The sequence below is a fragment of the Mastigoproctus giganteus genome, chromosome 14 (genome assembly GCF_048544385.1).
Source record: "Mastigoproctus giganteus isolate SK-2022 chromosome 14, ASM4854438v1, whole genome shotgun sequence".
NCBI lineage: Eukaryota > Metazoa > Arthropoda > Arachnida > Uropygi > Thelyphonidae > Mastigoproctus > Mastigoproctus giganteus.
Window position 1 is genome coordinate 46,604,646 of NC_143588.1, and position 576,716 is coordinate 47,181,361.

Consider the following 576,716-nt stretch of genomic DNA (forward strand, 5'->3'; position numbering starts at 1 on the left):
AAAAAAAAAAAAATGCAGGATTTCACTAGGAGGTCTCATAAAATTAATTACAATACTTTTTGCCACATACAAATTAACTTACTACTTGCAAAAATTTTATTGCACTATAAAATGTAGTTAGAAATTTGAAATTGCAGGTCAAGAGAATCTCAATATAAGAAACTAAGACATTAATAACAAAGTAAATATACACGATATTTTTTTTAAACATTTAAATAACTGGCCACATGCATTTAACAAATGATCATCTTGTTCAGTTATTCATTCATTTCTATATTCATCATATTTTTAGCTGTTAGTATAAGCATTTATAAAGATTAAGAGTTAATTTTCATTAAAAGTTCAGGTTTTTCAAAGACTGAAAAATCACATTTTTCTCAATATCAAGCAGACAATATTAGGTTTATATGTTAGTTGTGAGGGTGAGATGAGACAAGAGAAATATGCATTTACATGAGCCTTTAAAATGATGTAAATAAGTAGAGGGGGAAAATATGCAAAAAGAAAAGAATAAAAGAAAGTATTAATTCTTTAGGTATGGAAATAATTCAATTTTAGTATTCTGTGACTATATTTTCATTAAAGTATAAGCCTTATAAAATATATAAATAGTATTTTAAAGCAAATATTAATAACTCTAATGCAGTCATCTGGTAAATATTTGTTAATGTGGTATACTTTAAATTTTTATTTCATTTAACGAAGATGAAAAAAATCACAGATTTAGCTTTTGTGGTGGAATGAAGCTTAAAAAATAACCTAACTATTACGTTCTCATAAAATAAATAGTAGAAGTAAAATGGCAAGCTCTTAAACAAACACATAGTTTAAAAAATAATTAAAGATGTGTTAAATCTGAGATATTAAAAAGTTTTTTCTTAATATGGCATGCTGTTTACAGTTTTAGCAAAAGCTTTCTAGTTTCTACACAACTAAGGGGGCAACACAATACAACACGCATTAATCTTTGGCTTATTTAACAGGGCTAAACTTCAAATAACAAACAAAATGTACACAAGATATGATCAACACATTTTAGAAAGAAACTTATCTACAACAGAAATGATCAAACATGTTACTAATACAAAAGTCATCATTCTATTTTATAACTGCTGCTAGCTGGAGAGGATGGTTCGTGCTTGATTCCCTTCTGAGAAAAGGCAAGAAGAGCATTCAAGCTGTTTGAAGATCCTTTACTAATAGCATCACTTGGTGATCCTTCTGCTGGACCAGTGGAGTGTTGAAGGCCATTTGTGCCATTTGTTAAGGGCACTAACATACCATCAGAATGAGAGGCACTAGTATTTTCTGATGGTCCATTTAAGGATATTGGACTACGACCACTTTGAGCAGATGGAGACATAACAGCAGAAGGGATGCTTATAACTGGAGTGCTGCTTGGTACTGATGAACTGACTGGAGTAGTGACACACGAATTTCCAACAGAAGCTGAATTTGAATAATCACGATCCAGTTTTGGTGGCCTTCCACGAGGACGACCTTCTGGCTTTGGTGTGGGGGCTGCAGAAACAGCAATGTTTGGTGAGGCAATTTGTATATCAGAGTCTTCTTTGATTTGATTAGCAAGTTCTTTAACAACACGAAGACCTTCATCCATAAGTGTTTCTTGGACGAGTTGTTTAGTAATTTGAGCACTAGTTTTCTTTACCATCTTCATGGTACCAAACACGTCAGTAGCATGCATGGACTGATTTGAGTCTTGTGATGGTGAATCATGTGCATCTTGACTTAATGTAGGAGATGATGCATTACTGTAAGCTGAGAACTGAGAGTCTGTAAGTAAAATAATGAAAATATGACAATTTTTCAAAAACATATTTTTTTCCTTGATTAAATATGTTTGACAGCATATGATATGAATGATTAGAGTTAAAAAGATTTAGATTATAATACTTATTAAATAACAGTATGTTTTAATTTTAAGCTGTACACACCTATCACCATAAACTGTAGAAATGTCTTGTTTTAACAATAATCAAAAGTGAGCAAACATGTTTTAGGCTTAAAATGAAACCATTAAAACAAATATTGATAAATTTAGTGTACTAATAGCTTATTATTATTAACTAAATAATAGCTGTTCTGTTATCTGACAAGTTCCACATCTAAGTTGCATGTCAACTGAAGAAGAAATTTAAATAATTAAGTGGATTGCAAAATTCAAGAATACTGCAGACTTCCCAATGAATTAAGAAAACTTTGTAAGGAGGAAACTGAGCCTACAAGAAAGACAATGCTCGTGGCTGCACACAAGTGTGATGCATTGATAGAACACAGGAAATACCTATTATCTTTCAAGATCAGGCAGATATAGAAAGTCACAAAGATGATGCTATATGAAACTAGGAATTTCCAGGACACTGTGCCTTAAATTTTAAAATGGAAATTGTTAAATTCAAGATCTATTGTCTCATTTTAGTGCAAGCCTCTAACAAAGATGGTCTGGAATTTGCAGAAACATTCAAAGAGAAATACAAACAGCCTGGCTTTGTCATTATTTTGTATATATAATTGTGTTTATGACTTAAGGAATCTAAATATAACAATATCAGGAATGCCAAATATACCAAGAACAATTATATAAGCTAGAATTTGCTCAAGCATTTTTGCTAATGTGGTTACATGTGAAAGCTACCTGGACATATTAAAAAGTGAGGAAGTCTCAGCTACTGCATCCAGAGTTAATCTAAAAAGCTGTATTGTATTTTTCCTTCCCTAATGCTGTTGGTGTGGGGGGATCCCCCACACAACATCATTAGTATTAGCAAATTTATACAGCATTAGCAAAAAAAAAAAAAAAAAAAAACCAACACACCTACTTCATTTTCCCATTTCTTTTAAAAATTTGTTCAATCCTTCTTTAAATTTATTCAAACTACCCAGAGTAATTAAATTTTTAGAAATGTTTATTCTAAAAAATTACTCTGTTGAAGGCAAATTTCCACATATCTGTTCTGCAACCATCCATTTTTAATTTATTTACATTTGCATTGTTTGAGAGAGAATAATGATGCCATCAGGATTTAATTTACTTAATCCTGTTAAAGCTTTTAACACTTCAGTTAGGTCACCATGTAGATGCCTAGTTTCTAAACTGCAATTTGTAGAACTTCAGTCTTCCTTGTTAAGAATATCCTTTTTTTCCCTACCTATCTCTTTCCTAAAATAAGGTTTCCAAATTTATATGCAGTATTCCAGATGTTGCCTACCCATTGCTTTATGTTATGATATAATCACTTCTTTGCCCCTGCTGCTAAAGTTTCCATAAGAACCCTATGAGCTGTTTTAACAGCTTGCCTGCCCTGCACAAGGGAACGTCATGTCAGATTGTACAATTAAACCTAGGTCTTTTTCATTATTAACTACATTGAATTTGGTGCTATTCAAAAGGTATGCTATTCTGTAATTACTACTACTACCATCCAAATGCTGTACCTTGCATTTATCAATCTTAATCTTCAACTGCTTTTTTTCAACTCATTTGTTATGTTTATCTAGACCTTGAAGTAAAGAGGTGATAAAAAATAAAAGATCGAGACTAATATTACTACACAAAACATGCAATTATTATTAATGAATGCTATGTATATTTAAAGCCATTAATATTTTTCTATAACGTATATATACTGTGTGTATATATATATATATATATATATTTTTTTTTTGTCTCTTCAGGTCTGCAATAATTTTTAGTTAATAATTTCTAGATAATATACCCACAATGAAAATAATAAACAAAAGAGCAAGCCAAAGGGAAATTCTGTGCACACTCAAACAAAAGATCAAGAGAAATATTAAAGCTTTTGCAAAAATCCTATTGGGAATATGCTACGCCCAGATCTGTTGTATATATGTAGATTATTAGCAGTTCTAATATGGAAGAACCAACACAGAACATGACTCTATCTGGAACATCAACATTAAAAACTGATCTGCTATCATCCTTGAAGACAGACTAATTACAATCACACAACTTTTTAGAGGCTTTGATTATTAGTTATGGGAGTGCACCAAGCATTCTGAAAGAACATTTAGGAATTATACTTGTTTGTTCATGTTGAATCCTTCAATTCCTCACTACCAAACAAAGGCAGGTTAGAGCTGATGTTAGTGTGCACCTTAAAAGCTCCTACAACATCATAAAAATGATTAAGTAGAATAATCACTGGAAGTGATTATTCTACTTATTATTAGAAAACACAGCATATCTCCTCTCTGAAGGAAGTCACAGAATGTGAAGTCTGCTAAGTAACCTCATGATCATCAATTTTCAACTTGAAAAGCATTATCTACACTCATAATATGAAAAAATGTTGTATTGTATGGGCAATATTACAGTGAAGTTTTAAAGTAACTGAATCAGAAAGTTGACCAGAAAATGTCTGAATTGTTATTGCCTCTTGACAATACAAGGGTACTCACAGCTCATTAAAACAGTTTCCCACCCTCAATGTAGTTCAGATGTTGCCTCTTGTGACTTTTTCTATTTTCTAAGCACAAGGATGAATCAAAAGGTCCATTTTCCATGACAATGAGCTAATAAATATCTTTCAGGGTATTTCAAATTATCTCAAATAACAACTTTTTTGACATATTTAGAAAAAGTGAATGGAGAGATGGGAAAAAATGTATTGAACTAGATGAGGGTTTTGTTGAAAAGGAATAACTCAATAAAACATTTTATATTTTAAATTTAATTTGTCTCAATATGTTTTGATCACCCCGATAGAATACCCTGATTAATGCTATTAACCACTCTGCCCTTCTTTGTATCATCAGCAAACTTAGACATCAGACTCGAAATACCTACATCAATATCATTAATATACATTAAAAACAGCAAGGAGCCCAACACTGAGCCCTGTAGTACCTCACTTGTCACATTAGTGACAAGTGAGGTACTTGTCATTAAAGACCCACTATAATATAATTTATAATTTTCTGTAAATCGTTTTATGTGCAGTGTTCAAATAAACGTTTAGTTGTGACATACTACATGGAAAACAGCTGATGTCTATTATAATATATTATGAGTTGAAGACATTTACTTCAAAATTTTATTATGATTCAGTTATTAACAATAGAATTGTTGCACAGCCAATTGTCTCTGAGCTCTTGTCAATTTCTATAATGGGAATGTTGTATTCACAGCTATCCTTATATTTTCAATTTTAATTTTGTCTTGGTTGTAGCTAGACAAACAGGTATCAGTTGTTTTCAAAACTTCATACAGTTTGTGAATAACATATGTTTTAAACACATTTTTAAAATATAATTTCATGTTTGAAAGGTTCACATTAGGCAAAAAGGAAATGCATAGAGTGTGTCAAACAGTGATTTCATTCATACATACTTACAGTGCTAATAAGCAGGTTTACAGTGACATTTCACATCCAGATTGCATTTAGGTTTTTCATTTTGATTTTGATTTTAGTTTGATTTTTATCTATTGGTTGACCAACAACTATGCAGATGGTTGCTGAAATATTGGGGAAGTTGGCTGAGATAGCTCAAGAATTTCCCACATTGAGTATCTAGCATGAAAGAGGCAAGTTTGGCCTAGTCAGCTATGTCATATGTTGAAAGAGGCTGAAGAAACTTTAGGATAATTTTTCAGTGTGTGCTTAGGGAAGGAAGACAAGTTGTTACAAAATTTCATGCTGGAGTACCTTGCACACACAGATGTAGGTAGACCAGTGGTTATTGGCCATCACTTAATATTTCAGACTCTGGATAGTTCAAAGCTATAAACACTGTTATCTGAGCTAATAAGCTACCAGCTTCATTCAGGAACAGCTTATAGAGGCTTTGTGTACATTATGCACACAGTGTCTCTAGAAGTCAAACTTCTTTATCAAACTTCTGGAAATCACATTATGAACAGGTCTAATTCTGAAGCCTACACAATCTCCAGGGAAGCTTATCTGCCTACCCTTAACTCATCCACAGTACTAGCTGACTACTAACTTTTTTCAATAAAAACTATAGCATGGGTTGCAAACTGAACATCAGAAGATGTGCATTACCCAGCCAGCATTCATTCATTTCCTAAAATGTGTATTTTTCAGGAAATACACATTTTAGGAAATGTGTATTTCCTAAAAAATGCAACTTACAAAAGTGAAAGTAAAGTGCAAATAAGGTTTTTTTTTTTTGGGTCTAAAAAAGTAGAATGTGTGCATTAAAAAACAAAGGTGGATAATATGATCCATCAAAAATATAAAATATCAAGAATGGTTATTGTGATCACTAAATTCACCCCTTGCAATACGGCATGCTAAAAGTTTGCATTTTCTATCTTGCTATACACTGAATTCTCCCAAAGAATTTGCCAAATCACTGTACTCACTGAATTGTCTTTCACCAAATTGTCATACACAAAACTGTCACATAGAGTGAATTGTCTTGCAACAAATTAATGTGATCCCATTCAGCACTGATCAGCTTAATCATTTGTGTTAATGTTGCTGTTCAGTTGAAAATATATTCATGGACACAACAAATATTTCAATTTTCACTGTACCTTACAAATAAAACAGTAGATAACTGAAAAATATCTTATTAACAACAATTATCAGACAGTAAATTTTGTGGAGTACATTTCCAGCCCATGAAAAATTTCCTTATTTCTGATATGAAAATTCTATCACTGCTGCATTTGGTTCTCTTGGCATATTTATCCCCCCTTTTCCACTGGAATCTGTCAATATATTCCTGTAGTTTTGACACATTAAAAAGGGAGATATTAATGTATAATCCAATCAACAGCTTTAGCTTTTCTGCAGCCACAGGCTAGATAGGTACTACAAAGAGTGAATCTCAGATCCTTGCAGTAATGATACAGATATAGGCCTCCCAAAAAGCACAGTCTCTAAAGGCAACAGTCTCCTTTGCCTGTATTTAAAGACTGCAGCTGCTATATTTCTTTCTATGGAAATATAGTAATTGTTCCCATCTTTGAGAAATTGCAACACACATGACTCTCTTTATGCTGAAGGTTCGTTTCTTTAAATTGTAAATGTTCCTATTTCAAGCAAAATAAATTTTACAAGTGAAATTATTTAAAAAATGTTGTTGTTCTACTGTGGTAAACCATGGTAACAGACTGAGTGGTTAATGTGGGAATACTCGAATAAGTTGTGGCTATAGAGCATCTGTGAAGAAAGCCTATTTGTCTAAACTATAATACGATACAAAAAAAAAAAAAAAAAGGAGCAATACTAAAAACATTTTAATACTGCAATAACTTGTTTCAATAAAATATCCTAGATTTGTTTGTCAGCTGAGATATCTTGAAGAAAAGCTGCTATTACCAAGTTAAATTATTAATAAATTTTATGTCATGCACCAAATTGTTGCATACAGCGAACTGTCATGTCATGTTTTGAGACAATTAGGGAATATATGCCTAATTGTCTAATATTCCCTAAAAATTAGGGAATATTGCCACTCTTAAGTGCTTTCAACAGTTTGGTTACATTTTTGGTCAATTACTAAATCTTCTACTTAAGAACAATAAGCGGTAAAGTTTTGTAAATAGAGAATACAGTACAACAGTCTGTCAACTTCTCTATGATCTCTGAATCGGTTATGATTATAGAGAATCTGTGAAGAAAGCCTATTTGTCTAAACTATAATACAATAAAAAAAATACACTATACTGTATGCAACAATTTGGTGCATACCAAATTGTTGCATGACAGTTTGCTGTATGAGACAAAATGGGAAGTAAAAAAGCTTCCCAAATTAGTAAGTGCCAAGGAATATCCTTCAAGCCAAGATACCCAAGGGTGGGATTATAATTGTTGCCATTTGATGTAATCTCATATGTAGAAGAACACAGCTGACATTGGGCACTATTTATGAAAATTCCAGTAAGCTCGATACCGTTTTTAGGTGGATACTTCATTGAAATTTATATGTTGTTTCTTCAATTTTTTTTTTTTTTTTTACACAGAATTTAAAGTTTGTAATTTTATATGGAATTTCAGTTAATAGTTTGACAAGTAGTATATAGTAAATTTTTAAAATCAGTATGAATAATGAAAATTAATAAATAAATAAATCTGTAATTTTCAGATATTACTTCCTTTTGTTTGAAAACAGGATTCGGTAAGAATCCATAAACATAACCAAACTGTATATTCTAGTGCTTGATTATTTTCAATAATCTAAAATTTATGAATAATTTCTGATGGTAATAGTGTTCTTCCCTTCAAGATATTTCTTAAGAACTACCAAATAATGTCCTTTTTGAACTATTTTAGAAAAGAATGCTGAGTTAGAAAATATAAATTACAGTGAATTAACAGTTAAAAAAACAAGAAAAAAAGTTTTATAGATAAATATTTTTATTTCTCATTTAAATAAAATTTTTATATATTTATCAAAAAAAACACTTTTTTTTAACAGTTACATTTTAGAATACAATATATTACATTTTCGAATTCTGAAACTCTTGGTACTGATATATTCACTTACAGTGTATTTTAAAGTGAGTAAATTCATTAAAACACTTCTGTTATTTTTTTTGTGCAAGTGCATAAAATAAAACTCATACACAAAGAATGTAAATGCTAATTTAAGTTTTTTTTGTTTGTAGTAAACTGTGTACTTTACACTAAACCGATCCCAAAAGTTAACTATAATATTTTAACATTGTGGTCCCACTTATGTTTCCCTGTGATTTTTTGAGATGTACTACAGCCACAATGTGCAAACCTGTCTTGCTGTATTCCAAAATATTATTTTAACAAACCTCGCATTTTTCCTTATATAACAACAAAATGAAATATATTTATCTGTTTTTCTATATTCCTATTTTTTGCCATTTTTTAAATAGTATGCTTGGTTCATAACAACCCTTTATAACAACTTTATGTTTAGAATTTGACTATTTGTGAATATATATGAATGTATCTGTGTAAAACGTTTTGTAAGATGCAGTATTGATATAGGTAAAGTAGCAAACAATGAAAAAAAAAAGACATTAATTCTGATCTCATCAATGCATAAACTTACTTGTCAGATTTATTCTAAGAAGCACAGGATACAAAAAATAATATATATATATAATACACAAACATACACACAGTAGGATTTCAAAGTATGAGAGGGTTAATTTCCTGATACCCCCACATAAGTGAGAATTCACATAAGTTGGGGATTTTGCTCCTCCTCTAAAACCATTGTACTAACGTAAAACTAGGCAGACTCCTATAAATCATGTACATATGTATATAAACCCTATTTGTGTAAATTGAATGTATATAAATCTTAAATAAAGTCAGGATGAGTCCATCCTCATAAAGAGCAGGCTGTTTATGCTTTATGATAAACATGTTATTGTTCTTATTAATCCATAGGTATCATCTAGTCCAAGTGCAGAATTCTTACTCATCTGAATTAAAAGCCAACATTATGCATCTGCTATGATGCTGACATTCTCCCCTTTCCATTCTTTCTTCCCCGATCAAAAATTGCTGACTGCCATTATAAAATGGCAGAGCTAAAACTACAAGTCATGAACATAAGTAAGAATTGGGGTGGGGGAAGAATTGGAAGGTAAGATAGAGTAATTTGATTTGAATACAGTGGAGCTGTTTAGGAAGATCCTGTTAAGATACATATGATCAGGATCGAGTACTCTGAATTCACGTACTTTGAAACCCTATTGTACATTATATTTACATGAAATATAACCTAATTTAAACCAAAATCTATATACAAAGGAAGGCTGCCTGCCAATTGCCACCTTTTTCAAGGGATAACTGGCCACTCAGTAGTCAAATATTAGAGAAACACATGTTTCTTGAAAACGATAGCACTTGGCAGTCCTTTCTAATATAGGTTACATTTAAATTAGATTTCTGTTCCATTCATGTTGTTAACATTTCACAAATGTTGGAGAAATGTTAATATAGAACTCTCTCACATTTAGCATTCTACATTCAAATTTATATACAAATTTTCTACTATACATGACAATGTAAACATATATATAATTATTATATCCTATTTGTGGAGTTTGCATAACTGTACAAAATTTAAACTGTGTAAACCTTTCATGGGGAAAAAAAAATAGTACCCTCTGTCATTTTTATATATTATTATTAGTATTCTGTGTAACATCCTTTACTCAATAAATTAAGGTTGTATAGCAGATCTGCTACTTTCATATTTTACTTTATATTTTTCATTGCTGATTTTAAAAAACCTAAATAAAGAATCTTTTAGTTGCATATCTAGATTGTCTGTAGGTCTATGATATTCAAATATACCTGAATGGGATATTATATATGATATTACTGTGTCTTTCTATTCATAATTTAACTTTTTACTTATAACTTTTTTAACTTCGTGACTATAATTATTTTTCCTACTTTCTAATTTGTTATGCAATCATTTAAGTTTAGTTTTCACTGCCCTCAAATCTCATTTTAGTTTCTCTAATTTTAGTCGGGACAAACAAGTAGTTCAAATAGCCATATGCAGCTTCTCATAATATTTTAATTTTAAAGATACAACTGTTATTGAATGGTATTTTAAGTGAATAATATGCATAAGTATTTATGCATATTACTAAAATGCATTTTGAAAACCATAGTGGTATACCAAAGAATCAGTTTCCAAGTATTTCACTTATAAGGATTTTTTTTTTATATCCCTGAGAACACTTATAGCTGGATTAGAAAACTTAATTTTACTTTGCTTCAAAGCTAAATTGCTTTCTGCCTCTGTCAAAAATTCACTGTCAGTTTTAATGAAGATCAGCTTAATGCATCTGTAACCCATTCCACTAATATCATATTGTGCTATAATGATAGCAACAAGTTAATTAAGTGATTTTGTCTTATCATTGTGTCATTAAGAATATTTGTACTGTATGCATTATTTCATATCTTCTATTTTGCCTTCATTTATACATGGTCCTCTATCTTTGAGCTAAACTCTACAGCACAAAAATCTTTCTTCCACTCATAATTTATCCTATTTAAACTTTCTGTTAAAGATGGCCCATGGGTTACTTGTTTTCCACTTTTCCAAAATGATAGGAATATCACACTATCCTTCCTCCTTATTGCAAAATATAAATATAATTCATGCTATCCTATTACATAGAACTTTATTTGGATAATCCTGTAATTATTCCTATTTATTTTCATAGCTCAACAACTTGCAAAAATGTTTACAGCTGGTGGTAATAAATGGTAAGTTAATATAACTCTGAAATCAGCAGTTTTTCAATGTATGTGTGTGACTGGAAGGTGAGGTACATTGGAGCTGTTTAGTCCTGCTTAATATACCTCTCTTGACTAAGAAGTTTCAAATGTCTGGTCCTGAAAAATGACTCATTAACTTCATAATATATTTTTACTCTTATAACATGTCTCCATTTAAAGGATTTCCTGAAATTCACTTTAGAAGGAAGAAGTCTGTTTTGATTCTTGCATAACTGGCATTTTATTAATCTGTACATCAGTCACTGACCTACTGCCATGTGTTCCTATATTCACATAAATGATAGCTGGATGTCTTTTTCCTGTTCTAGACTTACAAAACAATTTCTGTAATAGAAAAGTGGGGTGGGGGCCTTTTTCTGTAATGGCATTGATCTTTCATGTGGAGAAATTGTCATATTCTCAAACTGCCTATACCATTGCAGTATATCATGAATAACACTTTCCTACTGAGATAGAGAGGTATACTGTTTATTTGAATATGGAGTATTTTCTGCCTTCAGAACAAGTTGTTTTAGTACTGCATTGCTTAAAACGAAATTTCCCTGCTGGGGTGCTATTCAAAGTAGCAAAAATGAAACAAATCTTTATTCTGATATAATAATCTTTTGTAAAACTTTTTCTATTTTTATGTTGTTGGAAACATTCATTCTTTCCTCCTCCTGCCACTGAATATGCTTTGCCTTTTAAGCCTTTCATTAAAAGCTATTCACTTTTCTATTAGTTTTTATAATTAACTAAACTGTATAATAAAAAAATATCAATAATGGTGAAGTCTAAATTTTGATATAATAATCTTATATAAAAATTGTCACTTTTAAGTTTTTGGAAATGGAATTTGTTCTGAACATTTTGGCAGAGACTACAAAATTAATATCTTCAAGAGTCTTTATCTCAATAAACTAAATCTCAGTAACTACATATAATATCTATTTTTAATCCATGTAACTATTATTAATATTTAAGTTTTTATCAAATAAACTTAACTTATATCTTAAATTATCTTAATAACCTGAATTTTATTATTAACTCCTAAAATAACAGAAAAAAAATTTATAAAGCAGACTGCACTGTCGCCACTTCTAAAGCTATTCATTTTTTTATAGAATATGCTTCATATTTTCAGTCATTCTATTAAAAGCTATTCACCCTTTCATCACCTTTATAATTTAGTGGACTGAGGCAGAAAATAATGACAAATTTGAAGACATCATATAGTACAGCTTACACAAATATGATAAACCTGTCTCTAATCGTAGAATCTGATTTTAGAAAACTTTCAGTATGATAAGTGAATGTGCTATTAAGCTAAATAAATGACTTGGTGTATGTTATCTGTCTGTTAAATTTATTGACAGCAAAAGTTTATTTTTCCTTTTTTTAAATAAAATGCTGCACTATAACGTTGAAAATATAAAAATCTATGTTAAGTAAATGAATATATTTGTATTGCGTGGGTGAGCTTTGCGATATGTCACAAGACTTACTGTGAGAAGGGTGAACAGCTTATATCGGGTAGATGTAGTGGCAGCAAAAGATCATTGATGACGCCATCTTGTATTGCTGCAATAAAGAAAAGGTTTATCCTTGATCTGGAAGTTATTGTATCCCTCTGAACTAAAGACATATTAAAGATGCTTAATTCCTGAAATGTGATATCTAAGATGAAAGATGCACTTACTAAATAATTATTTTACTATGAACAGTTCTACACAACATATATGCTGCCATTTTATTCACTCCAACCATTTATTATATAAAATTCAAACTGAACTTTTATGTTTAATTATAATACAAACTGAACCTTTAAAGGAACCTAGGAAAAAATGGAACATGAAAAAAATTGTTAAATAATAATGAAGACAAAGAAAGATCAATTTATTTTCATGTATGCAAATGTAAATATATCTGCCTGTGTGCCATATACCTCCATACACAGACATACACAAACACACAGAGTAAAATATAGAACAGTAAGATATTTGATGTACGTTTGAAAAGTACATCAAATATTCAGATTGTGAGTTATGACTAAGGAAAGACACTCAAATGCAGAAGGAGTGTCGTTCCTCAGTCATAATACGATCTTTCAAATCCAGTAGCATATAAAAACATTGTGTAAAGGAGCATACATTTGTTTTCAATATAAAGTGATTTGAAATTTTAGGCAGTGTTAGTTTTTCACAGCAAAGAAAAGCTTTTTATCATGGAGTAAAGAGTGCAATCTTTTAAATGGAGAATAATTAATTCAGTAAAAATATAATTTGCATATATACATATATGTTAAAAAAATAATGGTAGATGCAAAGAATATAGAAAAAATTAAATATATTGCACAATAAAATACAATTATTAACATTTGGTATTTGCAAGTGATTGTTAGGTTAAGCTCATTTTTATTTAATAATAATTAAGCAACTGCTGCAATTTTCTGATGACTGAAATGCAGCTTATGTTTTGTTATTTACCCAAGTCATCATTCCTCAATTCCACATCAGATAAATAACATTATTTTCTGGAAAAAAAAAAAAAAAACTGTTCTTTCGTTTCAATATTCAATATGATTTTAAAAACTGTGCATCTATGTGCATCATGTGAGCATATTTTTTAAATATGCTCACATGATACTTTTTATCAGACCACCATAACTTTATGTAAAAAATTTTGTCTTATCATTAATATTCGTAAGTTTCTACTATGTATTCTTGTTACATATCACCAGTGATTCACTGCTTTGCATGATTGCTAATATTTATACTATTTTGAATATATAATTGTACTGCATATTTTTATCTTTATAGGGACTGCCACAATTGTTATTAAAAATTATTTGTTTATCTTCACATTTGTATTATTTTTAGAAAAACCATGTAACATCTTTTTCAATAATTTGATTACATCACGAAGTGAGTAACATAATATACTGAATTTTAACCTGAGTGCCACAAATTTTTTAAAGGTGTGTCACAAAACTAGGACAAACTCCATTCAGATTAACAACAATCATTCTTTATGTGTGCCATAAACAATTTATTTAAAGCTTCTAGTATTTAATATAGCAGAAGCATATGGCCTTAGAAATAAATTTAGTATTTTAACTTTTGGTTTACTAATTTTAATTATAAGGACATCTATCTTTTGCTATATTAAACTTGAACTTCATAAAACAGTGTGGGTATCATGATACAGTGGAGTGGGGGAGATTCTTCTCCATTCATTTATACTTTGTATATTCTCTACAGATGTACATCACTGAGAGCAGTTAGGAAAATGCTACTGCATTTAAATTATGCACGTATACTGCTGTTATAATTTAAATGCTGTCTGCATACTGCCTTATACAGTCCTTGTATTTATAGCAGGTTACATTCCTAGTAAAGATGCTGTAAAAACTGCCAGTTTTCTCCTCAGAATTTTATTTTTATATATATATAAATAAAAATAACATTTAATTAATTACCAATCATTACATTATAACTACTGTCATTATGCTGACAATCCACTCTTACCATGTTATCACTTTTCTATTAAGAGTCAATGTCATGGCCTTTCTAGTATATTCCTTTACAACACTATCACTTGCCTTTCCTGTTATTAGCCATTTTAAGATGAAGTAAATAAATAAAAATAAAAAAATAAAATAAAAACTTTAGCACTGAAGCAATTGGAGTAGCAAACTGACTGCATGATTTTTTTCCTTTTTTTTTATATGCAGAACTGGAAAGGGAATTGGGTCAGCAGCAGCAGCTGTAAATGGGTCAAATTGCCAAAATATCTTTAACATCTTTAAAAATAAATATATTTTTATGTATTAAACATTATCATTTTATATTTTAAATGATCCATGTATGAAAATTTTATTCCTATTTTACTTGTACTAGTGTGCTATATACAGGGTGATTCACTACCAATGCGACAAACTTGCAGGAGGTGTAGGGGGCACAAAGACGAATCGGAAACACATAGCATTGCAGGTTCCGAAATGCCTTCGTCGTGCGGGAGGTCGCATGAACAAAGAAGCAAAGAAAAAGAACAGAAACAGCAACTCGTTAGTGTAACAGAAATCATTTTAATGACAAGAGTTTTACATTGGCAAAAAGCCATGCTACAGAAGGTGTTCGAAAGTTCGACCAGAAGCAGTCGCACAGGCTTCACAGCACCGCCGCATGGAATCCCTAACGTTCTGGAAGATTCCTGGTGTGTCTCAAATCTCCCCGGCAGCTACAGAGATGCGAGCGATGAGGTCTTCAACGGAATCAACGGGGGTCTCGTACACCAATGGCTTCATTTGACCCCAGCAGAAGAAGTCCAGGCATGATAGGTCCGGCGATCTAGCAGGCCAATGAACTGGACCACCACGACCTATCCAATGCTGTCCAAATGTAACGTTTAGGTGTTGGCGGACGACACTGGTGTAATGTGGGGGAGCCCCATCATGCTGGAACCACATTGAGCAGCGCAATGACTGAGGAACATGTGTTTCTTCAATAAGTTCGGGCAGGACTTGCTGTAGAAAGATCAAGTATGCCCTACTGTCCAGACGAGGGGGCAGAAGGTACGGTCCAATGAGGTGGTCTCCAACAATGCCGGCCCAAACATTGACAGAGAAATGGCGTTGAGTTGCACGTGTTCGCGTACCATGGGGGGGTTCTCCAAAGCCCACAAATGGGCGTCATGTTGATTGAAGGTTCCCTCTCTTGTGAAACTTGCCTCATCCTTGAACAATACAGATGCAGCAAATGCGCTGTCTGCCGCACTCTGTTGAAGAAACCAAGTAGCAAAAGTCCTCCGAAGTGGATAATCCGCAGGCTCCAATGATTGGACGCGTTGCAGATGGTATGAACTAATTTGGTTTGCTGACAGTATCCTCCATACAGTGGATTGGGAAATACCCAATCGTTGCCCTATTGCTCGAGTACTCATACTCGGATTGCCTTCTGCAAGACGTAGGACATTCTCCTCATTGTCTGGCGTCCTCGTCGTTCGCTCTCGATTCATGGTACCTCTCGTGAAACAACCAGTCTCACGTAACCTTCTGTGCACACGTGCGAAAATCGTATGATGAGGAGCACGCCTGTGCAGGAAATGTTCCTGGTACAAGCGCAGAGCGGCGCACCCGTTACAGTCCGCAGTTCCATATGCGAGGTGCATGTCGGCCAGTTCAACGTTTGAATACTCGCCCATCCTACTGCCTCGGGAACCGCTTCGCAAATGCTGACTTCCAGCAGGATCGCTGTTCATGCGACCTCCCGTTCAACGTCCTCTACCGCATGACGAAGGCATTTCGGACCCTGCAATGCTATGTGATTCCGATTCATCTTTGTGCCCCCTACACCTCCTGCAAGTTTGTTGCACTGGTAGTGAATCACCCTGTATATATATATATATATATATATGTGTGTGTGTGTGTATTTACTGAAATATAATGATAAGCAATGGGTAAAACTGCCAAAAGTAATAACACGAGTAGCAGTCTTCTATTAATTTAACTACAGATCAATATAAATATTGAGAACTAAACTGTATAAGTTTTTACAGGAGAATCATTTTGACCTTCCATATTAAGTATAGAAAACAGTGCATACTGGGAGGGGGAAAAAAGCATTATATATTATGCTAAATTTTACCAAATGCATATAATTAAAAGCAATGTAAGAAAAGACAATTAATCCAAGTGTAGAAAGAAGGCCATGAAATCAATAATAATAGTTTAGTAATTATTATTGTTTATGTGTACATCCAACCTATACAATGTTTATTTTAATATGAACACTTATTATTAATATTGAAGGGCTGTTATAACTGAAGCAACGTATTTCAAGCAAAATATCTCTTAATACATTATTTAATCATTTTACCACAACTGCTCAACTACAAAAAAATAGAAGGCTACTTTAAACATTTAGGACAAGTAATTTGGTATTAAGCATAATATCAACAAACTGTAATTAAAGCCCTTCTGTGATGTTTTGTATTTGTTGGCTTAATTTTTTATCAGCTTTAATAAGAAAATTTTGGTCTTTGTTATCGAGCAGAATCCCATATTATTATTAAAATATTTATTTAAGATATTAATGAAATTTTAAAAAATATATTAATTTATTTAAGACACTAAAATTATTTTAAAAGGTAACATTTCTAAGTCATGTTACTTTCATACTGATTTGATATAAGAATCACAGTTATGCAATAAGTCTATGACGATTTCACGAAAATGTCTGAGTTTGAATCCTGCTAATGATGAGAAGTAAGCTTTTACATATTATTCCATATATATATATATATATATATATATATATATATATATATATATATGTACTTTAACTTTCTAAAATTCTGTCCAATTAGCACTGTGGTGCAATCACTGTATACAAATGAACGATAAATATATAACTAATTGTAGACTAAATAACCATATAACTTTTTGCATTTTCTTATATATAATGTACATTTATACTATAATAAAGATTTATTAATTTATATCTTTATGCAATGGAAATGGACAACATACATCTGTCTTTTTTTTTCTCATAAATGTATGAGTATGAATTAATTATAGTATTAATTATTATTCATAGTATTAATTATTATTCTTCTCACACAAGGAAATCTCCTTGAGATGATTCTCTGTGCAATGGCAATGCATTCTATATCTTCTTCAAAGAGATGTCTTTACTTAAATTTTATCAAATTAAATTATAAATAACCAATATAACTTGACATTTATGAAAATTAATGGGCTATTAAAAAAAATATGTACATATATAACCAATAAAATTTGTTGATAGGTACCAAACAAGTAATTACACTAATCTGCGTTAATGTTTTTTTTTTTTTTTTATGTTTATATTTTTCATATTTCTGTTCATATTTACATTTTCATATTTCTGTTCATATTTACATTTTCATATTTCTGTTCGTATTTACAATCACAGAAATCTTTGGCTTATGACCTGTGTGCTCCCTCCTTTCTGCTGTTATTCCCTGCTTCTTCTTCTTATTGTTATTATGAGTTTTAATAGTAAATATGTGTGCTGAATCCAAAAATGATATTCATTTTTGTCCATCATGTAGATTTTTTTTGATTACCAGTCATGTAACTATATATGTTAAAACATGCATAAAGTTTAATGCCTTTTTTGCCTTACTGTTATATTTTATGGAACTTTTTTTATCTAATTCAGACTTTTGCTAATACAGGTAAATAATCTTGATATATAAGAAAACAGGCCTTGAGCTTCAGGTTGCATATCACTGTATACTTTCTATTAATGACTGACAAACTGATTTATTTATCAGTTTGTATTTATACAAATCAGTTTGTTGGTTGTTAATAGAAAGTATACAGTAATCCTGATATATGTTGTTATGTATGTAGTTGTTTCCAAAGAAACAGAGGCAGAAAATTACAGTTTGTCAGGAAAGTGTATCATGCCTATTCTGGAATGAAACTTGGGATCAAGATTTGTAATATGCTTCTTACAAAGATGGCCATTCTTAGCATTAGTAGAGGTACATGATGCAAGAAAGCAAGCTTACACAGCATCAGCAAAAAAAAAAAAAAACACTTCCTATTTCACCCATCCATTTTCTCCAAAAGTGTGTTGGATCTTGAGAAAACAGAGTCAAGAAAACTACAAAAAAAAAAAAAAAAAAAAAGGAAAAAAGCTATACAACTATGGTGAGTGTTATTTCTATTAGTGCACTATACATAAGTGCAACACTAGAAAAAAACCAGGATATTTCTTATCCAAATCTTCTATCTGCAATGATACCATACTGACCCAACAAGTCTATTTCTCCCTCTTGGTGTCAAGCATATAGAACAGATTAAATTTTAATTCTAGGACCATAAAAATAGCTTGTGCTCTATGTTAAATACTTAAAATTAAGTTTTTTGTACTGCATGGAATCTCATAAAACTATTTCATTATTTAAGCATTGTCACAGATGTGCTAATGAAAACCAATAAGTCTCAAAATAGGTTGTCATAGGGGTCTCTTATTTCACCAAACAGCAGAGCAGCCATTTAGGTGATGTTATTTATTTAATCTCCATGTATTTGTCGAGAAGACTTGTAGATACTGAAGTCATTCTACTGTGAATTTGTATGACTACAGCTTTCATTTACAGCAGTTGAAAGTCTCTTTGGACACCAATCATATACACAGACAAGACTGCATTCAATTTACAACTATTTTTTCCCCAGGATCTTAATTTCTTGATGCAGAAACCACAACACAGAATTCGTTCCATATTTTTCCCATAAAAGTTTATTCATTGACTGCAATAGTCAATGAATAAACCTTTTCATTGCATGGCATCTCATATAAAACTATTTCATTATTCAAGAATTGTCACAGATGTGCCAATTTACTGTTGGGCTAATATGTAATCTAGGAAATGGTTATCAAAAAAAGTGGACAGATGTTTATTGACTCCTTAGTACACGCTTGAGAGATGATTGCCTTCATAACAGTAACCAGTATGCTTCTGTTTTTATAGCTCATTCTGTTTACTTCAAAGAAACATGGAATCGTTAACTTCTGGAAAGAGGTTCAGCATAATTAGCATGAATGGATTATATGTGGAATCCTACAACTCTCATGTATACTGCTTTGGTCAGCAATCTGGTTACACAAAAATGCCATTTTTTTTTTTTTTTTTATAACAAAGCAAAAAGTCAGCATTCCAAGAAGTTGTGGCCACCCAGATGCAGTTTGACACTGGAATCAAAAAATGTCAAAAGTGTCAATATTGAAAAGTTGGCTGACCCAAACCAAGTGTTATCTCCAATCCACATAAAACTTAGTTCATGAAGCAGTTTGTGAAGATATTAGACATGAATGGTGGTTGCTTTGCTTCAAATACATTTGTAGTAAATTCTCACCTCCTCTTACCTACGAGAAAATTAAAGGAGGAGTCTTTGTGGGATCTCAGAACAGGAATATCAAATGAGCAGTTTTTAAGGAACAATAAACCAAAAATTCAACACATGGGCTAACTTCCAAAATATTATTCAGAACTTCTTGAGTCAAAAAATATCCAGAACGATAAATTTTAAATGCTGGATTACATTATGAAACTTGAAGGTTCAGTTCTTACACTCCCATTTGAACTACTTTTCTGAAAATCTTAGTGTCAGCAAATAAAAAAGAGAAATTCAGACAAAGCATCAAAATAACAGAATTCTTATTTTGATGAGATATGAACATGGAAAAGAGATATCAAAGAAAATGGAATACCAACATGATGGGTAATTATTGCTGGTTACTGACAAGAGGGGCCTGTAGCAAAACAAAATACAAATCAAAAAAGTACAGATTTAAATGCACATAAATTTATTTAATAGTAAGTGTAATATATTCCAATATACATGCTCATATGACACAAAGGACACAGAGGCTAACAAAATAAATAAATAAAACAGGGACACAAGGAAACCTTAGATAATAATCACTATAAGCAATCACAGAAAGTAAAAGAGAATATAGGCACACACCAGCTAACATATTATATAGCACGTTACAAACATAACAAAGTTAACAGAACATACTACATAAACCATAAACTTATGGCTTGTGTAGTATGCAACTTATGCAATGAGAGCACACTAATTCAGTAGTAAACTCTCACTAACACACAGATGTTTTTTTTTTATGTGAACCCCAAACACGAGAGGTATTAGAACCTATAGTACTTAGTACCGTGCTTGGGTTGGAGGTTGAGAAGACGAAAGAAGATATTTGTTGACATTGGACTTGAACTTCTGTAGATTGTAATTTTCAGGAAATACGTATGAAGGAAGGTTGTTCCAGAAAACGGCAGTTGAATGAATAAATGAGGAAGATGAAAAGTTGGTTCTGTGGGTTTGAAGTTGGACAGTAAATGGATGTTGGCTGGTGGCGGCACGTGTTCGGACTGTTTTGAAAGAGAGAGTGGGAATTATAGAAGCCAATTCAGAAGAACAGTGCCCATGGAAATATCTGTAGAAGAGGCATGCAGCAGAAACAGTACGTCTATGAGAAAGCGAGTGGAGAGACTCTGTTAGAGATGAATCATTAATTAACCTAACTGCCCTCTTCTGAATGGAATCAAGAAGCCTGAGAGAGGTTTTCGGGGCACCACCCCAAATGTGGGAACAATATTCCATGGCAGGGCGGATTTGCGATTTATACAGAGTGAGCAGCTGTTTGGAAGAAAAGTAACGCTGAGAGCGAAAGAGAAAACCAAGTTTTTTAGATGCAGAGGAAGCAATATTTGTAATGTGCTTGTGCCAAGAGAGATTAGAAGTCAGGGTAATCCCCAAAAGAGATATATCCTTTTGCCTAGAAATTGGAGTGTCACTAAAGATAAGCATAGGAGCAGAAGAATCCTTTTTGCGAGATATAAGACAAGACTGAGTTTTAGAAGGGTTGAAATCAACTAAGTTGTCTTTGCCCCACTGGAGAATTACCTGAAGATCGGCATTTAAGGAATTGGTAGCAGATTTTCGAGAAGTTGAAGCTGATTGAGCAGGGCAAGGTTTCTCAAAATGGAAAGTTGAATGCAATGTGCTATCATCGGCAAAACTATGGATAGGATTTCCAGTCAATGGAAGAAGGTCATTGATATACAAGAGGAAAAGAGTGGGGGAAAGAACTGAACCTTGGGGGACACCGGCATTAGTGGAGAAGTTAGAAGACAGAGAGCCATCTACCATCACCCTCAGTGAGCGATCAGAGAGAAAACTGGATAACCAATTACTAAAAACAGTTGGCAAACCATAAGATGGAAGCTTGTTTAGAAGACCTTTATGCCAAACACGATCGAAAGCCTTTGAGATGTCAAGAGCAACTGCTTGTGTTTCACCGAACCTTTCCATTGAAGTAGTCCATAAATGGGTAACATAAGCCAGAATATCACCAGTGGATCGACACCGACGGAATCCATACTGGCGATCGTTGATCAGACGGAAGGTTTCTAGGTAGTTTAAGAGTTGGCGGTTAATTGATTTCTCCATTACTTTAGAAAGAGTAGAAGTAATTGCAATGGGACGATAATTGGATGGGAGGGATTTGTCACCCTTTTTAGGAACTGGCTGGATATGAGCAAATTTCCAAGCAGAAGGAAATACACCTTTGGAATAAGAAAGTGAAAAAAGGCGGCAAAGAATAGAAGTAAGTTCAGGAGCACAGATTTTGAGAACAAGTGGAGAAATACCATCAGGACCTGGAGCTTTCTTAGCATCAAGATTCATCAAAATCCTTCTGATATCCTTTTGACGGAAGACCACAGGAGGCATTGAATGGACCGTGTTGGGAATGGTGGGAGGTGTTTTACCAAGTTCATTAATACATGAGCTGGAAGAAAAATGGGATGCTAGCAGGTCAGCTTTATCCTTGGCTGAAGTGACAACAGAACCATCTGGTTTGGACAGAGGTGGAAGCAGAGATGGGCAAAAGTTGCGGCCAATAGCTTTGGCAAGAGACCAGAATGCTCGGCTACCATTAGGGCAAGAAGCAAGTTTTCTACTCTTAGCCTGTTCAAACTCTAGTTTGGACTGATTAATAACTGCTTTACAATTGTTGCGAGCTTTGGTGTAGGCAGAAAATGAAACTGAAGAATTAGAAACAAGCCAATTACGATATGCAACATTCTTCTCTTGAACAGCCTTAGCACATTTATTGGAAAACCAAGGTTTAGATAAAGGACGAGATTTTAAAGTGGAGTGTGGGATAAAGGATTCCATTCCTGCAAGAATAATTTCACTGACACGATCTGAGAAAACGTTGACATCAAGAGTTTTGAAACAGTAATCTGACCAAGGAAAAGAAGAAAAGAAGTCTCGCAGGTCATCCCATTTTGCATTCTTGTAATGCCAAACAACACGAGGTTGGGAATAGCCATGAGATAAAGGTTCCATTGGAGAAGAGACAATCACCAAGTTGTGATCTGAAGTGCCTAAAGGACCTCTCACTTCGACCGTGTACTTAGAAGGGTTGTTTGTGAGAAAAAGATCAAGCGTATTGGCTGTATGATTCGGATTGTCCGGTATTCTTGTAGGTAAATGAACAATCTGTGCTAGATCATTAGTAATTGCAAAAGCCTCAGCATCTCGACCTGCTGGGTCGGTGTGACTAGAAAACGGAAGCCAGCTGGAGTTGTGAACATTAAAATCACCAAGGAAAATTACCTCACTGTTAGGAAAGTTGGACTGGAGAAAGTCAAGTTGCAACGAGAGGAAGTCAAAGAGCTCCAAGTGATTAGTGGAGTTGGGAGAACGGTAGAGACAACAGATGAATTTGACACAATGAGGTAGAGAGATTTTAAGCCAGAGAAGATCAAAGAGAGGAGATTCCAAATTGCCAAGTCTCTGACAGGGAATATCAGAACGGACATATGCACAAGTACCACCTTTGAGGCGAAAGGAATTTGGGCATCTGAGATGAACAGTAGTTGAATCAACCGATAACTGAGATTCTGTCAGAAAAAGTACATGGGGTTTGGCAGACTGCAAGTGGAAATGGACATCGTTGAGATTAGAATTGAGACCACGTATATTTGTGAAATGAATTAGGAAATCCTTGGGAGGTTTAGATCTTTTCGCAGATAAGCTTGTTCTATTAGTTTGACAATTCATGGTGTATTCAATAGTAAGAAAAAGTGGGTGGGACATGCTGTATGAAGTAATGAAATTTTTGGATATGGCGTACATGTGGGAAGAATATACCCAGATCCTTGACATAACGTGGCCTCGACAATGCTCCCCGCATACACACTACTCGGACTCCCTCCAGTCACTATCTGGCAGAGTAGAGGTAGCAAGATTATACACTAGCTGATCCGGAAGCCTCCTAGAGAGTTACCGATAGGTTCGGTCCGGTGTACTAACTAGCGGCCGGCCTGCGAAAACCGTTTTAGAGCTGTACCCTCGAAATGTAAGGAATATTGGATCTCGCCACAACGTTCATCATAACCTCAAGAGTCATCAATCATACTGCATGATGGAAGAGATAGGGAAGGGTTGACCGGAACTTAGCTCTAGAGACTAAACATGGGTTCCACCACTTCAAGCCTCCAATAAGCAAAGTGGTGGTATTTCACCGGTTGATGAGAGTCATCTACCACCTAGTACTGCCTGGTAACATAGAGGGGCGGCATTCCTCCATGTGGTGTGGGCGCCACACCTCGACCCCTGCTTACGTTGGTTCACACCTGGGTGGTCACCCACCATGTGCTTGTGCATGGAGGTTATACCCAGGATTACTAACAGTCCCACCATCGTGAAGGTGCAAGCAGAGGATTTGGTTGTCACAGACCGTCCGGACTTCGCCGAAATTGGGTCCACTTGACTTGAGTGTCACCCGAATATCAGTTCCATCAGCGTTTTAGACTCCCAGGTAGCAAGTACAGCTTGTCTGGCATATCTGAGAGAATGTCTGTGACAACCTCAAGGACCATATCATACAAAGAACAAGCCTACAGATCACAGATAAATTGCCCTGATGCTGCCTGATAAGTAATTCTTATTCTGAGTAAGGAAAACTGTATCAATGATAAACTGTGTGAATAGAAACAAAGTAGGGCCACAAAAGAATCTGCCAAAGTACTTAGGTCCATTTGCAATTAGAATCGGTGTTCATTTTAGCTGGGTATGTCTGAGTGGAATGTTCCACCTAATCTTACCCCACAATGGGGAGGGCCAGGAGTTACATAATTTATTAAACATTAGGATTTAATAAAATTATTATTAAACATCTATTAAACATTAGGATTTATTAAACATCAGCTTGCTTGATTTTAGTAAAATTAAAGCATTTCAAGTTCAGATATATCTGATTCCTGGAAAATGAGTATTCAAACCCAGATTTCACACTGGCCCAATTGAGGAGCTGATATTCATAGAAGTTTTTAGGGATGAGGATACCAGAATTATGCCAAGTTATAAGTGGGAGCTAAATGATTTTGTGATAACTGAGAAGAAAGTGGAAGAGAAATTGGTGAAGCTAAAAGTAAACAAAGCAAGTAAACACTTGGGGCTGATGGGATCTATCCATTATGCTACAAGAAGCAGCAAAATTTAGCTATAATTATGAGAGCATCCATGGATGCAGGGGGAGGTCCACACAGATTGGAGATATGTAAGTGTCTTTCTTGTTTACAAAGGGGATTAAAGTATAAAGCGAATAATTTTAGACCTGTAAGCTTGATCACAATTCCAGGGAAAATATGGAACCAGTGGTTAAAAAAAGTATCATAGTATTATGATACTTTTGTTAAAGGGAGAGCTTCTCTGACCAATGTGATTAGTTACTATGATGCAATGACAAAGGAACTGGATACAAAAAATAATTTTGACATACACTTAGATTTCAGTAAAGCTTTTAATACTGTTCCACATGAAAGGCTGCTGTACAAATTGGAGCAGTGTGGCATTAGGGTAAGTTACTGCTATGGATAAAGGGATGGTTAAGTGGCAGAAAACAGAGTGGTTATAAATGAGCACTGCTCTTCTTGGATTAATGTTATTAGTGGAGTCCTTCAGGGTTCAGTACTCCTGTTTTCAATATTTAACAATATTGATGAAGGCATATCAAGCTTCTTGTCTAAGTTTGCAGATGATACAAAGATTGGCAGAGTGTGTTAATGATGGGAATCAAGTCATACTACTATAAGATTTAGAAAAATTAGGCAGATAGACACTCCATTGGCACTGAGAAATGCCAATGGAGGTTTATACTGATAAATGCAAAGTACTGCATATGGGCAGTGGTAATTCCTGAACACATATCAATTAGATGGTACCAAACTCAAGATAGTGGAAAACGAAAGAGATCTAGGGATAACTGTACAGTTTGACAGGAAGTTTTCTGAGCAGTGCTGTTAGAATATCTCAAGGGGTTTTGTCAATGATATACAGGAATTTTGCCAGAAGGCAACAAGGAAGTGATTAGCCCATTATATAAGGCAATGGTTAGGCTGCATATTGAGTATTGCACAGAGGTCTGGAAGCCTCATTTTAAGAAGAATGTGGATCTCTTGGAACAGGCAGAGAAGAGCAACCAGGTAAATCAAAGACACAAAAGACTTAAGTTCTGCAAATTGCAGTGCTGAGAAACTAGGCACCTGCATGGACACTTACCTGAAGTGTCTAAGGCTTGAAATGGATTGAGTAAACTAAATTCTGATTGCATCTTTACCCTTCTTTGGGCAACACACATAAGGGGACATAAACTTAATTAAATTGAAAAAGGAAGGCTGAAGGGGCAGATGTGCAAAAATTTGCTTTCAGCTAGAGTTATTGATTATTGGAACAAAATACCATCTGGTGATGTGTAAGTGGGTAGTTTGAATATATTTAAGAAAGAATCAGATAAATTATTAGAGTGGATGGACAATTTTAACAAAGAATCCATATCATTCTGAGTGAGAGAATCCCAAGCATTTTCAAATGAGTATAAAAGTAAACTTCTCATGGAAGTGAATACTGAGGTCCTAAAGGACTAAAATTTTTTTTTTGAGAATAAGATATCAAGAAACAAGTTAATCCTAGAATTATTGTCTAAGACAGTGGTCTCAAAAGTGGGGTGCATGCACCCCTGGGGGGGGGGGGTGCACGAGGTAATCCTTAATAAAATTGTGAGGGCCACACTGATATATAATCTAGATATAATGCATACCATGTAAATTATTTATAAATAAAACAAATAGTACTGTATTACATTTACTACACTTGTTATGTTAATGATTTCTTATCATTTTGTACTTGAACTTCAATTTAATTTTGTTTTGTATTTATTTATTTGTGATCTTTTAAAATTATATGTGATTTTAGATATAATGCCTTTCATGTAAATGATTTATAAATAAAAAAAAATATCAAACTTATATATTTAATTTTCTTTTCCCAGGGTGCACGCCAGTCCTTTTAAGTAAAATGAGGATGCGTGACCAAAAAAATTTGGAGAGCACTAGTCTAAGGCATCACTACAGAGTGGGAGATAGTCTAGGCCCTTTATGCCATCAGTTTATGACATGATAGAGAGAATCCGAAAATAAACAAATGGAAAACAAGAAAGGGACAAAAAAAAAGGTAGGTAAATCCTGTGGCCTACCATTAAAAATAGATTTATTCAGCATACCAGCCACACTTACAAAAGCAGTTAAGAGTGCATCCAACAAAACAGGATTGAATAAAATAGAAAATGTTAAAATAAATACCACAGAACCTTTGAAGGAACAAGATCAGCCTGTCAAAATTAATAGAATTAAAAACTGTCTCAATTGTCTCAAGATCTAACTGAGCAGGTTGATTCTTTTATTTTCAGACCTCAAAATACATTATAATAATGCTGATAGGGGTTGGGGGGGGGACTTTTGTTTCAAATATATCAGGTTACAGGATACAAACACCAGCCAACTTAAACAAAAAGTTTGGAATATCATCAAACCTGATAAAGAAATTTTTATAACTCAAAATTAAGAAAATTGCTAACTTTTGTAAAAGAATAAGAGAAGTTTACCTCAATATGGAATTGGTAACTAAGAGGTGTCTGAAAATTGCTAACATAAATACTTTACATAAATCAACTTTATCCTTTTATTTAACAAAAGAAATTAATAAAATAAACCTCTGATATTAGAAATTTTTTATATTTCTAAACTGTAATATAACAAATATAATCAAGTATATGAAAATGTAGTTTTAATTTTCTTTGATTAGAGAAAAATTCTGACATGATGGAACAGAATGTATGTTATTTTTGAAATCAGCATTGCTTAATTATGTGAAGTAATGTTTTGGAATAAAAACAATGAAAATTATTTTTGGATATTTCAGACCAATGTTATTTAGTATCCAATAAAAGAAGCCTGTTTCAATATTCTCTTAGTTATAATCACATAAATAACACACAACAGCATTCCTTAACACACACAAGAGGGGATGATGTTTAAAATACAGTATTAAAAAAAAAAAAAAAAAAAAAATGTCAGATTTATGAAGAGGTATGCTCTTCCCAGAACAAGTTGACTCACCTTTTTTCAAGAAAAATCTCAGTAATAACAATGCATAGTGAAAATTTGCAGCAAAAGATATACAACACTCAATATCATACTATAGCTTGTTTTTAACACACATGATATGAGTTTATAGATCTTAAATATCCTTTTAATGGAATGGTGTGCAGGTATATCGGAGAAATGGAATTGGTGAAATAATGAGCACTCTATAATTTATTATAGAGTGCTCATTATTTGAAGCATTACCTGTGTCTTTACAAGTCACTGAAGAACTGATATAGAAAGTACCAAGAAACATCTGAGGATAATCTCTAATATCGATAATTCTTTAAGAAATTAAAGGCAAATTCACTCCATGCAGGTTGAAGTGCTTATTATTTCACCAATTCCATTTATAATTTTATAGTACTCCACTTTTTTTCCAGCCTACTGCAATTCAGTTCTTTTCAAAGGTAAAAAAATATGAATTAAAATGATAATGCAATTACCTGTGTCATCATTATCTATCTTGTCAGGATCGGAACAGGATGATAGTCGACCACAGTTTTTCCCAAGATAATACCTATATCATCAAAATTATGTTATAATATTTTTATGAAATGAGATTTTTTATATCATTACACAAAAAAATTTGCATAAATAAATTTAAATAAAATCATGTCCTACTATCCTGTTCTAATTTCATTTCATGCCATACCTGTACAATAATAATATTATTATATATGGTGTTGATGGACTTGCTTAATGTTGAAGTTGCATTCCTGAAAATTATACCATTAACAGTGATTTATAATCATATTTATTTTCATAAAGTAAAGGTATTCTGTACTAAAAATTCTAATAAGGAAATAAAATCATATTTTTACCAACATCAGCTGAAATAGCAAAGTGGTATAAAATTTTGTTTGCATTCACTATCAGGAAAAAAAATCATTTAATTTTTTTTTAAAATGATAATGCAGTTATCTGTGTCATTATTATCTATCTTTGTCAGGATTGAAATAGGATGATGATCGCTAACCAACAATTTTCCCTTCAAATGTCACAGAACACATGCCATTTTCGAAAAGAAGGGATTAAATGTGGTGAGCCTACTGTTCCATCCCCTCTCCTTGTTTTGGAAGTCTAAAGCCATGGCTCTGATATGGTGACATAACTATACAGAAATCACACACACACACAGATAACTTTAGCATACAGAAAACACACATGCACACGCACAAACACAGTGTTCTGTTCCCCCACCCCATCCACAGACCTATCTTTATCTAACATCAGAAGACAAAGGAAGTAGCATGGACAGCCAAAAAATACCAGCTAAAATATACTACTATTCTGGGTATAGAAAGCTAAAACATATCCTTAGACCCCCACCTGTCCTGGATAAAAAAAATTCCTGGGTTGACTGCCAGTGTGAAGATGCTACATAGGGCAATCATACTGGAAACTGAAGTTAAGACATGCAGATTACATGAGGGGAGGGGGCACAGTTCACTGCCCATAGTTCTGCAGCACAACAAATAACCCAACCAGCCAGCCAGCCTAGGAAGGAGGAAAGGGCTAATGTTCTTTTGAATGGTGGCTGTGGTGTCCCCCCTCCTGGAAGGAATGTCACTGTGCCAGATCCCAGAAGCTTCCACACAGCTCTAATATGCACCAGACAACCAACAGAAGTTTGATGTCCACAGCCTCATCTGCTCAATCAGATGAGGTTACAAAATCATTCCTTTGTTTTCATTTCACTTATCAAGTGTCACAGGAAAGTTTTCATACATAGCTCATATACAGAGTTATAGTGTCACTAAAGAATGGCTTGAAAAATAGCCCAATATATATATGTAAAACAAAATTTTCCAACGTATACAGTTAAATTTGAATTATAAAGTTTTCCAAATCCTAAATTAAAAAGCATATTAGGATGCTTTACAATGTAGTGAAGAATCTCTCTTTATCTCAGTTATTGAGCTCTGTTATCAGAAAATGCCCTTTAGCACCCATATTAGAAATGCTATTAACTGAAATAGATATTCTTATAGATGCAAGGTTATAATGGAAGTTGTGCTCTTGGACAACTAATCAGAAACCTATCTTGTGAACAGATGTAACCATTTATTTCATTTATGATTTTAAGAAAGTTTGCAGGTGCAAGTAGCACAATACAAGTACATATCACTTTATTTTACAACAATGAAAACATTTTAATGATAAATTAATTAACTACACCTGATAAAAAACTGGACCTACTTTTGTTTAGGCAAAAACAATCAGGCAGAAAACCCAAATGTGAAGCATCTATTTTTTTTAACAAACAAAGGAAGAATGCAACATTCAAGTCCATTTTATATATATATATATATGTCTCACTCAGTTACTAGAGAAAAAGGAGTATGCATATGCATCTAAACTGGGCAAGATGGGAATAAGTAGAGCAAAAACTTTAAAGCCATAAACTGATTGAAAAGATACATACAGGTGAAAATAACTTACTTGACTTAGCACAAGTCTTTTGATTGCATAACGGCTTTCAAATATGAATGGTCATGGAGTTAAGAGGCTCAAGTTCTTACTGATCACTAGGTGGTCTGTAGTGAGTGAAAGTTCCCCGACAAAACCACAAGAGAGACTAGGATATGATAGTCTCCTACTTATCATTTTGAAAAGGCCAAAACAGCATTGGCTATTTTATAATTTCAAAATTATTTTTATTGTTAGTTCTCTCCCAGCAACAATGGTAAAGATTATCATCAAAGATTGTGTTAAAATCAAAGAATTTTTAAAAACTATAACTGCTTCACCTATTGATCCACTTGTTATAAATTCTTTGATTTTAACACAATCTTTGATGATAATCTTTACCATTGTTGCTGGGAGAGAACTAACAATAAAAATAATTTTCAAATTATAAAATAGCCAATGCTGTTTTGGCCTTTTCAAAATGATAAGTAGGAGACTATCATATCCTAACCTCTCTTGTGGTTTTGTCGGGGAATTTTCACTCACTACAGACCACCTAGTGATCAGTAAGTCGCAAAACAGATTGTCTAGCAGTGTCCTATCTTTTAAATAAATGGCAGATTAATCTTTTGGTGATGCCATTTATTTGAAGGTACCAATACCATAACAATAAATGGTTACGCTGTTGAATCCTGGACAACCCTCCCCCACACACACACACACAAGAAGACAAGAGCCCTACTTACCACCATAAAAATAATTAGGCATTCATTGATTGAGGCACATTGTCATTCACTGAGACTGCATCTCACTGAATGTCCATATGACACATATTGTGGTATGTTCCTAATAATCCCCATCAGCAACGATATTCTAAACTTTAAATATCTGAAGAGTTGCCTTAAAAAATCTGTTGAAAAGCCAACAACTATTTATAAAATCTATAGAAATACAGGAATACCTCGCATAGCACGGTTTACAAATTGAAAAAAAATTAACTGCGTTACGCACCAATACTTTTGATATATATGTATGTATGTATTATAATGCCAGTACGTACGCCAATGTGTTATGGATTCAAGGCCACGCTGACTGTTGTCACAACTCCCATTATATACGGATTCTGTTAGCTTTGATAGATTAGTAAACACTCTAGATTCCGAGCAGTGAGGTCGTTGATTGTGCATAACCTGTACAAATATTTTTCGCTGTGTATTTTTATTAAAGATTATTTTCTAAAAACATTACACCTTTATACACAAATATGAGTGGAAAGAAGAAATGTAATGGCACTGAGTGTTCTTCTATATCCAAACATTGAACGAGGTATGAAAGTAAGGCAGTCATTGTAAAATGACATTCGATGTTATAAAGCGATGTAGGCAGATAAAAAGAAGAAAAACTGTGCAAACTAAGCTGATCAGTTATTTTTCAAAATAAAAATACAGTACATACTTCACTTATATTCTTTTGGTATGTACGTACTGCAATAAAAATCAAAATCATTTGTACTGTATTTTACTAGTATTTTTCATTTTTATTTTTTTTGCAAGAATTTTGTGTGCATCAATTTACAGTAAACAAACACCTATATATTTTTGCAACTCAACCCATATAATCAAATTGTCGGAAAGCATTACATTAAAATACATACTAATAATACCTCGATCAGCGAGGTTTCGTATAGCACAGTATTTTTTTGGCATGGATTAACCGCGCTATGTGAGGTATTCCTGTAGTATAATAGTGTGTTTTTACAACACAAAAGAAATTATCTTTCTGCTTAGCATCAGATGACAGCATCCCCTTTATAACACATAAAGTACATATGTTTTGACAAATTTTTTAAAGCCCCACAAGCTTTCTAAAAATCAAATTATAGTATTAATGTTTTGTTGAGAAGCTTCTTGAAAATCTGATTACTGACAATCACCCATTGGAATCTTGAAGCCACTTAATAAGGATTAAAGGATAATATTTTTATATTAAATATATTAAAGGATAAAGATTACACATTAAAATTATATTTCTGTTACGATATTTTTCTTATTATGATTTCCCAAACGTAATCAATCAGATGTAAGGTATGTTGTCATATTTTTAAGAAACTGGATGTAATTCTTATAAAACAATATATCCTGAATGGTCACTTTATTTGGTATGTCTACTCCTTCCATGAAATGGAGCACTCCTTTGGTAAAAGCATCACCTGTACTATGCAATATAAAGCACATTTGAGATATGCAGATATGTAAGGAACATGATTATACGTAATCATAAACATTTTCTTGAGGAGCAGCATCTCTGTTATCCAGGGTTTTTTCTTCCTTTGTTAAGTATGCTGGGTCTATGTAATTCCATATGAAAATGGGCAAGATGAAAGTAAATTTGAATGTAGCATTGTAGTTGGTACTAAATGCACCTGTACGAGTATCTCAGAAACTGCAACCAAGCTGGGGTTTTCATGTACGACTAACAGAGGCTGACAAGACTTGTGTAGGGTAAAAAAGGCTACAGTCAGTCAAATAACAGCCCACTACAACAGTGGTAACCAACAACTGAACTGGGTTCCTACTCCTGTTGGCAAAAAATGAGAAGGTACAGTTATAGTTGTCTCAGGAACACTAACATTGGATAGTAGAAATTAGAAAAACATTGCTTGGTCTTACAAATCCCACAGTGGTAACCAACAACTGAACTGAGTTCCTATTCCTGTTGGCAAAAAACAAGAAGGTACAGTTATAGTTATCTCAGGAACACTAACATTGGATGGTAGAAATTAGAAAAACATTGCTTGGTCTGACAAATCCCACTTCCTGCTGATTTGCTATAATGGGTGAACTAGAATTTGCTCTAATGGGTGAACTAGAAAACAACACAAATTGATGACTGTATCCTGTCAGGTGTCAAAAATGTGGGCTGGATGGTGGCAGTGAAGTATGAATACATATATTAGTATTAATGGTCCCCAAGCATGCACTTATAACCCTAAGTGTATCATGACTAGAGGTATGTTCACAAGTCAATTTGTGTTGTGCAGGCTGCAAAACTCACAGGCAAAAATACCTTCCACTTGATATTGGCTAATGTGAATTGAATCCAGACTTCTCCAAACAGTAGCAGATGGTAATGTATCAAGCTGGCTCTATTATTATATATGGTGTTGATGGACTTGCTTAATGTTGAAGATGCATTCCTGAAAATTATGCTATTAACAGTGATTTATAATCATATTTATATTCATAAAGTAAAGGTATTCTGTACTAAAAATTCTAATAAGGAAATAAAATCATATTTTTACCACTTCCTGCTGCTTATGGTGATGGCCACTTCCATAAAGTGGCCATCACCATATTCACCAAAGAAACTATTGAGAAACTTGGTGCAATAATCAAATACAATCTAGTGAATGGTGATCCTGTGATGAGAAACACCTCTTGATGTGAGAGGACAACAAAGACTTGTGCAGAGTAACAAAAAGGCTACAGTCAATCAAATAACAATCCACTCCACAGTACCACTGTTGTAGTGGATCATTACCAAAGAGGCATTTTAGAATGCATAATTGTAACCAATTATTATTATTATTAGCTATGGTGCAAGGAAGCCTGAGGCTTTTGCTGCACCAGCAAAAAAAAAAAAAAGAAAGAAATTCCTGATTTATCGAGAGAGAGAGAGAGTCAAAAGTAGAAGGGAATCACCAAGAAAGAGAAGAATGATGATATCGATATCCAGCTTAGGACCCTAGGTGTGCCAAGCCCATATTCACCAGATGTGAGCCCCTGGGGTTCAATAACTGAACGTCGGCAAAAAAAAAAAGAAGGTACAGTTATAGTGGGCTCAGGAACACCAACACTGGATAGTGGAGGATTGGAAAAAACATTGCTTGGTCTGCAAAACAGCAGGAATTCCAATTCCTGCTGTTTTGCATTAATGGGTGGACCAGAATATGACAGGATCAGTCCATAGACCCATCCTGTCAAGTCAAAAATTATAATGTAAGCTGATATTGATAAAGTAATGGTGTGGGGAATTTCATTGTGAGCACATATTGGTTCCTTTGATATCAGGAGCAACATCTGGATGCCACAGGTTATCTGGAAATTGTTTCTGGTCAGGCACATCTCTTCATGGCTGCAGCATATCATCTATGAATGGGATCTTTGAAAGGATAATGAGCTATGTCACAAAGCCAGAATTATGAACAGCTCATTCCAGTACCATGAGTGAATTCAGCCCCAGTCACAGATCTCAATCCAATTGAACACCCATTGAAACCTGGCAGAACAAGCTTCTCAGAGTAGAGATCTATAACCGTCCAATTTGCAACAAGGAAGCAAGTCATTATGGACCAGCATCTCCCTGTGGCACACTTAGAGCACCTCAATGAACCCATCACATGATGAATCCAGGCTTTTCTGAGGACTAAAGAGGGACATACTCACTGTTAAGTAGGTATATGTAATAAATTGGCTACTCATTGTAATTAAAATTCATAATATTTCTGATTAACTGGAATGAAAATTTGAAGCCTTTATTCATAACAATTTTGATAAATATTGTGGCATTGCAGTTTAATAACACTCACTTGTTACAGAAGGGAAAGTCAAAAAAATACATTTAACCTACCTATTTTAGATTTTATTATAAGTGGACTTTTTTTTTTAATCGCCAACCTATATATAAATTATTGCTCTTACCAATCTGTTGATCAGTGAAATTCATTTAAAAAGATAAAATATTTTTATAAGTGGCAGTTTTTTTTTTTTTTTTGCCATCACAATGGAAAGCTACTGTCTAGATAAGTTATCAAAACAATATATTGAGATTGGTCTCTAGTTATCATTAAACTTTTCTTCTTTTATTGTTATCATGGTAATTTTTACTTGATCTTCAACTGAGTGACTATCTTATCTGAAAAAGTAAGATGATTTTTTTTAGTTCTTTTTTTTAAGGAATAAAGTTTACTGAAATCAATGAAGAAACAATATTTTATCAATTCAACTGAATCCATAATGTTACAGATTTTTTATTCCATTGTTTCTAGACCAGGTACTGATCTAATAATAAAACCCAAATTCTTGTAAATTTAATCAAGTAATTGGGTTCTACTCAAAAATCATATTTCCTTGATATTTTAGTGTGTTTTGGTCTAATTGTAACCATTCTTCCAAGAAAATATCGTGTAGCGGTGACAAAGTTGAAGAAAAAGAACTTCATTGCCAAATAACTCTAAACCAGTATATCCCACCCATTCTCAATAAGATTTAGATGTGGGGGCCACAGAAGATGGTGGAAATCCGTGTCATGTTCTCTGAACCATCCTTGCACTATGCTCTCTGCTGCATTGTAATCCATAAAGTGGCCATCACCTTCAGGATAAATGTGTAACATTGCAAGTTGCAGTAGATCTGATACAAAATTCAGGTATTCCCTGGATGACATTTGACCTTACACTGGTATCAACAGACCCAGCAACCCAGGTACCAACAACATATTCCCCATGTTGATGCCACCTCCAGATGCTTAGATTGTCTTAACAAGGAAGCAAGGTCCATTTCTTTGTGAGGTTCTTGCCATGGTCTCTGCCTACCATCAGTGAAAACAAAGTGTATTGTGATTTGTCTGACAACATGACTTTCTTTTATTGTTCCACTGTCCAGATGTTCTCAGCACTATTTCAAACAGATTTTTCTGTTTTTCTCAAAAAAAAAGTGGCTTCCAAATAGGCAAGCAACTGCCAACATCCAGTTTCTTCTTCAGTTCCCTACACATTCTACATGTTGAAATAGGGTAGTTCTGGGCTTCGTTAAATTCAGATGTTATTTGATACACACTGGATGTTCTATTTTCCATACAGTCCTCCTTAGAGTATAATGGCTTCACTCAAAGTATTGTTTTTCTGCTACATTTATGCCTTTGCTTTCATTTCTGACTGCTTGCTTTTCAGTCATTAAAAACCTTTGAGATGGATGCTTTTGAGAAACCAATTATATCGTTCATTTCTTGAATTGTGGCTCTTGTTAAAAGTGCACTCACAATAAAACCTTTTTTCAGTCTGATAGATTACACATTATCCCCATTCTGGCTTCAGATTATTGCAGTAGAACAGCTTGTACAGTCTTTATACTCAACAAAGCAAACTTGCATCTATTTGCATTTCTTCTATCTCTGACTGTCTTAATACAAAGGTTCATATTGTTTTGGCCAGTGTGTGTAAAATTACACTATGATATGATCTTTTCCTTTTCTACCACAAATAATATCAAATCAATTTGTATGCTTTACCTATTTTAAATTTTAATTATGGGAGGACTTTTTGCTCTCAGTGAGCACTGAGGGCTGAGTGTTGTGTTATATAGCAGATTGGATTTATGGTGATGCTATTATTTTTTAAAAAGGTATTAGCAACTTTGGCAGAACTGTGGATAATGGTATTCGTCTATAAGTTAAACATAAGCCCAAGCCATAAGGCTGGTCTTCAGCGAAAGCAGAAAGTCTGTGTGATTGCAATCAAATGCAAGTAAAGTGTAAAAATTTATTTGATTTCAACTACCTCTGCAATCTTCAATGTTTGTACTGCATTTTGTGTGACAATATATCTCTTTCAAAAAATATTGAGAGCACTATCAGCATAAAATAACAATATTACATATTTTCTAACATGCATCTAAATGAAATGTAGTCATGCTTTTATTTGTATTTACAAATAATACAAATAAAATGCTTTCAGCAACTAACTGAACAAATCACTATATTAAGTGTAAGTGTTATTTCACTCAGGTTATCTAGAAGAGCTGAACTTGATTGATCATAAAAAAAAAATAAATGCACACTATTTAATATTTTAAAGAAAGTGTTGTAAAACATCTTATTTGATATTTTAAAATTTATATCTATGTGATGCATACCTCTCCAGCCTCCGTAGCTGTTTATTAAGTTCACTCTGCTCATTAATTAACTGCATCTGTTGTGTAGACAGTTGCTCTAGCTGAGCCTGTAAATGACTTGCTGCTGCGAAATTTTGAACTTCACGAGCCTGCTGCAACCTTGTTTTCAATTCTTCTTGTTGACTACCAAGCATTTTCAACTGTTCTGAAATGGCATCTAATCTCTCCTGTAAGAACATAATTGAATATTATTTAAAACTTTTATTCTCTAAATCCAAGTTCTTTCAGGTGTAACACATAATCACAGATCTAAAAGTTTTCTTTTGAAACTGCAATTTGCTGTGATCTCAATGAAACTGAATCTCCAAGCAATACTGCCTTCAGATCTACTTGACTGGAGGAGGGAGTTGTAAACCATAATGCTCTCTACCCACACTACAATTATAAAGATTTATTTATAACTATAGGAAACCTGGATGATTCTGTTTCTGTGAAAGAGCTCATAATTGTGTTTTACAAGTGTAATCAAATGCTTTAAAATGACCTTTTCAACAAAAATATGGTACACAAAAACAAAAATGCTAGAGTCCAAACTCATCAGAAAATGGAGAAAATTAATATCTAAACTTGTCATATGACAATAATATTGTGAATACATATAATTCTACATTGAAACAAAAGCTCTGAGAATAAAATATTTATTAGTATATATACAGTATATTTAGACTATACTAAGTTTTTGGAAAGCTTAGTATAGTTCTTTAAGATAAACTTGCCACTTTGTCACAAACAAAGTTTTTGATCAATCTATCCTCCCTGTCCTAATGTATGGTTGTGAAACATGGACACCAATTGCAAAAGCTATAAAGAGATTGAGAGTCGTATAGAGAAGTATGGAGCACCGAATTTTGAACATAACCAAAAGAGACTGAAAAATGTGCATGGATTCACCAACATACCAAGGTCTATGACCACTGAAAGAATAAAGCATTTAAAATGGAAATGGGCAGGCCAAATATCAAGAAGAAATGACAATAGATAGACCAAATGAATTTTAGAATGGATACTGCTTGACTCTAAACAACCAAGAAAAATGAGGTAGACTGATGAAATTGTGAAATTCTCTAATGTTCAATGGCAACAGAAAGCACCGACAACCATTGCTGGAAGTTTGCTGAGGAGGCCTTCGCCCTGCAGTGGACTGACAATGGCTGAAGATGATGATGATACAGTATATATACTTTATTAAAAAGTCAAATTCACTTATTAAATCTTTCACACTTCATTCAAATTTAAATTTCAAAATTTATACAATCAATGTTATAGCAATGTTTTGTTTCCATTACACATTAAAAACAGTAAGGGGAATACTAATTACATATGTTAATATGAGTACTGGCAAATTATACAAAGCAAGCTTATAAAGCATTATCCAAAATAATTCCTTAAATTTATTCAAACTACCCCCACACAATGGCCTGAGATCCAGCAGAATGTTATGTAACACATTTGTGGAAGAGGTCCTCACTGGTTTGATTCACTGCAAGTTGATGATGCTATTTAGTATAGGGTGTGAAAAATTACTTCTTATGGTAGAGAATATACTGAGTGAGCCTGTGTATATCTGGTTACCAAATTTAAATTGTAAATGGAAAGTATTCAAGGAAGTAAACATAGATGTTACTAAACTTTTTACTCTAAGAGATGTTGTTTAAGGTTTAGACCTAAATGGATATTAGATGTACTGAGAGACTAATGCAGAGAAGTAAAATGCATGGGATGAATAAACTATCAGAAGACACAGAAACCTACAACAAGTACAAATTAGTTTGCAATCATGTCAGTAAGGGGTTAGGCAAGTTAAGCAGATTACAAGAAGTCTTTGGCAAAGAATACTTTGCTTGTGTTAACATTAGAAGGAAAGGAATGAACCACATTGGTACCTTATATATGAATGGCATAACCTATTGATGATCCTGTTTGCTGGCAAACTGAATAAATATTTTCTATCTACCTTTATGCATGAAGTTTTTAGGAAGGAGATAGCAGAAGCATAACAAGTTATAACTGGGAGCTAAATGATTTTGTGATGACTGAGAAGTGGAAGAAAAATTCTTGAAGCAAAAGGTAAATAAGGCACCTGGGGCTGATATAATCTATCCAATTATATTAAAAGAAGTATTAAAAAAGTAAGAAAACCTTTGACCATGATTACAAGGGCATCCTTTGATTCAAGGGAAGTACTTATAGATTGGTGATATGCAATGGTCTTTCCTATTCATAAAGGAGGAGAAGATCAAAGGGCAAAGTGAGTAATTACTGATCTTAAGATTGAGTTCTGTTTTAGAGAAAATAATAGAGCCAGTGGTGAAAGAAGTATTGAAGGATCACCTTGAAAGAAATGCAATTATACAGAAATCCCAGCATAGATTTAAGGGGAGATCTTATCTGACCAATTTGATTACCCACTATGATGCAGTAACAAAGGAATGGATGCAAAATGTAATTTAGACATACTTAGAGTTCAGTACAAATTGGAACACTGGCAAGTTACTGCTATGGATAGAGGGATCATTGAGTGACATAAGACAAAGGGTGGTTATAAATGAGCACTGCTCTTCTTGAACTAACATTACTAGTAGAGTCCCTCAAAGTGTTTTTTGAGGGACTCTACTGCAAACATTTTTATTGCAGGCAATAAAAATGTTGGCAGGATGGTTAATGACAGGAATAAAAGTGTACTACTGTAACAAGACCTAGGAAAATTGGATAAATGGATGGAGAAGTGGGAATTGAAGTTTAACATTGATAAATGCAAGGTACTGCAGGTACTTGCACTCAATAACACGTTACCAAAAAAAAAAATTGTCACAACAATCAATTAACCTCTGGCTGAAAGCATGCTTTTACACACCTATCCTGCAACTGTCCTTTTTTTCTTTTTTTCTTTTTTTTCTTTTTTTTTACTTATGTGAGTGTTGTCCAAGAGAGAATAAGGATGCACAATCAGCATAGTTTACTGAATCCGTTTAAAGCCTTAAACACTTCAATATGTCTTTTCACAGTTACTTAGTTTCCAAGTGCTGCACTTTGCAGAACTAGTCCTTCATGTAAATGCCCTTTTGTGTCTTTGACTAATCTTGTTGCTCTTCTCTGCACCCATCCCAACATCCTGCTTAAAAATACCTATACAGTACTGAAGATGCAGCCAAACCACTGTATGATGGGATAATTACCTTCTTGTTCCTGCTAGCAGGATTCCTATATGCCATTGAGAGAACCCTATAAGCTGTGCTAGTAGTCTGTCTGCACTGCTCAGAGAACTTCAGACCATACAATTATCCCTAGGTCTCTTTCCTTCTCCACCAACTTGAGTGTGATAAGTTATTCTGGGATTGCTATTGTCCACATATAGTAACTTGAATTGATAAATATTAAACCTCAATTGCCACTTCTTCTCTCATTTGCCTAATTTTTCTAGGCATTTGATGCAGTAGTAAACTCTGATTCCTGATTTTTTTTAAATTTCACTTTTGCATTAAAATATTGCCCTGCTATCCTGTAGTATTATACTGCTTAGGGTTAACCCAGTCCACTTCTGGGGGAGGGGGGAAACACACATGATAGCTGTTATGTGTTTAAATGGAAGTTTTACTTTCATACACTGCTTGGCTGTTCACTTACACAAAACACGTTATTCACACAATTTGACATATCTTTGCTAATAGAGGCCACCTTCTGGCTGTTTAGAAGTCAGTAAACTTTGAAACAGCTGTTCTGCCAGTATCTCAGATTTTTAAATGTATAGCAGTTTGTCTGTTTAGGTGATGCTACACAATACAAAAGATATTAGAAACTTAGGCAGAACTGTAGATAATGGAGTATAAGCGCACAAGTCTTAATGCCAAGTACTGATGCACTGACCTTCAGACAAATCCAAATTTATTGGGTTTGTCTCTTTTGCTCCTGGAATTATTTTATTCTGTGTAGTTGTTCACTCTGTAGCAATCTAAAACCCTGTCTACCAATGGATAGTGTTCCCACATCTTAAAAGGTGTCCCCTAAAAATTCTCAACGTTATCCAAAAGACAGCAGTCAGATAAATCAATGATCACCTTTCTCGCAAACATATATTTCTGCATAAATTACTGGCATTTGCAATTCTGCCATATTTTTCTAAACCAATTAGATGTGCAACAATCACCTAGCAAACTCACTGAAATAATTTTTTTTTTTTTTTTCACCTTTATTCATTGCATCACTTCCATTCTCTGGAATAACCTTCCTCCTTGAATATTACAATCTTAACAATTAAAGGTGAAAGTTAACAAAGTTTTCTGAAATATATGTATCTATGGAGTGTTCTATTTAATGCATGATTTGAGGAAATAATTTGATTGGTAATTTTGAGGCACAAATTCCTTAGCCATATTTCTTTAAGGTTTTGTGATACTGCATCCCATTTGCTGCAGGTGGTTGTATAAGTGGTAATAGAGCACAGATATTTTTCCAAATTCTGGTAATAAATTAGATAATTATACAGGTATATATAAGTGAATAAAGATTCATAAAAACATTTTATTAATTTTTTTACTCAATGTTTTGGTACTTACAAAACAACAAGTAACAAAATTTCCTTATTGAAAATATAAAAATTTTACTACATAATATATCAGCATAACTGAGAAGTACCTTTCATGCTTTCAAAAGGTTTGTAACAAATATTTAATGTGGCCACCTCAAGGCATGCTTGACAATGTTCAAGAACTGTTGTTGTTGTTATTTGGTTTTTAGGAGCATTAGCAACTAAGGCCATATTGCTCCGGGATATGCGGTGGTCATTCCCTGACCTTTCCGCATCCTCCGTATTTGGTGGTGATGGGCTCGAACCTCGGTCTAATCAAGAAGCGTGTGCTACACACTGCTGCTGCTCCTTCCCACCTGGCTACGGAGGCGCTGTTCAAGAACTGATGCAGAAACTTGAAACAATGGTGGAAATTGCTATAGATTTCAACAACAGCATTTTGAATGCAACCTATTAACTGGTTGCTCATTGTGATTTCTTCCACATAAAATTTCTATCTGCAACATAAGAATCAGTAAGATTGATAGCTGGAGAGAGGGGTGTCCACATAACTATTTCCCTGGCCAATCCATATGGGAGTATTGTGTATATTCAGCCATGCTCTAACATCGTGGCCACAATAAGCAGATGTTTCAACTCCCCACGCAATCAGAGGCATGCCTAAGAGAATGTGTAGCATTTTCCAGAGAAAGGTTGCATACAAATGTGCATTAAGACAATTTAGTAGAATGGGCAGAACCAGCAAACAGACACTCCAAAAAAAAAAAAAAAAAAGTAAAGTAAACTGCAGCCATTATCAACCCACTGCAGAATGGAATCCTCCTCAACAATTCATGCTGAGGGAAATAAACCATAATCTGCCACACTGGTCCAGTGTGGGTTGGCAGATCGACAGTATTTAGCAGTCAAGGGCTTGAACCCCGTTCTACTCAAAGAGCGTGTGCTACTGCATTCCAGCTCCTGATCACTCGGCTATGGAGGACACTCCAAATACCTGCCCAAATGTTAACGAACTCATGCTGAAAAGATGCTTAGCTAATAGTGTAAGGTTTTCCAATGCCCACATATGGAGATTATGCAAGTTAGTAATCCTTTCTCTGAAAAAGCCAGTGGCAGAAAGCTCATGGCTGTCACTATCTCTAAGTACCTGTCCTTGCTGTTGTTGTTATATGGTTTTTAGGAGCATTAGCAACTAAGGCCATATTGCTCCGGGATATGCGATGGTCATTCCCTGACCTTTCCACATCCTCCGTATTTGGTGGTGACGGGCTCGAACCCTGGTCTAATCAAGAAGCGTGTGCTACGCACTGCTGCTCCTTCCCACCTGGCTACGGAGGTGCCTCCTGTCCTTGCACCTGCTAGGATTGTGTAAACAATGGTTGACTGATTGCCAATCACTTCATCAACAATATTTTCTTTTGTGAAAGCACAGTTGTCAACAACAGTGCATTATACACAGTATTATGATTTTACTATCATTGTACTAAAATATCTGTACATATTGGTAATTATGCATGACTATGGATATCTTTGATTTGAAAATCACCATTAGCATTTCAGAAAGTGGAATACAAAATGAATGTCAGTGTACTTTACAGTACAAAATCCAGCTATAATATTGTTTTTAGTTTCTTTTTTTTTAAATACTGCACTCCTAAACATGGATTATCAAATAGATATTGCAATTTTGGATAATTATATGGTATGTTCCCTTTCTCAAATAACTCACTGGTGCTCTTCTGAAAGCATGTGCATTAGTCAAGATAGGAATTTACTTGCATTTTGTTTTGATGAAACCCTTTTCTGGATGACAAAGTAGTTTTCTTTATTAAAACCTTATTCATTTATTTTCAAGATCATCTTCATGCATGCTAAATCTGTTACTAAATTTTCCAAACATACTTATACTTTGTTACAACTTATACAACGATCTCCAAAAAACAGTTTTTTTTTTTTTTTTTTTTTTTTTGAGACTACATAAATTGTAAGTCTAAAACTTAAGCATAAAATTACAAAGTAACCCTGAATTTTTTTTCTTTCCAAACTATATCATTATGTAGCAGACACCAAAAGAACACCCTAATATGTAAATAACTTCAATTACCATACTGTTATAATGATATATATATATACTGAAACAATTTCAACTACAGAAATATTTTAAAAAATGCAGCAAGTTCATCAAAACGAAGGGATGGAAAATAAAAATGTAGTATTTAAGGCATTAATATGTAAATTAATATGTAAATCCTTTCATGAGCTTAAAAATAGTTCATGAGAGTATTCTCTGTTGCCCCTCCACAGATTATATAAAAAAGTACAGTCAGTCCTCATATAACACGTGTTTACACTACAAGAATTCGATCATACACGATTTATAAATAGGAGAAAGATATCTTATATAACATGAACCGAATTCGCTTATGCACGATTCGCCTTTGTGTTTACAAGAAATGGCAGTCGAATGCAGAATCACCCCAACGGAACGCAACATGATAGGAATGAAGAGAAGATTCTGAAAATGTATTTATGTTTTTTATATCAATGAAGGGGAAACACATTTCACCATAATAATGTAAAAACCAACACAATTCCAGCTATCGGTATAATCGCAAATGCAATTAGATCGAGTTTACTACCAGTTTATAACAGATTTCACTAGCAGAAACGCAACTGGAAATTGTTTTTATTGTTTTATGGTAGTAACCCCTAGAAATGTGCTTTAGTAAAATGTGAGGTGTTAATAGTGTATCTCTGCCTTTATGGTGTTGTTTATTCAGTTGCTACATGCGTGCAGCTTTGTTTATGTGTATCAAGCTTGCCTCTTCGTTTTGTAATTGTGCTTTATTCCCTAAAAATGAGTAAAATTCTTAAAAGGTGTGAACAGGAAGCGTCCTGGTGAAGACACTACAGATTCAAAGAGGGAAAAAAAAGCAATATCAATAAACAGAGGCGGACTGGATCAAAAATTCTTACCCGAGAAAATTTGTAGTGGCCTCATACTAGCGTTTATGGCCAAAATCACACTGGCTTCTGGCCCACCGGGGTTTCCCCGGTAAAGCTTATGGCCAGTCGGCCTCTGTCGATAGAGAAAAAATATGAAATTGTGAAACGCTTTGAGCAAAATGAAAGACCGTGTGATATTGCACATGCTACAGGCCTAAATGAGGCAATGCAGAGAAAAAAACTTTCATAGCAGGAACAACTCAAAGTGTAATTAAAATCCATTAGATTAAAACACAAAGAATTGGAAGAGATGGAAAATCTGTCATCTGTTTGTATAGAAAATCAAACAAAAAACAAGTTGGCTTATGATAGAAGCAAAAGCAGTAGCAATATTTTATTACGTAATAGTCGTAATAAAATACGTAAGTATTTTATTACAATTATTTATTGTGTTTGGTAATGTTTTGGTTACAAATGTGTGTTCAATCTTGGGTGGTCGGGACCTAACCCTATTTTCCCATAGGGCCTGTTGTTTATATTGCACGATTTTGCATTGCACGAGGGTTTCTAGGAACACAACTATCGTGCAATACGAGGACTGACTGTACTCTGAAAACTTGACAAGAATGTGTAATTATTAAAAAAATATATGTAATTATTAAAAAATTAAATATATTTTTTTTATTATATATCAAGATAAGAATATACTGGTACATTCGTATTCTGGTATTTAATAGTGTAATTTATCAAGGACATTTATTTTATATTTGTATATATATATGCACAATATGCAAATAAGTGGCTAATTTTGTTGTTTAAACTCTTGTTTGTTTTGTTTTTTTTTTTTTTTAATTTTTTTTTTGTTTAAAAAAAAAGGAGTTGAATTCTATCTATATGTGTTTAAAGGGAATATTATACTGTGTATGGATGATTAATGAAAATAATAGGTCAAAACAAGCAATTTTACATTAAATTTTAGTTTAACAATATCTCTGAAATTCTAGATTGATGATGCATACAACGATTTTATTTTATTAACATAATTTTAAAAACTTAAAATATTATGCTATTAAATGTAATGACTTTTGTATTGTACATGATACGCAATTATATATTTGCTTTCTTCAAAATTAAAATGCAAATGCCAAGTATGAGTTAATGTGGCAAGAAAACTGGTACTTTAGCTACCTACATACCTGTCTTTTCTTCCTTTCTTCTTCAAGTGGTGCTTTGTCTATAGCTTGACCAGGACTTGAATCTAAACGTAACCTTTTACACGTTTCTTCATCAAATGATTTGCCATATAGTTGGGATCTGAAATTAAAAACAAAGAGATTTTAACATAATAAATATTTATGTTTGATGAATTAATTTGAAATGTGAATAATACTGATTAAACGACAAATTGTTGTTATCGAGTGAATTTTACTGCATACAAAATATTACACTGAATAAGTTAAACTCCCATATAACAGTAGGCCTGATTAGCTGAGTGGTCAAGGGCAAGAGTGAAATTTGAATAGACCAGGGTTCAAGCCCATAACTACTAAATACGATTAATGTTTGTACTGATGATTTATTGTAAATTCCACTGACCTGGTGTTCATGCCGGAGTATAAACAAGAACTACTTAATAATTTGTGATATTTCTGAATTCCATAATGAATCAGGCATAATTAATCAGGCATTATGCCTAAATCACAGGCAAATGCCTGTAATTAGGCATAATCATGAAAGATTTGAATGCTGTTACTAATACAGTACAGGCAGAAGGACTGAAGGCTTCTGCTCTATATTCTACCTGGTATCATATGTGCAAGAGGACTTGCTATGACTGGTTAAGATGTATTAAGAGGTTAATCCAAGAGTACTGTACAAAGGGAAAAAAATCTCATGTAGCATTATTGCTGGAGCCAGTATTAAAATGATACAAGGAAGCAAAGCACCAGCCAAAAAAAAATAAAATAAAATAAATAAACTATTTCATTTATTCATTCCTTTGAATAATTTACCTAAACTAAAAAATTTATTTATATGACTCACTTCCACAACACATAAGTGGATATCTATTCTGCAACTACTTTTTGTCAATTTAAATTTTATGTCCCCTTGTGTGTGTCATCCAAGAAAGAGTAAGGATGTCATTAGCATTCAGCTTCCTTAAGCATTTTAAATCTTATACACTTTAATCAGATCACCATGCAGATAACTAGTTTGCTGATTTTGCAATTTACAGAACCCCAGTCTTTCCTGATAAGAATATCCTTTTGTGCACCCAGTTACTGTTATGTTGTTATTTGGTTTTTAGGAGCATTAGCAACTAAGGCCATATTGCTCCGGGGATATACGGTGGTCATTTCCTGACCTTTCTGCATCCTCCGTATTTGGTGGTCACAGGCTCGAACCCCGGTCTGATCAAGAAGTGTGTGCTACACACTGCTGCTCCTGCCCACCTGGCTACGGAGGCGCCCACCCAGTTACTCTCATTGCTCTTCTCTGCACCCTTTCCAACAGATCTATGCTCATGCTAAAATGAGGTTTCCAAACCTGTATGCAGTATTCTAAATGTGGCATAACCAATCCTTTATACGAGGGATAATAACATTTTTGTTCTGTTTGCAAAGTTTCTGTATATCGTTGACAATACCCCTTCTAGCAGCCTGTTTGCTCTGCTTAAAGTGCTTGATGTCAGTGTACAATTAACTAACTAATTACACTAGGATCTTTTTGTAAACATCAATTGCCATTTTTCAGCCCATGTATCTAGTTTATGTAGCCCTTCTTGAAATAGCACACCCTATTTACTGTTATTAACTACCCTGAATACCTTTGTATCATTGGCAAACTTAAACATAAAACTTGAAAGCCCTATGTCTATGTCGTTAAGAAATATTAAAAATGGTAAGGGGCCTAGCATGAAGTGCAATAGCCATTTATAAGTACTCTTTGAGAATAAGGAATGGTCAAGTGGTACTCTTTGTCTTCTACCACTTAACCATGCCTTTATCTATAGTAGTGATTTGCCTTAATGCTATACTGTTTTAATCTATACAATAATCAGTCCAGTCATTCATATGGAACATCATCAAAGGCTTTACTTAAATCTAAATATATGGTGTCAGTATTATTCTATGCATTCTGTTCCTTCATTTCTGACCTCACAGTAGCTAATCAGATTGGTCAGACATGCCCTCCCTTTAAGAAATTGCCTTACTGCTCCAATCCTATCAATGACACTGCACAACTTCTTTAACTATTAACTTCATCATTTTCCCTAGCACAGAAATCAAACCTAAAGATAAATTTTTAAGTTTGACCATAAACTTTCTGTAATGCTTGCAGCATATCTGTAGCACTTTTCCCAAGTTTAAAGTAGTTATCCACTTCACCATTTGAACCACCACTGTTAAATAAAAGATACATTTGCACATCTGCAATCTGTAGATTCAATCCCTTGAATCTAAAGATGTTCTCAGTATTATAGCTAAAGGTTCAATTATCTCTTTTATAGCACCTTTTAATAAAATTGGATATATTTCATCAGTCTGAGGTACTCTGTTCACTTTTTAACTACAGCAATTTCTTTTCCAGCTTCCTTTCAGTTTATCAGAGACCAGTTACAATCCCTTAAGCAAAGCCTCTAGCATATTTCTAAAAATGTTGCTGGATAAATATAAAGAAATGATAGATGAAAATTTTTTATCACAGAAATCCAACATGACCATGAGAAATGTCACTTCAGATTGTACGTCAAGTAATGTTTTCAGAGTAGGACAATCTATTCAGAAACAAACAATTCAGAAGTAATTTAAAACTGGTAAATATTTTCTATTTGTTTGTTCTTTGGAAAAACAAATTGGTGGGGGGGGGATAATATTGAAGAATTCTGTGAAATAAGAAGTGTGATTGTCAGCATAGCAATCAAGAAGTGGCATTTCACATGTTCATATGGGATTTCTGAAATAAAATTAATACTGTGCATAAACAGCACACCTTTAATGAAGTTCAGTATGTATAATAACAAGTTCTGTGATGTTTTATTTCAGAGGTGTCAACTTTTTCATGATGGGTGTTAACCACCAATCTTAAAAGAGTTCTTTAGGCTGCTTAAATTTGCTAAAATATAGCCTTCACAAAAATATGCACTTTTAAATCTATTAATTTCTTAATGTATTAATTTTTATTCATAACGTTTTATTACAGGCAGTCCTCGCTTTGCACGGTAGTGTGGAACCGTAAAATGACCATGCAAGCTCAAACCGTGCAAAGCGATCTTAATAATCAATGGGAAAAATTACGATTGTTCCGTGACCTTTAAAAAGTTTTGTCAAAACAGTAAAAACTCTTACTGTCGGTTATAAATGTATAGAGAAATGAAAAAAATAGTAAAACTAATATTTATTTAGTACACTAATAATTTAAAACATTAGAAACATTGAGAATTAAAAAGTGTTTTATTTTTTGTAAAAAAACTTATCAAGAGTAGTTTGAGCAGTGCTTGCCTTCTTCTTCTCGTTGTATAACTTACAATACAGAGCGAGCATCTTTTCTATGCCTTGGCGAATTGTCATACTCCTTTCTAAGTTTGGATCAGCTTCCAACATTTTATCCTTTGCACTTTCAATGTCATGAAATATCTCCAAGAGTTCCTTTAATGTGGTTTTTTGCCGGCATCACTTCCTCTGGATATCTTCATCCTTTTTGTCACAACCACTTTCCTCTCATTTATGTTGATAAGTTCGCCTTCGTAAGTTCCTCTGTCTGCATATCTACAGTCTCTCAAATGGCAGCAGTGTCGACATCCCCACGGTCAGCTATTTCTTCTATAACTCCATTTATGTTCGATTCAATTCCTGCAAAGTTATTTGCACAGTGTGGTAAACGTTTCTGCCATACTGCACACATATTACTTGCTGTTACTTCCTGCCATGATGCCTGAATGTTTTCAATTGCATGCTTTATGTCATATTTCTTACAAAACTCAGCTAAAGAAATTGCATGATCTCCAGTTGTAGCATCAATAGCCTATCAGAAAGTCCATCTACGATAATGGGCTTTAAAAGTTGTGAAATAGCTTCTTGGTCCATTGGCTGGATTAATGAAGTTGTGTTTGGTGGTAAAAAGCATATTTTCATTCAAATTCCCAAGAGAATCAGTGTGACCCAGAGCATTATCTAACAGTAGTAGTGCTTTAAAAGTTAAATTATTTTGCCTACAATATCTCTCTACTACTGGACAAAAATACGATTGAAACCAGTCTTGAAACAATGTTATTGTAACCCATGACCTTTTATTTGCACACCAAATGACTGGTAGAGATTCTTTGTTATGATTTTTTAATGCTCTGGGATTCTCAGACCAATAGATAAGCATAGGTTTTAATTTAAAGCTGCCCTCTGCATTGCCTCCTAATAAAAAAGTTAATCTATCTTTAACTCTTTTATGGCCACTTTGCGATCCTATCTTTTGTTGCATAAGTTCTTGATGGGGTTGCCTTCCAAAAAAGACCTGTCTCATCAACATTAAATATTTGATGATCATCAATAACCACTTGCCTTAACTAATCCTTGGAATCTGGATGCAAATTTCACAGCAGCATTCTTATCTGCGCTAGCAGCTTCACCAGATAGCTTAACATTAATCAATTCATGCCGACTTCTGAAATGACGAAACCAGCATTTACTGGCAGTAAGTGCATTATGGCCACAGAAGCCGATGCGCCAACGACTAATAAACAACAACTGGCAGTAAAAGGTTCTTCTTCAGTCTCCTTGTAATTAACGTTTTTCTTTCAATGTGGTAACTAACTTCAACGATTTGGCCTGAATGCTAGCCACACTGATTGGGATTTTTTTTTTTTTATTACAGTTCAATCCAAAGTAGAAGTAAATGCTCCATTTCAACATTAAGTGGCTTTCTATTCCTAGTGCAATTTGATCTCCATATCTCTACAGGATAATGTTCAATAAATCATTGATAGGACACTACAGGCCTTCCTAGCTGTCTGTTTACACCATTCAGAAAACTTCATGTCTACCTGTATGTGAATATTCAAAATACTCCCAGATCCCTTTCTTCCTCTACTGTTTTTAATTCAACCACACCAAGTGTATAATTTTTTTATGGAGTTGCTATTCCCCAAGTGTTTTTGCATTTTGCTGCATTAAAACATAGCTGCCACTTTTCTCACCATTCTTTTAGCCTGTTCAAGTCATCCTGAAGAAGCGCTGCTTGGTACTGATCATTAACTAATCAACCAATCTTTATGCCATCTGCAAATTTTGACATCAAACCTTCTATCCTATCCCATTGTTGATATTGTTTGTGAAAATCAGAAACAACAGTGGTCCAAGAATTGATCACTGGGGGGCCCCACTTCTGACTTTATACCAATCTGGAGAATAAACCCTCTTCTACCCTGCAGCCACCTAGCAATCCATCTTAGAATTTTTCCAGTAATTCCAACATGTTCCAGCTTATACAATAACCTCTCATGAGGGATTGAGTCAAATGCTTTGCTCAAATCCAAATAAACTATGTTTATTTGAATTTTAGCAATGAATTTCCTACATTGAGTAACTGTTTCAAAATAGCTTACTAAGTAAGTTAAACATGATTCTCCCTTAACAAAATCACATTGTTTGTTATTCAGAATGCCACATCTATATAAATATTACTGGATTGCACTCTTAATTACTGTTTCTATGAGTTTTCTTACCAATGAAGTCAGACTAACCGGTCTGTAGTTACTAACTTTGCTCTTAGAACTGCCTTTATGTATTAGTGATGTTATATGTTATTTGGTTTTTAGGAGCATTAGCAACTAAGGCCATATTGCTCCAGGGATATGTGGTGGTCATTCCCTGACCTTTCCGCATCCTCTGTATTTGGTGGTCATGGGCTCGAACCCCAGTCTAATCAAGAAGCGTGTGCTACACACTGCTGCTCCTGCCCATCTGGCTACGGAGGCGCCTATGTATTGGTGATATATTGGCACTTCTTCAATCAAAAAAAACTTCAATGGCTCAATACACTCCCTGGTAGCCTCCCTCAAAATTACTGGATATATACCATCAACTCCAGGAGATTTTCATTAACTTCTCCTTTCAGATATCCACAAAGGAAAAAATCTAGAGTTGACATAGATGACCACAGTCCTCTAAAAATTAGATGACTGCCAAACTACTCTTGCAGAAATGACATGGGTTCAGTAAATTTGGCACATTCACCATATTACTGAACCCAATGATTGTGTTCATGCACCTCAAGGGGTGAAATGACTGTGTGATGTCTTGGTATATAGCACCATTCACTATAGTTTCAAAAAAAATGGGATCTATCAGGTGGAGATGTGATCTCCTGAGAGTGCATGGGTTCTTATAGTCCAGAGAAAACCCATGTGTACTTGGGTTGGGTTTTCTACGGACCAAAACCTAGTGTTTTGAATATTCACATACCTGCTTAGATGGAACCATGCTTTGTCAGTGAAGAAGACTATACAAAGTATATTCAAAAAGTTCCTGGAATTTTACTATAAAAGTTTATTGAGTGAACAGCTGGACTTACTAACTTAATTACTTTCAAAATACCTTCCTTCTGCACTTCCAACCATCTTCCCAGGTTTTCAAAGTGTCTAAAATCATGCTCTTTCAGGGCACATAAGGCAGCTTTGGCATTTTGTTTGGTGTCATCCACTGTAGCAAAATGAACCTCGAAGCCACATTTTCAGTTTAGAGAACAGCAAGAAGTCAGAAGGTGCAAGGTCAGGGGAGTAGGGAGGCTACTGCATGACTGTGATTAGTTTTTGCAGCCAAACTGCCATCACCATGTGACTAGGTGCATTGTCATAGTGCAGGATCCAGCCATCCTTCCATTTTTGAGGTCGTCTTAACCTCACATTCTCATGCAAACATGACACTTCAATGTAGTAAACATCATTAAGGCTTCTCCCCCTTAGTCACAAATCTGTGGTGTACTATGCCCTCATTGTCAAAAAAAATTATCAGACTTTGACATAAGATTTTGTTGCATAAGACTTCTTGGGCAGTGGGGACATTTTTGTGTGCCATTTGGATAATTCCACCTTGGTCTTTGGGTTGTAGGCAAACACCAAACTCTGATCACCAGTGACCACTTTTCTTAGGAAGCAGATCCTGCATACATTTTTGTGAACGAATCACCTGCAATGGCTTTCCTACAGTCCATTTAATCGTCTGACAGCTAGCATGGAATAAACATTGCACAAACATGCCTAAATCTTGCATCAGGATTGTGTATACTGTGCCTACAGATAGTCCAACTTCATGAGCAATCTCAACAACAGTCATTTGCCTATTATTTCTTCATTTTCGTGACATTTTTTTCATTTTGTGACATTGAAGGGCATCCACTATGAGGTTCATCTTCCAGTGTTTCCTGTCTGTTTTTAAACCAATTAAACCACTTGTAAACTGCTGTATTCTTCAAAGCTTCATCTACATAAACTATCTGTAATGCTTGCAGCATCTCTGTAGGACTTTTTACAAGTTTAAAGAACTTGATATCAGCACGCTGTTCAAACCGTGATATTCTGCAATCAATCAGCTGTGATACACGAGTTAAGTAGTTAAGCCAGTTCCCACTTGGCATGCATGCACATAAAGGAAATCTTACGACTGTAGTGCAAACCAGCATGTGATTCCAGGAACTTTTTGAATGTACTATGTATCAAGTTTATCTATTTCATGTTTGTCAATGAGACCCTAAAACCATTTAAAATAGAGAAGGTATGTTCCTTGATCCAGCTTATTCAATTCTTTAAAAAAGTGAAGACAATATAGATGGTGGTGTAACTATTTCATAGCCTTACATAAACTTCCATATGACAATCCTTATTACACTACAAGTTTCCCTGAGACATTTCCAAAGGTGATCACTACAACATTTCCATCAAGTTATCCATTTTAGTGTCACTCAAAATGGACAATCTTCCACTCTGTTTCTTGTCACAAACAGTCCCACTTTCAAGAAAATGGCTCCAAGTCTTGTTATCATTGTCATATGAGGGACTGCAACATCTGGATATTTCATGTTAAACACTTTGGCAACCTGTGCATATGAATGTGTTGCAAAATACTGTTCAAATATTAACAAATATTGTATGAACAACTGCACCTGGGAAAATGGCATCTTGCTCCTGCCATAAACAAAGCTCTAACAGTGCAAACCCTGGACATGTGACACCACACCATACTGACTGTCATGCTGAACAACATCCTTCTGTTGCCATTTGTTGGCAAAATGGCAACAGAAGGATGTTTACATCCTAATTACAGCACTGCTGCACAAATATACAAAGCCAACTAAACAATGGGACTGCATGACTTCTGGATCACTCTATATAATTAGAATATTAATAAGATAAATGGTTATCTGATATTTTAGGAGAACTTCTGGTTTTGAGTTATGATTAATTTAAATATAAAAAACAGATACCATCATGTCTAAGTAACGAACAACAGTCTGATGGCTAAGGGTGAAAGTTAAATTTCAGCCCCATTCATTTCATAAATGCTTAGAATAATAATGACATTTTGAAATATAAAATAAAAGATGTGACATATCATTTCATTAAAGTAATAATAATTATGTGTATTTAATATCATGCATATACCTAGAATGACCCTTTGAATACTGATAACCACTGTCTCTGACTACTTGTCTTGCCAATGGAAACAGCTCATCTCTTCTTGTTAAAAGAGCAGGAATGTGTTTACATATTTGGGCTGCAGCTTCATTCACTGACACCTAAAGTATAAATGAAATGAAAATGTTTAAAAAGAACTTAACAACATTATAACATTCATGATTGAACAAGAACTTAAGAACAATACAACATTCATGCTTCAACAATGCAAAAAGTATACTTACTGAAACTTTATAAATTATCTAATGTGCTTTAATACTAATGCTAATTAAGAGGCCATTTCAGTGCTGCCTATGAGAACATATGAGCAACAATAACAATGAACAGAATAAGGATGCAGAAGCCATGCATATGTGGTCAAGGAGTTGAAAATGAAACAAAGTTCTACTGCAACAGTATTTGTACCCTTCTCCAGCAATAGCAGAAATGCATGTATATTTGGGCGATTATGTGGAAGAATGATAGTGTCCAAATATTTCTGAGTATATCTATTTCAATTTTTGTAACTTCCTTTTTTGTGTAAAATAAATGTACTCTTTACTTTCCGTACCACCCTTGTAAATGAGAACATATACCAGTGGGAATAGAGTTTACAGATTAAATAAATAAACCACTTAAAATTAAAATGTTAACTTTATTTTTTAATAACTATGAAACTAACTAAGTATGTAAACAATTTATATAAAAATTCCAGAATGGATTTATGTTTTAAATATTGCTTACAGTCTAATAATAAACTTTTACAGAATGCCAGGAATCTGTGATTTACTTGTTTTAGTATAGATTTTTTTCATCTCAATTTTAGGTATTCATATGCCTAATTAATTCCATGTACAATGTTATGTATAGTTTAAGTATAATATCTTCATTATATCCTTATTATTCTATGTAAAATTATACATAATTTTCATAAACAATGTTATGTGTAATTCAGGTATGAATGGAGGAGATGAGATAGTTTTACTTGGGGGTTTGATTGTGAGAGAAACTAGAAACACTCTTTGATATAAATGCAGAGATACTAACCAGTTCCCCTTACATCTAACAAGCTGTCAGTTACTAAGGAAACTAAAAGATATACGGTTATTCACATGGATACTCTGTTTTCTCAAAAATATAAGGTCATCCTGAAAAAGTGCCATGAGTTAGGTCATAATGTAATTCTTTGTAATCCTGCTCAGACAGAACATGAAAGATTATATGACGAAAGTCTTGTAATTTATTTCTAGACTTAAAGTACTCTGTAAGATTCATAGGGAGATTTTAGTTAGTATGACCTGTGCTAGTTTGTAGAAGTTATATTTTTTTATTAATAATGGAATCCACTTGAATAGAAGAGGTGCAGGAGTTTATAATGCTATCGAAATCGAGGAAGTATTAACAGTTCAGAAAACTGCTAAATGTCGGGGTGGAAAAGTATGAAGAACAAAAACAGTTAGTAATGAAGTTATCACTAACTCTTTTTTGTACTTTATGCTTCTTGAGGGTTATTGTAACCTGGAAAAACTGTATAAAAAGAGACAAAGGAATAGACATGCAAGTTCCCAACAGTTAGGGTACCAGAAAAGTCATAATTAGGCCTCTGTAGCTCAGTGGTCAAGCACAAAGGCAAAAAAGTGTATGTGCTTTGAGTGACCATGGTCATAAAGCCCTCATGACTACTAAATATGGTATAATGTTCTTGTATTCTTTCTATATTATGAATTCCTGTGACTTTATGTGGTTGTCCCAGAGTGTGAATAAAAAATTTATTTATTTATTTATTTTAAAGAGGCACAAGGAATGTATCAGGGTAGTAAAAAATTATAAGAGGACATAATTTAGCCTGTGTATATAAAATTATCAGGATTGTAGTTTATAAAAGGATAAAGGAGACATGATGTCAGACTGAAATATAGGAGTTTTAATTTCAATTTGGAATGTTGTATAGGAGAGTGATAGGAAGTGAAAGAGGCAGGGGAGATGTCATGCTACATATCAAAAGTAGTCTGAATGTGATCATATCATTTCCAGATATTGAGCAAGCCGAGGAGGGCATTAAGTCTGTGTAATACCCTTTGGGGGGGGAGGTGCAGCAGGTGAAATGGATCCCAAATCTAAATATAGAACAGTCCCTTTGTTCGGGCCGAACTCTAGGACTTGCCTTGAAAGAATACCTTAACTTTTATATGTGGGATATTCACTGAGACTATTCATTGAAATAAGTAAGTCAGGTGTCTGATTTTCTCAACAGCAATGAGCATAATGGGTAACTTTCCCATTGCTGGTAGAGTCTTCAAAAATGTTAAAAATTAAATTATACCAAATATTCATAAATACCATTAAGATTTGCATTTTGCATGTTTACACAATCTAATCACTAACTACTATGCATCACTACTGTGAATTATTACGTAATCAAAAAAGTATATATTAAAAATAATTAATTACTGTAAGTTATTAACAATTACTTGTAATTAAATTTTACAATTTCATTAATTAAATCAAAATTATATGCAGTATGTATAGAAAATGAGAATATATGCAGTATGTATAGAAAATGAGAATATATACAGTATGTATAGAAAAGGAGAATATATGAAGAAATTATGAAAATAGTTATTTTACACTATGCTGCATTAAATTCAGAAAGAATAAGAGGGCACTGTCTGGGGATGTTCAGTAAGCATCTTCCTCTCATTCTCACACCTTGGCTTGGTAAGTACCTAAGTGTTCTGTTATCAACTATCCAAAGTAAGGGATTACAGCCACTCAAGCTCAGGCCTATGGTGAGGTCAGCAGTTATTGAAATGCTATATCATTGGGGTTTTTGTTCATGGAAGTCTTGTAGTTCTAACAAGATGAGGTTTCAGCAGATAAATTCTTGATATTAGTAGTAGCAAATAATGCAAGAAAGCATGCTTATACGGCATCAGCCAAAAAAAAAAAAAAAAAAACCCTCTTCCCATTTCAACCTATCCATTACCTCCAATAGTCTGTCTAGTTCTACCTTGAATTTATTTAAGCTATCAACTTCCACAACAACAGATGGAAGTTTGTTCCAGCAATCAACCACCCATTGGCTAAAGGCAAACTTCTGCACATCTATTCTGCAACTGTCCTTCCTCAATTTGAATTTATGGCCACACATGTGTGTGTAGTATGAACAAGAGGAAGTATCCCATCAGCATTGAGCTTTTTCAATCCATTCAAATCCTTAAAAACCTCAATCAGATCACCATGCAGGTGCCTAGTCTCCAGATTCTGCAATTTGCAGACTTGAGCCTTTTTGGTAAGAGCAGCCCCTTTGTTCCTCTCACCTTTCTCATTGCCCTTCTCTGTACTTGGGTCCAGCAGCTTTACATCCTTCTAAAATGAGGCATTCAGACCTGTATGCAGTACTCAATATATAGCCTGACTATTGCCTTATACAATGCTATAATCACCTCCTTATCCTTGCTAGCAAAATTTCTCTATATCATTGACAAAACACTATGAGCAATCCTAGCAATCTGTCTGCACTGCCTAGAAAACTTCATATCTGACTGCACAATTACCCCAGGTCTTCTTCATTTTCCACTACCCTGAGTGTAGTAACATAGTTGGTATATTACTCTGGGGTTATTGCTATCCATATGCAGTACTTTGCATTTGTCAATGTTAAACTTCAATTGCCATTTCTCATCCCATCTGCCTAACTTTACTAGGATCCTGTTACAGTAGCATATTGCCATTACTGTCAATTAACCACCCTGCCAACCTTTGCATCATTTGCAAACTTGAACATTAAGTTTGATATGCCTTAATCAATATCATTACAGGATAATGATATATAAATACAGAAAACAATAATGGGCCCAACACTGAACCCTGGGGAATTCCACTAATAACGTTAGTCTGCAAAGAGCAGTGTCTATTGATTACCGCTCTCTGTCTTCTTCCACTCAACCATCCCTTTACCATCAAGAGTAAAGGGAAGGGTTTTTGCTTTTGAAAAGGTAACTATGGTGGTCTGAGACAGTATTTAAATTCTATATGGTGGAACCACTGATGATGTTACCAACAGCATATTCAAAATGGGAAGCATTCAAAGAATTAATCTTGGAAGCTACTAGGCTTTTCATATTCAAGTTTCATGTTCAAGATTTAGGCCTAAATGGATGTCAGATGAACTAATTAGACATGTGACAGAGAAGAAAAATGCATGAGGTATATATAAATTAACATGTGACACAGAAGGCTATGATAGATATAAGCTTATCTGTAAAAAAGTTACAAAGGAGGTTAGGCAGGCGAAGGCAGATTACGAGAAATCTTTGGCAAAGGATGCAAAGAAAAACAGCAAAGAGTTCTTTACTTATGTAAACTCTAGAAGGAAGGGGATGAATCAGATTGGTCCACTTGATATCGATGATTCAACTGTTGATGATTCTGCTCAGGTAGCTAACAAACTAAATTAATATTTTGCATCGACATTCACACATGAGGAGTTATTCAGGGAGGGGAATGCCAGAGGTGTATTATTCAACTCTGGCAGTAAGCTAGATAATCTTGTAATAACTGAGATAAAGTGGAGGAGAAATTGTTGAAGATAAACACAAGAAAGGCACCTGGGGTGGATGGAATCTATCCAGTTATATTATAGGAGGCGGCAAAGGAAGTAAGCAAACCCTTAGCCATAATTATGAGAGCTTCCCTGGACTCAGGGAAGGTACCCATGGACTGGAGATGTGCAAATGTGACCCCAATCCACAAAGGAGGATCAAAGGGAGACATAGGTAATTACAGACCTGTTAGTTTAACTACTGTTCCAGGGAAATTAATGGAGGCACTGGTTAAAGAAGCAATGCAGGATCATCTAGACAAGACTTCAGTTATAGCTCAGACACAGCATGGGTTTGTTAAGGGGAAGTCCTGTCTGACTAATTTGATTGGATACTATGATGTAGTCACAAAGGAACTGGATGCAAAGAATAACTTTGATATCATATATTTGGATCTTAGAAAAGCCTTTGATACTGTTGCCCATGGAAGACTGCTGCACAAATTGGAGCAGTGTGTGGCATTGGAGGCAAATTGCTGCTATGGATAAAGGGATGGTTGAGTGGGAGAAGACAGAGAGTGGTAATCAGTGGACACTGCTCTTTGTAGACTCATTTTAAGTAGGATGTAGAGCTGTTGGAACAAGTACAGAGAAGGCAACAAGATTAGGAAATGGAACAAAGGGTTGCTCTTACGAAGAAAGGCTTATTTTTTGCAAATTACAGTGTCTGAAGACTAGGTACCTGCAAGGTGATCTGATTGAGGTGTATAAAGCCTTGAATGGTTTGAGCATGCTCAATGCGGATGGGATTCTTCCCCTTGCTCAGAATAATTGCCTGAGAGGGCATAAATTCAATTTGAGGAAAGACGGTTGTAGGATAGATGTGCAGAAGTTTGCCTTTAGCCAGCGGGTGATTGATTGCTGGAACAAACTTCCATCTGTCGTTGTAGAAGTTGATAGCTTAAATAGATTCAAGGCAGAACTTGACAAACATTTGGAGCAAGTGGATGGGTGAAATAAGGGATTTTTTTTTTTTTTTTTGGCTGATGCTATATAAGCTTTCTTTCTTGCATCATGTGCCTATGCTAATGCTTTATCCACAGCTATAACTCGCTCTTAATTCCACACTGCTCCACTGTGTACAGCAGTCTATTATGTGCAATAGTATTAAAAGCTTTTTAAAATCCAAGTATATATCAAAATTATTTGTTGCACTCAGTTCCTTTGTGACTGCATCATAAAATCCAATCAAATTGGTCAGACAAAACTTCCCCTTAACAAACTCATGCTGTGTTAGAAGTATTATTACCATCTTGTCTAGATGATCCTGCATTACTTCTTTAACGAGTGACTCCATTGTTTTCCATGGAACACAAGTTAAATTAACATGTCTATAATTACTTTTGTCACCCTTCGATCCCCCTTTGTGAACTGGGAATACATTTGCACATCTCAATCTAAGGGGACCTCCTTAGATTGAGATGAGATAATGAGATCAAGAGTATTATGTTCTGTTATTGCCTCTCTAACATGCTGTTGTAGAAAATTGTCACCTGATTAATCCTAAAAAGTCTTGTTGTGTGTGAATGACCAACCTACAATTTTCATTCAATATCTGGAAAGTTAAAATCACCCACAATAAGACATTCTGATTTACTGATCCACTCCACTTCCATGTATAGCTGTTCATTGTACTCCTCAGAGTCATTAGGCCTATAACACTCTCCTACTTTCATTTTTGCTTTCCCAGTGCTTATGTCACACCAAAACAGACTCAACATTGCACTGGCCCATGTCAACTGGATGCACTGCCTTAGACTTTATGTGCTTCTGAACAAAGAGCATAACCCCTCCCTCCTATCTTGTCTGTTCTTTCTGTACACATTGTACTCCCCATATCCAAATTCTGCATTCCTTATATCTGAGTGACACCATATTTCTGATATCCCAACAATGTCTGCATTTGATGTCTCGACCAGCATTTAAAATTCATCAAATTTATTTACTATGCTCTTAGCATCGGTGTGCATACAAGTATACATGCATCTGTTCTTACTCTCAGTTACTCTAACACAGCCCCTATATTTCATTGTTCCACGATGATTCACAGCAGGCCTTGAAATCCTTGGTACCTTTCTTTCTGGTTTGTTGCATGTTCCAAAAGAAGCAATGCAAGAAATGCTTTCCCCCTCTGCCTTCAGCTGTTGTTAATCTATTAGTCTGTGTATCCCCCCATGCTAGCAGTTTTCCAACCCACCTAACACTGCCTTGATAGCATCAGCAAATATTCTTGCATCCCTTCTATTTAAGCATATCTTATCTATGTAGAAGCAGTCTCTCCTGTTAACAAGCACAGACCACACTGAAAAAAATTTTATCCCATGAGCCTTGCCTAATCTCTCCAAGACATCATCCAACGTCATACAGTTTTGTCCCTGGCAGACATACTCTGGTCCTTTATTTTTATGTTTTTATTCTTATTTACATTATTTTTATATTTACATCCATAACTTTTTTTAATGTATTCTGACAAGTTGTTTATACATTAATTTGCTTTCATATAAGATATTATAATTACCTCATGTAAAGTAAGAGGTTTTTCTGGCTTCCTTTTACAGTCAAACCGTCCATAAATGGCAGCATATTTTCGAATTTCTTCCATTCGACGAGGATCATCCTCAGGCATGTTCATGACGTACTAAAAATTAAATTAAAACCTGTTTGAAAATTGTTTATCAAACACAATCAGGCATAATTAAAATGGATGCAAGTTGTAGATGCACTCACACACACATACATTCATATTTTATACAGCAAGCAGCCTTGCTGTAAAATAGTTAAACATGCAAAAGAAATGACTAATATCAATTAATTAGCAAAACCATTAAAGGGCAGGCCACACCTACACATATTCTCTAGACTGCTAGAATTGGGCATAAACATTAATTTAGAAAAGTATAAAAGAACAATAAAAAAACAAGTTAGTAATATTTGAGTGCTGGCATGCTCATAGATCATTAATAATTTCATCTATCATCAATATCTATGCTGGTTTCATTCCAAGCAGGAAGTTTTCAATTGGAGTTATTTCCTGTCTTTCTAGTTCTAAAAAAGGACCCTTCTTCAAAATTTATTTTTTAAGGCTATAAAAATTATATCTTAAAGCTTGCAGACAGACTCTTCAACTTTAAAGTGTCAATAACTAATGGTCTCAGCTTTTGTGTGAACTCAGAGATCTATTGTATAACATTCCAAAAAGTTTGTAATGTCATAAAATAGACACAGTTTTATTTATTTTTTAATCATACATTTCAAAACCTAATCTTCAGTTGTCTTTGTTTGTTGATGTTGTTTTGCTTCTTTCCTTAATGATTTGCATTTTTTATTTGTGTGGTTTACTTAAGTAATAACTATGCACATATTTAGTAATATTTGTTACACTCAGAGCCCATATTAATATACTGTATTCCCAAACTGCAATGAATTTCTCATTTCTGTTCTTGTTGGTTATTCTAGATAAATTCCTAGGAAGTTGATGCTTTGAGTTATAATCTGTTTATCTGAAAGTACTTTTCTAGACTTCATAATATTTTTAAATGTAATGTGCTCATCCCACCTGTGCTACTATATCTTATCCACAGGATTTTCAAAAAGGACGGTCTTAATTGTATATATTTAGTAAAATCCATGACATATAAGGGTGGAATGAAAAGTAGCACCTCTCAGTTCATAACCTCAGTGCAAGCTGGTGTAGCAAGTACCACTTAGGTTCCCAATGTGGAACACCTGTAGCATATGTGCACAATTAGCATTTCTGCATGGTTGTTAGTTTACAGGTTACACTGTTTTAAATGGAAGCATCTCTGAATATGCAGTTATTGGGTTTGTTTCTGACTGCCAAAAATGTTATACCTTCAACATTCTTAAATATTATTATTCACCCCCATGATCTGGAAAACCAGAGCCAGTCCAAGAAATTTCCCCATTAAACAACATCTCAATGTTCAAAAAAAAAACTGAGTCCAAGCATCAGTCCACAAAATGAAGTTGAACATTTTTTGAGAATCTAAGGAAATTTTTTGGAAAATGGGTTGCCAGTCAATTCAGTCCATCAAGACACTGGATAGGCTAAAAAAAAAAAAAAATAAGAATCAAATGAGTAGGCCTGGCAATGCTGCTTCAACACAACAGGTGCAACAGTGACAAAAAATTTTGCCACTGGGATTTGAAGTTGTCCTGCATCATCCTATAGTCCAGATTTGGCCCAAAGTGACTTTTTTTTTTTTTTTTTTTTGCTCCAAAAGTTTAAAGAATATCTCTGATGAAGAAATTAAAGCAGCCATGAACAGATGGTTGGCATCTCATCAAACAGAAATTTACTTCAATGTCATACAATATGTTTGCAGTCCTAAGCACTGCAAAAATGTACTGAGTCAGGTGTGGTGTATGTGTAGAAAAATAACACAGTAGATTAATGATAGCCTTTTTTAATCTACAAGTACATTTTTTTTTTATTTATCTGTATTCTTTCAACAGTTATGTAATAAGAGGCATTTTACTTTTTGCCCACCCTTGTGCACCACTATGTTTGGCATCTCTGAATTGAACAGTCTAAGGGAGTCTGCTGTCCTTGGAAAAATAAAATCATGAAAGTAATACAGAGCAGGATAGCATATATGACAAATCATGTATTCTTAATAGTACTTGAATTTGAAAATACTGACAACTGGCAAAAACACTAATAAAATATAAAAATATATTTTTTTATTTGTCCAACACATACAGACATTACACAGTTCTCAGTTGGAATGGTGCTCTGGCCCAGTTAAAGAAGTGGCTCATTGTGGAACAATTTTACTAAGCCTAACGTTATTCAAATTCAGCATGTGTTTTGAGTAAAATTCAAGTGCAGGAAAGCTCTATGCAGGTCTACAATAAACAAACTAGTTAGCAAGTCACAACAATCTGATCTATGGCCGATGATAAAAAGAGTATTGTTGTTAATAAGAAAAGTCAGAATGGCAAAAAGCAATTTTAAGAATGAGCTTTTTCTAATCAATTTCTTGCACATTTTGTATACAAATTTTGCCATTTTACTATTCAGATCTGAACCCATGTGACTTCTTACAGTTTTCTTAATACTACTGTTTATAGAAACAAGCTGTACCATTCAGAAAATGATGAGAAATTTTAACAACTGTAAACAGCATCAATGAAGAAGCTCTGGCTGGAGAGTAATGGAAGAATTCCAAATATGACTAAGAAAGAAAATAGAGAAACTGTAGGTAATTAACATATATTTATTTCACTTAGAAGTTTAAACCAGAGAAGTATAACATAAACATACATTACATATAATCTCTTTCTTGAGATCTCCTTGACTGTGGAGAGTAAACTGAGAAATTAACAAGTCAGTGACTTACATATGTGCTGCCTACAATCCTTTGTTACATCACCTGACTTGGCCTTGACTTTGGTGAAGGCTGAAAAGGTGAGCTATGCACTGTTAGTAAATGTGACATGGTGTTTCTTGTGACAAGCTGTGTTTAATAGTGTTGAATTTTTGTTTGCATATCCACTATATTCAGATATTTGAAAATTAAGGAATTATTATCTACTATCTTTAACATGTGGTTAACACAATTATGGCTAAGCAAATAAAAATAATGTTGATTTATTTTACTGACACACGATGATTAAAAGTCAACACTGCTTTAGCCCCTTTCAGAAAATCCTGAGACAATTACTGTGCCCAGGTGCTTCCCACTGACTAACACTCTCCCTTTGTATGGTCCTATTTTCACTTGAAGTTAACCCTACAGATACCACAGTGGTGAACCTACCATACTGTTGAGGTCCACCACAGTGGTGGGGGGCTTGAAAAGAACCAAGCCTGATGACTAGTATTATAGGTCTTTAATGAGCATAGGGAGGTACATTTGCAAATCTCACAGAGAAGGCTCCAGAATTGTAGTTTTAGTTAATACAGTGTTTCCCAAACTGGGGTCCATGTACCCCTGGGAGTTCGTAGACCAGTTCCAGAGGTCTTCAAAATATTCAGAAGGTATCAAGTAATATGTGTCTATTTTCTTAAAAATATATTAATAGAATCACAACAAATTTCGTTATAGAATATTACTTATTTTCAGTAGGATTAGTATATATAATTGTATACATATTTCAAATAATTTGTTCTATGTATAGCAAACAGATGATAAATAAAGGTATTATTATATATATACCTGTATAAAAATAAGAATAAAGTTGAGTTATTTCATGCATAAAACTTTGAATTTTCTTTTCAGAAAACCCAGTGTTCACACACACATGCATGCATGCACACACACATATATATATATATATATAGGGGTCCGTAAATCACAGTAGTTTGGGAACCACTGAGTTAATAAATACACAGAAAACACAGAGTGGCTGATAATGGACACTGCTCTTTATGGACTAATGTTATTAGCCTACTGTTGTTTTCTGTATTTATTAATGATAATGATGCAGGTATATCAGGTTTAATGTCTACATTTGCAGATGATTCAAAGGTTGGAAGGGTGGTTAATGACAGTATACTACTGCAACAGGATCTAGTAAACTTAGGCAGATGGGCTGAGAAATGGCAATTGAAGTTTAACATTGACAAATGCGAAGTACTGCATATGGGTAGTGGTAAACCCAGAGTAATGTACCAACTGTGTGGTACTACACTGAGGGAAGTGGAAAATGAAAAACACCTGGGGGTAATTGTGCAGTCAGACATAAAATTCTCTGAGCAGTGTAGACAGGGTTGCCAGGACAGCTCAAGAGCTTTTGCCAATGACATACAGCAACTTTTGTAGTACGGACAAGGAAGTGATTATCCCATTGTACAAGGCAATAGTTGGTCACATTTTGAATACAGGACTGGAGGTCTCATTTTCCAGATCTACTGCTGGAACAGTGGCAGAGAAGGGCAATGAGATTGACAAAGGGAACAAAAACAAAAGGGTGGGCTCACCAAGAAAGGCTTCAGTTTTGCAAATTACAGCGTTTGGAGCCCATGTACTTGCAAAGAGATCTGATTGAGGTGTTTAACACCTTAAATGGATTAATTAAGCTCAATGCTCATGGTATTCTTCCTCAGGCTACACACATGAGGGGGCATAAATTCAAACTGAGGAAGGATAGTTGCAGGGTAGATGTTCAGAACTTGTAGCCTTCAGCCAGCAGGTGGTTGATTGTTGAAACAAACTTCTTTCTGTTGTTGATGCAAGCAGTTTGGATAAATTCAAGAAGTGGATAAATTATTCAAGGGAATGGACAAGTGATGTGGGAAGTGTTTTTTTTTTTTTTTTTTGTGGCTGTTTTATGAGCTTGCTTTCTTCCATTATTTGCCACTACCAATATGCTTTCTCTGAAAGACAGCAACATTCTAGTTGAATAGTATGGATGACTTAAATAACCAATGGACTCTGTATACATTAGTTGATTTAAATTTGAGCACAACATATACAGATTGACTACCCAGAAATTTCTCTCATGACTTTTTAACACACTTTCATTTTATAGGTTAAACATAAAAAAAAAATAATAAAATAAAACATCTATAAAATATTTTTCTTTCATGAAATTACATATAAAAATCTGTATGTTAGTTTGGACTTTAATATAAAAATTGCCAACAAAACTAAAATTGTGTATATTTTCATTTGAAGGAAATGTGAAATTTGTTTTTGATGGGGTGTATGTTGTGGGGGGGGGGTTGCCCAAATTCATGGAAAGGGGCATTTACTTTAATATAAAAAAAATATAGTCTTCGGGATGTACTTGGCCTCAGAATAACGTGCACAAACATTGGGATGGGCAATGTCACACTGCATCCATAATTCACTACAAAAATTTGCATTTTAAGTGCAGCTGATTGATAGTGAGGACTTTGCACACAGAAATGTATTTTCATATATATTGTTTAGTGATGCCGATATAAATAAAATCTGAAATTGAAAATATAATTATACCTTTGGGGGTATTGACTATATATTTCCCATATGCTTTCTTGGGTAGGGGATATATAATACCCATAAGGGCAAACCAATCGTTGATGTTAATCATTTTTGAAATTATCATGTTATCAATAATTTTACAGCCTGGCCACCGTGTTTTTACATCCGCGTGGCTAAGCGATGTACGAAAGTATACTGTACGCGAATTACCCACAATATGCTTTTCCACCTACTGATATAAAAGTTACAATGAAGTTGTAACTTGTGGCCATTACTTATTTTTAATATTCCAAGCTTGCGAACGGAAGAGAACAAAACGACAGTCGTCAGCAATTGTGGACGGGGGGGGGGGATTTTTATGCTCTGACCCCTCAACATCTCAGTACCGTCCCCGTCATAAATCAGCGTCTGTTTAAATATCCAGTTTAAATATCCTAAGCAACTGTTTTGACGGGAATTATTAAAGAAATTTGTAAGAAAAAACTTTCCCGTTCGTGTGCAAAATGTTATCCCAAAAGCTAAGAAACTAAACAGTTCGCGTTCCTGTCACCAGACGAACGCAAATAAGTGGCGATGGTTCGAACGTCTGCAGGAAAGACACATAACAAAAGCATGAGACATCAGTTGCGCCTGCGCACTTGCGTTGTATATGGTCAAGGGTAGTGATACGTGGCGTGCTTAAAATCTCTACATAGTACACGTTCAACCCTTTACCCCCGTAAGTAAAATGTATCCACTCCTGGGCAGCACTGCTGGGCGGTATTAGCGAATGTTGCGGTGAAAATTTGAGTCCCGTAAAATGTGAATCGATATGCAAATGAATGACATTTATTGCAAAGCTCTAGAAATTGCGCTTCAGTTGTCTCGAAAGCTTAGAATCACTCCGGGAAGAAAAAAGTTGACCTATCTCAATCAAACTTACAGTTTGAATACTTACTTTATCGTTCGTCCACTACTGCACTGCCACGTGCACTTCGTTCCAGGCGGAACTGTTTATTATCGATCATATTATTTATTCCAAAATAATGCTACGACCTGAAAACTGGTACAATGAACAAATCCTGTAAAGATCTACTATTGTTCGGTTTACGCAGGATAAAAAACTCCTTTATTAGAAACAAACAAAAAACTCATTTATTTCAGAATTCAACTGATAATGCATAACATAGTCGCGAATGCCGATTATAAGTAAAAGTAAAGTTGAACTCAGTCCACGTTCAACCTAAAGGGTTGAACTGTCCTTGTTAAAATTAAAAGTTCCTTCCCTTTACGGGAACTTTTAATTTTAACAAGGATTAACCCGAATTTCTGTGGGTTAGTTATGTCCCAAGTAGGAAGTAGTTATATCTCATTTGGTCATTCTGGGACCAATAAATGCATCTTCAAGTTTTAGTGAGTCATTTTCAACAATTTACATTTTATTCATCATATCAAAAAATATAAATTGTTGAAATCGATATTTTAACCAATTTGCATTTTCAAGTAACCTCTGTGTCGAAATTTATATTTCAATAACGGTTTATTGTACATTTATGTCATGAAAGCATTCAATGTCAGAATACAAGAAAAGAAATGTATACAGTACTTGTTTATAAATCTGGGAGTTATTGAAGAAAAAGCATAAGTGAGACAAGAAACGCTACTTTCTGCAGGACTGAAGTAAACTAAGTTATCTGCTACCCATTGGAAAATGACTGGGAGATTGGTATTTATAGATTTATGGGAGATATTCAAATATTGGTTGTACAGTATAAGACTTGCCAAAGTGGAATGTAATGTATTATACTCTGAAAAACAGTGAATGGGAGTTCCTAGAGAACAGTACAAGGTCACTGATATAAAAGAAGAAAACAGTAGGCGAAAGGACAGAATTTTGAGGTACTCCTACCTTGGATGAGAAGTCAACATAAAGTACCACCTACTATTACACGTATTGAGCAAGCAGAGAGAGTATTTTTCAAATGGAATCTGAATTTCTCCTAACCTTTATTTATTTATTTATTTTTATTAAATTCTTCTATAGGTGAGTCACATAACCAGATACGTAACTAGAGAATATCCGCCTCGATAATGATATGTAGATTATCTTTTGCATATTTTTATATGGGGGTATAGGAGGGTGTTATTGTAAATGTTAAACAGGCCGCCGAAGGCATGTTTTAACTATGTTTAGTCATACTGTGGCTGCCCAAGTCTGGCTTTCACTGTGACAGAAATGAATAATATTTATGAAAGGGTAAGATAAGATGAGTCGTCATAAAATGGATCACACTTGTTGAACGTATCGCGTATTTACTCTTTACTTTCATAAATGTTGTTATTCCCAAGAACAAATTTCATAAATGTGTTCTTGTGAATTTTCTTGAGAACAAGAATTAAAATGAAAATAGTTACATTGTAGTTTGAACTTCTACCTCTTTAAGGAAATACGAGCTCATTCAAATTATATTAATTGTTACATTCTGCCTAATGTTAACCAGACATTTACCTGATTTAATAGCGATAAGGCGTTGCTCATCTAATGTAAAAAAAAAAAAAAAAAAAAAACCAAGATTATTAATATTTTTATTTTGGCAATTGAAATAACCACAGGTCGCTACCAAGACAGAAAATGAGATACTCTAGAAAGACGATCCTTCCTTTCACTAGTCGTTTCGCAATTCAGCCTCGAACTGGCTATTATTAGCCAATTTTTCCAAACCTTAATGGATCTGAGTTCAAGAGAGAGAAAAAGTCGTCAAATAATGTTTTCGGATGTCATTTGACGACTTTGACAATTTATCAAATGATGCTTTCTTGTATCATTTGCCACAACTAAGCGCCTCCGTGGGCAGGAGCAGCAGTGCGTAGCACACGCTTCTTGATTAGACCGCGGTTTGAGCCCGTGATCACCAAATACGGAGGATGCGGAAAGATTAGGAAATGACCACCGCATATCGACTGAGCAATATGGTCTTAGTTGCTAATGCTCCTAAAAAAAAAAAAAAAAAAAAATTGCCACAACTACTTCATTAATACTAATAGTCAAATCCAGATTACCGACTGATGCAGCAGAGTAAAAAGTAGGATAATAACGCATTCAGAAGCAACTATTCAGATAGAAAACGACCTGTATTCTTTCAAAAGAGGTGTGACAACAGGTTGTCATACAGCAAACGGGTATGTCTATTGACCAGACATCAAAAAAAAAAAATCCATAATTTGGCCTGAAACCTTCCCGGGGATCAACAAAACACATCCAAAATCAAGTGTTGGAAAGGTAGTACGTCAACGGAACGAAAGGTAACACCACCATTCATTCCAATTCAGATAGTCTAATATTGTGGGGGGGAAGGAAAGGGTACATAAGAAAATGGGTTAGCATATGGACATGAAATCTAGCACAAAGACCCCTAAGACTATTCTAAATAAGAAAAAAGAATCAGAGCTACTGTTTCAAATTTATTGCAAAGTTTGTGTAGGGCTGAACTGAGAAAGGAGGGGGGGACTAATAAAATGCAAGCTGAAAACTGGGTGTCAATCCGACTCTTACCTTCTCGAGTAATGCCCAAACATTCAAATTATACTTTCATTTATATACCGATTTCAGCTGGGGCGAATGGTGTGGGGCCATGGATCCATAATTTGGCTTGAAACCTTCCCAGGGATTAACAAAACGAACGATTAAAATTTGGTGTCAATACGACTTTTTTATTCTTGAATAATGGCCAGATATTAAAAACATACTTATATATGTCGGTTCTGTAGATGTCATGATTTTCTTGGTTTCCTATCATATTTGGAAAAGAAAAATTCCAATTAACAAATTAATAAGGTGTAAGCCCGCTTTTAGCCCCTGTGGGAAAAGCAGTTGCGATTCAATTAGTCATGGGAAGCTTACGTATAGTTTCTTATAGCAGGCATCAGGAATTTGTGCCCATTTCTCCTTCAGTGCAGTCACAAGTTCAACTGCAGAAGAATGTAATACTGGCCGCACCTTGATGTGGTGTTCCAATTCATCCCAAAGGTGTTCGATGCAATTCAAGCCAGGATTTTCGGGTGGCCAAGTGAATTCTTGAACTTCATTTTCCACAAACTAAGTTTTTTTTTTTTTTTTTTTGTACCTAGCTGTATGGGATGTAAACATGAAGCGCCCAGTGCCTCGGAGTTTAGGGTACACGGAATTGTCCAACATGTCAGTGAATTAATCGGCATATAGTTTTTGCACTATAATCAACGGTCTGAGTCCAAACCGCGAGATGCACCTCACCCATAATCTCGTCTCCTCCAAACTTCATTCTGTGTGCAATACACTATACTAGATGACATATCCGGTATACTCCAGAATCAGTCTGACCTGAAGATTGTGAAACACAACTAGTCGAAACAATGAATCTGTTTCCTTTGTTTCATGGTCCAAAAATGATGGGCTGGACTCCACTGCAAACGTGTTTGTTGGTATAACTAGGGATTTGTAGGCAACAGTTCTGCCATGGAAATCCACGCGGTACAGCTCCCAATCGCCACTTACGATATAAGTGGTCCTTAAGGAGCTAGATACACTTACAGGTATTCCTTTGGATATCTAGAGCTCCAGGCGTCTCTTGGTTCGCTTTTATCACTTTTTTTCAGGAATTGTCTATTCCTATCCGTTTTTTTTTTTTTTTTTTTTCACCTAACCGTTTGACTACTCCTAAATCGCTTTCGTTCTTCCATCTTTTCATTAGATCGGCTACAACTGATTTTTCAAAGCTGAAATATGTACCTGTCGCACACAATGACAAACTGCTGATATGGCACCCGACAATTACGCTTCTTTATGGCCCTGTAAGGACCTTGGCGCGACTTGTTTCTGATACCTCTACTATCGTTTGTACACTTTAATATCTGTTTCTAATTTACATATACAGTATATGTCCGAATACTTTTTGATTACAGTGGGCCAGAAAATTTTCACATACCCTCGTTATATTCTTTGGACATTCGAGCATCCTCGAAAAGGAAAGGAAAAGTTAAACCAAAATTTTCAGCGAATGTTTTGTTATATATATATATATATATATAAGCATGTTTAAGGAAAACTCGGATAGACACAATTTTCAGTGTATATTCTTTTTCTCGTTGGGAAAATTTTGGTACAAATTCCGATTCCGCATCCATTCCCTCCCCCCTCCCCACGAATAAAAGCACTGCTATATATTTTTCAATTCTGAATATTTGTTAAGAACTTGCTTCCTTTGAAGATGGGTATCATATTTGAGTGCAAACCTTTTAGAGGCCTCCGTAGCCGAGTGGTTATGAGCGAGAGTGAAATACACGAGATGTGTATTTTAAGTATTCAAAAAAAAAAAAAAAAAAAAAAAGACGCCAATGGTTCAAACATATTGGATAGTACACTACTATATTTTATATATTCAGATTTTCATTTTTTATATAAATATTGAAAACAAACATTCAGAAGCAACGAAGACGCATATTTTCACAGGTTTCGAAACAGTTTCGCATCAATTTAAATACAAAACGGGAAAATGTAAAACCGGATACTACAGTCGGTTATGCTTACTTATCTTTAAGCCAAACTTCTACAATTAACTGTTTAATAACAGATACATGCAGTATTCTTTTCTCATAATGTGTATTTACATTCATTTCTATAAAAGAACACCACATAAAGTATAAGTGAGAGGGCTAACAATTTGACGATAAGTACAACTGTACGTATATTGCATAATTTGATACTAGAGATCTTTTAAGTGCTCGATATTTCCTATATTCTATTATATTATGAATCAACAGGGCTTACCTTTATTTTTGATATAGGAAGCTTCTTTTCCAACTCTCCTTGTCCAACTCGCTAATAATTCATGGGGAAGGCGATATCAATTTTGCAAGACATTGTCATAAAGTTAGATTTGTTACATTTTCTTTTTAGTTGCTTTATTAAATAAACTCCTTTTTTTTTTTTTTTAATTGTAGCATTCAAATTTTATATCACCTATAGACAAATAAATATTTTTTATAAGAGGAGTAAGGAGCTACCCTCTCCAGTTGGATAGTTCCCTCTTGAAAATTCAATACACCCAAAAACGGGTGGATTGGATTTTCAAGATGTGTAGGTGTCTGTGTCCTTTGGTCGGTTTGTGAGACGGATGACGCTCACAGTCTGAGACTGACTAGCTCAGCACGAGCGGAGGAGAGCTGGAAAAAATTCCTAAATGCTGTTTGCGGGATTCAAACCCAGATCCTTCAACATCGTGAGCAGGCGCGTAAAAGCCCAAGCTACCGCATCTAACTTTATGACAATGTCTTGCAAAATTGATATCGCCTTCCCCATGAATTATTAGCGAGTTGGACAAGGAGAGTTGGAAAAGAAGCTTCCTATATCAAAAATAAAGGTAAGCCCTGTTGATTCATAGTATATTGCATAATATATAAAAACAATAGTTATAATAGTGCAGCTGCATTATACAAGAAATCATAAGTGATGATTTCTTATCAATTCTTATGATTTCTCATAAGAAGAGAACGGAAATCCTAGAATCACATATAAACTAGAGGGAAAGGAGCTAAAAGTGGTTCAAGACTATAAAGACTTAGATTCAATCTAAAGCTAATTTTCCATGGAGTGTAAACAGGTGTCTAGGAAGGCACATGGTGTTCTGTCCATGATTCATCGAATCTTTGTAAGTACGGGAAAGAACATTATTATCCCTTATATGCAAGACGATGGTTAGACCGTATTCGTTTGGAGACCGCATCTAGAAAAAAAAAAAAAACATAGAAGGGGATATCGGGTTGAGGGGTATAAGGGGCTGAAGGAGTCTTTTTTAAAATGAATGAGGAGAGCCTGTTCTCCGTCTTAGATAAGACAAGAACCAGACAGCACAAATATAAAATCTCAAGCAAAAAGAAAAGACTGGATTTCACAAAGTTCACCTATGGGAAGCGAGTTGTCGAACACTAGAATAAGTTACCTCTAACCAACGTGGTAGAGGTAGTGAGTCCGGCTAAGTTCAAAGAGGAATTCGATGATTACCATGCGGGAATGGGGGACAGACAATATTTCGTAGAGAAGTATGTTACATAATTAAAAAAAAATCCAGTACAGTCAGTATAATGTAACCTATGGATGCTACACTTTACTCAGGTTAAGCTGGTAGCAATGAAGATGTTAGAAGGTACTATCTGGTCTTCGTCAAAGTTGTGTTGTTCAGCCGGAAAATTAGTCACGAAGGGTATTTTGATTATAAGATATAAATATAAGCGATTAAGATATAAATATAAAGCTTTACCCCGCAAAACAACGCTTGGATTATCTGGTGGTGTTAGTTCCTACGTTCTTTATAAAAATGGAAAGCAAATGAGGACAGTGATACCATGGAAGGCACAATACAGACATGAAATTCCAGTATTGCTTGGAATTTCATGTCTGTATTGTTTTATTGATAGGAATTAAACAATAACTTTTATAATAGTTGAGAGTATATATTTAAGAGAAAATAATGTAATAAAAATTAGATTTCTTATAATATAAATACTTTAAATATTTTTTTGTAAAATTGTTCTCTGATGCAACACAACCTTGAAGATCAGCTTTCCGAAACCAAACACATATTGATATTAAAAAAAAGAAAGAAAGATATATTTCATAAAAAACCCCGAGTGTTACACCAAAGATAACCAAATATATGACATAAACCCAACCACATCAACTGAAAGATTAGAAGAATGGAGGGATGGAAGAGTGAGAGATCAGATCAACCAACTATGTGGATAACTTTACGTCTCAATGTTAATCCAGTAGTGATCTGCAAAAGATACCATTTTATTTTAATTTTTAATTTTCCGCGGTGAGTTTTCATTATTCTAGATCTAAAAGTTCCACAGTTTCGTGCTTTGGGTGGAGCACTTAAATATGAATCTTCAATAACAAATCCGCGCAGTCGATATGTTCACGATTTTTTGCTGCAGTTAGAATGTAGACGTTTCAAATAAGAATTCATAATATGCCAGAAACTGTAGTTTCTGTAACACAGAAATTTTATGATGGACTTTGTATAGACTCCACTACTGAATGAATATGATTGGCTTTGATGTGACTGTACGCAACAACCAGGTAATCCATAAACTGAACAGTCTAGTTATGACGCTGTCACGGTTAAAGATTTTAGTATCTTATAACAGCAACAAAGTCATGGCGTTTTCTTACACAGCGATTCGATGCGCGCTGCGTATTGGCAGGTCGATTAAAAGGCCACACCTATGTCTTATCATCTGCATTTTCATTACTTCCTTGTCTGTGATGCATTTAAAAGCAATCGTGCCTGATTTATCTGCCGTATTATAGCACTGCACTTTTCTAGGTTAGACTGTAATCTTTAGCTCTAGTCCACAGGTTAAAGTCTATAAGTACTTTTTTTGCGGAACCTCGTAATATGAGGTACTTACTGGTGGTGACTATGAAGAATTTGACACTGTTCACTTAAATTATGTAATCTCTCTCTCTCAATGTAACAACCAATATGACTTAAAAAAAGGACATAGCCAGAATGGCTAAAACAATTTTTTTTTGTTTATGTCTAACTATTTTTTTTTTTTTTTTTTCTTTTTCTTTTTCCGGCAGAAATATATTTGTAGAAAGTCTAATTCGCACAATGGCCAAAGCATTGCTGGCACTCACATATCACTTTTAAAATGATGTTGCCTCTTGAGATGGCTTATACCATACACCACGGAAGAAGATTAAGCAAAAGGTCACAAAAAGGAGTGAGCATGCAGTCATTTATGTTATAGATTAATGAAAGAGTAAACCTCAGAAATAAATTTAAATTGCAAATTGTAAAATTGAATGAATGTGTTTATGTGTAAGTAAATATATCTATTAAAATTTTAGAAAGGCCTAACTAAATATACATGCACAAATAGCCGTGTTCCATGCCTGTGTATGAATGAATATACATTAATAATTGTATGAATATACCAGTGTTGAAATTAATGAACCAAAATCTATACAGTATTTCGCAGCACTAAATAAGTCCAGATTTACACAATCTTAAACATAAATTACAAATGCCTACAACACTATAACCGGGCTATTATATTATAAGACACGAAATTTATGAGAATGAGAACAAGGAAACTTCATTTTTGCTTTATTAAATAAAATTTCGGTCATCATATATATAGGGGTGATTAAAGCGATTGATAATCATTGGCGTCATCAGGAATATTTTATGGAAGGAAGGGGGAGTCCAGAAATTTTCATAAAGGCTCCATAAAGATACCATAGAAAATTTAATAATTAATCGTATCCGAGATTGTACAAGTGATAATTTGCGAGTGGTGGAAGTCGACTGATCCGTTCGATCATTTCTGGCGACAACTATACTGATATTCTAATATTCGCGACTCCAAGCATGTTACCGTTACTTGGGCAAATCTGTTCCGCAAAAAATCTGTCCCATTTTGGTGTCATCACATGGAAGCATAAATTTCTGACATGATAAAAGACAGTTGATCATTTCGGTCTTCGTGATTATCATACCCTTAAAATTTCCGCTCCCTTAAGGAACAGACTGAAGTCAAGATGAATTAAGATACGCTATTTGAATACTTCAAGAATCAATAAGTAAAGAAGAGATGTCTGTGACTATCATGACATTCACTAATTTTCTGAATGTGATAGTTGTTTCTGACATCTTGTCAACGAAATCAAGAGCAAAGTTGGTTTTGAAAATTTTTAATGGGATATAAAAGTACCTATTTATACATTCTACACTTTTACTAGTTATTTCACGGGGAACTGTCTAGTTCGTGGTATAGTTATTTTAATTATTTTAATCACTTCAAATAACTAAAAAATCATTTGGAAAGAAAAGTAGTCACGTACGTTTTCTATTATAAATTGTTATGAATGAATGAAAAAGACTTCTGTGTTTCTAGTCGACTAGTACCACAAAGCATGGTCACCATCATTAGAGAATTAAACTTTGTTTGTCTGTAGTCTGTAATATAATAGCCTCGACTATATAATAATGTCCAAGGTTAGATGCGAAATACTTAACTGATGATTATTAGCACTAATACAAAAAAATACTGTTTCAGATAAATTTTATAAATTAATAAAGTGGACTAATTCACTAACTGAACAATAAAGAACACAGGTACGGAAGTCGCTTGTGAATGATAAAAAAATTTATAATTAAAGCAAAAATAAATAAATATCAAACGACAATACTGGGTATATTAAAATCCAATCATGAAAAAAAAAATCGCAAAAATTTACAGAAATTATCGAAATAAAAAGAAACGAAAAGCAACTGAATTAAAAACAGTTAAAAAAATGGAATTACTATTCATCGAACAGAATAAATATGCTTCATACAAAAGTAAGTAAACTAAAATTCTATGTCAAGCATCTATGGGATTCTAAACTAAGGATAAAATAATAGCAGCCAGAATACAACTAGACTTAACTACTAAAAGATAACGCCATGGTGTCAACTTTTGAGACTTCCTATATTGTTTAAACTTTATAACGTGTCAGACGCCTACCTCTAATTCTTTACTAATCCTCTTCTTGTTATTTTGTAGTTTGGGATCAAAGGGTGGTAGACTCCTGATGAGCATCTCAGCGGCCTCGGAGAGTCGCTGGATTTGACTTTCAACGAGAACTGGAGTAAGAGACAAGGGAGAACTCGGCTGTCCGTACTCTCCTCCGCCCTTAGGACAACAAAACAAAAGAGTGACTTTTTACTGTGATGTCCAGCAGGCGGTAGGCTACAGTATCGGGTTAGTAGCCCCATTAGCACATGCAAATTACAAGCCAATGATATATATATTTTGAGTGAGGGTTAGGAATAAAGTTTTTTTTTTTTTTTTTTTAATTTTTTTACTTTATAGATTAGTAATGACACTCTCATGAAGAAAGGGAGAAGAATTAAGTAGTACCCTAAAGAGATTCAAAATGGCTGGCCAAATGGCCAAAGATGATAGCTATTATGAAAATTTTAAATGTCTGCCCAGAAGAAAGCGGGCGAGATGTCTTATCTCTTGAATACTGAGATTTTGATAGTTAGCAGAGATGCAAAAGCGTTAAGAATGAAAACAAATAAGAATACAATTATAAATTAAAACAATAGATTTTTTTTTACCTGATTCAGTTATAAGAATAACCTCAGAAATTTATTACCTTTTCAATTTTATTTTTAGTATAGATAATCTCAAAGAATAATAACTGAAAATATATTACTGACAACTATAAACATAAAAAAATCTAATCACGAGGTTATGTTTGAATTTAGCAAAAAGTTCAATTTTACTTTAATGTTGAACACTGTCCTAACCATTAAGCGAGTTTAATAATCTATAAATACGATCAAAAATGTCTTAAGTAACGCAATTATGTTGTTTCTTTCTCAAGTGCTATATTTGGAACATTGACTTTGTCACAAAGAAAACATGTATTTTTCTATTCTATCCATCTGAAATGCATAATTAAAAGTGTAGATCGTGTTTAAACAGCTTTCTGAATTATAACGTACAGTTGCACCATGGCGTTAAACGTTTCCTTAAAAACAATTCACTGAGATTATTATATTATTCTACGACCCCAATCACTCAAAAAAAAAGCATATGGATTTATAGTGGACGATGCGATAACTCAGCAATTCTCACTCCTTAACACAGAAATACATTTGAATTTATGCAGTTTGTGAAATGCACAAATTAAGTGCATTCTGTCCTTTTTATTCACAAATAATAAAAATCATTCCAAAAATATTTTGCTAACTACAGGACGAGAACAGCTGTGCTTGGTCACATCGTTAAAATATTACAATCAGAAGTTTTGTTACACCCCAATATAACTAGTAAATACTATTCACATAAAAATATACCAATACTACATTCTTTCGAATAAAATTTTTCGAACGAACATATTTAAACTTAGGACATCAGGAGTCGAAACCAAAATCCATCGTTAAGAGCAGAGAAAATAGTCACTGGATTTTAGTGAAAGTGAAATCTGATGGTCAGATAAAAATGGATTAGATCAGCCGATATGGTTAATCCAAAAATCAGACTGAAAAACAGAACAGATAAAGTCTTTAAATTATGATTATTATTGCCATAAAAATATCAATCCAAAACATATCGAAATTGGATAAACAGATGACAACCTTTAAATTAAGGTATATTCTAAGAGGTTCAATATAAATTGTGATTACATAACAGTCAGTAAATTTGCAATTATGCTTATTTTCTTTTTCTCAGAATGATAAAAAAGCACAATAATCTTCTGTAAAATGGTACCAGATATAGGATCATGGATGTCAAACATTGACTAACTCTATTCAATGCCAGGTTTCTATTCTTCTTACACCAATAACTGTTATAGTCGAAAATATAATTAATAATCGAAAGGAGAGAGAGAGTCTATGAAAATCAATGAATTTTAAGAAAGATATATTGATTCTATAAAAAAGGAAGGGGGAATGAAAATTTCCTAAGATCTCCAAATATATTTCGATATACAATAGCTACAGCCTCATGGCTAAGGAAAACTTTCGATGAATGATAAGATTTACATTCCAATATACTGTATCTGTATTTGTAAATGTTTTAGTGGAGTTTTTAATAGATAATAAAATAAATACAGCCAGCCATCAATACCAAAGGCCAAGACAGCATTTTACAGCTCAAACATATTCATGCTAATTAATTTCACAATACTCAGAATTAATCCAGAGAGAATGTAACTGAACAAGATAAATAAAAGTTTCATCTGAGAATTTTCAAATTAGTTAACTGTTCACTCATTCTGACTACTGATATCGCGTATCAAATAAAACAAATCAACAGGAATTATCAAAAACAGTGAAAGCAATGAAGAATGAAAGCTGAGATATGTTTATATATGCCAAATACTGCGCTCCAATTACTTTTAAATACTTCTTATGGTAAACTAAAATACAAGAGCATTAAAATATGGATGGGGGACCACGTTTATCGCTCATAACGTAATGAAAGTTACTATTCTATATGATACGAAAAAAGAGTGTGAAAAATTAAATAGAACACATTTACTTCGTTAAATCAAGAATAGGACCACTCTTTCACAAAGTCTTTCGTAAATACATACTAAACGAGTGTGAATAAGCAGAAAGTTACTAATTTGTTGAGCACATCTATCTTATGGTACTGTTCCAGAAAATATTTGGACTGGGTAGGAACTGATAAAAAAAAAAAAAAAATGGTATAAAGGATGTTGAGAACTTTCCAGTTAGCCTTCAATTTACAGAGTACATTCCAATTTATCAGTATGATATATTTCGAAGTAAAAGAGGCACGTATCATAAGGAACAATAAAAAAGATCGACATATTTTGTCATTTTATAAGTATCTCAGCAACACTCACTTAACAGGATATTCCATCTTAAAACTGCACTCATAAAAAACAAAGGATCTATAAAGAAAATCTGAATAACAAAGGAAATTATGGTCACCATATATATTTATGCAAACGTTTTTAAAAACTGCAAATTGGTACTGACAGCCACTCCTGAATAGGATACTAACTGCTGCTGTTAATGACACTGCATTAATCTTGCTATATTAGTAATAACCTGACTTTTGTCATAAAAGTAAGAATTAAATTGAAAATGGAAAAACGTTGTGGGGAATTATTAGTCTGGAAAAGGATATTGGGGCAAATTACCATGTTACCTTAATTATTGATTATTCCTTCTTTTAAATATCAAGCTTTGCAAATTTAGAGAAACACCACAGTAAAATAAAAACAATATAGATCAGGGAAGGGTAGGCTTACCCATAAAAGCACATACAAACACATGCCTTTCTCCAAACATGTACATGGCCGCTCACCCTTGGGACGTAGAGGTTCATTTTTGAGGTCACATGACAGACGGATGACAGATTATTTAAAAGTAAGATATAAAAGAGATACACATTCGATGATAGGTAGATGAAACAGAATGGAAAGAAAAGCACCAATAACCCTCCATAAAGTGATCATCACACGGGCATATCTATTCGACAGAAAGCAGAAAGGACGGGACACCCGAAATCAAACTGTCCGAAACATTGTACAGTGGAAGGCAAAAGGTAATGCAACCAATCATCCCAAGAAAGGTAGACAACCAAGAAAGGTTGACAATGATAAGGGCAGGACCAATAGCCACCTATCCTTGTGCAGAGAACGGAACAATTAGACATTAATGCAGTGGCAGAAGGTGATGTGGAGTAAAGAATCACGCTATACAGTCCAACCATCAGATGAACGTACCTATGTCTGGCATATACCCAGAGAACAGTTTCATCAAAGTTAAACTGCACCAACAACGAAGTTCGGTGGTAACAGCATGGGCCTGTTTTTAAGTGGTCCTATCATCGATGAAACCATGAATCAACTATCTATTTTGACATTCTGGGAAATTCTGTCTTACATGAATTGTGAGGAGCTGTATTTGTATCAGCATCAAATTCTCCGTGTCATAAAGCACGATTAGCACGACCGCAGTTTGAAGTGATTAATGTGGTGAACCTACCACTTCCAGCCCAAATCCCAGATCCGAATCCAAATGAACACCTTTGGGATGTTCTGGAACAACCGGAAGCCAGAACAAGTTGCCCCCATTTCAATCTGAGAAAATTGGCAACAGCTTGAGGAAGGAGTGGGGCAAGATTCCAATCTCCATATACTAAAAACTTGTAGAAAATATCGCCCAAGAAGGTTTTTGACGACATTAGAGCCTATAGAGTCAGTCGATATTAAAAAATTGCTGTTTTCTAAACAGATGTTTTTCATTTAGTGTTCCATTATAGGTTGGAAGACAATATATATATATAAAATGAACTGAGAACATCTGATAAATAATTTAGGAGTGCCTTTTGGTTTGAATAATAGTTGGAAATGATCTGATTTAAAAAGTAAGGTTCGAAATGAAGGATTTTAAACAGACTGTAACTGAGATTCATACGGACAATCTATAAACTTGGAGGAATTTTCATCATACTTCTGCTTAATAAAAGATTTAGAATAAAAGAGATTTAGAATTGCTTATAAAAAGAAGGAAAAATATCTAGCTTAATTCTAGCTTAATATTTTAAAAGTTAATACTAATTTTCATTCTGTGTAGTCTTCAAATCTGTCTGAATTTACAGGTTTGGTTCTTAAACTGTAATAATTCTTCCCCCACCCCCTACTGTTCTTTCTCGCTGATATACGTCATTCTGCATACATTCCATTTTTAGCGGAATATAGAACTACCTCATGGAAATGTTTTGTTCTATGAATACATATGCCCATCAATACTAGGATAGTTGAGGGTAAAATAACCACAAATATGACTAGAAACAATGTTAAAACTTTATGTATGTACACAGGAGGTGCCATCATAAAGTAATTAGACTAATTTTATTGTGCAGGTCTGTAAAGTTGCTGAACAAATCGTCTAGAAAACATATGCACCAAAAATATTTTCTGTGTCCTAAAAATTAGTGTTTTTTTTTTTTTTTTTTTTTTTTTGTTTAAACAGAATTAATATCAAATTGGGAAAAACTGCAAACGAGGCAATTCTGACATCAAATCATATTTGCGGGGATAAACCTGTGGATAGAGAAACAGTTTATAAGTGGTTTAGAAGGGTTCAAGAATGCAGGAACCAATACCTCACAAGACAAAAATTTTCATGTGAGACTTGGCGTACTCATATCCACGACTAACTTTGCAGTTAACTGCTGAACAGTTAAAATTAGCTAACGAAATACTCTTTTTGAAAGGACAATTACATGAGCAAAGTTTCTGCAAAAATAGCTCAACGAATGGTAAATCAACAGCACAAATAGCAAAGAATTGCAACATGTTCTGTTCATTCAAGTAGAGGTTAAGTAACCAGCAATCTTTTCAGAAAATTATAGCTTTGGTGAAGTGGGCGTTCCATTATGGCCGAGAAACGAAACCTTCAATAGAAAACTCTTCAATTACCAAATTACTAGAGATGAAGAGGATGTATAAGACACAAAGGTAAAAAAAAAACATCAACAACGATTTGTTTCTTTGATACTGATGGCATCGTTCGTTCGGAATTCATCCATAATAGCCAAAAAAAAAAGAAAAAAAAAAAGCTGATCGGGCTTATTATTTCGAAATTTCAAAACAGCTAAATGAAAGAAAAAAAGATTTTCTAATATTGAAGACATTAAAGAGAATGTGGTGGTTGATTTTGGTTTATTTCAAAGGAACAGTTCTTCCAAAAATGTTTTCAACAGACAACTTCCAATGTTACATTTTAACGGAGTATACGGGATGAATTAGCATGTTGCTTAATTCCATATTCGTATTTCTGGAATACAGACCAATAAGCCTTTGAAATAGCCGAGTGGTCATCACAAGAACATTAGTACATGCGTTGAGTGACCATGATTCAAGTCCACATAAATGCTAAATACGGTGATGTTCTTGCATTCTCTCTCTCTCTCCATCTTGTGAACTCCTCTGACCATATGCGATCGTCCCGGTAAACAGAAAATTTATTATTATTATTTTTTTAAATATGCAAACTCCAATAATAAAAGAGAAATGGTGCACATTTGCAAAATTGATCTCTTCCCACAGGATGAAGATGAAAAAGAATGGGAATTTGAAAGCTATGAAGCAAAATTATTTCCTGTTCTTATATTTTAGTGAATAAAAGGAAGTTTATATCAATTTTATATCAGCTGCTACTAGTATTCAAGAAAGTAAGTTCCGAATATTTCATCATGAAACAAAATATACAACACATTCATACTTAAAAAGCTAAGTTCTGTGCAGAATGTGTCTTAAGTACGGTTTACTTCATCTTTCTTGAGACTTATTTGGATAAAAAAAAAATACTTGTTTCACTAAAAGGGTTTGAATGACCTTTGGGCCTAAGGATTCTTTTAGACTTGCAGGTTACTGAAAACAGAAACACCAAATACATGGGAAGAATGTGATTTGACAAATAACTGGGGTTAGATTATGTGTGTGTTGTACCCCCAAAGCGACTAAGGCTAAAGGGTGGCAGTATATTGAATTCAATGTATTCGTCAGCCGGTTTATAAAATAACTGATATGCATAATGATTAAAGCAAGATGCTTGTTATTTTAATACATGTTCAACTAAATGGCTCGTCATGTCGACAGAGATATAGAACAGAAATAAAGAGAAACCTTACACATCAGGGGGGGAAGGAATATCCATTATGTGTGTAAGAGTCTACTGAAATAAGATACAAGATTTTGTGGTCTGGGATTAGGTTTCTAGAGTCGTTTACTGAGTTATGAAAACAAGCAAAGCAAGGATTATAGATAAAGTACTGAATTACAAACACAACTAAAATAGCAACTGCGTTGTTAATTAATTCTACAACTAATACTGCTAATTAATAACATATAATAATGTTAAAACTAAAGTCACTAGAACAATAACCATAATTTTAGAAAGTTAGTGTGATCATATGGTCTTTACAAGAATAATTAGTAGAATAATCATAAACATTGATTCCGTAAATGTCACTGAAGTAAAAATATAAAACTTCATTCACACAACACAACAGGACGCAAAAGCCATTAAAATAATTAAATGAGAACATCGTTTAATTTCCTTTTTTTAAACAGTACTGTTTATTTAAATATTTAACCAATGCGCCCCGAAAGTCTTAAACTTTACTACCCAATCCTTATATGAATCGCTAACTTTTCGACGATCAACAACTAACCTGTATTATGGAGTGTCTCATCATGCAGCTTGGGTATATTTCCATGTGGAATCACAAGGAGAGTGAGGAGTCGGTTGTGTCCAAATCGTCATTTCGTACATCCATTCTAACCACTGGGCTTTTGGTAGTATGGAAGGAGTTGGGGAAGGCTAGCTTTCCTTTATTATCTTGTTGAAGAGCTAAATACAAAAGCTTCTGAAATTTTACATAACGTTTTCGCACTATTAATATCTCTTTAGAGAGCTACTTGAAATACGAATTAACCTTGCATTATCTTTAAAATGTTGCGGAGACTGATTTAAAAAAAAAAAACGGAGCTTCAAAACGGAAGCCTAAAATTTCTGGAAAGAAACACTCTTAATAGCAATATTATTATGCAAATTATTGGGAGACAACAGACTGCAGATGTTTATATAGTATTAAAAACAACGTGAACATCGAAATATGTCCAAAATTTCTATAGCACTCTTAAAAGTATTTATTAGTAAACCTATTTACAAAAATATGTAAAATTTGGTGTACAGTGCAATGTGAAGTGGACGTCCAGCTGGCAACAGCTATCAATGGAGATGCTTAAGCCTATATATCATTCAATCACACTTATGCCATCAGGTTTTATATTCACTGAATCATGATATTAGACACACCAAGTACTTAAATGTCACGATTCAGTAAATGTTTAAAGCGTTGTCCTAAGTGTTTAAATAATGTGTAGTTTAACCTATTCACGTAAGCAATGTCCTTCAAGAGTTTAAAATACTTATAAATCGAGATAACGAACCATACAGATATGCAGTTAGAGGGGATATCATTTCACAAGTCTCACTCACTCCACTTGCTTTAAGGACCATTACATAATGATATATGAGTTGGAGGGAAGTTACTTAATGTATTTCCTTCCATGCTTCTCAAAATCTTGATGCATGCACACTGATATCCAGGCAATGGGTTATCAGACAAATTCTCTGTAAATATTAAACGACCAAACATGATTAATTTTTACCAAACTTGTCATTTTTAATTAATGGATATATTAATAAACACGGACGAAGTAATTACAGATTCAGCTATAAGATACGACTATTAATATGGATTTCAAAATACTTTTTCATGTTTATTGAAATAAAAAAAAATAGTCTTAACTTTTCTTCTTTTTTTATGCTGACTTAGATATAACGTGCCGTAGTTTAATATGTTTATTATTTTTGACTATGTACAGTAGAGTACATCGAAAATACCAATTTTCATTTCCATTGCATTGAATCAGCTGCGCATTATGCAACCAGTAAATGTATAGATTTCAGTGGAATGATGCGTTCTTCAGTAACAAATTATGTACATTTTACAATACTTTTGTAAATTGAGTAAATGCCACTTTGAAATCTGAAACTTGAAGTCAGACTATGAGAATAGAGTACCAGCGAGGGATAGACTAAGTGAGTAACTGATGGTTTGATTCCTCATAATGCGCTGTTAGAATTTTCACAGAACTTTTTCACTGAGTATTGTATAGTGTTGTAGTGGAAATTTCATTTGCTATCAAACAGTATTTTACCTCAGTCTAGTATACAAATAATATACTTCATTTAGTTCACCCCTCCACAACCCAAGTTACTCCCAATAGCCCCTCTACTCCCAATACATTTCCCCTGGCCAATATAAACTATTAATAAACAAGCAATATGTTCAAGATTTGAAGAAATGAAAGCAATTTTATTTCTTCATATCTTCGAGGTATGAAATAAGCACCTGCATTTCCATCGTATCCTACAATTACCTAAATTTATTGAATGAACAAGGCAAACCACTAGGTGGGATTTTTGTATATATTACAATCGCAAAATATGAAAACTAGAGAACTCTACACAGCATCTCGTGCCTGGGATGTTTTGTGGAAAATTGCCATTCTGTCCCAAGAACCCTACATGAACTAAAACTGTCCTCAAAGAGGAATAGGATTTATTCTTATTTATATAGTGTATTAGCATCTAAGGCCGTAGCACTATGTGTATTATGTCTATACAAGCATGTGTTCAAGGGGTATTTGCATGTTGCGCGGGCTGAAAAACTCGAAAGAACAGATGGGGAAAATTTCTATTCTCTCTTCTGAGATCGGCAATCTACATTCCCAACTGAAGAGAATTACTATGGTCACCGATGGGACTGGAACCCAGAACTGTACAAACGAGTAAGAAGGGGCGAAACCACTATGCTGTCACGGAAGACATTTCCTACTGATTTGTTGGCAGAATGGGAGGATCGGTGTGAGAGTTTGTATAACAGTGAAGGAGTGATCACATCTCTTATTAATCCTTGTATAACGATTAATTCATGCCATGAAATTGTATGGTTTCATGACAAATACTATTGCTCAAAAGCCAAGGAACAAACCCAAAATGCGAACACATTTTTAAATATAAATAAAATTAATCAAATTTCGTTATTTATAAAAAACAAAAAAAAAAAAAAAAAAAATCCAATATCCATCTCTTGCCCACACAAAGTAGCACACAGCCTATTACAAATACAAACTGCGTAACTACATAAAACGGCTCTTTTTTTTTTTTTTTACCCTTTATGCTTCGCGTTTGTGAAGGACCGATCAGAGGCCGTTCTCATGCCACCTCGCAAGATGACTATTATCTGGCTCTAACTGCAACGTGTCATAAAGACTCCACAGTTTACCGAATCGTCAGGAGGCTTTATATCCACGAATGAAGAGTCTTTATAAAAACAATTTTGCATTCACCAATATATTAAAACTAATGCCTCGTTTATGTTTTGTTACAACTGATGAAAAGTTTTTGAATTATTTACGTTTATGTGATTGATTCATAGCTTCTGGGAACAAGTGTACAAGTTAATTATGTTTTTAGTGGGTTTCATGAGATATTTATGATGTTTACACAAAATTTAACTAAAATTTCGACAAGTGGAGCTGAGATATTTCTAAAAATGTAAATTAAAATTTGTACAAATGCCATTTCTGTACATGAGTGTATGTTAACATTTCGTGATGAGTTTTATAATAAGCTGTTTGTTTGTTTCGGGATTTATTGGGCGCATCGGCAACTATGACCATAGTGCACCGTTATAATAAGCATCAACATAGTTTTTTCTCCCTCAGCCAAAACCACATTGTTGTTAAAGCATTCGAAATTTTTTTTTTTTTTTTGTTAAATGGGCAGTACTTTCAATAGATAACATCTTTTCTTAGAAATGCATCTCATATTCAGTTCTCCCGAGCAAAACCAGGAAAATTAAATTCAATTGTCATTTTTCGCCATCTGGAATAAAATACTTCAAAATTTTAAAATTTTACACCGAATCTTTTATCCATATTACATCTGTCTAATCGAACGAAGGACAACAAAATTTAAAGAAATAAATTTTGTAATCATTATGGCTGTTCGTTGTTATAGCCAATTACCAATAAATTTCTTTTTATACTCGATATATCTAAAGGATTTCCATCATCATTGTTTCCCTGTGCAGTAACTGTTTAAGGCCGCCTATTTTTCAGCGTAGCAGTTAAAAATGGGCCTTGCAATAAAAGCTTAAAACATTTATATCAGTATTTGTTTTTATTTAATCTCTACACCGGAAAATCACATCGCATTAATAATTAGCACATGGATTAGAAGACTAAGCAAGACGTCAACAAGGGCACACAGGAGTCGAGCTAGATCTTCTGGACCAAGCTGTTCCCGATCGTGATTCATAGCAAAACTACTTAGGAGAATCAGGGTTGGGAAGCAGGAACAACCTGAAATGAAGGGATATGTATTTTGAATAAATATATTCCGGTAGTTCTTGGCTTTGCATATCCGCTCATAGTCAATTTAGATTATCAAAGAATTCTACGGTGTTCTGAATGCAGTAAACAATCATTTATTTAAACGTATGAAAAGTCGCTAAAATTGCATTTTTCCAATATTGACAATCTGAGATTCAAAAGTGAAACTCTAGATGACAATCACTTTTCAAGTTATTTCAATATGATAAATGGTTCACATGAACCAGTTTGAACAAATACTAATAATCTACCTACTCCCACTGGTCTGGTCAGATGTGTTATTTGGATTTATATCTCAGTGTCTGTTAGGACCACTACCGATTTTGCTGGGCTTGCAATAGCTTCCTATCTTATGATTGCCCAAGTGTGTTCTGAAAAAACCTCGGAATACGCCAAAGGGAGGAGAATCCTACCCTATTCGCCTAAGGTCGGCTAACTTAGCACGATTGAAGAGGACTTTAGAAATTCCACCGATCGTACAAGGGAATCGAACCCAGACCTCTTCAAAAGAGTGGCCCGTAACCAAATACCGCACTCATTCAACTGCCACCGTAGATGGACTGAATAATATAATAATGAATACCAGAGTAACATCCATTTCGTATTTCAAACTAATTTTAACTCTGTGAGATTTCAATACCACAAAACAAATTTCGATAATCTGTTTTAAGTTAAAACGTAATCGGCATAGAGTCTGATTATTGCGCATACCACGCCATAATTAAGAATCTAAAAGTATTAATAACGGAATCGAAGATATTTTGGATAATTAAATACTTAGTTAATAATGGAATGTGAGAGAAAAATTAAAAGATAAAGAAAAAAAAGTACACGTTAAATGCTATTCAGAAGAAATAATCTTACGTGAATGCACTCCTTCATTCTTTATTCTACCTTGGTTTACAAACCAATGTGTTAAGGTTGTTTCACATAAGAACAAAGCATGTCGCAAAAGGCTTGCATCCAAATCTTCAGATTCATTTTCTGTCTGATTTAAGTCTTGTAATAGCGCAAACAAGTTATTAATATATTCAAAATTCATTTAGAAAAATCAAAGAAATAAACTTGCCTGTTGCCCAAGTGACAGTCGTGATTTATACTCCCTTGCTAAAGTCATTGGTTAGTCTATCCATCTTTACTTCTACCACTTTTGTATCCTTATGATTCTATGATATCATTATCTAAAAATAAAACTGACTTTCCTGCTTTTCCTTAACTATATCGATGATGGAAAATTTGTTACTATACTGAACACGCCCCCACTCAATGCATCCTTTGGTGCTTTTTTTTTTTTTTTTTTGAAAGAAGCTCTTAGTTCTGACGAACATTCTACAGTTCTTAAAATCTGTGTAACACAGGTAATTCTCATTTTGTGTTTCCTTATGGAACTCTCTTGTTTCACTTGTACTTTTGCTTTTACATGGAAATTTGCCTTTATCCGTTCGAATTTCTAAGACAGAAGAGAAATCTTTGCCATCCATTATCGGCCTTCTGTCCTTAATTCAACCTTTTATAAAGTAATGGAGAAATCCATTAACTACCAGCTCTTATTAATCTATCTTGAAACCTACCACCTGATTAATGATCTTCAATATTCATATATTTTTGATGCACTCTTCTTCAGAACCTGTCTTTTCATTCTTCAACTAATGCACGGTAGTAAGTAATATAGGTTCTAACACCTTTCAAGCTTGGGTTTTTCATAAAAAAATAATGAAATAATTTTTTTTTTAATCTTTCCAGATGAAAAGGTTGATTCAATCAGTTTAATTATGTTCAACACAGAAAGTGTAAATGATGCTTTACTACTTTGGCCATAGTGAAACAGTTCATATGGTCTTTATAGCATATTAAGTTGGGCAAGATAAAATTATTTACCATCTCGAAGGAGGACGGGGTATATCGCTCCTCTTGCCTTTCACAAAAATTTAACCTATCCCTTAAAACTGGAAAGTAGGTCAAAAAATCTTTCATAGCAAATCAGCAGAATTAATTCTCAAATGGAAAAATCAGTAATAATTAATACAGAATTATACTGGAAATTATAGTGGATCATACGAGTATAGCTAATGCTGTACAAATTGAGTCTACGTTTCCTGAGTTTGCAAATGCTTTTGATAAGATACTGCACAGTATATTCTTATACAACATCTAATTCGCTACTAAGTTGGGCAGATAGGTATCTTTCACATAGAAGCCAAAGAATCATCTAGAGTCAATATCAATTTAAGTTCTTTTCGTCATCATGTGGTGCACGTCAAGGGTCCTCATTTGCTTTCTTCCTCTTTACTGCCTTTGTAAATTATTCTCTTCCAATAAATGATTTCTTCCAATAATTTCTTAAACTCACGCACGGTACTATGTACTGTAGGTTATAATACCTTTTGTGTTTCGGGATTTCATAAAAAAAAATGAACGGCAGCAGGTTAAAAAAATGAATGTTTCCAGATGATGTGAAAGTAAACTTTATATTTAAATAAGCATCTGACCAATCACAACTCACAATACTACAGATGGACATCGCCAATAGACTTCATGTGAATCTAAACAATTGCAAATAAATCTCTTTCACATAATTAAGAATGTACAGCGTTTCTCATTCCTACATAACTCAGCTGTCGCAGCTAACCAGCGAACAGCAAACAGCTACCAGGGTGGCTGTTCACTGTCTTTTCAGACACACTAAAAATGGCCTGGATTCGAATCCCATTGAGAAGGGAAGAATTTTTATGAGCACCGTAGTCCAGGTAGTTGGGCTCGAGCGAGTCTTGCATGCCCTCTCTGGAAAAAAGCAAACCGAGCACACAATGAATATAATTTACTAATAGTAAATACTAATTCTGGTGACTCTGGCCACTTCAGTGCTATATCTAAACGACCAACTTCATACCTTGATAAAACTGTCATTGTGAAAGATGGTCAGGCATTTGATTTATTGTTTTAGGGCTTTTTGAGATACAACTACTTTGGCTATAGTGAAGCAGTTCACATGGTCATTATAGCGTATCACATCCAAGTGTGTATTCATAATGTGAATGCCTGATAAACGTTTTTTGAAAATTGAATGCCTAGTGTTCAGCTGGTCACTTAGTACGCATGATGGTAAATAGCTGCCTGTTCTAGAATAAAAAAATATATATATAATAAAAAAATCTATAAAAAATATATAATAAAAAATCTATAAAAAATATATAATAAAAAATCTATTAAAAATATATATAACAAAAAATCTATTAAAAAATTCTGTTTATACTCCGGGACGACCACATAAGGTCAGAGGAGTTTACAAGATAGGAAAATGCAAGGATATCACCATATTACCAAATGGAGTAACTCAAGGTTTCTTTTCACACACTGTTTTTCTTTTGTAAAAAAATAATAATAATAAATAAAATAAATAACTTCCTCGATTCCCTATTCACACAGACGTTTTGTTTTTGCTGTATGCCTTTAGTACACATACTTCCATAATCATGTTTTCTGAAATGGTATCGGTAACGTCAGCGAATTTTTTTTTTTTTTTAATTTGTACGAATACATACATAAACCAACCAGCAGATATTCACACAGTCCGACTTGATACCAGCTGTTCTTTTAAAATAATAACATTACTTCGTATATATTTCCTGAAAATTACAACTTATAGAAATTCAAGTCAAATGTCAACGAATTTCTTCTAGTTTCGCAATTCATCCGCGGTACCAGAGGCAGGACAACAGTCGAATGGTCTATCTAAATACAGAATTATGTATGCTAAATGTTCAAATTCACGCGATATGAAACTATAAAATACGGTAATATTGTAATTTGTCTCCTATGATCGATAAGTCTGTCCCGCAGTATAAACAGAAAACTTATTTATTTTACTAAATAAATTTTACAACCTTTTGCGTTTTGGCGATGATTACTGGGGTGGGATACTATAAAAAAGAAGTAATTTTTAATATCGAATATGGCCCAATGGGCTTTAATGACATCAATAATCCTTTCAGGGGCAATTGCAAGTTCCTGGTATGTAGAGACTGAAATCTTGCATCATTCTTCCCTTAAGGATGTGATCTTGAACTAGGACGCCTTCTGCCTTTCAATTGTTCTAAAATATCATAAATGGATTATGATATTATGATATTAGTATGGCAAGCTCATTATTCTTCGCAAACCACTGTTTTATGGACGGTTGTCAAATGATACAACTACTTCCCATTTCCAAAGAAGTGCACAAGACAGAATTGTTCAGAACAACTAAATAGACAGCAACATTCAGGGGTTCATCGACAGGAATAAGTGTATCAAGTCTAAATTAGGCAAAACAAGTTTATATCATCAAACTACCATCAATGAGCTTCACTATTGATGCAATCCAATCTGGGTGAAGCTGTTCTTTAGGTATACACCACACCAAGAGCATCCACTAATGCCCAGATTGTGTAGTGTGATTCTTCGTTCCAAATCACCTTCTGTCACTGCTATAATGTCTAATGCTCCTGTCCTCTACAACAGGATAAGCGGAGATAAAAATGTTGAGAGTTTCGGTTTGCGAACAGCTGTGCCATAATGATAATCCATTCAATAAAGTAATTTTCTGGTGGTTGTTCGTTCTACCTACACTTATCCCAGTTCTCCCAACTGTCACTCGAGTCAACTTATTAAGGGTGCTGTTGCTATTACCTCTCACTATCCGTTTCAACTGTCGGCATTCTTTGGTAGTCATTAATGGTGGTCTACTAGCTTGGGATGAAGTTATCATGCATCTTCCACTGTAGAAAGTCTAAGACGTCCTACAACGTCTCAAAAGGTTGATTTTGGATGTCATTCTTTTCTGCTATCTGGTGAATGGACATGCCTATTCACCAGATAGCAGAAAAGTGATGAATGGACATTCCCGCTGCGGTAGCCTACCATCACATATCACGCCGCTTGTGAAGAGATCATGGCTTTTTTCTAGTCCTTCGAGTCAGAGGAGTTACCTTGAACTGGTACTGCCATCTACCTATAACCTCTGGAATTAGGAGATTAGAACACGTTGGAGATTAGAAGAGGAATCTCAAAGACAAAAATCTCTATTACACACAAATGGAAAATTAAAAACCAACATGCCTATAACATATTATTTTCATGATAACTGCGATGGAAAAACGAACAAGTAATTTGAAAAAAAAAAAAAAAAAAAAAAGAAAGAAAACAATAGTTTGCTTTTCTCGGGAAGAGTTTTTCTTAATTCGAATTTTACCTGAATCATTTTAGTTTTTATTAATTATGTACTTTTTACTCATATCCCTTTAGACCCTAGGTAACACATAGACAATTCATTATGATTCTTTTTATTCATATTTTCATTTTTCCGTAATATAACATTTATCCATTATCAGATAATTTAATTTTCTTAAAAGTAAAAGAAAATGATGGTAAAGATACCGTCATTTTTGATAAAGGAGGGTTAAAAACATGCATCAGGTATTCACACTTAAATAGCGCTCCCTATAAAATGGTGGACAAATTTAAAGGAAATGCAATTATACGACGTTTTTCTTACTGGACTCTTAAAGAGGCAATGTCGAAAATGAACTCAACACGAAACTTAAAACGGGCACATAGCCAAGAATTTTTAGTTCAATTTTTTTATTTTTTGAATGCATAGAAATATCAGAAGAAAGGGAAACTAATGACAAGAGGATGGCTAGCTCGTTACTTAATGGGGCATTAAATTACGAAATGGGTGATTTTAGACATTAAAAGAAAATGTGCTGTAACTTGTTCCGTGTCAGTAACCTCTATTACAAACATTTTCAAGCATATTTGATAAATGTTAGGTACATATAACGAAAGAAGCACGAAATAAAGATGGAAGTAAAAACGCAATTTAGATACGAGGTGTGGCTAAAAAGTTCCTGGTTGACAAGTTAAATTGAAGTTACAATTTGGTTGCTTTTATGCTCTTCAAAGTATTTCCTCCCTGCTCTCCCAGTTTGGCTCCAATAGACTTCTTCCTATTACCAAATATCAAAACTTCGCTGAGAGAGAGAGAGAGAGAGAGAGAGAGAGAGAGAGAGAGAGAGACCTTTTGAGTCTTTGGGGGAAGTCCAGTAGCGTACGTCGAGGAACTAAAATCGATATCAGTATACAAGTTTCAGAAATGTTTTCAATAGTGGCAGAAGACAATAGTTTCATGTACAATAGCTTCACTTTGAAGGAGAAAACAGAAAATAATTGGCAAGTTAAAAAATTTAACTTACTTATAAAGTCGTTCCTGAAACTTTTTGGCCATACCTCATAAATTCTAAACGTATAATTACTCTTAAAGCTTCTGATATGTGTTGTTATGAATGACACATGGTAATACATCATGGCAACAATGCTCCCCCCCCCCTAATATGAGGATGGAGTATTATTGTGATTTTCATGGTAAAAATCCATCTGTCGCTCATATTCTTACCAGGTCGAAAATTCTTCAAAATTTTCAGATAACGTAATTGTTGAATTAACCATTTTACAAATATTATACGACTTTCTTAACTTTCCCACTTATGTCAAAGCAGCATCATACAAAAAAAAAAAAAAAAAAAAAACCCTATCCGTGAATATCCAAATTTGACGATAACCAACTTCTTCTAAGTCCCTCTTAAACTGCATTTTTCAGGCACGTGTATAGAAATAAATTTTTAAAACTTATTATATGTAGTGCGTTCAGTTTTATTCATTTCATAAAAAAACAGTTTCAAAGATTAAAGCCTCGCGCTTACTTGTTAGATCAACTGCAGACTCATGCAAAGCAGTTAACTTTTTTTTGCCTCTTCTTTTGCAATTCTCAATTATCCTTCCATTATATACTCTGAAGTAATTTTTTTCCATTCAGATATATAAGAATTCTGGTCATTTCTTTTGCAGTGTCTTTCATGCTGTAACCAAACGCTACTTTGATTCTTTATATTTTTGATATATTTATTATTATTATTATTTTGTAAAGTTTGTTGAAGTTCAAAGAGGAATTGGACTGATGGTTTTTGGCGAAGGGGAAGGTAGGAGTGATAAAGAAATTGTCAAAGTCAGCATTTTTAAACATTAACAGTAGTCTGCCATCACTGCCTCATTCGATTTAACTTTGTATCTTCTTTCCATAATCGTGATAACTTGGTGAAACCTTTCGTCAAGCTCTTCATTAACTGTGCCAAGGTTCTATGGAAAGTATTCAAGGTGGCTGTGCAGAAAATAAACCTTCACACCCATATTGAAACTAAGTTTTTTTAAGACTAGTAAGCTTGTTGTTGATGACAATGTTTCAAAATTTCCTGAAAATTTGAAAGAATGTTCCGAAAACCGCCTCCCTCTTTATCTATGGCCTTAAGAAACCTATTCATTAGTCCCAATTTTATATGTAGCGGTTGCAGAAGCACTTTTCTTGGAGAGACAAGTGATTCAATGATGACATTTTTTCTTCCAGAAGTGAGATTAGTCCGTTACCATCATCACATCTTTCTAAAAGAAAATGTTGCAGTGACAATAACACAACACATATTAAAATGATAAATTCACAATTAAAACGCCAACACCCCTTCTAGGGTTATGGCATACTTCTCCGATTTCCATCCCTTAGCGATGCTTATTACTTAATCAAAGTATTTAATTTAAATATAAATCTATAACAGTACGAAGAACTTTTATACAGGCCAGTCAGTGTCAAGAAGCAACAAAATTGGACTGGCACTCTGTCTAATTTATTAGAATTTTTTTTTAATGCTTATACAATAGACCGAGACTTTATAACTACCATCTTGTTTCAGTTTTGGACTACTTATTCATTTGTCAACTGATTATAACAATACAAGGTTTAATTGGTTTCCAATTACTCTTTGAAAGTTTTTCATTCTAATGTTTTTTTTTAAATTAAAATGCTAGTTATATATTAATTACTCTAACTACTTATTTTTCAGGTAATAAGTGTCTAAAAACACTGAGTAACCGAGTATTATCTCTTTTTATGCAAATATTAAGGATAACTATATTAAGGAAACTTTTATCTTCTTTTATTTAAAACTTAATTTTGGAACGATGTGCAAGTATCATTTGTTATTCCTAAGGCAGTTATTTCGTTCTTTACCCAGTTATTTATTAATTAATGTTTTTTATTTGAAATTAATTAATAAATGCTTTTCTCGTAAAAACAGCGTTATACATTACTTCGTATATCCATTTTTTTTTTTTTTTTTTTTTTTGTTGTTGTTCAATTCTGCAATGTGTTTTTCTTCAATATTCATCTGTAACGTCATGCAATACTAAAGATTCATTATAATGAATACAATGACTTTATTTAATAATAAAATTTCAGTATTGATTTTATTTGATAAACACAGGGTAGTTCTCCGAAATCTCAATTCAGTAGTATTCATTCCAGTGGTGTAGTGGAAAAACCAGGATTTCCCTTCCCACAAAACTGATAGGAGTGATCAGGTGGGGGAAAAATGTAATTTTTAGCTTTCAGCAAAACATATTGTTTATTTCATTACAATATTTTATTTTCTATGATATTTATGAGCTATTCCTCCACCCACCGCCTCTAAATACGCTACTTACTCGCGATAAGGAATCTGCGGGGCCCTTCCACTACTCCACTAAGTCATTTGTGTTTTGCATTTTCATGCAATGTCAAAAAAATATATTTATTACAATGAATCCTTGGCATTGCTTGAAACTTTAAGGTATATTTACTAATTATGCCACAACAGTAACATTTCATTCCACCAAGAGGAGTTGGGACGTTCGAGGTCCACTGGTTAGCTTGCAAACTAGCAAGTGAGGAGAGTGCGAATTTGCGCCTGTACACTACAGCGAAAAATGCACGACTCACTGTGAACCGAAAATCTTACCTCCCTTAAAAAAAGACTTACATATGGAGAATAACTGGACATTTTTTATTGTTCGAACTGCTTATTCCAGTAGCTGTTGCAGGCGTAGAGTTAGTAAAACCTTCTTCACACATGTTAATACTGTAGCTCTGAACACTATCCTGAAGACAAGATGTCATAAAAAATCACTGCATATTTTTCTGGAGATTAAACTTACAAACATTATAAATACATTTATTTTACAGAATAACGTTACAATGCCTTATTCGGTGGGAAAGGCGTTTTAACATTAGGCTGTAATATAAATTTATTTATAGTGGTCTTGAGTTTAACTTCTCGATGGCCAAGTCTCACTTAAAAAACGACTCCTTTAAAGACAAGATTAAACTGCTTATTTTATTTTATGGAAAAGAATATATAATACATGAAAAAGCATGACAAATACTACCAAGTCGTAATGTTTCAGGAGTTAGTTTTGACAATGAGTATTTTGTAATTTATATGCGCAGTAGCTCACTCTAGAATATAGACTATATAAGGACCAAATTTGGATAGTCTTAACCCATGCTAACATACATTGAATAAAATCGCGGGGTTCAATGCAGTTGTACTGGTTAGGGAATCTCAAATTATGAAGTACTTAAGTAATAAAAGCTTGAAACAGAATAAGTAAGTATATTCGATATTGAAATTAAAATTTAATCTTCTGATCTACTCTCAAAATATAAGGGCAAAAAGCAACAAAACTAAACATATTGTAAGAGACCATGAAACATTATTACATATAACATTTATCATTCATGATTTGACAACCCATCTGTCATAGCAACCATTTTTTATGAGAAGATCGGAATATTTCAGAGCTAAAGAACTTTAAAAAGTAATGGAATTTATATAATTCGGTTTTAATTGTAGTGAATTTTGAAACAACGTTTTAGTTTGTTTTCTTAGTAACATAACAAATTATGCTTCTGCACTATAAGTGTAACCCGTTATGAGAAGACCCAAACAATACCTTTAAGTATTGTTTGGGTCTTCTCATAAAGGCTGGTGATTTATCAAATGAAGTTTGTCGATCGTGGACAATGGCGGTTCAAGGATTTTCTAAAGGGCGACTAAAGAAGTTAAAGGGGAGGGGCTAAAGCAGTGTTCAGGGAATCATTAAGCTTTAATCATCATGTAGCAGTAAAACAATCCACATTATAAAAAAAGTTCTGGGAAAAAAAAAAAACATTCTATTGCTCTCTCACCTCAAAAACAATATACTGTATGTACATGATGTATTTTATTTGCAGAGTCTGCTCCATAAGAGATTAATAGCAGTTTATATTATAAAACTTATCTGCAGATTTGTAAAAAAGACTTGAAAACAAATACCTGCTAATGGACAGGAACTGAAGTTGGTTTAGACGATTGAACCTACTCATAGCTCTCATTAACAACTGTGTATAAATATTAACTCAATATTAACTCTGCTAATAACTCTTGGTATTCTGCTGTATATTTTTAATTTATGAAATATATGAATCTGTACATACCAGGCAACCTGGTAACAGTTACCACGTGGAATATATTTGATGCTATTATGGCTATAATGTATTCTCTATACTGTACACTGGTCTAGCCAGTTCAGGGGATGGACATATACAGTATAGTTAATACAAGAGATTTAATAACAAATAATAATAACCTAAGAAGTGACAATAATGAGATTTTCTATATAAATGCATAAGTGGTTATAATTTCCTGGAATACTTCCAATGATGTAAAAGTGTAAAAATAAGGAATCACTGCTACAATTTTATACGACCAAGAATTTTAGATTTTTTGTTGAATAATTTTAGTGAATTTGTTCATAGATAAAGGTAGGAAACTTTTAAACCCTTCTGGGAGGGCAGATATTATTTGCGGCAGAAGTTGCCATAAACACTGTTGGTGTAATCCATATTGTATGCGATTCTTGCCGATCTGATTAATTTAATCCTCATGTTCTATGTGAGGAAACACGGCTGTGTATAGGGTTCTTCAGTTTCATACCTTTAGGAGAAATGTTATTGTCTATATTTAACGACAAAAGTTAGCTTAGTTTTGGAATAAGATTCTCTGTTCTTCTAGTTTCGTAAGAATAACGATTTCCGGTGCGAACAAACAAAAAACAAACGAACAAAGTTACAAGGTACAAAGAAAGGGTCATTTCCCTTTAAAAAAAAAAAAAAATGGTTCCGAAGCTTTCATAGGCATTTATTCTCCCCCCGCTTTTATATTTCTGGGGAAGGCAGAGTTTTTCATTCGAGCCTGTCCAAAGTTGGACGGGCAGCTTGGCTAGTCTACACAGGTAAGGCGAAGTTCATACCCCTATCTGAGTAAAAAAATATAAAAAAATCTTTGTGGTTGCTAAGACAGCTTAAAAGGCAGTAAGGAAGGGGTTGCAGAAATAAATGTCTGCAACTATAAAGAAAGGAAGGAAGAAAGAAAGGAAGAAAGAAAGAGGAGAGGAAAAAAAAAGTTGACGCTCGTGCATGAAAAGAGAGGGAGACAGCGTGTGTGTGCACCCTTTTACGAGGGAGAGGTTGGGTCAACGAACTCTACGGCAATTATATGTAGGTATCTGCTGTTGGCTACCTGTAGGAAAAGGGTTCTAGAGGAGATACGTCTTTCCGAAGCTGCTTAAGAAGATCACTCATTAGAAAAAAATAAAATAAAATTTCAATTGGTAGAGGGAGAAACAACATTTAAATTGAAACAGAATTTCTGCATGTAGGGAATGCAATATGATTCAGTTTTAGGTCGGGTGCTGCTGCACAGCAAAATTCTTAGAGTTGTTCTGGATATGAAAACTTTGTAGCAAAACTGGGCAATAAAATCATTTCATTGATTAACTGTTCTGTTTTGGGCAAAGATATGATAAAAGCAAAATTTGAGTACTGAAGCTAGGAAAGTTTCAATAAGCAGTTAGGACATCAGGTGGACACCAGAAGCCTTACAGAGAGGGCGCTTTTCTGAAAAGTTTGAAATAAAAACCAGAAATGCTAACGTCTTCTTAATTTAGTTAAGTACAACAAAACCATATCTTAAGTATCTAACTTGGATGATTTGCTCCTCACGTCAAAGGAATTATATGCTGTATACTCACTCTTTAATTTCAACACAAGCCCATCATACAGCTGTCATGGGTCATTTGCTAATATATACAGAGGTACTTCAGAAAGGGACCAATGAAATCGTTCCTCGACGATGTATATTGTTTATATCTATATATTTCTTTATTTGTTTAATAAAGTAGGAGTGAACAGAGCATAGACATCATATTATACATCATATAATAACACTGCTCGAAGTACTCGCTCAACGGCGAATACAGTACTTATTTGTGGTGTCACATCTGTGAAATTGAAGACTATAGAATCATTAATTTCTGTTGCACTGAAATTGGTAGCGATTCTGTAGGCTCATAATTTCCCCAGAAATTGGGATTTTTTCGTCCAGCAAACAGGTCGACCAGAGAACACACGCAATTTACCGACAAATACGGATTTATGTATTAAATTACAGGTAACCATAATAATAATAATAATAATAATCGAAGCCATGGCAGAGAGAGAAGCCTAGAAATACTTGGGGATGATGCAGGCTCAGCAGTTACAACACAAGGAAATTAAGGCCTGCCTGACCGAAAAATACGATCAGAGACTCAGAAGCCTGCTGAAAGCAAAGCTGAACGGAGAGAACACAGTTAAAGCCATAAACATGCATGCAGTCCCAGTGCTAACATATACTCCTTAGGGGTCATAGATTGGACTAACACCGAGCTGGAGGATATCATGAGAAAGACAAGGACAATGATGACTTCGGAGAGACTGACAATTGCCCGGAAAGAAGGAGGAAGGGGCGTGATAGACCTCATTGAGCAATAGAAGACAGCAATAGTTAACCTGAAGGATTACTTCCAGAAACACACAGCAGCACTCCACCAGGCCATAAGGAAGATAGACAAGTGGTATACCCCACTCAACCTGAGCGAGGAGGTCCCCCCCCCCCAACCAGGAGGCACAAACGAAGCTAGAAAGATGGGCAGAGAAGACACTCCATGGCAGACACTACAATGATCTCCATCAAGATCACAAGATAAAATTGCTCCCAATGCATGTCTCACGAGCGAGCCGATCTTCCCTGAAACTGAAGGATTTATGCCCGCCATCCAAGACCAGGTAATCAACACCAGGAACTATAGAAAATACATCGCCAAGGAGCCCGGAGTGTTCGATGACACATGTCGACGATGCCACCTGGCCTCAGAAACGATCCAAATGATCCAAACGATCACCGCGGGATGCAAGGTGATCACCTAGACTGAGTACACTCATAGACAAGACCAGGTAGCCAGGATAATACATCAGAAGCTAGCAAGGAAATACCAGTTGATCGAAGAAAGTGTACCGTACTACAAGTACGAACCCCAGGCAGTACTAGAGACCCCAACCCACAAGCTGTACTGGGACCGCGCCATAATAACGGATAGGACAATCCCGCACAACAGACTGAACAAAACCCTTGTGGACAAGAAGGAAAAGGCTACCTATCTGATTGACATAGCGGTACCCAACACTGGCAACCTGCAGAAAACCCATGGGGGGAAAAAACCAGGAAGTACACGAACCTAAGACAGGAGATCAAAGAGATGTGGCATATGCAACAAGTAACGACATCCCGATTATCGTGTCAACCACAGGTATGGCCAAAGATCCTACATAACAGCCTAGCAGCAATAGGTCTCCCAGCGAACACCTACATGGAACTCCAGAAAGTCGCAATCCTGAACACCTGTAGGATAGTTGGAGAGTTTCTCGACTAACAGTAACACCAGACGTAACAACAACCACTCTGTGTACTTGGTAGCAATACCCATCACGAGGTGGAACCCCCAATCAGGGAGAAATAATAATAATAATGTAGGCCCCATAAGGAGAGTACTTCAAGTCATGTCGCAAAAAACATAAATAATAATACTTTAAAATTAAAATCTAAATATCTGAATTATAGACAGTACTGATTAGCAACTGAATTAGTGGTGGTCAAAATTATTCATACGTTGGGGAGGGAAGATATAGATAAGAAGAAAAAAATACAATTTAAAAAAATTTTATCTTTTAGAGAGAGAAAGAGAGGAGGGATGGGAAAGAACAGGACACAACTCCCAATACAATCCGAAACAGTCAGTCTACCTTCTCTTTCCAAACATCAACAAGCTTCTTCTTTATCTTCGTCTTCTTCCAAGCATCATGTATGTGTTCCAAACATCACCAATCATAAGCTTTTAATTCCGACAGGAATCAACATAGAAACTGATCAAGACCATGAATCAGGCCTTATCCGCTCTGTGGGCTAAGTTAAGCTCACTTCTTGAACGAAGGAATAGTCTCTATTTAACATTCTTTGCCTTCAATAGGTCAACATTTTGAATGATGTACAAGGTCACAATGAAGTTCCAGGAGTAATTTTTTTCTAAAGAGGTGTTAGCACGGGTAGGTTTACGCTATTGGACATGTTTGGTAACTTTGCTATCGGCAGTGTGCGTAGCGTGCTTGTCACGTACCTTACCTTGTCACAGGTAGGTTACGTCATTACCAATACCACCATCTGAAGTATCTTTGGCCATCATGCAGAAAAAGATTTTATAAGTATAAAAAATATTTTTACTTTTCATGGTAGACCACACATGGTAAACAGTAGGTTGTATAGATATCAGAATGCATTTTCCTTTCGCTGCCAGATGACAGAGTAGTCACATTTGTGAGCTGTTTACATGTGCATATTGAATGAATTTGTACATGTAAATATGAATGAATGGAATGGGAAAACTTCGACCCAGGGGTCGAAGTTCCTCCATTTCCTCAAAGTTGAGGTTAGAAAAAGAATACAAAAAATTACTTTTCATTTTCAATTTATCCGCTAATAGCTTTTTATTCTTGATGCAAGCATCAATAATGGATCACAAGCACAAGAAGAAACTTCTAAGGTGTGAACCTATGGAAAATATACACCAGTATAGTTACCACAGTTTAATTGTATTATTCAAGATAAAAAGAATGACTTCTAGCGGAATGCATAGAACATAGGAATAAGTTTTGGAAGCGACTCAGAAGGAAATGATTTTGTTCTATAACCGGTGAAGCAAAAATTAAACTCCCATTTTAAAGTGACTGAGATCGGCAAACGATATGTGTAAGTATTGTATAAACGTTTCTGTATACTTTTACTCATAATTATCCCAACGCAGTGTACGAATAAAAACTATATATATATTTATTTATTCACAGCATTCTTATAAATGTGCACTGACCCATGTACTATATTTTAACTCTAGCCCACAGTACTGTAAATGATTTTAATGGAATTGGATGTATGGGAAAAGTTACCAAACCTACGATAACTCTGCCCTATACATTCAAATATGAATTACTTTTAATTATGTTATATAGTCCTATCACCACTGAAGGTACTAAAATACCTGCAATAAATCAAGGTACTAAAATACCTGCAATAAATCAAGGTACTAAAATACCTGCCATTCAGTAAGAAAACAAATGAAACCAATTGTTAACTGTGGTGCTTGCATACTGGCTGTCAGAAACAGTTACAATTTTGTTGAAATTTTATTGTAGAAGAATTTTTTTTTTGTTTTTGACAGCAAAATTTTTACGAAACTGAACGAAAGTATGTGCGTGATATGAGAGAAAATATTTTGTTAAACCTGTACTCATGCCACCAGGCAAAACGTTGGTCGTCAGTAATGATTTATAATCTTGATTCAATCATATTAATATGAAAGTTGCTGGGGAAGCTGCTGAAGAAACTCAATAATCCATTGGATATTCCTGTAAACGTAGCGCTGCTTGCTTATTACAAGCAAAGCAGCAAATAAGCGCCATGTTCATGCTATTCGTTGCACTAATAGCAGAGAAAATTAAATATAGTAGAAGAAATATCAATAATTTTTATGTCAATTATGCAGTAAAAAGAAAGAAAGAAATACTAAGTCACCAAAAAAAAAAAAAAAAAACACATTCCACAAAAATACTATTTTCATCCGACAAAAACGCGAGTTTTTGATGGATGTATAACATATTTCTACTGAAAGTAAGATTGACAGTTCAAAATATCTATTCTTACGGATAAAACGTATTGCTATCAGTAAAACCTACTCTTCTCTTCAAAACCATTCTCTTAAGATGCCCAGGCAAAGTTTATAATAAATAATAAGAATACCCACATTTCATAACTCTACTTAAAACCACTAAGGCACTGCACAGAATGATTACATCACAATACTTGTGGTAAAATACTTTGAAATAACTGGAAAATATATATATTTACAATAAAATATTACATTGATCTAATCCTGGGACATTATCAGACGGGAACAGTAGTATTTTAGGGAAGACTGCAGATTGTTTCTTTGGTAATAAATAAATACCAAAGCCCTACTTTTACTTTCAGACAGCTGGTTTCCATAGATCAGAAGCACTGTCAAAAATGCCAATAAAAGAATAAACAATTGTAGCTTACATTCATTAAGACTTATGTCTATAAACATAAGAAATTTAAAACTACAGTTGACTACCTAAAAATCTTCCTCTCTATTCTGGTAAGAAACAAAATGGAAAGAGCAACAGATGGGAGTAGATTAACTGATGAAGAAATGCAAGTTACCGAACTTCATATCTGAAAATGCAGCATTAAGTGATGCAAAATGATATTTTTATTAGGGCTTCAAACCGTTTTCCCTCACTCTCCGCTAGTATGGCTGTTGTTGTTGGGTTTTAGAAGTATCAGCGACTAAGATCATATTACTCCGTGTATATTGTCTGTAAATTGCGTGTTCTGTGGTCGATTTTCTGTTTTGCTGGACAAAAAAAACCCGAGTTTCCGGGATGAAAAACCATGGTACCCTCGCCTGAGACCGATTAACTCAGCCACATTGTGAAAAAGGGTCCATAAAAATTCCTTACGTTATCGAGGGAACTCGATAACGTAAGGAATCGAGTTCGGCGATCCTACCAACTGTATGCTACCCACGAGTGCACTAGTATGGTAAACTCCTCTGAAATAAAAAGAGAAATCTGGACTTTTCGACTATCAAGGACAAGATAATCGTTAAAGGGCGAAATATGGTTATTTTCGCATTTTTAAATGAAATAAATCTGTATCATATGTGTTGTGAGATGCATTGTGGATATGTGCTTTTTCTTTCTTTAGAAAGGTTAAAGACAAAATAACTCTTTAAGGTATTTAAGGTATCACGTGCTTCTCGACTTTCAAAATGCTTTTGTTTAAATATTATAATGGTTTATATGACATTTTTAAAACATCTAAAGTACTCAGTGGCTAGTGGACAGAATATCCATTATGGAGTTTCAGTATTCCGTTACATCAACACACCGGAGATTTTACCGAGTATTATTTAGAGTCTGTTTTGTATAATTTTCAACCAGTATGTTTTATTATTATTTTTAAGACCGTGATCTTGAACATATTTTTATGTTCCATCTTCAGAAAATGGTATTACTTATGTTTTTTCGACATCCTTGATCTATAAATATAAATTAAAATTTGCAGTGTTTTATATTAAGTTTTATGGATAGAGTTACATAACATGGATTTAGGCTTTCTTTTATTTATTCTACTGGACATAAATGTAACGTAAGGAGAACATAACCTTGTTCTTATGCTCTAACAGATCCCCTCTGTGTCCAATCAGCCCACTCACATCCCCTCTGTGTCCAATCAATTTCTCAAGAAACTATTACATTATATTACCTCCTCTCACTTAAGGGCCTGGGTTCCGCCTAAATGTTGGATTGCTCAGCTGATACCCTTCTTTGTTTATTGTGGTTATCCAGAATTATACTGCTATTGTGCCAAGTGAAGATCTTTGCTCCACAAATTTAGTTAAATCTTAAGGTATAAATTTTAAATTATCCCTAAAAACCTGCAAATTCTGTTAATACAGAATGCTCTGTTTAAAGGTCTGCTACAGAGCCCGCTTAAAAGATTTGCGTATAGAATATTTGGTGTGCACAGCACGTCTATGAATTATACTGATTTTGATAGAATCATTGACTAAAACTATTGAATTTACATTGACAACTGAGAACAGATATTGTTTATTCTGTATTTTACGAGTATCTCAATCATTATGGTCTCAATTTTCCTAACTTATAACTAACACATTCTGTAACATAAAATAAGCTAACTCTAATAATTCTTAATGAGGAGGATACTGAATACTCGTTTGTGGGCTTCCTTCTTGCCAGTAATTTACGTGTTAGGTTAATCCCCTAGCAGCGGAGGGAGCTCTGCCTATTTATACGTATTTCGCTGTACAGTATGTATATCTTCGGCAATAAAGATTTATCTAATATCAAAGGAAGTTATTCTAAAAGCAGAGGAATATTATTTTTCCAAAAGTGAGTAAGCAGAAACTAAATAATTAAATGAGCCGGAAAAAACAGTCACTTCTCGCCATAGCATGAACTGAAAATTAATTTAATGAGGAACTTAAAGTATTTGCAGGAAGCCAGATTGCCTGTGAAAAAAGGACAAAGTACTAGAAGTAACCTTTAATTCTCAGGTTACAATGGTACCATAGTGAGTTAACTTGATGTTGCGCAACAAATAAATAGCACTTTATGTGTGAGACGTGTAACTGATATTACTTGTAACATAATGCCACTAACCAGATTGCCGTTTTAATGCCACTGTTATTTCATCTGTGTGAGTGGCCAAGCATCCCTTCTTTAATGGAATGGACTTAATGGCTTGATCCCATCTTGGTTCTTTCGCTACTACCCCGACACATTTGTTTGTCTTTCGAGTCAGGTAGAGATTCCTCAATGACTTCTGCAAATTCGCATTGTGCCACTACATATATATATATAACTTAATTGATAACAACTGCTTATGGTTAAAATATCATCAGTAAAATACCATCGAAAGATGATGGTTAAAATATTATCAAATAATTTTCAAAGTAATTATTCTCAGCGACGACTGCTTCAAGTTCCGATAAAGTGAAATCAATATAATAACACGTTATTATACTGATTTCATTTTATCGGAACTTGAATAATAACAGATTTGGCTTAATTATTCAAGTTAACTTATTATTAACTAAGCTAAACCTGTTATTATTCAAGTTCCAATAAAATAAAATTAGTATAACAGTGATACGTAGAGGAGATACACTAATATAAAATTTGAATACAATTCATAACTTACACTCACTTTCATAAATATTAACGGTCATGGGAATCGCGTATTTCTGCCCAAAAGGGAAATACTTGAAAATATTTAATATATCTTTCCCAGTGATGCCACTGGTGGGCTGTTTACACAATAGCGCGGCCCACACGCCCTCCGAAAACCGTTTGTGCGGCCCTCTAGTTCCCCAAGAACTATTTATGTGGCCAATGAGCACTTCTGAATTTGATACCCCTGATTTAGAGTTAGTGCCGATGTAGCTACAGCCATAGGCGCCTATATATAATGTTTCTGTAAGCTGGGCGTATTCCACAATCAGTTTGTCCGTTTTGGTAGATGAAGTGTACATTCTTCACATATTCACAGGACTTCCCTCCAAATACCCCGACTAAATCAATGTGGTCTTGGAGGTAAGTTCTATAAATATATGAGGAATTCGTTAAACCTACAACGAATCTTACATATCTTAATCTTAGTTTTATTATCTGTTCTCTTTAATTATCTTATCTAATTGGCGTGGAACAATTCAACTAGAGAGACAGTCTATTACACATTTTACTTTGTAATTTAAAAATACAAGTATGTACAATTAGAATAAAATTTAAAATAACACAAATAAGAATATAAAATACAAGTATTCAGCATCTTTTATAGGAGATCTGATAAGATTCATTAATTGATTAACACTCATTCATATACAGTTTATAAAGAAAATTCTCTTTATATGCCGGGATGGCCACAGCCACATGGGTATCAAAGGAGCTTACACGAGAGAGGGAATGTATAAGAAATTACCGTATTTGTGAGAGATATACAGATGTTATTTTATTTTATTATTATTTTTTAATTCTTCCGCTAGAAAACTACAGATAAGTACCATTACAAGAATTTACCAACTGGTACTAAGAAGATACATTTGTTTCACTGAAAAATGAGATGAATAGAAATTGAAAAGAGTGACTCCATCGTAAGGCCGTCGTAGCTGAGCGGTAAGAGCGAGGGTGCATAAACGCACGTGCTTTGAGTGACCGGGGTTCAAGCCCGTGGCTAATAATTACGGTGCTGTTTCTGGTATTCTCTCTCTATCTTATGAACTCCTCTGACCGTGTGGTCATCTCAGAGTATAAACAGAAATTTTATTTTTATTTATTATTTCATCCCTAGATTCCACTGAACTCTAAATTATTCAAATACTGAGGCCCGAGCTATATTACAAATGTGTGTGTGTGTTTAGGCGTGTATGCGATGTGCATTCTTCGGTTGGTTTTCCTGTTTGTTGGATGAAAAACTCGACTTTCTGGGAGAAAGAACCACGCGCGCAAACTGACTAACTCGGCCACGGTGAGAAAAAATCCCCTAAGGATTATTCCCATGTCGACGGGATTCGAACTCAGGAATTTTCCACAGGGTGTAGAAGAAAGGCAATCGTACAGTAGGGAGGACAAAAAATCTGTAAATTATCTGATACATATAAAAAACACATCTCTGATTCGTTATATTTGTAAGATGACTGGTGCAGCAGTATGTCTTTGCCACATTGCCCACCCACTGTAATAATAACCCAGGCAGTTCATTTGGGGCTTTTTTGTCCCACACAAACAAATTACTCCAACTTATAAAGACATTACTGTGAAAGTCTAACGTAGCTGTGTTCTATTACACCGTCATGTGGTTATCGTGGGGGTTAAGTAGTACAGGTGTTTGAGTAAACATTGGTTCAAAACCAATAGGCTTAATAGGGTCGTGGAACAGAAAGAGAAAATTTATTTATTTATATATAAATAAATAAATAATATCTTATTTATAAATATCAGAGAATGATAACAGAACAAGAGAATGATCATATAAATCTGTCGGAATTTTTCTGAATAGGAGGATCTAGCATATATTCTGTTTTGGGATTTAAACAGTAATGTAGATACTTGGGATTACAGCGCTATTCTGCGGAAAGTATCAAAAAGTTCAAGCATATTTCTGTAGGCGGTGTGAAGCTCACAATTCGAACTACCTAGGTATCTCAAAAAAAAAAAAAAAAAAAAAAAAAAAAAGCAGTGTACATTTGCTTTAATATATGGAGCACCATTTCAGATTTATACTTAAACGGGCATCCTTACTCTCACCAGGTTCGACAGAAAAAAAAAAAAATTCATTCCATTTTACGTTTTTAACAATTTTACAGAATTATGGATATATAAAGATTTTCTAAAACACATTCCTAAAAATCACAATCGATTTTTAGACTGGCCTTCGCCAATTTTTGAAATTAAGTGTACTGTTATAAGAATCCTTCAGTCTGTAAGAAACCTTCAAATATTATATTTTCTTAATTTGAAAAGTCAAGAGTTGTGAAAAAATAATGATAAAAATACACGCGAGGAGACTGGCACGCTATGCTGTCCGCATCCTGAAAGAAAGCGATCAAGCCGTTCCAGGAGTACAGGCGCGTCACCTTTTCATTGGCCGGAAGAGCCCTCCTCTTGGCGCGACATGATGACAAGAACATGCGCCGTGCCTTGAGTGTAGCTGTCGACTACCAAAATGCTCCGCCTAACTGCGGTAGGCGGGGTTACTTTTTTTTTCATTTGCCCACTGAAATAGGAAGAAAGCACAGAGGGTCCACCCAAATTTGATAAGAGTCATCCACTATTTCCCCACATTAATATTTTACTGTCACCGTCTTTCCTATAAGTTTTATTAACTAGACATCGTCCTGAAAGAGCTTTTCACTGCTGCACAGCATCACAAATGATCGGACTGAGCTAACTGATGTTCTCTTTTTCGCTGCAGTACAGAAGAGGGGTCCACCGCGTTGAAAATAACCAATCAGACATGCTACGAATTGCATTTTAAAACAGAAACACCTTCAAAGCGATCTAAATTTTTGTATAATACTTCTTTGTGTCGTTTCTAAGAGCATCTCTTTATCGGATTAGCGAATTAAATTGGTAGCTTTGACATTACAGTGCTTTCCCTATTTGAACTAAAGTGTTAATGTTAATTCAACCATGGATAGTAATTTCAGTTAATTTTAAAAAGTCCTTCTGTTCTTAGAAATTTTCAACAGAGAGAGAGAGAGAGAGAGAGAGAGAGAGAGAGAGAGAGAGAGAGAGAGAGAGAGAGAGAGAGAGAGCTGTTATTACCATTTTTTTAAAATCTGTGTATCGTAAATGGGATATCGAAACGAAAGAATACTGGTAGATGTTAGCAACAAAAGTAAGAAGTGCTATACGCATAGTTTAGAAATTTATATTCGTAGTAGTTGATATATAAGGCCTACTCATATCAAGTTTCATTTCGTTCATCTCCCACCTTTTTTTTCCAAATCAGAATAATATCAAACCAGTTATAGAATGACGTTACAAAATATGGCAAACAAAAATATGAATAACTTTTGTTCACTGGTAGGGAACTGATTGATTTCATAATCTCTTCTCTCACTTATGGCCCTAGTGTATTTTCAGTTTCTTACACGTGAGAGTACAGCAGTACGTACACACGTTTGAGCTGACCGTGGTTTAATACCGCATGGCTGTTAAATGTTTTTGTATTCTCTCTTTATGTGGTCGTCCGTGAATATAAACGAAATTTTCTTATTCTTCTTCCTCTTATTATTATTATTTATTTATTTTTATATATGGAAATATTCTTGTAGTCTATCTTTTAAATAACTCTAATCCTATGTGGCCGTTCCATATAGACAGACAATTTATTTATTTATACCATAGGAGTCGAGTGGTCAAACGCGAAGGTACAGTAATACGGGCATTTGAGTCGACCGGGGTTCTAACCCACATAACTGCTAAATACGGTAATCTTGGATCAAATGTGGCCGTCCTGCAGTATAAACAGAAAAAATCTTTTATTTATATCAGGGCATTATCTGATTGTTGATCCTGCACTGAAAATATGTAAATACATTTTAATCTATGACATTAGTTGGTGCAATTGCATTATTACGACACAACTGATTTTTTTAGACAACCCGAAGTTTACATTGGCATCATTATTAGCCTAAGAAGCACACCTTTTGGCGTCTCTCATATTGTGTAAATAATACGCAACTGGGTTGTCATCCCTTATACCTTTGGGTACCTACCCGCTCACAGGTGGAAAGCCAAATAGCTTGGAAACGGCGCTACCCGACTGGTGGTACTCAACTGAAAATAAGTAACAGTAATCTTATCTAATGGGAAGCTTTACTTATTTTAGGTATAAGGAGATCAACTCGTTGTGAAGGATTTCACAAAATGATATGTTACAATGATGATGCCATGCAAAAACTTCGGTTTGATTAAAATATTCGACTGTGTAGTAATGACGCAAAAGAACTAACCAATGTCACAGTTTAAAATTTTCATTGTTTGAGGCTTTCTGCATGAAAATATTATTAGTAAATACATTTTGAAAATAATACTAAACACCATTACAATTTCTACCTTTATGAAGATTCATATTATTTAGTAACGGTATTTAAAACGGACACGCATTTCACATCAGGTAACAGGAGCGAATTAAGACACTGTATGATGAATAAATTATTATTTATCATCTTTCCAAGTCAACACAGATTATTATACTGGTATCTGGAAATAATATGGCATATCGGGGTATTTAAAATGTCACAAAACCTCATCCCTGGTGGCGTAGTATGAATTCATACTAACAAAAGTATGAATTCATCTATCAAAAACTCGTAGAAACTGTGTTCCACGTGATATTAAGTGATGAATTGAGCTACACAGTCCAGATATCAAACAGGTGCACTTAGGTGATCACCCAAAGGATCGTTAATTCCATAGGTAACATGACAGATAAATGAATAAATAATTTTTCTCCAGGACGACCACACATAAATCGGAGGAGATCACAAGATAGATAGATAGATAGAGAGAGAGAGAGAGAGAGAGAGAGAGAGAGAGAGAGAGAGAGAGAGAGAGAGAGAGAAGAACATTACTGTATTTACTGGCCACGCGAACTTGACCACAGTCACTCAAAGCGCCCTCGCGCTTGACCAAGTGGATATGACTAGCTGGCAGTACACATTAACAGTAGGATATAAAAGAGGCGTGCACATTCAATGACAATCAGCTTTAGATCCCATCACAACAAATACTGTGATGGGATCTAAAGCAGGTTGTCACATAGCGGGGATTCACAAGCCAGCAGAAACAATGGGGCACTCAAAATCAATTGCTCAAAACATGGTACGCCAATGGAAGAAAGAATATAATGAGGCCATTCATCTCAAGATAAGTGTACCACCATTAATGATACCCAGAGCGCTTCGACCGGTGAAACCCTATCAAAAGTTCCAGCTCACAGAAACTGGATAAAGATGGGACCATGATCCATCAGACAAACACATCATAGAATGCAAAGAAATCAAGAGTGCAAAGAAATCATACTTTTGTGACTTCATCCGTCAGAAACTTGTAAAAAAGTATTTTCCACGTGATTGTGGATTGATGAACCGGGCTGTACAGTCCAGGTATCAGAGAGAGGCACCTAGACGTCGGATATGTCCAGAGAACAGTAAAACCCAAACTGTATTGCACCAGCAATACAGAATAATCCCGCATACGCTGGAGGAAATTAAGTACGGTGGCAGTAGTGTGATGCTTTAAGCCAGTTTTGCGCGGTTTTCAACTTCGTCCACTAGCTTCCGTACGTAGTGGACCAAACTTCTATGAAACCATCAATGCTTCTGTCTACTGCTTCATTCTGAATCAATTTCGCTTTACCTGCACTGTGAAATTTCTTTGGAGAGCTGTATCCGTATCATCATTGCAAGGCTCCATGCCACAAAGCATGATCAGTACAACAGTGGCTTCAAGGGAATGACGTGGTGTACCTGCCATTTCCAGCCAGAACCCAGATCTGAATTCAACTAATCGCCTTGTGGATGTTGTAGGACAAGTGGGAGCCCGATTCAAGCAGAGAAACTGCTTTAAGGGACGAGTGGAGCAAGTTTAAAGTCTCCACATGCTAAAAATTTGTAGAAAGTGTTCCCAGAAGATTACTGTTCCTAAATGCTACGGTATACCCATACTCGACATTAATATTTTCCTTCCTAAACACATTTTTTCCCCATTTAGTGTCCAACATATGTTGGAGAACAATGTGTGCATAGCTTACATATACAGTATGTAAGATCTTTATTGACTGCTATGAGTAATCATGAGTTAATCTAAAATCAATCCTGGAATTATTTAAACGTTCTACTGTCAGCCTAAAGAGTAATTACTTTATTTTTTACGAATTTCAGTTGATAACAAATACGTTCTTTGCACTAGATAAACGAGGAGCCATCTTTCAAAATGTTGTGTAATATTTAGGTCAAATGCAATTATATAATCAGTAGTCTGAAGGTAGTGAAACGATTCGCAAAATCTCAATGCGCAGTAAACTAACTTTCGTTGTTTTCGAGATGACTAAAGATTTTACAGATTTCAGGATAACAGAGTTCATGGACTTGACTCCACAAATGTGTCAACATTCACTAATTTATGCCACTAGGATAACTATTATATATGAAATGAATATGCACATTTAACAAAAACAAGTTAAAGAACAGCTGGATAGTACACCGTCCTTTTTACTATTTCTGGCATGTAAATCCCTAAGTAAACAGTAAAATAAATAAATAAATTTTCTGTTTATACTCCGGGACGACCAAACAGTCAGAGGAGTTAACAAGATAGACAGAATACAAGAAACAGCACCGTATTCAGCAGTCACGGGCTTGAATCCCGGTCACTCAAGGCACGTGTACTTATGCACCCGCGAGTACGTTATTGTTTAACAGTTCTTTAGTTCAAATTTCCATTCAGGAAGATTGAAGATAAACAGCTCAAGAAGCTGTTTTCTTGAAGTAAAAAACAAAAAACAAAAATTAATGGAAATGTACAGGGGTGGCCAAAATAATGGAAACACCTTATTGTAGTACTTTTTGTAATAGTTGTATGACGTGTTGATGAATGTGCAGTGATTATTATTTTTTATTTATTTTTTGTTTCTTTCAGGTAGTACTCCGAAGGAAAGAAGATAAAGGTTGATGTTTATTTAGACGTGATATAAAAAGCTACACGAAGAAAATAACTGACCTGTCTGAAATCCAAAGAGGTTAAATCGTTGGTGTACGTTTATCAGGGGCATCGGTGACAAAACTGTTGATTTGTTTAATGTATCCAGAGCAACTGTTTCAAAGTATGTGGCCACGTGTTGCGTCTTATATACGGCGGCACTTAAACGTTAGTTCAACTCCGCCATGGTACACTGTGATGAATACAGAACTCTGTAAAATGGACAGATATGATATGAGTATGGTGTTATGTCTGGTGAAGTGTGTCTTCTTTGTTTTGTTGTTTCTGGCCATTTAACTACTAAGGAGCACCGATCACCAGGAAGGCTGCTCCCTAGTACCCGTCCACGCCACGAGGAGGCAGGGGCCACAACAATTCGTGTACTGTCAAAAGAAAATGAGAAGGTAAGAATCCCGCATACGCTGGAGGAAAAATCAATTCCAGTGGTACCAGCAAAAAAAAAAAAAAAAGAAAAAGAAAAAAGTAAATATAAAAATAAAAATAAAGTAATAAATAAAATTACAGGTATATTAAATTTACAAAAAAAAAAAAAATAAATGAATGTTGAAAATACCTTAAAATAAATCGGTCAACTACTGAGTGCTAGGCACTCAGGATGAAGGGTTTGTAGTCACGAATGGTCGTTAGTGTAGTATCTCAAATAGAGAGCTTTATGGTAACTGAAAACGTTTCTAATACCCTGGCTTGGTCTAAAACTGAGGCACTAACGAAAACGTTGTCTGAGTTCCAGTTGTTGTCAATGAAAAGGGTGGGAGAACCGACTCCGACTTCTTCCTGGAGAAGCGATTAAAAAAGAAGCGACTGGCAGATGAGGGCCGTGCAAGACTTCGCGCAGGCGCCTCCCCACCACCGCCGCCTCAACACTTGCTCTCTCAGTACCTCCTTGCTGGGACAACTCCAGCTTTGAAAATTGTTAAAAAATACTTCTCGTCGCAAAATGACCTTTATAGAATTATTAACTAACTATTTACCAACCTTTTTGTCACCAAAAGGAGAGTTATTTAGTACAAAGAAGAGCACTATCGAAGTGCAATAAAAAAATTGTTTTTTTAATTTTAACACAAAAAGTAAATGATAGATTTCAATCGGAATAGATTTCCCATAGCTAATGTGATTTTTAATTTTTTAGCTCCATTGGCGACGGAAACAGAGGGGGAGGGGACACGAAAATTACTCACATTTTCCTGTCTGGCGCCGCCATTTTTAATTTTAATAAAAATATTTTAAACCTACTCGTTGAGCTCTTTCCAACGGTGTATAATAAACTATAGGTTGTCGACAACATTTTTGTTCCCCCACATTATACCCCCATTTCTCAGACAAATTTTTGTCAACAACGATCAATATGGCCTTATGTTAGCCCACATGATGTGCATCATGTGTACATTGCCAATGTACATGCAAGTGTACACCATGCAAAATTTCAAGTCAATAGGTTCAGTGGTTCCAGAGATTTGCTGTGACAGACGGACAGACAGACAACCGAATGGCATTATAAGGGTCCTTCGTTAGACTACGTACCCTAAAAAGGTACATCAGGAATACAGAAAAGAGAAGTGAGATACCGAACAAGTAGATTTATCCAGCAGTCGTCATGTATCCTAGTCTGGGGGTTGCAGTCAGAAGTCTCGTCATTAGAGATAATCAGGAGACAAATTCTGGTAACTGTTGTTGTGTAATAAAATTTCAGGCAGACTTGGCTAGAGCGAAATTGGAGGCACATGGCTAAATAGAAGACTCAGTCGGGTTCATGCCAAAATCACATTCAGAAGGGAAAACATATATAGTCAACGATGATAGGTTCAGTACTATGTAGGGAAAAAACATGAACGTTAATCAGTAATAAGTTCTGTTTGAGGCAGGTAATTATATCATAAGAGATTGCATTGAGAAATAAAAGGCAGATATCCCGATAGTAGGGAAGCTTTATACTCAATAGCTGGCGTCGTCTAAGCGATGTCTGAATTCACCAAGTATGTTAAAACAAAATCTGATAGGATGAATTGTGGCAGAAAATTGAAGCTGATTTAAAGACACCTCCGGACACTGAAAAGGACTGTAATCCGAAAACAAAACTGCTGTCTCAAAAATAACTACAGAATTTAATGGGAGCCTCAGCAATCCAGTTTCTAGTAAAACAGTTAAGCGAGACTTTCATAAAACTGAAATTTATGTTAATGCTTATGGTAATGCTAGAAGAGGGATAAGGAATAGAAAAACTGGACACTTGTTGATTGGAAACATTTCATATTTTCAGATTGAATCGCCATTCACACTTTTTCCATCTTCAGGAAGAGTTTACGTTTGCGAATGCCAGATGAAACGCACCAACTTGACTGCCTTGTGGTAACCGTTAAATATAGTGTAGGATCAACAATGGTTTGGGCAGCAGTATCTTGGTATTCTTTAGGTCCTATCATCACCCTGAACGGCCAATTACTGTCACTGATTACCTCGGTATTCTGAGTGAGCAGGTTCATCCCATGGTGTAGCCATCGTTTCCCACAAACGATGCTATGTTTCAAGATTATAATGCTGAAATACACACAGCCAGATGCCTCGATTGCTGCACAATCACTAGACTTGAACGTTATTGAGTCACTGTGGGCATATTTGGAGAGGAGAGTGAGAAGCAGATTTCTTCCACCTTCATCGCTCAAGGAATTTGAAACGTTCCTCCATGATGAATGGTCCAATATTCCTCTTAACACAGTTCACGATGTATTTCAATCTATTCCACGTAGAATACAAGCTGTTTTAAAAGCAAAGGGTGGCTCAACACCATATTAGTGCATACCTGTAACTCTTATCACAGGTGTTTTCATTATTTTGTCCACCCCTGTAAGTACATCATAATAACACAGACATCAACGTAACAGATTTTAAGTCCTAAGAAGTATTCCACTGAACTGGGATATAATCCTGAGAGGTCTATCATAATAAAACTTATGAGATAAAACAAATTTAATAGCACACTTTAAAGAGTTTATTTATTTTTAAATAGGCCTATCTGATCGTTATGAAGTTATGTTTGAAAACGCGGATAAGGATCTTACAGACCTGTTTAAATTAATCCAAGGGGATGTAATTTTTGATTAAGAATTCCTATCTTTGCGCTTAGTTTACGGCAAGGCATCCAATATTACTCACTACTTTCTGGCATAGTGAGATAATTACAAAAGAGGAAGAATACGTTTCAGTAACGATGGCGAAATTTCAAAAAGAAAAGAGTTCAGAAACTACGAGTAATTTCGGAATTCTTGGAGGACGACTTCTACTAGCAAGCGAAAATATCTGAATAAAGCGAAATTTTAATTCGACGAATATTCAAATGGCAATGTTATTGAGGCAATCCTTGTTTTTTTTCAAGTTCAAAACAATTTGGAGGAATTACCAACATCAATAAAATACTGATGAGAATTTTTCACTGAATATACCCATGACTTACAGTTTTATCATCCTCTTATAATATTATCACATAATAATCCTTATAATACTATACGTATAATGATTCTCATACGTAAACAAATAACCTATACAATATGTATGGGAATGCAGTATTTAAAATAATTTAAGTTAATCTAAAAACCACGATAAGAGAGGAAAAATTAAAAAAAAAGAGTGTGAACTGATATTTGAAAAAGATATACCTTAAATAATCTTTTTTTTTATATCAACAACTGATTTATTATTTAAACATTTGCAGAACTTATTTGCAGAGAAATGCATTTAATTATTCGTGTCTCTGCTTTGACAGAATATTCTTAGAACAGCAGAAAAATTACATTTTCTCCGATCTGCAGTTCTCGATAATCTAATCTATAATATTGCGCCTCATGTTGAATGGAATAATTTCAGTGGGAAATAAACCAATCACTAAATAAAATAATAGCATTTTAAAACATTTTACAGTTTAAACAGATTTAATTTAAAGATGAGCAGTGCCGAAATCTATTTTTCAAAGCTGATCTCTCAATAAGATTTCTCGAAAACAAACAAAAAAAAAGGCTTGTTTTTTGTTTACAAATTTATTACGTAGGCACCAAATATAAAAAAAAAAAAAAAATTCCATTTATATTCGAGGACAGCCACACAAGGCTTGAGGAATTTGAGACCAGTTTATCTGTTGATGACGATTTATTACTAGCGACATGCACTGCCGAATAAGTTCCGTGCAGAACTCACTATCACTAAACTAACGACTGCGCCACAGCTACTTCTACATTTTTCGCATTATTTTTTTCTATTCCATATATATTTTTTAACTATCCATCTGTTGTGCCCTCACGGGCAGTACAGTGGTTACGACCAGCCTTTCCACGCCGTGCAGAAAATGCCTAAGTTCGAATCCTTCAAAGACAGGAGAAAATGTTATGGGCTTTTTTTTATTACTGTGGCCGAGTTAGATTCGAGAGATGGTAATATGGTTTTATCTCCCAGAAAAGTTTTCCAAGCTATAAAACACGCAAACCGACCAAAGAACACACATAATTACGCTGCCGTGCATCAACTTCGGTTCCGGGTATCCTTAAATGTAAATATTTATTTTATTTATCAATCTGTTGTTAAATCGGCTGTTTTGAAATGAATTAAAAATGTCACCCTTCCGGGATAAAACTATTTAAGAAGTCATTTTTCAACGTACAGTATATATATCAGAAGTAAATGCGGCAGCAGCTTTCAGTATTTAGGGTTGAATATTATGATGAATTGCTATGACGAATGACACAATTTGAATATTAATTTAAACAAATTAGACAGTAAAATATTCTACAAGTCCGGATTTTTTAAAAAGTCCGGATAAAAAGTCTTTTTAAAGTGAGAAATTTTTGAATCGAAGAATATAAACAAACCACATCTTTCTGTACTAAAACTAATCTCCCGTTGATGAATTAGTTTTTCGGCGTTTTTATTATCCATGTGAAATTTTCTGTATATTTCCAATCAATGAATTAAACTTTTTAATTGCCAATTAGCTATCAATGGCTTTTTACATCGAAATTTAATTTTGTTTAATTTTGACAGTTTTTGTTTTCAGTTTCATCGGAGAACAGCGGCGTTAGTAATTTAATTCTGTTAATCTGATAAAATTATCATGTTTCTTAATTCCTGTTAAAATTCCTTACTGCAGTTTCCATTTCTAAGATAAGTGAAACAAGAACAATATTTATGGCTTCAACTGCACCACCCCGACTGGTTGGCGTCTTATCAGGATTAGGGAAGAACAATTTCCCACTGACTCTCAGAATGCAAGACATTATCATAATTAGAGTACCAATATGTGTGTAGCTTTGAAAATTAGAAAAACGAACGCTGACATCAAACCAGCATGTTTTATAGGGCAAAAGTTGAAAGTATTATTTTAGTTATTTATATTTTTAATACTGTGCAGGAATATAAAAGAGGCCCACATGGACCGTACTCCTTATGTTCCCATGTGAGATAGGTTGTAAAAGAGATGGTATCAGGATTGCAAATTCTAAGTCTAACTCATTTCACTAAAATCAATTTTTGGCTCAAGGCTGACTATACTTCACGAGGCACAGTCTATAAATAACTATGTCATCAAGCCAGGATCCTGATGAAAAATAACTCTGAAGTGGATGTAGAATAAGAGAACAATGACATGTAGTTAAACGTTGGAAGATTAAAAACTGTGAGGACAAACTGGCTAAATAAAATTGGAAAAAATTGCATACTGAAAAAAGTCATTAACCTTTAATAATAATAATAAAAAAAAACATTTATGAAATGGCCTGTAATATCGTTTTTACAAGTTATATTACAGCATGTTAGTTACAGTGATAATAAGTTAACATTGTAGTAAGTTATCCGTAATGCCTTATTCGTTATAGCGATATACTAATAAGGATTTATAAAAGTTAATTTCGAAATAATGTTATCGCAATTTAAGAATTCGGGTCGGACGAACCACCAGTCTACTAATTTTTTTTTTCTTAAAATACATTGTCAGCTGTTCCTATAGCTGCTAGAAAATGAGAATAGTTAATATGAGAATATGAGAATATAATTTAATATGAGAATTTAATTTAATATGAGAATAGTTGACAAAACACCCCTTTCATATGGGGTGGAGCATTACTGCGCAGCAACGTGGAGAGCCCATTTTTATGGAACTGACAGGGTGTGGGCACCATGTAATTGTCCAAGGTGTGTCAGTGTAGGCAATGACTAGGCATTGATAGTTATTAGCACTATAGTGCCAAAAATATTGGTTATAACCAATGATCCAAGTTCAAACCACGAAAAGCAGCCCTACAACGACCCAGTCTACTCTGAACTTTATTGTGAGCACAATTAAACGACGTTTCCTAGGACCGACATTCTCCAGAACCAAGCTTGAACGTCTGATCTGAAGACTGTGTCATGCGACTCGTCATTCTATATGACTAGTTTTCTATTCCATGGACAGAGAACTGTGGGCTGGGCACTACTGAAAGCGACGTATGGCATTCGTTGGTGTGACGTGGGGCTTATTATGAGCGGCAGCTCTGCCTTGAAAAATCATGCCATGCAGCTCCCTATGGACACTTCTGTGAACATCTTGGAGTGTCAACGTAACGTTTTCCAAGGACGTCTCCCGTTTCGCTTTCACTGCTTTTTTTCGCTGATCAGCGATTCCTATCATTACGGTATCTTGTTTTGGCCTACCAGACCTATAGTTAAATTACGTCCATTCTTCCATCTTCTCACTATATTGGCTACGGTTGACATTTCGAAGCTCAACTGTGTGGCTGTCGCACGCAATCACAAACTGTTGATATGGAATACGACAATTAAGATTCTCTGAAGCCCTGTAAGCACTTTTCCGCTAATGTTTGTTTATGATATCTCTGCTATTGCCTGCGCACTTTCAAACCTGTTTCTGCTTAGCTCATTTAAGGACAAGTATTTCGCCAAAACTATATAGAAGAAAAATAAAAAATATTTTTTTTAATATTTTTTTTTAGGAAAACGAGGCACACAATCCTATTGCGCAAAAGGTAAATTATTTAAAATGTCTCATGAAATTAGATAAAAATTAACTGGTCATGTATTTACAATTCTATAAATTTATACCTAATAGTGAAATGCTTAATTCTACTACTTTTATGAAGTGTAAAAGTATATCAATTATAAACTTTAATGCATTTTGTATAGAGAAATTAAAGTGAGCTAAAAAAACTCTTTTTCTTTCTAACACACATGTTGCATGTAAGTTGCATCTTTGTTTCTTTGAACTGCCGTGACCTCTTAGAAGCTGAAAAAAAATTTTTTTCATATTTTTTCTTATCCTTTATTCATACCTTTACCCCTTCCCCTATTAAAGAGGATTTTCTTTGTTGCGATATCAACAAAGAACTTTTGCATATACCTTTTGTTAAGACGGTAGAGCTGCCATTCTTCCTGAAGTAAGCATGCCTTGAACTTCACCTTTAAACGGTGAAAGGGAAGTCGCGCAGTCGTTGAACCGGTTTTGTTGGGTCTAGGCGCACATGGGCAATGACCTCTTAAGCACGGGGTAAAAAAGGGAAAAGAAAAAAAAAAAAAAAAAAAAAAGAATACAGAGAGAGTTAAAAAAAAAGTGTACGCAGTGCCGAACAGGAAGTGGGCTGTATGGTTGTTGAAGTGTTCCCAGTCGAAGCCTTTGGTCCCAGTAAAAGGGTTCACCCAAACAAGAGTGTTACTGCATTACACAACATCTCAGTTTAACGCTCACCTGGAAAGATTATTTTGTATTTCGTGACCTTTTCCTGTGGGATTTCAAAAATATCAAATCGCAACAGATTAAAATATATGTAAAAATACTGTTAAGAGTAAAATGTATTTGCAATTATTATTATTATTACTATTATTTGTTTATAGACATTTGTTTAATTTACCTTCGACTATATTATAAAAATGCACCCAGATCACATAAGGGTAGACAGCTCATTCTTTATTCGAACATTTATATTATTTATTTTATTTACAAATTAAGTTAGCACAACGAATACATACATATATTACAAACTTACACATAATATTCAATAAGTTAATGAAAATTTTACAAATTGTATCATCATCTTAGTCCAATTGTTATTTAGCACCTTACTACTTTTAAACAGATACTAAGTTTCAGTGATCATGGGTTCTTGCACACTGTGAAGGAACTTTATCATAATGCATTTCTATTTCACGGTCGCATTTGCAAGCTTCTATAATTGTTCTGAAGTAGATTGACAAGTTAATTATACCGAAAAGTTTTCGGTGGTTAACTTTTTTGTTTCACCACCAGACGTAAAATACATGTTACTATGTCACGGACTTCAGCAGTAAGTTTACAGGTCATTAATTTGGACAAATTCACAGACAAGGAGTAAATATTATTATTGGAGTACTTCGGTTATACTGCATTTATGAAGAATAGAAACAAAGTATTCATTCCTTGTAATCGTTTTCTTGCATCAAAATAGATGCAAAATAAAATTTCCATGGATACTTCGTGATTTTAAATCCACTAACATTTTATAAAATATTTACCACCAGCATTAAATGGGCTTGTAAAAACATTCTTGGGCTCATCTATAAAGTTGTTTTGCAGTTTTCTTTTAACATTCCTTCCCCCTTCCCCCAATACTCATTTTTTTGTATGATCCTAAAATTAATAGCTTGAGGGAGCAAGAAATTCCTGTAATTTACTGACCTGAATCATGCGCAATATATCTGAAGATAAATTTCATTAAGACAGTTTTTTATTATACACAGAAGATTATTATGATAGTTCAATTTCTTCACTGTCACTGAGGACCATTTTGTTTAAGCATCACTATTTGGTTCTATTGGTTTTGAACCATGCAGTAAACTTTTATTTTCTTAACGGTTGAACCAAATTATTATATATACAGTATATGTGGTAACATGCGAATCAAGTGAATATAATCAGATTCTGTCTGTTTAATGGACCACATTTTCGGTTGTAAACCCTCCAATAACATTTTACGATTAGTGCCAGATTATTCGCGCCACTTCTTGACTCATGAAAAGTAAGGAAGTCAGAGATGGAGTATTTTCTTTAGGAATATAAAATATTTAAAATGTTAGGGGATGATTTTAACAAGGACCGTTTTTCACACAATTTGGGCCCAATACAGATTTTCAAATATGGGATTAGAAAGCTTTTAAGCTGAAACTGTTATTTATTGTGGAAGCAGAAAAGTAGCTTTAAAACCTTTTTGTTTCACAAAAGTCTGTGTTTTTCCCCCAGTGGGCAAATCCGATAGCAAGTCATAGTCTTCACTTCTTGATCACCACAAAAATATCTGTCATATAAACATAAATGTCCAGAGAAGCACTACTCAACTTTGGAACTAAGTGTACTCTAGGTATCCTTCTATGCCGCTGTTATATCCAGCTCAGTCTGAAAAGAAAGAAAAAGAAAGAGAGAAACAACTACTGAAAGCACAATATCAAATCAGAGTGAAAAGACTTCAACCACTTATATACTAACAATAAAACAATTTAATTTACATCACCACACATTCACCTTTCAAAGCACAAACTTAAAGGTGTAATTTTAAATGTTTATATTAGTTACACACGTGGTGAAGCCTTTTCAGTCTGTTTTAATAGTGCGACTAATTATTCGGTAAAATGCTTTCAGAAGCAGTATAAAGGCTGACCAGACAGTGAAATGAAAGCAAACCTTATATTTGGGATGCTTTGAAAAGAGAAAGAGGGAGACCACTTGGTTCTACGTGAGTAAAGCCATACCTGCAGACGCTTTGCTTTCCATCAAATTAAGTTATAAACAAATCTTGATATTAAAAATGAAACAAGAAAAGATTATTATATGACTGTAACTTAATTTCTTTTAAAGAAAACTACCTCAATATTTCTTCTTCATTCGTAAGAGTTAATTTTTTATTATTCACCTCTAACTAACACCTGACGTTTAAGATTCATCACAAGTTTAAGACCACTGAAAAACATAGCAGACATTGAAAAACATAAAGCAACATTTCTATTTTAAGCCCATAAAGGAAGGCTGGTGATTTTCTCTAAAAAATCGTTTTTTTTATATGACAGAATATAAGCAATGCTTTCATATTAAAGACAACTCATACGGTAAATTTTGTTTTATATCATCGAGGTCAAAGAAATCTAAAATCATATTTTTACTATAAAAAATACTAAAAATGACAATAAAACTGAATGAGCTTAATTTCAAATATTGAGAATTTTTTGATACCTGAAAGGGTGGATCCTACACAAAGTCACAAATAAGGTTAACAGATTCTGCTTACACAGTGACCTTCCGAGGAATATCCTCAAAATAGGCGATAAAGAAAACTTTTCTAAATGCAAGTAAATCTGAATTATATATATACTTGAAGAATCCTCGTATAAATTTTGAACTGTGTTTGCGGTACAGAAAAGTTTATTTGATTTAATTAAGAACAAACAACCAGGAAATGTAATCATTTTATGATGACGAAAAGAAATAATGCACAGAAAGTAAAGAATGCAAGAATACATTTAGCCATCTGTTTTTTAGTTTATTTTCATCAAATGGTGTGTGTGTGTGTGTGTGTGTGTGTGTGTGTGTGTGTGTGTGTGTGTGTGTGTGTGTGTGTGTGTGTGTGTGTGTGTGTGTGTGTGTGTGTGTGTGTGTGATAAAATAATGTTCTGAGTTGGTGAAAAGCACTTCGTTTTTATTTACACGAGCAGTATTTAATTTAGTGCAGTATTTAAAGGTAAATACTGCACTAAATTTATTAAGTACATGGACTATAATTCTATCCTGCGAGAGGAAAAATTGCCCGAAATACCCACATTTCGACACTGAATAAATTAAATTTATGTACGAAGAATTTCTGTTACTATACAAAATTAATGTCATAGTGAATATTAGAGGGGGGTGGGGCAATATATTATATTTAAAATTAATGAGTACAATTTTCTTTTTTCTATTCAGTTACCATTTTTTTTGTCAGCCAGAACGATACATACATCTGTAGTTATGACCAAAACATGTATTTATTCAAATAAATAAATAGTGTATGGCCTACTTCACTGCATCCTGAAAGACACTACTAATTTCTAGCAGAAAACTGGCGGACATTATGCTTCACTCCTCGTGAGCTCCACTAGCGAGGGGGACCTTGTCAACCTTTCCTAATTCCAGCTATGTTTACAGTCGAAAGATCATTCGAACCACGAGGGATGATGACAATGAGTTAGACTGATGTAAAATAAGTGATGTAACCAATCTCGGATAAGAGTACATGGGGGAAACTACTGAAGCTAGGCGAAGTTAAGTCTCAAAGAGTGGATGGTATATATCCTGTCATATTAAAAAAGGGCGGCATGTGAGTGCATCATTCCATTGAGAATGTTAATGAGATAATCATTAGACTCTGGGAAGATCGTCCTGGATCGGAGAAGTGCTAACGTCTTCCCAATCAACTAAAAAGAAGGTGCAAAAAATGTGGTGGGCAACTACAAACCGATGCATTTGACTTTAGTGGTGGGCAAGATCATGAAGTCTGCTGTTAAGGGTACTATACCTGACCATCTCGATAGGAATGGCATCATCAATGGATCATACATGGGTTCGTGAAGGAAAGTGTTGCCTGAGCAATCAAAAAAAAAAAAAAAAAAAAAGAGATTATTAATAATTATGATGAAGTTTTATAAAACAGATGAATACAAGAAACAACTCTGACATTATTTACCTTAACCTCAGTAACGCTTTTGATACGGTTTCCCATGAAAGGATATTATATAAACTGAGCAAAGCGGGATTACCGGTAAGATCTTTCATGGGATCAAGGGTTGGCTAAAACCTAGGCGGCAAAGAATAGTTATAAATGGACATTCCTCAGGGTGGATCAGTGTAGCAAGCAGAGACCCCTAGAGATCAGTACTGGGACCACTTTTGTTTTTCATCTTCCTTAATGACATTGATAAGGGCCTTCAGGGGAAGTTGTCAAAGTTTGATGATAATTTAATGGTAGGAAGGCTGGTTAACGACCAGAACCAGCCTTCTAAGTTATTTTGAAGTGATTTCACTTCGAAATAACTTAGATCGGTTTTACAAATACAAAAGGCGCATCCCCTAGCTAAAGGGTGTTAAGGAGTGAAGCAAACCGCAATAAATTGATTTAATAATAATAATAATAATAATAATAATAATAATAATAATAATAATAATAATATTAAATGGATTGAAAACGGTAATTGCAGTTTATTGCTTCTAAATGTAAGATTTTACATTTGAGAACAGAAATCCAGGAGTTATAGGCGGCGGGAGGATAGTGGTTCCAGACGAAAAGAACTCGAGAGCTAACTGAATCATAAGCCCCGAGTCGGACAAGACATCATATGCCTTTCTAGTCTATAATTTATTGGACCCCTGCCAAATAGAGAAAGGGATGTTATTGTCCCTTTATATAAAACCATGTTAACACCACATTTAACTTAAAATGTGGTGTTACCATCAATGTTCATATCATATGAAGAACGGCTTAGAAGATGCGGTCCTCAAGCTTAGCAACTAGCTATCTTGGGGAGGGGGGCTAATAGAGGTATTGAGAGCCCTGAAGGGAATCAGTAATATGAACAAGTTCGATATATTTTCACTGAGAGAGGAAAAAAGAATCTGGGTGGGGGGCGTCAAATGCAGAATTTGGGGTGTAGCAGAAGGCTGGATCTCATGAAGTTGGTGCGGATAACTGAAATCAATTGCCTGCTACAGAATACGAGTGGGGTGGGGGAGAGTTTGGCAAAGTTCAAAGCGGAATTGGATAGCCGCATTTTGGCGATGGGGCCGACATGAATGATAGAATTTTCCCCCCATTTTTCTGGTTTTTTTTTTTGGAAGATGCAGAAAATGTATGCGCTTCCCTGCATCACAAAGCCATTATATTACTATATATCGCATTTCAATTAATTTCTGCTCTGTTCATTTGGATTCAGGTCGGATTCTAAACCACTGTAATGGTTTGATCTTATTCTCTTCAATTAATGCATTTATCATCTATACTTTCTGATATGGAGTGTTGTGCTGGAAGGTGTAAGGGTCGCTTCTCTAAATTTACCACAATAGGATAAACAGAATTGCGCAGAACTTCCATATAGGATGATCAAGATACCCAGGTAGTAAGTATCCTCAAAGCATTTTCCATACGAGAATATGTTGCCCTCGCAGTAGTACAGTTAGTAGGATCGCCGTACTTCCGACACCAGGTGGAAAAGACCTAAGTTCGAATCCCGTCGATGACGTGAGGAATTATTATGGGCTTTTTTCACAACGTGGCTGAGTTAGTTTGTCTCAGGAGGGGGTAGCATGGTTTTTAAATCCCGGAAACTCGTGTTTTTCGTCCAGCAACCGACCACAGAATACTCGCAATTTACAGACAATATATACGGCGCAATATGGCCTAAGTCGCTGATGCACCTGAAAACCAGACAACAAACAAACAAACAAACCCGAATATGCCTATCACACTGGAAGAGCGAAAAGCATGACTAGTCGTTCCACAGGACCGATTTTCACAGTTGTTCAGATTCATATGCCTCGCACCACGACAACAGAAAGTGTGAGTATTTATTTATTTATTTATTTTTTTTTTTTTAGTTATCAACAGCGGGCTGCAGCTTTTCTATGAATATTCATGATATAACGCTTTGTGTTTGTTTGCCTACAGCTCCCAGCATCAAACTGAGATTCTGTATGGTCTGATGGCGGATGAGGTAAACTAGCCATCGCAGTGCACGTCAGCTACTATTAGTCTTGGTGTTTTACGCCTACTTGGTCGTTTTTTGTACTCAGTGTCTTTGGATTCCCATTTCTTCAACACGTTCCAATTGATCAACCTAGGAATGATTAATTTTCCTGAGAAATAGCACGCACAAGTATCCTCCACACATGCATTCCAAATATAATTTCCCTCTGAAACTCTATTAGTTCTTTTAGTGTGCTCATCGCTGGGCATACACGTTTGAAATGAATTCCAAGATAACTTTTATACACTAAAATATTTGCATATTTTGTATCACACAATTTTCTGTAGTTAGAGGTATGTCATACGACTTTTATTAAGGTAATGTAGAGCAACAATCTGCTATACAAGATCGAAGGTCTAATATAGCAGATTATTTCTCTACACTATCAAAATTCAAGTAATATTACTGAGTTGATTTAATACACTCCTGCCAAAATTTTTAAAAAATACTGTACTATTTTTGTGGTGTGATTTTCCTTGGTAGAAAACTCACAAGATTTAGGAGCTCGAAATGTGTTTAAAACACACACACAGTTTGGTAGATAAATCATTAGATAATAGCGCCATTACTGTAGCATAAAAATTTTTAATATTTAATATTAAAATGAAATTTTAATTTTTAATAGTAAAATGGAAAAAATAAACCTGAGCTCACCGCGAGCTCAAGATTCATATATCTTGGAAGAGGGTTAAAATAGGTTTACGGTAATAACCTTTGATTTTCCTGAGTTATGATAACGCTCATCGTGCTTCATTACAATGATATGACACTTCTACTGCGAATCTCTTGCCGATGACCACCGTTAGTTTTTTATTATTATTATTATTATTTTCTTCAAATCTCTTCCATTGTAAACATTTAATCAGAGTACAGTTAAATACTATATATGGAACTCAAATGGAACCATATTGTATTCGCCATTTAGGCCATACCCCATAACATTCTCTGCTGTGTACTTAATATGGTGCGGAAATTTTATCACAATGGACCGGTCGAGGAACAGTGAATACAATCGTCTAAACGCATTAAAAAACATCTATGAACAGGATGCTTCATGACCCTGTACAGGAAAATTAAGTTAATTCATTGTATGAAGCTAAGAAAAGCAGACAGATCACCATTATCATTGGGGGTTCGGACAACAGCAGGATGATGAAAATTTCTTTCATTAAATAATCCAAGTGATGGAAACTTCAAAGCGATATATGTAATTAATGTAGCTATTCCAAACCTCATTAAAAGAAACTAAGGGTATGAGGTGTCAGTATGTTGTGTCTGCAAATACGTGGGGAGAAAAAATTCCATGCGACTCTCGTCTGAGACCGATTAACTCATCCACACTGTGAAAAAAGCCCATAAAACTTCATCGCTTCACTGACGGGATTCGAACTCAGCCCTTTTTCACCCGATGTGGGAAGTCCGTGATTACCTCCACTGTGCTATCCACCAGGATAAATGTGTTGCTTTCTTCGTTTTATCCCTTTATCAAAAGCAAAGTACTTCATAAAGCACTAATCATCTACCAAAACGTCGAGCTCTTGATAGTGTGACTCCACTTGCAATGTATTTTAAAGTTGATCCATAACAAGAAACACTTGTAACAAATGTTGGTGTAGTAAAGTTTTTATCACAACAGTTAATATTCACCAATGTCGCGAAAATTAATGCATTTAATTCCAGCTTAGCGCGTCCGAAATTGCCAAATCTTTCATTGTAAATAATGCTACTTATGAAACACAAAAATATATTTTACTATCTGTATGCATGATTTCTTTTTGAGAGGAAATGCTACATGTTTAAAAAATAATAAAATTTGTGATGCATTTCGTTCAACAGGAAATATATGAATAATAAGCATTATTTAAAAATTCCGGTACTTCCCATCCCAATTTTCAGTTTTTATCATTCTCGGCAATCTCCATTACTGCATACAATGCCGAAACATTTAATCTCGACTGCTGAAGTATACTTTTAAGATATGTAAAATATAACTTTATAAATGAGTTAAAATTCTTTACTAAAAATAATTCTAAAACAATAATTTAGTATTTCTTAAGTCACAAGATATATAACAATAACGAAGACCATAATGATCAAGAGTTCGTCAGTGGTTTGACCCAAAAATGGTAGGTAATACTATATCAATTGTCAACTCATCATGTCCATGTGCCTTATTCCAGAATGATCAGGACCCAGGATAATCTGAGAATGCAATGAGTAAGTGCATTGGTTAAAACAAACAGGCATATATTAATCTATTATCCTGTATTTTGGACAATTATTTACAGGTTAATGATACGAAAACAGAAGTACGGTAAACCCTAATTTTGCGGATCTCGATTTAGCGGACTTGGGATTTAATGGACGAAAAAAATTGATAGACAATAACGAGAGTATCTGAATGTGCTCATGAGATACGAAAAACTGGAAACACATGAGTCAGCACAGCCACCAGCTTCTCAACTTTATTGTGAAGAATAAACTTCATTATGATATGCTCACTATTATATAGTTAAATGCTCATCTCTGTCCTATTTCTTTATTATAACCTCACTTCAAGTGTATCATTATGGTCCCTAAGCAAGTTGGTAAAAAGAGAAAGCGTGTGAATTTGAGTGTTGCGCCGAAATTAAAGCTGATCGAGAAATTAGACTCTGGTGTGACTATTTTTCCCATCTGTGGGGAATATGGTGTTAAAAAAAAATGTAGCAGATGCTGTAGGGAGGTTTTAAGGAGACTGGCTCTGAAATTTAACCACTACCTCAACTTCTATTTCTTAGCTCAGGCTCTGAGTAAAGTTTTTAAGAACTACTATACCGTAACGGTAAAGTATCTTTGTGCTTGTGTCAACAGAAAGTCAATAAATAAAGGTTGAAATTGTCAATTGTATGGGGTACAAATGGGTCTTGAAAATAAAACTCGATTTAATGGACATTCGGCAATAACGGACATTCTCTTTTTCCTATTAGTCTATACAATCCAGAATTTCTTGTACTGCAAATTAGTTTGGAATTTTTATAAGTATTATGCCTAGGTAAAAACACTAAACTTCTTAAATATGTGATGTCTGATATTTTTTACATTTTAGACAAATTTTTCACTTTGGTCTGAAATGCCACATTAAAAGAAAACACGTTGAATACTAGTTGAAATAGCAGTATACACGTTGAATACCTGCTCTTTTCGACTGATTCCTTTACCAGACATGACACACATAGATTTCAATCGTCTTTCCTTGGCATTTTTAATGGCGTTTCTCATTTTCATTCCCATTATATTTCCCCTTATATAAGTATCTTATTGTATTTCATTTAGTATGCAACTTATCATGCATTTTGATCATTTCAAACAGTAATTATTACGATATTAATACATAAAAATTCGATTCTTGTTATTCATTCATGCAAAACATTCTCACGCATGCACTTTCTTAATTGTTTCCAAAATTCTTGTGACAGTCCAATTGCAGAACAGTCTTAAAGCCCTAAATTACGAGCTTATATAATATCACATATACATACTCTCCTCGTTCTCCCTATTTATTCCAACTAGCTTTCACATACAATCAGCATGGGATATACTTGCCACATTGTGCTCTTTAAGTACTTTCCTCACCAGCTCTCTCTCTCTCTGAAATTTCTTAAAACTTGGAGTTCAACCAATGCTTTTCGACTAGCGATCTTTATCTACAAACCAAATTTCTCAAGATATTTATTTATTTTTAATTCATTCTCGTGCATCAAATATGTGGTTGGTGTGAAAGCGGGATTATAAATCACCCTCAGTATCAAAATATTTTAATCCCCACTTTTAGTGTCATCTTCGTTATCATAATCACCGTATAATTTTATTTTTTGCTATTTCATTGTGGTAGGGTTCACCTGTTTTCTTACTGACCAACAAATGGGTTGGTTAATTGTTTCGGTATTTACTGACGCATCGACAACGCAGATCAAAACGCACCAGATCATTTGATATATTTATGTTTTCTGTATGGCAACTAAATTCACGTTTATGAAGGTTAACTATTTATTCTACGTATATCATCATTATTTACAGTACATGGTAGATGTTGATTGTCTTCAGGAAGCTAAATATATCTGATACATGTTTACTGTCGTCTAGGCTGCTTTTGAGGGTGATGTTTTGCCTTTCTTTATATAATGATGTGAAGTCCTTCGTCGATTGTTTTCATGTGTCCCAACTGAAGAAGAAGAGCCTTTATTTTTCTAAAGGTTTTAATTTTCTTAATACAGTTTTGTCCCAGTACTTTATCATTTACATAGACAATGGAATACTGGCAACTTATTCGTATCCATTATTAGATATCCCATAATCTTCCAAGAACAGCCTTTCAGTTCATAAGAATAGTACTTTTCTAGGCGGGTTCGCAAATAAAATACTTACTATCTTCACCATGTCCACCAGTAACAACCAGACTCCTAACGAATGGATTATGAAATTTTACATTTACGTATTTTCAGATTTGTCGAGCCGCCACAAATTTAATTAAAATCGGACCAATAAAAATTTCGAGTATGTCTATAGGTCTGAACATTACACGATAAGCAAAAGTTGAATACACACCAATTTTCAAGGTTTGTTCTATTAATCCTAGGGAAGGTTTAGGATCAGTTCTGATTCCACAGACTTTCCCCCTCCTCAGAGTCCTCCTTTTATAAAAACCTTATATTTTTGGGCATTATTCAATTAGGACAAGTCGAATGGGCACCAAAAGTTCAGCGATTGTTTCGTTGTAAGAATTGAGTCTAATACCTCTTTGGGAAGGTTTTAGAGCCAATTACATAGAGTCCTCAGTTATTTCCCTCTACAGAAATCTATACATACATATTAAAGTACAGTACTGTATAATAAAAAATAATAATGCATTGCCGCTTTTGTTTAATACTGTGGCATTCAAAAGTATGTGCTCTTGCACTATCGCATTGACCATTCGTTTACTTCAGGTCTTTATGTTTCGAAATTTTAAGTTAGATTGCGTGATACCATGATGGTTATGATCACCATAACCGTGTAGAAAGGGCCATGGTTGTTTCCTTCGAAATTTGGGTTTTCTGTTCAGCAAAACAAGCAAATCAACTAACGAATATATGCCGTTACAGACACGCTACAGTGCAGGTGAAGTTCGGCCCAAAGAACTTCTAAGAGGTTTTTAGTTATATTTGTTTCGGTTGGGCATTACTCAAGAAAGAAAACCGGGATCGACCAAATTTTCAGTGGATCTTTAGTTGGTTCAAGGGGAAGTTTCAGGTCTAATTTAAATTCTTTCTATAGAAACACTGCTAAGAATTTGTGTTACAGCAGCAGCTCCCATATTTTTCAAAAATTCAGGACTTATTTAGACTATTCTTAGGGACCTTTGTATGATATTTAGTGCATTAGGCTTACCCATATTTCCCAATGCCTCCCCTCTCCCAATAACAAGTGCTACATAAATGACCTCACGACTAGCTGTCCATCGCGTGGCGGAAATTTAATAAACACTTCTTAATACAGTATAAAAATTTTTAACCGCTAAAGTAAGTTATTTCGATAATTGAACAAGGTCATTATTCAACTCGTATTTCCATTTTGTAAATATATATAAACAAAAATTTCTTTTCATTTTGCTTTTAAACACCTCCTGCTGTCTTCTTACAAAATTATTTGTAAGAAGTCTTTTAAAATTGTTAAATTCTGAAATATACTGCAAGGGCTAAATCTGAATTGGTCCTGATTCTGCTGTCTATCCAGGATTAATAAGTTTCATTCTTAATACTTTTTATTCTACTTTTACAAATCACTAGACGCAAACTAGAAAGCACATTTCATGAAATTCATCTTCAATGGATCCCTGGGCCATTAAGGTTCCATCTTAATTTTTTCATAATTAAGCATTCAATGTACTTACTGTTAAGCATTTTCTCTTCTTGTCTCGCAAACCTACTGTTTTCGCGCATAACCTGAATGCTATTGTTGTTTAAGAATCCATCTTCCAGTTTCATAGTCATTAGGTAGCCATTTGCTCATAACTTTTGCTACTATATATTTAAGACTTTTATTCAAGATAATTCGTATCCCATATCACCACGTTTTGCCTTAAGTTTTTCTCATAACAGATGAAAATTTTTTATATATTTTATCAATGTTATGTTTTTATATATTTTCCTTTGTTGTCTTTCCATTTTATTTTTGTTCTGTACCTAATATTGCAGTTGTAAAATCATTCCTCGATGGGAAAGACAAGATAACAAAGCGAAACAATAACATCGAACGAAAGGAGAGAGCCAAGCAATGAGTACCGCATTGAGTACTGGATACTACAACGAAGATTGGGTGGCAATCCTTTAATCAATGACGTGTGCTTCTGCACTCCTACTCCCAAAGTAGAATTCACAAATCTCAGCCCAAAGCATAAACGCACTGAGAAGACTGGTCACAAATACCTTTCTGAAGTAAGATCTATTTCTACACCAGAAAGATGTCTAGTTACTATAACTTTCTGCAGGCGATCTGCTGGTGATCTGCTGGCATATTATTAAAAAAGTACAACGGGAAATTTAAACAATTATTCTGGTTAGAATCATGCACAAAATTAATAATCGAAATCGAAGTGCAGATCTCTTCCTCAAGATAATTTTAAATCTATATCACGAAATGGAGTAACACGTTCAGGCTAGTAATGTATTGTCCCAATACCATATGCACAGTTTCAGCTAATCAAATGAAATTTAGCTAGTTATAGCAGTTGTATGCCACCAATAAAGAGCCAGTACTTCAGTGGATGTCCCATACAAATCTTTCTATGGTAGATGTGGCTATCAAATAGCAGATAATACAAATAAACGAGCAACTTGTGTAATGAATATCGCCACTAAGTTTGCGTGTATGTGCTTGCGAGATGACATTTTTCCAGAGTAACAGGGCTTATTATCAAGTCCACCAGTTCCATTCTACAAATGCAAGATATTTCAGTCTACGTAATGGTGTTAGAATAACATAAAATTACTTATGGTATTTTGTAAATAAAAAATTAAATAAATAAATATATTTTCTGTTTATACTCCGGAATAACCAGGTCAGAGGAGTTCACAATATAGATAGAATATAAGAAAATCACCGTATTTAGTAGTCACGCGAGCTTGACTTTTTCCCCATCAAAAACAACTAATGGACTATGAACCAATAAGAATGGATGATCATTTTTCGAAAAAAAAAAAAAAAAAAATCAGGTAAATTTACTAGATCGGTCGAATACACTCTCCTATATTAACAAAGAGTGCTCGCTAACGCTGATGTTAGTAAACATTCTGAACATATTAACAACTGTGGAAGCTCAATACAACAAACATCAATACTTTTGAATCAGTACCGTTGCATTTAATCATATAAGACTTAGTATATCCGCTGTTTAATTTAAATCTTATGGTTGTCCGTATTTTTTCTCATTTTATAATTAACATGTTGCCAATATTTACACTCTACAAGAGTTTAGCAACAGTAGTGATAAGTGGCAATTATTTTATTTCATCCGCTCTAAGTACACTTAATTCGGTACATGAAATGTTAGTGGAGCTCAAAATTGTACATTACTGTGCAGGTATATGATATGCTCTTAAGCAAAGTTGCTATCAGGTGCATAATTTACAGACGTCTTGTATTAATTGAGATTTGAAACTCATAATTCAAAAAAAAAATATATATATATTGAAAATATACGCTCTTATGATGCGATCCAATATTCCAAATTAGAGAGAAAAAAAAAAAGACCTTTTCAAAATCTAATGCATAAATTAACTACACGGTTGTTCATTGGTTGCAAAAGGTGTTAATTATTTTCTCAACTGCAATATTACACACTTACATTACTAAATATTAATGTTTTACGGTTGTTTAGAGTCTGCACCGAGACGTCTAAGGTGATGAAGTGAGAGTATATCAGGTCTGTAAATTAAGCGTATTCCGTAGTTGGGCTTCCTCTTTTGCAAAATTAAAAACTCCAGTTTCAGAGGGGGAATGTAATACTCGCCAATTCCGTGAAAAATACTCATAAAAGTTACTCCTGTTCAGAGAGGAAATCAATTTTAGTCGGCAGCGTGAATCAAACGAAGCCTCTTTTCTACACGGCGTGTGAGAGCAGGATTCTATGCCCTGCACCACCACCACCACAAGGGAAGTCGAAAAAACTTAATACTATTACTGTTATTTACGAACACCGTTTTCGTGGCGCAATCGGCCTGGCACTCATCTTCGTTCGTAAAGGTCAAGTTCGAATCCCGTCACTAAGGGAAGGGGGGGGCTGACGTTTGCTACGCTTTCTCAAACGGTGTTGAGTTTCCTGGCTGGCTATAACAGAAAGAGCATTGTAATGCGGCTTTCAACTGCATTTCATGAAATGTGTCATTATAAGTTCGTCTCGAGGTAGGTAGTTTTTTTTTTTGAGAATCTGGATTTTCATTCCACAAATTGATATTCAGCGTACATCAAGAAAGAAAACAAAACACACATTTCTTTCTTAATTTCTATTTACATTTATTCTTAATTATAACAATGATTTTAAGAAAAACCCTTAACAAATAAAACGTTATTTTACCATTATAGTAATTCTCACCTAAAGTTCTTGTGTGTTAATGAACGAAAGAGCAGACTGGTCATAAGTGCAACCAGAGAATTATGGCAAGTAGCTGCGTTAATGGAGTTGACGTGTATGAAGATGCGCAGGGATCACAATGCTTTTATCCTTTTGCTATCTTATAATTTGATGCTTATGAAGGGTGCTTTGTATATATTCTTAACACAGGCTTCCAAAATATTTATGTTATCGAAGTAAACGAAAAAATTGCATGTCACGTTTAGGATGAAGACACTAGCTTACAATCTAGGTACATGGTGCAGTAACATAAATCAAATGGTCGGCCAGGGGAGGGACAAAAAATAAAGTAAAATCTTTTTTTTTTGCATCCGCTTTAGCTTACTACTGTTATGGGAGTAGCATTCTTCGAAAGCTATACAGCGATTATAATATATATATATATATATATATATATATATATATATATATATATAATAATATATATATATATATATATATATATATATAAAACGATTATTTTATGGCAAATATTAGATCATTCATATTTTTAAAACCGGTAGAGCAGTTTGTTAAGTAACAGTCCGATAATAAATAATATACTTTTCAATATACAATACAACAAACTGGTGCATATGTTATGGTTATATTTCACCATAATAATGAATAAAGGCAGTATGTAATTTGATTAGCAAATAAATTCAAATATGGGTAAAAAATCGAGCAATCGACAACCATTAAAAGAATAATTTATAACCATAACATAAATTATCTACAATAAACGCAGCACAGTTCTCATGATTTTGGTCAATCTCTTCCCCATAATGCACCGCATTATGGGGAAGGGTTGACCCCATGCAACTGAAATTACTATTTTGTGCAAAAATAAAAAAACTGTACTAGATTTTTGTATCACATTTACTTTTGATGAGCTTTTAATTTTGCAGCATATCCTTTAAAATTTATATAATTCTATATAAATACGGGGTAAAAACAGTAATTTTTGCTTCTTTTGAGTTAAAGAAAAGAAATAGGCTTCCACTAAAACTGCACTCATCATAAAAGAAAAGTTAGAGACAAATGAAAGGGCGTACATTATAAAAAAAGTAGCTTGGAATCAAATATGGAGATGGGATTAAGCTTTAGAGCTAACACATTCAAAGTTGTTATTTGGTTTTTAAGAGCATTAGCAACTAAGGCCATATTGCTCCGGGGATATGCGGTGGTCATTGCCTGACCTTTCCGCATCCTCCGTATTTGGTCTAATCAAGATGCGTGTGCTACGCACTGCTGTTCCTGCCTACCTGGCTACGAAGGCGCCCATTCAAAGGAGATGAATTAATGCTATCAGTGCGAGTAAATCAATGGTATCTTCTGGAATATCATATATACTGCATTCGCCTGTGCTTGCAGATCCTATAATGTACGGGAAGACATGCTTCTACAGGGTTAAGGCCCATGTTTAACTGGTGAGAGATCAAGTGAATGTTCAGGACAAAGATGGGTATCACATCAAGCAGGAAGTCCATGGCAATTTACACCATGTGGGTGCAGCCATATAATACTACTGCAAAGTACTGTGAGGAACATTCCAGACGATATATTGCTAGTGGCTGTATGGAATGTTCCATATAGCCACTAGAAATATACCGATATATGTATAGCAGGTATTGACGTGGCAGAATGTGAACTAAGGAGTGCTAGTCCAGGCCTATTTTTCCCCACCATATTAGTCCAAGCCTTTTTTTTTTTGTGAGGGTGGACCTGTACGATGTTGGACAACGCACATTTCTACAAGAAGCAGACAATAATGGTTTCCAGCTGCGTTTTTGGCTACCATTTACCCAAGGAGAAAACCGTGATTCATCGCTGAAAAATACAAAGCACCAGTGTGTCCTAGCTCAGTATCACTGTTGCATGTGGCTCCCTGACCACTACAAGTAGATAGCCCAAACAATAGACAAAGACAACAGACTACCTGAGCTGCTGATCTATTATTTGGTCAATCTGGGCAGTCTCAGGCGATTCTGCTAAAACTGATCAAGTAATTCTTGCGCACAGTCCAATATAACACGGTTCTTCATGAACAGTACACAATTTTAGATAAAATTGTGTACTGTTCATGAAGTGCTTTTATGAGTGGTAGGTATTCTATCCTGCTATAGCAAGATGAAGTTCATTTGATATAAAGAGGGATACTACATAATCTTTAGTGGTATAATCAATTACAGCGCAATCATTTGCAGATGCAAATTTTCACTGCGATTTATACGATTGTTCTGAATGTCGCAACTCTCATTAAGCATAGCACAGTAATCGCCTGATTTACGATCATCCAAATTTCATCTTTGCATTATCTTGAAACATTTTGCCACAAGATAAGATCTTTTAAAATTAAAATAAATGAGAATTAAACACCTTTATTATTTATATATTTACAGTATACTGTGCACACGTAAACAGTACAATACGTTTTTTTTTATTATTATTTTTTTTGTAAAATTATTGTAACCATACTAAGTCATCTTCTTTATTTTCTTGTTAATCTATGAAAACTATTTTTCTGATATTTATAATAACGTGAAGCACAAAATATCATTTTCATAACTAGGAAATTTCAGAAAAGAAAACTTATAATAAATCAGAACAGAAAAATAAATAAATTCAATAAAAAAACCCGAATTAGAATCTCGCCGTTAGCAGGTGGATTAATCATTATCTTTCCAAACCAGGTCGAAAAAGCACGAGTTCAAATCTTGTCAATGACACAAGGAATTTTTAAGCGCTTTTTCATAAGGCGACTGAATTTAGTCTCAGGCAGGGGTCGCATGGTTTTTGTTCAGCAAACGACAAACCGACCGAAGAATACACACAATTACAAAAATAATATACTGACTCCTCATAGCCTTAATTGCTTTGGCACTTAACACAAAACTAAAATAATCTAACTAGTAATAGTGTAGCCAGACCATTGCCGAATTTCGGAATGAAACCTTATCAACAGTTCTATCGATTTTTCTATCATTGTATAACATAATACTGTACCATACTTTGTATTTACTATGCTACACATACTTTAAGAAATATATAAAATAAACCGTTATATTATAAAATAACGTTATAAAAAAAGGTTATATTGAAAAATCAATGGCATTGTAAATGGGAAGCGAGCAATGGTTTTGGTAACCACGTTCCTATTAAATCATTATACACGTTTGTAAATTACAAACCTAAACTAATAACCAATTTACTTCTGAGGAACACATGGTGTTCGTAAATCGAGAGATTACTGTAAGGCGTATATTTAAACCCCAAGAAACTCAGTTAACAAGACGATCACCCCTTAATGAACTATAGTTAAATACACACAAACAACTGTTCACTGGGCAGTCGCAAATCACCGGTATTAATGATTCCAATAGAAAGATATCCTCCTATTGAAATGATGAGCCTCGAGATAACAATACCATGGACAAATACAGTACTATGGCAGGCCTTGATAAAATACCATATAAGTAAACTGCGCATGCCGTTTTGATGGTGCTGAAAGTGGAGTGTTTGGTGCCTCCTCGACCGCTACTTTTACTCTTCTGATGATTAAAATAGGGCAAGGTGAACGTGGGATTGGGAATACACAAAGTAATCGGAAACATAATTTCAAGGAAAATTTAATTATTAGATTCGGACCTGACAAAATCATATGTAAAATCATGTTTTTCATGATTTTACGTATGATAGCTGATAGTAAAATTAGTTACACTGTATATCAATGCAAACATAATCAGAAAAATGAGCAAAGTGATCCTAATGATTATGAATGGAACTTGATGTATATATTCATCCCATAAAAAAAAAAAAACCTCTACTGTGTTTGAAATTTATAATAAGAGGCCATTTATCAGGTTCGTTTAGCAAGAGAATATTTTCAGGTAACGCCATCTTTGAAAACTTGACATAAGCACGAGTTAGATTTTGATCGAGGACAGTTATTTATTGACATTCTCAGTTAATGGGGAATCAAATGAATGGAAGCAAAACTTATAAAGTCCAATGATATCTGTTTCCCTAAATCCAGCCTAATTGGGAAAATTAGGTACTAAATTATTTTTGGGAACTCATTCTTCCTTAAGTTTATAGAAATGAGTTTTTTTTTTGTTTTTTTTTTTTTAAATTAGTTGTTAGAAAATTAATTTAAAAAAAAGGGGCGGGGGAGACTTCGGGAGAAAAATTAAATCTGAATAATCGTGAAAGTTACTAAACGTACTAGATGTGAAAATTGACCAAGCCCATTTGTATCAACAAATAATAAATGATGAGAGAAATAATGTGCATATTTCAAATGCGAGTTTCAGTTTTTGTTACGAACATAAGTTCCAAAATGAATACCCAGCTGACAACATATATGTTATTTTATTACAATAATTAGAAATAATTCATTTTGGCTCCGATCAGCACTAGTTAGTGTATTCTACATCAAAAGGAAGTCAAGTGTTCAATAGTCTGACACTATGAAATACGATTAAATTTTGCTACTTACCTGGGGTAATGGCTGTGGTGGTAACTGATGATGATGATTTTGAAGTGACTGTTGTTGCTGCTGTTGTTGTTGTTGTTGTTGCTGCTGCTGTTGTGAAGGGGGCTGTGGCTGCTGTTGCTGTGGCTGCTGTTGCGGAGGAGGAGGAGGCGGTGGCGGTGGTGGCTGTTGATGTTGATGCTGTAGAGAAGTTGGATGTTGCTGATGTTGATGTTGTTGTTGTTGTTGTTGTTGCTGATGATGATGATGCATCATTTGTGACGGTGATGGCACATCTTTATTTCCAGGGGAAGGAGAGGAGTGACTGTTGTTGGTCAACATAGGAACAGGAGGACTTGGCCTCATAGGTAGAGATGGGGGTGGCGGTAGCTGGGGCAAACTCACTGGACCCGGTCTAGTTAGGGCATTCATGGGATTCATGGGAAAGGCATGATGATTGGGATGGTTTGGTGGAATAGAAGGTACCAATGGAGCCTGGAACATACCTATATTAGAAAAAACAAAAATTCACTTTTACTAGAGTGTGTACCAGGGTTTTCTTAAAGAAAAAGAAAAGAAAAGAACAGTTAAATCAGAACAATTATGAATATTAAATCAGGTTAATTTTTCTGCTCACTGAATTTTGCTGGCTAACTGAGAAGATATCAATAGCCATAAGATTAATTATATATTCTTGCTTACAAATTTTTAGCTTATACAGAGTTGTTCCCCTGTTTTTAGGATAACGAGAAGAAACACTTTGTATATGCCACATTTATTTCTAATTATGCTATTCAAAATTTGACTCATTTCATATTCTTCACAGTATATTAATTAAAAATTTTTACTTAATAAAAACGCAGCTTCGTTTGATCCGAATTAAGAACTGCTACTACCAACCTAAAGAAGCTCGGACTTCTGCAGAAAACCTCAGCTCCACCAATTTTGAATGTAGTGGCAATATCAACGTTATCATAATCGCCTACTCTGATGTGGGTTCATTCAAAGCCAATATCCAACAAGTCTTGATGTTGTATTCTCTTGCCGAACAAAATTCATACTCTACGAGTCATCTGTATTTAAAAAGATAAATTCCATCTGGGTGTATAATTTTAGGTGTATGTTAAGCACCAAATCAATTAAGGCAATTTTACAGACACAATATACCGATGAGGCATCAATATATTGTGTCTCTAACTGCATGTATTCTTCGGTCAGCTTGCTGAGGACTATTAACTCAACCACCTTGTGAAAAAAGGCCATACGCAGTCCTTTTTCACCCAGTGTGCTACCTACGACAGTTTCCATTTGGGTTTAAAACATTACAAGAGACGAAGAAAACATATGCCGAAAATCTGATGAGCCGAACTTCCGAAACCTACTTTCATTTATATATAGATTTTTGTTAAAGCGGGAGAGGGAGGGGCTTGGCGGGACTATGAAATCGAAACTGATCGTAAAGCCTTCCCAGGAAGCAATATAACAGTCTTTTTTTTTTTTTTTTTTTCTTTCCGATTTGACTTTTCTCTCCACACGCAGGAAGGTGCACTAGTACACGCGTTTGAACCAACCATGGTTCTAGCCCACATTACTGCTAAAAATAAGCTTTATTGTATTTTCTCTAGCTAGATTTAATTCATTTAAAGATCCATACATTTATTTACAATGGAAGAAATAATTATCTTAAAGCAGAGAAATAAAAAGAAAAAAAATCTACGTTTCAACATTTCAAAAAAAATGACAACGTTTTTAAGATGATTACAATGTGAATTAATAAAAATATTATTAACAACAACGTTAACTTAATATAAAAATATGCCAAACATACTGGGCTGAAAAATATTTAAAGTTAAATGTTTTCTCAGTGTTTTTAAATCGAATTTGAGCATTTCAAATGAGATTTGGAAGAAATAAATCAAATTTCACTATAATGCGATGTTAACATCGGCTTGCCTAGATATTCTTTCCTCTAAGGATAAAAAAAACAAAACAAAAAAACCTTTTTCAATACTTCTTAATTCAACAGAAAACGAAGTGTGTGGAAGGCAAATCAATCACCGGCATATTGGCCCGCCTCTTCACTTTAACAGCCACCAATAAGACTGCAGCACTTTCGACCGTTCAGTATAAGAGGCTGCGTTCATTCTTTCTTTATCTTACGAAAGATTAGTGGCATGTTTTATTATTTTTTTTTTTTCCTTTTCTTTTCTTGCGTATATTCCGGTATGAAAGAAATGACATGAAAATACTCGGCATGCTTTACACAATGCTGATGCGAATAAACAGCTCCTAACTAAATCAGGCAACTAACATAACCAAAAGAAGGTAAAGAAGAAAATGGGAGGTTTTTATTTTGCCTTCGGTTGCAATAAGCAGTAATCTTCTAGCGCAGCTAGAAAATCAGCGCTCATTCTAATATATTTTAAGAACTTCGTTGAAGAAATTAATGGAAGAAACTGTTTAAAACAACTTCAGAAAAATAGACTACCATTTCTAGAAAACAAATCAGAAGTAAAGAAAAAAGAAAAAGAAAAACTGAAAATGCAACTTATTTCATATACTTTTTGACTTTCTAAAAAAAGACTACAGCATAAAAATAATGCAAACTACATAGAGCTCTCTCTCCCTCTTGCCTTCTCATATATATTTGTTTGTTGTTTGGTTTTTAGGAGCATTAGCAACTAAGGCCATATTGCTTGGGGATGTGCGGTGGTCATTCCATGACCTTTCCGCATCCTCCGTATTTGGTGGTGACGGGCTCGAACCCCGGTCTAATCAAGAAGCGTGTGCTACGCACTGTTGCTCCTTCCCACCTGGTTACGAAGGCGCCATATATATTTGTACCAAGTATAATATTATATTATTATGCTATGGTACGTAAATTGATCATCTGCAAAATATGTGTAGTCCAGTTTGCGAAATATAAAATGAAGCCAAACCTTGAAAAATCTAAGTTTTTGAAAAAGACTAGTATATCTTCAAAAAGTCTCAAAGGAGAATTTCAGTGGATTTATCACCTTATTAGCTGAAACAATTTATTTTGAATTAAACTCCAGTCAACTCATGTCATAAGGGTTACTGCGTTGCTCTGTTTCCTAAGGCTGGATTGTTTGTTTTTAAGGTGAAAAAATTCACTGATAATCTAGAGAAATGGCCGCTGTGTGTAAAAATAACTCTATTTATTCGTTGTTTTTCGGATATAGCACGGATAATATTATGCATATTACACAGACGATAATTTTCATGACAGTGAAAAAATTTCAAAAGCGAAATATCTAAACACGAACGACAGGTTCAACTTCAATGAAAAACCTATTCCTCGAGTTAGCAGCGAACGTTTTCCTCCACGTCTTAGTAGCGCCACGGAGAAAAGACTGCAAAACGGGTAAGGCAGACTACTGCAACGCCAGTCAGCTGATCATCTATTACAACCCGCCAGAGCAAGTAATAATAATCACCATCTCCAGAGAGGTCATCGAAAAATAAAGATGATCTGTTATATCAATGACCACCGAACACGATTATCTTGTGCTTTCACTTACAAACTAATCAATGACATTCACGAAAGAGGTCATTGCACTTATTTTTTTATTATTCTCTTTTGTTGTTTTTCCTTACGATTCTTTAACAAGTTCCATCGACTGGAATGTTTTCTAAATAGCACGTGTCTAGAATATGTGTTTTTCATACAGGCGCATACTCAGAATATATGATATCCTACTATATATTATTTGGAGGCTCGTATGTCCTACTGTTCGAATCATCTTGTTGATCATTATTTAGCTGAAAGATGTCGAGACAGTCTTGGTGCATTAATGCAACAAGACTGTCTGGACGGCGGAAAATCTTATTCATCTAGAAAATATAGCTGCCTTCTTGAGAGTTACGCAAACATTTGAATACACTGCGAAAGTTTTTATTTTCTTTATTGTTATATTTTTAAAGGTATTAAAGAGGGCACTCGCATGATTTTGGAGCAATATGAAATTACATACAAAAATACAAGCAGTATTTCTTCTAATTTAATAAGTGAATCATTGAGTGCTTCAATAAACGTTGAACATTTATTTACGAAACTGTTATATATTTGTAAAATTAAAATAAACGAATTTTTTTGTTTGAGCTCCAGGACAGCAAAATAGGATCAGAGAATTATGTTAACCACTACATATGCTAACAACATCTAGATACATACAGTAATTTACTAACTTACTGTCTCGTACTCATTTTATGTTTAGCACAACTCGGTGATGCATAACGACTTTTATTTCATACAAAGTGGGCTCTGAAATTCCGCAACCTTATCCTCCGTAATTTCGGATGTTCTCTTATAAGAACTCGACACAGTGGTTGCAGTCTTTGCGTTTTGGATTTAAATACTATTGCGTATTCACATTTAAATGAATATGTTTATATGTTGGGATGCAAACCAGTCTGTTCAAAGGAGCAATTATAAAAGATAATTTTCATATACAGAAAGTGACAGCGAGAGCTGCAGGTATATTTTATTCTGTGAGATATGAGCGTTTTGCATTCCGGCCCCCTTCCCCCCAATAAAAAATAGAACTATATGCAGTAAATAATTCTGGGTTACTATAGTTCTAATATCAAATGTTTGCGCAACCAAGTTGATGTTGTAGCTGATACAGACGATGTATAAGAGGAGGATGCCACAGCAATTCTGTCTACAACCACACTGCGACACCAATGAAGCCAATATAAGAAGTGCAATATATATCATTGTTATATTTTCACAATAACAACAGGGAACATAAAGAAGATAGAAGAACAGGCTTTCGTAATTACAAGACGATACGAAATTCCTTAAGAACATTTTATGGATCGATGAAGTAAAATATGCAGGTGAAGATATCGTCAACATCTGCACGAAGCTATATAGGTGGCCAAAATTCATAATAAACCCAAGGTATTAGATATCAAGCAGTTAGCCAACTAATATTTGGAGTCGGGTATGGGACAACAAAGTGTTAAATCTTTACAATGACATGCTAAACAAGTGATTGATATCTGTAATTTCTTCTCGCTTTGTAGTTCGGCCGCATGGAGGATATCAGTATCTATGCGAAATACGTTCTTCGATTCAAACATACGAGTAGCAGTGCCACTGCACAAAATGAGTTGATTTCAACCGCAACTACCACCTAAATTTCAAAATCAGGTATCGACTATGGAGGTGTAGTCTCCATGCTCATTCTACCTGTCACAGCCATTTTTCCTTTGGAATTAAGATATCAGTGGCGTACGCAACAGTCTAGAACAATCTGGACGAACTTAAACAGAGAATTACTCAAGCTTGTGAGGACTACCTAGAGCTGAAGAAAGTGTTAATTACAGCAGAGCATACAAGCGTGCATTGTGGAAAGGAAAAGTTATAACACGGTGACGTTATAAAGTTGTGAAGCTATAATACAGAGTTCGTCTTCGACACACACACACAGACGAGTTTGTTTTGAATGTTGTCCCTTTTTAAATGCGAGCAAGATACAGCAAGGGATATCTTTAATATGTATACTTTTATAAAAGTCCTGTGAAAATACTTTTTAATATGTCAAACGTTTGGCTTATGCCAGCCAATAAAGTTGATTATCGTATTATCCCTTACGCCATCAATTCTTATTCCTCTGAGAAATTGTAACAGCCGTTGCTAAGGTAACTCCATAAAACCAACTTCATGACACTGACAGGTAAAAATAATAAAGCGCTGCTCGACGGAAAAGTTAACTTTAAAGGGGAACGTCGTATCTTTTATGGCCAATAAACTCAGTTTACAAGAGGGGTTTTAAAATAAACGCTTGATTTTTCTGATATTTTTATATTAAAAAACTAAATGCATTTTTTTTAATTCCTGACCTAAAATAATGGGCATATTATAAAGATTGGATAAACTTTATATCAGTTTTGAGATAATTTTCGAAATATTAACTTGAAGATTGGATAAAGAATTAAGGTCAGAAATATATTAAGGATCGTCCCTTGCAATGTTGTAGGAGTTCAGAATTGATCAGTATTTTAAAAAGGATGGCAAATATGTTTTTAACCTAATTAATAAACTAAAAAAATACGTGAAAATTTTATTGTCTATAATTATTTTTCGATTTTTTCATCAATTGAATTCATTGTATGACACATTTATAAAATTATAGTATGAAAGGATATTTTATTTATTTATTATTATTTTTTTATTTTCAAATAACCAATCTGCCTTAAGATGGAAAGGACAGACAACTAAAAGGAAGCTTAAGAAATCTTTTCATCTATAATGAGATATCATGATAAATCTAAAGTCCATGAAACAAATATAAAATCAAGTATTCGTATTTACATGCAGAAGCACCAAGTGTCTTGATTGGGGGTCCCCCAGGCTACTGTGCTAGGGCCTCGTTGTTTCTAATTTCATTAATGATTTTGATGATGGCATTACAAGTTTCACGTCAAACTTTGCCAATGATATTCAGACGAAAGGGATTGTTAATTAACAAAAACCAGGGTTAACAAAAAGACTAAGATTATACAACTGGTATAAAAGTGGCAAATAAGAGTTAATGCTAGTAGATTTTGTAAGTCCACAGTAATTCCACGATTTCAACAGTAATCCCATGTTAAATTTTCATGTAGGGGCACATTATACTCAACGTAACTGAAGAGGAAAAGGGCATAGAGGTGGTAATACGGTCGCGCATGAAGTTCTCTCAGCAATTCATCAAGGGTACTAAGACAGCACAATGATATACAGGAACTTTTACAGTACAGATAAGGAGGTAATTATTGCATGTTCGAATCTACAGGTATAATAACATGTATTAAATACTATAGAGGCTAAGAGGGGAACAGGTATCCTGTGTGTTATCAGACACTCAGCCTAAAACACTGATGGATCCAATATCTCTCTATTATAGAAGATTTAGGAGAAGTCCGGTTGGCCTGCCTCCCTAAAATCCACTCATGCACACCTTCTCGATGGCAAGCCCTGTTATGTCACTTAGGTGGCAACGAACGTGTAGAGTGGTTCTCTTCAAGACGCCTGGTCAGCGTGAAGAGGAAAAGACCAAACCCTCCAGCATGAGAGCACAACAATACAAATGGCCCTCAGTCCCCAGCAGCTTTCACTCTCCCTCTTACGGCAGCGAGAGGATCAGAGTGGAAGCAGAGGGTGCTAAGAATCTCTGGGTACGACCCGGCTGCCATGCATGGAAACTGAACTTGGCTGTTATACCGTACGATTACTCATCGGTGAAGACAGGATATTAGAGCTAGAAAAGGAATTAGAAAGTGTGAATTGGAATATCATCGGTTTGGCTGAAACAAGAAGAAGAAATGAATCACTTATAAGTTTATCAAGTGGAAATCTGCTGTACACCAATGGAAACAGTGAAAGGAGTGAAGGTGGTGTTGGGTTTCTGGTCCATAAAGATTTTAAAAACAACATTTTGCAATTCAAAAGTACATCACCAAGGGTATCAAGGCTAATACTCAAGATTTCTAAGAGGTACAAGCTAAAGATTATAACGATTTATGCACCAACATCGAGCCATGATGATGAAGACTTTCCTTTCACTGTTTCCATTGGTGTACAGCAGATTTCCACTTGATAAACTTATAAGTGATTCATTTCTTCTTCTTGTTTCAGCCAAACCGATGATATTCCAATTCACACTTTCTAATTCCTTTTCTAGCTCTAATATCCTGTCTAATATCCTGGTTGAAGAAATGTACACCGAAATTGAGAGTCTTCTAGATGAGCAGAAAACCCACTACACTATTATTATGGGGGACTTCAATGCTAAGGTTGGAAAAAGGCAAAACAGCGCAGAAAGAGGAACTATAGGAAATTTTGGAATTGGTGAAAGAAATAAAAAGAGGCGAAAGACTTGTGGAATTTGCAGAATCTTAAGGACTGTCAGTAATGAACACTTTTTTCAAGAAAAGGGTGAACAGAAAGTGGACATGGAAGAGTCCAAATGGATTAAAAACTAATGAAATCGACTTCATCCTCACTAACAGAAGATATATTGTGAATGATGTTACCGTCCTGAATAAGGTAAATGTTAGAAGTGATCACAGAACGGTAAGATGTACACTTGATATAGATGTAGGAAAGGAAAGGAAAAAACTGACTCGAGTAAATAATATAAAGGTCTTTGAGATAACAGAGGAGGAGAAAAAGCAGTATGTACTGGAACTTAAAAACAAGTTTGAGCTTCTGCAGACTGCTCAGGACCAAGATATCGACGAGGAATATTACAACTTTCTGAAAGTGATAAAGCCCAAGAAACCTATAGGGAAACAGAAATCCAAAGAAGAAAAAATTAGTCAAGAAACACTTGTCATGATGAACCGAAGACGACAAATGAAGAGCACAAAAAACACTGACAGGGAGAAAATTGAGTATACTGAGTTATGCAAAGCGATTAGAAAGAGACTCAGAGAGGATATAAGAAGATTTAACACAAGAAAAGTAGAACAAGCATTAAGGGAAAACAAAGGATTTAAATCAGCAGCCATGAGCAGTAATACGGAAAGATATGAATGATACTGAAACTGAAGAATAGCGATGGTGTACTTATAAACAGCAGAGAAGGCATAATTCAAATAGCAGAAGACTACTATAGAGAATTATACAAGGAGCGAGGGAATGATACCAGCAGTGAGGAAGATGGATTGCAAAGTAGCAACACATACGACATACCTGATATTCTTCCTGATGAGGTAGAACATGCATTGAAGAAAATGAAGAATCGGAAAGCCCCAGGGGAAGATGAAGTTACTGTAGAGTTGTTGAAATTGGGAGGAAGAGACATAACACAAAAACTGGCAAGGATCTTCACAAAGTGCATTAGAAAAGGTCTGACGCCTAAGCAGTGGAATAATGCAATCATAGTTTTGCTGCATAAGAAAGGAGATAAATCAGAAATTGGAATTTATAGACCAATTAGAAATTAGACCAATATTGCTGCATAAGAAAGGAGATAAATCAGAAATTGGAAATTATAGACCAATTAGCTTGTTATCCCACATCTACAAGCTGTTCACAAGGGTCATTACTAACAGATTAGAAAGAATACTTGATGAGAATCAACCGAAAGAGCAAGCTGGCTTTAGGACAGGATTCTCAACTATGGATCACCTTCACATAATATCACAGCTAATGGAGAAAGAAAATGAATATAAAACACCATTATTCCTGGCATTTGTGGATTATGAAAAGGGATTTGACTCCATACAGCATAAGGCAATGTTTCGGGCACTGGAAAGACAAGGCACAGATACCCCATATATTATGATTTTGAAGAAAAAAGATATGAGAGTGCTACCTCCTTTATTAGACTAGACAAAGACAGTAGCAAATTTAAAATCGAGAAAGGAGTTCGACAAAGAGACGCAATATCTCCGAAGCTGTTTACTGCTGCCCTTGAGGAAGCTTTCAGATTAGACTGGTCGCAGAAAGGAGTCAATGTGAACGGAGAGTACCTAAACCATTTACGATTTGCAGATGACATTGTGGTTATAAGCCACGATCCCAAAGAATTAGAGGAAAATCTTAATCAGTTATGCACAGTTAGTAAGGATTTTGGACTAAAGATGAATATGGCTAAAACAAAAGTAATGATGAACAAGTATGCCACGGAAAGGGAAATAATGATTGAAGGAGCAGTAATTGAAAAGGTGGAGTCATATACTTATCTGGGACAAGTTATTAGCTGTAATAATGATAAATGGCTGGAAGTCAAGAGAAGAATAAATTTTGGATGGATAGCATTCAGGAAATATAGTCACATACTGAAGAGCAATATCCCAGTTTGTCTGAAACGTAAAATAATGAACCAATGTATACTCCCCACCATGACTTATGGAAGTGAAACTTGGGCACTCACCAAAAGAATGGAAGAGAAGCTGAGAACTACACAGCGAAGAATGGAACGAATTATATTGGGAGTGAGACTGTTAGATAAGAAGAGAAACAAATGGATTAGGCAGCAAACTGAAGTAAAGGACATTCTTATCAAAACTAAAGAACTAAAATGGTCTTGGGCAGGACACATAGCTCGAAGACATGATGACAGATGGCCTAAGAAAATAACAGAATGGTACCCAAGAGGAGCAAGAAGAAAACCTGGAAGACAAAGGCGGAGATGGATAGATGAAATTCATGAGTTTGTGGGTAGTAAATGGATGGCCAGTGCTCAAAACAGAGGGAAGTGGAAAGTTGCTGGAGAAGCCTTCATCCTGCAGTGGATTGAAAATGGCTGATGATGATGATGATTAAATACTATAATCTGGTCTGGAAATCTTATTTTAGGAGACTTGCCAGTATCCAGACAACAAGAGAAGTTATAAAAGGATATTCTTACAGGGGAAGAAGATTCCAATTCACTCTTTACATATTCGGTAAACTAGACCTCCATAGTGTGACTGTATTATTCAGGATCTTAAAAGGTTGAGCAGATTTTGTGTTGTGAACATATTTCTACTCTCTAAAAGGATGCAAATGAAAACGACATAAATTCAAATGCAGGATAGATACCTGCTGACAGATATAAGAAAATTTGCTTTTACGCAAAGAGTTGTTAGCTTCTGGAACAAGAGAAGTAGACTTGCAGAATCAGACAGCTTACGTAGATTTGAGGACGGAGGAATATATACTTAAAAGAAGTAAAGAAAATATGAAGTCAGGGTAGATTTTAATGGCGGATAGCCTTTGCTTCCTTGCATAAATTTTGTATTTTAATATTAATATCCACATGTACATAAATAAATAACCAACATGAGATACTAAAAGGACGATTAAGGATAATCATCAGTCATTCATCTGAGGTTGGGAGGTAACTTAGAGCAATCGAAGAATATTTTCATTCATTGATGGGCTAAAGTACAGACATTAATGAGTCATCTGACATCCTGTCTGCATCACCATAAAACCAAGGTGTTCCAAATGCGAGGCGGACATTATATAGTGTGATAGTAATTTACTATACACACCTTAATATTAGAAAATGTAGGCGTTAACCATTTCTAAATAATTTCTGAATTATATCTATTTTTCCAATATTCAACAATTTTTAAATAATTAATTTTATTAGCTGGTACACCTACTCAGTTCACAGAAACACCATTATGTCACCAGTCTTTCGGTTTTGTACACCTAAGAAAAGTACACCTAAAAGTACACCTAAGAAAAGTACACCTAAAAGTACACCTAAGAAAAGTACCATAAGGTACTTCTTAGGTGCACTTTTTTCTTCACCTTTTTCGTCACAGACTTAAGGACAATCAGATCCCAGAACGATTTCAGATTAATTCTATGAAGTACTCTCTTATATTAACAACATAAAATGGAACCTGAGTGCCTCATAAATAATTAATAATTAAAACTCACTGCATCATTACATATCACTTGAGATCAAGGCGAATAATGCCTGATAGACATGCTAAATTCTCTCCTCCTCCTCCTCAGAGAAACTAATGGCCAGTCTACATTAATTATCTCATTTCCTAATTTTTATGCAAACTCTCAAATATTTATCAATAAAGGAAAGAGACATAGACATATTGTTTACTTTCTCCGTTCAAATGACAATTTTCTGTAATGAATTAAGAAGACACACTTAATAATACATCATATACATCTGCAACAGAAAAGTCTTTAGAATTTAGATTTGTTTCAAATAATAGCATTTATATGTCATATAAATTCATGCCGACATTTCCCATTAGGTTTACCTGAAACTAATATACACCGACATTTTATTAATAGACTCGTGTAAATATGGCTGAGATTGCATTCAGTAATATAACCTTCATATCTTTAAATCATAATGCTCACTCAATCTGAAAAATTAATGGAATTAATTTTTCACGTAATAAAACCTGCAATTATAGCAACTATGCAAGTACCAAAAGAACACAGATTTTACTTGGCATGCTCATTATTGCTGGGTTTTAGGCGAATCAGAGACTTAGATATTGTGTCACTGTGTATCATGTCAGAAAAATGTGTGCGTTCATGGACCGATTTGAGTGTCATGGAGCCTGAAAACCCAATAACTCATGAGGAAAACCCTACTCCCTCCGCTTGAGATAAGCTAACTACAGCCTTGTCTAAGGAGGCCTTTAGAATTTCCTCCAGTCTATGACAGGACTAGAACCTTCACTTCTTCAAACGAGTGGCAACTGACAAAACCCCTACAAATCCTAACAGTTTAGGATTGGTATAATCGATATTACCACTACTAGTGATGATTTATGAAAATATAATTAACTTTCATAAATTACTACTACTACTAAAATAGTAAAATTCATGGTTCCGAAAGTTTTAATGGTTATATTTAACTGCTAGATGTGCTAATAACATCAAAGTACATAGAATAATTTACCGATTCATTGTATTGTGCCTACTTAACGCTTAGAACAACTTGGTTTCATGGTGACGCAGAGAATATTTTAAGGTACACTGATGCTTGGATTTCATAATATGGGTGACTCCGCAAGCCGTAATGGCAATGCACATCTCATATTTCTTATTTAAAAAGAATTTCCAGGATCTGGATGAGGTTCTCTTGAATATACCAAAGGACAATTTAAATATTCATGTGAAAAATAGGAGAGAAAAATATGTATGGATAGATGGGATCGCAGTTTCCGAGAATGAAATAAAGGAGAAATGGATATAGCATTGTTTATTTAGTAAGTGCAAACACTTTCAAAAAAACAACAAAAATAACGATGACCACCTCATCACATATAACAGTGATTTAGTATATCACAAACTAATGATGGACTGGGAAGAAGAAAAGTTTCCATTATTGCAAATATTGTGAAGTTATCCAAGAAAAAAGTGAACCGAGGTTGCTGGTGATAGATGTTCAACTTAAAAAGAGAGGTGAAGCAGGGTGGAGACAAATCTAAGTCTTATTCAATATCAGTAATTAAAAGGTACACTTGTGCAGTTTAGGGAATTATAGCCAAATGGTCAGTGGAAATGGAACCTGAAAGTAAATGAGAAGCGGAGGGGATAGCAGAAAGTATAAAGTGTTATACAAAGAATAATGTAAGTAAACGAAAGGAAGAAGCTATATATACAACTTTGCGGTGAAGCAAAGTAATTCAGATATCAATCAAGGAGAGGAGAAGCGTAGAAGCTGCTATTATCTGAATAACTATTTTGAATTTACAATCACACGTTAAAAAGTTTTTAGAGATGGGGTTATCTAATTTTAACTTAGAGTTTATTATTGAAAGGAAGCAAGTTACTACAAGATAAATCGATGAAAAAGGCACATGTACCGATGGAATCTATACAATTATATTAAAAGTAGTAAAATGTTGTTGCTATTGTTGTAGGGGTTTAGGCGCATTAGCATCAAGGCCATATTACGCAGTATACGATATGATATGTCTTTAAATTGCGTGTGTTCTATGATCCATTTGCTATTTGCTGGACGAAAAACCCGAGTTTCTGGGAGAAAAAAATCATGCTACCCTCGCCTGAGAACTACTAACTTTTTCACTAAAGCCAAGTAGTGAAAAACGTGGCTTTAGTGAAACAAAAATTTCTCGCGTTATTGACGGGATTCAACCTCAGGTCTTTTCCATCAGGTAGGAGGAGGATGGTAATTACACCAACTGTGCTACCCATGACGGAAGTAGAAAAAGAAGTAAACAAAACTTTAACTATAATAATGAGCGCAACCTTGGATTCATTGGAAGTCCTCTATAGATTGAAAATGTGCAAATGCTTCTCCTATTACAAGGGTAGTTCAAAGGGTGAAGTATGGGTAATTGCAGACCTGTAAATTTTGAGTTCTGTGCTAGGAAATGATAGAGTCCGTAGATAAAGAAGTAATACAAGACCATCTGGAAAGAACTGGGTTAGAAGGAAACACAGCATGTATCTGTTAAAGACAAACCAAGTTTGTCTAACGTGATTAGCTATTATCAAGTCGTTACAAAGGAACGGGATGCAACGAATACTTTTACCACCATATACATGTATTTAGATCTCAGTAAAGCTTTTGATACTCCACATGAACGAGTGTTATGTAAATTGAAGCAATCTTGCATTAGGGGCAAGTTATTATTATGGATAGACAGTGAGTAGTTATAAATGTACACAGAATTCGGCGGTGGGATCATTGATTCTAATATTTATTAATAATATTGATGTGAAAATTTCACTCTTTAATGTTTAAATATAAGTTTTCGGATAACAGAAAGGTGGTTAGGCTAGTTAACGATATTAATCACATTGATGCTATTTCAAGAAGATTTAGATTTAGGCAATGGACTTAAAAATGGCAATTAATGTTAAAAATGGTTTAACATTAATTAAGTGAATGTACTGCATTTTGGGTAGGAATATCCCAGAACAAAGTACCATTTATATTGCACCAAACTCAATGGATACTTGAACAGTCAAACACGAAGGAATTTCTCTCAGTAATGCAGGAAGGCTGCTATGACAGCTAAACGAAGTTCTGTTAATGAAAACTCTTTCAATAATAAATAAATAAATTTTCTGTTTATACTCCGGGACGGCCACACGGTCAGAGGAGTTTTGACAAAAGGCATCATTATCCCACTGTAGCTTAACCATTTATGCATAACATAAATGGGTGGGCTACATCTTGAATATGAATACAGGTTTGGAATCATTTTAAAGAAGGACACAAATCTGATGGAAGGGCGCCGAGAACAGCGACAAGATTAGCTGGCAGCAAAAAAGGACCAAGAAAAACTGGTTTATGTAAAATACAACCTATCTAATTTGCAATCTATAAATTGTAAACTGCATCTGCGTAGAGACCACTGAAATGTTTGAGGCAAAAAGGGCAAATAAACTAAATGTTGACGGCATCTTTACCCCTCTTCAGGTGACACACAAGGCGATATAAATATAAATTGAAAAAGGATGGTTGCAGAATAGATGTGCAGACATTTTCCTTCAACCAGAGAATAACTGATCGTGGGAATAAACTTCCATGTAGAACTGTGGGAATAAACTTCCATGTAGAACTGTGGGAATAAACTTCCATGTAGAACTGTGGAAATGGGTAGCTTGAATAAACTTAAAGAGTACTGGTCAATTTTTAGAAGGGATGGACGAACGAGATGGGCAAAAGTTTTTTTCCTTTTTTGGCTGATGACAAATTTCATGTCAAAATGATGCAAATATTCCATAGTCGATATTTTCAACATTTTGCCAATATCTGTAGAAAGATTAAAAAGAACTAAAAAGAATGTGAACTAAGTTTGAGGCATTCGATGTTCTATTATGTGATGTGTTATTCTAGGAAGAAAAAGAGATTCACAAACTGGGGAAGGGCAATGAAATCAAGGAACAGAGGGAATATAAAATACTGTACATAAACCAAATACTGACTGAAGGTGAAATTAATGGTAGATTGAGAGGGTACTTTCAAAGACCTAGAGTGTAATATGGGGTGCATTTATTTTCCTACTCAACTGATTTTATTGCCCAGGTTTCTTCTGGGACAGTAAGAGCCGCTTTAGAAAATATGAAAAATTAGAAAGCTGTGTTGTTGTTTACTATTTGTATCACTTGAATGCCAGTCAACTTTTTCTGGAAACTGTATTCTATGCCAGTTTGCATGTTCTACTGGATAACAATCTGATTTCCGGGATGAAACAACCTTATAATCCTCGCCTGATCGATTAGCTCGGATATAATGTGAAAAAGTCTATAAAAGTTCCTCCCGTCTCGACAGGATTGAAACTTAGGCCTTCTACACAGTAGGAGAGAGCAGCAACCAAATCCACTTCGTCATCGTCGAGGGCTGTTGAAAGACTTGGTGCCCAGTGGGTGTTTAGAAGACCAATGCAAAAAGGAACGAAGGAGGGCATAGTGAGAGAGGATTAGAAAAAATATGAAAGAATGTGTTGAAGGAAATAGGTCTTGGCAGGGAAAGGTTTTCTCGAAAAATAATTGGGAATACAGGCATGTGAGAAACGATAATGATTCTAATACTGGAATGAAATAATAATAATAATAAAAAAAAAAAAAAAACGCGTGTAAAGACACGGGTAAATATAATTCAACATACTTTAACTTGACTAGGTGACCAAAAAGGATCGGCGTTGTTTTAACATAAAGTGTTAATATTATTTAAGTTATTAGCATGCAGTATTTGTTTTCGTCTCGGCCTTATGCTGTAATATCCCATCCAATTTAAAGTATACAAAGGTATACAAAATTACCACTCACAAACTCCCCAGGGGGGAAGTCGTGACAGCCACCAAAACAGCACAAGGAAATTTAACCATAACCTGGGAGGAGTCGATTGGGAACATCCTGGACAACATCCTTCAGGAGCTGCCAACAACACTAACAGATGAGCAGCAGGCTATCTGCCAAGCAAACAATTCCTATAATAATGACCAAATAGAACTCCCCTTCACCTTAGAAGAAATTCAGGATGCAGCAAGCCGCGCGAAAAATAAGAAATGCCCTGGATTGGACCTAATTGAACCGGAGATGGCAAAAGAAGCAACGGAACATATACCTGAATTACTGCTAAAACTATTCAATTGCTGCCTGGAAGCAGGTAAATTTCCACTACAGTGGAAAAAAGCAAATTTAAAACTGATCCTAAAAAACCCAACAAAGCCACCAGAGACACCTAGTTCCTACAGACCCATAGCCCTGCTACCAACCCTCAGTAAAATATTCGAACGGCTGCTACATACAAGAATCACAAGGCATTATAATGAAGCAAATCGTAACATGTCAAAGCAATACGGATTTACTCCTGGCAAATCCACTATCGAAGCAATACAGAACCTCCTCTCTAGAGTTGCCCATTGTAAAAGGAAATACTTCCTCGTCATCGCAGTGGATTTCGCTGGGGCGTTCGACACCCTCTGGTGGCCGAGCGTCTTGGCGAGACTCAGAGCTGCCAACCTTCCATTGAATCTTTATTATTGCATGAAGGATTACCTGGCTGATAGAGCAGTGCAAGTTACCACACCATATAAATGCCTCAGTCGCCCAGTCCGCAGGGGCTGCCCCCAGGGTTCTGTCCTGGGGCCACTCCTGTGGAACTTTGTCCTGGACGAATTCCTCGCCATGGATCTGGGTGGTGTGGAGGCCCAGGCCTATGCAGATGACTTGATCTTGACCATCGAGGCTGACAGCAGATCCTCCTTAGAAATCCAAGCAAATGATGCCCTGCAAAAGCTGCTAGATTGGACGAAGCTACACTTGCTCAAACTAGCACCCGACAAGACAAATTCGGTGCTGCTAAAAGGTACGCTAGACATAAGGAGACCACCACAAATTAAAATTGAGAACAAAACAGTTAAGCTGTGCGAACAGATTAAATACCTGGGAATAATCTTGGACAGAAAATTAAATTTCAAGCCACACCTAGAATATATTAAAGAAAAGATAAGAAGATATGCGGCCCTCCTCGCTAGAGTCACTCGCAGGGACTGGGGACTCAGACGTACTACCCTGTCTTTGTACTACAAAGCTCTCTTCATCCCTGCCATCACATATGGCTCCCCTGTCTGGTACGCGAGGGCGGCACTAGAAGTGAATAAACGAATCCTCGAAACCATTCAGAGGACCATCCTCCTTACCATGTCGAGAGCAACTAGAACGACTAGCACGGCTGCCCTCCAAGTCCTGGTAGGAGTTCTACCCCTGGATCTCGAAGCTACCCGCTGTGGTCTGCTCTACCATCTTGCCAGAAACACATCGGCTACGATGTATGACCTCACCACTGACATCACTAATGACCGCAACTATGAGAAGAGAAGAATCACCGACCACCTCATCCAGATTTGGCAGAGGAGATGGAGCAACACAGAAAAAGGTGCAGTGACCAGAAGATTCCTCCCCACTGTCACCAAGCTGTACCCTAAGGCGCCAGTGTGGTTTCACCCTGGTCGAAATACCACCTTCCTCCTTACAGGACATGGCCCGTTTAAAGCTAAACTACACCAACTTGGTATCATAAATAACGCGGACTGTCCCTGTGGCAACCTGGAGTCCTGGAGACACTTAATGTTTGAGTGCGATTTGTATGACGACCTGCGACTACAGCTAATAACGTCAATCCAATATATCCCAGACAACCAAGAACCCAGACTGCTAGACACTCAAGAGGACTACAAGGCACTCAGTCAATATGCCCAGGATCTATTTTCTAGAAGGAAAACAATGATAGAAATATACCAAAGGCAACCCAACTAGAAAGAATGCAGGAGGTCAAACAAGTAAAAAAAAAAAAAAAAAAAAAAAAAACTCACCATACCACAGAAAGACAAGACTTTAGGATGATTTGAATGGCCTACTGTCGACCCAAAACTGCACTCCCTTGTGCGGTTTTTTTTTTTTTTTTTTTTTTTCGGGGAGGGAGAGGGGGAGGGGGTATTTGCTCTTCTCCTCTCCTCGCCTCCCCATATTTTCACTCTGGTGGGGCATGGGCATGCCCCACTGAAAATGGGGGGTCACCTCTCTATCCGACCCCTCTTCTTCCTATTTCATCCCCCAGTCTTCACCCTCCCCTCCCAACACTTTCTCTTGTACAGCGACTGCCCCACATGTCCAAATTTAAATCACATCAAATTTTGCCCGACCTTTTAGGCTCTCTAGAAATAGTTCTTTCAGCGTAAAACCCCACGCAGCGCTTTCTAAATGCAATTTTACTTAAACCGATAACTCCAACTTAGCGATAACTCCAACCTTTATTTTAGGTCCTCGTCACCGAAATCCCAGGAAAGTAAGTGGCAGGACCTGCCAGAGTATAATTAGTCTCTTGGTACACCCGGCCGGCGTCCCCGTCGCTAGGTATGGTAACGCCGGGTCCCACTGGGGGCCCGGCGGCCAACAGGCCGGATGAACAATGGGCACAACAAACTACATAGCACATGACCCATACATTATTTTTAAACCTCTGGCATAGACAGGGTACTGTCACTCGATACAAAGAACATACGCGGAGATGGGAGAAATCCCCGGAGCCGTCAGACCCTCAACATACCTATACCTATACCTATACCTATCCAATTTAAAGTACGTCGAATAGTTATGATGCAAAGTGCAATGGGCAGTCCCATGTTATAGCCCGCCATTAGTTGTGCCACCATGACTGCCTTGTTGTTCTGCACGAACTGCTGCAGTCGGCTCTCACCATGTTCATCCATCATCGGTTTTGCACAAGTTTTACCAATTTTCTACCACTCCTGGTACACTCACACAGTGGAAGATCGAGAACGGCCTACCGGACACTATGTTTCGGAGATGGACATACTTCCGCACTTTTTCGGAGATGGACATACCTCCGCACTGTTTCGGAGATGGACGTACTTTGCACAAACAATCACGACTCGTTGTCATATCACGGCCTGATCGCACAGTCGTCACATATGACATTAGTGCCAGTTGTATACATGTCCGCACATCAATTGTTGATTGTGTTCACCCGCCATTAGGATAGATGGTCCTATTTCGATGTTCTTCTTCGGAACTTCTATCGTGCGTGTATATATATTAAGTACACTGTCGTCTTCCAGCTGAACAATTACAGACAAAGATTGCTTTCCAATAAGGCCTGGTGTGGCCACCCTGCGAAAGGTAAACCTATTTCATGAGCACCAGGCTGACCAGAGGTAATGTATATGGACTTCTTTTTAGGGGGTTCTGTTTAAGGACAGAGTGCATACTTTAACAGCTCAGTTCGTGGGTAAACTGGAACACGCAATCACTCCAAAAACGAAGTTCGTAGGTCCGAATAATGTAAATGATCAACGTCTTGCTTATGGTGGTTTATCAGGGAGTTGCTGTTCATTCAATTTCGTAACTATAGATAACTAATTTTAACAGTATTGATATTTGTTAAATATTTATATTTAATAAATTTTATATTTTTTATTCATAAATAATTATTGGTGAATAAAACATATATATTTGGAATTTATACGACATTCAAATATTTTATACCTCGAATCTTTTTGCCAAATATTACATAGTTTTTTTATTAGTTTTTTTTCCTGTTTATCTTCCGGGACGACTACATAAGGTCAAAGGAGATATTTTATTACTATTATTATTTTTTTAAACAGCAGATGCATGAGGATAAATTCAAATCATTCTTGACTGATGAACGCATTTTGCATTCTTACGAATTTAGAGAATTTTACGAATTCTAGAGAATTTAGCCTACTTAAAATTACTTTTTTACTAAATTTATAAATAAATATCTTCCTGCTTCTAAAATCATTTTTGAAGGTGTCATGATAAATTTTGATTGTTAGGAAAAGAAAAACTGAGAAGACAGTTCCCACCAACTCGAACCACTTCGAAGACAGGAAATATGCCAGCATCTCATTCTTCCTTCAGATAATTTTGGTAGACAGACACTGATTTTTGAGTTAATTAGGCTTATGCTGTGCAGTTTTCTGCTAAGTAAGTCGAGCTCAAGACTAAGTGCTTCACTCTTACTATTAGTACTGATTATGTCCTGATCAGTAGTGGATGTCTTCATTTATAAAACCTCATCTATGATAATATTTCCTAAAATGCAGGAATTAGATTACTATACACAATATTTCACATCCCCAGGCTACACTTTCTTTGCTGACATAACGGCAGTCTTTTAATATTTAACAATTTTTTTACTTTAATTTCTAACATCTAAGTACAGGGCTTCTGTAACTGAAGAATATGATCCGTTTTCTCAAAGAATGGCGTGCGCGTATAATGCATATCTTCCGACTGACATTGGTGGAAAATTTTAAAGAAAAGTGAATCCGATTTATCCGAAAGTTATTTACAAAGGCATGTTTCATATCTTTCATCTGGAAACTTGAGGAGAAATTGTAGGAGGTCGACTGACATCTTGAAAAACCGGTTTTTCTCCAATGTCAGGTGCAACTGTAAAGAGTTTTGTACAGCTCTTTCGAGTCCACATTATCTAAATAGGGGTACCGCGAAAGGATTTTTAAAAATTTTATTTATCACTTTTTCCATATACGTCTTATTACATTTCTTAAAGAAATCCATTTAACAACTGATAGAATGACAAAAAGATCACTACTGGTTCGCCTATGGCAACTCGCCGAAATTTATTTTAATCCTATGTGTCACCTATTTTTGATTGATGGTTGGGTAAAAATTCTTTACTTTTATTTTGAAGTAGACAGAACAGATCTACATTAAACTGAGGGATCAAAAACGTACGAAAGTTAAAAATACTGCTCATAACAGTTGATCTGCGCATATGTGTCAATTCATCTCTATGACAGATTGTCTCGTGTTATAGAACTCAGTTCATCATTATGAAATACCAGAAAAGTTCTGGAGGGAAAGAAAGAAGGGATACCTAGCATATATTTTAGAAAAATTTTTCCGTTGTTGGGATTTCCAGAGTGTTGTATTTTATTTCACTTTATGATGATACTGGCTTACCTGTTAATGGATATACAAGTATAATAGACAGTCTAACAACATATTCAATACGAAGCCATTCAGAATTAGTGCTAGCGTAACAATACGAGAAAAGAAAATACGGTAGTAAGAAAATGTCAGCAAGTCATTACTTTAGTACAAGGGGAAAACTGAACATTCATGTTCTAATGAATAAGACTTTCTGATAAACAAAATGACTATTCATTCTTTAAAGAAAGGAAGTGTCCTTACCAGGATTGCTAACCCATTCTTGAAGAGCTTTTTGTAGTCGGCGGACATGTAGAGGCTTACTAGCCATTCCTACTAAGGCCATGATTTCCAGAAACTCCTCCTCTCCTGCCTCACAAAGCTGCTGTACATCGTCGCCCCCTAAAATACAAGGACAAATATTAGTAATTCATTCGCATAGCAAATTATAAAATTAATTATAAAATATTCCTGTTTAAACTCAGGAAGTCACAGAGGATCACATGGGTTCATAAGATAGAGAACACAAGGACACTAGCATATTTTGTAGTACAGTAAAATCCCGTTACAATGAATAACGTTTTAATAAATATTTCACTATGTTGAAAATATTTCTAGGTCTGGGCCGACTTCCCTTTTTATTAGTGCTTTATTAGCCTCGTTCGAACGAAATATTTCTAAGGATAAAAATCAGTACAACGAATTATTTTCAAAATCCACTTATGCCTAAAATATACTATTTTACAACGAAATAAAAATTTTATTGGAAAATTATGAATTCCTTCTACACAGCCCATATTGTAAATATGACTATGGAAACATTCGCTTGAAGAAAAACATGGAAGTTTAAAGATGCGGCAAAAGAATTCATTATCACATCCTTTACTATGTTTTTCACCTTTTTGAATTTTATGCTTTTTTTTTTTTTTTGTTTCACTTGCGGTGTCCACATGTTTTGATTGCCCTAAAGCACATAATTCCCGAACTTTTACACCTTGCGCCCGCTTAAAATATTTCATGAATTTCGATCACTTCTAGAAAAAGTACAAATATACAAGCCTGAGCTGGATTTTAACTATACTTTTATAAATTAATATGTACTTCAATACATTTAATCTTAAATATTGAAATAAAATACGCTTCATACCTGGATTAGTGGGTTGGTTTGTTTATACTTAGTCAAACAAGTGTTAATAAAAACAACATTTGTCCCCCAAAAACACCAATTGCAACCCCCCTCCCAGGAACGCGCCCCACACTTTGGGAGCCTCTACACTAAAGTTATATATTAATGCGAAGGAGAAGGAAAGTTAATCCTTAAAATCAAAACTGGCGTAAAATATGTGAAAAGCAACTTAATATTTAGCAACTGTACTATATTTCTGCATGTGTAATTTTTTTATATAAATAAAAGATGCTTTCAAATCATATAAAATAAAGCAGAAATTAGTACTTGTATATTAGAAAAATTGCTGAAAAATTTATCTAAACAAATAATGAATCTTTTGAAATAATTTTCGGTGATATTCATTTCAGCACAACGAAATGATTCCTGAGAATTTCCTTGTAATAAGATTTTACTGTAATACGTGGATTCCACCATGCAGCTTGATCAACTTTGATAACGATAGCTAATGGGTCATGCCAGTATACAATAGCAATATACTTATACAGTGAAGGCATGATAAAATGAACGAAAAAAATATATTAATTGCTTTCTCATGTTGTTTAAGGAGGCGTTTTTAAACTTTCTACTTCTTGCAGTCTAACACCTCCCCACTTTCTATAAGACCATGATGCGTCAGTATGCCTCGAATGCTTGTATTCCAAGCCGATTTTCGTAAATCGTGGAAGTAAAAATCAGCTAAGAATAGCTATCTATAGCCCAAGCAGGGATAAAAACTTTGTGGAGAATCCCTCCCGTCTGTTACCAGAATCGAATCTGAGATGTTTTCGAAAAGTGTGGAATAGCGAGTATTCACTGTACTGCCTAGAAAACATGCCACATGAACTCTGAATACACAACATAGCTTAACGACCATTAGCAACCAAGCAAATTGCACTCTCTATTCCTGGGAATTTTGTTTTATAAGAATTCGATTAAATTAAGGGATAAACTACTATTCATGCTGAAACTACTGTAGATATAAATAAGTATCCGTCCAGTTAGGTGTGATTAATGCGTCGTAATGTGCTGCTGTAGCCGAGTGATTAGGGCAAGTACACGTGCTTGAGTGACCGTGATTACTAAATACGGTGCTGTTTCTTGTATTCTCTCTATCTTAAGAACTCTCTATCTAATTATACTCCGGGACGACCACATGGTCGTCCCGGAGTATAATCAGAAAATTTATTATTTATTTCCCACAGAAAATTGTTCCCAGGAGCATTGGTACAATGTGATGTTTCAGGATGGGTGAAGTCTTCACTATGGTTTTCAGCATAAGCACATCTGGGCCGGGGGAAAGACCAATCAACACCAAGGAAAGGAAATACTGAGAAGGAAGCGCTTTGATTGTTTTGTTTGGAAGTTTCTGGCACATCGACTGCTTTGGTTACAGTACGCCAGTTTCTGTGGTCTTTAATTGTGTGCAACCCCCCAATAGGCCCTGAATGTTGCCTGAACGTTAGGAGATATCATACTTTCTCCCTTTTTATTTTCCTGTTAAGGTTGACAATCTTCTTTGCTGGATATTCATGACATAACGTATTATCATACTAAATTTCATTGACTTTTATCAATTATTTTCAACTATTGCATTATTACATTAATATCTTAACTCTTGTCCACCAGTGTATATTTAACATACTGAGTAATAAAGATAGTATGTATATTTCGAATAAAACTTTTAAATAGCTAACATGCTACTCAGAAGTTTTATTCTGTTAAACGTAAAAACAAAAACAGATGAAAAGATTATTGGCAATTTTCAGCTCTCTTACAAAATATTATAAAGAAATGTAAAATCATTGTTTATTCTTTTTAGGCTGACTGCAAGTATTTTGAACCTAAAAGAATTGCTGAAGCTATCTATATGAGTAAAAACTCAGAAAATGTGTGCGAATTTCTTAAAAGATGTCAACTGGGTGTATTAAAAATCACTAGATATTCAGGTGTAGGAGGTTTTTTTTATTATTATTTCCTGGTCAATGGTGAATATGAAATAGTTTGAAGCATGCATTGTTTCAGCTCATATTTTTGCGAGAATAGCACTTCAAGTGTCGAACAGCTGCATGCAGCTCGCAAAGCCACGGTTCAGCCACCCTTGATATATCATTTGTGACTGAATGCATTCATACTGATGTAATGGTAATAAATTTCAAGAATAATCTGAGCTTGAATCTTATCCCCCTTTCCTACAAACGGGACATGCTCAATCATATTACTAGGATGTAACAGCCATAAATAATTTTTATGAAGTATTCAATAAAATGAGTTCCTCGGCAGAGTAGATTATATAACTAAGAAAGTGTCAAATCTAACCGGAGCAAAACTAAATCTATATCTTATAGGTTAAATGATACCTTATCACTCTGACTGGCAATAACCGAATCGGGTTTCATATACAGCAGCGAGAGGAATTTATTTCTCTAAACTATAACTGTAATGATAAACCAAACATGACCGCTAATGACAACTGTAAGAAATGCAATGCCATTTCTAACGAAGCAGTTGTAAACGTCACATTGGATGGTAAGCTGATACACCTAGTTACAGTTTTTGGTTATCGCTAGCGTGAACGCTCCTAGTTTAATTGCTCTTGGCTTGACTAATAGCAATTACCTGATTACAACAGTCTGTTTGAAGTGCAACACTACACTATAAATTAGAAGATGACAATTCTTCTAAGCAAAGGCTATGACAAATAAACAAAATTTGGCCCGCTCACCACATACACCTGGTTATTTACATTCAGTAGTTTAGATTACAAGTAATGCATTCAAAATGTTTCCTGGATGATGTTTTTATTTTTTATTTTTTCTGTTATACAAGCAGTGTATGCAGGGTCGGATTTACACATAAGCTACAGCTTAGGGCCTCACATTACAAGGGGCCTCGCTCCATCTTAAAAAATCCTTTTATTTTTAACATTGTCACAGGTAAGAGAGAAGGGCTTCGTACATGTTATAGCTTAGGACCACAACAACTTTAAATCCGGCCCTGAGTGTATGTTTTATTTTAATAAAAAAACAAAAGAGGAAAATTCTCGTAGTACGACATTTGATGAGTAAGGCTGCCGAGTCAACGCTGTTACTGCATGTTTAGTGGAATATTTTTTTTTACCAGAGCTGACTTGAGCGTTGGTACACTGCCGTTGCACCAAAATCAAACCATCCATAACCTATTTCTCGTCTTTTACTTCTGATCGCGTCTCTCAGATGGTGAGACTCATTCATGATTAGTCGATCTTCCGAAATGAATGAATTCGAAGTGAACGGTAACTTTGTGAGTTGAGCGGTCAACAGCAGAGGTTTCTATTTACAGACAGGATGCTATCATAAGCTTATTTGCGAACATCACTAAGATAACTGAAATATAATGCTACTTTAAATCTCGTTTATTATCTTCCCGAAATAGCTTTCTTAATGAAAACACGTACGAAACTTCTTGTCGAATGGAATTCTGTTTCACATGACCAGGATGACATTTGATAGGACTAATGAAGGCTTGATTCTATGAAGCACAATATTATTCTACTTATTCCTCTTTTTGCAGTGGAGTGTTGTGAATTTTTTGAGATAAGCAGTACCAAATATTCTGAAGGCAATTTAATAAAAAGATGTTGCCCAGAAAGTTACCCTTAAGACTTATAAAAAAGCTGAATTTTGCTGGGCTTTCTTCTTTGCGAATTCATTGATAGCTCTATCGCACAACCGAGGTGGCTTTTCCAATTCACAGAATATTTGTTTCCCTAGCTGCGCACAAGATATGTTGAAAACCTTTTCTAGCCTTGCGAAATATGTACGCAGTTCTTAATTCATTTCAATATTGAGAAATTATACTTACGTGAGATACTTATTAAGAATTGTTGAAGTCAGTTCAAGGAGTGTCACTATCTCTTCATAAGTTGTAAGTAATTTGATTTAATGAAAACTAGGACTTTTGTGACACAATCTTAATTTCTGTGGCATCAACAAACTAGGATGAGTTGTTCAGAATTTGCTCAAAAACAATCAAGGCCATGAGGCATCGGCGTACATGTCTTTTCGATAGTTTACAATATGTGCAGAAGGAATTAAGGCCATGGGAAGTTGATATACTGGCTATAAATTGCTGTAGTCTGTAGTGAAGCTGTTTAGATTTTGTGCTGCTCAATCATGATTGTACACTGCGTGTTAAACTCAAACTGGAAGCATTTCAAAAATTCTGACGATGATGAGAATAAGATTCATGTCTTTTTTAAACATTGTGAGAGCAGGGTATTCACGCTGTATTTTTCTACAACGATGATGATGTACTGGTACATGTAAGTGGTTAACAGGAACTGAACATTAATTTTGAGAGTAACTTGAATATAGCTCGAAATTTTAATTATTCATTATATAGTATATGTAGAACACGAACAGTTACTATAAAAAAAATCAAATTATTATATTAGGGCCACCCTTAATTTCTTACATATACCCTTTTATATATGAGGTCTGTAAATTGCGTGTGTTCTCTGGTCGATTTGCCTGTTTTGCTGGACAAAAAAACCCCCAGTTTCTGGCGGAAAAAAAACTTGCTATCTACGCCTGAGACCGACTAAATCAGCCAAGAAGTGAAAAAAGCCCATTAAAGTTCTTCGCCTCATCGACGAGATTCGAACCCAGGCCTTTTCCACCCGGTGTTGGGAGGAGTTACTAGAAAACAACTTAATATCATAAAATACAAAGTATTTGCTCTAATTTACTTAGGAAGAGGAGGAGGAGCAGACATTTTTACCAATCCTCCCTCCTCTGGATACGCCGCTGTGTTACAGAGCAGCGAGGCTCTTCACAGAATTACCCGCAAAGCCGTTATAGAGAAACAAATTCAAAAATACTGTAGAGGCATAGATGAGCTTACAACGGTGAAACGCAATTTCGAAGAATTATCTTTATTTTATTCATAACTGTTTGGACTTGAGGAATTCCAAAAAAAAAAACAAAAGAAAACAAAAATAAATAAAAAGAACAAAGTGAATCCAAATTATTGAATTTATACCTTAGTTGCTGTAACAATATGCCTTGAATCTCACAATACAGGCACTTTGCGAATGATCTTTTTTTTTTCTTTTTTATCAGGCTTACTTATATTTAGTTTTAAGAATTCTTCAAGTCTGTATTTCTATGTTCGATCTTGAGTTCCTTAGCTTTTTCCCAACACCGATTCAAAATCTAAATTTCAATTATAGCTTTCGTTATTTGAAATGACTCTTCGCTATTAGGTAAAAAAAGTCTACTTGAAAATGTGTTTAAAAGAGACTCCATGGGTATGAAGGCATCTTGGTCTTATTTTCGAATGGATTTTGTCTAAAATTCTCATATGGGAATAAGAGAATATGGGACAAAATGGATAATGCCTCCATCTGCTATATTCTCAAACAGTGAAATAAGTAAATTCAGATATTCGTGAACTAATCCAACGTACTTTCTTCAATTTACTTAGGGAGAGGAAATCTCACTGATACCCTCTCCCAGGATCCGCCACTGCGTAAGCAAACAGGAGGTTCCACACTGGTGAGAGAGAGAGAGAGAGAGAGAGAGAGAGAGAGAGAGAGAGAGAGAGAGAGAGAGAGAGAATCAAGGTAGGAAAACCATTCACTCCGAGGAATGTTGTAATTTATGATTCATATGTCATACATATACATATATGTTATTGTAGCCCTTAGAGCCAAAAATGTCAAATATCAAAGACAAAAAATGTCTCAACTTCGAAACACCTTACAGTAGTAAGGCGTTTCGAAGAATGCCATCTAATTCCTAAGCCTAAAATTGGTTGTCTGTCAACATCACAAGAAGTGATTCAAAGAATTGATGAAGTGCAACAACAACAAGCCCAATCAAATTCATTGAAATTATTTAGTGCCATGTATCTGGTGTGATTTGCTATTCCCTGGAACACGGTACATCAAGCTTTAAAGGTAGATCACCACCTGTTTCCCTATAAAATCAAACATCGACTGAAACCACAGGCTTATCAAAGCTGTCGTAATTTCGCTCAGTGGACGATTATACAGGATCCAGAATAGTTTATTAATATCCGAAGGACGAATGAAGTGCACTTTCACTTTGAATTCTTGATAGGCACAAATTGTCGAAATTGGGCTGAAGAAAATTCTCATGTGCACATTGAGGAATCATTCTACCTATTAAAGAGTATGATTTGGATTTACAGTACACTTTATTATTTGTTCCATTTCTCTGAAACCATTAACAATTGAGAACATTTTGAAACTACACAATTAATGGTACACGATATCTTAAACTACTGCAGACCAAAATAATCCCAGAGATTAATGAACGTTGTTTACATAGAGGCATAATATTTATGTAGGGTAGTTCTATGCTCCATATTGAAATTAATGTCAAACAGCTCCTACGAAAAAACCTTCATGGAAGAGCGAATTAGCATTTACCATCCCTGGCCTAATTGCCCACCAATCAGGCCAGGGATGGTAGATTGCCCGCCCTTCAACTCTCAGGTTTGTAGGACGCAATCCGTCCGGAGGTAGTGAACATTCTTACAAAAAGTTTAGGTAGATGTGGAGAACATAAAGCCCCATCTTGATTGCTTAATAGAAAATAATGGTAGACGTGTGGAGATCTGAATAGTCAACAAAACTGGTGAAAGATTTTCCTTTGTGTAATTTTTCAAATTAATCACTTTATGTGCTCACATGTGGCCAATTTTCGACCGATCACTTTTATTGTTTAAAAATCCCATATATGATTATAATTCAAAAAACCGTTTTTCAACATGCCCTATAGCTTTTAAGTTATTAATCTTTTTAAAGTGGGAAAGGACTTCATAACCCCCTTGTAGTAGTAGTAGTAGTAGTAGTAGTAGTGGCATGTGATGCAAGAAAGCAAGTGTTATGAGCTTATGCAGCATTAGCCAAAAAAAAAAAAAAAAATCACACCATTCCCTCCAAATGCCTGTCCAGTTCCTCCTTAAATTTATTTAACCTATCAACTTCCACAACGACAGATGGAAGTTTGTTCCAGCAATTAACCACCCGCTAGCTAAAGGCAAATTTCCGCACATCTATTCTACATCTATCTTTTCTAATTTGAATTTATGCCTCCTTAGGTTCGTAATCTGAACAACTGGAAGGATCCTCAGAATTCAGCGTGCTCAACCCATTCAAGGCCTTATACACCTCACAATTAGATCACCGCGCAGGTGCCTAGTCTCCAGCCACTGCAATTTGCAGAACTTAAGCCTCTCTTGGTAAGAGAATCCCTTCATTCTCGTCACCAATCTTGTTGCTCTTCTCTGTACACGCTCAAGCAAATGTACATCTTTCCTAAAATGAGGCCTCCAGACCTGTACGCAGCAGTACTCAAGGCGTGGCCTGACCATTGCCTTATACAGAGGGATAATCACCTTCTTTTCCCTGCTAGCAAAATTCCTATATATCATTGACAAAACCCCATGACCTGCCCTGGCAGCCTGTCTGCATTGCTCAGAAAACTTCATATCTGACTGCACAATTACTCCCAGGTCTTTTTCATTTTCTACCACCTTAAGTGTAGTACCACACAGTTGGTACGTTTCTCTGGGGTTACTTCTACCCATATGCAGTACTTTGCATTTGTCAAGGTTAAACTTCAGTTGCCACTTCTTAGCCCATCTGCCCAAATTATCTAGATCCTGTTGCAGTAGCACACTACCACAGGCACATTAGTAAATATCGTTTTACTGATATACAAACACCTTTGTCAAGCATGGTCTGCAAACTGGAATCGAAACCAGACTATTCCATATGCAAATGACAAGGAATAACTACTCAATCGTCAGGGAGACCTAGTCTAGGGTAATAGGGTTCTCTAGGAGGAAACTAGTTTTTTACTGCGCAAGACACACAAACCAACCTTTAAAATAGGCCATGTAACGATAATTACAATTCTTGGAGGGAGATGCACAAAAGGAATGGCTGGACGGCTTCTCGTAGCCTTAAGTTCCAATGGGAGAACATAATATTCTATCACCTTCTTGTTCATATACAGACTGACTGATCTATCAATTAATGTCTTTAGAATTCTAATAAATTCTATTAATGTCTTTAGAATTCTAATAAATTCTATTTAAGTTAGTGAATCGTAAAATGTTGTTGATGAAGCAATTCAGTATGCAGATAAATGCATTAAACTGAAAATTTTCTTTCGAGTGGTAAAAATCAAGAAAATAAATGAAAAGCATTAATAGGGGTAAAAAAAAATGACCTTAAAACACTTCTCGGTGTCTTTCGCAAAAGGACCCAGCTCGCACTTGCTAAGGAACTGCAATTTCAATGGCCTACGATACGAGAGGAGGGTGAATAGATCTTCCCTCTTTCTCTCTTTACCCCTCTCCCTCGACCCTTCAATCCTCTGACTCCTTGTCAGGTACCTATTGTGACCGGTTAAATCGTTTTCAGCAATATGGTTAACAGGAAGAGGCACCGTCAACGAATGGGAATCAATGACCGCTTCGGCATCTACCGCATATGCAGTGAGTGCATTAACCAGGCGGAATCTCCATTGAGAAAGCAGTACTGATTTAACCGGGGCTGCATTAGAATTTTTTCACATAAATACATAGCCCCGTATACGCTTTTCATTTTTTTTTTCAACTTCCTAAAGGTCTGTTTAATTGTTAAGAATTATCTGTAATCTGAAATTGTTTATGCTTTGACCAAAAATCATGATCCCATCTGTCTTCGTTCAATACTTCCATTCCTATAAATGTATTCGCTGTATAAGTTAAAGAGGTACTGTATAGCGACAAGGTGTAGCTTTGTCTCACTCTCTTCCCTATACTAAACCATACTGTCTCACCAAAGTATGTTCTCACGTAATCTTTTCGCAGTGCAAAGGTTGAATAAGAATGACTGTTGAAAACCTAATTTCCCCAATATATTCTAAGGTCTGGCATGGTCCAGTCCTTACTATAATCAATGAAACATAATTAAATCTCCTTCTAGTCTTTATCTTCTGACCTTTATCCCTCTTCTAAATCCAGTCTATTGATCTGGCATATCCCTCTTCAAAAATAATCAGGATAATCGTTCGATTATTCGCACAATCGTTCGCACGTTCTTTAGCATTACTCTTCTGTGGTTCTGGGATGTACACTGTTCTTTTATATTCTATTCCTCAGATCACGACATCTTGTTCCCTACCTTCCGACACAAAGTTGTTAGTCCTGATCGCTTCATGTCCTGCTACACTGAAAAGTTCAATTTGTATTCCATCTGATCTTGGTGTTTTTCAGTTTCTCATGCTTATTCTTTAGAACTTCTACTGAAAAAAAAAAACAAAACAGAAAGAGTTAACTAATGGCATACGATACGACTAGGAGAGCGAATAGTTGTTTCTCTTGTTCTCTTTATCCCTTCAAAATCTTCCATGACTCCTTGTGCATATTTCTGTAAGTTTAAAATTTTTACATAATTTCTCTCTTTCCGAAGAAATCCCATGTTTTATCTTTTTGGTTATTTGTCGCAATTTTCTGCTATTCCTAGCTGAGATACTATCCTTTCTCTTTCTTGCTTGAAGTTCGAAATATGTATTTAGTTGTTTGACTTTCTGAAAATTGGCCATGGCTTCCATCCTTCGTGTGTCTCTCTCTCTCTCTCTCTCTCTCTTCCACAATTTTGATTACTTGTTCCCGGAAAGAACTACCTTGTTCTCCTTTTCTTCCTTGTAAGTTTGAGAACATTTTCTTTTGGGTCTTCCTTTACAATTTCGCGAATCCCTTCCATAGCCCATCCAGTTCTCTGTAACTCAGGTTCAAATCTTGTATTTCTATAGTATAATCTGCACATTTGCTCTGTCTACTTTTTTGTTTAGTTTAATATGAATTTCTGTCACCTGAAATTCAGGGTGTTCCTCTTATTGTACGAGCATTAGGATTTGCTTGTTTCTGACGAGCTCATCCTGCCATCTTCGAAAGAAGTGTATAATTCGATTAGAAGTAAATAAAAAATAATAAAAAACGGAATGTTTTTTTAAATTTGTTTTTATCTCTCCTCGTTTCAACTCAGTTTCTTACCTTTCTTACCTCAATTTTTATTTTAGAATATTAGTGAATCTTACCGGGTAACTGTGCTCCAAAATTCAAGAAAATAGAGTTTATTATTATTGAGACATGCATTATGGCTTTGTGAATACATTTTACTTTACTTTGCCCCACTCCCGGATATTAATAGCAGCGATGATGAGTTCGTATAATAAACTCCGGCAGAATTCCAGAAAAAACGTTTTTTCTTTTTTGTTTTTACAGAGAAAGAAGACCCATGGCGTTACAGAAGTTGGACTGTATTCAATATGTTGGGAAATATATTACATGTAAAGATATTAAGTACAAAGAATGAAACACTTTGCTTTTCAAGTGAGCAATTTAAATTTAGTATCGAGACATATTAAACAGGGCTGATGCAAAGTCCCAAACAGTATAAAAATCAAACTAAACTGATAACAGATGACGTTTCTGAACCCACTTTAGGATTCTATCATCATGCAAAAGTTACAAAATAGTTTAATATTAATAAAGGCAAAATGATGCAAGGGAGCCAGACTTATTCAGTGTGTTATAAAAAAGTCATCTGATTACACTGAGGTATCTGTTCAACACTTCGTTATATTTACATAAGCTCTCTACTGCTACGAGATTAGGTAGTTAGCAGTTCCAACTGTTAATAGCTCTGGCTGAAAAAAATCTTATAACCAGATTATGATATTCCTTCCTTAATAAAAAGCCATGTCCTTTAGCTTGTGCACTCCAAAAAAGAAAGAAGAAAAAAAAAAGAAAAAAAAAGAGATCTTCACTATTTGAGATCCTCATGATCTCAACTTGAAAAATTCCGACATATTATAGAAAAAAAAAAAAAACCACAAAACATTATGTGCTGTATATTGCGAGCCTCTCTGCATTACTCAGAGGACCTCAAAGTCGGATTTGTACAATTAATTCTCTTTTTATTTATCAAAATTGTTATTACTTGCTTTTAAAGTAATAAGACAATCTAGGTTTACTATTATCTAAATGAAAACATTAAATTTACATGTACTGAACATTACACTACCATTACAGTAAAAACACACAGAGAAAATTACACTGCCGTTACTAAGAACACACTGAACATCACATTGCCATTTTCCAGAATAACTACTCGTAAATAATTTATCTAGGTTTTGTTGAAGCATCATAGCTTGGTCGTGGTAGCCCTTGTACAGGGCCGTTCCGACCAATCCATTGGTTATTATACTCCATATTTAAAAAGTTAGAAAATCTAACATTTTAAATATGGATGAAAAATTATGTTTCTAACATTTAAGAAATGTCACTCTTCCGTTATGTTTCTAAAATGTTAGAAACATCACAGAAAAGTGGGATGGTATACCGTCGTGCATAAACCACATCCTCTGCCAATTTTAAAAGCCTGTCTTCTAATAGTTCCCACAAATTTTTCCGCAAAGGTGTGCAATTCCTGAAAACCTTGCTGGTTAAAAATACGAACCACTAAGATTGTATCCAAGAACACCGCACCAAACACTAAAAGAAAAGGCTGTTAACAATGTGTACTGACAATCCTATGTAAGTTTTCTTCGTCCCAGGTACGGCTGTTTCGAGAGCTGAGATTTCATTTCTTGTAAAACATGAGTCGTATATACAAAGGGAACATGACTGAAAAAAATGAGGACCATATGCACATTGCAAAATCAGCGACTAATTAAAGTTTCTGCGTTAGTTGATTATCTGGCAACAATTCTTATACAAGCGTGCTGTGGAATGGATACAATGGATAATATCAGCATTTACTTGTAATGGTTTCAGCGTAGGTTTCCTCAACTCGTATCTCCACAGCATCAATTTTTTTACGATTTGGTGTTCGTCAAATCGGAATTATTTGGGCGTATCTGCGAATAACAGCTACGAAATTCTTATGAATTTTACTATAAATTAAAATCATATCAGTTAACTTGGCAAAACTAAACAGATTTGTAAGTGTCTCCCACAATATCATTTTAAGAAATGCCGTACTGTAAGCAAAGAGGCAATTATCGTGTTTCCAGCGATTGTAGCCACTGCAATGTGAGGTGATAGCTACTCAGTGTCCGCTCTCGATTATAGTAGCAGGATACATCACCGCACACCATTACTGTCTTGCATGCAAGCTTTCGCCAGTACTGAAAATACTGCTGAAACAGTCTTATTTTACTTTATTTTCATATAGAAATCACAATGAAAAGCAAAGGATAACTTCAAATAGACTGAATAAGTGGATAATAAACTTTTCTGAACATCTTTTCTTAACCCCTAGCATTGTTGCTGTTATGGGCATTGCAACAGGCATACATGTAAAATTTTTTCACTGATTGCAATAAAGATATATATATATATATCATTCAGGTGGCATGACATTGAGAAAACATCACGAAGCCATAGACTGAGGCATTTAGAGACATTACATGCCAGCATATTTCATACTTATGACATGAAATATGTTCTGTTGGCAGACAATGGAATCTCACATTTTATTATTATTAATTCATTTATTAAGAATTTTCCAATGGGGAAGGAAGATTTACAAAGTACATCAATTAATAAGAATAATTTTATTTGTATATCAGGTAAAATATGAATAAGATACAAATGCCATGACAAATGATATCGTATACAATTACACATAAACTGTATTGATCAATATTACACTTTGGCATATTCAATTACAAATAATTTAAAGGCCATGTTCAAAACCTAAAAATTTGGATTTTCGTATCAGTCCTTGTTTTTTGGCAGTTCTGCTTTCATGTATTTTCAGCAACAAGAACTGATGTGTAACCCAGAATAGCATGTTGGGTGTTTTAAAGTGATGATTACACTGGGCCTTTATAAAGACCTCCGCTGAGTTTATAAATCACTTCTAGTATTTCTTTTTTATATTGGTTGTTTTTCTAAGAATTTCTTAAATTTAATTTTCTGAGGCTTCTGGACAGCGGGATACATTCGCAAATACCATGCAGTGTAATGATTTTAAGCTATAATACATGAAAAGATTTTTACTAATCTCTTGTTGAATGATACGGATTACAACGTTCAGAGACCATAATTGAGTTTGAAAGGCTGATTGCATCCAAAATTGTTGTAATTACTCGTGGCAGGATTGTCACGTTTCATTTTTAAATGACAATTTGCCATGGCTGGAGATTAAGGTGTTTTTAAGGAGTGCCCTTGAGATAGTGGGTAAATCGCGGTTAATTTTATTAAACTACCTTGAGTAGGCTCTATCAACAGAGCTTACTTAAACGGTGCAGATTAGCTGCGTTTTGGGTTTGATAATGGTAAATCTTAACCATCTAATGGTTACTTCAAGTAGGATCACTGGCCAATGTCATCAGCCCGTACGGAGTAAGAGTCGGCCAAGAGCATGATAGTGGCCCTCTACTTTTCTGGTCTGCACAGTCTCTGGATCTAAATCCAACAGAGCACACTGGTAGGGATAGGGTCGAAAGGTAGTCAAAAGTATGACCCAAAACTATCCACTATCCAGGAATTACAGGATGTTATTCAGTCTCCACAGCTAAATATACGAGGAACGGAACATGTCAAGGCCAATTCATGCCGAGACGGATGGCATGAATTGGCCACACTGTTCTGGAGGCGAACTCAGATCGGCACAATACTTGGGCTGCATTTCTAATAAACTGTTCGCTGAATGTATATTGGCTACCATTAGTAAATATTTAATAAATACTAATTTTATACGATCAAAACCTATCATAAAACTTGATAATTAAGTACTCAGATAAAAAAACAGAATTTAAAACGCTGCATCATAAAATTATAAGTAGAGAAGAATAATATTTCTGATATAAGTGCATTAATTACATTTAAAAGCTGACTTTGGAAGCATGTAGACCAGAAGCCATATTTCAATTTCAGCTTACAAGCACGAGAGTAGCCGAGTGGTCAAGTCTAGGTAAAGAGTTGTTCTCGTCTGTGTTCGTAGCTGCATTTGGGTTGTAAACATAACACCAGTGTTCGCCGTCGACCAGTGGTCCGCGTGACTTGACAGTAAAACAGAGCTTGCTTTATTTATTTATTATTTATTTTTTTGAGGTAGATAACAATCCCATTATTTGTAGTGAGAAATACAGGTATGCCTATAAGAATATTATATTATAACGTATATTGTGTATTTATTTAAAATAATGTATTTAAAATAACGTATATTGTGTATTTATTTAAAAACAGTTATTAATATATTTACATTTACAGTTCAATAATTTTATAGCACGTAGTCTCTACTTCAAATATAAAAGTAATCCATCTGAAAAAAAGTTTGGAAAAACTGCACTATATGATATAATATCATATAAACTGCGCTAATCCTGTGAGGATCTCCAGGAACATAACAGATTAACTAATTTTATTTTGAAAATAATTTTTAATAATCTTATAAGAGACTACATTAGTATTTCCCCAACCAGTGGTCCGCGTGGTTTGACAAAAAAAAAAAAAAAAACAGAACTTTTTAGGTAAACAACAATATCATTATTAGTGGTGGGAAATAGAGGTATGTCTGAACCGACTTATAGGCATACCTGTATTCTCCACTGCAGATTCAACCGCCTTCGTGGGTAGCACAGTCCTTCCCACACCGACTGGAAAAGACTTGAGTTCGAAATCCGTCAATGACGCAAGGAATTTTTATGAACGTGACTAAGTTAGTCGATCTCAGGCGAGAGTAGCATCGTTTTCTCTTCTGGGTTTTTTGCCCAGCAAATCAACTACAAAACACATGCAATTTACAGACATATTATAAAAGGCGTAATATGGCCTAAGTTGCTGATGCGCCTAAAACACAACAACAGATTCAACTTTACTTTTTCAACGCGTTGCCGTGATGTCACACACTATATAAATAGCGCTTCTAAAAAAGGGGAATATTTCGCTATTTATTAAAAAAAAAAGTGCCATCGCCCTGATGGTTGTTTCTGTGGTACAGCTGCCTCCTCAGAGAGGGGTTTATCAGCAGCCAGCACAAACTAGCAAAGCAATTAATAAGATAAAGCAAGCAGATTCATGGTAACTTTTTGTTTGAATACCGACCAAAACAGACACGAAAAGAATAATGGCAGAAATAACAGTAACTAAAGGATATATAAAATCACGTAAAAGTAGATTTTATAAAAATAATTTTACACACCAAATTTAATACAGTACCATAAGCGTTTTTAAATTACTTCATTATTAAAAAAACTGAGCATACCTTGCCCAAATATACTCCAATCTTTTAATGTCAATTTAGTTGGTGTCAACAAGAATCAGAGAACCTTTCCATGGAATATTTTAAGGTATTCCTTTTGGCGTTCAGCTTTGCAATTCTATAAATTTAAGACGTGGGGATAAGCAATTTAAGAATAAGTCATCAAGGGAATATTACAGAAATAAGCAGAACGGCAGAAAAGTTCCAGCCCCTTATTGCTTTACCTTATCAATTATTTTGCAAATTTGTACTACAGGTGTCTACACACTGTCTGATAATACCATCCTTTAAATAAACAGAACTTGCTTCTCTTCTAGAAGTACTATTTATTTGTGAAAGCAGTACGATACCAAAAAGGGAACTCAGCGAAAAAGAGTTGGTGCAGAGTCAGAGAAAATTAAAACTGTTTAAAATTTTTTTTCGCCTATTTTTCAGGTTTGAATAGAAATAAAGCATCAGAAATGTTCCTTCTATTTTACGTATTTTCCTGATATTCTTAGATTTTAATAGTATCATTTAATAATATTGTTAGTAGCATTCTAACACCATTCTTTTAAAATTCTCATTCATTGGGGTTTAAATGTGCCAAGATTCTTTAACAAAGAATAGATTTTAAAACCATACGAATATTCGTAAACACAAAAATACTGCATCATAATTTTACTCATATAAATTATGAATATTTTGGTGAGTTCGTTATTTCCAGGTTACCAAAGCAGAATTAAGATGAAAAATAAACTTAATTTTACTCATTCTATAAATTATGAATATTTTGGTGTGTTCCAAAGGTTACCATATACTACACAAAATCGAGAAGATAAATTAAAAACTGACAAGTGTTCAGGCGACAAAATGTGGCCTTTAATATAAGAAGTGACGCAATTAGAGACTTTGAATCCTATTTGCATTTAGTTTCATCACTCATGTACGTGTTTGGAGCTTAAATGAGCTGGAGTGCTAGATGAAGATGACAATACACTTCCCAAGTGGATTGTCAACGTTGATTAATGGGTTATTACAGCAGACTAGAAAACACATCACGGTATTAGCATAAAGAAAAGCAGAAACGATCTGAGAATACTTTCTGTATATCTGTTAACCACTGTTGGGACTTAAACTTTATGTTTAAAGTAAAACGCATGCAAATAAAAATCTTGAGGTCATTTAATGTATCTATTTAGGTAGGTGGCTTACAAGTATCACTGATGTAACTTTACCACATAATTAGAGATTTCTCGTTCCCTTGTTTTAAAATACCGTATGTTAGATAATGTATTTAGTAGTATATCCTTGTTAATAAACATTGATTTTTTAAAATTATTATTATCAATTTATTGCCAATTAGTGGCTGTCCTTGGAACAGCTAGTAGGCTAAAAGGGTATACGCTGATTTGTATTTACAAGAAAACAATTTTTGCTCTTTCATACAATAACGTATAAGAGAGAAACAGTAAAAAATGGAAAAAAATGAAAGTTATTAATTTACAGGTATGCTTACAAAACTAATTATTTGAAAATGAAAGGCACAAGGCATAATTCTTATGGGTTTTGGTATTTAACTATATAATATTGGTATTTAACTATATAATAACTTTAAATAAATACACCGTAGTTAATCCATACATTTGAACTACATAAGTAGTACAGAAGGCATCGTTTTAATTGTATCTCATATTGTGGTTGCCTTCACAACGAGATAGCGGTATTGCACTACTTTAAATAAATAACGTTTCTCTAGTAGAGAAGACTACTGTTATTTATTTTCTGAGGATACCACCACCCAGACGATCGTTTCGAAGCTATTGGGCTTCATCATCAGTGGGCGGGCAGGTACCCTGGTAATGCAACATGCCATCACAGTTGCGAAGTTATATCCACAACTATACTACTTATGTAGTTCAAATTTATGGAATATGAAAAATATGAAAAACTAGTTATATTACAAAGTTCAGACACGGTTCATTTTTGAAGAACTTGTTGTGGAAGACATAATGCAAATGTTCACTTAAGACAATGACGAAGAGTCTCTGCTCATGGGAAGGCTGCTCGTTATTGTTCATTACTCACAGTTATTGAAGATCTGAATACTGACAGTCATCTCTGAGCGGTAGAGGAAATGTCAAGCGGCTTATAATTCTTAATGCGCTCACAGTGCTCCGCACACTAGATATGAGAGTCTTAAACTTGTTTTAGGGGATGTTTCCACCAGTTTTTGCAATCTTTGATTGAACAGAGTTGCAAATGGGATTCATTGCAACTCCATTCAATCACCTCAGGATCCAATATTTCAACGCAAAGAATTTATTTTAGTATGGAGGGGCCGAAGACCAAAACACTGAAGCAGACAGCGGGATTACTATGAGACATCATTGAATATATTACAATATAAACTTTGGGTGGCGTAATACTACTAGTTCTTGTCGGATGGCTCACACAACTACGATGGAGTTCTTTTAAACTGTACTGTAGTGATACTGAAAAGTGAGCCCGTTCTCCCAAGCCAGGACAAGGTCTTGTGTAATCTGACATTTTGAACTAGTGACTAGCTGAACGTCACCTTGATTTCATTTTTAATCCTTTGTATGTGAAGGATATCTCTGCTGATTTAGTTCCAACTCGATGTTTTCCATGTAGTTTTCTGGGAGGTTATCCAAAAACTACACAGAATTTCAAATTAGTGTATGACAGCAAATTGTGGTACCTTAATAGCAAAGGTTCCAGAGCAGTGATAATAAGGGTTCCTCCTTGAGGGACGCCCCTAGACACATCGATGCGCCGCTGAATATTCTGAAGTGTGACTGTTAAGTATCTTTGCCATGATTGTTTCTAGTATTTTCAGAAAACTTCTCGTAATTTTGAAAGTACAGTATTGTTTCAGGATGTGGAACAGGGATGGAATGTATAGCCTATCGCATGAAAACTTGATATCCAAGAACATGAAGTCCAGCTTAGCCTTCTTGTTAATTGTTTGCTATATTCTGATGCTGACGTGTACAAAAAAGGTGGCTAACCCGCAGCTGATGTTTATGGTATACTTATCAATATGAAAATAAAAGTATCGCAAGAAGTTATAAAATCGATTTGAAAAATCAAAAATAAAGCTAAACTCATAGGCCAGAGCTTTGCAATGTGAATAAAAAATCTGTTGCATGTGTTAGCACAATAGGTATCGTCGAATTTTGGCATTATATTAGTACTGTTTTAACTTTAATTTCTTTTATCTGCATATATCGATGCAAATGATTGATTAAATTACAATCACCGATTAATAAATTTCAAAAAATTACGACACTTATTTCTTTACATGCGCCACACTTAGAGTTCGGTGAGCTCTGTACATTTTAAATTTTTCTGTTTATACTCCGGTACGACAACCAACTCAGTAGAGTTTACAATAAATCGTCAATAAAAATATTTATCGTATTTAGTAATCACAGGCTTGAACCCCGGTCCACTCAAGGAACGCGTGCTATGTACTCTCGCTCCTGACCAGACGGCTACGTCAGGCCTTCTTTCTGTTTCGAAGTTGACAACTGAATTCCAAATAGCCTTGGTTAAACTTTGTTTACAGCCCAAAACAAAGAAGTAGAGCACTGTAACATTTACCGTAAACTTAAAGATAAAGAACAAAAGGGGTGCCCAATTATTTTTTACATAGGTACATCAGTTTTAATAAAATAAGTTTGGAAAGAACTGACAGAGTTTAAATTCCACTCTGTCAGAATATAACCGAATTTTCGGCGCGACGGGAACCTTATTTACCAGCTGATATTTATTGCTCATATTTACTACAGAGGTTCTCATGATATCAATTCTGTGAAGAAGGAACTTCATTCCTATATTAAATATATAGGAATGAAGTCTATATAGGAATACATACGAATGAAGTCTATATTTCTATATTCATTGAATGAATGAATGAAATCTTCATTCCTATATAGGAATGAAGTCTATATTAAATTTATTTACGCCACGCATTTCTAACATAATATATGGTATTCTGCAGGAAAAGGTTGGCCACTTCTGGTCCAGAAGAGTTTGCTATCACATTAACAAGCCCCATCAAGATTATGTTTCTAGAAATCACGAATGGAAACTATATCTGAAAACAAAGAGGGTTTTCTCAACTGGGATATACAGTGTTGTTAAAATTAAAGTATCCTTATATAGAGGGATTTGGAGTGAGTTCTAAAGCTCGTACTGAAGAAAAATTTGGACAACAGGTACAATAAAGAATGCGATCGCCATTTATTGGAAAAAATATATACTGTATATACAAAATTTGTCACTATATGGCGCTGTGGCAATACAAATCACTTGAACAGCGCTACAATTGTTCAACGTATCCTCCATTTTGGTCAACAACAGTTTCCATTCAAAGAACAGCATTTTCTACAGCAGAATACGTTCTGCTGTAGAATGTCAATTGGAATAGCCAGCACATGACGTCTAATGCTGTCTTCAGATCTGCCAGAGTTTGGCATCCTTCCCGATACACCTGGTTCTTCAAAAAACCCCACAACCAGAAGTCGCATGGGATGAGTTCCGGTGATCGGGGTGGCCAAGATGTCTGTAAACAACGGCTGATGACCCGTTCGTCTGTAAAGTGTTGCCTTAGCAATCTTTGGACACAACGGTGGATGTAGGGTGGCGCACCATCTTGCATAAAGGCAACCAAGTTGTTGCAGCTGTGGTATTGCGAAATTTGCCAACATTTCATAATATTGCTGTCCAGTGACGGAACAGGTGCGGGATCCAGTCGGTGTTACCTGTTCAAAAAAATATGGCCCAATCATGAATGTGGCTGTAAATCCACATCACACTGTCACTTTTGGAGGATGCAACGGGACCTCTTGGATAACTCGAGGGTTTTCTGTTGCCCAAATGCGATAGTTGTGCGTATTCACTTGTCCATTTAAGCAGAAGTGGGCTTCATCACTCCAAAGGATGTTCCATGGCTAAGTGATATCCACTGTCATTCGCGCCAAAAACTGAAGTACATATGTGAAACGAATATCTGCATCATCATGCTTTAGCTGCTGTAGCATGTGCTTCTCGTAAGGATAGTACCGCAACATCTGACACATTACTAGCCTTACAGTGGAATACGGCATGTCCACTTAACGAGAAACACTTGCGCTACCACATGGAGATTGACTTGATAAATCCACGACAGCCATAGCCACATATTCAACACGAGAGGAGAGGAGTCCACTCGTTTTCGATCTCTACTTGGTTGAACACCAAGATGTCCTGTCGCTTCAAATTTCGCAATCATTTTGCGGACAGCACAAACAGTCATAGGTCCACGTGGGCCTTATGCACTTCTGACGCAGGAATTCTCTGATAGCCGCAGCTGCACTGTTGCTGTTCTGGTAGTACAGCTTCACTAATAGCGCCTTTTCCTGCAACGTTGTTGGCATTGCTGCTGTAGTGCAGGCAAACATCTACTGTATGATTTTGAAGAGACTGCTTTGCTTTTATACAGTACATGTACAGTAGAGCTGAGTAGTGGCTCTGTGGCAATAACTTACGATTATGCAAATAACGTAAGTTATTTGCATAATCGTAACTAAGATAGTTACGCGACATACAGTGACAAATTTTGTAACTATTTTTTTTTCCAATAAATAGCGAGCGCATTCTTTATTTACCTGTGGTCCAAATTTCTCTTCAGTATGAGACATAGAACTTGCTCCAGAGCCCTCTACATAGGGATACTTTAATTTTAACAACCCTGTATATTATGATCACAATTCTTTTTTTTTTTTTGCGATATTATTATATCTTAATTTATATTTTAGTTCTTGAAGTGCCCCATCCTTTATATACACGAAATATTGAAGTCTATCTATACACTGTTATTGCAATCACTGGAGCCCTCCCTCACTAACACCACTCGTGGCGTGACAACCATCCTTACATTCACCAAGTGCTAACCTACTGCAAAAGGTCTTTGAGTCTTTGCATAAAGCTTTATTAAAGTCAAGTCTAAATAAACGATGTTATAATTATTGTTTGTATACACTTTTTGTGACTTCATATTAACTTATCAGACCAGTTACTCACGTACAACCGTTAAGAGTAACGCTACGATTCACATATATATGAAATACCATTCGTAGTCCAGATGACACATGAGGGGTGTTAAGGAGTTCATTGCTAAAGATGTGGAGCAGAAATACTGCACCGCACCTTTAGCTATGAACTCATTAATTTCCATTTTCTAGCAAAAAAGTCAGACTTAGAAGTTTACAGTAGCAATTTCACTCTTAGAACAATCTTTTGTTAACGAAAGATACATTTGTTCATCTCCAATCTACAAGAACTTCATCTGTATTTCTGCCTCCTTTTACTAGAGTGATTTCAATTTTACATTCTTTTATAGTGATGATAAAATCATTCAGTCAACAACAAAGTCATTAGTTGGGCTACTAGTATCATTGTGTAATATTACAATTGCCAGGGTAAGCACTACAATAAGTAGTAGTTGGGCTACTAGTATCATTGTGTAATATTACAATTGCCAGGGTAAGCACTACAATAAGTAGTAGTTGCCCTCCTAGTTGCGCAGTGAACAGCGTCGCAGCACTTTTCACACCATGCGAGAAAGATGCGAGTTCAATTCCCGTAGATGGGGCCGAAGTTGAGAAATAATGAAAGTCTGAACGTGGAAGAATTACAACTTTTTCACACTATGGCAGACTTAATCTGCTTTCAGGTGGGGGTGCGCGTTGCTTTTTCCTCTTGGAAAGTCGGGTTATTCATCTGTAGAATATAGAAACACTAGAATTCACGTAATTTACAGACAAGAAATACTGACGACTTAAATTATTTTCTTCAACATTTTTAATTTAGCATCCAAGCAAATAGAACTTAAATAATATCTGAGGCCATCGTATTCCCTTGACAAAGTGAAAACCTTTCCTTTTACATTGGCAATATTTATTTATCTGGATATGTCGACTTTAATACATTATGTTTCACTGATTTTATAAGAATAGCTAGCTATTTACAAAAAGAGTTGCTTCCTCTTGGAAATTTCCAAGAAGGTGATATAGGCTGATGTAGAATGTAGTTATACAGTAACAGTATACCAGAAATACGTATACTGTAACTAGACGAGTTATCAATCTACCAGTTCCAATTAATATCTGTAATATTAGTCTCCCATAAACAAGACATTCTGAGGCTAGGCGTAGCCGAGTGGTTACGCGAGGAAACAGTAGTGGTTCGAGTCACGTGATAGCTAAATTGCTTGTCCACTCTGTATAGATGATCATTCTCATCAGTCGTTTAGTCTGTAACATACTCCTATCTCATCTTTGCGTTCATAATGCGTATGTAATATTCAACTTTCTGTCATGTCAATCCTTTTTTGTAGGAGTATGTTTAAAATTCTACATCCTTTATATCCGAGTGATGTTCGAATATTTCTGATCTTAGGATTTTTTTTTGACTTTGCCAGTATTTGAAAAACAACTACTCTGCTTTGAGCATCCCATAAACATCGTCTTCTTCATATGCTTTCTAAACACTCTGGTGCAGTTTTGAATATTCTCGTAGTTAAGAGGTAGCAAACTCTCAAAACGTACAGGTATGTTTAATCTGTACCTTACTGAGTAGAAAATCAGCCACCTCTTTTCGATCACTATTTTTCTCTCAGCACACCCTAATAATTTGAAGTGATTAGGGCGAGGGTCTGGTATTGAGAAAAAGTGACTTTAATATATCGTATAAACCCATTTCTCAAGTTAGGGTTTTTCGGATAATAACAAAGGCACCCCAGGTTACGAGGTGCTAGTGCGATTACAGAGCATTTGCAAGCAACATTTGTTGAAAAAAATGTAATTAATGATGTTGAAATTTCACACGTTTATTTAATGAAAAAACTTTCGAGACTACAGGCCAGTAAGGCTCCTGGGGTTGGTGGCATTTACCCTATAAGTTTTAAGGGAGCCGGCAAGTGAGTACATTGAACCATTGAGACTAATTATGAGAGCATCACTGGATCGGGAGTGATTCTGTTGGATTGGAAAAGTGCCAATGTATCTCCAAAACAAAGGGCAGTTCTAAGAGTGAAGTGGGAAATTACCGGCCGGTTAGTCTAACTTGAGTAGTAGAGAAAATCATGGAGACTATGATCAAGGGTGGAATTCAGGTTCATTTAGATATAAATGGAATTCTGAAGGTTACTCAGCATGGTCTTGTAAAGGGAAAATCATGTTTAACTAATCTGGTTAGCTATTTCGACAGGGTCACTCAAGGGCTGGACTCAGGAAATAATTTCGAAGCTGTTTATTTGGATTTCAGCAAAGCATTTGACTCAGTCCCACATGAGCGGTTACTTTATAAGCTGGAACAGGTTGTAATCACAGGGAAAATCCTTAGACGGATAGCAGGGTGGCTTCAGGGCAGGAGGCAGAGGGCTGTGATAAATGGCGATTACTCAGATTGGGTTGATGTAAGAAGTGAGTTCCCCAGTGATTAGTATTAGGACCACTGTTGTTTTTGATTTTCATAAATGACATCGATGAAGGGATAGAGGGCGTGATGTCTAAATTTGCAGATGATGTGAAGATTGGTAGAGTAGTTAATGATTGTCGCCAAGCAGACAGAGCTTCTTCAGAATGACCTAGATAGATTCCAGAGATGGTCAGAAAAATAGCAGCCATGCTATTTTTCTGACCATTTTTTTGCCATCCATCAAAGTGTAAAGTATTGCACAATGGGGAACAGTAACCCCAAAATAACTTATACACTTGGCGGAGTTGAACTAAAGCCGGTAGTGAAAGAAAGGGACTTGAGTATTACGATACGGTCAGATATGAAGTTCTCCGAGCATTGTAGACTGGTTTCAAGGAGGGCCCATGGTGTCCTATCGATGATTTCTCGAACAATCGCTAGCAGAGATAAGGAGGTAATAATTCCATTATATAAGGCTATAGTTAGACCACACATGGAATACTGTGTTCAAGTATGGAGACCGCACCTAAAGAAAGACATTGTTCTTCTTGAAAGAGTCCAAAGACGGGTAACTCGCCTGGTGATATCGGCAAAAGGGCGTCCATATGAAGAAAGACTTCGAATACGTGGGTTGCAGAGCTTGGAAACTAGGCAGCTTAGATGTGACTTGATTGAGCTGTTTAAGGCTCTGAGAGGAATAAGCAAAATTAATAAGGACAAAATTTTCAAGGTTATAAATGATTCTAAAACTAGGGGCCATAATTTCACGTTACAGGGGAGTTGTTTACACTGAATTGCAGGAAGTTTTATTTTAGTCAGTAAGTTATAAATTACTGGAATAAGTTACCTACATGGGTCGTTGAGGCTACAGTCTGGGAAAATTTAAAGGTCAGCTGGATAATTACCTAAGGGAGGAGGGAAATGCATAGGTTGTCCATTTCCTTTTATTTTATTAATTATTATTATTATTTTTTAAAATTTTCTTCTTATTATTATTAATTTGTTTTTATTCTTATTATTTAATTTTATTTATTTTTTGTTATTTTATTTCATTATTATTTATTTATTTTTTTATTTATTTTTGGCTGGTGCAGCATAAGCCATAGGCTTCCTTGCGCCATGTGGCCATTACTAATACTAATACTAACAGTAAACAGTTCAGAAAACAACAGGAATAACCTGAAAAAGTTAATTTGGGATTGATTGAAAAGACCTTGATAAGCAACCTTGCGTTATTCACAGGATTGGAATCTGGATGGATGGTGAGCATATTCCCTCTAAGTTGCAAAGTACACAGCCAAGCACAAATCAAATCTATCCTGTACACACTTCAATTTGTCAGTACTCAATGATTACAAAAGTACTGTATACTTATGATGCGCGATGACCTCAAGGTCTCTGTTGCTCTTGCCATGTGATTTTCTGCTCCGAACGTTTAAAAATAAATAAAAAAAACAAATCAAACAAACAGACAAATGTGCTCCTATAAAGAGTTCTTCCCCCCACTGATGGGTATATAGTCTACAATAGCTTTCTACTTTCCGTGCATTACTGTGTATGTGCGCGCGCACACACGCACACGCACACACACACACACACACACACACACACACACACACACACACACACACACACACACACACACAAATTTAAATTAAAAGGTACAAGGGTCTCCTCATTTATTTTTAGGTTTAGACTATTTGTGGTCCGCATCTTTTTTTGTCATATTTTAGGCGAGATTTTGAATTTGAAAGTTATTTCTCGTCCTCAGTTTAGTCTAAAATCGTCATAGGTACTTCTAAAACGAACTAAAACTAAACCGATTTGTTTTGAAGTGGGGGGAAAGAACCACAAGCGCAGAAATTGCATGTGGTTGCTCCTCATTACGTATGTTTAGGTGCAGAGCAGCTGGCTGTAGCAGGGCAGTCGTGTTGCGTCTGCTCACGTTAAAACCATTGCGTTATTATTATTATTTTTTAAAATACAATTGGTTTCCATTCATTTCAAAAGCACACCATTCATGTATTTATACTAAACCGAGGACGGGTAACAACTTTCTCATTAAACGGGAAAAAAAAAAAAAAAAAAAAAAAACACTGATCAGGCAAAATTTAAATACAGAACTAGTAAAATCTAAACGATAATACTTTGTCCAATTTTAACAACAAACTCAAAAATTTCACCCCAAATATGATAAAATGCATCCAGACGATAAATAGCCTAAACCTAATAATAAGCAAGATAAACCCCGATTCCTTTTAATTGAAACACCCTGTAAATACGGGTACACGCATACCATTATCTAAAGTATAAATACGCAGTTTAGTCCTTTAATATCGTTGGTGTTTACGAAGAATCTTGGTTAGATATATTTCTTGAAACAAAATATGTGAAAACTGAGGTTGAGAAGCACTATTTCGAGCTACAGAGGAAAAGGGGATGATTAGGATTTTTTGAAAAGGTCTTGAACAGGAATGATAAAAATGTATAAAAAAAGAATAAAAAATGTACAAATTTCAGAGTACGAACGGGAATAATATAAATTAAATGACGGGTGAAAAGTAACTTATTTTTATGTTATGTTACTTATTCAAGTAGCATAACATAAAAATTTTGTTTATTATTATTTTACAATAATCTAGCAAACTAATAACCAAGTTGCGAATATCTTACGCAACTTAGTTTACTTCTACAAAGGTTGCCAAGAATGATAGTTATAACACGTTCTTGGATTAATTAATAAAACAAAAAAAAAAAAAAAACGTGGTTACTCTGTTGTCTAAACTACAGTATTTCATTCTAACGCTTACTACTGAATGTAAAGTTCCGCATTAAGTCCAAACAGAATCTGTGGGAGCATAACTTTATTATTTTGACTTCCGTTTTGTTATCCTCTGCGATAGCAGAAACATGAAAGGGAAAAGGAAAGGAGTAATTTGATTAGCAAGCTCTTTCGAAGGGCTAAGTAAAGCTGCAAAATTTTTTTGGGAGACAATTAACCAGTCTCTAAAAGTTCAGCTTTTGCTTTTTAAGTAATCTAATTACTTGAAGAGCAAATTGAACTAACACGAGAAATCATTATCAAGAATATAACACGAAGCTGATATGTTAAGCAAAACATAACTGTAAAAAGGAATATCTTAATAGAATACAAAAGTCCTCTTAGAAAGAATAAGTTCCTCCCTCACCAGTTAGAACCATAATAAAACTGATATGTAAGAAGCCAATCGCAACGAGATTTTATTCTCATTGACATTTGCGCATTTCGAGACAAATAAAATGAGGAAAAAAAGAAAGAACGAAAGAAATAAAAAAAATCGAGACGAAACTAAAGAATAGGTGATCGTGTGACACCAGCTAACGAGAGTGAAGTAAAAAGATGCTTCTCCTTGGAATCGATCCAACGTTCTCTGCACACAGAGACACCACCTTGCGCAACGCCTCATCGGTAAACTACTGTTGACCATTTTTTAAACTCATTTTGCGGGTGTCCCGAACTATTAATGCGAGTATCATACTTTTTTTTTTTGTTAATTTCGCATAGATTTTCCTAACTTTGAGTACTCTACGAAAACCAAAATTTCCCAAAAATAAATAAGAAATGTAAAGCGAGTTGATATTTCAAATGTAAAGTAATTAAGGAAGATGATTTTCACGACTATAACATATTTTGCTAAAAATTATACTAGAGATAATTGTTTTTATAAAAGAATCATAATGGGCATTTTTTACAGTACAGTTATAAACTGAGAACAGCTTTTTTCTTAAAAAAGCTATTTCCTCCCTCGTTCAAATTAAAATCCCACGAAATAACTTGGAATGCTGTTTTCTTTCATGTTTTCCTTGAAACATAATTAGACAGATTCATCGGATTAGCGTTATGGTTATTTCTTCGTCAAAAAAAAAAAAAAAAAAAAACAATAACACAAAAAAAATGTAACGAATAATAATTCAGTAAGTAATATTATTTAAAAAGAAAGCATTTTAACAAAGATTGGCATTATCATGAATTTCTGTAAATGAATGATTAAACATAATAAAATACAGCTTCGTATAGATTACATTTCCCACTGTAACATTTGCTGAAGCTACAAGTGAGTCAGTGAAGTTTCTTCTGATTCATCTTGAAAGTTGATTTATAGATTTCTTGTTTCTTCGCATTAATAAGCAAGTTTTATGACGGAATACCCTTTCCGATGCTCAACAAGAGATAAGCCGCTGAGAGCATGCATGCGCATTTCTGGGTGGGGAGGAAGGGGAAGTGTTGTGAAAACCATGCTTATGTTGGACGCTGTTAATAACACCACTCAACAAACATATGGTACCTTGAGTTGAAGGAGAGAACCCCAACCATTAATCGAGATAAAGAAATTTGAAATTGTGTAGAGTACGAGACGAAAATTTTTATCGATTTACAAGACATTGAAAATAAAACACACAACTTTTTTTAGTGTCTAGCATATATTGTTACTATTATAGTTGTAGTCCATCTAAGAAATTAAAAATATATATATATAAACATCAAACAACACGAAGGTAGTTCGAACAGAAACAGCAACAGTGGATAATTATTTGCAACCATGCATTTAACGCGAAATCATCGATACAGGGAAAATTTTGCTTTAGCACCCTGTTTTCACAGCTGCTGCATGATAACCTGCAACTATATGATTCAAAATGAAGTTGTTTGCATTGAAAGTTGTACCAAGATGGAAATGAACGCAGTAAGAATTTTGAATGCAGACGGTCAGAAACCCATGGAAATTCATCTTACGTATATTATTGTTTATAACGAGACCTCGTTGTAGTAAAGGTTGAATTGTATGAATGGGTTCAAGGGTTTAAAAATAAAGTTCGAAATCTCCGAGATTCTGCTAGATCCAAGGCTAACCGCGTTGTCACGCCAGACAACATTTCTGCTGGTTTGAAAGGCTCATCTAGAAAAACTAACGCACTAAGCTGAAAGACATCAGTCAAGAACTCCATATAAACATTGGATCTGTTTATTACATTGTCCATAGCGAGCTTGGATTCAGTAAAGTGTGTGCAAGACAGGTCCATCGTCGACTTACAGTAAAGTAAAACAACGACGAGTCGATGCGTGCTGTGTGTTGATGGTTCAGTATGAAGTGAAGAGCTTAATTTTCTAGACAGTATACGGGGACTGTGGATTAGTTATACTATTACGTTACTTCGGCCTGACACTAAGTGAACTAATTAAAGAATGGCGTCGTTTAATCTTCTCAAAGCCGAATAAATTTCGAGCCATGTCATCTCCAATCGTATTTTGAACTCAAAGGATCAAAAACTGGGTTATTTTTGTCCCTTTTGACATTTTGTAGTACGACACATACTGGTAACGATGTTATCGTACTATTTCAAATGCTTCAGTCGGCATGACAACGCCCGTCCTCAGCGTCTCCGCATGACTTTTGACACCAATCAAGATCTGCGTTTTGAAGTTACACACCCTCCTTATTCCTCTGTCTTGGCTTCAAGTGCCAATAGCCTTCTTGGACCATTCAAAGAGGCTATGAGGGAACGGGACACTTCCACTCATAACGAAGCCCAAAAAGCAGTGCATGATTGCCTCATAAGCAACCAACGAAATTCGTTATTGCGAGAGGAGCAGTTATGCTGAAAGAAATAAGGTTCATTACCAAAGGTTTGCATGAAGAATTGTTTGTTTAACTTTCTGTAGTTTTCATCTGAACCACCCTCGTATAAGACAAAAAAATTAATTGAAAATCATAATAAAAAAGGTAACTATAAGCAATGTATTACAGTATTTGTTAAATTAGAAATATCTATATTTTATTGAGGAACAAGATGTGTACTGTATTTTTCGATATCAAGGAATTTTACCAGTATGTATTTTTACGTCTGGAGAGAACGTCCTCCTGCATCAAGTGCTTTTACAACAATTATGTTTTCCAAGTAAGAAACAAAATTAAGTATTCAATCAACAATATTATGCATGAACACTATTTTCATTCAGAAACATTCCTATTCATTAGAAAATGAATACCACATTTTCGAAACTGTTAATCCGAAATTCGAAACTGCTAATCCGAAATCCATAACTGCTATCAACAATAATTTATCTCTCTCGGGGTAAAAAAACTTAAGTGAACATTTTCCAAATTAGTTTTCAGAGATAGTAAAAAAAAAAAAAAAAAAAAAAACACAGGTGACAAAACTCCAAAAATGTATGGAAAGGCTACACTTATAAGCTACACTGATTTTAGACTCAATTTAACTTTCAATTAAGACTGTATTTAACTTTCAATTAAGACTGTATTTAACTTTCATAATTCTTTTATCTTATTTAGAGAAATAACTGTGGTTACTTGTATACAGTAAAATCAAAAGTACTGGACAGCACATTAATAAGGCTTTATAATATAATAAATTTACAAATACAGATTAATAAAAAGGTATATGGACTTCTTTAAAAATATATATATAAATATGAACATAAATTAGTAGTAGTAGTACACTACAGGAGCACTCAAGTCGCTACATGGGTGAGCCCAGAAACGGGGGAGAGAGAGAGGGAAGTTCCTATGCGCTCCCTGAAGAGGCAAGGTACAATGAGCGCCGATACGGACGTATGTCAGGAGGCAGAGAAACCCAGGTGCGCAAAAGCCTTTCTTCCTTGGAGAGGTGAGTAACCTACCTCTCATTTTTGGAAACTTAGTCTGCTTTAGTATAATAACCTTCTGTCTGATTCTGTTGCTTTTAAATCTGAATATCTTCCGAAATTAAGATTTTTGGCAAAAAGGACTTAGTCATGTCGAATTGACATTACATTTAAACCTGATATGACACTCTTGAGAGTATTTTATTTAAGTAGACTTAATATAAATAAAGATAAATGGACATTATTAATGACAAATTTGAATACTATAGAATTATATTTATCACTCGTAATATGTGCATAATTATTTCTTGAGGATCCAGATGGAATAATATACGAAACATAATTCAAAAGATAGCAAAAAGAGACACTAGGACAATTCAGAAAAAACTATAAGAAGAGGGAGGTAAAGATATGGAATGAAGAAATAGCTAAAGCAGTGCAAGATAAACAAGATAAATATCTTAAATATATACAAAACAGGACAAGTGAGAATGAAGAAATATATAAACAAGAACGCAATAAAACTAAAGATATAATAAGGAAGGCTAAAGCAGAGTCATGGGATAGATTTATAAGCACAATAGAACATGATGTTCATGGAAGACAAAATTTGGCATATAAAATGATGAAACACTTGAATAGCACAGAGAAAAACACTTCAAAAATAAATATAATAAAGGAAGAACAATGGAAAAAACATTATGAAGAATTGTAGAAAGACCTAAACGTATCAAACAGAAGTGATACAGTTAGACCCAGTTAGTGACATAGATCCGATAACAAAGGAAGAATTGGAAAAGGCATTGAAAGCTACAAAAAATAGGAAAGCAGTAGGAATGGATGGTATAAATGCAGAGCTGATCAAGTTTGGAGGAAGTTTTTTAAAAGACAGGATACTAAATTTATTTAATAAATGTTGGGAACAATATAAAATACCAGAAGAATGGAAGATAGCAAAAATTATTTCAATATTTAAAAAAGGAAATAGAAATGATACAAAGAATTATAGAGGGATTAGCATACTAAATACAGTATATAAAATGTATAGCAAAATAATAAATAATAAAATTAAAATTATCTCTGATGAAATATTAATAGAAGAACAGGCAGGATTCAGAAAAGGAAGATTATGTACAGATAACATATTTATATTAAAACAAATAATAGAAAAACGAAAGGAGTTTAATTTAGAAACGCATTTAGCATTTATAGATTATGAAAAAGCATTTGATCGAGTAAACAGACGAAAGCTATGGGGCATATTGAGTAATAAAGGATACCCAAAGCATCTTACAAAAATAATACAGAGTTTATATCAAGGAACAAAAATAGTAATAGATTAACAGAAGAAAGCATAATAAATCAAGGAGTCAGACAGGGATGTAGCTTGTCACCAACGCTGTTTAACATATATATCGAGGATATGATATGTAAATGGAAAGAAGAAATTAATACAGGTATATATTTAAATACAAAGATTAGGATTAATACACTGTTATTTGCAGATGATCAAGTAATTATTCAAGATAGTGAAGATAATTTACAAAGAGCAGTATTTAAATTAAACCAAATAACAGAAGAATATAAAGTTAAAATATCAACGATGAAAACTAGTACAATGGCTTTTAAAGGGAAAAATACTGTGAGAACAAAAATAGTTATAGACAATAAAATATTAGAACAAGTAAAACATTTTAAATATCTAGGATGTGATATAACATATGATGTCGAAGAAGATATGAACCAGAAATTGGCGAAATTTCAAAATATATATGGAACAATAAAAAGAACTCTGGTTAAGAAAACAAGGACAGAAACACAATTGAAATTTTACAAAGTAATGGCAATACCAACACTTCTTGATGGTTCTGAAACATGGATACCGAAACAAAGAGACATTAACAGAATACAAGCTGCAGAAATGAAATTTTTAAGATATGTTAAAGGATGGACAAAATTAGATAAAATAGCAAACAAAAATATTAGAAAGGAATTAAAGATTTACTCAATTAATGGAAAAATTATAGAATATAGACAAAGATGGAAAGAACATGTAGAAAGAATGGAGGATAATAGATTCTCTAAATTAGCTTATACATTATATAGAACAAAAGAAAAAAGAGACAGAGGAAGACCAAAGAAAAGATAGGCAGACCTCTTCGAGATTGGAACAGGCGGATCGCCTAATCCATGAAGGAAGATAAGATAAGGATTCAGATTCACAGCTGCTAACAATGAATTCTGTGTCGGTTTTTACAATAGCAAAAGAAAACGCCTGACATAGTCCAGCGGTCAACAAGAGGATATAGTAGTGTATGCATTCGAGTGGCCATGGTTTGAGTCCACATTACTGCTAAATATGTTCTAAATACATGACTGCTATATATGTTGTGCATTCTCTACCTTGTAAACTCCTCTGACCCTATGATGTGGCAGTTGCGAAGTATAAACAGAAAAAAATAATTTTTAGTTTTATAAAATAATGATAGCCTTATGTCAACTAACTATACATGCATGTGTGAGCAACAAGTCACGATATTCTTTCTTCTTAATGTGCAACCAACAAAACAGTTAAATATTAAAATACTATGGCAGCATTAAAGATTCATCGAAAATTTATACTGTATTAATATTAGTAAAATAATAAGAGGAGTTTACCTCAATATAGTGCGTAGAACACTTCCGTATGATACCCTCCAGAAATTAAAACGGAAAAAACGAAAAAATCGACAACTTACCGGTACATTAGAGTAAAATATAAATAAATAATTAAATAAACAATTTAACACAATTCAAATCAATTTAAAATCGTTTTGAATATTTTCGTTAGATTCTTTTAATTGAGTTAATTTGATTTTTAATTGTTTTAAATTGATTTGAATTGTGTTAAATTGTTTATTTAATTATTTATTTATATTTTACACTAATGTACCGGTAAGTTGTCGATTTTTTCGTTTTTTCCGTTTTAATTTCTGGAGGGTATCATACGGAAGTGTTCTACGCACTATATTGAGGTAAACTCCTCTTATTATTTTACTAATATTATTATCAACGTAGAACATATTGAGTAGTACAGCTCTGATTCATACTATCTCACTGTATTAATATAAAGTTAGTATGATTAATGCTTAATAACAATAATTAAATATCTCAGGTTATGTATTGACTCCTCTGACCCTCTCTGGTCGTCCTGGAGTATAAAAAGAAAATTTTATTTTGTTATTTACATAATACAAATATTTTTGTCACATTTCAGCAAACTTTAGTGCATATAGAAAATAACAGAGGCGAGTGATCGCCAGGTACAGAATTCCGCAAGACAGTGTGATTAAATCTACATGATACCACGAAATACTGTAAAATGTATGTAGATCATTGTACTGTAATTTTAATCTTCTCTAACATTAGATGGCTGCCGCAGTTATAAACACATCATTTATTTTTAATTATTGCTTTCAGAATTTCACAAATTTTCAAAAATTCACTTTACCTTTTAGATAACGCCACGCAGAAAAAAAAAAAAAGAAAGAAAGAAAGAAAAAATGGGACAGCTAAATCTAGCGACTTCGGTGGCCATCCAATAGTTCCATACAGCCTATTTATCTCCCAGCAAATTTATAAGGCAAAAATCATACATAATCATTTTCTGGTGACTTAAAAATCCTGACACCCATCCAAACAAATGCAGACTCGACTATGATCACAGAAGAAATCAAAGTATTGCTCTCATCAGCCAGTACCTACAACAATTTGGCCTCAATATTAACACTGCAAAGTCAAAAGTGCATGTTCTATCAATATTAACCCAGCCATCACATGCTCTATTCATTAAAAAGGACAAACACCATCTCGCTCATGCTTAGCGGAGCTGCGATCTCCGCTATACTTGCTCGCTCAGATTTAAGAATTTGTTTTCAAACCGAAGCTGAAATTCAGCAATCACATCAACAAAGTCGTCAATCGTGCACACGCTTTAAGTAGAGAGCGAAACAGTATCTACATTGTCTCAGATGTAAGGCCCCTGTAAACAGTAAAATATATTAAGACCGTTGTGTACTTCTCTCTACTTTAAGCAGCACAATCTGGGCATTAGCCGCACCAAAGATATTAAATGGATTTTTGCAGCGAAATTTGGCTGCGCAAGTGGGCAACCCACAAACACAGGATACTACTACTATGTCCGTACCGCTGCGATTGTTCTGCCTCATTACATTGCCCTCATTCCAGGATCTCTGTAGCTGGAGGATTCCGTCTGCTCAGCTTAGAACAAACCCACCAACCCACTCCCTCTACTCCCACTTGTATCTATCAGATAGGTTTGCACCCTACCAGATGCTCGAACGAGTCCGATCGATGTTAACCCCATGAAATTTGCTACCTTAGAGAAAATCATTATAAAAAATATATCTTCAGGCTCACAGATTCCATGCCCCACAAACACTCATCGTAGACGGCTGCACGTCAGCTGCGCCGACCCTCAACCACGACCGCCTGACCCTAAGCAGGATCCAGAAACTCACTGGGAGACAATATCACTATCATGTGAAGACGTCCAAGTTATCTGGCCATCTGGACACAACCAAACTCATCCATAGTGTTCTTCTAATGAGGATAAGTTATCAATGGATTCAATGTGTACAGCAGAACGCCATTCAGTTCCTTGTCTCGTAGTCAGCATGGCATTCAACGAAAGTTGAAACTGTCTATAAATAAATGATCATAACAGAGCCCGAATTATGAAGTAACATTTATGCGTCTATTATTTATAAACTGTTGGCCTTATGGCACGAAGGGCTTTTTCAACACTATTCAATTTGTCTATGCTTACAACTGAAAGTTTTCAATAAAGAAACAGCCTCCCTCCTTCTCTTCAACATTTTATCGTGGAAGTTGTGGGTGGATAATCATTTAACATGCATGGATACGAGCCTGCAATAACTGCACAAATGAAGAAAAAATGTCCCAAGCATTCCCTTCAAAATGATATTATTCCCCAAGCCCCAACTCCAGGAGAGTTAATTTCCTTTTCAGTTGCAAGATGAGGATTTGCAGCTGCCCAATACGTATAATCATGATGCTTAATATGTCAATTTAACATTAAAACTGCCTTTTCAGACAAACAATTTGTCTGGAAAAACTGCTGTTACGGAGCTTAGGAATGCTGGACTAATATCTGCTTTAATTCGTTTCCTACTGTATAATTTTTACACGTTCAAGTTTTGCATACAGCATCACTATGAGAATTTTTGAATACAAATCTGGGGTTGCGACTGTGTTGGTAGCGTGCAATAAGCTTAATAGTTTTTGAAGTACATATCCGTTTTACCAGTAAAGATAAATGTTTCTGTAATAATTATCCGTCAGCACAAGCATGAAAACCTAGGATTTTGACACGCCTGAGTAAATATTGCCCTACACATAAATGTATTTATTATTAATCTAGGAAGACGTAAATCACAAAATATATGTATTGGGTAGAAATAAATAAGTATTAACACAGAAATGTGCAATAAATAATGTATTCTGATTGATCATTTAAAAAATATATATATAAATAAATATTAAACTTAGGTGCACGCAATAAGCACTACATTACAAAAAATAATAATAATAAAATAAATAAATAAATAAATAAAATTAGTTAAAATATGAAACTCAAATCTACAGTCTCCACAAAAAAGCATTTTATGTGGAGACTATAGATTTGAGTGACTTTGTTATATGCAAATAAATTTCAAGTAGTATCTAAGATTCAATATGCTTTTTCTATTTTATTTAGCTGAAAATTATTAGAAACGTTAACACGTGGAGTAAATTTTACTCAGGCACTAAAAAAAAAAAAAAAAAAAAAAACATGTTTACATGAAGTTCTCAGGATAACTCAAAAAGACCCTCCTTAATACGATGTAGATGGATAGGTTCTGAAAGGTAAGAAGGACAGGGTAAGCTGTGTACATATGCTTCGAAGTCATACTGTTTTTAAGATTCAATGAGTAATTTCACCCCAACGTGTGTGGGTCAATAGACTAATAAAACAAGTTCTAAGTAGAACTAATAGAGCCTACTTTCCACTTCTTTCAAGATAGTGGATCGAAATAATGACAGTCCTATCGGGATATCCTAAGACCAAAGTTTGGTTTGGGCTGGACTATATATAGAAAGGGGGCTTAGAGGGGAACAAGTGTTCTGTGTGTTATCAGACATTCAGTCTAAAACACTGATGGAGTTTGGTTTGGGCTGGACTATATATAGAAAGGGGGCTTAGAGGGGAACAGGTATTCTGTGTGTTATCAGACATTCAGTCAAAAACACTGATGGATACAATATCTTTCTACTACAGAAGATTTAGGAGAAGTCAGGTTGGCCTGCCTCCCTAAAATCCACTCATGCACACCTTCTCGATGGTAAGCCCTGTTACGTCACTTAGGTGGCAACGAACGTGCAGAGTGGTTCTCTTCAAGACGCCTGGTCAGCGAGAGGAGGAAAAGACCAAATCCTCCAGCATATGACAGCACGACGAAACAAATGGCCCTCAGTCCCCAGCGGCTTTCACTCCCCCTCTTACGGCAGCGAGAGGATCAGAGTAGAAGCAGAGGGTACTAAGAATCTATGGGTACGACCAGGCTGCCATTCACGGAAACTGAACTTGGTCTGTTACAACGCAAGATCGCTCAACGATGAAGACAGGATATTAGAGCTGGAAAAGGAACTAGAAAATGTGAATTAGAATATCATCGGTTTGGCTGAAACAACAAGAAGAAATGAATCACTTATAAGTTTATCAAGTGGAAATCTGCTGTACACCAATGGAAACAGTGAAAGGAGTGAAGGTGGAGTTGGGTTTCTGGTCCATAAAGATTTTAAAAACAACATTTTGGAATTCAAAAGTACATCACCAAGGGTGTCAAGACTAATACTCAAGATGTCTGAGAGGTACAAGCTAAAGATTATAATGATTTATGCACCAACATCGAGCCATGATGATGAACAGGTTGAAGAAATGTACACCGAAATTGAGAGTCTTCTAGATGAGCAGAAAACCCACTACACTATTATTATGGGGGACTTCAATGCTAAGGTTGGAAAAAGACAAAACAGCGCAGAAAGGGGAACTATGGGAAATTTTGGAATTGGTGAAAGAAATGAAAGAGGTGAAAGACTTGTGGAATTTGCAGAATCTCAAGGACTGTCAGTAATGAACACTTTTTTCAAGAAAAGGGTGAACAGAACAGAATGGAAGAGTCCAAATGGATTAACAACTAATGAAATCGACTTCATCCTCACTAACAGAAGATATATCGTGAATGATGTTACCGTCCTGAATAAGGTAAATGTTGGAAGTGATCAAAGAATGGTAAGATGCACACTTGATATAGATGTACGAAAGGAAAGGAAAAAACTGTCTTGAGTAAATAATACGAAGGTCTTTGAGATAATAGAAGAGGAGAAAAAGCAGTATGTACTGGAACTTAAGAACAGGTTAGAGCTTCTGCAGACTGCTCAGGACCAAGATATCGACGAGGAATATTACAACTTTCTGAAAGTGATAAAGTCCAAGAAACCTATAGGGAAAAAGAAATCCAAAGGAGAAAAAATTAGTCAAGAAACTGTTATTTATTTGGTTTTTAGGAGCATTAGCAACTAAGGCCATATATTGCTCCGGGATATGCGGTGGTCATTCCCTGACCGTTCCGCATCCTCCGTATTTGGTGGTGACGGGCTCGAACCCCGGTCTAATCAAGAAGCATGTGCTACGCATTGCTGCTCCTTCCCACCTGGCCACGGAGGCGCGGTCAAGAAACACTTGTTATGATGAACCGAATGCGACAAATGAAGAGACAAGATAAACACTGACAAGGAGAAAATTGAGTATACTGAGTTATGCAAAGCCATCAGAAAGAGACTCAGAGAGGATACCCATGTTTAGTCTCTAGAGCAAAGTTTCCGGCAACTCCCCCCATACTTCTCTTTCAACCCATGCACGGTACTAAGTACTATAGGTTTTGATACCTTTCGTGTTTGGGGTTTTCATAAAAAAAAAAAAAAAATATAAGAAGATTTAACACAAGAAAAGTAGAACAAGCATTAAAGGAAAACAAAGGACTTAAATCAGCAGCCATGAGCTGCTGATTTAAGAAAATACAGAAAGACAAATGATACTGAAACTAAAGAATAGCAATGGTGTACTTATAAATAGCAGAGAAGGCATAATTCAAATAGCAGAAGACTACTATAGAAAATTATACAAGGAGCGAGGGAATGATGCCAGCAGTGGGGAAGATGGATCGCAAATTAGCAACACATACAACGTACCCGATATTCTTCCTGATGAGGTACAACATGCGTTGAAGATTATGAAGAAAACGAAAGCCCCTGGGGAAGATAAAGTTACTGTAGAGTTGTTAAAATTGGGAGGAAGAGACAACACAAAAACTGGGAAGCCTCTTCACAAAATGTATTAGAAAAGGTGTGACACAAAAACTGGCAAGGCTCTTCACAAAATGTATTAGAAAGGGTGTGACACCTAAGCAGGGGAATAATGCAATCATAGTTTTGCTGCATAAGAAAGGAGATAAATCAGAAATTGGAAATTATAGACCAATCAGCTTGTTATCCCACATCTACAAGTTGTTCACAAGGGTCATTACTAACAGATTAGAAAGAATACTTGATGACAATCAACCGAAAGAGCCAGGTGGCTTTAGGACAAGATTCTCAACTATCACCTTCACGTAATATCACAGCTAATGGAGAAAGAAAATGAATATAAAACACCATTATTCCTGGCATTTGTGGATTATGAAAAGGCATTTGACTCCATACAGCTTAAGGCAATGTTTCGGGCACTGGAAAGACAAAGCAGAGATACCCAATATATTATGATTTTTTAAGAATATATATATGAGAACGCTATATAGACAGCGAACATATGGCGCAGATGTGGGAAACCACAGGTGGCGCCTGACCCTAATACTATGCACACTATGCACACTATGTACCTCCTTTATTAGACTAGGCAACGACAGCAGCAAATTTAAAATCAAGAAAGGAGTTCGACAAGGAGACACAATATCTCCGAAGCTGTTTACTGCTGCCCTTGAGGAAGATTTCAAAGATTAGACTGGTCGCAGAAAGGAGTCAATGTGAATGGAGAGTACCTAAACCATTTACGATTTGCAGAAAGGAAAGTACCTAAACCATTTACGATTTGCAGATGACATTGTAGTCATAAACTACGATCCCAAAGAATTAGAGGAAAATCTTAATCAGTTATGCACAGTTAGTAAGGATTTTGGACTAAAGATGAATATGGCTAAAACAAAAGTAATGATGAACAAGTATGCCACAGAAAGAGACATAATAATTGAAAAGGTGAAGTCATATACTTATCTGGGACAAGTTATTAGCTGTAATAATGATAAATGTCTGGAAGTCAAGAGAAGAATAGATTTTAGATGGATAGCATTCAGGAAATATAATCACATACTGAAGAGCAATATCCCAGTTTGTCGGAAACGTAAAATAATGAACCAATGTATACTCCCCACCATGACTTATGGAAGTAAAACTTGGGCACTCACCAAAAGAATGGGAGAGAAGCTGAGAACTACACAGCGAAGAATGGAAAGAATTATATTGGGAATCAGACTGTTAGATAAGAAGAGAAACACATGGATTAGGCAGCAAACTCAAGTAAAGAACATTCTTATCAAATCTAAAGAACTAAAATGGTCTTGGGCAGGACACATAGCTCGAAGACATAATGACAGGTGGACTAAGAAAATAACAGAATGGTACCCAAGAGGAGCTAGAAGAAAACCTGGAACACAACGGCGGAGATGGATAGATGAAATTTATGAGTTTGTGGGTAGTAAATGGATGGCCATTGCACAAAACAGAACGAACTGGGAAACTGCTGGAGAGGCCTTCATCCTGCAGTGGATTGAAAATGGCTGATGATGATGATATAAAAACATGCATTCTATGCAGACAGTGGTCATAATTTGAGTGGATGTCAAACTATTTTAAGATGGAAAACTGAAAAAAGAAAATGCCTCTATCAGAAAGCATTTTTGTCTTAAGAGAACTTCATTTTATTGAAATTTATTATAAAATAAATAAATTTGATCTAAATCGGACTGAAAACACAAAAGTCATTAGAGAAACAGACAAGGCAACCAAACAGTGATCTCATTAATCGGCTCTGATTTTTGTAAAATAGGCTTCAAAAGGATTTTATGCTTCGGACGTAATTATTACATCAGCCCAACCCACCCCTACACACAACTACTACTACTACTACACACACACACACACACACACACACACACACACACACACACACACACACACACACACACACACACACACACACTAATGGCTAGGAAGTTTCCTTTCGCCGTGCAGAATACAAGGTCAATACCTAGTGCCTAACTAGTCTGCAGTATGTTTCAGTTAAACTGAAGCTGATGAAATCCGTTGGTCGCCATGTGATATAGCTAAAAACCCTTTCATGAGTGAAAGGGTATATCACACAGTAACCAAATTTCCTGCAGCTACTGAACTCCTAAACAGATTCAGTTAAAACAATTTTTCTTTATATTTATTTCATGGCATATTGACAATGCTCCAACTGAACAAAAAAATGTCATACAGAAAAAAAAAGTAACTTTGAACAGTTTTTCCGCGAATAATAACAATGAAGTAAGGTTCATTCCTTATTTCCTATGAATAACACGGACGCTGAAAAAAAGTGGTCAGCATTTTATGTAATTATAATACTCTCACATTAATATGCGTTACTTAAACATATGCATAGAAACAGATGAATTGGCATCATATTCCCGATGACGTTTCAGACTGAAACAGGAAATATCATCAACTCAGAAATAAAATAATTTCAAAATTAAATCCAGCCTATGGCTTTTAAACTATCTAAAATTAAAAACAAATATATATATATATATATATATATATATATATATATTTGTTTTTCATTTTAGCACGTTACTATAAAAATTATAAAACTTAAATTATTTTAAATCAAATATCAAATTTTAGTTATTATTTAAATTTTCATTCCTGAACTATTTAAGTTACTATAATAAGAACTGTTAGCAATATCTATTAGCTAGGCAGCATAAAGTGATTGATTCTGAGTGTAGCGAGTGAAAGAGAGCGATATCTAAACAGTTCTTTTTTTAACCATTTGGCTGGATATTTCACAGCCATATACTCAGCATTACTTTCAAAAATTAGAAAAATTGCTTCCAAGACTTGAAATATTTTTCTGTACTTTTCATTTTAATCACTAAATATCACCAATTCTTCTTTTTTAACGTTATTTGGAAGATCCTCAAGCTAGATTGACCCATTAATGAAATAAACAGATAACAAAGACTTCTCAAGCTCGAGTCTGTTGGATGCATAATAGAGATTTAAAATTACAGGGAATTTTACATTTAAAATTACAAGAGATTTTAAATTAATATTACTAGGAATGTTGGATTCATTTACTAAACAAAAAAGTGCTTTATCTCTACCATCTTTCTAGCGTTCTTACATGGAGTACACTGACATTAACATTATTTTCTTCACTGTACCAATTAACTTCTGGAAGCTCAGTAGTTTTCCATTCTACATCAATCCAACAGTGATTCTACCACACCTGACGACGAGAAACAGTGATTTCTCGAAATGTTACCAAACAGTTTTAGTGTTTGTATTGAGGTTTTTTCCAATTAACTTTGTAACATTTTCCATAAAACAGCTTAATCATTACACGTGGTAGCTTAGTGTCGCCTATTGTACTTAACCACATAACGTCCCTCTTTAAACTAATTACATTACGTGGTGGTTATATTAATGTGTTTAAATAACATGATGTCCCATTATATGAAAAGTTAGTTACTGGGATTAGTTTTTAGTTGGGATGCATCAGAGACATATCAATGCGAAATTGTATATCATATCTGTACAAATTCACGGGCCGATCTGTATGTTGTGCAGACTGAGAAACCAGTAATAATTGCTGGAGGAGAATCCTGCTCCTTTCTGAGATTGGAGTTATAGGATGCTCAAGATAAAACTGCATTATCTGATAATTAAATTAAAATCAGCATGTAGGAAATAGTTTAATAGAGAACTAATCTTATTTATCAACTAATATAATTTTATTCCTGAAAATGTGAATAAATTAAGCTTTCATATAACTGCGTGCTATAATGTTTTTGTTTCGTCAGCAGTCCGTCTTTCCTGCAGGTATGTGAGTTATAAACGTGACTGACCACTAACATTAAAAGAATAAGTTGCCTGTTAATATTTCTAAATAAAAAAAAATAGCAAATCTGAATATTCGAGTGGGGCTTTGCTTTCGTCTGAAAAGTTATACTATATAGGCAGTGTGCAACATTATGTGCTGCTCACACAGATTTTTTTTTTTTTTTTGATTTGGTAGTTGTTGGCGCATCGGCTTCTGTGGCCATATTGCACCTCCCAAGGTTTTTGCAGTACTTTGATCCAAGCCCGAGGCGGGAATCGAACCCGCGACCTTTGGGTTGCCGGGCAGGTACCTTACCCACTCGGCTAACCCGGTCGGCCGCTCACACAGAAGTGACCAACCAAATATTCACTATAACAGCTACACTGCTCGACAAAATCAACAGAACACGTAATAAACGTGGTGTAACTCATACAGCTTGCGATGAAGCGGAAGAGAGGACAGAGAGACACTTCGGACAGGTATAAGGTACATTTATAGGAGGTTGTATAAGAATTACCATTACAGTATATAAGTCGATACAAGCTGCTCGAAAATATTGTCACATGACATCAGAACGGCATATGATCCCCATCCAACGGCTAAATAGGCTTGGCAGCAGTGAACCATGCTCGATATAATGGTGCCTATAAGATTCTGTGGCAGCAAATTCCATTCTTCTACCAGCACAGACCTTGGCTCACCAAATGAGCTAAGGTCTGCACCGATAAAATGGGTCTATATTAATTTATTAAGTGTTAATGGTATATGATAATAACCTACTGATGCTTAGACGCCTATCGAAAGGACAAGTACAAATCAATCAATTTTTTACTTGTAATTAATTTCTTTATTCTGTATTTATTTAATTACCTTTATTTATATTTATTTAATTACCTTTATTTATATTTATTTAATTACTTTATTTATATTTATTTAATTACTTTATTTATATTTATTTTACTTTTGTATGAAGGAAAAATGTAAACAATCACCTCCAAATATCTTTGTGTGTATGAGATAATCGTTAACAAATGTATATATACATATACACACACATACAGAAATAAAAAATAAATGTGAAGAGGTCTTTCCGAATCGTCCTGAGACTAGAAGAAACCTCGTTATATCATAGGAAATGTTAATTGAAGTATTTTTATATAGCCTACCTCTGTTAACGTCTCTTTTAAATAACAATCTCTTGATTAAATTAAGATATTTTTCAGAAATTAATTAAAATACAACATAACGTCGTTATTTATATATACGTACCCACTAAAAATTTTAGAGCTTTTAATTTATTCCTAGTTAAATTTCATGAGGAATTTGAAAAAGATAGTCTAAGTTCCTTAATCAAGCTGGATCCATTTCTTTATTTTAATATCTTTAGCAAACCTTTCATATATCATCCGAATATTTTAACATTTATACTATATTTAAATGATGTATAAAATGCCTTAATATGCATTTAAAATTTTTAACTGTCTATGCCTAAGTACTTTTACTGTTTATTTAACTGTATTAAAAATGAAGGTATATTTTTATTGCAGTCTTTTTTCTGTTACACACACACGCGCACGCACGCACTTTTATTGATAATAAAATGCATACACTTTTATTGATAATATGAGCAAACATTATGTGGAAGCTGACGATACCCTTTCCTAATACGGCTGAAGCAAAATTGTTTCCTATAGGTTTCTAAGGTTTCTCTTTGAAACTGCCCGTCCACATCATACTACTAACAAGCATCAATAAATGGAAAAGGTTCGTGCTTGTCTGCATGACACGGAAATCGTAGCTTAGTTTTCATTCGTTTTCACATATTTAGGTCACTACAGGCACGGCCATCAATTAATGCGCTGAAAACTGCATTGAAGAGAATTTCACTTATTGGTGATGCACAATTTCTTTCAATTTCTCCAATACTAATTTAAGACTGATATTTCAAAATATATATTATAATTATCATTATTACATCCTAATGGGTATTGCGGCCTACATATACTGAATATGTTACTTATCAATATTTTGTACTCATCGTTTCTATTTCTACACATGTGGCAAAGCTGTAAAAGTAGTCACACTTCTGTGTGACTGCTTTGATGGCGTTGCCACATCTGAGGAAGTCAGATATAGAGCTTTAAGCAGATGTGACATACACAGAGATCACTAAGGAGAATAAAACGAAAATATTACTTAACATTCGCTCTTCATAAGTAGCTGTGGACAAATCTTTAGGTATATCTGAGAGCAAAGATACTATTTAAAGAAAATTGGCTAAAAAATTAAGGTACAAGACGCTGGTTTTTTTTTGCGCTGTTTTTTTTTTACGCTGTTTTTTCACCTTTGTAATATTCCTCGTGGCCAGCAGCAACATAACTTACTACTGAAACCTAATTAATCGTTTAACATAGTATTCCTTAATAATCTAGTTTCAGAGAACGTTGGGAAAAGGAAAACGTCAGGGACCGTCGGAATCGCAATATCAAAATAATGACATGTACCAAGCGGTCTTTATGTGACGTACAGTACCATGGCAACCAATATTAAATTGTAACGTACACCTTAAAAAAAGAAATCCTATTAGAAGAACAAAGCTTTTAGCTGTGTCTGCTAGTTCATTTCCAGAGAGCTGTCAAAGGAGAAACAATAATAATAATAAAAAAAAGCATCCTCCCCGTGTTATGGTATAACTTTTCACAGAATAAGCATTCAAATTACACTTTAATATTTTAGTAGTTTGTCATTACGATCTCTCTCTTAAGGTGACAGAACTGGGATTATTTAGAAACCTTGAATCAGCACAAGAAGGAGCTTTTGTGTTAGATTCCATAAGTTAAATAATGGGGATGAAACTTTTCTCTGAGTAATTTTAATAAGAAAGGGTCATCCTCTGCAAACTGTGATCGTATTTTCTGCAAGCCAAAAGAATCCTTAACCATGAAAAGATTCAAATGCACTCTTTCCAACGTGTCACCTTCAGATATATGTCCGTCCGTTAAAGCTAGCAGCGAAAGTTAAAACTCTATCTTCATAATCGGTTGGTTAATGTTGACCAAACAGTACGCCACAATGCTTGGAACAAAATTAATAATATAAATTTAAACATCATCTAGTTAATAGTATTTAAGGAAACTCTCAGTAAGCAGTACCATCATTATACCTGAAAGGAAGCATTCTTTTTGTGTATATAAAGGTCCTGGAACTGTTTTCCAAACATGATATGACTAGATACGTTGGAAAATAGTACATCTGGTTACTTCTAAAGTTGAACGGTTCCATATATTTTATTCTCTCTTTTACTTCCGATAGTTCAGTCATTCTTAATATGATTAAAAATATAAGAGGTCATGCGTAATAATGGAACTATTACTCTTTTTTACTATTCTAAATCTATTAAAAATAAAGTCTCTTCTATCGTGTTTTTTCCCTTGTTAGTACTAGAGAAAGATGTCCACCTTTCCTGGCTCTAAAAATTGGCAGTACTAGATAAATAGCTCTCGGACTTCTTCTTCTTTTGACGCCGTCTCCAATTGGAGGTTGGCGATCACCACGATGTACTTCTCTCTGTATTGGGCTCTCAGACTAATATAGCAAAATATTCTCATTTTAGGGAATGCTGTTTATTTAAAAGTATTTTGATGAGAGGCAATTCGTTGATAATCGAAAGTTGGCAAGTTATGAGAGAAGTACAAACATGATACCAAAACTTTCTTCTTTTTTCCAGGCTTAGAATACTAAAGAGGAAAAGAACACTATTATGTATCGTTTTATAACTCAATATTTCGTTTTCAGAAATATTAAATTTCATCTGTTTTGTAGTCCGAAACGTTTCTGATCTCCAAAGTTTTTGATTTAACTGTGGTTTACACACTTTACAAAAGTAATGGACCATTAAACGTATAAAAGCTTTTTGTACAAATTGTTATTAGGCCTCTACGTGTGTTAAGCACCAAGGTAACTAAGGTTATGAGGTACCAGTATATCGTGTTAGTAATTGCGTGTATTCTTCGGTCAGTTGGCTGGAAGAAAAACCTGAAATTTCGGGAGAAAAAGCCATGCAACACCCTGAGACCGACTACCACAGCCATGTTGTGAAAATATAAAAGCCCATAAAAATTCCTCGCGTTATTAACGAGATTCAACTTGGACCTTTTCCATCCGGTGTGGAAGGACAGCGATTGTAACCACTGTGCAAACCGCAAACCCGCATGGGATGTACAAATTGTGAGTAATGCAACTATTGCAGAAGACAGAGCATACAGATAAATAAAAAGTTACTGAAGGTAGGGGATGTGGGGAACCACTTACAAGCAACATGACACGCGAAAGCGAGTTCACCAAATTTCAATGTGGACAGGAGGTGATATGACTTAGGACAGGACTTGGTTTATGATATATTTCGAATCTTCTCAACATTTCTAAGGAAACGATCACTACCAAGTACTTTTGTCTAGAGCAAGCAAGCAGAAAGCAACTAGCCATGCCAAAGTTGAATATAGATCAGGGAAACCGCGCATTTTGACATCAAGAGCTGTCTTGAAGAGTTGGTTGTGTTGTCCGGACAAACTACGCCCAAAGTTGCCAAAACATCATTCAAGAGGTTTGGAACACACAGGAGCAAGTTCCCCATGGCTTTGTTGTACGCAGATCATCGAATGAACAGGGGTTATCACAAATATTCAACAGGATAGTTAACACACAGCGATGGGTACAAAGGCTGAGCGAAAAAAGAATTCTGTGGAGCAGGGATATCGATATATTCTATTTCATCATCTGGAAGAACCTCGGTATGGCGCTAAACCGAAGACCATTTTGAAATTTACTTAAGAGTAAAATCTAATCTGTTAACTTCTGTTTTGTCGTTTTTCTTAGTGTCCCAATACTGTTGCAAACATTACGAGAAAAATCATTCTTTAATTTAATTTTAAAAATATCATTCGACGCAAGTAAAACTATTTCTTTATTGAAAAATACATTATTACAGAATTACGTATTTATATATTCAGAACACAAAAAAAAAAAAAAACGATTCCTTCTGTGAGACACCCCCTTCCCGGGGCGAAACTATAAATTCTGAGCTCCCTAGCCAAGCCAAACTGTCTAACGGCATCCACTGACACCTCATCTCCCCCACCCCACGGCGGGTCTGCGACATGGTAGTTTCGTCACTAAACCTCTCTCCTAGATTCGAATTTATGACACCTAGTTTTGGAATTATTTATAATAGCGAAAAAATTCCGACCTCATTTATTTACTTTCACTTCTCAAAGTATTATACACCTCAATCAAGACTCTTCCAAAGTGTTTAGTTTCTGAGCTCTGTAGCCTACAGATAGTAAGTATTACCCACATGGACACCCTTTTGCCGATCTCACCAGGCGCGTTGTCAGTCTTTGGATCGGGTCACGCTCGATGTCTTTTTGAGCGTGCGATCTCCATATTGAACACCATATGCCAAGTGTGATCTTACAATTGCCTTATACACTGAGATTATGGTTTCCCTATCTCTACAAGCAAACTTAAGGAAAATCATCGATAGGACAGCCACTATGCTGGAAACGGCAATAAAATTTCCACCATAGCAGAGGAAACTGAGTACTGCATACAAACCTTCACCTCCAGCAGAGTTGTTAATTGATAATTTCTCACACAAAGGGCACATAGCACTTAAATTATGAACCGTATTCTTATTTATGCCGTTAAGTATAAAAAATGTAATAGCGAATGAAAATTTAGATAACTGGTTTAATTAACTGCTATGAAAATGGTGGCTAAGCTCAAAGAAGAAGGAAACAGTAAAGCTTTGGGCAAACTATCATTGTTATACGCAACAAAAAAAGATGATTTTTTAAATCTTTTCCGTTTTCAGTGTAACGTGGTTTCTATCAAATTATTTACATTTTTCAAAAATTTTACACTCCAAGCACATTTATTCTCCAAGAGAAATAGTTAATTCCAAAATTTGTGATTAACTATTTCTCTATTATATAATACACTTCCGATTTAATCACGTTTTATTTCTTTATTTTATTACCCATGATTTATACTAAGTAAATCTAGGGTGCCAACATCTGAACAAAGTCATCAGTATCAAAATGATGTCCTCTTTCCTCGCCTGTTGTAACAAACAAATCTCGATTTGTTATTGGATGATGGCGACCATAATCTCTTCCTGTGTTGTGGAGAATATGCTTGAAAATGCTACGCATAACTTTAAATTTGATATACAGGGAAATAAAAATATAGACACTTTTTTGTCAATAACTTTCGAGATATCGTTGATTTTTGATTAATCGTAGTGCTTATTTCTCGAAGGTTATCTGTTCTTGAAATTTTTTTGAGCTTAATGAAATAAGCCCAATGCGTATAATGTTTAGCAATTTCGTAGTAGCCACATATGCAACAACTAATTATTCATTAATGAAACTACTTCAGTTGAATAACATGACAACAGATTTCGAGTCTCAGAAAAAGAATCACACTTTGCGAGTGTCTGTTTATAGGCAAAGGGAAAAAGAATATCATGAAATTCAAATCTGAAAGATCCAGTTTGCTATTTACCACAGTTACAGTACACATGCTTTTAGAGCGTAACAATCTGAACAACGTTGTAACAACCTGCTATTTGTGATAAGTTTCCGTAAAAAAAATAATAAAATATTCTGAACGTAGCATGATGTCCCACTTTTATAAATGACGGAAGTGTCTATTGGACATAACATGAAATTTAAATACGGAAGGCTTGTTGTGCGCTCCTCCTTCACACACAGTAGTCCATACAATGTAGAAACTACCTACACCTCATTATAAGTTTGTAATAGTGTTTATTAGCAAGAGAGTGATGATGCACATTTATTCTTCGTAATTTATTTTATTTTCATAAATGTTGAAATAAAAAATTGACAAATAATGTGATATAAAAACATTTTCGCGCCTTTTAATTCGGTTTAATAAAATGAAAACGTGCGTAACTTCTTCATTTTTTTTTTCAAAAACCATATTACAAATTTTTAAAATTCACAACTGTAGAAGAAACTATATTATAGCCTAAAAGTATACTGATAAACACAGCTAGAGTGTCATCACTATTAAGATTAATTAATTTAAGTGATTAGTTTTGTGCAATGACAACAAACAACTCTGCTACGGCTTTCGTCGCTAAACAAATGTGAGTTCTAAAGGTTGGTCCGTTTGTTTTGAAGAGCGAAAACAAGGCGGAAATGTTCCATTAGTCACTGACGAGAGTCGAACCTGTATTTAGAACCATCTAAAATACATGCATAATTTATTTGCCTGACGGTGCCTCAATTATTATAAGCTGACTTTTCTGGATAAATTACGGCTTTTTTTTTTATAATCCATGGAAATGGAAACCCCACCCTCTTTTAACAAAATCTCATGTGCATGCTTCTCGTTAGTCAATGTTCTATATTTAAATAACCTGGGCAGGAATCAACTAATTAGTAGCTCATTTAATAGCCCATTTGTCAACGTCCATTATGAAATTAAGCAACACAGTTTCATAAAAATGAAAGCACACTGCATAATTCTATTGTAGACAAAGAGTGCACATTTAAAATAAGCTTACCTTGACAGATGAAAGTGTCATAATAGGATAGCAAGTTGGCTCGCTGTAAGACACGATACAACTGCAACTCTGATTCATTTGTAGGTTGCGACGTCATAGCAACTTTTGGAAAAAAAAAAGAAAAGAATTATATAAGTTGCAATAGTTTGTTTATATACATAAAATCTAAGTTTAAGTATAAATTATAATCAAACATGATTGTATATATATATATACACTTTTAAACACAGGTGTTCAGTTTATCTCATGTGTGTGTGTGTGTGTGTGTGTGTGTGTGTGTGTGTGTGTGTGTGTGTGTGTGTGTGTGTGTGTGTGTGTGTGTGTAGAAATTACTGCTTCTTTTAGCTGTTGTGGTAAAATAGGAATCAAATCAGAAATTTTACAATTACCAGAATTAAATGAGTTCAGGAGTCACGGTTTCGGTACAGTGAGACAGCAGTGCACCTGCCTCAATGTAAAGAACCTTGGGGTGAGGTGGACAAAGGCCTTTTTGATTAGGGGGAAACAAAGGTATGGAACATTTGTTTATGAAAATTTAGGAATGCTTAGAACGTATAATTAAAAAGTATAAGATCCGCATTCCGGCCAGCGCTAAGCACAGTGCTATTAGTCGAGAAGGGGTAGCAAAATTAAATAACTTATATTTTTAGAGAGTAGTACGTTAAGTAATAACTAGTTTTTAAATAATAATGGCTATGTGATATGTAATGCGTAACTAATAACAGAAAAAATATATATATATAATTAATGAATAAATAAATAAGGGATAATCAAAAACCAAAGTACATGTTGTGGCTTCTTGATAAGATAACATATATCCTTTATTTATTTATTCATTAATTATTAATTATATACATATATTTTTTCGATGTCATTAGTTATAATTCATTTGTATTAACCTTTACTTAACCAACTGTGCATTACATATAAAATAGCCATTATTATTTAAAAACTGGTTATTTAATGTAATATTCTCTAAAATTATAATTTAATTATATATATATTCTCAAGAACTTTAAAGTGCTCATAGTGGTATATCAAGTATTTAAAGTTCTTGGAGTATAAAGTTCTTCCAAGTTTACAACAATTTTTGATGTTTATCATATTTACCACGTCTGACAGTAACACATGTCTGTAGATTTTTACAGCTGTACGCTTGTTTAGAATATAGTTAGTCAAAAGTGCATCGAAATCAGCGCACTGATTAATATGCTAAGAACATTTCCATAAACATAAGTCTCATGTTTATGGAACAGATACACTTAACATGTAATAAGGGCAAGGCTATTGAACTGTTCTGTATCATGTGATGGTCATATCTCATCCTTCATATAGTGCCCTATTTTTTGTTTTTGGCTGGTAGCCCCAGAGCATTACAAACTCTCGCGTACTCTATGAAAGAAACCACGTAACAGAGCAAAATAAATATAACCAAGGAAAACATATCACATAACAACAGCATTATGAAGACGACAGCTATAAGGAATCAAAACGTAAAAGAAAATTACCAAATAATAAATGAGGTTTTTTTTTTTTTTTTTTTTTTTTGTTGTTGTTTTTCAACCATATCAGCAACGCAGTTCACCTAAACCTAATTAAACGAGTATTTGCGCACCTCACGTAAAGTTCTTGTCACAGCTCTTGTCATAAACTAAAACAGTATTTGAAGAAACAAAATTAATATCTCTCACCATAAAATTACATTAATGGAAAAGGTTAAGGCATAGCAAAGGAAGCAAAATGAAGAGGATCTCACAATGCAATGACTTCCGGGATAAAAGGATACCATCACATAGTCTTCATATTTGATATCATCTTTTGCTTTCTTTGGGTGCAGATATTTCTACTGGAAACTTCCGGGACATATCCAGTGTAAATCGAGCTGAAATTATGCACATAGATCAAGTAATCGACGTACAAATATCAGTCATTTCAAAGAGAGCGGTCAGACTATCCCAGCCACTCAGTTCCAATTGTACACATGTATGGGTGAATCATCTATGATGGAGAAGGGTCAGCAGCAGGATTAAAGCAAGGAAATCAAGGGCAGAGGCAGTAAGGATCTTGATTGTCCTAAACCTGATATTTCGATTGTGGACACAGTTCCAGGAGACAGGAGAACTGTCCCGAAGAGCTGTAAAAGGGTCGTAATCTATGCAAAGGGTGACACCAGCAGATAACCCATATACATAGGAGGCTGACAGAAGTAACTCTTTTCCAAGTCTGCAGCCGCCTCAAGATAGAATTTCTCCTACCGAACTGTGGGAGAAATTCTGTTTAGCGTCAAGCGGTCTGGGCAATTATAATATACAATGCATGTGCAGAATTGAACATCCTTGAAGTTGAATGCTGTGAGGAACAGTGACAATATCTTTGAACCATATGTCTGATTTTTAAGGGTACCGTAGGCCTCCTATTCTTTCTAATGGGCAATAGCACTCTGCCCCCCCCCGAACTCAACCTGAACCCAAAGTAGAAGGCACTTGGTTTCTACGTCTGTATTCTCCAGAGTGAAGATATTTCACACTAATGGAGTAGTTAGGGCTACTCACAAAGGACTCTCATATATGGGATGCTGTGAGCAGACGGAGTTGTCAACCACCCTTCATTACCTTACGAGTTATGAAATTATCACCGGGAAAAGTGCCAGGATTGCCAGGACTTCTGAACTCAGATTAACAGGAGAGTCTGTTGTGAATGATGCTGGCTACGAGAGGTAACCTCCCCCCCCACCCACACTCCCAAAAGTAGATTCTACAAGTTCCTCTGCTGGATATTCATTTTTAGGTATGAGCTAATCAGGTATTCTGGTTGGTTGCCTCTTTCTGAAATTTTGCTGAATGAACTACTTTCGCTATAGCGCGCCAGCTCTTATCGCATGCCAGTTCTCACGTCTTTATTGTGTGATCTAATGTCATGAGCTTAATTTCCTATTTTTTCGTACTGAAAACATAATAACTTATAGGGCGCCTTACTCCCTTCGCCATATAAGCGTAACCGAAAGGGCCTTTACATATTCCTCCGGTTTACAACGGGGACATAAGCCTAGACCGCTCCAAAAGAGTAATAAGTGGCGAACTCACTATACTGTTAGGGGGAACAGCTATTTTGTATATTTCAGAAATTATATATTTCTTCCATGAGTTCATACAGTATTGTTCCATCACAGTAATATACTTCCATACCATATTTCAGTGGCCCATATGTAAGAACCACTGAACTTGTGTCGTTTATTAACTTTTGTTCGGCACTGACAATCATAAAACAAAGGATCAGTTATACTCTGCATAAATATATATGCACCAAAAGACAGGAGAAAATAGTTGTTTCAAAATATGGTTGCCGCTGGCGAACATGCAGGTCAGTTGTTGATTCTGCATAAAAGAGAAATATCTCGTTATAATAGTAGTAGAGGCATGTGATTCAAGAAAGCAGCAAGCTTATGTAGCAGCAATCAAAAAAAAAAAAAAAAAAAAATTTCGCACATCCATTCCCTCTAAACGTTTGGAAGCTATCAACTTCCACAACGACAGATGGAAGTTTCTTCCAGCAATCAACTACTCGCTGGCTAAAGGCAAATTTCCGCATATCTATTCTATAACTGTCTTTCCTCAATCTGAATTTATGCCCCCTCAGGTTCTCGTAATCTGAGCAAGAGGAAGAATCCCATCAGAATTGAGTCTGCTCAATCCTTTCAAGGCCTTGTACACCTCAATCACAGATCACCTAGCAGATGCCTAGTCTCCAGATGCTGCAATTTGCAGAACTTAAGCCTTTCTTGGTAAGAGGACCCCTTCGTTCCTCTCACTAATCTTGTTGCCCTTCTCTGTATTCGCTCAAGCAACTCTACATCCTTCCTAAAATGAGGCCTCCAGACCTGTACGCAGTACTCAAGGCGTGGCCTGACCATTGCCTTAAAAGGGATAATCACCCCTTTTCTCTACTAGGAAAATTCCTGTACATATTATATATTGTGTATATCATTGAATCATTGACAATACCCTATGACCTGCTCTGGCAGCCTATCTGCACTGCGCTGAAAATTTCATATCTGACTGCATAATTACTCCCAGGTCTTTTTCATTTTCTACCACCCTAAGTGTAGTACCACATAATTAATGCCAGCGATAACAATATAACGATATATTAAAGATGATTCACCAATTTAGAACTCTATTTAATACTCCTAGAAACTTTTATGAATAGTCTGGCAGTCACGGAAATTTCCATGTCCATAATCAATGTAATGAAGCACAGGAACCAAGTTTCTGCCGTGTACATTGCATACATTCCATTTAACAGAACCTTGTTTTCCTAAGGAAGCAATATGAAGACGGACTCACAATGAAATCACTTCCGGCATGAAAGGATATCATCACATATTCTTCATATATGATATTATCTTTTGCTTTCTTTTGGCGCGGATATTTATACTGGAAACTTCCAGAAAAATTAGAAAATCCTAGTAGATATGGAGATAGTTCTTATTTTCCCCCCTTCTCCTTTTTCATCTGAGATAAACTACGGAGACGCATCCCATACTAGAACCTTAAGTAACAATTCCTTCATGTTCTTTCGAGTCATACAAATAGTGATATTTTTGTTTATGTAAAATGCATACAATAAATTTGCATTTAATTTCATTCAATGAAATATTTTCCGCGATTGAATTCTGAAAAACATTTAACAACTCTTTTATGTGATGGAGATTACTCTTGAAAAGCTTCTAACAGTAAAAGCAAACATGCACAACACCGCTTCTTAAATGTCAACACAGCAAATGTACCAAAAGCTGTAGATATCATAAATTAGAATCAAAAGGAATATAACGATAAAGTGCAGTTGGCTGTTTGGGTCAGCATCATATAATGGTCCGTTCACAAACTGCGTATTTTTTCATTATCTCATTTTATAGTCATAACAAATATAATAACCTAGCACATATGCACATGACAGCCAGAGAGAGACTGAGTTCACTGATGGACTTGAAACGCTATCCAAACATGTAACACTTTTCGGTGTTGCTCAAAATAGTATTTATTGCCGAAGTAGACTAAACAATATTTTTACTATTATAGTTTTTATTTTAATTCTTTCGCTTTACTTAAATGAGAATATTAAGAATGATTTTGAAGTTATAAATAAAAACAAGAAGTTCAAATACAGAAGTAGACGATAAGGATGATGAAAAAGAAGCGGAAATATTTTGGTCTTCCAAGAGAGGTTTATGGAAAAAAGGACGATTATTTATTTTCAGTAAAAATGTAACTGAGGTAATACAAGAGATATGTGATGCAGTAATGAATAATAGCACATTATTGAATAAACAATAAAATTACCATATTGTGAAGGGGCACTGTATCACTTGATGACCAATGGCACGCACAGCTGTTTTCTTTAAAAATTCACTTTCAATTCACGGGATTGTAGTCTCTAGTAAATCATCATCTGGTCTGTTAATATTTAATAGTTACTAAGAATGTATATACGAATGCCATTTACGTATAAGTTGACCAAACAAAAGTCCAAAAATGAAGCCCTTAGACTTATCCGCTCGTAAGAAGTGCCTTGAATTATGACAATAAGCAAACTAAGAGATTTGGTTTCCTTATCTAGTTTAGAAAAACTCTTTAGGGTGTCGTGATGCGAAATTGTTTTTCAGGGTTGAGTTGAATTTGTAGATATGTAGTCTGACGACCTTTGAAATGCAAGTACACAGTCAAAGTTAAGAAAAATTAAAATCACAACGGCAGTTTTCAAAGGTACTCTTGTTTTTCTAAATAACGTGGGGGGGGGGGGGGAGAAAGAGAGATGAATCACTTTTGGCATTGTTATGATGCATTTGCTACAGCAGACGTAGCCTGTGGAAACTAGTACTCTAAACCACCTTTGCGGAACTTATGTCTACCCGTTAACGGATGTCCGTTTTCACAGGTGTCCATTAAGACATGTGCAGACAAAGGTGTCGGCCTACGAGTATTTTTGTCCACATCATGTCTACCGATAACACCCGAGAGCATACACAGAAACACGATGTTTTTTCTTGCATTCTCTTGAACGTTACAACCATCTTTCCAGAATTTCTCGCATATATTTAAATCAATGCAATGGAACAGTGGATTATGCAAAAGATGGAATTAATTTAATGGTGCTAAGGTGACGGCGAATAATTTCGCGATCATCTTACCACCATTTGCATGAAGAACTCGACAGGTTTCGCCATTCACTATCCTCACGTACCTCTGGAATGGGCTTCTCTGTGGATAAAACCACTTTTAGGAATGTATCAAGACCTACTGTATATTATGTGATAATTCTTCTCCACTAGCTCCAGAATAATTAAAAGTTCAACTTTCCTGAGTTAGTTTCCATTAACTTTTCTTGTATGTTAGTTCATGCATCACACCATATGCAGCACTGCGGAAATAGCAACTTCGAGGTATCGTATAAAACAGGTTTTTTTTTTTGTAGTTGTTGGCGCATAGGCTTCTGTGGCCATAATGCACCTCCCAAAGTTTTTGCAGTACTTTGATCCAAGCCCGAGGCGGGAATCGAACCAGCGACCTTTGGGTTGGCAGGCAGGCACTTTACCCACCCGGCTAGCCTGGTCGGCATAAAACAGTTGTAGAGAGATGCGTTGATCTTTCTAAATGATGAGAGAAGAGCGAGATGAATGCGCACTGTTTTCATGTTTCCAAATTTATATTCGAACACAACAGTTGTGTGGTTTTTTTTTAACTAACAAGAATTGCACTGGTAATGTACGTTAGCCTACTGAAGTTTTAATTTAAATTTAATTTAAAGAGGTGTTTCCCGCAAAAAAAAAAAAAAAAAACACGTATGTTTGGCCGATGTTTGGCCGATATGTCATTTTAGTTTATGGGCCTGTACCCTTGCAACCCATAAACTGATCAAAATTTAGCTCGTCACTACATCGCCAGTGATAGTAGAGCTAATTTTATAATAACAATTCTTTCCAAGACAATGAAAAACTTTTATGATTAATCTGCCGATACTCTAACAAATTAGCAGTAATAATTACATAAGTTACTGATATATAGTTATTTCGTCAGAATTTAAAAAAAACATTAAAAAAAAAAAACGTAATCTTTACGAATCTTTACGTAATTCGTAATCTTTACGAATGCATCAGTCAAAATGCATGTTGGTCCTAAATGGCGCTCTACAATCTACAAGATTGGCGTACTGAAACTGCGTTTCAAGGCAAGGCATATAACATCAAACCACAGGAAAGGTGCCGAAATAATAAACAACAATTTTTACACTGATATAACAGTAACTTCCTGGCTATAACGTACAGTCAAAGTCACAAATTATCCTCTTACCCACTATCAGCAATGATATTCCATCACAAACAAACCAGACATTTCTCAAGCTGCGCTGCAGTAGTAGCATATCCACATCCACTCCTGCTGATCCAAATCTTATAGATTATGCTGATGATTTAAATGTATTCATTAATTCAAACAATTGCAATGGTAGTCATAAAACTATTTATGATGCCAATCAACAGTATAACACACAAATGAACAGTATCATTAGGCATGAGGACCCAATCTCTTAGATTTGGTATTCTCCTCAGCACCATGTGACCTCTTAGATCTCACGATCTCTTTCAATCTGATCACGAACCCATTGCCATACTCCTGGACTTAGCCGCACTAAACTTCAATATTCAAGGCCCAAAAAAGAAAAAAGAAATAACACCCCCAAATTCATTGATCCACCACGATGTCTCGAAGCCGCATCCTCCATCCCTTGGGAAGCTCTCAACAATTGCGATCTCCAGTTGGCTGTGGACCTCATGACCAGGTGGATCCGGACCAGTGCCAACTACGGAGCGACAAGGACTGTCTGCATCACTCCCCGTTCAAGAGCTTGGTGGACGCCTCCACTGAACAAAACCTCCCAAGAAAAACAAAATCTGCAAAAGAGATGGAAAGAGTCAGGAGCTGTACAAGATCGGATTGCTTTCTCTAGAGCAAGGGCAGTATTCAACCGCTAGAAATCATCTGCAATCAAAAAACATCTAAAAGCAACCGTACAAAAAGGCAAACCATTTTATGACTCTCGGCACACAGGAATCCCTAAAACACCGGATCTTGAACTGTGGATGGACCACATTGCACGGTTCTCGAACAATGTGACCCCGACATATCCAGGCAACTTACCTGTCAACAACATTCCAACGGATATGCTCGCCACTGTTAGCATCACCAGGAAGCAGCTTATAACTGCTATAAATGGATTTCCACCCACCGCAACCGCAGGCCCTGACCTTGTGCCACAATTCATGATCAAGTGTCTCAGCACGTTTATCATCGATCCACTACTCTCAATTTTTAACCGCGTCTTAACGCAGCACTACTTTCCCCCTCTCTAGAACAGATATGCTGTGAGGCCACATCCTAAATACCAATCTGCATCCCGCATTAAACAGTTGAGGCCAATCTCTCGCTCTTCCAGCCTCTTGAAACTTATGGAGAAGGCATTACGTTCAACCATCACCAATCAAATCACGCCTCTCAAACCCCCACAAATTCACTATGCCATTTCCGGAAGATCCACAGTCACCAATTTAACATCCATAACCAGCACCATTCTCAGTGCACTAGAAGCTAAAGCAGAATTTGCCGTTACGTATGTCGACCTGGAAGCTGCCTTCGACTCAATCAGCATTCCCTCGCTCGTTCACCTCCTAGAAAATTACTTCCATATAAAAGGTGACTTGTTGTGGTTTATCATAACCATGCTATCAGCCAAAATCATTGTTCTTACAGCGGATCAAGATATAATCTCAAGAAAAATCACTGTAGGAGTTCCCCAAGGCGGAGTCCTCTCCGGAGCATTATTTACTGCAGTCATTATTCCATTTGTTCAAGAGAAAGAAGACAATCTGCTATGCTGACGATATTAAGCTACGCACCCAGATTAACCCGGGCGAACATATCTCAAAAATTAATGAAAAGATCAATAGAAAGCTACACGAATTAGAATCCTATCTCCATCAATTTGGACTACTTATTAATCCTGCAAAATCAGCCCAAATTGTCTTTTCGTTGAAGCACCAACCCACTGAAGTCCAAGCTTCTCTAAATGGCATTCTCCTTCCAGTGGTAAATACACATACAGACTTGGGAGTAGTTTTCGATTGCAAACTGACCTTCAAGCCCCACATTGACAAGCTCATAACAAAATTCTGCAAAATGCGGTGGATTACCAAACAACAACTACTTCACGTTAAGGATCTCGATGTGACTCGGCGATACACCTCTGTATACTCCGTCGTGTTATACGCCTCAGAAATATGGGCATCTGCAGCCCCCACGAATATCAAGCGTGTGTACTCCTCCGAATACTGGCTCCTTCGTTGGATCACACATAAACATCATCGTCCACCCCAGCAAAGAACAACTGCGATGACAACCGCACTGAACTTTGCCCGACTGTCAAATCTTATAATGGAAAGACGCCTAACCTTAACTGTCAAAATGACCACTGGAATAATCTCGGAGCCAAACATATGGGAACTGTGCAGCTGGAGAATCCCTCAACCCGGACTGAGGTCAGCTCCAACACATATAGCCATTCATAATAGACTAGCCCTTAGCGACCGCTTTCTCCCCAAGCAGATGCTTATCACAGTCCAAGCAATCGAAGGCGACCTCTACAAATTTGTCAAGGATCGCAAATACCGGAGAGAGATCTTTGATGACCTAAACTCAACCAGGCAAACTACACAGTAATGTGGCAGTATAATAAATTTAGAAAGGATGTCTGTATAATATTGTATATAATGTCAAAAATACTGTATAATATCTTTATGAATATTGTGAATAATTTAACTGAAACTTATTATATTGTTGGCCCTGGGGGATGAACCCGAACTTCGATGTGGGGCCCGTCCTCAAGGCCTTTGTCCACCAGCCAATGTGAAGCCCCTGGCATTCCTGCCGTGAAGGGTAAATTGTATACATCCTTTTGTACACAATAAAGATTATATTTATGAGAAAGCATTCAAACTTTACCATTAATCCAATCAAATCTACTTCGAAAATATATTCCCTACAGAAACAAGCAAACCATATAGAAATTAAAATTGGTGATACCAAAGTAGTAGTAACAAAAATCTTCCTTTTAATTCCCATTATTTGCTTACTGCTCTCATCTTCATGAAAACATATTAAAATGAAACAAAATCGGATAATCCCGAAATTTATCCATTAAGCGTAAATCACAAATAAAAATTTTTTTTCGCTGTTCTTTTTACTGAATCTGACACATTTTTCGTGTGCCCACTTTGTTTATATGTAAGACAATTTCTTCAACATTAGATGCTGCATTCAAAAACAGAGCGATCATTCAGTGGACTGTGAAATCTGTTCTGCTTGCTCTCCCATTTATATATTTTTTCCTTTCTGCACTACTGCTGTATTCCTCGCTTCACATTTTCATTTAATACGCAGCAAATATGTCTGCGTAGGAATATTATATTTATGACAACACTTATTAAGGACAGATTATTCTGTTGTGTTCACTATATCTTAGAAGAACTATTTTCCATATTTTCTTTTAGCCGTGCTACAATTTGAAGCAATGGCAGACCCATGAAGGGACGATCGCCTCGTAAAAAAATTCGAGATAAGTCGAACTTATTTTCCAATTACCAAAATATATCCTCTTAGCCATCGAAATATATCACAAATGTTATGTTTCCCCTTCTCTCAAGCTGCAGACGTTTCCCAAATCGTACTGGTGCGATTTAAGCAACCAATCTGCGATGCGATTTGGGACTCATTCTTCCAACATAAAAATGAAAATTGTTGCGTTAGATTGCAGACATGACAAAAATTTTTCGCTGTATTTAGAAAATATAATTATCAGAATTGCTTCAATATGGCTATTTTTTCCTTTCAAGCTGACAGCTTCTCTCACGATACACACACCAATGTCATTACACTAAACGTGAAAATACTTCTAGTTCAATACAGAACTGTCAGATATCAGCTAAACATAGTCTTTCTCTTTAAACTGAAAGTGACACGTCGATGCGATTTAGGTAACCTTTCCTTACAAATCAAAACAATTTTGTACATGTTTCACACCTGAGCACGCTAGAGTCAATATTTTTTGATATTTATAACTTCAAAAGGATCGAGGAAGCTGCACTGATAGAAAAACGATCATTCTCCACAGCGATTTTCTGTCAGTGTATTATTCCTTGTGGTTTTAATGAATCACAAAATGCACGCATTTCATTTGGTCTTTTTATGACCTACTGCATCCATTTTCTTCCAAATAAACTGCATATCAGTACTATTTCTTTTTTTCCATGACATCAATAAGAGCAATCTTAATTATTTTATACATTGTAAAGTTTTTGTTTCATTAATATTAATATAAATTCTATGCACTTTGTTCAAGAGATACATACAAAAATAAATTTAATTAACGAAACACCCTTTCTGTGCGTTCGACTTTAACAAAACTTTACAATTTCGCAACATTTTTTAGACAAATCATTTGATTTGCCAAATTTGAGTGCATATGTTCTCAGTTACTGTCCACATATTTTGCACCTTAAAACTAATAAATCATCTCATTTAAAATATATTGTTTCAGTAAGGCAACTAAAAACAAACAAATAAAAAAAAAAACAAAAAAAAAAACAGCTAATAACTTCGAAGAAAATGTACTGTTGAAAAGTCGCCAATTACTACGGCGACATCGTGGAATTTAAAAATTTTCAAAAGTCGATGCTTTCCAACCAACATTTATTGATTTCAAACTGAATCCTACCAAAGCTGAACGGATCTGCGGGATTGTAGGAACCCTACACTGGAGCAATAACTGAATCCAATGTGTAACATTAAAAGTGTATTATCTGTACGCTGTGTGTACCATATGGTCGGTCTGCCTGTTACTATACAAAAAAATCAGAGTTTCCAGGGGTAGGACATACGCCACGACTAATTAGTGTAATAGGCTCCATAAAAGTAACTGTCCTTCGGAATTGAATCCAGGATTTTGCCCACACGGTATAATGTCTTATAAACAGCAGCGATATACGCTTCGCTACCCGTCAAGGATCTCTAGTTGAAGTCTACACTATCTTTGTACCTTGCATGGACTGAGGGCTGAAAGTCAGAAAGGATCTGTTGACACGGCGTTTGATCTTCAGTATGTTACAGTTTTAGGGAAATATATCTGAAGAACAGAAGAGGATTAAATGAAAAAGAAAAAGCAAGTTAGTCTGGAGTTTAACAGTGAATGGGTGTTGGCCGGTTGATACGTACGTTCGGATTGGTTTAATGAAGAATGATATGAAATTACAGATATCGAAAAAGAACAGTGAACATGGAAATATTTGTAGAGAAAGAATGCAGCAGAAATTAAGTCTGTGTGGCAGAAAGTGAAGTGTGTTTGTAAGTTGGGTTGTTTAGAACCTCGCCGCAGATCTCAGCAGCTGTTAACATAGAATTAACAGCTGCTCAGAAGCAAAATAACTCTGAGAGCGAAAGATAAATCTTAGTTTTATTTGGATAGGGAGAAACGTATTTACCTCAAGTAATCATCTAAAACCTTGAAAAAGGTTAAGCAAATTGGCTACCTATATTATATACGTGCTAAGACTCACAGTGGAGAAAATTCTTCTACAATCTGACAAGGATGGGTCCATCATCTTATATGCTATTGTTTTATGACAGTGTATTTAATCCCAAACTTTAGGTAAGTTTTAAATAATCTTTAATGCTAAATTATATGTTTGGATCTTATACTAGTATATACCCCTTACTAGCCAAAGGCTGTTTGGGAGATAAATTGTACGGATTTAATTTAAAAAATAATATTTGTAATCAAGATGTGTTTTTACTTAACACCTACAACCTAATCTAAACAGGATTTCTACAACTAAATAGGATTTCTGAAGTTGAAGCAGTTTTTTTTTTTTTTTAAGAAGTAAAAGACGCTCGAGCTCAATAGCTTCTATCTTCAGCAAAAGTGTGTTTAGAATTTCCATTTAAAACAGTCATTGAAATAAAGCGAAAACTAGTAGGTGAAAGCTTTGAGCTTTCCAGCATTATTTTATGAGCTTGAAGACACGAGCCATAGATGGACAAAACACAAACGACGGACCACAGAATTGGAGGACTGAATTTCTCAACTTTTTTCATGGAATTTATTTAAAGATGAGTGATATAAGCAATGACCTTTTGTGGATCGATACTGATGGAATCTACTTTGACGATCATTAATCAGACAAAAGTTTTAAGATAGTGTAAGAGGCGGCAGTTAATGGCTTTTTCCATTCCTTTATTATGGGTTAAAGTAAGGACAACAGTAAGTTCATCACTGAATGGTAGAAATTTGTTTTCCTTCTTAAGAATTGGCTGGAGACAAAACCAAATTTTCATGCAGCAGTAAAACAACGGTGGAATAAAAGAGGATAAAAATATGAAACGAAAGGTTAACTCTGGAGCATAGGTTTTAAGAATGACCGCAGAAGTGCCTGAGACTTTCTACTATCGAGATTTTCCAAAAAAAAAAAAAAAAAAAAAAAAACCGAAGTAAGCATTGAGTGGAGGTATACTAGTAGAAGAGGGGATGGATATACGCAGTCTCCCTTATGCCCATGATTCATTCCTAAAAAAATCAAGCATAATATGGAATGTACATTTATATTCTGAATTATGCTATCCATATATTTCATTCTTAAATTGTTTTTAAAAATTAATAAAATAAACATCAGAATCTCTACTAATATTCTAACATGGATGGCGGCAACGTAAAAATTGTATCCAAGAGAAGAATATCCCCATGCTACTTAAGCAAGTTTAGTAAGGTCCAGTTTCATCCATAACAATATTATTCCACGTTGTGTTATTAGAGTGCAGTGTCAATTGTGTTATTTTTTGTTTTTATTGACATTGGTAAATAATTTTCATAAAATACTCGAAATATATATATATTTTTTAAACATTATTTGGGAGAATAAATGAGAAAAGAAACAAAACTGGTAGGATGGATGAACGAGAGCAATTTGGTGCCGACTAGGTTAAAATTACATTATATTTATTTGAACATAATGTAATTTTACCATAGTTGCATATAAAATAGAAAAAAAAGATGGAATTCCAGATTAAAGTGTACTCTGAAAACTGTTACTTTGGAAATTATATCTGGAATGAAAGATTTGTATGTTAATGTTCTTGTGAAAGTCCACTTCACTGAATGCCCTTTTATGCCAAAGTACATGTGGGTCAAAACAAAGGAGGTTAAGTTGAACCAGCTTGGAACTTTTACGTTTTCAATATAAGTAAAAGTTATAATATCATAACTCTTTTTGGGTAAAAGATATAGAACATAAAATCATTGCTCTCCAGCAAGCTGTAATGTAAATTTAATTTAAAGTGTATATTCGGCAGAAATTTTGATAGTTAATTGTTTTGCCATAATGTGGTGAGTATATCTAGAGCATAAATGTCAAGTGAAATGTTATTCTTCAAAGATACAAGAATATCAGCACTGAATAATATGCACCTCAGAGAATTTTGCATTTTTAAATCTTAAGAAACCCTTGCTGAAAAAATGCAAATAAAAACAAAAAAAGACCAATTATCAGTGACCACAGTATGAAAAATAGCAAATTATAACTTAAATTATAAATTATAACGAATTATTCTTAAGTTATATCCAACAGATTAAGATATTTATACCAGTGCTAAATTTTGGAGCCTCTTCAGTAAAAGTGTTCGTTTTTAATAAGAAACGAAGTGAATTTTTATAAATTCTGAATAGTCACATCAATTTTCAAGAAAATTAAACCATTAATTTTATTCTGCCCTTAGGAAACGTTCACTGATAAGTTCCAAATAAAAAACCATCATAAAGATTTCATAATCTGCAATAACTTGTGACTTTGTTGTTCAGCATCAGTCAAATTCCGTTTGATGTCTCTTTTTTGTATTATATAACATAATACTATTATTATACAATATCTATATTAGTATTTATGCAGGCATACAAAGGTAGGAAAACAGCTTGCTTTTCGGCATCAGATAACTTAGTACAGAAAAACAGCTGACAAAACAGTTGAAAATTGTCATAATACTGGAAGGATAACTGATGATAAAGAATCTGAAACTCAAATAGTTCACAGCATATTTCCTTCATGCTTACAAATGTTATAAACTGTGAAATTAAATTGTGTATATTCTACGCACTTCTTTATGCATAACCAGATAAATTACGGTTTACATTGGAAAGCCAAACAGAGTTTGGGACGTGCCTCTCTGGGGCAATTCGTAGCGACAGCCTCATAACATGATTAATGCAATACATGACAAAGTAGTTGTCTTTTTCGGTGCAAACTAATGTTTGCCCGTCTATGTATAAAGAAGTACAAACACATTACTGTTATGTCTGATAGTGAATCTGTAACTTGATACTTAATACACGTAGATGTGCAGTATAAATCAAAACCGAAAAGAATTACTTCACGAATGCAATATTAAAAACAATGTATTACTCTATAAAAATCAAATTAAAAAAAAGACTTCCTGTTTTAAAGTTAACAAGCTACTATCAAATATTATACAAATAATTAATTTATTAAAATTATTAAAATCTAAAAATACGATATGCAGTTAGGATCAACTTTTTTATTTTAATATCATGATCATCGCTATAATTACTAGGGATTAAAAATTTAGCAATTCGTATGAAGTTTAAGACCACGATTTAAAACAATATTCTTCCCTCATCTTGGTGTAATTTAAGAAGGAATAGAAATTTAGACCACTAGTTGCTCATTAATTATAAAAGTCGAAAATCCCTCGAGTAGAAATGTAAAACGTCATGACAGAGCCCTTTAAATTATTAAGAAGCTATCTACAGTACTTATTTTAAATACCATATAATTTCATGAAACACAGTAAGGAATTAATATAAACTCTACAGATTGGTGAACCGAGTGGCAGATGAAAGCAATCAATTAGCCATTAATAGATAACATTTGTTGTTGTTGTTGTTGTTGTTGCTGTTATTGTTGTAAGGTTTTAGGCGCACTGGCGCCTTAGACCATATTGCGCAGAATATATTATATCTGGAAATTACGTGTGTTCCGTGGTCTGTTTTCTCGAAGAAAAACTCGAGTTTTCAGGAGAGAAAAAAAAAAAAAGTTTTGTATATGCTGTACACTATCAATTTCTGTACCATATTTTTAATCCAAAATGTTGAATACAAGTATAAAAGGTTTTTTAGGTAGCCGAGTCTCGACTCTGGGGCCTGATGTTCAGGATACATACTAGTGATCTACTGAACTGGCAGTGATAATTCACAATATTGTGTTCGTAGTGAACTGCAAGGTAGTAAGAATGGCATCGATTTAATCGTATCTCATATTGTGAATACCTACATTCACAACGAGTTGTCAAGATATTGCACTACCTCGAATAAGTAACGCTAGTATTACTAGCGTTACTTATACTAGTAGCTGTATACTAGTATTAACCTAGTATACATGCCTTGTGTAATTATTTACCTTAGTTTATAAAATTCACTTCTTAATTTATGCTGATGAGGAAATTTCAAAATATATATATATAACATAATATTGTTATCAAGAAGCTCTGTAAAACTCAACGTATTTTTGGTTTGAATGAAATAATCTAATAACAAATGTAACAAGAGTGCAACATTATTACGCTTTTCTAATCCTCACTAAACCAAGCAGCAATTACCAAATTAACTCACTACGCCTAACAAGAATATTTAAGTACAAAGACCGGGAAAGTAACTTTTATGAATCTCCCAGTTTTTGCTGCATATCAAAATTATCAAGCAGAGGCCTACATTTCATCTGATCACAAATGGTTCACCTGCCAGTCTGATTCATTACAAGACTTTGCCATTTATATGGTGCCATACTATATTATATACCGGAATTCGCCATTCAGTCTCCATAACTCTTAACCATGAGCAGTATTTTTGGTCATTGTACTTGTAACTTTCAGCCATTAATAATAATAATAAAAAAAAAAAAAAACAGAATTAAAATGTCAGTATATTTAAAGCATAACAACTACATAGCAATCATGCTCACTCCCTATGTCTCCCAAAAGGAATGTTCTCTCAAGAATAAACTTTCATACTAATTTCAATAGAAAAAGCACAGCACATTTTATGAAGTCTAAAGATGTTGCAGGGGTTTACATATTCACAGATTGTAGAATTATTTACTGATATGAAGAAAATACGGAAATACTATTTAAATAGTATATAACGAGGATAACTAGGAAAAACTTCATAAGAAGTAATGCTAAAGAGAAACATAATGGTGCAGTAAACCTATTGTATACAATTTATTTTGCGTTTACTGGACCATTATGTTTCTCTTTAGCATTACTTCTTATGAATTTTTTTTTCATACAGTATATACATTTTATGGGGATCTTCCATTGCTATACTTATTTTAAAATAATAAATAAAAATGCATTATTTGCATTTCCTTATTATTTCGCAGTATCACAACCACAAATCAATACAAATAATATACAATTTCGCTTTTCATTAGAGAAAAATCAGAATTTAGTAGACATGAAATCATTAGTAGCTTTATTCAGACTTCATCTTTAACTAGGTCAGAAGCATAAAACAATTTTTCATGTTCAAAACAATTTCTCATGTTCAGTTTTTCATTTTGGAATGTTCCGAGCGAATAAATTCAATTTGAGGTAACCAAAGAGATCCCGAAAAAAAACCCCACCAGATTTAAGATTCAGTGTGCACTTTTACACAGAAGTGCAAGGCTAATAAATACAGATTGAGAATTTCATCTAACTCTCAAAAAATATGCTATTCAAAGGCAATATGAACTAGGCATGATAATACAACAGATTAATTCTTGAGAGTGACAGTGACTTTCGAAAGCACTGGAAGAGTTCTATTATTGTTATTTCATCTTTTTTAATATGGAAATAGTATAAAGCATAAATTTTGTAAGCCTCAGAGCTTTGTACAGAATTTTAAGAGGTACACTAGTTACAGCTGCTGGTATCACACTTGTCAATGAACTCTACTTAGAGTGGTTGTGTAAAGAAGCAACATCACTGAGATGTCACATAATATACTGATTTATTCACACCAAAGCATAACACGATGAGAGATAATGGAAATACACACTGTGAACATGTAACTTGGAACCACAAACCTCAAAGTATATTATAAAGAATCTGCATTTAATTTAGAAGTTAACTAATTAACTTAACTAATCGAATAACAAATAATGAAGCAGGAACGAAGATAACAAGTGAGGTCTTTGTTATAAGATAGTAGTGTATATCTTACAACACGATTCGAATTGTAATAAAGGTAACTACTTCGTACCTGTGGAGTACAAAAATAACTGGAAACCTAGTATTTATTACGGGAACCAAAAATGGAATATACAAAAGAAGGAAAGAAACTAAGTTGGTGATTTTGTGTCTAAACAAGTAATCTAAGCAATAATCTCCTCTATGAATGACGTAATAAGTCAAATACTGAAAATATAATGAAGATTAAATATTATAGTACTATACAATATGTTTTCAGTAGCATAGAAAATTCACGAAGTGCAATTCGATTATAGTTTCACTGAATGAAAATCGGTAAGCCTAATGTGACGCCCAAACGAAGTCTTCATAATCAGTTACGAAGCCAGACAGTTCCGTAACAACTTTGACTAAAACTATAGAGTTTAAAGACAACTAAATAATAAACTGAAAAATATGTTTAGAAATATCTAATATTAAATATAAAAAATTTCAATACCTTTCTGGTGTATTAAAAATTGCTACGGTTACTTGTTTTATAAGAGGATTTGAATGTGATTTTCTTTAGATTTGGTGATATAGTTCCCAGTACCATCCAAGTACTGGATTTTTTTAAAAAAAGTGAGATAATTATGAAGAGGGTAGCTAGCGAGCGAAGCAGGTAACTGTAGGGAATATTGTTATGTCGGTCATAAATCAAATGGAGAAATGATCGAGAGAAAAAGCTCTGAAACATACTAGATTTAATCGTGAACGGTTTAGAATAAGTATATGAAATAACAACAGTAGCAGTCCCAGTAGTAAAGAAATTCGGCAAAGGAGAATTCCTTTGCTTAACCAATTAAGCAAAGGAGGCATTAAGCCAGATTTTTATAATATATAAACAGAATATCAATATTTTATTTATCACTATTATTCAGAAGCAAACTCTCTCACAACATATACAAATAATAATAATAATAATAAAATAAAATAAATAATAATAAAAGTTGGCTATGATTAATTAATATATTTTATAAAAGTACTAGCAGAGCAAAAATTCAATATGCTATTCTTAATTCTTATAGCGGCATCTAATCTGATTACCTCTCCAATTATCATTGTATTTTCAATCAGAAACTGTACAAGATTTTCAAATTCTTCAGGTTTTCCAAGCCGCTTTAGAAATAGAATTTGTTTGGAAAGATGACTCAACTTCTCCAGGCAGTGATCGAAGAAGAGGGGTGTCAAAGATTCCTGGCGCAATTGTGTAACATCGAATTCCTTGATCTCCCAAGTCTCTGGCAATAGGCAGTCATTCCTATTATTGCTCCTTTACTAGCTGAATATGTATCGGACCATCTTAACCCATCTGACCACCATAAGCTGCAACACTTGCTGTATTCATAACAATTCCTCTCTGTTCTTCACAATCAGACACATTTTTTTCCTATAAGCCCAACTGCCAAGCGGATAACATTAAACGTTCCAATAGAATTCACTTTAATAATTCTCTGCAACTCATCTAAAGAATGAGGCTGGTTGATATGAAAATAAACTGTATGTCTTGTAGGCTATTCCTACTCCTACACAACTTACAGCAATATTCAGTTTGCCAAATTTTGATTCTTCTAAATCTACAGGATTTTTAACATCATTTTCAGGTGTCATATCAGTCGGTGCAAACACACAGTCTGAACATAATTCTGCGGCAACCTTTGCACCCTCTGATGCTGGAAGATCACAAAGCACTACTTTTCCTTCTTGTTTCAATGTTCTTTCTACTGTTGCACGTCCCAGTCCAGATGCTCAATCTGTTATAAGGGCTACTATACTCTTTAGTGAAAGAATATTCGCCATCCTTGAAACTACACATGGTTAAGCAAATCTGAGAGAAGCACGCTAATCATACGATAAGAAAGGAATGCTGGCGTGCCTAGCGATTTCGTCGCTGACTGGCTTTACATTCGCAAGTTTTTGTTGGCATAGATTCTCTAGATTCATTATGTCCGTTTTGTGTATACATTTCTACTATTGATGAAAACGTGAATCTAATCTGACTTCCTTCCAATCTTCAATATTCTTTCCTTTAGAGAGGAGGATAAAGAAAAGGAAAATTACCTATCCACATATAGTCTTATAAAATGTTGTGTACAGCGAAGGTAGGATGCGTTGGTTCTCCTCATGCTATAGTGGTCGTATTATTATTATTATTTTTTTTTTTCCCTTCACATAAAATCTGTTCGCGTTCATTTCAGAAGCATACTGATGACGTTTTTAGATTAAACCGAAGAAGGGGAACAAATTTCCCACTGAGACAAAGCAGTTGACTTGGTAAAATTTTAATTCAGAAATCATAAAATCTAAAAATAAATAATTTGTCCAATTTCAACACATTCAATCAGCTCAAATATGATAAAAAAAAGGTCCAAGAATAAGACAGAGTTACCGATCCAAATATGGCCTTGTATAATGTGAAAGAAGGTTGCTAGATTCAGTACACAATAGAGAAGATGCCAAAATGTGTATAATGCTTGAATTCCATATATTTAGAGTATGAAGCGTCAGGCCACGGAAATCTATATAATAACATTTAAAATAGGGTATAGCATCAATTAATGTAGTTATATAAATAAAAACTAACAAAGTTTGCAGACGGCACCATTATTTGAACATCTAATCTTCTAGAATCCTTTTGATTAGTGGAATAAAGTCACAACTGTGTTGTCAGCTGTTATGCTCAGTATGCCTACCCGCCCACCAATGAGGGGACAATAACCTTCGAAACAGTGCCGTATAGGTGGTGACACTCAACTGAGAATAAGTAACAATAGCTTCCTCTATTGGGGAAGAGTTGCTTATCCGAATTGTAATGAGTAGGGCAACTCACTGTGAAGGGATGCAGCCACAATACGTTCAAATAATAATACCATTTGAAAACTTTGTTTCTAATTTATACAGCTATGTTAATTGATGCTGTGCACTACTGCATTATAGTTATGTATATTTCCGTAGCCTGAAGCTTCATACTTTAAAATTATAAGTAATTTAACTAATATTTAAAAGATCGATATAAACTTCTGTGTATACAGATCCCTTTTCTGGTTTTGATAGTGATAGTAACAAGAAAAGGGCTATTTACATATAATCAAAATAACACATTACTGGACTGCAGTCTATGTAATAGAGTACAGACTTTATTTTATTCAACTTACAAGAGCAAGTATTTCCTTAGTCTAGAAGAAGAGGATGCAATTTTGTTGGGGGCGCAATATTTATTTAGGCTGTCGTCAACAAACAGGGCTCAACAAAAAAAGTCAGATAGTGTAGCCATGGAAGGTCAGTATAGAGAAAAGGAAGAACAGCTCGGCAAATAGATCTGCTTTGACGAGCGGCTTAACAACTATAAGATGTAGAGAGTTCTAATTTCTTAGAGTAATACTCTAGCAGTGAAATCTCGCAAAAATAGATTTGTCATTAAAATATTGTAGCAGTTCTTGCTCATTAAGCTGAATAAATCTTGAATATTGTTTAGAAATATCCTTTTCTATATTGCATTTTCAGCAACGTAGAAAAGTTAAACTTTAAATTTCATGAATATTACTAGAAATTTTCTGGTAATATTCATGTAATTTAAAGGCATTATATTTTTGGTGTAAGCAGTTTTATATGAACACCTAACTTGGGACTAATCCATGTCACAGTATGAGCAGTGCACAAAGGACAGTAAGGTGAACGGCATCGAATGAAATCCCGCAAACTCTGCTAGGGAAGTCCGAGGCATTCTCAGTGATTGAGGAAGACAGCCACTCATTCTTGGGGGATTAAATGCGAAGTTTCTTACAATTAGCTTTGCTATAGTCAAGAAACCGAGAAAATATATTATAAATGGAAGCTACGTCCAATATTATAGATTCATAATCAGAATGAATGACTTATCCAACTTCGGAAACTCAGAAAGATGAAGGAAGAAAAGTAAAAACAAGACCCAGAAATGATACCTTTCTATAGGTAGTTCAATAATAATAGTTGATTGAAACAGCATGTTATACCCCACAAAATCATTCAATAAAATCAACAGGAAGTTATTTGAAGTTGTGATTATTAAATCCCTGCGTTCAGTGGGCTGTTTCAGAGTTGGTGGCGAGGACACTAAGACCATGAATAATTAGTATACCGTCTGTAAACTGGTTGTGGTATGAAAATGAAATCCCTGAAAAATATCTTTCAGTGCTAGTAGTAATTAATATTAACGCTAAAAGATATATACACAGGAAACAGTTTGTTACCAAAAGTACTAAGATACTAAGAGGAAGACGAAGGTTTTCAAACTACACTAATATGGCAAATACACTAATGCAAGCAAAGACACAAAGCATGTATTGGTGTCTATTAATTGTATGTATTCTATGGTCGATTTCGCTGTGTTGTTAGGCAAAACTGCAGCTTTTCGGGAAGAGTGGGGCGTGAAACGCTTGCTCGAGACTGCCTAACTCTGCCAAGGTGTAAAAAAGTCACAAAAAGATTCCTTCCATGTAGAAGGCATTCGAGACCAAGTCTTTCTCATAGGATGTGACTACTTGCTGGTCGCGAGGACTCATTAGAAACATAATAATAAATTACAGAATTGGTGACCAGTTTTAAATTATTTAGAATATTATACTGTATAAATCATAAAATATAAGAAGAAATAAAAGATAAATATAACCTGTTAAATCAGTATAATATACTGCTTTAACCAGCATACTGAATCTGTGCAGAATGGACAAAACTTCATAGAACCCATATAATACCGCTATTCTTATATGACCATGAGGCATGGACGCTGAAGAATACATGATCAGAGTGAGGATAGTTAACAGTGAAGACCTCGTCCTTAAGGTCAATGTAAAAATACAAAAATAATGGAAGTTCAGGAAAAGACTAAACACTTTTCAGTGTGCATATTTGTTTTAACTATAATCTATGAGGTAATTATGACAGAACAGAATACAAGTTAAGCCTAACAAAGGAGTAAACTAATGAACTATAAAAGCTAGTCAGCTTTTCCTCCAACAAGTATTCTTGTTGTAAAGAAATCACAGGGAGAAAAAAAAGTTTGCTTTATTTGCATTAACTGCAGAAACCTGCCCAACGAAATATAGAAACCAGCTACAAGAATACCAAAATTTCAAGTAGCGTTAATAGATATTCGGTTAGCAAGACTACTTTAAGCAAATTGGATAATATAAGGAAGAATTTTCACAAAACTGCAATCTAATAAGACACAAATTTAATTACTATAACTGACCTGTGGTTAAACTTAAACAATTTTACACATTTCGCGTGAAATATTATTCTGTTCATCATCAGTATGGAGAAGGCCCAGATTTCTATTAAAACTTTTTATTCTCCCAATACGTGGACATCCGTTTCTCCCTCCGGCACAGCCTGATTCAGCTGAGGATGCCCATAGCAAATAATAACTGGAGCGATTACAACAAACGTTTTTATAAGCCATTTACAATTTATATACTTGAGTTAACAACATCTGAGATTTGCACTATAGAAATACAATCTCAAAGAGCCAGAAATGAAAAGACATAGGGATGAAAGCAGTAAGGCATCTAGCCACTATTAAATTACTAGTTCATTTTTTTCTATTTTTTTTTTGCCTATCTTTCTCTAACATGTTTATATAGTTCATTTTTTTTTACTTTGCTCTACACTTCCTTTTCTTTCTTTTACATTTCTTCCTCTAAAAACTGGCCAGACAAATGTACACTTTTATAATATACTTTTCATAAATGATTAATTATTTATTTAATTACACTGATTGAGTGCTAAGGTGTAATTACATACCTTTGCTCTATATTTTCCATTATATACAGTTAACTACTCATATTTTAACTTATTTTTATTAATTATATATTAATAAAATTAACTGAATTCAGTTAATTTTGTGTGTGCGCGCGCGCACACACACACACACGCATAGTGAATTCACTTGAAAAAAAAAAAAAAAACCTTGCTATGGAAAAAAATTTTTAAAAACCTTTTCGTTCCTGTATATAGTTAGCTAGCCTCTGGAGGAGGTGGAGTATTTAACCCCAGTGAGTTATTCCGGGTTTTCCCTCATAGAAAATACAGAGCGGCCAGTGAACATGCGCAGTTTAAACACATGTCCCAAAGTGGGCACCTGGCATACCGTTCGTTTCGGGGACCGAATGCCGATTCCCCTCGTCCTTAAGGTCAATGTCCCATAAGCATTAGATTAGGTTCTATGTCTAGAATTCAGAGTTAATGCAACAATTGGTTATATTCATATTTGAACATTTTCATGTTCGTATGATATGTAAATATATTTGTATTTTTTTGTGTATTTTTTTTTTTTTTTTTATAATCCCTAGCCTGCGTGCCGAATTGGGCATTATTGCAGATCATATCTGGCTATAACAATACAAATTATATTAAAAGCTAATTTTATTTAATTACTTTGGAACAGAGTGAGTCCACTAATCATACAATACAGCAAACCAGCCACAGAATACCTGAAATTTACAACCACGATATATCAACACCTCATAGCCTTCATACCCTGGTGTTATTCTAAAATACTCAAACTAACTGAACCCAACCCAAAGATTGGGTTGGGTTCAATTAGCAGCTGCCACCAGGCATTCTTCGGTAATTCTAACCAGGATTTGACTAAATCTCAATATTTCTGATAAATAAATAGATGTTATTTGAAATAAATCTTAGACTCCAACTTGAATAAGATCTGAACATTAAGTAAGATTAAGTAGTAAGATCAACTATGATTAAGTAAGATCTGCACAGTCCAATAAATATTTTTCATTTTGCGAAACACTTATGTACATTCTGTTGTCTCACTGGTTTACCATTTCTAATCCCATCGTATTAACATGTTAATAAAGCATTATTATTATTATAAGTATTATTAATGGTTACGCAACAATAAGTTAATATTTAATGATGGAGTATTTTATCTAGCTCGATTTTAAAAAACTATTCACTACTGTACGAGGGAGCATATATAACTTGGATGCGAAAATATCAGAAGTGTGGAGAAGACAAGTTAATTAACTAAGAAGTAATTTTTAGTCATAAAAATTATACTTATTCATTTGTCAAGTAAAATATCAGTGATATTTTAGTTATTATTTCATTAAATTTATATTAGTTTATTTTAAAGCTGTAAGATCTGCACATTGAATTAGCAAGACAATTTAGTGAAAACAGCATCATTTACGATTTGCCGAATAATTTTTTTTGACATCTTTTGAACTCAGAATGAACTGCTTAAATCTTTGTTCAGCACACTGGTTCAGACACCACCGGTGCTTTGTGTCTTATTTTTCAACGTTACCCAATCCTTTCGAATACCTGTTCCTGTGATGCCATTTTAACCCTAGTGTATACGTGAAAGTTCAGTCACCCCAGGAAGTTCATTCTCCCTACGCGGGGCATAAAAAATCAGAATATATTGTTAAGCCCTTCCCGCTATCTCTTATTGTTAAAAAAAAGTTTCCTTCTAACCCGTAAAGCCTCACGTGATCGCAAAGGGTTATTCGTCTTTAACAACGCCTGATAACCGATTTTCCGTTGTCTTCGTCTCTTCGTTGTCGTTTTATCCATACTGAGAATTTTTTATTATTTCTCGAGGTTATGTTTATATGATTTTGTATAACATCATGTTTTGAGTTATATGATTAATACGAATTTCATTTATTACATATTTAGAGAACAATACAGTTCAATAACATTTACAGTATAACCAATAAATGTTTAATTATTCCAGCTGACAAAAAAAGTTAACATAATTAGTGAGCTTAATATTAACATTTTAAAGTATCTTAGCTTGTTACATTTTAAAGTATCTTAGCTTTTCACTTTTCTTTCTTTCGATTATACTGGCCAACAAAAAATAAATATTTTCGTACATCCGGAGCAAGAGTTGCAGATTCTAAAGGAAATTGCGCCCCCAGTTCCAAAAATATCAAAATAATGTTTATATTATTTCTCCATTGAAATATATACTGAAATTTTAGTACCTTATTGAACGATCGATTTCAACCATCATACAGTAATACATATGTCTTATTCAATTTAAAATGCGTTAATCAAACATAGAATGTACTAAATACATTATATATTTCCATAATTTTCCACACCTACCAGCATACCTATTTTCCACACAAGAGCTTTTCTTATAGTCCATTCTGCTTTCCTCTTAAGAAACCAGCAGTAATCTCCCAACATGGTAGTGTGCCAGCAAAAACTTGGAACCGAGTTTTTATTACCGGATATATCTTGATGAAAGTGTTTCCCTTCTTCATCACTTATAGCTCCCAAATTCTGAGAGAAAAGAATTGAGATGGGAATGAAGAAAATGCATTTTAAAAGACATCCGACAGCCCATATCTTTATAACACTGCAGTAAAGCTGACACCAGATATTCATAATTGTCTTCTTTCCTTCTTCCAAGAAATCCATGCCCAACTACTTTAAATGATCGCCAAGTTGTTAGTTCAGTATCCCATAGCTTTGTTTCAAATACTGTACATCATCTTTAAGGCTCAATTAAAATTCCTTCTTTCAGTTTGGCATCTGTTAAATTGGGAAACACTTTCCCTTAGGTAGCATATTCCACACTTCCTTTATCCAGAGAGTTAAAAATTCTTCAGTAATCCAAGCTTTATATGCAAAAGTGGAAGAAACTTTTTGATTAAACCAGTGGAACGAACATATTTTCAACTACTTCTCCCTGGTAAAAATTCCTCCCCCTTTTCCCACTTTTGCACAATATAATGTTTTTCTGTTGCATGGCTGTCCCACAAACACATAGAACACAAAGGTTTGTTGAGAAACCTCTATGTAGGCCAGTGAGTAATTCAATTACGTTATTTTTATTACCAGAATCTTGGGCATATATTTTCATATTTTTTTCAAGCCAACAGCATGAAGTAGAAGAAATGTGGAGAATGCATTTCATTGTGCAGCAAAACTGTTTTTTAAACGTAATTTTGAGAGCATCAATAAATATACGTCATTCATTAGGATTGTGCTCAATGCCCATTAATATCATTACAGAAACGTATACCGTCTTCCATAATGAAATATTTTGAAAACACGTTGTGATGTTTTCGATATACTGTACTAGTATATCGATTCCTGCTTCAAGTAACTTCCACTTTTAAAATAAAATAAATTTTTTCATTACAATCTAGAACCAGCGAGTTCTGCTTGTTCTTAAGATAAGTTTAACTCACGAAAAGTCATTCATCTCTTCCTGCTTAATTAAGTGCGGCGCGTTATAATATTCTGGTTGGTAATCAAATTTGTCGAAGTGGACGGTCCAGCAGAGTCTGCAACACAAGAATCCTCTCTATATTAACCAAAGCTTCTTTTATCCCATGATTTTAGGGGATCTGGTATCAGCAGGTCTTCATTGTGTAGAACAGGCCTTATCGCAGATGATGGGTTAGGGAGTTTGATACTGTGCTTGTCTTTTTTTTTTTTTTTTTTTTTTCCCTGAACGACTGATATTTTTGTCATGCACAAATAGCAATAATCAACGCGGTTGTGCGATTCTCACTACACAATAGAAACAGCAAAAAGTATACTTTTAATTTTCCGAGTTATCCATATCCTCTGATATTGGGTGTAAGTAATAAGCACATATAAGAAGCTCGAGTTTTGTGATTCAGATACTTTGTTTGCTTCTGCTAAACATTTTAACAATACAAAACTAAGCAAAATGCAGAAGAAACAAAATGCAAATAAATAAGCAGATAAACAGTAAATGCTCTCATATTACTACGTCTTTCCGTCTTGAGAGAGAGAGAGGAGGAGGAGCCAGACAGACAAAGCTGAACAACGTGTTAACCCTCTCCATCATTACTATCACCTATGAGCACACGAAAACATTATTATCTGCAGGTAATACTACAAATCAGTGCCATGTCTACTCCCCAAATTGTAGTAAAATATACGTATTATGGCTAAACACACAATTTATACATATACATGTAGAAAGTGTGAGTGATGAAAATTTAAGAATTATTTTCGAAATCTAAGCAGCCAATATTAATGAAGCTCATATTAATGAAGGTAAAAATCATGTTGGCTAGTGATACTGAAATGAAAAGTCTATCATATTTAATGTGATGTATATCGTGCACATGAAACTGTCTGGCCTTGGAAGAAACCGGCTTCTTGAATCTTAAAACATACTTCAATTCTTTAGAAGAGCCCTGAAAATCGAACAGCCTTCAAACTAATCACACGAAGAAGAATGCAGGCGAATTACCCATCATGAAGAAATAAAGGAAAACACCATGGAGAACAGCATTATTTATTAATGTTGTTCTCAGTGGTACTTGGCAAACAGACTATCATGTTCTCTCAAATATCCCGCGCACTTGAATAAGCTCTGCACTACATTTTTAAGCCATGGAAAAAAAAAGTGAATTTTTTTCCTACCAGCATAACTATTTCAGATTTTTTCTGCTTCGAATTATTTTCAGTTTTTCTGTAATCGCGAAAAGATCGTAACCGCATGCTTTTAGTACTCATGCTTAGCAGAATATAGACAATGCCGGATTTAGATGGTCTGAGGCACTAAAAAAAGATCACGGGGCGGGGGGGGGGGCTTTGGATCAACAGTAAGCCTATACGTCTGGGCTTCCGCCGGACTTGCCTAAAGATTACCTTTACTAGTAAAGGGAGCCAAACCTCGAAATAATCTCGAGCTGCACGAAGTGGACTACATGATTTTTGTCATGGGTAAGGGAAGATGACAAATAACACGTGCCGCATTACCTTTTATTTCCACTTAGCAATAAACCTCGGAGAGAACCTAAATTTTTATGCAGATAACATTCTAAGTCGCGCTTAAATAAATATTGGTAATAAATTAAATAATTATTCTAGGTTACGGCCAGGCAGGCGAAGAAATTGAGCTTAATAAAATTGCTGCGTTTTTATTCGCTCTTCTGGCTGTAGGTTTTGGAGAAATCTCAGGCTTCGGATTAAATTCGCGAATAAGCCGCGAGCCAAACTGACGAACAATCTAATTTTCGGTTCTATCATTTTGAAAAAAGTAAGCATGGTATTCGAGAAAACACGGTATTTAGTATTTGTGGGGCCAATGATGCAAGGACGCAGACTTTTTCTGTATCAGTCAAAAAAAAAAATAATAATAATAATATAATATAAAATAAAATAACAAAACTAAACAGAATATTCATACTATTTCCAATCCCACATTCTACTTTGAATTTAGTCAGACTCACTGCCTTTACCACTTTGGAAGGCAATATATTCTAGTGTTCGATAACTTCATGAGATTCAGTCACCTGTTATTCCCTGAGATCTTGTATTTGTGTCCCCCCTGGTTCTTGTCTTAGTTTTTGCAGATCAGTTCGTGAATGCACACACACACATACACACACAAGACATCTTTGCTACTGAAGGTAATGGTACAATTGATAAAGATTCAGATATCGCTCTTTATACACTCCACTGAACCCCTAGAAGTATATATCGCAATACAAAGTAGTACATTCAATACTAAAAAATTCATAACAGGATCCAACAGTAAATCACAGTACGCAAAAGATTCCGGTCACTAACCTCTTCAATGAAATCTCCAACTTAAAATTATCTCTTCGAAATACCACAAAAATGTCCGGTTATTGGACATCTATGGGGATTGGAGGATGCTGTCTGCACAATTGCTCTATAGGTGCCTAAACTATACAATGAAATACCGCAATGCGAAGTTAAACTGTTAGTCACATTAATGGATAACCTGTACTTTTCGTTTAATTTTAAAATAACATTTTTTATTATTGAAAACATCACTTATTGCACTTTTACATTATAAACCATTGAAGAATCAAGTTCATTCTCTTCCTTAAGTACATTAAATTTTTCATCTTTTTCTAGTGTTCTACAAATATCAAGTATCTGTTTTAAAGTTAATACAATACGTCTACATTTTTCACAAACTTCCAGATCTTTTTTGGATATAATAACGGATAGATGGGTTACGATTATGACGATAATAATTACACTTGCTTAAGTAACTGATACTTTAATGGCGGTGGCCTGGCGAAGGAGGGCAGACTTCACTGCATCTGGTGGTTACTTTTGACGCAACGTAAGAAATAAAATATTTTCCAACTTTCTAATTTTTTCACGTTAATGTTTTAATATTTTTGTAGTGTTTAATCATTAATTCGCAGTATCTTTGCTAGTAGTGGGGGTGCAACTATCTATCATTTTTTTAATACATTATTTTTTAAATGTGTCGATTGTATGAGTTTTCAGGACAGATGGATGCAGGAGAGCTTGGCTTTAGTAGCATAATTAAAAAAAGCAAGCATTCTCTTTACTCCTAACTTTTCAGGCTGTGACGTATTGGTCTGTAACTCCTGGCAATAAGATTATTATTTCTTTATACAACATTACACTTTCGCTAACGCAATTATACAATATTCAGTAATATTTGCATTCTATAAATCAACTGTGAATGTTGATTCACTAACTTATTTTTCAATAGTCATTCACGTCGTAACTAAATATACTGTACAGGCTATTATATTCTAAGTGTTTATAAAGTATGCATAGAGGATAAGAAAGCATTCAGTTTCCTTTGTGTACATTTTCTATACTCAGCAGATTTTCCACAGATTCGTTTCGGCTTGAAAACAGCAATATGAATGTCACCGAAGTAGACCTTAGACTAATTTTTCATCTTTGTCGTTACTTCTTGAATCTTCAGGTTTCACTATAGTCTGTATATTTCTCAGGAAACATTTCTTAAATAACAGGTATCGATTCCAGCTAGAAAAATCCTAGAAGCTAAACATATTTATTAGATACGTTTAGCTTCTAAGATTTTGGTGAATTTCATAACGAAATGACTAATAATTTTTGATGTTACTGTTATTGGTTTTATGGAGCATCAGAATCTTAGACTGTATTGCACCTGCCTGTTAGGTTTGTAGAAGTTCACGGTCCGATTTAATGGCAGGCTGAAAAACACCGAATAACACAAGGGAAAAATACTATTCCCTTCGCCCAAGATCGGCTAACTAAGAGTTTCTAAAAGTATACTGTACCTCCAGTCTCCGATGGAAATTAAACCCAGACATCTTCAAACAAGCAATAAGCAACGAAACAGCCACAGCCATAATAAATTGTTACAGAAAGCTAATAATTCTGGATGCAGGCCTATTTATATATATATATATATAGCCTATATAACCTATATATATGTATGCATATTATTCATAAGGTTTTTTCATATATACAGTATGTGTTTTTTGTTATTGGGTATAATAGTCTATCCTGCGACTTGCTGCAAAGACACAGCTTGGTAGTATTACTTATATATATATATGTATATATACTCATTTTGTGTAAACGATGCGTGTTGAGGTCACAGGTATAGCAATTTAGCTAACAGGAATCTTCCCGTCTGCGCCAGTGATGGCTCTGGAAATTAAGTTATGTTGCTAAGGAAAATAGTAGTATGTATTTTAAAACATTATAATCTTAACAATTTGCAGATCTTCAAAGCTAATTGCTATACAAGAAATAGTAATGAAAGCTGATGTTAACTAACCAGAACATAAGTAACGTTTCTGGCAGGAGTACACCTAAGCATTCCCTCGTTAGAATCTCTCTAACTGTTAAATATGTTGAAGATACAAGGCGGTAGCAAGCAAAAAGCATTGCAAACTACTAGTTTATAATTCTTTTTACAGTATTTTATGTGGCTTTCTATAACAGTGTACTAGGCCTTTCAGGTTGGAAAAAGTCTTGGAAACTGTCCATAGAGAGGGGGGAGGGAATAAGAAACTTATCTCTAGATGCATATAATCTACTTTAACTGTTAACAGAACACACTTAAATCTAATAATTTAGGCAAATTAAAAATTCTCGAGTGACACATTTATTCACGACTGATTAAATTCTATTGAATGGCGGCAGCTTGGATAAGGACAGACTTCAGTGCCTCTAATAGTTACTTTTGATGTAACGTAAGCAGTAAATACAGTATTTCCCAACTTTTTAAAAATAATTTTTCAAGTTAATGTTTTAATATATTTATTTATTAATCAATATGATACCATCGTCTTATCCCTGGACAGCAAGGTACTAGTTGTTCTGTTTAAAACATAACTGATTAACATTAACATATGTTTTTTTTTTTTTCAAAATACATATTTGCAGATTAAAGGTGAAAAATAAAAGAAATATAGAAAATGCCCAAGAAGGAGCAAAGTACACAACTGAATTTGAATTTTCTCGCGGAATAGAAATTTTGAACTTTTGTTTAATACTGTAATACAAAGGTGATTCAAAAAAAAGTAATGACAATTTGCATACATTTAAAATTTACAGAAATTTAAAAGTAATTATTTTATTTCAATAATTAAACATCTGTTAGTAATGTTCTGTAGGCAAAAACCTTTATCCAAAACACTGTTATGGGCTAATGACCTGAAGCTACTTATTCCAAACTACTGGCACAAAAATAAATTCATCAAATGGAAAAGAAAAAAAAAAAAAAAAAAAAGGAATCACTCCATCAATGGCGTTCTAGTTGGAAACGTTTCTTCTCACAAAAATTTGGGCTTCATTTGGGACATTAACCAAACCTATCCTTCCAGTAGCATTTTAAGGAGTCAAGAACCAAAGCCATCACTGCGCTGTGGAGACGTTCTCTAGGAGCTTGTAGGCTTTCGCAAAACGAAGCCTGTTCACAAACATGTTCAACAATGAATATATCCAAGTTTATTCAGTGACATTCTATAAGCCCTAGTCATCTGAGCATCAGAACTACCTTCTTGTCGGCAATGAATACTGGCCTTTTGAGATGCTGAGCAGAGAAACAGGAAACGTCCTCAACAGCTTTAAAGCTGTTTTCTCGGTACTACAGTAGATACGACTCATGGAAGCAAATTATTGCAACTAGGAGCACGGCAACTGTTGTTCAATTAATCAACTATAGGATGGACGCACCACATCCCCAAGCATATCAACTCCCAAAGGAATCGAAACCAACAATAACCTAGAGAGAGAGAGAGAGAGAGAGAGAGAGAGAGAGAGAGAGAGAGAGAGAGAGAGAGAGAGAGAGAGAGAGAGAGAGATCTTTGGAGAAACATTCGAAAGTACAATTGTGATACTGATGCATCATATTTGAACTCTCTTAAAACGATGCCTATCTTAGTATAAGTTATTTACTTATAAGCAGTTACTTATAAAGTCCGCCCTGCAAAATAATCTCATGAAGATCGAGCAGCGCTCAGATCAGTAATTCGTGTTTTTATTTTTTATTATTATTATTTTTAATATTGAAGAATAATAAAACCTTTAAGAATCTAAAAAAGGATGAAATGGCAGCATGGCGTAGCATGTACATTATTTCTTGTAATGTGGCTTGCTGAATAAAGGAATTTTACCGCAGCATTACAATGCTAGTCCACATAACTAGTGTAAAAACTTTTAATATCACTGCAAACGTGAATTTCAAACATCTTGGAGCATCCTTATATTTTGCTCACGAGGAACCATATACAGTACTACATACATAACGTCAGTCAAGTGTGGAAACAAAGCAAACCTGGAAAGGCATGAAGAATAAAAAATATTTGCACACGTTGGAACTATTGTTCTGGAAAGAATGGAGATTATGTTTATAATTATTTAAAAACGTTTTTCTAATGTATTTATATTGTTGTGGAATAAAATTACAGACATAAGGTACGCCTTAGGAGCAATGATGCGTAGGTGACCTGCGTTGTTTGAATATAATAAAGCACTCAAAACCTATGTTGGTATTATTATGTTTATTTCCGAATTGGAAATATGGGATCAAACGTTTCGTAGTATTTTATTACCACTTCTTCAGTGACAGCTGTCTTTGCAATATCACCGTCATAGCGAAGTGAACTTTTGTATATACTTTGTATATACAAATTTTCGTATATATTTTGTATGATACTGCAAAATGGTATCACCGTTACAAAGAAACGTTTGAACTCATTACGTACATATTTGCAATTCGGAAATAAACATAATAATACCAACGTAGGTTTTGAGAGTGCTTAATTATCTTCTAACAATTACAGACATTTTGAAGAACCTTTCTTATTACGTAAAAACAAAAATATCATTAAATGTTCTAGTAATTTATATTAGAATACAAATTGTATAACTTAGACAATACTTTATAGTATCCTATTAACCAAAGTTTCTCAACGCTTTTCATGTGATGACACACCTTAGTGAACATTGCATACCCTGATGTCACAGTTTCCATGAGGGAAAATAACGAATGCAGTTCCCCTAATAATTTCAATTTATTCGTCAGCACTAGGAGAACTTTAACCACAATCTATCACTTTAGTAAAGCTGGTATGTTTTTAGCTGCTACCTCTAGTTAATTTACTTCATGTTTTTGACGGCTCAAACTTTGGAAGTGTCATATTATTTTCAAACCTTTTATATAAGAGATTCTAAAGAATTTTACATAGTAAAAACTCTGTGGTATTACTGATATTCAGCGTGCTTGACTTAAACAAAAATTTAACTTCAAAATAAGGCTCATTCAGCCATAATAAATAAAGTTATTTAAATTTTTCGATTAAAATAGTAAATAATCAAAAGCTATTCATTGTTATATTATCTTCAAAATACAAGGATTATTTTGAAGCTGAGAAACTAATAGCCTATTGTTCAATGGTCCCAATGAGAGTGTCAATAGAGTAAAAAGGTAAGCAGGATGATGGTACTTCGTGTAACGGAATGGTCAGTTAACAGAAAATACTCTATTTTTAGCTTCCATTCTTGTTGAAAAATGTACAGAAGAGTTGGCAATTTGTTTTAGTCAAACAGAGACATATATGTATTTTGTATCTATCTATTCCTTTTTTTTTTCTTTTGAATTTGGTTATTTTCAAGGTTTAAATTGTCTAAATGTCAATTTTGTTTTAAGAATAGACCAAAATGTATATTAATGTATATGTAATGAAACGAAACTATTTTACATAACCAAAAGGGCAACAAAATGTGACGCACCCTTAAAGATTCCTCATTATTGACCTGATATGAAAAACAGATAAGTGAAAACAAAATAATGAATTCAGACATGCTGTCTTCCTAACTTACAAAACTAATAACAAAAATAAAATAAAAATAATAAAAATTTAAAGTATATGATTACCCCCTTGATTCATTCCCTTTAAAGTTGAGTTCAACTATGACATTGTATGTATCAATTATCAACATTTTATTAATATTATTTGTACAGATATTGCCCTCAGAAAATACCAACCTCAGGTTGAAAGGATTACTGGTAATGATAAGGACCTGTCTCTCCCTTTTCAGCGTGTAGTAGATTTTGCTCACAGGAAGAGAAAACCTTACCAGAACTATTTTACTAAAATTTCCCTCTTCATTTCGTTGATTAACGGGAAATTTATTTTAACAAAACATTCTTCTATCTTCATTGCTTTCCTTAATAAGCGTTTCCAATGAATTACATTATCCTTTAAGAATATTTCTTCCCGGATAAATGCAAATAACGATGGTTATTCAACTCCATAAGAGCTCCTTCTATGGTATTTTAGTAATTATCAGAGATTTATAGGAAAAGTAAATCGTGATTATATTTTACTAATCACTATATTAAGTTCCGAAGCAAAATGCTAAGTTTTCATTACGATGCTGTGAGTACATTTTCAAACGTCGCAACAGCAACGGTATCTATAAAACAAATTATCTCTCTACCCAAGTCAAATTCTAATTTTATGTTTGTTTAAGATGTAATGTTCTTTAGCTATATAACTGTAAGATCTACATACCAACTGAAAGAGCTTCGTAGACTGGAATTAGGCAAGGCACTGAAAGAAGTGTGGGAAAAAGAAATAAGAAAGAAAACTAAAGTACATATTTAGAGTAACAAATGGTTTGTGATTAATGAAATCGAGTCCAGCGAGTTAAATCAGCATTCATTCACTCATTTGTATAATAAAATAATCAATATTTAAAATTATGAACGTAACATAATGATTACATCCTCGGATGACGGTATGAGTAACATACAAAAGTACATATAGTACTCTATAACCATTGATGTGTCATATTCTCATAAAAACACATATATAAAAAGTATCCTGTATGTTTGAAAATACTTACTTTAGGTTGAATCTATACTAAAAAAAACAGTTATTAAATGTGCGCAAAAATGAAATATCTTTCAGAGAGGAAAAATCGTAACATCCACACCTTAAATAAAAACATTGTGCAATTCCAATGGCATGGTTGTTAGGAAACTTGTCATGTATTTACAAGTTCATTTTATCCCACTCAAGTGCTTTACACTACTCTTTTAATGATGTGGTCTGGCTGTAATCAAACTATGTGATATATGCATCGATAACTATGGAATAAGTATCGATGCAAGTTGATGAATAAGTATTGGCGCCAAGTGATCCTTAACCTCAGTCTGCAAACCTTAGAATAGCAAAGAGAAATATGGCTAATGCCAATGTTTTATAATGCCTGCACCTTTAACTCTGCATAATTTGACTGTGCTACAACATAAATAATAAGCAGTGCTTTAAAATCAGTGTGAGAGGAGTGATGTATAGAGTCAATATAGAGTTAGCAGTAGAGTCAATATAGCTTATACTTAACACTTTCATCTCCTAAAAAGACATTACCATTAGTCGCATTTTCTTGCAACAAATAGTAGCTGACTTTCTGTCAAGTTTTTCACTGAAAAATATTCTGTATCATTAGTTTAGAAATGTTAGTTATACGTACACAGGATGGTTAGATTTATTTATATTATTTATTGGAGCATCATGTGCCACGAGTACAGTGCGACAGAATAAAAAATAAAAATAAATTTTCCGTTTATACTCCGGAAGACTACATAAGTGAGGAGTTCACAAGATAGAGAGAATACAACATTTTACCGTATTTGGTAGTTACGGAGCTTGGGTTAGGGTCACTTAAAGCGCTTGAACTTTCATACCCTCACGCTTGACCTCTCGGCTACGGAGTGTTTTACTATTCATGAAGCACTTAGTGTCAATTATTAATTTTCTTAAGTTGTAATATGTGGATTATGCTATACAGAACCTTCCTTCCAGGCATGCATCATAACCTGACTTCTCCACTGTTGATAATTAAAATAGTTACCACAAAATAAAGCAACGCGAACAACGTGATTTTATACGACCCTAAGGCCACGTTCGGTTACTCTGACCAATTTAAACAACAACAAAAAAAAAAGTAAATGCAGACACAGTTTTAAAACTATAGCATATTTCGAGTTAGTAGCAGGAGTATAATGAAGCAAGTATATGTCTGTTTTCTGAAATTTAATCTACTTGGGATAACGTTTGATACAATTTGAAATTTTAAAATTATTTCTAAGGTAGTAAGTAACATTTAAAAAATTGTTTAAGTCAATACACAGTCCAAATCGCAAATTTTAGTGGAGTTAAAAAATTTATTTCCCTATGAAAAATGAAGCCTTTCCTGCTTTCACTTTCAGATTTGGATAATAATGAAAACCATGTACATACAGATTTAATTTCAGCTTCTTGAAGCCAACTAAAATACGTTGACAAGCGCTTCGAAGGACGTCTTGATATTCTACGATATGACTTCCTTACTTACATGACAACTATTTGTGTACTTAAAATAAGGATTCTCTGTAATATTTTATGCAACTTTTATCTTTATTTGATATTTCTACTTATTCATTTTTTAACCTGAAATTCGGTTTGTCTTCTATTTTGAATAACAGATAAACCAACCACCAGAATACATGTACCTTAGAGCATGATATACTGATGCCTCATGGCTTCAATTTTCTCGGTGAACATTCTAAAACAACTCCACTTCAATGAAAATCTAAAACAACCCAAATTCATGTAAGTCTAAAACCTAAACAAGTTTAAGTTCGTTAATTTTTGGCTGGTTTGTTAATAGTTTTTGACTGATTACTATCTCTTCAAGTGCTGTGTTTGATTTGCTGGTAATGTTTATTGAATGATACTGAAAATAGAATGATCCCAATTGAAACCAAGATTTAACTTCACTAAACAAAACTTTATACAGTATACATATTTATAAAGTTTTGTTTAGCGAAATTAAATTAAATGTAAATAGTGAAGTTTAGTTAAATGTCGTGCGTTTTCTAGCCATCAATAGTGCTACGCATGTAATCCACGTTCTCTTTGATAAAAATTGAGTACGATTAAGTCATAAACTTCGGTTTTACACACAGTTCGGTTTTAATAAATAACATAATTTCGCCTTTCCATGTTTCAGACAGCAACTATTACCTCTATGGTATCTGCCGATACTTTTTGGAAGATAGTGCTAAATGTATTTAGAAGCGTTAATGTTGCAAATATTTGGTCATGCCCAATTGTAATTAGTATCTAATATATATTGTGTTATAAACTTCAATGGCTGTGTTTACCCTCCTGGTATATGGATACTATCTAGTGGTCGATGTAACGTTCTCTTTACCGGAAAACATATTAATTTAATGGCTATTACAGTTGCCATAAATAATGAGAATCATCATTTCTTTTTATTTCAATTTACTAAAACGACACATCTTAGAAAATCATTCGTAAAGTTATTAATGATGAATATCCTTGTGAAAAAAAATAATAAATATTCACGGCCTTTGATTTCTCTTCTTATACTAGTACAGCCTTTGATTTCTGTTCTTATACTATTACCACGATCATGAACAATCATATACTACAAGAAAAACTTTTTAACAATTTTAAGATTAAGAAATTGTATGGTTAAACGACCACTTTATAATATTTACATAATGCTATATTTTAATATTTACAGCTCCGACCACAATGCATGTGAACAAATTTCTCATTTCACACAGCTCAGCAGAGGATTATGTTAACAAATTGAAGCTGTGCCTAAAAGAACTACCAAGTTTTTGAAAGATCTATCCATGTTTCTGAAATGGTGCATATTTCCTCTAAGTAATGTATTTTCACTAATATAGTAATTTTTAAAAATGCTGAATGTATACATGCATCATATCATTATATACTTTCCTGAAAAACTGAATCCTATTACAAGTACGGATTTTTCTGAAATTAATTCCATAATAAACACATACACGCGTCTCATTAAACCGATGTGTGTACATATTACATGTACAATGAATTGTAGAGTAGAATACTACATCGTCTATCTATGTGTTCCATGACAATTAGAATGCTATATGAATTATAATCGAGAAACAAATATTATCGTATAAAATATATTTTATAATTTTCTTCGTTAGACGACAAAAAATTTAAGTTACTATGAAAGATGTCAAACTCATTTTTAGAAGTTCCAGAAGCTCTTAGTTAATATACAATTGAGTAAGAGATAGAACTGTTTGAAAACTTGTGACGATAAAGAATAAAGTCTAAGCCTAAATCTGAGTTCTCCGTTCTCTAATGACGATAGATTTTACGCTTTTCTTTTGACAGAGGGATCATTAGAAAAGCTATGGTTCTTCTGCATTTTCAAAGGTTATTGGCCACTTTCTTTTGAACTAAGGGGAGATGATATGGTCTAATTACACTGGTAAGTGAAAAAATGGGAGAATACATCTGTCCGATTTTAGTACATAAACCTCTAACAAAGCTTCTTTTTAACCCCATATCAAAACATGAGTTAAGTTAGATTTTACCTGGCTTAATTCAAGTTTCGATGAAAAACTATCTTTTAATCATAGCCTAACTATAAACTGAAATAAAATAAGATAGATGGAATCTTTTTAAAATATTCGGAATCCATCCAGCACACATACTGATATATTATCTGTATGAACCTAAAATATTAAATCTTCATTTGGCTCTAAAATTTTGAAGGGCTAGAAGAGAAACTGGAAATAGATTTAAATTATAGTTAAGTATGAATTTTTAGCTCATTATTTATTATTTAAAAAATAAAATATTTTTATGATACACCAAATTAAAGTGAAAGATAGTTCTAAGTCTAGGTTTCAAGTTAAGAGAAATATCAAATATTATGAAGGCTGGAGAATTAAAAAACCTTTGCTCTATACCTACATAAAACAATTCAGAGTTAGTGCAACAAAATTCCAGTTTACTTTGATTGATTTGGGCCTGTGGATATCAACTATATTTTCGAACTTAAAGAATTTGGAAGTGCAAGAAAATAGAGACATACATCCAAATCTCATTTTACAAAAAAAAAAAAAAAAAAAAAAAAAAAACAGTTAAAACTTCCCAGTTTAATAGCTAGATATAGCAAATTCGAAACGTTGTGTAGAAATACAGGAATTATTTTTAAGGAAATTTTAGATCTGCATAAAACTGAAACTTTTTAAAAGAAGCTTTTGAAAAAGCTATGGTGTCACGTCGTATAATTCCTCCAAGAATTTTCAAATGGCACATTTCGTACAGAACATTCCTTTAAAACCACTATCAGGTTTTTAGCATGCAACCATTAAATTATCCAAAAGTAGCAAAGCTCTATTTATGTAACCTTCATTTTACTATTAAATACCAATATATAGTGTGGAATAAGTAGTCGCGTACCGAGGATTATTTTCTCTATTCCATTCATAAATATAGTTTTTCATCATCCAAGAAGATTTAAATCTCAAGTAACCAAGCTAAATACATGGACGAATGATGAAAAATCACGTTTATGAAGCTAACAGAGAAAATAATCTTCAATATCTGACTACTTATTCCACACGCTTTTTGTTTTAAGTCTCAACCGGACATTAGATAAATTCGAAATACATACTGCACCTACAAATATTAAAGATACATTAGTGTTTCATTGAGAAATGAAATGTAAACTGACATGCTCTAGCAATTATAAAAACTCAAAGCAATATTCACAATTAAGTGTAAAGCAAATCAACAGTTAATGGTGCATCTCTTTTTTTACACTATTTGAGATTGTCAGAATAGTATTATAGATTTCTGACAATTTGAGACTGTCAGAAATCTATGATAATAGATTGTCTGTTCAATCCTATTAATCAGAAAATACTGGTTGTCTAAAAATAAGACTGATCCAAGACTATATCATGGATCAGTCTTATTTTTACCATGGGAACAGAAGAAAAGAGTATTAAGAGCGGATAGCGCCAAAATCAGAAGTCCCTAAGTGCGCTTAATATTTAAAGCATATTAAGTCACGACCTGGCTGGGCAAAAGACTGCGCTTTGGACAGTATCCTAAAGTATCTCAATTAAATCTTCATTATTACCTTTATATTTTTACACCCTTAATATGAGTGGTTATTGAAAATATAAGGATTTGTAGAATAAGGAATAAACTGGTACGGTAACGGTGGTGCGATATAAACAAGCTTGAGAACCAGTCAGTTCGAAAGAACTAGTGAATTTGAGAACTACATCTCTGGCCAAGATTTGTATTCCTTATTGTCAAAAGTCTGTTGAATGGCTAACATAATTATATACAGTTAAACATTGCTGACCAATTACTGCAACCAAAGAGCTAAATCATATACATTTGAGTAAAATGATAGAAAAGAAAATAATCCTCCTTAATTTCTAATAGGTTACAATGGTTTTCATAATTGTAATAAGAAGACGGAAGGAAAGATGAACAAAGATGAACAAAGACCATCGATATATCTGTAGTAAAGGCATGCAGCAGGAACCGAACATTTTTGCGACAGGAAATGGAATGAATTTGAGAGACAGATGTTAAACGTAATCACTCTCTTTTAAATAAGGTCGAGAATTTCTAGAGCGGATTGAAGGAACAGCTCCAGATGTGAAATCAAAGGTAAATCAAGGGTTATGTAAAGTATTTGGTTTTCACAGTTAGCCTATAGTAAACTGCAAGCTGAATTCGATCCAACTAACAAGTTTTTTTATGAATGAAACAATATGCGCTAAATTCCCGACTCAATACCAGGCAGAACAGTGAAATATAGAAATTTATTTCAGTCATATAGCCTAAAGCTTGAAAACCAATGCTCATTAAACTGCAAATGGAAATATGCGTTTGCTTAATAATGAGTTGGACATACGTGAAGCATAAAGGGATAAAACTGGTCAGAGGTAATTGGTATTGGCCCTTCAGTTAAATCAACTTTTTCCTTCATTTACAAATTACTTTTTATATCTAGCAATATACTCGAAGTTTGCAACTAAACACTGGTGTGTGTGTGTGTGTGTGTGTGTGTGTGTGTGTGTGTGTGTGTGTGTGTGTGTGTGTGTGTGTGTGTGTGTGTGTGTGTGTGTGTGTGCGCGCGCATATACAGTATACGCACACATACACTAAGTAATACTGTGTATAAATACAGTATATAATTTTCGGGAATTTTTAAATATATAAGGCAGTTTAGAACAGAAAAAACTAATATGTAAAAATCTGGTACTATCCTTACCAACGCCAATTTATTAAGTGCGCTCGCTCATTCTCTCTCTGCATCATCAACTGAAGTTACAATGCGGTTTTTTTTTTGTTTTTTTTTTTTTTGGTTTTTTTTTAGATAAAAGGTAGAACTGGTTTCTAGCACTGCGGTTAACTTTCCAAACGAGAAAGGGGAGTGTAGTATGTATGTACTATTTATTGAAACACCTGTCATTATCAACAACGAATACTATTTCTATCGGGAGGTAGCATATTGAAAAAGAATCATCTGAAAGAACTTCAGCATCAGCTAGGGAGGAGAAGTCACATGCATTAAAAAAAAGGGTGGGGAAGACCACCCAAACAAGAAGCAGAAGGCTCTTTTCACGTGAATATAATGTCAGAGAAATAAAAAAACAAAAAAAAGTTCTCCTCAGATGTGTTCTTGAAGATTATAATTGAATAGTAAACATACTAAAGTGCGTTTACTATTTAATTACAATATGTTTACACCTGAATCTACAATTTTATGTAAAGCACATGATAAATAGTATCGCGCTCCAGAAAATGGCAAAGAAGAGTTTTAAAATTATTTAAGATTTATTTCCATAAATTTCACATGAGTGTAGTTATGGTATACCTTAACAATAAAAAAAAAAAAAGTATTTTGTTAACGTACAGCACTTTAATTAGAATAATTAACCACCTGCGGAATTGTAGTATGACTTTTGTCCTTTGGTCTGCTTGTATATACCATGGTTATATACATAAGCATTATAATAATACAGTTTATAACAGCACGCTATTAGATAAAACAACATTATGCAGTTATCTTGTTGAGAAGGTAAACATTGTTGTTGTTTACCCTCTCTCAGTTCTCATTAGATACCAACATCTAATGAGAACTAAGCTAAAATAAAAAGTGACTAGCTTAATGTTAAGGTCTAAAAACACCCAAATAGGTTTATAATTACAAAATATATATAAAATGGCAATGAAGAGCACGGTCTGCTAAACAGTAAGGATAAGGTTCATTAAACTTATTATAAGCGCTAAAATTATTCAAATTAAAATTCAATTAATACTTATTTATCACTGAAGAGCCCTGATTATCATCTTTCAATTTCTACTCAATAAAGATATCATCGCTATTTACATGCTACATCTGAAACCATAGATTTTGTTGGATGCTAACAGCAGGGTTAACACGAAACAATTTAAAGCAAATATTAGACAGCATGATAAACGCTAAGCTTTATAAAGCAATCCAAGCCTGTTTATTAAATCGAATATTTCGAATGTATATTTTTTATTAGGGAGAGATCAGTCTGAAATTGAAATAATAAACATCCATTGCCACTGTTAGACCTGTTACAAGTATTTCAGACAAACAGTCTAGTCAAATCTGAAGATAAAATTCATCTTCTTGCTGCTTAATTCAGTTTTAGTTGGCCGTGTCTTAAAAATGATGACCCCATATTTGCATGAGGGAAATATCAAGAAAATATGTAACCAAGCATTGTTCTTTTTCACGTTACTTAGAAAATCCAGTTATTTTACTTTTTAATATATTTCAAAATATATCATTTCAGCCTTTTACAAGATGTTAATTCCAATAGGTTTATTTGATTTGATTTATTTTTTCCTGTTCTCTATCTAGGGCTCTTTAAATGGAGGTTTAGTCATCACATTAGTGTGGATATTTTTTGTAGTTCTTTATTTAGAAGAAGACTTTCTAAGATTCTTTTAGAGCATTAATTTATCATATAAAAAGAACACATTAAGGTGACAGGAAGCAAGGAAAAGAGTATGCAACGTTCTTAAGGGATTTGTGATGATGGTACCAAAGTTAAATGAAAGAAATGATGGTTAGTAATTTGAATATGCTATATGCTGCGCCGCTATCCGAAAATTATCTTGATAGGACAATTGTCAACACTGCTTAGAAGTAGGAGTAGGAATTATCAGTAAGTTATAAGGATTTATAATAATTAATGTCACTACGTGAGGCTTTCTATATAAAGTGTCCACATAGGCAGGCGTTTTCTACTGCAAAATAGTTTTCAGTTTGTTTCGGTCACTTGGTGAACGACATTTAAATTTTTGGTACAATGCCAGACCCAAAAACATCACACTGGAATTTTCGAATTGTGCTTGTAGGTTTAACACGTGGAAACTACCTCAATCGTTTTCTTCAAGGAAAGAAAATAATAACTTACCAATTTCGAAAAATAAATACAGATATCTTCAAAAATATTTTTGCATTCAACAAAATCTGTTATTAATGAACAAAGGAAACTAATGGATACAAATGGTATTTCACAAAGTAATAATTAAGGCCGATTAAGAAACAGCTTAGTTAAGAAATGCCGTTTATTATAACTGAGCAGTTCTAAAGTGAAACAGTTTAGAGCAAACTAACGCAAAATGGAATTATATTTGTAGAAGTGTGATAATAATCCAATTGAAGAATACTTAAGGCCAAATGATACAAGCGGACCTTTTCTTCATCGGAAAAAAAAATAAAATAAATAATAAAACAGAATATTATACTATTCTCATTTCTATATGGTAAGCATCCAAATTCAATACTAAGTACTTAAAGCTTAGTATATACAGTTTCATTACCTAATTACATTACAGTATAATGAATTTAAAGCATTTTATCATGTTAAAGATAATCATTTAATCTACGTTAAATCTAAATTCTATAAAAACAAATAATGGGCTCTTAATACGTTAATTTATTTTTAGAAAAATATATGCAGGAGAAGTATTATTTCCAACATACTAAACTCGAACTGTAAATCACAGTTTTATTTACTATCAATCAGTGTTATTTAAAGTGAGTTTTTTCCTTATATTAAATAAATATCAGAACTTTTACTTTAAATAATACAACAAAGAGAAATAAATTACTGACTGACCACAAAAATGATGTTCTCAACATCATTTTTACACTCAAAACAATTCCAAGGAACGTTAACAAAAGTAGTGGAGGGACAAACAAAAGTAGTGCCAGCTTAGGGTGCTGACATAACTGTCCAACTGATTTCAAAATTTGTAGGAGACGCATTACTGAATACGTCTCCTGCAAATATTAATAATATTATTCTGTTGGCGTCACATTCAATTTAATTAATGAATGACTGAATGTACTGAAATATTTTCATAGCAACGCAGTAGTGAGAAGTGAATTCTGCAAGAAATATACAGAAATAAAAAAGATTAATTTTTAATAATTTTTGACCTTGACTTTGATCCATTTTGATACAAATTTCTCATCAATAATAGCGTGCTCCTAATAGCATTAGGAGCACGCTAAAATTTTAGTCGACAAAAGAGTTTATGGAAATTACGAATATTTGGAAATAATCTGAAAGAATAATATAAAAACAAATGCAACCAATGTTTGGAAAACACGGCGTTTCCCAAAATGTGAAGCTTGGCATTTTTGGAAAGAGAGAGCAGCTATTTTGGAAGGCGGCTATTAGAATAAAAACAGTAATTTTTATTTCTTGTACTTCTAATTATAAATATTTTAAGCAAAACAGTATTTCATAATTAACATCTACTTGAGGAAATTATTATTTTGATATTTCTACATCCAACATCTATAAACAAGGCGAGAGAGCTCATAAAATACCCATTTAAGGGACATCAATGTAGAACCGATTGAAACAACCCATTTTGTGACTTTTTCAAGTCCAAGTTTTCAAAGAAAATTCAGCACTGTATGTAAATTGATATTTTAGAAAGAGGATGATAAATTTGAATTTTAAAAGAATTGCTTTCAATTACCTTAAAATAAATATTCAAATATTCATTTTTAAAAAAATTGCTTTTTAGTAACATTTTTCGGGTTTTTTTCTTTTCTATAATACAATTCGCTAAGTGCCGAAAGTCACTGTCAGAGATTAATTTGGAAAACAACTTAAAAGTTGTTAACACAAAAATTGCAACAGCTATTGACAAATTAACTCAGACAAACAAATTTCTCATTAAATGCCTTTGTGATAAAAATGAAGACTTTTTCTTTTTCTCATATAGCTCTCGAAAAGCTTTTATTTTTAAATGTGATACACGAGGCAATTTTACCTAGGCATGCTCTAGATTACCTCTGAATAATAAAATTATGCCGATCACAAAATACTAATTCACGGATAGGCACTTAGCAGTACACTTGAAGAACATTTTTAGTAATCGTAACATTCTACATTTTCAATCTGTTAGAGATTCAAAATGTAGAATGTCACGATTCAATTTTCTTATTTGTACAGGAGATTATTAAGATATAAACATGTTGTTGGATTGTGTTAGAAAAAAATTAAAATGATCAGATTGAAAAAGATTTGAATATAGAAACGAATATTTTTTTTAATTCTGCAAATTTAAATCTGTTAAATCTGTGTTCCCCGTGATAGAGTAGTATTCGTATGTATATTCATTATGTAAGCCGTTTTCACGATGGCCAGTTTCATATTGAGGTAAACTTCTCTTATTCTTTTACAAATATTCATTACCTATAAAATGCGATTGCTGTTACTTGCTGCCGAGTGGTACAGAAAATACATGCGCTTTGAGTGACTGTGGTTCAAGCCTGGATGACTACTAAATAAGGCAATGTTCCTGTGAATTTCTCTAACCTTACATGGTCGTCCTGGAGTGCAAACAAAATATTTATTTATAAAATGCCTAAAAACGTACTGCTGTGTTTTATTTGTATTTTCAATGAAAGCACTGAATTTCTGTACTAAGTAGTCACCTCTTCTCTGTTATGGACTATACAAAATAATGTCAAGGAATGAAACTAACTGACCAAATTTGTGTTGACCAAAGTGACCACATTTGTGTGTTGTTAATCAATAAATAATAACATTTCCAATTCCCTTAAACCTTACAAAAGGTTTTCAAATATAAAATTTAGTATTTAACAGGTAAATATTTGACAATAACTGCTTAGCATTTTGAAAGGAAAAAAAAACCATATATATATATATATATATATATATATATATATATATATATATATATATATATATATATATATAATACTACGAGGATTTCATATATTCTGTACAGACCGAAGAGATCTAATAATTTCTTTTTGAATTCTGAGGTGACTTTGGTTTATCACTGGCATCTGGTGGTTGATTTACTGTAATATGATAATACACTGACAAGGGCACAGAAAGAAAGACTGCTTTCTGTAAGAAGTATTATTTGTCTAAATGATGACTATACTTTATGGAGGGCCAATATTTTTATTTTTAAACGCCGTTAATTAATCTACAAGGGCTAAGTCCCGTACGTTTTAGTAGTATCTTATTTATTTCGGCTAAATAAATGAAATTTATTATTATAATAAAAGATATTTATTCCAAAGATCAATTTTTAGACAATAAATTTTGAATATTATATGATGAAAATATATAAATACGACTTCATACAGTAACTGTATTCCGATTTTAATTACACGTCAAAAAAAAAAAAAAAATCAGACTGATCACCAGTTCTTCTTTCCATTAATCCTAACAATTCGTTTGATTTGATTCTATTCTCTGTGTTCACTCACCTAAAAAAACAATTTTTAAAACATTCATTACAAGTTGGGATTTTTACATATATGTTCAGACATCGAAGGCAATCTAACATCGCAATCTAACAGTATACATGCATTTTAATTGCATGCATGTTTGTAGTCGATCTCCTGTTTAGTGGGATAAAAACCACTTTCCCATAGTATGAGGGGGGGGAATAAAAATTTATGAAATTTCGAGAGGAACTATTTCTCACACCGACAGTCACTACAGATAGTTACAAATAATAATTAAAATATATCTAAAATAAAATAATCGAAATAAAATGCTAATATAAAACTTATGCTATCCTAACATAAGGACAATAAGACTTTGCACTGTATACGATGTTTGCAATAATCAAGATAAAGAGAGAATCAGACATTATGAAAACGTTATATAGTAGTATACGGAATGATAAACTCTCCTTTGCAAATATCAAAGATCGTGTGGCAACATAAATAAGCCAATTTGCTATTGGTCTCCATATGCAAGCTTGCGTCTTCAGTTACGGTACAGTGGTTTCACCACTTGACACTCGTTTTAACAGATCTGGGTTCGGGTCCCGTCGATGATTGGAGAAATTTCTAAATGTCTCTTCAATCGAAGCTGTAATTAGCTGATCCCAAGCAGAGGAAACAGGGCTTTCCCTATGAATTATTTCGGGTTTTTCAACACGCACCATACATACAAATAGCCAGTGAACATATATTTTTAGAGACATAATACACGATGGCGCAATATGGTCCTAGTCGCAAATACGTTTAAAACTTAAAAACAACAACGATGCAAGCTAGCATATTCGAATTAGTAATTTCAGCTTTTAGCATGAAAAGAACGGCTTCAATCTATAGCACACATAATTTATAAAAAAGAAAGCAAATGAACAAATTAAGTTTTCTCTTTCATTAACCGACAGCACACAGGGACATTAACTCCTATTAAGAGACAAATAACGGATTAATATTTGTCATGATAAAGGAATATTTAATCTGTTAGAGCTCGTTAACAGAAAAACAACTCCTAGTGGTACTCCTAAATTTTAGATTTTTGGACAAAAAGAATATGAGATCGCATATCAGACAATGAACATCCACAATAACACTGCACATGGCCGCCGCCAAGTCTCGTTAAGCAAGAACTGTTTGCTTTATAACTACTCTTAATTCATGAAACGTGATATTTATCAAAAGCGACTAGTAACTGTATGTTGTCATTAAGTGAGTATGTGATTCAAGATTAAAAACATGTTCCTAAATAAAACAGAAATATCTTAAAAGGTTCCAGATATAAATCCATATTGGCCAGTTTGAACGATGTACACATATTGTATGTACATCGTTCTGTACACATATTGTACATCGAATTTATTTGGAAAAAATGAGGGGGTGCACAATAAAGCTTTAAAAAACATCAAAGAGCAAGGTTAATACTGGTTAAAATATGATTTCATAAAATTACTGGTGCAAGTATTATTATTAATCAATCGTCTTGGGGGGGGGGGGGAGGAACTAACGGAGGATTTCCCTCTTTCTTTCTCTTTGTGCGAATGTACTACGAAATAAAGAATGGCATATGATTTTGGGTAACAGCGCATGATAATTGAGCTTATCCACTTGGGGTTAATTCTTAGATTTTATTTCAAGAAAACCCATTTATTTAAAGATTCGGAATAAATAATGCAAAATATTTACCGACAATCGCAGCTGCACGTATAGAGCTATATATTATTTTACAAGGTGGCTGCCACAAAAGTTTAAGTCATATTAGGTAACTTTATCTTCATATACACGAAAACACTACAAGTTACAAATGTTCTTTTTTTTTTTTTTTTTTTAAGATAATGTAATCATTGCAACCCAACGGTAAATTTTAAGTAATCATTCCTCAATCTGAAATTTTATGTTAGCATATAAAATATACGTGTGATGTTTTATGTAAACACATAAAATATATGTGTGATATATATTTTATGTAAGCCGATAAAATATTCATCAATTTCTGTTTTATCTCATCACTACATAAAGGATAAATGGATAAATACAGTAGTTGCTCATCTTATTTACTCCTTTCATAAAACTCCTCGTTTCTAACGAAACATAACGAATGTTGCAACTTATGTACTCTTTCCTATTCATATTGCAACGAAGAGATTAAAATACATGTATCAGTAATACGTAACAAAATATAACATGAAAATACATGTATTACTACCTAACAGAATATAACATGAAACATTCTCGTAAACCAATTTTTTAACTGCAGCATATCTCTTTGTTGTGAAGTGTTATTGGTTTACATTCACATAACAGAGTACCAGTTAATCAGAGCAATAATAATGCACAATCACTCATTTTTAAGGATACTCCTGAAAGTCATTTAAAAGCGCGTCAGTGGATACGTCTTTACATGTGTTCAATAAAAACAGTGGACTCAATCGCTCAAATATATGATTTCTATAAATTAACGAGCAGGGAATGTCTTTAAAAGGATTTTAAAGAGTGAAAATCCCCACAAAGGTTATTTTCCGACAAAGTATGATTATGAAATGTAAAATTCTTTCAGAACGGAAATATAAATATTAATTACAAAAAAGGATGTAAGGGTAGATATGGAAAAAAGGTAAACTAACAAGATGACTTTGGATGATTGTAATTCTGATCTAAATGGTCTTAAGGATCCTTTATTGTTCTCGATGTTTCTTTTTTGCATGGTAAAGTACAGTCAATCAAGAAAACGCAGGTTTGAAAAGGAAAAAAAGGTTGCATGTTATAATAAAACTTTGTAGTATTGCATGATAAGCACGTAAAAGTTAAAACTTTAAACACATTTTTTTTAGGAAATTCAAAATAATAAATAAGGCAAAACAGAAAAATTATCAGTATAACAAAACTTATCATTCATGCGAAATATGTGTACAAAATTAATAATTTTGTACACATATTCCTTTATTAATCGTAATAATATATCGTAATTCAAAAATCGTAGAAATCCAACACTGAATACTGAACAATGCACTGTTCAGTATTCAGTGTTGGATTTCTTGTAACATGAAATCGCTGAAATAATACATAAATAGAGAGCAAAAAAACAAAAGGAATATACACTATGATCATAATCAAGCATCGATCATAGATAATGTTACCACTGTAATAGTATTTTATTAAATTAAGCATAATTTATATCAAAGTAAGCAAATGTAGTTGAATCCGAGTTCCAGTACCGTTGCTTTATTTCAAGTTGTAAAAAAGGTAAACTAATTACAAGTTATGCTATTCTGTAGTGTATACATTCTAAGAAAGATTAAGCTATTTTCTTCAGTATATATCAAGAAGAGCACCTAGCTAAATTTTGCTGGAGTTATCATCTGGAAATATTTATTTATTGAATTTCTAAAGGAGTAATAATCTGAAGTGTGCTGTGCATTTCACCCCATCTGTATGCAGAATATGACCTGTTTTATGGGTAGTTTTTGCGTAGAAACGGGAGATTAAAAATTATCTGGGAAACTTTTCTATTTATATAATAGAAGTTTTGAAATAAACAGTGACTAACTTTTTGTGTATATTAAGGACTGATGTCTGTTATTAATATTAATTAATATAAAAAAAAACAGACCACCATACTTGCTAACTTACTGGTATCCAAAGTTTTTAAGATTTTGTTTTAATATATTTTATTATTTTAATTAGCTTAAAGACTGTACTACCTGGATAAATCCTTAGGGAATAGGTACATTACATTGTATTTGTTCTCAATAAGACGCCGTGCAATTCCGAAATGAAGGTACAATCGTTAAGGTAATAGACTGTAATCACTGCAACAGATTCAAAATTTTCAGGCTATCAGAAATTCATTGAATATAAAGTAAAAAGTTAACCTGCAATTTCGTTGGTGCAAATATACTATGAAGTCAGTATACTGTATTTATAGACAAGAGTGGAAACGTGTGTAGTTGGTGTACACAAAACTCTGTGTGTATCTATAATTAGATCAAAAATATTTTAATTTCATTTATCGAATAAAAGAAATAAAAATCATACTAGAAAAGAAAATACGGCATTCCATCTATATTAAGTAATTTCATTTACTGTAACTTCATTGAACTCTTCCAGAATCAAGTTTGAACCAATCGCATAGAAAAGTAGCGTCCATACCGTTGAAAACTTTGCAAGTACATCTACTTATTTGAGGCTTAATATGATATAAAATGAAATACATTTATTGATCTAATATATACATATTTAAACTGAGCGATAATATTTATAAATTAAGGGATCGCATCCAGAAACTATACATTTCTAAGCCATGCAGATATTTATCCAATATATACACCAGCTGTATGCTGATTTCGTTCACAACCGTTACAGTCGTTCTATGATGATCAAATAGAAAGATTTTTTCCCGATCTTTTATAAATAGTGTAGGTTTTTATACCTGTTTTAATGGCCAACTACACTTACGTTAAAGGGGTAATAATACGATTGAAAGATTCGGAGTGTGCTAATCGGCATGCAATTAAAAAAGCTAAATGTAACAATGCATCATAAATCATTTCCTTAAACAGATTAATTGACGATATTTAGAAGAATAATAAACTGTAGAAAAATAAGCTATTTTCTATTGTTAAATATATATGAAAAAATTCCGTATTTCTAGGCATCAAACGTTAACAGCTGTAAACAATTACCTTTTTTGGGTACTGAAAGCCGAGAAGGAAATACCTCCCAGTGGAAATCAGAAAGATATAAGAGCTATTATTCATAAAGCAATTTAAAGTAATTTGAATTAGGAGTTTCAAGTGATAAAAAGGAATTGTCTGTTTACAACAAAAACCATTATGTTAAATATTATAAATTTTCCAAATGAATTTTCTTAAATTATTTAGAACATTCTGACGGTCGTAATACTTTTAGGCTTAATTAAATTATCTAATAATAATGTACATACTATATACTTCCTTTAATTCTATAATATTTAAAAAAAGATTTATGGATAAACAATCTCTTTATATTAGGGTAAATGACTAAAAGGTATAACCGGGAATGAAACCAAGCGAAAAACCGTATACGGGGATGAAAAGTCTAAATAAAAACGCATATCAGAAACAATGAGGCATCAAATTTATTCTGTTTTAAATTTGTATTTTAAGCAATTTTTTTCTTGTAAGGTACTTAATAATTTGTGATATGAATTTGGTATCTTATTTTCTGTTTCTATGGACTACTAACAAGACAAAGGATTTTTATGTACTTTTTGTTCTCAAACTTCTTTTAATCAGCTACACCAGTTTAAAGAGGCACAGTTATCCACACAACCTAATTCAAGTTCGAAGCGAGTGAAATTCAAAATTAGCATTGTTAAATTGCTTCATATAAGTAAATGCTTTCTACCCTTTTGCACTTTCATTCACTGCCTTATAAACATATAGGTCCCCTTGTATTTTAAGACACAGGTACTGCCTCTTTGTTCGGTTTTGTGATTACGTTTATAAATGGTGTTATACACGAATATAAGTTAATAAACATGCAGTTAATCCGAATGAAAATATTCACAGTTTATAATGATAAATAACAGTTACTGACACTGTCCAGAAAATTATGAAAGACGTAATTTCACAATTTGTTTCAAAAATAAAATTTTAAACAGCATGTATACAATAATTGTATATTTGTACTTGTAGATTCTGGGTTTAAATACTATTTTTAGTAACACGAAAAAATATATGAAAAAATACACACATTATATTATATTCGCTTTTTAAATCTGTAGATCCAAATAACATGCAATGATTTATGTTTAAAACGAGTTTAATTAAATAAAAAACTTGTTATTGATATAATTTAAAACGTTTTGAGGATGATCGGTAATCATCTATCAAAGTAATGATCGATTAAGGATATATTCTTGAAATAAATCTTTACAACTACTGTAACCTTCCATAATTGCTATATAGTGGTATTTAATGATAATAACAACCAGAAATACTCAACACAGTGTAATAGTTGAAGAACAAAAAAAGTACATACATTTTCGAAACAATCTAAAAAATATATCTGCGATAATCCAAGTTTGCTAGTCATAATAGTTGTAGTAGACATCAACTGATCACCATTGTGTTCCACAAAGCATATATTGTCCGTTCTCGTAGATCCTCTGAACATCGCTTAGTATAGTCTTAATCCCAAGCCATTATCACGTGGGCTAAAGGACTGCTCAAATGATACAACACCATGGCATACACTGTACACAGACACAGCTATATGCGTTCTCATATACATGAAACTTACCTTGCGAAATTTCCAGACACGCCAAAACCTTGGCAATCCGGACCGCGACTGTTATTACCCTTCCATCAGCAGACTCTTGCCTGTGAAGAATGACGTAAGTCCATTCAACCCGTTTTGCACCCTTCCCGCACTCGTGCCCACCAGAGGCGTTTCCTGCGATGTCAGGATGTCAAGAGACGAACATGCCTGGGAGGTCAGGCTAGTAGACGGCCGTTACGAAGACGCCTCCTGAAAGCGGGCTTTAAGACAGCAGTTCCTGCTGAGGACAGGTGCCCTTGAACCTTTTTAAGCGGTCACTAACCTATTCCCCCTGCACTATAGAGCATTGGGTGACGGGAACAGGGGAGTCGACGACATATACGTAGTTTCCCCTTTAGAGCCGTAGTCGAACAACGTCGGTGCTTGTGAAGCGATGTGTGTGACACTACCGACTGGTGTCTTTCATGAAACGCGCGCAAGGCATCTCGCGATATCCCGTTCAGTAGCGATGTTACTCGTACAATGCTAGCTCATTTCTCCAAAGGAGAGAGAGAGAGGATGTAAGAGAGATATACCTATGCAACGATCCATAGCACCTGAAGCCTACACGTATGTCTGTATCTTCCTAGCGAATTGTAGACGGCCATAAAGGATTGCGGTAGCGTGAATGGCTATCGCGAAAGTTACCTAGCATTAATCGATTATATTTGTAACAAAACAGAGCGCCATATTTGTAACTGGCATTTTACGCCGTTACCATCTATAGAGGCGCCCGCATTTGCTGTCATATAACTTTGCATCATTTTCGCAATTATTCACAGGCACTGCAATTTACAAAAGCTAACTGAGCATTTTCGTTTCTTCGTTACATCAAGTGCCAGTACAGCTTACACTACAACAAAACATTACCAAACAAGTAGGGAAAAAATGCAAAAAACATTAGTCTAACGAATAGGTTATTTGTTATATTTCTAAACTAATGGTCTAAGAGACCAATTCTTTGGCATTTCAGTGTATTATTATTTATTTTCCTGTCAATTTTTTGAGAGGCACATAACTCACTAGCTTTAGCCTTATCGCTCAAAATAATTAGAATTTATCACAGATGAATATTTTCTTTCGCCACATATTGCAATTAAAAGTCAAAAAAAAAAAAAAAAAAACCGCCCGATTTCTATGATAAAAATCATTAGTAATTACCTGAAGTTTATAGGTGTATATGTGTATTTATTAGCCAGCTACTAAGTAAAAAAATAAAAAATAAAGCCCACCTTCGAATCAGAGTAAACAGAAATTACAATTTAAAGTACATATCATTTCCATAACTGAGAAAGAGAGACTAAAGTCTGAAAACGGCAAAAAAAAAGCAAGGACATATTTACTGGTTATTTCAATATTTTTTTACAAGATGCCTAAGCATGCATGATGCATCAAAGAAACGTCTATGATCAATATATAATGCCGTATGAAGAATAAAAAGCTCATCATCTGGAGCTCAGAATTCTTGTACACTATTAATCTCTCCCCAATAAAGAAAACATAAGAATGATTTTAAAATAGGCTTTTTTATTTTTAGAACTCTGTACAACGTCCCATCATGATTAATAACTGCTTCTACTATTAGTGTTCATAAATGCTATATAACATAAGAAGAGTACACTTCTCAAAAGTGCTCCTATGCCAATTTGTATTACACATTTTACACTGAGTCTTGAATCAACTGTACTTTTGATTATGTTTGTTGTCAAATAAATGATTATTTTTATTTGTAACGATTTAAGATCACTGACCAGTGTTTTAAAGGAGCAATTATCTTACAAAGTAAATGTCTAAATTTATTCTATAAGTAATGAGAATGGCTTTTTAGATATATATTATTATTATTCTCTTCGATGAAATCAATTCTTATGATTCATTTCTTACAGTACTGATTAAACTCTCTTAATCGAAATTCTTAAAATTTAAGTTATCATAATTATTAAGCATTTAATTAAGACTTAAGGCCCAATTTCAATGGCAGCAACTTGATATACGAAAATATAGTAGAAACTGAGTCTTAAAAAGTGTTAGTCCATTCTATAATTCTGTATTTATAGAAAGAAAAAAAAAAATTCTAGCCGATTTGCAAGTTTGTAAGTTTTATAAGCAATTTGGATTGAAAATTAAATAAATCGCATTCTGTCTGTTTTTACAATGCAATTTCTTTTAAATGTATATATAAATATGCTATAATCTGTACGCAATTAATATGTTCAGTTGATTTGCATGCGAGACTCCTTGGATTGTTCAGTATTACGTGTTCATCGTTATTATTTTAACAGTTACCAAGAGTATGCTTATATCCGTAATAATACAAATATATATCCGTAATATAAATAATAATTTTTGTAGCTTGCACGCAGCATAATCAGGAATAAAAGTTAATTTATACATCGAATATTTCAACTTCCACATAATACTATTTTATGTAGATGGTGATAGCCGGAAAGTTATATTACTCCGCTCAGTCATATTACTCAACTGCGTTTTTTCTAGGATTACAATTTCACGACAAAACAGCAGTTTTGTAATTTTCTGTAATATAGCAATCATGTTGGTATATTCTGAAAAATAATGACTGACAACTGATTTTTATTTTACCTTCATTAAATTATACAATGCAAAGTTAGTAAAAATATTGCCACATGTACTTCGTTCCCATATATCTATTGCAATATTTTTTTACTTTTATTTTTTTTTTATATTTTAATCACAAATAATCATTCCTATTTACTGAAATGCGGCTAAGGTCTGATGACAAAGGGATGTTGTCATATTATGTGTGAATTGAACTGAAATGGAACGCGAACTAATAAAAGCAAAACAGTACCTTAATGTGACTATTGTGTAAAGTATAATTACCCTCTCTTGCTAAGTGGTGAAGAGGAGAGAGATAATCAATTGATCCTGTTCTGAAGTAGATATCTGGAGATGAAATAGAAGAAAAACAAGTAATAATTTTCATATTTGTCTTCTTTTAAGGGAGAAAGGAGAAATACGTTACATGTAAAAATGCAGGGAGAGAGAGAGAGAGAGAGAGAGAGAGAGAGAGAGAGAGAGAGAGAGAGAGAGAGAGAGAGAGAGAGTGTCGAATGGCATTCAATATCAATCATGTTATTTAAATTTCAGTGTTACAAACATATAACAACTATATTTTATCGAATACGCTTTTAAAAGCTGAATAAAATGCACTAATAATTTGTTAGTGCAACACTTTATTCTTGTGTTTAGGAAGACTGACTCCAATTGCTACAAACAATGCACTAAACAGTTTCATGTCAGTACTGTATGCTAATATAATTTCTACAAGAAGAAAAAAAAAAAAAACGGTCCTTCGTTTTGTCAAGTGAACCCGATTTTATTTTGTTGAACAATACTGCATCGATTATAAATGTTGCTGGAATTTCGCAATTACAGAGTATTTTGATATTCTTTTATATCTGTGTATGCGTGTGCGCATTTGCTAGCTGCATATGAAACGTCTAAATCACTATTTGAGTATATGATCTAAAATTTATGTCAGAATGGAAGATGGAGAAAATTGAACTACGATGAATCAATTACTCATAACAGTTATGTAACTGCACATGGCGCGTATTTCTTAGAATCAAGATGATTAGAAAAATTAGATTTATCCGTATTTTATTAGAATTGACTTTCATTAACGACATTATACATTTGTAATTTATGTGGATATTATGTCTTGGATACAATACTATATAATTGGAAAACAGTGGAATGTCGAATGAACATGTTTTAGATTCACATATAAATAATTAATTTTGCATACAATGAGGATATGCAGCAACATGCCATTAACAGCATATCTACTGCCGCTTTGGTGATACGTTACGCACTATGATTTAAAATGGCTATCACCCCACCCCAGCCACAGTCAAGAAACAACATATCAGTGTTGTGTTTTTCATACCACTTTTAAACAAAATCCAAGCTGTATCGCAAAATCAGTAGTAGTTTGGATAAAATTTTAACAACTATTAACTCGATTTTTGCCATAAAAGAGATAATTATATACCATTGCAATATAACAAAAATTATTTGTTTAGAATGAACAAAACTCACATTATGAACTGGAACCAAACATTTCATGAAAAATGGAACACTTAAGTGACTTAAGTTCTTTCAGGATTTTTTTTTTTTTTTTTTAACTCAGCCCTGCAATTCATTGATAAGGAATTTCATATTTAAGACATGCATTTTTTTTTCTCTAAATTAGGCAGCATTTTCTATACTTCTATTTCACGACAGTGAAAAATATTATATGTTATATTTACTTCGACACGATTTCATAATGAATGTACAAAAAAGTGTATGAAAGTGTAGTTTAATTGGGATAGGAAACTGAGGGAAAATAGGCTTAACAACACAAAAGTAATTATGAAAGAAAAACATCACCGTAAAGAAGACGATAGCTCTACATCATCAGGATCACTACTAAGTATAATCAAACGTATAATAATGTGTTATATATCTGCCCATAGGTTTACCCTCTTGCTCAAAAAAGTTCCACTTCCTGTGTCCCTTGACTCTCACGCACTGGTAAGGTGTTGAGGAATAGAAATAACTGTCGATATCTCCTGTTTAATAAAGCAAACAATGGAAAACACTATATTTTTCGAGTTTTAAACTGAAACATTGTTTTTTTAAAAAGTATAATGAAAACTTTTAAAATTGTAGAAAATTTATCAAAACATATATTTGGCCTTGGGATGATGATTCAACACTGCACATAATGATAGTGTACTAGCACAATACGCTGTGGATCATATCATGATAATCAGTGTTTTATCATGATATAAACAACCGCGCTGGCATAATTAAATTAAAGGAACCGAGTATTTTAAAACATCAATCTTCAAAACTTTTGGAACGTTCTTATATAATGGGGAATAGGATTTTCCATTAGTATTTTCCCTCTACTGCTGATTCGGATGTTTAAATATCAACAGATACAACTAATCCTCAAGCAACTAAGATTACAAGAAATGTGTATTTAAGCAAGGAAACAAATATAAGAAATAAACAAAATGACAATCATGCAAATTTCCAACTGAATTAACTGAAAATCGGATTAAAGCCTCACTGTTGTCATTGTTGTATTATTTTTTGTGTTGTGTGCGTTTTACAATCATACAATCTTTTTTTAATAATTATTCAAAGGACCCTATGCAAAAATGTTAAAATAAAATAGTTAAAACGAAATAGTTACCTTCCTGTTTCTTCAATTTTCGTCCCTCGCCTACCCTCCCTCTCGCATATTCTTTTTAAACCGAGTGATTTGAACTGGCGATAAACTAAATGAAAGTAATTTGAAATCTCAAAAACTAGTTCGAAAAGTTTAAAAGTGTCACTATGAGCGTTTTAAATCTTCTAAACCATATGATTATTTACAGCATATTAAAGCTTAGTAACCTGTTATAAATGTTAAGATCGCGGTCACTTAGGTAAAAACCCAACTTTTTAAGACTGGAAAGAGGTGCGCATTTCTTCAAATACCTACAGGCTGAAAAAAACCTAACAGAAAAATAATTAGTGTGCTGGTTCTGAAACTCTTCAGGAAAAATCAGTGTCCATTTTTGATGAATAAGTTATCAAATTAACTACTTACTAACTATACTTTAATGTTAGCCTCTAAAATACCATGATCAACGCTGATAATATTCGGTATGTCAAATATGTTCCAATAATAAAGATACGTAGCTAATGTTGATCAGCTAGTTCTAAACAAAAATTACTATTTTGGAAGCTCTTTTGTAAATTGACATGGAAAGTTTGTGAGTAAAAGACATGGGAGTGACAAAACATATCGCGCATCTAGAAGAGATACGTTCCAAGAATTTAAAGAAAAGCCTTAAAGGGTTTACCTTAAAAACAACGATAACGAAAACAATAACAACAACAAAAAACAAGCATTTCGAGCTAATGAACGAGGAGTGAATTATGAAAATTATGCGCAACCTAATTTTTCAGAGTAAACAAAAGTCATATACATGTATTTTTACAAAGCAATGAAGTTTTGCATTGAGATAACGGTAGCTGTTACACACGCTATGAATAAAGGAAAAAATGGAAGACAACTTTCCGACATTCGCTAAAACTTAAAGAATAAGGGGAAGGACACCTCTATTAATTCATTAATAGATATGAATAGATACCTAACAATAAAACTGTATTATATAACCTGAAGTTCAGGTGAAATGAATTAGAGGCAATTTTAAATCAGAAGTCCATAAGTAATATAGCCAGATTCCAGTGATTATAATGTGTATATATATATCTATCTATCTAACTATATATATATATATATTTTTTTTTTTTTTTTTTTTAGAAGAAAGATAACCAGATCAGCGAAATGGAAGGGGAGGAGAGGGGAGTGAGATAAAGTGATTGATGCTGAGAGAGAGAGATCATGCAACATGTACGAAGGTCACCTTGTGTGCGCAGTTTTTCTACTCGTTATAACAATTTCAGTATGTAATAAAAAACAAAAAACGAAATACAGAAAGAATAATTTTCTTAATGACGTCCTTCGTTTTTTTTTTTTTTTTTTTTTGGGTTCATATAATATATCAGAAACGCCTTGTTTATGGCCCTTCCCATGTAAGAATGCAAAACGACGTAATATCTATCAGATGCTAAATGCACATCGTAGATACCAATCCCAACTAGTTTCCACTTCCTGTATTAACTCATTCGACAGAATGAAAAATAACATTTAAAAAATTCAAGGACATTATAGCAGCAGAATTTGATTATTATGCATTTTCACCATAGCAATAATTATGTTCCAAAATTATTCACCACTGGTGTATTAAACACGCCTATCATCAATAACCGTAGTGATGAAATCATAGACTTTTTGCGAATTTGAATTTTCTGAAATGGAAAAGGTTTCTCACTAGTATGTAAATATAGTATTTCACATTGGGATGTAACCTGTCTTCCCAGAGTTAACAGTTGTAAAGGAGTATTTCTGCAGAAATAAACTGATATTAATTAATAAATTTTTTAAAAAAAATTTAACGTAACGGCAATATTACATGGGAAAAGCAATAAAGGAATCCCTTATGTATTTTTGTATGAATTCTAGGTATTCAATGGACTAGAACAGTTTATGGCAATGGAACTAAAAAACTGTTCTTGAACTGTTAACAGTGTCTTAATTTACAGTCACAAATCTGAACTCCCCACTGAAATCAACTATTAACAGAAAAATCTGAATGAAACAATCAAAAAAAGAGGACTTCTTTAAATTTTAAAATTATAACAGCTGTTATGCTATTCAGTGGTCAAACTTAAACTGCATCATTTCTCAACTTTTAAAGAGTAGAGCAAAATTCTTCGGAGAAAGGAAATATCTGAAGAGAAACAAATACACTAATCTGATAATACTATGTAGCTCAAAAATGCCGTGGGACCACAAGTTAAAGCTGAAATGTCCCATGGTGTGCCATAAAATAATTCAGTAAATGCTAAAACCGAATTATTGCTTGATACATGGAGTGGAGTAGAACGTCTGCGCTAATGATACTGATATGTTGTGTGATATTTGGCGTCAAGTTTTTTGTAAAACCAAAATTCACTTGAGTCCGAATTAGGCATGGAAGACCACGGACTGAGAAAACTTATGACAGTCACTGGAAAAACTTTCCTCGAAGAAGTTCGTAACGGATGTGGCGATATGAAGTTCCGCACCTTCCTTCATGAATAAAGTGTTTACAGGCATTAGGAGTTGTTGAAATTAAGGGATCATATAACTACCACGAATATCCAAATACGTACCATGATCAGTCAAAAAAATATTCGTGGAATTTCAGGTTTTTTTTTTTTTTTTTTTGTTTGTTTGTTTTTGTTATGATGAAATCTGCTATGATGAAAACAGTTATTATAATTTGTGAGAATCTGCGAAACAATTACAACAGTAGACAAAATAGAATCGCAGAGCGGAACAAGGACGATGAACATAAGAAAATAAATATGTCAATTATTTCGATAAAGCCCACTTACACAGTATTATGCCATATGCTTATGCCGACTTTAGCTGTGCCTCATTATTCGATTCCTTAAGTATTTAAATTCAAAGCACCGAGTACAGATAATTTATTTTCTACTGGCAATGGATAAATATTATAAGTGAATTCTATATAAAAGTAATGTAGCTTTCTTTGTCTTAAACATATAATGTCATCCAACAATCCTCTGCTTAGAAACCAGGTTTATAAAATGGGTTGCGTCAAGGAAAGTAGACAGAAGCAGAAAAATGGATACTAAATGAGAGTGAAAGTTATTTTCACCTGACCGGAATTTCACTGCCTGATCGGCAGTGAAAATGCGAGCAGTTTAAGTGACTTTTATTTTAAGCAATTTCATCCTGATCCAGATGGGGAGAATGCAATTCTAGAAAGAGTAAAGGAAGACTTCACTTAATGACAGATAAAATTTATAGATATGCTTATTTACATCTAGGTTTTCACATATCGTTTCATTACTATTATAAGGCTCACTTACATTAGACATATAACTGACTTTTTCAAGATGACCTTGCGCAACGTCATTCCACAAAACAATTTTTTTAAAATTTATTTGTTAAAGCAATATTCTGTTGTCATCTTTCAGAAAATCATAAAACTATAATTTACTTTAGGTAAAATGTTATTTGCTGCCAAATAATGCTTCATATTTAAAATGACTTGCTAACCGTACTAATCTCAACCACATCAAAAACTGTTAGCAAGCAATAAACACTTCCATTCTTGGACAAATGAGGAGCTGTTAGAGACACTTGTTTGACCAAGAACTGTATCACTGATACTAAAGGTTTGATTTCCAGCATGCCAACACGATATGCAGTGTCAGATCAGCAAACGGGGCCACACAAAAGTCTAATATTTATTATAAAACAGAATAACACAATATTTGATAAACAATAAAGATTATTACATGGACTTAACTGATATACAAAAAAAATTATACATATTATTATTTATGCATCGCAAATGTGTTTATTTTCAATATCACCTGCTTGTTTTTATTTATCTGTAAGCCCACATAGAGTTATCAATTCAATAAACAGATTATCAAATCTGTAATGCAGATATGCTTATTAACATGCATTGTTCATTATTGTGTTTATATGTATATCGTATTATTAGACCTATCGCTGTTGCAAAGACTTAAATAAATGTGTTTAAAGTTTTGCTGTTCACTACTGCAAAGGAAAATGCTTTATGAGACCGCAAAATGTTTAGTGATCGCTAAACATGGGGAAACTTCAGTACAGAAGTGTTGCATATGGGTCTGCACAATGAATTATGTATGGGTAGTACCTTAAAATTGTGTGTCTCTCTCTCTCTCGCTCTCTCTCTCTCTCTCTCCCCCCCCCCCCACACACACAGATAGAAAATCTCGGTTTTGCACGTTAAATCAACAGTTTCGCAAAAGCCTCTTAGGCAATGCTGCAGTTGTTCATAGTAAAGTTTGATCCATGAATGATGAGTCACCGGAAAATTGCTTTTAGTATAGCAAATACGCTATATCAAATGATGTATGACCATTTTTATAGTGTGTATTATCTGATAATATGTTTTACCAATTTTTGTTCGAGGGACTCCCTACCGCGTAGCGGTATACTTCTAGTAAATACAATAAAACTATTCATCGGACTCAGAAAAAATTAATGAGTACAATAATAATAAGTACAATCTGCCCATTACTGAAAAAAAAAAAATTCCACCAAAATGTAGTTTTTCAAAATAAACTAATCATGCTAATTTCCTTATTTCATGGTATTAAAATAACTATACAATGCACCCAGAAGTCCAGTTTCATATAATACGAGTCTCTTTTCATATCCCAGAGAGAGAGAGAGAGAGAGAGAGAGAGAGAGAGAGAGAGAGAGAGAGAGAGATGAGGAGAAGAAGAAGAAGAAAAATATTACATATTAATACGAAATATGAGCGAGGTTAATTAATTAGGAAAGAAGAAAATGTTAGATTCTAGAGATAACAAAGAGGATTAAAGATAATTTTTTCCCAATTTTATTAGTAACTAGTTTTATTACCTATGTTCTGGTTCGTTTTTGAAAGCAAAAATTCGACTTACGTTGTAGTCTTAACTGAAATTTAAGAATTATGCCTACACATAACTACGAGGATATAAATAGGCATTATGAATGATTAAAATTAACAGGAATTACTGACTTTGAAATAAACTGTGTGCCCTACCGTGAAAATAATATAATCAGTCTCTGAGATTTTGAATAACATTACAGTAATACCCGGAGGCATTTAAGTTGAACCATCTCTAGAGTATGCTTAATATTCTTATCGCTACTATATACCTTTGTTTTGTTCTCAAAGAGCGAAAAAAAAAAAAAAAAATTTCTAATACGAATATCTCTTTAAGAAAGACAAAACTCATTATGTGTTCCTATTTTTCTCTCCAAAAAAACCAAGAGTAGCATATTAAAGTGAAAAGAATACTAGAAAACAATGCAGAGTAAATATGTTCTGTATTTCACCTTTTTCAAATATTAAACATAAGAAGAGAAAAATATCAGAGGGCACATAAGAATTACTTTATGCACGCATAAACTGCTATGTACTTGTAGATTATTAATCCAATTGGGCTGTAAGAAGAGGTTAACAATTATCATACATTTAGTGAGAATAGTGTCGAGGATATTGTCCTAGAAAGTATATTTTTGTTAAATATATTTTGTTTTTTTATTTATTTATTTTTGTTTTGTTAAGTATATTTTTGTTTGGTATGTTTTGTAAAGATTAACTCAGACTGTTCTGAGAAGACGTTATAACTTTAATTTAATACTTAATCTAACAATAATAGAAATAGTGATAAATGAAGAATAAGCTAATTAATCATATTAATACAATGCCGGGTGGTTATAAAATAAGTTTGCTTATTCAGGAGATTGTAGTGTCAAAACGGTTAGAGTTAGCACTGTGAAAATCGGTGGGTATGTCATTTACGGTATGGGGAAGCGATTTGTAGAAGAAAAAACATTATTGGAAAACCAGGCGTTGAGCTTCGGGTTGCATATTATACAATTTTCAAGTGACGGCCGATTCGGTCGTCATTAGAAAATTGTATGAAAAAAAATTAGTTCAAATTTCCGCCACCAGGGGAAAAACGGTGCTGCACATATGCAAAAGTTGTCATTTACTTCAAGACACGCTGCTTACGCATATGACATCCTGTTAGATAAAAGCAGAAAGGCCAACGCCACCGTCAATAACCATTATGGCTCTTACAAAAAAAGGAATTTGCTCTTTTAGTAAAACTGTTCTACCAGAATAATAGTAACGCTAATACAGCACTACGTGAATATCGGAAACTTAAAGGTTTGCGTAAAGGACCTTTGATAGCGGGGCTTCGAAAACTAATAAAGAAATTTGAAGCGACCGGGGAGTTAGTTGTAATTCCAGGCAGGGGACGACCAATATCGGAACGGAGGTAGTGGATGAAATAGCGCTTGCAATGGCCAGAATGCGAAACACTACCAGTCAGTAGTGCCAGAGGTGTGTCAAGAGAATTGATCCTTGGTTTACTGAACGTAAAGTACTTCGAATAATTTTACGCTGGTTCCAGTACAAGATTTACGTAGTGCAAGAACTAAAGTCTTGTGATCAGCAACAACGAATAGACTTTGCTCTACGATTTTTAGCTCGTATGGAACTTGACGATACATGGGCTCGAATGATCGTGGTCTGATGAGGCACATTCCACTCTTCATGGGGCTGTAAACGCACAAAACTTTGTGCGTTTACAGCCCGAATATGGGGAACTTCTCGTCCATCTGGTGTGCATGAAAGACCACTACAAAGTCCATACGTTACAGTATGGTGTGGATTCACAGCAGAGTTTATAATCGGCCCATTTTCTTTGAAGAGTCTACATCTCATGGAACCGTAAGGTGTACGGTAACTAGTGCACGGTACTGCGCTCTTCTAAGAGATCACATTATTCCCGCTCTGCAAGAAAGGCAATGCTTGGAGACCAGTGTTCATGCAAGATGGTGCCCCTCCCCACGTTGGTCGACAAGTGAAGGAACTGCTCCGTTCAACATTCGGAAATGATCGTATCATTTCTAGAGACTTTCCGCAGTTTTCTGGCTAGCCCGATCACAGATCTGAATCACTGTGATTTCTGGCTATGAGGATATCTGAAAGACAAAGTTTACCGTGGCGGCATACAGACGCTTGTCGATGTGAAAGCAAGCATTAAATAGCATATAGCGTGTCCCCAATGAGATGCTACGCGAAACTGTGTCGCACGAAGTCCTCCGTTTTCAGAATGTCATCTCAAGTGAAGGAAAGCACATAGAACAATATCTGTAGATTTCTAAGTTCTGATATTAAAATCTAATTCTAAGCTAAGTATTTCATCTCATGTTTACAACGCCAATTTCTCTCTTGGTGGCATAAATTTGAACTTTTTTTGAAATGACATACCCACCGATTTTCAAAGGCCCATCTCTAACAGTTTTGACACTAGGGTCTCCTGAATAGGGAAACCTATTTTATAACCACCCGGTACTATGTTGACAGGTTAAGTTAAAAAAAAAACTATAAAATTATCCTTAAGAGATCCTTCAAAACCTAAGCATAAATCAGGGAGGCAAAATCAAGTAAAATCTGAATTCTCTATTAAAAATTCCCCGAAAAATAATAATAATTATAGATAATCAAAATAAAAACCTATCGAATATGTTGAATGATTTCTATCTCGTATGCTGCTGACTCTATATATATATAAACAGAAAGCCAACCAATTTCATTATAAACTCTGTCGATAGCTTTAGCAGCATGGGTGTGGCATGTTGAATAACCATACACAAAACCCAAACTCTCAAAGACAATAAATAATATCATTATGATTTTTAAAATGAAATCACTGCAGTTACACATAAAAAAAATCGAATATTTAAATTAAGACCTGGTCATTTTTTCTACATATAATTTTTTAATATAATTGAATACTAACATGAATATTTACTGGGTAACAGCTGTATTTGGAAACAATTCGCATTAATCTCAAATGGATAAATGATAATAAAACTGTATATGCATACTTATAAAGCACAAAAACTAAAACATTACAATAGGATTGCATTATTATTCATAAATAAAGACTAACTTTCTGTGAACCTCCAAATCTAAAAAACTTCAACTTCAATTAGGTTTATACTTACCATTTCTGGAACACATCTGAAAATACATCCCGTGCTACAAAATTATGCATGCTGACAGTAAATAATATTAATGCCAAAAATTTTAAAACGTGAAAGTAACATTACTGAACTGTCATGGATAAGCTTCTTTCTTGTGTTGTATCAATAGGAGCAAGAAAATACGAACTTAACGGACATCCATGTATTACTATTTATTTATTTATTTTGCTGGATGTTCAACAGAAAACACTGTCTGTTATTGAATACACACAATACTATCGCTCTTGCAGCTAGCAAGTGACTACGATCATTGTTATTTATTTCACACTGTGTGGAAAAAGCCAGGGTTCGAATCAGTCTCGACCGGAGAAAATTATTTTATTATGTGCTTTTTAGCACATAATAAAACATAATCTTTTTTTGAGGATGTTGCATGATTTTGTCTTCAGGGCATTTGGATTTCCCTTCCCTTCCCGCAAAAGAAGCAAACTGGCAACAGAATAAGTTCAATTACAGTCACAATATGCTGACTTCTCATATCTTTAGATATCTTGGAATAAATAGGAAATAGAAAGCAAGGCCAAGCTAATTTTGCAAAAAATAAAAAAATGCACCAACTTTTTATGCCCTTTGGCAGTGCAATCTACAATGTAATTGATACTTTTCAAAACAAAATTCGTATCAAGTCCAAGCGTAAGAATCAAGGATCCATGCTAACAATCGTTTATCGTTTATTAGCTAACTACTTCCATTTGAAGGCATGGCAAATAATCTGGTCACGTATCCCGAAGGTTCGGTTTGGAACCAGTGAACTTTCTGGTCAGTGAAGTCAAGCAGTGGCACCTGCTGCTTCTCAAAACAGTTATTCTGTCGTCTGAAAAACGAGAGTGACCAAAAAATTTTTTTAAGTGCACCAACTGATGAAACTGCAGACCTCTGTGCAGTGGTGCAAGCTTCAGCTAAGATGTGTGGCACTTTGCACCTCCAAATGACTAGGGAGATCAGAGATAGCCCTTTCGTTTGATAATGAATATCTGTGGGTCCTTCCATTCAATGTAACTTTATTTTCAAAATGACTCCATAGTTCAGAAGAACTAGCATTCGAAAGAAAATGACAAGAGAGAGAGAGAGACAGAGAGAGAGAGAGAGAGAGAGAGAGAGAGAGAGAGATGCATTTAATTCTGCAACATGTCAAGAGATTTAAGTTAGATTTTGTTTCTCCAAAGAGGTGCACAATTACAGGCAGAGAATACTGCTGTCACAAAAGAGGCAAGCAACAAGATGGTTTCAAGGTAGAATGAAAATATTTGTTTCCTTAATCTAACAGCTTTAGTTCTTTGCATGCGAGTTCTCAAAAACAACGTGCATTGCAATACAGTTCAGTACACGTTATTTTGGACGCAGACCAAATTAAAACTATTCTGTGCATTTGCGAGAATCCAGTGAACACACTTCAGAGTTCCGTGAAGGCCTGTGTTAATTCGGTGTAGTGATTTCATTAACCAAAACGCCACACCTGCAAGTTCATATTCTCTCGCGTAGGAAGAATAAATGCGGCCTAAATCGGTTCTAACTAAATAAAATATAAAATAAATTATCTGTTTATGCTCCGGGAAGATCATAAATTCGGAGGCATTCCCAAGATAGATAGAGAGAATACAAGCGTATGACCATTAGTAATCACGTAGGCTTCATTACAGGGCCACGTATAAACTGTGTCACCGTAGTACAAAAACAACGTGTTTGATGAGTTCTTATTTTCGACTTAGATTAGTTTTCTGACTTCAACCTCCAAAGAAATGCATTTTAGAGAAATCAGAAAAACAAAAACGAAGAGATTTAAAATTTACGCATTTTGTCATAAGTGTTAATTCATCATTCACACTTAAACAGGTATGTCCCCAGTAACTACCATTTTTTTTTTTTTTTCAGAATTACGATGAGGATATCTGAATTATAAGTTACAAATCTAGAATTACAATAAGAAGCTTCATGCGTGTATATTACTGACGAAGAGCGCAACAATGGGTCCAAACTTTTTATATTCTTTCAAAAGAGCAGGAGGGGAGAAGAACAAGGTTCCTGGAAGCCATTGTCGCAACTGGTAGTATGACTGAGGTGTTCTGAGTCATAAGCGAGGTGAAAATCTGTAGAACAACAGAACTCATTAAAACTACAGCAAAGCATATAGACAAATGGGGCTTACTTCTGTATCCAGAAGCCTTTCTGTGGCCAACTAACAGCCTAGGCATGAGTCCAAAGTTTAATATGTCCCTAAAATGTAATCTCCACTGTAAAACTGCATCTACAGAAGTTAGACCTCACTATGAACACCGATTCTACTCCAGCAACGAGAAGAGGTACTTCCAAACACGATTTTCCCTTTACGAAACCATGCTACGTTTCCTTCAGAATTCCATTTCTAAATTGATGAATAAATCTCATTGCTGCCAACTTTTGACTTTCGAATAACTAGAGATTAGGTATCTGCAGGTAAGAAAAGAACAGTGGTTTTTTTTTTTTTTTTTGCAAAAAAAGGCACAATTTCTCAAAAAACCAGGAAGAAACAGGAGATTTTTCGATAAAAAGGTGTGTTTTATTTTCTTTTTGGATTTCTGTTTGAAATATCCGTTACACATCAATTGATTATGACTGATTCAAGAAGATACTGCAGCAGACATTGTACGTCTTCAGAAATAAGTCCAAATTTTGTTCAAAACAATGGCACTACTGTTTTCAGACTTAGTTATCAAGATTATTTTTTCAAAACTACGCTACAAAGACCAAATCTGCATTCAGCTTTTTCTCGCCTGGTTGAATATTCTCTGACGCTCAGCACTGCTATGAGGAATTATTAAAATGGCAAATATGACCTGGGATAACTTATTACATTTCATGCTGTCTTGGGGGGCAGCTATTCTCTCGGCGAACTCAGACTTCTCCAAACTCATGACAAGTGACAAAATCACTATACTGTCACGGAGGAGGAGGGCGATGTTATTATGTGCTACAAACTCAGATCCCCTACATGAAGTTGGGCGATAAACTGAAAAAACAAAATGTGTACGTTTCCTTTCCTACACTTTATTGTTTAGGAACTTATTATTGAATCCGAATTCAATAATACAGGATTGCGGAGATAATTTAACAGAAAAATCAAAATCAAGCAAATTTGGGATGCGTTAATGCGTTACATTATTGACAGAGGAGAGCAGTAGCTCGTATTTCTAGACTGTATTTATTTAATTATTTTTTGAAAATAAAGGGGAGACACTCTGCTCCCTCAAAATACTGACTACAAGAACTCAGCGCTAAAGTTTGGTCTTATATCCAACATAGAGACAATTCGACATCCAATATTTTTCCTTAATCATGATTCTTACAAAAAACGAACTTCACACAGAATATATTCAAGTGGTACTCGCTTATATCGGTAGCGATCCACAGGCATTCTCTCAATATGACATTACACTCGTCATATAACGAACTTCTAGGCAAAGATTTCAGAAAAATATCGCGGTTTCCCGTGGTCAATCTGACGTTGTGGTTGATAATTTACTTCTGTATATTAAGCTCAAAGCATTGCATTTATTTGTTTCTTTGAAAAATTTTTGGTGCATCGGTATCTATAGCCACAATGCACTAGCATTCAAATTGTTAAAGTTCTAGAAACTGCTTTCTAATTTGTTAAGGTGAATACTGCCGATCACAAGTGCGAGAAAATTTGTAAATTAATTACGGCGTCCGAACATAAGAACCAATGAGAAAATGTATAATGTTTACAAGTGCTGATCTGATCAACTTAAAAAAAAAAAAAAAAAAAAAACATATTTAGTCTTGTTTTTGTTTCCAAATATTAATATATGGTTTACTGTGCAAGTGTCCACAAGTTTTTTTAAAATAATTTTTAATTACAAACTGTTCCCGTTCGAAGTTTTAAATGGAGTGTGGTGGTTATAGTGTATGTTAAGAGCCAAAGGAACAATGGCTATGAGGCAATAGTAGCCGAGTGGTCAAACGAAAGAGTGCTTATGTATACATACCTGACTGAAGGTACTTCAAGACCACGTGACCACTAAATATGGAGACGTTCGTGTATTCTCTCTATCTTGTGACCTCCTCTGACCTCAGGTGGCCGTCAAGGAGTCATTTGATCATGTGTTCTGCCAAGGGTGGGTCCACGCATACACTCGTCTTCATATCTTCATATCCTCAGTCGTTCTGTTCATCTCCCCATATCCACCGTCCCCTCTCAATTCATCTATCAGAGTTCTTCTCACTTTCCCTCTGTGCCTCTTCCCTTCAACTTTTCCCTCCATCACATCCTTCATTAATTGGTTACCTCGCAACACATATCCAATATCTCTCCCACCTTCTGATTATTTCAGTCAAACATCTCTCCTCAAAACTTCCCCATTTCTTACTTTATTAACCCATCTTATCATTTCAGTCCTCCTCCTCCTCCTCCTCCATACCCACATCTCAAATCTTTCCAATAATCTAATATCTTCCATTTTCAAGGTCCATATCTTTGCTTCATAAAGTAATACACTCCATACAAGACATCGTGCCAATCTTTTCCTTAAACCAATTGCTAATCTCCCATACGATATTCTTCATCGCTCCTCAAAACCTTTTTTGCAATATGTTGCTCTTTACTTCTTCCAACATTAGGCTTTCCAAACACCTATACTCCCTTACCTATTCTATTCCCTCTCTCCTCCTATTTCAACATTTAACTTGCACCTTTCTCTTCCTTATAACCTTTGTCTTCTCAATATTTATCCTCATCGCAAACCTATCACAACTTTCCTTTAGCCTATTAACCAATTTCTGTAATACTTCTTCAGAATCTTTCACCAGTGCCACCTCTTCTGCTTTCTCAATAATCTTTCCCCCATCTTCAACCCATACAGTTCTTCCTCATCCATATTTCCTTTATCAAATGCTTCTTTAACCATTTAACTGGACAACGTCCAGTCAAATAACTGTCTTCTATATGTATTATTATTTTTTTTTGTGTTGCTTTAAATGTGTCCTTTTAGAGGGTTCCACCCACCAATTAGGCAAAAACAGGGGAGGAAGTATATTTTAAATATCTAAATTATCTGTAGATTGAACAGCGATGTTGCCAAATTTTGGCAGGAATCGCTCAATACAAAAAATAAAAAAATACACACACTGGACAAAAACGAACCTTTATTCAGTATGGAATTAGGCCGCCTTTGTTTCGAATAACAGCAAATGTGCGGCGCAGTATGGATGGATTCCATACGGTGTTTTATCGCGTTTTGGTCTAATTTTAACCATTCTTCAAGCAAAATATCGCGTAGCTGCGACAAAGTTGAAGGAATACGGCTTCGTTGCCGAATAGCTGTCTACAGCATATCCCACACATTCTAAACAGGATTGGGATCAGGTGGGTGTTTTGGGCAGAGAAAATGATGGAAATCCGTGTCATGTTCTCCGATCCATCTTTGCACGATTCTGGTACAATGCACTGTTGCATTGTCATTCATAAAGTGGCCATCACCTTCGTGATAAAAGTGTAATACTGCAGGATGCAGTAGATCTGATATTCGACCTTCCACCGGTATCAATGGATCCAGTCCGTGCCAACAAAACATTCCCAATACCATGATACCACCTCCAGATGCTTGAGTTGTCTTAACAAGACAAGCAGGGTCCATCGCTTTGTGAAGTTCTCGCCACACTCTGTCTACCATCAGTGCAAAACAAAGTGTATCGTAATTAGTCTGACCACGTGACTTTGTTTCATTCTTCCACTGTCCAATCACGACGCTCTCAGCACTGGTGTAAGCGAATTTTTCTGTTTCTCTGAAAAATGTGGGTTCCGAATAGGCACGTGACTGCCAGTACCCAATTTCTTCAATTTCCTGCACATGGTATGGGCTGAAATAGAGCTGTTTTTGGGGCTTGGTTGAATTCAGATTTTTTCTGTAGTCCTCCATAGATTACAACGGCTTCTCTCTTGAAGTATTATTTTTCAGTAAAATTAATCCTTTGAGATGTGGAAGATCAACTTGCTTTCCAGTCATTAAAAAGATCTGAGATGGATGCTTTTGAGAAATCAGTTGTCTTTTGTTTCTTGAATAGTGGCTCCTGATAAACGTGCACCCACGATAAAACCTTTTTCAAAGTGTCTGACAGATTACTCGTTTTCCCAATTCTGGCTACAGATTAGTGCAGTCTTTATACTCAGCTAGGCAACACGTCATCACCCCAAGTCACAGTTATCTTTGCATTCATTTGCATTTCTTCTGTCTGTGACTATCTTAATACAAAGTTTCGTATATTTTTGGCCAGTGTGCGTATAATCTAATCGACTAATCATTATTTTGTCGCCCTAATCTAATTCTGTCCTGTCCTTTCCACTATATTCAATACTTACCCCACCCTATACGATTGGTTTATGCGCTATCCTGGAATATAAACTGATCGAAGTATAAAGACATTGAGTAGACAGAGTGTGTCAGTGTGTATTCTTCGATCGGTTTGCCTGTTTGCTTTATGAAATACCCGAGTTTTCGGGAAATAAAACTATGCAAACCTCGCTCGAGACTGACTGACTAACAAGGCGAGGTTGTGAAAAAAAGAATAAATAAAATAAAATAATAAATAACCGATACAAGTTCTTAGCGTGGAAATGGATTCGCACGCAGATCTTTTCCACACACTAAACGGGATAATTTGCCGCTGAATTTCAGTAATCAGAAGAAAACCGCGGTGTTCTGCGCTGTATCAATTCGACTAATAATGACATTCGACAGGTTTTATTTAAGGAATTTTGCACACGGCGAGTTTATTTTCATCTTGAACTGAAATCTGTTCACTTTTTTTTTTGAAAAAAGCCGAAGAAACGTACTGGAGAAAGAACACCTTTCTAGCATTTCTATTTCACTCTATCGATCCGGAAATAGCCTCGGATAAACAAAGACAGACACAATTGAATGGCTAGACACCGATGGAATTTAACAGAATTTGTTAGGCTATATACCTTGAGCACTGTATAAAAGTTTAAAGAATGACGTGATCTGCTGAAAAAGATGCATTAAACAAGTTAAGTTATTGGCATAAAACGCATTACTACAGAGAGAGAGAGAGAGAGAGAGAGAGAGAGAGAGAGAGAGAGAGAGAGAGAGAGACTTCGTTTTTTATAGGTTTGCAAAATCTGGACACCGCCAGACGTCTGCGTCGGGGAGGTGGTCGAGGTATTTAAGCCTTTGAAAGGCTTGAGTAAACTAAATAACGAGGATATATATATTTTTTTCTGTTCCAGGTAAACAGCATATGCAAATTTAAGGAAAGGACGTGTGATTTTTTCTTGGTTTCTTTTTTCTTTGAGATCAGATGACAAGTTTTAATTTGATGCTAAATAAGCCTGGCTTCCTTGCATCATGTTGCCTTCAAGATTACTAATACTAAATACTACCACAACAATATGATATAATGGTAAGGCTTTTTATGTGGCTAAAAGACTTTTTATAACGGTCAGAATGTCACCTCAGATGACATGAAAACTCTGATAACGAACTTCAGTACTCTGAGTACTGAAGGGACTCTCCTGACATAAAACTGTACGAGTTTAATTAATGTGGATGGTTTTTGTTTATTTCAAAACGGCTGTTAAAAGGAAAAAGGAATGGAAGGGAAAAAAAATTTGAGATTATCAGCTATGAGTTCAGAATATGTGGCATAATTTATGCAACAAAATAAAACATTCTTAACAGCACATCTGAGCAGAAGTACATATCATGAAGCATTATTTATTGAATTAATGGAAGCACTGACATTCCATATTGTCTACAATTTTGGAAAATTCTGGTGTGTAAGTTGATACTGATTTTCGAATGCTGTCACTAAGATATTACCTGTTAAGCCAGTGAGATGCTTTGTTTTGATATCAATCATATAAGAAAATGCAGATTCACACAAATACTGGTATGGTGAGCCAAAAAATGATTTAACTTCCAAAGTTACAATCATTATTGAATTATAAGAATTTCTATCAACTGAAATCCAAAAATCACTGTCCCTGCTTCTTAATTGAATGTCATTTTGCAAGGAAATATATTCCATTTAAAATTCTTCACCTTGTACACAGTAATTCTTCAGAATAAATGGCAGCTCACTTATATATCCTTAACAAAAATGATTTTTTTTTTCATTTTTATAAAACTATTAAAAACGTCTGTCGAACTCGGCACTGATCTTTTTTAGGAAATCTTCAAAAATCTGATTATCGGATGTAGACATGGCGGACAGGAAGTACAAGTGATAATTTTGCTCGAAGCGGTTGGAGGCAGATCTCACATTCAGTACTTCTCACTTGTTTCAATAAAATGCGATAGGGATGGGGCTTTACTATGGAGATCGACTTTAGAAGTGCCATAGATCGAAGGTTCAGTCACAATCGACTGGGTGGAGACCACTGTTGTGAACTATCTAACAGTAGGATTTTACTTTCAGTTGCAAGTTAGGTGTGTGATGCAGATTGTAATGCGTTTTTCTAACAACGAAGTAAAATTTTGTTTTCTTGGACTTTATTGATATTAACTGTATGTTATTTCACCATTACATTAAAATGTGCAATTTTTTCCTATTTTACAGAATGAAATGCATGAAAAATTCAATCAACTACTTTTATCAATATTGGTATGTATAAAGAAAACAAATACTGCGAGATTGGAGAGAGTGAATTTTCAGGAAACTCTATCGTTACTACCGATAAAAGGATGAAAAAAAAATTTCAAAATTAACGTCTCAAAAATTTTGGAAACAGCAGTAATATGGGACAGTAACTAATCTGCTTAGTTCTAATACACCTTTATATTTTATTTATTTAATTATTATTTTTATTTATTTATTTTTGTAAATTGGAATTGTGATCATGCTTAAAATCACAAAGAAAACAAGCACTATGAAGACACCAGTTGAACAAAATGCTTACAACAGGAACAACAGAGAACACATTTCTTAAAAGGACGAAAGAAGGGCACCTGGATCAGAAGAAGTGACATACGACTAAAGTTATATTGACATGATTCTGCTGCAAAAAATTGCACCGTCCTTTCAAAAGAAAAGTGTTCTACTAGCAAATTTCGATGGTATATTAATTCTCCCATTAGTTTATATCCGTTACAATCGACCAATTTTAATATCTACGACATTACAACATATTGTAATATCGTAGATATTAAAATTGACCTATGGAGAAACTGTAATAATGTGTTTTTGTGAAAAAACAACAGTAAGGTAAACGTTACAGTTCTTTTAAAAGGTATACTGTATATCTAAGATTAGGAAAGAAGAACAATCATTCTTGTATGTAAATTTCATTATGCAACAATGATAATTGGAGATACTGCAGATATGGCAAGATGTACTGGAGAGCAAGATTGTGAGATCCAGAACAAGAGAAAGGAAGATCAGATGGATGGATGACCTGAGAGACTGGACCGAACTGAACTGAATGCCCAGAAAATAATTCACGTGGCCAAGGAGAGAGAAACTTGGTATTTGTTGGCCCCCAACTTCCCAGTCGAAGATGGCACCTAAAGAAGAAGAAGCTTTGAGGGTTTCACATTTGATGCTGCGGCATATCCTATATATGTTTCATATAATTCAATTTTTATTTAATTATTCTATTAGTCTTGTTTACGTAACTCTGTACTATATTTCGATAACTTGGTGCTTTTCAATATTTTCATGGTGTTTCTTTTTATTTTCGTTATCATTTTTGACCATATGCTTCAAAGCCATACTTTCTTATTTCTATTTCGAAACCAAAATCCCAAATGTAAAAAAAGATTCTTATATACAGGGTTTTAAACTCGTACTTTCATGTCTCAAGATATCAATTTCCTCATCCTCATTCAGGTTCTTTGACAGGAATTGTCATAGTTAAAACCGAAAAATTAATATGGAGTGATAATTTTCGGAGAGGAGAGAGAGCGAGAGAGAGAGAGAGAGAGAGAGAGAGAGAGAGAGAGAGAGAGAGAGAGAGAGAGAGAGAGAGAGAGAGAGAGTTGATCAACTTGTTAGATCTCCCTGGCGAAATACGTTTGAAGTGAGCATTTATCTCTGAGGGGTTTTATTATATATCAGATGGTTTAAATGTGCTCTCGTCTTTTTTATTTTACTCTAATGGCTGATTACTAAAGAGTAATCGGTATGTTTTCTACTCTTCGATAACTTCTTTATACCTGTTACCATTTCTATACAGTTTTATCATTAATATAAGTTCAATTTTATTAAAAAGTTTTCATATGTGAACACTCATTTTGCTTGTTGGGTACTGGGTATTATTTTTAAAAATGTGCTATGTATGATCAGGTTCTTTGATGATGCAAATTCTGCGAACCAGTCCTACCCACAGTTCATGCAATATTTACTTCTTCCTATTATTGAGCTAACGACCCTTCCATAGTTTTGAGTGAAAATTTCCCAACACTATTTTATATCGCGTTTTTTTTTATTTCATAAATTTATTTCAAAGGTTTGCTATAGAATTTCTCAGAAAGCATCCTTTCTCCTTTTTATCCTCTAAGTGCATGTACATTTATCATTGTAACATTAAACCATTTTGGCTTAATAGCATTATAAGTTAACAAAAGCAGCAGTCCAGAAGACAATGGCACCAGTCTTATTCTTCGCTGCTTAATACGAAAAACTTCATTCTTCCTGTTTTTAAAGCAGGTATACTACGCAAGTTTTCCATATAATAGCTCTTCGAATTTGAAGCAACATATGCACTTTCAAAAAAAGTCATGAATATCAATATAACAGTGATTTCTCCATCTGTCGTAAACGAACATTTACCTACACGAACCACGCAATTAATACTCTTATAGACCAGCTTTCATAAATAATAAACCACATCTCATTTCACTGTTGTGTGCAGCAAGCACATCGAAGGACAAGCAGTCAGTATCCTAGCAAGTTAGGGATTGAAGAAACAGGCACGAAATGTCCTACTCGAAAATAATACCTTTTGTTAAGTGAAATGGCACCGACTTGCAGAATGAGTTAAGAAGCAATACTCGAAACAGCAACTCATTCAAAAATATACTATAATTTAACAGAGCCATTCGTGCAACCTGAATGATATTTTATTTATTTTGTGTATGACTGGTACACCTACGAAGAACGATGCGTTTTATTCACAGAATCTCTATATACTTGGTATCACCTAACTAACATATTTTAATGTTATTCATTTTATTAAAATCAGTAAACTTTCTTTTTTTCCCTTCATCAAACACGTGGTTCACATGGTTTTAAATCATTTACTGTGAAAAAAAGGGTGTAAAGGGTTATTTAAAAGGATGAATCAATACTGATTACACTTTGTAACAAAACCTTTTGTCCGTTTTTTCTGTTTAGGACAAATTTAGGGTAATTTTGTTTAATTTAGAATAAATAACAACTCTGGTTCGTTATATAGTGGCAAACCAATGCAATGCCATTTTGCATTATTGCAATAATGCAGTATGGCTTTGTGATTCCTAGAATGAGCACGTGGGTCCAATATATTTCAAATAAAGAGACTCAATTAGATTGCTACAACTAAACATTGTGAATATAAATAAATATGAAATATAATTTAACCTAAACATAAATCAAAATATAAATAAATATGGAATATAATTTAACCTAAACATAAATCAAAATATAAAAAAATAATTAATTAATAAACTAAAATAATTAATTAATAAACTAGAATTATAAATATTTATAACGAAAAATATAAATATATCATAAAAATACTTTTAAAACAGATTTTTTTGTAATTGGCCGTTTACATTGGTATACATAAGCGTTATATTTACAGCTGGTAATTTTTTTTTTTTTTTTTTGGGATACAAATGGAATTTAAGCTACTAAAACATTTTTGCGTTATGACACGGTAGTTATGCGAATAAAATAAGCTAACAAAAACTGTGTTGCGCATATTTTAATGAGATATTTAGCAAAAAAAACCTAATTTCATCTTTTAGAATGAGGTCCCTTTGGAAAATGAATGGAAGAAAATGCATACCAAAAATAATTTTGCAACTGAAGAAAATAAATTGATGGGAAAAAATGAATAATTCGCCGAATGAATGGATAAAACATGAATAAATGAGCAAAAAATGTTTCTGGATTTGGAAGAGTGTCTGTTCTGCGTTAAGACAAAAAAAAAAAAAAAAAAAATCAAAGAACATTTCTTTTTGGCTTTCCAAAAATAATAATAAAAAAAGATAATAATAATTAGTTTAATTTATTTTAATGAAGTAAAGGAATAGTTGAATTGCATTTTCTAGGCTTAAATAATAGTTTTATTGATTTATGAAGTAATATCCATAGAGTCTGTATGATGTAAAACAATCCAATCCGATATGACGTTATCTCGACAGTGTAGTAAGGGTTACTACACTATCTGAATATTCCTAATATACATTAGGAATATTCAGATAAAAGAACCATTATTCAGATAAAAGAACCATTAGGTGGCAGTAATCACAGTGTATTGATATAGGATCTACTTGGTTGGTTGGCTGTTGTATATAATATGTTTGTACATTGAATGTGTTCTGTGGTCAATTATGCTGTTTTCTGGACAAAACATCCGACAGTCCCGAAGAAAACCATGCAACCCCGCCTGACACTGACTAACTCAGCCAAGTTGTGAAAAAGACCAATAAAAATCCCTTACGTCATTGACGGGATTCGAACACAGGTCTTTTCCATCTAGTGTGGGAAGGGCGGTGTTTATACCAGCTGTGCTACCGGCAAGGGCTAGGATTCACTTAAAGATATAACTACTGTCAAAGGTAAAGGGAAGGATCTAGCTATATCGTAAAAGTGACTACAGTGGTTTCATACAATTTTTAAAATCTGCTGCGGCCCACGTGTACTGCAATGTAACCCCATGTGCATATGGTAACTCGCACCTAAGTATGCAGTTAACATCGTCCTAGCCTATGGCTGTTCAGAGGAGCATCCTATTGGATTCATAAACTAATAATAATAATAATACTGGCGCTACACAGCCTTAGTTTCTTTGGATAATATTTGTAGAAGAATAAAAGAAATTTACCTCAATATGATACGTAGAACACTACGTATCGTATTGAAAAAAATTCTCTTATTTTTCTACAAAATTGGCTAATCGGGGAAACACTGGGGTTCGCCACAACATCACATGAAAAATTCTTCTAAATATTGATATCAACGTAGAACGTATTGAACACCATAGCTCTGTTTTATACTATCAAATTCATATTTTGGCGATTAACATACATCTATTCTCACAGTTTGCTGATTTTTGATTTCTAAAAGGTTTTGGCAACGTCTTTAGAAGAACAGTGTTTCATTAACATTTTTATTTGTGGAACAATGAATATTCTCTTTTTTTATCTTCGCGTCGCCAAGGCTGTGAAATTTTTTGTTTCAAATTATGTGAAAACAAAAATCTGAAACTCCCTCATACAAAGTTCTTCATTAAAAATAAATAAATTTCCGTTAATTATCGATACGATCGAGGCTAGAAGAGTTTACATTTCATTGTGACTGCCCACATACTGAATTAATTATTACTAAGGGCAGCCTGATTTTCTGGAACCATAGTTCACAACGTGCAATTTTTATGGGAGCTAAGGGCTCGAATCCACGCCTCCTTTCTTCTGATCATGTATGCTAACTGCGGGACCACGACAATCCTAAATAGCATATTAGGCTCACTTGCTGGCCGTGGGGCCTCAGTAAAGCCTAATTGAAAGAGGGGGAAATAAAATTATTTTCCTATCAACCAGTGGCGAATGACGAACATTCTTCTGTCCAGGGATGTATGCTGTTCAATATGACTAATTCTTGACAATATAATGGGGAACCCCCCTTACTTTACTGTCCTATTCACACAGGAAACAGTCAAATGTTGTGAAACCAAGTTGTAAACATGTATCCGAGTGGTCAAAACACTCGTGCTTTTAAATGACCGTGGTTCGAGCCCGCGTGATTACCAAGTACTGTGCTGTTTCTTGTATTCTGTCTTGTGAAGTCCTCTGACCCGGAGTATACACAGAAAATTTATTTATTTTATTTTAAAAGTGGAATCGCTTTCAGATCATCAGATCACAACACATTTTCCAGTTACATCTTGTGAAACTTATTTTATTTTATTTTTTTGGAGGGGGAATTCCATTTTAATAAACATCTTAAAATTTACTCATGTGGTGCAACAGCGTATTTCTTTTGTTTAACTTATGGTTAACTACATATCTCCATATATTTTTGGTTTCCATAACTACATATATTTTTGGTTTCCTTCAAAAGAACAACATGCCCAATTAGCACAGACGGATATTTCCCTATTTTGCAACAGGACGATCATCAAATCACGTTGTAACGAGCCTATAAAAAAGTCTCTAGGAACATGTTAATTAGATTAATTATAACTATTTCAAATGATAAAATTTTTTAAAAAATTATATGTACTCGTATTTAACATATGTACTATAGTTAGGTTGTTAGGAAAGTCGCCCCGCAAACCACCAACTACGAAGCACTGACCTAGAGCATCCACATTAAGTTAGCATTATAATTGCAAAAAGTGAATTTTCTAACATAGAGAAAAACTGTATTAAATCATTTGGCAGCTTCGATATCTAGATATGATCGTGTGTTGTGCGAGCAAGTTCATTCGGTCATTTAGTGTCATTTACTGCCTCCTTAGCTAAAGATAGTTCACTTACCTAAGCATTATACTTTTCTTCTAACTCTTGTATTGACAATCTTGGTAAACCACCTCCTACCATTCCCAGTGCACTCCACTCACTGCCTACAGTAGTCTTCTGTCAGAAGAATTTTGAATAACCTTGATGGCAAGAAAGTTCCAGGTCCTGATGGTATTTCTCAACTTGTTCTCAAAACAAATGCTCCTGGGTTTGTCCCTATCTGCGCTGCCATTTTAGGCTTTCTTATTCCACAGGTGTTTTTCCTTCTGCTTGGAAATTTGCTTATAACCAGCCAGTTCCTAAAAAGGTGACAAATTTCTCCCATCCAACAATTGTCGTCCCATTGAATTTACCTCTGCTCTTTTCAAAGTAATAAAGAAATCCATTAACCGACAACTCCTAAACTATCTGGAAAGCTGCCATTGTCCATGGTCGGATGGAAAATTTGGTTTCGATTACTATTAATATTATAAAGTAACCAAACTGGTCAGAACATGTCGCGGTGTGTCATGACCTGTAACCCAATCACAAGTGTCAATAAGATCGGTTTACAGAGATGCAGTTTCACCAGAGCCTAAAGGTAGCGAAAGATCCCGGAACAGTGCAATTAGTGCTTGACCAGGGATCCCTCTCACGGGGTGTAATTTTTAGAGCCTCTAAAATATGAGTGCTACGGCTACAGACCATTTAAATCCGGAAAAAAAGTGTCACCTAGAATTATTAACAACTCTTAATGATTTCAGGCCGACAGGTTTCATTATAAAATAATGAAAATTTTCAAAAGTCTGATGTGATAGGAATATTTTTAAGTAATTTTCATAATCAGAGAAAAAAAAGTTCATTAAAATTAGGTCTTACTTTTCCAGAACAAAAAAAGTTTAATTAATGGTGTAATCAACACATCCAAAATCTCAGAAAAAACAGCAAATGAAGTAAAAAAATATTTCCCCCCCTTCAAATTGTTACCAATTACACATCCAATCAAGGACAACCCTTTGGTATCTCAATATAAATTTTATCATTAAAATGTATGAAACTGGCCCATTCTATTTCATACTGTATTACTTATCTTTACTATAGCGCTAAAGTTAACTTTTGACATCCGACTCTCAACTTTTAATTATCATTTCTCTCTCTCTCTCTCTCTCTCTCTCTCTCTCTCTCTCGTTTTAATTTCCCTGCCAATGTCAAGTTAAGATCACATCCAAATCCAAAGTGTTTCCTTCCGCAGCTTGACTTACAGGACTTCAAAAAACCATTATGGACCTTTAATTTCGGTCTAATTGCATTTTTCAGCATACAAGATAAAATGTAACCAATATTAAAACAAATGTATAAAAAGTAAGTTTCTGTAACGTGACAAGGGGCAAAAATAAAATTTTCTTTTCGATGCCCTTATGAATTGTTCCAGAAAGACAACTCAAAGATCAGAAAATAATAATAATAAACAAATTTTTTAAAAAAAGTACAAACTCATAATTTTATAAGTAAAAACAGATTACTTAGACGACAGAACCATAACAGTATCAAAAATTTTACATGATATACAAAATTTCATCAGTTAAATGATTTAGGCTCTCCACAGTGAAATTTTGTCGTTTATCAGCAGCATGTGCATATGAAAATTTCCCATAACTTAATAAATATAAGATTTATAACCACAAAACATTTAAATAACTAATCTACGGAGAAAAAAAGTCACTTTAAATTTTACAATAGCAGAAAGAAAGCGGAGGGTACAAAAGAAGAAAGTCACTTGTAAGTTTATGTGCCTAAGATAAAACTGCGCCTTTAGGGATACCTCCTCTTGAGCCCCACAATCTAACCCTTTGATCCCAGCATCGTGAGACAAGCAAAAATACTACGTGACGCTCCCACCGTCTGTTACTGGGGTCTACGGCGCAACGCTAGTTCTGCTTACTGACAACGAGAAGCAGAAAATACCGCCTCTTTTTTTATTTTTTATTATTTTGCTTCTTTAACGCATATTTTCCTCTTCTAGTTATCCAGAACTAGACTGAGAGGCGTTAAGTACAACAGGAAGTATCGTACACAGTATAGCAGTTGCTGTTCAATCATTTTCACGTTCGACCTAAACCTTGGAACACTATATATAAGACAACGAGCCTTTTCAAGTCCGATTATTTTTTTTCTAAAGTTACAAAGTTACCATGGCATATAAACAACGAAGTTTTTAAACTAAGTGATGAACAATTTCGGTTTTATATATGCTGTACTTCTGGAATTAACCTTAGATATCCATTATTGTAGTTTGCTATCTAACAAAACAGTAAAAATCCCACCCACAACTACACAATTTTTGAAGTTATTTATTATTATTTTTTTTTATCGCGTCGATACTTTGCACTTATCAATCAAAGGGGCAGGAGGCTGAATGAATGCGGAGTATCCAGACTTGGACATAAGGGATCTGAAAGTTTTTTTATAACATATTGTTATTACAGTATATATAAATACCGATTGTATTTTAAATGTATGAAATAAGGACCAATTCATTAAAAAAAAAATGCTCTTGACTTTAAGAGTACACATAGTGCTATAAAACTGGATTCATTTTTGCATATTACGCTGATTATTTCGAGTAATTTGAAAATTTTCCTATAACATCATCGAGAGAGTGCGCAGGATAATAAATATTACCTTTGAGGCGGGACCCTTAATATTTTGTATGACAACTCATCGCTAGGACGATGAGTTGTCACTTTTTTAATGACAAGAAAAAAAAAAATTTGTTGTTTAGGGCCTTTTACCTGCACGGCTAGAGGAAGACTAAACTTTTATGAAGATATCATTCCGACTCTCCAAAAAAATCTGAGTTATGTATGTAATGGTAAATTATACTTTAATGGAAGAGATAAGAGTTGTGCTGTATGCAGAGAAAACAAAGAAAAACGTTTTTATCTCCCATACACGTACTCACTCTCATTCGGAATAATTATCATGCAACACTTTGGAATGTAGGGGGAGCTACAGTGAACTTTTTCACAAGCTAAACTATCGTGTCTTAGAGCCAAAATTAGAGGATTTTATCTGGTCAAAAATATCACAAAAACAACTTGAGACAGTGACGGGAATTCTGGCTTTACCAACCCCATATTCTGCCTGTTTGGATATTCATCCACTACCACACATTTAAAACCTTTGAAAAAAAAAAAGGTTCTCATACAGCCAATGGGTCTTAATCAGGAACTGAATTCATACATTTCATTCCATATTAATACAATTCATACCAATAATTTAGCACTTAACTACATCATACTTAACTGATCGTCACGTTTTTCCATTTAATAAGCTCTTAACTACACTGCTCGACAAAATTACAGAACAAAATGGTTTTCATGAATATTTTGTTATGAACAGTGTCGCCGAAGGAGAATATTTGATATAATAGGCATCCTGACATGCAAATTCAGAGTATCCAATAGAAATCGACCTACAACCTTACAGAGCCGCATATTATGCAAATTATTCGTGCCCATAAAAACACGAGCTGCGATCACTTCATTCCCATGTTTTGGCTTGCTCAGTGGGACAGCCACATCGCCAGTACTCAGGATGGTAAGTCATCGTCGTTTAGATGATTCTTTGAGATGGCGGGCAGTTGGACGACTTTACGACGAGCAGCCTCAGACGGCACGTTGACTTAATGTATCACACAGTGCCATCGCTATAGAAGCAGTTTCAGGAGACAGGAACCATTACAAGAGGAGTGGCCAAGGTCACCCGAGGGCTACATCAACCAGAACAGACCGCTTCCTGGCTCTAACAGCAAGTAAACCCTACGATGTCTTGTCATCAACTGTCTCATGAGGTTGATGCGGCCACAGGTGAAAATATTTCCAACCGGACTGTGTTAAGAAGGCTCAATTCAAGTGGACTCTACACAAGGAAGCCAGTGGTTTGCACCCCATTAACCCCAAACAACTGCAGTGCTCGTCGAAACTGATGCCATGAACGTGTGACTTGGAGCCTTGACAAATGGGGTACAGTTCTGTTCTCTGATTTGTCCCGTTTTAGCCTAAAAACAGATTCTAGATGTTATTTCAATGGAGACAACGAGGAATGTAGTACCATCCCCCCAACATCAGAGAAAGGGACATTTACGGTGGAAACTGTTCTGGTCTAGGGCAGAATAATGATCAACGGCCGCACCTCTCCATGTTTTTGATAGAAGTATCGTAACTGCACAGAGGTACGGAGAACAGATGATCCAGCCCTATGTGCGACTTTTTAGGGATGCGGTTGGCCCAGATTTTCTTTTCATGCACAAACATAAACAGAATATATCCAACGACTGCCGTGGCCAGTACGATCACCAGGCTTAAAATCCCATCGAACATGTGTGAGACGCCCTTGGGCGTCGCACTGCACGCCAACAGCCAACTCCTCAGTTACTTTGAGAACTGTCTGCTGGTGGAATAATGGGATTGTTGATCATACAGATACCCTTATTCGAGCATGGTTCACCGCTGTCAGGTCTGTTTAACTATGAGGAAATCATACGCCGTAATGATGTCATGTGATCGAGCATCTTGTATCGACTTCTGTAATGTGGCCTTTTTGGTAATTCTTATATAACCACGATAAATGTCTCATATACCTGTCTGAAATTTATCGCTATCTCCTCATTTCATCGGTATTTTATGGTATACCACTATATCATATTTTGTCCCGCTTCATCGCAAGTTACACGAGTTACACCACGTTTTCTACGTGTTCTGTTAATTTTTCGAGTAGTGTATAAATTTCTAAAGAGAATAAAAAAAAAAAAAATCAATTTTTAAAGAAAAAATATACAATGAATACATTACTCACTATTAAAGAACATTTAACAGATAGCGAACAATGCATTTCTACCATACAAATACACAATTTTTTTAAGATTTTTTTTCACGTCGACACTTTGCATTTGTAAGTTAAAGGGAGCAGGAGATTGAATGGTGTAATGCATCCAGAAATAGAAGATACCTCCTGAATGCTTTTACAACATATTGTAGTTATAACAGTTTCTGTAGGATCCTCAGAAAATAACTGAGATATTTTCAATATTCCTGAAAACGCTAGAAGTTTAATGGTTTAACAGCGTCTTTTTTTTTATAACAACGGGAAAGATTTAAACATTACTATACAGATATGCTTCATTTAAGTTCTGCACACAATGAAGTTATTGATATCAAATAATTTTTAAGACACAGAATATTAAAAAACCTGTTTTAAGAACGTGGAATATGAAATAAATTTCATTTATTTTTGAATAAACACACATTAATTAGTTATACTCGTGTTTGTAGTTGGAATCTCGACAGAAGCAGAGAGCATGAGAGATTCAACTTACTAATAGCAAATTTAGCTTTCCACATTAAAAGGGCATTGACAAGGATGCAAGGCGTGAACCAAGCTGCTTTGTACCTCAGTACAGACAGGTTACATCCCTATGCAAGTTTTATGCTGGTATGTTTTTGCATTGTAAAAGCTGTTCGTTTTCATCATTCGCAAATAATTAAATGCGCGAGTAATAAGAACACAAGGTTTGAGTGATTGAGTTCAAGCTCGTTACTGCTAAATACGGTGCTGTTTCTTTTATTTCTCTCTCTATCTTGTGAACGAATACTGCTGTATTATATAATAAGAGAGTCTTCCTATTTAGTCCTCAGTCCGATTTGGAAATGAGGATAATTGCTGCAGTGAACTTCTTAATCTTCGAGGCGAGGTGACTGATACGAGAAGAGAAGGTTAACCTGCCATCTAAAATTACGCCAAGATGTTTTAATTCGGGTACAAATGGGATCTGCTTACCGTCTATCTTTATATTAGGAGGTCTTCTATAATCTAATTTGCCCTTAAAAACCATCAGTTTTGTTTTTATGGCAGATATATGAAATCAACAACAAGGAACCAACCCAACACCTGCAATGTCTATCGATACCTCTAAAAACTGATATCACCTGCCATCTCTCTCTTTCTCTCTTTTTTTTTTTTTTTTTAAGCTGATGCCCCAGTTTGGGCAGCTGTGGGTACAAGATTAGCTAGCACCCACTAGTATAGCACTACCTCCAGTGGGTGTGGTTTTCATCCTTCCTAGGACAGGAAAAGACTGCTGTCTTGTAGTTCCTTGTGCCACAATTTATACTTCTGATTAGTTGCGTGATGTGATTTGTTGTGTGGACATGTTACATGTTCATTACAATTATGAGATTGTAATTAACATCACTCTGACTATGTATATCATTATATATAATATGATGCTGTACCCTAAGGCGCCAGCGTGGTTTCACCCTGGTCGAAATACCACCTTCCTCCTTACAGGACACGGCCCGTTTAAAGCTAAACTTCACCAACTTGGCATCATAAATAACGCGGACTGTCCCTGTGGCAACCCGGAGTCCTGGAGACACTTAATGTTTGAGTGCGATTTGTATGATGACCTACGACTACGCCTAATAACGGCAATCCAATATATCCCAGACAACCAAGAACCCAGACTGTTAGACACTCAAGAGGACTACAAGGCACTCAGTCAATATGCCCAGGATCTATTTTCTAGAAGGAAAACAATGATAGAAATATACCAAAGGCAACCCGACTAGAAAGAATGCAGGAGGTCAAACAAGTAAAAAAAAAAAAAAAAAGCTCAGCATACCACAGAAAGACAAGACTCTAGGATGATTTGGATGGCCTACTGTCGACCCAAAACTGCACTCCCTTGTGCGGTTTTTTTCCCCCTCGGGGAGGGGGTATTTACTCTTTTCCTCTCCTCCCCATGTCGTGGGGCATGGGCATGCCCCACTGAAAATGGGGGGAAATACCTTCTTATCCGACCCCCTCTTCTTCCTATTTCATCCCCCATCTACACCCTCCCTCCCATTACTTTCTCTTGTACAGCGACTGCTCCACATGTCCAAATTTAAATCACATCAAATTTTGCCCGACCTTTTAGGCTCTCTAGAAATAGTTCTTTCAGCGTAAAACCCCACGCAGTGCTTTCTAAATGCAATTTTACTTAAATCAACAGCGATAACTCCAACCTTTATTTTAGGTCCTAGTCACCGAAATCCCAGGAAAGTAAGTGGCAGGACCTGCCAGAGTATAATTAGTCTCTTGGTACACCCGGCCGGCGTCCCCGTCGCTAGGTATGGTAACGCCGGGTCCCACTGGGGGCCCGGCGGCCAACAGGCCGGATGAACAATGGGCACAGCAAACTACATACTACACAACTCATACATTATTTTTAAACCTCTGGCATAGACAGGGTACTGTCACTCGATACATAGAACATACGCGGAGATGGGAGAAACCCCCCCCCCGGAGCCGTCAGACCCTCAACATACCTATACCTATATATAATATAATATGTATAAATAAAATAAATAAATTTTCTGTTTATACTCCGGGACGACCAAATGGTCAGAGGAGTTTACAAGATATTCAGAATACAAGAAACAGCACCGTATTCAGCAGTCACGGGCTTGAACCCCGGTCACTCTAGGCACGTGTGCTTACCACTAGGTAAGCACACGTGCGCCTGACCACTAGGCTACGGCGGCCTAGCGGATTTGCCAGTTTCTGGCTAGTGCCGCTTGTTGTTTTGTTAATAAAAAAGTAATTCATCATGACAAAAAAATTCTACCTTGTGAACCCCCTCTGACAGTGTGGTTGTCGCGGAGTATAAACAGAAACTTTTATTTATTTAAATTAGTACTGTACTTGGTAGGGTATCCAAGACTCCTTATAACCTCAGTTCACTTTATATTCAATCAGTGAACCAAATTTTCGCACTCGTGTGGACATTTCCTATGTATATGTTTTAAACTTCAATTAAGTCTTTGCTTTTGGCTGGGTTTCATTTTTGGATTCTCCATACATTCTCAATGGCGTTTACACTGATGAGATCTAGGTGCGCACTAGAAATTTTATTTTATTTCAATGAGATCACTCGTTAGAACTTTTAGAACTATGAACAGATACCAAAATAGTGTTTAAAAAATGAAAGTTATATTATATCTGGCAAATATACACACTAACAAGCAGAAAAAAAAAAAAAAAAAAAAAAAAAAACGAGCCTTTATCGAATTGGGCCGCCTTTGTTCCGAATAACAGCAAGTGTGCGGAAAGGAATGGATTATATAAGGTGTTTTAGTGCTTTATAAATCTAACTATAACTATTCTTCCAGCAAAATATTGCGCGCCTGCGACAAAATTGAAGGAAGAGGACTTCGTTGCCGAACAGTTCTCCAGCATGTCCCACACATTCTCAACAGGATTAAGAATAGGTGAATGTGGGGACCCAAGGAAGGTGGTAAAAATCCATGTCATGTTCTCCGAACCATTTTTCCACTATTCTGTTACGATGCGCTGTCGTATTGTTATCCATAAAGTGGCCATCGCCTTCGTTGTTGTTGTGATGGAGTTTTACGACACATAGGCTTCCAGGGCCATGTCTTCCAAATGGTTATCGCCTTCGTGATAAAAGTGTAGCACTGCAGGGTGCAGTGGATCTGACAAAAAATTCAGGTACTCCCTGGAAGACAGTCGACCTTCCACCGGTTCAACGAACCCAGCCCGTACCAACGAAACATTCCCCGTACTACGATACCATCTCCAGTGCTTGGGTTGTCTTAACAAGACAAGCAGGGTCCATTGCTTCGTGAGGTTCTCGCCACACTCTGCCTACTATCAGTGCAAAAAAAAAAAAAAATTGTATTCTTCTGGCCACATGACTCTTTCACTGTTCCACTGTCCAATCACGACGTTCTAGGCATCACTGCAAGTGAATTTTTCTCTGAAACAAATGACTTCTGAACAGGCAAGCGACCACCAAATTTCAATTTCCTGCACATGGTATGGGTTGAAATAGGGCAGTTCTGGGCTTTAATTGAATTAAGTTGATATTTGTAATTCAGACGTTGTTTCTGTACAGTCCTCCTTAGAGTACGACGGCTTCTCTCTTGAAGTATTATATTTCTGCCAAATTTACGCCTTTGTGATGGACGCTTTGAGAAATCAGTTATGTCTTTCCTTTTTTGAATCGTGGCTCCTGCTAAATGTGCACCCACGATAAGATCTTTTTCCAAAGTCTGAAAGATCACGCGTTTTCTCCATTCTAGTTTCAGATTATTGCAGTGGAACACGCTGTACAGTTTTCACACTGAACGAGGTAACACATCACCACCTCACGTCACAGTTTCTTTTGCGTCTATTTGCATTTATTCGCAATTATTTGTACTTCTTTTGTGTGTAACTCTTTTAATATAAAGCGTCGTATTTTTTTGCCAGTGTGTGTATTGTGATAGAACAAAAAACAATTTTTCCATGTCCTCCGTGACAGTTTTTAGTGGTTTCATCACTTTACAGTCGCTTGTACAGATCTGGGTTCGATTCCCGTCTATGACAGGGACAATTTCTAAAGTCATCTTCAATCGAAGCTGTAGTTATCCGATCTCAGGTGGAAGAGTAGAGTTTTTCCCGTGAATTATTCTGGGTTTTTCAGCCTGCACAACATACAAATCGGTCAGTGAATACACACTTGTACAGACAAACAACAGTTCAATATGGTCTAAGTCGCTGGTGTGCCTAAACGAACAACAATTCTTCGATGAGAATAGCTTGTTATGCACGTGGATTTACAGGCACTTCAATAATGTTCAAGGATCTTACTCCTATGGAAGTCAAACAGTTTCAGATCATTATCTTGTCGATGTTTAACACACCCCGGTACAGCCACACTGAATTCATTTTTTTTTTTTTTTTCTCTCCAAACACGGCCTCCACCTCCAACAGGGACCTCAGCAAGACACTCATTACTCAAAATAATACCAAAATTTATTTTAAAAAATCAATTTTAATAAACATCTTCGTCCGTGCTAATCTTCTGTTTCAGTTTTGACTATTTAGAATAGGCTTTTTCTTTGGAAGACAGGAATAAAATTCAATTCCTTTACTCTTCTCTACACAAATGTCTATTCGAAGTTCCAGTCACATGTCATTTATTTTGAAGTGTATACTGATGTTTACAAAAGACGAAAAATTCTTCTTTATAAACATATAAGTACCCTGTCTGCATTTTCAGCTGCAGAACCACAGAGCCCACGTTACATGATCGGAGCTGAGAAGATAATATTCATTCTATGTTCAGCAATGATACCATGATGAAGAAAGTGAACAATTGAGATTTTTAGCTATTTCTTTCTCATTCCATCTGCTTTCATGAAGCAGGATAATTTTTACTTTAAATTCAACCGGAAAACATTTCTTATTTCAAAGTCAGGAATTCCCATTTTAAGAAGGGTGCAGAGAGGAGCCCCATAGCCGAGTGGTCAAGCAAGAGGGTACACATAAGTACACGTGCCTTGGGTGACAGGGGTTCAAACCCGTGACTGCTAAATACGTGTTGTTTGCTGTATTCTCTGTCTTGTGAACTCCTCTGACCGCGCGGTCGTCCCGGAGTATAAAGAAAATTTATTTATTTACTTTCATCTCTCAGAGCCTTATACACCTCAATCGAGTCTTTTCTGGGGCGTCTCGTTTCCAAGTTCTGTAGCCCACAAAATCGAACTCTTTCCTCATATGGACGCCATTTTGCCGATCCTCACCAGGCATGTTGCCCGTCTTTTATATCCCTTTCAGAAAGCTTGATGTCTTTTTTTTTTTTTTTTTTTTGATCTCCATACTTGTACACAGTAAGGCAACTGTAAAACACAGAGTTGTCTTATTGCCCTACATAGTTGGATTATGACCTCCCTGTTTTCTACAAGCAAATGTTCGATAAATAATAGACAGGACAACATGGGGCTTCTTTATAGCTGGCTACAATTGCTTAGAGAACTTCATGTCCGCCCATATCGTAAACGCTCTAATTACTTTCTTGTTCTATTGTATTTAGTTAAACCCCGCCAAGTGTATTTTGGGGTTGTTGTTCTCCAGATCTTGCATTTTTCAACATTAAAACATAACTTCCAGTTTTCTGACAATTCTTAAAGTCTATCTTCCTAAAGTCGTCCTGAAGCTCTATTTGGCGCTGATTAACTACTCTACCAATCTTGGCATCACGTCTGCTATTCCTTCGTCGATAGCATTTAAGAATGCCAGAAACAACAGAGCTCCTAATCCGTGGGGAACCGCACTTCTCACCTCAGTCCAATCTGAAGAGTAACCATAAATTAAAACCAAAACCATGCCTCCTGCCCTGAAACAAGTATACAATCCACATTAGAATCTTATCCGTGATCCCAACATGTCCCAGCTTATACAGTAACCTCTCATGAGGGAATGAGTCAAATCTTTTGCTAAAATCGAAATGATTTCCTGCATCCAGCTCAAAGTGACGGTCAAAATAATTAACCTGGTTATGCAGGCATGATTTCCTCTTAATAAAACTGTTGGAATCCTTCAGAATTATATTTTTATCTAAATGTCTCTGTATTGCACTCTTTCTCGCTGCAGACATGATGTTGTCCCCACAAAAATAAAGTTAGATTGACCGACCGTAGTACTAGTTGTTGCAGTTATCGACATCTTAGAACTGCCTTTATGTATTGGAGATATGTTGACACATTTCTAATCCAAGGAATCTCTCCCGATTTCAATGATGCTCTAATAATTAACCTTAATGGTTCTATTCACTCTCTCGATTCCTCCCTAAACTGCATCGGTAGCGCGCCAGTCTCATAATCATAAATCTCGCTTCCGCCCTCAAAATTACTGGACATATGCAGTAAACTATAGGAGCTGTACCTGCCTTCCATCTCAAAAGTTTTTTTCTAAAAACAATATTTTGTATCTAATATCGCTAATTTCACACCCCATTTTCTCTCAGAAAGTCTTTCTATGAACGGTCTTTGTAAGTAAAGATCGATGCGAAGAACCTGTTCAATGCATCATTAGGATTATCTGACACTCATTATGCAACGGTCCGATCTGATTCGTTTTTCTCTCCTCCTTCTTCTTTGTATTCACATATACATGAAAACAAACTTCTTATCCTCATCCTTTGATTTCTTAGCGATTTTTTGTACTCACCCTTTGACAGCTTAACCTTTCCTGTGGCGCTATTGCAGACCAGTTTGTAGTGCTCTGTAACACAACCATGTCATCCTTTTCCATTATACTGGCCAGCTCTGTATTTATCCATCTCGGAATTCTCTGCTCATGCTCCATTTTAAAAATCTTTATTGCAATAATGATGATAATACAATTCGATACATTGCAACGTTGCCCTTCACGGCCACCAGATGGCTTCTCTGACTATTGCTTTTAAGATATTCCATAATTCTATTGTATCCAACCTCTGTGCTAACTAAAAAGTTGATAGAGGCTATATATCGGCTCAAGCTCCCATGGTTCTCTTACCAAAAATTAAAACCCATGCTTTATCTTTAACAACTGCAACCTCTTTCTTCATCTTTGAACTTACAACTGCATAATCGCTTCCTGTTAACGGTTCCTGTACTGTCAGTCCTATGATGTCATCTGGTTCGTGGTTTACGATCATATCTAGAATATTCTAACCCATAGAATTCTTTCATCCATGCTAATACAAATACTAATCATCTTGTTTATTTAAAAATTGTCACTCATGGAAAGTTTCCCTTCCACTTGCTACAACTGATGTATCCCCACAAATGTGACATTCTTTGGTAAAAACACAAGAACTGTAAACCATCACGTGCTTGAGGCTATATTTTTCAGGTTAAATAATCAGGCAATAATCTGCACGTTACATATCGAACACTCTCGAAATGATCCAAGATGCTACCTCATCACTACCTCATTATGGTTGCATTAATGTGAATATGAGTGACTGAAGTAGGGTATGACAAACGCGGCATTGAGCCGGAGAACAAACATTGCCTCCAATAACAAGTTGCATTAGTATCACATGTAATGTCATCTCTAAAAATCATATTTTTAGAGATGACATTACATTGTCAACAGTGGTTAATCTGTCGTTTAACCACTGTTTCATCGTTTTGCTCTTTTAAATCAGTGGCAGATTAAACTTTCCAAACAATGACATCTCAAAAAGGACGTCATCTGTTTTGAAAGTAGTGTGTACCAGTACATCTTATTATGAAGGAAATTTTGTTCTGCTATCAGCAGGAAGATCACTGCATTAGCTAAGTAGTTTAAATCCTACTGCCCCACAAAAAACGTGTCTTCTAACCACATATAATTTAATAATTAATTTTCATAACCTATTTGTTATTTTTATAATTTAATTAATATTTAAAATTCATTAATTAATTTCATTTATTTAATAATAAGTCTTATTTTATTCTGTCCCGGGAAAAACAGAACATATCCTAAAAAAACTTTGGATCTGAAGGAGAAAACATGGTAACCCTATTTATAAAATATTAAATTGGTATTAATTAATAAAAATTAAAATTTATTAATGACTATTGAAACTAATTTCGTAATTTCATTTGTTTAAATAAATTTATAATTTCATATATTTAATAAAATGATTAAATTTAATTTCAATTAGTTATTAAATTATTTAATTACGTCCTCAGAAACACAGAATGGTATATGCTTTCTTTTCTATATTCTTTTCCATATTCTTTATGTTGAAGCCTAAGTGCCCTTGTATTTCAAGAGAAAAATATGGTAACTCCATTTTATACCTATTCTTGAAAAAGACAATGACATATGGACTATTTATGCCACCTATTTAATGAATGGAAGTTTTCTTTTCAATAAATTTTTCGTATGCGAGCTTGAGAAGCCTAGTTATCGTTTATCATTGCAGTTGATCATTACGTTGAAAAAACTTAAAATATTAACCAATCAGCTGTTGCTTAATAAAATCATTATATACAAATTTTACACGTATCTACAAAAACGAAACAAAAACTGGAACATCATGAAACAGTAATCCGATTTTGGTTAAAGCTGGTGATAATATTGAGGAACTATAGAAATAAATGATTGTTTTGGAAGAGAACAGTGGAATTACAGATGCAATTCAGAATAGTGCCTAAGGAAATAGCTACAGAAAAGGCATGGAAGAATCTGAACATCTATGAGACAGACAGTGACGACAGTTCGTAAGAGGGTGATCAATTAACCTGCCTGCTCTCTTTTGAATAGTTAAAAGAACTTGATAGGTTATGCCAACCCTGATGTGGGAACAATATTCCATGGTATTGCAGACGTTGGAATTTATATACAACCAGTAGCTGTTCAGAGGAAAAGTAACACTGACAGCGAAATTTAAAGCCAGGTTATTAGTTGCAGAAGAAGGAATATTTGTGATATGCTTCTACCATGAGAGACTAGAATTTGGGACGATCCCAATAGCGATATGCAAGCTTGTCTAGAAATCTGGGTGCCATCAAATATGAGCACAGAAGCAAAAACTTTTTTTTTTTTTTTTTTGTGTGAGAAATAAGACAAACTGTTTTAGAAGAATCGAAGCTGAGTTTTCTTTGCACTGGCCCTGAAAGAGAATTACTTAGAGATCAGCATATAACGATTGATTGTGCATATTCGAGAAGTTGAAACTGTTTCCGCAGAGCAAGCTTCTTTAAAGTAGAAGATGTAATGCAGTGTGTCACAGAAAAATTATGGACAAGAATTCCAATCAGTGGCAGAAAGCTGTTAATATACAAATGCAAAAGAATGGAAGAAAGAAAGAACTTACTGGACACCAGCAGTAGTTGAGAAGTTATACAACAGTTCGGTGTCAATAATAAAAACTGGCTACTCAATTGCAAAACACATAGCCAACAACGTGTAAGATGAGAGATTGTTTAAAAGAGATTTTTCTGCCAAATACGAACAAAACCTTTAAATAAAATGTCAAGATCAACTGCTTGAGTTTTAAAATTTTCCATCTAATTTCTCTAAAGATTAGTAACACAGCAGATCGAAAATGACGGAATCCATAGATTGTTCTATGGATTCCGTCAGGAAGGTTTGGACAAATTCAAATTATCCGTAATTTCTTACATATACCCGTCTGTCATATGTCTGTGGCGCCTCCGCAGCCAAGTGGGAAGGGGCAGCAGTGCGTAGCACACGCTTCTTTGATTAGACCGGGGTTCGAGCCCGTCACCACCAAATACGGAGGATGCGGAAAGGTCAGGGAATGACCACCGCATATTCCCAGAGCAATATGGCCTTAGTTGCTAATGCTCTTAAAAAAACCAAATAACAACATATGTCTATAAATTGCGTGTGTTCTCTGGTCGATCTGCCTGTTTTGCTGAACGAAAAAACCCCAGTTTCTGGGGGAAAAACCTTGCTATCTTTTTTTTTATGAAAACCCCAAACACGAGAGGTATTAGAACCTATAGTACTTAGTACCGTGCTTGGGTTGGAGGTTGAGAAGACGAAAGAAGATATTTGTTGACATTAAACTTGAACCTCTGTAGACTGTAATTTTCAGGAAATACGTATGAAGGAAGGTTGTTCCAGAAAACGGCAGTTGAATGAATAAACGAGGAAGATGAAAAGTTGGTTCTGTGAGTTTGAAGTTGGACAGTAAATGGATGTTGGCTGGTAGCGGCACGTAGTTTGGACTGTTTTGAAAGAGAGAGCGGGAATTATAAAAGCCAATTCAAAAGAACAGTGCCCACGGAAGTATCTGTAGAAAAGGCATGCAGCAGAAACAGTACATCTATAAGACAGCGAGTGGGGCCGACCGGACTAGTCAGGTGGGAAAAGTGCCTGACTGGCAACCCAAAGGTCGCGGGTTCGAATCCCGCCTCGGGCTTGGATCAGTGTAAAATGCAAAAACTTTGCGAGGTGCATTATGGCCACAGAAGCCGATGCGCCAACAACAACAAAAAAAAAAAAAAAAGACAGCGAGTGAAGAGACTGTTAGAGAGGAGTCATTAATTAACCTAACTGCCCTCTGCTGAATGGAATCTAGAAGCCTGAGAGAAGTTTTGCGGGCACCACCCCAGATGTGGGAACAATATTCCATGGTAGGGCGGATTTGCGATTTGCACAGAGTGAACAGCTGTTTGGAAGAAAAGTAACGCAGAGAGCGAAAGGGAAAACCAAGTTTTTTTGATGCAGAGGAAGCAATATTTATAATGTGCTTGTGCCAAGAGATTAGAAGTGAGGGTATCTACGCCTGAGATAGACTAACTAAGTCACGGAGTGAAAAAAGCCCATTAAAATTACTCACGTTATCGACGGGATTCAAACCCGGGCCTTTTCCACCCGGTGTGGGGAGGACGGTGACGATACCACTGTGCTACCTGTGCAGACGAAAGGTTTGGACATTAAGGGTTGACCATTGATGTATTTCATTACTTTCGAAACAGTCGAGGTACTTGCAGCGGGACAACAAATGGACAGAAGGGATTCGCCACCTTTTTAGGAAATGGCTGAACGTCAGTAAATTTCCATGCAGAAAGAAAACGCGCCAATGGAAATCGAAAAAGTGTAACAAAGCAACACAAAACAGCAGCCAGCTCAGAGCACAGTTTTTTGGAAGTAAAGAAATGCCACCAGGACATGGAGTTATTGTTATGAAGGTTGCTTAGAATTCTTCTAACATCCTTCTGTTGGAAGACCATGGGAAACTTAGTGGAGTGTATTTGGTATGGCAGAAAGTGGGTTGCCAAGGTCATCGATACAAGTGTTAGAAAAAAAAAAGTAGGATGCTAAAAAATTTTGGCCAAGGATGCAATAGAACCAACTGGTTCTAACAGAGATGGAAGCATAGTTGGACAGAAATTGCAACGCAGTTTTGGCAAGGCACCAGAAGACTCGGCTACTAGTAGGACAAGAGGCTTGGACAAGGACTTAGCAAATTTATTGGAAAACTAGGATTAAGATAAAGGATGAGATTATAGGGTCGAATGCTGAATAAAGGATTTCATTCCCAAAAGAATAATTTTACTGAAGCGATCTTAGCAAATATTAGAATCGGCAGATCATGCAAATCATCACACTTCGCATACTTGTAATGCCAAGTGACACTATGCTGAGAATTGACCATGAAACAGAAGCTACACTAAGAAGACGCCATCACTAAATTTGTGATCTCAGGTGAACTTTGCAGGATCGTTGGTGAGAGAGAGATCATGAGTGTTGGGTGTGTGGTTAAGGTTGTTTGGTGTTTTTGAAGTAAACAGTATTGCCTGTCTGGTATCCTGGAAATACACCAAGTTGTATAAGATATTTAGTAATCACAAAAAAAGTATTACGCCCTGCTGGGTTCATCATGAAGTAACCAAAAAAAAAAAAAAAAACAGCTATTATTATTAGCCATATAGTGCAAGGAAGCCTGAGGCTTATGCTGCACCAGCCAAAAAAAATTCCCGAGTTACCCTGAGAGAGAGAGAGAGAGAGAGAGAGAGAGAGAGAGAGAGAGAGAGAGAGAGAGAGAGAGAGAGAGAGAGAGAAGAATGATGATATCCAGCTCAGGACCCCAGGTGTGCCAAGCCCATTCTCACCAGATGTGAGCCCCTGGAGCTGGCATTTCAAACATTAAAATCACCAAAAAAATTACCGCACTGTAAGGACAGTTAGATTGTGGAAAGTGGAGTTTGAAGGAAAGGAAATCAAAAAAATTGAGTGATTTGTAGAGTTCTGAAAACGATAGAGGCAACAGATGAATTTTACAGAAATCTGGTAGAGACTGCAAACCACCTTTAAAACGAAAGGAATCATACAGTGAATACCAGGGCAACTGAAATGGCGGGTGAAGAAACATATAATCGACATTTCCACCAGAAATTGTAAGTAGTATTTGCCAGATTGTGGGGTAGAAATCGACATCGATTTCGAAACTGAGAATAGGATACTAGCTGATTCAGAAGCTTCCTAGTGTTACCAATTGGCCAGGTTCGGTCTGGTGGACTATCTAGCGGCCTATAAAAGCAAAAGACCATTTTAGTTGTACACTCGAAATGTAAGGAATATTAGTTCTTATTATGACGGCCATCATAATCTGACAATTTCAAACTGCATGATGGAAGAAACGGGACTGCGAGAATTCTTCTCTGGAGACTAAACACGAGTTTCACCACTTCAAACCTCCAATAAGCAAAATGGTAGTAATGCACTAGGTGATCCAAAGAGTCCGCCATTCCTCTGTATGATGTGGATCGGATTCACTGTTCCTGACCTTGCGCATGGAGTTACAGCTAGTGTGCATCATCGTGGAGGAGCAAACAGAGGATTTATTTGATTATCACAGCTAGCGTTACATTTTTGATTTTTTTTTGATTTGGTAGTTGTTGGCGCATCGGCTTCTGTGGCCATATTGCACCTCCCAAGGTTTTTGCAGTACTCTGATCCAAGCCTGAGGCGGGAATCGAACCCGCGACCTTTGGGTTGCCGGGCAGGTACTTTACCCACTCGGTTAGCCCGGTCGGCACTAGCGTTACAACGGAGTTCAGTAGTTCTAAGGCCCAAACTGTGGTTATTTATGAGTCAAGTGGACGGGAATTGCTGAAGTTTGGTCCATTTGACTCATAAATGGGATTTGAATATCAGTCCGCTCAGAGCATTCTTCCAGTCATCATACCTCGAAGAATGTCTCCAACATACCTCAGGGACTTGAGATTAAAATGAAAAATGTTTACATCACTGAAAATTAACAGCAGGTGTGACCTCCAATTGGGTGAATACCAGCAATGATTCTGGCGTGCATTTGGTCCAAGAGGTGTTGCATGTCATCTTGAAGTATGTTATTATAGGTCCATTTCACAGGGTTTAGAAGCTCAGGTATCGAATTTCAGGTTAGGCATCTTCCAATTATGTTCCAGAAATGTACGAGGACAGTTCTGCTGAACTCACAGGCCACTGGAGGACATTCAGCTAGTGAAGAGACAATCTGGTTTAATTTGGAATTCGCATTATTCCTGTTCGCCAAAAACGGGATGATCACCGGGTTTTCTTAATATAATTTCGGTATAATAATAGGCTGTCATACCGCCCTCCCCGAACATTAGTTGTTTTCATGTCATACCACATGGCTCTTATCTCAAAAACTGTAACCAGGAGTTTGAGATGTCTCTCCCTCATATAATCTGAATTCGCTCCTAAAATCTCCTTATCCTCATTCGTTGGTCCCTCACACCGAGGCTGAAATAGCTCTCATCAATATACACTAATGAACGTCATCCCAGAATCCAGGATCAGGAGAGACAAACAATTCAATGGGATTCCAGACCTCAGTTTCGCTTTCAGCAAAAGACTGCGAACTGAACTAGAAAAACTTTCCAGCATAAAGATAAGGCTCCTGAAGTTGCCATTTTTTTTTTTTTTTTACCCAGTAATTTTGAGGGAGGACGACAGGGAGTGTATTGACTGAAGTTATGAGGGCATAAAAGGTGATTCCAAGAGCGAAATTGGTAACTACCGTAGATTAGTCTAACTTCAGTGGAAGGGAAAATGCTTAAGAGTGCAAGGGATATTTAGATAGATATGGTATTCTGAATAACACACATGGGTTTTTTGTTAAGGAAAAATCATGTTTAACTAACTTAATAGGCTATTTTGACACAGTTACTCACGAGCTGAATGTAGGGAACAATTTCGACATAGTTTATTTGGATTTTAGCAAGCCATTTGACTCAGTCCCTCATGAGAGGTTACTGTATATGCTGGAACACGTTGGGTTTACTGGAAACATTCTAAGATAGATTACTGAGTGGCTGCAAGGAAGAAGGCAGAGAGTTGTGATTAATGGATATTCATCAAATTGGTGCAAAGTCAGAAGTGGGGGTCCCCCAAGGATCAATTCTTGAACCACTGTTGTTTTATTTTCATAAACGACATCGACGATGGGATAGAACTCGAAAGATTGGTAGAGTAATTAATGATCAGTGGCTAAGCAAAACTCCTTCAGGATGATTTGAAAAGGCTGCAAGAATGGTTAGAAAATTGGCAGCTACGTTTTAATACAGCAAAAATGCAAGGTCTTACACTTGCATTAATTATTCACTTGGTGGGGTTGAACTGAAAACAATAGAGGGAGAAAGAGATCTGAGAGTTATAAATGGGCAGACATGAAGTTCTCTGAGAAGTGGAAACAGGCGGCCAGGAAAGCCCATGGCGCCCTATCGATTATTTATCGAACATTATCCTGTTCAGTTAGGAAGTCATATTCCCACTGTATAAGGTTGTAACACCAAATTTACAATACTGTGTTCAAGTATGGAGACCTCGTCTGAAAAAAGACATTAAGCTTCTTGAAAGGGTCCAAAGATGGGCAACTCGGTGAGATCGGCAGGACGACCATACAGTGAAAGACTCCGATTATGTGGGCTACAGAGCTTGGCAACCAAGCACCTCAGAGGTGCCCTGATTGAGGTTTATAAGGCTCTGAGAGAATTTAGTAAAATGAATGAATGCGGAATTTTCACTGTTACAGAGAATTCCAGAACTCGGGGGCATAAATTCAAATTACAGAGGAAAGATGCTAGCGAGCCATTGATTGCAGGAACAGGTTGCCTACGCAGGTAGCTGAGGCTGACGGTTTGAATAAATTCAAAGATCAACTGGACAGTTACCTATGTGACGTAGGAAACAAATAATTTGCATTTTCTTATCTAGTTTTTTTTTTTTTTTTTTCGCCAAGTGCAGCAAAAGCCTGTGGCTTCCTTGTGCTATATGACTATTGGTATTACTATTACTAACTATGCGAGGAATCACATGAAGTACAACACTCCATTATGGGCAAAAGTGGTTCACCTGTATCCCAAAGACATACAACGGCCCTGCCAAGTCAGCTCATCTGGAAATTATTGTATCTACTCTTCCAATGTATGTCTTCAAACTCTATTCAACAACTACTAACGGTAAACACCTCTTATTCAACTTATATCCCCAGGGGCTCACATCTGGTGAGTATGGGCTTGGCAAACCCAGGGTCCTGAGCTGGACATCATCATCATTCTTCTCTTTCTTGACTTCTTGGTGATTCCTTTCTACTTCTGACTCTTTCTCTCACTCAGGATAACATGAAAATTTTTTTCTTTTTTGGCTGGTGTAGCATAAGCCTCAGGCTTCCTTGCACCATATGGCTAATAATAAGAATAATAAGAAATAATAATAATAGTTCAGTAATATCATAGAACGACATTTCATCCTCTCTCAAAGTCCATCAGTACATCTCGAAGACATAATGGGGAAATTTGTCTTCTTGGCATTACTATAGGAATACCAGAAATTTTAATCAAAAAGCTTCGAAAAGTTTATATAAAACAGCAGAATTTGTTCACATGTTTTATCTCTTAATAATGAATCAAATTTCCTGAAAATTTAAACAGTTACTCCTAAATTACTCCTCTGAACAATATCACTAACTCTGGTCAAAATCAGATCACTTTTGGTGGTGCTCTAGTTTCTGTTTCCTTTATAACAGCATATTAAGCAATAACATATTGATTGTCTTTCTCTATCCGTTAAAAAATTGATAACCCTATCCAGGGCGGGAATATTCTTCTGGAGGTACATTGGTTGGTTGGCAGGTATTGAATTTGTGCCAAGACCATACTGTCATTCTGTACACTTTCTTCCAAAAAATATCTAGGTTTCGCACCGACATCACTGACACTTCAATAGTATGTGGCCCACAAATGGCTACTATAACACTACCTCCCTGATTAGGCTTTGCATTAACGAACCACAGCAGCTGTATCTGTAGTTCTTTCCTTCTGTAGATCAGTGACCAACTAAGCTACTGATGTGGAACGTGTTGGCCTAGTGCTCATCCAATTCTCGAGTTCAGCCCATAGGTATTAAGTAGGGTTCAAATCGGACTCGGTGCCACCCAATCTATCTTTTATATATTCACGACTATGGACCAATCTCAAACAGTAGTCAGTATGGCACAGAGCATTACCTGTTAAAACACATGGTTGAAGCCAAAGAACTACCATATCATAGGAAGCATGCAATTGTCCAAAATATAGTTTTGTGGCTCGCATAAAGGTCTGCACCTCCCCTAAATTTGTTAGCAAACTGCAATCTGGCAGCAGCCATTCTCCAGGCACTTCCACGTCCTCCCATTTGAATGGAAACAGATACAGCTTTTTTTGCTGTGTTGTGCCAAATCGACTAACGATGCGAGACAAACATACTGTACCTGCAAGTTTCGTGTATTCTGTGGCCAATTTGCCTGTTTTCTGGTCGGAAAAACCATGTCCCCTCGCCTGAAACCAACTCAGCCACATTGTGAAAAAAGCCCATAAAATTTCCTTTCGTCATTATTATTATTAGTCATATGGTGCAAGGAAGCCTGAGGCTTATGCTGCACTAGCCAAAAAAAAAAAAAAATTTTTTTTCTGAAGTACTCCGAGAGAGTCAGAATTAGAAGGGAATCGCCAAGAAAGAGAAGTATGATGATATCTTGACGGGATTCGAACTCAGGCCTTTTCCCACTTGGTGTGTGTGTGTGGGGGGGGGGGGAATGGTGATTATATCTACTCTACTACATGCGAAGTCCTAGGATATAGCGAGATTCGTCACTCCCCAAACCGATTTTCACTGCTCTATAGACTTATTACGGCATCCATTTTACCATGCAAGAGTGATTGCTGATTGCAGTTGATGTTTAGCTTATGTATTACCACTTCCCCGTGGAAACCGAGGCTGTAGAGTTCTACAGTAGTGTCTCTGTACAGAAAACTTCTGTTGACACTTTAAATCCCTGGATTATGTTCAGCAGGACCATCTGATGAGGCTATTGTACTACCCTTTCAAGTACAGCTGGTAACACGGAGTGAACTTTCATGATCCGCCTATTTTACTAAAAGGTGGTGGTAACATCACTTAAACTTCATGATAACATCACTGATAGTCGACTCAGGATGGGGTAGGTTGTCAGCAATTGCACAATCAACAAGTCAGCAATGTTACATCGAACAAAAACACTCCTTTGGAACTCAGTAAGTGTGGCACACGCAACTTCCAAAGTAAAATGGGCCATGAAAACAGTGTTCAGATACTTTCTTGGAGGCAGTTTATATAATGTATCTTATATTCTACAGGCAGATTCTTTTGAGGACTGTGCTCAGAATGGCAGCGATCAGCGGCATTTGATAGTTGCACTTATAAATCAAGAACACGATACATTTTGCGAGAATCGATACACTTGGCATGAATTATAAGCAAAAACAGGCAACTCATCAACAACGATAGCATATTCTCTGTTAGACTTACGCTGGACACATTGAGATGAAATACGATCACCCAACTCAGTATCCTGGACTCTTAATTTGATCGAGTTTGGCTTTCGTAACTGTTGTTTGATATTGAGGTGTATCAGAAAGGTGTATATTCTTGGCAAAGAATATCGTATTGCTATCGTTCCCGTTCTAATGCGATTCTTATCCAATGAGCTTTTTTGCTACATTTATTGTCATTGGTAAATTTTGCACCCCAATCTTTTTTTTTCATATACTGTTGAGTTTTATTTTTTTTTGCCTAATATTGAAATGTATCATTTTGATAAAAGTTTTAACTTCTGGAGGTAAGGAAATAACAGTGCCCAGCAAGTAATTCTGGAACAGTGTCTCACAAATTTTGGGGCCGGCCCCTGGCATTAATGGTCATTTGGGTTGCATTGTCTTAATTGGAAAGGATCTTAGAAATTCCTCCAGCTATAAATGGAATCGAACTCGGACTTCTCCACACGGGTCACAAGTAGCAAAGAAAGGGGAAAAAAAATCGCTAAGGTTAAGTCAGGATTGTAGCAAGTATGAGCAAGGTCCCACCTCACAGCATTAATGGTCATTTGGGTTGCATTGTATGCGGCCTTGCAGCATTAGCAGTGTTCTGCAAATCAATAACCCATGCCGCTTTCTGCGAATGGGTCTCTAATTCTTTCAGAAGTGTGCAATACAATGCAGCATTGTGGTCGCTTCAGCCTGTGAAAATGCAGAATAAGTACACCGTGACAGTCCCACAGAACAGTCACCATCGTGTCTTATTGAAAGCACAGCCTTATCACTGTGTATGAAGTTTCCATTGCACTGATGCACGATTCGATTCAGATTAAAAATGGCAGACCCACAGCCATTCCAGGATTTTTTTTTTTTTTTTTTTTTTTGATAATGCAGAGGTTGTTAATTTAGTCGATTTTGTTTTGTTCGTAAGAATTTATTTTATAATAATGTTATAAAACCCCAACTAAGTCAATTCTTAAATAGTTGCTACTTGCAGAATCACTTCAATGAATTAACTTTCACTTGATTTCGCTCACTTCTCACTTATTTTTAAAGAAAATGTTATTTTCAAATTGACTCAAGTCAAACGTATGAAGGAGAAAAAAAAAAAAAAAAAAAAGGACAATCGGCACAACCTCAAGACTTTTTTTTAACGATAATCAAGTAAAACCAGCAGTGCACCGAAATTGTTTGGGGAAAAGCTTAAATGTTCCACATTACTGGTTTTTACAGGTACTATCACGTGACAGTACAATTATAAAATATAAACAAAAATGTTCTTATGGGTGGTCAATCCCCCTAATTCTCAGTCGGTGCACCTGTGGGCACAATGATCACATTTAAAGTGTATCCATTTCTTTTTCAGTTATGAAATATGGATAAAAAATGGCAGCACTTTATTAATTCTTCACTGCAAAAATATTATTTCAACTATTTCTATAAGTTCTTTCTTCAGCTTTTCTGTTATGAAAATAATTAACAGTGTTATCAAAATTTGTATTGTGAGTACGTTAGTGGTGGAATAAGTGTTATATAAATACCAAATTTATAGAACTGTTTTCAAATTTCTCCAAAAGACAAAAAATTAGATTTAATGCAAGGACATTTAAATATATTTGAATTTAGGCCCCGGAATGAAGTACTAAGGTCTTCAAACAGAGTAATACAACCATGATATTGATGCCAAGTCTCAGTTATCATATTATATCAGCATTTAATCTAACCAGCAAAATTGATTTCATTGACATCACTTTTTTTTTTATTAATTTTCTTGTTATATCTCTTGTAGCCTGTTGTGTAATGATCACATCACGCCTTATATAATTTTTATCTTTTGACTGGCATTTTTTTTCAGAAATTTAAGAATAACAGCAGTTACAATGTTTAAATTTTGTGATTCAACAGGTCGTACTGCTTGGAGACCACGAGAGGGGTCACCAGTGGAAAATTTCTCTATCTTTGGTAGTCTAATTGACCCCTGGTTACTCTTTCGGTACGTAATCAGACAAAAAAAAACAAAACAAAAAAAAAAACTGTATTATCTAAGATGTTTGAATTGTGAGTACTGGGTATTCTATGGTTGGGTTGCTTGTTTTGTTGTGAGAAAAAGTAAGTTAAAACAGCAACAACATCCACTGTGACCCCCTGCGAGCCCATTTGCAATGATATTAACTACCTGCAAAATAAACTTGAATGGACATCTACCTGAAAGGTGATAGCCGCAATGAAAGGAGTTTTACAGCATAACTTTTACAACTGTAATTCAAATGTTAAAAAGTATAGCTTTACATGTCGGTGAGCATGACTTCGCAAATTTGCTGCTCTCTCATAATGAATGGATACAGTCTGGATTCAATTTCTGTTGTCGACTTAGGATGCGAGATACTTCCATTGAGGATGAAACAAAGTTTTATGGGTTAACGTCACCGCTGATTTATTCAGCAGGTTTTTGTTTTCTCTCTCTCACCCCTTTCAATCTATTCTCTGAGTTTGTGGTCTAATTAACTGAATTTAAAGCACTTCATTTGTGTTAAGTTTAAAATATATTCACTGTTTAAAGAGTTGCAAATATTTTCTCTTCTGTTTCTTTTATTCAGTAATTGTAATAGCATGCTCTAGTGACCAGATAAAAGAAGCTTCCATTTGAGAATCACAGATTTTAAAAAAAATCCAAACAGAGATTGCTGTCATTGATCAATGACATTTTCCCCAGTACACAAAGGCAAGTCACCTTCCAGCAAAATTGTGTACCTGTCAACAAAGCCAAAACCAGCATGAAAAATGGCTTGAAAATATATCATGATCTTCAGATTAGAATATAAATGTACTCATGCCAGCACTAATTAGGATTTTCAATCGAATTTAGGTCAAGTTTCAAAGTTTTTTCTCACCAAAATTCCAGCAAAAAAAAAAAAAAAAAAATTGACTGAGGCTATCATTTGGGGTTGGTTCCGGATCATCACACCTGAGGAACTATGACCCTTAGTAAATTCCATGCCATGATGATTGATGCTATTTTAATGGCAAAAGGCTCTAGTACAAAACATAAATAAAGTTTTACACTTCATACGATACTAACTGAAAGGGAATTTATTATCATTCACATTTATTTTTAATAAATGTATTTAGAATAAAATTGTATTATTCTTTTTTTTTTTAAAGTTATTTTATAAAAGAGATTTGTTAAATTGCCACTGAAAGATATTTTACTTTCAAAATGTGATAAACATGAAGGTGGTAATATTGATTCTATGTAAAATTTACATAATAGAAACCAGAGTTAAGTCCACTGGGGGTACACCACATAAGTTTGAAGATATTTCAAACATGTGCACTGAAATCATTTATCACTCATTAATTGTGGTACCAACAGGACATATCCATTATTCATTTTGCCTCAAGGAAGCCATTGGTAACACTCACCAAAAAACCAAATTGTTTGTTTGAATATGGCAAACCTATCAGTAGTCAACGCCAGGGAGTTTAATGTTTGGATCAGTTGGGGTCTTTACCTCTACAAAATTTTGTGTATTTTAAATTTAAATAATAAATGTGAACATAATTCTACTTCAGATGAATGTTTTATTGCATTTATAATTTTACAGAGTGTTGCATGAAATGTTGGTACGTTTGTATTAAGAATTAAAACTGAATTATTCATTCAATTTCATTTAAAGTGGGTGATGGTCTTCAGTACTGCCTAGAAAATATGCTAGAAAGTAGCAAGTCACAGCACTTTACATTCCAGGTGCTCCTGTTAATAAGCCAAATGGCAGAAGTCTCATCTCACAATTGAGCAAAAGGCTAAAGCTGTACTTTTTTCTCCAAACAAAGAATGTAATTGCTGCACAGAGAATATCTTGTGCTTTTTCTGTAACTCACTGGGCACCTGTAAGAAAACACCCAGCAGGTCTAAAGAGGAAGACTGTGTAAAGGAACAAAAACTACCATGAATGATCAGTTACTTATTTCTTGCCTGGTTTGTTCTTCAGAAAATGTTGAAGCCCTTAAAAGTTTCAACACAGCTTAGTTCAGGAAAGCCAGTAAAAACAGCTTAACTTGGAGCATCTTGGCATTTTTATTCCTTGAATTTTTCAACTGGATTTGAAAATGTTCCCATACAAGTTAAGTTCTGCATAGATAATCAAAGAAGACTTCAATTTACAACATGGTAGAGGGGAAGAATGGTGTTCAGATGAAGCTTATATGGGCAGAGCAGTGAATAAGCACAATATATCACTGAGCAGCAGACTCTGCAAGTCAGCTTCATGAGGAAAAGTAACTATGTGGGTAGCTTGTCAAGTCATAGTTTAAATGGACCCTTCTTCAAACAAACTGTTAATTAACAGTGGTATTTATATACAGGGTGGCTATAATTAATGTATCCCTATTCAGAGCTCTCTGTAGCTCTAAGTAATAAGTGGAATGTCACTAAAATTAGTAAGTGAACTATCCCGTGAAAAAAAAATTAGTTCTAAAATCTGCTAACAGGGTATATGGCGCTGTACAAGAAGAAAGACATGACAAAATACCAATAAACAACTACGACAAACCATAATGAAATTACAAATTTTTATTTGTGCTCTTTGCAAAAAAACAGAAAGAAAGTGAACTAAACTGCCAGAGAAAATGGTTTCACAATTCCAAACTCACTTGTAGTTTACTCCCAATGGTTGATGATGTCGCTGATGGTAGAGTTGGTTTTCAATGCGATTACCATTGTCCTGGACCCGAAATTGCATTCGATGAACAGTGTGCTCGACTGCAGAATGCAACATCTCTGGAGTAATGTTCCGCACATGCTGCATTACACTGTTAAGACAGCCAAGTTAGGGACACTTCCTCCCTAACAATGGCCTTGAGGTGACCCCATAGCCAAAAATCACATGGTGTAAGGTCAGGTGAATGTGGTTTCCGTGCAATGGGAAAAAAATGACTGACTCTTTCTGCAGTAAAGTGATGCCAGAGAAGCTGCTGTACTGGTTGTGCGATACGAGGAGAAGCCCTATCTTACATAAAAAAAAACAAAAATTGTCTCATCCAGGCATCCTCTTTTGCTGCAGTTTGAGGAATAATTAAACTGCTCAGCATGTGATGATATCTTTGTGCTATAACGGAACAGATGGCTGCTTCTGCTGGGTCCAATTCATTGAAAAAGTATGGCCCTAGGCTGAAATTTGAAGGCACACCACACCAGATGGTGATTTTTGGCGAGTGCAATGGGATTTGCTGAATAGTATGCAGTGTTTCTGAAGCCCATATTCAGCAGTTTTGAGTATTAACAGTACCATCGAGATAAAAATGGGCCTCATCTCCCCAAAGAATGTTCCATGGCCAGGCATCGTCCACTTCCATTTTGGCCAAAAACATTAGAGCAAATGCCATTCGTTTTTTTTTTTTTTTTTTCCGGGATCATCTCTTTGCGGCTGCTGCTGGTGACTGATCTTGTATGCATAATAGTGGATTAGTTTCCAAAGAATTTTCCATGCAGTAGAATATGGGACATCCAATTGCCTTGCTACTAACAACTAAACCGGACCGGCGTGGGATAACTCTCCATTCCCCCGGAAAAACGCAGACATAATTATGCAAACCCTAATAGGGTAGGATCCACTGCAGGCACCATCCAAGGTGCGGGATGCTGGCACTCCTCGGAGTGCGGGATTTAAAAGTCATCGCAAACCCGAAATGGGTAGGATATACTGCTGGCATCGATCTAGGTGCGGGATTGCTGGCACTGACCTCAGTGCGGGATCTACAGGCACTATGCCATTGACAATTACACAGGGGCACCTGTCCCCTGTGACTTTTAAACCCACACTCTTTCCTATACTTCGCCTAAATTAGGGTGGATTTATTCTCCCCTGTCAACCCACCCAAATTCATTCGCCCTCAAATCCTCTCTTTTTCTATGCTCCTATCTCTCTCTTCCCTTTTTTTTTTTTTTTTTTAATCTGTTACTTTATTTTATTTAATTTTTTAATTAATTTATTTTTATTTATTTTTTTTTATTTAATTTTTTTATTTTATTATTAATTTTATTTTTTATTTCTTTTTATTTATTTATATTACTTTTTATTTTTATTTATTTTATTTTATTTATTTATTTATTATTTTTTATTTTTTGGCTCCGTCAGGAAGCTCAGGCAACCCTGGCGGAGGCCAGCCAGAGTATAATGGGCAGCCTGGCTCACCTCCCAGTGGTGGTGGTGGCGGGCAACGTGGGGTTCCCTTAGGGGCCTTGCGGCTAAGCAGCCAGAGACAGAACAACAGAACACAGCACAACTCTGTCACAAACCAGCCACCACACTTTTTCTGGCTTTTACAAGATTCTGTAAATTCTTCACAAAGTACCATGGCGCAGATGTGGGAAACCACCGGTGGCGCCTTCCACAAAACACTATGCCTTGCTACTCCCCATGCGCTGCTACTAGTTCCAGCAGCTGTATCCATGGATCAGTCGACGACAGCTGTTGCAACTTCCTCTGCTACCTGAGGTTAAACAGGCTTCCTTCCTCTTCCAGGCTTAACAACAGAGGACTCGGTTTCCTCAGATTTGTTAATCACCCTTCTAACTGCCACAGCTGATAGAGGAACCTGATGTAAGTTCTTACAGCATCTAAATTCATGCAGAGTGGCTACTGCATTGCATCCATTAACATAGAAGAATTTCACAATTAAAGCGCAATCGGGCAGAGTGAGATGCATCATTAATGGTAAACTCACGAATACGCTTGCAATGTTCGCGTTGTGCCTTTATAGCTCTGCTGCTGGGAAAATTAAATTAACTCAGATTTATGCAAATTTTTTGCTCTCTTAGGTGTCTTATTTTTTAGTTTGGATTTAAAACTTTAGTGCAGTTCAGTTTCTTTCTGTTTTTTTTTTTAGAGCACAAATAAAAATTTGTAATTTCATTAAAGTTTGTCTTAGTTATTTATTTATTGGTATTTTGTCGTGTTTTCCTCCAGTACAGTGCCATATTATCCCATATCAGCAGATTTTGGATTTTTTTTTTCAGGCAATCTTTCTCCCCATGCCTTGAATAGTTTACTTGGTAATTTTGGTGGCTGTTTGTTGTTTGTTGTTTATTTGGTTTTTAGGAGCATTAGCAACTAAGACCATATTGCTCCGGGAATATGCGGTGGTCATTCCCTGACCTTTCCGCATCCTCCGCATTTGGTGGTCACGGGTTCGAACGCCGGTCTAATCAAGAAGCGTGTGCTACGCACTGCTGCTCCTGCCCACCTGGCTACGGAGGCGCCAATTTTGGTGGCATTCCACTTATTACTTAGAGCTACAGAGAGCTCTGAATAGGGATACTTTGATTATGGCCACCCTCAAACTGTATCTGATGGGCAATCCAGCTTTCTGTGGACATCCAATAGTACAACTATTTCTGCTGAACTATTTCTTCTACTGATAAGAGTATCATACTGATCAGATATTTAGTAATAAGCTTGAAAGCTTATGATTTTTTAATTAAAAAAAAGTTAATTTTTTCCTCCTGTATATAGAATAATATCAAAATAAAATTTTATTGTGAATTTGCCAATGAAATTTTATTTCACTGTCAAATTTTATTTCCAACATGTTCAGTGTCTGTTGTAGTTCAACTCCCTAATGTGGCCAATTTTACTATGCACAGTGCAACAGCCTAGTCATATATTTAATCTCTTCCTTCCACATCTACAGATCTCTCGGTCCATTATTTAAGAATGTAATAACATTCTTTATATTAAGTGTTTTTGAGTAATGCTGTTGCATTCCTATTGGATGCTAGCCTTTAGCTTGTCAAGTTTCTTTCCTGTTCAAGAAAGTATTCTGCAGATAACTTCAAAGAACTATATTAGCTTAGTACAGCATTGTATAGTCAAGTATAGTATAGAAAATTAATGTGCAACTTGTGAAATGTTTGTGGACTTTCTGGAACAGGACGTGATATTGCCAAGGGAGATGTCTTTGTGTATGCTCGATGTAAGGAGTTTGAATAAGTTAGGTGCTGGCTCAGCGTTGTTATGGGTCTATATGAGAGCTTGAAGAACAGGGTAGATGCCCTCAAAGATCTTAAATTGGGGGACCCATCAAGCTCTCAGCTTCTCACATCAATGCCAGAGCTTGTACTTGATCATCAGGCAACAAAGCAGCAACCTTCAGGGCAGAATGCATTGGTCCCACAGGAGCTAGTTATTGTCGGCAACTCTGTCAGGGAGACGGGAAATATATTGTACAAAAAGAATAGGTGGAATAGGACCAGGGTATGTCTGCCAGGGGCAAAAGTTGATGATACTGTAGAGAAGATATCATCTTTTAAGGGCATAAAGGGTGATATTGTTGTACACGTTGGCACTAATGACATTAAGAGTAGGAGATCTGTGGACTTACTTAACAAGTACAGGTCAATGTTGGAAAAAGGTCACAGTTCAGGTTAAATTTGAAAGTGTCTGCAATTCTGCCCAGACACGATAGGAGGGAGTATATGACAAGAGCCATGTCAATCAATTCGGCCCTAAAGAGATTGTGCAAGGCTCATAGGGTAGAATTTTTCTCAGCGTGATCTGTGCTCATTAACAACAGGAGAGATTGTTTCTACAGGGATGGGATACACTTAAATAGAAAGGGTGGAAGAATATTTGCTGATGCTATCGAAGCAGTGTTAGGTGGGTCGGAAAACTGCTAGCTTGGGGAGATTCACAGACTAATAGATTAATGGCAGCCACAGGCAGAGGTGAAAGTGATTCTTGCACCGCTTCTATTGGAATGAGCAGCAGCCTGGAAAGCAAGGTACTGGGGATTTCAAGGGCTGCTGGGAGTCATCATGGAACAAGTAAATATATGGGTTGTGTTAGAGTAACTAAGAGTAAGAACAGATGCATGTACACCAATGCTAGAAGTATAACAAATAAATTTGATGAATTTGAAGTGCTGATCAAGGCATCAAAGGCAGATATCGTTGGGATATCAGAGACATGGTGTCACATAGAGACAAGGAATGCAGAATTGGAATTTGGGGAGTACAATGTGTACAGAAAGGATAGAATGCTGTTAAGTTAAGAAAAACATATAATCTACGAAAGTGCATCCAGTTGACATGGGTGGACAGTGCAGTGTTGAGTCAGTTTGGTGTGACATAAGCACTAGGAAAGCCAAGTTGAGAGTAAGAGTGTTATATAGGTCTAATGACTCTGATGAATACAATGAAAAACTGTACAGGGAAATAGAGTGGGCCAGTAAATCAGATTGCCTTATAATGGAGAGTTTTAACTTCCCATATATTATTATTAACAATATGGTGCAAGGAAGCCTCAGGCCTAGAGAGAGAGTCAGAAGTAGAAAGGAATCACCAAGAAAGAGAAGAATGATGATATCCATGCCCAGCTCAGGACCCTGGGTATGCCACGCCCATACTCACCAGATGCGAGTCCCTGGGGTTATAGACTGGAACTTGTGGGTTGGTCGGTCACACACACTAGCAAGACTTTTGTGGAATTATTGGATGATTGTTTTCTAGAGCAGCATGTTCAGGAGGGAGGCAACCAGGGGGATTAATACTCTTGATCTGATTATTAGCAGTGATTCTTCATGCATTGAGAATCTGCAGATAAAGGAACCACTAGGTGGCAGTGATCACAGTGTACTAATGTGGGATTTACTTAAAGATGTAACTACCATCAGAGGTAAAGGGAAGAGTTTTTTCTTTCATAAAGGAGACTACAGTGGCCTCAGAGATTTTTTTTAAGTTCTAACAGTGGGACCAACTGATGATATTACCAACAGCAAAATCTAAATGGGAAGCTTTCAAGGAAGCAATTTTGGAAGCTGTTTAAGCTTTTTGTTCCAACTAAGAAATACCGTTCTAGATTTAGGCCCAAATGGATGTCAGATGAACTAATCAGACTCGTGGCGGAGAAGAAAAATGCAAGGGACACATATAAATTATCAGGCGACAGAAGCCTATGGTAGATACAAGCTAGTCTGTAATCAAGTCACAAAGGACGTTAGACAAGCAAAGGTAGACTATGAGAAATCTTTGGCAAACAATGCAAAGAAAAACAGTAGATACTTCTTTACTTATGTTAAACTCTAGAAAGAAGGGGATGAATCAGATTAGTCCACTTGATATCAATGGTTTGACTGTAGATGATCATTCTCAGATAGCTGCCAAACTAAATGAGTATTTTGCATCTACATTCACACATAAGGAGTTATTCAGGGAGGAGAGGAACAGATGTTTATCAAACTCTAACAGGGAGTTAAATGATTTTGTAATAACTGAGAGCAAAGTGGAGAAGAAATTGTTGAAGTTGAACATAAGAAAGGCACCTGAGGTGGATGGGATCTATCCAGTTATATTAAAGGAGACAGCAAAGGAAGTAAGGAAACCCGTAGACATAATTATGAAAGCGTCCTTGGACTCAGGAGCGGTCCCCCATGGGCTGGAGATGTACAAATGTGTCCCCTATTCACAAAGAGGATCAAAGGGTGACATGAGTAATTACAGACCTGTTAGTCTAACTTCTGTTCCAGGGAAAATAATAGAGTCACTGGTTAAGGAAAATGAGAAGTCTTGTCAGACAAATCTGATTGAATACTATGATGTGGTTACAAAGGAACTGGATTCAAAAAATAATTTTAATATTATACACTTGGATTTTAGGAAAGCTTTTGATACTGTGGCACATGGAAGACTACTACAAATTGGAGCAGTATGGTATTAAGGGCAAGTTGCTACAATGGATAAAAGAATGGTTGAGCGGAAGAAGACAGAGTGGTTATCAATGGACACTGCTCTTCGTGGACCTAATGTTATTAATGGAGTCCCTCCCCCAGGGTTCAGTGTTGGGTCCATTGTTGTTTTCGGTATTTATAAATGATATTGATGAAGGTATATCAGGGTTAATATCTAAGTTTGCAGATGGTACGAAGGTTGGCAGGGTTGTTAATGACACTAATGACAGTACGCTGAGAAGTGGGAACTGAAGTTTAAGCTCTGAAGACAAGAGAAGTCATCTGGGTATGGTAATACAAATACCTAAAACATTTTCAAACCTGTAATGCAGTCAATATGTTTACTGTCACAAATTTTGAAACATTAATAAACATATAAATTTCCATTGTTACCTAGTTATTTTAGGATATTCTGGCCATGCACATTTCATCACTTCTGCTATTGTTCTTCCTGTGACCAATAATTCATATCGTATCATTTAACTGTTTTTGAGGTATCACTATAACACCCTACTGATGGCCACAATTTGTTCTATGCAAAAGATAGAATTTCTAACAGTGGAGCAGCCAAGCATATCACGATTAATATTTGTCATATCGTATTGCTTTTCAAGTCTGCAAGGGTGCAAACATTGGCATGGTAGAACAGCTCTTTGAAATAACTCCTCAGTCAAAAGACAACAAAGGTTCAAATTGGAGGAATGAGATTTTTTTTTTTTTTTTGGGTAGTTGTTGGCGCATAAGCTTCTGTGGCCATAATGCACCTCCCAAGGTTTTTGTAGTACTTTGATCCAAGCCCGAGGCGGGAATCGAACCCGCGACCTTTGGGTTGCCAGGCAGGCACTTTACCCACCCGGCTAGCCCGGTCGGCGAGGAATGAGATGACAGCCACAATGTAAGAAACCTACAACATGGTAACCCATAAGTAAAGTGCTGCTTGCAGCAAATCCTTTACACTATTTGGAATAAGTAACCATCTGGAGGAGTAGTGTTACACACACACACACACACACACACACCACTGACAGAACCTATCCCGTTGCATGGACCTTCTAAAATAAACTGGCGGCCAATAATATAGTCAGCTGTTAAACCACACAATATGGTCATTTTAAGTAAATTGTGAGCTTTCACGGACTGCAAGCAGATTGTTGCAGCTTGCCCTATTCAGGTGGAAGTCTTGTGACAGGACTTACTTTCACCTAAATATGCCAGATATTCTAGAGCAATGTAGTCTCTGCTGTCATCCATGCCATAAAGTTTAATGCAAAAGGCCAGTCGAGGTTCTGAATTGCCAGTGAAGAGCTTATCTGAATTGTGGATCATGTACAGGCAATGTTAAAGCATATTTTATTTTTTTAATGCAAACATGAAAGGTATTAAAACCTATACTACTTATCATTGCAGATAGATTGAATGAGAAGACAAAAGATACTTTTTGACATTAGACCTGGATTTCTGTAGATAGAAATTTTCAAGAAATGCATATGAAGAAAGGTTGCCCCAGAGAACAGAAGTAGAAGGGATAAATAAGGAAGAAAAAAAGTTGGTTCTGTGAGTTTTAATGTTAGATAATGATTTAATGCTCACTGACAGCAGTATGAGTTTGGAAGAAACTGGGAGAATTACAGATGCCAATTCAGATCAGTGCCAATAGAATTATCTAGAAAAGCCATGAGCATTAAAGCTCTGGTTCATACTACAAAAGACATGAGAAAAGTCTATTAGACAGAGAGTGGGGATACTTCATAAGTGAAGAGCCATTAAAATTAACCCGACTGTCCTCTTTTAAATAGTGAAGAAGCTTGAGAGAGATTTGAGGGTGCCACCCCAGATGTGGAACAATGTTCCATGATAAGGCAGATTTGAGATTTATACAGTCTTTAGAAGAAAAATAACACTGAGTGCAAAAAAAGAGAAAACCCTGGTTATTTGATTCAGAGAAAGCAATATTTTTGACATGCTTATGCTAAAAGAGATTAGAAGTCAGGGTAATTCCTAATAGAGATATGTGTTCCTGTTTAGAAATCTGAATATCATTGAAGATGAGCATAGGAGCAGTATATCCTCTTTTTTTTTTTTTTTTTTTTTGGAGAAAAAAGACAAGATTGAGTTTTAAAGAAGTGAAATTAAGTAAGTGTTCTTTGCCCCACTGGAGAATTACCTGAATGTCACCATATAAGGAACTGGTAGTGAATATCTGAGAAGTTGAAACTGTTCATGCAGGGCAGGGTTTCTCAAACTTGAAGGTGGAATATAGCAAAGAAAGCCATATGCCTATGAAGTGCCTTTTTGCAGTCATTATGGACCCCCTCCCCCAAAAAAAGAATAAATAATTGTAGACAGTTATATTAATATATTTTGTAATGATCAATGGACATAAAACACACAAAAAAAAAAAAAACACTACAACTCTGTTCTAATACTTTACAACAACAACACCACACACACACACACACACACACACACACACACACACACACACACACACACACACACACACACACACACACACACACACACACACACACACAAAGTGCATTTTATCTGAATTTTTATCAGTCTGTTTCTTATAACTTACAGCTGAAAACAAATTTTGGATGATAATGTAATACGCTCATAACTTTTTAATAATTTTTATAGAAAAGTACAAATAAAAATGCAGATTACCATTCTCATTTTTAATTTTTAAAATTGTAAATTATCTAAATTATCCCCTTGATTAGGCCCCATTGTGCAGTGCAAACTGCATGCTACTGTCCTGAATATAGTGTGCTATCATCACACTACAGACAGGATTTCCATCAGTGAAACAATGTCATTAATATACAAGAAAAGTATGAGGGAAAAGAACTGAACCATGGGGAACACCAACATTTGTGGAGAAGTTAGAAGGCAGAATCATCTAGCATTTCCTCCAGTGAACATTCGGATAGAAAATATGACATCCATTGCAAAACAGTTGGCTGTCCATAAGATGGGAGCTTGTTTAGAAGACCATTATGCCAAACATGATCAAAAGCTTAGAAATGGAAAGAACAATTGGTTGAGTTTCATCACAAAGCTATTCTATTGAATTTGTCCAAAGATGAGTAACATAAACCAATATTTCACCAGAGGATTGATACTGACAGAATCCTTATTGGTGGGCACTGATCAGGTGGAAGATTTCAAGATAAAAGTGTTGATAATTCATGGATTTCTCTATTATTTTAGCAAGAGTAGAGGTTAATGCATCCAGGCCATAACTGAATGGGAAGGATTTTCAATCTCTGTAAGAACTGACTGGATGTAAGCATATTTTCAAGCAGAAGGAAAAACACCAGTGGAATAAGAAAATAACCATTAGGACTTTACAACTTTTTGGCATTAAGACAGTTCAAAATTCTTCATCAACACACTTGACTACCATTTGGACAAGAAGCAAGTTTTCTAATCAAAGCTTGTTCAAACATTTTATAATTGTTGAGCATTAATACAGAAAAAAAAAAAAAAAAAAAAAAAAAAACTGCCAATTCGGATACAAGCCAACTGTGATACGTCGAAATCCTAATCCTATCTTGAAGAGCCCTAACACATTCATTGGAAAATCAAGGCGAGATGTTAGGGTAGAATGCAGAATAAAGGATTTCATCCCTACAAGAGTAATTTTGTTGACAAAATCAGAGTAAAATGGGATTGGAAGATATAAAACAGTAATCCAACCAAATAAACAAGGAACAGAACTCATGCAGATTGTCCCATTTCAGACTCCTGTATTGCAAAACAAAATGAGACTAAGAATGGCCACAAGAGAGAGAGCCTCCATTAGAGAAGACACCATTTCCAAGTGATCTGAGGTGCCTAGAGGACCACTAACATTATTGAGGAAAATATCAAGAATTCTGGGAGCAGTTGGGTCCATGTAAATAGAAAACTGAAGCCAACTGGAGTTGTGAACATTGAATTCCCCAGGAAAATTACCTCACTGTTAGGGAAGTTAGATTGGAGAAAGTAAAGTTTCAAAGAAATGAAGTTAAAGAGTTTCGAGTGATTGGTGGAGTTGGGAGAACTACAGAGACAGATGAATTTGACAGAATGGGATAGAGAGATTTTAAGCTGGAGGAGATTCCAAATTAGGAAGTTTGAGTGCACATAAGCATAAGTACCACCTCTGAAGCGAAAGGAATCAGAGTGAATAACTAGGGAAATACGTGAGTAGTGGTTGAGGCAATGCATAAATGGCATTCTGTAGGAAAAATTAAGGAGGGACTGGCAGAATGATGGAAACAGATATTACTGATGGGAACTGAGGCCATGAATATTCAAGAAGTGAATGAGGAAGATTTTGGGAGGTTTAGATCTTTTTGCAGATAAATTTTTTCTCTTATTTTGACCATTCACAATGCATTTATTAGATAAAGTAAAATTAGGGGGGGGGGCAGGTTGTACCGAAATGTAAGGAATATTGGATCTCATCATGATACCCATCATAACCTGGAAGTCATTAGTCAAAACTGTGAAAGGGATTTGCCAGAGCTTTGTTCTGGAAACCAAACATAGGTTTCCCCACTTCAACCCTCCACATAATGAGTTATCCTGGTGATACAGAAGGGCAGCATTCCCCTGTGATGAGAATGCTAGCCTCTCCATACGTTGGTTTACCTGGGTAGTCATCTCCAGATTACTACATGCAGTATTTCAACCCTTACACATGGGGGTATACCAAGGGTTACTAACAGTTCAACAAATGTGAAAGTGCAAGCAGAGTTGGTTGACACAGAATAACCAGGCCACCAAAATTTAGTCCAACTGAATTACAAAGGTGACATGAATATCAATTCCATCAGTGTTTTTGACTCCCTGTAGCAAGCCCTAGCTGTCAATGCCAGGAAGAATATCTATGACAGACTCAAGAACTCGATATATTGCATGTAGTTAAATTTGGAAATGCCAAATGTCATGCTATGGCCTGAGCACTATTGCTGTTGTGGACATCAGCCATTTCATTTGAGTGAATTTGGCCATCATTATATCAGCTCATCTCAATCCTCTCTCTCTGAATGATGTATCTGAATTTTTATAATATGCTACTCCATTTCCACATAAGTTTCACAAGCAATCAAATGGCAGAGAGCAAATTATTTTATTTCTGTAAATCTATCTAACAATATGCATATGTAGTGCAATCTCAGTATACTGCACACCTGGTTATACTGCAGTTTCAGGTATAATGTGAGTGAGATCATGTCCCCTGAGAAGAACATAAAAAATACATTTAATGGCAAAATAAATTTCCAAACAGAGATTCTCTATACCCCAGAGAGTGGAACCAGCTACCTTCTTTTTTTTTTTTTTTTTCTTGTTAGTTGTTGGCGCATCATCTTCTATGGCCATAATGCACCTCCCAAAGTTTTTGCATTTTACTGTGATCCAAGCCCGAGGCGGAATCAAACCCGCAATCTTTGGTTTGCCAGGCATGCACTTTACCTACCTGGCTAGTCCAGTCGGCCGGAACCAGCTACTGCAGTGGTTTTAGAAGTACAGACCACTAAGCCATTGTATTCTCTTCTGTGGTATGCTCCCTCAATTGGATGATTAAATTTTATAGACAACAGTAGTTATCTGAATCAGTTTCTCCATATCAGCTCAATTAGAGATGCAATAAAAATATATCAAATGAAACATTAATTGCACACTTGACACTTGCAAAACTAAATATTTCCTCTGATAGGGATGAAGGAAGCAGCTACCATATTTGTCAGTTGATATAATCAGTAAATTTTTGCAAACAACCAACATGTGATATTCTTTTTAAAGTGTGCATGACTTGACAAACATTTTTTATATTTTTACAAGCTACTGACCACAGTCAGTGTTCTTCATAATTATACTGCAGAGCTGTAAAATTCATTCATATTGTTTATAACTCAAAGTAATACATTGTTGGGTGAAAAAATGATTTCGAAACCGTGATTGGTAATTGCCTATGCAATGCTAACCAGAAATACCTTAATTTTATAACTCAATGCATTCTTATTGAGTGAGAGCGAGAATTTTTCTGTTTTTTAATTAGCTAACTTGTTCCTTATTTGCAATTTACTTAGTATATTGTAAATTGGATTATCTGCAAACATGCTCTTATTTGGAAGCATGGGTTGTTATAAGAAACTAACAATGGTGAAATTATATTTTAAGTATATTAGTAAATTGATAAGAGGAGTTTACCTCAATATAGTACGTGGAACACTTCCGTATGATACCCTCCAGAAATTACAGCTCTGATTCATACTATCTAATTTTAAGTATATGAATTCATCATTTTTGTTTAAACAACATTAGCATTAGTAAAAGCATATGATGCAAGAAGGCAAGCTTATAACAGCATCAGCAAAAAAAAAAAAAAAAAAAAACTCCTCTTCTCATTTCACCCATCTACTTGCTCCAAATGTTTGTCTAATTCTGCCTTGAATCTATTTAAGCTATCAACTTCTACAATGACAGATGGAAGTTTATTCTGGCAATTAACCACCTGCTGGCTAAAGGCTAACTTCCACACATCTATCCTACAACTGTCTTTCCTCAATTTAAATTTATGCCCTCTCAGGCAATTATTCTGAGCAAGAGGAAGGATCCCATCAGCACTGAGCATGCTCAAACCATTCAAGGCCTTATACACCTCAATCAGATCACCTCGCAGGTGCCTCGTCTCCAGACACTGTAATTTGCAAAACTTAAGCCTTTCTTCGTAAGAGCAACCCTTTATTCCATTCACTAATCTTGTCACATTTCTCTGTACTCGTTCCAGCAGCTCTACATCCTACTTAAAATGAGGCCTCCAGACCCGTATACAGTACTCAAGGTATGGCCTGACCATTGCCTTATACAAGGGGATAATCACCTCCTTATCCCTGCTAGAAAAAGTCCTGTATATCATTGACAAGACTCCATGAACTACTCTTGCAGACTGTCTGCACTGCTCAAAAAACTTCATATCTGACTGCACAATTACCCCCAGGTCCTTGGCCCTTTTCATTCTCTACCACTGTCAGTGCAGTACCACACAGTTGATACGTTACTCTGGGGTTACTGCTTCCCATATGCAGTACTTTACATTTGTTAATGTTCAACTTCAGTTGCCACCTCTCAGCTCGTCCACTCCACTTTTCTAGATCCTGTTGCAGCAGTGTACTGTCATTAGTGTCATTAACAACTCTGGCGACTTTCATATCATCTGGAAACTTAAACATTAAGCCTGATATACCATCATCAATATCATTAATAAATACAGAAAACAACAATAGACCCAACTCTGAACCCTGGGGGACTCCACTAATAACAATAGTCCACGAAGAGCAATGTCCATTGATTATCACTCTCTGTCTTCTCCCAATCAACCATCCCTTTATCCATAGCAGCAATCTGCCTCCAATGCCACACTGCTCTGATTTTTGTAGCAGTCTTCCATGTGCAACAGTATCAAAAGCCATTCTAAAATCCAAATATGATATTAAAATTATTCTTTGCATCCAGTTCTTTTGTGACCACATCATAGTATCCAATCAAATTTGTCAGACAAGACTTCCCCTTAAACCCATGCTGTGTCTGAGCTATAACTGTCTTGTCTAGATGATCCTGGAGTGCTTTAATCAGTGCTTCCATTAATTTCCCTGGAACAGAAGTTAAACTAACAGGTCTGTAATTACTTATGTCACCCTTTGATCCTCCTTTGTGAAATGGGGTCACATTTGCACATCTTCAGTCCATGGGTACCTTCCCCTGAGTCCAAGGAAGCTCTCATAATTATGGCTAAGGGTTTGCTTACTTCCTTTGCTGCCTACTTTAATATAACTGGATAGATGCCATCCACCCCAGGTGTCTTTCTTATGTTTATCTTCAACAATTTCTCCTCCACTTTGCTCTCAGTTATTACAAAAATCATGTAGCTTACTGCCAGAGTTAAATTCACCTATGGCATTCCCCTCCCTGAATAACTCCTCATGTCAATGTAGATACAAAATACTCATTTAGTTAAAATGAGCATGTTAGCTACCTGCGCAGAATCTTCAACCGTTGAACCATCGATCTTTCTTATGTTTATCCTCAACAATTTCTCCTCCACTTTGCTCTCAGTTATTACAAAAATCATGTAGCTTACTGCCAGAGTTAAATTCACCTATGGCATTCCCCTCCCTGAATAACTCCTCATGTGTGAATGTAGATACAAAATACTCATTTAGTTAAAATGAGCATGTTAGCTACCTGCGCAGAATCTTCAACCGTTGAACCATCGATATCAAGTGGGCCAATCTGATTCATCCCCTTCCTTTGTTTTTCTTTGCATCCTTTGCCAAGGGTTTCTCGTAATCTGTCTTTGCCTGCCTAACGTCCTTTGTGACAGACCAGCTTATATCTATCATAGGCTTCCGTGTCAACTGTTAATTTATATGTATGCCATGCATTTTTTTTCTATGCCACATATCTCATTAGTTCATCTGACATCCATTTAGGCCTTAATGGATGTGAGATGAACCAATGAGACTAATTTAAAATACTTTTATTTTAAAGTAGAGCATTAATTAAAGAACAAACTACATTAATGGTGCATTTACCATTTAAAAGAGCTTAACCCAGAGGTTCCTAAAGTGTAGATGCAACTTCCCTATTTGTTTTTATGAACCACTTTTTTTTAATGAAATATGAGCAAATCATCTCACTAATCCAGGTATGAAACATTTTCTTTCAATATTTCAGAGAGTGTATTGAAGTTGATTGTTTGTTTGTTATTTGGCTTTTAGGAGCATTAGCAACTAAGGCCATGTTGCTCGGGGATATGCGGTGGTCATTACCTGACCTTTCCGCATCCTCCATATTTGGTGGTGATGGGCTCGAACCCCGGTCTAATCAAGAAGCGTGTGCTACGCGCTGCTGCTCCTTCCCACCTGGCTACGGAGGCACCTGTGTATTGAAGTAGATATCAGTTTATTAGAACTAAAAAGGGGAAAACACATACACAATGAAATTTGCTTTATATAAAAATGCTTGCTTAATAGGTCATTTTTAGTCACTGCATATTTACATTAATAAACTGAAAAGAAACTGGTTAAATTTTATTTTTGACTATAACATGGATGTTAAAGCTGTCCTCTAGTACCTGCATTATATCAAAGTTGCACTGTGTTTGTATTTATTTGTGTGCAGTTGTTCCTGCAGAATTTTGGAACTAATACCCCCCCCTTCTTAAGCCACTTCTTTATTCTTTGAAACTTGTAAATTTCAAAAACCCCTTATTGATTTTAAAAGATGGAAAACACATAACCTCTCATATTCAGAAGTCCCTCCTAAAGCAGTGCATGGTAGTGAGCATCTTTGTGTCAACCACATTCCATCGTAGAGAGAAACAAAGATATCACACAATACTTGGGAAAGATCAGAGCAAACTCTGTGCACAGAGGCTGATGCTTTTCTGGAGAGTTAGGGTAATCTGGTCAGAATGATAAGGAGCATGCTGGCACTGAGCTTGTATTTAATGACAAAAGTCATCACTAGAGGAACAAGTATCACATTATCCAGGATTTTTGTTTCACCCTCAGGACACACAACATAGCTGAAAAGCATTAAACACTTTTTTGCAGTGGAATATGGAATCTCAGTAGAGGTACAACCCACAAAAACCATACATGCAATATGTTTCATTTAGCATCTCTCCAACTACCAAAAAACCTTGGAAATCAAGTCTTAATAGGCTGATTATTGGTTAAATCTTATGATGGGGGAGGGGAGGGAGGAGAGAGAGTGAGGGGGGGCTTGAAGAGGTTATCCAGTGAAAGATATGGACAATAACAATCACCAACACCAAATGCCACTTTAGCAACACAGTATAACCACAAAAGCAGCAGGAAACATGGCTTTTGCAGGGAAGGTAACTTGATTTAGTACTTGAATATAGCTGTCTAAATAAAATCAGGGATTGCAGAGGAGGATCCATCTTGTATTGAGACCTGTATCAGTTAGAAGAGTAAAGACACTGGCACTCAGAACATTTTGAGATGATCTGTTCTGTTCTATTTTCAGAAATGAACTCCCATTTCAGTCCAGCGTGGTATGTGTGCCATTACACGAGAATGAAATATTATGGCTTGACTTGTGGACTACCTTAGGCTAGTCATTCCAACCCTTGTTCTAGGAGATTTTAACATGCCAACCACAAAGCATGAAGAAGCAAGGAGGGATCTGACAAACACACTTAGGATCTTTGGTCTAACTTATGAACACAGTGAGCCAATAAGGGTGCAGTCACTGAATCTGCTGTTCTGCAACCTTTGTCATGCCTTTCTCAAACTTTTAACCACCATAACTGGCACACTGGTGTATTTGAGGCAACAAAATTACTTGAGCAAGGAGGCACATTTCTACTCAAAAAGCTCATCAAACCAAACATCATTCTGACCTGACTCAATACCACAGATTGGCAAAACATTTGCTACAAAGTTCAGAGCATGTCCTTCATTACACTGTTGAAAAACTAAAAGTAACGACCATGGAGAGAGGGAGTTTCCGTGTGTGTGTGTGTGTGTGTGCATGCATTACACACAAACAAAGCTGTGGGTCAAATAAGATGTGAAAGGGCCATTAATAAGTCAAACCAACATTTGGATTACCACTATAAAAAAATCATGCATGCACTTTTCCTTAGATTTAAACAGACTCATCAGGTATGGACTGCAGAACTGAGGTCCTCTAAAAGAATACAATTCAACCCAAAGGTTATAGAAAAAAAGAAATGTTTCAAGACTGGGCAAAGGTAATGTTTCAACAAACATTAATGTCCAACCACAGAGATACACTACTGAAGGATGCACACCCAGCAGGGTCACCTTCAAGAAGATCATCTTGAGACATGAGGAAGTACTGAGCCAGCTATTAAATAAGCCAACTGTAAGCCCATTTGGCTCCTCCTTATTCTCAGCTAAGATTTATTTAGCACTTCTATCTTGTATCTTTCTTCTGAAAGTCAAAAATCCTTCATATCAGGACCATATCTACAATCCAGAACATATACTTTGTCACCTCATTGCCCAAAAAGAACTATTTAAAGAGCCATAATGATTTCTGACTCAAAGATGTAGGATATTTATTCCTTAAACTTCTAGTGGGCATTAAAACAGCAGCATGTGAACTGGTATATAGATTTTACCAATTAAGTTTTTCAGGAAAAACAGCAAAGAAATAGTTAAAAATGGGAATATTTAGAAACTTATTCTTAATTCTGACACTATTAGATAATAACATTAAAAATAAAAAATAAAAATAAAAAACCAGGCTTTTTTTTTTTTTTTTTTTTTTATCTGCAATGCAAAAATAATGCCATATTTGGGTTTTACAATTTTTTTTTTTTTTTTTTTTTTTTGAAAAATTGTACAAAATTCCCAAAACACCATTTGTTTTTGGTTGATGACATTACCCAAAGCATTCACTAACTTTCACTAATTAATGCAACATGTTAATTACAGTAATGTCAAAGGAAAAAAATGATACATGGGGCTACCAACTTTTTATTTACTTTTTTTATTATTATTATTATTATGGGGGCCTAACTTTGTACTTAACTGATGAAAGAAGAAAAATAAAATTTTTTTTATTTTTTATTTTGTGAGACATATCTTGTCTAATAAGGCTCAATTGTTCAAAAATCACTTCTGGCCAAGAGTTTATGAAATTACATGGTGAAATATAAATAGCAATTATGTCAACTTATGAAGAAAAGTAGCATAATTCAGTGCGAGATAATATTTGAGCTTCCTTGTTCACCTAGTTGAAACAACTTAAGAGATACTTTGCTTCTCAGCCAATGAGAAGATGTACTGGGATAACACTGTTTTTATTTTTAAATATCCAACTGCAAACATTTATATGAATGCAACCATAATTTAAATAAATATTTTTATATATTTAAAAAATATTCTTATCACACAAATTTGTTTCTTATAAATTCAATATATTAATGCTTTATTATACTTGAATTTGCATTACTGTATTCCTCACCTCTCGTATGGTCCTTCCTCTAGAACAGTGATATTCAAACTGGGTTCAACGGAACACTGGAGTTCCATGAGACATTTTCTGATGTTTCGCAAAAATAATTTTTTTTTTTTTTTCATAATTATATTTCCCTTTCTACTTCTTCTCATCATCATTATAATAATAACAGTAAAGTACATAAATTACGATATTAAAAATTAAGTCATTTATGTACCTAAAAACATTAACTAAGTGATAATATTTAGAGACAAGGGTCCTATAGATGTTGAATGTTTGAAGACGACTGCTCTAGAATATATAACAGAGGAAACAAGAGGTGTGGTAATGAACTTACCAGCCTGGTGCAATACAAAATAAAACATGAATTGAAGGAGCTCAAAAATGTTTTTTTTTTTTTTTTTATTCAAAGTAATCACCACCTGACTGAATGCATGCATTACACCATTCTAAAAGTTTGTGAAAGAACCAGTGAAAGCATCCAAAGAGATGATGTTCAGTTTAGAAATGTTTTTATGTGCTCAACATCCTGAAATCTCTTTCGGTTTGAGGGTAGTTTTCATCTTAGGAAAGAGGAAGAAGTATGCTAGTGCTAGATTGGGAGAGTAGGACTGATAGTTGATCTGTACAATGCCATGTTTCATCAGAAATTTCTTCACAACCAGTGAAGAATGGGCAGAGGCACTGTCGAAGCAGCAAGGCCAGCTACCTTTCTCTTGAAATTGCAGCCTCATCCAGGAAATGACCTTCGATAGTCTTTGAATCATCAGTATGCAGCAATGACTCTCTCCCCTTCACATATGAGTTCCCTGTGAATCACACACCTTTTATATTGAAAAACATAATCAGTATTGTCTTGATCCTGGAAATCTGTAAACAAAATGTTTTGAGCTTTGGTGATGATTTTAAAGTTCACAGCATGCTCTGACACTTTGTATCTCGGTTGTACTGAAATACCCAACACTCATCTCCAATGGCAATACAGTTCATGAAATTAGGATTGTCTTCACAAGTCTGGATGAAGTCTTCCCATGATAACACTCTTTGTTGTTTCTGCTCATCCATGAGGTTGGGCAGCACAAATTTTGCACAGACCTTCCTTTTACTTAAATCGTCATGCAGAATTTGACAAACTGTCTCATTCACATCCAACTAATCAGGGTAAAACAATGATCTCTTGCCATAATTTCCTGAACTTTTGCAACTCTGTCCTCATTTTGAGCGGATCACAGAAGCCTATTTCTTGGGTCATCGCAAACATCGTCACATCCATCTTTGAGCTGCTTATACCATTCAAACACAGTGGCATCACTTAATTTTTCTTCACCACAAACAGCTTTTAACATTTCATACATTTCTGTTGCAGATTTTCCCAGTTTAAAGAAAAATTTGATATTCTTTTGTTGCTCAACTGCAAAATTGTGACATGGAACATTAATGCTACTAATGAAATTGGTTGTTACTTGCAACCAGTGTCAGCAAACCGGACAGTCTGTGTACCATCACCTGCTAGAGGAAATTTAAACTACAACATACTACTTCCATTTATTTTCAAACTCACTGAACATGATGGTAACAGCACCAATCCAGGAACTTTATTGCCACACCTTGTAAAAAGAAGTCTTCAGTTGTTTTGTTTTTATTTTCAATGCATTTAAAGCATGGCAGGGGTTTTCAAGTAAAGCAGCCTACTGGAGAGTTTCTCGTAACTGCAGGATAAAATAATTTGTGTTCCTTGGGCCATCTAATCAAAAAGTCAAAGGTACAATACACAGTGAGAACCATCTGCTGTCTCACAGGGCTTGAAAAAATAAACAATGAGTTACATGGTAGACTGGTCTTGAAGCCTATCAAACTGAAAACACCAAGCCACGACCACTATGTTTCACAGTGGTTAATGGTTAAAAGCTTTGAAAAGGCCATCTTACTTTCCATATCAGCACAATGATTCCATCACAAACTGCCATAACCACACTGTCCTCCATGACAACTTAATCAGCATGATACATTGCCATCAGCCACTTAATTGGAGAGATCCAAGTTCAATTCTCATTATGACTGGAGGAATTTCTAAAATTCTTTCAAGTTGGGTTCTCCCCCATGAGTGATTATAGCTTTTTCAGCTTGTACAACATGCAAATCAGCCCATAAACATACACGTACAGACAAAATAGACAACACAGATATAAGTAACAAGCTCTAGTGCTGTTAAAATAACAATATACCATCCTTAGCATTAGTAGATGCATGCGATGCAAGCTTATATAGCATCAGTCAAAAACAAAAAAAAAAACACCTTCCCATTTCACCCATCCATTCACTCCAAATGCTTGTCTTCTTCTGCCTTGAACTCATTTAAGTTGTCAACCTCCACTACAATAGATGGGAGTTTGTTCCAACTATCAACCACCTGCTGGCTAAAAGCAAATTTACACACATCCATTCTACAACTGTCTTTCCCCAATTTCAGTTTATGCTCCCTCAGGTTTGTAATCTGAGCAAGAGGAAAAATCCCATCAGTATTGAGCCTGCTCAACCCATTCAAGGCCGTATACACCTCAATCAGATAATCTCACAGGTGCCTGGTCTCCAGATGCTGCAATCTGCAGAACTTAAGCCTTTCTTGGTAATAGCACCCCTTTGTTCTCCTCACCAATCTTGTTGCCCTTCTTTGTACTCGCTCTAGCAACTCTACATCCTTCCTAAAATGAGGCCTCCAAACCTGTACACAGTACTCAAGGTGTGGCCTGACCACTACCTTATACAAAGGGGTAATTGCCTCCTTATCTCTGCTAGCAAAATTCCTGTATATCATTAACAAGCCCCCATGACCTGTTCTGACAGCCTGTCTGCACTGCTCAAAAAACTTCATATCTGACTGCACAATTACCCCCAGGTCTTCACAAGACAATATGGGAAAATGCAAGAATAATATCCCAAATGATGATGTGCCGCACTCAGACATATGTGATTCCACAGCAAACGACCCAAGACACACTCTCTCCACACCACCAATGATCATTGATAGCAAATGGTGTGGTGTCAACATGCTCTTTGGACACCGGAGGACTGGAAATGAGTGTGCTGGTCAGATGAGTTCAAATATCTAGTGCAACATGCTAACAGATGCCTTTGTGTGTGGCACAAGCAACATGAGTCTATGGACCCATCATGTATGGTACCAACTATCCAGGCAGGTGGCGATAGTTGCTTAATATGGGGCATGTTTTGCTGGCAAGAACTAGGACCCTGGTGCATATGGACCAATGTTTCACCTGTGAAGTCTACCGACAACTCTTAGGAGACCACATGCACCTTGCCACACTACAATTTTTGGCTAATGTAAAGAAAGCCAATGAGAAACCCACAGCAAACTTCAGGACAAACTTGTTTCCTGCTACCGCAGTTTCTTCCCTGCATTCTCAGTAAACAGATGGTGTGTGTTATCGGTTGTGGCAGCAGAAGTCGATAATGATGTATTGATTAGTTTTTTCTCATTATTAAAAGATTATTGGAGTTCATGAGTGGGCTGAAATTTACTTATGGGTATACCCTCTGGACTGCCTCATTCTTAGGGTGTTTATCCACCCCCCCCTTCCCGCTGTTTTAAAATAGGAAAAATGACTTCTAATACCACTACCGATATATAACACACACCATCTGTAGAAGTAGTTTTCCTATTTAAAAACAGCACTAAGAGGGGAATAAACACCCTAAGACTGAAGCAGTCTAGTGCATGTACCCATAAGTAAATTTTAGCCATAAAGGCATTACCACTCATGAACTCCAATAATCTGCTTTTAATAATGAGAAAAAACTAATCAATACATCATTGTCAACTTCTACTGCCACTACCGATAACACACACCATCTGTTTACCGAGAATGCAGGGAGAAACTGTGGTAGCGGAAAATGAGTTTGTCTGGTAAGTTTGCCGTGGTTCTCGTGTTGGCTTTCTTTACCTTCGCCCAATTTTTTTTCCCACCCAGAAACACAAGACTATAAAAAACCATGTCATTGACTATAAAACCAAGACTATAAAAAACCATGTCATTGGGCTAGCATTGTGCATAAGCGGTTCAAGGAACACAGTGAAGGTATCTCCCATCTCGATTGACCTCCTCACCTGTCCTCAATCCAACTGAACACCTGTGGGATGTTTTGGAATGAGAGACCACATGCACCCTGTAATTTTTTTTTTTTTCCAGACAGAAATGTGCTCTTCCAAGCAATAAAGCACCATGTTATTGGTTTTTAATACGGTTCAAGTCCTTCAGCAGTAAAATTAGTTCTCTGCTTTTAACGTTGTGTCTGAGTCAAGCAAATATGTAGAGGACATGAAACTGTCCTCTATTCTGGCACAGTGGAAAGCCTTGCAGGCAACATGGCTGCAAATCCCTAGATCAATGTCTAGGTGAATAGTGGCTGTTATTCCTGTGAGTATTAAGTAGGTGGTCATATTTCAGTGATCGCTCAGTCTGTATATATATGTTTTTCAAGATTGTTTCAAAGTACATTACAATTCCAGTAACTGCTGCCATCTTTTATCTGTGTTTCTAACTGTAGACAGTTTATAATGGATTGCAGCTCAAAAATAGATCTTAAAATTAAATCACAGGAGGAAATAGTGCCAGAAGTAATGAATTTTTTACAATTTTTTTTTGAATTCTTTGTGATTTTTTAAAAAAATGATTTAATTTTTGACTTTCATTCTAATATTGTGGATCCAAACCAAAATAAGAATAAATTAATATTTAAAAGTATTTATATACACATTTTTTATTTTTTCTAAATTTAAAAATTATTTTGAAAAAACTCAGCCCCTCAGGCCCCACATAAGAGTTATAACTCACTTATGGAAATGTTATCTGATTGAGAATTAATGATTTTTACCAACATGGGTCAAATACAGATGACCAAAGATTGTTCAGGTAGAGATTTCAAGTTATACATATTTCATTGACAACCTACATTCAGCAGAGTCAGGAGTCAAAATGGAAAATTTTAAATGGAATGCTCATTAAAAATATATCATATTTTTAATAATTAAGTGTGTACATATTAGTGGTCGAAATGAAAAAGGTGGTTCAATGGCTTCAATACATAAGATTACAACTGGGAGATGCACAGAACATGCAACAGTTTGTATGGAAAATGGTGGATATCGCCAACTAGAGAAGAGAACCTGAACACTACAATCTGCACTACACGATATAGAAGACAGTGTTCAAAGGAAGGATGTTAATGCTCTCAAGAATTTTGTTCTCATGCGATGGATCTGTTAAATAATAAAAAAAAAGTTAACTTTTTGTCAGATATTATTCTCAAGAATTTGCATGTAACTTAACTGGAATGATATGTTCACCTAATCACAATTCTGGATACACATGGAAATTCCACATTCAGCAAAAGTACATACAAGTTGTGGAGAAAATTTAAATCCATTGGCTAGTATCCTCTGGCCAAGAATGGTAACGACATGCTTGTTAATGACTGACTGAAAATGCTAAAATTATAGCCATAAAGGGCAGTACAGACACAGTTGGAGGAAATTGCTCTCTGACAGTTAATCTTAATTGAAAAGAGTATATAAGAGTATAATATTTGGTATAGATCCCTGGGGATGCCCTCCTTTTGACTAAAGAATTAAGAAGTGATTCCACATGCACTTAATCTAGTAGATTAATTAGGTAATTCCACATGCACTTAGTCTAGTAGGTTAAAAAAAGAATTTTAATAAAAATAGGAAGATGTTCTTCTTATATTACAGCACAACCATAAGATCAGAGGAGTTTACAATTAATCATTTGATAACAAATATAATCGTTAACCATCTTCTGATTTCATGTAGTCAACCAGAAGTATAAACAGAAAATTTGTTTTGTTTATTTAGAAATCATGCAGTTTGGAACTACATTTTACCCAAATGTGTGCGTGTGCACTGTGTACTCTGGTGCTTGACCACATGGTCTTTAGTGCAAACTTATAAGGTCTTTTGGGATATCAAATTGCAAAGCAATAACAAATGCTTTCTGAATGTCGAGAAACAGGGGATCACATCTGGTGAGTATGGGTTTGGCACACCCTGGGTCCTGAGCTGGATATCATCATTCTTTTCTTTCTTGGTGATTCCCTTTTACTTCTGACACTCTCTCTCTCTCTCTCTCTCTCTCTCTCTCTCTCTCTCTCTCTCAGGGTAATTCAGAATTTTTTTTTTTTTGGCTGGTGCAGCATAAGCCTCGGGCTTCCTTGCACCATATGGCTAATAATAATAATAAAGACTGATAACCTATGCTACAACTTTATAAAAGCATCTCAGATATCTGTTTTTAAGTATAATCAGATAGTTTAATGTCTATTTCTTCTAAAGCTACACTGGGTTTTATTAAATGTATCATTATTTATAAGACCATAACAATTGTGCACTGCTTATTCTTTCCAAGACTTTGCAGAGGCAACTTGAGTGCTATATATGATGATAATTACTTCGGGATTTTTGGATCTTTTCCTGATTTTAGAAAGGCTAGAACAATTGATTTACTCCAGAAGTCTGGGAAGTGCTCTTCAAAAAATATTCGGTTAATCAGAGAAGTAAATATTGCAGATACACCACTGGAAGAAGTTTAAGCATATTACAGGACACTATCAAGATCACGTAAGATAACTCATCAGTGAAAACAGGATATTAGAGCTGGAAAAGGAATTAGAAAATGTGAATTGGAATATCATCGATTTGGCAGAAACAAGAAGAAGAAATGAATCACTTATAAGTTTATCAAGTGGAAATCTGCTGTACACCAATGGAAACAGTGAAAGGAGTGAAGGTGGAGTTGGGTTTCTGGTCCATAAAGATTTTAAAAAACATTTTGGAATTCAAAAGTACATCACCAAGGGTGTCAAGACTAATACTCAAGATTTCTAAGTGGTACAAGCTAAAGATTATAATGATTTATGCACCAACATCGAGCCATGATGATGAAGAGGTTGAAGAAATGTACACCGAAATTGAGTCTTCTAGATGAGCAGAAAACCCACTACACTATTATTATGGGGGACTTCAATGCTAAGGTTGGAAAAAGACAAAACAGCACAGAAAGTGGAACTATAGGAAATTTTGGAATTGGTGAAAGAAATGAAAGAGGTGAAAGACTTGTGGAATTTGCAGAATCTCAAGGACTGTCAGTAATGAACACTTTTTTCAAGAAAAGGGTGAACAGAACAGAATGGAAGAGTCCAAATGGATTAACAACTAATGAAATCAACTTCATCCTCACTAACAGAAGATATATTGTGAATGATGTTACCATCCTGAATAAGGTAAATGTTGGAAGTGATCACAGAATGGTAAAATGTACACTTGATATAAATGTAGGAAAGGAAAGGAAAAAACTGACTCGAGTAAATAATACAAAGGTCTTTGAGATAACAGAAGAGGAGAAAAAGCAGTATGTACTGGAACTTAAAAACAACTTTGAGCTTCTGCAGGCTGCTCAGGACCAAGATATCGAGAAGGAATATTACAACTTTCTGAAAGTGATAAAGCCCAAGAAACCTATAGGGAAAAAGAAATCCAAAGAAGAAAAAATTAGTCAAGAAACACTTGTCATGATGAACCGAAGACGACAAATGAAGAGGAAGAAAAACACTGACAGGGAGAAAATTGAGTATAGTTATGCAAAGCCGTTAGAAAGACACTCAGAGAGGACATAAGAAAATTTGACACAAGAAAAGTAGAACAAGCATTAAGGGAAAACAAAGGATTTAAATCAACAGCCATGAGCAGTAATACAGAAAGGCAAATGATACTGAAACTGAAGAATAGCGAGGGTGTACTTATACACAGCAGAGAAGGCATAATTCAAATAGCAGAAGACTACTATAGAGAATTATACAAGGAGCGAGGGAAAGATGCCAGCAGTGGGGAAGATGGATTGCAAAGTAGCAACACATACAACATACCTGATATTCTTCCTGATGAGGTAGAACATGCACTGAAGAAAATGAAGAATCAGAAAGCCCCTGGGGAAGATGAAATTACTGTAGAGTTGTTAAAAATTGGGAGGAAGACACAAAACACAAAAACTGGCAAGGCTCTTCACAAAGTGCATTCGAAAAGGTGTGATGCCTAAGCAGTGGGATAATGCAATCATAGTTTTGCTCCATAAGAAAGGAGATAAATCAGAAATTGGAAATTATAGACCAATTAGCTTGTTATCCCACATCTACAAGTTGTTCACAAGGGTCATTACTAACAGATTAGAAAGAATACTTGATGAGAATCAACCGAAAGAGCCAGGTGGCTTTAGGACAGGATTCTCAACTATCACCTTCACGTCACATCACAGCTAATGGAGAAAGCAAATGAATATAAAAACCATTATGCCTGGCATTTGTGGTTTATGAAAAGGCATTTGACTCCATACAGCATGGCGCAACGTTTAGGGCACTGGAAAGACAAGGCATAGATACCCCATATATTATGATTTTGAATAAAATATATGAGAGTGCTACCCCCTTTATTAGACTACACAAAGACAGTAGCAAATTTAAAATCGAGAAAGGAGTTCGACAAGGAGACAATATCTCTGAAGCTGTTTACTGCTGCCCTTGAGGAAGCTTTCAGAAGATTAGACTGGTCGCAGAACGGAGTCAATGTGAACGGAGAGTACCTACACCATTTACAATTTGCAGATGACATTGTGGTCATAAGCCACGATCCCAAAGAATTAGAGGAAAATCTTAATCAGTTATGCACAGTTAGTAAGGATTTTGGACTAAAGATGAATATGGCTAAAACAAAAGTAATGATGAACAAGTATGCCACAGAAAGGGAAATAATGATTGAAGGAGCAGTAATTGAAAAGGTGGAGTCATATACTTATCTGGGACAAGTTATTAGCTGTAATAATGATAAATGGCTAGAAGTCAAGAGAAGAATAAATTTTGGATGGGTAGCATTCAGGAAATAAAGTCACATACTGAAGAGCAATATCCCAGTTTGTCGGAAATGTAAAATAATGAACCAATGTATACTCCCCACCATGACTTATGGAAGTGAAACTTGGGCACTCACCAAAAGAATGGAAGAGAAGCTGAGAACTACACAGCGAAGAATGGAACGAATTATATTGGGAATCAGACTGTTAGATAAGAAGAGAAACACATGGATTAGGCAGCAAACTCAAGTAAAGGACATTCTTATCAAAACTAAAGAACTAAAATGGTCTTGGGCAGGACACATAGCTCGAAGACATGATGACAGATGGACTAAGAAAATAACAGAATGGTATCCAAGAGGAGCTAAAAGAAAACCTGGAAGACAAAGGCGGAGATGGATAGATGAAATTCATGAGTTTGTGGGTAGTAAATGGATGGCCAGTGCTCAAAACAGAAGGAACTGGAAAGTTGCTGGAGAGGCCTTCATCCTGCAGTGGATTGAAAATGGCTGATATGATGATGATGATCAAGATCAACTGCACTTGCTGACTGGAAAAGTGCAATTTGTAGCTCTTCTTTAGTAAAAAGTCTGCTATATGGTTCAGGTCCTTCAGAGGTAAAATTAATTCTCTGCTGTTCACTATGTTCCTTGAAGATAAGCAAATCTGTAGAGTAAGATTGTTTTGCTGAAAATGTTTCTCTTAGTACAAGGCAATTGCAGCTGGTTTTGCAACTGCACATCAGTTGATGTGCAGCTGATGCAAATTAGATCCAAGAATTGTAACTTTGACTCAAAAAAGCCACACATTAGTATGGGTAAATTTAAATGCTATGTGATTTCCTATTGTAGTGTAGTGTTGAAAGTTGCCTCATGTCTTATTCTATGCTTTCTGAACTATAGTACAATCAGGGTTCCACCACAGTTTTGGAAAAGATGAGAATTATACAGAATATTTTGCTATTGTGTCTGTCTGTGCTTGAACAATACATTCAGTAATGCATTACTGAAAAACCGAATGATTCCTGACTAACTATGGTGCTATCAAAATGTGTTAATTAACCATAAGCATACCAGTTAGCCTGATTGAGTTTTCACTGTGTCCTAGAGGTATCCTAGGGAATTTACAAGCTTGTCCATTAACCAAATTGGATATTGGGAAGTGCCTAATATAGTTTCCACCTATTTCCTAAGTTAATAGCAAGAGAGAGAATGAGAACAGATCAATAAATCAATGAGAGAAGAAATACATGTTGCTGCAGGAAAATATTAGCACCAATGTTTAGCAAGGAGAGGTCAAGCATGAAATTTCATTTGCTTCCTTCCCAAATACAGTAGACTTTCGAAATAACAGCACCTTCGGGGATTCAAGTGCCATTATTTTGATTTTTCTGTTATCTAGAAAGTTTTATTTTTAATGTATTTAATGCAGAAATAATGAGGCCAAATAAGAAATAGAGGGGTTAAGGATGAGATTTTATTAACTGCACATAAAAAAACAGACATGTTGACGATTCAATATTATATTCTGCCATTAATACACTTTTGCTAACACCCCATTCTACTTTATTATATCAAGTTCAGTCTGCATGATTCAGTGATGATACCCCTTTGTTTTTTTTTTTTTTTTTTTTTTTGGTAGTTGTTGGCGCATCGGCTTCTGTGGCCATATTGCACCTCCCAAGGTTTTTGCAGTACTTTGATCCAAGCCCGAGGCGGGAATCGAACCCGCGACCTCTGGGTTGCCAGGCAGGTACTTTACCCACGCGGCTAGCCCGGTCGGCGACCACTTTGTCTATGACACAGTGGTATCATCACTGTCCTCCCCACACCGGGTGGAAAAGGCCTGGGTTCGAATCCTGTTGATGACGTCAGGAACTTTTATAGGCTTTTTTCACTCCGTGGCTGAGTTAGTGGTTTTCAGGCGTAGATAGCAAGGTTCCCCCCCCCCCCCCCGAAACTGGGGTTTTTTTGTCCAGCAAAACAGGCAAATCGAGCAGAGAACACACAATTTACAGAAACAATGCACATGGGTATATGAATTAACATTCTGGGAGATCCTAATGCAATAGTTTGGATTATATCGTTTGTCAGTAAGCTTTAATGTTGTTGTTCTTCTTTTCTTCTCTGTGTGAAGTTTATTAACTTTAAGAGCCATAGTGAGGGGTTTTAATTTAAAATAAATGAAAAAACAAACAGCAGGATAATCCGTAATATCAGTACAGAATTCACTTTCAACAATTTCAGTAATCACGTGACTTCCCCCTCACCCAAACCAGCACTGCAAGACATCTGCACTGTATGTATACATCCGATCTCAATGTGCCATTATTTCAACAGTCTACTGTAACTGAAAATAAACAGACCTGACAAAATTTAGATGAGTATACATACTTTATAAATTAATATGTACTGTACTTCAACACATTTAATATCAAAGAGTGAAATAAAACTGATAAAATAAATGAAATAATGAAAACAATATATAAATAAAACAATGTGCCACCAAAAAACTAAGTGTGTCACTACTAGGGGTAGGCACACTTCATACTTTGTACACTTCTGATCTAAACCTCTGGTTTCCCAAGAAATGTGCAAAGTTATTAAAAATAAGAATGTGGAATACTGCAATTGGCTTTTATTGATATCTCTAACTTCAATTTTATCCTACATTAAAGATCATGATAATTGTAGAATAGTTATTAATTCAATCCAAACTTAATTTTCAACAGGCCAAGAGTACAAAACTTGCTTCCTGTCCAAATAGTAATTCTGGTCTCTTGCAGAACTATTGGCTACAACTTTCGTCCATCTGTAAAATGGACAGGATACATATAAATTATCATATGATACAGAAATTCACCAACCATTAACTTTTAATCTGTCTTCCACCTGACCAATAACTGCCAATATGAATTCTGCTGGTATTGATCCACTGGTGATATACTGACTTATATAACTAATCTAAACAAATTCAATGGAATAGTTTAGTAAAACAAAAGCATTTGCACATGGCATTTGATTGTGTTTGGCATGAAAATCTTCTAAACAAGCTCCAATCTTATGGCTTGCCCCGTATATATTTTTATATATATATAAAAATTTATTATTATTTTTTTGCAATTGGGCAACCAGTAGAAATCTCTGACCAGTTACTGATAGTCATGGCATATGGCTCTCCGTTTAACTTCTTAACTAATGCTGCTGTTTCCTAAGATTCAGTTCTTGCTCCCACTCTTTTTCTCTTCTGTATTAATGATGATAGCACATGGCATTCCACTTTCTAGTTGACAAACCAACTGGAAGGTTTCCACCCTTGCCCTGCACCAAGGGTTTCAACAGCTCAAATATCCACTACTAATTCCTTTTTAAATGATGGACTCTGAGTAATTAGCATATGACACCAGGTGATTGGCATATGAGGCAAGAAAGCAAGCTTATACAGCATCAGCCAAAAAAAACCACCACACTTCCCATTCACCTATCCTCATTTACGCCAAAAGTTTGTCCAGTTCTTCCTTGAATTTATTTAAGCTATCAACTTCCACAACAACAGATGGAAGTTTGTTCCAGCAATCAAACCATTCACTGGCTAAAGGCAAATTTCCACACATCTGTTCTGCAATGTCTTTCCTCAATTTGAATTTATGCCCCTCAAGTGCATAATTTGAGCAAGTGGAAGAATTCCATCAGCATAATTCTCCAATGGAAGAAAAATAACATAGTTAATTTCAATCCTTCTAAAACTTAGTCATGTTTTACAGCCTGCAAAAAAGAGTCTACTGCTCCTATACTTATCTCCGATGAAACTCAATTCTAAATGAGTGTCATCGAAGTGATATTTACTTGGATTTCACGAGAGTCTTTAATACTGTTGCACATAAAAAATTGCTATACAAACTGGAGCAATGTAGCATTAAGGGCAGGTTACTGCTATGGATAAAGGGATGGTTGTGGGAGAAGACAGAGTGATTATCAATGGGCACTACTCTTTGTGGACTAATGTTATTAGTGGAGTTTCCAAGAGCTCAGTGCTGGGTCCATTGTTATTTTCAATATTTATTAATGATATTCATGAAAGTATATCAGGCTTAATGTCTAAGTTTTCAGATGATACAAAGTTTGGCATGGTGGTTACTGACAGTAATCAGGATAAGCCACCAACAAGTCTAGAAAAATTAGGCCGATGGGCACAGAAATGGCAGTTGAAGTTTAACATGGATAAATCCAAGGCACTGCATATGGGTAGCAGTAATCCCAAATTAACATACGAACTGTATGATACTCAGCATAATGGAAAATGAAAAAAACCTGGGGTAATTGTGCAATCAGATATGAAGTTCTCTGAGCAGTGCAGACAGGCTGCAGGGACAGCTCATGTGGTTTTGTCAATTATATACAGAAAGTTTGCTAGCAGGGATAAGGAGGTGATTATCCCTTTGTACAAGGCCATGGTAAGGCCATACCTTGAGTACTGTATACAGGCCTGGAGGCCTCATTTTAGGATGTAGATCTGCTGAAATGTATGTAGAGAAGGGCAAAGAGATTGGTAAAGGGAAGAAAAGGGTACTTTTACCAAGAAAGGCATTAGTTATGAAATTTGCAGTGTCTGGGACTAGACACGTGTGAGTAGATGTGAATGAGGTGTTTAAGGCCTTGAATGGATTAAGTATGTTCAATGTTGGCATTCTTTCTCTTGCTTAGACTATACATGAGGGCATACATTCAAACTGAGGAATGATGGTTGCAGGATAGATGTGTGGAAATGACACCACAAAGCTCCCACAGTGCTCAATTAGACTGGGATCTGGTGACTGGGAGGTCACCGCAGTAAGCTGAATTTACTCTCCTGTTCCGAGAACCAATTCTGTACAATTCTGGCCTTGTGTTATGGCTCCTGCTGAAGAACCATTTACAGATGGATACACTGCAGCCATGAATCGATGCACCTGGTCAGAAACAATTTTCAGATAACCTATGATATTCAAATGTTGCTCCACTTGTGTCATGGAAAGGCATCCCAATGTGTACAAAACATACTCCTCCCCACTACCATTACACTGTCAGCAGCAGTTTGCATTTTTGACCTCTGGCAGGATAGATACATGGACTAATATTTTTTGCATATTCTGGTCCTCCCATTAGCATAACACAGCAGGAACTGGATTCATCAGACCAGGTAAATGATTTTACAGTCTGCCACTGTTCAGTGATGGTGTTCCTGGGTCCACCTTAACAGTACCTACTTGTTTTTTTGATAACACGAGCAGAACCCAGTTCAGTCATCACCAGCAATATCCTATTCCTGACAAGGTACAAGAAAGTTTTGCATCCTGAAATACCTTTGTGATTACTAATATTGTAACAGGTTGTTAATTGACTGCAATCTTTCTATTACCCTGCACAAGTCTTATACGCCTCCATTGGTCTCTCACACAAATGAGCATTTTTTTACCACAGGATCACCTTTGTCTGGGCGTTATTTTTATTGTACCAATTTCAATACATTTCAGACACAGTTCTACACAAAATCTCAGCATGGTTGCAGTTTCTGACTCATATTGGACTATGTTGCTATGTTCAAAGCCACTTAAATCTTTCATCCTGCCAAATTTTGCACTGAATTGAATTGTTGAATTGCACACATACAACATCCCTACATATCTGAATACCTGCTTTATATCACACGTTACAAATAGATGATGCTATTACTGAAGGGGCGCTCCATTAAAAGGATAGTTGTACTAAATAAAGTAGCCACTCAGTGTATTTTAATTTTATTTTATTCAACAAAACATACACAACAGTCACCCAATACACTATTATGAATAGTGTATATGCCATTCATAACATTGTATGGGGACAAAAAAATAATGGAAATTTGTAACAAATAATTCCGTGATGAATAAATTACTATAACTGATTGACTAGGATGCCTCACCTTGTATTTTTTGCAGTTTGCTGGAAAATGACAGACAAAAGACTCAAACAACAAATCAATCTCAACTTTTTAACAAAACTAAAGAAAACACTAACTGAAAGTTATGTTTTTACATCAAGTTTATGAGGAAAATACTACATCTGAATAAGTTATATTAAAGGCTGAAGTGTTAAGAGAACTCCTGTGTCTGAAAGGCATAAAAGATTTTTTGAAGGAAGAGAGAATGTGGAAGACTATGAATGAACAGGTTATTCACTATCCATGAAAACTGATGAAAATGTGGTGGACCAGATAATGATATTGATTAGAAGTGATTGTCATTTAAGCATTAGAATGATTGCATCAGAACTCAATATGGACAAAGAAACAGTTAGAAAAATTAACTGAAAATTTAGGCTTAAGGAAAGTGCGCACCAAAAATGGTGCCAAAAGTTTTGAAAGAAAATCAAAGAATGAGGTGACTCAAAGTTTGTGAAGATGTTTTCAAAAAAAAAAAAAAAAACTGAAGAAGATCCAGGCTTTGAGCACTCTAATCACTTGCAATGAAAGTTGGCTATTCCAATACAACCCAGAAACTAAAAGAGAGTTGATGCAATGGAAGAAAAAAACAATCCCCCAGATCAAAAAAAGCAAGAATGTCAAAATCTAAAATGAAAACCATGCTTCTTGTTTTATTTGATATTAAAGGAATTATTATGGCTGAATACATTCCACCAAATAAAGACTGTCAATCAAAAATACTATATTGAAGTATTGTGGCTTTGCGACAAGGCTTTGTGAAAAAATTCAAAGGAAGAGACCAGAATTGCAGAAGGGTCCATCAAGCACACTTTGTTTGCCAGATTTTGTCCAAAAAAAATAAATCCCTGTGTGTGAACATGCACCTTACTCAGCAGACTAGCACCTTACTAGCCCCTTGTGGCTTTTTTCTCTTCTCTAAACTGAAAAGTGCACTTAAGGGAACCTATTTTCAGTCCATTGAAGACATTCAGAAAAAAAAAAAGGCTGAAGCGTTAAAAGAGCTTACAGAAGATGACTTCCGGAAATGTCTCTGTGCTTAGAAGAAACATATGGAACAGCGTGTGCAAGCACAAGGCAATTATTTTGAAGGGAATAACTTTTAAGATACAAAATATTTCATTATATTTATTTTATAACAACAATCTCATTATTTAAAGGCTGCACCTTTTATGTATAAATATGGCAATAAAAGCCAAATACTGAAAACAAAAGTTGCTTAATTCATAACAATGCATGAAAAACTTTAATGAAAAGAAAGTTAATACTGGACTTGAATTTCTGTAATTTACCAGAAATACATAAGAAGGAAGATTTTTCCAAAGAAAAGAAACAGGAGGTATAAATGTAGAAGAAAAATTAAATCAAGTTTGAAGGTGAGCTATAAATGGATGTTCACTGGTTGGTGTATTTATTCAAAGTGGTTTAGCAAAAGAGAGGTGGCAATATTAATTAAAAAGAACAGGCAAGCAACAGAAACTGAACATGTATGTGCGTGATAGGGTGCAAAGACAGTTTGTAAAAGAGGGACAGTTAAGTAACCTGACTGTTCTCTATTGTATATTCTAGCACAGTGTTTTTCAAACTTTATATAGCTGAGGACCAGTTTACATAGCTGAGGTCCAGCTATATTAACTAGTCCTCAGCTATAAGAAGTTTGGTGGCATTGATGACATTTAACATCATCAGTACCACCAAACTGATTCAATTTGATATTCTGTCTATTTCTATATTTGTTTTTGAAGAAACCATAGACAAGAAACTAGTTTCACACTTATATGACATGACTTGCCATGTCCATGAATGTTGTGCAATAATAATGGGATCATGTGATTATCAGTATATTTTCTAAGGACCAGTATTCTCCCCACAGTACAAAATGCTGTTTAAGCATTTTATAAGAAGTTTTGGGTATCATTTCCAGATGTGAGAACAATATTCAATAGTAAGTCAGATTTCTCATAGAATGCCAAGTTCAAAAGGGAGGCCTACTTTTTTTAATACAAAGGAAACAATATTTCTGATATGTTTGGCAAAGAAAGATAGAGTTAACTTCAATAAGGATGTGTTCTTCTCTAGAAACCTGTGTTCTTAAAAATGAGCATGGGAGAGAGAGAGGTTTTTTTTCCTTTTTTTTTTTTAATAAGACCTCTTTACTAGAGTATTACCTGGAGATCAGCATTTAAGTAACAAATGGTGGATAACTGAGAAGTTGTAGCTCATAGTGCAGAGCAGGGTTTATAAAACTGAAAAGTGAAATGTGGTATATTAGCAGTGCAAAATTATGAATGGAATTTTCTTTAATGTGAGAAAATCATTAATATATAGAAAAAGAGTGGAAAAAAACCTAAGGAAACTAACAATAACTGAGAAATAGCACAGAAAGCAATGTACCATCACTCACTCACCCACAGTGACTGGTCAAAAAGAAAACGCTGCTTTTTTGCCCAGTGCAAAAAAGGAAACTCAGACCTTAAGAGAGAAAGCATTTTAGAAAAACCTTTATGCCAGCATATCAAAAGCCACAGATACATTGAGAATAACTGCTCAAGTTCCTGTGAACTTTTCCATGGAATTTGTAAATAAGTAAACATCACCAGTAATGTGAACGATTATAAACATCACATTACTGGTGATGTTTACTTATTTGTAAATAAGTAAACATCACCAGTAATGTGAACGATTATGGTTTAAGATAGTTTAAGAGCTGGAGTTTGTTGGTTTTTCAATTACTTTCGAAAGAGTTAAAGTAAGTGCAATGGAATAATAGCTGGGAAGGATTTCACATCCTTTTTAGGAACTGGCTGAATATGAGCAAATTTCTATGCAGATGGAAAAATGCAAGTGGGGTAAGGGAGTGTAAAAAGGCAATATGAAAGAGGAATTAACTATGGAGCAAAAGTGAGAAAATATCACACCACATCACAGAGACTTTTTTGACATCAAGATTCTTCTAATCTCTTTTTGTCAGAAAACTGTGGGAAGCACTGAGTGGGATTTTTGGTAAGGTAAAAGGTCATTTACCAAAATCATCAATGCACAAGTTAGAGGAAAAGAAAGGCACTAATATCAGCTTTACCTTTAAATAAAGACACAACAGAATAATCAGAACGTAACAGTGGTGGGAGTATGAATAGACAAATATTAAAGCTAATGACATTAGCAAGAGCACTCAAGAGGGAGTTTCTTACTCTTGGCAGTTTTAAGTGCATTTGCACACACATGCATATGTATCTATTGTCTTGACCACATCTGTCTGTCCGCAAGTAACAACTCTCAGTGGACAGATTTTCACAAAATTTCATATCTGGGCCCTTTAAAAATATTTGTAGAGCCATTCCAAATTTCATTAAATTGAACAAATAAAAATCTGACGATTATTATTTCTTTTTTCCATACAATTTGTATACAAAAAAAAAAAAAAAAAAAAGAAAGAAATTCATAGATTAAATGTAGTACTGTTAGCTTTAGACAGCCCATATACACACTTCAAGTGTATTGTGATGCAAGACTCATGAATGTGATATAAATTTTTAAGAAATATATATATAGAGAGAAAAGAGACCAAAAAAAAAAAAAAAGGGAGAAAGAGAGGAGTAATAAATATTATATAACTGTGCTTAAACTAAATGGCTAAATTTAGAGAATGTAAAAACTATAGTTTTATTAATTCTATAATCTTAGCAATACTTGATAAGGAAATAACTGTTTACTTTTATTTATCAACAGAAAAGAAAATAATTTAATTTAAGAAGAGAAATCAAATGCACTTGAAATGCAACACAATGTGTACATTAATCAACTTGTTCAAAATGAAGTTTGAACTTAATAACTAGTTTACAATTGTTGTGAGGTGTAATCAAGGCAGAAAATGAAGGTCTGACATAAGCAGATTTCAATGTGCTTTATTCTTATATTAAACATCAAGCCAATTAAGCAACAGAGAATGAAAAAGATCTAGGAGCAAGTGCACAGTCTGTCATGAAGTTTTCTGAGCAGTGTAGACAGGCAGCTAGGACAGCTCATGGGGTTTTGTCAATGATATACAAGAATTTTGCCAGTAGGGACAAAGAAGAGATTATCCCATTGTACAAGAAAGTGGTAAAGCATACCACACAGGTCTGGCAGCCTCATTTTAAAATGGATATGGATCTATTTGGAACGGGTGCAGAGAAGAGCAACCAGATTAATCAGGGGCACAAAAGGATAATCTTACATAAGACTTCAGTTCAGAAAATTGCAGTGTGGAAATCTGGTGCCTGCAAGGAGATGTGATTGAAGTGTTCAAGGCCCTAAATAGATTGAGTAACCTAAATGCTGATGGCATTCTTACTCTTTCTCAGATAACGCATACAATGGGACAAACTTAAATTGAAAAAAGGATGGCTGTAGGATAGATGTGTAAAAATTTGCTTACAACCAGAGAGTAACTGATTGTTGAAATAAACTACCATTTGGTGTCATGGAAGCAGGTAGTTTGAATAAAAGTAAACAAATTATTACAAGGTATAGATGGACATTAGAGGACTGGGTAATTGAGTAGTGTGATTTTTTTGGCTGATGCTTTCTTGCATCATTTGCCAAAAAATTGCACTGCTTTAGCTAATTTGGGAATTCACTTTTGGAAAATGATAATTTATTTAACAAACAAGAATTCAGGGTGTAAAGAGGAATAAAGGATTTTGCCAAGAAGAATAATTTTGCTGACTGTTTATCTTGTAATACTTGCCATCCAAGCAAGTATTACGTGATAAACAGTAGTCTAATCAAGGGAAAGTGAAATAAAAATAAACTGTGGAGATCCTCATAATATATAAAGGCATGAAACTGAAAATGGTTGAGGGACAGAAACTCAATGGAGAAGAGATGAGTTGTGATCTGAGGTATCTAGGGGTCAACTAACATTAACGGAGTATCTTGAAACATTGTTGAGGAAAAGATCAAGAACATTAGGCACGTGTTGGGGGTTAGAATTTTGAGGTATTCTGGTAGGTAAACTAATAAGCTGAATAAATGATTAAGGTTGTTAATGACAACAAAAGCCATAGCATTTCTACCAGCTGGATTTGTACTAGAAAGAAGCCAGTATAAATATTAAAATAAATGTTAATTAATGAACATTAAAACCATCAAGGAAATTTATCTCACTGTTGGGAAAATTATAATTTGTTGAGCTGGGAGAGCAACAGAGACAATAAATGATTTTTTTTTTTTCTCATGAAAGCCAAAAACATGAAAGGTATTAGTACTTAGTATCATACATGGATTGAAGGCTGTGAAGACAGACTACTACAGTAGTTGCTGACATTAGCTTTGAATTATCATAGACTACAGTTTTAGGTACTTCAGATCACCAGGTTGTGATTTGAAGTGCTAATAGGACTGGCAACATTGACCATATACTGTGAAGGCTTGTTAGTGAGAATAAGATCAGTAGTGTTGGGTGTGTGTAGTTAAGACTGTTTGGTATTCTGGTAGGTAAATGAACAATCCGTGAAAGGTCATTAGTAATTGCAAAAGCCTTGGCATCTCAATCTAGAGGAATGCACAGGCTGAAATTTTAAAATTTTACCCAACCCGGCTCAAAGACAGTTCATCCTGACTCATACCTGAACCCAGCCCCAAGCCAAGACAAAGTTCGAAGACCAGGCTCACCAAGCACAAACAGATCTCTTAAATTGGCTATTGAGTAGTGTACCTTCCCATACAAAATGGCAATTTTGTTAGAATTTTTTTTCTATATCAGAGCTGTATCATGTGATTAATCAAGTTATTTATAACTGCCCCTGATGTTTTGGTCTAAGAAGTCATAACAATTCCTACTCACTTTTTTTCACATGCTTTAAGGATCTAACATATAAATGAAACAAATACTGACTCATTCCACTTTTGTGCTAAAGGTTTAGCAGACACTAATTGCATAGCAGCACTGTCTTAGATCAAAACTGGTATACATCAATTTGTGGAATTTTGTAGAATTATTCCACATACCACAAAGCCTCTGGTATGTGGAATAATTCAAATATAAGTGTGGAAACATCAGACATGCTGATGTTTCCACAATTAAAATGTACTGCAAGATTTCTGTATTAATAATATGTGATGGTGTGTCCTTGACCACTGTGCTGTGACTGTTGATAAAGGCAGAAGTGAAGCATGGAGATATACTGATGATTATGAAAGAACATACTAACCTATGTTTCATTATAGTCCTTAGATAAATAAAGAGAACTTCACATTGGTTCATGAAATGTGGGCTATTTATATGTGCAATGTAAATAAACAAATATTCATCTAATACAGACTGAAATGTGGACAAAATGGGAATTTTTTTTTGTAACGAAACACAATAAAGTTGAACTTCCATGGCCATGAAATGAGAAAATCATAACACTAACAAGTTAGCTTGGCAATAAAGCCTTCCTTTCCTCTCAGTTGTATTCAGGTGAGTTCTGGCCTGGGAAATGTGGCATACTGGGCTCCCAAATTGTTGGGGCATCCATTTAGATGCTGAGCTTAACTAAAGGATTTTAAGAGCAATTACACTGATATCATGGCTTAATTTCATTATAAAGTTATCTTAAAATTCTTTTAAGTGTTTTTCTGTTATAAAAGAGAATTATGGCTAATTACACTTTTTAAGGGGCTTCCTTTTCCCCTTTGTGAGACTACGTCCTTGATGTCCGGTCCGCTCCTGGTTGCATTGAAGCAGAGATTCTATATGTAGATGTACAGGCAGTGATGCACTCATTGTTCCTACCTGAGTGTTTCCCAAACTGTGGTCGACTGCAACACAAACAGTGCCAGGTAACTTTATGTTCTAGTTTTTTATATCATGAGCTACTTGCTAATACAAACAACTTTTTCAATGGATTAAAAAATGGCTCGAGGAAGCCTGAAATACTTCTTATAATATTTCATAAAATTTGAACCCAAATATTACCCAATAATACCCAAACAAATGTTATCTGTGTTATTTGGTTCAACATGAGCCAGATTATGATTTATGCTACCAAACCCAAGCTTGGCTTAAGTTCAGGCCTGGTAGCACAAATTTACTGTTTTAGAGCTGCATCCTCAAAATGTAAGGAATACTGGATCTCAACACGATGCTCGCTTGTCATAACTTCAAAAGCCACTCATATCATGTGATGAGGGCTGCTGGAGCTTTGCTCTGCACACTAAACATAGGCTTCACTACTTCAAGACTCCAATAAGCAAAGTGATGGTAAGAGTTTGAGCCAAAAATTATAAAAAAAGAGATCACGAGATTCCAGATTAGGAAGTATAACAAAAATATCACAGTAAATGGGGGCTTTAATGACTGCAGATGGAAATGGACATTAGTAAGGTTTTGGGAAGTTGTGGGACTGAAGTATGACTTATTGTACAGTAGTACATTTGAATCCATATGATTTTATTTTAACATATGAGTAAAAATTTCATCATAAATATAAATTTTGTAAATGTTACATAAACAGTATGTATTCATTATTTTGCAAAATTGTTTATATCATTATCTTTATTAAAGTGCAGTATTAATATTAATTTATAATTTGTTAAAATTAAAGTAATAACAGCCTACTACTAGTCATTTCTCATATCCTATAATCATTAACTTTTTAAAATGAATTTCTAAACTATGGCATCAGCAACCCTGTGCACACGTGCCATCAAGTGGCTTTGTTTGTTATTTGGTTTTTGGGAGCATTAGCAACTAAGGCCATATTGCTCCAGGATACGCGGTGGTCATTCCCTGACCTTTCCGTATCCTCCGTATTTGGTAGTCACGGGCTCGAACCCCGTCTAATCAAGAAGCACCATCAAGTGGCACGTGTGCACAGGGCATGTAGGAAGGCTTTCTGCAGCACTCCAGTATATACTTCCTGTTATTTATTATCCCTCTCCACTTATTACTTATCTGTCCAGTGATGTTAAAATAAAGCAGGTATAAACTTCATTTTTCTTAAAAGCAGCACATTTCGTTCAGTACAGAGTGAAAATTTTATGGGCCCAGTAACTTATATAGCTTTGATATGGTTGTTGTTGTTGTTATTTTGGTTTTTAGGAGCATTAGCAACTAAGGACATATTGCTCCGGGGATATGCGGTGGTCATTCCCTGACCTTTCCGCATCCTCCGTATTTGGTGGTCACGGGCTCGAACCCCGGTCTAATCAAGAAGCGTGTGCTACGCAATGCGCCCACCTAGCTACGGAGGTGCCATCTTTGATATGGGAATGTTTGTAGGAACCAGTAAATAGTCAAATAACAACCTCACTACAAAACAATGTGAATTAGATCAAACCTATTAGTTGGACAGGTGTATTTTTGATACACCTGTCCAAGTGGCACACATGAAGAGTTTTAAATCTGTAATGAACAAAAATGACAATCAAAAGGGAAAGACTGTTAACCCTCCTTCTAAATTGTTATTTTTTTAATAGAAGTACATTTAACTTTCAGCTTTTCTTTCTCATTAGAAAACATAAATGGTTTAGTTATCAGTGTAAATATTATTTGAATCATCATATTAGTGAAAAAGTTGTGTGGGGGGGATGCAATCTGCACAGCAAAAGGAAGCAGCTATCAATTCACTTCATCCTGAAAAGTTAAGACTTCACTAACAAGAGCAGCTTATTGTCACAGTGGTACTAATTTTGACAAAAAAAGTTTTTTTGGTCATGTACCAGTTCTTTATCTCAACTGGCTAGTGGTAGTTGCTTTTCATTGTCAAGTGCTTACTAGACTGTTTTGAATTTGTGAGCCTTTGGCTATGTATATGCATATTTCATGGATCTGATTCTAATATTTTGTTTTCGCACCCAGTCTAGCTGTAATATAATAAATTTGTAAAATAATAGAAGTTTACCTCAATATAGTATGTAGAACAATTCTGTATGATACTATCCAGAAATTAAAACGAAAAAATTTAAAATGTTACATTACAGTAACAACTAATTAAAAATCAATTGAACAATTAAAAATCAATTTAAGACAATTAAAAATTAAGAAAATTAATTGAAAGAATTTAACGAAAAAACAAAACTATTTTCCTTCCTCATTATTATTCTTCATTATTTTATTATTATTATTTATATTACATATATTTATTTCATCTGTTTGTCACTTTTTATAGAACCAACAGAGAGTCTTTAATTACTACTAGTGGGAAATCTAGGTACTGTACTCTTGCTATTCAATTGTTGTAATAATTGAATTAATGTGTTTAATGCTCCAATCCATTTCATCAATTCTATAGGATTGATATACCATAAAATAATTTGCTTATAATGGTGAGTCATTTGAATCAACACCAACTACCTCACTACAAAACAGCCACCAACTCTCAAACTGAATATACTCAATCAGTGCATGCAAACAGTCCTAGCAAAAAGCAACTGCTAGACATCAGTTGGAGTAAAAAAAGTCATCAAAATTGGTTCTGTTGTGATAACAAGCTTCCCATTTGATTCACTATAGTTACATATACAGTATACACTTTAAAATTAAATGATATGACTGGATTTGCAATTGCTGCTTAAATTTAGTATCCTTTAAAAGTTTTTACAGCTATTCAGATATAAAATGTATTCCCTTTATCATTATGAAAATTGTTTTTCTCTCTAAACACAGGTTCCAGTAATAAAACCATAAAGCCTATGTTTTCAAATAGGACACCCTGGCATCTTGTAACGATTATTACTTTTTAACCTTTGCAAATTCATTAAGTGGTTTTACATCCTCCCACTTCTTTCATTTATAAGACCATAAAGTTATTTAACACATTTGAAAACTAAACACTATGGCAGTCAGGCACATCACACCCACTTGGAAATTGAATATTTACACTCTGTGCCTGCCTGACCAATGGCTATAAGAGTTAATCACACAGAGAAATCTAAAAGTCTTTAAATTTCTATGCAATTTGTCAATTGATAATGTATCCTCTTACAAAAGGCACCAATACTAATTAAAAAATCTTAGTAACTCAGTTAATGCTTGTTAATTTGTTTGTTATTTAGGAGCATTAGCAACTAAGGCCATATTGCTCCGGGATATGCGATGGTCATTCCCTGACCTTTCCACATCCTCTGTATTTGGTTGTTACGGGCTCGAACCCCGGTCTATCAAGAAGCATGTGCTACGCACTGCTGCTCCTGCCCAACTGGCTACGGAGGCACCTCAGTTAATGCATTTAAAAAAGTAATGCCTATGTGTACACCCCTAGAGTCTCTTAGCAGTCATACATACAAAGTTTCAGATTTGTAAGTCTCATGATATTTTGGAGGTACAGCATGATATATCAGAACTGGCACCAGTAGCAACAGAAATACAGAGGTTGGAAAGAATAGCAAAAAAAACAAAAAAAAAAAAAAACACATAACCCTGCTAATCACATCTGATAATATAAAACATTTTTTCTTTAAGTCTGTAAATAAAGAGGGAATATTAGCCAAACAGCAATAATCCATCTTTCACCGTGAATATATGATATAATCAGAAATAATAAAACTCGCAATCTTGAAACACAAGACATTCAAATGCAATATTTTTTTAAGAGCTTTGACATTTTTATAACCAAAATTTCATGTCTTAAAGATAAACTAAAATGTATGGCATCCTAAATGCCTGCAAAATTATAACTAAAAATTTGAGAGAGACTGTAAATAGTTGTCAAAATTTAATGAGTGTAAGCTTCCCTATGTAGTTATCAATACAATGTATTTTAATATAATTTAATAAATGTAATATAATAAATAACAAATAATTAATATAATATGAAATGTAATACTATTTAATTTTTATTTAATAAATGTAAAATTCTGAAGAAATAAAAAAATTAAAAATAACATTAAAGACACTCTTGTAGTTCAAGATCAGCATTAAGATTACTTTAGTTGTGGGAATATTTTAAATAATAATAACAGACTAAAGATGCTAATGATGTAAAATTTAACAATAATTTCTTCATCTGCCTTTTTAATATCTCAAATATTAACCAATAACCTTATGCAGGAATTTTAAATAGATAGTTATATTAGCTTTTGATACTGTTGAACATGGAAGACTACTGTACAAACTCGAGCAGTATGGCATTAAGGGCAACTACAATGCATAAAGGAATGGTTGAGTGGGAGATGACAGAGAGTGGTAATCAATGGCCACTGCTCTTCGTGGCCTAATGTTATTAGTGGAGTTCCCCAGGGTTTGGTGCTGGGCCCATTGTTGTTTTGTGTATTCATCAATGATATTGATGAAGGTATATCAGGCATAATGTCCAAGTTTGCAGATGATACAGAGGTTGGAAGGGTTGTTAACGACAGTATGCTACTGCAACAGGACCTACATAAGTTGGGCAAATGGGCCAAGAAGTGGCAAATGAAGTTGAACATTGACAAACGCAAAATACTGCATATGAGTAGAAGTAACCCAAGAGAAATGTACCAACTGTATGGTACTACACTCAAGGAAGTGGAGAATGAAGAAGACCTGGGTGTAATTGTGCCATCAGATATGAAGTTTGCTGAGCAGTGCAAATGAGCTGCCAGAACAGGTCATGGAGTTTTGTAAATGATATACAGTGGTACCTTGGATTGCGAGTAACTTGGTCTACAAGTGTTTGCAAGACGAGCAAAAATTTTTAATAAATTTTAACTTGATAAACGAGAGAGGTCTTGCAATACGAGTACAGTCAGTCCTCGTATAACACGTGTTCACACTACATGAATTCGATCATACACGATTTATAAATACGCGAACGATAGCTTATATAACACGAACCGAATTTGCTTATGCACGATTCGCCTTTGTGTTTACAAGAAATGGCAGTCGAACGCAGAATCACCCCAACCGAACGCAACACGATAGGAATGAAGAGAAGATTCTGAAAATGTATTTTTTTTTATATATCAGTGAAGGGGAAACACATTTCACCATAATAACGTAAAAACCAACACAATTTCAGCTGTCAATATAATCGCAAATGCAATTAGATCGAGTTTACTACCAGTTTATAACAGATTCCACTAGCAGAAACATAACTGGAAATTGTTTTTATTGTTTTATGGTAGTAACCCCTAGAAATGTGCTTTAGTAAAATGTGAGGTGTTAATAGTGTATCTCTGCCTTTATGGCGTTGTTTATTCAATTGCTACACGCACGCAGCTTTGTTTATGTGTATCAAGCGTGCCTCCTCATTTTGTAATAGTGCGAGCGATGAATCTGTTTAACGACAATGCAATGTCATATTTCCGTGAAATCCTCAAGAGGAGGCAAGTGTCACTGGACAGGTTCCTTGTTAAAGTTGCACAAAAAGAGTCAACAGATAGCAGTGATTCCATTAGTGACAGTAAAAGTCGTCCTACCATAAATTCGATTGCTTTATGTATATTAAATTTAAATATTAAAAATATGAAAAGGTATGTATGTATTTTGTATTAATCATTTTTCCAGTATATGAATATTTTTGAGTTTTGGAACAAATCATCTGGGTTTCCATGATTTCTTATGGGAAAATTCGCTTTGAAATTCGAGTGCTTTGGATTACGAGCACGTTTCCAGAACGAATTATGCTCGCACGCCAAGGTACCACTGTATAGAAATTTTGCTAGCAGGGATAAGGAGGTGATTATCCCAATGTACAAGGCAATGGTCAGACCACACCTTGAGTATTGTGTACAAGTTTAGAGGCCTCATTTTAAGAAAGATGTAAAGTTGCTAGAACGAGTACAAAGAAGGGCAACAAGATTGGTGAGAGTTTGGAGGCCTCATTTTAAGAAAGATGTAAAGTTGCTAGAATGAGTACAAAGAAGGGCAACAAGATTGGTGAGGGAAACAAAGGGGTGCTCTTACCAAGAAAGGCTTAAGTTCTGCAAATTGCAGTGTCTGGAGACTAGGCACCTGTGAGGTGATCTGATTAAGGTGTATAAAGCCTTGAATGGGTTGAGGAAGCTCAACGTTGATGGGATTCTTCCTTTTGCTCAGATTACAAATCTGAGTGGGGCATAGATTCAAATTGAGGAAAGATAGTCATAGAATAGATATGCGGAAATTTGCCATTAACCAGCAGTTAGTTGACTGCTGGAACAGACTTCAATTCTCTTGTTGTGGAAGTTGATAGTTTAAATAAATTTAAGGCTGAGCTAGACAGGCATTTGGAGTGAATGGATGGGCAAAATGGGAGTTTTTGTTTTTTTTTCCGGCTGATGCTGCATAAGCTTGCTTTCTTGCATTGTGTGCCTCAACTAATGCTAGTTTATGATAAGAAAACTTAAAGAATAAAGCAACATTCATAAATCTTTCAAATGTAAATTCTTTTATACTTGTAATGCCAAATTCACTTACTGTTAAACTTATTAACTAAATGTTAGCCACAACAGATCTCCGCTGCTCACCAACTCATAAATTAGTAATAACTAATGCCTGGATTTTACAGTATTCTGAAATGAAAGGAGGTTATATCTCCCCCGTGGAGATTGTTTGTTTGTTTGTTTGTGTAAGGGTTTTATGGTGCATCAGCATCTGAAGCTATAATGCGTTAGGTCAAAGATGTATAAAATATAAAAACACAATATTACAATTAGCATTAGTAGAGTCTTATGATACAAGAAAGCAAGCTTATAACAGCATCAGCCAAAAAAAAAAAAAAAAACCTTCCCATTTCACCCCACCCATTCACTCCAAAAGTCTGTCTAGTTCTGCCTTGAATTTATTTAAGCTGTCAACTTCCAAGACAGATGGAAGTTTATTCCAGCAATCAACCACCCACCAGCTAAAGGCAAATTTCTGCACATCTATTCTACAACAGTTTCTCCTAAATTTGAATCTATGCCCCCCTCAGGTGCATAATCTCAGCATAAGAGGAATAATCCCTTAAGAATTGAGCTTGCTCAAACCATTCAAGGCCTTATATGGTTTTTTTACAAGGCCTTTTTATATAATAAAAGAGTATACAATACGGAACAGTTAAAAAGCATAAAACATTCTAGACAGAATTATATAAATTAATAAGTTGTAAAAACTTAAATATATCTGACATGTTGTTATTGTCTGATAAAATCTGTCCCAGTGTATAAACTCAGACAGATGGGTAAAACACAAACAACAATCATTATTAAAACACATACATTCAATTAAAATATGACAGAATGTTAAAGCGGTGTCACAATTTCTACACATAGTATGATCATCAGCCCTTAGCAGATAGCATTGCACCAAGTGACAATGTCCTATGCAGAGCCGAGATAGAACAACTTCCTCTTTTTGATTCTTGTGCAGACTACACTGCCAATGTTTGATTACAGGCTTAACCTGATATAACTTGTTTGCAGCCTGCCCGTGCCATGAGTGTTGCCATCGGGAAACCAATTTCTTTTACATTAATTGCCCAGTGTTCTTCCCAGGACCTATCAAACGGGCGCACCGCCCGGCTAAAATTTAAGCAATTCTCGTAGTACCGTATAGTACTGCTCACTGATCTCGATCAATATTAATTTGAATATACTATGTGATCGAGGTCAATGTGACAGGAGCATATAATATTAAATTATGCAATTAATTTTTGCTCTGGATCGCTTAAGTCACATTTATAAATAATAGAAAATTTTATAATATTGCAAAGTATTGCACTTCCCCACCTGGCTACTTCATAATGCCACCCGGCTGGCAAAATTTTCTGGGAAGAACACTGTTGCCTGTAGTCTGTACAGGGGACTAGCAGGCAAGAGTTAAAAAGGGTTGTTAATTTGGCTGCAGTGTCTACCAAATAATTTCCTAAGATCTTAATGTGGCCGGGGATCCAGCAGAAATATGGATTCAAAAAGGAAGTGCAGCGTCTGCTGTATCCGAGACAGGACAGGATTAGGATTGAACCTTATCAATGATAAAGCCTGTAATGAACTGAGAGAATCAGTACCTATAATACATTTTTGGTGGTGGATGGTTTCTATATGATCTAAGGCTAGCTCAACTGCATGCAGCTCTGCAGTGAATACTGCATTCGTGGGAGATCTGCTCAGATATCATTGTGTCTGGGAAGACAGCTTTAGATCCCACAGACACTTCTGACTTCAAGCCATCTGTGTACACTGGCAAAAAGTCAGAATGTTCAGATCGGTGTGCTGAAAAGAGCTGCATGTAGACAGCAAATCGAGTGCTGTCCTTTCCCCAGTTGTTAAGAGAGAAGCCACAGGCTAGGATACGAGCATGCCAGGGTGGAGAAGGTTACCCTGGTGATGGAGCAACATTGTCTATTGCGATGTCCAAATCTTGGAGTAGCCTTTGGATACGAACACCGAATGGATGATTAGCAGTCTGGCAAGTGTTGTATAGATTTTTCTGACATGGAGAATCCTGTAGAGAACTGTTTCCTACGAAGTGATAACAATGGCTCATTTGCTTTGACATAGAGGCTCTGGACAGGAGATGTTCAAAATGCTCTGGTGGCAATACGAATTGTCTGATGGTGGATGGGATCCAGCCATTGGAGTACGTTGAGTCTAGCAGTGCGTATACCTGGGACATGTAATTAGCATTAGCATTAGTAGAGGCATATGATGCAAGAAAGCAAGCTTATTCAGCATCAGCCAAAAAAAAAAAAAAACCCACTCCCATTTCACCCCTCTGTTCGTTCGAAATACTTGTCCAGTTGAGCCTTAAATTTGTTTAGGCTATCAACTTCAACAACAAGTGATGGAAGTCGGTTCCACCAACCAACCACCCGCTGGCCAAAGGCAAATTTCCGCACATCTATCCGACATCCGTCCTTCCTCAATTTGAATTTATGCCCTCTGAGGTGATTATTCTGAGCAAGATGAAGAATCCCATTGGCATTGAGCATGCTCAAACCATTCAAAGCCTTATACACCTCTATCAGATCACCTCGCCGGTGCCTAGTCTCCAGACTCTGTAATTTGCAAAACTTAGCCTTTCTTCGTAAGAGCAACCCTTTGTTCCATTCACTAATCTTGTTGCCCTTCTCTGTACCCGTTCCAGCAGCTCTACATCCTTCTTGAAATGAGGCCTCCAGACCTGTATACAGTACTCAAGATGTGGCCTAACCATTGCCTTATACAAGGGAATAATCACCTCCTTATCCCTGCTAGAAAAATTCCTGTATATCATTGACAAGACACCATGAGCTACCTTGCAGCTCGTCTGCACTGCTCAGAGAACTTCATATCTGCCTGCACAATTACCCCCAGGTCCTTTTCATTCTCCACCACTGTCAGTGTAGTACCGCAGAGTTGATACGTTGCTCTGGGGTTACTGTTTCCCATATGTAGTACTTTACATTTGTCAATGTTAAACTTCATTTGCCACCTCTCAGCCCATCTGTTCAACCTTTCCAGATCCTGTTGCAGCAGCATAGCGTCAGTAGTGTCCTTAACAACCCTGCCAACCTTTGTATCATCTGCAAACTTGGACATTAAACTTGATATCCCATCATCAATATCATTCATAAACACCGAAAACAACAACGGACCCAACACTGAACCCTGAGGAACTCCACTAATAACATTAGTCCACGTTGAGCAGTGTCCATTGATTACCACTCTCTGTCTTCTGCCACTCAACCATCCCCTTATCCATAGCAGCAATTTGCCTCCAATGCCACACTGCTCCAATTTGTGCAGCAGTCTTCCATGTGCATCAGTATCAAAAGCCTTTCTAAGATCCAAATATATAATATCAAAGTTATTCCCTGCATCCAGTTCTTTTGTGACTACATCATAGTATCCAATCAAATTGGTCAGGCAAGACCTGCCCTTAACAAAACCATGAGCTATAACTGAATTCTTGTCTAGATGATCCTGCAGTGCTTCTTTAACCAGTGCCTCCATTAACTTACCTGGAACAGAAGTTAAACTAACAGGTCTATAATTACTTTAGCATTAGCATTAGCATTAGCAGAGGCATATGATGCAAGAAAGCAAGCTTATTCAGCATCAGCCAAAAAAAACAAAAAAAAAAAAAAAAAAACCCACTCCCATTTCACCCCTCCGTTCGTTCGAAATACCTGTCCAGTTGAGCTTTAAATTTGTTTAGGCTATCAACTTCAGCAACCAGTGATGGAAGTCGGTTCCACCAACCAACCACCCGCTGGCCAAAGGCAAATTTCCGCACATCTATCCGACATCCGTCCTTCCTCAATTTGAATTTATGCCCTCTGAGGTGATTATTCTGAGAAAGATGAAGAATCCCATTGGCATTGAGCATGCTCAAACCATTCAAAGCCTTATACACCTCTATCAGATCACCTCGCCGGTGCCTAGTCTCCAGACTCTGTAATTTGCAAAACTTAAGCCTTTCTTCGTAAGAGCACCCCTTTGTTCCATTCACTAATCTTGTTGCCCTTCTCTGTACCCGTTCCAGCAGCTCTACATCCTTCTTGAAATGAGGCCTCCAGACCTGTATACAGTACTCAAGATGTGGCCTTACCATTGCCTTATACAAGGGAATAATCACCTCCTTATCCCTGCTAGAAAAATTCCTGTATATCATTGACAAGACACCATGAGCTACTCTTGCAGCTCGTCTGCACTGCTCAGAGAATTTCATATCTGCCTGCACAATTACCCCCAGGTCCTTTTCATTCTCCACCACTGTCAGTGTAGTACCGCAGAGTTCATACGTTGCTCTGGGGTTACTGTTTCCCATATGCAGCACTTTACATTTGTCGATGTTAAACCTCATTTGCCACCTCTCAGCCCATCTGTTCAACCTGTCCAGATCCTGTTGCAGCAGCATAGCGTCAGTATTGTCCTTAACGACCCTGCCAACCTTTGTATCATCTGCAAACTTGGACATTAAACTTGATATCCCATCATCAATATCATTCATAAACACCGAAAACAACAACGGACCCAACACTGAACCTTGAGGAACTCCACTAATAACATTAGTCCACGTTGAGCAGTGTCCATTGATTACCACTCTCTGTCTTCTGCCACTCAACCATCCCCTTATCCATAGCAGCAATTTGCCTCCAATGCCACACTGCTCCAATTTGTGCAGCAGTCTTCCATGTGCAACAGTATCAAAAGCCTTTCTAAGATCCAAATATATAATATCAAAGTTATTCCCTGCATCCAGTTCTTTTGTGACTACATCATAGTATCCAATCAAATTGGTCAGGCAAGACCTGCCCTTAACAAAACCATGCTGCGTCTGAGCTATAACTGAATTCTTGTCTAGATGATCCTGCAGTGCTTCTTTAACCAGTGCCTCCATTAATTTACCTGGAACAGAAGTTAAACTAACAGGTCTATAATTACTTGTGTCAGCCTTTGAACCTCCTTTGTGAATTGGGGTCACATTTGCACATCTCCAGTCCATAGGTACCTCCCCTGAGTCCAAGGAAGCTCTCATAATTATGGCTAAGGGTTTGCTTACTTCCTTTGCTGCCTCCTTTAATATAACTGGATAGATCCCATCCACCCCAGGTGCCTTTTTTATGTTTATCCTCAACAATCTCTCCTCCACTTTCCTCTCAGTTATTACAAAATCATCCAGCTCACTGCCAATGTTTACTTTACCTACATCATTCTCCTTCCTGAATAACTCCTCATGCGTGAATGTAGATGCAAAATACTCGTTTAGATTGTTAGCCACCTGAGCAGGATCCTCAACTGTTGAACCATCAATATCCAGTGGACCAATCTGATTCATCCCTTTCCTTTTCGAGTTCAAGTATGTAAAGAACTCTTTTCTGTTTTTCTTTGCATCCTTTGCCAAGGATTTTTCATAGTCTGCCTTTGCCTGCCTAATCTCCTTTGTGACTTGGTTACAGACCAACTTATATCTATCATAGGCTTCCATGTCACCCATTAATTTGTATGTATCCCATGCATTTTTCTTCTCTGCCACATGTCTCATTAGTTCATCTGACAACCATTTAGGCCTAAACCTTGAACAATATTTCTTAGTTGGTATGTAAAGCCTGGTAGCCTCCAAGATTAGTTCCTTGAATGCTTCCCATTTTGAGTTTGCTGTTGGTAACATCATCAGTTGGTCCCACTGTATAGAATTTAAATACTGTCTCAGACCATCATAGTCGCCTTTACGAAAACAAAAACCCTTCCCTTTACCTCTGATGGTAGTTACCTCCTTGAGTAAATCCCACTTCAACACACTGTGATCACTGCCACCTAGTGGGTCATTTATCTGCAGGTTCTTAATGCATGAAGAATCACTACTGATAATCAGATCAAGAGTATTGCTCCCTCTTGTTGCCTCACGAACATGCTGATGTAGAAAACAATCATCCAATAAATCCACAAAAGCCTTGCTAGTGTGCGAGTGACCAACCCACAAATTCCAGTCAATATCTGGGAAATTAAAGTCCCCCATTATAAGACTCTCTGATTTACTGGCCCACTCTATTTCCCTGTACAATATCTTATTATACTCATCAGAGTCATTAGGCCTATAGCACACTCCTACTCTCAATTTTGATTTCCCTATGCTTATGTCACACCAAACTGACTCGACGCTGCCCTGTCCATCGATGTTGACTGGCTTCACTTCCTTGGACTTTATGTGTTTCTTAATTAATAGCATGACCCCTCCTGTCCTGTCTATCCTTTCTATACACATTGTATTCCCCAAATTCCAGTTCCGCATTACTTATATCTGTGTGACACCACGTCTCTGATATCCCAACAATATCTGCCTTTGATGTTTTGAGCAATACCTCAAATTCATCAAATTTATTTACCAAACTCCTAGCATTGGTGTACACGCAGGTATACATGCACCTGTTTCTATTCTTAGCTACCCTAACACAACCCATGTGTTTACTTGTACCGCAATGACTACCAGCAGTCTCTGAAATATCCTGCATCCTGTTTTTCAGACTTCTGCTCATTTCAATAGAAGCAGTGCAAGAATCACTTCCACCTCTGCCACTGGCTACTGTTAATCTATTAGTCCTTGTATCCCCCCCAACTAGCAGTTTTCCGACCCACATAACACTGCCTCGACAGCATCAGCAAAAATTCTTGCACCCTTTCTATTTAAGTGTATCCCATCCCTGTAGAAGCAATCTCTCCTGTTAACAAGTACAGTCCAGGCTGAAAAAAATTCTACCCCTTGAGCCTTGCACAATCCCTCCAGGGCCGAATTGATCGACAAGGCTCTCATCATATACTCCCTCCTATCGTGTCTGGGCAGAATTGCAGACACTTTCAAGTTCAACCCTAATTCACGGCTTTTTTTCAACAGTGACCTGTACTTGCTAAGTAATTCCGCCGGTCTCCTACTCTTAATATCATTAGTGCCAACGTGTACAACTATATCACCTTTTGTGCCCTTAAAAGATGATATCCGCTCTACAACGTCATCAACCTTTGCCCCTGGCAGACATACCCTGGTCCTATTCCACCTATCCTTTTTACAAAGGATGTTCCCCGTTTCCCTGACAATAGAGTCACCAACAACTACTAGTTCCTGTGGGACCAGCGCATTCTGCCTAGGGGGCTGCTTCTGTGTTGCCTGATGACCAAGTGCAAGCTCTGGCGTTGATGTGGGCAGCTGAGAGCTTGATGGGCCCCTCAATTTATTTCCTTCGAGGGCATCCACCCTGTCCTTCAAGCTCTCATAAAGGCCCATAACAACGCTGAGTTGTCGCCTGATTTCCTTGCACTCCTTACATCGTGCACACACAAAGACATCCCCCTTGGCAGTATCATGTCCCGTACCCGACTGCTCCGCAAACATCAAGCAAACAGTGCATTTTAATAGACTGTGATTCAGAGGGCAACTGCCCCCCTCAGTTCTCCCCTGAACCACAGCACTCCCATTAGCTTGAGCCTTTTGCTTTGCTGCTCTGGTCAGAGTCATGATTCCGATTTAATTCAATAAAATTCAAAACAAAAATTAAATCCTTAAGTTATATCCCAAAACAGTTATGTTATATATATTTTTTTTTCGGTATCTAGTGTTTTCTACGAGTTCCCTTTATACAACTTCCGTATCACGTGTACCACTATAGTTATGTATTAATTATTTGTTAGATTAAGTCGTTACATATATATATATATAGAGTTAAAAGTACAATTTAATTGACAATAAAGTTTATCAAGATTAATAGATTTACTGATTAATTGACAATATTATATTATGCACTATACGACACTAAGCTTATGCTATCGTGTAAAAATGGCGGGAATTCACGAACGGTATTTCTACGGACTCGTAAGTATTGATTAGCTTCCAAATCTCGCTATCTCAATTTAGAATAAACTAAGGATCCTGACTAGGTCTATAATCTACTTATAGAAGATAATTTGATATAACAGTTGGTTAATAAATCGACTAAATTTGGTTAAAAAAAAATTTGGTTTGTGACACGTGGATTTGATACCGTTACCGATACTAAGTAATATCTACAAAATCTCTGTCTAAGTTAAACTTTAAACTAAGTATCGTAACTAGGAATATAAAGCTACTCTAGAAAATAAGTTAATATGACAATTTAAACTAATAAAGCAGAAAATAAATCAGGAAAAACTTCTCTGTTTGAAGAGCTTTAAGGAGCAATGTCCGCACAGGCTAACCTCGCACCCAGATGTCAGCCTTTGATCCTCCTTTGTGAATTGGGGTTACATTTGCACATCTCCAGTCTATGGGTACCTCCCCTGAGTCCAAAGAAGCTCTCATAATTATGGCTAGGGGTTTGCTTACTTCCTTTGCTGCCTCCTTTAATATAACTGGATAGATCCCATCCACCCCAGGTGCCTTTTTTATGTTTATCCTCAACAATCTCTCCTCCACTTTCCTCTCAGTTATTACAAAATCATCCAGCTCACTGCTAATGTTTACTTTACCTACATCATTCTCCTTCCTGAATAACTCCTCATGCGTGAATGTAGATGCAAAATACTCGTTTAGATTGTTAGCCACCTGAGCAGGATCCTCAACTGTTGAACCATCAATATCCAGTGGACCAATCTGATTCATCCCTTTCCTTCTCGAGTTTAAATATGTAAAGAACTCTTTTCTGTTTTTCTTTGCATCCTTTGCCAAGGATATTTCGTAGTCTGCCTTTGCCTGCCTAATCTCCTTTGTGACTTGGTTACAGACCAAACTAATCTAACTCATATTGCACAAGTACACGATAGAGGTGCAACAAGGTGCATTGGTCAGCCCCCCAAGAATTAGATGAGATGGCATGTAGGATATTCAAGCCACTTGTGCACTTTGCAAGTAGTTGATGAATGTATTGCAGAAATGTAAACTTTCTATCAAATAAGGCTCAAAAATCTAGTCTCGGGCACTACTGTAACAGAATTTAGTCCAAGCCTTAGTTCAGGTTCAGGATTAGGACTGCACTTGCAGGAAAAATGTACACAAACAGTCTTTTGTGAGGAGAAACTGAATACATTATTCACTGCCCAAGAGTTCAGAGGGTCAACGGTGTGTTGCAGCTGCCTCTCAATTACCTCATGTTGCAGGATTGAGAGATATGCTAAAATCATCAACGTAGAGGGCACAGTTTACAGTTGGAGGAAGTTGTTCTGTGATGGAATTCACTTTGATGGCAAAAAAGCGTCACACTTAAAACTGATCCTTGAGGTACTCCTTCCTCTTGGCTAAAGGGCCAAGAGAGGATAGATCCTACACAAACTTGGAAAGAACAATGGGATAAATAGCTTTTGATAAAAGCTGGAAGATGACTTCTAAGGCCAATGCTATAAATGTCTTTTAAAATTGCAAATCTCCAAGTTGTGTCATCCCTGTGGAGAAAATAGTAATAATATCATGTCATCTAAATTCTGTGAATGTTTTGCCTATTTAGTGACTCACTCACTCAATCTACTAAAGTACTATTAAAATTGAGTTATCTCAATTTTAAATTGGTCCTGAAAATGAACACAGTTTATGAAAAACTACGATTGGGCCCCAAAATTTTTAAAGACTAACTTTCATTTTATTTAGACTTGATGAAACTAATATATATATAACTTATGATTTCCTTGTAGCACACATTTTATGTATTACATATTTGGAATGGTGGTAGGTACAACTACAAAATATACAAAATAGAGAATAAGTGAACAATTATGTCACATCAAGTTTTACATAACTTTATGTAACCCAATAAGAAGAAATTATCTGTAGTTAAATCAGGTGACCATAATGATCAAGAAATGGACATTCATAGCCAACACAGGCACTAGAATATATCAATCAGCTATGCTCAAACTTCAACGAGGAAATAGGAAAGGTACCAATGTTCAAATTGGCAACAAAAATAAGATTAAATATCGTTTTTGTCAGAAGTTTATTTGGGACATCTAAATATTATACATCTACACAGAATAGCCTTTACTAGTGGCATCTGAATATCAGAACCATATTGTAATATAGTTCTGACATTTGGATGCCATGAATAATTATGAATGTTCTTGAACTTCTGAACAATGACCACCTTGACATTTTGGAAAATATTTCTGCAAAGTGAAACAACCTTATTTGAGCCTAATTTAAATAAATCAGCTTATCGACTAGCAAAACCTTCCAAGTAAATATACTTTGTGGCCACTTAATTAGGTACACCTACCTAATAGACAGTAGGTTCCCCCCCTCCCTCCTCCAGACCAAAAAGAACAGCTTGGATTCGTTGTAGCACAAACTTCATATGTCAAATGCACAGGAATGCTAGTCCAGATTGACTCAATTTTGTCACCCAGTTATTGTATATGATGGTTTCAGACCTTTGCTCTGAAAAGATTGTTCCAGCTGATTCCACAGGTATTCAATTCTATTAAGATACGGTGACCGGAAAGGCAATTACAGACTGAATTCACTCATGTTCCTGGAATCATTTCTGTGCAATTCTGGCTTTGTAACATGGCACCTTATTCTGTTAGAAGAACCCATTTGCAGATGTATATACTGCAGCCATGAAGGGTTATGGCTGGTTGGAAACAATTTCCATATAACCTGCACATTCAAGTGACACTCCACTGATATCAAAGGACTTAACGTGCACCATGAAAATGCTCCCCACACCATTACAATGCTACTATCAGCAAGAATGAATTTTTGGCGTCTGACAGGATAGGCTGGTGGATTCGTGCTGTTTTCTCCACTGCTCCTCCCACCAAATTGAAACAGAAGGAAGTGCAATTCGTTAGACAAAGCAACATTTTTAGATCCACTGTGTTGGTGTTCCTGAGTCCACTGTAACCGTGTTTTCTTATATTTTGCTAACAGGACTGGAATCTGGTACAGCCATCACCTGCAATACACCATCCATAAGAAGGTATGAAAAGCTGCATATCCTTAAATGCCACTTTGGTTACCACTATTGTACTGGATTGTCATTTAACTGACTGTGGCATTTCTGTTATCCTGCACAAATTTTGTCGACCTCTGTTGGCCTCTCACATCAATAGGCTGTTTCTGACTACAGGTTTGCTCTAGGCTGGATGGTTATTGGTTACTAGACCAGCCTCCAGACTCAACTGGAAATGAAACTGCGTGGTTTCAGGGGAGACCCCATTGCCACTTTACTCAATAAACGGAAAAAATAAATAAATAAAATTAAATGACAATAAACTCTGTACACGAAAACTTCAACAGGGTTGCAGTTTACATGATGCTCAACCAGTGCACTTGGCATCAACTGGAACATCACATTCAAAGCCATTTAAATCTTTTGTCCTGCACATATTCAGACTGAATTACATGCATACAGTATTGCTATCTGCCCACCTGTTTTGTATCACATGGTATGAACACATGATGCTGTAACTTTCAAATGGTATGAACACATGATGCTGCCTTTTAAACCCATGCAAAGCAGTAAGAGACACCCTGCCATCCTAAATGATGATCCCTGTAGGGATCATCTTTTATGATGGCAGGGTGCATATATAGGAGACCGGCAGAATTGCTTAACAAGTACAGGTCACTGTTGAAAAAAAGCCGTGAAATAGGGTTGAATTTGAAAGTGTCTGCAATTCTGCCCAGACACGATAGGAGGGAGTATATGATGAGAGCCTTGTCGATCAATTCGGCCCTGGAAAGATTGTGCAAGGCTCAAGGGGTAGAATTTTTTTCAGCCTGGACTGTACTTGTTAACAGAAGAGATTGCTTCTACAGAGATGGGACACACTTAAATAGAAAGGGTGCAAGAATATTTGCTGATGCTATCGAGGCAGTGTTAGGTGGGTCGGAAAACTGCTAGCTTGGGGGGATACAAAGACGAATAGATTAACAGTAGCCACTGGCAGAGGTGAAAGAGATTCTTGCACTGCTTCTATTGGAATGAGCAGAAGCCTGAAAAACAAGATTCAGGATATTTCAGAGACTGCTGGGAGTCATTGCGGTACAAGTAAACACATGGGTTGTGTTAGGGTAGCTAAGAATAGAAATAGGTGCATGTATACTTGTGTGTACACCAATGCTAGGAGTTTAGTAAATAAATTTGATGAATTTCAGGTATTGCTCAAAACATCAAAGGCAGATATTGTTGGGATATCAGAGACTTGGTGTCACACAGATATAAGGAATGCAGAACTGAAATTTGGAGAGTACAACGTCTACAGAAAGGATAGACTAGATAGGAAGGGAGGAGGGGTTAAGCTATTAGTTAAGAAATACATAAAATCCAAGGAAGTGAAGCCAGTGGACATCGCTGGACAGTGCAGTGTCGAGTCAGTTTGGTGTGACATAAGCATTGGGAGATCAAAATTGAGAGTAGGAGTGTGCTATAGGCCTAATGACTCTGATGAGTATAATAAGAAACTGTACAGGGAAATAGAGTGGGCCAGTAAATCAGAGAGTCTTATAATGGGAGATTTTAATTTCCCAGATATTGACTGGAGTTTGGGGGCTGGTCACTCACACACTAGCAAGGCTTTTGTGGATTTATTGGATGATTGTTTTCTACATCAACATGTTCGGGAGGCAACTAGAGGGAGGAATACTCTTGATTTGATTATCAGCAGTGATTCTTCATGCATTAAGAATCTGCAGATAAATGAACCACTAGGTGGCAGTGATCACAGTGTGCTGAAGCGGGATTTACTCAAAGAGGTAACTACCATTAGGAGTAAAGGGAAGGGTTATTGCTTTCGTAAAGGCAACTACGATGGACTGAGACAGTATTTAAATTCTATACAGTAGGACCAACTGATGATGTTACCAACAGCAAATGCAAAATGGGAAGCATTCAAAGAACTTATCTTGGAAATTACTAGGCTTTACATAGCAACTAAGAAATATTGTTCAAGGTTTAGGCCTAAATGGATGTCAGATGAACTGATGAGGCATATGGCAGAGAAGAAACATGCATGGGATACATACAAATTAACACATGACACAGAAGCCTATGATAGATACAAGTTGATCTGTAACCAAGTTACAAAGGAGGTTAGGCAGGCAAAGGCAGAGTACAAGAAATCTTTGGCAAGGGATGCAAAGAAAAACAGCAAAGAGTTCTTTACTTATGTAAACTCTAGAAGGAAGGGAATGAATCAGATTGGTCCACTCAATATCGATGGGTCAACTGTTGATGATCCTGCTCAGGTAGCTAACAAACTAAATGAATATTTTGCATCGACATTCACACATGAGGAGTTATTTAGCGAGGGGAAAGCCAGGGGTGTATTCAACTCTAGCAGTAAGCTAGAGAATCTTGTAATAACTGAGAGTAAAGTGGAGGAGAAACTGTTGAAGATAAACACAAGAAAGGCACCTGGGGTGGATGGGATCTATCCAGTTATATTAAGGGAGGCAACAGAGGAAGTAAGCAAACCCTTAGCCATAATTATGAGAGCTTCCTTGGACTCAGGGGAGGTACCCGCAGACTGGAGATGTGCAAATGTGACCCCAATTCACAAAGGAGGATCAAAGGCTGACAAGCAATTATAGACCTGTGAGTTTAACTTCTGTTCCAGGAAAATTAATGGAGGCACTAGTTAAAGAAGCACTGCAGGATCATTTAGACAAGACTTCGGTTATAGCTCGGACACAGCATGGTTTTGTTAAGGGGAAGTCTTGCCTGACCAATTTGATTGGATTCTATGATGCAGTCACAAAGAAACTGGATGCAGGGAATAACTTTGATATTATATACTTGGATCTTAGAAAGGCTTTTGATACTGTTGCACATGGAAGACTGCTGCACAAATTGGAGCAGTGTGACATTGGAGGTAAATTGCTGCTGTGGATAAAGGAGTGGCTGAGGGGGAGAAGACAGAGAGTGGTAATCAATGGACACTGCTCATCGTAGACTAATGTTATTAGTGGAGTCCCTCAGGGCTCAGTGTTGGGTCCATTATTGTTTTCTGTATTCATAAATGATATTGATGATGGTATATCAAGCTTAATGTCGAAGTTTGCAGACGATACAAAGGTAGGCAGGGTTGTCAAGGACACTACTGACACTATGCTGCTGCAACAGGATCTGGAAAGGTTGAGCAGATGGGCTGAGAGGTGGCAAATGAAGTTTAACAGTGACAAATGTAAAGTACTACACATGGGAAACAGCAACCCCAGAGCAACGTATCAACTCTGTGGTACTACACTGACAGTGGTAGAGAATGAAAGGGACCTGGGGGTGGTTGTGCAGGCAGATATGAAGTTCTCTGAGCAGTGCAGACGGGCTGCAAGAGTAGCTCATGGTGTATTGTCAATGATATATACGAATTTTTCTAGCAGGGATAAGGAGGTGATTATTCCCTTGTATAAGGCAATGGTCAGGCCACACCTAGAGTACTGTATACAGGTCTGGAGGCCTCATTTCAAGAAGGATGTAGAGCTGCTGGAACGAGTACAGAGAAGGGCAACAAGATTAGTGAATGGAACAAAGGGGTACTCTTACGAAGAAAGGCTTAAGTTTTGCAAATTAGTGTCCTGGAGACTAGGCACCAGCAAGGTGATCTGATAGAGGTGTATAAAGTATTGAATGGTTTGAGCATGCTCAATGCTGATGGGATTCTTCCTCTCACTCAGAATAATCACCTGAGAGGGCATAAATTCAAATTGAGGAAAGACAGATGCAGGATAGACATGCAGAAATTTGCCTTTAGCCCGCGAGTGGTTGGCTGGTGGAACAGACTTCCATCCCTTGTCGTGGAAGTTGATAGCCTAAATAAGTTTAAGGCTCAGCTGGACAGGTATTTTGAACGAACAGAGGGGTGAAGTGGAAGTGGGTTTTTTTTGTTTTTTTTGGCTGATGCTGCATAAGCTTGCTTTCTTGCATCAAATGCCTCTACTAATGCTAATGCTAATATGGTGAAGCAGTATCACCTTGCAACTAAATTTGGAATTTTTGGCACATTGATTATTTTAATCAGTGTGCAAATTAATATGGTTTATCATGTATTGTGTATCAGTTTTTTTTTTTTTTTTTTTTTGTTAGTTGTTGGCGCATCAGCTTCTGTGGCCATAATGCACCTCCCAAAGTTTTTGCATTTTACTCTGATCCAAGCCCGAGGCAGGATTTGAACCCGCGACCTTTGGGTTGCCAGGCAGGCACTTTACCCACCTGGCCAGCCCGGTTGGCTTGCGTATCAGTACAAGTGTGTGTGTGTGTTCACAGGCTGAATTTAATGTGTGGGCTGAAAAATCTGGAATAACAGAGGAACAATTAAGAATTTCTACAGTCTGATGGGATTTCAACCCTCTTTAATTGGGTGATGCGAGTTACGTAAATCCACTATGCTAAATCATGAAGGGCTTGCAAAAGAAGTATCACATATTGTTACAACATGACAAAATAGAAAATATCCATTACTAACTTCACAGACAACGTTAATTTTGGAAAATTTGCATTCATGTGGAATGATAACATGTGGTCTTACATCCCATATCCTTATATTATGCTTGTCATAAGGATATGGGATACAAAGACTTCACTGACATTAAATGTTGCCATTTCTCACTGCAAAGGATACTGATCTTTCTCCTTTTTAACAGGATTACTTTATTTAAAGGAGCAGTAAGATTTTCAAATTGTGTGTAGAAAAATATCATATCAACGTAAAACGCCCACATTTATTTGTTGGATAAATTTATATTAAGAAAGTGTTAAGCCAGTAACTAATAATGAAAATTACTTGTGTATCAGATATCCGGTAGCATTACCCTAGGTTTTTAACCCATTTGCTTTTATTAATATTTTAGAGACATAGCAATAAATATAACAGCAATAGCTCTTTTTTTTTCTTTCAGTTTTTGGTGCAAGCCACCTGTTGATACCAATGCAACTATGCCAGCCGTAGTTAATCAGTAGTACGCATACCAACAAAGGTATATAAAAGTCCTCTTGAAGAATATAAGGAGACTTATAGGAGTCTTAAAGGAGACTTTTTTTTTCTTATTAAAACTATATGCTTTACATTTTCATACAAATTTTTGTTTATGAGGATGTTGATAAGGATCTTCAAAATGGTATTATGGAGTATATTGAAAATATTCTCTCTCTCTCTCTCACCTATGACTTATGTCAACTAAGAACCATAATAATTAAAATAATCATGAAAATCTGAATAAGTACTAATAAATTATCTTTAAACATGGAAAAAACTTTTATGATTAAAATTATGATTAATTATTATTAATATGATCAAAATTATGATTTTTGACTAGTATATCAAATAACAGATTGCATTCCAGAATTATTTTCACGACCACAAATTTATAAGCAAGGAGATTTTAAGGAAAAATATTTATAGTAAAGCTAGAAATCAACTTTACAGCAGAATGAAAATCACTTTTGTTTTCTTTCATAGTGAATATCATTTTCTAGTACATATAAAAATTACATCTACTTAAATGGGTTCAGTTTTAAATTTATGGATTAAACAGATGCACCAGAAATATTAGCTACCTTACTAATATAACAAAGTAATAGTTCAGTTAAGATAATTATTATATATTAATTTATAATGTATAATTATTAATTTAAGCAATAAAAGGGTTGCCAAAAAAGGATTATTTTTCAACTCACTAATAAGCAATTATTAGAAATATTTAATAATGTCCTAACTACTATGCAGTATTATCTAAGTCACTGGTTTTCAACTAGGGTACCGCAACAACATTCTTGAGGTGCCGTGTAATTTGGGTTTAAGTTACTATTATTTATTATTTTTTTTAATTTGTACATTTATTTCATTATAAAAAGATGTACGGTATCCATTGTACCGTATCTTTTTAATTTTGTGGTGATCTATAATTGATCTTTATTTAGTACCTCTATATAAAGAATAAAATTATTATATAGGTATATATTAAAAGGTCGAAAACCACCGTGTTAGATATTTATTTTGGCCTAGGGACGCTGTGAAAAAATTACTGGGACACTAAGGGCGCCGTGAACCGAGAAAGTTTGGAAACCTCAGATCAAAGTGCTAATATGGTTGATTATCCAATTAATTTTTATTAACTATGAAGAGAAAAACAGCAACTATAATCATACATAAGCAATCCAATAAATGTACTTTAATTTATAAAAAAAAATCAATAAAATATACATAATGAAATGCATAATAATAATATAGTCAGGTTATAAAAAAAAATCTAAAATAAAGTTACTAAAGAATGAGTCACTGTAACAATATATTAGCATATCTTTGCAGCATTTTTCTCTCACAAACAACTTTTATCAATATTCTTATTTGTGCCCTTTTTATTTACTTGCCATTTTTTATAAAATAATTAGCTTGAATTTTTTTTTCTTGTTTAGTACAAATACCTTTAACTAATAATAGTTATTAAATTGTACTAAAAAAAACAATGGAAAATGGAATGTCACTATAATTTTAAAAAATGCTTTAACATGAAAATATTAAGCAGCACCATAGTACTAAAAAGTATATTCTGCAAGTGTGAATTTCTTATAGCAAACACAAACTACCAAATGTGGTACCGTTTACAGGGAAACAATTTACAGTATTATAAATAACTCAGCTACATAATCAAAGTCTCACATTAATAGATTTAACATCACTAAAAAGGATGTCACAATCATCTGTGCCTAAGGGTTTTAGTTTCATGGTCAGAAGACCATGAAATCCTTTATGTAGAAACATAAAGGATTAGCTAAATTCATGTTTACTGCTTTCTTCAGTTTACTCTGCAGTACTACACAGCAAACTGTAAGGAAATGTTAAAAATGTTCAATGCAAAGTTTTAATTTTAAAAGAAAGAACAGAAGTATGTTACAAAATGTTTTTTAGCTAACAAATTTTGAAAAATCATTGTTAAATAATAAGGTCATTTTAAAATAATTTTTTTTTTCAAAAATAAATTTTAAATATTAAAATTCTTTCCTTTTATATTAAGAATTTCTTATTTTTAAATTAATAAAATGTATGGATCAAAGTTAATAAAACTGAACATGCATCGTTTATTTTCACATCATTAACACATCTTAATCATCATGTTCCTGCTGGTTTCTTGAGGTAGTGGGTTTTACTGTAGTCCACAACTGTGAGAGTATTGCATTTGCATCAAATGCCCCAAAGATTCCCAATAAAACATTCTCCCAGCCATAGGGAATGCACATTGCCTCAGATGGTTTTCGACACAAGTAATGCCTACTTTTTAACAGTGCCAAGCTGTTCTGGATTAAGTGACCGTAGCTAAGGCCATTGCATCATTGTACCATGCAAACTCTGTGTATATTCTATTCTCAGTTTTCTTGTTTTATGGATGAAAAACTAGAGTTGCTTGGAGAAACACTGTGCCACTCTTGGCTGAAACCAACTAACCAAACCACAGTATGGAAGAAGGGAGGGGAAAAAAGGGTGGGCGCAGAATTTCACCCCATAGCAATGGGAATCAATCCCTGGCCTTTTCCACAAGGTGTGTATGAACAGTGATATCTGCTAGCATACCATGCAGGTTGGCATGGTGCAAAAGGAAATGTGATTTATCACACCAGCTTTTCTAGTCATCAACTCCCCTATCATTATATTCTTAATATCAGGAAGTTACAGGTGAATTGAATTAGGCCAATGATATTGAAATAGACATTGTTTTTATATAAATAAATAAATAAATAAATTTTCTGTTTATACCCTGGGACGACCAAACGGTCAGAGGAGTTTACAATATACACAGAATACAAGAAACAGCACCGCATTCAGCAGTCACGGGCTTGAACCCCGGTCACTCAAGGCACGTGTACTTATGAACCCGCACGCCTGACCACTAGGCTAAGGCAGCCTTAATATCCCAAATGGTGTGTGGGCAAGAAATGATCTGAGCCAAACAGGTGTATTTCAATAGTTTCTGCTGTTACTATTTCACGTGCTAAAAATTCCACCCTTCTTGCACCCCCATATATCCCCTTTGTTTTTCACCACATCATTTGTAATCAGAACTGTGTAGAGAGTTAAGTGTCTAGATACAAAGAAGAAAGTTATCCCTTACTACACAAGATCCTAGTAACATTATGTTCAATTTACTATTACCCAAGCCGACCGGGCTAGCCGAGTGGGTAAAGTACCTGCCCGGCAACCCAAAGGTCGCGGGTTCGATTCCCGCCTCGGGCTTGGATCAAAGTACTGCAAAAACCTTGGGAGGTGCAATATGGCCACAGAAGCCGATGCGCCAATAACTACCAAATCAAAAAAAAAAAAAAAAAAACTATTACCCAACTATGCCAAAAGTGTCCCACTTATATTATTTAGTTTGCTGCTAAGCTTACATCTTAACATGGTCCTGCTCAGTGCCGGACCAAAGGCATTTCAGCACCATGGGCAGAATGATTTTTTGGCACTCTTTACTAAAGATATAGATATTTTTGCCTCATTGTTTTGTTTTTGGCACCCTTTAAAGAATGGTGCCCCAGACAAGGACCCTGTTAGCCTATACCTTAATCTAGCACTGCTCTTGCTTGTGGCATGTTGGTTGTTTTGCCCTCAGTTGGCCAGTGCACATAGTTACTATAGAATAACAGCATTCTGGAAAAAAACACTGGAACCGCTGTTTTGAGAATGGTTTGGGTAGGGGGGAATAGATATCTAGTACCATCCTGTTAACCCATTCCTCTTGCCAATTCTGAAAACCACACAAGTTTCCCATATTTGGTAGAATTATCAGTCCACAAATTCTGTATACAGCCAGCAGTGGATCAGCTTGCCTTTATGTTAGTATTGTTCATTTACCATCATAGTGGTGGGTGATCATATTTCAATGGCTACTGAACATATTATATAGGCAATTATCAGCTTCAAGGAAGCAAATTTATTTTATTTATTATTATCATCATAATTTTGTCTTTTAACATATTAAAGTATCAGTAATACAAAACACAATACGTTGGAATAATTATTTTATATATCGAATAGTTTGACATGGTAGTATACTTTTCAAAATATCTAATAAACTGGATAATCTTTTTTTATAAAAAGAAAGAAATTTTGGCTCTATTAATACTTATCAAAATAGTGTCAAGATTTCTTAAAAAAAAAAAGAAAAAAAAAAGCACCTTTCTGCCACTGCTTATAAAAATATATGAAGCCTCAGGAAAAATCCATGGAGGAGCATCCTTTATAGCATATTTGTGAAAACCAAGTATAGAAAGTCCACTGTATCGCAAATGAGAGAGCGCAATCATTGCAACAGATTATGGTTATAGGCAAAGTAATATTAAAAATATGAAAAAATAAATCAATTCTGAATAAAGTACAAGAAACTGAGATGATGTTTTTGCCTCTTTTCATCATCCATCATTTTTTCCACCATATATTAAGAATGATATCTTGCATATGAATATTACACAAAGAAAAATTATACTAAAATTAATAAATTTTTGATGCACAGTGAAATGAATACACTGTGTAATAAGAACAGTGGAGAGTTCAGTTCTGCTGATGAAGATGAGGAGGAAAAGGTTTGCACCCTACAAAGAAATTACACATGGTCAGCTTCCATCCATTCTGTGTCACAACATCCCACCTGAGATGCAACTGGAATAGTCACAATAAATGATGGCGGCACCACTTTTGCGCTTATTTGCAAGGGTCGACTTTTTCCTATACACCTCAGGTGAAGTAACCATGACAAATGAGTGACATGTGAAAGAGACTGTTAATACAAGTTCCAGAAATAATTAAGTTTTATACAGTAAATATTTATGTTGACCAGCAGGAAAGTATAACAAAAAATAAAGCTGTCACCAACTGAAATAAAATTTACAGAGAGTAAATTGATTCAGTTTACTCTCTCGCTAAATTTTATCAATATCTCTAATTAAGAGAAAATCTGGAATATTTAGTTTAATCATAAAAGCCGAGACTCAAACTACACAGTATAATTCTGTTATACAGCAGATTCTCGATTCACCAGGATAGGTTTAACCGGGACACTTCAAGACTCCAAATTAAAAAAAAAAAAAAAACCAGATGTTTTGCAAGTTGTAAATAAGTGACAAGCAGGGCATTATCAAGTTGTCATTGGGATATTATTATCTTGCTCAAAAAAAAAAAAAAAAAAAAAAAAAAAAAAAAGTTTAGTTTGTTTTAGTGCATCGCTTTGATTGTTCTGTACCTCAAAGAGAAAAATTTTGTTTCGTTATTTATGTCAGGGATGACGAAAAGAAAAGAGGAAATTTGTTTTTTGTTTAGAAATCGCAAAAATGATGGGTAAACACATACAAGTTGCGATTTCAATTAAACAAAAACTTTAAATTATTCAAAAGTTTGAAAACGGTGCATCCATTAAATCTCTAAAGAACCAGTATAATGGTGGTGACCAAACCATACGGGACTTTGTAAAAAATAAAGGGAAGCATCGTATTGGACATGCGAGTAGTGCATGGTAAGTTTTTTTTTATCTATCGCCATATTTTTTACGTAGGTTGCTGAACATTTTTGGATACGCTGTACTGTAGTAAGTCCCCGACTTACGTAACTTCCAACTTAAGTTAATTTTTTTTTTCTCTTTTAGGATTGTAAAATTTAAAACAGAATAATACTAATAAGCAATCAATAAAGACAATCAGGGGATGTGGAATTTGGAGTCACAAGCTTAAAAATAGGAATGAAGAAAACATTTTTAAAATTTATTTAGGCTTTTTTTTTATATGGCTGAAGATTTCAGTGAAGGGGACACAATTTCACCATAATAACTTAAAATCCCACAGAATTCCAGCCATCGGTATTATCGCAAATGCAATACAATCGATTTTACTGCCCTTTTATAATGAATTGCAGTAACAGAAAAGCCCAATAACCCGGAATGCTTGTTATTGTTATTTGGTTTTTTTTTTTTTAGGAGCATTAGCAACTAAGGCCATATTGCTCCGGGACATGCGGTGGTCATTCCTTGACCTTTCCGCATCCTCCGTATTTGGTGGTGACGGGCTCGAACCCCAGTCTAATCAAGAAGCGTGTGCTACGCATTGCTGCTCCTTCCCACCTGGCTACGGAGGTGCCGACCCGGAATGCACAAATTGTTTTATGGTAATGACCTCCCAAAAGGTGTTTTAGTAAAATGTGAGCTCGTGTGGGGGTGATAATAGTGAGTTTTCGCCTTAAACCTGTGAAATTGTTTACATAAAATTTCATTTTGACGTTTTTATCATGGTGCCAACTAAGAGAATAAGTGACAGCGGTACTAGTAAATCTATCAAAAGAAAAGAGGAAAGCAATCGATTCAGATCAGAAAATTAAAATAAGGATGTTTAAAAATGATCAAACATGAACAAGTATCGTGAGGAATTTAGATTTGTCAGTGTAAACAGTGAACGCAATAATTAAGGAAAAAGACAGAATACGAGAAGCAGTGAAGGGATTGGCACCAATGACGTCAACTATGATAACCAAGGCTATGAAATACATATCAGTTTTTACTGTACAATTTCTTCTTTTAATATTTTCTTTTCTTATGTGTCACTCCAGCAACTTCACCGCTGTCCCCAGATAGTTTTTAATTGAACTAATTAAAAATATATAACTATTTTCCTTCATTCTTCTGAGGATATTATGTGGTTTTTGTAATTTTGGCATATCACGGACATAGGAGCAATATTTTGTTAGTCATTCCCTAGTTACGTAAAACTCGACTTACGTAAGAAGTCCTGGAACATATGTCGGGAACTTACTGTATTTTTGGATTAACCGGAAAATCGATTATCCAGGATTTTTATTTTACCATCTATCCCAGAAAATCGAGAGCCTACTGTAATTCCTCTTAAACTTAATCATTTTCATATACACAAATTAGTTTAAATTACTTAAGTTATACGTTACATTGAAAATATAATATCAATTTCTCTGCTTCTTGAATATATTTACACTTAAAAGTTTTGTTTAAGGGAAAATCAGTCAAGCTTCCTAAAACATGATTCAAGCACTATTTATTCCAATAAATCAAATAAAAACAGCATAAAAAGCTTAGTGTTCATTACACTCAGTTAAATTAATATTAAGTCTTGAAGAGAATAAACAAATCATTACTGTGAAAAAAAAAAATTGCAAATAATAAATTTCATATCAATCAGGTGCTTATATAAAAAAAGATAAGTTTGCAGGATGATGCAAATTGCATTCATAAATTCTACAACATACACCTTACAATAAAAGGGTTTGAAGATATTCTTAGGAGTGTGTTTTTTTTTTTTTTTTTTTAGAAAAGTAATGTTAAAGTTTCACAATGTCACTTTTGGTATCAGGGGAAAGGATACAAAAGTTGACAAGACAGTTGAATACAGTGCAGGAAGCATTTGCAGAGATTTATTCAAACATAAAAAGATTGTATAATTTGGAGTGCTGATTGAGATCAATTGTCTTAATTCATCCCAACTAAAAAAAAAAAAAAAAAAAAGCAAAAAAAAGCAAAAATTTCAGCTGGATGAATTAAGGAAACACAACTACATCTTTAAACCTTAATTTTCTTTTCTTTGATTTCCTTTATTATTATTATTATTATTTATTTTTTATGAGAACCCCAAACACAAGAGGTATAGTACCTAAGTACTTAGTACCATGCTTAGGTTGGAAGTTGAGAAGACGAAAGAAGATATTTGTTGACATTGGACTTGAACTTCTGTAGACTGTAATACGTATGAAGGAAGGTTGTTTCAGAAAATGGCAGTTGAATGAATAAACGAGGAAGATAAAAAGTTGGTTCTGTGAATTTGAAGTTGGACAGTAAATGGATGTTGGCTGGTGGCGGTACGTGTTTGGACTGTTTTGAAAGAGAGAGAGTGGGAATTATAGAAGCCAATTCAGAAGAATGGTGCCTATGGAAGTATCTGTAGAAAAGGCATGCAGCAGAAACAGTACATCTATGAGACAGCGAGTGGAGAGACTCTGTTAGAGATGCATCATTAATTAACCTAACTGCCCTCTTCTGAATGGAATCTAGACGCCTGAGAGAGGTTTTGGGTGCACTGCCCCAGATGTGGGAACAATATTCCATGGCAGGCGGATCTGCGATTTGAACAGAGCGAACAGCTGTTTGAAAAAAATGTAATGCTAAGAGCGAAAGAGAAAACCAAGTTTTTTTAGATGCAGAGGAAGCAATATTTGTAATGTGCTTGTGCCAAGAGAGATTAGAAGTCAAGGTAATCCCCAAAAGAGATATATCATCTTGTTTAGAAATCGGAGTATCCCCAAAGATAAGCATAGGAGCAGAAGAATGCTTTTTGCGAGATATAAGACAAGACTGAGTTTTAGGATTGAAATAAACTAAGTTGTCTTTGCCCCACTGGAGAATTATCTGGAGATCGGCATTTAAGGAATTGGTAGCAGATATTCGAGTAGTTGAAGCTGTTTGAGCAGGGCAAAGTTTTCTTTTTTTTCTTTCTTTTTTCTTTGTTATTTGGTTTTTAGGAGCATTAGCAACTAATGCCCATATTGCTCTAAGGATATGCGGTGGTCATTCCCTGACCTTTCCACATCCTCTGTATTTGGTGGTCACGGGCTTGAACCCCAGTCTAATCAAGAAACGTGTGCTATGCACTGCTGCTCCTGCCCAACTGGCTACGGAGGTGCCTGCAAAGTTTCTTGAACTGGAAAGTGGAATGCAATGTGCTATCATCAGCATAACTATGGATAAGATTTCGAGTCTATGAAGAAGGTCAATAATATACAAGAGGAAAAAGAGTGAGAGAAAGAACTGAACCTTGGGGGATACCAGCATTAGTGGAGAAGTTAGAAGACAGAGAGCCATCTACCATCACCCTCAGTGAGCGATCAGAGAGAAAACTGGATAACAAATTACAAAAAACAGTTGGCAAACCATAAGATGGAAGCTTGTTTAGAAGACCTTTATGCCAAACAAGATCGAAAGCTTTTGAGATGTCAAGAGCAACTACTTGTGTTTCACCAAACTTTTCCATTGAATTTGTACATAAATGGGTTACATAAGCCAAAATATCACCAGTGGATCAACACTGACGGAATCTATACTGGTGATTGTTGATCAGACAGAAGGTTTCTAGGTAGTTTAAGAGTTGGCAGTTAATGGATTTCTCCATTACTTTAGAAAGAGTAGAAGTAATTGCAATGGAACGATAATTGGATGGGAGGGATTTGTCACCCTTTTTAGGAACTGGCTGGATATGAGTAAATTTCCAAGCAGAAGGAAAAACACCTTGGAATAAGAAAGTGAAAAAAGGCGGCAAAGAACAGGGGTAAGTTCAGGAGCACAGGTTTTGAGAACAAGTGGAGAGATATCATCAGGACTTGCAGCTTTCTTAGCACCAAGATCCGTCAAATCCTTCTGACATCCTTTTGATGGAAGACCACAGGAGGCATTGAATAGAGCGTGTTGGGAATGGTGGGAAGTGTTTTACCAAGATCATTAATACATGAGTTGGAAGGAAAATGGGATGCTAGCAGGTCATTTTTATCCTTGGCTGAAGTGACAACAGAACCATCTGGTTTTGACAGAGGTGGGAGCAGAGATGGGCAAAAGTTGCAGCCAATAGCTTTGGCAAGAGACCAGAATGCTTGGCTACCATTAGGGCAAGAAGAAAGTTTTCTACTCTTGGCCTGTTCAAAATCTAGTTTGGATTGATTAACAACTGCTTTACAATTGTTTCTGGCACCTCCATAGTCAGGTGGGGAGGAGCAGCAGTGCATAGCACACACTTCTTGATTAGACTGGGGTTCGAGCCAGTGACCAACAAAATATGGAGGATGCGGAAAGGTCAGGGAATGACCACCGCATACCCCCAGAGCAATATGGCCTTAGTTGCTAATGCTCCTAAAAAACCAAATAACAAACAAACAATTGTTGCGAGCTTTGATGTAGGCAGAAAATGAATCTGAAGAATTGGAAACAAGCCATTTACGATATGCAACATTCTTCTCTTGAACAACCTTAGCACATTTATTGGAAAACCAAGGTTTAGATAAAGGATGAGATTTTAAAGTGGAGTTTGGAATAAACGATTCCATTCCTACAAGAATAATTTCACTGACATGATCTGAGCAAATGCTGACATCAGAATTTTTGAAACAATAATCCAACCAAGGAAAAGAAGAAAATAAATCTCGCAGGTCATCCCATTTTGCATTCTTGTAATGCCATACGACACGAGGTTGGGAATATACGTGAGATAAAAGCTTCATTGGAGAAGAGACTAAACTTCCATCTGTCGTTGTAGAAGTTGATAGCTTAAATAGATTCAAGGCAGAACCTGACAAACATTTGGAGCAAGTGGATGGGTGAAATAAGGGGTTGTTTTTTTGGCTGATGCTATATAAGCTTGCTTTCTTGCATCATGTGCCTTTGCTAATGCTAAGAGACAATCACCAAGTTGTGATCTGAGGTGCCTAAAGGACCACTCGCTTCGACTGTGTACTTAGAAGGGTTGTTTGTGAGAAAAAGATCAAGCGTGTTGGCTGTATGGTTAGGATTGTCAGGTATTCTTGTATGTAAATGAACAATCTGTGCGAGGTCATTAGTAATTGCAAAAGCCTCAGCATCTCGACTAGCTGGGTCTGTGTGACTAGAAAACAGAAGCCAGCTGGAGTAGTGAACATTGTAAAATTAACCTCACTGTTAGGAAAGTTGGACTAGAGAAAGTCAAAGAGTTTTTGTTCTGCTCTTGAGAACAAGGAAAAGAAAAATTAAAGAAATTAGAAGTTGTGCAGTACTAGATGAATTTGAGTCGCAGAAGAAATGTGCGACTGCCAAAACTGGGTCTCATCAGGGATGCAAGTATCTAGTGATCTGCTGGGTGATGTAACTCTAATTTAGGGCAAGTTACTGCAATGGATAAAGAGATATAGAGAGTGGTTATCAATTTTTTTCTAGGATCATATTGCAATAGCATACCATCATTATTTTTATTAACCACCCTGACAACCTCTGTATCTGCTGCAACATGATCCTAGAAAAAATTAGGCAGATAGACTGAGAAATGGCAATTCAAGTTTAACATTAACAAATGAAAAGTACTGCATCCTCAGAGTAATTACCAACTTTGTGGTACAGCACTCTGGGTAGTGGAAAGTGAAAAAGACCTGTGGATAATTTTACAGTCAGATATGAAGTTCTCTGAGCAGTGCATGCAGGCTGCCAGGACAGCTAATGGAGTTTTGTAAATGATATACAGAAATTTTGCTAGCAGGGATAAGAGGGTGATTATTCCATTGTATAAGGAATGGTTGGGCCACATCATGAGTACTGCATATAGGTCTGGAGGCCTCATTTTAGGAAGGAATGAGAACTACTGGAATAGGTACAGAGAAGGGCAGTGAGATTGCTGAGGGGAACAAAAGGGTACTCTTACTAAGAAAGGTTTCAGTTCTGAAAATTGCAATGCCTGGAGACTAGGCAACTACAAGGTGATCTGATTGAGGTGCTTAAGGATTTGGATGGATTGAGCAAGCAGAATGCTGATGGGATTCTTCCTCTTGCTCAGATTATGCACATGAGGGGGCATAAATTCAAGTTGAGGAAGGACGGTTGCAGAACAGATGTGCAGAAGGTTGCCTTTAGCCCCAGTCTGTGTGGTTGGGTGGTTGATTGCTGGAACAAAGTTCCCATTTGTTGTTGTAGAAGTGTTTTTGTTTTTTTTTTTTAGGAGCATTAGCAACTAAGGCCATATTGCTCCGGGATATGTGGTGGTCATTCCCTGACCTTTCCGCATCCTCCGTATTTGGTGGTGACGGGCTCGAACCCCGGTCTAATCAAGAAGCGTGTGCTACGCACTGCCGCTCCTTCCCACCTGGCTACGGAGGCGCCCATTTTTGTAGAAGTGGATAGCATAAATAAATTCAAGGAAGAACTAGACAAACTATTGGAGGGAATGCATAGGTGAAATGGGATTTTTTTTTGGTTGATGCCGTATAAGCTTTGCTTTCTTGTATCATTTGCCACCACAAATACTAATACCAATAACTTGCCAATATTGGATTTTCTGGCCACAGACAAGAACTCTGCAAGTGTTACTTTCACCTATAGTAAGATTAAAAAAAAAAAAAAAAAAAAAAAAAAACAACCATATGTACCATATCAATAAATAAATAAAAAAAACAACAAAAAAAAGACACCTATATCGTCCCACCTTCCGAACCAGCAGTGTCTGTGAACCATTAAAGCTTCATCAATAATATTGAAGACTCTTGCACCACTTTTTATTTGAATTCAAATGTATTCCTCCTTGACACTGAAAATTTCTGTCTAAAAATCTTGCAGGTTCCTTCGAGTCGTCCATAATCCACAAGGCTTTCGGCATATAGTCCCTCTTGTGTCTGGACAGAACTGCAGACACACACATTCTGTCCTAACTCTTGGCATTTTTTAATTATAGTTCTATATGTATCCAACAAAATCAACAGTCCTTATGCTTTAAACACTGCCCGAATTTGTAAAACAGTCTTTTAAGTGTAATAGTTACAAAGGATTTCTGGAAATCCAAGTATAAGATATCATAATTATTTTTTGCATCCAGTTTCTTTGTGACTGCATCATTTAGCCAATCAAATTGGTCAGACAAGATTTCTCCTTCTAAAACCCATATTGCATCTGACGTATATAACTGCACTCCTCTCCAGATGGTTGTACACTACTTCTTTTACCAGTGACTCCATTATTTTTTCTAGAACAGAAGTTAAGCTAACAGGTATGTAATTGCTCATGTCACCCTTTGTTCTCCATTTGTGAATTATTATTATCAGGCATGTGATGCAAGAAAGCAAGCATATGAGATTATGTAGCATCAGACAAAAAAAAATTCACACAACCATTCCCTCTAAAAGTTTGTCCAGTCCCTCCTTGAATTTTTTTTTTTTTTTTTTTTTTCAGTTAGTTGTTGGTGTCACTGGCTTCTGTGGCCATATTGCACCTCCCAAAGTTTTTGCATTTTCTACAATGATCCAAGCCCATGGGATTCGAACCCACGACCTTTGGGTTGCTAGGCAGGCACTTTATCCACCCGGCTAGCCCGGTCGGCCTCCTTGAATTTATTTACGCTATCAACTTCTGCAACGACAGATGGAAGTTTGTTCCAGCAATTAACCACCCAGTGGCTAAAGGCAAATTTCCGCACATCTATTCTACAGCTGTCTTTCCTCAATTTGAATTTATGCCCCCTTAGGTTCATAATCTGAGAAAGCGGAAGAATCCCATCAGAATTCAGCATGCTCAACCCATTCAAGGCCTTATACACCTCAATCAGATCACCTCGCAGGTGCCTAGTCTCCAACCACTACAATTTGCAGAATTTAAGCCTCTCTTGGTAAGAGGACCCCTTTGTTCCCCTCACCAATCTTGTTGCCCTTCTCTGTACACGCTCAAGTAAATCTACATCCTTCCTAAAATGAAGCCTCCAGACCTGTATGCAGTACTCAAGGCATGGCATGACCATTGCCTTATACAAGGGGATAATCACCTCCTTTTCCCTGCTAGCAAAATTCCTATATATCATTGACAAAACCTCATGACCTGCTCTGGCAGCCTGTCTGCATTGCTCAGAAAACTTCATATCTGACTGCACAATTACTCCCAGGTCTTTTTTATTTTCTACCACCCTAAGTGTAGTACTACACAGTTGGTACATTCCTCTGGGGTTACTTCTACCCATATGCAGTACTTTGCATTTGTCAAGGTTAAACTTCAGTTGCAACTTCTCAGCCCATCTGCCAAAATTTTCTAGATCCTGTTGCAGTAGCACACTGCCATTACTGTCATTAACAACCCTGCCAACCTTTCTTTCATCTGCAAACTTTGACACTAAGCCTGATATACCTTCATCAATATCATCGTTGTTCGTTGGATTTATTGGTGCAAGGGCTACTAACACCATAATGCACAATCAATATCATTGATAAATATACAAAAGAACAGTGAGCCCAACACCGAACTCTGTGGGACTTCACTAATAACATTAGTCCACGAAGAGCAGCATCCATTGATTGCCACTCTGTCTTCTCCCACTCAACCACCCTTTTATCAACCACATCATAGTACCCAATCAAATTTGTCAGGCAAGACTTTCCCTCAACAAACCCATGATGTGTCTGAATTTATTGCTGCAGTGTTGTCTAGATGATCCTGCAATGCATCTTTAACCAGTGACTCCATTATTTTACCCGGAACAGAAGTTAAACTGGTCTGTAGTTACTCGTGTCACCCTTCGATCCCCCTTTGGGAATTAGGGATACATTTGCACATCTCCAGTCCGTGGGGACTTCCCGAGTCCAAGTATGCTCTCATAATTATGGCTAAGGGTTTGCTTAATTCCGTTGCTGCTTCCTTTAATATAACTGGATAGATCCCATCCACCCCAGGTGTCTTTCTTATGTTTAATTTCAACAATTTCTCCTCCACTTTGCTCTCAGTTATTACAAAATCATTAAGCACCCTGTTACAGTTTGATAAACTTCTGGCATTTTCCTCCCTTAATAACTCCTCATGTGTGAGTGTAGATGCAAAATACGCACTCAGTTTGTTAGCTATTTGAGCAGGATTATCAACAGTCGAACCATCAATATCAAGTGGACCAATCTGATTCATCCCCTTCCTTTTAGCGACTGGGGATACAATCGCACATCCAGTCTTCACGGACACCCCTGAAACCAAAGATGGTCTCCTAATTATGACTGTTTACCTCCTTAGCTGCCTTTTAACTCAATGGATCCTATCCATCCCAGGTGCCTTTTTTATGTTTAATTCAGTTTCTCTTCCATTTTCCTTTCAGTTATTACAAATCATATTAGAGTTTGATAAACGTCTGTCATCTAGTTCCCTGAAGAATTCCCTCATGTGTGAATGTAGATGAAAAATACTTATTCAGTTTGCCAGCAACCTGAGATACAGTTATCCTTGGCATAACTGTAGATACAATTATGCCGAGGATGGGAAGCTAATGACCGGAAACAAGCTTAAACAGAATAGAAAATTATACAAAAATACTTAGCCATAACTGTATCTACAGTAATATCAAAGTGTTGTCAATAAAATGAGTGAATTTGAACTTCTGGTTAGGACAACTAATGCTACATAATAGGACTAATGGAAATATGGAAACAACCAGAAACAGAGGACGATGAGTTTTGCTATGGTATGGATAATGTATTTAGTAAGGATAGGCAAAACAGAAGGGGTGTGGTGGGTCATGCTTCTCATCAAAAGCAGCCTGAATGTGATAAAAGCTTTCCCGGATTTGGAACTTATTGATACCAACATATAATCTGCATGGTGAGAAGTAGTTGAATGCAATGGTATAATGACAATGGGGGTATGTTACAGACCAGAAGATATTAAAAAGTATGATAAGCCTCTGCATGCAGATAGAATGGAAAAGCAAGTGTGAATGTCTTATAGATAATTTCAAATTTCCTCCTAACTGAAGGAAGTGGGAGGGAATTATTTATTTATTTTTTCCTTCACGAGAGACAAAATTTTTAAATAAACTAGATGGTTATTATTTGTATCAGTATGTTAAACAAAATACTAGAGGTCAGAATATTCTAAAACTGGTCATTACTCATGAATCAGATGACATCACAACTTGTAGTATAACAACCATTAGCAGGAAGCGATCAGGAAGTCCTTAGTTGAAAGATGAAGAAAAAATTGCAGTTGTTAAAGACACAGGTTTTAATTTCAGAAAAGGGGAGTATGACAGTTTATGACACTACATGGCCTGGCCTCTACCAAGACAGCAGAGGGAGAGTGAAGATGCTAGGATTAAGTCACAGAAGCTCTGAATGTATATATACCAATAAGAAAATATAACAAGAAAGGATGTGAGAAGGATGAATACAGAGCTGGCCAATCTGATAGAGCAGAAAAGATGGCATGGGAAGGTTACAGAGTGATAAAAGTACTGAAACCTATTGAGCTACAATTTGATGTATAATAATACCACAGAAAAGGTTAGGTCAGCAAAGGCCGAGTATGAGAAATCACTGGCTAAGTGAGCAAAGAATGGGAACAAGGAGTTTTTTTGTACACAATATATACAGGAAAATAAATCAGATCAGGCTCCTGCATAACGGGTGTGTAAAAGTCTTAGATAATGCAGCTGATGTTGCTTGTGAATTGAACAGATACTTCACAATGATCTTTACCAATGAAATACCCTTTATGGCCAGGAGAGGTTGTGTAAGTGAGGCTGAGCAGTATGAAATTAGTGATATCAAAATTCCAGCTGAATGAAGCCTCAAGGCAAGTATGGCTCCTGGAGTTTATGGCATGTACTCAGTAAATCTGAGGGAAGTGGTGAGAAATTTACAGAACCATTAAGGCTTATTATGAGGGCATCACTGGATCAGGAGAGATTCCTTTGGACTGGAGAAGTGATAATGTACTGCCAATACATAGTCAGTTCTAAGAGCCAGTGAGTAACTACAGACCGATCAGTCTGACTTCAATGGTGGAGAAAATCATTGGATGCAATGACAAAGTGTGATGTGGGGACGTTTAGACAGAAATGGAATTCCAAAGGAAACAAACAAGTTTTTGTTAAGAGAAAATCATTTATCTAACTTGATCAGCTATTTTCACAGTTACCCACAAGCTGGATCTGAGAAATTATTTTATTTGGATTTTAGCAAACATTTGACTTAGTACTTCAGGAGAGGTTACTGTATAAGACATACAGTAACCTCTCCTATTTTAGTAACCTCAGGAGAGGTTACTAAAATATGTCGGGATCACAAGTAAGATTATAAAAACGTGGAGGACTTGGGGACAAAAGTAATAGTAGTAGTAGTGGCATGTGATGGAAGAAAGCAAGTGTATGAGGTTAGGCAGCATCAGCCAAAAAAAAAAAAAAAAATCACACCATTCCCTCCAAATGCCTGTCCAGTTCCTCCTTAAATTTATTCAACCTATCAACTTCCACAACGACATATGGAAGTTTGTTCCAGCAATTAACCACACATTGGCTAAAGGCAAATTTCTGCACATCTATTCTACATTTGTCTTTTTTTAATTTGAATTTATGCCCCCTTAGGTTCGTAATCTGAACAAGTGGAAGGAACCCATCAGAATTCAGCGTACTCAACCCATTCAAGGCCTTATACACCTCAATCAGTTCACCGCGCAGGTGCCTAGTCTCCAACCAATGCAATTTACAGAACTTTAGCCTCTCTTCGTAAGAGGATCCCTTCATTCCCCTCAACAATCTTGTTTGCCCTTCTCTGTACACGCTCAAGTAAATCTACATCCTTCCTAAAATGAGGCCTCCAGACCTGTATGCAGTATTCAAAGCATGGCCTGACCATTGCCTTATACAAAGGGACAATCACCTCCTTTTCCCTGCTAGCAAAATTCCTATATATCATTGAAAAAACCCCATGACCTGCCCTGGCAGCCTGTCTGCATTGCTCAGAAAACTTTATATCTAACTGCACAATTACTCCCAGGTCTTTTTCATTTTCTATCACCTTAAGTGTAGTACCACACAGTTGGTACTTTTCTCTCGGGTTACTTCTACCCATATGCAGTACTTTGCATTTGTCAAGGTTAAATAAAACTCCAGTTGCCACTTCTTAGCCCATCTGCCCAAATTTTCTAGATCCTGTTGGTCTGTTGGTCTACATTAACAACCCTGCCAACCTTTGTATCATCTGCAAACTTTGACACTAAGCCTGATATGCCTTCATCAACATCATTAATAAATATACAAAACAACAGTGGACCCAACACCAAACCCTGTGGGATTCCATTAATAACATTAGTCCACGAAGAGCAGCACCCATTGAGTATCCATGCCCTAGTCAAAGAATTTTTCAGCTCCAAAAGAAAGAAGCTTTTGACAAATTTTGCCATTTTATTGACCTAATAGTCATATTAAATCATACTTTATAAGTAGCTTTATAGTCCTAGTCATGCTCATTATTTTACTTTTTAATTTATCTAGAGATTTTGTAGGTTATTACTTAATATACATAGAGCCTTTTTATCATTCAAATCTCCCACCATTGTTATAGTCATAGTGAGTAGTAGAGAAAATTTTTTGGTAGAGTGATAGTATTATTGCTGCGTAACTGGTGTACCAATAAGGACATTCAAATTTTAATTATATATAATTAATAACAAACTTCGTAGCATAACTGGTGCATAGTGTTATTACTGCATTAGATTATTATTATTATTAGCAATGGCCACATGGTGCAAGGAAGCCTACAGCTTATGCTACACCAGCCAAAAAAATAAAATAAAATAATAATAATAAATAGATAATAATAATATAATAAAATTAAATTAAATAAAATAACAAAAAGAAATAAAATAAAATAAAATAATAATAAGATAAGAGAAAAGGAAACAGATAACCTATCTGTTTCCCTCCTCCCATAAGCAATTATCCAATTGACCTTTGAATTTCCGCAAACTGTCAAGCCTCTACCACCCATGTAGGTAACTTATTCCAGTAATTTATAACTCGCTAGCTAAAATAAAACTTCCTGCAATCCAGTCTAAACATCTCCCCCCCCCCATAACTTGAAATTATGGTCCTTTGTTCTAGAATCATTTATAACCGTGAAAATTTCTCCTCGTTCACTTTTCTTATGCCTCTCAGAGCCTCAGCATCTCAATTAAGTCCTCCCAAGGTGCCCAGCCTCCAAGCTCTGCAACCCACATATTCAAAGTCTTTCCTCATATGGACGCTCCCCTGCTGACCTCACCGGGCGAGCCATCCGTCCCCAGACCCCCCCCCCCCCCAAGAAGCACAATGTTCTAGGTAAGGTTTTCACACCCCGAACACAGCACTCCAAGTGTGGCCCAACAAGAGCACCACACAATGGGACCATGGCGTCCCCATCTCTACTAGCAACTGTTCAAAAAATCATCAATAAGACAAAAAATAATATAAAAGTAAACAATAACAGTTAAGATTTCAGTGTTCTACGCAATTAGGTCACTATGTAAAAATGTTCTTTTTTTTTTTCCCTCTGGAACCTTACCTGGCAAGCTCAGGTGCAAGTCCAGAGCTTAGCCCGCCAGAGACCATATCTATTCCCTACTATACTCGGCTGCCTCCTCGGAGCAGTGGAACCGCAACATGGGTCCCACTAAGAGCCCAATGGATAAATGCTGGAGGACCAACACTACACTAAGCAGACCAACACCAAAACTCACATTAACGGTGGGGCCATTAGCTAAATGGTCAGATGAACAACAGCACACAACAGGGTATTGTTTCATGTGTAATATATGACAATGTATATTACGCAGAGAAGGGGGGAACCCCTGGTGCCTTAGACACTATACACTATCTGTGGCATTTACAGAGTCTGTACTGCGACACAGAGTTAGGGGAGTACCCCTGATGCCGTTTAACAAGAAACATTATACACTATCAAAATGTATAACAATAAAAATATGTAAAAAAAAAAAAGTATAAAAGGTACATTTTAAATAAGAGTGAAAGGGTTTAATGTTTTTAAATAATTAAAATCGTCTGACACATAGTCACAGATGAATAAAAACTGACTGAGGCTCAATCAGATGGCTAAAACATAAAACACGTTCGTGTCTATAACGTGGATATATTTGTTTAGCGAATCACTTTTAATTATATTGAATTTGAACGAAAATCATGCCTCAGACCAGAGCAAAGGGCTCTAAGCTAGTGAGAGTGCCATGGCTGTGAGGAGAAATGAGAGGGGTAGCTGTCCTCCGAATCACGGCTTGCTTGATGTTTGCACAGTTAACAGGAATGGGACATGGTATTGCCAAGAGGGATGTCTTTGTGTATGTAAGGAATGTGAGGATATTAGCCCATTATGGGCCTTTATGACAAGCTTGAACAACAGGGGTGGATGCCCTTGAAGAAATTAAATTGGGGACCCATCAAGCACTCAGCTGCCCACATAAATGCTGGGGGTTTGCACTTGATCATCAGACAACACAGCTGCAACCCCCAAGGCAGAATGCACTGGTCCCACAGGAGCTGGTTGTTGTCGGTGGCTCTACTGTCACGGGAATGGAATATATATTGCGCAAAAAGGATAGATGCAATAGGATGAGGGTATGTCTGCCAGGTAGGGAAAAAGCTGATGACATACAGTAGATATCATCTTTAAAGGGCACAAAAGGTGATATTGCTGTACACATTGGCATTAATGATATTAAGAGTAGGAGATCTGCAGATTTACTTAACAAGTACAGGGCAATGTCGAAAAAAGTTGAGAGTTATGGTTAAATTTGAAAGGTTTCTGCAATTCCTGACTGAACACATCACCAGGGAGGTCTGATCTAAATCACCTTCCACGCAACTCCTGAACTTTCCACAATGCACACCAGTTTGGAAATTGTGTAAACAAGTTGAAGGAATAGCTGTCATAAATTGTAACATTCTATGCAATTATTTCATAATTTTTCTTTCATACTTGGTATTGTAAAAGTACTGTTGTTAACCACGCGACATGTGTGGTTGGTTTACGTAGTCTCGGTAATGGAATGTAGAAACATGTCCGATTCATGATGTATCTGTTTTTATTGTTATCTTTTTCAAAGGGAACACCCCCTAAAAAGCCTCTGGCTTATGTGTTCTCCCTCCCTTCTTGCTGTTATCTCCCAACAATTGTAACACAAAATAGGGATAAATAAATTATCAAATTATCAAATTCTGAAACATAATATCAGGGAGTATATGATGAGAGCCTTATCAATCAATTTAGCCCTGGAGAGACTATGCAAGGCTCATGGGGTAGAATTTCTCTCAGCATGGTCTGTGCTTGATAACAGGAGAGGATGCTTTTACAGAGATGGGATACACTTAAATAGAAAGGATGCAAGAATATTTGCTGATGCTATCGAGGCAGCGTTAGGTGTGTCAGAAAACTGCTAGCTTGGGGGAAAAAGACTAATAGATTAACAACAGCCACAGGCAGAGATAGAGTGATTCTTGCACTGCTTCTACTGGAATGAGCAGAGCAGCCTTCAAAGCAAGGTGCTGGGAATTTCAAGGCCTTCAATAGTTTTGTCTGTTGCTTATTATTTGGTTTTTAGGAGCATTAGCAGCTAAGGCCATATTGCTCCAGGGGGGATATGCGGTGGTCATTCCCTGACCTTTTCGCATCCTCCGTATTTTGTGGGCATGGGCTCGAACCCAGGTCTAATCAAGAAGCATGCTATACACTGCTGCTCCTGCCCACCTGGCTACGGAGACGACCTTCAATGGTTTATGCTGTTAGTTAAGAAGCACAAAATCTAAGGCGGTGCATTCGGTTGACATGAGTGGCCAATGCAATGTTGAGTTGGTTTTGTGTGATAGAAGCACTGGGAAAGCAAAAATGAGAGTAAGAGGGTGTTACAGGGTGACACTGACGAGTACAATGAACAGCTGTACAGAGAAATAGCATAAATCAGAATGTCTTATAATGGGGGGAATTTTAACGTCATAGATACTGACTGGAACTTGGGAGTTGGTCACTCACAGACAAGCAAGACCTTTATGGATTTATTGGATAACTTATCTATAGCAACATGTTAGAGAGATAACAAGAGGGAGTAATACTCTTGATTTGATTATCAGCAGTGATCACAGTGTATTGATTTGGGATTTACTTAAAGATGTAACTACCATCAAGGGTCAAGGGAGGGGTTTCTGCTTTCATAAATGTGACTACAGTGGTCTAAGACAGTTTATAAATTCTGTACAGTGGGGCAAACTGATGATATTACCATTAGAAAATTCTAAATGGGAAACATTAAAAAATTGATGACTAATTCTTTTATGGCTTTTATGATTAATTCATTGAATCAATCATAAAAGAATTTTCATGCCAAGAAATACTCTTCAAAATATAGGCCTAAATGGATGTTAGATTAAGTGACGAAACCTGTGGCAGAGAAGGTAAGTGCCATGGGATGCATATAAATTATGGGGGTGACACAAATGCCTATGATAGATATAAACTAGTCTGTAATCAAGACAAAGGGCAAGCTACTAGAAATCTTTGGCAAAGGATGCAAAGACAAACAGTAAAGACTTCTTTACTTATGTAAACTCCAGAAGTAAGGAGATGAATCAAGTTGATTCACTTAATACTGATGGTTCAACTCTTGATGATCCTGCTCAGGTTGCTGACAAACTGAAAGAGTATTTTGCATTTACATTCACACATTAGGAATTCTTTATGGAAGTAGATGCCAGAAGTTTATCAAGCTCTAATAGGAAGCTAAATTATTTTGTAATAACTGAGAGGAAAGGGGAAGAGAAAGTGTCGAAGTTAAACACAAAGTGCTTGGGGTGGATGGGATCTATCCACTTATATTAAGGGAGGGAGTGAACAAAGTAACAAACTCTTAGCCATAATTATGAGAGCATCGTTGGATTCAAGGGAAGTCCCCGTGGACTGAAGATGTGCAAATGCAAATGTATCCCCAACTCACAAATGGGAAATCAAAGGGTGACACGAGTAGTAGTAGTAGTGGCATGTGATGCAAGAAAGCAAGTGTATGAGCTTATACAGCATCAGCCAAAAAAAAAAAAAAAAAAAAAAAAAAATCACACCATTCTCTCCAAATGCCTGTCCAGTTCCTCCTTAAATTTATTCAACCTATCAACTTCCACAACGACAGATGGAAGTTTGTTCCAGCAATTAACCACCCGCTGGCTAAAGGCAAATTTCCGCACATCTATTCTACATCTGTCTTTTCTTAATTTGAATTTATGCCCCCTTAGGTTCGTAATCTGAACAAGTGGAAGGATCCCAACAGAATTCAGCGTGCTCAACCCATTCAAGGCCTTATACACCTCAATCAGATTCACCGCGCAGGTGCCTAGTCTCCAGCCACTGCAATTTGCAGAACTTAGGCCTCTCTTGGTAAGAGGATCCCTTCATTCCCCTCACCAATCTTGTTGCCCTTCTCTGTACACGCTCAAGTAAATCTACATCCTTCCTAAAATGAGGCCTCCAGACCTGTACACAGTACTCAAGGCTTGGTCTGACCATTACCTTATACAGAGGGACAATCACCTCCTTCTCCCTGCTAGCAAAATTCCTGTATATCATTGACAAAACCCCATGACCTGCCCTGGCAGCTGTCTGCATTGCTCAGAAAACTTCATATCTGACTGCACAATTACTCCCAGGTCTTTTTCATTTTCTACCACATTAAGTGTAGTTCCACACAGTTGGTACATTTCTCTGGGGTTACTTCTACCCATATGCAGTACTTTGCATTTGTCAAGGTTAAACTTCAGTTGCCACTTCTTAGCCCATCTGCCCAAATTATCTAGATACTGTTGCAGCAGCACACTGCCATTACTGTCATTAACAACCCTGCCAACTTTTGTATCACCTGCAAACTTCGACATTAAGCCTGATATACCTTCATCAATATCATTGATATATATACATATATATATATATATACAAAACAACAGTGGACCCAACACCGAAGCCTATGGGACTCCACTAATAACATTAGTCCACAAAGAGCAGTACCCATTGATTACCACCCTCTCTCTTCTCCCACTTAACCATCCTTTTATCCATTGTAGCAACTTACCCTTAATACCATTCTGTTCCAATTTGTACAATAGTCTTCCATTCACAACAGTGTCAAAAGCTTTCCTGAAATCCAAATATATAATATCAAAATTATTTTTTGCATCCAGTTCCTTTGTAACTACATCATAATATGCTATCAAATTTGTCAGACAAGACTTTCCCTTAACAAACCCATGCTGTGTCTGAATTATTGCTGCAGTCTTGTCTAGATGATCCTGCAATACATCTTTAACTAGTTACTCCATTATTTTACCTAGAACAGAAGTTAAACTAGGATATTATGATGTGGTTACAAAGGAACTGGATGCAAAAAATAATTTTGATATTATATATTTGGATTTCAGGAAAGCTTTTGACACTGTTGCGAATGGAAGACTATTGTACAAATTGGAGCAGAATGGTATTAAGGGTAAGTTGCTACAATGGATAAAAGGATGGTTAAGTGGGAGAAGAGAGAGGGTGGTAATCAATGGGTGCTGCTCTTCGTGGACTAATGTTATTAGTGGAGTCCACAGGTTTCGGTGTTGGGTCCACTGTTGTTTTCTATATTTATCAATGATATTGATGAAGGTATATCAGGCTTAATGTCGAAGTTTGCAGATAATACAAAGGTTGGCAGGGTTGTTAATGACAGTAATGGCAGTGTGCTACTGCAACAGGATCTAGATAATTTGGGCAGATGGGCTAAGAAGTGGCAACTGAAGTTTAACCTTGACAAACGCAAAGTACTGCATATGGGTAGAAGTAACCCCAGAGAAATATACCAACTGTGTGGTACTACACTTAAGGTGGTAGAAAATAAAAAAGATCTGGGAGTAATTGTGCAGTCAGATATGAAGAGAGATTTTTTTTTTTTTTTTTTACATATATGAAGTTTTCTGAGCAATGCAGACAGGCTGCCAGAGCTGCTCATGGGGTCTTGTCAATAATATACAGGAATTTTGCGAGCAGGGATGAAGTGATTATCCCCTTGTATAAGGCAATGGTCAGGCCACACCTTGAGTACTGCTTATAGGTCTGGAAGCCTCATTTTAAGAAGGATGTAGAGTTGCTAGAACGAATACAGAGAAGGGCAACAAGATTGGTGAGCGGAACAAAAGGATGCTCTTATGAAGAAAGGCTTATGTTCTGTAAATTGCAGCGTCTGGAGAGTAGGCACCTGCGAGGTGATCCGATTGAGGTGTATAAGGCCTTGAATGGGATGAGCAAGCTGAATGCTGATGGGATTCTTCCTCTTGCTCAGATTAAGAACCTGAGGGGGCATAGATTCAAACTGAGTAAGGATGGGCGCAGAATAGAAGATGTACGGAATAGATGTTGTCTTTAGCCAACAGGTGGTTGATTGTTGGAACAAACGTCCATTTGTTGTTGTGGAATTTGATAGTTTTAATAAATTCAAAAAAAGAACTATAAGAACTATTGGAGGGAAGGAACAGATGAAATGGGAGGTGGTGTGCTTTTTTTTTTGCTGATTCTGTATAAGCTGGCTTCCTTGCATCATATGCCACTGCTACTACTCATTATGAGGCAGCTGCAGGACACAGGATTGTGATTAATGGTTACTCTTCACTTTCAACTGTACTTCCATCATGCAGTATAAGTGATGTCTCTTGAGGTAATGATGGGCACACACAGAGAGATCCAATATTCCTTACACTTTGAGAGTAAAGCTGTAAAACTGTTCACAGGCCAGACACTAGACAGTTCACCTTACCAAACCTATTGGTAATTCTCTAGGTTGTTGTTGTTGTTGTTTATTTTGGTTTTTAGGAGCATTAACAACTAAGGCCATATTGCTCCGGGATATGCGGTGGTCATTCCCTGACCTTTCCACATCCTCCGTATTTGGTGGTGACGGGCTTGAACCCCGGTCTAATCAAGAAGTGTGTGCTATGCACTGCTGCTCCTTCCCACCTGGCTACGGAGGCGCCCCAAAATTCTCTAGGAAGCATCCATATCAGCTACTGTATAATTTTGCTGCCTCTGCTCTGCCAGCTAGTGACTAGAGGAAGTCCAAGTAGTGAGTCATTGTCAAGGCTATGTTATAACATGGGGCTAAGTATATTCTTGTTATGTGTGTGTACCATATCAAAAAATTTTATTAATTCACACAACGTGACTCCATTCTACTTTATTTTCTGAATAAATCACGATCTAAACCTACCAAAGACTTCCTTATTTCACAAAAACAGTACAGCCTTAATAAAACATGCCTCTTTGTACCCCAGTTATGAAGAGATTTTGGATATACTGCAGATATGATTTTGTCTCCCGAAATGAATTATGAAAAAAATAGTGTGTTTTAAGTAACTAGCAATTTTATACTTGAACTCAAAAAAGTGAAATGACAGAATTCATGGGATACCTGGTTCCTGGGCAAAGCAATGCTGTCACCCCTCTCGCTAGCGGACGAACCCATCTTTTGGCAGGTATATAGGTACACTACATTTACATAGACTGTAATTCGATGTCGGTATGGATAAATGTTGTGAGTTAACCGACTTTGAAAGAGGGATGATAGTGGGGCCTGACGCATGGGTCATTCTATGGCAAAGTAGTACAGAAATTGCACTATTCTTGTTTTTCAGTATCAAGAGTGTATCAGGAATATGCCATTTCCAGAATAACATCTCATTGTGGACAGCGCTGTGGGCAGAGAAAGATGGTGGATGAATGTGGCTGTCGAAGTCAGTCTCACATTGTTTCAGCCAACCGGATAGCGACAGTGGCACAAATCACTGCCGACTTCAACGAGGGAGGTGCCAGAAAATCGCCTGATGGTCTCCACCAAGACCATCAGGTGATTATTAGCTGCAACAGGCTATGGGAAAGCCGACCCACCAGAGTTACATTGCTAACACCACAACACAGGACTCTACGCTCAACTAGGCAAAAAAACATTGGCACTGGACCTTGGATGATTGGAGATGGGTCTCCTGGTCCAATGAGTCTCGTTTGCAGTTATTCCGAGCGAACGGGAGGGTGCATATCTGGCAGAAACTGCACAAAGCTATGCACCAGTCATATCAACAAGGAACTGTTCAGGCAGATAGACATTTGTTAATGATCTGGAATGTGTTCAACTGGCACATGTTGGGACCTCTGGTACGTCTAGAGGCATCTCTGAATGATTCGGGTTACATGCCCATCCTTGCAGACCATCTGCATCCCTTCATCGTGCACCCACAGGGTAATGGACTCTTCCAGCAGGACAATGTGCTTCCCCACAGAGTCATGATGACTAGAACATGATTTGAAGAGCATTCTGCAGATTTTACCACCATGGTATGGCCTCCCCATTCACCAGACATAAACCCTGTGGAACATCTTTGGGATGCTGTGGAAAGGTCCGTTCGAGCTTTGGATCCTCCACCCAGGAATGCAACAGAATTATGAACAGTGGTGCAGCAAGCATGGATGGAAATACCTGTTAAATGCTTTTGTGAACTAGTGGGCTCAATGCCTCAAAGTGTGAATGCCCTTATCCGGGCAAAAGGTGGGCCTACCTGTTACTAGTTAGGTATCCCATGATTTCCGTCCGCTAAGTGTACTCATACTGTACATTCTGTTACCATATTTCCAAGAGAGAAAATTAGCTAAAAATTGGCTGCATATTCACTTCGATATATTCAGTTCCAAAGTAATTTTTAAACAACAGGACTCATCAGAGAATAATTACTGTAGATACCCAGTTTCTCCCCTCAGCTAGAGATGCAATAAAAGAGTATATCAGTGGAATGCTAATTACAAACAGCTACTTCTGGAGGGGAAACAGCTACCATTCACTAAGTGCATTACATTAGTTACAAAGTAAATTTTTGTAAACAACAGCACATTTTCCTTTCTTCAACTAGAAGTTATATTTAGGATAGCAAATACTGCTAACTGCTAAACTAGACAAAAATATACATGAAGTTTGGCTTTCATTTAGTTTTCTCAAAACAGTAAATTCTAGGGCAGCAGAAATAAATATATGGCAAAATTAGTAAATCAGTAGGGCTGAAGTAATGGCCACCAAAAGAAAAAATTATATAGTTGAGAAAGTTAAAGATTATCAAAACAGTTAAGAGTGGCGATACAAAGTATGGTATATTTTGCCAATGTGGAATTCCAGAGAACGAATGATCTGCAGTTGGATGAAAGAGGAAGAAAAATTGCATTCATTCATAGACTATGTAGAAGATGAAGTAGGCCTCCAAAGAAAGAAAACAGTGATATGGTTTCTACAGAAGTGTAGTAAAGGAGTACTGATAAATGGGGTAATTTTGAAAGCACAACCACTTAAATTTCATAAGCTACTTGGTGGAGATGATGACACATTTAAAGCTTCTGAAGGATGGCAGGTCCATCATGGGATATCTCAAGTTAGACTTGTAGGTGAATCTGCATTTGGTGACATTACAGCAGCAGAAGCATTTCCTGAATTTTTGCATAATGTGATTCAAGGTGGTGAATTCACAAATGAACAGTTGTACAACTGTGACAAAACAGAGCCGTACTATAAACTTTTTCCCAACAAGTCAATAGTAATTAAAAAGGCACTCAACAAAGCAGGAATGAAAACTAACAAAGAGAAAATTACTGTGTTCAAACAAATGAAAATTGCAAGCTAAAGCCATTGTGCATCAATAAAGGTAACAGTCCCTGGTGTTTTAAGCACATCAACGTGAAATCTCTACCTGTGATTTATAAAAATAGCTACAACACTTGGATTATGAGTGATATTTTTTGCTTCATGGTTTGAAAGTAAGTTTGTAACATCAGTAAGACGTCATGGTTTGAAAGTAAGTTTGTAACATCAGTAAGACGTCATGGTTTGAAAGTAAGTTTGTAACATCAGTAAGACGCCACTTGAAGAAAAGGCTCTGTTAGTGTTGGATCACTGCCTCCAGCTCATCCTTTGGCTGATGTCTTGAAATTGAAAGATGGCAAGATCAGAGTCACATTTCTCCCAAGGTTCAGAACTGCACTAATTCAGCCAATGGATCAGGACATTGTTTGAGCCTTCAAAGCCTACTATCACAGTGAGCTACTTGCTGGTGTTGTGAACTCAGAAATTCAAGTTGTACAATCTCTGAAAACATTAACACTGAAAGAGGTTGCATAAAATATTGGATTAGCATGAGAGAAAGTAATCTGAACAAGAACTGAAAACTGCTGAAAAAATTTAACGGAAAAGACAAGATTGCTAATAATAACCATGAATTAGCAGCATTTTCAGAACAAGTAGCAGACTGCTTGTAATGTATTTGGTGGCAGTCTAGGAGCAAACGACATGGCTGCTTGGAATGAGGTGGATAAGGAAGCTCCAGTTATGCATTAGTTGAGCAAGGAAGAAATTGCAGCCTCCGGGACCAGTGGGAAGACAAACAAAAAACAGAAGGCCAGTGAAATAGGGAGTGACCAGAACATAATATGGATGACTCGTGTAAGGAAAAAAAGCACCAAAAATGAACAAAGTGCTCGAAAGCATTAATGACGTGATGGTGTGATTAGAATATCAGAGTGATAGTGAACATCTTCATTTATTGTAGCTGACCATTATTAAAAATTATGTACTGAAAAAAAAAAAAAAAAAAACTATCATCAATTGTGGCAAACTAAATTACTTGACTACTTCAGAATGGATGTGTAGAATGTAAGTCCATAACAGCATTATGTTTTAGTAGAATGTAAAGGGAATGATATAACATTTAATACTTATGTCTTTTAGTTTGTATACTCATAAAACATTAGTAAACTTTTTTTGGCCATAATGCATATATAAAGTTGTCACCAGAAACCTGTGTTATATCAAGGTTGCACTGTGTAAGTAGTCTCAGTTTTAACCTCAGTGATCTCCATTTCCACATACAAATCTACTGAGCCTTTCTTACTTTTTCTGAAAGTGTCTCAATTATTGGTTGCTTCAACCACTACTTATCTCAACTCCATTCTGTCAAATTCATCTGGTGCCTCAACTGTTCTTCTAACTTTGCTGATCAATCAGAAATCTTTGACACTTACTCTTTCCAGTCTATTTTCCTAACAGTGAGGAATTTTCCTTGGTGATACTAACATATATATCTCCAGCTGGCATCAGTTTTCTAGTTACGTGAATATGGCTGGTCAAGATGCAGAAGCTTTTGCAATTACTAATGACCATACATATCTTGTTCATTTATCTACCAAAATACCAGACAATCTTAACCAATATACCCAACACTCTTGAACATTTCTCATGAAGAAGCCTTCAAAGTAAGAGGTCAACATTAGCAATCTTGTTGGCACTTCTGATTGCAACTTATGATCTCTTCTTCAATGTGGCTTTTCTAATGGCCATTCTCAGCCTTGTGTTGTTTAGTATTAGATGAATGTGAAATGGGACGATCTGTGTGATTCCTACTCTTCTTTTCCTTGGTTGGATTACTGTTTTAAATCTAATCTGATTTCAACATTTGTTCAGATCATGTCCATGAAATTATTCTTGTATGGGTGAAATCCTTTATTCCACATTCCATTCTACAATTTCACTTCAACCATTATCTAAATCTTGGTTTTCCAATACACATGCTAAGGCTCTTCAAGATAAGAATGTAGCATACTGCAGCTGGCTTGTGCCTGAAATCTGCAACTTCATTTTCTACCTATACTGAAGCTCTCAACAATTATAAAACAGTTATTACTCAGTCAAAACTCAATTTTCAACAGGCTAAGAGTAGAAAACTTGCTTCTTGTTGAAATGGTAGTTGAACATTCTGGTCTCTTGATGTTATTGCATCTTCAGCTGAAGATAAAGCTACTTATTAGTATTCTATTTTGTTTCCTTGTATCAACAATCTTAGTAAAAAAAACTACTGTCAAACCAAATACACCCCACCCAATATCTTCCAACAGAAGGATGTTAAAAGAATTCTGAACAATCGAAACTCCAAGTACTTGAGAACAAGAGGAGAAATAATGGCATTTCTCCTCTTGTTCTCAAAATCAGTGCTCCTGAGCTTGCTCCTGTTCTGTCACCTTTTTATAATTTTTTATTCCACTGATTCCTTCTGCTGGAAATTTGGTCATGCCTAGACAGTTCCTAAAATGGGTAACAAATTCCACCTTTCCCACCCAACCGCTTCTCATTCCAAAGTCATAAAAAATCCATCAGCCAGGAAACCTTACATCTTATTAATGATCACCAATATGTATTCTGTTAGTGTTGATCTACTGGTAATATACTGGCTTACATTACTTATATTCAATCGAAAAATTTGGTGAAACTCAAGCAGTTACACTTGACATTCCTGAGGCTTTTGATGGCTTGGCAAAGCAGAGTTGAAGGAAACCCTGGGTACTACAAGACATGGAACACTATGTGCGTGGCATAAAGGTGGTCTTCTAAACAAGCTCCCATTCAAATGGTATGAAAGCTGGTTTTTCAATTGGGTAATCCAGTTTTATGTTTGACCATTGAGTTGATGTAATTCTCGTTTCTAACTTCTCCACTAATGATGGTATTCTCTAAGGTGCAGTTTTCTCCCCCACTCTTTTCCTCTTGTATATTACTGACCTTTTTTCACTTACTGGAAATCCTATCCTATCCATGGATGTCATCAGTTTTACTGGTGACAGTCACTACATTTCACTTTCCAGTTTGAGAAACCTTGGCTCTGCACAAACCACCTTACCTTCTTGAATATCCACCATAAATTCCTTAAATGCTGATCTCCAGATAATTCTCCAATGGGGTGAAGCAGATTTTAAGGATAGTCAAAAAAGTGGCAGCTGTGTTTTAATGTAGGAAAATGCAAGGTCTTACACTTAGGAAATAGAAACCCTGAACACACTTAGTGGACTGAATTAAAAACAGAGGAAGAAAAGGATTTGAGAGTTATGATACAATTAGACGTGAAGTTATTTACCCTTGTAAAGAGAGGGAGATTCTAATCCCACTGTATAAGACAATTTTAAGACTGCACTTGGGGTACTGTGTCTAAGTATAGACACCACACCTTAAAAAAAAACAAAAAAAAAACCAAGCTTCTTGACAGGTCCAAAAACAGACAACCTGTTTGGTGAGATCTGCAAAAGGGCACCTATAGGACGAAAGACTGACTATGTGGGCTACAGAACTTTATACTCAGGCACCTTAGTTGAGACTAAAAATTAAGTCTATAAGGTCCTCAGAGGGAACAGTATGATGAATGAAGACAAAATTTTCACTGTTATAAATGATTCCAGAACTAGGTGCCATAAATTCAAATTACTGGGAAAAAGTTTAGACTGGATGGTAGAGAGTTTTCGTTTAGCCAGCGTGTCATTAATTACTGGAATAAGTTACCTTCACGGATAGCTGAGACTGACAGCTTGGATAAATTCAAAGGTAACCTAAACAGTTACCCATGTGAGGAAGGAATCACACATAGCAATGTTCTTAAGTAATGCATCACCTTAAAAAAGATTTACTGTTACTATCTATTTTTTCATCAGAGTAAACAAATGTTAATATTAAAAGAAAGTATAATTTATATAGATTTTATAACTACATGAAAATTAATGTTTATTAAATTTAACAGATCCAAAAGTAAAAATTGTAAGAATATTACTAAATATAAAGATATTTAGTAAATTCTTCAAAATATATAGAGAATAGCACATTCGAAAAATAAATTGGACCAAAGTAAGTGCATTTTGCCAGACGGTTAATAATTAATGTGGTAATCACAAATTATCAATATTTCAGTGGCCAATCTGTTTTTGATGACCACCTTGTTTCAATTTAGCATGTTATGAATCAGTTTCTCATCCTCATTAATGGATTAAAATAAGACGTTAATCAGTCTTTATCAATTGCTTTACTAAGCTCAGCATTAGAATAGGGCTTACATTTTGATTCAATTTTATTCCACAGACTTTTACCAGCAAAAAGCAGTGAGAAAATAAAAGGTGATGAATTACTTACAGACATGACTGTAGGTATTTTTTTTTTATATATAGTTTGTTTTTTTTTTTTCTATTATTATTTTTGTTGTTTATCATATTTATTGTTTAATTTTTTATTTTATTGTTTTTTTTTTCTTTTTTCTGGTGCAGCAAAAGCCTACAGTTCTCTTGCACTATATGACTAATACTAATCCAACTTTTTTTTTTTTTTTTCTATAAGTACTTTTAATTATATTACTGCAATTTGTGTTGTTGCACTTGTGCCCCTGCACACAATATAATGTTTGCCATTATACAAATGCATGGGACTATAATTATTAAATCTAAATTTAATTATGGAGTGCTCATTTGCTGAAGTAACTAATATGAATTAATACTGGGAAATGGTGCTGTACTTCCAAGCATCATGCACAAAAATATCCAAATCAGCAGCTACTTCAGAGAGACAAAAAAATTCTTTCCATCGATCAAAGATTACATGAAACTGGCACAGATGCTATACATTACTTGGATTTAGTGGAAGAAATAATAAGAATCCAACCACAAGGCCAGTGACTGCATATGTGAGAACATGACGATCTTGTGTGCAAAGGACTTTACAGGAACATAAATTCATCCACTCATACTTAAGGAGCTCATGCACTGCTCCCTACAGAAGTTATCAAGGAGAGTTTATGTTCCTCACCAAGATCCTGTGAACAGAGGACTGATTTCACAAGAATTTCCATTCCCCAACAGCCTATTACACTTATCAGATACTACCATCAACATCAATCTAGGCAGAAGAGTAGAGAATATGATTATCAGCACACATATGTTACATGATTGTCATGGTGTCAGTGAGTATTTTTTTTTTTTTTTCGTTCATATTTAGAAGTACTTTGGAATAGGTTACCTTGGATACACGATGAGGCATGTGGCTCATGTTTATTAAATGTGAATGATGCACTTTCACAGTTCACCTGACCTATAACAGTGCTCCTTTAATGATCATTTTTTTTTTTTTATGAAGACCCCCAAACACAAAAGGTATCAAAACCTATAGTACTTAGTACCGTGCATGGGTTGAAGGAGAAGTATGGGGGGGGGGGATGCCATAGCACTGAATGAGTTATGGTCAATAACAAATCAAGAGTGAAATGATTTGTCCAGTTGCCAAATCTGAATTATATTAATTTTTATCTCTGAAGTAATGTCAAATGCATGGTATACACCACTGAAATAAACACTTACCATGATGGAAGGATGATGTTGATAAATTAGAAATAATCCACACATTCTGCAGGGCATACAAGCTTCACTTGTAAAAGTGCAAATGCATGTATTACTGTAAATGGTAATAATACTAAACATTTATTGTGAGTAATAATTGTATTATCACAATTAATGCAATTACTAATCTGCAAATTAAATGTAGGAAGTGGCAGCCTGGAAATCAATAGCAACTTCATATTTCTTATATAAACTGAATTCATATCACTGTATGATTTATGTGTTTCATAAAATCAAAAGGTTTTCACCTTTTTCTCTAATACCAGAAGTGACATGAAATTTTAACACTGTTTATCTAAAAAACTATGTAGTTTTTTTTAAAACTCTAAAACATCTAATCTTTTTCTCCACTTTTCAACAAATAAAAACTTACTGATACTTTGTGGACCACATTTTGATCAAACTTTAGCTTCCCAATTCAGATATGACATTAGTAACCCTTGCCCTCAGAGATCTCTCTTTTCTGTACTGCCAGATGAATGTACAGTGGAAGCTAGGCAAGAGAAGAATGCCATTATTATTCTGATCCACAAACAAATTAATGGAATTAATCCTCTTGTGGAGATATTCACTAATATAAATAAAGCTCAAAACTTCTTATTTAAAAATCCCACTCACGTCTACTAGGAAATATGGATTGGGTTGTTCTGAATAAGTCAAGGCAACTAAAGTCTTGAGACAGTGGCACATGTCTGCAAACTGCATATATTCTGGAGTCACTCTGCCTATCATGTGGAATGAAATCCCCCTACATCTTCCCAACACCAACTAACCTGGCCACTGGTTCAAAACCCTCAGCAGACAAGCCTGTTTTCTCTGGTGGAAATAAATGTCTTATGTATAATAATAACCACTAAACTACCAGAGATGGTACCAGAAAACATGAAGGACCCAATCCACTACAAGTAGAAGCCTTTGTCAGTTTACTTAAAAACTGAAACATTATATTCTATTCTGTATTTTTTGTAAAAACAATACTTATTTAGCAATGTCCTAAGTTAATTATACAAATGAGGTAAATATTTTATTTTTAAAGAATAGAGAAAAACTAATGTATTTTTATAATTATGTTTCAGTTTTATAAGAAACTAATAAAGTTTCTGAGCTATGGCAGACTGGAGTTCTTTAAATATTTCCTAGTACAGGCGAGTGAAATATTTAAAAAGGTTTAAGCTTTATTTATTATAATTCCAATCCATTGATGGTTCTCGTGCCTGGCTTTCCAACCTTCCAGGTTTCTACATATCAAGATAAGGTGCTGAGAGCCATTAAATATAATTCTATTATATGCACTGAGAGCATTTTGAAAATAGTACCATTTAAAATTTACTTTCGTGTGTAACATAAGCTTCACACAGTGTCAATATTAATGATTTATTGTAAGTCACTCAAAAAAAGGTCTGCACTCCAATTTCAATTCAGCAAAAAAAAATATTAAGAAAAGAAAAAAAGTTGCTTACAATGCTCAACCCCCCCCTTCTACCCTAAGACTATAGAATATAAAAGCATTCCAATACATAGTGCTAGAGTAGTGTATTATTTTCAAAATGGAGCAAGACAGCAAAGTTAACAAAAATAGTAAACAAAGATCTGCAATGCAATTTTTAATGACACCAAAGCACAATTAAACACTAGATAACATGCAAGTACATCAAAATGTCCATGCAGTGTAAAGCTATATAAAAAGGCAGATTATGTAAAAAATTGCATGTAAACAAAGTATTAAAAACACCCACAACATTCAGTTTCTTTTAAATAAATTTCTTCTGTGAAAAGGCCTCAGGGGGTCAGGAAACATATCAGAATAAAATTAGTCACCAACCAATAAAGAGAATGTTCATAAATTTAATGGGCATAAAACATAAAACATGAAAAATAAAAATATCAATATACACTGTATAATATTAAAGTACAATAAAATAATATATTACTAAAGATTATAAAAATACAGTAGCATAAAATGTCACAAAATCTGTAGTTTCTAAACACCATTTTAATTTTTGTTAACAGCATAAATCCAATATAACTAGTGAGCTTCACACAGAAGCTCACTAGTTTTTGTGTTACAGAAACATATAAACAATGACAGAGCCATGGCACTTATGTTAAAACTGCACAAAATCATGGAAGTTAAAAATTCTTACATATATGTCTGGCTGAAAATAGCCTGGGAGCTATCAAGACTGCCACATCCATTGCATCCATCTAAAGCCAAACAGTCCAAAGATGGAATGAGTGTAGCATCATCCATCATGATAAATACAGAGCACTCTCTAGAATGTGAATACGTGGCTCTTGTGCCAGTTCCAGTGCCAGAATTAATGAGTCCTATATAACAGTTATGTTATAGGGAGATATTTGATGTCCATGTACCCAGAAATGTTTTGCTATTGGTGGAGCATCCATAATCAGCTTCTTTAACTGTACTAGAATTGTACCCCCATGCAATCTTTAAATCTCTAAGCTGCCTCACCAGCATAATATTCCATGAGAATTATAGGAATTTCCACTTCTCATAATTGTGTGTTGTAATATAACAGTGCTGTAGATATAATCATATCAGTGATATAAAAACCACTGAAGGAGAAAACAGTTTTATGTTTTTTTTGAGGGGTGGGGGTTTGAAAGGCACAGTGGTAAAATTTTATACTAGTATACTTTATTGCATTTAGTCATATATATTATTATATTTATTTAATGTTCATTAAATTTACAAACAATCTCTTTATTGATACATATATGAATAATTTCATCAAGGTAAGAAAAATTTTTGCTGAGAATAAAAATTGCACAGAAAAACTGATTTTTCAGTTTCAGCTTTGATCCAAGTGCTACCTCCAAAAATCAGGAGCCAGAATTAACAAAAATTCACAATAGTGATATAAACACTTATATCACTATTTTGAAGTGATATAAAAATAAATTTAAAAAATAATAAGATAATAACAATAATAATAAATGAATATAACAAAATAAAAAATAACTAAACAAAAATAATAAAATGAGTAAATCAATTGCTCTATTTCTTGTGGTGAAATTTATTTAATTTACTATAAAATTTCTCACATCATAGCTGATCATTTTGAGAGGTTGGCTCAGTGGCTGATAACATTTTAGAATTACACTTTCTGCAGTTATTTTACAAGTTTTTGAATACAAAAAATCAATTTCCAACCACAGCTTTATGCAATAACCAGTAAAGACACTAGTACACTGTATATGTTTATACAGTGCACGAGATATACACATGAGCTACAATATATCTCTTTATCTTTGTAAAGATGTAACAGTGGACAACTTCTTGTCGATTTATTCCCCAAGGTTTCCTTCGAGGTTTTGTATTTTGTTTTTCTACTGTGTTTGAAGTTATGTCCTATCACCATAGCTCGGTATGAGGTTAAAGTTCAAGGTGACACTGCAATCTGGCACCCAAGGTTTAACAAGCCCTGTAACCTTCATAATTATTAAGGAAACTTTGTTAGGTTTTAACAGTGCTAAAGCAGGGCTGTGATTGCTATAACCTAAATGGATGTTTCTAGTAGACAACTGACTCAATTTTTGTATGAGAGAAATTACAAAATTTTAAAATTGTTTAGTCCAAACAGTTCAAATATGACATTGTATTTTTCTAGGCTGAATTAAATATTTTTAGTACTATAAAACAATTTTCATTGAATTTCTAATAATATAGCACAGTGATGTCAGAGAAAGGCCACATACATCAACACTTCTCAGAGGCTCAGAAGGCTGCAATGACACTTCCTTATTTCAGTAAAGATACAGTGGTATGCACATACCAGGGAGCTACTTCCAAAAAATAAAATTAAATATTGAGCATACGGACCCATTTAGCAAGAATATTTCATCTCTGACTAGGAAGGACTTTTAAAGATCCATATAATTTGAATTTTTACTGAGGTTTTATAAAATTCAATATCTCCATTGCTATTGTTGGTTTTATGGCACATCAGTAGCTCAGGCTGAAAATACAGAATAACTTGGGGGGGGGGGGAGATCATACTTCTGCTGCCTCAGATTGGTTAACTATAGCCCCAATTAAAAGGTCCTTTAAGAATCTCTCTATTCTCTGACAGAATTCAAACCCATATGTCTATTAATCCATTGTTATTATATAGAAGATTATTTTGACCCTTCCCTTTCATAGCTCTTTCATCAGCTATTTGTCTAATTAAGAAGCAAAGTTTGAAAAGTGAAATCTTTCAATGTAAAAATAATCTTAGCTGATTCCAGCAGGAAAAAGTTCTCAACCGTGGCTTTATTTTATTATGTCATTATTGAGGGAGAATTGAGTAAAATTACAAAGCCAACTGAATGAAATAATTTGAAATAAAAAACAGACTCAAAACTTAAATGAAACTTATATTCATTTTGCTCGCTAGCTAAAATGAAAGAGAGAGATACATGTATATATAAAACTCTAGCTTAACAGTTCATTCAATTCAATTACAGGCAAGGGAGATATATGTTGATAATGCTAACAATAACTAAGACCAAGTGCAAGAAGTCTATTATAGTCTCAGTTCAAAATAAAATTAAAATTTCTATTATATTAACACTTTATTCATCATTGTACAAGTAAGACATAGCATAATTTTTTATGCAGCAATTAGTAAACTAAGTTAGCTACTTAGTGCACTGATTTCATATCAGTATTAATAGTGATAAATGGTGCAAGGAGCAAACTTAAGAACCATCAGCAATCAATTATTAGAGGGGACACCCGTTTGTCCCCTCTAATAATTTGTCTAATCCTTCCTTAAATTTATATTAACTATCCATTTCCACAACACTAGATGGCAGTTTGCTCCAATATTAGACAAACTTTACTGCAACTTGCCTCAGTATTGCTCTACTCTAAATAAAAATCTCTGCCCCAATAATAAAGAATGATACTATTTATGTAACCTTTTCTGGAGTATGTACATATATATACATTTTACTGAATGTGGAACCTGAGGAGTACATACTTTTATTCAAGGTCATTTCAAACACCGTTTAAAAGTACATTACAAATCTTCCAATAACTGCTGGGATCTCCGATTTGTGTTTTTGTATAATTTTAGACAAGTTTATAACAGATGGCAGCACGAAAACAAATTTTAAAATTGTAGAAGGCGATTCTCCTATCAGCCATTGTCTAATTTTGACTTACAAAAGCTGCAATTCTTGTAATTCACAAGAAGTTGATTAAATTGAATTGAGTGATATATAAATACATGTAGAAGATAATATTACATCATAAAGCAAGTAATAAGTTCTTTTTACAAATTTTTTTTATGATTTCCTCTTGGATTTAAAAAAAAAAAAAAAAAAAAATTCTGATTTGAATTTTGAAATAATTTCCCTTTAATATTGGGAAACCAAGCCAAAATAAGAACATGGCTTTAAGCATGCAGGTACAGTAGTACACACATTGAGGTGAGTGTGATTCAAACACATATGATTACTAAATATGGTGATATTCTTGTAGTCTCTCTAACTTGTTAACTCACCTGACATTATGTGGTTGTCCCAGAATATAAACAGTACTGTATTTTAATGAACTGTGAAATTTTCAAAAAAATTTGACAAAATTTACTTCTCAGGACTTGTACAGCACTCTAAAACTCACTCATGAAAAAATTAAAGTGCATGTCATTAAATACAAGTTATGTTTAATTATACTTAAATATGATTAGAGTAGCAAGACTTACTCTAGATCATCTGTGCAAAAGAGAGGTAATTATGCAAAGCTCCCAGGACTTGGACAAAACATTTGTTAAATTGTTACAATATAATCATAAGTGATGGGAACGACACCCAAAACCAACCATACAATCTGTTCCCATAATACCATTACATAGTACTCTATATTACTCTATCCGCTGTCCTAACATAATGGGTTCATCCAAACTTAATAGTAAAAAAAAAATATGTACTTATTTTTTTTACTATTAATAAAATTAACTTCCTTGTGTGCTTTTTGAACTAGAATTTAAAGTGATGAAGACTGGCAGAGAAGGGTGCCTCCGTAGCCAGGTGGGAAGGAGCAGCAGTGTATAGCACACGCTTCTTGATTAGACCAGGGTTCGAGCCCATCACCATCAAATACGGAGGATGCGGCAGGGTCAGGCAATGACCACCGCATATCCCGGAGCAATATGGCCTTAGTTGCTAATGCTCCTAAAAACCAAATAACAAACAAACAACAAACTAGCAGAGAAAAAAAAAAAAAATCTGGCAGAGTGAGTTGTTCTCATTAGCATGCTGTTCATCAACTGACAGGAGGGTTTGTATATAAGAATGAGCTCATTAACTTAATGGCTTAAATGATCATCATAACATAACTATCTTAGCAACTGGTTCAAAAAAAAAAAAAAAAACACCCAAAATTCAGAAAACAGGCTTGCATGAGCTCAGCTGAATCCATAGCAGCGCAGCATAGAGTGAAAAGAACCAAAAGTATTCCTTTACTAGGTAATAATATAACAGAAACTATAAAAAGAAGCAGGATTCCTTCCATCCTGCTAAAACATACTCCAAAGTAATTTTTCATTTTTAATTAAATTAAAATAACTTTTACATTTGTTTTAAAGATTTTTTTTTTTTTTTTATTTAACATAAAAGCAGAAAAAACATCATTATACCAATTTTAATATTTTATGTAAAATAACATTTTATATTTTGGGCATAACAAAACAAAGAAAAAACAAACAAACTAATTATTAGTAACTCAAAGAACAGCCTATTACAATAACATTCTCAAAATGACCATCTGTAGTACAGGGGTTGAGAACCATCTGGCACTAATGAGACTATTAAATTTCCACCTGCATAACATGGCATACAACCAGCTAGTTGGAAAATAAATAATCAGCATTCAGTATAAAAAAATCTTCACTCCACCAAACCATCACCTTTTCTTCTTTATAATTTATCAAAATTTGCAGACAGCAGCATTTTGGCTGATGGTCAAACACTACAGGCTCATAGGATCACATGTGGCCTACTGGTTGCTGACTCCTGCCATGGTGTATTTCACTGTTATGCACAACACGTAAAGTATCGACTTCAGTATCTTAAGTTATATTTCTGCAGCTGTCTATAGAAGTTTTGGCTTCATACATCAACTTGCATGTTGTGAAGACTGAAAAACCCAGTATAAGTCACTGAGAAAACCCCATGCCCTCTCCAAAAGGTTAGATAATTACAACCTTAATTGAAAAGGCCACCAGTCTCTGATGGGATTCAAACCAACACCTCTCCAAACAAATGAAAAACCACTATACTGTCACAGAGGACATATAAAGCAATGCTTGCTTTATGTAAGTTTTGTTATATACAGCAAATCAGGATCTGGTTGTCACAAGATAAGGTTGTCACAAGACTTCATAAAAGCATAGAATGGTTACTGGCTACCACACAAAGTATCACTGTTTGAAAAACAACAATTTTATAATTTATTTGTTACTTTTACATATAACATAAACTATACCACTTCAGGCAGTCCAGTTAATTACAAGAATATCATCAGCATAATGCCTATGGCATCTCACAGTCATTACTTTGGAAGGGATGGGAGCAACTAGTTAACATGTTCACTGCCATGTATATGTATCGAAATGATGTGCTGTGATGGGAAGAACCTGATAAAATTTTTAGGTTTTAAATTATAAAAAATTTATTCCATGTACATAAAGTAACCTCAATGCAAGCAAATCCCAGATATAAAAATAAAAGTATGTACCAAATCTTTGAAGCACATGGTTGACAAAAAAAAAAAAAAAAAAAAGTCTACAATAATTAAGTTAAAATGGTTGAATTCTTTAACCGTCCCATCAAACTATGTTGCTAGGTTTGATTGTATAAATTACCACTAAGAACGCCTTTTAGTATGGATTACCACCCTACTACAGTATCAATATTGGTTGTTTTTGAGTTTTTGCTAACTTGACTATTTTAGTCACAGTGAATCAGTAAGAATGCTCAATATTGTCTTTATTATATTAGGCATCAACATATGTCTATAAACTCAGTATACACCAATGCAAATAAAAAGCTGGAGTTTGGGGGCCACTTCTGCCTAAGAACAAATACTCACCCTCCCCATTTAAATAAATTGGGAGGTTGAGTGATTTCATTGTTTGAAGTATTTTGCAACTAAGTTTTCTGGATCCTTAAACCCGGACTTTTGCAATGGGTGAATTATTTAGAATAAGCAGATGAGAGAAACTAAGGCCATGAGGCAACAGTATATGTCCATAAATTGTGAATGTTCTGTGGTCAGTGTCTGTTTGTGGCATGAAAATTCCAAGCTTCTAGAAGACAAATCATGCAACTCTTACCAGAGACTGACCAACTAGGCTATGAAATAAGCAAAGAACAAAAGAGTTCCTTAGGTCAAACTCAGATTTGGACTAGTATTTTCTGCATAGCGTGCTTGCTAGAAGAGCACCAAATGAACAAGTGTCAAATTTAAGAACATGCTTAATATATGCTGGATTAAAAAAAAAAAAAAAAAAGCATACTGTTTTATGTACAAAACTTCACTACTCTGAATTAGGGCTAGCTGAGGGGGAGGGAGAAGAAATACCCAGGCCACAAAAATGAACTAAGCATTTGTTACAATTCCAACAACACACTATAATAAAAAGGTACAATCAGGTGCCATGATACCAACACAGTACAGCTCTAGATTCACATTTGCCATCCACGCATAATGATGAATGTTCATATTATATAGTGTTCATATTATAATAATATATAATCATAGTAAATAATATATAATTTTTATCATAAATAAAAATTCTTTCCCAAAACAATTTATATCATTGTGTTTGGAAAGAAGTTTGTACATTAATCATAATTTGAATATTTAGCTCAAGTTGGCAAGGAAACATTTCTGTATTTACATGTTGAGGGCATTATTTCAGCTAAATAATAGTTACTACAAAGCTGATAAAAGTTTCGTTACACATCACAGGGATAACAACACATTTTTTCCCAATCACTAAACTTTTGCTTTTGGTTCATCCCACAGCGCCAGTTAAACCAAGCTGTCTGATAACTATCATGTGCATACTTCAATGAATGAGAGAAATTTATTACTAAAACAATTAATTCTCGGACATTATGATATGTGTGCTGAAAGGGATGATGATGACTGTGATACACAATATGATGATGACTGTGCTACCCGCGAGGTCAACACGCAGTATAAATTATTAAGAGAAAGGCACTTCATCCATAGGAAACAGCATGTGACAACCACTTTTCGAAAGACAGTTTGAAGTATTTTGCAAAATGTACTTATAAGTAGAAATAAATGCTTAATGAAATAATTCAACTATAAATAATAAACTTTATGAAACTTTAGTGTAGCTGTAAATTTAAAACTTACATAAATTGATATGAAATACATTAAAAAGCAGATGTTCCTTTTGTTTTCCAGATATTTTGGTTTGATATCAGTCAGGTATTGCTCTAGGTTGAAGACAAATTGAAACATCTGCCTTTTAATGTATTAAGTTTCAAATTAAGCTAAATCATTAATTTACAGCTGCAGTAATATTCCAGCTTCTCTTGTATAAAGCTTATTGAAAGTGCATCCATGCAGCTATCCTTATTATTTCTATGCTGTTTCCCATGAAGTGAAGTATCATTCTATTAGTACACAATATAAATAATAATAATAATAAAAAATGCTATGACATATTTAAATTGAAAATACTAAACTAAACCAAAAAAACTAAGTCAAATATCTACAAAATACAGCTATTTTATTTTAAAAATTACAATTTTATCTGGAACTATAACTATTTAGATACGAATCATTCTTAAACTTTTACTTTATATATATATATTAAAATTTAAGTAGCAGTTTAATTGTAATATATTAAAAATTTAATTAACTAAAATGACATAAAAAAATGTAAAATTATAAAACAAAAAAAAAAAAAAAAAGCTGGCAATTTCAATATTATAACTTTAATTACATCTAGAATGCAAACTTTATCAGCAATTAAACAATTTTACTAAAGTGAAACTAGTTATAATTATTTTTGAAAATTTTGCAACCATCAGTTAAAATGTATTTTTAGTTTTATAAAAATATATATGAAGCAGTAAATAATGAGGAGTATAATAGTAATATAAGGGTTTCATGGCAATTTCATTACCATGAAATATGCACATAATTTGCATATTTCATGGGCAGTGCTTGCACATGGAATTTATGTACCCAACTGTCTTATACTGCATGTGACATTCATTTTGAAATACTTTGCAAAATGCACTTAATAAGTTTTACCTTTTATAACTGAGTAACAATAAAATTGTAAACATTCATGTACCTTATATGTTTATATAAAATTTGAAAGTTATGCATTTCTCAAGACTGGAAAGTTTCTGGATAAATTACTTTTGATCAAAAGATATAAAAAAACCATGTACAAAAAATAAAGAACCAGAATATCCAACTAGAAAAAAAATCACCATCCAAGATGAATAAACAATATTGATATTATCTTTCTCTAATTTGAAGTATGGGGAAGGAACATACAGCTGTACACAAAATTTATCATTTCTCTAAATATTATTTCAGAGAAACTATTTTAAAATTTTGAAAAGTTGAGCTGAGACAGTTAAAATATTAAATTTCTCTTGAAGAAAACAAGTCTTCTCATGGGAATATTATAACTAAAACTATTAATTACAATAAGGAAACACCAAAATTAACCAAATATACCTACACTTTAATGAAATCACTTACTTGTGCCATTTGCATTTCTTGAAAGAATTCTATTTCCCATGCACCCAGCTGGTCCTGTACTAGATGGTGGTCCAGAGTGTGTAGAGCCATGTCCAGGACCAGGCCCAGTTCCAGATCCAGATTCTGATGTAACAGGCACTGAACAATGATTCATGTATTCTCGAACTTGTTGCTCCATTGGAATGATCGTGACATGTGGTTCAAGCTGATTGGAAAGAGATTAAATACAATCCACTGAAATGCTTTAATGAAATAAATAAAATAAAATAAGTTGCTCCAGAATGAGAGACAAATCATTTGTTTGAAGCACAGTTTATCAATCTAGGCATTCAACAAGTTCTTTAATGTCAGGTATTACAATGTGGCCCTAATCTGGGAAGCTAGCACATTTAATAATGGCAGATATATCAAAATATATATAGTTCTCAGAAACCTTACAAAGGTTGGTTATTTTTATCTGACAATATTGGTTATAAAATTAAAGATATTTAAAACTTCTTATAATTTTGAGAAACATCACAGAATTATAGTGTGAAAATTCCTTGAATCACCACTTTGGTGTCAAAGGGTTAACATATCCAGTTATGATATCACAGATGGATAAAGTGAGAAAAGGAAGGAGAGAAGGATGACAAGGAAGGAGGAGCAATCAGCTGGCATTAAAGGACATCAACAGTACATTGGCTGCACTTTCAGGCACAATCCATTCCCCACTTCTGGGTAAGTATGCAAGATCAGCTGAAAGGGGCTGTACGATAAATCAATGTCATTGTTATAGAAACTAGTCGGATAGGATCGTAAATCCATATAACGATACGAAGTAAGCTACGCATAAAAAATATTTATGACACGGCCAATTTTCAAAATTTTAACTCTATATGAATGTCTGGGATACAGGTAGATAGATATCCCCGTGTAGCAACAGACATTCAGCCGCACCGGCTCCGTGTTTCGGTAGGAGACGTACGCGCCACTGGTGGCGCTACTATAGCCATGAGATTGCTAGCCTTGACGAGATGCGAGCAATTAGCATCTTTTTAGCATTTAAGATCATTATAAATTAAAATGTGGAGTTAAACCTATCACAAAGAAGCTTTATTATTAGCCATTAATATTATTATTCTTAAGTTTTCAGTTCAGCCTAATTCATTTCGGCCTAATTTTTTTTCTTGATTGGTTAAACTGAACTCATTAAAAATTAAGCTAAATATCATTAATTATGCAAAGTTTAAATTTAGAAGTTAAATTTAATAATTACTGTAATTGTTTCTGCTGACAGAACGTGAATTAAACTGACTGCCGGAATTAAGTTAAAAATTTAAATGCACTCTGCCATTTCGCTAAGATTCTTATTTCAGTAATTACAAATAATACAACTATTGGAAACTATCATGAATGAATGGTATAGGAATTTTATTATCTCAAGAAATTTATGGATTATTAAAAAAAAAAAAAAAATTTCTTCTAGTCAGCTATCAAAAGCATAGATTTGATATCTTACCAGACTACTCAGAAGTCCACTTAAGTCATGCTGTTATAATTCTCACTGTGTTATTTGATTTTTCCATTTTTTTTTCATGAACATTACCAGTTTCTTTTTATGCTGAACCTAATGTATACTGTAAAGACAAAAAAAAAAAAAAAAAAAAAAAATTGTGAACTGCTTTTCCAGATCTTTTCCTCATACATGCAGAACGAAAAACATTTTCCAACACAAAATTAAATATACATTTTTGACAATTAAATTTTAGTAGTTAAAAAAAATTAGTTTTAAATAATCAGCAGAGGAACCAAGAGACTGATATGAAGACAAGAGATATGAAGATAGTTCTAAAAGACAATATTCAACATTGGCAACTTAATGTGTCTTTTTTTATTACTGCATTTTGTATTTAGTTACTAAGTTAAGCTGATTATATAATTAAATTCTTGTAAATATACACATTCATACTATATACAGCAGGTTTATCAAAATTGCGGTAATTCTGAAATTTTGATGGAAATTGAGTTTTGTTGAGTGTTTGGAAAAAATATTTTTAATTACTTATGATCACTGCCTTGCATTACATACTGTATTCTTTTAACATCTTATTAACATCCAAGACTTTCAAGATTAGGAAAGAAAACATTTTTGAACATCGTAATTGGCATCCAGAACTATTTGTAGGCAGGCATTCAAGAAAAGTTCTAACTGCTACAAGTGTATCCTCAATGATGCTTTTCACAACAGCATTTCTGCCCTTACTTCTGCAGCATATGTGAATTGTATTCATATCAATGACCTTAAGAATTGCTGTAAAAATATATCACTGAGATTATTCAATGTGCAGCTGTAGATAGAGTCAGAAAGCTAAGCTGCTCTGAAAAGCACCATTCAGGAACATTAATAACAGTTATGGATTAATATATTTCTTTGTAAAACACTGTAAAACTCCTAGGCACTGCTTGCCATATCAGTATTTGTCAGAATTATGCAATGGTATCCTGGGGCCTAAATGCATGGCTGGTTTTAGGCCAACCTTTCTTTTGTTATAACTATTTAATGAACATTTTAGAGTTCCCCTTCTATGTCAGGACCATAGGCATATCACATTCAGCACACCCCCTCCTGATTCTTGTACAACTTTTGTGTGCATCAGAGCAGACATTCTCAACCAGTGTGCTGTAGCATAATGGTATGGTACAAAAAAAAAAAAAAAAAAAAATTCAAGGTGTGTCCCAAAAATTTTACACATTCAGCCTCAAATTTTGCTGATATATGGCTCCCATTCTCATCGGCTACGATCAGCATAATTCAGTATAGTACACAATTAATTCTAGAAAATACATCAGAGCCAGTAGTGGATTTGGGTTTATTCCTAGAATTTTTTTCTCTTTTTAATATTGGTGTTACATATTAGGATCATCAGTAAGCTTGCTTCTTACAGGTCCAGCAAAAGAATATGATACTGTGCCAACAGTAGTTCAGAAACATTATTATTCTTGATTTTGTGTTCTAATTGAATTTGCAATGTATTTGCAAAAGGAAGTTAGATAAACAGAATATTGATAGAAGTCCTGTGTCTGAAAGAATTTTATTAAACTTGTTTACTCTGTTGTCTGTTTTGATCATTACTTTCTTCTTTTTTTACAAAGTAATAGAAGCACAGTTACAATCTACAATTCTTCCAGCTATAGATCTCTTCAATGATGCATCAAATCCTATTCCTGTGGAAACAAAACAACTTATTGAGTTATCTTTCAGTACAATGTTTAAAATAAAATTTCCAGATCTTTTTCTATGGACAACCTCATACAAAGCACACACAAATCCTGATCTTTTTCTATCTGCATTTTGGTTGTCTGTAAAAGAATACTGAATTACCTGGAAGAGCCCTGAATATTTTACTGCCCTTCTCAACTTCCTACAACAGTGTTTTTAGCCATAAAAATTCTCAAGCCAAATGTCATATATGTAAAGAGATCTCTGTGCCTACCCTATCAACTGTCAGACCTTGGCACATAGTTGCTCAACTGAGGCCACAGGACCCTGCAATTATTGTACTCTGGTAATTCCAGCATTGTCAGAATTGAATAACTATGTCATTCCCATCAGTAAAAGTTTCCATTAATGCTACTTAATATTCATATCATAGTCTTGTATTGTTAATCTTTAAATTTTTTGTGATTGCTGCTTAAAATAAATTATACTTAGATTTCAGAAAAGCTTTTGTACTGTTCCACATGAAAGATTGCTGTACAAATTGGAGCAGTGTGGCATTAGGAGAAAGTTATGGCCATGGATAAAGGGATGGTTCAGTGGCAGCATACAGTGATTATCAATGGGCACTTCTTCTTGGACTAATGTTATTAGTGGAATCCCCCAGGCTTCGTTGCTGAACCCATTGTTGTTTTCAATATTTATTAATGATACTGATGAAAGCTTATCAGGCTTAATGTCTTAAGTTTGCAGACGATACAAAAGTTGGCTGGGTGATTAATGAGAGTAATCAAGATATGCTACTGCAACAAGATCTAGAAAAATTAGGCAGATGGGCTAAAAAGTAGCAACTGAAGTTTCATATTAACAAATGCAACTGCATATGGGTAGCAGTAATCTCAGAATAACATACCAACTGTGTGGTACTACAACCATGCTAGCAGAGAATGCAAAAGACTTGGGGGTTATTGTGCAGTCAGACATGAAGTTCTCTGAGCAGCGTAGGTTGGTTGCTATGACAGCCCATGAGGTTTTGTCAATGATATACAAGAATTCTGCCAGTAGGGATAAAGAGGTAACCATTCTGCTGTATGTGGTAATGATATGGACACATCTCTAGTACCATTACAGGTCTAAAAGCTTCATTTTAGGAAGGATATGAATCTGTTGGAATAGGTGCAGAGAAGAGAAAAAGATTAGTGAGGGGGCAAAAAAGGTACTCTTAATAGGAAGGTTGTTGTTGTTGTTTGGTTTTTAGGAGCATTAGCAACTAAGGCTATATTGCTCCGTGAATATGCGGTGGTCATTCCTGACCTTTCCGCATCCTCCGTATTTGGTGGTGACGGGCTCGAACCCCAGTCTAATCAAGAAGCGTGTGCTATGCACTGCTGCTCCTTCCCACCTGGCTACGGAGGTGCCTTAACAGGAAGGACTCCAGTTCTGCAAACTGCAACATCTGAGAACTATGCACCTGCAAAGAGACCTAACTGAGGTGTTTAAGGCTTTGAATTGATTGAGTAAGCTAAATGCTGATGGTATTCTTACTCTTGCTCAGAGAACAGACATGAAGGGGTATATATTTAAACTGAGGAAGGATGGTTGCAGGATAGATGTATGGAAACTTTCTTTCAGCCAGAGGGTAGTTGACTGTTGGAAAAAACTTCCATCTGGCATTGTGGAAGTGGGTGGTTTGAATAAATTTAAGGAGGAATTAGAGAAATTATTACAGATAGGCAGGTTATGTGGGAAGTGTATTTTTTAAATTTTGTTTATTTTTATTAATTTATTTTATTTTTTGTCTGATGCTGTTTTAAGCCTGCTTGATTATTTTTTTATTTAGTATTAGCATCATTTGCCAATACGAATACTAAATAAAAAATTATAAAATAAGAGTTTTGTATTACAGAGATGCTATTTAACTTGTTTAAAAATGTTCAACTAATAGAGAATTATAATCAGCATTGAATAATTATAGAACATACAGTAGTGTACGTTACTGCAGATATCAATGATCTATGGCAATGTTGCCAAAGGATGGACCCTAGACTACCTCAAATAACATCACTGTAACTTCATTTAATCAATCCAAAAATGCATGACCAATATTTTTGGAAACCACTATCTCTGTGAACATCTTATTTGTGAAAGACAGACAGGCATGTCAGTGTTCCAATTTAATTCAAAGTGAAGTCCCACCACTTTGTTTATTGGAGGCTTGAAGTGATGAAACCCATGTTTAGTCTCTAGAGCAAAGTTTCCGGCATCTCCCCCCCCCCCATACTTCACCTTCAACCCATGCACAGTACTAAGTACTATAGGTTTTGATACCTTTCGTGTTTGGGGTTTTCATAAAAAAAAATGCAATTCAAACTTCTTCCCCACTGCTTGTTATTATCTGTGAAAATAATAACAGGAAGTTTCCTCATACAATCTTCTTAATGTCAGAAATTCACCACTGACACTAAAGATTCACACCAAAGTGAACCATCTCAAGGATGCATAAAAGATTCCAGCTTTGCCACCCTTTGATGGGGTCTCCTAAAACTTGAAAGGGCATCTTCCCAAGATGTCTGCAGGGGATCCACTCATTGACTTTATGCCTTGAGCTCCCCCAACAACCTAAATCCGTATTTCAGAAGTGACTTATCCAATAAACTGTTAGGAATAAAAGGGAGGAGAGAGGACATGGGTAAAAATACATTCAAAAGTAATGTCAGGTAATGCATGCATGCACTGAATTACACTGAGCACATAACTGAAACTAAAATCACCCGAGGAATCAACAAAATATGTTTTGTTATGAAGGAAAACCAGCAAAACATGAGCTAGCGTTGATCTGCTTTTCCTTCTCAAGTAATGCCCAAACATCTGAAAAACCTCCAGTCTCCAAACCTACACCTCTCCAAATGAACAAGCTGCAAAACTACTTTACTGCACAGGATCTCTTTACTTTTACAGCCACTTGTTTGCACCTAAAGATATTATTATTATTATATTATTATTAGCCATAAGGTGCAAGGAAGCCTGAGGCTTATGCTGCACCAGCTGAAAAAAAAAAAATTCTGAATTACCCCGAGAGAGAGAGAGAGTCAGAAGTAGAAGGGAATCACCAAGAAAGAGAAGAATGATGATATCCAGCTCAGGACCCTGGGTGTGCCAGGCCCATGCTTACCAGATGTGAGCCCCTGGGGTTCCTGCCCTCTTACAAAGAACATATACCTATGTGCAATGCACATACTTCAATCTATGCACAAACCAACTCTAAACCTCCTTACAGAAGCAGTGTTAGTTTAGCATTGGCATTAGTAGAAGCATATGATGCAAGAAAGCAAAGCTTATATAGCATCAGCCAAAAAAAAGAAAAAAAAAAAAACCTTTCCCATTTCACCCATCCATTCACTCCAAATGTTTGTCTAGTTCTGCCTTGAACTTATTTAAGGTGTTGACCTCCACTACAGCAGATGGAAGTTTGTTCCAACTATCAACCACCCACTGGCTAAAGGCAAATTTCTGCACATCTATTCTACAATTGTCTTTCCTCAATTTGAATTTATGTCCCCTCAGGTGAGTAACCTGAGCAAGAGGAAGAATCCCATCAGCATTGAGCTTGCTCAAACCACTCAAGGCTTTAGTTTGTACTAGTGCTAGTTTTCTGTAGTTATGCCATTGAATCAAAACCATCTCTATTGTTATTTGTACTGTGTCCATTTAATATCTTTAAACATAAAAAGATACTCAGATGCTAAATAGCTAAGAGAAGCCAAAAAAAAAAAAATATATATATATATATATATATTTATGAAAGCCTGTTATATTTATAATAATTATGTATATGTATACACATATACACTACTGCTGTATTAGTTTAAGTTAAATATGAGAGGAAATCATTCAATTAAGTTTCTTTTAATATTCTGGATACAGCTCGGTCAGTGTCAGAAAAGTTTACACCTTCATTATAACTGGCACTGATAAACCAGCACTACAGTTAACAATGGGCCAAGCTTTTTTTTATAGCAACATGCAAATTCAACTGCATTATTGCTCAGTAATCATACATATATTATCCCATGACCTTGACATTACACTTACATTTCTAAAAAAAAAGTTATGCACATTTAACAATTAGTCATATTCCTGCTAAATAAACCAACTGCTTCACTGACTCCTTAAAAGAGGTTTAAATATTATTTACTAAATTGACCAAATGTAAATTTTTATTGCATTTGGATCAGGATTTAGTTCATGCGAGTACCATGTTCAGTTTAAAGCATAATCATTTCTCAATATTAAAGCAGGAAAAAAATTATTCATGCAACATCATATTTGTATACTTTTAAATCACTCTTAATATTTGTGGTAGTTAATGAAATATATACATGAGAATGTTTACTGAAAGAAATGTTTGAAAGATTATTGAGGCATACATCTCTTTCCCCTCTTCCCTTCATTAGTTTATCTAAAAATTAATTTCAGTTTAATTATCAAAAATTAATGTACAGCCTCAAACACTGAGATGCAACAAAATATTTTTAAAAAATTCAAATATTCAGTGGGAAGATGCCTTGACTTTAACTAAGACCAGCTCTAGTATTTGCAGGCATCGGGGCAAAATGCATATATGCACAGCTATGTACAAAATAGCTGCATTGAGCTGATAATTTATGGCAATTGCTTTTAGCATTACAGATTAAATGATTAAAACTAATTAAATAATAAATAGATATCATGAATATGATATTATTAATGTGAGTTTCAAACAAATCATGAAGCTTACTGCTATTTAATAATTAATTTATAAATATATAAAATAATAGAATGTTTGCCATCATTACAGAAGAACATTATGTATAATTATAACCTTAAATTATTAAATTTTAAAATAATTACAATTCTTTAGTACAGCAGTTCTCAAACTTTAGTAACATGGAGATCTCCTTTGAAAAATTTTCCACAGACCCCCAAACTTAACAATTGTTTCTATACTGTAAATTATTTCAGTTTTTTAAACTGAAATAATATTTATAAGAAATTTTTGATATAATTCATGGACCCCCTTGGTGTGCCTCAGTGGAACCTCAGATAATAGAGAAATGCTGCTTTAGTATATAATGAATATTCATAACTCTAAAAACAAGATTATATATGATTAAACCACTCAAAAATAATTCAAGGACAAGATTATTGCATATTTTACATTTTAACCTAAAAACTTCAAACTGAACTGAATTAAAATTTTTCTTTACAAGTGCACAATATTTTTGAAATGTGTAGGTATATCATCACAAGGTTAAGGGCCTGGTGCAACATTTCTTTGACTCCCAAAATCATTTCCTTTTTTTTTTGTCTCCCCCCCCCAGAGCTTGAGACCCTAGTGCAGTTGCACCACAGAATAATATTCCACTGTTCCAAATAATGGAATATGCCATACCTGGACCCAAGCTTCAATCTAGGATAAAAAGATCCCTATTCTTATAATTTGCTTTAAGTGGGCTCACTATTCTCTCACTCAGGTTGATCTGGTTATAATGAGGTTACTAATATTTATACTACTATTTTTATGTTTTATTGCAAACTTCAATTAAGTATAAAAATATGTGGTGTTTCAGAATGACTACATGGATCATGCACATTTTCATTTATTGAATGAAATGCAAACATAACAAAAACTACACAGCAGAACAAAAACATTATTTTTTTTCTAATTATCACATAACAGCTCAAAATAACCACTGTTTTGGCTCTGTATACATTCATTTCATAATCCAGCTTTATCCATACTCCTGAATAACAGTAGTGAAAACTTCACTGATATGCTACCTAAATTCATTCACTGTATTTGTCTTCACTATGTACACTATTTTTTAAGTATTAAACAAAAACACCTAATGAGACAATCTGGGGAATCTAGCCACAAAATAAGTTGTCTTAATAACTCAGACTACAAAAAGTCTTCTTCAAGCTGAACATTACAAAGAGTGGTGGATGCTCAAATTAACTGGTCCTCTAAGACAGAGTGGTTTCATCACTTCTCTCATTTAGAGAAGTCCTGGTTTAAATCCCATCAAAGACTGAAGGCCCTCTTCAATCAGTTCTGTAGTTAGCTGATCTCAGGAGAGATAGTAGGGGTTTTCCCGAGTTATTCCAAGTTTTTTCAGCCCACACAACGTGTAAATCAACCAGTGAACATATGCACACTTATACAGATATAATAGACCAGACAATCTAAGACAGCGATGCATCTTAGCTAATACTGGCTTTGTAAAACTAATAACATTCCAGTTAACTGGAACATGAAGTCAGGTATTTCTTGATGTTGTGGATTTGCATGGATTCTAACAAATCCATAAACTTACTATGTACTGTTGGGTCTCTGAAATGAAAGGACTTAATCTGTGGATTGTAAGTACACAACTGCACATTCACTTCTCAGATAAACCATCTGTTATTCCTGTTGTCCATGTGGGTATTTGTAAGTTCAAATTTATGCTTGTTCACAAATGTCAATTTTATTCACATATTATTCATTGGCATATATTATTCACATCTGGTCACTTGTTGATAGAGTAGAGTAAAGTTAAACCTTACCCAGTTCTCTTGTGACATGTTGTTCTTGGATTGTTTATATTAATGCAAAAGGAACTCTTTTTTTTTTTTTTTTATAACTTCACATTCAAAGGCCACTTTGTCCTTCCTTCAGCAAGACAAAAAAATAAATCAATAAAAAAATACAAAAAAAAAAAAAAAAATAGCCTTGGAATACACACAAATACTTTCACTACATCACAGAAATTAATTAGTAAGACTGAAATCTGTTGCTTCTAGGGTGGCAGAATGCTTGTTTTTTTAAATAATACATCTGTCTATGAGGCACATCATGCAACAGTTGTTTCTGAGACTGTTCCAAACTTGCCAGCATAAGCAATTTCTTGGAATACCACAAAAACAATCAGAAAATTTGCTCACAGAAATTTTGGCAGAAGTGGATCATCCTATTAACTTCTACTCCACATTACTAGTCTTTCTAAATTGGTTTGTGCTATTGTTTTATATATTTGTTATGTGGACTAACTGAACTCAATGTGCCTAAATCCTCATTGCACTTCTATAATTCTATGAATGGTTTGAGCATGCTCAATGATGATGGGATAATTTTGCTTGCTCAGATTAAGAACCCGAGAGGGCATGGATTCAAATTGAGGAAAGACAGTTGTAGAATAGATGTGCAGAAGTTTGCCTTTAGCCAGTGGGTAGTTCATTGCTGGAACAGACTTCCATCTGTTGTTGTGGAATTTGATAGTTTAAATATAAGACTGAACTAGACAAACATTTGAATGAGTGAAATGGGAAGGTTTTTTTTTTTTTTTTTTTTGGCTGATGCTATATCAGCTTGCTTTCTTGCATCATATGTCTCAACTAATGCTAATAATCAAATCAAGCACTGCACTTTCTGCTATATAGTCTCATACACCATCATTAGGACATTTCAGAGCAATAAATTCAATACATATGCATGATGAATATTAAAAGTCTACATTTCACAGAGCTGCCTTTTCCATGAGGCACTGTATCTATGGCCTACAAAAAAATAGGGACCCAAAAAATTGAATTTTATTCAAAAAATAAAATTCTACAAACCAATTTTTAAACAGATTTCTAAGTTAAATTCTTTTCTAAGCTTTTGCTGTTAGCAAAATCATTAACAATGTCATTAAAGTGCATATTGAGAGTAAGTTAGTGATGGAATAACTCATAACCAAATTTATAAAAATTCTCTAAAAACAAAAAATTAGATTTAATGCAAGTTAATTTTAATACATTTGATATAATGTAGTGCTGTCTCAGAATGAAGAGTATCTAAGGTCTGCAAAAACCAAAAGATGGCCAACACTGCAACTTACTGCATTCATCAAATATAAAACTGCATCATAAAATCATTCCCAGACACACATTTTCCAATAAAAATAAGAAATAATTTGGACTTGGACAAATTTCATTAACTAATGTCCACAAAAAAAAACTTATTCTTCTCTAACAGTGACCAACTAAGATGTTATATGATACTTTAAGAGAACTCCTCCATTACCACCTCAATGCAAACACTTAATTTCTATGAAGATGCTGTAATTCAGTGTTTTAAATATAAAGCACACTTAGCAAGTTTATGTTAATAATGCTTTGATTACACCATGTATATCTGGCTGTTATATAAAGCTTACAGAAAATTAAATTTTTTTATAACCTGCAAGTGTATCCTATATAGGGGTTGCTCTCTTTGCATTTTGGGAAGCCTTGGTTTTGCTTTTTCTTTTGATAGTCGATGAGGATAAGCAGTGATTAAGCAGCCTTAACTAAAAATTAATATTTAAATTACTTACTATCATGTGCTATATATCATTTCTTTACACACTAAGTTGTTTAATAGTGCATTTCCAATTAAATATATCACTTAAATTGCAGTATCCTGGCACAAAACAAAAATTACATCTAATGAGAATAAAGGCACAGCTTAAAAAAAAAAAAAAAAAATTAAGTGAGGCCTAATAGAACCTCAATTTAAAAAAATGCTATGACTATATTAATATCTTTAAATGCATGTGATAATATTTGAAAAACTTTTTAGTTTTATTTACAAGGAACTGGATGTGCAGGCATTTTTCTCACCAGGAATTTTAGAAAATTAAAATAAAATTACACTACTCTTTAAACAATATTATAAACATTAAAATTATATTTATTAATAAATAAATATTTGATGTACCAAGTGGCAACAAAGTATCCCTATTTAGAGCTGTCTGAAGCATGATCTAATGGAGGAAATGCACCCAAATTTGGCAGGTATGCTTCTTGTAGTATGCAGATGCAGAGCATGATCTAATGAGGGAAAATATAACCAAAAAATTTGGTGTTTTCTTTGGAGAATGTGGAAAGAGAACTGTATGGAAAACAAAATTAGTTCCAAAAATCACCATGAAGAGAAAGTTTCACTGTGAATATTAATCTGTTACATGACTGATCTTTAAGGCTGTGCATACTGCAAATGAAGAATATGCTATTATCACCGGTACTGACACCACTTTACTGCATGACATTTTTGTGAAACCGCATTATTGACAACAACATGTGACGTAAATGTCCTCAAGCACCTTAGTGTGAAATTGATGTGGTCTAATACAACCTTAAAATGAGCAACAGCATGGTGAACAGCAGATTGTAACATATTAGGAGTGCATGAGGCTGCTGTAGCCGAGTGGTCAGGCACAGAGGTGCATAAGTACATGTGCCTTGAGTGACCTGGGTTCAAACCCATGACTGCTGAATACGGTGCTGTTTCTGACCGTGTCATCCTGGAGTATAAAAAGAAAATTTATTTATTTATGTTTCTTGTGTGCTGCATGATGCTATCCTTCAAGGCTGCTATATATCAAGAATGTTGTCACATATATTATTGGCAACATTCCTGACCTTCAGGTAACTCCATATCCAAATGATGCAAGGAGTAAGGCCAGTCAATTGAGGTGGATATGTTGTGAGAAATGAGTGGCTGGTTACCTTTTCGACAGTAAAATGCTGTTGCAGCAATTCTTATACAGATTTCCTAATACATGGAGATGCTCTGTCATACAGAAAAATTGTTGCTTCCTCAATGTTGCAGTTATGGAATGACAACAGCCAGAAGTGTATCTCGGTATCATTTTGACTGAACATATTACAGAAGAACTTCCTGTACTCTGTGTGGAGTAGCTCCATCACCCAAATCATGAAGTTCTGAGCTCTATACAAGCAGAAACGGTCCATGCCTCCTCAAAGGATGTTCCACGGACAGTGGCAGTCCTAGGATTTTCCTTGGGAAGGAGCTAAAGTAGTTAAAGGAATGAGGTAAAGCAATGTTCAGAGAATCATTAAGCTTCTTTGATCATAGGGGTTATGGCTCCCTTTAGCTCCCACCTGAAACTGCCACTGTCCATGGCAATTTGGTTTTTACCTCTGTTCATGCCAAGAAGTTGAGGGCATACATCAGTTGGATTTCCACATCACTCACTTGTAATTGTTGATTGCAGTGGAGTTTGTATGGGTAGAACTGCAATGCCTTCCAAACTGTCACATACAGTATATCCAACCATTTTGCTGTTGCATGTGCACTGATACTGCCTTCTGGTGCCAACAGTGGTATTTCACTACCCACAGATCTTTCCACAACTGCAGTAGCAACATAACATAACCTCCCCCCCCACAACCTGCTCTTGGTTGGGTGGGTTTATTCCTGGCTTTGTTCCAACAATTCCTGTTTCTCAAACCATGCAATAATTTTCCTGACCATAGTTTTAGTGTCAGGAAAATGATTGCATAATTTGAGATTGCTGGTGCTTACAATGTTTGTAATTTTTAATTGCTGCTGATGGCACTGTTTCCATTAGGGTAGCAAATCTTTAAAAACTAAGTGCACTCTGGTAAGGCAAGAAGTACTGTGCTCCTAACACTATGGTAACCCATCTGCAGAACCTTGTGCTTTCCATTCTGTAGACATTACATCAGTAATGCCATGTGTGTAACTGATTATTAAAAATAAGATATTTTATGAACAAGTATTCAATTCATAAAATTTTCAATTTCAATCCTTGCATAATTCTCTTCTGAATCCACCAAAGAATATACCTGCCGAATTTGTTTCCCATTCTTCTACTAGATCACAATCTAGACAGGACTCAGAATGGATGCCAGAATGCTGTTCTGGTTCATCATACACATCAATAATGTCATGCATAGTGCATTGAGTTCCTTCTGTTCTATTATCCTGATAAGCATTCTGTTTCATAAAGTTTTTCATTTCCAGCTCTGGCTGCAGACAGCTCTAAAGAGAGATATGGTGGAAGGACATAGATCTCTTGGAAAAAGCATTGAGAAGAGCAACAAGATTAGTTGGGGGCCCTAAAGGGCATTCTTACAAATAAAGATTGGGATTCCATAAATTAAAGTCTCTGGAAACTAGGCATCTGCATGGGAACCTAACTGAAGTGTATAAGGTTTTAAATGGGTTAAGTAAACTAATGCTGATGGCATCTTTACTCTTTTTTTTTTTTTTTTGGATGACACATACAACATATAAATTTAAGCTGAAAAAGGATGGTTGAGGAATATATGTGCAGAAATTTGCATTCAGCTGGGCTGTTGGAATTGATTTGTACCTACTGTTATGAAAGTGAGCAGTGTGAATAAATTTAAAGAAGTTTTCGAAAATTATTAGAAAGAATGGGCAAATGAAGTAGGGGTGTTTTTTTTTTTTTTTTTTTTTTTTTGGCTGGTGCTGTATAAGTGCCTTTGCATTCTTGCATCATGTTGCTAATATTAATACTTTAATTGTAACTATCTGGCACATAACATTTTAATAAAAAAAATATATATGGTTTTAGACTTTTTGCAACACACCTCTGATAATTTTTTTCATCTTGCCTTTCTCTAGAATGGAATTCTAAACTTTATTTTTTTTTTTAACTTCAATATTGCTATCAGGGAACATGCAACTAATTTTTTTTGTAACAGAATAAATACTATGTATTTTTTTCTGTGTATTACTACATTTGTTCATTCTTTTTTCCTAAAGCAATCAAGACTATAAGACATCAGTGTAAGGTGTCTGTAAATTGCATTACAGGTGGTTTGTCTCTGCTAGCTAGTACCACCAGTGGCATGTATAGCAGCACAGGTATGGAACTGCTGGCCTAGAGAATTGGTTGATCCCTCCCTCAATATTTTACTGCCAATTCTCCCCTTAAATCTCTTTCAGCCTTTCCAAATTCTAGTGTTCAGCCCTTTATATATATATATATATAGGCCTTGCCACCGAAATTAGGTGGCCAGGCCAGCCAGAGTACTTAAATAATCTACTGGGTACCTGACCTGCCTCCTCATGGCAAAGTGTGGGCAACAGTGGGTCCCAACAGCTAAATGGTCAGAGAAACAACATAACATAAAAGTAAATACAGATGGCTATCTGACAACCCAGATTACTGCAACATGCTAATCTCTGTGGTTTCAGGAAATAAATTAATTCGTACATATTCACATTTCCAGCTTTATGTCATCACCAGGCCTGCATTTATTTATTTTTTATTATTATTATTATTATTAGCCATATGGTGCAAGGAAGTCTGAGGCTTATGCTGCACCAGCCAAAAAAAAATTTGAGTTACCCTGAGAGTGAGAGAGAGAGAGAGAGAGAGAAGTAGAAGGGAATCACCAAGAAAGAGAAGAATGATGATATCCAGCTCTGGACCCTGGGTGTGCCAAGCCCATACTCACCAGATGTGAGCCTCTGGGGTAAATTTAAATTGAAATAACTAAATGTTGGATTATTTAGGTTAAGCCAAAGGCAAAATTTGTGCCTGTGATGAACATTTCTGTTTATAAGTGGAGTACATTCCAAGGTTTATTAGTTTATTTTTGGGACAAAAAAATTGAAGTTTCCCAATGGAAAGGTACATAAGATCTTTGCTTGAGGCTAGCTAATGAGATGGAACAGCTTCTCAACTAAGAGGACGGAAACCCAATCTCATACCTCCAAGACAATCATTATCCTTTAGAAGGATCCCTAATTTATTATGCAATTTCATAATTTCTTCAACTCAGCCTTACTGATTAATAATAATATTAAATTAAAAATAAACGTACTAAAAAGTTTAATGCCCTAATTAGTTTCAAAATCTTAACTCAATAACAAAATGCTCTATTTTCATAAAATTGCCAAAGATATATTACTTAGTTCAATGAACTAGATGTACTCAAGCTATCACTCTTAACAATTACTTTCTCAAAATTTCCTTTCTATAAATCTAATCAAACTGTAAAGACTAACTGCAAAACTAACCTGTCGTATTATTTCTCAAATTTTCTTATGGCTTAGGCAGCACTGGTAAATATAAAAATTGCTGAAAGATTGAATCACTAGAATTCACATTTGTTCTGATATTACCAAATCAAATATGAAAAATAATTTCTCTGGAAATTTGAGCATGTGCATATGTCCCATCTATTATTTTTGACCTATAGTCAGCATGAACAAAGGAGAAAAGATTAAGTGGTCATAATACAATAAACAAAAATAACAATGGCAAAATCAGCATTTCTTACCGTTTTCCATGGATATTGTTTAGCAAGATTTTATTGCTTATACTTATATTGCTTCTCCAACTTCTTGCTGCATAAGATTCCATTGTTTCGTATCATATAAGCTGCTGTTGCACCCATTATTTTCCTGCTTTCTGCAGTACCAGTGTTAACATTTCACTTCCTTTGGATGATAGCCTGTTTAAATGAAAGGCCAGTTTTCAGAGAGGTTATGTTACTACTTGCTGAGATTTCCTTTTTACATTACATATACTGGCTAAAATTATATTGAAAAATTTTCCAACTGTTGATTTAAATTTATACTTAGTTTTCTATCCATCCAAAAATTAGAAACAAAAGTTATTTTGTTCTTATTCACATCATTTGATTTTTCTCTCAACAATCAAAAAAAGTTGCTTCTTTCAGCTTTGTCAATCAATTAAAATACTTTAAAAAAAGGCAACTTGCACTATTTGCTCATATGCTGTAATTTTTATATACATCTGGTTCTAATTTAGTTTGCTTACTTCCCTTTTTTTGTTTCTACTCTAATGGCAGTTAACACCACCAGCTAAACCAACTTCTTAATAACTCTTTAAAAAAAAAATATATATATATATATATATATATATATATATAATTTTTTTTTTTTTTTTTCTCTTTCCCCTAGATGTCCTAACAGCAGCCCATGCCATCAGTGCCTATTTCTTTTAAGTTTTCAGTGGGCTATATTTGTAGCCATGTTATCAATAATTGCAATAAGTATTTGTATTTATGTGAATAATATATCAATTTGAATGGTACATTTGATAAAAGATTACATAACTATTAACATGAATTAGCATATGATGCAAGAAAGCAAGCTTATAAAGCATCAGCCAAAAAAAAAAAAAATTCCCCATTTCACCCATCCATTCACTCCAAAAATGAATGGATGGGTGAAATTAATCCACTGTTAATCATATGCAGGCCATTTTTACCATCTTTTTTTTTTTTTTTTTTTTTTTTAACTATTTCAGATCTTAAAGTCAATTTCACCCAGCTGACTTTTAAGAAAAGGTGTCCTAATTTCTAAATTAAAAATTCAAATTCCATTCTTAAATTTTGGAAAGAATTCAGCCAAATTCTCAGCCAGTTACATCATAATGACATTTATAAAATAAAAACCTAAGTAAGCTATCACCAACTTCCAGAACTAAGGAAGTGAATGCCAGTGATGTATTTGCTAATTTTATAATGAAGGGGCAAGGAGTCGCATAACATTTAAAGCAAAACTTAAATTGGATATGTTGCCTATCATAAAATGTACACAACTTTTTTTTTTATTTTTTTAATTTTTTTACTGCAAGGCAATTAGGAAACTCATGCCTGTGAGCCACAAAACCTTAGATACACTAAGCAAATTCCAGTAAATCATAAATGGTGCCTAAAGCCAGTAGTGGTTTCAGGTAAAGACTAAATGTGGCTACAGCCCCCCCCCCCACACACACACCACCAATCAAGATAATGTGGAATTTTTTTACTGCTGCATGACAAATAAAGTTTAATGATTTCCTGGAACATTGCTTTAGTCCCCCTTAGAAAATCCTGATTCCCAAGACAATTGCTTTAGCCTCCTTCAGAAAATCCTGAGACTGCCACTGCCTGAAGTAAAACAGAAAGCATAAAACTGAATACCTATGTAAGGCAACACAAGGCTTTTTAAAAATCTAATTTACATTCCAAATTAATAAATTGGTTCCTGGTATATGCCATCATGGCACACATGTAATGCCATGATGACAACCTGTCCTGCTGTCAGAAATGAATAACTGGAACTAGGATTTGTCAGACCTGTTGACATTTTCTCCACTCTTTATATTCCAGTGTCAGTGTTCCCATGTTTTATCCTTCCAGTTCAGTATTTGCATAAATATGCCCTTCAGTTGTCATATGAAATCTGAATACCCATGTTAAATTTGCTAATAAAAATAATAATAATACAACTATCCATAAACTCAAATGGCTATTAAATTTTACTTTTTCCATTACTCACCATCTAGATCAGGAATGGTTGTACCTTTGGCACCAATAACAAGTGCGAATGGCACTACAGCATAATTTTGCTTAATCATCCCAACAACAAAAATGCTTTGAATGCCAACACTTTCCTTGTATGTATCCATTTTTGCAAATTAGTGGCAATTAGTTTCCCTGGCACATTAATGAAATAATAGGTTAAAAAACACAAACACTGCACATTTAAGAGTGCCAAAGGAATTTACCAAATCCTGGTTCAAGTTGTTCTATGTTGACAGCAGGACCACAGTTAATGTCATCTTGACACACACAATGTGCTACAAAGACACTCCCCAGAACATCACACTTCCAACATGCCATACTGTAGTGTTCATGCTAGCATGAATGGTTGATTGACTCATGCTGTGGTCTCATTTTCTAGTCCAACTGTCAGCATGAAACAACTGGAACCAGGCAACCTTTTTTCCACTCCTCAAAGACCCAATATCTGTGTTCCTGTACCCACTTAACCCATAGCTACTTGTTTATCAATGACAGAGAAAGAACCTTGTGAAGTAGTCTGGTGTTATATTCCATCCTTGACAAGATACATAACTGGATATTCTGATATACTGCTTGCACATTAGTATTGTACTGCACTGTTATTTGGGATGATTTTGGTTCATATTAAGACTTCACAATTCTTTTTTTTTTTTTTGTCCCTCCCCCATTGTCCTGTCACACTAATAAGCTATCTCCAGCCATTAGCTGGATGGATTTTTTCTGGCTGTTGGCCCATTTACAGCACGCTGTAGACACTGTTGCTCATGAGCAGGGCAGCAGTATCTGTGAACAAGTACATTTGGCTACAAGAGCTGTGCCGACAGGGCTAGCCAGGTGGGTAAAGTGCCTACCTGGCAACCCAAAGGTCGCGGGTTCGTATCCTGTCTCGGGCTTGGATCTGAGGGAAAAAAATGCAAAAACTTTGGGAGGTGCATTATGGCCACAGAAGCCGATGCACCAACAAATAACAAAAAAAAAAAAAAAGAGCTGTTCTGTGTACATTTGTTACTTCAGTTTTTAAAGATCATTTTGTCTTTTGTCTAGGCCAGATTCTTTATTTTGTAATATTTCTTATATTGCATTAATTTATAATATTTGTTTTATATCAATTTTCACACATAATTTACAAATGTTTATTTTCCTCTTTTTATTATTCAAGGAAATATGTTTTACTGCAGCAAGAATCCAATCATGAAAGTTAGAGATTCTTGGAACAAAACCATACTTTCACTTCTATCCCATCTCCATTGTTTACAAGATATTTCTTTCAAGAACCTTTTTTCTGTCAAGTCAAGTTCTGATAATCCACATCTCAAGAAATTTTTCCCTTTTCCCACCCACAGCAAGGATAGAAACTAGGAAGTATAACACTGGAAGTTGGTAGAATCAACACATTTGGGGCCAATTTATGTGGTTAACATTCCCTACCCACACGGAAAGTCACTATTCATTTTTATTACAAGTTATAGTTAATACATCTACATAAATAAAATGCAGTAGAAGTTTCTTTAATAATAAATTGGGCCCCAATATTCATTTACATTAAACTTTGTATGCTCAATGTAAGCATTATATTTTAGATGCAACTGCCAAAAACTGTTTCCCCTTCCTGAAAATAAATTTCCAGTGCCAAACATAATTTGGGAATACCTATACAACTACATATGTTTATGCTAAAATCTGCCACCAGATAAAAGTCAAGTTTTTGTATCTATACTTGGAAATGACAGCTACAAAATGTGGCTATCATTTCCAAGTATAGATACAAAGGAAGTAGGATATTTAAACTTGGTTTGAGTGATCTTGGGACAGCATGATCCAATGCAGCTGTTTGTGAAAACAGGGATTAGTTTAATCCCTTCAACTTGTTCCGTAGATGAATTACAAGTAATATGCATGTAGCTCTTAATGTTATTGTATATAATGACACATAGTGAGTATGCATTCTGGTAAGAGAACAGTAGTCCATTTCAATTTTCATTTGGTTCTACTGCTGCTTAGTAATTTCATTTTCTTAAATCTAAATTTTGGTTAAAGACTGGATCAATGTCTGAATCTATCTCCAAGAATTAAAATATATAAAACTAATTAAAGATAAGTTTATTGCAGCACACCTTCCAAGAAAAGAGCCGTTGATAGTCACATTAACTTTTCCATATATACTTGTGTAATCAATGAGCAAAACTGTGCTATTAACAAGCAATCAATGCTTGAAAGGCAAATTCATTTGGATAACTACTATTCTGACAGTACTTGTCCTACAGGGGCTTTTCAGATCATAACACATTCTTGCTCATTGACTGTATAATTATAGTTATGAAAATGACTACTCTGATGGCTGCCATACGTTTCAATCAGAGTAGTGGCATATCATCATGAACTTGGACTCTACTGCAAAGTCTTTATTGACTTTCAAGGTCATTTTTATCTTTTCCCTTTAAGCCCCCCCCTCCCAAATTCAGGGCCCTTGTGCAGCTGCATCATAGGATAATACACCACTGAATTAGAGTGAGTGTTTTATACAACTATTTTGCTTTGTGTATTATTTTCTTCCTGTGTAGTGAAATTAGTTCATACAACTTAAAACCTGAAAAACAGTTTATTACTTTGGACAATTATAAATTTTGCTTACTTCAGCCAATTTGCATTTTATTATATAAATAAATAAATAAATAAATAAATAATCTTTATTACAAGTAAGTGTTTATGATATTGGTTCAATGTATTACTAGTATATGCTCATCACGGCAGCAAGGCCATACTAATAAACAATACTAATGTGCAGTATATAAGCTATATCAAGAATAACAAATTTTTTTTGTATATAAAAATACAGAAAAGCTAAAAATCTTCTAGTAGTTTGCTACAACATGAATAGACATTTATTGTAGGCTATGTACAGAAGCTGTATTTTATAACCTTATTTATATCCAATTTAAGTTATAATCTTGATAATAAATTGAGCATTGCAGTTCATAACTTCATATATATATAAATTTTACATAAGTAACTTGTATTAGTGAAAACTTATAAGAGTTGTTTTCTTAATTTTTTTCGAAAATTAAAAAACTGAACATTATAAGCTTATATATCAGCAATATAAATAAACATCTATGATTCAAATGCGCACAAGGGGAAAATATGTAAATAATATGATTGTAAACTATGCTGGGTATATTCGCAGGTATCAGAAATAAAAGTCTACTGAAATCTGGCAATGATAACAAAAGTATAAATTGGATTTATGTCAAATTATTTTGAATTAATAATTACTAATAGCTTTGATATGCCATACAGGCACATAAAACTAGAAACATATATTTCTAAACAATATACAGATCTGCATTTACCCCTTTATCAGTACATATATATCATTGTTTGGTAGTAAAACAATAAATCCACTTGCTCAGAATAATCACTGAGAGGGCATAAATTCCAATTGAGGAAATATAGTTGTATGATAGATGTGTGGAAGTTTGCCTTTAGCCAGGGGGTGGTTGACTGCTGGAACAAACTTCCATCTGTCGTAAAAGTTGATAGCTTAAATAGATTCAAGGCAGAACTAGACAAACATTTGGAGCGAGCGGATGGGTGAAATGAGAAGGGTGTGTGTGTGTGTGTGTGTGTGTGTGTGTGTGTGTGTGTGTTTTTTTTTTTTGGCTGATGTTATATAAGCATGCTTTCTTGCATCATGTGCCTTTGCTAATGCTAAGTAATTTTTTTGATAGAAATCCTTCATATTATGGTTCCTTCTTAAGCATTCTAGTTATGAAAAAGATATTGAGAGGACCTGTGTCAAAACCAAAAGAACAGTTGTACCTCTTTGTTGATACCATGGTAAATAATTATACCTCTTATCAGTATCACAGCAGGAAATCTTGACAGTCACAGCAAGTGACTGTCAAGTCAAAGTCACAATGGTAAGCATTACTTAACTTTGGAACCCCCCATCCCCTACTTTAGTGCCCATGACAGTCACCCATCCTGCTGCATCACTGTCTTCTACGAAAAGCGGAAACATGTAGGCATATTTTAAAATTTTAGTGCAAAAGAGCCATTTAAAGGGCAGAAAACAATGCTGTTTTCAGTATCTAGTCTATGACAAATGTAGAAGTTACTTGAATATTTTTCAAATATATCATCAGAACTGAAAATATTCAACTACATTACCCAAAAATGGAAAATTTAATGGCAAGGGCAGTTTTCATCACATTTGAAGATGATAAAAAAAAAAAAAAAAAAAAACACACACCAGGCTGCCATTTTTTGTAAACTGCAAACTCAAATACAAATCCCAATAATTTATGGAGATACTTTACATAAATATTAAGCAATACACAATATCCTTTTTCTATTAATCTGAGTGAAGAATTTATTTGATATCAGAAATCTAATTTATCAATCAGTACTATTCCTCATGCATATTACACACACACAAGTATAGACAAAAGAGAACTGTTTCCTACCTAACTCTTGCTAGGCTCATGAAAGAAATGTATTTCCCCCATAAATTTCAGAACAGAAGACTGCATATCATTATCTAGATGGGTAACTATAAAAGGTGTCTGAGCCCACGCACCAAACCTACAAATGTATTCAAAATTAACAGTGGATAATCTGTTTTTAGGAGTGCATAATTGAAATCAGTGAAGACAGTTTTTTAGTGTGTTCAAGGGAAATCACATTTTGCTTGATTTTTTGAGAATACAATACAATACTGGCAGCACTGTCAAATAACTTATATGACCAAAGGTACACAGATAACATGAAAATTTTTGGAAAATACATCCGAAATATTAAGTTTTGGATTTATTTTTTAATTTGATCTTTAAATTGGAAAGATATTGACTCAAACTTTCATTTTCCACTTTATTGTCACAGTATATAACTATCTGGATGAGCATTATATTCTTCTAGCAAAAATTTATGCCACTGGAAATATGGAAAACCAAAATGTGCACAAAACTGGATGAACAATGGATTCAATTTTTTTTATTGCGTGTGTAACCGAATAATTCAGAAGTCAAGTTGACAGTACTATTCTCTGGAATGATGCCTTTTTCTCTGACCACCTTCTCTTTTCCATTTCTTTATTTGACACATTCATCTTACTAGGAATGTTTAAAACTATTTTAAATAGTCAAATTTATTACATTGCTTGTAAGAATTCTGAACCCAAATACTTGTACTATTACTATTTACAGTGGGAAGAAAAACAAAAGGGACGTTACAAATTTAATATAAAAAATAAATTCTTATATAAATATATATATAAAAACTAAAAATTATATGAAAACAAAAGGGAAGAGGAGGTGGAGGAAAATTTATTTGTTATATATATAACGAATTTTGCTTGATTTCTTGAGAATACAGTACTGGCAGCATTTGTCAAATAACTTATGACTTATATGTACACATTATATATATATATAAAGAAATACTGCTTAAATAAAGTACCTATTTTCAGTAGCAATTAAGTAAAACATTCTCCCAGTGATTACTATGCTAAATATCATAATGTTAACTGAAAAAAATACATTTTGCTAATGTATTATAATAGTTTATGTATCTTTATTATAATAGTTTTTTTCTTTTAACTTTTACAACTCAGCTATTTCCTGTTTCAGCACAGTGAAGAAAAAAATACATAAGAGGAAGGGGAGAGCTATCAAAAGGAGTGAAGAGATCCCTTTCCTTTCAGAAAGGTACCCCATATTGTTACCCCTTCTTTCAACTAAGGTCAATGTCCAGGGTAGCTTGGGAAAAACCTTACTCTGTTCTTAAAGGATGTTTCTTTACTGCACAGCATTAGCTAAGATTAAATTTGATTTATAGTTGAATAATAAAACTTTAAACCAGGGTTCTAATCAAGTTTTGATATCTGTAAGACATCATTTAAATGAAGTATGATATATTCAAAAAACTATTTAATTAAAATTATCATAGTTTTAATAGTTAATGCAGAGTATATACTTTCCCTGATAGCTATTATTATGAATTTATCTTTATGGCATTTATTTTCAATAATTATTTCATAAATATTTCTTATGGTTTTGGTTCTATATTACAGATGCTTCTTTTTTCTTTTCTTTTTTTTAAAGGTGGAAAATAACATTGTGATTTTTTACCAGTAATAAACAGCAATAATTTCAAATACATATTTCAATACTGTTCACTAAATTAACTAAACTTCTTAATAAAATGTCTTAGGAGATATTTAAGTTTGTTGAATCATTCAAGCATGATCAAGGTGTTTTTTTTTTTTTTTTTTGATAATTTGTTCAGCATTGGATGGATATTAATATTTTAACTTGTGCTACCCTACAGTAGAAATCTGTTTACTAAAAAATCCTAAACCACAAAGAGTATTTGTATTGATTCACTGCTAGGGTGGATTTATACATGCTAAGTAAGCTGTAGACAAGGACCAATACTTCAATAAAAATCAGTTTTAATGTGCGTTTACCTATTCGCTTTCCTATTTATATACACCATTCGGTTTTTTTTTTTTTTTTTTTTAAATCATACAATGCTTTTACATCTACGAACGACGTCGGTTTAAGTATCACTGTTGGATTTTGCTGTGTAATCGGAATAATAAGTCACGGTTGAGAGACGTTTTTTCTCTCTTTCTTATGTTGCATATTATAGAATTCTCTCCCTTGTGAACACATTTCTGCTGGGAGTGTTTCATTTTTCTCATTGAATAAATAATTTATCTCTCTTTCTAACCAAAATGTGAATGATTAAATTATCATTTTATCGATAATCGAACTCCCAATTTGAAGTCTTTTTTTATTATTATTTGCTAATAATAGAAAAATAAATAAATAAAAAAAATCACATATGATGAGCGCCCTGAATAAAATCAGACCGGGGCCAGAGAAATGCGATCTACCACTGATCGCGGTAGATCGCAGAAAAGACCGTGCGCGGCCACAAGGAGGTTGCGGGCTCGAGCCCGTACGTTGCCACGGCAAAAGCACGGTCGTTGCGAACTGTGGTGCCGAAAATCTGGCTTAATTCAATATGTATATAGTCACACCAAATATGTACACTTTTTTTTTTTTTTTTGTCTCGGCCGTATTCAGAATAAACGGAAATTTATTACACCAGATAGATGTATTTGTGATTCTGCCGCCCCCTCGCAGTACTTTCAGTTTTGGTCTAAATACATATGCCTCCTTGCAAATATCGACCAATTCAAAAGAAAAACTATTTCAAAATAAACATTTACGAAATAACTATTGCTAAAATTCATAAAATATATTGAATAAAAGCGTATATTAGAATAAAGTCAAAACACAAATTGGTCAATATTTGAAAGAAGTCATATATAACCCCAGGGGTTCGCATCTGGTGAGTATGCGCTTGGCGCACCCAGGGGTCTGAGCTGGATATCATCATTCTTCTCTTTCTTTCTTTCTTAGTAATTCCTTTCTGCTTCTGACACTCTCTCTCTCTCTCTCTCTCTCGGGGTAATTCAGAATTTTTTTTTTTTTTTTTTTTTTTTTCCCGGCTGGTGCAGCATAAGCCTCAGGCTTCCTTGCACCATATGGCTAATTATAATAATAATAATATGTATTCAATTCCTAGCTTCAAAAGGTTCTCCAAAAATCATACAATGATATTTGAGCATTGTATATTCAATTATATTTGAGCTAAATAGCCTCTGGTTATTGTTTGAAACCATTTAACTCAGGGGGTGAGAAAGTTGCTGGATAAATTTGAGAAAAGCAGGTGTTCCTTATATTATTCCACCAATGGAAAAACAACCACCAAAAACATGTAAACACTGAGATCTTAAAATATAGATTGGAAAAGCATGTGATATAACTTTCAAAGAGGATATTGTTGGTAACATACAAGTTGGAGGTAAAAATAGCAAGCATTGATAAACAGCAATTTACTAGAGCAGTGATTCCCAACCTTTTTGACCTGCGGAGCCCTTTTAAGAATCAATTTCTATGGAGGAGCCCCTGTGCCGGTGCTCGTACTATAATAATTTTAAAGCTAATGGTAGCAAAATGAGTGAACATTGTCTGCTAGAGAATGTGCAAAATTCAACTTGGCAAATTTTTATTCAGAATGCGATTTCTAGTTTTCTAATTCTTTAATTTCATTCAATTTTTAGCTATTTTATTTTCCTGGAGCAGCTGCGGAGCCCCTGGGAAGTTTATGCGGAGCACATTGGGAACCACTGTACTAGAGTATAGGCTAGAGTGCTGTAGTGGTTACTGGATCCATCACATGATGGATCCAGTGATTTTCCTTTGCTTTAGCTTGTTAACAGGATAGACTGTTTTTTTACAGGGATGGGATATACTTCAATAAAAGGGGTGCAAGAATATTTGCTGATGCTATGAAGGCAGTGACAGGTGGGTAGGAAAACTACCAGCTTGGGGAGGATACACAGACTAATAGTTTAACTAGAGCCACAGGCAGATGTGAAAGTGATTCTTGAATTGCTACATGCAGCAACCTGAAAAGCAAAGTGTCTAGGATTTCAGGCTCTGCTGGGGTCATCATGGAACAAATGGAACATAAGCTGTGTTGGGGTAACTAAGAGTAAGAACATGTGCATATATGCTTACATGTACACTAATCCTAGGAGCAATGTAAATAAATTTGATGAGTTTAAAGTACCGATTAAGTCAACAAATGCAGACATTGTAGGAATAGCAGAATCACAGTGTCATTCAGACAAAAGTGATGCTAAATTTGAATATGGGCAGAACAAACTATACAGTAGGGGCAGAAGAGGTGGAGTTATTGTGCTCTTAGTTAAGAAGAATATTAAATCTAAGGCAGTGCATCCAGTTGACTTGGGTGACGAGTGCAATGTTGAATCAGTCTGTTGTGATGTAAGGTACCATATCAAGTGGTCAGGCATGAGGGTGCATAAATAGACATGCTTTGAGTGACCGGGGTTCAAGCCTGTGACTGCTGAATAGTGTTTTTTTGTGAACTCCTCTGACCATGTGGTCATCCCAGAGTATAAACAGAAAAATATTTTTTTTAAGCACTAGGAAACAAAATTGAGAGTAGGAGTGTGTTATAGGCCTAATGACTGTGATGAGTATACCAAACTGCTATACAGGGAAACAGAGTGGGCCAGCAAATCAGAATGTCTCATCTCATGATGAGGAATTTTAACTTTCTAGATATTGACTGGAATTTGGTTGGTCACTCACACACTAGGAAGACTTCTGTGGATTTCTTGGATGACTGTTTTCTACAGCAGCTTGGTGGAGAGGCAACAGGAGGAAACAATCCTCTTGATTTGGTTATAAGCAGTAATTCTTTGTGTATTAAGAATCTGCAGGTAAAAGATCGCCTGGGTGGCAGCAATCACAGTGCATTAATGTGGAATTTGATTAAGGACAACTACTATCAAGGGTAAAGGGAACGATTTTTTCTTTTGTAAGGGTTACTACAGAAGTCTCAGTTTTAAAATTGTGTGCAATGGGACCAACTGATTATGTTACCAACAGCAAAATCTAAAATGGGAAGTAATCAAAGAAATTACTAGGCTCTCCATACCAACAAAGAAATACTGTTCAAGGCTTAGACTTAAATATATGTAAAATGGGAAGTAATCAAAGAAATTACTAGGCTCTCCATACCAACAAAGAAATACTGTTCAAGGCTTAGACTTAAATATATGTAAAATGGGAAGTAATCAAAGAAATTACTAGGCTCTCCATACCAACAAAGAAATACTGTTCAAGGCTTAGACTTAAATATATGTCAGATGAACTATTGAGACATGTGGCAGAGAAGAAAAGTGTATGGAATGCATATAAATTATCAGGTAATACAGAAGGCTAGAAGCCTATAAATTAGCCTGTAATCAAGTCAGAAAGGAGATTAGGCAAGCTAATGCATATTACAATAACTCTCTGGCAAGGAATGCAAAGAAAAACAACAAATACTTCTATGTTTATATTTACAGTAAAAGGAAGGGATTGAATTACATTGGGTCACTTGATGTTTATGGATTAAATGTTGATGGCTCTGCTCAGATTGCGGACAAACTGAATAGGTATTTTGCATCAACATTCACACAAGGAATTCTTTAGAGAAGGCGATAACAGAAATTTATCAACTCTAACCAGGTGCTAAATAACTTTGTGATAACTAAAGGAAAGTGGAGGAGAAACTGTTGAGGATGGACATAAAAAAGACACCTGGGGCAGATGGAATCTATCTAATTATATTGAAGGAGGCAGCAAAGGTGGTAAGCAACCCTTAGCCATAAGCATTCTTGGATTCATAGGTCCCTATGGACTGGAGATGTGCAAATAATTTATAATTCCCAATTCATAAAGAGGGATCAAAGGTGACATGAGTAATCACAAACCTGCTAGCTTAATATCTGTTCCAGTAAAAATAATGGAATCACCTGGTTAAAGAAGCAATACAGGACAATTTGGACAGGCATGCAATTACAGCATGAATTTATTAAGGGGCAGTCTTATTGATTGCTATGATGCAGCGACCAAGAAACTGGGTGCAAAAAATAATTTTGACATCATATACTTGGATTTTAAGAAAGCTTTTGATACAGTTGCACATAAAAGACTGCTGTACAAATTGGAGCAATGTGGCATTAGTGGCAAGTTACTGCTATGGATAAAGGGATGGTTGGAAGAAGACAGTAGTTATCGATGGGTACTGCTCTTTGTGGACTAACGTTATTAGTGGAGTTCCCCAGGGTTCGGTGCTGGGTCCACTGTTGTTTTCAATATCTGTCAATGATACTGATGAAGGTATATCAGGCGATAGTGAAATTATAGTAGTCTTATCAGGCTTAACGTCAAGTTTGCAGATAATAAAAAGGTTGGCAGGGTGGTTAACAACAGTCATCAGGGTGAGCTACAGCAACAAGAGCCAGGAAAATTGGGTTGATAGGCTGAGAAATGGCAGTTAAAGTTTAACATGACAAATGCAAGGTATGGCACATGTGTAGTAGTAACTTATCAACCATATGGTACTACATTCAGGAGTAATGGAGAATGAAAAAGACCTGGAGTAACTGTGTGGTCAGATATGAAATTCTCTGAGCAGTGCAGACATGCTGCCAGGACAGCTCTTGGGATTTTGTCAATGATATATGGAAACTCTGCTAGCAGGGATAAGGAGGTGATTATCCCTTTGTATGAGGTCATGGTTAGGCTGCATCTTGAGTACCGTATACAGGTCTGGAAGCCTCACTTTAGGAAGGATGTAGATCTGCTAGAATGGATGCAGAGGAAGGGCAACCAGATTGGTGAAGGGAACAAAAGGTTGCTCTTACCTAGAAAGCTTCAGTTCTGCGAATTGCAGTGTCTCGAGACTAGGCACCTGTGGGGAGATCTGATTGAGGTTTTTAAAGCCTTGAACGTATTGAGTAAGCTGAATGTTAATGGTATTCTTATACTTGCTGAGAGTATACACAAGGGGGCATAAACTCAAGCTGAGAAAGGATGGTTGATGGATATATATACGGAAGTTTGCTTTCAAGTGATTGAATTGTTGAACAGGCTTCCATAGGTTGTTGTAAAAGTGGATGGGTTGAATTAATTCAAGGGAGTAGACAAATTCTTGCAGGGTATGGATGGGTGAACTGCGGTTATTTTTTTTTTTTTTTTGGCTGATGCTATACAAGCTTTCTTTCTTGCATCATTTGCCATTACTACTAACACTAGCTGCAGCACATGGAATAATTAGAGGCTGTTGTTTGGTTTTTAGGAGCATCAGCAACTAACACAGAAAAAAATTTAGCAAAAAATATATAAATAAATAAAACATTTGCCCATCTTTCCTTCTCATAACAGTGGTCAACAAAACTTCCTATTCCCACAATACTATGGGAAAGTTTATTCCAATAATCAACTACACTCTTGACTGAATCTGCCCATCTATTCTAGTCAACAATTTTCAATTTAAATCTATAACCATGTTGTGTGTGTAATCTGAGAAAGAGTAAGGATACCATCAGCATTTAGTTTAAATGCTCTTAAACACCTCAACTAGGTCTCCATGCAGGTGCCTAGTTTTCAGAGATTGCAATTCATAGAATAAATCTTTCAAGAATATCCTTTCGAACTCATCAAATCTTGCTCTTTTCACCCTTCACAATATATCTATGTCCTTCCAAAAATGAGGTTTCAAACTTATATGCAAGTTCAAGTTGTAGTGTAACCACTGCTTTACATTAATTTAATCATTTTATCCCTGCTGGCAAAGTTTCTGTATACTGTATCACTGACAGAACCTTCACAAGCTATCTTAGCAGCTTGTCTACACTCCTCGGAGAATTCCACGACAGATTAAAATTTCTCCTAAATCCTTTTTATTACTGACTGTCTTGTGTTTGATGTTACCCAAATGGTATGTTATCCTGGGACTACTGATACCTAAATGCAGGGTACCTTGCATTTATTTATATTGCATTTGTTCTACTTCCACTATCACTTTTCAACCTAACTGGCCAGTTTATCTATACCAAATTTAATTAGCATATACTGCATTATGTCACTAATCACTCTGCCCAGTCTTGTATCATCTGAAAATTTATATACTACGCTTGAAATACCTTCATCAATAACAGAAACAGTAAGGGGACATAACATTGAACCCTGTGGTGCTGCACTCATGACTTAAGTCCATAAAGAGCAATGCCCATTTACAACTACACCCCTGTCTCCATCCACTTAACCATCCCTTTATCTATACTAGTAACTTGTCCCTAATACCAGATTACTCCAATTTTTACAATAACTGTTTGTGTAGAACTGCAAAACTTCAGTGAAATTTAAGTAAAGGATGTCAAACTATTCTCTGCATCTAATTCCCTTGTGACAACTTCATAATAGCTAATCAGAATAATCAAGCATGATCTCCCCTTATAGTTGATCTTGACTTCATTGAATTACTCCAAGCTGATCATGAATTACTTCATTAACTGCCGACTACATAATTTTTCCTGGCACAGAAGTCAAACTTACAAATTCTGAAATTATGCACCACACCCTCTACATCACTTTTATGAATAGTAGAGATAATTACACATCTCCAATTTCATGTAGTTAAACTGAATTTGAAACTAAATCTCTATTTCAAGGAAGTTACTTCACATTAGTTTAAATGCAATTTTTTTTGCTATTTTACTATTATTGAAAGTAAAATGCAAATTTTTGTTTGCTATGTGTTTACTTAGAATTTGGAGAGTTACAGTATTTTTGTTTCTTTCCTTTTAATATGCAAGACTTATTGAAACTGATTATATTTCCTTTGTAATTTAATAATTTTCAATTTTCTTGGTGTTTTTTTTTTTTTTTATTACTTATAGTACAGAAGGAATCATTCACAAATTATGTAATGCAAGTAGGAGAGGGGTCATATAAAATGTATCAATGTTTATGGGTGAGGGCAGTCACACAAATGTTAGGTCAACAGATTTATTCACAAAAAATTGTCTTCAACTGGAGTATAGCATTCATGGTCATGTAATAATAGGGGTAGTGTGAGGGGGAAATCAAACATGTTCTTAAAAAGGGGCAAAATATCACACATTGCATAACCGTGAATGGTCTCTTAAAAATTATTCCAGTCTCTGATCATAAAAATCATAGGATGATTCAGATCAACCTATGATTTTTAGTTTACAAAATTTGTTAACTAAATGTACTGTACTACCTATAGGGTAAGGTTATCAGGGACTGAGGTGAGAAGATGTGGTGGGTCCCCCAGACAGAAATCTTCCTGGGGGGGGGTCTCCTCCAAACAATTTCCTGCCACTCCCTTAACAAGGCAGGTGGCTGGCACCTCACAAATTTGCACCTGATTATTAAAAACATTATGCCTATTCTAAACAACACTTAAATAGCAGTACATGCAAATAATTTTTTAATAAACAGATAAAAAGGAACGTTTGCTATGGATCTTTAACAGCACTACATCTTACACACTGTAAGACTACCACCACACTGAGTTGCCTTAGTTACACTACACATAAGCAAACTCTCCAGTAAAGAGCAGTATATTTGCTGGTCTTTTTCTATTTATTCATCAAGAAAAACCACTTTAAGACATAGCTATTAAGTAAATTAATACTTAAAACTCCTTTACTGGTCTACTAAATCATAAGATTTTATTCCAATATGTTTTCTTTTTCCTGGAATACATTACTAAAAAAATGATGAAAAACAATAGAAATAAATATTTTTTAGGGATCAGAAGAATCTATGTGGCTACACACCTGCAGAGGAGTTATAATTATGGCAAGAATATACTTAGGATATATAAAAAGTAAATTTAACAGTCACTTCACAGCAAGCAATCGTTTACTAACAAACAGAACTTAATACAGTACTTCTTTCTCTTTACCTTTCTTAAAAGTTGCATTTATGCAAGTGTAAATATTAGACAATAAAAGGATTTTTAAAATATTTATGTCAATATCAACAACAACCCATAATTTCAACAACTTTATAAATTCAGCTGGCTTATAGTAATACAGCTGCTGAATAATGTTTCACAGTTTTGGTGTTAACTAATTTCAGTTAGCTTGTTTTTATTATGCTAACCCACTGATGATTTGATTAGTGGGAATAATGATATTCCAGCTATTCCACAATGATGAGGTCATTTTCATTTTTAAATATCTATAAAGATTCACTTTTAAAAGCAAAAACCTTTCTTGATAATACACAGCAGATGGAAAACAACTTATTTTAATCCTGTCTGTTCGATAGTTTACTACCATTAAGGTAATATTTTCAAAGCATGTCAGTTTCTACCAGATCCTACTCTTAGTTCATACCCGGAATGCTCTGATTCTAGTCTTTAACGATGATGTTGGAATCTGAATTTAGAAGTACATGCCATTTCTGACATTAACTGAATCTATTCCACATGGCTTCAAGACCAAATGATTCCATACAGAAGGAAAGGTTTCCCAAAAATTCTGATGTACCATAAATCAATCCAAGCAAGCATGCATCTTCCCCCACAAATGATCCCACTAGATAAATATTAACAAATATAACCAGATGTTTTATCCAGGGACAGATTTAAACTTGTCGTGGCCCTAAGCTATAACATGTATGAGGCCCTTCTCTCTTACTATTCACCTGTGACAATATTAAAAAAGGATTTTTTAAGATGGAGCAAGGCCCTTGTAATGTAAGGCCCTAAGCTGTAGCTTGTTTAGCTTATATGTAAACCCAGACCTGGTTTTATCAGCACTGTTTCCATACTCCTCATTCCAACCCCCTTCCCTGGTGCCTCCGTAGCCAAGTGGGAAGGAGCAGCAGTGCATAGCACACGCTTCTTGATTAGACCGGGGTTCGAGCCCGTCACCACCAAATACAGAGGATGCGGAAAGGTCAGGGAATGACCACCGCATATCCTGGAGCAATATGGCCATAGTTGCTAATGCTCATAAAAAAAAAAAAAAAAAAAACCCAACAACCCCCTTCCCTTCTTTTCAGTAACACCAAAAAAACTAAATCAATTATTGTCTTCTTACTATGCTTTTAACAGTTTCATAGCAAAATCCTTTGGTCTAAAAAAGTTAATTTCACTTAATGAATCCTTTTGTAAGCTTCTACTTAAATCAAAATGTTATACTTCTTTATAGTACACTTGGTTGCATATATTTGACAACAAGGGCTTGGTACACCCAAGGTCCTGAGTTGGATATCATCATTCTTCTCTTCCTTGGTGATTCTCTCTCTCTCTCTCTCTCTCTCGTCTGGTACAGCATAAGCTTAAGGCGTCCTCATACCATATGGCTAATAATAACATCCATGATTTTTGTATATTATTACAATGAAAATAATAATAAAAACAGAGTAAATATGAAATTTTATTTTTTTTCTTCTTCACCTGCTAAATATTGTCCTTTGTTTGCATTCTTACAGTTAACATTAAAAAATAAGGTTTCTTTTTATACCCTAGAACAGCAAACCAGCAGCAAGTAGAGATCACAATTGCATGCTAACTGTTTTAGCAGCCCTCTCACATCCCTTACGCAGATTTAGTAGCGAGGACAGACTCTCTTCTGACACGACGATTTGCCTCATGGGAAAAATTTTGCGACAAATATAAAATGTTCAAACGGCGAATGTTTCCAAAAGAAGTGTATTTACCAGATCTCAATTAATAATGGGCCATCCATTTTTTGTGGCAGCTATATTCAATCATGCAACATACATATGTGCCCATATATGCTATCTCAAGATCACAACCAAACCTGAATATCAATCACCAAAACTGCACGGATTCAAGAAAGATACACCCCAGGGCCTCACATCTGGTGAGTATGGGCTTGGCACACCCAGGGTCCTGAGCTGGATATCATCATTCTTCTCTTTCTTTGCGATTCCTTTCTACTTCTGTCTTTTGCTTGCTTGCTTGCTTGCTTGCTTGCTCTCTCTCTCTCTCTCTCTCTCTCTCTCTCTCTCTCTCTCTCTCTCTCAGGAGAATTTTGGGAATTTTTTTTGACTGGTGCAGCATAAGCCTCAGGCTTCCTTGCACCATATGGCTAATAATAATAATATGCTTAAACTTAAAACTTCATAAATTTTTTTAAGTGTTTCCTAAATCCATAAAGTGTTTTTAAAGTATCCCTATTCAGAGCCATCTGCCCCACCAATCTGATGGTCAGGTTGAAAAATTTGGTATGCATATTATCCTTCTTTCATCAGTGAAAATGTGTTCAGAACAGGTCTTGTACAAATCAGATCAAGCAATGTGAAGTGGCATTCTATCTGTATAAACACTGTGGATTTCAGGCATCCTCATTTATGTACAGGAATGAAAGGTTTCCGGCATCATATCTCAGAATGGTCCAATGAGGGAGGAAGTGGTAAAGCCAATCCAAACAACTACTTTCAGTGTGTAAAGGAACTGCATGCACCAAGTGGAAGTTTTCTGATGTCCAAACATGGCAGTTATAGATATTCATGCTCTCATTCAAAATGAAGTAGACTTGTATTCCCCACAGGATGTTCCACTGCCATCGGTTGTCCATCTACACGTATGCCAGGAACGTGATGGTGAATGTCTTTCTCTTCTCTGCATCACTTTAAGTTCTTGCAATAAAAAAAAGTTAAATTTTGTTTAAATTATGCCAAAGCACCTTCCATACTGTGGAAGTAGATATATATCCAATTTCCATGCAATGGAAGCAGCACCAATGCTACCCTGTGAATGCTGCTGTGCTAAATCCTCCTTGGTGGTTGTGACCTCCTCTACATGTGCTTCATTAATAGCTTTCTACCCTTGTCTATGCACTATACTCAGTTTCCTCAAATTTCTTTATCAACCATCAGACAGCAGGTAATAACATCAACAGGGCTTTCTAAATGTTTTTCTAACATCAATATTTCCAAATCATCATTGTTGCACTGTTACCATTTGTGTAAAATAGTTTCACTAGGAGCATGTGATCTCATAAAGAGAAGTGTTGTGATCTTCTCCCATGCCCTTTAAAGCCATTCCACAACCACAATGAGCAAAACATGCCAGTAACAGCAATATTTCTGCCTCTGGTGGTGAATATGTGAACTATATTTTTTTTTCTATCATTCTCTTCTCCATGGTGTGGATAATAGGCACACCATATTTCAATTCAATCTGACCATCAGATGGCACTCCTGAAGTCTGAATACAGTTAACTTAATTATAAAGATCCAATATACCAAAAGATTACATCTTTTTTAAATTTCAATGCCCAAAATTTTTCTAAACTCAATTCCACAGAAAAGTTTCTAGCTATGGGAAATAAACTATGCAATTAAAAATATTAACTGAAAATGAGTAAAAAAAAAAAGTTGCAAGTTAGGTGGAGGAATAGACATGCATTTTTTCAACTTTCTATGGCATTTCAAAACACTGAAATAAATAGTAATGAGAAGCTTGCTTTAGTATCACGTGTTTCTTCCCTCCCCAGCTTTTAAACTCTCCACAGGTTTTCATATATTAACACTTTAGAAGAAAGTTTTCATGGTATTTTCACATACAATAATACAATTATGTACACTTATTTCAGACTAGTTTGATGTCAAATGCTTTGACATCAAAACCTCCTCTAACCTTTTGATGTCAAAAGGTTAGAAGAGGTTACAACTAGTCATTTAGACAAAAATATTACCATTAGTTGTATTCAGAGGTAATTTTTATTGCACTCTGAAGTTACTTAATATCTTTGATTGTTTTTCTGCTGGTATCAATACATTCACATAAATATCTAGTGATTCATGTACAACAGTTATAAATTTCAATCTCATCGGATTCACTTGGGTACTGTATCTATATTCACTTTGTTATGGGGTCTCAGATGTCTGTGACTGATTTTTCATAGCATTATGTGGGCTAACTATTTGCTCTTGTTCTGCAGGATTACATTGGATAAGAGCTTTTGGGATGCCTTGGGGATGTAACTTCACTTTGTAATTAAATTAAAACTGGCATATCCATCTGCAATACCTCACTGAAATAACTGGATGATGGGTTGAGGAATTACTCAAAATAAACCATGTATACTTTTTCTTCAACAAATGCCACAGATTGCTGATCTCTGGTATAATGCTATCAACAAAGTACTGCTACTACTATTATGCAATGGAGCTGTTAAATACATTCATTATAAATAAGCACGTCGAATGCGAGTAGTACAAAAATATCCTTTAATACACTATAAGATATTATGTCTGATACACCGTGGAATATATCACATTCCATTCTTGGTATTCTAGATGTTCCAGCCTTTGAATTTCTTGACTGGGCTAAACTGTCAAACATTTAGAGTCTAGAAACAAATTTAAAACATGAATATTTCTAATAGTGCTGTTTTCAAAGCTTCCTGGGGAATTCACATTAAAATAATGCTTTTGTTAAAGAACCACTGATTACTAAGAATTCTTCTTGAAGTGATGGTATAATCTAGCCCACTTTCTGCACTGTTTCACATCCTGTGTTGTACATAAAGCTACATTTGGCATCACTATGTATTTTTCTCCAAGCAACCCATTAAAATCTGTTTATAGATCCCACTTTCGGAATTGCTGATCTAAATAATAATAAATAGTTTCAAGTTGTCTATAGATGCCCATACAGTAAGATGCCAAATATATATTTTTATTAACAGACAGTAATGATCTCTACAAAATAACTGAAAATGCAAGAAAAGGTTCTAAAAAAATAGACAAAGTATACAGGCAAGATATAAATTCACAAAGAATAGCAATTCTGTTCCTTCTTACTACTAAGCTTGAAAAAACAATACACCTTTTGTAATGGCTTCAGTGATGATAAATTCTCTTGAGCAATAGTTTAATTATTCTACATCAATATTTAGGGGTTTAAGAATTTGAGAAAGAGAAATTCTTTCTCCAATCATCTGTATGTCTGCTACTCTTTATGAATACTACCAAGCACACAGTGATGAACTGAATATGCAGGATATAAAACACAATGAACCAATTGCAGGATTACTCAGTTTTCCTATCATTTCAGTGAAATATTGGAAGGGGACCATTCCTTCTCTCATGCAGTTTTTTCAATGCACAAAAGATGGCATTCTGCAGAATTTAGCATTAGCAGAGGCATACGATGCAAGAAAGCAAGCTTATGTAGCATCAGCAAAAAAAAAAAAAAAAGCTCCCATTTCACCCCTCCATTCATTCCAAATGAATATCCAGCTCAGCCTTAAATTTATTTAGGCTATTAGCGTCTACAACAAAAGATGGAAGCCTGTTCCACCAATCAACTACTCGCTGGCTAAAGGCAAATTTCCGCACATCTACTCTACAACCATCCTTCCTCAATTTGAAACTGTTCCCCCTCAGGTTCTTAGTCTGAGCAAGAGGAAGAATCCCATCAGCATTCAGCTTGCTCAGCCCATTCAAGGCCTTATACACCCCACAGGTGCCTACTCTCCAGGTGCTGCAATTTGCAGAACTTAAGCCTTTCTTGGTAAGAAAACTCCTTTGTTCCCCTCACCAATCTTGTTGTCCTTTGTACTTGTTCTATCAACTCTACATCCTTCCTAAAATGAGGCCTCCAGACCTGTACACAGTATTCTAGGTGTGGCCTGACCACTGCCTTGTATAATGGGATAATCACCTCCCTGTCCCTGCTAGCAAAATTCCTATATATCATTGACAAAACTCCATGATCTGCCCTGGCAGCCCGTCTGCACTGCTCAGCAAACTTCATATTTGACTGCACAATTACCCCCAGGTCTTTTTCACTTTCCACTTCTCTGAGTGTAGTACCAAACAGTTGGGTACATTTCTCTTTGGTTATCATTACCCATATGCAGTATTTTGCATTTGTCAATGTTAAATTTCAATTGCCACTTCTCAGCCCATTTTCCCAACTTATCTAGATCCAGTTGGAGTAGTATACTGTCTTTACTGTCATTAACAACCCTGCCAACCTTTGTATCATCTGCAAACTTGGACATTAAACCTGATATACCTTCATCAATATCATTGATAAATATACAAAACAACAATGGGTGCAACACCAAACCCTGAGGAACTCCACTAACATTTGTCCACGAAGAGCAGTGTCCATTGATTACCATTCTCTATCGTCTCCCACTCAACCATCCCTTTATCCATTATAGCAACTTACCCTTAATGCCATACCTCTCCAATTTGTACAGCAGTCTTCCGTGTGCAACAGTATCAAAAGCTTTCCTGAAATCCAAGTATATGATATCAAAATTATTTTTGGCATTCAGTTCCTTTGTGACAACATTAGTTTTTAATCACTTAGAACTGGCATTTTGCAGATTTTAATCACTTTTTTTTTTAATTTGCCCAAGTTGCAATTGGAAATCTTACAGCTGGATAAAAGGATAAGCCTTCCTGCTTGGGAAGATATGGAAAATTTTAGACACGTATTAAGATGATATTTCCCTTCTTTAATCAGCTAACGTATAAAACAAAGCACTTCTCAGTTCAACTAACCTGCTTTTCATTTCTTGCAATAAAATGGATGTCTGATTCAAGTTGGTAGACTGAAATAAAAATTTCTCTATCGGGGACCTCATTCCATCTACTGAAAAATTTGATTTGAATCAGACTATGAAACCAAACATTATTGGGGGTGGAGGGGGGGTATATACATAATATCATAAGTCCACAACAATTTTTTGGAAAATAGGCCAACTATCTAAAAGGATAGTTCAAAGTTTACAAGTGATTTTCCCAACGTATCTTTCTAGTACAAAAATAATTTTCACATTTAATCATAAGTTAATCAAGTTATTACTGTGAGTCAACTGAAGTAAGTCAAAAATAGCAGAATTACATTCCTGGATGTAGACATACAGAAACAATCTTTTGTTCTTTTTAGCTGTATGATATTATAAATAGGGTGAGGTTGCCAAGAGCTGGCTGGGACTGCCTAATACAGTAAATAAAAATATATATCATTTCGATTATGGCAATCTTTGTTTCAGCTAGGAAAATAATTTTCAAGGGAAAAAAAAAAAAAAAAAACTAAACTGCATGCTACATCTCATACTGATCACGTATGGCATTACAGGAGAGTTCCATACTAAATAACTCTCCAATGTTTAACTAAAAATAATGGCAACTGTATTGAGCTTCATTAATGATAGAATGAATGAATCACTTTTTAAATCAGTAAATTTAATGTGGAAAAACAGAATAAACATTTTCACTGAGCAAAATAATTCTGCATTACCAACACAACTGCCTTTTCAAAAATATATGTATATATTTATTGTAAAAATGAAGGGTGCAGTCCATATTTTTAATGCTAGAGTTAACAATAAAGATATAAAATCAACCAGATGAGGTTGCTTCCCAAAAAAAAAAAGCTCTTGCTTTTCTTTTCTTGGGAAGCACCGCATATGGTTCTTCCCACCACTCCCATTTGGTTTTACATTTATTAGTGCCTTATTGCAAAATTTAATTTAACTATAGAAAAATTTAATTTAACTAGAGCCTCCTTCTGGAGATAAATTTAATATTAAGTACACAGGACCAAGTCCTGTGTACTTAGTTTTTTTTTTTTTTTTTTTTTTGTTTTGTTTTAACTATGCCTAACCAGGGCTGAACTTATACCCAGTTCGAGGTCTGTAATTTGGGGGCCAGTAATTCCCTGCTCACATTCTATTGCATTACTCAGTCTTTTGAATAAGTAGTTATGTATGGCATGACTAGGTGGCTGTTTTAAACTACAGTACTTCTACAGTCTTTATACGATTTTTTAAAATAAAAAATAACCTAAAATTAGTGTTTCAATCTTATTTTGAAAATTTTCCCAAGACCCCTCCCCATCTGTGGGACCCTGTGTGTGAATAATCTGTCTAGGGGTCCATAAATTGTTAAAAGCATCCCTGTGCTGAATAACAAAACATTTGAAAAGCAGAAAAATCAATGTGAGGCTATCTAACCAAATATATTTTAATTTTCATATAACAATGGTTAGATTACTTTACTTTTCCCAAAAGTGAAACACTTTATTCACAATGCCTCAGCACTTACTGCCATCACACAAGGGCAGGGAGATCTACCTCCAGAAAAACAAATTTATACACATCTCCTCTGAAGTAGCCTCCTTGATACACTGATTCTAACACTTCCACAACTTCTAAAAGGATTTGTGAGAGGCTTAAAAAAACTGCTAATAGTTCCTGTCAAAGGTGTGACTAGGGTACCGCATATATATATATGGGTAAACTATGGTGTATTTACACCGATATTATATAGTTAATTTCAACCCAAAACTTATTATGCCTTATGCATTTAGTCTTCAAAATATATTTATGAAAAAGGCCCATTTCTAATACTTGGTCATAGGTGTCAAAATGCCTAGTTATGCTTCTGGTTCCTGTCACTTCCTGAAAAATTTCCTCAGTTGTTGCAAATCTCAAACCTTTCAAGAAGGTTGGGGAAGGAATCACAGAGAATAAATCAAGTAAATATGGTGGATGGGGGATGAAAGTGATGAAGTGCTTTTTTAAGAAATTACTGAACAGAAAGCAAGTGTGCATGACACTGTCATGATGTAAATGTCAATTCCCTGAAGCCCACTTTTCCAAACATTTTCTTTAACCAGTGTAAAAAAAAAAAAAAAAAAAAAAAAAAACACAACACATTGTGAAGACTTTTTTTTTTTTTTTTTTTTTTTTGGACCTTCCAGAAGCCAGGTTTTCCCATGACAGCTTCTACTTCTGACACTTGCACTCACTCACACTCTCTCTCTCACTCACACACAGGGTAACTTGGAAATTTTTTTTTTTTTTTTTGGCTGGTGCAGCAAAAGCCTCAAGGCTTCCTTGCACCATATGGCTAATTATAGTAATATGTTGTTCAAAATCTAGACATGTAAGAACTTGCCTTTTCACTAGCAACTTTACAGATGGTTACATAAATCACTCCTGATCATATCAAGAACACAAGTGACTGAATTGCTGCATCATTGCTTTTTGAAGTTGAAGCATGGCCAGAGTGAGGATCATCTTCAATGGATAAACAGCCCACATTAAAATTTATGAACCACTAAAAGTTTTTGAACATATAGCATCTTCTCTGAAAGCTGTTTAAACATACTGTAAGATAGTGTTGCACTTTTACTTAAGCTGAAATTTGCGGCCGAGTTTTTCACTTATCACTTATTTTTTAAAAAATACAAAAAAAAAAATGTAACAAAACATGTAAAACACCTATTTAATGCACACTAAAACTGACTGCAGAAATGGCCAATATATGCGTTACTATATCTAGATGGGTTACCAAACATATTTCAACAAGTCGGCTCACTACAACATCACAATTTCAAAATACAGTGCAAGTCCCTGAACTTTCTGATCACATCTCATACATATGGCTCATGCTTCCTCACCCCATTCTTAACAGAGCAAATTTCATACATATATGCTAAAAGTTACTTATTTAACTAACAGTGGGATGAAGATGTATAGCTTTTTCTAAATTAGTAACTATGCAGATTATAAAACCACTGAGAAATACTTGATGTGATTGTTTCAGTTCAATCACAGCTATCTACTAGTGGCATGCCATTGAGAATTCAGAGGTGAATAACTGCTATTTGATTTTCTAATAAGACACCAACAGTAACATGAAAGCTATTCTTTTAGTTAATGTTTTGGAGAAGTTAGTGGCACTCATTATCTATAAACAGTAGCAACTTGTTCTGTAATGGACTGGCAAAACCATCTTCATATAAAATAAAATACCTGTGGGTGAGTTACATTTAGTTAAACAAAAGAACACATTTTAGTACAGATTTAGTAAGAAAAATAAGATAATTCTGGCAGATGTTGCAAGCTGAGAACAGCTTTCCCATATTTCTAGTTCTCCAGATTTCCCAGAATGTTTTCTTTGTTTGAGTAAAAATTAACAGATGGCTATGTATACCATTTGGACACAACTTCACCATAACTTAAAAAAATTTCTCAATTTGATGTAATTCAACATTTTGCTATGAATTTTAACTAGAAATACCAATAATTGGAAACAAAAAAAAAAATCTCCTAAGCACAACTGTAAAGAAAAGTAACAGATGATTTTCAACCTTAGTATATATTGTCTTAAAAGTCAGCAGGATATATTCCATTTTCTACCACATATACTGTATTCCATCTACATATAACAAACGGAACTAAATACCATATTCCTATGACAATCTACATTTAAAACAATTCAGAAGTACTTTTCTGCCTGTAATGCCAACTTGAAAAAAAGGCCAGTTATCAGTCTCAGAGGGAAGGTATAGTATAAAAATGCCATAACAGAGAAAGACTAGACCTTCGAAGAATTCATTACTTGAATTAAAAGTGTAATAAAATTGATGAAAAGTGATATTGATTTTTGAATATTAGAATTTAAATAGAAGACTCTGCATACAGGGCTTAACCATATATTTTTTTAATCTGGAAAACCACCGTTTAGAAGCATACAGTCGCATTCAGACTCCCTTCCCCAAAGGAGTTTACTGTTAAGTTTTTTCATCCAAATGGACAATAATAATCTTGTTAAGCCATCCCCATCCAGGACCTAACACCTAAGAAACTATCCCCACTTTCCCTACTTTCATAGTTGGGTTGCATGTGCATGACAGAAAAACCAGGAGTGATAAGAGCCAAAGAGTAGAAGTCACATGCCAATGGCACATTAAGGGTTAGCAAACTAGCAGATTACTAGAGGTACTAATATGTCAGAACACCAATTAGTGACCAATTTTGGATCTCACCACTAATGCCACTAAAACAGGAATGCTAAATTGGAGGTCATATCTTGTTAATAGTACCCCCTACCCCACCACATAAATATCATAAGTTAATAGTGCAAAGTATATGAAAATAATGCTAAATAGTGACACATGAATAACTTAAAGGGTATATTAATATACAATTTAAATAAAATCTGATATTAGTGCATCTCTTAATAAAACATTGACAGATCTCAGATCACATATTTTTATGTAAGGAGAAATACGTGAAAATATTTATTTTTCTCAGTAATGCCAGTGATATGCTTTATTCACACCAGTGCTGACTATGGACTCCCAAGAACCATTTGTGTGGCCCACAATGAATGAATGAGCTTAAAAAAGCACTAAAGGAAATATCTCACCTGGGGCATTCAAGATAGCACTGTCTCATATCTCCTTAACTTCATTTTTTTATATGTAGGCATAGTTAAACTTTGTCTAGATGCTAGCCAGACTCCGTGCAACTCACCACGCATTGCAAGACATGTTAAGTGGCAACAAATTTAAAATCAATAAATACTGTTTCAAGTCAAGAAACATTCTTTTAAATGGCTAAAGAAATTAATCAACAAAAGCCTCTAAAGATATTTCCTAAAGGGGAAATATCTTTGAGGCTTTTGAAAGAAAGTCAAAAAGTATTCAAAAGTATGCAACTACAAATTACTGATACAGTACCACTTGTGCACTTTTACTGCTGTTCATACTACTTTACCAACAACTCTCTTGTGTTCATTTATTTCTCGCTCATTATTTAATTTTATTAAATAATGAGTGAGAAAATAATTGTAAGAAACAATCAGTTATTAATAATTTAAACAAAATTAAAGTATTCTGACAATATCACTGATATCATTCCTTCACAGACTTACCAGTAACATTCTTTAATCATTATTGGAGGCACATTTCTGAGAACTAAAAGTACAGCACCATGGGTTAGTACACCCAGGGAATTCTGCATGTCACATGTTTCAGTCAGAATGCTGCGGCAAAAAATGCGGTCTCAAAAATTGTAACTTTTTTTTTTTTTGCACAGATTGAGCACAAAAATACATTTGAAATGAATTGTTTCTTCAAATATCACAATAACTATAATCACCAAAACTTCTTCAGAAACTAAGCTCTCCCCTTCTTCAGAAGGCAGAGATGCTTATTTTCCCAAAAGCTTCAACTATTTTTATAGTTGAAATTAAATCTTTGATCTTGTTTTGTTAATTTTTCTCATATAAACACCAAAAATGCAAACTTGTCTGGCTATTCCACAGTAACTAAATTTTTATAAGGAAATAGGCCAATTCATGATTAACTATAGAAAATCTAGAGAGGACTTTTTATTTATCAAACAACCTTGATCTAAATATATGTGAACTGCTATGCTTCTTAACTGGCTTTCCTCCAGTTAAGAATATAAAGGTGATAAAGGTGATATAAAGTTACAGAAGGTAACTTTATATCACCAGTGTAAGCTGGTGCTAAACTGCCAATCATGCTTCCCATTCAACAGTAGTCAGTAATAACTATGTTTAGGTATGGCCATCTCATTTTTTAGAGATCTGCAGTAACTACTTTGCATTTTATCAGATACATGAAATAGTTAGTGCCCACTAATATCAAACAGGAAGTATATTTATTCATACTGCATCAGTTAAAAAGTAGAGTAGTTCATGTGCATTCTTATTGGAATCCCAGAAGAAAAATAATAAAACTCAGTACTGTGATTAAGACATTCATATCATATTTTCATAAAATTACATCAGTTAAGATTTTTTTTTTTTTTTTTTTTGTTTAACTGAATGAGCATGGTAGATATTCTGTGTCCAGGTCACTGAATGTGATAAATTTCTTTGACTTGAACAGGAAAAAAATAAGTGATGCTTGCAGAAGAAGAATAATAAAACTCAGTATTGTGATTAAGACACTCATATCATATTTTCATAAAATTACATCAGTTAAAATTTTATTCAGTTAAGTCAACTACCCCACCGCAAAGGAGAGGAGGGAGCACCCTGGGGGGAATAGCCTGGCATGGTGAGGCTGTTTGCCACAGGGCTTGTGCTTGATAGCGGACATTCCTACCAAGGTTCAGATTACACATACGGCAAAGAGAAATCCCTTTTAGATGTTTGTTTCAGTCCTAAATATCAGAAGCCATAACAAAGGCTATTTAGCCGGATGTTGTAATGCCAGTATTTAATTATTTCCCAAGTTTAATAAGTATAACTAACAGTGTTATACATTACATATGTACGTCAGGAATCGAAATGGCTTTTCAGAACTAGGTGGATTATCCTTCCAAAACTAAGGGAATGTTTTATATAAATACTAAGTTCTAGAAAGGCACACAACTCCAAGTAACATCATCTCAGGTGATCACAGCAGAGTTTTGGAACAAAGACGATACAGTCTCTTCCCACATCCCCACAACATTCCAGTCCTTTATACAAGTACTGTTAATGTGAGGTATAGCATATGGTGATGTATTGCTGTATAGTAAGTAATGCATTCAAAAATTGGAGATTTTTGATTTTTGCAAAAATTAAGTAAAATGGTAATAACTGTGATAATAAGCAGATTACCCATTTATAAACCAATGAAAAGCCAACATGAGTATCATTAAACAGAGGGAAAGTTTTTATGATATATATTTTTTTTTTTTTTTTTTTTTTTTTTTGGCTCACATCTGGTATGGGCTTGGCACACCCAGGATCCTGAGCTGGATATCATCATTCTTCTCTTTCTTGGTGATTCATTCATTCTCTCTCAGGGTAACTCATGATTTTTTTTTTTTTTTTTTTTGGCTGGTGCAGCATAAGCCTCAGGCTTCCTTGCACCATATGGCTAATAATAATAAGATTTTTGTGCAGGGAAGAGCTGAATGAAAGGAGGAAAGAAAATAGATACTAAAGTAAAAGTTTTTTTAACATGAAATGGTATACTATTCATGCAATTTAATATCAGTTTTATACATCAAGCAACCAATATGCAATATAAACCAGAAAGGTTAGTTTATATGCTCAACACTAAAGATTACTTAAAAGTAATCCCACAGATTAACATTAAAGCAGTCATAAGTTTATCTGAACAGCATGAAAAGTATTCCCAGCTGTCACATAAAAGCCAGGTTTAGTAATTCAACTACAAATGTGCCAAGATTATTTGAAATACTGACCCAATAAACAAAAACTAAGTCATATAACTGTAAACTGACAAGATTTCAATCTCTATACAATGTTTCACTGGATTATTTACATTGAAGGTAGTGGTATGATTTACCAGTACTACAGAATAACTGTGGGGCCACAAGCAATTGGTATTCAAAGGATTTTTTTTATAAAAAAATAAAACAGTTTGATATCATTACAGAAATATCAAGATACAATTATTAAACTTATACATTAGATTTTAAAAAAAAAATTCAACTTAACTCTCTCTCTCTCTCTCTCTCTGTACTTTCATCAAAAGTGCCAAAACAGAAAAAAGCTGTGAGGGTGGATGCAGTGCACCTGTCACATTTTCCTTGTCTCCTGTAAACCCTGTTTACAGGGATCAAGAACCGAATGAGCACACGGTTCAGCAAAGAACCACAGAACAAACCCTATTTACAGGGAACAAGAACAGAATTAGCATATGATTCAGCAAAGGTAAAAACAATTTTTTGGTAGAATGTTTCTTCAACTGGAATATAGGTAAGATTGAACATAAGCTACATTTCTGAAAATGTATTTCGCATCCAACTTCAAGTTTTGCCCTTTGAAAAGGGTGACACCACGTGAAAGAGTTTCATGTTGGATTCAGGGACACTTCCATTTTTATGCTATACAAGTTTGAATTAATGTGTGCTAGTGTTTGTGTAATACTAATTAATCTTTGAGAGCATCGACTCCTTGAACTACCATGTGTTTAATAATAGGTACAACATTAAATGGCAAATTCTTTTGTTGAGCTCTTCAAGTGAATAGGTTTTTTTTTCTAGATTTTGTAAGACAGCTCCATATATCAAAAGTCTAAAAGTAGAACTGAACCAGAATTTGCAAGATTGTTAGTAGGAGGGATGAATCACGTATTCAAATCATCTCCCTGTACAGAACTGTCTTCGGGCCCTAGGCAAAATATTTTCTGAGGGGCCCTACACTCTACTTTAATAATAAAAAAAATTAAAATTATAATCCAAAATTTGGATTACAGTCAATAAAAAAAGTAAAGCAAATAAATATGCATACATTTCTTTAGAAATATCAGCAGCATGCACCTTTTAACCAGGCTCTACAACATTGCAATTTGAAAGTATGTTTTATTTGAAAATTTTATAAGGAACAAAAAACACTCATGCTTGTTGTTACGCTACTGAATATCATTGATTTCGGCTGTATCCACTGCCATTTATGGCTCCCTCCCCCCCCCGCAAAGTACAGGCCCTAGCATATGTCAAGTTTACCTAGGCCTCAGATAGGTCAATCCCTGTGCTGATAAATGGGTTACCCACACAAAAGGAAACAGAGCCCTATAAATCTTTGCCTGCTGAACTTCGCATAATATAAAATGCTAGCTTTATGTGCATGTAGCAAAGCCTTCTGCTCTTATATTTTTTTTCAGTGGCATTGCTACTGAGCCTACCACTAAGATGTGGTGGTAGAGTCAGAGGCCTAATAATTTGGATATGACTGTAAAAAGGAGGGCATAAAATGTATAGTTGCAACTAATTTTTCTGAAATGGCACAGAAGCACCCCCCCACCACAAAAAAAATCGTAAATAAATCATTCTTCCTTTGGAATACAGTTCTCCATGATTCTATTTCCCAGCTGCAACCATGTTGGTTGCCAATTTTCTTTCAGTCAATTGGTTATATAGGCAGCAACTTTTATTATAAAAGTGACAATATATCTTCCTCAGCTTCATGTCCCTTTTGGACTTTAACCCCCCCACTGCAACTATAGGACGGTTTTGGCAGTTTAGAGCAAAAAGGGGGGAGAAAAAAAACAAAACTTCCTCAGTCAAAATACATATGCAATTCGCACCTCTTTCCAGTTTAATAAATTATGTATACTAAATAATCAAAATCAATCACCTTCAAATACTTGATTGGAAGTTTTGTATCCCTTCCAAGTAATTATGGCTCCCCCAAATTACAAATTCCCTGCGAAACTGATTTAAGAACAATGCTTTTTATTAATATATAAAATAGTATAAAGAAATTATTAGAAATTCTCTTGAGAAGAAGGCTGACTTAAAACTAATATCATATATCTCTGATCCGTTGACAGATAGATAGCAGAGCGTGTAGTTAGCACTGGTAAGCATCACTGTAAAATTTTACCCACAGATATTTTAACATGGCAATAATTAACCTATCGTTCTCTTAGATATTCTATTCAAAACACCTAAGAATGCCAAAATAAATACATTCACACTATTCTAATATTTTAATTCTTTAGAGGTTCTCAAAACTCTAAATTACAAGTGCTTTGAAAACCGAATGATTTGATTAATGCTATCAGACAGCTTTCGACCACAATTTTTCAGCTAACTAAGTTCAATTAAAGTTTACATCAGGTGGAAATTACTTCAATTTTTAATAAACGAATTCATATATTGTATATGAAGCATCAAGATGATTGAGTGCAATTGGTTAAATAATGAATATGCTAAATGAATACGTTCCGCTGCGGTACACGTGTCCACCTCACCCCCCCCCCCTTCTCAGACGCGGACACAAACAAACAAAGGTCTTGACGGTCTCTTGGATCTGTACACAAAAATCTATTATACAACAATATTTACAACTGCAATCATTTACAGAAACATCATAGCGACATGGATGAAGTCACCAGTCAGTGAAGAAAAACCATACTTTTTTTCCTTTACGGGTTTAGGAAAGCGTTGCGATATGTGTATTCGTAAATAAGTGAATAATACTGCAAACGCACACAAATTCCAAGTATAGGGAACTTCCCTTAATTCTTCTTGACGTTCGGCAAAAAATAAGTAACATTAGCTTTTACCACGAATGTAATCAAAATGATTATTACTCTACGCTTTTCACGTTCAAGTTCGCTATCACGTCTCTTCGCAGTACCACGAAGTTCTCGACAAGTCGTACCGGCACCTGCCAGCGAAAATTCATATATTGAGCGCGAGGGTATAGGCGCCTTTCTCCTACTGGACAACTATCCCAAACGGAAGATGCATCACTACAAAAGTAGTCGAAACGGTACACTCACATTTCTTTCTTTGCCGTCAACGCGACACGTGCGTGTGTGCACGCACTTCATGCACGCATGCGATGGTATTTGTCGAAGAGGTACGCTAGATATGTCTATTATAATTTTTGATAATCACAACGATTATCATGTGCACCACATGCTCTTTATTATTATTTTTCTCTCCCCTTTTTCTTTCTTTGTTACCGCTTATAACGTTTTATTAACAAACCTCCCAAACTAATGCGAAAGAGGAAAACTTCGTAATTACGTATGTCTTTTTATTTGTGAATCATATTGTAAGTCACGTAATATATTTATGACCATCACTTGAGACAAAGATTACATAAAGACTGCTTTCACTTACCACACGTTGTTTCGATTGATAACACTCCGCGTCTTTAGTACTCTCCTCGTTCAAGCGGAATATCAATGTATGTACGAGCAAAAGCAACGCCACTGGTGTAACGACGGGCTTCTGAAGGAAACCAGCGGTAAACTCCGTTACCTAACGTTAGATATCCGGAGTAACACGCGACGCACTCAAGACTCAGCCTGTCTCTAGGATACGCCAAACAACAAGGGTGGGGGAGGAAATTTTGTCTTGCTCCTCTCCATAGAAGGAGAGAAAGACAGTGCGTCATGGAGCAGTTTCCTCCCGTGATTGGTTATCTCTTCTCTTGTGCTGGGTGGTTCTCGTGGGTAATGCAGTTGATGGTGACGTAGCTCACCCAGAAGGGCGGGTGTAAGAACGCGCCAGCGTACTAGAACCCTGTCTTTCCAAGCAGATTGGTAATGCAACGGTTGAGGGTGAGTGCATGCAGACGTCCGCACTGACTACAGAAGTTTTAGAGGGTGGAGATAAATTAATAAAGTAATTAATGCAAAAGAAGACTGAGCTGGATTTATTATGCGATAGGTTTTGCAGGAAAGGAAGTTACAGTGTGTTAAATTTAGTTCATAAATGTTATAACTAAAAAGGAGTGACTTTTTTTTTTAACTAGTATCTTTTTATATGTACGTTATGAATAAAATTTATTTTATTCATATTTTCTGTTTATTGGCATTGTGTAAGGTCAAATAAAAACCACAGGATGAACTCATACTTATTTCTGCTCTATTTTATTTATTTATTGAGAGCAAAACCAAATGAAAAAAAAATTAATTTATTTTTGCATACTGGTTTTTAACAATAAGAATTTTGCAAAGATATTGCATTTAGCAATTGATGAGATAACGAGTTAATATAGACGATACTCTATTTCATAAGTTATAAGAATTTCAATTCATTTAACGAAGCCTGCTTCATAAGTGATGAGTCGCTAATCAAAAATATTTAAAAAGTTTTCATACTGTGATAAAAATCAATGTATAGGACTTTTTGTACTTTTTATTTTGACAAAATGTTATAAGAAAAAATCGCTGAAAGATTAAGCAGTAAGCAATGTTAATTCCGATAATTAATCAAAATTCAAGATAGAATCTTACTAGTTTCTTTAATGCCTAGTATTTTAAATGCGATACTCACAACAAAGAAACGTTTTCGCAACTTTATCCTTTCAGAATGGCTTCACCATTATGCCCCTTACCCAAAATTCGTTCCATAACTCCTCCCCCAAAATACATATATAGCACCCTACCTCTCTCCTCCACAGACTTTCTACAGCCATTAAAAAAGCGTGCACACATGGAAAGGAGATTGTCAAGATTACAAATATATACAATAAAAATAAATACATAAAATAAAAAAAATAACCACATATAACATGAAGGCAGAAATTTTCTGGTGAGCTCTAGCTAAGCTACAGAGTCCTAAACGCAAATAACATAATAAATAATTATACAAAAATTCAAAATTAGACAACGTGGCTAGTGATCTATTTATTATAATACTAACAACATCAAATAAAGAAGATGAGGAAACATATATATATTGGTATTTATTCACTCCACAATTCCTTATACTTCAAATATAGCTTCAAATTTTTGCCCCTCCCAATCCCCGATTGGGAGGAGAAAGATCTTCTCCACTGGGTGGATGTTATTCATAATAACAATGTAAAGACCATCAGCTGTGTTGTCCCGTTAATTTTATTTTATGTGTGTTGGCTTGTGTGGGCCTTTGTACAGAGAGATAATAACCTCAGAATTAGGATCTCTTTAGGGTTCTCCCGAAAAAAAGTTACCACTTCAGAGGTGTTACTAATGAAGCAGTAGCATGTTTTCCTGATACCGTGTATATATAGCGATATTAAATAACAGTCCATCCTACCAATTTTATAAAACATAATATTAAATATGCCTGCACAAATACTTATTATTGCTACAGTACTCATAAATATGATAACATAGAAAACTTCTATTTAGAAATTAAAATTATATCTGCGGTTTTAAAAACATACAAAGAAAGACTGCATTATATAACCACACTATACGGCCTACTTTGCTGACTTTATTACTTGTGATTATCTCGTCGTTTACTATTGTCGAATTAAAAGTATTTATGAAATAGTTTTAAATTAAAAGTTTTTACATAACTCTTAATTTAAAAAAGTGCTTTTAGAAATTGAGGTTAACCAATTACTCTATATCCCGTAACATGCTTTAGTTCTTATTATTTTCTTTCATATTCTTTTGTGCACTAACCACACTGTGAAGATACTGTATATAGAGGGGGGAAAGGGAAGTTGAAAAAACTATGGAATGTTGTATAAAACACTATAAATAACATTCGAACATGTACTAAGTGGTTGCTAACTCCCGGGGAAGAGTCTGTCTTCTAGTGGTATTTGGTATCAGGCATTTTTGTGATGTTTTTTTTTTTTTTTTTTTTTTTGTTAGTTGTTGGCGCATCGGCTTCTGTGTCCATAATGCACCTCCCAAGGTTTTTGCACTACTCTGATCCAAACCCGAAGCGAGATTCGAACCCCTGACCTTTGGGTTGCCAGGCAGGCACTTTACCCATCCGGCTAGCCCGATCGGCTTGGTCCCAGTTAGTGCCGAAACTAAACACAGAATGGTGAAGCACGCAAATTTCAATAAAATATTAAACAATATTGTTGATAAATAAAAAGTATCATTTTTATAAATTAATTAGATTATGTACATTTTTTTTTTGAAATATTAATAAAATGATTTGATATGTGATTCGTTGCATTATTTTCGTGAAAATGTCGGCGAGCAAAAAAAAAAAAAAAAAAAAAATCTTGACAGGGCGTTAGAATGAATAGTTAACAGTACTGGTCCCATTTGCACTGATTATCCAATAAGTATTTATTAAAAAAAAAAAAAAAAAAAGACCAAACCAAAACACTATTGTTCAAGCAATAACGAATTTTTACATATGTAAATAAAACGAAATTCTTTATCTTAACAGTGCCTACAGACACCATCACAGCGAAGGAAAGGAATGGATAAGGCTAGGATATACAAAATCAAAGCTTTCGAAGAAAAGCTAAGCCATCGTCATTAATAAACTTTATAAATAAATAAATTTTCTGTTTATACTCCGGGACGACCACACGGTCAGAGGAGTTATATGCAGTTACAAACAAAATATGCTATTTTAAAACGCCTTATTTCAATATGTGCAGTATTGTTGCTTTCTAAAAATCATCCTGAGAAAAAATGAAGAAAGAAAAACTTGACCACAAAACTGCATTTAGCTGGAACCGCAATGCCGAAATGAATGGCCACAAGTCCCTGTCAATACTAAACAACTAGTAAAGTGCAGCAGTACTACGAGACACAAGAATCCAACCAACATAATATTGCTACTTTTCGAAGTTTATTGCACAATGGACTCCGGACCATGTGCCTATTCATAATTTTATTTGCGATAAAATCTTTTTCCATTTAGCAATAGGCAAAGATGATCACATAGTTGTATATACTGCAGGCACGAAAGTACAAGACTTGAGCCATTACCAGTTTACGTATTATAGGGTTAAACGTTCCTGTAAGTTAGTTACAGATCTAAAACTGGTTTCTCGGATAGTCGACTGTTCAGAATACCCAACGAGGACCCAACTAACATGGTAATAAAAATGAATGTTTTGCTATAGACGGAAAATAGAACGCAGAAAGTTTTACAGGTTTTCAAATAAAAAAAAAAAAAAGAAAAAAATCTTGGAAAGGTCGGAATGAGTCTAAACAGCTATAATAGTGGATGCCACTGCACCTTGGAAGAGCTCTTTCCAATTCCAAAAGTATGGAAGTGATGAAGTTGGAATTAAAAAAAAAAAAAAAAACTATAAAATATTGGCAAGAGTATATGTAGGGTTCCAATTGGAAATATTAGCAACTGTAACACTTATAATTCACAACAAAAATAGAATTGGATTATTATTTTTAATAATTACTGAGCACATACAAATATCATTTGGTGATACAGAAGCCTGTGATAGTTATAAATTCGTCTGTAATCAAGTCACAAAGTAGGTCAGGCAAGCTAACGCTAATTATGAAAAGGCTCTGCAAAGAATGAAAAGAAAAACAGCAAAGAATTCTATGTTTATATTAACAGCAGAAGGAAGGGGCTGAATCACATTGAGCCACTTGATGGTATAGGTTAACTGTTGATGACCCTGTTCAGGTTGTGGACAAACTGAATAGGTATTTTGCATCTGCATTCACACATGAAGAATTGTTTAGGGAAGGGGCTACCAGAAGTTTATAAAACTCTAAGGAGCAGCTACATGACTTTCTGATAACTGAAAGGAAAGTGGAGGATAAATTTTTGAGGATGGACATAAAAAAGACACCTGGGACGGATGGAATCTATCCAATTATATTAAGGGAGGCAACAAAGTAGATAAGTAAACCTCAGCCATAATTATGAGAGCATCCTTGGATTCAGGGGAGGTCCCTATGGACTGGAGATGTGTGAATATATTCCCAATTCATAAAGGGGATCAAAAGGCAATATGAGTAATTACAGAACTATTAGCTCAACGTCTGTTCCAGGGAAAATACTGGAATCACTGATTAAGGAAATAATGCAGGAACGTTTGGACAGACATGCAATTATACTAAAATCACAGCATGGATTTGTCAATGGGCGGTCTTGTCTAACCAAGCTGATAGGTTACTATGATACAGTGACCAAGGAACTGGATGCAAAAAATAATTTTGACATCATATACTTGGATTTCAGGAACGCTTTTGATACTGTTGCACATAAAAGACTGCTTTACAAACTGGGGAAATGTGGCATTAAGGGCATGTTACTGCTATGGATAAAGGAACAGTTAAGTGGAATAAGGCTGAGTGGTTACCAATGGCCACAGATCTTCGTGGGCTAATGTTATTAGTGGGGTTCCTCTGAGTTAACTGCAGGGACATTTTTTTTTTCTCAATATTTATCAATGATATTGATGAAGGTATATCGGGTTTAATGTCTAAGTTTGCAGATGTTACAAAGGTAGGCAGGGTGGTTAATGACAGTCATCAGGGTGAGCTACTGCAACAGGATCTAGAATAATTGGGCAGATGGCAACTGAAGTTTAACATTGACAAATGTAAAGTACTGCATATGGGTAGCATTAACCCAGAGTAACTTATCAACTGTGCGGTACTCAGGGTAGTGAAGAATGAAAAAAGACTTGGGGGTAATTGTGCAGTCAGACGTGAAATTCTCTGAGCAATGCAGACATGTTGCCAGGACAACTCATGGGGGTGTTTTCAATGATATACAGAAACTTTGCTAGCACGGATAAGGAGGTGATGTCCTTTTACACAAGGCCATGGTTAGGCCGCATCTTGAGTACTGTATACAAGTCTGATGGTCTCACTTTAGGAAGGATGTAGAGCTGTTGTAACGGGTCATCATCATCATCAGCCATTTTCAATCCACTGCAGGATGAAGGCCTCTCCAGCAACTTTCCAGTTCCTTCTGTTTTGAGCACTGGCCATCCATTTACTACTCAAAAACTCATGAATTTCATCTATCCATCTCCGCCTTTGTCTTCCAGGTTTTCTTCTAGCTCCTCTTGGGTACCATTCTGTTATTTTCTTAGTCCATCTGTCATCATGTCTTCGAGCTATGTGTCCTGCCCAAGACCATTTTAGTTCTTTAGTTTTGATAAGAATGTCCTTTACTTGAGTTTGCTGCCTAATCCATGTGTTTCTCTTCTTATCTAACAGTCTGATTTCCAATATAATTCGTTCCATTCTTCGTTGTGTAGTTCTTAGCTTCTCTTCCATTCTTTTGGTGAGTGCTCAAGTTTCACTTCCATAAGTCATGGTGGGGAGTATACATTGATTCATTATTTTACGTTTCAGACAAACTGGGATATAGCTCTTCAGTATGTGACTATATTTCCTGAATGATATCCATCCAAAATTTATTCTTCTCTTGACTTCCAGCCATTTATCATTATTACAGCTGATAACTTGTCCCAGATAAGTATATGGCTCCACCTTTTCAATTACTGCTCCTTCAATCATTATTTCCCTTTCCGTGGCATACTTGTTCATCATTACTTTTGTTTTAGCCATATTCATCTTTAGTCCAAAATCCTTACTAACTGTGCATAACTGATTAAGATTTTCCTCTAATTCTTTGGGATCGTGGCTTATGACCACAATGTCATCTGCAAATCGTAAATGGTTTAGGTACTCTCCGTTCACATTGACTCCTTTCTGCGACCAGTCTAATCTGAAAGCTTCCTCAAGGGCAGCAGTAAACAGCTTCGGAGATATTGTGTCTCCTTGTCGAACTCCTTTCTCGATTTTAAATTTGCTACTGTCTTTGTCTAGTCTAATAAAGGATGTAGCACTCTCATATATTTTCTTCAAAATCATAATATATGGAGTATCTATGCCTTGTCTTTCCAGTGCCCGAAACATTGCCTTATGCTGTATGGAGTCAAATGCCTTTTCATAATCCACAAATGCCAGGCATAATGGTGTTTTATATTCATTTGCTTTCTCCATTAGCTGTGATATTACGTGAAGGTGGTCCATAGTTGAGAATCCTGTCCTAAAGCCAGCTTGCTCTTTCGGTTGAGTCTCATTAAGTATTCTTTCTAATCTGTTAGTAATGACCCTTGTGAACAACTTGTAGATATGGGATAACAAGCTAATTGGTCTATAATTTCCAATTTCTGATTTATCTCCTTTCTTATGCAGCAAAACTATGATTGCATTATTCCACTACTTAGGCATCACACCTTTTCTAATGCACTTTGTGAAGAGCCTTGCCAGTTTTTGTGTTATGTCTCTTCCTCCCAATTTTAACAACTCTACAGTAACTTCATCTTCCCCCGGGGCTTTCCGATTCTTCATTTTCTTCAATGCATGTTCTAACTCATCAGGAAGAATATCGGGTATGTCGTATGTGTTGCTACTTTGCAATCCATCTTCCCCACTGCTGGTATCATTCCCTTGCTCCTTGTATAATTCTCTATAGTAGTCTTCTGCTATTTGAATTATGCCTTCTCTGCTGTTTATAAGTACACCATCGCTATTCTCCAGTTTCAATATCATTTGTCTTTCTGTATTACTGCTCATGGCTGCTGATTTAAATCCTTTATTTTCCCTTAATGCTTGTTCTACTTTTCTTGTGTTAAATCTTCTTATGTCCTCTCTGAGTCTCTTTCTAATGGCTTTGCATAACTCAGTATACTCAATTTTCTTCCTGTCAGTGTTTTTCTTGCTCTTCATTTGTCGTCTTTGGTTCATCATGACAAGTGTTTCTTGACTAATTTTTTCTTCTTTGGATTTCTGTTTCCCTATAGGTTTCTTGGGCTTTATCACTTGTAACGGGTGTAGAAGGCCAACCAAATTGGTGAAGGGAGCAAAAGGGTGTTCTTACCTAGAAAGGCTTCAGTTCTGCAAATTGCATCGTCTCAAGACTAGGCACCTTGAGGGGAGATCTGATTGAGATGTTGAAAGCCTTGAATGGATTGAGTGAGCTGGATGTCAATGGTATTCTTCCAATTACTTAGACTACACAGATGATGGGGCATAAATTCAAGTTGAGGAAGCATAGTTGCAGGATACATGTGCGGATGTTTTCTTTCAACCAGCGGGTGATTGATTGTTGGAAGAGGCTTGCATCTGTTGTTATGGAAGCGGATGGGCTGAATAAATTCAATGGAGAACTAGACGACAACTTCTTAGCTGGTGCGGATGGGTGAACTGTTTTTTTGTTTTAAGGTTAATGCTATTATAAGCTTTCTTTCTTGCATCATTTGCCATTACTTCTACTACAATTATATAGCAGTTTCCATTAGTTCCGATATTCCGAAACCGAATAATTGCTAATATGCTTGAATTTGAAATCGACGATGGATCATTTTAACATTTTGAAAAACTGTTTTGGGAAGTTTAGCAGCTGAAGGTTTAGAAATTAATTCTAAAAAATAAACTTAACAACCAGAACGGCGTTGCGACCCAATCTGGCCACCATATTACCCAATTAACCAATTAAAAAGAAAGAAGACATACGAAACAAAATAAAATAAAAAAGGAAGAACTGACTGGTTAATCCAGAAACATGTCCAGAAAATATCATTGCCTTTTAAGAATATAAAGATATGATATTTATAGAGAATAGATACTTTTAAAAGTGCAAAGCCACAAACGGTATCTGAAGAATTCATTACTTACTTCGTTAATTTGACATGATGTTAAATTGATGAAACAAGATGAAAAACACATACACACACATGAAAACAGAACAGAGTTCAAGATATATACGTTTTAAGGAGACTAAAAAGGAAGTCCAACGGAAAACTGACATATGGTTAGTACACAAACATACATTAAAACAAAGGGGGTTGGGAACCTTTTCTTTTTTAAGAAAAGAACCAAATCAGCAAAAAAACGAACAAAAAAAGGCATATTCTGAGAGCTGCAGCGTATTCTACAGGATTATACATATTATCACAATGTAACAGAAGATAATTCGTATCATATATCTTTTTGTATTGTTTTTGCTTAATTATGTCAATGACTGAAAGAAATAATTGATTTTTATTTTATTCGATGTACAAAATGAGAGCAGGAGGTTTCTGACCATTGCATTAGAACTCAATACTGAACGTAGCTGAACAGTACAAAAGGTGACAGAGATATAAAAACGCATTATATAAAGATGTTTAGACATAAAGTTATGCTAAAAAAAACCCGTTTATCAGTTCGTAAACGACAAAACAACAAAATATAGAATAAGAAGAAACCAGGAGTGTTTTAAAGCAAGAAGATCCTTAGAAAAAGTATGATTTTCCCTCCCTCTCCCTCTTAATTTTATTTTTTAGCATTATTTTCTGTTGATCCCAATAAGAAATTTATTATCCCAATAAGAATTTGATCCCAATAAGAAATTTATTTATACTTAATCAAAACTAAGAGGAGAGGAAAATATAAACAATGTATACTCAAAAAATTATCTTGTTTTAAAATTATTTAACAAAACATAGTACTGTACTCAGTATTTTATATATTCAAATTAGAAGTATGAAATTCCAAACTTCCCAACGCAAAACAAAAAACAAATCATAACTGTAAGTTCACTGCTGGAACTACTGACCAGATATGCGGTGGGATGCCTAAAATTGGGTAGCCTAACACTGGATAAAGCGGCCCTGAAAGAAACTGCGGTGAACATATTAATAAAAGATAATAAAAAGGAAAATAATGAAGCAAAAGTAAACAGGGAAATGTAAAAAATACTTTATGTAGCCTCTGAATGTACAGAAATTTAAACAGAAAATGTCATGAAACGAGAATGAGAAATGGGTGGACATCTTACTATTAGGACTAGTGTCTGAGATGATAAACTCACTTCTGAAGGAGAGTGGGTGGCAAAGTTGTTTAGAAGAATACGACAGGAATGGAGTAAAGGGGGAGAGGTGATAATCGCATTTATTTTCACCCCATGCAAAAAAAAAAAGACATATGGATTTATAAATTTGTAGGCTAGGGCTTTTAAATCATGGAGGCTTCCAGAAATAAATCTTTTTTTCTTTTTTTTCTTTTTTTTGCCTGACTTCACCTGTTCTTCACATTCTGTAACGCACAGAATGTGACTTTAAACAACGAATTTCGAAAACGTATTTCGTTTACAATTTTTGAAATAAAGAACAGCAACAAATTTGGAAAGGAAGTGACTATAAAAAAGGTTAAGAAATCCTGCTCTAAGAAAAATACTTATATACATATATTCAAGCATAGAAAAAAATATCAAATAATGATGCTTAAAAAGCTAATTTTTATTTATTTAAAAATTGTATAGTGATTGTAGCATGTACGACTAACGCTGCGACGCTCCGAATTTCAAAAGGTCTAATTAAATGCAACAGATCCTGGCACAAGAACTGGCGCGGCCTCTGCCAAATTAGGAGTCAATGTCTTATTTGTCTAGGTGTAAATTCGGCTCTGAAAGAGGTAGTTTTGGAGAATAATAGGAAATTATACTCTTATACCAGCAAAAATATATTCAAAATCATACAAAAAAAAATGAAAATATTGTCTATCGGCCTCTAAAAGAGCAATAAAAATTTAAGGAAAGACAATTAGGGTTATAAAAGAACAGGGCGATTATAATTTAACTACATCACTGGCCGCCTATAGGCGGAAAAACCATGACTTTTCCATAGATGAAATGTCGAATAGACAATATCCAGAACGTACGGAAAGAAAAGGCACACAAAAGGTGCATCACCTCTTAAAATTATAATTGTCATCCGAATAACGTAAGTATATGGCAATATTTCGTACAGATTGCATCAGAAAAGATTGACAAGCGTAGGTGATGACGTAATATTGCATCGGCTGTAACTTTCAGCTATATAAGCACGCTCTGCAAGAGTTGCAGTCATTCCTTATTGTGTCAGGATAGCGAGTTACGTGCAGTTGACACCACGAATATTGCGTCATATTGCTTATAGAGTGTCTTGTAATCAGTCGACAGTGAGTAGATTTCTTTCCAAACTCAAGAACACTGGTTCTGTTGATACGAAAAAAGGAACCGGACACAAATGAGTCTCTACGCCAAAACAGGACAGCGCGTTGAAGCGCTTATGCCTTAAAAACCATAAAGCTTCTTCGTCTGAGCTGAAAAAATAATGGGAAGAACATACAGGAGTGGTAGCAAGTGCAGTAACAGTCAGAAGACGACTCTTCAAAAATGGACTTGTAGTCCGTTGTCCAAAGAGGAAGCCCCTCCTCACACAAAACATGAAAAAGGCCTGATTAATTTGGTGTAAGGAGCATGTCAAATGGACCCCCGAGCAGTGGAAGTCAGTTATTTTCTGCAGCCATGCAGGTTGAAGAAATTCAACCTGCATGGCTCTGATGGGAGACAAACGATTCGCAGTAGACGTGGTGAAGAATACCATTCAGACTGTATGGTGTCTACAGTGAAATTCCCTACCGCCCAAATGATATGGGAGTGCATGTCGTATCGCGAAGTAGGTCACTTAAAGGCCAATAGCTACCTGGCTATATTGGAAGGCAAACTGCTGCCAACCATTAGAGACCATTTCAAACTGCCAAGTAACTGCATCTTTCAGGACCACTCTTTTCCTTGTCATCGGGCGAAAAGTGTAAGTAGGCACTTCTGTAGTTACTTTAGCTTCATTTCTGCATTAGAGGTTCGACAGTAATGTGTTTACATTTGTTACAAGTGAAAAAATGGTTGGAAGAGCGGTCCATTACAACTCTTACCTAACCAGGAAACGCCCGGACTTGAATCCTATAGAGAACTGTTGGCATCATGTGGAATCTGCAGATGCCAAAAAGAAACCAAAGACCCTTGGCGAACTTCAGGAAGGCATAATTCGTGTTTGGAACCACGAATTATCAGTTGATTATCTTCAGAAATTGACCTTGTCAATGTCTCGACGGTGTGATGCTGTCATCAGGGCGCCAGAGGCGGTTCAACTAAATATTAGTTTGCACCTGATGAACTTTTCATTTTGTTTTTCATTTAAAATGATAAACTGAAGCAAATTGAAGGATTCTGATAACATTTCAGCCATAATTGTCGTGTTTACCAAAACTGTTGTATAAAGGTTGCAAATGCTCATTTTGGAATATTTCGAGAGAACCCGTCAAATATTACTTATCTTTGCCTTAACTATTAATAAATATCTTTTGTTTATATTTCTATTTGTGATGCTCGTCATTAACGTAACATACCATCGCGAAAAAGGGTTAGAAATGTGAAATTCCTAGGTGATGCATTTTCTTTGCATATAATAGGGCATATAATAAGTGCATATAATAATAAATCAGTGCATATAATAATAAAATAAAATAAGTGCATATAATAGTAAAATAAAATAAATAAATATAATAATCATTTCTAGAAAAGTGACACTAGATGTGCTTAGCGCTGCATGTAGTCTGTATACAGAGTAAAAATCTCATATAATCATACAGCAGTGACGCACACGTCTTAGTGCAATCATAGTAGCAAAAAAAAAAAAAAAAAATATATATATATATATTACATTATGGTCACCCGGAAAGTTATTTCATATACATATATATATATATATTGTGTCTATAAATTGCGTGTAATCTCTGGTCGATTTGCCTGTTTTGCTGGGCGAAAAACCACAGTTTTTGGAGGAAAAACCTTTCTATCTACGCCTGAAATCGGCTAACTCAGTCACGGAGTGAAAAAGCCAATAATCGCGTCATCGACGGGATTAGAACCCGGACTTTTTCCACCCGTCATGGGGGAGGACAGTGAAGATACCACTGTGCTACCAGCGCATACAGTAGCAAACAAAAGTCAGCGTGTACTGCACATGAAAGATGGTGCTTGCTATGTTGAACTCTTACCAAAGCAATCTTTGCTGCGCTTCGGGAACACCGCTGTTTAAAAACTTATGTAGAGAATCCCCTTTTATAAAATGGACTTCGTAAAAATTATGAGGTAATTATAATAATTCTGAAGCTTTCGGCAAAGAACTTCTAATAGCGACAGCTGGTATTAATGTTGCTGCTGTACTGATGATGCGACAAGAAATGAAGTCTCATCTGCTAGTACTAGAGCACTGCTAATGTCCCTAATATTGCAGTAGATCACATCTCGTCCGCAGCACGCTGCTTCAATCCCTCTTGCAATGGTTTCCTTACAAGGTCTACTTGTTGCACGAGTTTCCATATAATTCCCACAAAATGCATCAGTTATGCTCTATGGTTCTGGCTATAATGAAAGTGGATAATATTTGCCTTTGATCATTTATGGACCACCAAAGAGGCTCATTTCCTGTTAAGCAGCAGTGTGAATACTTATAGCTGTTGTAACACGCAGAAAATTTCAGTATCGTTACAGGTAGGTCTGTGATCTTCTCCAATACCATACAATTCTTGCTGGATCACTTCCGCAACCAAATGATCAACATCTTCGGTTTCCTCTTGACATTCCCTAGCAGTTCATGGTGTTGTCAGCATTGTTCCGATTGTATCGGGCAGCTTCTTGCTGGTTACTACAGAGCTCCAGCTCCTTGTACTGGCAGTTCTGTCCTAGGCAGCTACTTGTGGGGCAGGCTTTTCTCAGCGGAGTATCTAGTTGTTACAGACTCTGGGATCTAGATTCTTGAACCCCTTGACGTGGCGAGGATTTCCTTATTCACCGTCATTCGATTTGCGATTGGTATGGTTTGCTGTAGCCATCTTAATTGATGGCGCTCTGGAATCCGAAAAGGGCCAACAATTATTTATAAATCGGATTTGGAAATGTGTCATTTTAGAGGGTCTTCCCACACTGCAGTTGGGCAAAAACAGGGGAGGGAGTACATTATAATTATCTAAATTATCTGCGTATTAGACAGCGATGTTGTCAAACTCTGACAGCGACCGCCTAATAGAATAAATAAATATATAAAAATTCCTGCTGGATTTGTATCCTCTATTATTATTGTTATTTTATTTATTTATTTATTTTTTTTTTGCTGGCCTTTAGCCTTTTGTTAGTGCCTGGGTTTGGGCTCCACGGGTACGGGATTGCTGGCATATACTGGTTCACGTTTAGTTGTAGCCCAGCTCTTTGTGGTAGGTTACAACTAAAGCCAGTGCAGACGGGCACCGGGCAGCCTTTCCAGGTGATAGCCTTTCTGGCTGCAAAGTAGCCAGAAATAACTAAACAAAACAAACTGCACAAACATAACAATACACGCATTTCTGTCCATTTTACAGAGTTCTGTATTACGAGTGTCTCACGGCAGAGTTGAACTAACGTTAAGGAGCAGCCTCGCATAAGATACTATATATGTCTACATCACGTTAATTTCTGCCCCTCAAGAAAGTGGACAAACATTCTTCAAAGAAGTGCTTCTATACTTCCTGCAACCGTTTCCTTACACCACACATTTCTTGGACGGTAAAAATTGTTTCAGGCTAAATCTGACAATGACTACATCATTTCCCAGCATCTTTCCAATGGCCAGACACTTCACTCTTTAATCCTTGTGATTTCTGGTCATGGGAAATTTCGAGCACAAGGTTTATCATGACAACATTCTTGCTGATCTGAAGGAGATCATCACAAGACACGTTGCCAAAATTCCCTTAACATACTTCAGCAAAGTAGACCAAACCGTACTACCAACACATTTGTATTACGGATGTGGCTAACATATCAAACAACAGTTGAGCCGTCAAACACGTGAGTATATCAGTATACTCGTTTGAGTTGACCGTAGTTCAAGCCTGCGTTGTTGTTGTAGGAGTTTTAGCATCAGTGACTTAGGCTATATTGGGCCGTATATAATATGTCTGTAAATTCCGTGTGTTCTGTGGTCGATTTGTGTTTGCTGGAGGAAAAACCCGAGTTTACAGGATAACATGCTACCCTCGACTGAGACCAACTAACTCAGCCACGTTGTGAAAAATACCCATAAAAATTATTCACGTCATCGACAGGATTCGAATTCAGGGCTTTCCCACCCGGTGTGGAGAGGTCGACAATTCTACCTACTGTGTTACCCACGAGGGTTTCACGTCTTCGTGATGCTATATATGGTTGTTATTGTTGTTGTTATTATTTGGTTTTTAGGAGCATTAGCAACTAAGGCCATACTGCCCCGGGGATATGCGGTGGTCATTCCCTGACCCTTCCACATCCTCCGTATTTGGTGGCTCACGGGCTCGAACCCCGGTCTAATCAAGGAGCGTGTGCTACGCACTGCTGCTCCTGCCCACTTGGCCCACCTTGTATTCTATCTATCTTGTGAACTCTTCTAGCTTTATGTGGTCGTCCAGCAATATGAATTGAAAATTTATTATTTTATCTTTATAACTTGTAGCTTCCTCACACTGTACTAACTTGATAAAATAAAACGTGCTGCGTGTCGACCATGGGGATGAATGCATCGCCAAACCATACAAGAAAGCACGGTTTTGAAGGAAAGAAACAAAATCATGGACTAATTTTGGTAATAGTGTACTAGAGACAGTGGAGAAGAGAGAAGGTGGTGGTTAGGTTGTTAGGTATGCGAAGTACTAAAGTAGCTAAGACTATGAGGTATCAGTATATTGTGTCTTATTACGTATTCTTCGGTTGGTGTGCTGTCTGCTGGACGAAAAACCCGAGTTTGTGAAAGAAAAAAAAATCCATGGAGCTCACGTCTGACATCGATGGTTCTCTCAATATCAGAAGGCCTCCCCAGATAAAGATTCAGGAAACAACAATTAAACTTTCCACCGAACTTAAATATCTTGGTATTCTGCTGGATAAAAATCTGTCTTTCACACCCCATCTTACTTACCTCCGAAGCAAAATCAAAAAATACTCCGCACTAATAGCTAGAGTCACTAGTCGCGACTGGGGACTTAAGAAGAGGACCCTAGCCCTCTTCTATAAGGCAGTCTTCTTACCAGCAATAACATATGCATCAGGAGTCTGGTTCCACAAGGCGGTAACAGCAGTAAACAAAAGGAAGCTAGAGACCATTCAACGTTCAGTCCTACTAACAATCTCGAGAGCCTGCTGTACTGTAAGCACCCACGCCCTCCAGGTCCTCTTGGGTGCTCTCCCCCTGGACCTGGAGATCGTCCGCTGTGGGTTGCTTTATCAACTATCCAAAGGCAAATCAATCACCTGCCTAGACTACACAACTGATCCGGCGAACGATCGTAAACTTGAGAAAAAACGCCTTCTCACCCACCTACAGCAGGCCTGGCAAACCCGCTGGACGACTTCGACAAAAGGGGAAGTCACCCGAAGATTCATACCGGATAATCAACTAGTGTTTCCCAAAAGCCCAAACTGGTTTTCACCGGGTCTGCTGACATCTTACCTGCTCACGGGACATGGCGCAATAAGAGCAAAACTCTCCAGTTTCGGATTGAGTGACACCCCTCTCTGCCACTGTGGACAGCCAGAGACGTGGGAGCACCTCATGCACCACTGCCAACTATACGAAGACCTCTGCTGCCTCTTAATAACTAGAATACGTTTCTCACCAATAAACCAAGAACAATATCTCCTGGAGAACGAGGACAACTATAAAGCCTTAACGCAGTTTGCGCAGGATCTTTTTACTAGAAGAACATACCCACAACCTTAGCAGAAATTTTCCCACAAACTAACCACTCATCATCCATAATAAAGATCCTTAGATGTGTCAACCAAACAAAAACCTAACAGCTACAATCTGAAAAACTAATCATTAACTTAACCTGGATCTGACCACTGGCTTAAACTGGAGTCATTATCTGGACTTGACCACACACACGGACGGGACAACATGTCCCAGGAATGGCGTACGAAGACCTGACAAAGACATTATGCTGTTTGCTGCCGAAACATCATTAGGCGATCTGAACCGGGTACCCTCACTCGGTTCACTTTCTTTCCCTTCCCTTGGCAGGGGATGGTTACTCTGTACCCTCCCCCCTGCCATCCCCTATCTTCACCTGGTGAGGCATGGGCCTGCCCCGTCGACTTTTGGGGTTATCTTCACTATTGACTCCATATTTCTGTCTTTCACCCCCCAGTCTTCAGTCTCCCTTCCCTCTCTAGCTATCTTGCGACTAGCGTTTGACCCTTGCCAAAACTACACAAGCCCCACACAAAAATTTAAAAAATAATAAAAAATGAACTCTAACCCGTATAACTTATATCTCTTTTGGCCTGACCCAATTTCTAGCGTCCCCCCCCTCCCCCTTTTTTTTTTTTTTTTTTTTAAGGTCCTAGCCACTGAAATCTAAGGAAATTAGGTGGCAGGACCTGCCAGAGTAAATAGTAAATTTCTAAAATACTGGTGTACCTGGTCTGCCTCCACGAGGTATAGTGTGGGCAACGGTGGTCCTCATTTGAGACCCAACGGCTAAAAGACCAGATGAACAACGGTACAAAACATTACACACCACAATATCCATACACTTTTAAACCTCTGGCCTCTACAGTGTTCTGTATCACACCACAATGTATATTACGCGGAGATGGGGGAAACCCCTGGTGCCGTTAGACCCTAAAAACACTATACACTATACACTTGCGCACCCCTAGCGCCGGCATTTATAATCACTACGCTATCTGGATATGGGGGAAGGGGGAGAGTAAATGTAAGTTTCTACATATATATATATAGACGCCGCCGTAGCCTAGTGGTCAGGCGCATGGGTGCATAAGTACACGTGCCTTGAGTGACCGGGGTTCAAGCCCGTGACTGCTGAATACGGTGCTGTTTTTTGTATTCTGTGTATCTTATAAACTCCTCTGACCGTTTGGTCGTCCCGGAGTATAAACAGAAAATTTTTATAGGGATAAGAAATCCAAGAGTTACTTTCAAACATTGAGGGGGTGTGGGGTGAAAAGTGGTCAGGACGAAAAAGACTTCGGGATCACGATTCAATCAGGCATGAAAATTTCTATGCAGTTGTTTGGTTGTAGGCTTTTTGGCGCATTAGCAACTTAGGCCATATTGCACTGTATAAATTGCGAGTGTGTTCTGTAGCTGATTTTCTGTTTGCTGAAAGGAAAAAAAAAAAAAAAAAAAAAAAACCATGCTACCCTCGCCTTAGACCAACTAATTTAGCCACGTTGCGAAAAAGGCCCATAAAAATTCCTCGCGTCATTAACGGAATTCGAACTCAGGCCTGTTCTACGCGGTATGGGGAGAACGATGGTAATACCAACTATCTATGCAGTGTAGTAAACAAGTAGTTAAAACGTACTTAGTGTACTGTCTGTGATTATAGGACCTTAGCGAATTGAGAAAATAATGCTATTGTCCCTTTGTATAAAGCGATCGCGAGATCGCATTTTGTGTCAGGGCTGGCCGCCACACTTGAAGAAAGACACACAACTTTTAGAAAATGTTCAAAGAGGCGACCAGATTGGTTAGGGTTGTCCATAAGGAGCACGGCTTAGAAGATGCGGACTGCAAAACTTGGAATATAGACACCTTAGCGAAAGGGGCCTGATAGAAATTCAAAAAGGTCTCAAAGGGAATCAGTAAAATGAACGAGTAAGGTATATCACTGGTAGAAGAGAGAAAAATGCAAGATTTTGTGGAGTAACAAAAAGCAACCACTTTTTGGTGATGAGAAAGGTATGAGCGATATAGAACTTTTTCCTTTTTTTTTTTTTTTTTTTTTGGCAGATGCAGAAAAGTCCCCTTCCCTGCATGGTTTAGCCATTATAATACTAATATTGCTCTGCGCGGTAGCACAGTGCTATCGCTACCGTCCTCCCCACACCGGGTGAAAAAGGCTTGGGTTCGAATTCCGTCGATGACGCAAGGAATTTTAATGGGCTTTTTTCACTCCGTGGCTGAGTTATTCGGTCTCAGGCGTAGATAGCAAGGTCTCCCCCCCCCCAGAAACTGGGTTTTTTCTGTCCAGCAAAACAGGCAAATCGACCTGAGAACACAAGCAATTTACAGACACAAATATGGGTTTATGTATTGAATTACGGGTAATATAATAATTTAATACTAATATTGATAACTAATCGTGCAAAATCTGTGGTCTAACAGGAATTGTTGCAATTCTATTATATAGTAATTGGCAATACTAATCAGTTGTTAGAATAGGGTTGCCACTCTCCCGAAATTAAACCACTGTGGCAACACCTTTCACGGTTCCTCGGTAGTAGCTGAAAAATAATAATGATTTAATCATCTCTTATAAGCGATCATTATTATTTTTTAGCAACTATCGATTACTAGTCAATTGTAACTGAAATTGAATTGTTCAATTTGGTAATTTAGTCATTTTCTACTATAAAAAAATCTTCCGTAATTAACTGTCCATGAGGTGGCAGATCTAATTAGAGCGCTTAAAACTCATTATTAATATACAAGTTAAGAATAAATAACCCGAAAGAATACAATGATAGCGTATTCGTGTGGGTGCACAACCGCGCACTCCATGGTGGCAAAACTCAGGTGATGTCTGAACACAAGCGACCGAGTTAGTCTGTCTTAAGCATGGGCTGCACAGTTTTCACAGGGCAAACTGTCAAAAGGTTCTTGAAAAGGTCTAAAGATGGGCATCGAGCCCGATGAAATTGATTGAGGGTGCTGATATGAGGAAAGACTTCGAATATGAGAGTTACAGATATTGGTAGACAGGTTCCTTAGAGGGGATTTAATTGAAGTTTACAAGGCTTTAAGAGGGGACAGTAAAAATAAAATGCAATAAAATATTAAAGGAATCACGGCATTAAATTATAACAGAATAATAATAATAATTCAAGCCAGGGTACAAATTCAAACTAAGGGGAAAAGAATTATCGAGGGAACTGCAGAAAGCTTTCCTTTACCCAGAATTACTGTGATACTGTGTAACAAATTTTAAAATTGGTTCTGTTTATCTGCATGGCTGGGCGTTTATGAATTTTGGTATACTGATTCTGAAAATAATCTTAGTTTTTGCATACCATCAGTAGTTTTTATCAGAAATGAAAGAAAAGTAAATATGAAATAATCCTATATCAGATTTATTAACAATATTTAATTTCTTTACTGATTAAAGTATTAATCTTTGCTATAACTAAACTACAAGCTAAGAAAAATCACAAATTAAAACTTATAAACCTTCCTTGGGTCAAAAAATATTCATTAAAAATGTACATTTGAACATCTTTGTCTTTTGTGGTTAGTGTGATCATCCCGAACCAAGCATCAGATGTAGTCGCTCATAATAGCTTCATCCCACCTTCCTTGGTACCCCCTTTTCCACTGCCTATGTCCTACTGGAGACTCTTCCTATACTCTTCACCAACATCGCCTAGACATGGTCTGAAAAAATCCAGGTGAAAGTTCAAGTAATGGAATTTGATTATTATTCTGCATCCCATTTTTCCGTAATTTTCAATCAACTTGTCAACTAGATTTTTTTAATTCTCACCCTTAATGTTAATAAAAAGGCATTCACTACAAGAAGAAACAACAACCAGGCATATCTCTGCATCAGTCATTTTGTCTGCCAGTACCTGTGAAACTAGCATCTGCTTAACTTCTGGACCAATATATTGTCTTTACTTTTACATAAGACAGGTCTGGAAGCATATATTGTACATGTATATGCCTGACAGCGTGACCTTGAGGATTCAGTGCTTTAAGAAATTGTTTGACCAGTACCAACCTGATAAAAGTAAGCATGATAAAAGCAAGGCTGTTTCATATAATTAAGGGCTTGTTATTACATTGTGTGCGCCCGCTGCAATTCAATCTTAGCAGCCCATCCTCTTCTCGTGTAGTGCTGAGCTACTGCCTTTTTTTAAACTTTCATATTTCCACCAGAACTAGCAATCGTCATGATAGTTCGTGGGCTCTCTCCATATTCGAGGTATAGCAAAAGGCATACCATAGACATCCGAAAATAGAAACTATTAAAATATCTGTAAAGATAAAAAAAGAGACTAGAGATAATTTATACTTTTCATTTTTTTTTTTTTTGAATACTTTTCGAATCCATTGTAACTACAGCAAATTGGAGAGGGGAAAAAATTATATTGTACCAAAATATTAACACTAGGGAAAAACCAATGAAACTGTTGTATTCAGCACGCACATAAAATATATAATAAACGGTTAAACATAAACTTTTTTTTTTTTTTTTTTGTTATATAGTGTAATCGAGAACGATAACAATAAATCAGTGCATTCCTAGGGTATGTGGCGCCCAGGTGCCAATTGAAATTTGGAGCCCCTTTAAAATTTTCTTCATATGTGCCTGCAAGTTTCAGGTTTTCAGGCGACCCTTGAACGTTGGCGCCCGGGTGCAATCCACCCCTTACACCCTCGGGACAGCGCGTCCCTGCACTAAACACACAAAAGATATGGGTTGAAATATGGGTAAATTTCTTTTCCATGGTTCCACATAAGGGTTTATACTTAAGGAACTTAGGCGTAGCACTTGGTCCGATAAATATAAAGGAAGGAAAAGGACTTGAGAGCCTACTGCCAAGTAAAGCTCAAATTGATCATATCCTTTTTAATTGATATCCATATGGATTCGATCAATTCCCAAATGATAAGAATACAACACAGCTGAATCAAACTTTCACCATACAATTCTCAGTGCACACACTGGAAAAATTAAATGATCCAATAATAGCAAAAAAGAATTTCAAGAAAAAATACAACAACGAATATCAATTGTTGAGAATGCTCTACAGAAAGAAAAAGTTCCAAACATTTCTGATCTAATCTTTACATCTGCTATAATCACCCCAGGATATAACCCAAAATAGCAGAACAATATCTTGGTAAGACCACACTCAGAAACACTGCTCCAAGTAAGATGCAACCTAAAACAAGAAATCGGAAAGGGAGGGGGGAGAGTGATTGGTGTAAACACTAAACTCTATAAAACTGACAGAAATAAAAAAAAATAATAATAAAAACTGTGACAAGCATCAACAAATTCAAAGGAATGGAAATAACAAAGGAGTTTTTTAATAACGTAAAGTCTATCACTAATCAGAGGAAAACACGTAATATTTACAGTTAAAAGGAGACATGGTAGCCGACTAAAGACTACAAAAAAACTTCACGTCTAAGCAACAATCAAGCAGAATTTATTCAATACAGAAGTGCAATAGAATTAATTTCTTCTGATCGATGGTCAATAGAAGAATAAATAACAAGCAACAACCTCTTGTTCTTAATTTCAATGACTTTGTTAAGCCGCCTTCAACTCCTCCAACAGAAATTAACTTTCTAAATCTTCAGACACTGTAGGATACCCGAGAATAATAATAAGGTGATTAAGTCCCCCACGTAGGCAAATGCAAATGTTTTAATTCAGGGTAAAATTATTGACCCTTTTGAAGTGACCACAGGTGTATTCCAAGGTGCCGTTTTAACTCCCTACCTCATTATAATCACAATGGATTACATCTTTCAGAATCTGGAATAATTTGGTTTCCTGCAACCATTACAATTTTCAGAATCATAGAGAATACGACATATTTCCTTTGCAGATTTATTGAATACATACATCAATTCTGCAGTTTTTGCACAATTCTTAATATTTCTCCAAATACGTTTCGGGAAGCTTGTGCGAATTAAAAAAAATCTAAAGATTTCTAAAATAAATCCTTAATATTCTAGTGGGCATTGCATAAATGGGCCAGAGGCATGAATATCCTTAATCTGATCATCACTAGAGATCTGAGTAACATCACAAATGTGGTAGTACAGGGAGAGATGGCAGCGAGTGATACTGTGAGAAAAAAAAAATGGACAATGACATTTCGGTAGTCAAGGGTAAGGGGACGAGTTTTCATTTCAAGAACGGAATTACTGTGGTTTAACGAGGTTCTTAAACCCAATCAGTTCGGGTGAAATATATGCAAGAGAATACAGTTGAAATATGGAATACTTTCAAGACATCTATCATAAAAGCCGCAAATACATTCATTTTCCATTCAGGAAGTACCACACAAGGAAGAAGTCAAGATGAATGACTAGGGATCTGGCTTCCGGGATACTCATACTGCATACATACAGCATTCTTTCTTTATATAGAATGGTACGAACACGTGATGCCGTGTTCGTACGGCATTATTACAATAGGAGCGCTTCATTTCATAGAAAAGGGTAGGTGTACCTCATAAAATGGCCACTTAGTCTATATTATATTGTAATTTTATCTATATAAAAATTTTATATAGATATTAAACTCTTACTCTTAACGTATTATGCCGTGTTGCATTTAGTTATTTTAAAAATTGTAATTTTATATATTTATTTAATATTATTGATTTTCGTTATTTAATTTTACTAAATATTGGATGTTGTTACGAAGTGAGCTTCATGAGTAGCACAGTTGGTAGAATCATTATCCTCCACACACCGAGTGGAAAACACCTCAGTTCGAATCATGTCAATGATGGGAGGAATTTTTATATATCTATTTCACAACCTGACTTAGTCGGTCTGAAAGAAGGGAGCATGGTTTTTTTCTCCCGGCAGTTCGGGTTTTTCGTCTAGCAAAGAGCAAATCGACCACACAACACACGCAATTTAGACAAATATATACGACGCGATATGGCCAAGTTGCTGATGCAACTAAAACTCGACAACAACGTTACGAAGTTTTTTCTTTTTTTTATTTTTTACATAATTAAATTTTTCATGCAGTTGCTATTTAATTGATTTTTCTTCCGTAGCACATTCTGCTGTTAAAGAGCGACGCGTGTAACTTCATATAAATTAAATAAATAAACAAAAATTCAAACAGCCACAGCTCCGTAACATTCAGAATCCATCACATGTTTATATGACCTCCCCCGCTTATTATTTGAAATCTCAGAATACACCCTGGAATTTTTTGCGCGTACTTTTGAAACGGCGTGTATTCATCACCGTACACGTATTTAGATAAACTGATTTTCAACATTCGGTTTTATTCAGTTCAGTTCATATTCAGTTTCAATTGCAATACATACTTTTTTCATTAGACCTAATGAATGAGTAGTCCTACAGTGGTAATAAGTGGTGAAGCAAACTTTTGTATGTCCAAGTCGGAGAGCCCATCCTTGTAGGTGGGGGGCGTCGCACCGGTACGCTACATTTATCCTATGTCACTGTTGGTAATATATTTTCTAATCAACCTAATTTCTATGAACTGCCCCTCAGATTCAATGCAAATGTATCTTATAAGGAGCTTAAGTAGTAAAATTATTGACACGATTATATTTACATCATATAAATAACTTTTCTATTATGTTATGGGATTTTGTATTGTAATAGCTATGGCGGTTTTCTTATTTCATCTCTATGTTTTGGTTTCTACTTCCATTTCCGTATATTATATATTTTCTTTTGTGTGGATGTAAAACGTTTATGTCAAACCGCATGACTTCCGTCTAGCATAAAAGCTTTTTCTTCTGGAACATCTGATCATGCCACACAAAATTACACCAATTTCTAACTCGTTACCCAATAAAATTCGGCGAACAAGTTGCTAAGTCGACTGAGCAAGTATTGGAAAGAGTTAAGGTTGATCAGTTTCTCACTAGAAGTAGTACAGATTAGATTGTTGAACTGGTTATTTTCTTTTTTCAAATGCAGGAAGTATACCTCAACAATGACTTTATAAAACTTAGGCCAAAAGCTTTCAAGATTAGTAGTTAAGGAGCTTATCCATAATCAGCATATACAGGTCCAATTCTGAGCACTGAATTCTGATAATGTGACAATTACATATTGGTTAATTACAGGTAGAGACAGTAATGTAGACAGGAGAAAGAAAACTGGGCAACTGTAGACTGCAAATAGCTCATTCATGACATTTCGTTGTTTCCCGAAAGAAACCGATTTTTTAAATTAATCCGTTGACTTATTTCCAATTAAAAAAAAAAATCAATTGCCTTTGTGACTAGCAAAGCAAGTGCTTATATATCAATCATCAGCAATAATAACACTTCCTTGCTTCTGGTTTATTTTAAATTATTCCGATTTGGTGACTAAATTTCTGTGCTCTAACAAAATATTATCAAATGATCGTAGCCAAGTAGTCAGGTTTTAAGTACTGAGTTATTCATGCCGCATATCCGATACTACAAAATTCTCATCTTAGTCTTGCAAACTCCTCTCACCTACGTGGCTGTTTCAGCGTATAAACAAAATATTTATTCAGTCTATTACAACACATTAGCTTTTCTCTTTCCCCTCACAAACATTTGGCTTCGAGAGTGTCAAGCCTACAGCTATTGGCTAATATAACGCCAAATGTCACTCAACCATTGATCAGCAGATTGCAAAATTGCCACGTGTAATATTCAGCCAGCTACGTTACGGTTTTCTTACTATTGTATGTCAGTTGTTCTCTAGTGTACTGCAGAAATATTCAACAATTTAATGTCATGCATAATATCTAGAAAGTGTTAATAATTTTGATTCATTTTGTTATGCGTGTGGCGAAATGACTTTGAAATCCCCATGACAAGTGTTTACTGCGTATTGCGAATGCATATATTACTTCGGACTGGAGATAGGATGAAAGTTGGGCTTTCGATATACGTTGCAGTTCATGTGCTGAGCTGAGAAGATGTTTACCTGGTTCGCATTCATCGATGTCATTTGCTGTTCCGATGGTATGGAGATTCGGTTCGTTTTTTTTTTTTTTTTATTTATTATTTTTTTTTAGGAGCATTAGCAACTAAGGCCATATTGCTCCGGGATATGCGGTGGTCATTCCCTGACCTTTCCGCATCCTCCGTATTTGGTGGTGACGGGCTCGAACCCCGGTCTAATCAAGAAGCGTGTGCTACACACTGCTGCTCCTTCCCACCTGGCTATGGAGGCGCCCATGGTATGGAGAGAGCCGAGAGACCATGGATTTGGATTTGCTAGATGACTGCTTCTGACATCAACATGTTGGAGATGCCACAAAGACAAGCAACATTCTCTACCTGGTTATGAACAAGGTTCCACCAGATATTAACAATATTTAAATAAAGGAACTACTGGCAAGCAGTGATAGCACTGTGCTAACGTAGGATCTATTTAAAGAAATAACAACTGTCAAAGAGAGAGAAGATATTCTGCTGTCACAAAGGTTACAGTTCTGTTCAGTGGAAACACATGGTAACTTTAACAAACACAAATGCTAAATAAGAAATATTTAAGTTATTCTGGAAGCTATTAACCTTTTATAAGGGTATTTTTCAAGGCATAGACGAAAATTGACATCAAAAGAACTGATGAATTCAGTGTAAGAGAAAAAAGATGCAGACAATGATTATAAATTTTCTTGGGACTCTGAATCGTACAGTAAATACAAATTAGTCTGTAATAAAGTTATTCAAGGTTAGCTAAGGCAGATTATGTGCATCCGTAGCTAAGGATACAAAGAACAGCAGCAAGGAATTATTCGCTTATGATAGATAAATAAATTACTGTGTTAAAGGCTCCAAAGTGTAAGAGTAACTTATATTGGTCTAAGCATCTTATGTCAGAAGAAAAGTGAGTTCACATGCCAATTTGCATGGTGTGCAAGCTGAAAACCCGGGATAACTCAGATGGAAAACACTACTCCCTCCATCTGAGATAGGCTAACTACAGCCTCGACTGAATAGGACTTCAAAAATTCCTTGACGAGGATCAAACCCAGACTTTTCCAAAAGAGTGCCAAGTGGCGAAACCAGTATACTGTTACGGAGGGCCTACGCTTATGATAGCAGAAAAAGGAATAGAATAAAGGAGTGGTCCATTTGATATCTATGATAAGACCAGAAATTATGACCCAGAACTAGTTGTGGATAAGTTGAATAAATATTCGGCCTTCACATTCACATATGAAGAACTCCTTTAACTTGAGGATACCAGTGGCCTAGATCATTCAATTCCCGTAAAGTAAACGGGAGTTGAATGATTTTATGATAACTGAGAAGAGACTAAAAGCGAAGTGATTACAATTAAAAGAAAACAAGGTGCCAGGAGCTGACAGAATAGACCCGCTTATATTCAAAGCAGAAAAAGATGTAAGCAAACCTTTTTTTTTTTTTTTTCAGTTGTTATAATGAGAGCAAAAATGTGTTATGCTCACAAAGGTGTCTCAAAGGACAACATCAGAAACTACAGCCCTCAGTTTAACTTCTGAGCCAAGGAAGATTATGGAGAATCCTTAATAATGGATGTAATACAAGATCATCTAGGCAGGAATGGTATAAGGCAATCACAGCATAGCTTTGTTAAGAGATTATTTCGGACTAATCTAATTAACTACTATGAGGCTGTCAGTAAAGAAATGGACGGAAGCTTATGTTTAATGGACTTAGATTTCAGTAAAGCTTTTGATATAGTTCCACATGAACTATTGATGCATAAATTGGAGAAATGTAGCATTAAAGGTAAGTTACCATTATGGATAAAGGAACGTTTAAGTTCTAGGAGACAGAGGAAGTTATAAACGGCCAGTGTTTCATGGACTTGGGTTATGAATGCAGTGATACAGGGTTCGGTTCTTGTTCCCTTACTATTTCTAATATTCATTAATAATATTGGTATAGGCATTTCATGTTTAATATCTAAGTTTGCTGATGATGAGAAGATAAGTAGGAAGTAGGATAGTTAATGATAGTAATCGGTTTTGCTATTTCAAGAAGACTTAAAATAATTACTTGGCGGTCTAAGAAATGGCAGCTCAGGCTTAACAATGGAAAATCCATAGTCCTGCATCTAGGTAGCGGTAATCCTAGAGCAATGTATCGCTTGGGTACCACAAAACTCAAAACCGCAGACAATGTAAAGGACATGGGGGTAACTGCGCAATTTTATATGAATTTTTCTCAATAATGTGGCAGGCTGCTAAGACAACTCATGGGATTGTCAATGATATATGAGAACTTTTTCGGTAGAAACAAAGAGGTGATGGGGCGACTTCTGATCGAGGTGTCTAAGAGCTTGAAAGGTTTGAGTAAACTAAATTCTGAGAGCATTTTAACACTTAGTCGCGTGACAAACATAAGTGGGCATAAACTTTAATTGGTAGGGAATTATTGTAGACTATGTCCGAACATTTTCCTTTAGTCAACGACTGATTGACTAAATTTATCTAAATTTAAAGGACTCTAAATATAAATTTAAATTTCATCTAAATTTAAAGGACTCGTTAAATACTTGAAAGAAACAGGCAAATGAAATGAAGCAAGGTGAAACTGATTATTTTATTTTATTAATTTTTTTCTGATATAAGCTATATAAGCTTGCATTATTTTTTTCAATACTAATACCACGTGGTTGCTATTTCTGTTTGTCTAGTGTATGTGAATCGTATTTTATTCAAAATACGATTCACATACACGAGTGAAGCATCATTGCTGCTTCTTAATTTATCGATACGGGTTTTCAACCACCTACATCAATGATGCTTCACTTGATTTCACAATCAGCATTAAAAGATCTTGTTAAAGACCTGAATTCATCAGATATTCGGTCGGTGGTCTTCGATTCCAGATTACAAGTGGAACAGAGCCTTCTAGAAAAAGTACCATGATAAAATGGTCACTGACAATTTCCTATAGGAGAAAACTGTGGTTATATTACTAAAGAAATGCTGGATGTCTTTAAAAATGGACCATAATATGTGTAAAAGATACATTTCCAGAAATTTTCTTTCAAATCTGAGTGCTCTCAGTGATGAACAAAATGAAAGGTTTCATCAAGAAATATAACAAAAAGAACTAACAGAAAAAATGAAATCCAAATATGCTGGCCGATATACACTGAGTGATCACTGAATTATGACCACCTGCCTAATACTTCGTAGGTTTTTCTTTTGCCCTCGGTACAGCAGCTATCCGAAGTGGCACTGATTCAACAAGATGTCGGAAGCGTTCGGGAAGTATGGCCAACCAAGATGTGTAATGCGGCTAGCAATGCAGGTATGGATGTGATTGGTATATCCACACGCCTGATATGCCTTTCCATAGTGTCCCACAAGTGCTCTATGGGATTGATATCGGCGAAGTTCAGAGGCCAATCGATATGCTGGAAATCAGAACTGTGTTCCTCAAACCATTCCTGCACATCAAGTGCCCGATGGCTCGGCGCATTGTCATCTTGGAAGACACCATCGCCATTCGGGAAAAAGTGTAACATAGCAGGGTGTACACAGTCAGAAAGCAGTTGACGATAGCGGAGACCAGTGATACGTTGTTCCACATGCACTAGGGGTCCAAGTTCCTGCCAGTGAAACATGCCCCACACCATACACCCGCCTCCACTGGCCTGCACTTTTGATACCATGCATGATGGATCAAGAGCCTCATGTTGTTGACACCAAATCCGTACACGACCATCCACGGTGTGGAGTAAATAACGTGACTCATCCGACCAGTACACCTTCTTCCAGTCTTCTAACATCCAACTTGCATGCTCTTTGCACCAGGCGAGTCTTTTACGCCGATGAATCTTGGTTAATAGAGGGTGCCGTAGGGGTTGTTTGCTGGTATAGCCCATACGTGTGAGCGTGCGACGCATAGTCAGGCCAGATATTGTTCCGGGTTGACCCATGTTGAATTGGGTAGTCAACTCTTCAATAGTGCTGCGCCTGTTCGCCTATACGAGTCGTCGGACCGAGCGCTCACCTCTAACATCAACCTTGCGCTGCCCTTTGCAGTTTTGCCGTCGGGTCGTTGTTTGACCATTTTGACGCCAGTCTTGGTACACTTTAACAACGGCGGCTCTCGACCACCCCACCAGTTCAGTCGTTTGGGAAATCGAGGCACCAGCTCGTCTAGCTCCCACAATCTGTCCTTTATCAAAGTCCGATAAATCCTTCATTTTACCCATCACGCCTGGAATTTTACTACCTACTGAACCACTGACACCTTCTTTATGCTGCGTGAGTCGACTAACTGCGCACTCTCGCACCTCACGTGGTCAATGGGTCGCATTCAGTTTTCATAGGGATGGTCATAATTCAGTGATCACTCAGAGTATGTTAGACGTTGATCAGAGCTCTAGATGTCAGCTATAAAAGATAAAAAATAACAAAATATTCTGTATTTAATGTGTGTATATTAAATTATATTCGTGAATTACGTTACATTTCAGGCACATTCAAATTTATTTCTTAAACTACTAAGTTTTAGTAATTATAATTATAATTTTATAATTATTTTTATGTAATTATTTCATGCAGCATTCTAAAATAGGTTCCTAATAATCGTATGTAAACCTATACATAGGGTTGTTAAAATTAAAGTATCCCTATGTAGAGGGCGCTGTGGAGCGAGTTCTAAGGCTCGTACTGAAGAGAAATTCGAAAAACAGGTACAATAAAAAATGCGCTCGCCATTTATTGGAAAAAAAAAAAAAAAATTGTTACAAAATTTGTCACTATATGGCGCTGTAGCAATACAAATCACTTGAACAGCGATACAATTGTTCAATGCGTCCTTCATTTTGGTCAACAACAATTTCCATTCGAAGAACAGCATTTTCTACAGCAGAACGTAACATGTCAACTGGAATAGCCAGCACATGAAGTCTAATGCTGTCCTTCAGATCTGCCACAGTTTGACATACTTCTCGATACACCTGGTTCTTCAAAAAACCCCACAACCAGAAGTCGCATGGGGTGAGGTCCAGTGATTGGGGTCGCTAAGATGGCTGGAAACAACGGCTGATGACCCGTTCGTCTGTAAAGTGTTGCCTTAGCAATCTTTGGACACAACGGTGGATGTGGGGTGGAGCACCATCTTGCATGAATATGTTATCCTGAAGGCACCCACGTTGTTGCAGCTCTGGTATTGCGAAATTTTCCAACATTTCATAATATCGCTGTCCAGTGACGGAACAGGTACGGGGTCCAGTTGGTGTTATCTGTTCAAAAAAATATGGCCCAATCATGAATGTGGCCGTAAATCCACACCACACTGTCACTTTTGGAGAATGCAACGGGACCTCTTGGAAAACTAGAGGGTTTTATGTTGCCCAAATGCGACAGTTATGCGTATTCACTTGTCCATTTAAGCAGAAGTGGGCTTCATTACTCCAAGGGATGTTCCATGGCCAAGGGATATCAACTGTCATTCGCGCCAGAAACTGAAGTGCGTATGTGAAACGAATATCTGCATCACCATACTTTAGCTGTTGTAGAAAGTGCATCTTGTAAGAATAGTACCGCAACACCTGACGCATTACTAACCTTACAGTGGAATATGGCCTGTACACTTCACGAGAAACAGCTGGCACACTTGCGCTACCACATGGAGATTGACTTGATAAATCCACGACAGCCACAGCCACATCTTCAACACGAGAGGAGTCCACTCGTTTTCAACCTCTACCTGGTTGTCCTGTCGCTTCAAATTTCGCAATCATTTTGCGGACGGACAGCACAAACAGTCATAGGTCCACGTGGGCCTTAAGCGTTTCTGACGCCGGAATTCTTTGATAGCCGCAGATGAATTGTTGCTGTTCTGGTAGTACAGCTTCACTAATAGCGCCTTTTCCTGCAACGTTGTTGGCATTGCTGCTGTAGTGCAGGCAAACATCTACTGTATGATTTTGAAGAGACTGCTTTGCTTTTATACAGTACAGTACAGCTGAGTAGTGGCGCTGTGGCAATAACTTACGATTATGCAAATAACGTAACTAAGATAGTAACGCGCCATACAGTGACAAATTTTGTAACTAATTTTTTTTTCCATAAATGGCGAGCGCATTCTTTATTGTACCTGTTGTCCAAATTTCTCTCCAATACGAGCCTTAGAACTCGCTCTAGCGCCCTCTACATAGGGATACGTTAATTTTAACAACCCTGTATATATATAGGTTTATATTACCCTGAAAATAGTGAGTTGATACAAAATTCTCAAGCTCATATTTAAACTGACGTACAAATTGGTGCAATTGCATTATTTCTGTACGTAGCCAACTACTTAAGTAGTTATAAGCTACGTACAGAAATGATATAATTGCACTAACTTGTACGTCAGTTAACCTGAGGCTTTAGCCCTAAACTATTCTGCAGTCTAAATTACTCCACACCATCAGGCTTCTCTCATATTGTGGAGTTATATTTCGCAACTGAGTTTCATCATTGCAACACCAGGGTACCTACTCTCCCACTGATGAGGAGCCAATGAGCTCCGAAATGGTACCGTCTGGGGGTGGGGGATAATGGCCACACAGTTTCCGAGAATAGGTAACAACAATCTTCTCTACTGGGGAAGCGTTGCCCATTCGAGGAATTTATGAGCTTTTAAGTAGTGTGAGCTGAAGGAGTAACTGTCCCTTTCTTCCTTTGACGGCATTCCTTCCTCTTCCTCTCCTACTATCACCTTCCTACATCTTTTTTTGCTTTACTAAGTCTAATAGGGATAGTATGAGGATAACAGAGATCTTTATCCCATACCATATTTCAAACGGTGCCGTATGGGGCTGCTTTATGCTGCCCGGAGTATCCGAGAATGGGTAACAACAGTCTTTCCCACTGGGGAATCGTTGCCTATTCGAGGAGTCTATGAGTTTTCGAGTGGTGTGAGTTGAAGGAGTTGGTCCCTTTCATTCTTCTACACCGTTTCGTTTCTTCTTCCTCTCCTACTATCACTTTCCCTCTACTTTTTTCATTCTATGTCTAATAGGGACAAGTGGCTAGTAGAGTTATTATCCCACACATATACAATAAGCTCCAAAACGGTGCCATATGGGTGATGGTATCCGCTGAGAATAAGTAACAATAGTCTTCTCCTATGGTGAAGCGATACTTATTCGATGTAGTGCAATATCATGGCAACTCGCTGTGAAGGTATTCACAATATGACATATACTTAATGATGTCAATTGATAACTACTTAAGTAGTTGGCTACGTACAGAAATGATGCAATTGCACTAACTTGTTAAGTCTGTTAACTCCCTACGTAACCTGAGGCTTTAGCCCTAAACTATTCTGCAGCTCAGATTTAAATTTCAAATAATATCTGTTTCTCCTTAAATGAGATTTTTTTTTTTTGTTCTGTCTTGTTCAGTGTTATCTACCTGCTTTATTTCCACTCTACTTCTATGTAGTATGGTGCTGTAACCTCCTCTTCGGTGCCATATACTTTCTGAATTGTTTCATACACAACGATTTCTATTTAATATACTCTGGCGCTTATATTTATAAAGTTGGGTAATTATACGCACTGCGTGGCATTTCAGACGCATTGGTATTTTCTTTTTTTAAATTAACCATTTTTTGTAATTACCTTTATCTGATTATTTTAACTAGCATTATAAATAGGCTAGAAATGAAATTCAGTTACAATTCCGCCGGCATGGATAATGTAACCATCAAAAACGTAAAACATCATAAAGATCTCGGTTTAACATGTGATGAGGATTAAATTTAATAAGCTTTAAAAATTCAAAAACCAAGTCACTCATATGCCACAAAAAGGCCGAAATGAGACTATATCAAAGAGCGTTTAGTTCCTTTCCCAAATACGCATCTATAATACAAGCATCGGCTTCCCCAACTTAAAGAAAAAAATTACGTGAATACTAAATACTGAACACCTGTTGGGACATTCCCAACCGGTGTTCTCCAAAAACTGAAGGTGTGCGGCAGAAATTTAACATATTCTAACACCCTCAAATCTCACAATCAGCATAACTCAATACAGCACACTGACGAATATAATTTTAAGTAGTTAATTCTGCAGAAAGCCGGCTCAAGTACTCCGCGAAGCCTGGTGCAGTGCTATTTTAAGAAACTCTCCCTCCCTCTCCACTGTAATTTTTTAGTTGTTTTGATTTATGGTTTCGTATTAAGCCAAAAAGCTGAGCAAAACTGAAAGATCTCTGTGTCTGTCTACCTACTTTCAGGCCCAGAATTGAACAGTGTCTTACCGAGTCCCATTAATATTGTTTAATATTTGCAAAATATTCTTCTAATATTGCAATTTTAAAATTTTAGTGAATGTATTAAATTAAATTAAAATGATCAAATAAAATATTTTATTTGATCATTTTAAAAAATTCAACGAATATAAGGATTACAATCAACATTCAATACATATCAGGAGGAATGGTGGGGAGGGGACAGGTGTGCTGCATGAAGAATGGATCAAATGGAAGAATGGTTAAACAACATATAGACAATGTGCCACTAAAAGGTAAAGTTTTGGAACTTTTGTTCCACCGGATGAACAGCGCGATGGAAACCTTTCACTATTTTCAGGGCCACCCGATCCTCACATCTCAATTTCTAGCAGTGGGAACGGTAAGCGTGTCTCGAAAAATGTAGATATGCTAGCACGGATGACAACAATATTGATGCTCCACAAATAGGCAACTTTTACCGAGCTCGTTATTCCCCTGTATTGTAGGCAACACAGCAATCTAGAACCTCCCTTACGGAGAATGACGATCAGCCTGGAAATTTTTAATACTTTGGCCAGAATCCAGAAAAGTACTGGAATCACAGAATACGATCTCGTATACAGACAAGAAGTCCTGATAGATACTTATCCATCGAGGTCATTTTGATATGAGAATACTTTACTATTGCGTATGATATGTAAATATCAAATGAAATGTAAAATTAGATAACTAAAGTAAAATATAACTGTAAATAAGTAAAATTGAATCATTACAGACTAAAAAAAAAAGTAGAAAATAATTTAACAAAACTATATAACGTGAAAGAGGACAACATAATAAACCAAGGAGTGAGCTTAGGATAGTGCCATTTGCTAAGGTGATAGAGTAAAAGTGATACAGAATGAAATAATAGTAGTAAGAAATATAAAAGTTTGTAGTGGCGATAATTCACTAATAAGCATTAACTATCGCCAGGGACGACCCCACAGAAGGGCGTCAACATCTGGGGGCGCAAAAAAAATCTGTAAAGCAGATAAATTATCCAATAAAAGTGAAATTACTGAAACTGAACTAAATTAAAGGGAGGAATGTCTAGAATGGCTAGTTCAAAAAGAGTTCGTTGAAGAAAGCTGTTTTATTAAAACTAACACTGCCGTTTAAAAAACTTACTAAGAGCGCGCACATATACTGTGTCGCGTTGGGTATCAAATTACTTTGCACCGACCCTGTTTATCTGAGTTAATTATCTGTAATTTTTTATAAATTATTTTGTAAACTTTAAGCTTATATATATTATTAAATCGTAAATAATACTTAACAAAGATATTCTTATACACTCTTAAGTGTATAAGAATTTACCATGTTACCATGTACCATTGTCACGGGCTCGAACCCCGGTCTAATCAAGAAGCGTGTGTTACGTACTGCTGCTCCTGCCCACCTGGCTACGGAGGCGCCGAGATGTGCGGAAATTTGCCTTTAGCCACCAGGTGGTTGATTGCTAGAACAAACTTCCATCTGTCATTGTGAAAGTTGACAGCCTAAATAAATTCAAGGCAGAACTAGGAAAAATTTTGGAGCAAATGGATGGGTGAAATGGAAGGTTTTTTTTTTTTTTTTTTTGGCTGATGCTATATAAGCTTGCTTTCTTGCATCATATGCATCTACTAATGCTAATGCTAAAGGTATCCTAATGTTGATTCAATAACATTAAGATAAGACGCGAGTATACAACTTATCTGCATTCATAGTCACCTGAATTTATATAAATTTTGGATGTACTTTTAAACATATATGTATTTCCGGAGGCTAGTGATATATGACATCTTTAGCTTTTAGATAACTATTAAATGCATAAGGACTGAAAATAAACTCCGGAGCCACAAAAGCACCAAAATGAGTTCCGTGTAATTTTAAAGTACAGTATTTTAATCTACGCACCAAGCTATAATACCTAACGTCTGTTCGCAAACATTAAAACTGGTCATATTCTAGGTTAAACAACATAAATAACACAGACTATTATTAAAAGATCATTAGTTCAGGTAATTGGACGACGTCCCCATACCTAATTGTTAACTTATTTACTGGCTCACCATGTACAGAACCTATACAAGAACTCAGAAACGTTTGAGTTTTGAAATAATTTTCTTTTTTTGCTTCCAAGGTCGTGAATAAGCTATTATTTTATATCGTAGTTACATTGTTAACTTTTTAATGACTAAATTAATATCAGATTTTAATTGACCATCAATACAGACTGAGTAACTACAGAGTAACTCAAAAATGCTGGTAGCACTAATTTGCATTTATATATTAGTTAGTAATTCCATATATACTTTGCTCCCTCAATCCTCATGCAAAAGCCTATCCATTCTGACCTGATGCTTCTGTGATGGTGCGGAGTTTCATATGACGGAACTTTCAATCAGAAGGTGCGTTATAACAGTAATAATCAGAAAAGAATGGTGACCTTCTGGTCTGGTCTGGTCAATGTTTAATAAGGGCAGCAAAAGCTGAACAATAATTTGGTTATTTATACTTTTACCGTGAAGTTTATTTGTCTCCAAGGAGAAAACAGAATAAAAAGATTTCCCTTATCATAATACTGCATATAGACTATTCACTCCCGAATAGGAACGAAACATTTTTCCGACATTACCAACTTTCCTTGAAACAACTTTTTCTGGAAACTACTAATCAAAATAGTACGTATCATCAGAATTAATTAATGTTGTGAAATAACTATTAAAAAACTAATTTCAATAGCGTTCGGTATTATGGCACAAGATATTTTTAAAATTTTCACTGTACTGAGTAACTTTTATAAGGGCACAAAACGAAATAAGAATTTATTTTATTAAGATTAAATATAAAAATTGTCTGGTTTTTTTTTTTTTGTGAAAACAGGTCTGTTTGGAGAATACTCAGAGTGAAAAAAATTAGCCAAATTTAATCACTAATAATGTGCTTATACATTTAAAAAATATATGTAAGTAATAATAATTAACGTGATACCTCTAATCACACGGTATAACGATAATAGCAACTCATATTAAACACGAGAAACCAGGTTGTAAAAAACATTTCACTCAGAAAAATATATATATGGTATAACACATTTCTAAAATCATCTTTCCTTCACCTGACATACTGCATACAGCCAAAGCCATGTAAATAAAAGTGTTCGACTCATCTGAGAAAATAACACTAACACTGATTGCTAGTTCAACTGAAATATTCAATGGTCCATTTTCCTAGATATACAATGCTATGCAATCTTTGGCGAGTGGATGCAGTAGTCCAGAAACTCTCTTCCATTCACTTCTGAGCTGAGCTGATGCTGGCTTGTAAGTTTTAAGAGAAAGCCTATTCAATTAACTCTCCCGAATGGGAACTGAAACGTTATCCTGACACTGCCATCTTTCCTTGATCAACTTTTACTGGAAACTTGGTTTCTGCACTGCAGCATTATATTACTGAAGCGATTAAACTTCTGAAACAGCTTTCGTTATAAAGTGAAACTGGTAAGCTTTTTTCTTAGGGGAATTAATTTAAGGCATTTATTCATCGCTAGATAACAACCGAATTCCCTTTTTTGGCAGAAGAGCAGCTCAAGGGAAATACTTTTAGGGGCCAAAAGCAAACTGGTAATTTTGATTAACTTATAAAATTATTTCTTACAATTTCTAACCACACGTCGTACTTAAAACAGTTAAGTAAAGGGATCATTGGGATAACTTCTTAAAAACAACATAGCTTTAGATTAATTTGAGGGTTGGTACGTCGTGTGAAGTTGTGGGTTTGCTTCGATGATCATTACAGTTAACGGTTCTGCACCAAAACGGCAAATATTAATAGCACCTCGTAACAGCAGAGTTGTTCCTCATGAAAGCATTTAGAAATATTTTCAAGGCACGCCATTTAGTAATCAAGTACTCCTGGTACTCTAATTTGGTCACAGTTCCTGAAAAAACAAAGAAAAGAAGAAAAAGAGACAATATGAATAATATATATCTGAAAGCCCAAAAGTCCTGTGCAGGAATCTTCAGAAATTAAACATTGTTATATGGGTGGGCAGTAAAGTGGGTAGGATACTACAAGACTGCAGGGGGATATTTCAACACAGACGCTGAAATAAAATAAAATTCGATCACGGAGGTCATAATTCCGCTCTCACTAAAGGATGACGCTGAGTAAATGAGCTAAGGTTTGGGCTTATTGCCAACGTAGAGACAAATACAATTATCCACGGTTCTGTCTAAGCAGACAGAACTGTGGATAATGCTAATATCTTTTAAAATTGTTATAGCATTACCCAAACAGGTGAATCCGCTACATTGGGTGCACTCACGGGGTTATCAAAGGAAGATACCCCCAAGAAAATTTAATTTTATATTATTGTACTCTCATGCGCTGATCTTGTAAAAGCTACCAATATGGAATACAGTATATGAGTTCTCTCTCCCAAAAAAAATTAAGAAATTTCTGGGCTCGCGAGTAATCTGCGATACATTTAAATATCGCAAAATGATCGCACTACGATCTCCAAGAGCAAAGTGAATTTTGCTGGAATTTTATTTGCTTTCAACTTTTGTGTTGAATGTCTCTCTGCAGTCCTATATTACTGCATGGGTCAAACAACGTCTAGTTCTAGGAGTTAAAGGCACACATGACGGTCGTTATGTATTTAAATGGAAAATTTACCTCTATATGCCACTTGGCTGTTCAGTCAGACAAAATACATCGTCCGCTGTTCGTCATGCGCTCGCAAATATAGACCAGCCGTCATATGAAGAAAAGTCAGTGAGCTATGAAACACTAGTTTTGTGAGTGACAGAGTTTGGCTTCTTCTATTTCAGATTTCTCGTGTTATGTCTGTCTCTTCTTTCCTGTCTTCAAACTTTTTGCTTTTGTCTACTGTCTATCAGAAGCCTTTTGAGATTTCGAGTTTTTATCCCAAAATTAAAACATCTGGCCTTTCAGTGTCTCAAATTTTAAACGTATAGAGGATTCCCCTGTCTAGGTAATGCCGTACAATTTAAAAAGATATTAGCAACTTAGAAAGAACTGTGAATAGTGGTATTTGTTTCTAAGTTGAACAAAAGTCCAAGTTGTCACTGTCATCAGCGGGAGCAGAATAATACCCATGATCGAAAATCTAACGTAGGAAAGCATAAAAATTTTATTTGAAAGTGAATACTACTCATATAAGATTGAGCCGTGTAGCCGACTGGTAAATCTGGAGACAACAGCCTCCAGATTTACCTGAAAGAATAGGTGATTATAATGAACACTGATACTTTCGAGAATTTATTATCCGTACCTTAAAATGACTTTGTCAACGGTCGCTACTATTTCAAAATAAGGCTACACTTCTGAGTTCGGTACGCCTACATATTTATGAAACATTTTTTGATCTTGAATAGCTATAAAAGACCACTTAAGAGTGTTTAAGTGCGCCCAATAAGAAATTAAAAAAAAAAATGGCAACTACTTCCAGGCAGATGGAAGATCTTGGAGGACGAAATTTGAAGTAGAGATCAGGTTCATTAAAATAATCAAGGCAAAATGTATAAGGAAAGTCTTAGAAATAATAACTACTGTGAAATCTATTGCAAATCTCTGTTAATTAATGAAAAGAGGAGCTAAATTTGGGTGAAAGCGTACTGAAAGAATGGTATGATTGTAAATTATGTGATCAAGAATTGGTGGTGAACGTTCTGTCAAAAGGAAAGAGATTCCCTCTTTTAGCAAAAGTGTTCAAATGTGTACCTGCATTTGCTTCTTTTTACAGCAAATCAAACGTATTTGATTAAAAATCCTTTAAATCAAATAACTGTAACTAATTAAACACAAACAGCCGGCGCTTCATCAGAGAGAGTGACAATTTAAATGAATTATACGAAAAATTTAATTGGCCAAAGCCTTAAATGGTTTTGGTATACCTTGATAATGTCGCTAGTCTTTCAGTTTAAATACTGTATATCGCTGAGAATTGAAAGTTTATATAGCATACGTAGACTATTCAAGTACGTTAAAGCAAGTAAATTGTGCTCTTCACTTTATAAAGTGGCCATGTATAATATTTTAAAATATAGCATATTAAAATGATTGATGTAACAATTTTTCAGCCATTATGACGAACACAGTGGATGTTTTTCATGGTATTGTTATTGTCCTCTTTGAACTAGTCAGTCGAGTCCTTATATCACTTAAGGCCTGATTATGAATGCTATGGCATACCGACATATTATTGCACAGAATACAGATGCATAACCTGTGAGGCACGCCGACGTAGGGAGATGTGAACATTTTTTTAACAGAGACACCGATTTTAAAACAAAATATTATAATATCTGGAGAATACATTACTGTGTGATTCTTTGCCAACATGGTTAGGTGGCAACATTTCAAATGATTTAAGTTTTTTGGCTTGTTTAGCCAACAGTTGGAATCATAAATCGTGTCGCGGAATGAGTAACATAATAAATACATATATGATCATATTACTGATGTTGCAGTAACAGAACTGTTTTTATAGAACTTGTTAATTAGTATATCATAAATTAATGACTTGTGAGATTGAAATGAATAATCATTGAGTTTTTACAGTAGTTGCATTAACAGATATACATACTAGGTATGATATTTCGAAATATATTTGTTGCTAAAAACTTTCAGTTATTATTTTTATTTAAGTAATATTTGTTAAACATACTTATTTTTTAATATAAAAATAAAATTCTGTCATGGGATTTTATTCATTTATTATCCATCTTGTAAATATTATATTAGTTTAAGGTAGTGATTAAATTTGTTACTGTTAAACATTGCTAATGGATTATTCAACTTGTTTATGTGTGAATAAATAACCAGTAGAAAACAGAATGAGTAATTCAGTTTTCAAATTGCAAATAGTAATTTTTATATGCATTCCGAATAGTTTCTCTCTTTTTTGTGTGTGTGTGTGTGTGAACATAACCAAAATTTGAACCAAATTTGAATTCGGATGAGGTAAGAGAGCCATTACTAACTGCACAGATGAAAAGTGAAAAGCGTTGTGAAAACGTTTGGCAACCCCACGCAGAAAATAACAAATAAAATGACATGAAATCAGAAAATAATAAATGAAGTGGAAACACAATCAATCTTGAGTGATGTGTGTGGCATCATAACAAGATCTTTAAGCGACGGCATCATACCAAATTGTAGGATGAAAAATTTACCAATGGAGTTATTCTTTATACGAGAGTAGCAAGTCATTAAATGTTCAAGATGCTGTTCTGAAATCACGGTTTCGAGGTAACTGTGAAATCTATCCTGACTCGATTTCTAGCTTGTTTTTGAAATTTAAAATAATAAAACCAGCTTGGTTGCTGTTTCCTCAAATGATAAATTAGTTTGTTTATAACGGCGCTTTAACCCTGTGTTAAATCAGCAGGATTATTAGAGACAAGGTAACAAAGATAATATTCAGTTAATTACTTTAAAAAAATTATAAATTCGCCTATGATTTTCGAACACATTCATGTTTACATAGCCAGGTTTTCATATCCTGCCAGACTGATACCAAGATTTTGATAGAAGGCAAAGAACAAACAATATTATGTAACATGTTAGTTAATGTGTGCAGTGAGTTACATTTCAGGAGCGTTAGCAAGAGTAATAATTACTATATTAATTAATAGTAATAATTCATGACTATTTCCTATTCATGCCTTGTAACTAATTTACTAGAATTCAATGCAGCAAGTTTTTCGGATAGGTTTACTATGAACAACTTAGTACAAATGTAAACTGTAATACAGCATGTTCAATATTATATTTAGTTTGATTGTAGCTCTATATTTGTGAATTATTATGCGTACAGATAAATTTTCAATAGATGAAGAAATAAATTTTTATATACATCAATCCAGAATACTCCATTCATGCCAATGGCAGAGATATAGAAAAAGATTTTAGACAAAATGGTTTAATCTGTGCACCTACGACTCTAGTTTCGATCATGAGATATAATGAAGTAAGATAAATATAAAAGAATACATCATCATGGAGTGACTATTATGCTTACTATCCCCCCCTCTTGACATTACTATTATAATGGTTAAGTGATATAAGGAAGCGAGCTTTTTCCTCATCTGCCAAAAAAAAGAAAAAGAAAAGAAAACAAGTGTAACCTCCCCTATGGTCTATCCAGTTCTTTTAAACGTTATCAAACTATCAACCTCGACCACTGTGGTAGGCAATTCACTCCAATAATCTACAACACGCTGCCTGAAAGTAAACTTCAGCAGATCCAACCTTCTGTTGTTCCCTAAAATTTTGTATTTTGTTCCCCTTGGTTCTTCTCTCTTCTACCAGTGAAAATATACCTTCCTCGTTTATTTTACTGATTCCCTTCAAGGACTTATATATATATATATATCCCAATCAGCTTCTCCTCCCACTAAGTTCTACGTCTTTCCAAGTGTGGCCTCCAGACCTGAACACTATATTCTAAGCAGGTTCATCGTCACCTTATATAAAGGAACAATGACATGTTCTTTTCCTTACTTGCGAAGGTCGTATATATCGTAGACAAGATAGTATGAACCAGAGCTGTAATGCTCAATACGTTCTACGTTGATATCAATAATTATAAAATAATAAGAGAAGTTTACCTCAATATAGTACGTAGAACACTTCCGTATGATACTCTCCAGAAATTAAAACGGAAAAATTGAAAAACTTACATTAGAGTAACAAATAGTTTAAAAAATAATTAAAATCAATTTAACACAATAAAACTCAATTTAACACAATTAAAAATCTATTTAACGCAATTAAAAATAAGAAAATTAATTAAAAGAATTTAACTAAAAAAATTGCAAAATTAGACATTATCATACGGAAGTGTTCTACGTACTATATATAGAGGCAAACTTCTCTTATTATTTTAAATTATATCATAGACAAGACACCATGCGCCTTCTTAGACGACGTTTACACTGCGTGGAAAATTTCATGTCTGACTGAATCTTAACCCCTAAGTCTTTTTCGTCCTGGACCACTTTTAACTACACTCTTCCTAGCTTGTAAGTAACTCCTGCATTTCTGCTCCTTATGTGCAAAGCCTCACAATTATGTTACTGAAGATCGTGTGAATATTAACTCTTACTTAATACGGAATTAAGAATGAAGACAAAGATTTCTTCGAAATGTTTATATATAAAGTGTAGATAACAAATTATAGTGTTGCGGGAAAGAACAACACCTAATTAGAACAAACCAATTTCGCTAACTTCAACGGAAAACTGTATAATATTTCTAATAAAAAGGTTTAACCGCAATTAAGATGTCATAAACAGTTAACGTAATTATTCAATAAAAGAGTCGCGTGTCCGTCATGCGCAGATAACACTGTGTATTAGCATGTGATCAGCTTATGTTGAGGATGAAAAAAGGAAATTACTGTACATATAAGTGAATCGCAAGAATATGGCAGATCCGTAATAGTATTCGCTACTGGATAATAGCAGAAAAATGTCTTTTGTTTTCCTTCTGACACAACCGTTATGAATGTAATGAGAATGAGTTATTCATTCTGCAACACATGTCTGATGCTAAAGGTAGGTACAGCATAAAGAGCAACTATACAATAATGGAAGCTTAGCATAAAACACATGACAACCGTACAGTCTACTGTTATACAGGGTGTTTCAGTTAAACGTTTCAGAACTTCTAAGAGGGGTAGGGTACATCCTGACAACTCGAAATCATATAGCAATGTGGGGTCGGAAATGCTTTCCTGAAGCGGTGTTGTACACAGAAGCACCATAAAAAGAAAAGAGACCGTAAGTGAGAAATCGTTTTAACAACACATGAAAAGAAGCAAAAGGTACATGGATTAAAGTAAGTGTTCGAAGTTTCTTCCACGGGCTACAATGCACGCCTCACATCTCCGACGCATGGACATCCGAACATTCTGGAATACTCCAGGCGAATTTCGAATTTCTTCGGCAGCTACTGCGATTCTTGCAACCAGCTCCTCAGCATTGTCAACAGGGGTGTCATAAACTAGCGATTTCATATGACCCCAGAAATAAAAATCAAGACATGATAGGTCGGGTGACCGAGCAGGCCAACGCACGGGACCACCACGTCCGATCCACTGTTGACCAAATGTGACATCCAGGTAGTTACGAACATCTCCGCTATAATGGGCAGGGGCTCCATCGTGTTGGAACCACATTGTCTGTTGCGTCGATGCAGAAATCTGTTCATCTCTCAAAAGTTGTGGCAATACTTGCTGCAGAAAGATCAAGTAGATAGGTCCGGTTAGACGACACGGTAACAGGTAAGGTCCGATGAGGTGATCTCCCATAATACCGGCCCATACATTGACCGAAAATCGAATCTGTGCTGCACGACGTCGTATTGCATGCGGGTTCTCGACCGCCCAGATATGGTCGTTATGCGTGTTGAAAATTCCTTCCCTTGTGAAGGATGCCTCATCGGAAAACAACACTTCAGCAGGAAAAAGGGGATTTGTAGCACATTTTCCAAGGTACCACTGTGCGAAAGCAATACGAGGTTGAAGAAACTTCGAACACTTACTTTAATCCATGTACCTTTTGCTTCTTTTCATGTATTATTAAAACGATTTCTCACTTACGGTCTCTTTTCTTTTTATGGTGCTTCTGTGTACAACACCGCTTCAGGAAAGCATTTCCGACCCCACATTGCTATATGATTTCGAGTTGTCAGGATGTATCCTACCCCTCTTAGAAGTTCTGAAACGTTTAACTGAAACACCCTGTATATACATGTGCTTATGTACTTCACTGAGGTATTGTAAATGCTGAACTTTAGGTTACCTCCTCATCAGCCTCAGAGTAGGTAGCAAGATTTCTGATTATGAGAGTTTATTACCGCGCTGTTCCTTGTATGCCATTACTTCTTACTACTAGAGAATGCAATAACTGAAGTTCACTGCATGCGATTAGTGTAAAATGTCCACAAGCTGTATCCCATCCGAATAATTTTCTCCAGTGAATCTGACTCTGGATTAAACTTCAGATAAATCAAGGTCCTGAATGTGTTGAGAACAAAAAGCATAAGCTTGTCAATTTAAATGAAATGTATGAATGTAGACGCCATTCAATGGTTATTTATATATATCACGAAGCATTAATTTTGAGATGACCGTGGTCCAATTCCAAGTGACCAGTAAATACAGTTAATGATAATGTTGTAAAAATAACTAGTTATGAGCTCCTGTGACCTATATGGTCAGGGAGTACTGTATAAACAATGAATTCGATCACTACAAGTGACACTGATACACAGAGGACTTGTGCTGTTACACGTGTAATAACTCTGGGAACCAACCAAATAATAAAGAGAAGCTACCAAACCTGTATGCAAGAAACAAAAATATCTGTATGTATTCTGTGCATTTTTTCCGTGGTGGTGGCTTGTTCATTCATACATTTATGTAAGAACGTAAGGGAAGGTTTACAAAACAGCTCCACAAGACAACACAACACAAATAACTGCGATTAGAGATACATATCACACACATAACTTGGTTAAAATCGCCTGAACATATTATTAGTAAAGAACGGACATAGTCAAAACAGATGTGTTCAATATAACTGTACTTGGTATAAGCTGAATCACCGAGATGTAGATTTTGTGAGATCCAACACTTTTTAATGTAGAACTTGATAACCCAGTGATGAAAATATACTCACAATATAAGAGAGTGGATAATCCAAAAAAAAAAAAAAAAAAAAAAAAAAAAAACGCAAGTAAATTTCGAATAAAAACTTTAGGCATATGAGAGCTATAAAATATTAACGTACAAGAGCTAAAGAAAGCCTCATCTCATTACTATACGTAACTAAGGGCAAACCATATCTATTATACTGCGGAAATAATTACCTAAACAGCCGTAATGAGCGATGGCAACATAATTCTCCTTAGGAAGCAGTGCGTTTTATTTGGAGTGCAAGTGAAGGATCGCGACAATTCGTGGCGACTTACTTTGTAATATGAGATTGCTGCATCTTATAGTAAAAGCCACTCAATGAGTATCCGGTTTATTTGGTTTGTCCTTAGCTACGTATGGAAATGAGAATTTTGTCAACTCATGTACATTAATATAATTAGTCTATTTTATAGATTTTTCTGTTATTCTTCTTTCTGTGTGTGTGTGTGTGTGTGTGTGTCCGGTGAAGCACAAGCCCATGGCTTTCTTGCACTATATGGCTAATACTAATATTTTATAGCTCTCATATGACAAACGTTTGCAATTGACTTGAGTTATGAAGTTTATATCACAGTAGACCTTACTTTCAGCTGCAGTAAGATTACCAATTTTGCAAAAGAGTAACATTAGCTTTTTATTTGAGGTGCAAGTGCAGGACAGAGACAACTATAACTTAGTTCTTAATATGAGATAGGAGCATGATCAGGACAGGTATGAGTGATGGCAACATTGTCTTGCGCTGAACCCTGTTCTGAAAGCACAGGGTTCAGCGCAAGGCAACGCTAATTCCAGGACATCTCCTACATCTTCTGTGTTACGCAAACTGATATAAATCCGCATCCAATGAGTAGCGAAAGGGGAAAGAAACATCTCCACAGGGAGAAAGTAGGGTAAATGCAATCTGCTGAATCGAGAGCGAAGTGCAATGATTCGATTAGACAGTGTTGTGGATATTTCCAGTGGGGTCAGTTATACTGAATCCACCATTATTTTTCATAATGATCGACTTTTAGCATATACCGCTTTTAATGCATAAAGATAGTTTAAAAACTCAAGTGATATAACGAGTTTTCACAGTTCTTCTGACCATAGCCCCATAAATTACTGATTTTACTTTGCACTAATTTCTTGGGTAGTATAAGAACATGGAAATTCAATTTCTGTGTTGTATTGATATTGCAGAACACACGTTTACTCTCACGCAATGAATCATTTAAAATATATTGCACCGCAATTATTTATTTTTCATAATTATAACCGTGGTTAGTATTTTATGAACCTTTGTTTTTAGAACTGGCAAACAAAGCACGTCTAACATTTTTAACCATGAACAGCGGAAGTATCGTTGCCCATCAAACTGGGCTAACATTTCTGAGGACGCTTAATATAAATTACTCTCCTTTATTACTAAAGCATCTATTACACGTAGTTGGAAATGCTGGGAGATGTCAATTCTTTGACACATTTATGCCGATGCATTACCATTAAACTAGCGATAACAGTAGACTTATGACGCTCTGTGTGTGTGACTACAGAGTACCAAGCTTTCTATTGTCCTAATCATACTGAAAGCTGTTTATCACTTTTCTGATAATATTTAATAGCTCATTTCAGTCGGTACAGATTTTGCAGAGAGCATTAGGAATATCATTTTGTTTGAAGAAGTGTGTGTGGAGGGGGTGGGAGAAGGAGATTTATTGGACTTGTTCAATTATATTATGAGCAAGTCACGTGTTTCTCTGCTTTAAAAAAAAATGCTAGGCTGTTCCTAATTAATGTTCGGACAATTTAGTGTCGAATAAACGAAGAAGAAAGCTTAAAGTGTTGCTGAGAAACTCATCTGTCTTTTAGCTTTGCATTTTTCTTCATTTGGACCCAGAGTATCTATTGTAACGGTATTCAAATCCCCGAGGAATATTTTTATTGTGAACACACTGGGAAGCGGATATTTATTAGTCCAGGCTGTACATGCTTGTGTCTGCATTAAATTTATTACTGTCATTAGCATGCCCAAAGGGAAAAGTTATAACTCCCGACTGGACATGACACTATATGTATACAATACAGTAACTCTCTGGTGAGCGAAAAATTGCAAAATCTAAAAAAAAAAAAAAAAATCTCAGAAATGTGGTTATTGTATAATCAGAATGGATGAGCTAGTATATTAACAATACTACGATACAGAAACAATAATGCGATGTTATCATCTTCATATTATCAGCGATCGCAGTGGTCATATAAATCACTGCATGTCAGTGTTTCATTGGACAGTCACCCAGGGGGCCCTAAGCTTTAAAATGACCCACACTGCGCGCGCTCCATGTTAAGAGTACTACAATGTATGTAATTAATGAAGAAATGAATAAACGTTGGTATATTTATGTAATTTACAGCACTAAAAATAAATGAAAAATCAATAATGAATAACAAGAATTTTTGAGTTAATATTTTTAAGGGTTTCCCCCGACTACTTTTTTCCCAAGGTCCCGTGAGAAATTCGTCCACCTATCCTGCTTTTTAATACTGTAAAATTTGTTCAAAGACCGATTTGCACGATAAGAGAGAGAACTTAAAATAAATCTGGAGAACACCTTATATTTTCGAGACCAACTAACTCCGTTCCAAGTAAACAGCCACAAGTTCTTCAGGTCTGCGACGGGAGTTGAACTAAAACCTTTCCAAACAGGTCACACGGCGTAGCCACATTTTTCTTCTCTTCTGATTTATTACCATATGGTGGGGCAACATTGGACAACCCATTAATCAGTATATAACTCAGGTTCGCAAAGTGTGGGGCACACCCAGGGGGAGCGCGTGTCGTTTTTATGAAGCACTGTTTTTTAACGACATATGAAAAAACCGTCCCGCTAATTCAGGCATGCAGCATAATTTTATTTCAATATTAAATGAGATTAAATGTATTTCGCTTGTTCTGGAAGGCGAGGAGTGAAATATATGAAAGAAGAGGTGCTAGATATAAAAGTTGAGGAACGTCTGGTATAAGAGATGTGTTTAAAAATATATACGAAGTGCTACGATATAGTAATAATTTCCCCTTCAAAATAGTGTCCTAAGGCAGCGAACTTCGCCCAACGGTTTTCCCACCCTTGCAACCGTTTCTGGAAGCTGAGCCATCTGCGATTTCTAAATCGTATTTACAGATATTGAAATCAGCTATCTTTTGATTACGTGCGTGCTTTTTATTATTTGTATGTCATCAAACCAGCATCCTTTAATGGTGTTTCAGTCTTGAACGACTGTGAGTTTCGCCAAAAAACTGCACAAGTAGCGATGGATGCGACGGCGTATTATCGTAGTGAAGCAACCGGCCTTTGGAGTTCCACTTTTCCAATCTTTCTCTTCGAACCGCATTAGGAAGGTGCCTCAAAATTTCAAAGTAGAACTTTTTTCAATAGTTATTTGTCCCTCTGGAGCGTATTCCTAGTGGACAACACTCTCTCTCGGGCGCCTCCGTAGCCAGGTGGGCAGGAGCAGTAGTGCGTAGCACACGCTTCTTGATTATACCGGGGTTCGAGCTCGTGCCCACCAAATACGGAGGATGCGGAAAGGTCAGGGAAGCTGACCTTTCAGCTGACGATATCCCCGGAGCAATATGGCCTTAGTTGCTAATGCTCCTAAAAACCAAAAAAACAAACAACACCCTCTCAGTCAAAACATGCTTGCAATATGTCCGTTTCGCTGAGAATTTGCCGAGCCTTTTTTTGGGGCTCGGCAAATTCTCTGGATGTGCCTATGAAGCACATCCATGTCCCCCATTCCCCATGGATGCGCCTATGAAGTTCGCAAAGAATTTTCGAAAACAAGTAAATTTACACTAGCTGATTTTCAAAGTGAGTATTTATATGGAGTAAAGTTAAAAAACACGTGCAAAACGTGGGCTATCTTGCTGCTTCGACATTTGTTCGTATTTATAATAAAGAATCATTGAAATAAAAAGTATGTTCAGAACGAAAAATCATATTTAGAAACTGAAGACAGATGAACATTTCCCTAAATTTTTTTTGTAAGTTTAATAAAATCTAGATTTTATTAGTTAAATTATTTAATCGCAGGTGAAACCTTATTACTTTATATGAAAATGTAATATGCAGGATACTACGATAGTTCAAAAAATAAGATGTTTACAGCTTTTTCCCATTTCCCATTGAACGGTGGGAAGATGTCGACACTAAAAGCCAGATCTCTGGGCCAACATTATGAAAAGGGGAGGGAGAGACATTTTCTTGTTTGCATCATCGCACTTCAAAGTCTTAACACGGCCTGACCATAATTATAAAAACTGATTAGGATATTTTAGGTATAAGAAAAAAGTGAGGAAAGGCTGTATGGAGCTTCTTTTTTTTTTTTCTCACTTTTTTTGAAACGATGGAATTCCAATACCAGTCAATGTCTCTCATATTAGGATTTAAACTTTCTGGTGACCACCCCCCACCACACACACATATACATCTGCGCACTGATGAACAATGTACTTAGCATGTTTTATTTATTATTATTATTTTTTTGTTCGAATCCAGCTAGCACTCATCTTACGATTAAAATTTAAAAAATAAAAATAAATAATAATAAATTACTTGTTTATACTCTGAGACGACCACATAAGATCTGATGGGTTTTTATTTGGATTAATCATGAATCTGACCTAATTTTACTACTTTAAATTAAATTAAATCACCATACAAATAAAATCAGACTTTTTATCATTTTTTAAAACAACTGTCATGTTTTGACACAGCTATATTTCATTTTTGAAAACAAATAGCCTTTTACATAACCATTTCATGAAGATTATCAAAAAGTTGGAAACAGACGAGCTGAAATCATGAGTTCTGCCAAAAACTTAGTGTAATACTAACTCAGTGATTTGGGTGCATTCCTGTAAAGAACTTTTATTTAGGAATGTTGAATACAGGAATGTTGTACACAATGTTGTAGAGGAATGTTGAATACCGTTAAATAAATGCAGTGCAATATGCAAGTGTATTTCTATAGAAGGAAAGCAACAGAATTCATTAGTTTCTGACCGCTCAGGAGAGCAAACGTTCTTAGAGATTTAAGAATTTCCTTTCCATTTTTGAAATCAACCGAGCAACACAAGGATAGTGCAATGCATTTCTGCACACAAGCATATTATTTCTATCCCTGAAGCGTAGAACACCCAAATAAAGAGTTACGAGCACTGAATTCTTCAGATTTACGAGTATTAGCAGTTTCCTCCTGGATAAATTGTGTTTATCAGCAACTTTTGGGATGTTCTTCTATTGGAATGAGCAGCAGCCTGGAAAGCAAGGTACTGGGGATTTCCAGGATTGCTGGGAGTCATCATGGAAAAAGTACACTTGCATGTACACCAATGCTAGGAGTTTAGTAAATAAATTTGATGAATTTGAGGTGCTGTTCAATACATCAAAAGCATATATTGTTGGCATATCAGAGACGTGGTGTCACACAGATATATGGAATGCAGAACTGGAATTTGGAACAATGTGTAGAAAAATGATATACAGGATAGGAAAGGAGGAAAGGTTATGCTGTTAGTTAGGAAACACATAAAATCTAAAGAAGTGCATCCAGTTGACATGGCCGGGCAGTGCAATGCTGAACCAGTTTGGTGTGATAAGCACTAGGAAAGCAAAATTGAGAGTAGGAGTGTGTTATAGGCCTAATGATTCTGATGAGTACAATGAACAACTGTATAGAGAAATAATGGGGGCCAGTAAATCAGATTGTCTTATAATGGGGGATTTTAACTTCCCATATATTGATTGGAACTTGTGGATTGGTTACTCGCACACTAGCAAGGCTTTTGTGGATTTATTGGAGGATTGTTTTCTACAGCAGCATGTTCGAGAGGCAACTAGATGGAGTAATATCCTTGATCTGATTATCAGCAGTGACTCTTCATGCATTACGAATCTGCAGATAAAGAAACCACTAGATGGCAGTGATCACAGTGTGCTGACGTGGGATTTACTCAAAGATGTAGCTACTACCATCAGGGGTAAAGGAAAGGATTTTTGCTTTCGTAAAGGTGACTACAGTGGTCTCAGACAGTTTTTAAATTCTATAAAATGGGACCAACTGATAATGTTACCAACAGCAAATTCTAAATGGGAAGCATTCAAGGAAGTAGTAACCTTGGAAACTACTAGGCTTTTTGTCCCAACTAAGAAATACTGTTCAAGGTTTAGGCCTAAATGGATGTCAGATGAACTAATGAGACTCGTGGCAGAGAAGAAAAATCCATGGGATACATATAAATTATCAGGTGACACAGAAGCCTATGGTACACTAGTCTGTAATCAAGTCACAAAGGTGATTAGGCAAGCGAAGGTAGATTATGAGAAATCTTTGGCAAAGGAAAGTAAAGAAAAACAGCAAAGACTTCTTTACTTATGTAATCTCTAGAAAGAAAGGGATCAGTCAGATTGGTCCACTTGATATTGATGGTGCGATTGTTGATGATCCTGCTGAGGTAGCTGACAAACTGAATGAGTATTTTGCATCTACATTCACACATGAGGAAGTCTGTAGGAAAGTGGAGGCCAGAAGCTAAGCAAACTCTTAACAGGGAGCTAAATGATCTTGTAATAACTGAGAGCAAACAGAAATTGTTGAAGTTGAATAGAAAAAAGGCACCTGGGGTAGATGGGATCTATCGAGTTATATTAAAGGAGACAGCAAAGGAAGTAAGCAAACCCTTAGACATAATTATAAAAGCTTCCTTGGACTAAGGGGCGGTTCCTATAGACTGGATATGTGCAAATGTGTCTCCAATTCACAAAGGGTAACATGAGTAATTACAGACCTGTTAGTTTAACTTCTGTTCCGGGGAAAATAATGGAGTCACTGGTTAAAGAAGCATTGCAGTTATAATTCAGTCAGAGCACGGGTTTGTTAAGGGGAAGTCTTGTCTGAAAAATTTGATTGGATACTGTGAATAGTCACAAAGGAACTGGATGAAAAAATAATTTTGATATTATGTACTTGGATTTTAGAACAGCTTTTGATATTGTTGCACATGGAAGACTACTGTACAAATTGGAGCACTATGGTATTAAGGGCAAGCTGCTGCTGTGGATAAAGGGATGGTTTGATTTTATTTAGGTTTTAATGGTGCAAGAGCGACTTAGGCCATGATGCGCCAAGTTCAATAAAAGGCTGGTTAAGTGGGAGAAGACAGAGAGTAGTAATCAATGTACACTGCTCTTCGTGGACTAATGTTATCAGTGGGGTCGCTCAGGGTTCTATTGCTGGGTCTATTGCTGTTTTCTGTATTTATCAATGATATTGATAAAGGTATATCAGGGTTAATGTCCAAGTTTGCAGACGACACGAAGGTTGGCAGAGTTGTTAATGACAATACACTACTGCAGCAGTATCTAGAAAAGTTGAGCAGATGGGCTGAGAGGTGGCAACTGAATTTTAACATTGACAAATGTAAAATACTACACATGGGTAGCAGTAACCCCAGAGTAACGTACGAACTGCGTACGTTATTTTCCACTACACTCAGGGTAGTGGAGAATGAAAAGGACCTGGGGGTAACTGTGCAGTCAGATATGAAGTTTTCTGAGCAATGCAGACAGGCTGCAAGAGCAGCTCATGGTGTCTTGTCAATGATATACAGGAATTTTGTTACAGGGATAAAGAGGTGATTGTCTCCTTGTATAAGGCAATAGTCAGGTCTCACATGGAGTATTGCATACAGGTCTGGAGGCCTCATTTTAGGAAGGATGTAGAGCTGCTCGAACGAGTACAGAGAAGGTAAACAAGATTGGTGAATGGAACAAAGGGCTGCTCTTACGAAGAAAGGCTTGAGTTCTGCAAATAGCATCGTCTGGAGACTAGGTGCTTGCGTGGTGATCTGATTGAGATGTATAAGGCCTTGAATGGTTTGAGCAAGCTCAATGCTGATGGCATTCTTCCTCTAGTTCAGATTACTCACCTGAGAGGATATAAATTCAAATTGAGAAAAGACAATTATAGAATAGATGTGCGGAAATTCGCCTTTAGCCAGCGGGTGGTGATAGTTGGAACAAACTTCCATCTGTCATAGTCGAGGTAGACAACTTAAATAAGTTCAAGGTAGAACTAGACAAGCATTTGGAGTGAATGGAATGGTGAAATGGAAGTGTTTTTATTTGGCTACTGCTATATAAGCTTGCTTTCTTGCATCATATGCCTGTACTAATGCTAATGTAATATTAAATTCAGTTAGTTGTTCAGTCACTTCAACAAATTTGGCGCATATTCGTTATGAAGATCAAGCACAAGAGATAACTCTCAAGTGTGAGCTTGATTGATTTTGATTGATTTGGTAGTTGTTGGCGCATCGGCTTCTGTGGCCATATTGCACCTCCCAAGGTTTTTGCAGTACTTTGATCCAAGCCCGAGGCGGGAATCGAACCCGCGACCTTTGGGTTGCCGGGCAGGTACTTTACCCACTCGGCTAGCCCGGTCGGCCCTCAAGTGTGAGCAATGGTGGTGCAGTAAATAATAAGGAAATCTTTAAGGGTGTGAATTATAAACCAAATGCCTCTACTAATGCTAATGTAATATTAAATTCAGTTAGTTGTTCAGCCACTTCAACAGATTTCGCATATATTCATTATGAAAACCAAGCACAAGAGATAACTTTCAAGTGTAAGAAATAGTAGTGCAGTAAATAATAAGGAAATCTTTAAGAGTGTGAATTACAAACCAAATAGATAGTTTTCCACATCTTATTGCTTACTCTTGTAATCTATATACGTAATAAGGAAGTTGGCGAAGTTTGAGCAAAATTTTCACCTTGCATAAAAACGTTTTCATATAAAAACTAAACATAATTAAAATGACCACTCGAACCGAAATCTGAACAAAAATAATAAAATGTTCAGGAAACTGTTGTGCAATTAATGATCACTACGCTATACGCAGTATGTTTCTAAATTACAATGATGCAACTGTACGGATAGTTTTACGTACTGAAATAAGTCCGATTATAAAAGGTTTGAGAGCTATGGCAGTTTGAATTTAAAAACATGGTTGTAGAATTCTAAAGAGTAAAGTAATAATAATAAATAAGCAGATAGGTACCGAGTAAACTGTTGATTCATATTAAAAACATGCCTGCTTATTATTATTCAGCTTTTAACTTTTTATTATTCAAAACTCCATAACCATTTTATTAAATTCAAAAAACTAGATTTCCGTAAGAGTCCAAAATTGGATGCACGTTTACAAGAACATTTTTACCTGCTTTGGTAAGCAAAATTACCTCTATAATTTTGTCAGTGTTCTGTTCCAGATCTGTTCCAGATCCAGGCTCAACTGCCAAGAATCAGTCGCCATTTGAATTGGGGAATGGTAATCATACTTAAAACAAAAGTATTCTGGAAAGACCAATAAACTCGAGTTATGATGAGGTGAAAATACAAGTTACTTTGCTTGTTAGTGTTAAAGGCAAGCAGGAGTTTTACCGTTAAATTATATACAACAGTGCCAACTCCCCAAACTGTAAATTGGTGAAATAGCGAGCACTTAAACCTTCGTGGAGTGTGATGTGCCTTTAATTTCTTAAAGAATTACAGATTACTCTCAGACTTTTCGTAGTACTTACTGTACCGCTTCTTCAGTGAACTCCTGTAATGCTGTCATTACGATACCACCAGCCTCACAATTACAGGAGTTCACTGAAGAAGTGGTACATGAAGTACCACGAAACGTCTGAGAATAATCTGTAATTCTTTAAGAAATTAAAGGCAGATCACACTCCACACAGGTTTTAGTGCTCATTATTTCACCAAATTCGAGTTCTTGATATAGCTGCACACGATTCCGTTAAAAGAATATTTAAGGCACAACTTCCTAAAGCTGCAGACATCAATCAACTTCGCACTATGATACTAGGCGGTCCGCTGATAATTAAACTCTGTGAAAATTAAAAGCTTTTATATTTCTTTACACGATTAACTGCTACCTACATGTTAAACCAATGATAAATGTTACTTTAATTGTCAAATTTTATACTGTCTTAGTCCCAGAGTTACGAAACCGACTTACGACCCTCATGAATGAGAACAAACCCCATAAAGATATACAGTGTTTTCACAAATGAACAGTCTTCAAATATTTATTTATTTTTTACCTGATCAATTAAACGAGGACAGAGTTTGCTGTATCAGTGTCGAATAAGCAATTAACTACAAAATGCTCTCCGAGTAAGTTAAATTTTTGCCTTAACTTGATGAAAGTCGAATAAGATTGTTTGGACTAATATTTTTCATCACTTTCCTTATTCAGTTAAATAATGCTGTCGATAGTCACATTAATCCTTGCAATATACAGACCCACAAAGACTGTAAAACAAAGAACTGGCAGTTAATTCTTATAGCCGCTATACTGACCTACAAAATATCAGTCACAAGTCGGATTCCTTAGATGTCAGGGCAACTGTGTTTTTCGAGCTCTGAATGTATATTAAGCACACGCTTATTGCTCTTCGTTGCACATTATCATTCTAATTATTGTTTTCCTGTTTAGAAACAATAAGAAACATGGATCAGTAATTCATGCGTATTCTCTTTTCATGCTTCAGAAGTCTATTGTTTTATCGCATTCTGACTACATATCTTTTTTTTTTTTTTTTTTTAACTAAGGCAATTTCTATTCTGTCATTGTTGTACATCATAAATTTTAATATGTGGTGCCTTTGCCTTTCTTACGTCGCCTGTTAGCATTTATTTAAATAATGTAAAATGTTAAAACTATTAAAACACTTGGTAAAACGAGAACAAAGGATACAGAATGAAATGCAAATGGACACCGCAGGAAACACTAGTCCAGACACTTAACAAGGACTGCCGAAAAAAAAAAAAAATCTGTAAATTCACGACAGGAATTTACAAACTTTCACAGGAGTTACCTTTTCGATTATCTTGTGAGTGGGTTTTGGCTGTTCCAGTTGTCCTTTAGGTATTCTAACAGATGACAGAGATCTGTAGACATGCTGGAGAATGCAGTATTACGTAGCATATGCTGTTATATTACAAATACAGCTTATTAACCTTAAAATTCTCTCCATCTATTTTTTGTCATTAATAACCAGATAAAGAAGCCCATCTTTTAGCAGCATACAAAATATGTACACTTATTAGCACGGTTATCTCCTTTGGTTTCATACTTCAGTGCTAATTCTATCCGAAATCTCCTTATATATTTCATGCAGGGCCTTTATTAAGCGTCTTTTGTGTTTAGCATTTTTGAGAGATGCAAATTAGCGATCACTGCATAGACATTCTTTTAAGACTTCACTATTTTCGTAAAAAAAAAAAAAGGCACTTGTGTTTATTTTATTCAGCGGTGCGTTCATTTGAAAGTTGTCTCGCTTAATATTATAAATTATAATTAAGAGAGACTGCAAAGTAAATAAATAAAACTTATAATCCATTTAAGGATGGGTTAAATGAATATGAGGGATATTAGCCATCGCTTAAAAGCAGAAATTCACATTCATCAAAAAATGTCACAAAGAGTAACTGAAATTGCTATGAAATTCAAATCAACTATTTGTTATAATAAATAAATAAAATGAACGATTTTTAAAATCGTAACTTAGCCACTGTATAAATACTTAACCAATGTACAAATGTGAAGCGACAACTAAAATGAGATCTAAAGAAAAATAGGCACTTGATGGAATTTTATCAAATCTTCCAAAATATGCGATAATTCTTTCATACTGAACGAAAACAAGAATTAATGCGTGCATTTTCAGAGCCTTTAAATATTATTATTCTTCTATTTTTAATCGTTAAAAGTCAATGTGGGTTAGTACTTTTTTTTTTCTCTCGAGGGATGCACAGTTCGCTGTTCTCTGAACACCTTTGTGTCCAGCGAACAGCGAACGGTCCCGCCTGGGTTCGATTCTTGCTGTTGACTGAAGTTGAGAAATGAATCCGAACCGGTGAAAAAAACTTTTTTTTTTTCTTTCCACACAGAGGCCAAGTTCGTCGGTCTTGGGAAAGGGTTGTATAGTTACCCCCCCCCCCCGGGGAACTGGAGTTTTTCATCCTGCTGGAGAAGGATCAACCTCTGTGAAACCAACCATAAATACATCGAATTTACAGAGACATACAGACGACTCGTTGTCATATTTGCCAAGCAATACAACCCAACCCACAGCCTTTTCTTCTTAACAAGGAAGAAAATATACTTTGCAAGTGTGTAAGAGTAATGTTAGAGTATTTAAATACTGGTGTCATAAAAATTAAGTTACAGTCATAAAATATGAGTTATCAAGAAAAGCATGTACTTGATGGAATTCTATTAAATCTTTTGTGAAAGAGTACTGTATTATAAGACTTATAATACTAAGTTGAAAAGAAACATTCTTCTATGTTCGTGAATCACAATGATGTAATCATGACTGCCCAAAATGAAGAGACCAGTTATGCATAATTCATGCATTTAATAGAGAGTATGGTCACCTCTGACCGCCTGGAAACTGTCAAAATTGAACTCTCGTGCTGTTTATAAGACCGATGATAACGTAAACCTGGCGATATTAGTCCACTAGTCCACTCTTTTAAATTCTACAGATTTTAGCAACGGAGGATTTCGGCAGAAGGTCTGCACGTCCCGTTGTATCTCCCTAAAGAATCCCAGACACGCACCCTCAAATCTGGAGATTTAGCTAGGAATCCACTCCACCCAAAGAATATCCCACTTTGACGAAATTCGTCGATCAGACAAAGCTTATGTGGAAGAACACTGTTGTCTAGAAAAATGAGTTCAGGGTTCGGAAAAGCAGGAAATCAAATTGCTGAAAGCCATAATGCCGATATCTAAAGTGCCACAGGAAATTCCGACACTCCATAGCAATTGAAAATACCAAGTGATCGGTTCACAGGGATCTTTTAGTTTGTCGCAACCTGAAGATAAATACAGTGGTGTGTTATCTTATGGTGCAGGTGCTGCTGCTGTACCACAGTCCTGAGTTCAGGGGTGGAAGAGATGGCAAAAGGAAATTATGGCAAAATTATCTCCCAAGCTCGTGGTAAGCCACTGAATAAACAAATTCCTTGCAGAAATCCAGAGGACCTCCCTTTCCCAGCTTTTACAAAAAAAAAAAAAAAAAAAAAAAAAAATGAGAAACTCAGACTGGAAATCACGATGAGGACTTCAGGTGTAATCAACTGAACAGTATCTTTATTAAATGCCTATTAGTTACATGTATCATGAAGAAGAATAATGAGCGCACACTTGGGTGCTTTCATTATATTTATATGGCATAGTCGTCGTTTGTGCAGGACAATTACAATTGCCTCTTCTAGGAATTAAATAGCTCTCTTAAAATCTCCAAGGTTTCTGCTAACTAGTGAGGCTTTAGGTTGTTGCGCTAGGAACGGGGGTACAGTAAATCTGAAGCGATTAGAAATGAGCAGAACGAAAAGAAAAGTTAGTTAATCAGGAGTGAGCTAGTATTAAAATGGCATAATGATGCAAGAAAGCGAACTTAGTATTGCCAATATAGTGCAAAAAAGACACAGGCTTTTGCTGCACTAACCACTGACCAAAAAAAAAAAAAAAAAGTAGATAAGAATATACAAATTATACGCTTCCCTCCTCAGTAAATAACTATCCAACTGACCTTTGAATTTTATCAAACTCTCGGCCTTAACTACCTGTGGAGGCAACTTGTTCCAGTAATCAACGACTCATTAGCTAAAAGAAAACTTCCTACAGTCTGGTCTAAACCTCTTCCCCTGTGATTTAAATTTATGGCCCCTAGTTCTTTAATACTTATCACAGTGAACATTCCGCTTTCATTTATTTTACTAACCACTCTCAGAACCTTATAAACCTCAATCAGGTTCCACTCTAAGGTGCCTGGCTTCCAAGCTCTGTAGCCCACATAACTAGATTCTTTCCTCGTACGATCACCCTTTTGCTGACCTCACCATGAGAGTCGGCCGTCTTTGGACCCTTTCAAGAAGAGTCATTTTATCAGATGAGGTCTCCATACTTCGACACAGTATTCCGAACTCATTCTGCATCTATCAAAAAAAAAAAACCTCTCTAATATTATTCCCATTATCAAAAAGTTTTTATTCAATACTTCCTTGAATTTTGCCAAACTCGCCACCTCAACCTCAATCACACTGCAAGCAACTTATTTCAATGTTTTACAACAAACTCCTCGAAGATAAACTTCATAAGATCAAGTCAATCCCTAAGATTTTATACTGTGTTCTCTGGTTCTTGTGTCCTCCCTCATTCATTTTACTAATACCCAGGGCTTTAGGTACTTCAATCAAATCCTCCCTAAGATATCTAGTTGCTAAGCTCTGCAGACCACATCTCCTTAGCCGCTTAGTGCCCTTCACCAATCCAGTCGCCTTCTTAGTTTTGATGGAGTAATTTTGTCAATTGTTCCAGTAATATTTTTTAGAGGAAAGAAGATCATCTTCTGAATCAGGAGTAGGTAAAATATTCTGATTATGAGTCGTAATATAAGTTATGCCAATATAATTCTTCTGAAAAATTGTATGATCATTTTAAAAATAAAATATATAAAACTCTCAATGGTATATTAATTCCCCATCAGTTTATATCTGTTACAACTGACCTTCTCAGGTGTTACAACTAACGCAGACGCGGTTAAACTGTAACAATGTATTTTTCAAGGATTTTTAAAGGACCCAAAATACAACTACAAGAAAAGAGATACAGTTTTTTTTTCAAGGATCCACATAAAAAAAGAACAGCCTTTTCATTATAATTATCTTCATTATAAACGTAGAGCAAAAAAATGTTATAACTTATCTTGGTCGCTATTATCATGTCTTATTCGGATTTACCATGTTAAATTACATCAGTACGTTAAATATCATGGAAAATTTACGCAATTACATTAAAAAAAATGACTGTACCCTACGTTTGAATTAGGTCCGAACGCAAGGGAACTCCGTTCCACTTCATGTGCTCACTCTTTAACATTAATTTTAAAGCGTTCTAGTTGTTAAACTTACAGAAGGAAAAACAAGGTTAAGATGGTCATCGTCGATTATAAATTCGTAATTAATTAATCGTGGCGTCCAAATATCAGAGGACCAATTAGTGTTTTGTAATTAATGTTTAGCAATTAATGACGTAATGTTTATCGTGTCAGATAAGCGACTGAAAAAAAGGAATATCGGATTTTGTTTTTGTTGTCATATATTAACTTCCGGTTGTTAATGTTTTGCAATTCGTGCAACCGCTTTAACTTATCTTTTGGACACTTGGCATACGAAGGGAGAAAAATAACTTTAATTTTGAAAGAATAATTACAAGTGGTAATTACTAGTTGTATAGTCTAATTACTAATTATGGGAATTGAAAACATAACCCATAATAGTCAATATAATAAGACTCTTCCCATTTCACCTATCCATTCGCTCCAAAAGTCTGTCCAGTTCTTCCTTGAATTTATTTAAGCCATCAACTTCCACAACGACAGATGGAAGTTTGTTCCAGTATTTAACTAGTCGCTGGCTAAAGGAAAATTTCCGCACATCTATTTAGAGTAGTGTAACTACAAACTCCCCTAAATATATTGCAAACGCTCCATTATCCGGATTAAAGGGGATCTTTATGGTCCAAAGAAGTATAAGATAACAAAAATAAATACGTGAAACTCGTTACATATGTTCTTTGTTTACATTTTGTGACCTTACTTTACTAATGTAAATTTCTTCTAAGAAAAAAGAAAAACGGGCAAAAAAAGCTTACCTTTTTTTTTCCCTTTTTTTTTTTTTGTTCTTTTAATTTGTGTTTTAATTTAATTTAATATGTGAATGTTCCCCATGTTAAAACGGAAAAGAATTATTTATACTGAACAAAAGCTTCAATTCATCAAAAAAAAAGAAAAGAAAAGAAAGGATCTGAAGAAGCCCAGTGGTTAACGCGGAGACCAGTAATACACACCTTTTCGCTGAGCCTGGTTCGCATCTCAAATGACTGCTAAATAAGGTAACGTTCTTGTATTCTGCATCTTGTAAATACCTCTGACCAGTGGCGTAGCTACCATGTAGACAGGCAAGGCAATTTCCTCCGGGCCCGGCGTCTTTGGCTGTCTCCTCTTTTTGCAATTTTCGTTAAGTAGTGGCCGGAACATGTTCTCTGCTTCCGGGCCCAAAAAAGGGGAGCTACGCTACTGCCTATGACCTTAAATTTATACAATTTATGCTACAGTGGTGCTCAAAAATTAAATTTATGCTACAGTGGTGCTCAAAAATTAAATTTATGCTACAGTGGTGCTCAAAAAAATAATTGCATCACTTGCAAAATTCATTGAATTTCTGTAAAATTTTGCAATATATCATATATGTTTTGTAATAGCATCACCCTATTGCTAAAAGTATTCACTGTAATCAGTCAACAGTGGCACGTTTATTACGACAATTATCAGAAACTGGCAGTCTAAACAGAAAGAAACGAATATCTTCTGCAGCGCAGGCCAGATTTCCTGACCGTCTGTGTCCGAAACAGAAGATCCTCATCGCCAGATTTCATAACAGAACGGGAGGAATACAGAAGTAAAAGCATGTACTGCTACAACACAGTATAAATCGGAATTAGCAGCACATCGCCCAAAAAAAAAAGCTACTTTTGACGAAAAAAAATGAAAGCCAGCGCCTAAAGTGGCCAAAAGAGCATGCCAGTTGGTCTGAGAATCAATAGAAATGTTTTATTTTATTTGATGAAAACTTGTATGATTCGGACGACCAGCAGACTGTTAGACGAAGAAAAGGAGAATTTCATCCTGACTGTATCGTCTCCATATTCTGCATCTCAAATGATATAGCGCTGTATTTCACTTAAAGGAGTTGATCGTCTTCAATTTGTAAAGGGTAGAGTGAATGCTGAGGTGTACAAGGAGCTTCTTGAGACAAAATTACTTCCTACAGAGTTCATCATGGAGAATATTGCCAATTGCATATTTCAGGATGACTCTGATCCATGTTGTAGAGCCTAAACCATAAGTACTGCTTCGTAAAATTAGCAAAAGTTTTAAATTATGAAACGTCGCACTCTTGCTTAAATTATTGTAATTTATTTTACTGTCCACAGATCAAAAAACGGTTGAAGGATAAATCAAACTGCACAATAACATGGCTTGGGAAAAGTCTAAACTGTTGGTACAAAATGGGTGTTTCAGTAATACAAAGGAATCCAAAAACACTTAGAAAGCTTCAGGAGACATTAATCCGGGTTTGGTACTATGAGATTTCCCAAGAATACATTCAGAACTTTATCCAGTCGACGCCACGACGATGTGTATTACTCATCAAAGAAAGAGATGAGTCAACGAAACATTAGCGTACATTTTTTTCTTTGGTTGTTAGCTGCCTGTCGTCCTAGTATGAGCAAAATAATGAAAAAAATCACTGCTTTCATAGAATTTTTGTTGTTATATGACTCATAAGTAACATGTTGTTAATCAGCTGCCAGTACAAGGACAAACAACTTAAAAATGAGTTGATGCAATTTTTTTGAGCACCACTGTAAACAAGGTGCTGTTCTTGTATTCTCTCTATCTTGTGAACTCTTCTGATCTTATATGTGGTCGTCCTAGGGTATACACAAAAAAAATGTATTTGCTTTATTTTAATAATCATGAAAAAAGTGTTAGAATGCCAACTTTAATGAGCCTCCACTCGTCATTGAACAACACGGGTACGCCGCTCTCGATGATGAGTCGAAATTTACATAGTCACGTTCATAAGAAGAAAAAAGTGAAAAAGAGAACTTTATTTTTTTCCTTTTTTTAAAAAAAAATTATATGTTCGTAATATTGAATCTTCTCACGATGTAGTAAACTTTTGTGATATGAATACAGTATGTATGTAAATAAATTTACGTATTATCCGGTAAAATTTATTTTATTTATTTTATTTTTTATGCAACTCCAAGCACGTAAGGTAGAATCTATAGTACTTAGTACAGTGCGCGGGTTGAAGGTTGAGAAGATGAAAGAGGATACTTGTTGACATTAGACTTGAATTTCTGTAAGTTGTAATTTTCAGGAAATACGTATGAAGGGAGGTTGTTCCAGAAAACGGAAGAAGAAATGTTTTGCTGTGAGTTTGAAGTTGGACAGTAAAAGGATGCCAACCGATTGCGGCACGTGTTCGGGCTTGTTTGGGACAGAGAGTGAGAATTATAGAAGCCAATTCAGAAGAACAGTGCCCATGGAAGTATCTATAGAAAAGGCATGCAGTAGAAACAGCACGTGTATGAGACAGAGAGTGGAGAGATTTTGTTAGAGATGGGTCATTAATTAACCTAACCTGTCCTGTTTTGAATGGAGTCTAGAAGTCTAGACTTAAGAGTTAGTAATGAATTATTTCTCAGTAACCCAGGATAATCGGTAGTCTATGTAGATATTATGAAATAAACATACCACACCTCCTTACAAATTTAAATAGTGTTTCCGATACTTATTTCAGCAACAGGCCCGTCTTCTTAGTGCGATGGGAATACTGGGAGGGCAGTTCTTCGGTACAATAGTTACCCTCCTGAACAAAGTATTAATGTACTGCAATTTAAAGTACTTGGCTTCCCATAAGTATTCTTATATGCATGCATTTAAATAGCAAGCATTTAACAATTAATTTAAAACAGTAAGATTTATTAATGAATTGAAAATAGTAAGCATATTCTTCCATACTTCCACGAGGATATTTAAATAAAACTCCATAATAATTAATCATTTCATGGTATGTTTAAGTAATGCCGAATTAATTTATCAAAATAAAGTGGGGTTTGTTGAAGAGTTAACTAAAAAAAGGCAACTGTAAACATTAGAGCATTGATCAGTGAAATTCTGTCTTTGTAATTTTGATAATAACAGTCGTTTTTATAAATATTTAAAGCTGCACTGCAATAAACGACCTTGACGGAGAGCAACCAGGGATTTTACATTCAAAAAGCTGGATTAAGGCTAGAAAAAGGCGTTCATCGAAATCCCGAGTCTCTAGATTTCTGTTGTTAATTTGCCACATACTTTTGCAACTACTCCCATTCTACAAAGATATTGTAGCGATGGAGCTATTGGTACCTCGACTATTTCTGGTCAGAGTGCACAGATATCCTTTCCGACATCTATCCAAATTAGTTAGATTAGTCCAATTTATATTTACGAGCTGCAAAATCCTGAAACTCATAGAAGAACCCCTTTTCTCCGCCTGAGACTAGCAAACTACAGCCTCAATTGAGGAAGGCTTAAGAACTGCTCTCTGACGGAATTTGAATCCTTTCCAAACAAGTGGTAAGTGGTGAACCTACTATACTGTCACAGAGGATGTACCGATGGAGCAGTTGCGGCTATGCCAAACAGAAGCACGCATCTCAAAAGAATTCCTTTTTCAGTACAAAATAAAGAATCTTATAACTACAAGCCATTACTAGGCAGTTAGAAACATCCTGACAACGTGTGGTGACTTCCTGCAGATTTGCCACTGAAATTTTTTCTATTAAATCCCCACACACATATAGCTTATTGAGTTTCAAAGGCAAATGTCAGTGAATAATCGACGGATAAAAGTACATAATTTGTAGAGGATTTACCATTTTATTTTTATGAAGGTATTTATTGAAACCTATCGTAATGCATAACTGAAAATCTAATATTATTAAGATTTTATAAAATCTTTGATATTATATTAATTTTCGAATTTTCAATTTAATTTTTTTATAATTGTATTTTTATAATATTATATTGAATTTGTATTTCGTTTTTATAATTAATAAAATTAATTATATGTAAGAGTATGTATAAAAATTAAAATAAATAACATAAAACTGACATTTTCCATTGTATACCATTTTAATACGAGTAATCCTAAAAATCGCTAAAAAAAATTTGGCTCGCATGTACCTCACAGACATTTTATTTGGCCTGCACTTAAAAAGGTTGCCCAATCCTGCTCTATAAGAATTTATTTAAAAAAAAAATGACAAAATAAATTGTACCAGAGTAATAGCATTCTGGTAATTCATTAATTAATCAGGAAATGTGTAAGTCGATAATTAAAGTTTAAAAAGAATACAGATTTTATATAGGCGTTCCGGTAGCTATTTATTTCCAATTTATTTTCGAATCAAGCAACACTCTGAAAGTTATTTATTTCCAATACCAGCACTGCTCATAATCATAGATCAAGTTGAACTGATGTTCAGGTGCCATCCTACATATGATACCAATCATAGATCGATCTCCAATGTTCAGTACTAAAAATAATAGAAGGCAAGATGGTAGCCAACGCCTGAACCTACTATTGAACGTACACATTAATTCAGATAATCGTACAACTTATACTATGATTCTGAATTGTTGTCAGCAGTTTTTTTTCGATTGCATTGCATAAATTACTACAAAATGATATAATTTATGAATTCATGAAGAATTTCTCGGTAAAAAATAAATCCGGAAATTATTATTTCTTTTTTTCATTCAATTTGTATGAAACAAAGTATGCATTGTTACGCAAAACTCGTGAATGTGGTATACAACTATATATATAGAGAGAAAAGAGACTTAATAAAAAGTAATACGAGAGGAGGGTGTTCTGCAAAGTTAATTAATTGTTAAGGGGATAACTATATTTACATTTCATTTCTATTAATTACTTCATTTACGAAAAAATCGAACGCGCCTGCAATGTAACGCACTGCATACATTAACTAACTTGTTTGTATATAAATTCACTATAACGAAGTACCACATTATTTCTTGTAGCAGAAAGATTTCTGCTACAAGAAATAATGGAATTTTCTAACCTACGTTTAATGAAAACAGAAGTGCTTAATTGCTCAAAAAGCGACTGTCCATGCGCGCAAGCCAAATAATTTTCATAAAAAAATAAGGAAATCTGTTACAAATTTCCGATCTGAGCTTTGCGTATTAGTATTAACCATATGGTATAAAGAAGCGAAATCCAAGGCTTCTGATGCACCAGCAAAAAAATAAATAAACAGCTTTTTTTTTCTTTTTTTTATGCACTGAACGACTGCACTTTGTAGGAGAAAACTGTCTTTAATGGTGGACACATGCTACAGTTATACCGGTCTGGGCTTAACGACAAAACGACAAACAGATTTCCTCTTAGATACTCTGAATTACGCTTATGGTAGGTCTTCTTAGAAGCCAGGGATTTTTATATATATATATATAATACAAATCGCTCAACGCATAGCACAACTGATTATTTACAAGGAATATCGCTTCCATGAAATTCTCTTCCAAACACTGATGCTTTAATTTGTGAGGCCACTCTAAAAATGAAATTTCACTATCTTTATTCCATACACAAGATTTCAAGGATTCGTAATAAATATTTGGCCGCCCCTCAACTGACCAAGTGGAGTGCAATATTAATTTTACCTATAAGCAACATTTGAAATGATTCCAAGAAATATAGACCATTCTACTTATAGTTCATTAAAATAAATCAATACAAAAAAATTACCTACAGTTATTTATACCTAATGTTCGTAAAATGTTTTTCATAAATTTCACGAAGTATTCCAAGGTGAAAAGCTAAAGAAAAACATTCATATAAACACATCCTGATGGCTGAGTTTTAGACAACGAAAGCACGTTTTAAATTCGAAATTTCTAGGGGAGGGGAGATATGATTTTCAGTAGTTCGCACAATGGAAGCATATGTTAGGGAAGTCTTATAAATCTTCATTTGCATTAAATTTCGTGTTATTCATAAATAACGTTTATTTACTGCTTGCCCTTTTTCGTCGGCTACAACTGAAACAGGATGCGTTTTTAGACTGACGTTTATATACGAATATAAACGTCGTAAGTTTTGCAACCAGAATCCATCCTGAAATTTATGAAGGAAGATTTTATGAACACGGTGCGCACTATATCCATCCATTTATCTCTTGCAAAAATACAAACATAAGTTGTACAGTAAATATTTCCGCTGGTTAAAATCATAACCCAGTAATCACTGAATTATCAGCACCTACCTAATACCGTGTTGGACCACCGTTAGCACGTATAACAGCCACTATTTGCCTAGGAATTGACTCCACTAGATGTCTGAAGACGTCTGGATCATATGGATGTGAAATGCTTTCCATAGCGTACAGATGAATAGATGATGGTTATGTGTCCATATGCCTCACTTCCCGTTCCAAAACATCCCACAGGTATTTAATTGGACTGAGATCAGGCGAATTTGGATGCCAATCAAGGTGAATGATATCTTCACTGTGTTCCTCGAACCACTCGTGCACAGTGCGGGCCCAATGACACGGCGCATATCGCCTTGGAAGATCTCGTTTCTGTCTGGGAAAAAATACAACATGGCAGGGTGCACATGGTCTCCAAAGAGCTGTCCGTAACCAGTGAATCATTGGTCCATACGCAGCAAGGGGCCCTAGTTCTTGCCAGCAAAACATGCCTCATATTAAGCAGCCACCGCCACCTCTTTGGATAGTGGGCAATAGGCACGATGGGTTCATGGACTCGTGTTGCTTGTGCCACACACAAAGGCGTCCGTCCGCGTGTTGCAACAGGTATTTGGACCTATCCGACCAGCACACTCCTTTCCAGTCCTCCAGTGTCCAACCACCCTCTTGCTGACACCACAGCATTTACCGACGACGGAGTTCAGCGGTGAGGAGAGAGTCATTTGCTGTGGAACCCCATTCGTCTGAATGTGCAGCGCGTAATTTGGGATATTTTTCACAATGCAATATGGGACATTTCCCATATTGCATTGTGAACTGTTCAAAGGGAGAGCGGCCACCTGCATTGGCTTCACCACCGATCCAACAATCAACACAAGTGCTGAAAAGAGGCGTCTAACGACACACCTGTTGCAAACCTGGCAGGCCCGATGGTCCGACTTCCCAAAGGAGCCATAACACGGAAATTCTTCCGATGTACATCGGATATACCTAAGCCAGCCGGCATGGTTCGCTCCAGGCCTCCATACCACCTTTCTCCTTATGGGACATGGGTCCTTCAGGAGGAAACTCTACGACTTTAGTCTCTCAGATTCGCCGCAATGTCATTGCGGAGAGGAACAAACCTAGGACCACCTCATACATGAATGTCCTACCTATGAGGACCTGCGCCGCGTCCTCATGACAAAGACCCAGTTCACACTTAGGAACCAAGAACAGCTGCTCGTGTTGTAAAATGAGGAACACTACCGTGCCTTCACACTCTTCGCGCAGGAGCTCTTTTCAAGACAAAAACTCTTCCACGACCACAGAACCACAGATTAACACCTCGTAAAGCTACCGGCATGGCTTTTCAGCAAGTCTACAAACCCACAATGATCAGTCCAAATCCTCCAAACCCAGCGACTCTTAAGAGACAATACACTACAAGAACCAGAGGAGAGAACAAGAATAGAAATGGAAAAGAAAGGAAAGGGGAAAGAATAAAGTACAAGGAAAGAAGTAAGAGAGAAATACTTTGAAGGAAAGAAAGAAAAACATATTGACTGCGACAACCAAACCTGGACGGGATTCTGTCCCATGCCTCAACATCCTGGCGGAGCTTAATTTGAGTGCAGAAATCCCCCCCCCCCTGCACTAGCTATTCACGATTCCACAGCACCTTGCTGCCAACACGTCACCTGGCGATCTAGACCAGGCACCTTGCCTGCCCCACTGACTTCCTTAGGGGGTGCCTTCTCTATTGCCCTCATATTTCTGTATTTTTCCTCCAGTCCTACGTCTTCTCCTCCCCTCCCTCTATCTTAATGCAAGCGAATGACCACACACCTAAATTTAAATACGTTCCAATTAACTTTCGCCCATATTCTAGGCCTTTTCTATTCAAGCGACATTACCCTTTGCAATTGAAATAAAGCTAATTAAATGAATTTTTTTTTAGGTCCTAGCCACTGAAATCTCAGGAAATTAGGTGGCAGGACCTGCCAGAGTAAATAATTATAATACCTGTCTGCCTCCACGGGGCGAAAGTGGGCCAACGTTGGGCCTCAGCAGGAATCCAGCGGCAAAATGACCAGATGAACAACGGTACACAACACTACACATGTACAATATCCATACACTTTTAAATCTCTGGCATTTCCAGCAAACTGGCACACCCATCACAATGCAAGCAACGCGGAGATGGGGGAAACCCCTGGTGCCGCTTGACACCAAACACACTTTACACTATTGCATTGTGATAGTCTGCGCAGTAGCACGGTGATATCGTCACTGTCCTCCCCACATCGAGTGTAAAAGGCCCGGGTTCGAATCCCGTCGATGACGGAAGGAACTTTAATGGGCTTTTTTCACTCCGTGTCTGAGTTAGTCGGTGTCAAGCGTAGATAGCAAGGTTCCCCCCCACAGAAACTGGGTTTTTCGTCAAGCTAAACAGGCAAATCGACCAGATAACACACGCAATTTACAGACATAATACACATGGGTAGTTGAATTAACATTCTGGGTGACCCTAATAAATAGATTGAAATAGTTTTTTATTGCATTGTGATAGTCTGCGCGGTAGCACAGTGGCATCATCACTGTGCTATCATCACTGTGGGATCCATCACTGACAAGGTGAACTGTACAGAGTTGGGATCCACCACTGACTTGTTTGTTTAGGTTAGGTTATGCTAATTCTCTCCCTTTCCCCTCTCTCTATGCTCTGAGACGTAGCAATCATACTAGTACTTATCAAAGGATAGTCAACATGGAAACAGGTTACAGCAACGAAGAGTATGCGGACATGCACTTCATGAGCCAAAGGCAGTGCATTCGAGGCTGCACGTTTGTACCAAGAAGCATTTCCCCGCCGAAGGCAGCCCAACAGGTGCACATTCATCAGGGTACATCAACGCCTTAGAGAACATGGGCGCTTCGCACATGGAGTACGAGCAAGTAGACCCAGAAGCATAACACCTGATGTTGAGGAAAGGGTGTTAGAAAGAACATCCTGTAACATGTAACATCTGTAAAATCCTCTGGTGTTGAAATCAAAATTTAAAAATATATTGTCTTATGTTTAATAAAACCACCCTTAGCAAAGGATACACAGCTTTTTGCTAAAGTAGTGCTCCCATAGTCAGTGGAGGATCTGAACAGAAAATGTGCATTATCTCGAAAACTGTTCATCTGCGGCCCGATGTTCACTGGGACTTTTTTGCTTATTTTAGTTTGTACTTTTCACCTTTAAATTATTGACCATCGTTTTCGATACACCCTGTATATTAAGATATTTAAAAATTAATATCACTGTATGTATATGCGTACAATATTCAAAATGTTTCTACATCTCTGTAGAGCTATGTCTAGATCTGTTTCTAGATCTAGAAATAGCTCGACGTTCACGAACTTCAAAAGGTACAAAGGTCATTTTCTGATACTATTTCATGTAATTAGATCTTTCGGATATGCCATTAATATAATATATTTTAAACACACGATGGAATTGCTGCTGTTGTTGGGTTTTAGGCGCATTCACCACTAAGACCATTACTGCGCCATTCTTCGGGGGCTCACATCTGGTGAGTATGGGCTTCGCACACCAAGGGTCCTGAGCTGGATATCATCATTTTTCTTTTTCTTTCTTGGTGATTCCCTTCTATCTCCTCGCTCAGGGTAAGTTAGAAAATTGTTTTTGGCAATTGGCTAGTGAAGCAAAAGCCTTAGGCTTCCTTGCACCATATGGCTAATAATAATAATATCCATATAAGCGTCCGTTCATGAGCCGATTTGCATTTTCCACGATAAAAACCTGAATAACTCACGGAGGAAAATCCTATTCCCTTTGCCTGAAATCGGCTTAAGACGAGTTTAGAAATAAATTCTTCCAGTCTATGATGGGACTCAAACCAAACCGCTCCAATATAATAGAATAAAAAGGCTTATACATATACAAAGAACGCTGTTATAGCGCATTCTTGGGGTCTAGCTCTAAAGAGGGCTAGTCCCCAAGAATGAAGGATTCCCTTTTGATGATTATTTTTCATATTTGACATTTGTAGTTGTTGAGTTTTAGGAGCATCAGCGACTAAGGCTATTATATACTGTCTGTAAACTGCGTGTGTTCTGTTGCCGATTTTCTGTTTGCTGGACGAAAAACCCGAGTTTCCGGGAGAAAAAACCATGTTACCCTCGCTTCAAACCGAATAACTCAGCCACGGTATGAAAATGGCACATAAAAATTCCTCACGTCATCGATGGGACTCGAACTCAGGTCTTTTCCACGCAGTGTAAAGAGGACGGCGATTTTACCAACTGTGCTACTCACAGGGGCCGTTTCGAATTTCTAAACAAGTTGAAAACTTGTACACTTGTACTTGGAAAACCTGTGGCGCAGGTGACGTTTCGTTCCAGGAATTTCCGGAAATTATTCTTTTTCCCAAAACAAAAATCATGGGGAAGGAGTGTTTTATTTGGGTTTATTCCTTTTTATGATCTTAAACAAAGTGATATAAGTGGACAAGCGTTTTAAACGAGAGCCCTATATGCGTTAAAAAATGCATGGCAGTTCATAGGATGTATCAAGAAGGAGACTTAAAAGCATGAGAGCGCATAAGCAGAAGTGTTATAACGGAAGTCTACTGTACGTGTGTTTCTTTTCATATGAGTAAGTGGAGAGCCCCTTAAATGCATATATACAAGTTTTATATATAAAATATCTTTTTACTGAGTATCAAATTTTTATATATATTTAAATATGTATATCCGCCACATACATATATACGACATACGTGTATATGCAGTAAACCCTTTAAAATCAGGAACCCGCAGAGATTGAGAGATGCCAGTTTAGAGAGATCTAATGATTAAGAAGTTTTAGAGGACCAATTTTCATCAAATAGTTAGAAAAACAACTGCACTTATTTACGTCTTTAAGTATTTAAACTACACGGATAATGCAATGGTCTTAATTCTGAAAACAGAACAAACTCGCCTTCGTAACAAGTTGCGCTGGTATTGCACTGCTTTCAACAGATAGCTTTAGCTATATTACAACTTTGAAAAACAATTTCAACTCGTATTCTTTTTAACTGATTTATCTGAGTGTTGTCACTAGACACCGCGTCCTAAAACAGATACTCACAGTAGTCTGGTTATTAAAACAAACAGCCAATTAAACTATTCGAGAGGCCACCTAATTGAAAGTAGAGAAGTACCGCCGCGGAAACTACTGCAAAGGTAAGTTTGTTCTGCTGTGAGAATTAAGATCATTGCATTATCCTTCAGTATAAATCCTGTTGATGGCAAAAAACATTAAAAGACAAGAAAATCCTGCAAGCATCTTATACATAAAGAAAAACAAATGAAATCGTTGATAGGAGTGCCGGATTGTTTCTTAATATTTCCGGATTTAAATATGTGCATTTTTTGTAAAATGTGCCAGATTTTAAAAAGTACTGGATTGTAAATAAAGTGCCGAATTTACAAAGTTTATTGCATATAAATAAATAAATAAATAAAGCCTCATTCCCATCACGGCAAGTTTCCAGGGGTTATATATAAATATATAAACCAACAAACTGACAAATATGCGTCCAGACTTTTTGGACACCCTGCATAACATTCCCAATACACTTCGTCAGTAACAAATAAGGTGCAACTCTACGCTGAACTTCGACACACAAATACGAATATGCATTTCATTTACATTTGAAACTAACTGTAAATATTAAGAGTAATTTCAAACTTCTGCTAATAAACATTAATTCTAGACACTTGTACAGCATTGTGTAATGAGTAAATGACTCTAGTACTCCACTTAATGAGTGTTTCATGAGAACAGTAAACCTGCTGCTACCTCACCTTCATTGTCTTACAGTTGCAAACCGAGAGACAGGAAACCTAACCTTGTATCTTTTGTTTATTATGCAGTTGTTTCGGATGTACCGATTAAAGATAACTTCGAAGGAGGCTATTTATGATGTAAATAGCTTCTTTCGAAGGGGGGAATCAATTTTGTAATCTAAAAATACAAGAAATTTTCTTACCTTGTTCGTTTAGGGATATCCTTTATCAAAAAGAAAATCCCGTAAATTTTAGGATATGATGACATTCTGATGCTCTAACAAATAAATACAATACGCATTCTGCAAACACGAAATAAAAATATGTTTAAGGACCAGCGTAACGACAGGATAAACGGGGTTTTTCTCGATGGTGGCGCGCCTGTGGTAACGCGTTAAAATAATTTATAATTTTGTTTTAGTTATGTGTTCTTATTTTGAACACATAACTAAAGAAAAATAATCACAAGTAATTGTCATTATTTTTCTAATTTTAATTTGTATACTTTTTTCGACGATTATTTTGTTTCCAATTAAATTCATAAATGAATATGCATATTTTATATATCTATAATTATTTATAATTACCTAAAGTAAAAATATAAAACAGGAAAATATATTAACAGTGTATTATTTTTCTGGGATCCCCTAACAATGCAAAAGTTCGTGTCGGTACTGGAAAGTTAGGGAACAGAAAATGTGCACAAAATATTACATTTTTTAGGTATTCTAAGGCTGGTTTTGTTTTCTGCTTATTTTATTTATTTATTTTTAATATTTGAACTAGCATTTGTAGGGCAAATATTCTATAGAAAAAAATTCTAGTCATCGAATTGTGCTAGCACATCGAAGAGCACTTTGGAAATGAGCCGAAAGAAAGAAAGATGAATAAAAGAGCTTTAACTTGCGTTAAAATCCTAGACAAATCCAGGAGCAAAACCGTACATCTCGGCCCGGTTAACTACAGATCCCAATGAAAATGTTTTTATAAGGTTTCTCCGGTCAGTGGGTGGAAACTGAAGCTACAGTTTTACAAATGGTAACAAATGACAAAACACCACAGAGGCTCTTAGAGGGTAAAATTTTTGATTCCCTTGATATAGAACACTGGAGTTTTCACAATAGTGCACAGATTCAAGTTACAGGGAGTTGCTAAATTCGTATTTATTTTATTTCATTTGTATCAGTTTAACCATTAATGGTTTCACTCCTAGATCCACTTGGAGAGAGAGAGAGAGAGAGAGAGAGAGAGAGAGAGAGAGAGAGAGAGAGAGAGAGAGAGAGAGAGGATATAAACTAAATAAATAAACAAAGGGGAAAAATTAATAAAATGTAACATATATACAATGTACATACAATTACAACTCAATCAGTTCATATCATGGTTGCAAATTGGGCCCATCAGACTATTTGATGTTTATCACAGATGTTAATTCTTAGAGGACTAAATTAGTTGTAATATTCAATGAGCGCATGTTCCAACCATGGTTTGCTTTCGATATGCTTATATATACAAGGTTTCTCAGAGTCAATTCCAAGCAGCTGTACACGCTGATAGTTTTAGCAAGAAACGTGTTCTAGGAGATTGGTCACACGAATGTTACATGACAAGTACTTTACAAAAAAATATAACTTGAAGCATTTCATTACTTAATAATGTAACGAAGTGTTAAAAAAGTCCCTTAAGTGAATAACGCTCAGCTGTTTTAATGGTTTAATAGATTAGTTTGTCCCTCAACCATCCATGGGCCTAATCCTTCTGTTCAAGTAGACCTATCTCCTTAAAAACACAGTTACTAACTGAAATCTCGAAAAGAACTAACCGCGAGGGCTCAGAGAAATTTGACACCTAACTGTGCTTATCTGTGTGAATTATATGATGCTAACTTACATTTACAATGACTATACTATTTTCAACGACAGCTAACTTGTTAGAAATTTAAATTCCTGATTGAAATACATTTGTTTTCTCATGCATATAACGTATATGCTTTTCTATACAAAATATTGATCCTTTGAATTCTAAAGTCTCCTTTATAAAAATAAGTATGACACACATTTCTCTCGTATCTACAGGTAATTATCTGCTTGTAAGTTCGATTAACTGTGATTCACTGAACGTCTGAGTTTTCTCACAACATCGAGTTCTTCAATTTTTCAGAAGTGTGCATTATTATCTAAGGAAACCTTGTGTCACATTAAGTCACTTATGAACTACCGCGAAATGAAACGAGAAAGGCTTGAATTTATAAGAAAGACAATTACGACTTAAAAGTGTTTAAAGATCGGCATCGTTTAAACTTGTTATTTCAGTTTTATACAAATATGTACGTATGAGACTAATAAAACTTTCAACACGATTAATAAAATTTGTGACAATAATTAATGTATTCCAGATTCATCATGAACTAATTATATTACCTCGCATTAACATCGAAGGAATATACCCAGTCAGCCGTTATTAGAGATCATTATGGCAAGTAAATTGAACTTTTCAGAAAATAATTATTAATGCAGTGTTGTACTAAGTGAGAAATATCACAAGCTCAAAAACTGAATTATAAGCAATTATTTAAATGCTGCTGCTTAAAATACACTTTTCCAAAACACATATTACTAATGAAAGCTTCCAATAAGAAATTTACTGAAATATTTTTCAGAAAGTCAGATTTCATTCCTGTAAGTGGGCCACCTAATTTTGAGGACTTTTCAAATATGACCACTGAAAAGGTTTATCAATTGTGGTACGGGCTGGGCATACCCGTATTACATTTTGTCTGGGGAAAGTCGTGGGTAATGGCGTTGATGGATTGTTTAAAGACTAATTTCATATGTAAAACCCATCGATAGTTAATTTCGTACCAAAGGTACTCTTAAGACGAATATTGCAATATAAAGCCTAATTAAAGGACATTTCATTAGCTAGACGTCTTTTAAGACAAATATGAGCAGTGAGATCATGAGTTTTCAACGTTAACTGCATCAAGTGCAGTGAAATCGCTTTTTTTGATAACTTACAACAATCTTTCATTGTTCTGCAGATCGTATAACTCCACCCTCGTGCCCATAAAAATTTTTAGAAATTTTTATGGGCACGAGGTCCATAAAAAAAAAAAAGTCCATAAAAATTTCTAAAAATTTTTATGGACTTTTTTTTTCATAACGTGGCTAAGTTAGTCAGCTTCAGGCGAGGGTTTCGTTGTTTTGTCTTTTGGAAACTCGGGTTTTTTTGTCCAAACAAAAAACCGACCGCAGAATGCACACATTTATACCATTAGTTACTGCGGGGCTTAACACACACCCAACTCCACTACTAAATATCCTGAAATTTGGGTGCTGCACGGAAAATTCCTATCTTCCAGAATGAAACCAACGCTTACCTAATCATTAAGCAAACTGCATATGGTAGTGATGCACTTCTCTTTTAACATAATTTATTTTGTTAATTCGTTGATTTTGGATCAGGCCTTCTTAATTAAGAACAAATATCTTGTTTGTCAAGGAACGAAACACATTCAAATGAATCTTAAGATTCATTTGGATGTGTTTAATTCATTAATTTAAATGAATCTAAATAATCGTTTAAATGAATCCAAAAAATAACCAATTCCTTACATCCTTTCTTCCCTTCTTTATTCCAATCTTTCATTAATCTTACTTATTGTAAGAACTATATTTCTCTATTATGCTCTAAAATTCCATTTTAGCTTTTACGTGTATAAATACGGTAGCTATCTCACAATGTTACGAGAAGTTTTCATTCCTTAATTGTACAATATCCCTTTAGTACAAATTCAAATTATTATATTAAGACCACCCGTAATTTCTTACATATACCCATTTATATATTATGTCTGTAAAAATCGCGCGTATTCTGTGGTCGATTTGCCTGTTTTGCTGGAAGAAAAAACCCTTGTTATCTACGCCGGAAACCGACTAACTCAGCTACGGAGTGAAAAAAGCCCATTAAAGTTTCTCGTGTCATCGACGGGATTCGAACCCCGGGCCTTTTCCACCCTATGTGAGGAGGACGGTGACGATAACACTGTGCTACCGCGCAGACATCCCTTTAGTACAGTTGAGAAAGATGTGGATTCAACAGAATGTCCCCACTCCAGATTATGCCACTACTCTCCAAAACTACCTAAATGAATCGCACAACGCTAGACTTCGCCAAAGAAGAAGTCTGGTGATGTGAGACACTAAATCATGGAGGAGATCAAGTTGTAAAGACGAACTAAAAACAAAACTTTAGAGTTAAATCATACTAAGAGCTGACGTTAATGCATTTGATACAGAATATTTTGAACTAATATCAAAAGTCCAATGCCAACAAATGTCTTATTTTTAACTCTCAACTACCTCATTACATACAAGGTGTACGTAGTACTAGTGCTTTATGTAAAATAACCTACGGACAGACACAATTTGACCTCAGTAGCCATTGTGTCATTAAACCCAATACCAACACTAGAGTACTGTAAGTTTCTGTTCGAGGTCATCATGAAGAAAGCAAATACAAAAGGTGTAAAGAACACATGAATGGGTTGAGCACGCTGAATTCTGATGGGATTCTTCCACTTGTTCAGATTACGAACCTAAGGGGGCATAAATTCAAATTAAGAAAGGACAGATGCAGAATAGATGTGCGGAAATTTGCCTTTAGCCAGCGGGTGGTTAATTGCTGGACCAAACTTCCATCTGTCTTATTCTATTAGAATAAGACAGATGGTCGCTACTTATTCTAATAGAATAAGTAGCGACATGGAGCGTGGGGTGTTGGGGGTTTCAGGGACGGATAGAAGTCATCCTGAAATAGGTGGGTATATGGAATGTGTTAGGGTAACTAGGAGTAGGAGCATGTATGCTTGAATGTATACCAATGCTAGAAGTATAGTAAATAAATTTGATGAATTTAAAGTGTTGGTCAAGACATCAAAGGCGGATATTGTTGGGATAGCAGAGACGTGGTGTCACACAGATATAAGGAATGCTGAACTGGAATTTGTGGAGTACAATGTGTACAGAAAGGATAGACAGGATAGAAAGGGAGGAGGTGTTATGCTGTTAATTAAGAAAAACATAAAATCAAAAGAAGTGCATCCACTTGATATAGATGAACAGTGCACTGTTGAGTCAGTTTGGTGTGACATAAGCACTGCGAAAGCAAAAATAAGAGTAGGAGTGTGTTATAGGCCTAATGACTCGAATGAGTACAATGAACAATTGCACAGAGAAATAGAGTGGGCTAGTAAATGGGAATGTCTTATAATGGGGGATTTTAACTTCCCAGATATTGACTGGAACTTGTGGATTGGTCACTCACACACTAGTCAGCCTTTTGTGGATTTATTGGATGATTGTTTTCTGCAGCAGCATGTTCGAGAGGCAACCAGAGAAAGTAATACTCTTGATCTGGTTATCAACAGTGATCATTCGTGTATTAAGAATTTGCAGATAAAGGAACCACTAGGTGGCAGTGATCACAGTGTACTGATGTGGGATTTACTTAAAGATTTAATTACCATCAGGGGTAAAGGAAAGGGTTTCTGCTTCCGTAAAGATGAGTAAAGTGGTCTCCGACAGTTTTTAAATTCTGTACAGTGGGATCAACTGACGATGTTACCAACAGTAAATTCTAAGTGGGAAGCATTCAAGGAATTAATCATGGATGCTACAAAACGTTTCATACCTATTAAGAAATATTGTTCAAGGTTTAGGCCTAAATGGTTATCTAATGAACTAATGAGGCTCATAATAGAGAAGAAAAATGCATGGGATGCATATAAATTATCAATCGACACAGAAGCCTATGGCAGATATAAGCTAGTCTGTAATCAGATCACAAAGGAGGTTAGGCAGGCGAAGGCAGATTACGAGAAATCCTTGGCAAAAGATGCTAAGAAAAACAGCAAGGATTTCTTTACTTATATAAACTCTAAAAGGAAGGGGATGAATCTGACTGGTCCACTTGACATCGATGATTCGACTGTTGATGATCCTGCTCAGATAGCAAACAAACTGAATGAGTATTTTGCATCTACATTCACACATGAGGAATTATTAAGGTTTGAAAATGGCAGAAGGTTATCAAATTGTAGCAGGATACTTAATGACTTTGTAATAACTGAAAGCAAAGTGGAGGAGAAATTGTTAAAGTTAAACATAAGAAAAGCACCTGGGGTGGATGGGATCTATCCAGTTATATTAAAGGAGGCGGCAAAGCAACTAAGCAAACCCTTAGCCATAATTATGAGAGCATCCTTGGACTCAGGGGAGGTTCCCACGGACTGGAGATGTGCAAATGTATCCCCAATTCACAAAGGGGGATCGAAGGGTGACACGAGTAATTACAGGCCAGTTAGTTTAACTTCTGTTCCGGGTAAAATAATGGAGTCGCTGGTTAAAGATGCTTTGCAGGATCATCTAGACAAGGCTGCAGCTATAATTCAGACGCAGCATGGGTTTGTTAAGGGAAAGTCTTTTCTGACAAATTTGATAGGATATTATGATGTGGTTACAAAGGAACTGGATGCAAAAAATAATTTTGATATCATATATTTGGATTTCAGGAAAGCTTTTGACACTTGCGCATGGAAGACTATTGTACAAATTGAAGCAGAATGGTATTAAGGGTAAGCTGCTACAATGGATAAAAGGATGGTTAAGTGGGAGAAGACAGAGGGTGGTAATCAATGGGTGCTGCTCTTCGTAGACTAATGTTATTAGTAGAGTCCCACAGGGTTCGGTGTTAGGTCCACTGTTGTTTTGTATATTTATCAATGATATTGATGAAGGTATATGAGGCTTAATGTCGAAGTTTGCAGATGATACAAAGGTTGGCAGGGTTGTTAATAACAGTAATGGCAGTGTGCTACTGCAACAGGATCTAGATAATTTGGGCAGATGGGCTAAGAAGTGGCAACTGAAGTTTAACCTTGACAAATGCAAAGTACTGCATACGGATAGAAGTAACCCCAGAGAAACGTACCAACTGTGTGTTACTACACTTAAGGTGGTAGAAAATGAAAAAGACCTGGGAGTAATTGTGCAGTCAGATATGAAGTTTTCTGACCAATACAGACAGGCTGCCAGGGCAGTCATGGGGGTTTTGTCAATGATATACAGGAATTTTGCTAGCAGGGAAAAGAAGGTGATTGTCCCTTTGTATAAGGCAATGGTCAGGCCACGCTTTGAGTACTGCGTACAGGTCTGGAGGCCTCATTTTAGAAAGGATGTTGATTTGTTTCAGCGTGTACAGAGAAGGGCAACAAGATTGGTGAGGGGAATGAAGGGATCCTCTTACCAAGAGAGGCTTAAGTTCTGCAAATTGCAGTGGCTGGAGACTAGACAATTGCGCGGTGATCTGATTGAGGTGTATAAGGCCTTGAATGGGTTGAGCACGCTGAATTCTGATGGGATCCTTCCACTTGTTCAGATTACGAACCTAAGGGAGCATAAATTCAAATTAAGAAAAGACAGATGTAGAATAGATGTGCGGAAATTTGCTTTTAGCCAGCGGGTGGTTAATTGCTGGAACAAACTTCCATCTGTCGTTGTGGAAGTTGACAGGTTAAATAAATTTAAGGAGGAACTGGACAGGATTTGGAGGGAACGGTGTGATTTTTTTTTTTTTTTTTTTTGGCTGATGCTGCATAAGCTCATACACTTGCTTTGTTGCATCACATGCCACTACTACTGTCGTTGTGGAAGTTGATAGGTTGAATAAATTTAAGGAGGAACTGGACAGGCATTTGGAGGGAATGGTGTGATTTTTTTTTTTTTTTTTTTTTTTGGCTGATGCTGCATAAGCTCATACACTTGCTTTCTTGCATCACATGCCACTACTACTACTACTACTACTACTACATCTCTGCATCTTTAAAAATAACATACAATGCAATTAAACGTTTGTTAACCTGTAACAAAAGCAGTTCCTATTATATTACCAAATTTTGAACTGACTCGCTTTTCTGGAAATTTAAAATAGTGAAAATAGTATTCCAGTAGCTTTACTTGGATGATATAATAAATTAAAGGGAGGAAAAACTTTTCGGCAAAAATTTGAATACAGAATACTGCGACGAGTGCAGTATTCTGTATTTCAAATTGTTGAAACCGTTCCAGTTTTACTGCTTGCAACTGTCTTATATGATTTCTAATATAACAAATTTCAGATGCCAAAATTTACTTAGTCGTTATTTACATCTCTTATTATTCAATAAAAACTATAACATCACATCAAACATTATTAAGTTAGAGATAAATCGAAAAATGAATAATAGTAAAGAAAAAAAAAGTGAGAACGCAGCCGCTTTTCATAGCCTAGCCTAATACAGTTCTAATCTGATTCTCCCAGAGGTCAACGGTGTACGTTCTTTCATTATTTTGAGGGGAAATTATTTCATTTGCATTAACCAACGGAAAATCTTTTAATTGCAAAGCACAGATTTGGGCATGATTATAATTGTACAGAAAATTAATTGAACGCTGCTCTTGACTATTTTTTCCCTTCCTGTTTAAGCCTAAGGAAAATGTTCCCCACTGTGGAAATTTCATTACAACTTCTCACTGATGAAAACACCAACGCCATCAGTGGGAAGCTTCTTTTATACTAGTCTAAAACAAGTCAATGAACTTACAATTTCTCGCAAGTTACAAAATCAATGATCATGATTTATTCCACAACTGGAATTGCTCATTTGAAATCTTAGTACTATAACAACCAGCAACTTGGTATCTTCACTACAGAATACAGCTGCGCGTGAAAGGTCTTTAAATATACATATACTACGTTATGTTAAGAAATTCGAAATAGACGTTTACGCAGTTTAAATCCAAATTATACTTACTAACCGAAAATAGATTACTAGCGAATAATCCGAATCATAAGCAAGTGCTATTATTATTATGCATTTGTTTCGAAACTTATAGTGAAGCTTTACACCAACGATTTTCAAAGGATGAAGGAAAGGTATGAAGGAAAAGTCAGCTGTTTGTTTTGGGGTGTTTTTAAGGCACATTAGCGGCTTTAGCCAGCTTGCGCTAGGAAAGATGACAAAGTTAGTTAAATCACACCGAACATAAAAAGATGAACTATTTCGTCTTTACGTATAACTACTAGGAGTAGTTAATAAATTTGATGAATTCGAGGTATTGGTTAACTCAACTAATGCAAACATAACGGAAATATCAAAAACATGGTATCAGTTGGATATATTAGATGCAGAATTTGAATATGGCAATATAATATATACAAGAAGGGGAAGGGGAGATATGATTTTAATTTCCAAGAACGTAGAGTAAAGACGCCACATCCAGTATATAACTGTATTGAATGGGTCTGGAGCGACATATGCATTGGGAAAACAAAAATGAGAGCAGGAGTATATTAAAGACCGGATTAATGCGATGAGCACAGTTTAAGGAACACCTAAACAGACAAATTGAATGGGTCAGTAAATCAGAATATCTTATTAATGGGGGACTTGAATTTTCCAGCTTGAATGGAATTTGTAGGTTGGTCATATACCTAGTAGTATGACATGTCTGGACTGGCTGGATGACGCCTGTCTATATCACTATGTTAGAGAAAACACAAGGGAAATAAATATTCTCGATGAGTTTATCATTAAGGAGCCATTAGGTATTAGGAACCTTTAAATAAAAGAACGTATTACTAAATTATTACTATCAAAGCCTTCAAAGGAAAAGGGAAAGGATTTTTTTTTTTTTTTTTCACAAATAGGATTACAGTGGTCTTAGACGTCTTTTTTATTCCCCCAGTAGAAATAAGTGGTAATTTTAACAAACGTAAATTCAATGATAAATGTCCAAGGAAATTATTCTGGAAGTTACTAAGCTTTTCACCAACAAAGCGAAATTTTTCAAGGTAGAGACCAAATTGCATGCCAAAAAGAACGGATGACCTTAGTGAAAGATGCACGAAGGGATGATTATAAATTATCAGCGGACCTTGAATCCTACAGTAAATAAAAATTAGTTTGAAATAAAGTTATTCAACAGGTTAGGCACGCACTAGACAGATTACGAGAAGTCCTTAGCTAAGGGTCTGTGCGGATAGCACAGTGGTATCGTCACCGTCCTCCCCACACCGGGTGAAAAAGGCCCGAGTTCGAATTCCGTCGATGACGCGAGGAACTTTAATGGGCTTTTTTCACTCCGTGGCTGAGTTGGTCGGTCTCAGGCGTAGATAGCAGGGTTTTTCCCACAGAATCTGGGGTTTTTCGTCCAGCAAAACAGACAAATCGACCATAGAACACACGCAATTAACAGACATATGACACACAGCACGGCAGATGATTTAATTAATCGGGTGGCCTAAAAATAATAATTTGGTTTTTCTTTTTAGTACTTAGCTAAGAGTGTAAAGAACAGTAGTAAGGAATCATTTGCTTTTTCAGCAGTAAAAGGAAAGGGATCAACCACAGAGGTCCACATGATATCTATGACAACAGTATTGATAATCCAGAACTAGTTGCTGATAAGCTGAATAAATCTTTACCCCACTTTCACATGTGGAGGAGTTTTTAAACATATGGATACCAGTGGCCTAATTAAGAGTAAACGGGAGTTGAATTATTTCATGATAACTGAGAAGGAACTAGATGCAAAATTATTACAAAAAAAAAGCTAACAACACAGCAGGAGCTGTGATGGAATCCATCCAATTATACTGAAGGAAGCAGCAAAAGTGGCCATTAAACCTTTAGTTATTATAATGAAATCGTTCATGGATTCAGGTGAGCCAGCACAAACTGGAGATGTATAAATACTTTTTAAATTCAAAAAACGTGACTCAAAGAGTGAAAGAAGTAACTACAGACCAATTAGCACAACTTCTGAAAAGATCACAAAGTGCTCAGTTGATTTAGTATAGAATAATATGAAATTGAATGGAATGGTTTTGTTAAAGGGTGATTATGTCTGAGTAATATGATTAACTGATATGCGGCTGTCACAAAAGAATGAGATGCAAAATGAATTAAGCAGAATTAATTAATTTCACATTATTTACTTAAATTGCAGCAAAGTTATTAATACAGTCCCTTATTAAGGATTATTCTTTAAATTATAGCAATGTGGTATTAGGGGTAAGTTACAAATCAGGTTACTACACTATTCGACAAAATTAACAGAACACGTGGTGTAACTCGTGCAACTTACGATGACGTGGGACATTATTCAGTATGGTGGTGTATCACAGAATAATATGAGACAACTAGAAACTTCAGACAGGTATAAGGAAAATTTATAGGGGTTGTATAAGAATTATTACTACTCTTATTTTTGCGAAAGCAAAAATAAGAGTAAGAGTGAGTTATAGGCCTAATGACTCGAATGAGTACAATGAACAATGGTACAGAGAAATAGAGTGGGCTAGTAAATCAGAATGTCTTATAATGGGGGATTTTAACTTCCCAGATATTGAATGGAACTTATGGATTGGTCACTCGCACACTAGTAAGACTTTTGTGCATTTATTGGATGATTGTTTTCTGCAGCAGCATGTTCGAGAGGCAACCAGAGAGGATAATAATCTTGATCTGGTTATCAGCAGTGATCATTCGTGTATTAAGAATTTGCAGATAAAGGAACTACTATGTGGCAGTGATCACAGTGTACCGATGTGGGATTTACTTAAAGATATAATTACCATCAGAGGTAAAGGAAAGGGTTTTTGCTTCCGTAAAGGTAAGTACAGTGGTCTCAGACAGTTTTTAAATTCTGTACAGTGGAATCAACTGACGATATTACCAACAGTAAATTCTAAGTGGGAAGCATTCAAGGAATTAATCGTGGATGCTACTACAAGTTTCATATCTATTAAGAAATATTGTTCAAAGTTTAGGCCTAAATGGTTATCAAATGAACAAATGAGACTCGCGACAGAGAAGAAAAATGCATGGGATGCATATAAATTATCAGGCGACAGAGAAGCCTATGGCAGATATAAGCTAGTCTGTAACAGTCACAAAGGAGGTTAGGTAGGCGAAGGCAAATTATGAGAAATCTTTGGCAAAAGATGCTAAGAAAAACAGCAAGGATTTCTTTACTTATATAAACTCTAAAAGGAAGGGGATGAATCTGATTGGTCCACTTGACATCGATGGTTCGACTGTTGATGATCCTGCTCAGATAGCAAACAAACTGAATGAGTATTTTGCATCTACATTCACACATGAAGAGTTATTAAGGTTTGAAAATGGCAGAATGTTATCAAATTGTAGCAGGGTGCTTAATGATTTTGTAATAACTGAGGGCAAAGTGGAGGAGAAATTGTTGAAGTTAAACATAAGAAAGGAACCTTGGGTGGATGGGATCTATCCAGTTATATTAAAGGAGGCGGCAAAGGAAGTAAGCAAACGGTTAGCCATAATTATGAGAGCATCCTTGGACTCACGGCAGGCTCCCACGGACTGGAGATGTGCAAATGTATCCCCAATTCACAAAGGGGGATCGAAGGATGACACGACAATTACAGACCAGTTAGTTTAACTTCTGTTCCGGGTAAAATAATGGAGTCACTGGTTAAAGATGCATTACAGGATCATCTAGACAGGACTGCAGCAATAATTCAGACAGAGCATGGGTTTGTTAAGGGAAAGCCTTGTCTGACAAATTTGATAGGATATTATGATGTGGTTACAAAGGAACTGGATGCAAAAAATAATTTTGATATCATATATCACGTTGATAAAAGGATGGTTGAGTGGGAGAAGACAGAGGGTGGTAATTAATGGGTGCTGCTCTTCGTGGACTAATGTTATTAGTGGAGTCCCACAGGGTTCGGTGTTGGGTCCACTGTTGTTTTGTATATTTATCAATGATATTGATGAAGGTATATCAGGCTTAGTGTCGAAGTTTTCAGATGATACAAAGGTTGCCATGGTTGTTAATTACAGTAATGGCAGTGTGCTACTGCAACAGGATCTAGAAAATTTGGGCTGATGGGCGGAGAAGTGGCAACTGAAGTTTAACATTGACAAATGGAAAGTACTGCATATGGATAGAAGTAACCCCAGAGAAACGTACCAACTGTGTGGTACTACACTTAAGGTGGTAGAAAATGAAAAAGACCTGGGAGTAATTGTGCAGTCAGATATGAAGTTTTCTGACCAATACAGACAGGCTGCCAGGGCAGGTCATGGGGGTTTTGTCAATGATATACAGGAATTTTGCTAGCAGGGAAAAGAAGGTGATTGTCCCTCTGTATAAGGCAATGGTCAGGCCACGCTTTGAGTACTGCCTACAGGTCTGGAGGCCTCATTTTAGAAAGGATGTTGATTTGTTTCAGCATGTACAGAGAAGGGTAACAAGATTGGTGAGGGGAATGAAGGGATTCTCTTACCAAGAGAGGCTTATGTTCTGTAAATTGCAGGGGCTGGAGACTAGGCACTTTCGAGGTGATCTGATTGAGGTGTATAAGGCCTTGAATAGGCTGAACACGCTGAATTCTGATGGGATTCTTCCACTTGTTCAGACTACGAACCTAAGGGGGCATAAATTCAAAGTTAGGAAAGACAGATGTAGAATAGATGTGCGGAAATTTTCCTTTAGCCAGCGGGTGGTTAATTGCTGGAACAAACTTCCATCCGTCGTTGTGGAAGTTGATAGGTTAAATAAATTTAAGGAGGAACTGGACAAAAATTTAGAGGGAATTGTTCTGTAATTTTTTTTTTTTTTTTATTTTGGTTGATGCTGCATAAGCTCATAGACTTGCTGTCTATGAGCTCATAGACTTGCATCACATGCCACTACTAATAATAATAATAATAATAATTACCAAAAAAGGTCACATTACAGAAATCGATTCAAGATGCTCGAAAATATGGTCACATGAGACCAGTAGGGCGGATGGTCCCCTCCAGCGGTGAACCATGCTCGATATAAGTCTCTATAAGATTCTGTGGCAACAAATCCCATTCTTTCAACAGCGCAGACCTTAGCTCACCAAGTGACCAACGAGTTGGCTGTCGTGCAAAGCGAAGCCAAGGGCGTCCCACACGTGCGATTGGATTTAAGTCTGTGGATTGTTCTGGCAATGGCAGTAGTTGAAAACTTCAGTTTGAAGATATTCAAACCACTTTAGCTCTATGTGCAGTGGCGTTTTCATGCATGAAAAGAAAAGCCAAGCGAATCATACCCCTAAAGATTCTCACATAGGGTTTGAGGATCTGTTCTCGGTACCCCTGTCAAAAACATGAAGAGGGGTGTATTCCGCCCTGCACGAGAACACCGCCTCCAACGTAAGTGCCCCTTTCTCTGATGTTAGAGGGATGGTACTGTATTCCTCATTGTCCCCAGATGAAATAACATCTATAATCAATTTGCAGGCTAAAACGGGACTCATCGGAGAACAGAACTGTATCCAGTTTTGTCCCACTTCGTCGCAAGCTGCACGAGTTACACCACGTTTTCTACGTGTTCTGTTAATTTTGTTGAGCAGTGTATATGGTTCAGTAATAGGAGATACAGAAGTCATAAATGGCCACTGCTCTTAATGGATCAATGCCATTGAACCATTAAGTAAGAGGTCCAGCACTAATAAATGCCACTGGTAGCATTGATCAGTGCTGGACCCCTGTTTTTAATATTTACTAATCGTACAGATTAATATTTATTAATGGTGCAGATTTAGAAATAGTACAGATTCAAGTCGAAATCTGTTATTGATACAAAGGTAGGCATGGTAGTTAATTACAATAATTAGGACAGCTACTTCAAGAAGACCTATATCTATCTTGATGTGCTGAAAAATAGCAGCTGAGTATAACACTGGAAAACACAGGATCTTGTATCTGGGCAATAGTAATCTTAGAGTAACATACCACTAGGGCGGCGCTAAACAAAAGGTAGGTGATAATGAAAAGGACTTGAAAGTAACTGCGACATTAGCACAGCAGCTAGGATAGCTGTAGCCGAGGTCGAGCACAAAAAAATGCCGTATAACTACTAAATACGGTTAACGATTATATTAATTGTCAAAATAAGTAATTGTAAATTTCTCTGACCAAGTGGTTGTGGCGGAATATAAACAAGATCATTTTTTTTTTTCTTTTTTGCTCGTGAGGTACTCTCAATGATATATAGGAACTTCTTCACCAGTAGAGGGTTGTGATTATTGCATTATATAAAGCAATCATTAAGCTACATCTTGAATATTGCATACAGGCTGGAGGAAACGCCATTTTAGAAGAGAAGTGGCTATGTTTGAACAGGTACAGAGAAGAAGATTAAGATTGGGCTAAGGTACAACATTTGGTTTTAACCAAAAGAGACTAAAGTCTACAGGTTAAGAGTGTTTGGAAACTACATATCTGCAGGGTTATCTGGTAATCTTAAGGTGTTAAAATAGTAGAGTCAGCAAATCTCCGACAGCATATTTTATAATTAATCACGTTATGTGCAAGGGGAATAAATTTTAACTACAATGTAGAATAGCCATCCGAATAATTAAAGAGTGATTGATCGTTGGAATAAACTCCAACTACTCTTGTTGAGGTTGAGAGTTTGTTTAAATTTTAGAAGGCATTATGCAAATACGCGAAATAAACAGGTAAATGAAGTGAGGGAAAGCAGCATTGGTTATGCTAATTTTTTAAAAATCTTTTTTGGCAGATGCTACATAAACATAATTATAATTTTTTTTAATATTATATCACTTTTACCAATGATAATACTAAAACAAATCAACCATGCCATTAAACAAACATTTTGTTTAGTTCATCCATAAATTTCGTCTATTTTTTAATAAAACGGCAATTCAAAACAAAACTGCACTGTGTCTTGGAACATTTTGCTTCCTGATGGCCATCCAACATTTACCTCTAGCTGAGAAAAGAAAGAACATTAAAAGTTGAACGGATAGAAGAAAAGTACAAATGCAGAATAATTTTGCCACTTGACTTTAACTAGAGGATTATTAATTTGGATCGATCATAAGGACATCTATCAGCCGGAAGTTTTTCTGATTTTTCGTCTTATTCGTTATGGATGTCTAATCCAAAACTATCCTGGGTTTTGCCACTTCGACAGCTCCTCTGTCTTTACTCCCTTCTGGATGTCTTCGTTTCTAGCCTCCATCCCTTGGTATTCTACGCGTACTGTTTCTCATAATCTCTAACCGAAGAAAACCAGAATCGTTTCTTCTCAAGGTATGTCCTGGCCATCGTAATTGAGTTTCATATGCTTTTTAAAATATTTCTTATTCCTACCTACTTTATCTCTTCATTTCTATAATGTTCGCCCTCCCCCAAACTCTTTCCAACTGTTCCATTTCTCTTTTCCTCATTATTCTCATTTCTTCTTCTATTTCAGGTTTACATACTGTCTCATATACTTTGATTATGTGTTTAGGGAAGTCTTCACGATATCCGTCGCACCTCATGACATCGCACTCGATTTATTTCAGCCAGATTTGACCCTCTGCCACATCCCTTCTCGCACAAACTTTTTCTCTGAAATCTGCCTCCCAGGAATCCAAAATTAGAATAAAATAATACTGACTTTAAAAAATCAAAGCCTTCAATTTTAAATGACTAAATAAAAGATTCCATAAGGGTTAATACTCCAATAACAAAAAACACAAGTTTACGGACATGCATAAATTTTCTATTATTTTTCTATTATTATTTCTTTCTATTATTTTTCTACTATTATTTTCTTATGTGAGTGTCTGTTTTTTTTTTTTTAATATTTTCATTTGATACTTCTTTATCATTTACTTGAATTGAATATTAATTGACCCAATTTGTTGCTAAGGTTATGGCTTTATTTAGCTAACTTATCAGACTTGAACTTAATAATCTGCAAACAGAAGTTTTAAGCTGATACTGCGAAAAGATAACAGGGGAAAATGAGCATAAAGCTAAGAAATTAAGGAGCAAACACAAAAACGTTTTATTGTTATGACAATACGTTTGTGAGATATTCATTTTAATGTGTCTTAATAATGTACAAATTACAGGCTATGCAAATAGGTTCGTGAGTAACCAAAACGGCAAGTCTTTAATCCATCGAAACATACCATAATCAGTTGTGCCTTCTCCGTGGATAACAGTACAGAGGTTACACTGACTCATGCTGAGAACGAGACGGTTAATTAGTGCTGGAGAGGAATCCCCAATCTTCAGTAACGGCTGACGCGAACTTGAGGTTTCCGGGAGGACCTGTGTCTGGAAACTATCCTGCCTAGAGCATCGCTGGCCATTCCTCGTGCATGGATTCACTGGGAAGAATATGAATCCGACCGAAGATATCTTGGCTCAACAATGAAGAGCGCTATGGCTCAACTGCTCCTAGGTCTAAGTAGCATGCTATTAGCTAATTAAAACAGGAATCAAAGACGCTGGCAGCTGGTCAGATTCCTTGATCCCTGTACTGTGTACATAAGAAGCCTTCTATAGATGATAGGCATAGATACCAGCCCTCCTGCACACTCAGAATACTCTGAAACAAGCTATTGTGAAGTCTCTACGACGCCTTGCAGTTGGAACCATATAACGGTTTCTAACTGAAAGTGTTATGAGGGCGACCTACAGAACACGCCTTGTGTTTTAAACTTGCTTTGGGACTGATTTTACAGTCTACTTACAAACTGTGGGCTTCGAACACGAAGGGGACAGTTTATTCCAACGATCAATAAATACGCTGACCAAAGGTAAATTTCCCGTCTATTAGTTTCTCCCAACAGTTTGTGTTTGTATTTCTTCCTTTTTTTGTATCCCAAAATCCCACCGTCGTTCATTCTGCTTCGCCGTCTGCGCACTTTGCTGTTCATACTAGTGAAGTCGTCCATCTTTACATCCTTTCTAGAACTCGATGTCTTTCATTAGATTAGGGACCACCAGATCTGAACTCCAAATGCAAACCTCAAGACTGAGTTGTAAAACGGATCAATAAGCTCCTACCAAAATGAACAGTGGCAAATGTAAATGTACAATAAGGCATTGATAATACACCCTGTGCCTTCGTAGTCACCTACTTACACCGAATGGTGCAACATTCATGTCATTGTATCACAACACCTAAATCCTTCTCCTCACTTACACCATTCAGCTCTACCAGTCTGAAGTGCATAAGTTATTCATGAGTTGTTATTTCCCAAATGCAGAACCTCATATTTGACAGCGTTAAAACGTAACTGCCATTTGTGAAGGTGCTCGGCTTGACTAGCATCGTTAAGCAAGTTTCCGACCATCATATATTCGATATTATTCAAGAAAATCTGAAATAAGAGAGGTCCCAGAACTTTGAGGAACCTTAATCCACCTCAGGATCTTGCCCGTAATCCCAATACCTAAAACAACCTTCCACGTGGGAAAGTGTTAAATGTTTTTCTAAAATCTAAGTACATAATATCAACAATTTTTCTTGCATTTAACTTCCATGTGACTATGTCATTCCTGTTTATAAGACTGGACAAGCAGATTTTCCATTTATATAGCTGTGCTGTGATCCATTTAGGATGTTAACTCTCCAAATGATCTTGTAATGCACCCATGACTTTCTTATCACTTAGTCAAACTAACTGTTCCATAGTTACCCATCTCATTCTTCCTCTCCCCCTTCGTGGATTGGCGAGACTTCGGCATTTCCCAAAACAGGGAGGATAAACCTCAAGTCAAACAGCGACCTCATTACTGATTCCAATAATTGGACGTACTCCGCCAAAGCCTTCTTCAATATGGCCGACTAAATACAATCGAAACCGTTGACCTTATCCGCCTTCAATTTGTCATTGTTCTTAAGTTTTGAATCAAAGGATGAAACCGCCATATAACAGAACTTTCAAGCTCGGCACTTTTTATATTAGGTTTACCACAACTTACCTATCCCAAAGTGCTCAAGTACACTAACGCAACATTTCCCAGGGAAAAAAATAGACATCCAACTAGGAAGATCAATACTAAGTATCTACTCACCTCACCAGCCACACTGTTTAGTTTAAGATTATGCCATTTACAATACGTAAAGGTTCTATCTGTTTTACTCTTTAATAGCGCAGCAGAGTGGCCAGTACATAAGTGAAGTAGCCCACGCAGTTTGAGTTGACCGTGATTCCAGCCCACATGTCTGCTAGATACAGTTAACCATCGTACTCTTGTCAGTCATTAGCTGTAAACTCCTCTGACTTATGTGGTCGTGCTGGCGTATAAACAGAACATTTTTCTTTACATTTTTGTGAATGCACTTGTAGTTTGGAAAAAATAAATGCCTTTAAAGTACCTCATAATTCAAATACACTTTCCCTCTTCAAAATTTTCGTCCCAACTGAGCTTGGGAAGAAGTTCCTTAGTCGACAATAGTCTGAAATGAACACTTTTCTTGAATAGCACATACACGTTGGCCCTATTACGGTTAACTGTAACATGGCTAGCAGAAACGAGTATGTACTGCATGTTCTATTCACTCTGATTAAATTTCTGCCAGTGTGGTTTGATCCATAATATTAATAATTTTGTTTACAAATATCATAGGCTTAGTTTTTTTGTTTCATTTAATGTATAGGCATTTAATGTATAATGCTAAAAAAAGATGAAAATGAACTGAACATGTTGACTAGAGGATCATTAAATAAAAAATATAAATAAATAAATTTCGAAAAATAAATAAATAAATAAAACAAATTTTCTATGAAGAAAATCGATTTCGTGAATAATGTACGATTGATTCACACAAGCAGCCGATAGAACCGAAATGAACCGGTCCCAACACCCACCCCCATCCCCAACAGACGCACCAGAAATCATTAATTTGCAATAATTTGTTTAAAAATAATAATAATAATAAAATGTCAAAATGTGACGTCAATAATTTTCTGAGACACCGAGGGAGTCCTTGTGGAATTTAAAACAGCGGGACAGCGGGAAGTGGGAAGTATAATCAAGAGAGCAATCCATTGCGACATGCTACTTAACAGTTACAGGCAAACCACCAGAAATTAAATGCAAAAGCAAGATCTTTCAAGGTTTTTTCCCTCTTCGTGACAATAGCTATCTTCGTGTGGTTACCAAGGTTGACCCATCAGTCAATGGAACTAGAATACGCTTACTCATTCACCATACAGTTCAGTTCGTTCAACAACCGATATCACATGTTTGAAATCACCTTAAGAGACAGAACACGACCGTCGATTCTAATGCGATTATGGGACAGGTAAGCGCTGTACGCATAACTACAGAAGAAACCAACAGTTTCTCGCTGATAGCATCAAGAAGCTGTATGTCCTTGAAGTAGGCTTCTCAAAACCGAGGAGGATAAAAAATAACATGGTTCAAACATTATTCTTTTCCTGTATTCGATTTAATTAATAAATTGCTTGTAATTATTGGTTAGGTCAGATAAATTTCGATTCTGAGTAACAGCCGCTCTGTTAGTTAAATAAGTTCTTGTATATGTTAATCCAAAAAAAAAAAAAAAAAAATGGATAAACTAAGAAAATGGTTCGCAATCGGAAATAATATAAAAACAAAAACTTTACTTCAACTTAGTATTAACAGTTAACAATTTTCATTTAGCTGAAATTTCCTTATCTCATTCGAGTAATGACAGCAGATTTGGCTCCCTCCCCCAAAAGGGGTAGAAAAAATCACACAGAACGGCATAATAGTGTCATAGATAAGTAAAAATCTTCATTTTCATCTCAAAAATGAAAGTGTGTTTTTACTTTATTCTTTTCAACAAACTTTTCATTTAATTCTTGCCGAGATTAGAATGTTAATGAAAACGACACTGCTCCCCTCTCTTCCCTCCTCCCAAAAAATGTTTAAAGTTACAGAAGCTATATATTTCTCATCTAACAAGCCGAAAATATCTGTTCCGTCAAAATTTTAATCTTGCGCTCTGTACTCCAGGAAGTTTCCGCCTGACATCGTTACCTGTGAAGGTCACAATAGTATTAAAAGAGCTTCCTCACACTGAGCTTTATTTAACGAGCCATCCCCCGTATAGCACCACTACATCAGGAGAGTTAGGGTTATACAGTAATGTGTCGAAATGATGCATCTTTCACTCCGCGAGGCTCTGCCTGACATTCCCGCAGTTCTCGGAGAGTCAAGATCGTCGTTCAAGTAGAGGTTATTGACGTGCTGGTGTAGCTTCGCGGTCTCCATTCTTTCTCCACCCCCCCTTTCTCTCTCTCTCTTCCCCGCAGAGAACCTGTGGGCCTTGTTCCGATAAAGAATGCCGCCGTGCTCCAGACCCATGGGAAAGGGGTTATTACCTGGTTCACGAAACAAATGCCACTTTTGAAAATCCCATTTGCCGAAGTTAATTCAGCTCAGGAAAAAGCAGTTATTAAGTTGCATTTCTCCAATTCAGATATGCAACACTCTTGTTCTTCTTTTTTTTTTTCAACAGCTTTTTTTTTTTTTTTTGCTCTATTAATTAAAAAATGACTTTCCTTTATACTGGTAATGTGGTTCAGTGAGATTTAGGTACGACCGTAGCCAAGTTAGTTTACAAATACACTCCTGAGTCACGTCTGCCACATGTTCGAATCCACGTGACGCGGAAAATACAGTAATATCCTTGTAGTCCCTAAC

The 576,716-nt window shown here is 35.4% G+C and overlaps 1 protein-coding gene across 1 annotated transcript; it reads right to left on the bottom strand.

The window, feature by feature from the left end:
* Positions 1-930: 930 nt before the first annotated feature.
* LOC150075109 (uncharacterized) lies at positions 931-482,375 on the bottom strand. Its single transcript, XM_090388677.1, has 14 exons — positions 482,207-482,375; positions 448,336-448,509; positions 433,510-433,627; positions 432,009-432,213; positions 364,784-364,936; positions 214,772-214,873; positions 163,632-163,769; positions 141,977-142,458; positions 61,926-62,045; positions 54,793-54,926; positions 46,337-46,454; positions 37,631-37,836; positions 28,754-28,827; positions 931-1,794 (listed from the first exon to the last, which is right to left on the bottom strand). Exons 4-14 carry the CDS (start codon positions 432,184-432,186, stop codon positions 1,094-1,096), a joined length of 2,406 nt encoding a protein of 801 aa, XP_090244803.1. The 5' UTR covers positions 432,187-432,213; positions 433,510-433,627; positions 448,336-448,509; positions 482,207-482,375; the 3' UTR covers positions 931-1,093.
* Positions 482,376-576,716: the final 94,341 nt, after the last annotated feature.

Excerpts from the sequence above, each read along its gene's own strand:
- LOC150075109 (XM_090388677.1), bottom strand. The coding sequence starts at position 432,186 with ATGGAGCAACAAGTTCGAGAATACATGAATCATTGTTCAGTGCCTGTT. Across the intron at positions 46,455-54,792 it reads TATTCAAAGGGTCATTCTAG|ATCCCAACTATATGGCAAAT; the intron begins GTATATGCATGA and ends TTTTAATTTCAG. Across the intron at positions 37,837-46,336 it reads AAGAAAGGAAGAAAAGACAG|GAGAGATTAGATGCCATTTC; the intron begins GTATGTAGGTAG and ends ATGTTCTTACAG.